The sequence below is a fragment of the Schistocerca serialis genome, chromosome 1 (assembly GCF_023864345.2).
Source record: "Schistocerca serialis cubense isolate TAMUIC-IGC-003099 chromosome 1, iqSchSeri2.2, whole genome shotgun sequence".
NCBI classification, from domain to species: Eukaryota; Metazoa; Arthropoda; class Insecta; order Orthoptera; family Acrididae; genus Schistocerca; species Schistocerca serialis.
Window position 1 is genome coordinate 1,249,800,658 of NC_064638.1, and position 576,716 is coordinate 1,250,377,373.

The 576,716-nt window shown below is 41.3% G+C and overlaps 1 protein-coding gene across 1 annotated transcript; it reads left to right on the plus strand.

Annotated features, from left to right (window-relative positions):
• Positions 1-29,850: 29,850 nt before the first annotated feature.
• Positions 29,851-402,431, plus strand: LOC126419408 (serine/threonine-protein phosphatase 6 regulatory ankyrin repeat subunit C-like). The gene is made up of 18 exons (XM_050086600.1): positions 29,851-29,900; positions 73,233-73,304; positions 75,415-75,609; positions 82,708-83,007; positions 126,684-126,740; positions 147,852-148,160; positions 165,626-165,727; positions 184,452-184,553; positions 184,630-184,713; positions 197,209-197,307; positions 235,927-236,028; positions 269,365-269,499; positions 295,907-296,017; positions 306,588-306,686; positions 329,297-329,716; positions 336,651-336,944; positions 368,315-368,416; positions 401,444-402,431. The coding sequence occupies exons 2-18, from the start codon at positions 73,242-73,244 to the stop codon at positions 401,900-401,902; spliced, it is 3,033 nt and encodes a 1,010-aa protein (XP_049942557.1). The 5' UTR covers positions 29,851-29,900; positions 73,233-73,241; the 3' UTR covers positions 401,903-402,431.
• Positions 402,432-576,716: the final 174,285 nt, after the last annotated feature.

Sequence of the window (576,716 nt, forward strand, 5' to 3'; positions counted from 1 at the left end):
GCCTCTACATCCTTACATTTGTCCTCTAGCCACCCCTGCTTAGCCATTTTGCACTTCCTGTTGATCTCATTTTTGAGACGTTTGTATTTCTTTTTGACTGCTTAATTTATTGTATTTTTATATTTTCTCCTTTTTACCAACTTGATCCTCTGCTGCCTTCACTACTTCATCCGTCAAAGCTACCCATTCTTCTTGTTCTGTATTTCTTTCCCCCCTTCTTGTCAATTGTTCCCTTACACTCTCCCTGAAACTCTGTACAACCTCTGGATTAGTCAGCCTATCCAGGTCCCATCTCCTTAAATTCCCACCTTTTTGCAGTTTCTTCAATCTTAATCTAGATTAGATTAGTTTTTCGTTCCATAGATCTGTGCTGAGGAGATCCCCGTGGGCGAGGAACATGTCCTTCCCCCCCCCCCCCCCCCCCCAATTCATAACCAATAAATTATGGTCATAGTCCACATCTGCCCCTGGAAATGTCTTTCAATTTAAAACCTGGCTCCTAAATCTCTGTCTTGTTGTTGTTGTTGTGAGAGTGGTTTGATGCAGCTCTCCATGCTACCCTCTCCTGTGCAAGCTTCTTCATCTCCCAGTACTTACAGCAGCCCACATCTTTCTGAATCTGCTTAGTGTATTTATCTCTTGGTCTCCCTCTACGATTTTTACTCTCCACACTGCCCTTCAATGCTAAATTTGTGATCCCTTGATGCCTCGGAACATGTCCTACCAACCGGTCCCTTCTCCTTGTCAAGTTGTGCCACAAACTCCTCTTCTCCCCAATTCTATTCAATACCTCCTCATTAGTTATGTGATCTACCATCTAATCTTCAGCATTCTTCTGTAGCACCACATTCGAAAGCTTCTATTCTCTTCTTGTCCAAACTATTTATCGTCCATGTTTTACTACCATACATGGCTACACTCCATACAAATACTTTCAGGAACAACTTCCTGACACTTAAATCTATACTCGATGTTAACAAATTTCTCTTCTTCAGAAATGCTTTCCTTGCCATTGCCAGTTTACATTTTATATTCTCTCTACTTCGGCCATCATCAGTTGTTTTGATCCTCAAATAGCAAAACTCATGTACTACTTTAAGTGTCCCATTAACTAATCTAATTCTCTCAGCATCAGCCGACTTAATTCAACTACATTCCATTATCCTTGTTTTGCTTTTGTTGATGTTCATCTTATATCCTCCTTTCAAGACAATGTCCATTCTGTTCAACTGCTCTTTCAAGTCCTTTGCTGTCTCTGACAGAATAACAATGTCATCGGCAAATCTTAAAGTTTTTATTTCTTCTCCATGGATTTTAATAGCTACTCTGAATTTCTCTTTTGTTTCCTTTACTGCTTGCTAAATATACAGATTGAAAAACATCGGGGATAGGCTACAACCCTGACTCACTCCCTTCCCAACCACTGCTTCCCTTTCATGTCCCTTGACTCTTATAACTGCCATCTAGTTTCAGTACAAATTGTAAATAGCCTTTCGCTCCCTGTATTTTACCCCTGTCACCTTCAGAATTTGAAAGAGAGTATTCCAATCAACATTGTCAAAAGGTTTCTCTAAGTCTACAAATCCTAGAAATGTAGGTTTGCGTTTCCTTAATCTATTTTGTAAGATAAGTCGTAAGGTCAGTATTGCCTCACATGTTCCAATACTTCTACGGAATCCAAACTGGTCTTCCCAGAGGTCGGCTTCTACCAGTTTTTCCATTCGTCTGTAAAGAATTCATGTTAGTATTTTGCAGCTGTGACTTATTAAACTGATAGTTCAGAAATTTTCACATCTGTCAACACCTGCTTTCTTCTTAAAGTCTGAGGGTATTTTGCTTGTGTCATACAGCTTCCTCACCACATGGTAGAGTTTTTTCAGGACTGGTTCACCCAAGGCCATCAGTAGTTCTAATGGAATGTTGTCTACTCCCAGGGCCTCATTTCGACTCAGGTCTTTCCGTGCTCTGTCAAACTCTTCATGCAGCATCGTATCTCCCATTTCATCTTCATCTACATTCTCTTCCATTTCCAGTATATTGTCCTCAAGTACATCACCCTTGTATAGACCCTCTATATACTCCTTCTACCTTTCTGCTTTCATTCCTTTGCTTAGAACTGGGTTTTCATCTGAGCTCTTGATATTCATGCAAGTGGCTCTCTTTTCTCCAAAGGTCTCTTTAATTTTCCTGTAGGCAGTATCTATCTTACCCCTAGTGAGATAAGCCTCTACATCCTTACATTTGTCCTCTAGCCATCCCTGCTTAGCCACTTTGCACTTTCTGTCGATCTTATTTTTGAGAAGTTTGTATTCCTTTTTGCCTGCTTCATTAACTGCATTTTTATATTTTCTCCTTTCATCAGTTAAATTCAATATTTCTTCTGTCACCCAAGGATATCTAGTAGCCCTCGTCTTTTTACCTACTTGATCTGCTGCTGCCTTCACTACTTCATCCCTCAAAGCTCCCAATTCTGCTTCTACTGTATTTCTTTCCCCCATTCCTGTAAATTGTTCCCTTATGCTTTCCCCGAAACTCTGTATAACCTCTGGTTTAGTCAGTTTATCCAGGTCCCATCTCCTTAAATTCCCACCTTTTTGCTGTTTCTTAAGTTTTAATCTACAGTTCATAATCAATAGATTGTGGTCAGAGTCCACATCTGCCCATGAAAATGTCTTACAATTTAAAACCTGGTTCCTAAATCTCTGTCTTACCATTATATAATCTATCTGAAACCTGTCAGTATTCCCAGGCTTCTTCCATGTATACAACCTTCTTTTATGATTCTTGAACCAAGTGTTAGCTATGATTAAGTTATGCTCTGTGCAAAATTCTACCAGGCAGCTTCCTCTTCCATTTCTTACCTCCAATCCAAATTCACCTACTACGTTTCCTTCTCTTCCTTTTCCTACTATCAAATTCCAGTCACCCATGACTATTAAATTTTTGGCTCCCTTCACTATCTGAATAATTTCATTTATCTCATCATGCATTTCTTCAATTTCTTCATCATCTGCAGAGCTAGTTGGCATATAAACTTGTACTACTGTAGTAGGCATGGGCTTTGTGTCTATCTTGGCCACAATAAGGCGTTCACTATGCTGTTTGTAGTAGCTTACCTACACTCCTATTTTTTTATTCATTATTAAACCTACTCCTGCATTACCCCTAATTGATTTTGTATTTATAATCCTATATTCACCTGACCAGAAGTCTTGTTCCTCCTGCCACCAAACTTTGCTAATTCCCACTATATCTAACTTTAACCTATCCATTTCCCTTTTTAAATTTTCTAACCTACCTGCTCGATTAAGGGATCTGACATTCCACGCTCCTATCTGTAGAACGTCAGTTTTCTTTCTCCTGATAACGACATCCTCTTCTCTCTTTATCACATTCCAAATTATTTTTATTTTTTCTCTGATGTCTCAATTTCAATTTTTATGCACATACTCTTAGATTTATTTATAACCTTATTTAGAAGGCTACAGTCAAGTTTGTAGTGTTGCTGTTTCTTTCAGTCATTACAAGTCATGAGAGAACTATGTAGCGTCCTTTTTGTTTTGCAGGATGTTTTTATTCCTGCAGGGAGCCATGTTTTTTTGTCAGTGGCTACTTGGTCAGTTCAAATTATTTTTTTGGGAAAGTTAGCTTCAAAGTGAGACATACATTCGTTAAAAAACATATTATACTTTTTATTCACATCTGTTTCATGGAAAACTGGATTCCAGTCTATCTCCTGGAGGCTGCAGTTGAAATTTTTAAGGGACTTTTCATTTATTGTCCTAAAGATTTCCAAGAATGGTCAGACCTGTTGCACAGATTGATGTAAATGATTGTAAGCAATTGACCATCATGTTCACAACGGCCATTAACAATTGGACATACACTGGTATCGTTGACTCTTGACTTATCTAAAAATATATTGTCAATGAGAGTTACTGTCATCAGGTTAAAAGACTCTTCTAGTTGTCCTAAATCTACTTTACTGTTGCTCTCATTTAGAAAATTGATTTTAAAATCGCCTACAATTACTAAATTCTTGGACTTTGAACACAGCTGGGATAAAAGAGATTCCACCCGCCACAGGAACACATTCATGTTCCCTGGAGGAGCTCTGCAAGGTGCTAACACTACAACTAGGAAGTCATGTGTAATAGGCCCCATCTCTACTCCACATATTTCAATATCTTGTTCTGTATGGTGACTCTTTCAATCTAATGCTCTGTAAGATACGTTATCTTTTACATAAATTGTAACACCACCTTTTTCCAATGTAGATCCAGAGTAATGTGTAGCTATTCAGTAACCACTCAATACAACATTTCAACATCTCTCATATGATGTTCACTAAAACAAAAAAGTAAATAATATCCTGTGACTAGGGCCTCCCATCGGGTAGACCATTTGCCAGGTGCAAGTCTTTCGATTTGACATCACATCAGTGGCTTGAAATGGGGATGAAATGATGATGATTAGAACAACACAACACCCAGTCCCTGGGCAGAGAAAATCTCCAACTCAGCCAGAAATGGAACCCGGGCCCTTAGGATTGACATTCTGTCGCACTGACCATTCAGCTACCGGGGACGGACACTAAAACATAATATATCAGCATCTATTATTCCTTGTGGATCCTCTAAGAGAACAGAAATTTCATTTGCTTTACTTGCAAATTCTGTCATACTTTGATGAAAAACTGTACAAAATCCAGGATGGAATGTAACAGTATTATGAGAAGGTATTCTGCCGTCCACTGAACCTACTCAATATACTCATCCATCCTTACACAACCCCTGCTCCCAATCCCTTACCTCATGGCTCATACCCCTGTAATAGACCTAGATGCAAACCTGTCCCATACATCCTTCTACCACCACCTACTCCAGTCCAGTCACTAACATCACATATCCCATCAAAGGCAGAGCTACCTTGAAACCAGTCACATGATTTACAAGCTAAGCTGCAACATCTGTGCTGCATTCTATGTAGGCATGACAACCAACAAGCTGTCTGTCCACGTGAACAGCCACTGACAAACTGTGTCCAGAAAACAAGTGGACCACCCTGTTGCTGAACATGCTGCCAAACATGATATCCCTCATCTCAATGACTGCTTCACAGTCTGTACCATATTGATCCTTCCCACCAACACCAGCATTTCTGAATTGCGCAGGTGGGAACTTTCCCTGCAATACATCCTACGTTCCCGTAACCCTCCTGGCCTCAACCTTCGTTAGTCACTGTCCTCACCCATCCAGCCTCCTCCCTGTTCCCATTCCAGCACTACACAGCTGTCATTTCACCGCCACACCCAGTCTTTTAGTTTCTTTTTAATTCTTTTATTTCTCTCCTTTCTGCTACTTACCCCCTGCCCCCTCCGCACCTTCTCTCCTGCCCTCCATCTAAACTGCAACACTTCACTGTCTGCCACTCCCACCATACTATCCCTCTCCCTCCCCAACACAGCCTCCTCCTTACTCCCACCCAGTCGCCACTCCCATCATGCACTGATGCTGCCTTTCGCACTCTCTGAGAGTGCAGATGTGTGTGCAAGTTGCGTTTACGTGTGTGTGTGTGTGTGTGTGTGTGTGTGTGTGTGTGTGTGTGTGTTTGTGTGTGTGTGTGTTGTGTGTGTGTGTCTGTTGCAGACAAAGGCCTTAGTGGCTGAAAGCTTTAATTGTGTGAATCTTTTTGTTGTGCCTATCGCAACTCAGCATCTCCGCTATATGGTGAGTACCAACTTTCCTTCTCATAGTCTTAATGGTGAAAAACTATCATTGTTTTATAAGCTGTAACTGCATACTTTCACCTAAAAGGTATCTGAGGGTTTTTAAATAACTGTTTCTTCTCTTTTGCTCATGTTACTTTCATCACTGTTGGCTGCAGGCCATATAGGAAGCTGATAGAGAGTTTTATTTCATGAAAGTTGTTCTTTAATTACTTCGTCAGTGCAATCACACACATAGATTTTCCCTTCATAGTTCAAGTGCATTCCATGTTTGGCATACAGATTTTGATGAAGCTTACTTATGCCTAGTACTTTGCATTTATCATTTTCTGAATACAGTTTCTTTATTTTAATGTTTGTCTGCCAGACTTCTTTATTTATACACATGCTGTAAATCAAATCATGCCTATGAGGCACTACGGCAACTATTATGTTTCTAGATTTATTCACATCCAGAATTTTACGTAAGTTTTTCTAACAGACCTCTGCATCAGTTTTAACTACATCATTCGATCCCATTATGCAAACAATAGTCACTATCTTGGGTTACTTTTATTTGAAAGTCAGCATCTGCTACGTGTCTGGTTCCTGCTCCAGGTTTCACTACACCAGTTGCTGTTAGGTCATGATTTTTTTCTTGGAAAATATTAGATAGCTTTCTGCTGTGGCTGCTGTTAGTAAAAGTGCACTACTCTTTCTTCTTGATGATTTGTGTTTCTTGTTGACATTATTTCCAAAAAGTTCATTTGTTTTCGAATCACTGGTATTTTCAAACTTCACTGTAGTGCTCACTTATGACCATATACTTAATCATTTTTACATTAATTCCAATACCATTTTGATGGTGTCCTTGAATCTATTTGAATATGTCATCTTCTAGTTTTGGAAATTTTGCATTCAGTCCTCTATTTGCACGTTTAGTCTTCCTCATTTTTTTCAGTTCTTCTTTATTAGTCTGCCAATCATGAATGGTTTTTGCTGTTGGTGGTTTTGACACTTGACCTGACCTGATGAGCTTTTTTTTTGGTCTTCAAGAACCATTCCCAAGCCATTGGGAAGATTGAACCTCGGTCTCATCGTCATAACCACAGACCCACATCTCATCACCAGTTGTTATTCTCTGAAGAAACATCTTGTTATTATTTGTATGATCCAAAAGCTCTTTGCAGATTGTGAGGTGAAGGTCTTTCTGGTTTTGACTCATGAGCCATGGGACAAACATGGCAGCAACAAGATGCATTCTGAGATGCTGTGTCACGATTTCATAACATGATCCAACTGAAATGTTACATTCTTCTGCAGTTTCTTGGACTGTCAGTCTTCTGTTGGCATGCACAATTTTGTTGACATTCCTGATATAAGAGTCATTGGTAGATATCGAAGGGAGTCCTGAATGAAAGTCATCTTTAACTGCAATCTATCCATTTTTAAACCACATGAACCATTCATAACGTCAAGTACAGCGTAAGCACTCATCACTGTGGGCTTCCTGCATCATCAAATTTAAGTGCATTTGGTAATAGTTTACTTAGATACACTCCTGGAAATTGAAATAAGAACACCGTGAATTCATTGTCCCAGGAAGGGGAAACTTTATTGACACATTCCTGGGGTCAGATACATCACATGATCACACTGACAGAACCACAGGCACATAGACACAGGCAACAGAGCATGCACAATGTCGGCACTAGTACAGTGTATATCCACCTTTCGCAGCAATGCAGGCTGCTATTCTCCCATGGAGACGATCGTAGAGATGCTGGATGTAGTCCTGTGGAACGGCTTGCCATGCCATTTTCACCTGGTGCCTCAGTTGGACCAGCGTTCGTGCTGGACATGCAGACCACGTGAGACGACGCTTCATCCAGTCCCAAACATGCTCAATGGGGGACAGATCCGGAGATCTTGCTGGCCAGGGTAGTTGACTTACACCTTCTAGAGCACGTTGGGTGGCACGGGATACATGCGGACGTGCATTGTCCTGTTGGAACAGCAAGTTCCCTTGCCGGTCTAGGAATGGTAGAACAATGGGTTCGATGACGGTTTGGATGTACCGTGCACTATTCAGTGTCCCCTCGATGATCACCTGTGGTGTACGGCCAGTGTAGGAGATCGCTCCCCACACCATGATGCCGGGTGTTGGCCCTGTGTGCCTCGGTCGTATGCAGTCCTGATTGTGGCGCTCACTTGCACGGCGCCAAACACGCATACGACCATCATTGGCACCAAGGCAGAAGCGACTCTCATCGCTGAAGACGACACATCTCCATTCGTCCCTCCATTCACGCCTGTCGCGACACCACTGGAGGCGGGCTGCACGATGTTGGGGCGTGAGCGGAAGACGGCCTAACGGTGTGCGGGACCGTAGCCCAGCTTCATGGAGACGGTTGCGAATGGTCCTCGCCGATACCCCAGGAGCAACAGTGTCCCTAATTTGCTGGGAAGTGGCGGTGCGGTCCCCTACGGCACTGCGTAGGATCCTACGGTCTTGGCGTGCATCCGTGCATCGCTGCGGTCCGGTCCCAGGTCGACGGGTACGTGCACCTTCCGCCGACCACTGGCGACAACATCGATGTACTGTGGAGACCTCACGCCCCACGAGTTGAGCAATTCGGCGGTACGTCCACCCGGCCTCCTGCATGCCCACTATACACCCTCGCTCAAAGTCCGTCAACTGCACATACGGTTCACGTCCACACTGTCGCGGCATGCTACCAGTGTTAAAGACTGCGATGGAGCTCCGTATGCCACGGCAAACTGGCTGACACTGACGGCGGCGGTGCACAAATGCTGCGCAGCTAGCGCCATTCGACGGCCAACATCGCGGTTCCTGGTGTGTCTGCTGTGCCGTGCGTGTGATCATTGCTTGTACAGCCCTCTCGCAGTGTCCGGAGCAAGTATGGTGGGTCTGACACACCGGTGTGAATGTGTTCTTTTTTCCATTTCCAGGAGTGTATTAGTTTCCAAAACGTATTTAGCGTCCTTTTGCATCTGTATTTAATATATTATCATTATCACTTAGTAAATATCTTAATTAATTTACTAACTACCTTGGATACTAAGTGTGTGAGCTGCAGTAGGAAAGTTAGTTCAGGGGTTTTGTGCAGCTGTTGTGACAGGTAGTTTCATTGGGGAAATTGTAGTGGCGTGGGAATTGGGGAAGCAAACAAGACTCTTCAAGTCTTTTGCTGGGTTTGCTCAAGAGATAGGATTACAGCTGAACAGGAGGAGAAAATTAGAGCCCTTCAGGCTGATTTGGACAGAGTGAGGGAGGAACTGAAGAGGTTAAGGGGGGGAGGGGGAGGCTAAACAGTGGTGGGAAGTGGTAGCTGGGAACATGGGCCACAGAAAGAGGACAGTGTGTGACAGTTTCCCAACTAGCACAACCAACAGATTTGCCTTGCTACCACAGTTGAGTAAGGAAGAGGCTCCAGTAGAAGTAGATGTAGTTAAGATGCAACAGAATCTCACTAGGAAACTAACTGTTTCAAAAAAAGTAGAAAGTAAGAGGAAAGTTCTGCTGTTAGGTAGCAGCCATGGAAGAGGTGTGGGCCAGATTTTGCAGGAAAAATTAGGTGACAGGTACCAGGTCACAAACTTTTGAAAGCCAAGTGCATGTCTTAGCCAGGTGGTAGAGGATATAGGTACCTTGTGCAAGGATTTCAAAAAGCAGGATCATGTGATGATAGTGGGGTGAGTGGGAAACAGTATTGATAGGGATTGGGGCTACAGTATTGAGTGTGGCGTGGTGAAAATAGTCTCTGCAATGACCCATACCAATATTGGGCTGGTGCCTGCTTTCATGCGGCATGATCAGTCCCAGATGAACCGCTCTGTCAGGAGGGTAAATATGGAGTTGCATCAGTTGCGTAGGGCGGCCACTCTGTCAGACATTGGATTGGTTCCTATTGAGGCTACTGACAGGGGGGATTTCACAAGGCATGGCCTACACCTCAATAGGAAAGGGAAGTGTAAACTGGCAGAATTGTTAGCAAAATCCATAAGGGGGGACACTAGTACTCATGGATGTACCTCTTCTTTAGACTAATATCAGTGTCCAATGAGAAGTTCAGGCAGGCAGGTGCTAAAGAGGTTCAAAACTCACAAAATTCTCACAACAAGAAAGTAAATGATAATGTTACCATATTTAACCAAAATATTGGTGGATTAAAGAAAAAATTCTCACAAAAGTAAAGTAAAAAATAATGTTGCCATTTTTTACCAAAATATTCTGGGATTGAAGAATAGAGCAGATGAGCTCCTGGTTTGTTTAGATGACATTGAATCTGATAATGTAATAGCTACACTATGCCTGTCAGAGCATCACATTGTGTCTGATATGGAAAAGGTAAATATCAGTGGTTATAAACTAGCTGCACATATTAGTAGAGGAGTTGCCATATATCATATATGTTTATTTATTTATTGTATTTTTTTGCATGGAGACACCAACTAGTGTCTTTTGCAAATGTCATAGCATTTTTTTACTAGTTTAGTACTATATATATATATATATATATATATATACACACACACACTCCTGGAAATGGAAAAAAGAACACATTGACACCGGTGTGTCAGACCCACCATACTTGCTCCGGACACTGCGAGAGGGCTGTACAAGCAATGATCACACTCACGGCACAGCGGACACACCAGGAACCGCGGTGTTGGCCGTCGAATGGCGCTAGCTGCGCAGCATTTGTGCACCGCCGCCGTCAGTGTCAGCCAGTTTGCCGTGGCATACGGAGCTCCATCGCAGTCTTTAACACTGGTAGCATGCCGCGACAGCGTGGACGTGAACTGTATGTGCAGTTGACGGACTTTGAGTGAGGGCGTATAGTGGGCATGCGGGAGGCCGGGTGGACGTACCGCCGAATTGCTCAACACGTGGGGCGTGAGGTCTCCACAGTACATCGATGTTGTCGCCAGTGGTCGGCGGAAGGTGCACGTACCCGTCGACCTGGGACCGGACCGCAGCGACGCACGGATGCACGCCAAGACCGTAGGATCCTACGCAGTGCCGTAGGGGACCGCACCACCACTTCCCAGCAAATTAGGGACACTGTTGCTCCTGGGGTATCGGCGAGGACCAGTCGCAACCGTCTCCATGAAGCTGGGCTACGGTCCCGCACACCGTTAGGCCATCTTCCGCTCACGCCCCAACATCGTGCAGCCCACCTCCAGTGGTGTCGCGACAGGCGTGAATGGAGGGACGAATGGAGATGTGTCGTCTTCAGCGATGAGAGTCGCTTCTGCCTTGGTGCCAATGATGGTCGTATGCGTGTTTGGGGCCGTGCAGGTGAGCGCCACAATCAGGACTGCATACGACCGAGGCACACAGGACCAACACCCGGCATCATGGTGTGGGGAGCGATCTCCTACACTGGCCGTACACCACTGGTGATCATCGAGGGGACACTGAATAGTGCACGGTACATCCAAACCGTCATCGAACCCATTGTTCTACAATTCCTAGACCGGCAAGGGAACTTGCTGTTCCAACAGGACAATGCACGTCCGCATGTATCCCGTGCCACCCAACGTGTTCTAGAAGGTGTAAGTCAAGTACCCTGGCCAGCAAGATCTCCGTATCTGTCCCCCATTGAGCATGTTTGGGACTGGATGAAGCGTCGTCTCACGCGGTCTGCACGTCCAGCACAAATGCTGGTCCAACTGAGGCGCCAGGTGGAAATGGCATGGCAAGCCATTCCACAGGACTACATCCAGCATCTCTACGATCGTCTCCATGGGAGAATAGCAGCCTGCATTGCTGCGAAAGGTGGATATACACTGTACTAGTGCCGACATTGTGCATGCTCTGTTGCCTGTGTCTATGTGCCTGTGGGTCTGTCAGTGTGATCATGTGATGTATCTGACCCCAGGAATGTGTCAATAAAGTTTCCCCTTCCTGGGACAATGAATTCACGGTGTTCTTATTTCAATTTCCAGGAGTGTATAAACTTGTAAACAAAGAAACTCTTTGTCTTTAAATATGTCTGCTTGTGTCTGTATATGTGTGGATGGATATGTGTGTGTGTGCGAGTGTATACCCGTCCTTTTTTCCTGTTGTACCATATTTGACCACTAATGCATGGACTATGGTCTGTTGTTTTTAATTTTGTTCTTTGTCTGTAGTAGCAGTCTTTATTTCTTGTATTATAGGCATGCATATCAGAGCACTTTTTTTCTTTGTTTTGATGTGTCACAAAAAATATAATTAATTTGTAAAGATACAGTGAGTAGACTGTGAGGTATTTATGATGAACAAAGATTTCCCTGCATGAATCTCTATACCCTAATCCATGGATAATTCTGATTGCTCTTTTCTGTAGGGTTAATATTCTGTTCATATGTATGTCGGCAGCACAACCCCATATCTCTATCCTGTAATTAATCTGTGCAAAAATGGTTCCATAATAAATTGTTTTTAATGTCTGATGTGGAACTACTTTTGATAACTGGCTGATTAGATGTAATGAACTGCTGATTTTATTGCATAAAAATTTGATATGGTTTACCCATCTTAGATTTTCATCTCGGTGAATACCTAGAAATCTGCAGCCTTCTGAGTCCACTAATTCAATTCCACCTATGTTACTGATAGAGGTTTGGTGTGAGTTTGTAAGTTTAAATGGCAATAACTGAGATTTACTGATATTAACTTTCAAACCTTGATCTTGGAAATAAGTAGTTATTTGCTGTAGTCCCTCAGTTGCTACCAACGTTAACTCATCATTTTGTTTACCAAGAAATAACAGTGAGGTATCGTCTGCATAGGTTACCAATTGGGAGTTGAAAGGTTGCTCTATATCATTTATGTACACTAGGAAAAGGAAAGGGCCCAAAATTGAGCCCTGGGGTACACCTTGTGTGACTGTCTCATATTTGGACTGGAAATTAATGATTTGATTATTGATTTTGTAAGTCAGCTTTGTACACTGCATGCGGTTAAATAAATATGTAGCCAGCAATTGCATGGATGCAGCATTTCCATTGTATGACTCAAGTTTACTTAAAAGTAACTCATGGCTTACTGAGTCAGAGGCCTTAGTAAGGTCTAGAAATATGCCAGCTGTTTGCATTCCTTGATCAAGGGCACCATACGTTTTGTGAAGAAATTCCATAATTGCTGTGATAGTACTATGATCTTTTCGGAATCCATGTTGTGTCTCTGTTAGGAACTTATTTTTCAATTCAAAAGTTATCACTGTGTAAAAAGCTTAGATACAAAAAAGTTTTGTCTACAGCAACATATAGAAGCATGTGCCTGTCAACTTAAACTGAAGGAGGGCTCTTTTATAATTGTAACAGTATATAGTCTCCTTCAGGAGACTTCCATTTATCCCTGGAAAACTTGGATGCCTTGTTGTGCTATCTGTCAGATAGGGGAAAGCAAATTATTATTTCTGGGGACTTCAATGTTGATTCACTGAAAGAGTGTAATAGGAAGAATGACCTGGAAGTCTTGCTTGGTTCTTTCAATTTGACATCTGTCATTAATTTTCCTACTCAGGTAGTAAAGGACAGGAGCACATCGATAGATAACACTTCTATAAACCAAGATAAGTTTAAAAACATAAATTCATTTCCTGTTGAGAATGGCCTTTCTGATCATGTTGCTCAGTTATTTACAGTATATGACATAGCACCATTCCGTAATTCAAAACTACCCTCCAAAGTTGTGCATTCAATTAATGACTCAACAATTAGAAATTTCAGAGAAAATCTTCAGCATTTAGACTGGAATGAGGTGTACAAGGAACCGAATGCTAATTTAAAATATAACTTATTTCGTGATACACTTGCAGGAGAATTTGAAAACTGTTTCCCCAAGAAAGTAGTTAAATCTAATTATACGAACCCATGCTGAAATCCTTGGCTTACTAAAGGAATAAAAATATATTGTAACCACAGAAGGGAACTGTATCTAACAACAAGAAAGGTTAATGACCCAGAAACAGCCAAATATTATAAAAACTTCTGTGCTACATTAAGAAAGGTTATTAAAAAGTCCAGAACCATGTGCATCATGTCTGAGATTAACACCTCTGATAACAAAACCAAAACAATTTGGAATATTATTACAAGGGAGACAGGGCAACCAAGAGTACAGGATGATGGCATTACCATCAAAGCGAATGGAAACTTGACAAACAACCAGCCGGAAGTTGAAAAAATTTTGAATATTCATTTTTTAAATGTTGTAGAGAAAATAGGATATAGATGTTCATCAGAAGAAGCAAGGCAGTTAAGGGAAGAGGCCTTACCCACACCATTTGATACAATTGAAATTCCACCCACTTCTCCTTCTGAAATTAGGAAGATAATAAACTCTCTCAAGAATAAAAGATCACATGGAATTGATGGCATTTCCAGCAGGATAATAAAAGCTTATTCCCAAGGGATAAGTGGGATTCTTAGCCACATATGTAATAGCTCTCTGAAGCAGGGTATTTTCCCAGATAGACTGAAGAATGCCATTGTTAAACCACTGCATAAAAAAGCTGATACGTCTGATGTCAACAACTACCGCCCACTCTCTCTTCTCACTGCCTTATCCAAAATTCTTGAAAAAGTAATGTATTGTAGAGTAGCTTCACACCTTTATAAAAATAAAGTTTTAACGAATTGTCAGTTTGGTTTCCAGAAAGGTTTTTCAACGGAAAATGCTATATATACTTTCACTAATGAAATATTAAATACTCTGAGTAACCGGAAGTCACCCATTGGGATTTTTTGTGATCTCTCAAAGGCTTTTGATTGTGTAGATCATGGAATACTTCTAGATAAGCTCAAGTATTGTGGTATGAGTGGGACAGCCCTCAAATGGTTTAAATCATACCTAACTGGAAGAGTGCAGAAAGTTCAAATAAGCAGTTCACATAATATGCAAATCACTGGTGATTTCTCAAACTGGGGAACAATCAAGAATGGGGTGCCGCAAGGTTCAGTCTTGGGTCCTCTGCTGTTCTTAATATATATTAATGACTTGCCATTCTATATTCACGAAGATTCAAAGCTGGTACTTTTTGCCAATAATACAAGTATAGCTATCACACCCAGTTGAAAATGTAAATGATGTTTTTCAGAAAATCATTAAGTGGTTCTCTGCAAATGGGCTCTCATTAAACTTTGACAAAACACAGTACATACAGTTCCACACAGTAAATGGAATGACACCATTACTAAATATAGACTTCGATCAGAAATCGGTAGCTAAGGTAGAATATTCAAAATTTGTAGGTGTATGCATTGATGAGGGGTTTAACTGGAAAAAAACACACTGAAGACCTGCTGAAACGTTTGAGTTCAGCTACTTATGCTATTGTTTCTTTTTTTTTTTATTAAGGGTCATCGCAAATTTCGGCAATATACATATCAGTAAATTAGCTTACCAAGCCTATTTTCATTCTCTGCTTTCGTATCATATTCTGTGGTAACTCATCATTGAGTAAAAGAGTGTTCATTGCACAAAAGCATGTAAACAGAATAATTGCTAGAGCTCATCCAACATCATCCTGCAGACACTTATTTAAAGAGCTAGGGATTTTCACTGTAGCCTCACAATACATATATTCACTTATGAAATTTGTTATTAACAATCCAAATGAATTCAAAAGTAATAGAAGTGTACATGGCTACAACACTAGGAGAAAGGATAATCTTCACTACTCAAGGTTAAATCTAACTTTGGCTCAGAATGGGGTAAATTATGCTGTTACAAAAGTCTTTGGTCACTTACCTGATAGCATCAAAGGTCTGACCGATAGCCATACAGCATTAAAAAGGAAATGAAAAGAATTTCTGAATGGCAACTCCTTCTACTCATTAGATGAATTTTTGGATATAGTAAGTGGGTAATTCCCCCCCCCCCACCCGTGCCCCCCCCCCCCCCCCCCCAAAAAAAAAAAAAAAAAAAAAAAAAAAAGTGCCATGTAATATTTTGTGTAACGTAATATCTTGTACAGACACATTTTATTAACCTGACACATTCCACATCATTATGAAGTGTCATATTCATGATCTATGGAACAAGTCCTAATCTAATCTAATCTAATTTGGTGTGTCTCTGTAATGTTTTTTTTTTTTTTTTTTCTTTTCTTTTGAGTTTCGTGCAAAATTTAATGCAGAAGCATTGCTTCTCTAACTCAGTCATTTTGAAATTCACAAACTGTACAACACAACATTCTACTCAAAACGGCACTGAACAATAACTAACAGACATACAACAATGAAACTTCTGGCAGTTCCACATTAAACACACACATGTGCAGGGACACCAACCGCATTTCACTCAAACACAGTACTGGCACGAAATTATGAATGGTCCAGAATTGTTTGAGCAGACATTGTACATTCGGACATGCAAAAATAAAATTGAAGACATTAAAAGACTTATCAATGTCCACATAACTAAATGATCTGTTGATTTTAAAACTGCAATGAATTTGTATGTGTAATTATGACATCACAATATAAAAGGATAAAAATTTAAAAGAATGTTCGTTTCAGGTAATGGAGCTCTTGATCAAGGCTGGAATAGATTTCACTCTGAAGGATGTCATAAATCAAACATCCCTGAAGTGGACATCCAGTGTTGAAGGGGTGGAACATGCAGACCATGTAAGAAATCAGAAAAAAGCAGCAATAATTGATGAAAAGAACAATGAGGGCCAAACACCACTACTGTTAGCAGCAGGCTGCAGAGATGCAGTCAGCTTGCTCCTGAGGGAAGGTGCAAGTATTAGTGTGAAAGATCACAGTGGGAAGACACCTTTGCAAGTAGCCATTAACCAAGGCAGTCATCGTGTAAGTTCTGACTACAGTACATTATTTTTTACTATGAATAAAATGATGGTTATCTTTCCATGCATATGATTGTAGTTATGAAAACAGAAATGTGAACAAAATGTTTGAGGGGTCCAGTTTGGTTTACTAGAAATTGCAATCAAATTATGGATCATAAGAGTGAGACTGAAATAGGTAATGCAATCAATGCCAATTGTGTTGTCTGTGGTTTACTAAGTAAACCAACTATTAGAACCACATTAAACATGTGATGGAAAAGAAGATGGACATTAATTTTCATGCAGTTTAAGATACACAATGGCACCATCATTAGCAGACAGATGAGGAAACTAGGAGTGAGATATCACTAGGCATTAATAATCATACTATGATGGATAATTCGTAGTGCAACACAGTCTAATGACTAAAGACAACACCTGACTGTATAGAGTAACTTCTAAGCTGTTGGTGGTGTATCTTGCATTATTTTTCACAGCATGTGACATGCAACACACAGACAGAGAGAGAGAGAGACAGAGAGAGAGATTCTCTCTGGTATGTTGCCCAACTAGATTTCAGATGGGATGTACCTTTCTTTCTGTGCATGTGTGTGTGAGTAGACTGTTCTAGAGAAGTACATAAATTTGAAAGTTGAGCTGAGATACACTGTTAAACTTTATTTTATGTGTTTGCTGACATTTCAGTGCCCCCACTATGTAGTGATGGGTTGTGGTTGCTTTTATCGACCTTTATTTATCCAGTCATAAAATGGATAAAGCTATGTAATGTATAGGTGAACCATACATGTCTCATTGACGTTTCTGACTTAAAAATCTGTCAGAGATGTATGAGCTTAAGAGCAACCACACACTGTTTTCTGTAATATGATCTTTGGTTTTATCCTAGGTTCACAATTTCATTAACACCACAAGATTTGTTTTCTTTTCTATGTCTCATTCTGAAACACTACTGTTTTCCTTTATTTTGTAATAATTGGCTGTTTGACACCATCTTTGAAGTATTTTTGGTATTCTCTTCTGTGGAACATTTGTGTAGTTTAAAAAGGTTTATCATAGTTCTATACATTGTTTCCAATTGGACTATTTATTTAATGTAAATGTTAATTCACATATTCATGATCTTGTTAATTGACATTGTAATGACAGTTGTATTTCAAAATACTCATAGAATCAACTTTACTTAATTACAAGTCAAGGTTATATTAACACAGAATTAGAATGCATTGTGTGGTTATGCATCTCATGAGCTGGTAGTGTAGTGTAACTGAACCTATTTAAATTGAGAAAGATTCTTGCAGTAACTAAACAAAGTCTTCTGACAGACCAGCATTTTTTTACAAACATACCACAAGAGGCAGAATGTCAAAGACTAAACAGCAGAAATAGTATAGCTTTGTGTGTGAAAATGTACTGACATTATAAGAGCTATCTATGAATTACTAATTGAATTAATTTTATTATAAGTTATTACACTGTAAATCTTACCTCTATAACAAATGCAAAAGCCCATCATCAGTCTCTGTGAAAGCTTTCAGGGGTCACTTTGAACATTATCTTTCACTGAATAATTGTTACCAATTAAACTGGATAGTGTTGGTATAAAGATCGGTTATGACAAATTAGACATTTTCATTCAAGTGATTATGTGGAATTAGACATTTTCATTTGAGTGATGACCAGTTTATCTTACACTTCTGTAATTCTTCCACAGATCAACCTACTTAGAAAGTCAAGGGACAATATTTCCTTCCAGTATTATGCACACAGAGGAATTATTGGCAAAGTTTAAACAGATTGTAAGCTGTGCCCTGGTGGAATTGGATTAAGGATGGAAAAGACACTATGTGGTTTAATTACATATTCTGGAAATTGCTGAGCAAGCAGAGACTGCTGCACTTTCAGTTCAGAAAGAATGCATAAATGACAACAGGCAAAACTTAGTAGAAATTCATGCATCTTATAAAGATCAATACATGAAGCATACAGCAGCAACCACAATAATACCTTAGCAAAAGATCTCACCGAGAGCCTAGATAATTATGGTCCTATATAAAATTGCTATGTGGATTGAAGACTGCTATCCAGTCACTCATTGGCATAGCAATAGAGCACAGCAAAAGAAAAGCCAAAATTTTAAATTTCATATTTAAGAAGTCATTCATGCATGAGGATCATACAGGGTGTTTCAAAAATGACCGGTATATTTGAAACAGCAATAAAAACTAAACGAGCAGCGATAGAAATACACCGTTTGTTGCAATATGCTTGGGACAACAGTACATTTTCAGGCAGACAAACTTTCGAAATTACAGTAGTTACAATTTTCAACAACAGATGGCGCTGCGGTGTGGGAAACTCTATAGTACGATATTTTCCACATATCCACCATGCGTAGCAATAATATGGCATAGTCTCTGAATGAAATTACCCGAAACCAATGACAACGTGTCTGGCGGAATGGCTTCACACGCAGATGAGATGTACTGCTTCAGCTGTTCAATTGTTTCTGGATTCTGGCGGTACACCTGGTCTTTCAAGTGTCCCCACAGAAAGAAGTCACAGGGGTTCATGTCTGGCGAATAGGGAGGCCAATCCACGCCGCCTCCTGTATGTTTTGGATAGCCCAAAGCAATCACACGATCATCGAAATATTCATTCAGGAAATTAAAGACGTCGGCCATGCGATGTGGCCGGGCACCATCTTGCGTAAACCACGAGGTGTTCGCAGTGTCGTCTAAGGCAGTTTGTACCGCCACAAATTCACGAAGAATGTCCAGATAGCGTGATGCAGTAATTGTTTCGGATCTGAAAAATGGGCCAATGATTCCTTTGCAAGAAATGGCGGCCCAGACCAGTACTTTTTGAGGATGCAGGGACGATGGGACTGCAACATGGGGCTTTTCGGTTCCCCATATGCGCCAGTTCTGTTTATTGACGAAGCCGTCCAGGTAAAAATAAGCTTCGTCAGTAAACCAAATGCTGCCCACATGCATATCGCCGTCATCAATCCTGTGCACTATATCGTTAGCAAATGTCTCTCGTGCAGCAATGGTAGTGGCACTGAGGGGTTGCCGCGTTTGAATTTTGTATGGATAGAGGTGTAAACTCTGGCGCATGAGACGATACGTGGACGTTGGCGTCATTTGGACTGCAGCTGCAACACGGCGAATGGAAACCCGAGGCCACTGTTGGATCACCTGCTGCACTAGCTGCGCGTTGCCCTCTGTGGTTGCCGTACGCGGTACCTTTCCAGCACGTTCATCCGTCACGGTCCCAGTCCGTTGAAATTTTTCAAACAGATCCTTTATTGTATCGCTTTTCGGTCCTTTGGTTACATTAAACCTCCGTTGAAAACTTTGTCTTGTTGCAACAACACTGTGTTCTAGGCGGTGGAATTACAACACCAGAAAAATCCTCTGTTCTAAGGAGTAAACCATGTTGTCTACAGCACACTTGCACGTTGTGAACAGCACACGCTTACAGCAGAAAGACGATGTACAGAATGGCGCACCCACAGACTGCATTGTCTTCTATATCTTTCACATAACTTGCAGCGCCATCTGTTGTTGAAAATTGTAACTACTGTAATTTCGAAAGTTTGTCTGCCTGAAAATGTACTGTTGTCCCAAGCATATTGCAACAAACAGTGTATTTCTATCGCTGCTCGTTTAGTTTTTATTGACGTTTCAAATATACCGGTCATTTTTGAAACACCCTGTACAAACAGACTGTCTTTGATAATTTTACAGACTCCCATATGGGAGATGTAGCATAAGGCATTCCTGGTTTAGAGAAGGAACTGAAAGAGTTGTGAACAAATACATTGTCAATTGGAATCCCATTTCAGTTTTACAGATTATACACTATGGCATTTGTTCCTTATTTAGCTTGTATTTATCATGAATATTTCACCCAGCACAAAGTTCCAAGTGAATGGAAAAAAGTGCAGGTGACTCCTGTGTGTAAGGAGAATAAAAGAAGAGGCCTGCAAAATTATACACAGTATATTTCACATCAGTTTGCTGTAAAGATCCCTAGCTTCTGTCCACAAATCAACACAGACTTAGGAAGTGTTGCTTGTGAGAAACTCAGCAAACCCTTTTCTCACTTGATATCCTGCGAACCATGGATGAAGGCCAATAGGCAGATTCCATATTCTTACAATTCAGAAAAGTGTTTTACATGGTGCCTCACTGCAGACTGTTAACAAAGGTGCAAACTTACAGAATAGTTACCCAGATGTGTTAGTAACTCAAAGACTTCTTAAATAATAGAACACAGTTGTTACACTCACTTGTGAGTGTTCATTAGAGACAAATGTATCATCAGGAGTGCCCCAGGGAAAACGTGATAGGAGTGCTAGTATTCTCTATAAACATAAGTGATATGACAGACTGGGTGAAGAGCAGTTTGTGCTGTTTGCTGATGATGCTGTGTGCACAGGAAGGTGTCATCACTGGGTGATTGTAAGAAGATACAAGATGACTTAGACAAAATTTCTAGATGGTGTGATGGATGACAGCTTGCTATAAATGTAGAATAGTGTAAGTTAATTCAGATGAGTAGGAAGAACAAGACCATAATGCTTGAATACAGTGTTAGTAGTGTACTGCTTGACACACTCATGTCAATGAATTATGCAGGCACATTGCAAAGCAACATGAAATGAAACAAGCATGTAAAGATGGTAGAAGGGAAGGTGAATGGTCGACTTCAGTTTATTCGGAGAATGTTGGGAAAGTGTGGCTCATCTGTAGAGGAAACTGCATATGGAACACTAATGCAACACATTCTTGAATACTGCTTGAGTATTTGGGAATCACCATGTCATATTAAAGGAAGACATTGAATCAATTCTAAGCCAAGATGCTAGATTTGTTACTGGTAGGTTTGATTAACAAATGAATATTAGGGAGATGCTTCACAAACTCAAGCAGGAGTCCCAAGAGGGAAGACGATGTTCTTTTTAAGGAACACTATTGAGAAAATTTACAGAACAGGCATTTGAAGCTGACTGCATAACAATTATACTGCCACCTATGTACATTTTGCATAAGAACTATGAAGATAAGAGAAATTATGGCTCATATGGGGGCATATAGACAGTTGTTTTTCCTCACTCTACTTGTGAGCAGAACAGGAAAGGGACCCTCTGCCTTGCATTATATGGTGGCTAGATGTATGTAGATGCATATGTATGCACAATTATTAGAATGATTCAGCAACAACATTCAAAATTGTGAAGGTAAAAGCACCATATTGTTAGTCTAGATAAGAAAACACAGTTCACAAATGTAAGTAGCAACCAAAGAGAGTGTATGAAGATATTCACTAACTTCTACTTTTACAAATACTTTGATGAAGAAATGTTAATTTATTGTCTTATAGCAATGAATTTTCATAGATAAGTAATTGGTGTACTGCAATGTGTAGTTTCTGCTCGTGCAATCTATGGTCTTGAATTTTTTATATACAGGTGGGTCTTACTTGTGTGGTTACTGGATTCAGGTTTTTTTTTTATCTAGCTCTTACTTCAAAGACTGACAAGCACAGAGTGAAGATTTATGGGTTGGGGGTTTAATGATATTTTTTAATCTTGATAATTACACTATAGTTTATAAAACTGCAAGGTCAAATTTACTAATGCAGGTGATTTATTAGTTTTAACAACAATTTAGTTTAACTAAAACTTAGTTGGGTAGAAAAATATAAAATTCTCAGTACTTATTTTTTTTATTTATTTATTTTTTTATTTAGCGTATGGCTAATACAGACATATCATGAAATTGCATATACATATGTACATATTGACACACAAGAAACTTAAGTTTGTCTTTACAACTGAATATCCAGTCCTTCAATCCAGCGCACTGCATCTGGAGTTGCTAGCAGGAAGTCCTCTTTGGCGCCGTGATAGGCTCGAATCCTGCATTCACTGACAATGTGGTATGGAGCCCCGCAGTCACAAGCTGGATCAGGCAGCTTGTTCCACTTAAAGAGAGCATCCCTGCATCGCCCATGGCTGGTACGGATTCTGTTGAGAGTAGACCACGTCTTGCGTGGTAAGTCGAATCCACTTGGAAGTTTAGCACCTGAGAAGATGTTATGCAGGTGCTCATCTGTCACTGCTTCCCACCGACCTTTACATTCTTCAAGAGGTTTGAAATTCTTAGCAACCATGTCAGCAGCATCGCACAGAGTTGGATGACGTGATTTCAGTCTCTTGCGATTTAAAAGTGGCAGGTTGCTATGCACGGGTAGGTTAGAATTCCTGGAGATCTTGTGGAATTCTCTCATAAGGGCAGTACATCTGCGTAGATCAGGAGGCATTATACCGGTTAACAGTGGAAGCCAATAAACTGGAGTAGATCTGATTGTGCCAGATATTATGCGCATTGTCGTATTCAGCTGGGTATCAACAAGCCTTGTATGATGACTATTCATCCAAACAGGTGCACAATACTCAGCACTTGAGTATACCAGGCCCAGAGCTGAAGTTTGCAGGGTGGTTGCTGAAGATCCCCAGGTAGTTCCGCATAGCTTATGGAGGATGTTGTTTCGAGTCCTCAGCTTTTGAGCTAAGTTAAGAAGGTGTTGTTTGAAGCATAGTGTACGATCCAGGATGACACCAAGATATTTTGGGTTCCAGTTGTGCTGAAGAATTCTGCCTCTGAAACTTACCTCCAGTTTTACGTTCGCGTTGCTCACGTCCGTAGGTTTAACCTTAAAATACCCTACACGTGCCTCCTGGGTGGTGCTAATTGAGCAACAGTGATTACAGGCAGCCAGAGTATCCATAGGATCTCCTGGCAATGACATATCAACTAAATTCTCAGTACTAATACAAAAGTACACTGTAAACGTACATGGTGGATTATTTACCTACAGGTAAAGTTGTCATTTTTATTTTATGCCAATTTTTAACTAAAATGATATTGTAGTGGCTCTATTGTTCAGAAATATGATTCAGCATTTCTTCAGACGGTGAAAGGATTTCATGTATTTCATAACAGCTGCAGTTGTCACAGATCCTGTTCCTTTGGTCTTGCAACGTGTCTGACGGAATGTTGCATCGTTTTTCAGAACAGTGTAGGTGCTGAACAATGTAGGTGCTGCAATATCAAATTTATCTGCCAATACCGAGCAAGTGATTTTCGATTAAAATATTTCCACTGTACAAGAATATACACGTGGCATCAACAAGTATGAATGATATATCTCTGCCATCACGAGTTCTTTGACTCTGAACCTAACAACCCACACCATCTTGCTTGTTCAGTTCGCTGAATGATTTTTTGTAATGTGAATTTCTGTATGAAATACACCGAGTCCTACAGAAATGTGTGTGTTTCCGTAGGCTGCAACCCAACTGAAATCCTACAGTGGTGACCCTGAGTAAGAATTTGTGCTCCATTTCCTCATAATGCAAGTATTTTCACATCTACTATGCTGGCTTTTTTACACCTTCGTTCATACCACTTGGCCATGTCACCTACAATGGGACATTTTGTTGCTTTACCACCACCTGAATTTTACAACACATTTCCTGCAGTTTGGTTGCCTCAGTACTTTTACCACTCAACAGTGCAACATGTGACTGCAGACTAAGGCTTTGCATCTCCAGTGAGTGTGCATCGACACAATCATTTTGAAAATGATAACGAGGAGAGCAAAGTTGCTGCATTTCATCATGCTGACATGGATTCTGCATTTTGAGATGCTGGCCACCCTGCGACCATTACAACTGTCTCCAAATGTCATTTGAGGTTCTCTTTTTCACCACACCTCTAACTGTCACATCCCATTTGACAATGCTCCACCACCTGTTATGAGTATAAACACTGTTAACTGTTTTGTGCATCACTGCGCAGCTTTTGCGAGCAGGACTTGTGCAACCATGAATCGCATCCCGGTGGAAAGTGCCAAGGTATGCACCCTCTGCTGTGAGAACGCGGTTTTGAAATATCGCATTGCATGCAGTGAGGATGAGTTTGCCACGATCACCGCCTGCATCAATTCACACCGCTCAGCAGCGCTGACACCTGAGCCTTCATCCACTGCACCTGACAGCTCTGCCGACAAAGCACACAAGTTAGCAAAACCACACCTATCTTGTGTGACTCCAGTCTCAACCACACAGTGTTAGCCACATCTCCCCCACCCGCATCAAGTGTGTTCCACTGTACATCTCTTTCACCTGTTTTGCAAGCTCCAACCACACCCACCACCATCATGCATGCACCCATCCAGTGTGTTGATAAACATTCCCTCCCTCTCATGCCTCCTCACATGGCTTGCCCCATAGCTTCACACACACCAGCAGTACCCCCCCCCCCCCCTTCGCCTGCAGGTCTGGGGTAAGAATAGGCCCGAGGTATTCCTGCCTGTCGTAAGAGGCGACTTAAAAGGAGTCCCTCCCCCTCAAGGGGGTAGTTTGCACCTGCGTCCGGAGATGGACGGTTGAACAAATTGCATTTGTGGTCATTTTGGTTTTTCACTTATTCTGGTTTCTTCCTTCCTTTGGATGTTTCCTTTCTTTGTCCTTCTTCATCTCTCACTGTCTTCCTTACTTTTTACCTTGCCTTCTTCTCCTTGCCTTATTGTCCACCCTATGGGTTCCGCCTCGGCGTTAGAGACAGTCTGTCCTTTCTCTCCCTTTTTTTTCCCTATTCTTCTTTCCTCCCTGTGCATGCCTGAAGGCCGGCCCACGCGTTTATATGTATAGCTGGTGACGGGGTAAAGTGTAATTCCCCACCCTGGGTAGACAAGTAGGGCCTGTGCGTACCCCCTGGTAAAGGCCAGGCCCGGGGAGGGGTGATTGCCTGAGCTGACACCTTCCGACCATGCCGATCGGTCCCTCCGTCCGTTTCTCGGGAGGTGTGACCTGAGGTGTAAACATTCACCTAAGATGGGATTGCCCTCTGAGAGGGTCCCCACAAGGAAGGAGCACGCCATCAGAGATGCTGGCAATCATGGGGGATTCATCCGCAATGGATTTCTCTTCTTCTTCTCTCTCGACTTCTGCCCACAAACGGAAACTTGACCAGCCACCAGTGATAAAAGTATTACCACCTGCCCCAAAGTTCCTCATAGTTTCTAGATCTGAGGATGGAAAGGATTTTTCATCTGTCAATCCTTTCGTTATTCAGAAGGGCATTGATGCCATATCCGGACCTGTCAAGTCTTGTACCAGGATGTGTAACGGTACCTTGTTGTTGGAAACTGAGAATGCCTTTCAGGCACAAAACCTCCTTCGGGCCACACTCCTGTACACGTTCCCTGTCTGGGTGGAGGCTCACCACACTTTGAATTTGTCACGTGGTGTGGTACCTACTAGCTCACTCAACGGATTGACTGCCGAGGAGATTCAGTCTTTCCTCGCGGGCTACGAGGTTATTTCTGTTCGCCCCTATGTCCCGACACTGTACGCGCTGCTACCAGTGTCAGCATTTTAACCACATGCGCCAGTCTTGTTCTAATGCAGCTAAATGCGTCACTTGTGGCAGGGACACCCATGAGGGTGACTGTCCACCTCCGTCTCCTTGTTGTGTGAAGTGTCAGGGTGACCATGCAGCATCCTCCTACGACTGTCCCATCTAGAAGGATGAACGCTGTATACAGGAAACTCGGGTCAAAGAGAAAGTGTCCACCTCGGCTGCCCGCAAGTTTTTTGCTAGTAGGAAGCCCACACTGCTTTCCCCGCTGGGAGCAGTGAGGGCGGGGAAATACAGTACGGTACTCACCTCTCCTCGGCCTACCAGGGAGGTATCGACGCAGACATGCGATCTGACAATCGTCCATTCGGCCAGTGCTAAGATCACCCGGTCAGCATCTCCTCTTCCTCCCGTCACCCCTAAGACACAAGCACCTTCATCAGCTTCTGCCAAGACTAAGACCCAGAAGTCAGATGCACGGGCCTTCAAGAAGGAATCGCCCCGTGAAGACTTCATGCATACCCCGAACTCCCAGCCATCGACCAGTACTTCGATTAAACAACCTTCCAAGAAGGCTCATAGGAAGAAAAGTTCTCCTTCTCTGGCATGGCGCGTTTCTTCTCCTGCGCCACCCAGCGGTTGCCGCCCCAGGCCGTCATCCATTTCGCCTGGCCACACCGCTGGTAGCCGAACATCTGGCCATTCACCGGCGGAGGAAGCTCCCCCTCCCAACCATCTTAACATGGTGGCTGACAAACCTACTGAAAAAATGGACGATGACTCTCCGCCTATTGATAGCGGCAGCAGTGCTCACTCGAAGTCAGGCCGTCAGTGGTCTTCGAGATGATCCATTCTTGCTTCTCCTTTTTCTTTTTCTTCTCAGGATGGCACTTCTTCATTGGAATATTCGGGGCATTCGCTCCAACTGAGAGGACTTACAGTTGCTGCTACGCTTGCACTGTCTGCTCATAGTAGCTCTCCAGGAAATGGAGTTATGCCCATGCGATCGTACTGCCTTGGCACTCTATACCTCTGTGCGTTTTGACCTACCCCCTGTGACAGGTATTCCGGCTCATGGAGGGGTTATGTTGTTGGTCCAGGATGATATCTACTATGATCCTATCACATTGCACACCGATCTGCAGGCAGTTGCCGTCCCCACTTTCACAATTTCCATTTGTACTGTTTACATTCCATCGTCATCTGCCATTACTAGGGCAGACATGATGCAACTTATTGCTCAGCTACCTGTATCATTTTTGTTGACTGGAGACTTCAATGCCCACTATCCCCTCTGGGGCTCTCGAGCATCCTGCCCGAGAGGCTCCCTGTTAGCAGACCTTTTCAACCACCTCAATATTGTCTGCCTCAATACTGGCGCCCCTACTTTTCTTTCGGACACAATTCACACCTATTCCCATTTAGACCTCTCTATATGTACTACCCAACTTGCACGTCGGTTTGAGTGGTACGCTCTTTCTGATACGTATTCGAGCGACCTCTTCCCTTGTGTTATCCATCTCATTCATCATACCCCATCTCCATGCTAAAATAGTTGGAACATCACCAAAGCAGACTGGGGGCTCTTCTCTTCCTGGGCAGTGTCATCATGTTATTAAAGAAAACAAGAAAGCCAGCTGGACTGCTTTCACAAGCTCCTTCAACAGTATTACTCCTTCTGTTGTCTGGGATAGCCTGCGCCAGCTATCTGGCACTCTACACTCTCTAAGGTCCACTCACCAGTTTCTGGCTTGACTGTCATGAATGACATCCTTGTGGGCCCTGGAGGATGTCTCCAATGCTTTCGGCCAATGTTTCGCAGAGGTTTCCAGATGTATGTGGGAGAGCCTTATCCTGTTGGAATACAACATTTGGAATATTGTTCATGAATGGCAGCACAACAGGTCGAATCATCAGACTGACATAAAAATTTACAGTCAGCGTGCGTGGGATAACTACGGGGGCTTTCCTGCTGTCACACAAAATCGCACCCAAGACAATAAATCCAGTTGAAGGTACAGTGAGTCCAATTCGTAACAGTTCATTGTGTCATTGTGGTGCCGACTGCTGCTGAAATTGTTGCTGCAAATACAGTACGTTGCACCAGAGCCGTAAGCTGAACTCGATGATTTTCTCTTTCGATTGTGCCAAGTGGTCGTCCGGAGCCGCAACTTCTTCTGAACGTGCATTCTCGTGACCACTGCTGCGAGTAATCATGCACATGGCTACGTTCCTGCCAAGTCTTTATGTAATACTGCAGACGAAATATCCACCTTCTCGTCGCCCTATTATATGATCCCATTCGAACTCAGTGGCGTGTCGACAATGACATCTCTGCCGCCTGGAAGGCGTTCTTGACTAACACCAACCCACCATGAGCTAGCTCAAAGATAACTAACGCTCACGACCGTTACAGATTCTATTTGAAGCAAACCTGATATGAAAGAAATGAAATCTTCGTAGTGTCGCTGTCAGAGTCACTTTTTTGCGACTGTCGCCAAATCTGAATAGACATCATTTTTCAGATGTAGAAACGGACCTACCGACTTTCGTTTATGCCTCTCAAGTCCTTCTAGGCGTTCGATTTTTCTCCATCAGTGTATTTACCTTCTGTAACAGTCTAAATTCCAACAGTAGAGTCATTACGATTAAAAATTTTATTGAATTGTGGTTGATGTTTTCTGTTTATAATTAATATATACTTCTATTTCAACGATGGTTAGAAACTCCAAAAAGGCTCGATCAAACGTCAAATTCAAAATGTCTCATGCATTTTCAAAAACTAGTATTTTGAAGTCCTCAACCAATTAATTACGTCTCTTAAGAACGGATCTGACAATGAAATATCTTCAATCATTGGAAAAATATGTTCTTGGACTTCCTACAATTTCACAAAAATTATTTTGATGGAGCGGGACTGATAACCGATAGAGAGAAGCTTTTGTAACTTTTGAAGAAGAAAAATGAGTCACGAAACACTTAATGGAAGTTGTTGGGTTTTAAAAAGAAAATAATCGGCAACAGAACTAGTTTGAGAGATGGTGCGCTTTATTTGCTTGCTTGTTACGATCCCTGGATGATCCTGTTCTAATGAACAGAGTTTTTCTTTTTTACGTCGATTCAAAATTTATTTAAGGTCAGCGATGTTGAAGGATTGACTCAATTTACCAATATTTTGCATGTTTACTGTGACATTACCGAAAAAAATAGATTTAGATGTTTAATACAATACGTTTATTTCGTACCACGCAAAAGTGCAGCACAGGTTTGACATTGTGCAAGCAATTTTTTTTTTTTTTTTACTGAAAAACGTTTAATTAAGTATATAAAATTTTAAGAATAATTTTTATTTTTTGTATCTTGTTCCCCATAAAAGGTCCATAATGAAGCATTCACTCTGCTGCGGTTGTTGTGGAACTTTATGTCAGTATGAAGCTGTGAGTGGAATTGAGACTGGTCTATTAGTTGTCCAGGCACGACTCAACGGCGCGACTTCACAGCGTCCATTGTAGCAGAAAATCTCTCCCGTATACCTAGCGTGTGTAGTACACCTGGCAGGAAAGAATCTCTGCTTCATAATTCCTTCGGTGAGTGCATTGTCTATGTTCGAGTTCCAATCTGTTAAAAGGTTTCAAAACACCGCACACTGTGCTGTAGAGAGACAATCACTATATATTCGTTTTAAAAATGATTTCATCCTCTTCACAAACTACACGAGAGATTAAGTTCATAGTGACAATCTTGCATCGTTTCGCGCAACACTTCAGAAATCTCGATTATGCGGCAGCGTGCTAAAGTAAATTGCACAACATTCCCTAGGCAGTACTTAAGAGGCGAACCCGCACTGCGCAATGCGCATGCTAGCTCCCATCGTGCGTAGCGCGCTGTGACAGCCGACTGCCGTTAGGACAGCAGCGGTATCTGGTGAGTTCATAAAGCATTAATTGTCAGTTCGTGATTTCTGTTGTCTCGTACACTGCAGGTGGTTTAGGCGGAAAACCAAATTGTTTACCATGACACTCAGCGTGAGTGCTGTTCTAAGAGCTAAACTAATAGAATTTCTGATGACCAACAAGCGGTGGCCTCACATAACCCTATGTACCACAAGTCAATGAATGATTGATTTTGCGCAAGGTAATAGAGAACAGGACAAGTATTTCCCTGTTACGCCGTGACATTGAAAGACTTTTGTTTTTTGCGTGTTTGCTAATATAAGCCGTTTTTCGCATTTCCGGCTCCAACTCAAAAACTGTTTATGCTTCTCACAACAAAAAGAATTCTGCTGTGCTTCGCGCTTAAATGTGGAACGTAATCGGCCTAGGCGACCAGTTTTAGTTTTGGCACTATTATGATAGAACATATTTATTTACCACGTGTCAACTGACATTTCGTGAACATTAATACGTCATTCCTAGTTTGTGTCAGCACATAAAAACGTATATTATAGGATGTATCTTCAGACAAAAGTATCCAATAGTAAAATGAAATCCAGTAGCTATACTGTTTACTATTTCCAAGGGCCTTTAGCATCATGTCCAACAGGTCACATTTCATCGGGCAGTCCTGTAATTCTAGTGTTATTCCTCTGTCTTCGATGTCTAGGTTATATCGGATAATTCGTCACACTACTGCATAATAAACACAAAACAATGTTTACCCTATAGTTCCAGAAAATAAGGAAGACTTGCATTACAGAAACATAACGCTTGTAAACATGGCAGTGGCATATGTCGCTAAAAGAAACAAGTATATTAAATGTAAAGACTGTGGCTGCCTTTCATCGTATTTTTAGGCCCCATAGGCAATGTTTACATGAGACTGTAGGTAAAACTACGCTGCCCACCTCTTTTTGTGAATAGTTTGATGACAAAAACGTGCATTTTGTTACTGTAGGCATACGCTCCTCCTTTTATGTCCTTATGTCACATTGAAAAAAGTGTTTCGGTATCGTGGAAGATAAAAGAACATGAGTAAGTATCGTTTCTCAGACCTCTGCGGAGAAAATCCCTGAGCGAATTAGTGGCGAGTAAAACAGCCTTCGTCAAATATCTAGCGCCTAATTGAGCAATTCACGGACGAACTGGACTTCATCAGGCAGCATTGGCGTTCGCAGATAATTATCATAGTTAGGGCAACATTCTAATCTTTAATGTAACTTATTTGAAGTTTTGATAATCTGTCGTACCTCAGAGCTAAATTTGACAAAGAAAGGAATATTAGGGTTTAACGTCCCGTCGACAACGAGGTTATTGGAAAGGGACCACAAGCTCGGATTGTGTCAAGGATGGGGAAAGAAATCGGCCGTACACTTTCTAAGGAATAATCCCAGCATTTACATGGAGCTATTTAGGTAAATCACGGAAATCGTACAACTGGATGACTGGACGCGGATTTGAACTGTCATCGTTCTGGAAAAGAGCCTACTGTGCTAACTACTGCGCCACCTAACTCTGTCTAAATTTGATATGAGATACGCAAAACATGTTCTGTCAAACGACTAAATAATAGTTCCGTATTTTGAAGGAACGTTGCTTTGATACCTAAAAGTTTAGCATACTTCATTAGCGTACGTAAACTGCAGAGTTTTTGTACTGTAAATATGAATGTAGATGGTACATCTGCGACTTAACGATCTGAAATTACATCGCCATATGCTTAAATCCAGCGATCCAACGAATTAGAAGTTTATCCTAGAAAATGTTCACAAAGGTATTTTTGTTCATATTCGAATAATATTAGATCGACCCCAAAAATTAAAAATCCGAAATACAAAAGAATATAGGAATACTTTACATTGTGAAAAATTCTGTATGTTATTAACAAAAATAACCAGCAAAAATACGACTGATTAATATTGCTTAAAAAGGAGAAACAGAAAACAAACTTCAAAGACGCTTATTAAAGTTTGATGCCAATTTGCTTGATTACAGAACTTCGTATCTGATAATACTAATGGATTTATTGTATTTTTTTCACGCCTTCTATTTTTAAAACTGAATGACATAATTAAAATTTAATACAACATATATCGAAAGTTGGATTTTCTGGATTGTTTGAGTAGTTAAACTTGGGCCAGCATTTGACGAGATGAATGTCGGGAACAACCTCAAACTGGTGTGTACAATCTACTCTTAACAACATAGGACTGAAACAACTAAAGACGTAAGTACTGCGACAAGACCGGTAGTGCTATGGCCATGCGGCTAGCTGGGGAACGAAATGCGGAAAACCAAATATCGGGATATCTGCTGTGACTCTAAAAAAATCGTTTTATGCAAACGAAGCAAAGTTTCATCCTTCTGTGTACTTCGTTACTAATTAAAAATTTACTTTGCGCGCAAAAAATGAAAATCCACTATTTAGGGATTCGTGTGTGTTCTGCCCTATGCAGTCTTTCTCATTTGTATTGATATTCGATTCTAAGGAAACTATACCATAAAAAAGTTGGTTCTTTCACATCTTATAATCATATATCGTAGCCTGATAATGAACTCTCTCTTTTCGTAATTGCTCATAGTTTTCATGTACTCCGAAAAAAAGTAAATGTTTACTTTGAAAAGTGTAATCGCTGGACAGTTTGCATTTGGTTCAATTTAGGTAAACATTCCGGTATATGAACTGTAGCTAACATATCGAAATCGTTCTTAACAGTGGTACGGGAGCCATTTCTCCTTGCGGCCCCGAGTAAATAAGTGATATGTATTGGCATTTGTGCCTCGGATTTCTCTTTTGCGTGTTGTTAACAGTTGCAGACACGCTTTACGTTAACCATTGCGTTAAGAGATTTTTCATTTTGGAAATAGAGATAGACATTGCAGATACAGGGGCAGAGTTAGCTGTGTACTGTATGCGTCTTTTTTCTTGCCTACAGCATCAGTTCTATTCACTTAACGTTCAATAACTACTAGTGTTAACAAAGTTAAAAAAAGGTAAAGCCGACCTGATAATTTACTTTCCGATTAAATGACAGTAGAAATAAAAATAAACTTTTCGTTCAAGTACAACGAGAAATATAATACAATTATGGTTCGTCTCTTAGCTGCGAGCAGTCCAAGCAAGTAGACAGAATTTGCTTCTTTCCTTCTTTCTTTTGACGGTAGTTGAGATGGATCGTCGATACTATGCAGTTTGGAGTCCATGGGGCTGAAAGTTTTGCAAGAAAAGAAAAATACCCCGAATGTACCGGGTACATCCAGTAGTCAGTAGTGTGTTAACACAAGCAGCTTTCTACGTTTACCAGAATGTGAATATAAATTTTTAAACCACTTCAGAATATGGTTCTAAAGCTTTGATGGATTACTCGCTCCCTTAGAAATGCATTACAGAAGCAAGATACGAATATGAGATTAACTTTGCCTATAAATCTGAGCTCTTACACTATGGGATCAAAAGTATCCGGAAACTCCCAAAAACATACGTTTTACATATTAGGTGCATTGTGCTGCCACCTACTGTCAGCGATCTCAATAGTCATTAGACACCGTGAGAGAGCAGAATGGGGCGTACCGCGAAACTCACGGACTTCGAACGTGGTCAGGTGATTGGGTGTCACTTGTGTCATACGAGGTGTGGCTAGAAAAAAACCGGACTAGTACTGGTGAAACAATAAAACGAATGCAATAAGGCTGAAAGTCGCGTGGCCTGTCACGTGACTCTCGCTCCGTCTACTGCTCGAGTTTCATCTGCCTCCTGCACTCAGTCTGCCCGTGGCGTCTGTTTTAAGTAGTTGACGTTTTGTCTGTGCGTCGGAAAATGTTGAGTGTACAGAAAGAACAGCGTGTTAACATCAAATTTTGTTTCAAACTACGAAAATCTGCAAGTGAAACGTTTGTAATGTTACAACAAGTGTACGGCGATGATTGTTTATCGCGAACACAAGTGTTTGAGTGGTTTAAACGATTTAAAGATGGCCGCGAAGACACCAGTGATGACACTCGCACTGGCAGACCATTGTCAGCAAAAACTGATGCAAACATTGAAAAAATCGGTAAACTTGTTCGACAAGATCGCCGTTTAGCAATCAGAGCAGTGTCTGAGTTAACAGGAGTTGACAAGGAAAGTGTTAGGCAGATTCTTCATGAAAGTTTCAACATGAACAAAGTGTGTTCAAAAATGGTTCCAAAGTGTCTCACAATTGAACAGAAGGAACGCCGAAGAATGATTTGTTCTGACATCATGGAAAACATTGAAAGTGGTCCCACCTTCTTACAAAATGTTATTACTTGCGATGAATCGTGGTTTTTTACTTACGATCCCGAAACTAAACGCCAATCCATGCATTGGAAAACTCCTGGTTCTCCACGACAAAAAAAAGCACGAATGTCAAAATCGAAATTCAAGGCAATGATGATTGTTTTTTTTTGACATCAAAGGGATTGTGCACATTGATTGGATACCAGAGGGACAAACAGTGAATCAGCATTACTACATTAGCGTCCTGGCTACCCTACGTGAGCGAGTACGGAGAAAACGGAACGATTTGTGGAGAAAAAAGTCATGGATCCTTCACCAAGACAATGCCCCAGCTCACAGTGCGTTGTCAGTGAAGACGTTTTTGGCAAAACACAACATTCCCATCTTAGATCATCCACTCTACTTACCTGATTTGGCCCCCTGTGACTTTTTTCTTTTCCCTAAAGTCAAGTCAGCTTTGAAAGGAACTAGATTTGAGACTGTTGAAGCAGTAACAGAAAAAGCGACGGAAGTAATGTATGGACTTACCGAAAATGATCTGCAGCATTGCTATGAACAGTGGAAAATTCGTAGAGACCGAGGAGGAGAGTACATTGAAGGAGATAACATGAAATTGTAAATAAATGTTTTTTCCAGCATCAGTCCGTTTTTTTTCTAGCCGCACCTCGTACGTCTGTACGCGAGATTTTCACACTCCTAAACATCCCTAGGTCAACTGTTTCCGATGTGATAGTTAAGTGGAAACGTTAAGGGACACGTACAACACAAAAACGTACAGGCCGACCTTGTCTGTTGACTGACAGAGACCGGCGACAGTTGAAGAGGGTCGTAATGTGTAATAGGCAGACATCTATCCAGACCATCACACAGGAATTTCAAACTGCATCAGGATCCACTGCAAGTACTATGTCAGTTGGACGGGAGGTGAGAAAATTTGGATTTCATGGTCGAGCGGCTGCTCATAAGACCACATCACGCCGGTCAGTGTCAAACGACGCCTCGCTGGGTGTAGGGAGCGCAAACAATGGACGATAGGACCGTGGAAAAACGTTGTGTGGAGTGACGAATCACGGTGCACAATGTGGCGATCCGATGGCAGGGTGTGGGTATGGCGAATGCCCGGTAAACGTCATCTGCCAGCGTGTGTAGTGCCTACGGTAAAATTCGGATATTATGGTGTGATAGTGTTTTTCATGGAGGGGGCTTGCACTCTTGTTTTATGTGGCACTATTACAGCAAAGGCTTACACTGATGTTTTAAGTATCTTCTTGCTTCCCACTGTTGAAGAGCAATTCGGGGATGGCGATTGCATCTTTCAGCACGATCTAGCACCTGTTCAAAATGCACGGCTCGTAACGGAGTGGTTGCATGACAATAACATCCCTGTAATGAATGGACTGGCCTGCAAAGAGTCTTGACCTGAATCCTATAGAAGACGTTTGGGATGTTTTGGAACGCCGACTTCGTGCCAGGCCTCAACGACCGACATCAATACCTCTCCTCAGTGCAGTACTCCGTGAAGAATGGGCTGCCATTCCCCAAGAAACCTTGCAGCACCTGACTGAATGCCTGCGAGAGTGGAAGCTGTCATCAAGGCTAAGGGTGGGCCAACACCTGATTGAATTCCAGCATTACCGAAGGAGGGCGCCACGAACTTGTAAGTCATTTTCAGTCAGGTGTCCGGGTACTTTTGATCACACAGTGTATGTAAGACAGAATATTAGCTGCCATACGCATTTCCCATTACAACCACCATTTTGCTGATTTGAATGTTCTGAACAGGTTGTTATTTTCGGTTTCTGTACCGGTAAATTCGTCTCAAACAGAACACAAATTAATCTGATACTTCTGACTTTCTCACTCTCACATATCCGGAAACTAGTGTTATAGCAGTGCTTCCTGAATGCGGTTTAATGTTCTGTTTTCAGTCATGTAACTCTCTCTTTACAATAAAGTAAATGTCGAAGGCGATCATGTGGCTTAATTCGCGTCATGCCAAAGAATCGATACCATTATTGGTGAAAACGAGCATGGGAACAATATCCTTTTCGACACCTTGTAAGAAAGTGCCATCCATGTTTCATTCTAATCGGTAATTCATTGTTGTTGTGCATTTTTACTATGAAATAATTAAAAAATTACATACTTATCTGTATACCAATAATAAGTATACTAGACAAGCATCCCGATATCCAATCACCGATCAATCACGCCGGGAATACTTAAAGAACTGTGAATTTTGAAACACCAGAAGATAGTAAGAATTTGCAGAACGACCTGCAGAGAATTGATGAATGCAGCAGACTGTGGCAGTTGGCCCTGAATGTAATGTATTGCGCGTACATAGGAAAAGAAATCCACTACTGTGCACCTACAGTGTTGATGACAAATAGCTAGAGACAGTGTCTGCCGTAAAATATCTAGGCGTAACTATCCAGAGCGACCTTAAGTGGAATGGCCGTGTAACACAGATAGTGGGAAAAGCAGACACAAGACAGATTCATCGGAAGAATCTTAAGGAAATGGAACTCATCTACGAAAGAAGTGGCTTATAATGCGCTTGTTCGACCGATTTTTCAGTATTGTTCATCTATCTGGGATCGCTATCAGGTAGTACTGATAGAGGAGACAGAGAAGATCCAACGAAGAGCGGCGCGTTTCGTCACGAGATCGTTTAGCTGGCGACAGAGCGTTACGGAGATGCTAAACAAACTCCACCGGCAGACGTTACAAGAGATTTACTACTGAAATTTCGGGACAGCATTTTTTCAGGAGGAGTCAGACAACATATTACTTCCCCCCACATATATCTCGCGTATTGACTACGAGGGGAAAATTCGAGAGATTAGAGCCAATACAGAGGCTTACTGGCAATCATTCTTCTCACGCACTATTTGCGGGTGGAACAGGGTTGGAGGGTTTGCGGTGTATGATACAGATGTAGAACTTTATTTTTATTTTTTATTTTTTTTTAGGTACATAGGACACCAATGTAATGTCATTCTGGATCCCAAATCGAGAACTATATACTTCTGTTACTTTCTTGAAAATCTCAGGAACACTTATCTTGTTTTTACGGACTGTTCCGAAAGAAGTCGAGGAATGTTCTTTCAACAGATGGATCATAAGGGGGTAACTAGTAAACCAATTATCGAACGTCAAATTCCTATTTGTTTTCGTTATTCGCTCCACCAAACAGTTGACAATATCATATGCTTTATTACTAAGCTGGTAAGGTCCTGGTGGTTGTTTTCCCGAGAATACTATCAGTCTGAAGGTATAGAATATCTTCGCATCTACGAGAGCATGTTTTTTTATGCTTTATTTGGCTGGTTTGTTTGGCATTTAGACACAGAAATGACATCATACGGTGAATCGCTTGTGCGTGAGGCAATACACAATTAGGTAACAGTCAACATCCCACCTGTAGCCTTGGCACAGTATGTGTGGCATGCTGAAAGGCTTCAGAAAGAAAAATTTGACGTGGAAGTAAGGATGGGTAGAAGTCTATCATCGTAAATTTACAGTCAGATTGTTCGGAAACAGACTCAGATAGAAGTGACAATGGTAGTACGATGTAGACTTTGGAACAAAGTAATATTATTTCTTAGTTTTAAAGACTCATAGTTTAAAAAATGTGTTTGTCAACATATCAGTTCCATACATAATACTGAAACTTCGTAGCCTCTTTGATTAAGACTTTGTATCCTTTTACTTATGCAGACTATAATGTCAACATATTGCCCAAGGAGAAGTTAAGCTTCTCCCACCATGTTGAAAACCTCTGTCATTTTCAAGGCACGAACTGTATAAGCCCTTAAAATGACAGTAACTGTTACTTGTCGAAATATCGTTGGCTTTCGATATTATCGGTCAGATTCCCTGGAGTTATTCGCAGATAATGGTTAACTTTTTACTTGTTCAATGGATAATAAATTCGGTCTCTCACTGTAATGCCGAACTTGTTAGTTTACACTCGTAATGCCCGTTAACAACGAAAAATATGACAACTCACTGGCCATTTTTACGATAGTCTCTTACATTAATCTTTTCTACTAATTCTTTTTTACATTCTGTGACTACACATAATGTAGTCAAACACACACACACACACACACACACACACACACACACACACACACCTTACACATTTTTAAAAATTCTATTGAGCAGAAGCATTGGCTACACCTACATCTACATGGATACTCTGCAAATCACATTTAAGTGTCTGGCAGAGAGTTCATCGAACCACCTTCACAATTCTCTATTAGTCAATCTCGTATAGCACGCGGAAAGAACGAACACGTGTATCTTTCCGAACGAGCACTGATTTCCCTTATTTTATCGTGGTGATGGTTTCTCCCTATGTAGGTCAGTGTCAACAAAATATTTTCGCAATTGGAGGAGAAAGTTGGTGATTGGAATTTCGCGAGAGGATTCAGTCGCAACGAAAAACGCCTTTCTCTTAATGATGTACAACCCAAATCCTGTATCATTTCAGTGACACTCTCTCCCATATTTCGCGATAATACAAAATATGCAGCCCTTCTTTGAACTTTTTCGATGTATGCTCCGTCAGGCCTATCTGGCTCTGAGCACTATGGGACTTAACTTCTGATGTCATCAGTCCGCTAGAACTGAGAACTACTTAAACCTAACTAACCTAAGGACATCACACACATCCATGCCCGAGGCAGGATTCGAACCTAGAACCGCTAGACCACCGCGGCCGGCCAGGCCTATCTGGTAAGGATCCCACACCGCGCAGCAGTATTCTAAAAGAGAACGGACAAGCGTAGTGTAGGCAGTCTCCTTAGTAGGTCTGTTACATTTTCTAAGTGTCCTGCCAATAAAGCGCAATCTTTGGTTAGCCTTCCTCCACAGCATTTTCTATGTGTTCCTTCCGATTTAAGTTGTTCGTAATTGCAATACCTAGGTATTTAGTTGAATTTACAGCTTTTAGATTAGACTGATTTATCGTGTAACCGAAGTTTAACGAATTCCTTTTAGCACTCATGTGGATGACCTCACAATTTTCGCTATGTAGCGTCAACTGTCAATTTTCTCACCCTTCAGATTGTCAAGCAAATATAATGATTTCGGTTTGTGCTTGAAGTTAATTTTGTTATGTATTAAATTTTTACTTATAATGCAGTTCAAATCGCAATAAATGGTAATTATTGCAAGCAGTTTGTTAGTTTGTCGTTAGACACTTGTCATTTCGAGAAAAATCGTACTTAAGGTCTTCACAAAGCTGCGTCAGCTGTTCTCGCTTCCTGACGTCACGCAGAGTAAAGCTGTGGAGCAGAGGACGCAACGTCGTCAAGGCGTGAATTAATATTTCTCTCATGACGACTGATCGAAATTGGTTTTAATACTTCTTATTCCCCTCACAGATTTGAGCGTATAATATGATGTACCGTAGGCAATGCATTTCGGCAACATTGACTTTGCCCGTTTGCTGCCACGCATGCGCAGTTCTTGTCCCCCCCACGCTTCCTTTCCGCTCCGCCTCTATGCGCGGAAGCGTTGTGCTAGGCTGTAGTACGAGTTTACTTGCATTGCTGTTTCTGTGAATTTACCTATTCTTTTAGCATCAGATGTAGGCTGGATGTTAGCACATCATTTCTCATATCCGTATAAGGGTCTCTGGACCTCATCATCACCACCACCCACTTCTTCCCCTGTCAGATGCGATGGCACAAACATTTAGTTGCATTAAAAATTCTCTTGCGCTCGTTTTGTGGTTGACCAAAATAACAAGTAAAGTCTTCGATTTTAATGCTTTCTACTGTTGTGGGTTATTTTCTAGTTAGGCCTTTTTTTCACCCCAAGGAGTGGAGCGAACTGTTCGGCATCCCGCTCATTAAAGGATCATGGTCTATTCACCCAAATAACAGACAAGCTGATAGTGGGGTGGTTGGAGGATACCAACTGGAAATAAATAGGAGGGAGTTACCAGGTCTGGCATTAGCCTCACAACCAAGGGTAATCATCCGATGATCTTGTACACAACGGGGGACTGGAAGCATATTGATTTATTTCTGTGGCTTAGTCCTTCATTGAGGATGTTATCTCTGCCAAAAATCAGAATGTTGTGTTTGTGGGAAGTGTATATACATTGTATGTGCGTGTGTGTTACTGCATGATTGAAAGTTGTGACATGATGTTTTCAGGTAGGTTGCAGTTATCATTTCTTTGCGTATTACACTCTAAGACAAAAAAAAAAAAAAAAAAAAAGACGCAGCATGAAGGATTTGTCTAAATGGGATGGAAATCACTAGATGTGATGTACATGTATAGACAAACAAATGATTACAATTCCGAAACAATTGGACGATTTATTCAAGAAAAAGAGCTTCACAGACTGAGCAAGTCAATAATACATTGGTACACCACTGGCCTTTATCCAGGCAATTATTTGATCTTGACACTGATAGAATTGTTGGACGTCCTCGTAAGAGACACTGTGCCACATTCTTTCCAATCGTCAAAACCGCGAACTGATTGGAGGATCGTGTCCACAGTGCTGCAAATGTTCTCAGTTGGGGAGTGATCCAAGACTTTGCTGGCCACGGTAGGGTTTGGCAAGCACGAAGGCAAGCAGTAGAAACCCTCGCTGAGTGTGGGCGGGCATTATCTTGCTAAAATGTAAGCCTAAGATCGCTTGCCATTAAGGGCAACAAAAAAGGGGTCTAGAATATCGTCGACGTATGCTGTGCTGTGAGCACCATGACGCCTGGTGAAGATACGTCTTTAGCCTGAAATCTCATTGACTGGACTAGAATTGTCTCGGTGAGGAGTCCTGTTTCGAGTTGAGCCCCAATGACCAGTGAAGCCGTGTCTGCAGATGCCCCGGACAGCAATTGGATACCAGACTGACTGAATAAAATCTTCTCGGTGTTCAGGCTGCGACAGTTCGAATAAAATTCTCGAGTTTTCGATGGCTGCCTCGACCACTGTCGTTAGAAGCAAAACCACTGACTGCCAGGGTTGGCATCGTCCTCCGCCTATATAGCCACGATTGCGGTCTGTGGCACCAGTGGTTGGTTGGTTGGTTGGTTTGGGATATAAAGGGACCAAACTACATCTACATCTACATGATTACTCTGCAATTCACATTTAAGTGCTTGGCAGAGGGTTCATCGAACCACAATCATACTATCTCTCTACCATTCCACTCCCGAACAGCGCGCGAGAAAAACCAACACCTAAACCTTTCTGTTCGAGCTCTGATTTCTCTTATTTTATTTTGATGATCATTCCTACCTATGTAGGTTGGGCTCAACAAAATATTTTCGCATTCGGAAGAGAAAGTTGGTGACTGAAATTTCGTAAGTAGATCTCGCCGCGACGAGAAACGTCTTTGCTTTTAATGACTTCTATCGCAACTCGCGTATCATATCTGCGACACTCTCTCCCCTCTTACGTGATAATACAAAACGAGCTGCCCTTTTTTGCACCCTTTCGATGCCCTCCGTCAATCACACCTGGTAAGGATCCCACACCGCGCAGCAATATTCTAACAGAGGACGAACGAGTGTAGTGTAAGCTGTCTCTTTAGTGGAGTTGTTGCATCTTCTAAGTGTCCTGCCAATGAAACGCAACCTTTGGATCGCCTTCCCCACAATATTATCTATGTGGTCTTTCCAACTGAAGTTGTTCGTAATTTTAACACCCAGGTACTTAGTTCAATTGACAGCCTTGAGAATTGCACTATTTATCGAGTAATCGAATTCCCGGATTTCTTTTGGAACTCATGTGGATCACCTCACACTTTTCGTTATTTAGCGTCAACTGCCACCTGCCACACCATACAGCAATCTTTCCTAAATCGCTTTGCAACTGATACTGGTCTTCGGATGACCTTACTAAACGGTAAATTACAGCATCATCTGCGAACAACCTAAGAGAACTGCTCAGATTGCCACAGGGTCAACAGTCCCGTTTTCCTGACGCAAACAAGGCTCAAGGTAAAACAACACCCAACTTTAATTTGTGGATGTAAGGGGGGTAAAAGGAATGGGAAACCACTCCGAAAGAGAAAACGAAAGAAAGGAACAAAAACAGGGGGAAAACGTACACCTCAAGGAAAAGCAGAGGAAGGTATTAAACCTGTAGAGCAGATGGTGTGGGCTGGCTGACCACAAGAATAAAAGTGCATGAGCCAGCCACTCTGAGACACACGAAAATGTCCAGCAAAAGGACAAGGCGAGGTGAACACACATACAGAAAAAACGAACAACAAGACAAACAAAATGCACAGATGAGAGGGGCCCGAAACGACGGGCGCGCCGAAGGCGAGTTGGGCACCTCACAGCAGCAGCGGCCTGCCGCGGGACCGAATGACGTCAGTTGGCACGGGGGGCCGCTGCCACATCTGAAACCGCCGCTACCTCCTCCTTACAAGCGGCAAGCATTCGTCGTTGCTCCCTTTCTACATCAAATGCCCGCCCCCACGCCCTGCTAAGTGCGTATCCCTAACCGTCGCCCGCCATATGGCCCAAAAACCAGGAGTGAAAGTCCGGGGTGTCATTTATTTTCATAGCAGTACCTCTTTGGCTGTCATCTGCTCAGTAAAGCGGTACGCCGACGATATTCTACGCGCCGTTTTGTTGCCAATCATGGCAAGCCATCTTGCGCTTACATTTCAACAACATAATGCACACCCACATATGGGCAGGGATTCTACTGCTTGTCTTCATGCTTGCCAAACCGTGCCTTGGCCAGCAAGGTTGCTGGATCTCTCCCCAACTGAGAAAGTTTGGAGCATTATCGGCAGAGCCCTCCAACAAGTTCTGCATTTTACCGATCTAACACGCCTGTCGAACAGAATTTGACACGATATCCCTGAGGAGGACATACAATTCTGTCAATAAGTGCCGAGCCGAATAACTGCCTCTCTCGCTGAGCCAGATATTGTCGCCTGCCCTGTTTCAGAGGAAACCACACAGTCTGCAAGATCTGGGCAATCACAGAGGGTAGCATTATTGATAGTTGGGAGCTCCAACGTTAGGCGCGTTATGAGGCCTCTTAGGGACATGCCTGCCAAGAAGGAAAAGAAAACCAACGTGCATTCCGTGTGCATAACGGGTGGAGTCATTCCAGATGTTTAAAGGGTCCTCCCGGATGCCAGAAGAGCACAGGTTGCAGCCAACTGTGGGTGGTTGCTCACGTCGGTACCAATGAAATGAGTCACTTTGGATCAGAAGAGATTCTCTCTGGTTTCGAGCGGCTAACAGAAATGGTAAAGGCTGACAGTCTCTCTTGCAAAGATGAAAGCAGTGCCGACCATTTGCAGCATAGCCGACAGGACCGATTGCGGACCTCTGGTACAGAGCCGAGTGGAGGATCTGAATCAGAGGCTCAGACGGTTCAGCGACCATGTAGGCTACAGATTCTTCGACTTGCGCCAAAGGGTGGTTCGGTTTCAGGTTCCGCTGAATAGGTCAGGTGTCCACTATATGCAGGACGCGATTACACGGGGAGCAGGGGCTGTGTGGCGTGGGCTGGACGGTTATTTAGTTTAGGGAGTCTCGGGAAAAAGCAAGAAGGGCTTCAGTCACAAAGGGTGCAGGCCGAACACAGGAAGAACGTAGATGCAGGAACCATTGGTGTAACAGTCGTAAATTGTCGTAGCTGTGTTGGGGAAAGTACCAGGGCTCCAAGCGCTAATAGAAAGCACTGATGCTCAAATCGTTGTAGGCACTGAAAGCTGGCTAAGCCGGATATAAGCTCAGCCGAAATTTTTGCGAAGAACCTAACGATGTTCCGAAAGGATAGGCTAAACACGGTTGGCGGTCCGTGTTTGTTGCTGTTAGAAGTAGTTTATCTTGTAGCGAAATCGAAGTAGATAGTTCCTGTGAGTTAGTATGGGCAGAGGTCATTGTTGGAAACCGGAATAAAATAATAATTGGATCCTTTTACCGCCCTCCCAATTCAGATGATGCAGTTGCTGAAACGTTCAAGCAAAACTTGAGTTTGATTTCAAACACGTACCCCACTCATGCCATTACAGTTGGTGGTGACTTTAATTTACCCTCGATATGTTGGTGAAAATACATGTTTAATTCCCGAGGTACGCGTAAAACATCATCCGAAATTGTGCTAAACGCATTCTCTGAAAATTATTTCGGGCAGTTAGTTCATGAGCCCATGCGAATAGTAGACGGTTGTGAAAACACACTTGATCTCTTAGCAACAAATAACCCTCAGTTAATAACGAGCATCAAATCGGATACAGGGATTAGTGAATACAAGGTTGTCGTGGCGAGGCTGAATACTGTAACCCACAAATCCTCCAAAAGTAATCGAAAACCATATCTATTCAAAAAAGCAGAAAAAAATTCACTTGACGCCTTCCTGATAGACATTCTCCAATCCTTCCAAATTAATAATATAAGTAGAGATGATGTGGCTTGAATTCAAAGAAATAGTATCGGCAGAAATTTAGAGATTTATGCCAAATCAATTAACAAACGACGGAGCTGATCCTCCTTGTTACACAAAACGGGTCAGAACACTATTGCAGAAACAACGAAACAACCATGCCAAATTTGTCCGCAGCTCGTGGTCGTGCTTCTCTCATACAGAAGATATTGTCGATTGTAGTTGCGACATTTGATTACTCATAGAGGGTGAAAATTATTGAATTGTATGAAAAAAACATAAATTAGTTACAAACTACGGCGTGTACACACTTTATTTAACATGAAAACATCACTACAGATGCTGGATTTAGGTTATGACATGTTTGATATGCCTGCCATCTTTGGCGATAACGTGTCGCAGACGAATAGCGACATTTTGTATGACCTGCTGGAGTATCGGAACATCGATGACCTCCTGAACGGCTGTTTTCAGATCAGCAATGGCTCTGGGGTTATTTTTATACACCTTGTCTTTAATAAAGCCTCACAAATAGCAGCCGCATGTGTTCAGATCCGGAGAATATGGCGGCCAATCGGGGACCACGCCAGTGGCCTCTAGGTAACGCAGAGCCAGAATGCGGTTCCCCAAGTGCTCCTCCAGGACATCAAAAACTCTCCTGCTTCGATGGGGTCGAACTCCGTCTTGCATGAACCACATCTGGTCAAAATCAGGGTCACTTTGGATAATGGGGATGTAATCACCTTCCAAAACCTTCACGTACTCTTCAGTAGTGACCATGCACCAATTTTGCTTATTGATGAACCTATCCAAATGAAAATGGGCTTCGTCGCTAAACCGAGACATATAAGTGAATGCTAATTCCCATCATGCCCCGCGGCCAATCGTGCCGTTTGAACGTCCTAACGCAAACTGTTCAGAAGTTATGACGATTTTATTTCGTACAGTTCAATAATTGACGCCCTGTAACTATTTTATGTTGCTTGAGGTTAGTGTTAGTTGATTTTATTTCCACTTTTAATTTGGAAATCTGTGTTTGGATACTAAAGTTTAAATCAGTCATAGTTTCTTTTAATTCAGCCTATAGAGCTTTCACACCACTGGCCATTAAAATTTCTACACCACGAAGATGACGTGCTACAGACAGAAATTTAACCGACAGGAAGAAGATGCTGTGATATGCAAATGATTAGCTTTTCAGAGCATTCACACAAGGTTGGCGCCGGCGGCGACACATACAACGTGTTGCGATGAGGAAAGTTTCCAACCGATTTCTCATACACAAACAGCAGTTCACCGGCGTTGCCTGGTGAAACGTTGTTGTGATGCCTCGTGTAAGGAGGAGAAATGCGTATCATGACGTTTCCGACTTTGATAAAGGTCGGATTGTAGCTTATCGCGATTGCGGTTTATCGTATCTCGACATTGCTGCTCGCGTTGGTCGAGATCCAATGACTGCTAGAAAAATATGGAATCGGTGGGTTCAGGGGGGTAATATGGAACGCCGTGTTGGATCCCAACGGCCTCGTATCACTAGCAGTCGAGATGACAGGCATCTTATCCACATGGCTGTAACGGATCGTGCAGACACGTCTCGATCCCTGAGTCAACAGACGGGGGCGTTTGCAAGACAACAACCATCTGCACGAACAGTTCGACGACGTTTACAGCAGCATGGACTATCAGCTCGGAGATCATGGCTGCGGTTACCCTTGACGCTGCATCACAGACAGGAGCACCTGCGATGGTGTACTCAACGACGAACCTGGGTGCACGAATGGCAAAACGTCATCTTGTCGGCTGAATCCAGGTTCTGTTTACAGCATCATGGTGGTCGCATCTGTGTTTGATGAATCGCGATGAACGCACATTGGAAGTGTGTAATCATCATCGCCATACTCGCGTATCACCCGGCGTGATGGTATGGGGTGCCATTAGTTACACGTCTCGGTCACCTCTTGTTCGCATTGACGGCACTTTGAACAGTGGACGTTAAATTTCAGATGTGTTAAGAGCCGTGGCTCTACCCATCATTAGATACCTGCGAAACCCTACATTTCAGCAGGATAATGCACGACCAAATGTTGCAGGTCTTGTATGGGCCTTTCTGGATACAGAAAATGTTCGACTGCTGCACTGGCCAGCACATTCTCCAGATATGTCACCAATTGAAAACGTCTGGTCAATGGTGGCTGAGCAACTGGCTCATCACAATACGCCAGTCACTACTCTTGATGAACTGTGGTATCGTGTTGAAGCTGCATGGGCAGCTGTACCTGTACACGCCATCCAAGCTCTGTTTGATTCAATGCCCAGGCGTATCAAGACCGTTATTACGACCAGAGATGGTTATTCTGGGTTCTGATTTCTCAGGATCTGTGCACCAAAATTGCGTGAAAATGTAATCACATGTCAGTTCTAGTATAATATATTTGTCCAATGAATACCCGTTTATCATCTGAATTTCTTCTTGGTGTAGCAATTTTAATGGCCAGTAGTGTTTACTTTCACCCAGAGCTTAAACATTTTAATTATTTTCATCTAGTTTAATGTTTCAATTTTCGCTGGAACTTCTAAACCATTCAGGTATGTTAGCCTCCATGATTCTGGTTACAGTAGACCTTCTGTGATAAAGACAATTAATTATATAATAGTCTAAATCGACTCTTCCTATTGCGGTGTCAAAAACAATACCAATAAACCCATTGTCAAACTGCTCGTAATACCTACCATAATTTGCATATAAGGAATGACTGAAAGCCAAGCTCAACGAAGAGCTTGTGCAGCTGCCGCGCCGACACGTCGCAGTGACGATGTGGTAGAGTTAGGCGAACTGCTCCGCTGAAGGTGGGTGCATGGTTTCAGCGCCCAACGTTGGACGGGTTGACGTGGTGTCAGGGAAATACGGCCAACATCATTATAACAGTCAGTGGCCGCTGACGACGAAATTCAGACTCGTGGACTTCTTATAATCCTTCTTCGTTCTAAATGGGATTAATAAATGTAATATTGACTCCCCAAACAATTAATTCTTCGTATTAAGTCCAGTGCTAATGTTAGTAAGCACTGCTGCAACTGTGGTTGTTCGTCTCGTTGTCCATGACAACCACTATCGGTACAATCTGTGCAGACTGCTGTTCAACAAACCACGGTTTGTTGACTAGCTTTCTCCTCAATGGGCATGCGGTGCGTCACTCAGTTACGACTATCGTCGCGGCGAGTTGTGTAGTGCATTGCGCGCTACCGTGTATTTCACAAGTTCGTTTGTTGATTTACAACTGGGCTACGCTCAAGGCGTAGCGTTGTGTTCAAAGTATCATCATATCTAGACACAAAAGTAAAATCTTCCTTGCTACATCCACTGACCTTATCATTTACACATATGACATAAAAGGAAAAAAAAAAATACAAAAATGTTCCTTATCAACTTAAACAACAACGACGCTGTACTATTGTACATATAAGTAAATTTTTTTTCCATCTGATTTTTCGATAAACTAGTGTGATTGATGTTCTGATTTCATTTGTTTTTTTTGTTTAATGTCATTGTGTTAAGAAAACTGTAAACGAGTTTCAATGTAAAAATTAATGTCTATGTCAAATGTCAAGCAATATTGTAATAGAATTGAAATGTAACAAATGTTGAGACTGTTGTAAGGCGTTTAAGATTGTAACTGTGCGTCTGGTCCATACGTAGGCAATGTGTTGGAATATGTAGAATGTAAAACCTCGGGTGAATACCCTGTCTGTAAGGGAGCGGTAAAAGGTGGATGGCAGGCGAGCGCGGGGAAATGCACACGGGCACTGCACGGCACAACGGGCTCAGCAGTGGTAGTTGGAGTTTGGCATTGGTCTGAGCAACATGTTCTGGAGCGAGGAGGCTCTCCTGGAAGATGTAGTTTCATTGAGCCTCGGGTATGCCGTTCCAACGCCCATATAGCATGGAAAAATTCCATAGGCACTAAACGGAAAAGTATTGCGACGCTAAGAAGAATTAAAAGTGCCGATACGTCAAGAGCCATAGCTGTGGTTGTATGTGTGCTTTGTGGCTCGCCATCTCGCCGCCCGCCAACCGCCGCATCGATACAAACAGGTTGAAACTTTTAGTACTGTATTCGTATGGACCAGTGTTACGTTTGTTCCATACTGTTCAATAACAACTTAAATTTTACCAGAACTTTCCTATCATTTAATTATCCTCACAACTAACCTAGACAGGGTCCTTTCCAAATGTTGTGCAATCCGAGTGTCCCAAGATGAAAAATTAAATTTCGTGTTAATAATAATTACCTGCAGACCTAGCTATGTTAGAATGGTGTTTAAAGAACTGTTTTGTTAATGAACCAGTAAATGAATAACGAAGGTCTGACAAAGTTGGAAGATAACTTTAATATTGATATAGTAATGAAGTTTAATTATTTTGAGACAGATATAAAGGTACTTAAATGAGCAGTAAATGTGATAGAAAGAGTAGTAACTCATATACTGGAAATCTTCAGCGCATAATAATTTCAGTAATCAAAATTTTTTAATACAGTGATCACAACAGTTGTCCCCCCCCCCCCTTTTATTCATTTGAATTCTGAAGTGCCCTAAATTGATTTGACCAGCAAAAGTTAAAGTCAATATAAAATCCAAAATTTATCAGTGTTTTTATCTTTATCAAAATTGACATTGTGTGTGTGACTCGAAAGTGCTATTTCTAGGGTAACCTATGCCCGATTTTAATCAGATCAATAGACAGTACGAAGTTTTGTAGTAAACATTATAGTGTAGTGTTATGTATTTATGGTTTATTGATATCAGTACAGAACGTGAAACTATCAGTTCAATAGGTTTTCTGGTTCTAAAATTCTACTATATTATGCAGTGTTACTACTTGTTGCTTTGCACGAATACCTGCCCACTTGTACAGGGAAGAAACTCAGTTAATGCCTAATTAGGCTGGCGACCGTATTATTAACAAATTGGTAGCATCTTATGTGTTGCTTTTTGTCCGTCCTGACGTGTAGCTGCATTTCGGACTTGCTTGACGTATCATTGTTATTACAGAGTGGGTGTAAGTCTGATTTGCCACCATTCAGGTACACGCGGTCAATATCTATACAAAAATCCTGTCTCGTAAGGTAAACCCCACTCACTTACCATAGTACAGGCTTTAATGAGTATCGTGTGCCCCGCGCGCACAGTACAAGTGGCTCCCGGTGACAGGACATCCAGTTGTCGGTCACAAATTAACGTGAATACCGAACAGTAGATGTTCAGTGGCACGAATTGCAATAATACTCAGTAAATTAAATAGAAGTGAACGTCAAGTACGGTAGTGAGGTGTAATTTGCGTTCAGTATGGACAGGAACGTAGACACGGTAGATGGGACGAGCGTAATGAAAGATGCGGCTGGCAATGACAGGAGTTTACGCAGCCAGATAACAGATGGCGTTAGCGGTAGACAATTGGCGTACATACAATACCACGAACATGTTAACAAACAGATTGAAATGTCGAGATCGCCTCGAACACAGGAAGGAATAAAACAGGAAGTAGAGGATGACTTTGTATATGATAGTGGGTACGTGAACGAATCCACTGACATGTTTGATTCACCAAAGATAAAGAAAGAACCGAAAGAAAATTTTGATGTAGGATCAGAACACACCGATTCCGTAGAACAAAACAGTGTGAAAATTTTAAGCATGAACGACTTATTTGAACGATTAACCAAACAAATTGCAAGACAGAGTGAGCAGCTCAAAACACAGAATGGTCAGCTTAAAACACACGTTGACGAGCAGCTCAAAACACAGAATGATCAACTTAAAAGACACGTTGACGAGCAGCTTAAAACACAGAATGATCAGCTTAAAACACATGTTGACGAGCAGCTTAAAACACAAGTTGGTCAGCTTAAAGCACAGGTCGAAGAACAAGGAATTAAAATTAGTAAACAAATAGAACAGGTAGAACAAAAAATGGGTAATTTAAGCTCTGTAGTAAATACTATGAAGTTTGAAATTGACACAATTAATAAAAATATGGATACTATGCAGGGGGTAATTGACAACATTAACAGTAGGTTTGATATTGAAATTCTCAACATCCAAGAGAAAGTAGAGCCTCTAGTTGAAACAAAAGTAGACGAAAAAGTTTTCGGTCTTAAAACTGAGATCGTAAACGAATGTCAACACGGAATCTCACAGTTGAAAAAGGCAGTTTCAGATACTGAACGGAATTTAGGCGAAAAAGTTACCGGATGTGTACAAAAGTGTGAACAAAATGCATCGAAAATTCGAGGCAAAATATTCGATCTCGAGAGTAAAATCAATGATAGGCATAGTGTGGTCTGTAATGGCACGCCACTTACGAAGCTGTTGGAAGGTGAGGAGCGCTTCGATCCTGCCAAGAAACATAACGGATGGCATCCGTTGGATTTCATCAAAAATTGCGAGAGAATGTTTCCTGAACACTTGTCTGGTCAGGAGAAGATAAACGTAGTAATTAGTGCCTTAGCAGGTGACGCTAAGCGCTGGGGAATTAACTTGAATACCGAACTAATGACGTTCGAAGAGTTTAAACAAAAGTTTACGGAAGAATACTAGTCCGAACATAAACAGGATCATTTGTGGCGCGAGTTTATCATGGCCAAACTTCATGATAACAGGGGCAGGAATTCCTTGAAAGTTTTCTGCGAATGTTGTTGTTGTGGTCTTCAGTCCTGAGACTGGTTTGATGCAGCTCTCCATGCTACTCTATCCTGTGCAAGCATTTTCATCTCCCAGTACCTACTGCAACCTACATCCTTCTGAATCTGCTTAGTGTATTCATCTCTTGGTCTCCCTCTACGATTTTTACCCTCCACGCTGCCCTCCAATACTAAATTGGTGATCCCTTGATGCCTCAGAACATGTCCTACCAACCGATCCCTTCTTCTGGTCAAGTTGTGCCACAAACTTCTCCTCTCCCCAATCCTATTCAATACTTCCTCATTAGTTATGTGATCTACCCATCTAATCTTCAGCATTCTTCTGTAGCACCACATTTCGAAAGCTTCTATTCTCTTCTTGTCCAAACTATTTATCGTCCATGTTTCACTTCCATACATGGCTACACTCCATACGAATACTTTCAGAAATGACTTCCTGACACTTAAATCTATACTGGATGTTAACAAATTTCTCTTCTTCAGAAACGCTTTCCTTGCCATTGCCAGCCTACATTTTATATCCTCTCTACTTCGACCATCATCAGTTATTTTGCTCCCCAAATAGCAAAACTCCTTTACTACTTTAAGTGCCTCATTTCCTAATCTAATTCCCTCAGCATCACCCGACTTAATTAGACTACATTCCATTATCCTTGTTTTGCTTTTGTTGATGTTCATCTTATATCCTCCTTTCAAGACACTGTCCATTCCATTCAACTGCTCTTCCAAGTCCTTTGCTGTCTCTGACAGAATTACAATATCATCGGTGAACCTCAAAGTTTTTATTTCTTCTCCATGAATTTTAATACCTACTCCGAAATTTTCTTTTGTTTCCTTTACTGCTTGCTCAATATACAGATTGAACAACATCGGGGAGAGGCTACAACCCTGTCTTACTCCCTTCCCAACCACTGCTTCCCTTTCATGTCCCTCGACTCTTATAACTGCCATCTGGTTTCTGTACAAATTGTAAATAGCCTTTCGCTCCCTGTATTTTACCCCTGCCACCTTTAGAATTTGAAAGAGAGTATTCCAGTGAACATTGTCAAAAGCTTTCTCTAAGTCTACAAATGCTAGAAACGTAGGTTTGCCTTTCCTTAATCTTTCTTCTAAGATAAGTCGTAGGGTCAGTATTGCCTCACGTGTTCCAGTGTTTCTACGGAATCCAAACTGATCTTCCCCGAGGTTGGCTTCTACTAGTTTTTCCATTCGTCTGTAAAGAATTCGTGTTAGTATTTTGCAGCTGTGACTTATTAAGCTGATAGTTCGGTAATTTTCACATCTGTCAACACCTGCTTTCTTTGGGATTGGAATTATTATATTCTTCTTGAAGTCTGAGGGTATTTCGCCTGTTTCATACATCTTGCTCACCAGATGGTAGAGTTTTGTCAGGACTGGCTCTCCCACGGCCGTCAGTAGTTCCAATGGAATATTGTCTACTCCGGGGGCCTTGTTTCGACTCAGGTCTTTCAGTGCTCTGTCAAACTCTTCACGCAGTATCATATCTCCCATTTCATCTTCATCTACATCCTCTTCCATTTCCATAATATTGTCCTCAAGTACATCGCCCTTGTATAGACCCTCTATATACTCCTTCCACCTTTCTGCTTTCCCTTCTTTGCTTAGAACTGGGTTTCCATCTGAGCTCTTGATATTCATACAAGTCGTTCTCTTATCTCCAAAGGTCTCTTTAATTTTCCTGTAGGCCGTATCTATCTTACCCCTAGTGAGATAGGCCTCTACATCCTTACATTTGTCCTCTAGCCATCCCTGCTTAGCTATTTTGCACTTCCTGTCGATCTCATTTTTGAGACGTTTGTATTCCTTTTTGCCTGTTTCACTTACTGCATTTTTATATTTTCTCCTTTCATCAATTAAATTCAATATTTCTTCTGTTACCCAAGGATTTCTACTAGCCCTCGTCTTTTTACCTACTTGATCCTCTGCTGCCTTCACTACTTCATCCCTCAAAGCTACCCATTCTTCTTCTACTGTATTTATTTCCCCCATTCCTGTCAATTGCTCCCTTATGCTCTCCCTGAATCTCTGTACAACCTCTGGTTCTTTTAGTTTCTGCGAATATTGGTACCGAAAGTTGACACACTTAAGAGGGAGAAGATCCGATTCTGAAATCGTATGGGAGCTATATAAAAAGCTTCCAGAAGATTCGAAGAGATATGTGGGAAGCAATCATCATAGCTTCCAAGCATTTCTCGAAAGGGTCGAAGTCGAAGACCACTGGCGTGAAAGTCGTGCCAATTATCAGAATTTTAGTAACAGGAATAACCATAATAATGACGAGAGGAATGACGGCGATGGGTTTTGCGTCAACGTGATACAGAGAGGTAGAGGAAGAGGAAGAGGGAGTTATCTAGGTCGTGGTAGAGGGTACAGCGCGCAAAATAATAACGACGCGGGAAACTGATTTCCGCGAACGTTGCGGGACAAACGGAAGCGGACAGAACATACCGGCCACGATTTAAGAAACATTACCAGACTGGCAGTAAAGTTATTAGACAGCTTAGAGACAGGCGTGGAACGATGCAACATGTTGTTGCAGAACAAGCGTCAGGTGTGAGCGCAGATGACTCATCTTCGCCGCGCAGAGTGATACATGTTAACAGGCGAGTGGAGCAACAGAGGGCAATGGCCCAGCCTAGCAGAACAGATGTTCAGAGAGAAGCCACTAGCAAGGCGGCAGAATTAGTTACAAACATTGCCGTAAGAGCTGGCGAATACATTACGAGTGGTAATTCCGTGGCGAAGGAAATAGTGGATGGAACAGTGGATATACAGAGAGGTGCGGTTAGCAGTGTTAGCAATGAAGTAAATGGTGAGAATGAATTAGCAGAAGTAACTGATTGGCGTGTGCAGATCGACGATCTGTACAAGGGCCTCAAGCAATGTGAGTGGGAGGATTTTAAGAAGGAGTATCAGGCAAGGAGGTTAATTAGTGGAAAAGGAAATAGTAGGGACGTCGATAAGGTGACGTGGCCCAAATTTGAAGAGGAGAGAGTAAATAGCGCCGCGCAAAGTACGTGTGCTGCCGATAGGACGAAGGTTAAAGATAGGAAGGAATGGAGGATGAAATCCTAAGCATTGATGAGGAAGTAACTTCTGTTAATGATCCGCCAACAGTACAAGCTGTTACCGAAAGGCACCGTGGGGAAGGGGCAGGTAATTACCTACGAGTAACGTAACCCCACGAGGATTACACTAAATATGAAGTAACAGTGGATGTGAGTAAAGCTGATAATAAGGTCGTTTTGTCAAAAGAGGATACTGAGTTAAAATCAAAGCCTGACGAAAATGCAGAGGAAGAACTTAGTGCCTGTCTCAGAAAAGCTTTTATGTTAGAACCTGAGAGCGATCCAGAATCGTTGGATTCTGGCGATAGTTCAGATGACGAATATCTCGGTACTAGTGAAAATAATGGGAATACAGCTAATTGCGATATTGTACCTACTGATGACGAAGTTTCAAAACAAAACCCAGATGTTGAGACTGAACACAGAAAAAAGGAGCCACCTGATGACTCAGTGTTTATTTTGCAAAGAGTTCAAGTGAGCAAAGACTTTGAGCTCCAGAAACCTAGAAAGCCACCAGATATAAATGGTTCACAGGTCAGGAACATATCTTGGGACTATGTCACAGTCGACCAAGGTGCGTTGTGGAAAAAACAGGAAGGGACATGATTTAGAGCCTGGGGCAGATTTATATTGGACTTTGAGAATGTCATGAACACCTTACATCATGAAACTACTGGGTTCCCGCCGGAAGAAATTTTGTTAGAGAGCAGAAGTAAAAGTTTAATTGAGGAAAAACTAGAGTTTCCACCTTGTACAAGCTTGGGTTTGAGTCAAAAGAAAGAAAAGGGTAAAGCAGAAAGCTGAATCTAGATCTAAACGACACGATAAAAACCTGAAAGTTTCAAAATTTAAAATTGGAGATTATGTTCTTTTAAAAACCCACGAAAAATCTAGTGAACTGAACCATGACATTTCCAAATTTAAATATATTTATAATGGACCGTATATAATACAGAACGTTCCACATGATAATGCTTACTACCTGATCTACCCAAAATCCAAGAGACCTTAGGTGTAAGAAACGTTGTGGACCTGAAACTGTCTGTTCCTAGGAGTGAGTGACCTAAGTACACTCAGAAAGCAATATGCAGTAAATATGCTGTATCTAATGATGAAATTATTTTACTCTAAATGTAACAAATCTTTGTAAATGTATGTATACTAATGTCAGTATGATAATGTACTTATGTAAGTTTCAGATTACCAAATGTACTATAAATGTAGAGATGTATGGAGAAAAGGGCTGAAAAGAAAGGGCAAATGCTGCAAGCCAAATAAAAGATGGGACTGCCAAAACCAAAGAGGGCAGATAAATAGTCAAAGGAGAATTGTAAGTGTGGTACAAGTGATGTGATAAAATGATGCGAAATGGACTGCCCAAATCTGAATAATAGGCAGCAAATATGTGTAGTAAATTTTCTAAATATTATTTTGTGTTTATTAGTAAATAAGGAAATGGACTGCCATTCAATGCAAGCAGCAACAAATTGTCTTATAGTGTATATAGGTTTTTGTATATGCTTTGTAGTTAAGTGTTTACGTTTCAGCTTTTGAATTTATTTTTCTGAGAAATTTAATAATAAGTAATTTGCTATTTAAATCATGTTCTGATAGGAGGTTGGACTGTTCCAAAGGCACTTAAGTAAATGATAGGTAAATGTTCTCGATATATTAAAAAGTATAGACCTGTATGTGTGAGTGAAAGGAAGTTTTATGATATAAAATTTTATGATGGCACATTCACACAAAGATTCAGAACCCCTGTATAAATACAAAGTTCAGTGTTCCCATCAAATTTGCACTTAGTGAAATTTACTGGAAACAGGGGCATGTGTAACAACGACGACGCTGTACTATTGTACATATAAGTAAATTTTTTTCCATCTGATTTTTCGATAAACTAGTGTGATTGATGTTCTGATTTCATTTGTTTTTTTTTTGTTTCATGTCATTGTGTTAAGAAAACTGTAAACGAGTTTCAATGTAAAAATTAGTGTTTATGTCAAATGTCAAGCAATATTGTAATAGAATTGAAATGTAACAAATGTTGAGACTGTTGTAAGATGTTTAAGATTGTAACTGTGCGTCTGGTCCATATGTAGGCAATGTGTTGGAATATGTAGAATGTAAAACCTCGGGTGAATACCCTGTCTGTAAGGGAGCGGTAAAAGGTGGATGGCAGGCGAGCGCAGGGAAATGCGCACGGGCACTGCATGGCACAACGGGCTCAGCAGTAGTAGTTGGAGTTTGGCACTGGTCTGAGCAACACGTTCTGGAGCTAGGAGGCTCTCCTGGAAGACGTAGTTTCATTGAGCCTCGGGTATGCCGTTCCAACGCCCATACAGCATGGAAAAATTCCAAAGGCACTAAACGGAAAAGTATTGCGACGCTAAGAAGAATTAAAGTGCCGATACGTCAAGAGCCATAGCTGTGGTTGCATGTGTGCTCTGTGGCTCGCCATCTCGCCACCTCCCAACCGCCGCAGCGATACAAACAGGTTGAAACTTTTAGTACTGTATTCGTATGGACCAGTGTTATTTTTGTTCCATACTGTTCAATAACAACTTAAATTTTACCAGAACTTTCCTATCATTTAATTATCCTCACAACTATCCTAGACAGGGTCCTTTCCAAATGTTGTGCAATCCGGGTGTCCCGAGATGAAAAATTAAAGTTTGTGTTAATAATAATTACCTGCAGACCTAGCTATGTTAGAATGGTGTTTAAAGAACTGTTTTGTTAATGAACCAGTAAATGAATAACAAAGGTCTGACAAAGTTGGAAGATAACTTTAATATTGATATAGTAATGAAGTTTAATTATTTTGAGACAGATATAAAGGTATTTAAATGAGCAGTAAATGCGATAAAAAGAGTAGTAACTCATATACTGGAAATCTTCAGCGCATAATAATTTCAGTAATCAAATTTTTTAATACAGTGATCACAACAGTTTCTGGTTCCCCCCCCCCCCCCCCCCCCCCCCTTTTTATGATTTGAATTCTGAAGTGCTCTAAATTGATTTGACCAGCAAAAGTTAAAGTCAATATAAAATCCAAAATTTATCAGTGTTTTTATCTTTATCAAAATTGACATTGTGTGGGTGACTCGAAAGTGCTATTTCTAGGGTAACCTATGCCCGATTTTAATCAGATCAATAGACAGTACGAAGTTTTCTAGTAAACATTATAGTGTAGTGTTATGTATTTATGGTTTATTCATATCAGTACAGAACGTGAAACTATCAGTTCAATAGGTTTCCTGTTTCTAAAATTCTACTATGTTATGCAGTGTTACTACTTGTTGCTTTGCACGAATACCTGCCAACTTGTACAGGGAAGAAACTCAGTTAATGCCTAATTAGGCTGGCGACCATATTATTAACAAATTGGTAGCATCTTATGTGTTGCTTTTTGTCCGTCCTGACGTGTAGTTGTATTTCGGACTTGCTTGACGTATCATTGTTATTACAGAGTGGGTGTAAGTCTGATTTGCCACCATTCAGGTACACGCGGTCAATATCTACACAAAAATCCTGTCTCGTAAGGTGAACCCCACTCACTTACCATAGTACAGGCTTTAATGAGTATCGTGTGCCCCGCTCGCACGTCTTAAACTAACAACATAAATTCCAGAACGTGATTTTCCAGCATCCTAAAGCTAATGTTATTATACATTCCGAGCATGTGTGTCAATTTGTACCTTTCTATCTACATTATTCCGTGATTTATTCAGTTTTAAAATTTATAAGGACTTTTTGATCACCCAGTACATTAACTTGTCTTTGTGCGTTTCAGGTCCCATCCATTTTTTCCATAGCTGATATTTCCATTGCCAGCAAAGCTGCTGTATGGCCATATTATCCCCCGTTATCTTACAGTGTGGGCAGGAAGACGGTTCTTTAAAATTTCAGCATGCCTCCTTGAGATACCGGGTTCGTCCAGTATCTGGTTTTATTGAAATATTTTTCAAAATAGCCCCTTAAGCTTCCATACTTGCTATTGAACGGAGCTGGGTTGAATACTTCACGTCTGAGCCTCTCTTGTACAGCGTCAGACCAATACTTATCCAGCAATGCTCTCTCAAACTGTTCATAATATTGGCAATGTTCCGCCACGTCTGTAGCCCGTAGCATAACGTCACCCTGTGTGTATCCAACAACAAATCTAATTTTCTGGTCTTCGGTCCAGATACGAGGTAAAACATTTCGAAATGCTCTAATAAAGACCATGGGGTGTATTCTTTTCCATTCAGAAGTAAATATTGGAAATTGTCAACGCGTAAGTAATCCGTCATCTGCAAGAATGTCAGTGACAGGCGTATTTACGCTCGCCTTTGGCGTGGCGCATGGCAACTGTGCTTGCTCCACAGATGCAGCTGCCGGGAAGTGTTGTATTGTGCAACCTTCACTGTTTTCCTTCGCCTGGCTAACCCCGTATTGTGAGTGACCTGTAGAGGTATCTAACTGCTCTAAAAGCTTGGGATTGTTTTCTGTCAAATGTTGTTTTGGAATGTCATTAGTTTTAGCATCGCTGCCTCATAACCTTTGCTCTTGGTTCCTTTAAACCCGAATCTATTTTACCTAGAAGTTGACTTTCTTTCCCTTTTAGAGCTGCTTCTACAGTATCAATATAAATTTTGCATTCTAACGCTATATTTTCAGCAAAGGTGCTGCCCCTATCCAGCATCCCGACTTCAGCCTTTTCAGTTATTTTCTTTACATCTGCACATAACTTACCTCTCTGTTTTTTTTTTTTTTTTGGCAAATTTTGACTCTACTCTTAGACTCAACTTGTGTATTTCTGTAGATAGGTTTTTGCATACTTCTTGCAGCTCCCTGACTGTGTTCATCACACTTTTTACCGACGCATCCACTTCGGATTGCATCTCCTGAATTTGAGAATATGCCTCACTGACGTGCAAGTTGTTCCTGCTTATAGTCTACAGATGTTACTTTTTCTGTTAATGTATTTATATTGCGAGACATGTCGGTAATTGTCTTGTTTTAGTTGTTTACCGAGCTCTGTGAACTTATCGGTTAATTTACCAAATAATTCAGTGCCTATAGTTTTGCTTGCCTCACTGAACTGTTAACTAATACTATTCTTGAACTCGTTAATTGTCTGATTTTGCTGTGCAAACGGTTATGTTATTACTTGCATGAGCTGCATGTCTCTCACTAGTATTTGCATTGCTTTTCTGAACTGTTTCCTGTTCTTGCGTTTGCGACGTCGTAAGCAAATAATCAAAGGAGTTTTCGCACTCGTGCACTTCAGTTTCACTATTTGAAAAAATGTTTCCCAGTGAGACCTGAGAAATTGTCTTATCGAGCGTCATTAAAGTGGCATCAAGATTAGTTATATTACCAGTGTCATCATTTTTTAATAGTGGAACGCCAACTTCGTTGTTTTGGAAGCCATTGACCAGTTCACGAGTTTGCGCGTTACTTTCAGCTGTTTCCAAACTCGGATTTCCGACGTCTTGGCATATTGCACTTTGTAATGAGTTTTCAACTATGGCCATTTCCTTTGACTCCATTGCCAGCCGGAGTGGCCGAGCGGTTCTATGCGCTACAGTCTGGAACCGCGTGACTGCTATGGTCGCAGGTTCGAATCCTGCCTCGGGCATGGATGTGTGAGATGTCCTTAGATTAGTTACGTTTAAGTAGTTCTAAGTTCTAGGAGACTGATGACCTCAGATGTTAAGTCCCATAGTGCTGAGAGCCATTTGAACCATTTTTTTGAACGGTCGCCATTGAATAGTGTTTGAGGGAATAGGGGGTGTGCATAAAATATGATCTATAATGAAAACTGATTAAAAATTGCTGCTAAAATAATTAAAAAAGATATCCTTTGCAGAATAACTGAAAAAATTGGAAAGTACTCACATCCTGAGTGAACTATAGCTGGCATTAATATCAACAGACCTTCAAATTCAATACATTATTAGATTAACATTCATAAATTTTCCTACTTCGTTTTCCTGTCACTGCTATTGTGCTTAGGGATTGGTATGACAATACTGTTTCTGGATCGCCCCTCCTCTGCTCACTCTAAATTCTTCTTGTCTCCTTCGATCATCTTGATGCAGGATTCTCGGCGCAGGTGGAATGATGAACAGTCATGTGTGGTCGTCGCGAATGTACGAATAAACTTTGCTTTCCTAATAACTTTTGATAACACTTCTTTAATGTATGATTTGGATACACATTTTAACAGTATTATTGCGGCGGATCTCGTCATACGTCCGATCGCTACCATTTACAGTGACAAACAGTTGAAGATTAATTAATTGAAGAGCTTATCTCTCCCTGTTTTGTTTGGATGTCAATATTATCTATGGTATAAAATTATTATGCAGGGTAAGCACAAACGTCTTGCCCTGATTATAACAATTTATTACAAAATAACCGTTTGACATAATAAGTTACATTTGATGCTGTTACATATGTTAGTGGTACTAGTTTTTTTTTTTTTTTTTTTTAAGACCAGTTACGTTAGTAAACCTCAACGTGTGCTCCCTTGGTAGCTCGGAGAATGTCGAGGCGGTATTCCAGTTATCGCCAGGTGTTTCGTAACATGTGTTCTCCGAGCTAACAAGGGAGCACACATTGAGGTTTACTAACTTAAGTGGTCTTAAAAAAAAAAAAAAAAAAAAAACTAGTACCACTAACATATGTAACAGCATCAAATGTAACTTATTATGTCAAACGGTTATTCTTTTATAAATTTTTATAATCAGGTCAAGACTTTGTGCTCACCCTGTATATATGTATATCTTATATGTACAAAGAGAAAAGAATGAGAAAAAATGATTTCTTTACAACGTTCAACAATGATGAGTGCAAGAACGACTATCGAGTTTCGTTGCCGTTCGGTATGGGCCTTTCACAAGACCTCATGCATGCGTATTAGATATTTATAAAAACACGTAACTCTTGGAATAATTTATTATAATTATTGTTACAACTATTTATCGACGGCTAATAATAATTTGGAAATTAAGCATGAAACACGCTTGTATTGTAATTTGCTATATGCCATTTCAAGGTAATGGAGCACTTAAAATTTATCACAAACGTGCACCATTATAATTAAATGTTAGTTAATGAAGCATCAACTAAGTCTTCAGTAGATACTGTGATAACGAAGACAGGAGACTCATTTTACATGACAAAATGCTGATGTAATGGATAACGTTGTGGTTTCTGGAGCCGAAAGACGTAGGTCCATATCTCGCCACATGCAATTTTTTTCTTGTTAGCATTGTTAACACAGTCTGGGACTTTTTTATGAATGTAAAAGTATGTTCTGTAATATTGATATATTTTGTATATTTTCATCCAGTAATGTCATATGGAGTAATGTTCCGGGGTACCTCTTCTTTAAGAAACAAAATCTTCCTTGCTAAAAAATGTGCTGTAAAAATAATATTTGGTGCTCACTCAGACCATCTTATAGAATTCTGCTTATGGAGTTGGGCATTATGAGTACTGCTCACAGTATATTTTCCCTTATGAATTTTGTTGTAAGCAATCCATTACACTTCAAAAGGAACAATGATGCACATAATTAAAATACTAGAAAAAATTACGTTCATTAAGGCACTCCACATTAAGGTACGGGTGAATAACACTGCAGGTAAAATTTTTGATCACTTACCCAGTGATATAAAATGTCAGGCATACAGAAAAGTAAAATGAGAAAGTTTCTTTTTGACAGCTCCTTCTGTTCTGTGAAAGAATTTGTGTTATTGTAATGTGTAGAAAGTGTTGGGTAGGAATTACTAACTCACATCTTTATATTTCAAAAAACAAAGAAATACTTATAAATGTCAGCATGTAGCCATAATTAAAAAGTAATTTGAGATGTGAATGTAAAATGACTTCTCCCACATTTATCTTGCAAAATATTCCACGGAATATGAAAGTAACTAACTGACTAACTAAGAAGCTGTGAGTCTGTGGTCCATTATTGTTCTGTCCTTTTGTCAGAGAGTTCTTTGTTTGCGCTGTTATTACTGGTATGAACCCATAGATTAAAGGCAAGTATTTGGGAAATCTTCTCTTGAACTAGTAGTTAGCAATACCTATTACAGCCAAGATTCTCTGGGCAATTTAAGTTGCGATTCCTATAGTTACAAGTTGGCAATGATTTTCTGTACGATACCTTTTCATATGGTACAAGAGTTGCTCCAATAATATGCAGCTATTTTATATAGCTAACATCTGATCTAGGAAGGTGATTAGTTGGGTCTAAACCATTATTCCAGTAAGTCAGATTTATGGTGGGTAGGATCTCAAAGGGTAGGTCCAACAGGTAAATTGATGTGTGACTGTTTTTTAGGATGGTGGTTCCATTGACAGTGGTGGGTAATTGGAAGATTGGTCCGGAAACATTGCATCAAGTGCTATTGATTAATAGCCCTTGTCCCTATAGCTCTACACACTCTGTGTCACTGTAACATCCTTGGTTGTAACAAGTAAAATGATGAGCATTGGGTTTGCCATGGTACATAGGGAATGCGATCCTACTCTTGGAAAGAATTCTGTTTTAGCTGTAACTGTCTCTGTAGCACATTCTGTTGCAGATTTCTGAGAGTGGAACAGGATGAGCTCATGTGAACTGGGGACATTGTATACCTGTTGTATAGGGCAGGTCGTGATTGACCCAGCTTGGCAGTGCATTAACTCCTGCATGAAGAACACAGTTTGGGACTGTCTGATGGGGATCACTAATAATATTTCATGTACTTTCAGATGCACAAACTTTTGCAGGGCTTCCCAGGCTAGTAGGTCTCCCTAGGCGAGTAGGGTAAATTAAGAGGGCATAACACTCAAATCTGCAGTCCTTGCAAGTTAATGGTCTTTGTATTTGAATTTTCAACAGAGTATCTTCTCGTGTACTAGTAACGGTGGCCACATGATAGTACAACAATAAAAATTTTTTCACCAGCATTGTTAGTAATTCTAATAGTGTGGGTAACTCTGCCTGAATCTTACAGTACCCCTCTAGAGACTGATCATGGGTAGGAGCATCAGTGTTAAACAACTGCGGACAGTGTATTACAGTGCTTCCTGTAGTTTGGTGATTTCTGTATATGCATCAGTAACACTACCAGTTGTAATCTACCCCTCCCTAACATCATTTGTTGATTGTCACTCACCTCATAATAAATTCTTTTAATAAGCTTCAAGAGTAGTAAGATTTACAACAAACTTTTTACTTATCTTCTTTTCTCATAGTTGACTCCAGTTCTTCATGTCAAGCGGCTGATTCTTGAAGTTGAAATTTTTGACATTGTAGGTTCTCTTGGTTCCAATTGATGTAAATAATGGTGAAATATTGCCTGAGTAGTTAATTTCTGTTTCTGTAATTTCTATCCTTTCACATTTTTCTATATCACACTGTCTTTACAAATTTCCACTTCAAAATCGAAAATTATATTGTTATTGCCAAACATAAAACACATCTGATCACATAAGGGGCATACCCACTGCTAATCTATTCTGTGGTACTAACAATATTCCAAAGAGTTTACAGACTTTCTTGACAAATGGCTTTCTATTAATCTATACCATTATTTTATAAATGAATCCAGAAATAAATTTAATAAATATTGTCCAACTGTGCAATTAGTAATAGAAATTTTAAGTGTGCCAGATATTTCATAATTTCAAATGTTTCTAAAAGAAAATAATTTCAGCTGTGCGTTCAGAGCTAGTACATATCGATTGTAATAAAGAAAATAAAGTAATTTCTTTTTATAGATTTTAGTTTGTAATATAATACATTGTGTACAAAATCATATGAAATTCTTTTAGAAAGACAGCTGAGATACTATTAACCTATTCAAAATTCAAAAAAATATTTTTGGTATCGACTACTTCTGTTGAGGAAAAGCAGTGCTAGAGGAGGGTGTCCTTGAACATGCTACATCTACTGGACAACATATGAACTGCTATGGTTATCCTACAACTGGCAGTCGTGTAGCATGTGCAAAACAGATATCAGCAAATAGAAAAGCTGCACCCATACCGGGTACGGGTGTCTTCCACAAAGCCTATACACGTGTGCCCGTATGGTGTACGGGTGTAGCTCTGAATGTGTTAAACATTGAAACAGTGCTAATATGGACACTACAAAAATGTACCAGTCACAGGTTTTGTGGTGACTGATTTGTTACCACAGAACCAGTGACCCCTGTATATTTTCTGAAGTGTCCATATTATCACTGTTTCAAGATTTTAAAATGTTCAAAATGGGCACATACCTCTTACATGACTTTGTATCACAGTTAATGCTTGGACGTTTCTCACAGAACAGCTTAAAGTTTCAACTTGACACAGATTTCCCATCATCTGTTACGAGGTCTGTGAAAGTTTGGCATCCAGATTTAAGTTCTGGACTAGAGCAGAATTTTTTCTTGTGACTCGCATTTATAATATTAGTATGGATATGTAACATAGGGAATAACATTGTAACTAAAAATCTTGAAAAGTTGTTGACTGTTTTTCATTACATTTTGACATGATACATAACTTCTGCATTTATAAAATACGTAGAGGTATGTAACTCAGGGACACATTATTACCAAAAATCTCAAACTTTTTGACTGATTTACATTACATTTTGACACAATACACATGATACACTAATAAATGTCATACGTAGGCCTAGTCATTATTCCATATGTTTGATATTGACAAGATCTATATTACCATCTTGGTTCAATGTTTATGATTTATGGTTCACATTTAAAAAATAACAATGATTCATAGTCTTATTTATTAAGAGGTATAATCTTATGGTATAATCTTATGTTAAAGGTTTAATACAATTAGCAAGTATTACAGTTAGAAAATATGTATATGTATTGAGGCAGTGTCACACTGTACAACTAGATTATATTCTTGCAGTATTTGAGAATGAGATCACTTAGTGACTTGCAATAATTTTACACACAGTTTTAAATCTTTACAAAACTTTTTCTTGCTGACACCTCCCACAAAATGATGAAAGGAAATCAGTTTATCGCTTACTATATTTTAACTGTTCACGCAGCAAAACTGCTGTAACAGGCAAGAAGATTTAATTTATTACTCCTTTACTACCAACTCTATATGAAACACATTTTCAGACAGCATCCACATATACTACTAAATGTACCTGGAAAATTATATAATTGTACAACATGTAGTTCAGGAGATATGACATTGTAAACATTGAGATGTGTGAAAAACCACCTTTTGCTTAAAAAAGAGTGCACGTTACGCAGACTATACTTGTTTGTTGTTTGATAATGAGAGCACTTAGAAACTTTCTACAAATGTTAAACATAGTATCAAATCTTTTATAAATTTTCTCTTGATTTCATACTTAATGTCGAATACTTAACACATTATGGCGAGTGTTATACTTATAACACAGAAAACACCATTTACTTTCACGTCCACAAGTTGTATTTTTATAGAGTCCACATCATAGTCACTCAAGTCACTTGAAACACTAGTTCATTACTGCTGGCACTCGGAGGCGTGAAGTACAGAAGAGGGGGGCCTTGACTTGCAGAGAGTGTTTGATTAGCTTGTGGAGAAGGGTTAGGACAGGCCTCTGAAGTTTCTTGCAAAACAGATTCATTATCGTGTATGTCGGTGTCGTTAAGGATCCGTGCTGGTTTCAATCGCTCAACGGACACGACAGATGGTTTGTTCTTAAAGAGGATCGTATAAGTATTTTCAGAGTGTGACAGGACCTGGTATGGGCCAGTGTAGGGTGGAGCAAGGGGTGGACGCACGGCGTCTTCTCTAAGCATCACACAGTTACAAGAACCGAGGTGTGGGTAAATGAAAACCGGAGGGGTAGCATGCAATCGAGGTTGCGGAAAACGTAACTTGGTGATATGCTGTCGAACCTGTCGTACCAACTCGGGAAGTAGAGGAGGATCATCAAGAAAATCTGCTGGAAGTGCGAGGTTTTCTCAGTATACCATCTCAGCAACTGACGCTTTAAGGTCTTCTTTGAAAACCGTCCTCAACCCTAAAAGGACCCAGGGGAGTGCCTCAGTCCAAGAGGAAGAATGACACATGAGAGCGACCTTCAGGGTATGGTGCCATCGTTCTATTAGGCCGTTAGATTGCGGGTGATAGGCTGTAGTTCTGAATTTGTTGATACCACACAGATGACAGAGGTGATTAAACAGATTGGATTCAAACTGTCTCCCCTGGTCTGTGGTAAGTGAAGTAGGACAACCAAAATGAGAAAGCCAATGGTGGACAAAAGCGTTAGCTACAGTGTCGGCCATAATGTCCACGATGGGGACAGCCTCAGCCCAACGTGAGGTACAATCTATCATGGTCAGTAAGTAACGGAAGTTGTTAGATATCAGTAATGGGCTGACGATGTCCAAATCGACATGACGGAATCTACCTGAGGGCACAGTAAATTTGCCTAATGGGGGCTTAGTATGTTTGTGTATTTTGGCTCTCTGGCAAGGTATGCATGCTTTCGCCCACCGATTACAATCTCTTTTTACATTAGGCCAAATGTATCTCTCTGTAATGAGGCACGTAGTCGCGTGAATGCTCTGGTGAGCGAGATTGTGGATTGTGTCGAAAACGTCTTTCCTAAGAGCTTTAGGTACTGTAGGACGAGGATGACCTGTTTTAATGTCACAATACAATGAGCAATCATCATTAGGGAAGGGAAGTAGAGTAATTTGTAAGGAAGTATCAGAGTCAGAGAGAAGGTGCTGTATCTCTGGGTCGGATTGCTGGAGCTCGTGTAAGTGGTGAGGATCAACAGCTGTCTTCAGGGAGGACAAACGTGACAGGTAGTCTGCTGCAACATTGTCATTACCCCTGATATACTGAAAGTCTGAAACATATTGTAATACGAAATCCATATGGCGAAACCTTCTGGGTAGTACATCTAATGCTGGTTTGCGGAGAGCCTCGACAAGGGGCTTGTGATCTGTGTAAACTGTCACAAGTCGGGCTTCAATATCTGTACGAAAGTACTTTACGGCCTCATAAATGACGTAAAGTTCACGATCAAATGCGGACCAGTTTCTTTGCGTTTCGGTGAGCTTTTTTGAAAAGAAACACAGGGGTGTAGTATCTGTTGGTAGGGTCTGTTGCAAAACTGTGCCAATGGCATTATCGCTAGCGTCTGTGGTTATTGTCAGGGAGGCGTCAGGGTGAGGGTGAGACAGGGTAATAGCATTCAGCAAGGCGTACTTAAGCGAGTCGAAGGCTCGCTGCATGGTCTGATCCCATTCTATGTGTCTGTCACCTGTGGTATTCTTTCCCTTTAAGGCCTCAGTGAGAGGGGCTTGAAGAGATGCCGCATGTGTAATGTGGAGTCTAAAAAAATTTACCATTCCGAGGTATCTACGTAACTCTTTATAGGTTTGAGGGAGGGGAAAGTCAAGTATTTGTTGTACTCTATCTGAGGTGGGACGGATGCCTTCATTATTGACCAAATGTCCCAGGAAAATAACCTCTGGCTTCTCCAGTTGGGATTTGTCATGATTAATCTCAACTCCGTGTCATGCCAATCTATCAAAAACCTGTTGGAGGTGTTGTTTGTGTTCCTTGGCAGTTGTGGAGAAAATAATAATGTCATCTAGGTAGGCATAGCAAAAATTAAGGCCACGTAGAATGGTGCAATGAATCTTTGCCAGGTCTGGGCGGCATTCTTCAATCCATAAGGTATAAACAAATAATCATATAGTCCAAATGGGGTGATGATAGCGGTTTTGGGGATATCTTCTGGGTGCATCGGAATCTGATGGTATGCCTTTTTGCAGTCTAACACAGAGAAAAATAGGCACTGAACATCGATTGTGAAAAATCGTGGAAGTGTGGGACAGGGTAGTTATCAAGTATTGTTCTGGTGTTCAAAAGCCTATAGTCTCCACAGAGTCGAAAGGAATTGTCCTTTTTGGGAACGACATGTATTGGGGAAGACCACGCACTGTACGAGGAGTGGACTATACCCAAGCGTAAAAGTTTATTAATACATTCTTTGGCAGCGGTAAGTTTTTTTGCATTGAGGCGTCGGGGGCGAGAACGGACAGGCGGTCCCTCAGTTGTGTTAAGCCTGTGACAGACGCCCATAGTAATGGCCTTGATTTTGTGAATAGGTGTGGCATAAATATGTGGAGGGACGTAGGAAGGAGCGACGTTATTGTCGGTGCGCAGTAAGTATGAAAGGGAACTAACCTGAAATATGTTATCATTGAACGGTAGTTCAGTGAAAGCTGCAGTGTTGTCCGCGGAGCTGCAGTGTGCAACAGCCGGCGGTGTTCCATTGACTATGGTGCTACTGCACGAAGGAATCGTTGCGCGCGCATGCGCAAGATGAGACGCAGGCCCGTGAGGTGACTCAGGGGGGCTCACGCCAAATTCCTCACGGCAGCGTGAGTCACGGCGACAATCATCGCAAGTTGGATCGCAGTTTCAATACGCAGTTTGCTGAGGAACTTTGGCTCTGGCAGAGATGGCAAGTACTTCTGCTATGTTAATAGATATAAGTTCAGAATCGGATTCCGAATCTGAGTTTGAGTTCGAAACGGTGTGTTAAATCGCTCTGATGAAACTGGCTACAGGTTCTCACGCCTAAGAAGGCACGAGGAGGAGCATATGGCGTGAGTCAGAAGGGGCAGAGTAGCTGGTGAGAAAAGCCCTTGCTGTCACCAGGGCTACTGTATATATAGCGAGAAGTGAGCAAATTTCATTATTATCAATTATCAGAAACCATATTTTCGTAGCAGAAACAGAATCCTATTACTCATAAGGCCTATCCAACAGCAAATCGATTTAAACAGTGCTCATAGAACTTCATGTCATCACTTGGATGACAGTTTCGATTCTATATTGATATCAAAGACGTGATGAAATCCATCTATTCCATTTTCACTGGTAGATATGGAGGGCTACATGCTAGTAAGGAATGATATCATAAGGAACCTAGGCATCTTTTTTGATAAACATTAACCAGGACAGAGCACATCACGAAAATTTGCTACAGAGTTTTAACAATGTCAATGTAGAATGTTAACTAATTACAATGCAACTTACCATTTCATATGTCCGTTTTCTTGGCCTCTTCCTCCCACTTCTCAGCTTTCAGCTTCGTTTTCAAGTAATCTTCATGGCTTGTATCATACAGAACTTTGCGAACACGTACGGCTTCAATTAGCTTTTCTTCCATTTCGAACTACCAACAGCCAGAACCACTGTGAGCCTCGCAGTAAATTGCGTACAGGAAACTGCGGTCCGCAGGGTCACCAAGCCCAGGAACTGTGTCACGTCACACTGCGCTCTAACGTACGCAGGACCATTCAGTTGTGTGGTTCGCAAAAACTCACCGTGAGTCACCCCGCGTCACCTCACGGACCTGCATCTCATCTTGCGGCCAGGCTAACAGCTGTCGCCTCTGTGTTTTGATGAGAGGCGGACAGTGGAGCGCAGTGTGGGGGGTTGCGGGGCGGGTTGCCGTCTTCGCTGCCCACGTCATGGCAGGCGCTGCTGTGGCTGCATATAAACAGCGGTGCGGTATGCAGGTCCCGTGTAGTTTCGTGCGTGTTATTACTTTTAATCTTGATCTCCTCTCTAAACCCACGCAATTCATCAGTCAGGACATCACAACGTTGAAGTAGCTTTGCATTGTCTTCGGACAGTTTGTCGATTTCGAGGTGTTGCGTAACTAAGTTCACTACGGCAGCTTTGACCTCCTTAGATAGAATAGAAACTGTCTCTTTGTCTTGTTGACAGGACGTATTCGAGCTGCATTCTGTCGGCGTGGATGGGGAAAATATCGCCGAAAATTTTTGTTTAAAATCCACTGAGCAGAGGGCAGGTGTAAATAAGTCCAGAGAAAAGTTATGAGCAGTTAAGAAGTCCAATCCTAATACTGGCTCGTCGATTTCTACTACTGAAAATGTCCATTCATAATTATGTGTATCATCGAAGTAAATACGAAGTTGCGTTACACCATAAACCTTTAATGAGGAATTGTTGGCTGCTCTGATTTGGTGAGGCGAATGCTTGATTGTAGAAGTGACCATTGAACGTGGAATGACGATCACATCAGCACCAGTGTCCACTAAAAACCATTTCTGAGAAGCTATATCCTGGATATATAAACATCCGAGAGAATAATTCGGAAGTACTAGCCTGTGATCTGTTAGGCGACTTGACGTCACAGTGCGGACCGTTGCGCCTATAGCGGCCTGCCGTGCATGTTTGGGCGCATTGCACAAGGTGAGCGGCAATTCCTGGCTGTATACCGTAAACGGAGTGATACCAGCAGAGAGGATAAACTTGCTGATCCTGTGTTGTTACCGGGTGAGGGACGTCACTTGAAGCTGTGGTATGTGATGGTGAAGGACGGTGTGGAATCTGGTGCTCAGCCAGTGTACTCTGTCTGTTGTTTTGGAAAGATCGGCATCTGCCATGCGGGGGAGGCGTAATATTGAGGGGGGCACATGTAGACAACTTTCTTCTGTTGATTATCTTATATGCAGCATCGGCCAGCAATAGTTTCACTTGTAGAGGTTCCTGATCGTGTGATAGGAGCTGCAGTTGGATAGCTTGCGGCAGCGTTGCAACCCAAAAAGAAAGTAAAGCTTCATGTGGCATAGTTTTGCTATCGAAGACTGCTCTGATACGTCGCCACAGTTGTGAAGGAGTAGAGTCTTTGAGATGTACATCTTGCAGTATGTATAAAACAGACTCTTGCGTAGTCTTAACTAGATGTTCACAGATCTGTCTGCTGCCAGCACTAAGTCCTGTACCCACTCAGCGTGGTCCTCTAGGGCATTAATAAGCGCAATAAATTTAGCACTGTCTGAATCAATGTTTAGGGTGGTGAATATAGTCTCTGCCAAAATAAACCACGTTTGCGGGTTGTCCATCATGAACCTTGGTAATTTAGGAATTTTCTCACTCTTGTGTTGTGGATGTAACAGATTTGATAGCACAGTGGAGGGAGTGGCGGAGTGTTTATGAAGCTGTCACTCACGGCTGCTGATTTAAACACGGCTGGCGTGGGAGGCGCGGCAGGCGCAGCCGGGGCTGCGGAAACAATCGGGGCGGGACGACTGTCCAACCAGTAATTGTTGTCACTGAAATTTGTACCCATCTGTTTTTGTAGTGAGTCTTGAAGTGAGTGGGGGAGAGAATGTGTCCAAAACCGATTTATCAGCAATATATGGGGAGCTCCAAGTGATCTGTGGGCTCGAAAAGTCTGTGAGGTTCATAGTGTTGGGGCACTGTTGCACACTACATGTCACAGGAGGTTGTACATACGACGCACTGTGAGTCACAAATTTAGGCACAGGACTCATGATTGGTTTGTTATAGACAAACATAGAAAAAGTTTTCATAGCAGGTGACATCACTGACGATGTTGAAAGAGTCCACAACGGCATTGTTGATGACGGGCAAAACTCCACGGCATTGTACTTATCTTCCACTTTTATCCCAGTTGTTGGTGGCATTGTGCGTAGGAAACCGTGGAAGGGCAGTGTAGAGGCACCATTAGCATCTTGTTGTAGTCCGAAAGGAGAGGAAGGTGAGCGATGTGGAGATGTCGAAGTAAACGGCCACTTTGTCGAATCGGACATATGTTGCGCGTCGGGGTCACCAGTATGGCGAGTGTTATACTTATAACACAGAAAACACCATTTACTTTCACTACGTAATATTTTATTGGTACACAATAAATCAAAACACAAAGAAATAGATTTCGACAATTACGGTAACAGTCATGATGAATGTCTCACACCAACTGGTTAGCAACCAAAGTAAGTGAAGCAAAGTACAAAAAAGCAAAGATATTGATATTTTCTGGCAGTTCTGCCACAACATTAACACATGTGTAAAGTAATAAGAAGTTTGAAGCTGTTTTATACATGGCAGTTTGTTTCTTTAGAACTTGGCATTTACTGGTATTAATCTAGCTGCCAAGTTAGGGAAGAAATTTTTGTTGATATACAGTAAAGAAAGCTTTGACAGCCTGAGTGAGAGAGTTTTCCTTTTTCCTAGTATTGCTCCATGCTTTAGGATTTGCACCAGAAGGGTCATGGCTTGTTGCGCACTTAGCTCTTGTTTCTGTTTCTCAATTTCTACCCTGTCTCCACAACAACATCTTCATCTGAGGGTAGGAATTCCATCTTCATTGCTAGTCTGTATACCATATAAACTCTGTTTTAAAAGTGATTTTACTCTAATCAGATCATATGTTGCAGTGATTTTATGTGACAAGTAAAAAGAATGTGCCACACTGGATTTTGAATGAAGATTTCTGCATTTCATCAGCAGGTATTAAACGTTACAATTATTACACATAACTGGTTATGTACTGTCCACATAAGGCAGGAAACTAAATTCAAATCCTAGTCCACCATAAACTTTTAACTTGGCACATATAATGTTTTAGGCATGATTCCTTGCTTTTTTGTTTGTTTGAATCTTTTAGGCATGTTTACATGGTTCATTGTTTGAATTTTGTTTTTCTGTGGTGTATTGTGAACCAGTCTCTCAAGAGACTAAGTGACTGTCAAAAGTCAATCGGCCATTATGCAGAGATTCTGACTTACATGCAATAGATGGTTGATCTAATTTGACAATTTCTATATAGTTCTCATCTTTGACACATTTTGAGTTTACATACTTTAATAATGTTATACATACATCATTACACTGTAATATCAGAGCATAATAATCTTTAAAAAAATTAAAGTTTGTTCTTTCGGCATTCTTACAGGAGGTATGTGTTTATGTACAAATCTATAGAACAGAGTGTATCTGTGTGTTTCTATAGAACATGTGTTTGGTAGATTGCATCTTCTTTTTAATTTAGAGGCTTCACTTTGCAGACAGATAAAATGGGTCAAGAGGAACAAAGTGACCAAGCTATGCTGACTGCAGTGTATCGAGGAGATCTTAATGTAAGTAATTACAATTCCTTATTCTTTTTATATATGGTGCAAAAAATTAAATATTAAAGTAATTTAAGGTTTCATTGGATGCTCTGAACTAAAGGCTTTGAAAACTGTTTTTTATATATTACAATTTTCTTCCATTCAGTGGCAACTCCAGGCAGGAATATCAACAATCTAGGAAAAGACAGATTGCTGCTTAAAGAAGACGCGAAAAGTTGCAGACAGGCACAGTTAAAAGACACACGCACACGCACACACACACACACACACACACACACACACACACACACACACACACACACACACGGCATTCCGGCCCGAGATGCTGTATTTGGATTTGGTGGTCGTGTGTGTGTGTGTGTGTGTGTGTGTGTGTGTGTGTCAACTTGACGTGTCTCCTTTACAGTAAGTAGTAATCTGTCTTTTCCTACATAATTAATTTTCTTTCATTGATAAGTAATTTGATAATGATATTTTTCTGCTCCTTGTGAGTGTTATACTTTGAGTTACTGTATTAACTATTATTGTTGCTACAAATGTTCGACAATAGTCATCATATTATACACTGAAGAGCCAAGGAAACTTGTACACCTGCCTAATATCATGTAGAGCCCTTGCTAGCATGCAGAAGTGCTGCAACATGACATTGCATGGACACAACTAATGTCTGAAGTACTGCTGGAGGGAACTGAGACCATGAATCCTGAAGGGCTGTCCATAAATCTGTAAGAGTATGAGGGGGTGGTCATCTCTTCTCAATAGCATGTTGCAAGGCATCCCAGATATGCTCAATAAGGTTCATGTCTGACGAGTTTGGTGGCCAGCAGAAGTGTTTAAACTTCTAAGAGTGTTCCTGGAGCCCCTCTGTAGCAATTCTGGACGCTTGGGGTGTTGTGTTGTCCTGCTGGAATTGCCCAAGTCTGTTGGAATGCACAATGGACATGAATGGATGCAGGTGATCAGACAGGATGCTGACATACGTGTCACCTGTCAGAGTCATATCTAGATGTATCAGGGATTCCATATCACTCCAAATGCACGCGCCCCACACCACTACAGCACCTCCACCAGCTTGAACAGTCCCCTGCTGAGATGAAAGGACCATGGATTCATGAGGTTGTCTTCATACGTGTACACATCCATCAACTCAATAAAATTTGAAATGAGACTTGTCTGACCAGGCAGCATGTTTCTAATCATCAACAGTCCAATGTCGGTGTTAACGGGCCCAGGCGAGGCATAAAGCTTTGTGTCGTGCAGTCATCAAAGGTACATGAGTCAGCCTTTGGCTCCAAAAGACCATATAGATGATATTTCGTTGAATGGTTCACACGCTGATACTTGTTGATGGCTCAGCATTCAAATCTACAGCAACTTGCGAAAGGGTTGCACTCCTGTTATGCTGAACGATTCTCTTCAGTCATCATTGGTTCCATTCTTGCAGGATCTTTTTCTGGCCACAGTGATGTTGGAGATTGATGTTTTACCAGATTCCTGATATTCATGGCACAATCCTGAAATGGTCGTACAGGAAAATCTCCACTTCATTGCTACCTCAGAGACGCTGGGTCCCATCGCTCATGAGCCGACTATAATACCACATTCAAACTCCCTTAAATCTTGATAACCTGCTATTGTAGCAGCAGTAACCAATCTAAGAACTGTGCCAGACACTTGTCTTATATAGATGTTGCCGACCACCATGCCATATTCTGCCTGTTTACACATCTCTGTATTTGAATATGCATGCCTATACCAGTTTCTTTGGCACTTCAGAGTAGTTTTACTTAGCCAAATGATCTACATTACAGTTAGTCTTACATTTCCACACACTTTTCATGATGCCATAAAGAGAACTAGAAAAACACAAGAACAATGAAGAATTATTAGTTGTAATCTCATTCAGCAAATCATTTAATGTTGTAGACTATAGCATGTTTGAATAAATTCCATGATTTAATGAAAATTCATTAATTTTTATGATTTTTTTCTCTTTTAGCCTTTACTGATGGTTAGTTTGATATAGTTCCAGTGTAAACTTTCCTTTATGTATTATTCGATTATTACTTTCAATTAATAGCATGAATGCTTCAGTCTGTCTGTTTTCTGTCTATAGGCACTGAAAGAACTGATAGCACAGGGTGGTGAGCCAAATGCCAAGGACTGCAATGGCCACCCAATCTTATTACATGCAGCAAAAAACGTGGAAATTCTCAGATATTTATTGGAAGATGTTCATATTCCAATAGAAGCCTGTGATAAATATGGCTACACACCTCTTTTGAGAGCATCATCAAGTGGAAATCTAGATGTGAGTTCCAATCATACTCTTAAATACAATTATGAGTTAAAATTGCTTATTTGCCATGACAGCACTTGATGCTACGCCCAAAAACCTTTCAGGCTGTTCTTATCTTATCTTTCTTGTTACAAAAAGACAGATGATAATGGTCAGCGCTTACCTTCATGATGTGCAATTTCTGAGGGATACACTCCTCAAGTTCTAGAACCTGGCAGTAAGTTTCCTATTGTACCTGAAATAGCAGTGAGTAAAGGGAGCAAATCGTTAGCACATTAATAATCATGATGGTGGAGGAATGCTATAAAACTTCTAGAAGAGTTTACAGAAACACTTATAACCAAATCTTTAGCATTTGGAAGCATGAATACCTTTTTCTGGAAAGAGTGAAAGAAATAATTGTGGAAGTTGGGGAGCAGGATGCGAGTAGAGCAAATTACTCAGAAACCAGGTAAAGAAAGGGCCATGAAATACTAGGGTCCCTCATTAAATACCCCCCACCCCGCCCTGTTTTCATTCCCTCATAAAGGATGAACAAACAGTTCTTAAAGATAGAAATACATTTTTATTTGCTTTTAGGTATTCCTGTTAGATATACTGTAAAATGTATACCTTTAAACTCAATTTTGCACAGTTATGTTTTATCAGCAAGGCTTGCTGGTCCATACAAAAAATAAATGCAAATCATCTCTGCCATAAAACTCACAGGAACATCTAATGTATGACCAGCAAAAATCTTGTAACACAACAGAATAATTTGTTAAATCTCTACAATGACCATTTGGCCACAGTAGGATATAATGATACAGCCTTCCCCAAAATTCATATGAAATGTCTGATACCACCTTATTTTATATGCATCCGGATAATTATCGGACAATTTAGTGCTTGCTAGGGACTTGCATGTGTGTCTATATGTATATCATTCTGTCCAATTTGGTAATAATACTTGATATTCATTGTGAAAGCAAATAGTAGGTTCTGGAAAAACGTGCATTGTCATCATTACAAGAGACTGTCGTCGTTAACAAAATTACGTACAAATGCTAAATTAAATGATTAATCAACAAATTGAAGGACTAAATAAAAAGCAACAGATAATAAAAGGTAGCGGAAGTGTTGGAATAGGTGGCCGGCACCTACAATTACCATAATTACAATCGAGTAACGAGTTAACACAAACAACCTCATTATCTTGAAAAGTGGCTTGAAAGTTATTAGCAAGCAATGTATCTTCATTTGTTATTTATTTTTATGTCCTGTTTTGTAATTGATGTTCTTTGTAAACAGTTTTCTGACTTTTTAACGCTTGTTTACAATACACAGTTTCTCGATTTCTATAAATTGAAGTCTTGTTTGAGCAATTTATGTATGTAGTTGGATAAAGCATGAGTTCTGTACCACTATTAAATATTATTATCCAAAACTGAACTGTAATTAATTACATAACTAATATAATACAAGAGATATTGTTGTAACTAAAGTTCAGATCGATTTTCATATTTGGAACTAGTGATGTTACTATAAAAATTACATCAGTTAATATTGTAATTTTTTCCTTAATCAGCTGTAAGATCAGTTTCTTTATGTTTTTTTAAATTTTAATTGTAACATTGAAACTGTACAAATTTAATAATGGACTAAATTTGGAAGCTATTGCTAAAATTCCATATAAAGTGATTCTTTGATGCTGCGGCAGTTCAATTCAATTCACTTCAGTTGTTGAGTTAGTTGTTGTTGAGTCTGCTAGAGAGTCTGTTTGCAAGTCAAAGAGATCAGTCAGTCTGTGTTTTGTTTACATGACGAGTGTGCAGTTCGGATGTCAATTAATGTGAATAAATCTTGTTAAACATGAAAATTTTGTACTCATTCATCAATGGACCAAGCAGAGAAACTTAAGTAACATTCAACATGAATCATTAAAAGGCCTAAAACTAACAACAAATTCTGGATGCAGTAACATATGCAAATCATTTATTAGTCTCAATGAAAACAAGCATCTGATACTCAAGGTATCAGGAATGACACAACTATGACACATGGAAATAGGACTGCTTCCATGAGCAAAGACAGAAAACTGTGAAATTAAAATCAAAGCCATCATATGCAGTACCAAAAGCTACAGAAAAACTCCCTTCAAACATATTAGACTCAAACATTTTCAATATCAAACTGTTTCTATAATATAAATGAATGTATGTTTATTTATTTATTTATTTTTTATCATCCCAATGATCACATTTGTGATATAGGATTTGTCAGGATACATTTCAACAACTATATAATATCTTTACAAAAAATTTTCTATGCTAAAATTCATATGAATCTATCTTATGTTTAATACAATATACAACTAATAAGTGTTTTTATAACATAATTTCTTATGTGCTTGACAGACCTATTCCATGATGTGATTTCATTTGTCACATTTATGATATCATATATTCTTACACAGTTGAGCAGAGCTAATCACTTATACTGCAGTGACATTTTTAAGCATGTGGTTCTTACTCTTATTATGTGCTTGACAGGCATATTCATTGATGCAATTTCAGTGGTCACATTAATTTAAACATATATTCTTATACAGTTGCACAGAGATATTCACTTATGCTGTAATAACATTTGTCAAGAATGTGGTTCTTTGTATTCTAATACAGTTGAGCATAGAAATTCATTTACACTGTCATAACATTTGTCAAGCATGTGATTCTTTATAACAGTTTTAAATTTATCCTCATTTTCCGGCTCTTTGATATGTTTTGGTAGTGCATTAAAAAGTTTGATGCCTTGATTATGTACATGTTTTTGACTTCGGGTCCTTGTTACAGTTTGTAAGTGGAGATCTTTACACTGCCATGTATTGTAATTATGGTAGTCTGTATTGGCTTTCATTTTGTCCTGATTTCTTTTGATCACCAACAGACATTTCAGAATGTATAATGATGGAATTGTTAAAATTTTCAATGCTTTAAAAAGGGGCCTACAATGTGTTTGAGGTGGGCTCTGGGTCATTATCCGAACAGCGCGTTTTTGTAATTTGAAAATCTCATTTAGATGACAATTTGTTTTTCCCCAGAATACTATCTCATAGGATGCAATGGACTGAAAATAGCCAAAATATACTAATCTGGTACAGTCATTACTAGAAATGCTTGAAATTATTCTAAGTACAAAACATACTGAATTTAGTTTTAGTGCTAAGCTCACCGTATGGTCCTTCCAGTTTATCATCTCATCAGTGTGCATACCCAGTAATTTTGCACACTATTCTCTTTCAAGTTGTTTGCCCTCCATGGTGGGATTTGTGTCATCATGTTCACTTATTTTTCCATATTGCACATAATTAGTTTTTTTTTACATTCAGTGTTAGCTTGTTTGCACTAAACCATTTTTGTATATCTTGCAATGACTGCTTCATATCACTAACTATTAAACTAGTATCATCAGCAAATAACATGATTATAGCTTTTCTCTCTGACACCTGAATATCATTAATGTAAATGAGGAACAGGGAACAGCAAGGGGCCTAATACACTTCCTCGGGGTACTCCTACTGTGACCTCCCTTGGATCAGATCTTAGTTTAATTTGGTGCTGTAATTTCAACCACCTGCATCCTCTTTTCCAGATAAGACTCAAACCACTTTTTTACCAGTCCTCTGATACCTATAGCTTCAAGCTTTTCCAAAAGTATGCTGTGGTCAACGGTGTCAAAGGCTTTTGACAGACCTAGATTTATCCCGACTTAACTCTTTCCCTCTTCCAATTTACTGATTATTTCTTTTGTGTATTCCAGTACAGCTGTTTTGGTACTTCTCCCAGCTTGAAATCCATGCTGTTTACTGTTTACCAGACTGCGGATATTAGGATAATGTTGACACTATATTTCATTAGTATCTATAAAACCTTAGAGAAAGTTGGGAGAAGTGAGACAGGTCTGTAGTTTCCTATTTTAAGCTTATCACCCTTTTTCAACAATGACTTAAGAAATTTTCAGTTTCTGTGGAAGCACGCCCTCAGCCATTGACAAGTTTGCTATGTGCGCCAGTGGTTTCACTATTTGATTAGCTGTTTTCTTTACTAGTGTTATTGGCACCTCATCTACTCCAGCTGATCTCTTGGACTTCAGACTTTTAATCACTTTTAAAACTTCCTTTTTGTTTGTTGGGACTGCCATCATACTGCTGGCTGCCTTGGGTGCTGCTCTCTTAATTTGCTCCACAAAAATTCCTGCTTATGTGTACTATAGGATAAGGCAAATTACAATTTAATACATTGGACAAAATTAGAAGTAGCTTACACAAGCAAATGAAAATCCACACTCTCTAAACATTTGGAAATATATACTGAAAGCAAAATTATAATTTAATATGGCATAGGCCTAGAACATTGATGTATATAATTATAATTTGCTAAATGCTCCTTACTAGACACAGTATTATATAATTTTGATGCTTGCAGTAGACATGTGACTTGATCCATACAATGTAAATTGTCGTGTCCGAGTTATTCCTCATATTTCTGTAGTTTTAGTTTGCTTCTTCCTGGTAATGAATTCACTCACTTTTTTTACTTCTGTAAATAGCAGGATATATTTAAGTTTTTTCTTTAATTCAGTGCTGTACATTTATGAATATGTGTAAATCATGCTACTCTTCTTCAGTTTAATAAGCAAAGTGATACAGCAAGTAAGGCAACAACTATCTCTTCATCATTTGCATCAAATTGTCATTACCTGTGAAATATCTCTAAAAAGGAGATTTGTGATTGCGGAAGCTCAAATCTCACTTATCTGTTGGTCTCTAACTGCACTAATCCTGCTGTAGATAAATGTTTCTTGGTATAACACAGAATCATAATCACACAATCTGACATTACTTTTACTGGTAATCCTACAGGTCAATGATGAACACAGCACCATGGATTTAAAATTGTCTCATTGGAACATTTATGCCTGTTAAACAATGTTTGACTGATGATCAGTTTATCTTATACTTCTGTTTGCATTTAACAAACACTGAACTGGCACAAATACTTCATGATTATTGTCAGTGGCAACAAATTTTGTAAATGTTAATTTTCCAGAGACCACAATTCTGCAGACAACAGTCGATTGTACACAAGTTATTAAACTGAACAACTGAAAACATTCCACATGTCAAGAAAGTACAGACTGACTGACACAGTTCATACTTTTAATAACCAAAGGAGTATATAAAGATATTTGACAAACATTTATTTGGTGATTGGTAATCATTAACTTTTTTTCCACAAGACTGGACAACTACACCTAGCTGTTCACCAGCTGAATTACAATAGCCAACTTTCAGTAACAGCAATGCAGAGATGTTAACCAGTTGACTTTGTGTGTGCACTTCATAACACAGAGATGTTGACTGTACGAATGCTGGTGGTAGATTGAGGATATTTGGGTTTGGGCTGGTATATAAAGACTGGTGTAATAATATTTTATAATCTTGATAATTATATTATAGTTTATAAAACTGAAGCGCCAAAATTTAATGACGTAGATGATCTAGAAATCCCAACAATATTTTGGTTTAACTAAAAGATAGCTCGTTAGAAAAGTATAAAAATTCACAGAGCTGTATCACTAGCACACTGTATGCCTAGGCAGTGGATTAACAGTCAAAGTAGCCATGATTAAAATTTTGTTAATTTATGCAGATTCTTAATGAAGAGCTTAACTGAATAATGAAGAGTGTTATCTAGTTCAAAAAAAAAAAAAAAAAAAAAAAAAAAAAAAAAAAAAAAATAGGGAAAAAAGTATAAATGTCACAATATTATGAAGAGGGTAGCTGCTACTCACCATATAGTGGAGATGCTGAGCCACAGATAGGCACAACAAAAAGACTGTCAGAAAGTGAGCTTTTAGCCAAAAAGGCTTTCACCATAAGTGTACAACACTCACGGAAATGCAACTCACATATACATGTCCACAGTCTCTGGCAGTTGAAGCCAGACTGCCATTTATAATGACAGTATAATGTATATGACAGAATAATTTCAAATACTGGAACAAAGCATAAGGGCTTCGTCAGCAAAAATAAATGGTGTGGCTGTTCTTTAATTACAAATATCTCTTGAGTTAATTTAACAACAAAAATAATCAATTATTGATAGTATAATTTAGATGGATACTTGAGAAATTTACTCATGAAGCAGCAGCAGGGAACACACACACAAAAGGATTTGACGTTTACAAGCTTTTGGAGCCAGTGGCTCCTTCTCGTGGCAGAAGAGTTGAAGGGTAAGGAAGAGGGGTGAAGGAAAAGGACTAGAGAGCTTTAGGAAAGGAGTATAGTTCAGAAAAGTCATCCTGAACCCTGTGTTAGGGGAGACTTACCAGATGGGATGAAAACTTCCTTCTCATCCCATCTAGTAAGTCTTCCCTGACCCAGGGTTCTGGGTGACTTTTCTAAACTGTACCCCTCTCCCTAAACCTCTCCAGTCCTTTTCCTTCACCCATATTCCTTCCCCTTCAACTCTTCTGCCAGAAGAGCAAGCCACTGACTCTGAAAGCTTGTAAAAGTTAAATCCTCTTGTGTGTGTGTTCCCCTGCCACTGGTTAGTGAGTAGATTTTTTATCTCTCAATTTAATTAGTTTTTGGCAAACTGAAAGAAGTTACCAGAAAGACTGGTTGAGAATTTTCTAATGAGTAGTGTCAATTCCCTCAGAACTTCTGATAAACTTATATAAATTTTCACACAGCACGCTGTTATAATGATTATTACTGATTTCTTTCCACTAACAAGTTTTCAGTAAAAACTAACAATGGTGTTGCAATCATCAGATTAAACGCTGTGACAAAAATAATAAATTTGTGCAAAATATCATGTAAATAAAAATTTAGCAGTTTTGAGTGCCCACTGTGTGTGTTGTGTACAAATGCAATGAAACAAAAGAGAAAAAATTAGTTATTTGACAGGTGGAAAACAATAGCATATGGAGTGATTTTACCTTGTTACATTTCATCTTCCACAATACATAATATTTCTGGCTTGATTCAGACAATTATGAGAATATCTTTTAGAATTATTCCCAGTTGTTGTAATAACACTCTTCAGCATAATTCTTGTTACTTAGGCTGTGCAGTATCTGGTCTCAGCTGGTGCCAACCTCTTGGCCAGAACCGCACTGGGTGAGACAGCACTGCACCTTTCCGCTCGCACTGAGTCATTGGAGACATTCCAATTCCTCCAGCAGTCAGGAACTCCAATGGATATACTGGATATCCGAGGCAGAACTGTGCTTCATCATGCAGCTCAGTTTTCATATCCAAAAATGGTGGAATACATCCTACAAGGGGGCTGGTGGCCTGTTGACTGCCAAGACAAGAATGGACAGACACCACTGATGTTGACAGCAGACTTCCCAAGAAGTGAGGTACACAATTATGATACTACATATATATCTCAAATATAAGAAGAGTCTGTTTTATGTTAACTGGGTGTTGTGTTTTACATTATTTCCTTCATGAACTGTCAGAAACCTTTTACTGGCCTCTCGCCCTCTTTTTATCCCAACCTGTGAAACCTTAGGTATCTTTTTATGGTTTTCTGTAATTTGATCAGTTTGTGTAATTTGCCAAACCTAACAGTTGTTTTGAGTATGTCTTTTCCCTCCTTTTTCACATTCCCATAATATCATGAATGAATCAGTGCTTTATCTGATTCAGCAGAATTACCAAGAATATAGTTCCCTAGAAAACAGGGAGTAAAAATACAAGTTGCATCTTATTAGTAAATTCATCAGTGTTACATTAGCTGAATTTTACAAATGTAGAATAGCAAATAGCTTTTTAATTGGAATAATTACATCTATTGAAAAGCCACACACACATACATCAGTACATACACAACATACATTAAAAAATGAAAACGTACATTAATGTTGTCGTGGAAGTTTTCTAGAGCCATTTAGTTCAGTCAGGTTACAGTGATACATGACACAGTGATATATCTTACAAAATGCCAGGCTTCTGTCAAAAAATATTTCATAAACATAATGATAAAATTTAATTGCTCCCAGAACCTTTTTTGTAATAATTCAGTGTTATTGCTATTATCTATCTCAACTTAAGTTTTACTGTTCTAACAAGAAACACAAGGAAACAGACAATCTGAAATAAATAAGTTTTATTGGGTCACAGAGTGACAACAAAAATATACATAAACAGGGAGTAATTATACAACTAGAATACATTTGGCAGCTGAGGTCTCAGAGGCCATCGTATGCACATATAAATTCCTGGCAGGCACTGCTGGTCTAACACTGTGCATGCATGTCAGACTGGGTGACTTGTTGCCTCAGTAATTTTGTGATTTGTTGTTTGGATACTGGCGCTCACTACACTTACCACAGTGACCCATCTTATCCTTGTGGAAGCTGTAGTACCACCAGTTTACTGCACTTCTGCTCCCTTGCCGGATGGGAAGGATCAGGCATCACCGTTCATGAAGCTGCAACCACTGAGATGTCCATAGTGTCTGTGGCAGTGGCCAAAGATGCAACTGGAACCAGTGTGTATGGACAAAAGGAATTGGGGACCGTCTTGGAACCTATCAACAAAAAACTGAAAGTGATTGGCATATTTTGTGACCTAACAAAAGCATTTGACTGTGTAAATCACCAAATTCTTTTACAAAAAGCTGCACATCTCGGTATAAGTGGTGCAGCAGGGAAATGGCTCAACTCATATCTGTCAAACAGGAAACAAAATGTTGTAGTAGATAGTCAAGATGGTGTCCCAGTATCTTCAGAATGGGGTACCATCACATGTGGAGTGCCGCAGGACTCAGTTCTGGGCCCCTTACTTTTTTTTAATTATATTTATAAATGATCTTCCTCTCTATACGGAATATTGTAGATTCACCATTTTCGCGGATGACACTACACTACTTATTGATAATTCATTAGATAAACTTGAGGTAACGGCAAATAAGGCTTTAAATGAAACGGTGAACTGGTTCAACATTAATGGTCTTATTTTAAATTACTGTAAAACAAACTACATTCAGTTCCACAAAATATCCAAAGATGAGGAAATATTTGTAAAGATAGGTGAGCAGACAATAACCAGGGTAGATTCCTCAAAATACCTAGGCTTGCATATTGATAGCAAACTGAATTGGTCAAACCACATTGTGGATCTGTGTAAAAGACTAAGTTCAGCAACATACATTGTGCATTGTTTCTTCTTATAGAAATATGGAAACCAAGAAGTCAGCGTATTATGGTTACTTTCATGCAATTATGGCATTTGGAATTATATTTTGGGGAAATCAGCCACTGGCTAAAAAAGTTCTGTGTGTACAAAAAAGAGCCATAAAGATCATGTGTGGAGTCCATCCTAGAGCCACATGCAGGAATCTTTTTAAGAAGCTTGAAATACTTACATCCACTGCACAATATATATTCTCATTGATGTGCTTCATAAAGAAAGAAAAATCCATCTTTAAGCTGAACAGTGCATATCACAGTCACAATACTAGAAGGAAACATGATATCCACTACGAACAGCCAAATCTAAGTATGGTGCAGAAAGGAGTCCATTTCAGCGGCTGTAAGATTTTTAATGCCCTCCCTTCAAGAATTAAGTGTTTGGTAGATGATGATCTCTTGTTTAAAAAAACCTCAAGGCAGTCCCTATTGCAAGGATCATTTTATACATTAGAAGAGTTCCTGAACTACAGTGTTTAACATTTCTTGTATTGTAAATTGAAAATGTATGCCCAAATTTGTATTTGTAATACCGAATATTTTTATTGTAAACATATATTTTGCAATATTTATTTCTCTGTAACACTTATTATTTTGTAATCTTTATCTATCTCTAAAATGTATTTTTTTAGTGGGACCTAAGTTACTGTTTACTGTTTTTTGTTTTGTAATCTCTATCTATCTCTAAAATGTATTTTTTTGTAGTGGGACCTAAGTTACTGTTTACTGTTTTTGTTTTGTTTTATGTATTACCATAAATTCTGGCCAAAAGCTTGTAAAATTGACACGTTCCATATCCTGTGATAGTGTCACAACATGGATCACCGGAACAAGAGATAAATAAATAAAATAAAATCAATGCCAGGGTCCACAACAAAGGGCACCAACTCAGGAAACAACACTGATGAACTGGAGAGGAAATACACTGGAAGCAGCAAGCTGGCTGCCATCTCTGATGCCTGTGGTGCAGGCTCAGTACAGAGGGAGGGATCAAATGTACACGAATCATCATTGTTTTGGAAAACATCATGCATATGAAACTCAGCTTGCTCTTTTCTCATGTGATATACTGTGAACTGTGGACAGAGGACAACAGTTAGATTCCATATTTCTCTGATATATCGTTAGTGGTGTCTTCCTTGGCACAGTCATGTCATTTAGATATCTGGGCATAACACTGCAAAACAATTTGAAGTTGAATGAGCATGTGAAGATTGTACTAGGATAGGCAAATAGTCGTCTTCAGTTTACTAGGAAAATTTTGGAAAGCATGGTTTATCTGTAAAGGAGACCACGTGTTATAAGCCACTATTGCAACCTATTCTTGAGTACTGTTTGAGTGTTTGTAATCCACACATAGTTGGATTAAAGGAAGACATTGGAGCAATTTAGAAGTGGGCTGCTAGATTTGTTACCAGTAGGTTCGAACAATACCCAAGCCTAACACGGAGATTCTTCGGGAACTCAAATGGGAATCCCTGGAGGGAAGGTGCATATACTTTGTGCTAATAGATCTGCTAACTTCTCCTTTCTCCTCCTGTCAGGTGGAGGCCATGAGAAGTGTATCCCTGTCTTGCTATAACAGCTACTGGAACAGCATCAATATGAGATTTTGCATCCTTCTGAAGGAGCCTCCCCATGTCTATGTTATTCACTTTACAGCCGAGTTAACCCAGAGCTTTTCGTGGCACCACAGAACCTCCACAAACTCCACACTTGTGTGTTCAATAGCTGCTCCTGTTTTATCCATTCCACCCTTAATATTGTATTTTTCATTTTTAACCAGGCCATTACCAGATCTGATAACTACCAACAACTGAGCTCTTTTGTTGAAATTATTTCTTATTGATCCTACATTTTCTGTTACTTGTCTAAGATGAGCACTTGGTTACACAAAACTTGTGATCTGGTACTGTCTCTGTGCCTAATTTTCCTGTAGCTGTTGACCTACATCCCTCTCATGACTCCTACCTAGTGGCAGTACTCTTCTTTTCCTGTTCTGTTTTCAACTCTGTCAGATCCTTTAGGGATGCATGGGTTTTAAAGGCAGAGAGTAGAAATAAGAGACACATCAATAGTAATATATAAAAAAAAGTTTACTTAACTCAATGAGTTGTCAAATACAATTCAGTCAGATTCAAAGCACAATTCCAGAGAGTGCCAGTGTTTTTAGCTGACTCCATTATGCTGTAATAACTGATATAGAAGGCTGTGTACATGCAGGTATCATTCTGGTAACAAAGGGGGCTGATGATAGCCTGTGGCAGTCTCTTATTCAGCTTGACAGGGGCACTGCCTGTGCCAGCCAAGGAGGGCATGTCCATAAGGCAACCATGGGTTGATAGCTGGGATTGCTGTGTAGTTGCCTCTGGTAGCAGTACTTTTAAAATCTGTTCCAGCTTTGGAACTCTGGTGAATAGACACATCCCTGGGATAGTGTATGTAGCAAATGACACCACATTCCCACCCTCATCCAATTATGTACTGGCTTTGCACATACAACAGCAGAAGAGGGAGGGGGAGGGGGGTGAGCTCTGGTCTGGAGCCAGGTGTCACTGAGGAGGCAGCAGCCGTAACTGAGGCTGATAGCATGCTTCTGCCTGCACCTTGAAATTCGCCTTGTGAATGTCTGGGAACACCAGCCGAGAAACCAGTCATAGGGTGCACATCTTCTGCAATTGATGATATTGCAATGATGACTGATGGGTCCCTGGAGGCATGCAGGGGCTGCTGACTCTGGAATGTTGTTGGCAGTGGGCATTAACATCCTTGTGGTCTCTCTCTGGCCCCAAGGGGCATCGGCATCCATATGGCCCCCATCCTGCACCAGCAGTGGAGAACCTAAGGGAGACAAGGGCTCCAGCTCTGAAACTGAGAAATCTGTGGCAGGGTTAAGAAGCCAACAGAAGCAGAGCTGAGAGCCTGTGCAGCCTAAATGAACCCTATAAGAGATAAACAGAACCTCCCAAGACTTGAATGATGATACTGCATTCCCAGTGTCTGCTTCTGCAAAGGTTCAGAAAAAGACATTATCATTGACATTAAATTTAGTGTGCTGCGGAAGAAGGGGTGACTGCTGCATTGGATGCAGCATTGCTCTGTGTAGACGTCCATGTGACAGTTCTGCTGACAACTTACAGTATCCTGGCTGGGAATGGTATGAGGAGCCGATGTGGCAAGCACACAGTGTGTCCATTTGCTGCTTAAAAGTTCTCACAAAGTGATCTACTTCGTGGTTTGATTACCAGTGGAATGGTGAACTTGTCACGTGTTGAATATCATAGGCATTACAAAATTGCTTGAAGTCTGGCAGTGTAAATTGTAGTCCATTGTCTGTTACTATCACTTGTGGGAGACCTTCAACACAAAAAACTGATGTGAGAATTTTGATAGTGTTTCCCATTGTGGTTGATTGCATTTATGTCACAAATGGGAATTTGCTGTGAGCATTCACAGCAGTTGATGAATGGCTGTTCCAAACTGATCTGCGACAGCAATGTATAGTCTCTGCCCACAGATGCTGAGCTTGGGCCAATTGAAGAATCTTTGAGATGGAGCAGCCTGGTGCTCTGCACATGCATGACAAGGAGAGGTCAGCTAGTCAATCTGTGAATCCCTCCTCACCCACTTACAGTGGTGTCAGGTGAGATGCTGTGTACACACTATGACCAATCACCTTGTTGTGAAAGATGAATGGCTTCCTTCTGGAGAGATTCTGGTACTATCACGCACAAATGGTCACTATCCGAGTGAATTGAAAGGACACTCTGTTGTACAGAGTATCTCTGAACCACTGGATTGCAAACAACTTTGACTGAATGTGGCCAACCAGTGTGGATTTACTGCAGCAAAACTTGTAGTTTGGGATCTGCAGCCATCACCTGAGCTATCCAGGGGTGATTTATTGGGACACCACTGACAGTTTTACAGTCCTGCACATCAATATGGAAACAAGAGTTTTCAGCTGCATTGAACACTGTACTGGTGCTAACTGGTAGATGAAGGAGAGTATGTGCACTGTAATGTTTGGTTTTTGGTCAACACATGGTTTTATACTGATAATCTGACAAAATCAAAGACCATCCTTGCAGCTTCTACACAGTGCATGGTGGTGTTGGCTTGGAAGATCTGAATAATGATGTCAATGGCTTGTGATCTGTCTCTAGGTAAAGCTTCCTTCCATAAAGATACTCATGGAATTTCATAATGGCAAGAGCTTCCTTCTCTATCTGAGAATAATTGCACTGAGCCTTGGTCAAGAGCTTTGATGCAAAAGCAGTTTGTCTGTTCATAGATCCAACTGTTTGTGAAAATACTGCACAAATTTCATACAAGGAAGTGTTGACCACTAGAATGTCTGGCCTCATGGGATCAAAATGGATTAAACAATGATTAGTTAAAAAAGCTTCCTTCAGTCACTGAAAAGCAGTTGACACTTCCAAGACCACAAAAATGGGACGTTTTCCTGAGTAATTTGTGCAGTGGGGTAGTAATCTGCAATGTATTCAGAGTGAAATAATTGTAGTAAACGAGTTTCTCTAGTACAGATTGAAGTTCACTTATGTTGCGAGATGCTGGGAGGTCACAAATAGCAGTTAAATGAGACTGTGAAGGGTGGATGCCCTGAACATTGATGACATGGCTTAAATATTGGATATTAGCCTGGAACAAAAGAACTTGTCTTTGTTGCACTTGAGACCAGCAGCAGAGAGAACTTGAAATAAACTTCCGGAGTAGAAAGATGTGCTGCGGGAGTATGATCCAGAACCATAATATCATCTAAGCAGTTCATGCATAAAGACACTGTAGCAGTCAGTTGTTGAAGATAGTGCTGAAAATTGCAGGCACTGAAGCACTACTGAATGGCAAGTGTAAAATCTTGAATAATCTCATGTGGGTATTCACCACACAAAAATTCTGTGAGTGCTTACTCAGTGAAATTTGAGAATGGGGTAACATTGAATTAAAATCAGTACACAAATCAGTACACAATCTTAATTCACCAGATGGTTTCCTGATGTCTACAAGAGGAGGATTTCTCAGTAGAACCAACTGATTTGTGTGTGTGTGTGTGTGTGTACAATCTACAATCTAACTTCTGCACCATTTCAGTGCAGTAATGTGTCCATTGTAAATAAGTATTGTAGTATTTCTATTATATGTTTATTACATTATAAATAATTTTTTTTTAAATTTTAAATTCAGTGCATTAATGCAATCTTAATAAATCAGTGTTTGTAAAATGATTCTTTCATATAGTGTTCATTAAAAAAAAATGACGATCATTCCACTTGGGATCTGTGGAAGGTACATTAGTGTATTTATTTCAGTTGTAAATATTTGTCATGTATTATTGTTTTTCTGACATGTTTTACATCTTGGAGGACCTCCTCACTACGGATCATTTGGAACAAAAGTAAATCTAATGTAATCTATCCACTGACTAGCTGCTATTGAGTGATTATGCCTTTGTCCTACCAGTTTAACAATTGTTGTGCCACTTGATCTGTAATTTCCTGGGGGGTGGGCAGTGCCTTATAAAAATGAGATTGTGCATTTTCCTTCATTGTAATATGAGCCTCAAAATTACTTTCTTTGCCTAGGCCATCCTGAAAAAGTAGATTGTGCATTTTCCTTCATTGTAATATGAACCTCAAAATTACTTGCTTTGCCTAGGCCATCCTGAAAAAGTTTACTAAAGTCTGCACAAATTTTGAAACACTATCCTGTGACACAAGAATTCACAGAAAGCACATTGTCTTGAATTTCTAACCCAAAAAGCTCAAAAGAATCAATACCAAAGATGTTCTAACTGTCATTTGAACAGAACACTATGAATGAAACTTTGTAACATTGCAAAAAGTGACTTGCAGGCTCCAAACATCAAGAACTGGGATATCATGGATATTATTTGCTGAAAGTGTTGCCTGTGACTTGTAAAATTTAGGCTTTCCTGTGAGTTCATACGTGCGTCTGTTCAAAATTGTCATTGAAGTTCTTGTATCTAAATGCATGTGCATGTTGTAATTAGCAGCCTGTAAAGAGACAGAAAGTTGGTTTGCATGTTGCTGAGTTGGAGAAGCATTCTAAACTTCTTCAAAACTTATTCTGACAATGACTTTGCACTATGACTAGCTCTTGATACTTTGAATAGGAAACAGATCACTTGTGAGACTTTTGCTTTTGTAAAAACAGTGCACATGTCCATGCATACCATAATGGAAACACTTTGCTCCATGATAGGAATATTTCTGTCATTTGTATGATATGAAGTACTGAGGGCAATATTTAACATTGAGTGCCGTCTGCCTAGCTCACTGCTGTTGTTGTATATGGCACTGTCCTGGCTCTGACTTGGAATGATGCCATGTGTGAACTGGGCACACAGCCTGTTTGTTATCAGCCCTACTTTACACTACAGAAATGTCAGGAGAATCTAAGTCTACTGCAGCACTATCATAAGTGTCCAGTGATTTGATTAATTCTAACACTTGCTTCAAACTTGAGCCTAGATACTTAAGTAATTGTTCCCTGATTCTACAGCCAGACTCATTCTGGGCGATAGTGTCCTAGACTGTGGTGCCACTACAGTATCTACCATATCCACATATAAACTTGCAATGTCTGGTCAGGTCATGTAAATCAGCTACTCACTGTTGGTGAGTTTGATGAGGTTGTCTACATAATCGGAAAAACTTGTAATAAACAGTAATCATGATCACTTGTTTAATGCAACAATCATGCCAGCATAGCATAGTATGACATATATATGCAGACAGCCAGAGGCTTATTTGACTCACAGGAGATTCTCATGGAAATACTGGAAGATGTTAACTGGCAGACACTTAAAGATGTCAATTATCTGATGAATACCTAATTACAAAGTTTCAGGTATAAGTAGTTATTATTCAATTTCAGTTTCTGTTAATACTTTTAATTGCTTTTCCTTGCCTTTTGATTCACTGTTTTCTTGTAATAATTGCACTGTGGCTTTTGCTTTGTTGCTCATTTTCTTGGTTGTACTACTTATATGTCATCTTGATTATCTCAATTAACAATTAGAAAAATTACAATCTCCATCATCACAGTAAATTTTTAAATGAATTGTAGCTTTTTATGCTAATTGTGTAGTTAATGAGTATGTTTTTCTATCCTGGCAGAATTACCTCTTTGGATCATCTTTATTTTTCTTTTTCTTTGCATTATGAATCGTATGATCTACTACATTGTATACTTTCTACTCCCTCACTACAACTGTTTCAGGGCAGGGGATAAATTGTTTCATGCTTGTCCCTATCTCTATCAAACTCCTTCTCTATTCCAGTACCTTTAAAATCTCATAAAACCAAAAGTAGGTAGCCTCCTCTCACTCAGTGAACATATGTAAGAATCTCTGAACCATGCTGTTGTTTCACATGTTTATGGATCATTATCATTCACTGCAGGTGGGGTCAAGCCTGTCAAACTGTTTTGAGCAACTTTGCTGGAAGTATGAGTAAGAGCTTTCAGTGGTTGACTTTAATTTTCATTTCTTATGCACACATTATGAAGAACTGAGTATTTTTGCTATCAGTTAACCGTTTGCACTCTGTAATGGAGACACACAGCTTCTCTGTGTACTCTTATTTACATTGCCTCTGCCTGGGTGGCGAGCGTACCACAGAGAGTTCCATGAGTCTGTAGAAACAATGGGGCCACTGACCAACAATTAGGATATACTTTGAAACTAAAAGTGCAATTTCATTCAAGTATATTTATGTAAGCATTCCAATACAAAATTTTTCCTTGTGTGTTTCCGTTGTCATTTCACCCATATTATTTATAAATGAATCACTGATATCATCAGAACTATCTACACTCTTGTTCTCATGTAAACATTCCCCCAAAAGCTCTACAATCTCTTCCTCAGAAAGGACTGTGTGTGAAAACCTAGCCATTTTGTGCCTACAAACTTGAAAATAATAATTACTACCTTTCTCTCAACACAACTGACACACACTGAATTAACACACGCTTCCCTAGATGGCAGTATTATGCAGAAGTGATGCTTAGTACGATCAGATTCTAGATGAAGCATGTGAGAGCTACAAAAAACTGTGTCAAGTAATGCTCGACATTGGAGAGGAAAACAAAATTCATGATGTCCAAAGGCACTCATCATTGGAGTGGAAAGTGTTAAACTTTCATGCAATCCTCCAGTATGAAACATGGGCAAAACTACATGTCTTCTGCTTGTGTTTATCTCCTGTGATATACAATTCTTAGGATTGACAGGTCAGACAAGCATGGTGGGGTATCAATCGGTGTATTCAACTGACCACTTACCAAAAGTCTATTTATTTATTTATTGTTATGTTATGTTATGTTATTCCAATATAATAGAGGGAAACATTCCACGTGGGAAAAATTATATATAAAAACAAAGATGAGGTGTCTTACCGAACGAAAGCGCTGGCAGGTCGATAGACACACAAACAAACACAAACATACACACAAAATTCAAGCTTTCGCAACAAACTGTTGCCTCATCAGGAAAGAGGGAAGGAGAGGGGAAGACGAAAGGAAGTGGGTTTTAAGGGAGAGGGTGAGGAGTCATTCCAATCCCGGGAGCGGAAAGACTTACCTTAGGGGGAAAAAAGGACAGGTATACACTCGCACTCACGCACATATCCATCCACACATACAGACACAAGCTTGTGTCTGTATGTGTGGATGGATATGTGCGTGAGTGCGAGTGTATACCTGTCCTTTATTCCCCCTAAGGTAAGTCTTTCCGCTCCCGGGATTGGAATGACTCCTCACCCTCTCCCTTAAAACCCACTTCCTTTCGTCTTCCCCTCTCCTTCCCTCTTTCCTGATGAGGCAACAGTTTGTTGCGAAAGCTTGAATTTTGTGTGTATGTTTGTGTTTGTTTGTGTGTCTATCGACCTGCCAGCGCTTTCGTTCGGTAAGTCACCTCATCTTTGTTTTTATATATAATATTTATTTATTCCATGTGATCTGATAGTACACAGTGTGTTGCAGATGTCAGAAAATATCAGTTAACATTGTTAACATATATTAACGTAAGCCTATAGTATCCTAATGTATTATATTGCTCAATGTTTTCAATTTAACACAAACAGCAAGATTACTGTTCTAAGTATTCATTTACAGAGTAAAAACAAGACACAACAAATATGACTTCACGGCTTTGCTAAATTTTATGTTGTCTTTGATGGACTTAATACTAGTGGGAAGATTGTTGAACAGTTGGAGGCCCCTGTGGAAAACTCCCTTTTTACACAGTTGAGTGTTTGTACGTATAACATGCAGGTTTGTGTTATTCCTGGAGTTGTGTTCATGTATTTCATTATTTTTTACGACTCTGGGGTCAGTTGGCACTATGTGTTTTCTGAAGAATTTTAGAGTCTCAAGAATGTAGAGGCAAGGCAGTGTAAGGATTTCCAACTTTCTAAAGATGGGTTTGCAGGAGTCTCTGGGTTTGCTCCCAGTAATAATCCTCATTGCTCTCTTCTGGATTCTGAATGTGCTCAGAGCAGTTGGAGCATTTCCCCAGAATATTACACCATATTTTGGGTGGGCTTGTATGTAAGCGTAGTATGCACTGGTTAATGTTTTCAGGCTAGCACATGTTTTCAGTACACTCAATGCATAACAGCCAGTACAAATCCTGGCATTTACCTTTCCTGTATGTGTATTCCATTTCAGGTTATCTTGAACCCACAGACCTAGGAATTTGAAAACAGTGTTGGTATCTATTGACTGGTTATTTATAGTGACAGAAGGCTGAGAGGAATTTGCATTTTGTGTTGTGTGGAAGTTCATGGAAGCTGTCTTTTTGGTGTTGATAGTTAATCTGTTGATTTTTGCCCAGTTGCTGAGTTGATCAGTAGCCAAGTTCACAGCTTTTCGCACAGCCTCTGTATTCTCCCCTTTGAGGAGTACAGTTGTGTCATCAGCATATATTATTGTTTTGTGTGCATCAACATTCAGGCTCAAGTCATTAATATACAGGAGGAAAAGTAGGGGTCCCAATACTGAGCCCTGTGGAACACCTTGCTTTATAGTTTTATTACTTGATAGTATTTCGGTTATTGAGTTGCTTTGTCTATTAGTATATTTCATGCTGACTCTCTGCATCCAATTGGTTAGGAATGTAGCAATCCTGTTGTTTGCAATTCCTCTGATACCGTAGTGTTCTAATTTTTCCAGTAATATTTTGTGGTCAACAGTGTCAAAAGCCTTTGACAGATCCAGAAATATGCCTGTTATGGGTTGTTTTCTATTTAACAGTTCTAAAAGCGTATTTATGCAATCATATACTGCAGTTTCAGTAGATTTGTTGCTTCTGAACCCATGTTGAGCTAAACTTAGTAAATCTTTTTTTTTCAATGAAGTCCATCATTTTTTTGGACATTTATTTTTTCAAAAACTTTAGAAAAGCAGGATGAGATTGAGATAGGCCTGTAGTTATTCATATCTTTATTATCACCTTTTTTGAAGACAGGAATTACTTTAGAAAGTTTCAGAGCTTCAGGGAAGATACCTGCCTGGAAAGAACAGTCACAGAGGTGAGTTAATGGTTCAGCAATTGTGTGTTCACAATTTTTGATTACAGCTGCTAGGATACCATCAATTCCAGCTGAATATGAATTTTTTAACACTCTGAGGGCTTTTGCAACATCATTTTCAGTGACTTTGGTAATGAAAATTGACTCTGCACATGTGTGATATTTTTAGTTTGCTGGTTGGTAATTTGTGTTACGATTATTTTGGACCAGTTTTTCAGCTAGGCTTGTAAAGAAATTGTTGAATGAGTTCACCACAATGTCGGGATTAGATATAGATTCATTGTGGAGTTTGATTTCTATGTTCGTGTGTGTAGCTTTCATTTCCCCTCTTTCCCTTTTTATGATATTCCACATTGCTTTTACTTTATTGCTGGATTTGTCAATGTACTCATCATTCTGCATCCTTTTTGCTTGTCTTATCACTCTTCTTAGGATACATGTGTAGTTTTTATAGTATTCTTTTAGTTGGGGGGAGTCACTACTTTGTTTACATAACACATGGAGTGTTCTTTTATGTTTGCAAGAGATTTTTATAGTTGGTGTAATCCAACTCTTGTTTCTATTATTATTATTATTTATTCTTACTGGTTTTTGCGGAAAGGCCTCTTCAAAGTGGTGGATCATTTTGTCAAGAAATATGTTGAATTTCATGTTGACATCATTGGCTGTGTACATCTCTGTCCTCTTTTCTTTACTAAGGAGGGCATTTAGCTTGTTCAAGTTCTCTTGGGTGTAAAACCTTCATAAAGTTTTAGGTGGGACTGGGTTTCAGGTATCTTTGCTAACATCGACCTTTAGAATGACAGCTTGGTGGTCGCTGAATCCTGCACTGTATACTTCTAGAGTTGCGTTACGTTTATTTCTATTTGCAAAAATTTGATCTAGAGCTGTCTTGGATGTAGGTGTTATTCTATTGGGCTCATTTACAAGGCCATGCAGATTATAAGTATTTGCAATGTTAATCAATGTTTCCCTGTTTCTGTTGTGGGTGAGAAAGTCTATATTAAAGTCACCACATATAATCACATCCTGTTTCCTCTGACTTATTTTGGATAGAAACAAGTCAATTTGTAACAGAAAATCATTAATACTACTGGAAGGGGGATGGTAGATTGTAGCTACAATTAGATTTAGATCTGTAAGCTTTATGGCTGCACATTCAAAGATCTTATCTGTTCCTATTTCCTTTAGGGTAGGAAGTGGGCTATGTACAATGTGTTGTTTGATGAAGATGGCAACCCCTCCATGTCCATCATTTGATCTGGAGTAGTGTTCACAATTTGAAGTTGGGTAGTGAGATTAGCTTAACCACATCAGTGCAGAGCCAGTGCTATGCTAGGCATACTACTGAGATATCACTGAGTTCACTGGTCAGCAAAATGCTTAAGTCATCAGTTTTGTTGCTCAAGGATTGGACATTGTGATAATAGATTTTCAGGTCTGAGTGGGGTTTATTCAGGGGGCTCAAAGTCATATTTACTGTCTCACTGACCTTTAGTTTAAATTGTGCTGTATTCCAGGTATGTTGACTTCTGAGCAGTTGTGCTGGTTCTGTTGGTCATCCTTGGCAGCCATCTCATCTACCAGGTGGGCCTGAAAAGTATCCTCATGCACTTCACACTGTTGAGGCATCACATTGACATTTTGGAGGGATGTCTCGATAATGTTCACCATCACATTATTGATCCTTTCAGGTCCCTGACCTTTTTGAGGGGTCAGGGGGTTTGTGTTTCGTCTCTGTGACTTTGTGACCCATTTGTCTAGTGTAGTTTGCACAGTATGGCTACTATTACTCTTTTTATTTCCCATCTTGTTTATCTTTATCCAATTGCTTATTAACATCTGTTTATGGTTTCTGACTTTTGGTTTCTTATTGTCCCCCATAGTTGTCAGGAAGACCAGTCTATTGCAGATAATCTCCTTGCCACATTTGTTTAGGTGTAAGCCATGTGTTGTGAAGTAGTTTCTGGCTAGTCTCTCTATTTCAAAGTTCACAGCAATTCTTTTTTTGTACGCGTGTTTAGCTAAATTCAGAGCCTGTATCAGGTGGAGGTTTGCAGTATTAATTTTACTATTTAAATTTTGAACATCATATCTCCTGGGTATACGATGGATAATGATATTCATTTTGTGACTTAGCGCGAGTATTGGTTCCAATGGTTCTACCACATGCTTCAACATTAGATCGAGAGGTTTGTCTATGTCGTTAGAACCCCCTATTACAATCAAAGTATCACGTGTACCGAAGCTTCTTGTCAAATATTCTGCGTTTTTTATCACTTCTTTTAGTGGGGTGCCAGGTTTTACTATGCTTTTTATCTGGTATGAGGGCCCTAGTTTGTCTTGTAGTATTTGAGCACAGTCTCTTCCATGACTGTCACTTAATATTAGTACTTTCATTTTTTCCGAGATTTTTTTGCTATGTAATGTTCTGGAATTTCTTTCGTTTTTGTCCTGCAAATATATTGGTGCTTGAGAGATTATGTTCGTCGGCGGATTATTCGTACACTTTGTGGCAGATTGTTCAGTTTGGGTTAATTTTTGCATAAGATATTGAGCAAAGTTAGACTGTAAATTGACCTTCCTAGCATCTTGCACCCGGCGGTTATCAATAGTTACACTTTTAAAATCACTTTCTGGATTCATTTCACATAGGCATACCCCCACATTAGCTTTGTTTTCCATTGCAGTTTGTTTACATTCAGATTTTACAGGGCTACGATCACACGTGGCACTAGACAACACACGATTTCTGAGCATTGCATTCTGAGCACAATTTACGGCTTGAGTATTTCTCGTAGTACGTTGTCCCGTCAAACGCCAGTTTTTGTTACTGATATTTACGTTCGGTGTGCGGATAGCGAGTTCATTGTTCGTGGTTTTATTGGTTACTGCCACTTCAAGTTCATTACACTTCATTAATAGTTCATGATACTTCACCAGTAGGTTTCAAGCTTCAGGTTGAGGTCCATTATTTCTTGTTTCAATGACGTAATTATGTGATCCTGCGTTTTTAGAGTATTGTTTACTTTGGATTCAGTTGCTTGTATGATGCACTGGCGGCATGTCCACTGTTCTTCACTGTTAAAGTATTTCAGGTTAACTTTGACACATTTTTTGTGATATCAGTAATTACAGTTAATACACAGAATACCTCGTATAACTCTTTTCGAACATATTTTGCACTTATTACGGTTGAAATTTGTTGGAACTGCGGGATCGGCAATTTGTACACTTTTACCTGGCACCATAAGCTTGTTCTACCCTGGTGGAGAAAGACAAGCAAAATTCATTGAAATAAGTTTACAGAGACAGAAGTGCTTAATTGGTATCATGTATGCAACGCAAAGTCCCATACAAGTGTAGGGGAGTAGGTGCAGGAACCCTGCACTGCCACTCATGGCAACATCTGTACTGGAGATGGTTTGCTGTTGCCTTCATCTGACCTGATATGAAGTGTTAAGTGTTTGTCTGTGTCATGTGCATGACTGAATTTTTTGGACTGTGTAGTGTTGGGTTTGTATTGTTATGGATGAACGCAAGGGAGAGGGTGAAACCTGGTGCTGGCACATAGCCAACACCTTACAAATAGCGCCAAGGGGGCCACCGAGCCTAATGTCCCCGTCCAACAGACGGATCACTGTCAAAAGTGTCACATGCTCTCACCTCATGAGAGAGTGCAGAGAGGCTTGAAATTGAGTACAGAACATTTATGCAAAGACTGGTGATCAGGAACTTCGCATCACCACCTCCCCTACCATTGCCGGTCAAATACTGGCAGTTAAAATTTCATCCACCACCAGGATTTGAAATGGCTTACCTCCAAATCGAGCACCACTGCACTAGCATGGATTAATGATCTCAGCTATAGAGGTAGGTTGTATATCATCTATAAGCCACCAAAAATCAGCACTCGGACATACTTCAAGTCGATATGACATACCCTTTGGTGTCAGTAATAACACATCTTCTTAATGAGGGACATGAACTTGGACTGGCTGGGAGATTCTCTCCCCAGAATCAACCTCAAAAGATTGTTTAGTTGCAGCAATATGAGCATTCTTCCACTACAGCCCATGCACCACATGGCATACAGTCATATTTCTGTAGATTTAATTGCAATGAGTAAAATTGAAAAAGTAAGCAATATTGATCAGACTTTGGCTGTAGACCTTTCTGTACATCGCGCAGTGTTCGTGACCTACTCTTTAACAACCCCCAAACTTCAAATTGCTTCACATAAAGTGTAGGAACATTAAATATTTAGAGAGGAAGCTGTAACAGTAGACTGCTTCTAAACTACACTCCTGGAAATTGAAATAAGAACACCGTGAATTCATTGTCCCAGGAAGGGGAAACTTTATTGACACATTCCTGGGGTCAGATACATCACATGATCACACTGACAGAACCACAGGCACATAGACACAGGCAACAGAGCATGCACAATGTCGGCACTAGTACAGTGTATATCCACCTTTCGCAGCAATGCAGGCTGCTATTCTCCCATGGAGACGATCGTAGAGATGCTGAATGTAGTCCTGTGGAACGGCTTGCCATGCCATTTCCACCTGGCGCCTCAGTTGGACCAGCGTTCGTGCTGGACATGCAGACCGCGTGAGACGACGCTTCATCCAGTCCCAAACATGCTCAATGGGGTACAGATCCGGAGATCTTGCTGGCCAGGATAGTTGACTTACACCTTCTAGAGCACGTTGGGTGGCACGGGATACATGCGGACGTGCATTGTCCTGTTGGAACAGCAAGTTCCCTTGCCGGTCTAGGAATGGTAGAACGATGGGTTCGATGACGGTTTGGATGTACCGTGCACTATTCAGTGTCCCCTCGACAATCACCAGTGGTGTACGGCCAGTGTAGGAGATCGCTCCCCACACCATGATGCCAGGTGTGGGCCCTGTGTGCCTCGGTCGTATGCAGTCCTGATTGTGGCGCTCACCTGCACGGCGCCAAACACGCATACGACCATCATTGGCACCAAGGCAGAAGCGGCTCTCATCGCTGAAGACGACACGTCTCCATTCGTCCCTCCATTCACGCCTGTCGCGACACCACTGGAGGCGCGCTGCACGATGTTGGGGCATGAGCGGAAGACGGCCTAACGGTGTGCGGGACCGTAGCCCAGCTTCATGGAGACGGTTGCGAATGGTCCTCGCCGATACCCCAGGAGCAACAGTGTCCCTAATTTGCTGGGAAGTGGCGGTGCGGTCCCCTACGGCACTGCGTAGGATCCTACGGTCTTGGCGTGCATCCGTACATCGCTGCGGTCCGGTCCCAGGTCGACGGGCACGTGCACCTTCCGCCGACCACTGGCGACAACATCGATGTACTGTGGAGACCTCACGCCCCACGTGTTGATCAATTCGGCGGTACGTCCACCCGGCCTCGGCATGCCCACTATACGCCATCACTCAAAGTCCGTCAACTGCACATACGGTTCACGTCCGCGCTGTCGTGGCATGCTACCAGTGTTAAAGACTGCGATGGAGCTCCGTATGCCACGGCAAACTGGCTGACACTGACGGCGGCGGTGCACAAATGCTGCGCAGCTAGCGCCATTCGACGGCCAACACCGCGGTTCCTGGTGTGTCCGCTGTGCCGTGCGTGTGATCATTGCTTGTACAGCCCTCTCGCAGTGTCCGGAGCAAGTATGGTGGGTCTGACACACCGGTGTCAATGTGTTCTTTTTTCCATTTCCAGGAGTGTATATGGGACCAAATAATCAGTTTGACCTTACCAAGTTTGCCGGGCCTGTCAGTCCTAAGAAATGTGTATCCCAGAAGATAAACACATGCAGAGGGCATGTACAACTTAAACCATGTCTCTGACTGGAGGATGTCATGAAAGTTTAATTGATGGGGATAAGACTCAGTGCTTTGTAATGTGTGCTTAAAGATTGAAAATTGCTGTCAACCATCAATAGCTCTCACTCTTAATTCCAAGCGAATTGTTCAAAACCAAGGTTGGCCATGGCTTGCTGAACTACACATGTGGATGATGCGTGGGCCAAGCTTGATCTATCCTGAATTTGATCACTCCTTCTTTAAGGTACTCAGTATGGCATGACATTCATGTAGCAATGTGATGTGGCACTGTTTCCTGCAGCATTTGGTGTGGTATGTTTTGAATGACCAGTGCTGTGTCTTCCTTGCTATTTGATTGTAGTGGTACTGTAAAAGAACAATGACAGTTGCGATGACATATACACTCAAAAAGAGGCATTCTAGCAACATATTGTCACAACCATTTAAATATGAGTGGAAATTACAATACTGTTTCAAAGGGAAGGATGAAAATTCTCAGTGTCTATTATGCAGTCACAGAAGTGCCAGGCATCTCAAATATGCAATAGAATTGCATTACATCACAATGCATGAGGAATCTAAAGATTTAGATGGTGATGGAAGAGAAAACAAGTTGGCAGACCTAAAAAGGTGCAGTGCTGCACAGCAAACTGATCTCAGTGTGAGTAACCCATGAAAATCATTTGTGTTTGTGCTCTTTGTATTTGTACCTATTTACTTGTGGAAATCCAATGTGTTTACAGTCCATACCATTGGTTTTTATTTGTAGCCAGCAACCAATAGTAGTGGCCTGTCATTAAAAGTAAACTACAAACCAGATCTAATAAACCTTTCAGCTATGGTGAATTCATGAAAAAATGCATTATAGAGTTCATTAAAGAGTGCCATTGGAGGTACAGAAGTTTTTCAAAATTATTATTTTGTGACAAACAATAACTCACCACATAGCTGTTTTGGGAATAGATATCTACGGGCAATTAATTGACCTTGCTAGCAAGTTTGTTGCATTCTCAATTGCTTTGGGTGAGACGGTCAACATTTCAGGCACAGCACAGCTTCCAGTTTGTGTTCATGGGGTTTACATGTGACAGAAGAACTGTTAAATCTGGTGCCAATGAAAGATACAATGAGAGGAGTTGACTTTCTAAAAACTGTTAAAGACGCAACTGAAGCTGTTGCCCTGAATTGGAGCATGTTGGTCTTAGTTATCACTGATGGACATCATCAATGTGATGGCCACCATATGGGCTCGTAGCATTGTCACACAAAAAACTACAACAATAAACAGGTAATTTGTATGTAATTCATTGTTTCATACATCAAGAACCACTTTGTGCTAAATTTGCAAGGATGGGGCACATCATGAAACTGGTGGTCCTATATAAATTATCTTAAGTCACATAGGTTATTAGACTGTCAGTTTCAACAGTTTTTGATAGAGACATGATTTACTACTGTGAATTATGTTGGTTAAGCCAACGAGCATGTGTGGAACTACTTTTTGAGCTAAGATCTGCTATTGTTCAATTTATGAGAGAAAAAGGGAAGCACGAACTAATGACAGAAGATCTGGAATGGTTTGAAGACATCACATTTTTCGATGACTTGACTGCACATTTAAATACCTCTGTAAGTTGTTGCAAAGTGAGAAGTTATTGACATCTGATTCAATGGAAAAGGTGGATGCATTTAAAATGAAAATCATGTTGTTGATGGGACAGCTTCTGAAAAAGAACACAGACCATTTCCCTGAGCTCTCTGATGTTAAAGAAAATTTGAATTTTGAATAATTCACTTTGGTGTTGGAAGAAATATAAGAACAGTTTTCAAAAATTTTCAGGACACTGCCAACTTTGTATCTGTTTTTTCAGACATTTTCAAGACCATTTGCTGTATCATCTGAAAGTGCCCCACTTCATTTGCAGATGGAACTGATTGAACTGCAGTGTAATTCCCAATTAAAAGACAAATTCTGTTATGTTAAAACTGACCAGGGCTTTGATAAAGGTTTTTGTTGGGAAGAGTTTACATGTCTCCGTAATGAGACTGCATAAGTGATATCCAAATTTGGACCAAATTATGTGTGTGAAAGATTTTTTTATAATAAAACTAAATAAGTCCAATTACTTGGTAACCTGAGTGATGACAATCTGATAAACTCTGTGCACCTGTCAATATAGTGACAGTTTGCGCATGATATCAGTTTTATTACATCTTGAGTGAACAAAAATGATTAAATAATGATGAAAATGTTTTGTTCCTGATATATTTTTAGACTTAAAGCCATGGCACTGTCAGCAGAGAAGTGATGGGTAATAATTTTTTTCCTTTCACCTATAGTTACAATAATTTATTCCATCACTAATGGCACTACCGTAGGTGCAACCACAATGGAGGGGTATCTGTTGAGAGGCCAGACAAACGTGTGGTTCCGGAAGAGCGGCAGCAGCCTTTTCAATAGTTGCAGGGGCAACAGTCTGGATGACTGACTGATCTGGCCTTATAACACTAACCAAAACGGCCTTGCTGTGCTGGTACTGCGAACGGCTGAAAGCAAGGGGAAACTACAGCCGTAATTTTTCCCGAGGACATGCAGCTTTACTGTATGATTAAATGATGATGGCGTCCTCTTGGGTAAAATATTCTGGAGGTAAAATAGTCCCCCATTCAGATCTCCGGGCGGGGACTACTCAAGAGGATGTCGTTATCAGGAGAAAGAAAACTGGCGTTCTACGGATCGGAGCGTGGAATGTCAGATCCCTTAATCGGGCAGGTAGGTTAGAAAATTTAAAAAGGGAAATGGATAGGTTAAAGTTAGATATAGTGGGAATTAGTGAGGTTCGGTGGCAGGAGGAACAAGACTTTTGGTCAGGTGATTACAGGGTTATAAATACAAAATCAAATAGGGGTAATGCAGGAGTAGGTTTAATAATGAATAAAAAAATAGGAGTGCGGGTTAGCTACTACAAACAGCATAGTGAACGCATTATTGTGGCCAAGATAGACACAAAGCCCATGCCTACTACAGTAGTACAAGTTTATATGCCAACTAGCTCTGCAGATGATGAAGAAATAGATGAAATGTATGACGAGATAAAAGAAATTATTCAGGTAGTGAAGGGAGACGAAAATTTAATAGTCATGGGTGACTGGAATTCGTCAGTAGGAAAAGGGAGAGAAGGAAACATAGTAGGTGAATATGGATTGGGGGGAAGAAATGAAAGAGGAAGCCGCCTTGTAGAATTTTGCACAGAGCATAACTTAATCATAGCTAACACTTGGTTCAAGAATCATAAAAGAAGGTTGTATACCTGGAAGAATCCTGGAGATACTAGTAGGTATCAGATAGATTATATAATGGTAAGACAGAGATTTAGGAACCAGGTTTTAAATTGTAAGACATTTCCAGGGGCAGATGTGGATTCTGACCACAATCTATTGGTTATGAACTGCAGATTGAAACTGAAGAAACTGCAAAAAGGTGGGAATCTAAGGAGATGGGACCTGGATAAACTGAAAGAACCAGAGGTTGTACAGAATTTCAGGGAGAGCATAAGGGAACAATTGACAGGAATGGGGGAAAGAAATACAGTAGAAGAAGAATGGGTAGCTCTGAGGGATGAAGTAGTGAAGGCAGCAGAGGATCAAGTAGGTAAAAAGACGAGGGCTAGCAGAAACCCTTGGGTAACAGAAGAAATATTGAATTTAACTGATGAAAGGAGAAAATATAAAAATGCAGGAAATGAAGCAGGCAAAAAGGAATACAAACGTCTCAAAAATGAGATCGACAGGGAGTGCAAAATGGCTAAGCAGGGATGGCTAGAGGACAAATGTAAGGATGTAGAGGCTTGTCTCACTAGGGGTAAGATAGATACTGCCTACAGGAAAATTAAAGAGACCTTTGGAGAGAAGAGAACCACTTGTATGAATATCAAGAGCTCAGATGGCAACCCAGTTCTAAGCAAAGAAGGGAAGGCAGAAAGGTGGAAGGAGTATATAGAGGGTTTATACAAGGGCGATGTACTTGAGGACAATATTGTGGAAATGGAAGAGGATGTAGATGAAGATGAAATGGGAGATAAGATACTGCGTGAAGAGTTTGACAGAGCACTGAAAGACCTGAGTCAAAACAAGGCCCCGGGAGTAGACAACATTCCATTAGAACTACTGATGGCCTTGGGAGAGCCAGTCACGACAAAACTCTATCATCTGGTGAGCAAGATGTATGAGACAGGCGAAATACCCTCAGACTTCAAGAAGAATATAATAATTCCAATCCCAAAGAAAGCAGGTGTTGACAGATGTGAAAATTACCGAACTATCAGTTTAATAAGTCACAGCTGCAAAATACTAACGCGAATTCTTTACAGACGAATGGAAAAACTGGTAGAAACGGACCTCGGGGAAGATCAGTTTGGATTCCGTAGAAATGTTGGAACACGTGAGAGAATACTAACCTTACGACTTATCTTAGAAGAAAGATTAAGAAAAGGCAAACCTACGTTTCTAGCATTTGTAGACTAAGAGAAAGCTTTTGACAATGTTAATTGGAATACTCTCTTTCAAATTCTGAAGGTGGCAGGTATAAAATACAGGGAGCGAAAGGCTATTCACAATTTGTACAGGAATCAGATGGCAGTTATAAGAGTCGAGGGGCATGCAAGGGAAGCAGTGGTTGGGAAAGAAGTGAGACAGGGTTGTAGCCTCTCCCCGATGTTATTCAATCTGTATATTGAGCAAGCAGTAAAGGAAAGAAAAGAAAAATTCGGAGTAGGTATTAAAATTCATGGAGAAGAAGTAAAAACTTTGAGGTTCGCCGATGACATTGTAATTCTGTCAGAGACAGCAAAGGACTTGGAAGAGCAGTTGAACGGAATGGGCAGTGTCTTGAAAGGAGGATATAAGATGAACATCAACAAAAGCAAAATGAGGATAATGGAATGTAGTCAAATTAAATCGGGTGATGCTGAGGGAATTAGACTAGAAAAAGAGACACTTAAAGTAGTAAAGGAGTTTTGCTATTTAGGGAGTAAAATAACTGATGATGGTCGAAGTAGGGAGGATATAAAATGTAGACTGGCAATGGCAAGGAAATCGTGTCTGAAGAAGAGAAATTTGTTAACATTGAATATAGATTTAAGTGTCAGGAAGTCGTTTCTGAAAGTATTTGTATGGAGTGTAGCCATGTATGGAAGTGAAACATGGACGTTAACTGGTTTGGACAAGAAGAGAATAGAAGCTTTCGAAATGTGGTGCTACAGAAGAATGCTGAAGATAAGGTGGGTAGCTCACGTAACTAATGTGGAGGTATTGAATAGGATTGGGGAGAAGAGAAGTTTGTGGCACAGCTTGACTAGAAGAAGGGATCGGTTGGTAGGACATGTTTTGAGGCATCAAGGGATCACAAATTTAGTATTGGAGGGCAGCGTGGAGGGTAAAAATCGTAGAGGGAGACCAAGAGATGAATACACTAAGCAGATTCAGAAGGATGTAGGTTGCAGTAGGTACTGGGAGATGAAGAAGCTTGCACAGGATAGAGTAGCATCAAGAGCTGGATCAAACCAGTCTCAGGACTGAAGACCACAACAACAACAACAACATGGCACTATAGAAACTATTTGTTTTTACATTCTTTTTTTTATATCTCAGCTGAAACATAAGAATTTTACATAGAACTATGTGGCCCTCACAGTATCACTGACACAGTTGAAACCTCAACTTTATTTTAATTTTTTATTTTTGGAGATATAAGTTCTTGTACCTACAGTTAGTAACAATCTAATGCTGCTCTTCATGGTACATAGCATAAGTTTTCCGAGTTTCTTAATATAACAAATTATGAAACCAAGCCAGTCTGTGTTCTGAAAATGGCTGCTCTGTGCGCATTTATGATTCCACCAGCATTGGTGCTCGCATAGCATAGTGGGGTTGTGCAGGAGGCATGCAGTGAGATGAAAGAGAGTGGCCTGCATGCCAAAAGGCCATTTGTGTTCTTTGTTTCTAGCTGCTCCTGCTCAAAACAGTTTGAGAAGCTTGGTCCTCCCTGCAGTGAAGGATAATTGCCCAAAAATCCGGGAACTGGACTTATTTGGTGTTGACCAGGATGTTGTACACCTGAGGAGGTTCTTGCATATGATCACTGAGCATGAGGAGATCGTCTACTTGTGGTTTTCTGAGAGTTCAGAGATAAGGAAGTAGAGGAGCATTCTGACAGATGTAGTAACAAGTGTGAAACAGTTTGTGTTCTGTCTTGCTACAGTGGCAGTGAGGGAGTAGAAAGTATGAAATGTGATTAGTGGATCATACAGTTCAGATATGTAAATAGAAGAAAGATGATATGCTGTACCAATGTTGACAGAATAGAAAAATAGATCTAATAACTATAAGAGTTAGCATAAAAATCTGCAGTTCATTAAAAAATTACTCTCATCATGCTGGTTGTAATTTTTCTAACCATTAATTGAGGTAATCAAGACGACTCATGAGTAGTACAGTTAAGGAAAAGAGCAACAACTGAAGTGCTGCTATTATAAACAAACAGAGAATCACGAGGTAAGGAAAAAAAACTAATATTAATATTAACTGAAAGTGAGTAATAAGTACTTATCTTGAAATTTTATAAGTAGGCATTCATGGGATAATGGAAATCCATCTTCAAGTGTCTGGCAGTTAATGTTTGTCAGTGTTTCAGTATTTCAGTATTCTCTTCTGCAAATCAAACAAATCTATGGGTATGTGCATGTATGTTCAGTGTTCCCTGTTAGTGTTATTTGATATGAGTCCTACACAGTAATGCAATATTCTAGAATGAGATGCACAATGGTTTTGTTAACAATCTCTTTTGTAAGGCAATTGCATTTTCCCTAAGTCTGACACATGCTTCACCTGTGAGTAAGCCTGTGTGATCATTCCATTTCACAGCCACTCAGATTGGTAAGCCCGCATATTCGTATGAGTTGATTAATTCAGATTGTAATTCACTGATATTGTAGTAATAGAATACTACATTTTTGCATTTTGTTAAGTGCATAATTTTATGTTCCTTAACATTTAAAGGAAGTTGCCAGTCTTTGTACCAGTTTGAAATATATGATTTGATTGAATTAGGTACATTGCTCCAGAAGATAATTCCATAAGGCAACAAGGAATGAAATTATTAAATAAAAGCCCACACCCTTGCTCTTAGTGTAACATAGTGAGAGACTCTCTTGGGGTCAAAATGTGCTGAACAGAGCTTCTTGATTAGTTTATCTGTGTGTACTCTCCATTTTAACTCATAATGCATCTTGACCCTAGGGAATTTACACCAAGTGTTTAATTTAGAATGAAATTTTCACTCTGCAAGAAAGTGTGCACTAATATGAATCTTCCTGGCACATTAAAACTATTCTGGACTGAGACTCAAACTTGGAACCTTCCCTTTTTGCTGAGAAGTGCTCTACCAATCATGACTCATGACACGGCCTTACACCTTAGTTCTGTCAGTACTTCATCTCCTATCTTCTAAACTTCATAGAAGTTCTCCTGCAAAACTTATAGAACTAACACTACTGGAAGAAAGGTTATTGTGGAGGAATGACTTAGCCACAGCCTGGGATTGTTTCCAGAGTGAAATTTTTGCTCTGCAGCAAAGTGTGCACTGATATGAAACTTCCTGTCAGATTATAACTATGTACCAGATTCAGAATTAGTCCCAGAACATTGACACTCACAGGCAAGACTTAAATGTTTGTTGTGAACCCTCCGTAGGATTGTTCGATTATCATTTGCATGCATCTGGTAAGAATAAGTTTCATAAACTGCACTCAGCTTTCTCATCTGGAATTCAGATGTGCTCTCTCTTGCTGCAAGATGGCTGGGTGACTACAGGTATAAAAATTTGGTACTTATCTTTTGTTGCATTGTTTTCCTCAGGCTGCAAAGTGTTTGATTTGATTTTTTATTGGTCCAGTTTTATCATATAGCACAAATTGTACAATTGATATTGGACAGGTCAAAGATAAGTTACAATAATACATAGTATTAGCAATTAAAATTAGGTATCTACTACAATTAATTTTGTTACTTATTCATAAATTCTCTGACAGAATAGAAACAGTGCTTTATTAGAAATGCCTTTAGTTTAGCTTTAAATATTGGATGAGTACTATTTTTTATTTCCTCTGGTATCTTATTGTGTAGTATTACACCAATGTTAATTATGTTCCTCTGATAGGTGGTTGTTCTGTGATATTTTTGATGTATATTTGATTCCCTTCTGGTACTATAGTTGTGTACACTTTTGTTCTGTAGCAGTTTGCCTGTTTTCAGGGGGTAGTCCCTAGTGAACAAGATAGTTTCATAAATGAATAAACTTGGAACATTTACGAGGGCAGTTCAATAAGTAATGCAACACATTTTTTTTCTGAAACAGGGGTTGTTTTATTCAGCATTGAAATACACCAGGTTATTCCCCAATCTTTTAGCTACACAACACTATTTTTCAACATAATCTCCATTCAATGCTACGGCCTTATGCCACCTTGAAATGAGGGCCTGTATGCCTACATGGTACCATTCCACTGGTCGATGTCGGAGCCAATGTCGTACTGCATTAATAACTTCTTCATCATCTGCGTAGTGCCAACTGGTGAACAATTGTGACAGCACTACCAACAGAGATGTCAAGTTGAGCACTGAGTTGTTTGATGGTGATCCGTCGATCATCTCGAACGAGTGTGTTCGCACGCTCCGCCATTGCAGGAGTCACAGCTGTGCACGGCCGGCCCGCACGCGGGAGATCAGACAGTCTTGCTTGACCTTGCGGCGATGATGACACACGCTTTGCCCAACGACTCACCGTGCTTTTGTCCACTGCCAGATCACCGTAGACATTCTGCAAGCGCCTATGAATATCTGAGATGCCCTGGTTTTCCGCCAAAAGAAACTCGATTACTGCCCATTGTTTGCAACGCACATCCATTACAGACGCCATTTTAACAGCTCCGTACAGCGCTGCCACCTGTCGGAAGTCAATGAAACTATACGAGACGAAGCGGGAATGTTTGAAAATATTCCACAAGAAATTTCCGGTTTTTTCAACCAAAATTGGCCGAGAAAAAAAATGTGTTGCATTACTTATTGAACTGCCCTCGTACATCACCAAGCTCAGTAAAATGGGATTTACAGGACTCCATCTTTTTAAGGCCACAAATTATTCTTAAAGCTCTTTTTTGCATTCTAAAAACCTTTACACTGTGAGTTGAGTATCCCCAGACAATGATCCCATATTGGATTAGTGAGTGGAACTGTGCATAGTATGCCTGCAGTACTGTTGTTTTGCTTGTTGTAGCCTTTAAAATTCTTAGGCCATAGCACACAGATGATAGTTTTCTACACAAGTTATTTATATGTGTGTCGCACTTGAAGTCTTGCTGAACCCAAAGACCCAAGAATTTTGTGACACTTACATTTTCTAGGCGATCATTTTTTAATTGGGCTTGAATAGACATTTGATTAGTTGGAGGAATTAAATGAAATTCGACACACACAGTTTTTTCAGTATTTATAATGAGTTTGTTTTTTGTGAACCACTCATCGAGTCTTTTCATAGAACTTTCTGCTGTGGACCGCAAAGTTTCTGGACTGGATCCAGTGAGCAATATGCTGGTGTCACTGGCAAACAGGTTCAGAGTTCCATGCAGCTTCTGTTGTCTCTTAATGAATTCAAAATTCCTTTATGCTGGTAGACATCTTGATTTATCCACTGGTAGGCTGATAGCTACCCAATATGTTCATTGCATCACTTCTGTCAGTGTTTTGCAACAGTTGAATTTACAGAGCAACTTTCATACACATTGGATCTTTAGCATGTACAAATTTCAAGTCAGTTTTGGCTCAGAAAAGTATGAGGTCATTGGAAAACTTCCAGTATCAACTGGTTTCTTTACAATGTTACTTTCATATGTAGGTGCTTTGCAACCCACTCGCCTGTTGGTATCATGGGGGCATGGCATTGGACCCTTGATCTTCCCTGGTGTCAGAAGTCTTTTTTCATCCTCTTCTTTCTTGTTTCATAGGGTTTGGATGGGGAATCCTCTTCAGGTTCACATTCCCAGGCATAAAGTTTTGCACTACAACAGTAGTATCCCTTTCAGCTACAGAACCCAGCTTGTCCTTATTACATTTTCAATGTTTTATCATTTTAGTCCTGTAAGTGGCTGACAGATAGGAATTTTACCCATGAATGAGATAGAAAAGGGATTCTGAGATCAGATTTCTCAGATGAGAAATCAAATTTTGTAATTGGAGTGGTACAGCTCCCTTCAATTTGGCACATAGATTTTGCAAAATGTTGCATTATATAAGAAAGTGATGGATATGTTATTAATGCTAATCAAAGGATAAAAAGGTCAAAGTCATTGTGTTACTGTCATATGATTAGTTCATTCTTCAAAAAGTGGAATTGAAACTTTAAGAAAGTATGAATCACTAGATAGAACAATTTGGATTTCATTCCTATTTTTTATCTATCAGTACATATACTGATTAATTGTGTGCTCAAGACAAATTATACTCAAAATTAGGATTTGGTTAAGATCTTCTCAAATGTAAAATTAGGATTTGCTTAAGATCTTCTCAAATGTTAATAATTAAAGTCTTCTTATATATTAACATTTGCTTCAGAATTGTAAAATTACTTACTTTAAATGTGTACATACATAATTTGAAAATAGGCCTTTTGGGAATTTTAAGTTTTAAGTAGACCTACATAAGTACAGACAAAATTGTAGAAGAACATTAGTGTATCTTACAAAAATTAAGAAGTTTTCCTGAAATCAATTGTGGTTAATACAATGCAAAATTATATACGTTTGTTGAGTAGCAGTGTATCCATTTTCTCAATATGCTTCTTATTCTTGCAATAAAGTTTATGTAAGATTTAAATTTGAATTTTTCATCCACTATACATGACACTTTTAGGTACTGCATATTTTAAACACAACTCAATAAATTCAGAAGACAAAATTTCATTACAATATAAAATAATGTAAATGGAAGAACATTAGACAGTTCGGATCCTTGTGTTTGCCAAGCACATAGTTCTTAAAGTGATTAATACTCTCTTGAGGTAGTACATCCGTGAAAAGGTTTTCTTTCAACATTACCAGTGTGTACATGTGAGTTTTGATATAGGACTTTTCCTACAATTTCACAAGGTATATCATCAAAGGGGGAAAGGAACAAAAGAGTAACCCACTTCATATAATTTTGCCCATAGCATAACTGAATCATAGCTAACACTTGGCTTAAGAATCATGAAAGAAGGTTGCACACATGGAAGAGGACTGGGGACACCAGGCAGTTTCAGATATATTGTATAATGGTAAGACAGAGATTTAGGAATCAAGTTTTAAATTGTAAGACATTTCCAGGGGCAGACATGGACTCTGACTGCAATTTATTGTTTATGAACTGTAGACTAAAACTGAAGAAACTACAAAAAGGTTGGAATCTAAGGAGATGGGACCTGGACAAACTGAAAGAACCATAGGTGGTAGAGAGAATCAGAGAGAGCATTAGGGAAAGATTGCCAAGAACAGGGGAAAGATATACAGTAGAAGAAGAATGAGTAGCTTCGAGAGCTGAAATAGTGAAGACAGCAGAGGATCAAGTAGGTAAAAACACAAGTGGTGGTAGAAATCCTTGGGTAACAGAAGAGATGTTGAATTTAATTGATGAAAGGAGAAAATATGAAAATGCAGTAAATGAAGCAGGCAAAAAGGAGTACAAAAATCTCAAAAATGAGATCAACAGGAAGTGCAAAATGGCTAAGCAGGGATGGCTAGAGGACAAATGTAAGGATGTAGAGCATATATCAGTAGGGGTAAGAGAGATACTGCCTTCAGGAAAATTAGAGACCTTTGGAGAAAAAACGACCACCTGTATGAATATCAAGAGCTCTGATGGAAAACCAGTTCTAATTACAGAAGGAAAAGCAGAAAGGTGGAAGGAGTATATAAAGGGTCTACACAAAGGAAATGCACTTGAGGGCAATGTTACAGAAATGGAAGAGGACATAGAGGAAGATGAGAAGACAGGTATGATACTGAGTGAAGAATTTGACGAAGCACTGGAAGACTTAAGTCAAAACTAGGCCCTAGGTGTAGACAACATTCCGTTAGAGCTATTGATATTGTTGGGCAAGCCAGCCATGACAAAACTCTACCATCTGGTGAGTATGATGTAAGAGACAGGCAAAATACCCTCATACTTCAAGAAGAGTATAATAAATCTAATCCCAAAGAAAGCAGGTGATTACAGGTGTGAAAATTACCTATCTCTCAGTTCAATAAGTCATGGCTGCAAAATACTAACATGAATTCTTTACGGACGAATGGAAAAACTGGTAGAATCCAACCTCGGGGAAGATCAGTTTGGATTCTGTAGAAATGTTGGAACACTGACCCTACGACTTATTTTGGAAGATAGATTAAGGAAAGGCAAACCTACATTTATAGCATTTGTAGACTTAGAGAAAGCTTCTGGCAATGTTGACTGAAGATGACAGGAATAAAATACAGGGAGGAAAAAGCTGTTTACAAATTGTACAGAAACCAGATGGCTGTTATAAGAGTTGAGGAGCACAAAAGGGAAGCATTGGTTGAGAAGGGAGTAAGAAAGGGTTGTAGCCTATCCCTGATGTTATTCGATCTGTATAATGAGCAACCAGTAAAGGAAACAAAAGAAAAATTTGGAGTAGGAATTAAAATCAATGGAGAGGAAATAAAAATGTTGAGGTTTGCAGATGACATTGTAATTCTGTCAGAGACAGCAAAGGACTTGGAAGAGCAGTTGAATGGAATGGATGGTGTCCTGAAAGAAGGATATGAGACGAACATCAACAAAAGCAAAACAAGGATAATGGAATGTAATTAAATTGAATCAGATGATGCTGAGGGAATTAGATTAGGAAATGAGACAATTAAAGTAGTAAATGAGTTTTGATATTTGGGGAGGAAAATAAATAAAATAACTGATTTTGGTCAAAGTAGAGAGGATACAAAATGTAGACTGGGTATGGTATGGAAAGCGTTTCTGAAGAAAAGAAATTTGTGAACATTAATGTAGATTTAACTGCCAAGAAGTCTTTTGTGAAAGTATTTGTATGGAGTGTAGCCAGATACAGAAATGAAACATAGACGATAAATAGTTCAGACGAGAAGAGAATAGAAGCTTTTGAAATGTGGTGCTACAGACAAATGCTGAAGATTAGATGGGTAGATCACATAACTAATGAGGAGGTATTGAATACAATTGGAGAGAAGAGAAATTTGTGGCACAACTTGACTAGAAGAAGGGATCGGTTGGTAGGGCTATTCTGAGGCATCAAGGGATCACCAATTTAGTATTGGAGGGCAGCATGGAGGGTACAAATCATAGAGAGAGACCAAGAGATGAATACACTAAACAGATTCAGAAGGATGTAGGTTGCAGTAGGTACTAGGAGATGAAGAAGCTTGCACAGGATAGAGTAGCATGGAGACCTGTATCAAACCAATCTCTGGACTGAAGACCACAAGAACAACAACATGTTATTAGTAACACGTTATTGAAAATGGCCTATCATGGGAAAATACAGCTTAGACAGCATTTTAACATAGTATGACATTCTTGATTAAAAATTGGCAATGGCATGGCCTTTTTTGTGGGAGAAGAGCCTCGGTAGTTCATTGAGCCTCACCTCCCCAGGAAATTTTGGCTAATGTTCTATACATACTTTTTGTTTTTAATTGTTCTATTATTTACTTTTATATTGTTTTGCTTATCCATTTGTCTTGTTCTGAGTTTATTGATGCATCTGAGTCAATGGTTGTTTTGTCATTGGGATTTGTTTCATGTGTTGTGTTGTCTTGTAGGGTGATTTCCTATGTCCCATGTCATGTATGGTAATTCCTGTGTCTATACTGTGTGGATTGCTTGTGAAATTTTGTCTGTGATGGTGTTTGTTCTAACCAATCATCCAGCTGTCATATCTTTTGTCATATGTCATTGTCATGCTGTTGTGGCCATATGTGACCAATCATGTTACAATATAATGTGTGTGTTCTACTGTGCCGATTTCTCCATATGTGCATATCTCTGTGTCTTTTAGTCCAACATGATAGAGATGCTGTGGGTAAGGTCCATGCTGTATGAGAAAACGGACCATGCCACTTGTCAGATCTATATATTTGATGCTCATTCATTCTTAGATGTTTGGGAAGAATGTGTGTACTCTGTGGCCTTTGTCTGTTGTATCCCATTCAGTATGCCAGATGTCATTTTGCCATTAATTAAGTTGTTTCTTGTCCATTATTTGTTGGCCTGTAATTTTGTGTACTTTTTCCTGTGATCCCTTTTTCATCCAGCATCCTGTAACTCTGAAACATATGGTAATGTCTATTGGGTACACCCAGGACAATGTATAATGCCTTTATAGATATTGTCCCAAATGCGCCTGATATTCTAAAAAGGATGCTTCTCTGTCCGTATTGTACTGTTGTTTTGTGTGACAGAGATGGTGGGCCCACGCGCTGGCTGCAAAGCTCAGAATGGAATCAAACAAGGCAATATGGTAGGTTCGTATCATATGTAGTGGTAGTCTAAACTGTGCAGCATTGAGTCTGACCAGTTTATGCATCAATTTCGTCACTTTGTCAGTCACGAGTTTTGCATGTTCTTTGAATGAGAGTTCTCCATCAAAATACTCTGAGACATCTTATCATAAATGTTTGTTGTATGGTGGTATAGTCAAGACTGATTCTTGGATTTCTTTGTAATGCCCCCTTCAGCAGTATGCAGGCAATTGTTTGACTGCTATTTGAAATTTGTTGTTGTTGCACAAGTTATTTACTTTTTCCAGTATCTGTATTGCCATTGGTTCAGAAATTCTCTTGAGATGGCCAATGTAATAACGATTATGTTGTCTATGTATGCAATTACCCCTGTCATGCTGTTGTCCTCATCAAAAATGTTTAAAAGAGGTTGTATAGCAGTGTCCTAGAATACAGAACTGCATAAAGACCCCGACCCCCGTGGGCAGCCCTCTGTTTTTCTTTTGATGATCCTCTGATGGCCTGCGTGTCATTCTGCAACTCTATTTTTGCAGTAGTCTAGGAGACTGTAATATAATGATGTGGGTATCTGTGTTTCCCGAAATCTTGCAAATAGTGCAGGCCACCAGGTGTTATCAAAGGCACTGGCTGTATCAATTAGGCTCACATCTTCATATTTGTCTTGTGTCATTTGTATTGTCTGCAGTGCATTGTTAATGGCATCTTATATAGATTTCTATGGTATAAACGCAAACTCATGGGGACTAAAGCCGAAGAGCTGTCTGTGTGACTGACATCTGTCGTACAGCAGTCTCTTCTGGAGCTTGGCCAACCTGTTTATCAAGCATATTGTCTATAAGTCTTAAGATTTATCATGTCTCTGTCCTCAGTTTTCTCGATGATTACTGCATTTGCAGATTTACATGTTGTGCGTATCTTGCATTGTCGTAAGGCATCATTCAGTAATTCAGTCAGAAATGGTATGATCTACTGTGTTGTATTCCTGAAAGTTCCTAGGTGAATTCCATTGGGGCCTGGGACTTTTTTGTATTTGAGTTTGTTAACTGCCAGGGAAACCTCCAAAGGGACTGACTACTTGGTCAGTAGCTTAATTAGTTCCAATTAGTTGGTGGAGATTGCCATATTGTTTTTGATCCTGAATTGGGTCATTGTCCGGGAGAAGGTTTATTTATTTATTTATTTATTTATTTATTCATCCGTTGACAATAAATATTGTATGGATGTTGTCAAGCCATTTCAAAGAAATGGACGCAAACAATATATATGTAAAAAAGTACAAATCAAAATAATACAATGAGGTTAATAATAATACAATGAAAGTAATATAGCCTATATACATCCTGAATTGGGTCATAGTCTGGGAAAAGGTTTATTTATTTATTTTATTTATCCATCCGTTGACAATAAATATTGTATGGATGTTGTCAAGCCATTTCAAAGAAATGGACACAAACAATATATATGTAAAAAAGTACAAAACAAAATAATACAATGAGGTTAATAATAATACAATGAAAGTAATATAGTATCCCTGCTTGTTATTTTAAATGCATAGTCTGTTTTTCATAAGGCTTTAGTTTTGCCCTCCCTAAATGGCAAGTCCTTATATACACAACACTGCTTAAGTATATATTTACATCACACAACAGCTGTCCTTTAAGTATGTAAATCTAATGAATGATTAAGTAATGAATGATTAGGTACATATTGAGTATTTTCCATTTTGCCTTTATAAATATCATCAGAAAAAATTTATTGACCTACATAGTCGTTTACACAATAAAAACATTGTGCTACTAGAAATTTTTTAAATTCTATTTTAAATTTATCATCATCTTCTAACTGCCTGATGTTGACTGGCAGTGCGTTGTACAGTTTTGCACCAAAATGGCTCACATGCCTTTGTGTATTCGTTCTTTTTGTTCGCTGAGTATGGAGTGTTGCGCTATTACGGGTATTGTAGTTATGAAAGTCGGCATTTGGCTGAAAATCTGCAATGTGGGTCCTGACATACAATACACATTTGTATATGTATAATGATGGTATAGTAAGTATTCTAAGCTTTTTGAATATGGGTTTGCAGTGTGTCTGTGGAAGACTGTGAGTTATTATTCAGATGGCCCTCTTCTGCAACAAAAAAAATTTTTTTAGGCGCCCTGTTGTGGAACCCCAAAATATTATTCCGTATGTGGCAAGAGATTGAAAATAGCCGAAATATGCCATTCTGGCACCCTCTGAGGCTCAAACATTTGCAATAATTCTGAGAGCAAAACAGGCTGAATTAAGTTTCTGTGCAAGTTTTATTACGTGGTCATTAAAATTTAAGTTTTCATCCACATGAATCCCCAGCAATTTTGTGGATGTCACTCTGTCTAAGGATTTGTCACCCCACACCAGATCGAGATTTACATTTTGACATCTTTTCCCAAACTGCATATAATTTGTTTTATTTACATTCAATGTCAACCTGTTTGCATTGAACCAAGAGTGGATGTAATTTAATACTTTATCAGCAGTTGTTGGTAGCAATTGCTTTGGTGCACTTATTATCACACTAGTATCATCTACAAATATTATTGCTTTGGCTGCATCATCTGAGGTGTGAAAATCATTTATATAGACAAGAAACAATATGGGCCATAGGAGGCTGCCTTGTGGTACTCCTATTTCTACATTTTTTGCCTCTGATACGGAATTTATTTTGTGGTTGGAGTAAGTTGATGTCAGTCCTACAACCTGTGTTCTGTTTTTTTAGGTATGATTCAAACCATTTTTTTCCTATCCCAATTTTTCTCCCCCCAGGGGCTCAGCATTCATTTGCTGAGTACGGGCTTGGTGACCCCGGGGTCCTGAGCTGGGGACTGGTCAGCGCCGCCAGTCTCCTGTCACCGTAAGCCCCAGACATGCTTCAGTGACCACCGCGTGGCGCGGTGGTGGAATGTTGTGTGCTGCGGGGAATGGTAATCTTGGCTTGACCGCCTGGATTGCGAGGAAAGTAAACCTCTATAAAAACCCCTCAATCTTACGGTGTGCTGCGTGCCTATAAGATGCATGGCTGTTGGGGTGGAACAGTCGCAAGCGGGCAACCTCTGGGGCACCTGCCGCACCCCAGTTGTATAAAGTTTACTCAGGCACACGGGGCTCTGTCTGAGCAGACCTATAGTTCCCTAGCTGCTCGTGGGACCACAATGGACCCTTCGACCTCTACGTTTCCCCCTACCAGTGGATTGGGTGGGCCACTGGTAGGAAAACACACCCAATCGAAAAAGCGACTTCGTGCTGGGAGTCCTCCAGCACCTGGTGTTACTAGAGATTTATCAGACTGTCGTAACAGAGCACATGCTGATAACCAGAATGTGTTTTTGATTGTCAAACGGAAGGAAGGTAGCTTTGAGAGAATTTCTCCCTTTTACATCCACAAGGGTCTTGAGGGAATTGCAGGAACACTGAAATCTGTGAAGCGACTGTGCAATGGGACTCTGTTAGTTGAAACTTCTAGTTCCCGTCAAGTCACTTCTCTTCGGAAAGCAACCTGTCTCGGAGAGTACGCTATCGAGACTGAGCTCCACTCCACTTTGAACTATAGTAAGGGTGTTGTGACATGTAGGGACTTGGTGGATATCCCCAAGGATGAGTTGAAATCTGAGTGGGCTGACGAAGGTATTGTCGACGTGCAGCATATTATGAAACGAGTCAATGGGGACCTAGTCAAATCCGACTCGTTTATTCTCACGTTCAATTGCCCGAGACTCCCAGAGCATGTTAAAGCGGGTTTCTTACATTTGCCAGTACGGCCATATTTCCCCAACCCAATGTGCTGTTTTAAATGTCAGTGCTTTGGGCATACTACGTTGGGGTGCAATGGGATAGCCACTTGTGGTAAATGTGGTCAGCCTGCCCATGAAGGAGCCGATTGTTCATCGCCTGTGAAGTGCGTGAATTGCTCTGGGAGTCACCGTGTCTGGAGCCGGATCTGTCCCATCTATCTCGAGGAACGGAAGATACAGGAGATCAAAACATCTAAGCGCATCCCCTATGGTGAGGCCAAGAAGCTCTTTAAGGCCATGCAGCCTCCTTTGTTTACAACATCTTTCGCTTCCACTCTGCAGAAACCGGTACAGTTGGCCACTGTTGCCACACAAACAGAGGTTGCTAGTGTCAGCACTAATACCTGCATTTGCCATTGCACTTGTGCTGCTGCGGTTGTTTTGCAACCGGCGGCTCTCCCCACAACATCGGACAAGGCCGTGGTTGCTGACATTGGGGTACTTCCTGCCCCTCCCCATATGGCGCCTTCTGCCCAGGCGAGTAAAGTTCCAACTGTTGACAAGGTTCTGCATTCTAAGCCCCCCAAGACGAAGACGCCGAAGGTGAAGGGTTTGCCACCTGAGGAGACTAGTCAGGGTCAGTCTGATGACGATGTCATCGTACTGTCTGACATCTCCCTTTGGTCGCCATCAGAACTGATGGACATTGATGTCGACCGGGGGCGATATTCCCGCCCCAGGAATAAATCTCTGGCCAGTATGGGCTCTCCTCCAAAGAACAGGGGCAGGGTGAAAATTCAGCCACTCTGATCACTGGCTCCCATATTACAGTGGAACCTGAATGGGTTCAGGAAGCATGTGGCCGAATTACAACTCCTTGTACGAGAGCGCCCCTTGTGCTTATGTCTCCAAGAGACACATTTCCGGGCCACTGATGCTCCTTCTTTAAGGGGCTATACCGTGTATCGAAAAGATGATCTGATGGGGGAAAGGGCAAAGGGTGGTGTTGCGGTTTTTGTCCATGACATGCACCACTCATCTGAGCTCCCTCTCATTACGGACTTGCAAGCAGTTGCAGTTGACCTTCTTGTGGGGCGGAGGCTCACAATCTGTTCCGTTTACTTACCGCCTCAGGATCCAATAGACTCTGAGGCTCTCACACACCTTATTAGCCAACTCTCCCGCCCATTTCTCCTTCTGGGGGACTTCAATGCTCATAATGTCTTATGGGGCTCTACGACTACTTGCCCCAGGGGTCGCATTCTGGAAAGCCTCATGGCATCCGAAGAACTGTGCATCCTGAACTCTGGTGCTCCCACTCATTTCTGTACTGCTTCTGGGTCGTCGTCAGCTATTGACCTTTCCTTTTGCTCTCCAGCACTCGCGGATTCTGCTCTGTGGGAGGTTGCCACTGACCTCCCCCTTTGGATTCGCCTCCTGGATGAGACTGTGGCATTACCAGTGCCGCCCAGGTGGCACCTCTGCAGAACTGACTGGACACTTTTCAGCGATTTAGCTGTTTTGGAACACCGTGCCAGCGTCCGCGAATGGGTTGACCATGTTACAGCCATGATCTCCCATGCTGCTTAATTGTTGATCCCACGGTCCTCAAGTCATCCCAAGAAACATCCTGTCCCTTGGTGGACCACTGAGTGCCACTCAGCCATCCAAGCCCGCGATGCAGCTCTGCGCCGCTTCAAGCGCCATCCCTCAGCTGACAATCTTGTGGTCTTTCGGGTGTCAAGGGCCAAGGCGCGGCGAGTGATTAAAGAGAGCAAACGACGGTCATGGCAATCGTTCCTGAACTCCATCTCCCGCTCCACTAGTTCTACAAAAGTACGGGAAGCCATCAGGAGGATTTCCGGGAAACGCAGCCAACTGCCTGTCACGGCATTGCTGCATCAGGGTTGTCTACTCACGGCGCCGAGAGACATTGCCCAGACACTGGCTATGTATTTTGCTGAATCTACTGCCACTATTAACTGTGATCCAGATTTCTGCTGCTACCACACTGCCATCGAGAGGGATCACTTGGACTTCCGGTCTCCAAATTCTGAACCCTACAACTGCCCCTTCACAATGTGGGAACTGGATTCGGCGCTGTCTGTGGCTCATGATACTGCGCCAGGTGATGATCAAATCCTGTACAGCATGCTGCAGCACTTGTTGCTGCCATCCAAGGAAGTTCTGCTGAATTGTTTTAATATGATATGGTCATCCGGCACGTTCCCTGACTCGTGGAGGGAGGCGATTTTGATTCCCCTGCTCAAACCGGGGAAGGACCGAATGCATCCGAGTAGTTATCAGAGTATTGCTTTGACGAGCTGTGTCGGGAAGACATTGGAACGCATGGTCAACCGTCGCCTGGTTTGGCTGCTCGAGACCAGGCAGCTCCTTAGCCACTCTCAGTTCGGAGATGTCGTTCAACTATAGACAACTTGACCCTGCTTGAGGCGGCCATCCAGCAGGCCTTCCTACGTAGCCAGCATTGTCTAGGTGTATTCTTTGACATCAATAAGGCGTATGACACTACTTGGCGCCGCCTTATCCTCAATCACCTCCATCAGTGGGGCTTTCGTGGCCATCTCACCATCTTCATTCAGTCCTTTCTTTCCCGCCGCCTCTTTCGATATCAGGTTGGTAATGTGTTGTCTGATTTGTACGTGCAGGAGAATGGTGTTCCTCAGGGAAGCGTTTTAAGTGTCATCCTATTTGCCATCGCCATTAACAGTATCATGTCCACTATCCGGAGTCCTGCCCAGTGCTCCTTGTTTGTGGACGACTTTGCTGTTTTCTGTTCTTCCTCCGGTCTTGTCACTGCTAGTCAGCAGCTGCAGCTTACGATAAAGCGATTAGAGGCATGGACTGCGAAGACGGGTTTTACCTTTTCTGCAGACAAATGTGTGTGTGTTCATTTTAATCGTTCTCGACGTGCTTTTACCTCCCCTGAATTGCGTCTGAGGGACACCATTCTTCCTTTTAGAGACACTGTGAGGTTCCTGGGCCTCACTTTTGATTCCAAGTTCTTGTGGTTGCCGCACCTTAAAGACCTCAATGTGCGGGCCCTGAAGGCACTGAATATTTTGAAGTGTCTGAGCCATCGGTCCTGGGGAGCAGATCGGGCACGTCTGCTGCAGTTTTATAGGGCTTTCGTCCGGTCGCGTCTTGACTATGGATGCACTATCTATGGGTCAGCGAGGCCTTCATATCTGAAGGTTCTTGACGCAGTACACCATGAGGGTATCAGGCTGGCTGCTGGTGCCTTCCATACTAGTCCCATCCCCAGCCTGTGTGCTGAGGCAGGGGAACCACCGCTCGCCATCCAGCGGAAACTCCTCATGGTGCAACGGGTGTGTCAATTCCTTGCCTGTCCTACCTCCCCTGCATACCCTACTGTTGCCCAACCGCCTATGGAACGTCTCTTTTCCAGTCATCCAAGGGCAACGAGACCATTTGGGATTCGTGCCCAGCATTTGCTTGAGTCCCTTGGTGTGGAGCGTGTGGCACCCCAACTCCAGGGTTTTACCCGCCTGCCTCCCTGGTTGCTCCAGAGGCCCAGCGTCCTTTTAGACTTGTCAGAGTACTGGAGGAGCTGCACTCCTGCGTTTGGTTTTACCTCCTTATTTTATGACATTTTAAACCAGCATCCCGACCATGTACCAGTATTTACGGATGGCTCTAAACAGGGGGACTCTGTCGGTTGTGCTGTTGTTTTCCCTGATCAAGTCGTCAAGTTACGGCTTCCTGCAGCGTTTACCATATTTGATGCCGAATTGTTTGCAATCTTGCGGGCATTGGAGCAGATGAGATGTGTTCCCAGTCTTAAGTTTCTCATCTGTTCTGACTCCCTGAGTGCCCTTCAGACCATGAAACACTTGTACCCAGCGGATATGGTCGTCCAGAACATCCATGATGCCCTACTCCACCTGCAACGGCAGGGGAAGGAGGTTTCTTTCTGCTGGGTACTGGGGCACGTGGGTATTAGGGGAAACTGGTGGATGTGGCTGCCAAAGATGCATGTTCCCTCTCTCACGTTGTTGAATGTGCCGTCCCCCTCCATGCTGTTACCTCCCTTTTGCGTTTTCGTGTTAAGCATCAATGGGAAGAGGAGTGGCTGGCAGTCGGTGAAAATAAGCTGCATTTGGTCAAGGCCACCACGCGGCCATGGCGTACGTCCTGCCAGTCGTGCAGACGGGATGAGGTTCTCCTCACTCGCCTCCGCATCGGGCACAGTCCCTTAACGCATGGTTTTTTACTCCGGCGGGAGGACCCCCCCATCTGCAGTGCTTGTGGGGTCCAGATTACTGTCCGCCACATTTTACTTGACTGTCCTTTATTCTCAGACCAGAGGGCAGTGGTTTCCTTGCCACCGGATTTGCCCTCTATTTTGCAAGACGACACAATGACTTTGGTTAAGGTCTTACGGTTTTGTGTCCTGTCCAGTTTGTTGCCTTGGATTTTAGGGAGAGGATTTTAATGTGCTGCTGAGTGACTGGCTCACCCAGGTTTTAGGTAAGAGGTCCACCAGTCATGATTACCTACTTGTTTCACTTCGATTTGTGTTCTCTTTTCCTTGTGTTTTCTTTCCTTTTTTAGTGCGTTTCTTCTCCTCTTGTTTTGCCTCTGTATGTGAGGATTTGTAACTGTGTCAGGTCTGTGTCTTTTAGCCGTTCTCCTTGTTTGCTGTCCGTCTTCGTCCCTTCACTGCATGTGTTCCTGTTTCTATGCATTTGGGCGCTGATGACCATGCTGTTTAGTGCCCGAAAACCTCAAACCACACACACACACACACACACACACACACACACCAATTTTTCTAAGGTATTTGTACAAGGTATCCTGCAGAACTTCTCCAGTATCGGGTAGTGGAGCCATCTTGTTGTCTCAGTGTGGACAGTAGAAATGGTGATTTGATTTTGTGAGTCTACAGTTTGTATGGTTCTCTCTGCATATTATTTTCTAACTGACTCCACACATAGTTGTCCCAGTGGTCCTGTCTTGTCTTGTTAAGTTTGGTGTCTTTAGCATTGTGATGGATTTGAAGTGTTATTTCCCATTCTTATGCTGTTTTTATCTTTGATAGTCATTTTTGTCTCATGAGTCTTTCTGGAGTATTCTCAGTATTGTGGACCATGGCATTCCCTGCTTACATTTTTTGTTTGCTACTGCAGCTGATTGGGCTTTTTGTAGTATATTCGTCAGTGTGTAAGCAAAACTACCATGCATTGAGGGGTGAGTTATTGATCTCCTCACTCAGTCTGTCAGTTTGCCCTATGCAGCAGCAACCATGGGTGCTGTGTTGTATGTGTGTCCATGTCAGTAGTCGTTGATGTGTTTGTGACTATTACATTGTGATCACTACATGTGACTTTTTCTAGGACATGCCCATTTACGATGCGTGTGACTGAGTTTTCATTTACAAAACTAATTTCAGTGTTAATGGTTCCATCTGCATATCCACAGAAGGTTGGTGGCTGTTCTGCTTTATTCAGTATGAGAAGTTTGCAGTCATTTATTGTGTTTACAGTGTCCTGTCCTCTAGTGTCCATTCTTTCAGCATGCCAGAGGGTTGAGTGTGCATTGATGTTGGTGTCTATCAGTAGGTGTCTGCCTCTGGTGAACTGTGTTATCTCCCATATTTTATTTGTGAGTGGTTCTATTTCAAGTGAGTATTGAGCATACCTGGAAGAGATTATCTTCCCTGAGCAGTGTGATTTCTATTGTTACTTTGTGTTTGGTTTTCAGCTGAGTAATTTGTGCAACTGTTATCTGTATGTTTTCCAGCACAATTGTTGCCTTTGCATGTGTGGAACCTATTGTTACAGCGTATTGTCTCAGAGTGCCAGGTTTTTCCCATTGCGCATGCATGATTCTCGTTGGGAAATTATATCAGCTGCTTTGTCCTCTGTTAGTTTAATTAGCTCTGTTCCCACTAAGGTCTTTCTCATGTAGTTTAAGTGCATAAGTTTCATTTTGTTGATGGATATTTTGAATAGGTATAGCTTTTATATCCTACCTCTTTAGGGTCATATTAAACATCCACGTGTGCCCTTACAAAATCCTAATAAATTCATTTCCAGTCCATTCCTTCACCCATTCTTGAGCATGTGCCTGTCCCAGGAGTTTGATTAAGATCTTGTGGTCTGTAGGGAGATTTGCCATTTGGAGTATCATTCTATCAATTTGTTTGGTGGCTGGTATACATGTTTTATCCCCTTCTGAATATTCAAAATGTATTACCATTCTTAGGGATGTTTGTAAAATGTCTTTATTTTCTAGTCTTCTGAGAGATGGGTTACTTAAGAGTTCTTTGTATATTGATTTGATTTGATTTATTTCGTGTTCCATAGGTCAACTGTGTTGAATACACTGTTGTCTGTTGTACTTTGTTTGTTGTCTTTATTACATGATGCTTCATTTCTCATCGTGTGTAATTGATAGAGGAAACAGAGAAGATACAAAGAAGAGCAGCACATTTTGTTACAGGTTCATTTAGTAAGTGCGAAAATATCACAGAGATGCTCCACTAACTCTGTTGGCAGATGCTGCAAGAGAGGCTTTCCACATGATGGTGTGGCTTACTGTTAAAGCTCTGAGAGCATGCATTCATGGAAGAGTCAACCAGTATATTACTTCCTCCTATGTATATGTCATAAAAAGACCATGAATATAAAATCAGAGAGATTCGAGCCCATACAGAGCCTTACCAGCAATAATTCTCTCTGTGAAATGTTTGCGACTAAAACAGGAAAAGAGGCAAGTCATACTGGCACACGAAGCACTCTCCTGCACACACAGTGAGGTGCCTTGCGGAGTGTGGATGTAGATGTATGATCAGTGGCCATCTATATTTATTTTTGTTGAAATGAAAGGATTGGTAACAACTAAAAGCCACAGCTGTGTGGCTATTCACACTCATTTTTATTGAAATGAAAGACTCAGTGGCATCACACTGCTGCTAGGATTAGCTTGCTATACTCCAAAATAGTGTGAAAAAGACAGTATGTAGAAAAATGTAAAATAATATGACAATTAACTGCAGATTATTTTTCTGTTAAGTTGTTACTAATTTTGTTTCAGAAAGATGGTGTCATATATATTCACTGGCGCAGTATTTCAGATGGTTATGTAAACAAGGTAAGTTTCAAAATGTTTGGACTTTGTAATCATAGCACTGCAAGAAAGACAAAATAATCCTGAGTAAAATTGTCTTGGGGTCCCAGCTGTGTTAATTGGTTATATGTGCATGAGTTTGTGGCTGAACTCTGGTCAGCCAGCTTCAAGTGGTAGCTGTGTCATCACTGGCTTCTTCCTTATACAACCATGATACTGAACGTTATGTGACTGGTGTCAAACCATGACTGTATAAGGCAGTGTGTTTGTATCATTGTCGTGGTAGAGTTGCTGTACGTGGTGGAGTTCTTGTGGCAAATTTTTGCCAACAAGGACAGCTACTGTTTGATGTCCCAAAGTCCACAGAGCAGTGCATTTTTGGGCCAGATGGTGGTGGCTGAAAGCATGCAAATACAAGTCTTTGTGAGTCATTTACTGTATACACTGTGGCCAAGACTTTGAAATGGAATAAGACATTTGTACATTGTTGATTCCTGTTACTGGCTGTCAGCACCAGACACCAAACAAAAGTGACTGACTGGTGAGTATTGAGAGGCCAATAGGGATATTGGGATGTCAAGGGAGAGAGTAAGAAGTGGAGTGGGTGATTGGAACTGGAATGAGAGGTCTTTGCAGAATCAGAATGCGATTTAATGTATTTTTCATAATTTGGTTTCATGTGTGGCTATTTGTTTTGTTTACTGAAATAAGTGTACTTGATGTACAACTAGCTTTTGAGTATTAAATGCTGTTTACTATAATTACAGATGTGAAATCACAAAATTATGCAATGAAATTTATTGCTATGACCATCAGGCAGCTTGTGATTGATGCTCCTAAAGAAAAATATGGTCTTTGTCAAATTAACCATGAAAATGTTCTTATGGCAATTTAATTATTTCAGAAACCTATTCATTTCTGATTAAATTTACTGAACAATGATGATAACTTGTGTTTTGTAATTGTTGAAATTTGGAAATTATTAACCAGCAGTTTACTGTAAGTAACAAATAACTTATTTAACTTAGCAGTTTCCCAAAGAAATGGTAACTACAAAAGTAAAACGTACATGAACAAAGGAAGATTATTGGCAGTTGTGAGGTGTTAATTATTCATTGTATTTGCATACATTATTGTGAGTAAATTTAGTGAAGTTTTGAACTTAATTTTTATTGAATTAATGTTATTTTCTGTATTTTTCTGTGTTATTACTTAGCAACTGTACAAACATTTGTTCATTTTGGATTGGCAGAAGTGTGTGTGTGTGTGTGTGTTTTTTTTTTTTTGGGTTGGAGTATTGTGTAGTGTGACTGAATTCTTTTACCTTCACCCACTTACCACTAAGTTGGGACCGCTCCTTAGTACTAGGAGTGTTGTAATTGTGAATCCATGACCTGAACCTGACATTGGAATAATGTAGTTGTGTCAGTACGGAGCAGAATGGTGACAATACAGAGAAATAAGTTAACTGTCAGGTGGAGGATAATTATTTAAGTGGTGATAATTGTGATGAATGGATAAAATACGAGACATGGAGAATATAAAAAAGCGGAGATTGTAATTTAAAGGGTGTAGAGCATTCAGGAAAGGCAAAATTAAAAGAAAATCTGAAGATGAAGGCACAGGAGATTAGGAAGAAAGCTTAAAAATCAGGTATGTAGAGGGAAAAAATATTAAAATAGAGAAGCAGTGAAACCCTGAAGAGAAGTGGGTAAAGCTGAACCTAGAAGTGGGGAGTAATTTACAGAGGGAATAGTATTTATGATGCAATTGCTGCAGAAGGTGCTTCACAAGGAAATGCAACAGCTAGTGATCATAAATGAAAGCATCATTAAGAAGACAGGCAGTAAAAAGATAGACAATGCTAGTAAGGAAATAGTGGAGAAAATAGATGAAGTTATGCTCACAGGATTTATTCACTAAACATTTGAAAGAATAAATGAAAGAAGATGTTACAAACTTTAAGGAAGAGATTGACAAAAATCTTTTAAGTAAGGAAGGAAATACAAGAGGCAAAATAAATTAAAGAAGATGAAACTGGAATTAAAGCAAGCTTTCAAGAAATCCATGGGAATGTGGAGAAGGTAGAAGAACAACTGGGTAAATTAAAGGAATTGATTGGAGGAGCAAACTAGTGAATGTATGAAAAGGAAATTGATTGTTGAAAAGATGTAAGAGAAATTAGACAGGTTTAAGAATGTTTATCAAGGGGGTATCTCTGCAATGTGCAGTGGTGGTAGTAATATTTTAAATAAAATGAGTGCGTAGAGTTTATCAGAAAAGAGTTTGGCAAGTGTATTGTTAGAGAAAATTAAAATTAAAATATGCTAGTGAAGATATACAGTGGAATTTTGAGCAGATTGGTCTTGAGGAATATGATATTGGGGATCAAGAAACAAAGTGAAATTGGGAACAAAGTTTCAGAAGTTAAAAGTATTAATGAGGAACAAAAATATCATGAGGAAATATTGGAAAGTATTTTCTAAGAAACATGATGCTGCTTCATTAGACAGCCAAAAGGCAACTGGGGAGGAACTGTAGAGGATGTTAGATTGGAACATTATAGAAAGAGGCTGAGTCCCTATAGTGATCCTATTGTCATTGTGCCAAGAAGGATGGAAAAGTAACAAATATTGATTTGGGATTATCAGACCATAATGCTCTTGTCCTCAAAATTCCTTCAATGCCACTGCAAGAGAAAAAAGTGTACTTCATGTATAAAAGAAAATTTTCCACTGAAAACTGTGTAGAATTTACAAATATCCTAACTAGTGAGTCTTGTGCAGAACTGCTGTCTCTAACAAATATGAATGATGCATATAACACCTTTTCTTCAATTTTCATGCGATATTTTGAAATGTGCTTTCCAAAGAAGCTGTGAATAATCATATCACATCACAATACAAAGCCAAGTTCTTGGATCACAGTTGGCATCAAAACTTGTTGTGGAATCCTAAAGAGACTAAATTCTAAATTGAAGACATCTACAGATCCACAGTTCATAGTATATGTTAAGAATTACAAGGGGGTTTATCAAAAAGTAATTGCCAAGGCAAAATTTATGAGTAATGGAAACTTAATAAGACAGTCTGATAACAAATCAAAAGCCATGCGGGGTATTATGCAGACTGAAACAGGAAAGAAATGTGAAGACCAGGATATCATTCTCAAAAACATAGAAAATGTCAATATTAAAAAACAAGATTTGCCAAATTACATCAACAATTATTTCATAAATGCAACAACTTCATTAACCTCAAAATTTACAAACCAAGAAAAACCTGAATTTACAAAAGATGTTTGTAGCATGAGGATAGATCCAATAGCTGAACATGAAGTGTTCAAAGTAATAAAAAGCTTGAAAACTAAAATGTCAGCAGGAATAGATGAGGTGACTGTTTATATCATAACAATGGCAGCTGCACAAATCGCAAGGCCCTTGGCAAACACAGCCAATTTATCATTTAGTGAAGGAGTGTTTCCGGAAAGTATGAAAATGTCAAAAGGGAAGCCATTATTCAACAATGGCGACAAGCGTAAGGTAGAAAACTATTGACCAATATCCCTCCTTCCATCATCTTCCAAAATAATAGAAAAAATAATGAGGCACAGAATCAACAAATATCTAAATGACTGTAAATTACTAAACAGAAATCAATATGGCTTCCAGGTAGCTAAAAATACAGAAACAGTACTAATGTGCTACACTGAACAAATAATCAAAAATCTAGAAAAAGACAACAGCATAATAACAATAAATTTAGATCTCTCCAAAGCATTTGACATTCTTTTAGAAAAAACTGAAAGTATTAGATATTCACGGGACAGGGAAAAAGTGGTATGGAAAAAAAGTGGAAATAGGAGTGCTGCAAGGCAGTATTCTAGGTGTCTTACTGTTCCTTGTCTACATAAATGACTTTCACATCTCAGATGGAGCAGCAAAGGCCATACTATTTGCAGATGACACTTGTGTGATTATAGGTGCACCAAAGCAAATGCTGAAAAAACTACTGATCAAGTAATAAAGAATGTCCACACTTGGTTCAGTGCAAACTGTTTGACATTAAATGCAAATAAAACAAATTATATGCAGTTTGGGAAAATGTGTCAAAATGTAAATCTTGATCTGTTGTTGGGTGTCAAGGCCATAGACAGAGTGGCATCAACAAAATTGCTGGGGATTCATTTAGATGAAAATTTTAATTTTAATGATCATGTAATGAAACTTGTGCACAAACTTAACTCAGCTTGTTTTGCTCTTAGAATTATTGCAAATGTTTTTATTGCGGAGGGCGACAGGACGGTATATTTTGGCTATTTTCAGTCTCTTGCAACATACAGAATAATATTTTGAGGTTCCACCACTTGCCGTCTAAAAGAAATCTTTCTGTTACAGAAAAGGGCTATCCGAATAATGACACACAGTCATCCACAGACACAATGCAAACCCTTATTCAATAAGCTTAAAGTACTAACAATACCTTTCTGATATATATACAAATGTGTTTTATATGTTATGGCCCACCCTACAGATTTTCAGACAAGTGCCGACTTGCATAACTACAATACTCGAAATAGCACAGCAATCCATACTCAGCGAACAAAAAGAACACACGTACAAAGGAATGTGAGCCATATTGGTACAACTCTACAACATACTGCCAGCCAACATCCAAAAGTTAGAGAGTGAAAACAGATTTAAAGTAGAATTTAAAGAATTTCTACTTGAACAGTGTTTTTACTCAGTAAATGACTATTTAGGCCAATAAATAATTCTTAAATGTTTGTATTAAGGCAAAACTGAAAACGCCGCCTTTCATTCCCTAAAGTTTCTGTTAATTTTTTAAATCTGATGGACAGCTGTTGAGTGTGGTAAAATCTTTACTGAATTATTGTAGTGGATACAAGGGCTTCCCGTTTGTTGTTGTTGTTGTTGTTGTCTTCAGTCCTGAGACTGGTTTGAGGCAGCTCTCCATGGTACTCTATCCTGTGCAAGCTTCTTCACCTCCCAGTACTTACTGTAACCTACATCCTTCTGAATCTGCTTAGTGTATTCATCTCTTGGTCGCCCTCTACGATTTTTACCCTCCACACTGCCATCCAACACTAAATTTGTGATCCCTTTAAGCCTCAGAACATGTCCTATCAACCGGTCCCTTCTTCTTGTCAAGTTGTGCCACAAACTCCTCTTCTCCCCAATTCTATTCAATACCTCCTCATTAGTTATGTGATCTACCCATCTAATCTTCAGCATTCTTCTGTAGCACCACATTTCAAAAGCTTCTATTCTCTTCTTGTCTAAACTATTTATCATCCATGTTTCACTTCCATACATGGCTACATTCCATACAAATACTTTCAGAAACGACTTCCTGACGCTTAAATCTATACTCGATGTTAACAAATTTCTCTTCTTCAGAAACGCTTTCCTTGCCATTGCCAGTCTACATTTTATATCCTCTCTACTTCGACCATCATCAGTTATTTTGCTCCCCAAATAGCAAAACTCCTTTACTACTTTAAGTGTCTCATTTCCTAATCTAATTCCCTCAGCATCACCCAACTTAATTCGACTACATTCCATTATCCTCATTATGCTTTTGTTGATGTTCATCTTATATCCTCCTTTCAAGACACTGTCTATTCCATTCAACTGCTCTTCCAAGTCCTTTGCTGTCTCTGGCAGAATTACAATGTCATCGGCGAACCTCAACGTTTTTATTTCTTCTCCATGGACTTTAATACCTAATCCGAATTTTTCATGTTTAGGGAAGACAAAAGTAAAGCCTTAGGGCAAACAGACTATGCAGTTACAATACTGTTAGTATACATGTATAAAAAGTTGTATTACTGTGTCTTGTATGACCAAGTATTGTTCCTCATAAATTTTTTTCGTACAATTTCGTGTGTATTATTCTTTATACTACTTAATGTAAAATTTTGTATGTTCCTTTTGCACATATTGTTTTCCATAAATTTACATGTACTTTTGGACAACATCCATACAATATTTATTGTCTATGGATGAATAAATAAATAAATAAATAAAATAAAATAAATAAAAAATGTTGGGTTGGTATTAGATGCTAGGAGACTTAACCAGATTGTTCAACTGAAAGCTAAACTCCCTGAAAACAGGCATAAGATTTTGCAGACTTAACTTGTGGATATTGGCAAGCTTCCTTGCTAAAGAAGGCAGGAAATAGACATCATTTATCTAGAACAGAAATTGTTACCAATACAAGATGGTTCCATTTGGATTAAATATAACAGTATCAGTATTTATCAAGGCAATGAAAGGTGTGCTGGGAAAGGAATTAAAGACAAAGATTACTACTTATTTGGATGAGCTGTTATTACTGCTAAGAATTGGGAGGATCATTGTCATATTGTATGTGAACTGTTTCAAGCCTTAGTAAAAGGAGGAATGACTTTGAAATTATCAGACACTGGATTTCTTAACAAGAAAAATGTCTAGAACATACAGTGCCTGGTGCTACAATTTGAGGTGATCCTGTGAAAATAAGAGCAGATACATTTCCAAAACCAAACAACCAGAAAAAAACTTGTATGAAGTCCTCAAAAATTCTAACATTTTTTTGCTTGGTCACAAAACTGTTATAGACCATAAATTGTTAACTTGCTTGATGAATTGAATATTGAATCTTTGATAGTTAAGAAGATGGTCATTATTTAGTCTGCAGTTCAGTATAGAAATCTGCCACATAAATGGATTAGCAAATGCAATATCAGATGCTCTACTTCAGATTACCTTTAGGTTTCGAAGAAAGGAAACTGAAGTACATGCACATCCAAGGATTTATTTTTGAAGAGCGTTAAATATGAAAAGGAATTTCCAAACATTTATGAAGATGAATTCTTAAGATCATTTAAAGTGTATTTAGGAAAGCCAGATTATGAGAAAACAGAAAAGTTCTACACAGTGCATCAGTGCACTATGGAGGAGATGGCAAAACCATCTTGAGGGGGACAGTGACTGTGATGTTGATGGCAGCCACATTTTCAGGATCTGCACATCCCAAGGGAAAGAAGAAGCATCTCCTAAACAGAACAAGGTGGAAAATCCAAGAATGGGTGCTGGCAGCAGCAGTGACTGGAACCTGAAACAAAGCTGAAGGTTGGTGACATGAAGATGGCTGGAAAGAAAGAGAGACCTGCTCAGCCATAATTTCTGAGGAGTGAACCTGGCAAACAAGAACCATACAAGTTCATTGTAAGAAAGGGCACTCTAGTGTTTTCCTGACAACTGGAGACTGTGTGGTACTGGTGTGCAAGACACACTTCTCTCGCAGTTGACTTACGCATTGTGCGCAGCTGATCGTCTTCTCAGGGCAGATGATTGCATCAAATTTACCCCAAAATTCTTGAAGCTCTACATATCCCTCCCCTTATCTCGAACACATGATATTTTTCACAGATAGATAGATAGATAGATAGGCACATATTCATTCTATACATTAATATTACATAAGATGGTAATTCTTTATCTTTTAACAGTACCATGCATATTTTACGACAATTACAAACTCTGAACCCTCCAATCCATGTAGAGAGTTAGCTCTGTTTTCTATTCCTCTTCCAATCATAAATTACAGGTGCATATGATTGATGAATACTCTGCCATTTTGTTCTTACTTCCCGTAATACTTTTTCTAAATATGTACTTATTCATTCCATACTTTAATCTGGAGGAACTCTGGGTAGAATACAAGTGTTCCCTTCTTGGATATTTGTAAACCTGACAAGGCTAGTGGAATAGAGAATTCAAACTTATCAGAATAATCTCTATATACGTGTGACTTCTGTCATGATACTGCCCATTTTTCACTTTAGGAACAGCACCTATATCTTACATGGGATGATCCTAGGAGTACCCTTTATCCTTCCATTTTGATAGGTATGCCACTTTTAACTTCCTAATCTAAGGCACAGTTCGATCCCTTTTGTGGTGCCCCTGTCTGCACAGTATAGGTCAGCCTCTCTTGGTTCTGCCTATCTGCCCTTTTTCTCATCCAATAAATGTTGAGTGCGCCCTCCATATCCTTCTTGAGTAGGCCTTCTGGTTCATTACCCTAGCATACATCTTTATGTATACTATTCTTAAATACTCTCTGGTCAAATTACCAATCTACTTTACACCCATATTCCACTTTCTAATACATCATCTTACATCCTAGAGTCCTCTTTCACTCCTCACTTTTACTGTATAAATAGAGATCATGCACAAACCTAGTAGATGCTATGTCTACCTGTATTTACCAACTTTCCTCCAAGGACTACCATGGCACATGTAAATATATTTTAGAGCTACAAAAATAATGCTGCATAACCATCACATATCAACAATGAAATATGTGCATCGATTCAGATATACATATATCTATATTCCCTTACATCTCTTGGTGGTTCTGCCATCGCTTTTAGGTTTCTAATTCATAGTTTTCATGTTTGCATCTAAGTATAATTTTGTGTGTATGTCAATGTGTTTTCGTGCAGCCTGATTCTTTGATCTACTTATTTGAAATAAGTTGATGGTCATAGGAAACCACAGAAAGTAAGGACTTCAGCGATAGAAGTGTATGCATATTGAAAGAGGGAAAGATAGACCTGTACACAGATGAGAAGTAAGAAAGGAAAAAGTAGAAATGGTTGCTCAGATCGAAGAAGTGAAAGAAGATAGCCCCAAAGACAGGAAACCCTTTCCACCCCCCTTCCCCAGGATCCACACTTTGCCGGTCCTTCAGTGAGAAGTCAGAGGAGGTATGATGTTAAACATCTCCTGCAGAATGGACATTCTCACTTTCACCTTTGAAGTACCCGAAGAAAGATCTTAGCAACTCATATGGAATGGCAAATGGTGAAGAATCAGTCAGACTCGTCTGTAAGGGTTGTGTGAAAGGTGTGGTGTGTGTGTAGTGTTAACCTTGTGTACCTACACTACCCACCCTCTTTCAAAATCGACACAAATCCTCACCAATCGAATGATATCTCACCAAAAGGTATAAAATACTCTATAGAAATAGAAAATAATGCACTATAATCAAATAATTATTTTACCAGTTAGTCACTTCACATTATATCTTATACACACATAAAATACCTTGTTCACTTTATGTTATCTAGGTATCATTCTTCTTAAACAGTACCATCATATTATATCTTCTTGTAGAAGGTTATTCTGTTAGTTTTTCCTCGTGCTTAGAGGTCACTGTTTACTGTGACTCCTTAAATTAGTCATAACCAAGCAGTCATAATTGGTCACTTGAATACTGACATGATAGGATAGTTTAAGAGGTTAGAAATAGATTACAGGATAGTCAAATATTTTAAGGGAATTTGGTGTGGGAAAACTAATGTGGAAGTAACACCGAACACAACTCGGGATCTGACTGTTGTTACTCCACCATTTAACGCAGAATGTGGGGAAGACATGTGACTCCACCTGGATCACATGGATCTGTGCTTAGCTTCACTTGAGCAGGTGCAAACCAGTACTTCTCCTTAAATTTTGTGTGAAAATCTCCCCACAACAAAACAATTACCACTTTACTAGGATACACAATAGGTAGTAAAGTTAATCTGTGTTCTAACCTGTTCTGGATAAGTTGGAATTCTTCCCATGAGTCGTTCATAACCTTGTTAGTATCATTAGGTTTGGAAAAAAACAACAGTCATGATGTTTCCGGAGATTATACTTTCGGTAATTTCTCGATCTGTAATTAGCTCTCCCTGACTGTTTATACTTAAGGTATCTGAGAAAGCTAGTTTCTCTTTAATATTTTGCTCTAAGTCATCTACCCCTGCAATTTGTGACTGCACAAAAGGAATTAGCTTATCTTGTTTCTCAATATTCTCCTTGTAATCTCTGATCTACAAAATCGAAGGTAACATTGCATATGCTTTGAAATGATCCTAATTTTTCAACAAGTCCCATTTCTACACTACTACATTTATCCTGAATGTCAAATTCTAATTTTTTAGTTAACTTTTGAAGTTGCTCACCCTGTTTTTGGTTAAATTCAGAAAATAGTTGATTAACACGAGTATTCAAAGAACTAGCGAGTTCACTCTTTAAATTTACCTTCAGATTTTCTACCTTATTATTTAAAAGAGTCAAATTCAGTCTTTAATAAAACAATATTTGCTGCTTGGCTATTCAGGGTCTCACTTTGATTACTTAAAATTTCACTCTGAGCATCTGATTCACTATTTAATTGGGTATTCACCGAATCTAACTTAAGGCTTAAATCCACACTCAGTTCATCTCTCAATGAAGCATTTTCGTCACTTAGTTCTTGTATCTGTACATCTAACTTAGTATTTAACTGAGTATTCACTGAGACTAACTTCAGGCTTAGTCCCTTAGTTAAATTTGCTACTTCAGTCCAATCTGGCATGACCTTAGTCACTGTCATTGCCATGGTTGGTTCTACAGTTTCTGTAGGTTGTTGTTCCTTCTCCATAGTCGTAGCCTTTCCGCAGTCTTGTGATCATTAAAAAAATCACCTCTGCAAATAATGACCACCCTAGTTTACATTCAAATAGTTATTATCTTGAGCTCACCCAGCATAGGATTGTAAGCTGCGTCAGTGAGATATAGAAATGGCACCGGTGAATTGCACAGGCGCCGACAGCGTCAAATGCTGGTCGCGGCATCGGTGTATTGTTGGCTGGCATGAAGTCGGCAACTCAAACAGCCACCAGCAACGATGGCACGTTACTGCGACTGCGTCAGCGTCGGCTGGTTACTGCGTGTGTGAGGATTGTTTCCTCCTCACATGCAAATCTTCTTGATCAAATCTTGTGTACCAACTTCTTTGTCTTGTTATCATGGGTTGCTACGGCAACTCTCAACTTTTTCTTATCTCAATTTTCTCCAAAACAAATTCCCACTTTCTTCGGGTCCTGTCACTTGGGTCACCGCATTCTAGCATTTTCCTGATGGCAGGAGACTGTGTGGTACTGGTGTGCAAGACTCACACATATCTCATAGTTGACTTATGTACTGTGTGCAGCTGATCCTCTTCTCAAGGTAGATGGCTGCGTCGATCTCCACAATGCTTCTTCTCCAAAGATTTCGTTCTGGTTTGGGGAATTATACTGAACTACTTCTCTACTTTGGAAATGATCTCCTAATCTCTGAATAATTTCATATCAACTTGGTTGTATTTTCTTCTTCACAATACAACAAGTACATAAGTTTCACATGCGTTTCCAATTCTCACAAATCAACCCCGTCAGAAAAACATTAATACTTAAAATATGACATTACATTCTCTTTAGGTTTTAATAATCCCTGTTAAAACATTTCTTGCTCCTAGCAAGTCAAACAACAGAGTCTATATGAGTCTCTAGATAAAACATATCTCATTTGTTCCCAACAGTCACTGCTATTTCACTGTCAAAGAGTATCCCGTGATTACTCCTTGGACCTGACATACGGCTTCCACGGCATACGAGGCCACTGCTTGTCAGGGCTGCTCATCTGATGCAGCTCCTGGCTTCTCATGACAGCTGTCCCTCCTGCACACACAGGTATGTGTGGCACAGTAAAACAGCTGTCTCACCCTTGTCATTATAATATCGGGTGTACGGGATGGTAGAGAGCCAAGTGTTACCTCGAAATTCTCAAAGCACTACAGCACTGTGATGTGACATTGTGTGGCCAGGCCAGTGGTGGAACTCCAAGATCAGAGAACAGAAGTGCTGGGGAAATTCAACTGAAATCCAGTCGAAGGTGCCTCCAAAAAATAAGAGGTAAGTACCCTGCAGGCAGTTAAAAGCCTCGGAGGTCACAGAAGACAATTATGTCCGAAGATATCCAGTGGCAGTGACCAGGATAGTGCTGTGCAATGCAGGATTGAGGAGAAGGCATGATGCATACTGCAAAGTTACCTATTAGAAAAGAAAGCAATTGCATTAGGCGAGTGTGGCTCACAATCGGAATGGAAGATGGCTGGGAGAGGAAGCAGGTCTCCAAGAATGTGGGTTGAAAATTGGCAACAGACAGAAAGGAGGTGTAACGCAGGGCATATGGTGTGGAGGTGATGAGCTGTGGTCGGCAGAATAGGAAGAGCACAGAAAGACACCACCATCAGATACAGAGGAAGAGTTCACAAAGGGGACAAGGGTCGAGGGCAAAGGAAACACAGCAGAGGGTCCAAAGGAGGAGGGTATCAGGTGGGCTGGTGGCGTGAGGGTTGGTGGCATGAGGGCCAGTGGTGTGAGGGCTGGCAGTCAGGGCACCAGTGCCACTGGAACCTGTGGAGCTATTGGAACCTGAAGAGGTGCTTGGTCGGGTGGTGACACTGGCAATAAGGAGGCAGTGTAGGAGTTTTTGCAGCTGGAGGAGGCCAGAATCAAGAGGAAATTCAGAGGCCTGGAGGAAGTGGGCCATGAATCCAAGATGTCATCAGACTCTGCAGGAGCCAGAGGCCAGGCTGCGTCATCTATGCCTGGACTGTGGCAATAATGGGATGGGTGAGTTGCTGGAAAAGAAGCTCAAAGGTACACTGTAATGGCTATACCTGATGCAGAAACTGTGGTGGTATTCCTGCTGTTGAAGTGGAACTGCTGCCACACGCTGAAAAAATTGAGTAACAATGTGGAGAAACTGTTGTATATTCTGGACCCATAACTGACATGCTAACACTTGGTTCAAGAATCATAAATGAAGGTTATATACATGGAGGAATCCTGTGGAGATACTAAAAGGTATCAGATAGATTATATAATGGTAAGACAGAGATTTAGGAACCATGTTTTAAATTGTAAGACATTTCCAGGGGCAGATGTGTACTCTGACCACAATCTATTGGTTATGAATTGTAGATTAAAACTGAAGGAACTGCAAAAAGGTGGGAAATTAAGGAGATGGGACCTGGATAAACTGAAAGAACCAGAGGTTGTACAGAGTTTCAGGGAGAGCATAAGGGAACAATTGACAGGAATGGGGGAAAGAAATACAGTAGAAGAAGAATGGGTAGCTTTGAGGGATGAAATAGTGAAGGCAGCAGAGGATCAAATAGGTAAAAAGATGAGGGCTAGCAGAAACCCTTGGGTGACAGAAGAAATATTGAATTTAATTGATGAAAGGAGAGAATATAAAAATGCAGTAAATGAAGCAGGCAAAAAGGAATACAAACATATCAAAAATGAGATCGACAGGAAGTGCAAAATGGCTAAACAGGGATGGCTAGAGAACAAATGTAAGGATGTAGAGCCTTATCTCACTAGGCGTAAGATAGATACGGCCTACAGGAAAATTAAAGCGACCTTTGGAGAAAGGAGAACCACTTGCATGAATATTAAGAGCTTTAATGGAAACCCAGTTCTAAGCAAAGAAGGGAAGCAGAAAGGTGGAAGGAGTATATAGAGGGTCTATACAAGGGTGATGCACTTGAGGACAATATTATGGAAATGGAAGAGGATGTAGATGAAGATGAAATGGGAGATATGATACTGCGTGAAGAGTTTGACAGAGCACTGAAGGACCTGAGTCGAAACAAGGCCCCCAGAGTAGACAGCATTCCATTAGAGCTACTGACAGCCTTGGGAGAGTCAGTCCTGACAAAACTCTACCATCTGGTGAGCAAGATTTATGAGACAGGCGAAATACCCTCAGACTTCAAGAAGAATATTATAATTCCAATCCCAAAGAAAGAAGGTGTTGACAGATGTGAAAATTACCGAACTATAAGTTTAATAAGTCACAGCTGCAAAATACTAACGCGAATTCTTTACAGACGAATGGAAAAACTAGTAGAAGCCAACCTCGGGGAAGATCAGTTTGGATTCCGTAGAAATGTTGGAACACATGAGGCAATACTGACCCTACGACTTATCTTAGAAGAAAGATTAAGAAAAGGCAAACCTACGTTTCTAGCATTTGTAGACTTAGAGAAAGCTTTTGACAATGTTGATTGGAATACTCTCTTTCAAATTCTGAAGGTGGCAGGGGTAAAATACAGGGAGCGAAAGGCTATTTACAATTTGTACAGAAAGCAGATGGCAGTTATTAGAGTCGAGGTGTATGAAAGGGAAGCAGTGGTTGGGAAGGGAGTGAGACAGGGTTGTAGCCTGTCCCTGATGTTATTCAATCTGTATGTTGAGCAAGCAATAAAGGAAACAAAAGAAAAGTTCAGAGTAGGTATTAAAATCCATGGAGAAGAAATAAAAACTTTGAGGTTCGCCGATGACATTGTAATTCTGTCAGAGACAGCAAAGGACTTGGAAGAGCAGTTGAACGGAATGGACAGTGTCTTGAAAGGAGGTTATAAAATGAACATCAACAAAAGCAAAACGAGGATAATGGAATGTAGTCGAATTAAGTCGGGTGATGCTGAGGGAATTAGATTAGGAAATGAACCACTTAAAGTAGTAAAGGAGTTTTGCTATTTGGGGAGCAAAATAACTGATGATGCTCGAAGTAGAGAGGATATAAAATGTAGACTGGCAATGGCAAGAAAAGTGTTTCTGAAGAAGAGAAATTTGTTAACATCTAGTATAGATTTAAATGTCAGGAAGTCGTTTCTGAAAGTATTTGTATGGAGTGTAGCTATGTATGGAAGTGAAACGTGGACGATAAACAGTTTAGACAAAAAGAGGATAGAAGCTTTTGAAATGTGGTGCTACAGAAGAATGCTGAAGATTAGGTGGGTAGATCACATAACTAATGAGGAGGTATTGAATAGAATTGGGGAGAAGAGGAGCTTGTGGCACAACTTGACAAGAAGAAGGGATTTGTTGGTAGGACATGTTCTGAGGCATCAAGGGATCACCAATTTAGCATTGGAGGGCAGCGTGGAGGGTAAAAATCATAGAGGGAGACCAAGAGATGAATACACTAAGCAGATTCAAAAGGAAGTAGGCTGCAGTAGGTACTGGGAGATGAAGAAGCTTGCACAGGATAGAGTAGCATGGAGAGCTGCATCAAACCAGTCTCAGGACTGAAGACTACAACAACAACAACTGACATGCTTAGTCAGTGGCAGTTCAGGTGCCAGTTCAGCTAAAGCAAATGAGCAAATAATACCAGTTAAATTGACTGATGGGTTTCCTCTTGTACAGAAACTTATTCATTTTATTTATTTATTTCTTGTTCCGTAGATCCAGTTAGTGAGTCAATCACAAGGATATGGAACGTGTCAAATTGTACAGGTTTCAATTTAAACTTACAATAAATACAAGGGCAATTCAATGGCAAATTGTACATAGTTTAAGTAAGATGTACTATAAATACAATAACAGATACAATGTCAGCTAGATAACATAACTACCATTTGACAGAAAAAGGAGTTTTAAATAAAGGTTAAAGATAAGAGCATAAAGTTAAATCAGATATTAGGCCTACAAGAGTAAATACATGTACGGCCAATCTGTTGTTACAAAAAGTGCGCTAATGCCCAAATGCACAATAAAATCAATTGAACTACTTCTAGACACAATAAGTTTAGTGATGGTATACATTTTCTTTCAGGTATTCATCCACAGTATAATAAGATTTCTCTGTCAGGTAATCTTTGAGAACTTGTTTAAATTTTGGCAGTTCTGTATGAACACATTTGATATGTAGTGGTAGAGCATTGAACAGCTTAATGCTGGAGTAGGAAACTCCTTTTTGTACCAGAGTGAGACGTTTCATTTCTAAATGTAGATTGTTTTTGTTTCTGGTGTTATAACCATGGAATTTACTGTTGTCTTGGCAGATGGAATAATTTTTGCACACAAAGGTCAGCAAGGAAAAAATATACTGTGAGGCAGTTGTTAGGATACCTATCTTCCGAAACAAGTGCCTGCAAGAGTGTCTTTGATGGACCCCACACATTATTCTGATTGCTTTTTTTTGGATGGTGAAAACTTTTTTTGCAAGTGGTTGGTTCCCCCAGAATATGATAGCATATGACATCAATGAGTGGAAGTAGCCAAAGTAGGCAACCTGAATAGTGTCAACTTCAGCCACTGAAGAAATTACCCGTAATGCAAATGTTGCCGAGCTAAGTTTTTTACATAGATGAAGAATGTGAACTGACCAATTACATTTACTGTCTATGTAAGCACCCAGGAATTTTGTGTCTTCAACTTTCTGTATTGGTTGATCTCTACATTTTACGTTAATTTCATTGAGTTACAATACTCCATGTGTGAATACAAAAGCAGGAATATTCCAGAAACTATGACACACTACAAATGCACCAGCCTGTAAGTCTGCAGTGAGATCAGATGAGTACCACCTTGTCATTTAAGTAGTAACATACTTCTTTTTGTAAGTAATAGTCAAATGACCCTGACAGCAGTCACATTACAGTCTCATGAAATGAAGTCCAGAAGTTCAATTAGAAAAACTTTTACAAGGAAATGTGGCCATGACTAACAACAAACTGTCTGTCCACATGAACAGCCACCGAAGAAACTGTGGCTAAGAAACAACTGGACTACCCTGTTGCTGAGCACACCGCCCAACACTACATTCTTCATTTCAATGACTGCTTCATGGCCTGTGCCGTATGGATTCTTTGTACCAACACCAACTTTTCTGAACTGTGCAGATGGGAACTCTCCCTGCAGCACAGAAAGACACCACTATCAGCCTTCGTTAGTCATTGTCCTCACCCATCCAGCCCCTTCCCTGCTCCCATTCCTGCACTATATAGCTCTCTATTCCACCAACACACCCAGTCTTTTTACTTCTCTCCTTCTCCACTACTCCTCTCACCTCTCCCATGGCCTCCATCTAACCTCCCTACTGTACCTAGCTATCCTACCCTCTCTCCACCTCGTCTTTGCTTGCTCCTCAGCAGCCCTTTGCCATCCCCCACCTCCGCCCCAGCCTCCTCCTTACCCCCACCCAGTTGCCTCTCCCATCATGCACTGCTGCTGCTGCTGCTGCTGCTCGCAGTGTAGCTTCAGCTGCCAGAGACTCCAATAATGTGTGCATGAGTTGTGTTTGTGTTTGTGTGTACTTCATGACAGCCTTTTTGTTGTGCCAATCTACGACTCCGCATCCCCCCTGTATGGTGAGTGGCAACTATCCTTTTCATAATATTGTTACATTCCATCTGTGATTTTCTATTGTCTGATTCACAAGAATATATCATCACCACATTCAATCAACCTTTGTCTTTTATTCCCGCCATATGTCTGATGCTTCTGACACAGTTGGAGGAGGCATTTTCAAGTAATGTCCAAGATCTGCAATGTCTTGACTGAAAATTGATGCATAGAGTATCTGCCCTCACAAACACACAATCTCAACATCAACTAATTCTGAACTATCAGCTGCTACCACTGACTAAATTTCTCACTTGAATGTTGGTTTGACATGGACATTTACACCTTGAAAAACACAAAAGGAATAGTGAACCCAAACTCAAGTGAAGCTTTGTGTCTATGCAGCCCACCTAATGCAACACATGTACACATCTAGTCAGACCTGCATTGGTATGAACTGTTCTCAACATTTATAGCAAAAGCAAAAGAAGTGGTATGGGTGCAAATAACAGTGCAAGCATCTAACTGTTCAAAGCCCCAAAACATTGATGATAAAACGAAAGAACTTGCCCCATCACTAGACAGAAACAAGGCAAAATAAGCAAATAATATAACATGTGATCACTGAATATGATAGAGCAAATATAGTGCACACACAAATGAGAAGTTTGGCCCATCAACTGACGAGCAAGCAGTACATAGTATATAATTCACACAAAGCACTGTCTCCCACAGAAAAAAGCATGAACAATGAATGTGAAAACATGAGATGTGCAATGACCACTGGCCACTCAGAAATAACATTTAGGAGACCAATTTACCAACATGACCCAGAATGTAAGGAAGGTACTCACAAATGTCAGGTAAGCCAAAATGAACAGCAACAACAATTGGTCTATGTTTGAATGTAGGGCAGTACCATGAAAAACACATGTGTGGAGCGCACATGAACACTGAGAGGAAGGCTACCCAGTTGAGCACAAAGACACTGGGAATGAAGTCCTGGAACTGAAGTCACTTTCGTAGAAAAGTTTACTCTCATTGCCCCTTTATGTCACTATTGTGGGTGATAAACACTACTAATGAACAGATGTGCCCAGGTAGCCAAAGGACAGTGGAATTTTATTTTTGTAGTACCTTTAAGCTAGTTCAACAGAAAGCAAGTTCAGAATTCATATAACTAAAAAATTACCCTGATCTGATATGAGGTTGACACTAAACACAATGACAATTACTTGAATGGATGAGCTGCCCTGTTATGCTAATGTAATCATTACATTAAGTACACTGTCTGTCCTAACGGGATATCACTGATGTAGGCAAAGCCCATGTTGATGCACTCATGATGACTCAGTGGTTTGGACATGATGCAAGGTTGTAGGCTCCAACTGTTGTAAGCCCAGAGGGCTGTAACTGTGTACACCCATTGTTGACTCACTGGAGAGTAGTTGAGTGGCCTCCCATAAAGCTGTACAGTGGAGCACCCTCCATGTACAAAGTGGCTGCTGCACGCTTGATGTGCTATAGTTAAATTGCAGGCACCTTGGAAGGGCAGCAGCCTGTGGTTCGCCACTGTGTGGATGGCAGCTGGATTGTAGGTGTTGTGATGGTTGCCTACTTTAGTTCTTAGCTGATTGTCCTCGGTGTTGACTTACTGCGTTGCTACATTGGCTGAAAGATGGGGTGTGGAAGTACAACACTGACTACTTTAAATGATGTAGCCAACAGGCGTACATTTGCGTTTCACAGTACTTTACCTTCACTGTTCACAATCCCCCAATAATACATAGTTATATGGCCAGTGTATTATTGTTTAACTTTTGATAAGCCTCATTATAGGCGAACCTCCACATACTGCTACAATAGTTTACTATCTAACATCTAAGAGCAGTAAAAACCTAACCACAAAGTTCATAGTTCTTTCAGAATAATCAGGTATGTTCGGAGCAGACACTGACAATCTTTTAACACATTGCCTAATTGTGTAACACTTATTTCACAGTTAAGTTGAAGCATTGTTGTTGTTCTAACTGACACAGGTTTCTCGTCAGAAACTCAGCCATGGACTGACTGTCTTGGGACCAAAAATCTGGCCCTTATATATCTTCACAATTATAGGTACTGAAACTACACATTGTTTGAAGTTAAATTTACAGAAATAACAATTAAAACTTAACTCATTGAATTAACTGACTATATCAAAAAATTGGTTCTTTTTAACAGTTTCTTCTACTACAAGGTTTAGTCCGAATTATTTGTTTAAATCATGGAATTAACAAACATAAGGATGCAAACGAAATAAATTAGAAAATCAATTACATACTTAAAACTAAGCACAAAATGATATCTGTTGTTATATTCTTTAAAACTGAGGGCCAACCTTTCTCTTTTATGAAAATGCAGATTATACTCATGTACCGGTATGTTCATGGTAATTAATTCAAAAATTAAAAAATTAATTTTAAGGAGGCAGATGGCAAAACAAGAGGGTAATTACTATTTTATTAGTTGATTTGTTTTCACCACGTAACGCCCACAGTTTACGTCCTCCTTCGTAGCTGAGCGATGTATCACTTTTCGTTCTGACCCCACAACTCTTCCTTTCCTATACCTTTACTACTTTTTATCTATGTAAATGATGAACTATTGGTTTTGCCGTTTAACATCTTTTTAATAACTGTGGAAGTATTACAGGCATCGGGTCCCACCTAATGTTTCACCCGCCTATACGTTTTACATGAACCTTTCAAGACTCAATTGATCTGTTTGCAAAGAGAAAGCAGAATATCTCTTCCTTTGACGTTGTCCAACAACGACCTAGGAAGCTCGATGCCCTCACGGCCCAGGCTCTTCCATGGCTCGCGGTAGTTTGCAGCATTCATTTTATTCCTGGCCCACTTGCCGCTACGTTGAATTTTCGTGGTGATCGTTGGGCCACGTCTTCCACATTATCTGCAACATAAATAAACTTTCTTCCCACAGTATTTCTGAAAACCCAAAAACAAACTTAAAGAACATAATAATAATAACTGTTCTTACAGTTATTCGTATAAGTCTTGGTTGATTTAATGAGGGTTGGGACAGGCCTAAGCCTTGTGACACCACAGAGAGAGAGAGAGAGAGAGAGAGAGAGAGAGAGAGAGAGAGAGTGTGTGTGTGTGTGTGTGTGTGTGTGTGTGTGTGTTTGTTGGTGTTGTTTATTGCCTGTTGATGAATCATTGCACTTACTATTTGGTGAGTTGTTACTTTTATTCCTAAATTATTTATGTTCTGCCAGAACTTTCCATTACCATACCTACATCCATGTTGATACTTATTTTCAATACAGCCACTGTTTGTTCCTAACCTATGAAATTTTTATGCTCCTACACATGCAAGTCACAGCTGTGATACGATAGTTGAGAGATCCTTGATAGTTGAGAGATCCTGTTGCATTCAGAATAGAGTATGGAATGCCATCTTTTGCTCAAGTACACTGTAAATCTGCTGATCAGTGCCATGCTCACATCATCCCTCACATTGGAACTGCCTGTAGCATAGTTCAGATTTTCCATTTTCTCTGCTCTGTTACACCTCTGCTTTTATAACTTCAGTACTGATATTAACTGTAATGTTTTTCAGTTAATGTGCACTGTTCACACACACAAAGGTGCTTAGGTTCTTGTTCATATCAGATGAGTTCCCAGCCTGATGCACCACTTGAAACATGTCAATTTGGCACACAAAAATAAGCCAGTTTTGTTTATTTGATTATGCTGATGTATTTTTAAATGAAACCCATTGCACATACATTGAAAAAGCACTTCCTAATGCTGATGTAACATTCTTTTAGCACTAAACAAAACAGAGTTAAAAAATGTTCTGTGTGAACTTTCAACTACTGTCATGAGTTATCAGCGGTGATTCAGCTGAATCATAGCACCACCTGAAGGAGTGTGGCAAGCAGTAAAACATACTATGATGGGCAACCTGATGGCTACTAACCTGATGTGTTTCAATATGTCATATGCATCAGTATGTCGTCTGTATTTGGATGACAATACACTTAAAAATAATGTTAGTGAAGTGTTCATTTACTATATTTACTTCCACAAGATATTTAAATGGTCTTTCTGCCTTTTGCAGGCTATAAGTCTTCTTGTTGATGCTGGTGCTGATCTTTCAATAAAGGATGTGCTTGGAAGGACTGCACTTCACAGAACACTGGCAAATATGGACAATTTTAGATTCTTGTGGGAGAAATGTCCAGAATTCACACACTCAGTTGATAAGAAGGGACAGACACCAGTACACAGAGGACTCTTAACCTTTCGCTATCATTATGACATGAGGTATGTGGTACAGGAGTTGCTGGCAGCAGGTGGAGATTACAAATCATGTGATGAAGATGGGAAGACAGCTTTGAGTTTGGCAGCAGAGCAACACTGTTATTATGTAAGCATTTGTTTTCTTCCAGCTTCATCAATACCCATGTACATTTTTTAAATAACTGTATGCTTAAAATGTTTGCAAATACACTACTGGCCTTTAAAATTGCTACACCAAGAAGAAATGCAGATGATAAACAGGTATTCATTGGACAGATATATTATACTAGAACTGACATGTGATTACATTTTCACGCAATTTGGGTGCATAGATCCTGAGAAATCAGTACCCAGAACAACCGCCTCTGGCTGTAATAACGGCCTTGATACGCCTGGGCATTGAGTCAAACAGAGCTTGGATGGCGTGTACAGGTACAGCTGCCCATGCAGCTTCAACACGATACCACAGTTTATCAAGAGTAGTGACTGGCGTATTGTGACGAGTCAGTTGCTCGACCACCCTTGACCAGACGTTTTCAATTGGTGAGAGATCTGGAGAATGTGCTGACCAGGGCAGCAGTTGAACATTTTCTGTATCCAGAAAGGCCCATACAGGATCTGCAACATGCGGTCGTGCATTATCCTACTGAAATGTAGGGTTTCGCAGGGATCGAATGAAGGATAGAGCCACGGCTCGTAACACATCTGAAATGTAACATCCACTGTTCAAAGTGCCGTCAATGCGTACAAGAGGTGACCAAGACGTGTAACCAATGCCACCCCATACCATCATGCCTGGTGATATGCCAGTATGGCAATGACGAATACACACTTCCAATGTGCGTTCACTACAATGTCGCCAAACATGGATGCAGCCATCATGAAGCTGTAAACAGAACCTGGATTCATCTGAAAAAATGACGTTTTTCCATTCGGGCACCCAGGTTCGTTGTTGAGTACACCATCACAGGCGCTCCTGTCTGTGATGCAGCATCAAGGGTAACCGCAACCATGGTCTCCGAGCTGATAGTTCATGCTGCTGCAAACACCGTCAAACTGTTCCTGCAGATGGTTGTTGTCTTGCAAACGTCCCCATCTGTTGACTCAGGGATCGAGACATGGATGCACGATCCATTACAGCCATGCAGATAAGATGCCTGTCATCTTGACTGCCAGTGATACGAGGCCATTGGGATCCAGCACAGTGTTCCGTATTACCCTCTTGAACCCACCGATTCCATATTCTGCTAACAGTCATTGGATCTTGACCAACGTGAGCAGCAATGTCGCGATACGATAAACCACAATCATGATAGGCTACAATCCGACCTTTATCAAAGTCAGAAACGTGATGGTACGCGTTTCTCCTCCTTACACAAGGCATCACAACAACGTTTCACCAGGAAACACCGGTCAACTGCTGTTTGTGTATGAGAAATCGGTTGGAAACTTTCCTCATGTCAGCATGTTGTAGGTGTCGCCACCAGTGCCAACCTTGTGTGAATACTCTGAAAAGCTAATCATTTGCATATCACAGCATCTTCTTCCTGTCAGTTAAATTTCATGCCTGTAGCACGTCATCTTTGTGGTGTAGCAATTTTAATGGCCAGTAGTGTACTAGACATAACTAAGTGCCTTATATTTGATACTGAACAAAATAATTGTGTCAGTATGTACAAATAATAGAGGGCTGGAAACAATAAAGTCAAAAAAATTACTGTCAGATATGGGAGGTCACTGAATCACTTAGCAGCTAAATATACCATTATATTGTATAGTGAGGAACTAGCAAACTGTTTCGGAATAAATATGGATTCTTCAGTAACAGCAAATGAGATAGACAGTCTGTGAAAGGTTATTTTGTAACCATCCATCTTGTAAAAGCGTTATCATAATAATAATAATAATAATAATAATTTTATTGTCATTTGGCTGATTACAGCAATAGACAAAGTCAAGAGCATATATTTCTACATTAACTACTATATAGATGTAAATTGGTTTACATAAAATAGGTACACATTAGAATGCAGTATGTTCATCTTCAAAAAATTCATCAATGGTATAAAATGGATTGTTTACTAGTAGCTTGTATAATTTAGCTTTAAAAATATTTACAGGCAGTTCTTTAAAGTCAACACTTAGTCTATTTAACATCCTTAGTTCAAGAACTAGGTAGGAGTTCTGCAATTTTGATAAGCTATGCCGGCCGAAGTGGCCGTGCGGTTAAAGGCGCTGCAGTCTGGAACCGCAAGACCGCTACGGTCGCAGGTTCGAATCCTGCCTCGGGCATGGATGTTTGTGATGTCCTTAGGTTGTTGTTGTTGTTGTGGTCTTCAGTCCTGAGACTGGTCTGATGCAGCTCTCCATGCTACTCTATCCTGTGCAAGCTTTTTCATCTCCCAGTACCTACTGCAACCTACATCCTTCTGAATCTGCTTAGTGTATTCATCTCTTGGTCTCCCTCTACGATTTTTACCCTCCACGCTGCCCTCCAATACTAAATTGGTGATCCCTTGATGCCTCAGAACATGTCCTACCAACCGATCCCTTCTTCTGGTCAAGTTGTGCCACAAACTTCTCTTCTCCCCAATCCTGTTCAATACTTCCTCATTAGTTATGTGATCTACCCATCTAATCTTCAGCATTCTTCTGTAGCACCACATTTCGAAAGCTTCTATTCTCTTCTTGTCCAAACTATTTATCGTCCATGTTTCACTTCCATACATGGCTACACTCCATACGAATACTTTCAGAAATGACTTCCTGACACTTAAATCAATACTGGATGTTAGCAAATTTCTCTTCTTCAGAAACGCTTTCCTTGCCATTGCCAGCCTACATTTTATATCCTCTCTACTTCGACCATCATCAGTTATTTTGCTCCCCAAATAGCAAAACTCCTTTACTACTTTAAGTGCCTCATTTCCTAATCTAATTCCCTCAGCATCACCCGACTTAGTTAGACTACATTCCATTATCCTTGTTTTGCTTTTGTTGATGTTCATCTTATATCCTCCTTTCAAGACACTGTCCATTCCATTCAACTGCTCTTCCAAGTCCTTTGCTGTCTCTGACAGAATTACAATGTCATCAGCGAACCTCAAAGTTTTATTTCTTCTCCATGAATTTTAATACCTACTCCGAATTTTTCTTTTGTTTCCTTTACTGCTTGCTCAATATACAGATTGAACAACATCGGGGAGAGGCTACAACCCTGTCTTACTCCCTTCCCAACCACTGCTTCCCTTTCATGTCCCTCGACTCTTATAACTGCCATCTGGTTTCTGTACAAATTGTAAATAGCCTTTCGCTCCCTGTATTTTACCCCTGCCACCTTTAGAATTTGAAAGAGAGTATTCCAGTCAACATTGTCAAAAGCTTTCTCTAAGTCTACAAATGCTAGAAACGTAGGTTTGCCTTTCCTTAATCTTTCTTCTAAGATAAGTCGTAAGGTCAGTATTGCCTCACGTGTTCCAGTGTTTCTACGGAATCCAAACTGATCTTCCCCGAGGTTGGCTTCTACTAGTTTTTCCATTCGTCTGTAAAGAATTCGTGTTAGTATTTTGCAGCTGTGACTTATTAAGCTGATAGTTCGGTAATTTTCACATCTGTCAACACCTGCTTTCTTTGGGATTGGAATTATTATATTCTTCTTGAAGTCTGAGGGTATTTCGCCTGTTTCATACATCTTGCTCACCAGATGGTAGAGTTTTGTCAGGACTGGCTCTCCCAAGGCCGTCAGTAGTTCCAATGGAATGTTGTCTACTCCAGGGGCCTTGTTTCGACTCAGGTCTTTCAGTGCTCTGTCAAACTCTTCACGCAGTATCATATCTCCCATTTCATCTTCATCTACATCCTCTTCCATTTCCATAATATTGTCCTCAAGTACATCGCCCTTGTATAGACCCTCTATATACTCCTTCCACCTTTCTGCTTTCCCTTCTTTGCTTAGAACTGGGTTTCCATCTGAGCTCTTGATATTCATACAAGTCGTTCTCTTATCTCCAAAGGTCTGTTTAATTTTCCTGTAGGCGGTATCTATCTTACCCCCAGTGAGATAGGCCTCTACGTCCTTACATTTGTCCTCTAGCCATCCCTGTTTAGCCATTTTGCACTTCCTGTCGATCTCATTTTTGAGACGTTTGTATTCCTTTTTGCCTGTTTCACTTACTGCATTTTTATATTTTCTCCTTTCATCAATTAAATTCAATATTTCTTCTGTTACCCAAGGATTTCTACTAGCCCTAGTCTTTTTACCTACATGATCCTCTGCTGCCTTCACTACTTCATCCCTCAAAGCTACCCATTCTTCTTCTACTGTATTTATTTCCCCCATTCCTGTCAATTGCTCCCTTATGCTCTCCCTGAATCTCTGTACAACCTCTGGTTCTTTTAGTTTATCCAGGTCCCATCTCCTTAAATTCCCACCTTTTTGCAGTTTCTTCAGTTTTAATCTACAGGTCATAACCAATAGATTGTGGTCAGAGTCCACATCTGCCCCTGGAAATGTCTTACAATTTAAAACATGGTTCCTAAATCTCTGTCTTACCATTATATAATCTATCTGATACCTTTTAGTATCTCCAGGGTTCTTCCATGTATACAACCTTCTTTCATGATTCTTAAACCAAGTGATAGCTATGATTATGTTGTGCTCTGTGCAAAATTCTACCAGGCGGCTTCCTCTTTCATTTCTGTCCCCCAATCCATATTCACCTACTATGTTTCCTTCTCTCCCTTTTCCTACACTCGAATTCCAGTCACCCATGACTATTAAATTTTCGTCTCCCTTCACAATCTGAATAATTTCTTTTATTTCATCATACATTTCTTCAATTTCTTCGTCATCTGCAGAGCTAGTTGGCATATAAACTTGTACTACTGTAGTAGGTGTGGGCTTCGTATCTATCTTGGCCACAATAATGCGTTCACTATGCTGTTTGTAGTAGCTTACCCGCATTCCTATTTTCCTATTCATTATTAAACCTACTCCTGCATTACCCCTATTTGATTTTGTGTTTATAACCCTGTAGTCACCTGACCAGAAGTCTTGTTCCTCCTGCCACCGAAGGTTAGTTAGGTTTAACTAGTTCTAAGTTCTAGGGGACTAATGACCTCAGCAGTTGAGTCCCATAGTGCTCAGAGCCATTTTGATAAGCTATGATATGGCACATCTACAGATGTTCTGTTTCTAGTATTATTGCTATCAATATCACTTCTCAACACAAAATTAGAGACATTGTTTCTAATGTACAATAAAACATTGTAGATGAATAAGTTTACTACTGTAAGACACTGCAATTTATTAAACAGAGGTTTACAATGTTCTGTTTTATCAGAACACGTTATTATTCTTACTACTTTCTTCTGTAAAAGTAAAATGTCATTTCCAGAATGAGATTTTCACTCTGCAGCAGAGTGTGCGCTGATATGAATCTTCCTGGCAGATTAAAACTGTGTGCCTGACAGAGACTCGAACTCGGGACCTTTGCCTTTCGCGGGCAAGTGCTCTACCATCTGAGCTACCGAAGCACGATTCACGCCCGGTACTCACACTATATTGCATGCTGATGACACAACTTTTCTACTTAAAAGCTCTGATCTAGGTACACTGGCAGAAGTAAAGCTGTGAGTACTGGGCGTGAGTCGTGCTTCGGTAGCTCAGATGGTAGAGCACTTGCCCGCGAAAGGCAAAGGTCCCGAGTTCGAGTCTCGGTTGGGTACACAGTTTTAATCTGCCAGGAAGTTTCAAAATGTCATTTACATGACAGCTATTACCCCACAGTAAGATTCTATAAGAGATGATGCTTTGGAAGAAGGCAAAATATGCTGATCTCACATAGTCATTGGGAACGTGTCTTTTTAAATTTCTAATTAGATAAATACTTCTTGAAAGCCTAGCCAATATATTTTTAATTTGTGGTTCCCATGTCAATTTATTGTCAATAGTAACACCTAAAAATTTAACAGTTTCTAATTCTTGGTAGTTAGGAATCTCTTTGAGGCTAAAGTAAAGTGTCTGGGTTTTGTTTTCATTTAGTAAGAAGCCATTAGCTTTGAACCATATTGAGGACTGAGCAAGGGTATTGTCGATCAGTGTTTTCAGTGTACCTAGATCAGAGCATTTATGTAGAAAAGTTGTGTCATCAGCATGCAATATTGTGTGAGAATTCATGAACAAGGGCAGGTCATTAATCATTAGTATAAACAGTAAAGGTCCAAGCACCAACCCTTGAGGCACTCGTAACATTAACCAAATTCGATTTCTCCTTACCAATGCACACAACTTGTTGACACTTCTCTAGAAAAGACCTGAACATATTTATACTGTTGTCATCAAAACCATAGTAAACTAGCTTATTCAGCACAGTGTACTGCTCTACACAGTCAAAGGCTCTGCTCAGGTCAAAAAATATAGCCTGGGCATAGTCCCTAGCCTCGAACACATCTAGGACTACTTTTACGAGGGCATCCATTGCATCCGTTGTGGATTTGCCTTTCCTAAATCGAAACTGTTTATCACTAATTATATTTAGTTTACCCAAGCAGACACTAACTTGCTCATACATAATTGTTTCTAAAATTTTTGAAAAAACTGGGGTTATGGATATAGGTCTGTAACTAGCGGGACAGTTCTTTTCCCCTTTTTTATATATGGGCACAACTATAGAAATTTTTAATATGTCGGAGAACTTACTTTCAACTAGGCTTTTGTTAACACAAAAAGTTAAAGGATAAATCACACAATCAATAACATCTTTCAACAAATTACATGGCATATCATAGTAATCAACACTAACTGAAGGTTTGAAATTTTTAGGATATTATTTGGGCTCACTTCTGTGAAAGTGAAGGTGCTTGGGGGAAGCTTTTCAAAGCAGCTATCCATAATGCTAAGTGCTTTTTCAGGGGCTTTGTGTATTGAACTACTAATTTCTTCAATGGACTGAATGCAATATTTATTAAATTCTTCTGGGGAATGGTGTTTAGTGTGTGCAATGGAGTTTATTACACTCCAGGCCTTTTTGCATTTGTTGTTAGATTTTTTCAATGTTTACTATGTTAAACAGTTTCTTTGCTTCATTTATTACTTTCCTATACTTGTATTTAGCTTTAGCATACAGTTCTTTACACAGTTCTGATTTACTGGTTTTGTACAGACTAGAAGAATACAGCATAACAGTATTTTTCAGTTGCCCTAACTGTGGAGTATACCATTCCTTCGTTTTCCTTTTCCTGTAATTAATACTAATATTCACTGTACATTTTTTCAGAGGGATGTTATTTTCAAATATATTTAAAAATATGGAGAAAAACCTGGTGAAAACAATATCAGCTGAACAGTGTTGAAGTCTAATAAAATGTGTGTCCCAACTGAAATAAGTGAGGGCATGTCTAAACTTATCCATCCTCTCTCTGCTCACTGGTCTAGTAATCACAATTTTAGATTCTGGCTTGGTGCAGTCTGAAGTTACATTATTAAGACTAAGATATACTGCATCATGGTCTGAGAAACGGAAGCTGATTACATCAGTGGGCATACAAGCTCTCTTAATATTTGTAAATATATTGTCTAGACAGGATGAGCCTCTAGTACATATGCAGTTAACATAGTACAGGTTAACTTGCTGAAGCACATTTTTGAGCTCTGTCACAGTTTTTCTGTCCTGCAGGACATCAAAACGTGAATTGATATCCCCTCCAATGACAATATTGTATTTTCTCCATTTCGGTATACATATGTACAGTAAGAGTTCCTTCGGTTTCTCCAGAAAGATATGGGGGTCACCACTAGGTGGCCTTACACTTCTACTACCATAAGCTTAAGACTCTCAGTTACTAGACCTGATATTTCAAAATGCATTTTGTCATAAAGGGTATTGAGATCTGTCCTGCCACAGTTTGGTGCAAGAGGTGTTTTTGTATATATTGCTACCCCACCACTTAAGTGCTGTTTTCTGCAAGAGCAACTAAGTAGTGTGTAATCGTCCAATTCTTTGTACCCAAGCTCATCCTCTTTACAAAAATGTTCACTTGTTGTTGTTGTGGTCTTCAGTCCTGAGACTGGTTTGATGCAGCTCTCCATGCTACTCTATCCTGTGCAAGCTTCTTCATCTCCCAGTACCTACTGCAACCTACATCCTTCTGAATCTGCTTAGTGTATTCATCTCTTGGTCTCCCTCTACGATTTTTACCCTCCACGCTGCCCTCCAATGCTAAATTTGTGATCCCTTGATGCCTCAAAACATGTCCTACCAACCGATCCCTTCTTCTAGTCAAGTTGTGCCACAAACTTCTCTTCTCCCCAATCCTATTCAATACCTCCTCATTAGTTACGTGATCTACCCACCTTATCTTCAGCATTCTTCTGTAGCACCACATTTCGAAAGCTTCTAGTCTCTTCTTGTCCAAACTAGTTATCGTCCATGTTTCACTTCCATACATGGCTACACTCCATACAAATACTTTCAGAAACGACTTCCTGACACTTAAATCTATACTCGATGTTAACAAATTTCTCTTCTTCAGAAACGATTTCCTTGCCATTGCCAGTCTACATTTTATATCCTCTCTACTTCGACCATCATCAGTTATTTTACTCCCTAAATAGCAAAACTCCTTTACTACTTTAAGTGTCTCATTTCCTAATCTAATCCCCTCAGCATCACCTGATTTAATTTGACTGCATTCCATTATCCTCGTTTTGCTTTTGTTGATGTTCATCTTATATCTTCCTTTCAAGACACTGTCCATTCCGTTCAACTGCTCTTCCAAGTCCTTTGCTGTCTCTGACAGAATTACAATGTCATTGGCGAACCTCAAAGTTTTTACTTCTTCTCCATGAATTTTAATACCTACTCCGAATTTTTCTTTTGTTTCCTTTCACTTAAACGTAGAATATCTACCACATTTTCATTTGAAAATTCGTTGACTATTAAGTTTTTATCTGCCGGACCCTGAATGTTGAGGTAGCATATTTTAAACTCTACTTTAGGCATTTCTTTTTTTGCATAATCTCTTAGTTTACTGCATGAAAGTTGACCAGGTTGTGTTCTTATGTTACTAGAACACCAAGCCTGGTCTATGCATACAAGTTTTTTGTCACCTCAGTTGAAACATAATCCAAACACATTACTGGTCTTTCTTCCTTCTCTAGCTTACCCAATACTATTCCAAGAATTGTATCACTCAAAACATGTTTACCTAGATTATTGAAATGTTGACCATGCTTGGTATGCCATTCTCTGCTACAACTACTGGTGTTAATTAAGGAAACATTCTTAAAGTGCTTACAGATAGCTTTGTACTCCATATTGGTCTGCTTCATGGTTCATTAGTGAGAAACAAGATAACTACTTTGTTCTTGTTATGAATGGTGTCATGATTTAGTGAGTGTATATAGGCAGATGAGTTTCATTTTCAGTTGATTGCTCTATGTGATCTATATCATATGTTGTGGATAGATTTTAGAATGAATTCTCATGCAGTCAAGTCCATAAATCTGACATGATATTGATCATAACTGCATTATGAAGCTCATTACAGAATGAATGTGAATAATTAAGACTTATCTAGTTTTGGATTTGTATATTAGGTTTACAGATAAATAGTTGACTTGTATTATTTTAAATTTTATTTATTTATGTTATGAGATGAAGTCTTAAAGTTTTAAATATCACCTTGAAAATCTAGCTGCATCCATGAAACTCTGTGTTGATGATTGCTGTTCTCTGTGTATTCATCCTTCAATATGACACATTTTCCTCTCCAATGGATTGTTTGGCAGAGATCTTGATTGTAGTAGTCTACATTTTGGCCATTCAGGAAACATTCCACATTGGAAATCAAGCCATTGTTAGTCTGTAACTGTTTGCACACAATCGTTTCATCATCCAATGAAAGAGGAAGAAGTCATTGGGCAGCTTGCCAAAGTGAACATGTGAACTGAGGCAAAATCTGGTAGCACAAAGAAGCAGTACATGTGACTGCATCTCATGCAAAATGTGTTGGTTTGCTGTGGAACAAAAGCATCCCACTGGTCAGCTTCCAGTCATCCTTCAAGTTGATAGCCTTATACAATCTTATCAGGAGATTTTGATAATATGATCCTATAGTCTGTTATCATCACACAATGGCAGTCCCAAAAAAATACTCAGCATCACTTTGTCCGAAGATGGTTGGGCATTTGCCTTTTTTAGCATTGGTGAATCAACTTGTTTCCGTTGGTTGGGGTTTATGTGGCTAAGGAAGTCATCTGAATTGGCAGAAATTTTGTAGTATCATTCCCAGAACCGATCGCGGTCCTCTGGTTTGGAGCCGAGTGGAAGGCTTAAACCAGAGGCTCAGACGATTCTGCGGAGATCTGGGGTGCAAATTTCTCGACCTCCGCTATCGGGTGGAGAAATGTAGGGTCCCCCTGAATAGGTCAGGCGTGCACTACACACCGGAAGCGGCTACAAGGGTAGCGGAGTACGTGTGGAATGCACATGGTTTTTTTTTTAGGTTAGATACTTCCCTCCATAGGCCCGACAAGACGCCTCCTGAGACGCGGCAAGGTAGGAGTAGGCAAAATGCAACAGGGAATAACAATATTAATGTGCTAATAGTAAACTGCAGGAGCGTCTACAGAAAGGTCCCAGAACTGCTCTCATTAATAAACGGTCACAACGCCCATATAGTACTAGGGACAGAAAGTTGGCTGAAACCAGACGTAAACAGTAATGAAATCCTAAACTCAGATTGGAATGTATACCGCAGAGACAGGCTGGACAGTGAAGGGGGAGGCGTGTTAAATCCTAAACTCAGATTGGAATGTATACCGCAGAGACAGGCTGGACAGTGAAGGGGGAGGCGTGTTTATAGCGATAAGAAGTGCAATAGTATCGAAGGAAATTGATGGAGATCCGAAATGTGAAATGATTTGGGTGAAGGTCACGGTTAAAGCAGGTTCAGACATGGTAATTGGATGTTTCTATAGGCCCCCTGGCTCAGCAGCTGTTGTGACTGAGCACCTGAAGGATAATTTGGAAAATATTTCGAGTGGATTTCCCCACCATGTTATAGTTCTGGGTGGAGATTTTAATTTGCCGGATATAGACTGGGAGACTCAGACGTTCATAACGGGTGGCAGGGACAAAGAATCCAGTGAAATTTTTTTAAGTGCTTTATCTGAAAACTACCTTGAGCAGTTAAACAGAGAACCGACTCGTGGCGATAACATATTAGACCTTCTGGTGACAAACAGACCCGAACTATTTGAAACAGTTAACGCAGAATCAGCGATCTTAAAGCGGTTAAGGCATCGATGATTTCAGCCGTAAATAGGAATATTAAAAAAGGGTAGGAAGATTTTTCTGTTTAGAAAAAGTGACAAAAAGCACATTTCAGAGTACCTGTTGGCTCAACACAAAAGTTTTGTCTCAAGTACAGATAGTGTTGAGGATCAGTGGACAAAGTTCAAAACCGTCGTACATAATGCGTTAGATGAGTATGTGCCAAGCAAGATCGTAAGAGATGGAAAAGAGCCACCGTGGTACAACAGCCGAGTTAGAAAACTGCTGTGGAAGCAAAGGGAACTTCACAGCAAACATAAACATAGCCAAAGCCTTGCAGACAAACAAAAATTACGCGAAGCGAAATGTAATGTGAGGAGGGCTATGCGAGAGGCATTCAATGAATTCGAAAGTAAAGTTCTATGTACTGACTTGGCAGAAAATCCTAAGAAATTTTGGTCTTATGTCAAAGCGGTAGGTGGGTCAAAACAAAATGTCCCGACACTCTGTGACCAAAATGGTACTGAAATAGAGGATGACAGACTAAAGGCCGAAATACTAAATGTCTTTTTCCAAAGTTGTTTCACAGAGGAAGATTGCACTGTAGTTCCTTCTCTAGATTGTTGCACAGATGACAAAATGGTAGATATCGAAATAGACAACAGAGGGATAGAGAAACAATTATAATCGCTCAAAAGAGGAAAGGCCTCTGGACCTGATGGGATACCAGTTCTATTTTACACAGAGTACGCGAAGGAACTTGCCCCCCTTCTTGCAGCGGTGTACCGTAGGTCTCTAGAAGAGCGTAGCGTTCCAAAGGATTGGAAAAGGGTACAGGTCATCCCCGTTTTCAAGAAGGGACGTCGAGCAGATGTGCAGAACTATAGACCTATATCTCTAACGTCGATCAGTTGTAGAATTTTGGAACACGTATTGTGTTCGAGTATAATGACTTTTCTGGAGACAAGAAATCTACTCTGTAGGAATCAGCATGGGTTTCGAAAAAGACGGTCGTGTGAAACCCAGCTCGCGCTATTCGTCCACGAGACTCAGAGGGCCATAGACACGGGTTCACAGGTGGATGCCGTGGTTCTTGACTTCCGCAAGGCGTTCGATACAGTTCCCCACAGTCGTTTAATGAACAAAGTAAGAGCATATGGACTATCAGACCAATTGTGTGATTGGATTGAGGAGTTCCTAGATAACAGGACGCAGCATGTCATTCTCAATGGAGAGAAGTCTTCCGAAGTAAGAGTGATTTCAGGTGTGCCGCAGGGGAGTGTCATAGGACCGTTGCTATTCACAATATACATAAATGACCTTGTGGATGACATCGGAAGTTCACTGAGGCTTTTTGTGGATGATGCTGTGGTGTATCGAGAGGTTGTAACAATGGAAAATTGTACTGAAATGCACTAGGATCTGCAGCGAATTGACGCATGGTGCAGGGAATGGCAATTGAATCTCAATGTAGACAAGTGTAATGTGCTGCGAATACACAGAAAGATAGATCCTTTGTCATTTAGCTACAAAATAGCAGGTCAGCAACTGGAAGCAGTTAATACCATAAATTATCTGGGAGTACGCATTAGGAGTGATTTAAAATGGAATGATCATATAATGTTGATCGTCGGTAAAGCAGATGCGAGACTGAGATTCATTGGAAGAATCCTAAGGAAATGCAATCCAAAAACAAAGGAAGTAGGTTACAGTACGCTTGTTCGCCCACTGCTTGAATACTGCTCAGCAGTGTAGGATCCGTACCAGATAGGGTTGATAGAAGATATAGAGAAGATCCAACGGAGAGCAGCGCGCTTCGTTACAGGATCATTTAGTAATCGCGAAAGCGTTACGGAGATGATAGATAAACTCCAGTGGAAGACTCTGCAGGAGAGACGCTCAGTAGCTCAGTACCGGCTTTTGTCAAAGTTTCGAGAACATACCTTCACCGAAGAGTCAAGCAGTATATTGCCCCCTCCTACGTATATCTCGCGAAGAGACCATGAGGATAAAATCAAAGAGATTAGAGCCCACACAGAGGCATACCGACAATCCTTCTTTCCACGAACAATACGAGACTGGAATAGAAGGGAGAACCGATAGAGGTACTCAAGGTACCCTCCGCCACACACCGTCAGGTGGCTCGCGGAGTATGGATGTAGATGTAGATGTAGAACACAGTGGGTGGCAACCTTTCTCATTTAAAAATGTCAATGCAAGATTTTGAAAACTGACCTATGGCTGATTTTCACTTCTTCTAGCACCACCTCAGTTGTTGTGTGCTCGTCTTTGAGTATCAGGGCCTCTACTTCTTGTATGATTCCTGCTTCTCCAAGGATATATGGCTTTCCACTCTGTTGTTCATCATGTAGAATTGTTTGATCACATTGGAAGTGTCACTCATTCATAAGATGTTGCATTGTTGCTATGCACCTTCACCAACTTGCCATGGATTACTGCAGTGTTGTTCCCCTTCAAATGGAGAAAATGAATTACCTCATAATATTCCATTTTATTATGTTTCCTATAATGATGTGCTCAAGTAATATGGTGTGAAGATTTCAGTGTGTACCACAACTGCAGGCTGTATCTACAAAAAGACAAAAACCAATTACAGATTTAATTTTTGAGGTGATACTTAAAACTTCATCAGCACCCCTCACAAAAGTATTCTTATTTGATTGGACATATTAAATCACACTTTGAGACACATGCTGGACACTGAGAACCTTAACTTTTTCCTTCTATGAGAGAGGCTTCAATTATTTGTCATAGTGTACTTTCATATGTATACACTGAATAAATTTTTAGACGCGCGCACACACACACATACACACACACACACACACACACACACACACACACACACACAGTCAGTCAGCAGTGTTTAAAAATGGTACTATCATTTTTTAATTCTTGGGAGAGATGGCCATTAGAAAATTGTCCTCATGGTATGCAGAGTGTGACAGACAAAAGAAAGCACTAATCCCAATAATAAAGAAGGAAGGTGCTGACAGGTATGAGTATTATCAATCAATCATTTTAAAACAAATAATGGTTACTAATTCATAACCTGAATTATTTACAGAAGGACTGAATGAGTGGTTTGAAACAGGCATGGGGAAAGATCAGGTTGGTTTCTAGAGAAATGTAGGAACATGCAAAGCAATACTGACCCTCCAACTTATATCTGAGGAAATGTTGAAGAGAAACAACTCCACATTTATATAATTTGTAAATTTAGAAAAAGTTTTTGATGTTTGTGACTGGAATACACTCTTTTAAATAGTAGGTGCACTTACCAGGGATGAAATACTGGGATCAAAAGCTATCTACAACTTGTAAATAAACCAAATGACAGTTATGAGTCAAAGGCCATGAAAAAAGTGAGTTCCATCATAGAGGGACACCAAAGGCTTGACTGTATAGGAAGTTTATGTGGATGTAGGTTGCAGGAGTTATGCAGAGGTGAAGAGACATGAAGTGAATAGACCAACAGGTAGAGCTGCATCAAATCAGTCTTTCAACTAAAGATCTCAATAGCAACAACAACTATGGATGAATACATGCATATCTGCAACACTGGACAGAGATCTGGTGTGCAAAATTTACTGTCACTCTGTATAAGTGATGTAGCCTCTACAAGGGTGAAGTCAGAACTCTTGCTATAAAAGTTTATAAAGACTTTTTCAGTAATTACAATATACTAAATGGGTTCTCTGAGCATCTGCTTAAGGAAATTGTTATTGTGGATGAGGATATATAGGACATTATGGATATGGTAACTCATTTTTAATAAACTCTTCACTGCTTAAAAATGTGCTGTAAGAATTATATTTGGTGCTCATACATGATCATCTTGCAGACATCTGTTTAAGGAGTTGAACATTCTGGCTACTGCATCGCAGTGTATGGATTTCCTTATGAAGTTTGTTATCAACAATCCATTGCAGTTAAAAAAAAAAGATGTATGTAATTATAGTAGCAGAAGGCAAAATGATATCCATTATTCTGTATTAAGATTGATTTTAGCACTAAGAGAGGTGCACAGTGCTACAGATAAAATTTTTGATCACTTACTCAGTGATATAAACTGTTTGACGGACATCAAAGCAAAGTTTGAAAACAAACTGAAAAAGTTTCTCTTTGTCAACTCCTTATATTCTGTAGTAGAATTTCTATTATTGTAATGTGTAAAAGGTGCTGGGTGCAAATTAACTAACTCACATCTGCTGTATGTTGTTCCACATTGTCATGATATATCTTCTAAAATGATCCATGGAACATGAAATTAACTGACTTACATAATAAATAAAGACATTCGGTATTATAATGCTGGAATAGTATAAAAGAGCAGTTTCCTACAGCCCATTGCTTACAGGAAGATACATACACCATGTTTACCAAATGATAATATGTAATCTAAGAAAATCTGTTTTGGGAAAACATTAACTCACAGAACTTTAAATTCCAGTACTTAAAGTGCTATTTTGGATATATATCCAGTTTAAGCCTTTAGTAGGTATAAATATTTACTTAAAGATAACTGATGACACAGCTTATCAAGGTACTGATATAAATGTAGCTTCATAGCTGTTTGAAAATCAGTACAATTTACACATATGTTTTGTTTTAGTATAATTTTTGTTGAGCTCTGTAGGATTTTATTTGGGCACAAATATGCAGCTTCTATGATAGATATTTAGGTACAGAATCTATAGTTATATTTAATGTAATGTAATGTGTTTTATTCATCTCATAACATACACAATTTCAGAACATATATCTGATGTACAGGAGACATGTCAAGGTTACAATTTGCTTATTTAAAATTTTGTCACACTTACAATAATACTTTGTGGAGCAATTACTTACTTGCAATTTTTCAAACTTTCAGTATTTACATCTACTATAACTATCATAAATTTTGCCCGCCCTGTTGGCTGTGCGGTCTAAAGCACAGCTTTCCGGGTGGGAAGGAGTGCCTGGTCCCCGGCACGAATACGCCTGGCGGATTTGTGTTGAGGTCCAGTGAAGCGGCCAGTCTGTGGGTGGTTTTTAGGCGGTTTTCCATCTGACTCGGTGAATGTGGGCTAGTTCCCCTTATTCTGCCTCAGTTACACTATGTCGGCAATTGCTGCACAAACAAGTTCTTCACGTACGTGTACACCATCATTACTCTACCACACAAACATAGGAGTTACACTCGTCTGGTGTGAGACGTTCCCTGGAGGGTCCACCGGGGGCCGAACTGCACAATAACACTGGGTTCGGTGTGGGGCAGCGGAGGGGTTAAGTGGACTGTGGTAGTCTTCGTGGGGTTGTGCACCACTGCAGATGTGGCGGGGACAGAGCCTCTCCGTCATTTCTAGGTCCCCGGTTAACATACAATACATGCAATACAGTCATAAATTTTTATTCCATTTTAGGGGTCCAGCTCAAAGTACCACTTCATCCTTCATGAAATCTTTCACAGAGTAGTAGTATTGTTCAATTAGAAAATCATGTAACATGCTTTTTAAAATATTTATCTTCATATTCATTATGTCTGGAAGTGAAACATGGACAATAAATAGTTTGGACAAGAAGAGAATAGAAGCTTTTGAAATGTGGTGCTACAGAAGAATGCTGAAGATAAGGTGGGTAGATCACGTAACTAATGAGGAGGTATTGAATAGAATTGGGGAGAAGAGAAGCTTGTGGCACAACTTGACTAGAAGAAGGGATCGGTTGGTAGAAAATGTTCTGAGGGATCAAGGGATTACCAATTTAGTATTGGAGGGCAGCGCAAAGGGTAAAAATCGTAGACGGAGACCAAGAGATGAGTACACTAAACAGATACAGAAGGATGTAGGTTGCAGTAGGTACTGGGAGATGAAGAAGCTTGCACAGGATAGAGTAGCATGGAGAGTGGCATCAAACCAATCTCAGGACTGAAGACCACAACAACAACAACATTCATTATGTCACACCCTTTTACTGTGTTGTGAATTTTCATGGCTATATAGTGAGGAGTCTGAGCATGCAGTTTTAAGCAATGAGAGGTGAGCATGAAGTTCTCTTTATGTCTTGTGTCATAAGAGTGTGCAAAATGATTTTTTTTTTTTTTTAAATAGATCAGTTCTGCCGCGTAGGGGGGGGGGGGGGGGGGGGGGGGGGGGGGGGGGGGAACCATCACCTCAAAGATGTATAAAGAGGGGACAGTTAATATTTTTAGGTCTTTAAATAATGGTTCTTTGGGGGTTTTAATATTTATGTTTTATTAATGTTGAAATGTGTTCTCATTGTGTTACTCATTTTATTAAATCTGTTTCAGATTGTGAAGTCATTACTGAAAGCAGGAGCTGAAACATCATGTTGTGGTAAAGACACACTTACACAAATTCTCCACCTTGCTGCATGGAATGATGATTTTGAGGTAAACAAACAAAATACTCACAACAACACGAAACCAGATTCCAGAATTAAATTATGACCAAATAAATGCAGGAAAATGTTTTCTATATTTTATTGTTTCTTGAAAAACTAGATCTGTTTTTGTGCTCTGTGTTCAGCATGATTCCCAAATCTGTCTCCAATAGAACATGTATGGGTACAGTTCAATCATCAACACTCTGCTAGTGCCAGTATTCAGGATATCAAGGACTAGTAACAATTGTTGTAGGCCAGCTTACCTCAGGTAAGGGTACAATGGCTTTATGACTCCCTTTCCAACTGAATCAGAGCAGGCATCCAGGCCAGATGGGATATGATGTCATGCTGATTAGTTTGCTTATGCTGCCAGCTTCTTTGTAATTGATGTATTTCAAATAAATTACTAAAACCTTGTTCTTCACGTATTTCCATCGTATTCAGGCATGTATGAAGTGGATACACGTATTATACATGCTATTGTCAGAGTCCAAAGAAGGAAATAACAAGACAGATATTTGTAATTGCGAACCAGTCACACTACTTACCTACTCTTCAAAGATAATGAAAAATATGATGTACACAACAATAATAACACACCTGTTCAAAAATACAATGCTTAGTCTGCCTCAATTTGGATTTCAAAATGGTCTCTGCACCAGCTGTAACATTTTTATATTCACAAATCAGATTATACCAAATTTAAATGATAAATTGATGTCAACCTGCATTTACTGTGACGTGTGAAAAAATTTGATTGTGTAGTTCATAGTATTGTCCTAGAGAATCTTAAATGTCATACTGTCATAGATCTTGCTGGAATTGGTTTTCATTCTATTTAATTGAAAAGACAAAGATTATTCTGCAAAAATAAATAATTAAAATGATGGTATTGTCATAGGAACCAATCACATCACGATTAATGAGATTATTTAGATGACAGGCACCTCATATTATTTGTGCATAGTATGTTTGAGGAAAGTCATTGCAAAATTATGTCTGTAACAATGCTTACATTACTACAAACATACCGAGCGAGGTGGCGCAGTGGCTAGCACACTGGACTCGCATTCGGGAGGATGACGGTTCAATCTCGCATCCGGCCATCCTGATTTAGGTTTTCCGTGATTTCCCTATATCACTCCAGGCAAATGCCGGGATGGTACCTTTGAAAGGGCACGGCCGACTTCCTTCTCCATCCTTCCCTAATCCGATGAGACCGATGACCTCGCTGTTTGGTCTCTTCCCCCCAAACCAACCAACCAACCAACTACAAACATAATTTGACAATGCCCCTCCTAAGACAAATTATGTACATATAAATATGAGATGTGTAATGTCATAATCTGGACTCTGACTGCAAAGGTAATGTGATTCCAACATTACCTTGTGGAGGCATAACTGCAATCAAAACAGTCTGAATGGTGAAATACTACAAAAGGATAAAATTATTTTGTTGAAGCTTCATGACCTATTAATACTGTGTGCTAGACTGAGATTTGAATCTGGGACCTTTGCTGTTTGTGGGAAAATGCTCTGTTGACTGGGCTACTCTAACATTCTGACGACTTAAAGTGTGAGTGTTGATCTTGGGTTATATTGGCTTATTCCCCGAAACCACCTTCCACTTCTTTACAAGATGACTTACACGGAATTGGCATCCACTCTTCTTCACAGAATAGCCAGCTGCTGGAATCCCCCTTGACTCCGTCTCCTTCTAATAACACTAGGTACAGGAATTTTTAGATACTTTCTACATGTGTAATAAGTAGACATAGAAACTTTACTTTTCTTCAATTAATGGTATATTTAACCTCCATTCACAATAAAAGTCTCACTCTCTGCATAAATATGTAACTTCCTGTAAGTCTCTTGTACAGCCAAACATTAGAAACAAATTGAGTTACAGTTAAAAGAAAGTTGGCTTGGATACCATGACCTATCTTAACACGAATCATAAAATGAGTCTTGCTTCTGACAAGGTTGCGTCAAGAGTTTCCAAGAGTATTTTTCAACTGTTTTTGTTTTAATAACAATAGTCAATGATACAATAAGCACAGAGCTACATATAAACTCCATGGTTCTTCCTTACACACTCACTAAAACATCTATGGATTGCCTGACAGGTACTTGTCGGTGCCGTCCAACCGCTACTTTCTTCTTGCGACTGATTTTAAACCTTCACACACAAACACGTGACATGCAGTAGGTAGGACTCTACCATCCCGCATTCATATCCAGAATATCGTGTGTTCAAGATGGTAGAATGCTGAGTGGTTCTAGAATTCTTGAATCACTACACTACCTAGGCGTGATTCACAGCCCATCTTCACAGGCTTACTTCCACTAGTGCCTCATCTGCTCTCCTTCAAACTTCACAGAAGTTCTCCTGCTTAGCTTTCAGGACTAGCACTTATTGGAAGAGAGATTGTGGAGACATGGGCTAGCCACAATCTTGGGGATTGTTACCAGAATGAATTTTCACTTCACAGAAGTTATGAAAGCAGGTACTGGTGGAAGTAAAGGGGTGTGTGTGTGGTTTGTGAATTGCTTGGGTAGCTCCGTCAGTAGAACTTGCCCACAAAAGGCATGATTCCAGGTTTTAGTCCTAGTCTGACAAACAGTTTTAATCTGCCAGTAAGCTTGAAATCAGCAAACACTCCACTGCAGAGTGAAAATTTCCTTGTTGAAAAATATGATGACTTTTTTCCATCTCACAGTGTATCATAGTGACTGACTATTTGGAAAGAGGAAAACATTTATTGGTACACACACTATCCTTGGGCTGTGAAGGACTCACTTGTTATGAATGTGAGAGCAAATGAAGATCAGTTTTTTGCCTCTTGAAGATAAGTAATAACCAGAAGTTATACCTCAATCCTGCCCCTCCCCCCTCCCTCCCCCCTTCCACATGAATTTTCCTACTGACATAATCAAACTGTTTTTAGGTCTCTTTAAGCAATGTTATAAGACCATTTAAATCATGAGTGGGAGATGTGGCCAGAATTGTTACATAAAATGTAGTGATGCACCTCCTCAATACACAAAAAAGTCAGTGATTGTGAAATAAAAGTGGACAGGCTATATTCCTCACATTAACTCCTAAGTGAATTTGTTCTGTTTTCCCACATGAAATCCAGTTATGATGACTGAGAGGTTATTTGCACAGTATACGCTTTTCATGCAAAGTTGGTGAAAATTTCTTTTCTGATAGAAAATCAAATTTGGACTCTTACTGTCTCAAATACATTGAGCTTGTGGTGACTATTGATAGCAAATGGACTTTAGAGAACCTGACTCAGTAATATCATCTCTGACTCAGTCAATTTTTTCTGACAATTGTGATCATTAGTGAATTACAGCTTAATATCAATATATCATAATAAATACACTTCATTACATAACATGGTCACATATTATTATGTAGTGTCTCATTCCCATTTTGGCGATCTTGATTTATTTCTTTCATCCATGAAATACATGTTATGCATTACTGGTTTTGCATCAAGACCTGTAAACAATGGATTTATTGCTGCATTGTGACTCAAATTATGTTTCCAGCTCCTACAGTGAACTTTGACTGTGAAGTGCAAACTCTGCCTTTATTGCACTTCTCAGATTCATGTGCACTTATACATTCACTTCATACTGATGCTCCATTGTCTAACCTCAACCGGGTGATGCTGTCATGCCAGGAACAACATATAGTGGTGCTACTATGTCCTGAACAACATGCGTGGTTCTCAGGTTCATTTGGAATATCCAGAGAGTGTGTCACATGATTCGAAGCATGAAGCCACATTGCCATATCAGCTTGCCACCCCAACACTTCCATCTTCACTGCTTCAGCAGCCTGTGAGTCCACTTGCGGTGCAATGTTTCACTCACTCATCCAAACTGTTTCCTACAAACTTTCCAAACCATTTTTCCCGTGACAATGATCACCCCATTTGTGCTTGTCAGATTCCTTTCTGTGTGATGTATGGACAGTGCTGTCCCTGCCCCCATCATGCAGGCCTCGGTGATGCGCCACATCGTCTACCTACCTCATCCACCTGCTCTACATCACTCTTCTGCTTCCCTCCTCAACTGCCTACCTTTTTGCCAACTGCTCATCAACCCATGCCATACCTGTCCAACTGCAATACATTCCTGTGAATAGATACACCAAACTTCCCCAGTTGCAGAAAGAGAACCCAAAAACATGGTTTCCCTTGATGAACAACATTGTGGGTATTCATGGAATAATTAATGATGACACTCATTTTATTTGTCGTATCAACCATCTCCATGATCATACAGACCTTATTAGTGATTTGCTCCTCAACTTGCCTATTCCACATAAACATGTCACTATAAATACCCTCATCATTGAGCGCCTGTCGCACCCTCATAGTTCGCACTGCACCAACACACTGGAATCTAAACTTCAGTTGGTGGATCTGGCATATCTTATTATCTGCCACTGACAGCGTCTCCGTACTGCTGGCTTATTGCCTACCTCTAATGTTGGTAGCATCGTTCATGCTTCCTGCCCATCTCCTCTGCACACGATTGGTAGAGGCTGTGCACAAGCTTCTGCAGCTCAACAAACTACCTCCAAGTGTCTAGTGGACCGCCACTGGCACGGCCTCTTCCATCCTCTGGTGCTCCCCACTGCAGCCTCTTGGCTAACCAGAAACACAGCTCATCAGATGGTTCGACTACATCACAGCCCACTCTGCATCCCACATACCCACTATGCTGGTACCATGTGACCTTTGGTGACACGGTAGGAACCTGGCATCCTGCTTGTACCTTTCCAAAGTCAACACATGGGCCAATTTAGGTGCCACAGCATACAGCTACACTACAGGGCACCTTTACTCTCATCAGTCACCCCATAAGTGGGCTCCTCCCAACACCAGACACTGCGTCTTGGACTCCACCAGAAATCTCAGGTTTCTGTTCTACACTGAGGTGAATGCCAGTGTCATTTTCCCCTCCCGTGCTCCTTCAAGTCTTCTCCCTATGGCACTAGTTCTCTGCACTGGCAACAACTCTGACAGCACAGTCCATGACTCTGCTGACCTCTGGCTTCAACTTACACTGGAGCTAGAATTCCCTTGGACGTTCCATTTAGCCAGTGTGGGCAGCATGGTAGGCAAAGAGCCTGCTGTAGGGAGAAGCTGTCAGTGGCAGTTGATACAATACGCCTGACCCGCTAACCGAAATTTAGACTCCACTCTGTGAGTGGAGTGCGAAAATAACTGAAGTTGTTGGTCAATGTGAAATTTGATGAGACAAAGTGTCCATAAGGCAATGTAAGGCATGTCCTCCAAACCAACCTGCACTCGAAGCTGGCTTAACAACTGCGAAGGTGTTGTGTCTTGAAATTGTACTTCATGGATGATGTGATGTATTGCATCCAGTGAAGGGCACATACAATGAAGGCTACAATGGGCACTCAACGATGAGGGCCTTAGAGGTGACATACTTAGGTTGAGTAGGTGGGTTGAGAAGCAAAACACTAATAAGGTCTGTATGATCATGGAGATGGCTGATAAGACGAATAAAAGAAGCACCATCATTAATTATTCTGTCAATGTCAACATGTTGTCTACCAAGGCAAACCATACTTTTAGGTTCTCTTTTTGCAGCAGGGGAAGAGTGGGGAATCCATCCTAAGAAAGTGGTGCAGTGGAACTGGGCAGGGCATGGGCTGATTAGTGGATGGTGAAGAGGTAGGTAGTTCACAAGGAACATCATCAGTGGTGGAATTGTAATTTAAAGCAACAGAAGAGGTAGGCAGGATGCGGTGCATCGCCCAAGGCCTATATGAGGGGGGCAGGCAGGGCATATCATCAAACCCCTATGTACAAAGACAACACGCTGAAAACAACCATTATTATGCCATTCAGCTTGTTTGAATAGTGCTTTATGCTATACAGTCTCAAGAACACCTCTCAGATGTGGCAACACTTCATTGACTCTGTACTTTTTTCGCTACCTTTTTACTATGCATATTACAATGACATTCTCATCTACTCCACTGCCACCAACACTTAACACAGGTCCTTAAAGCACTCGCCAATGATGGTGTGGAGAGTAGCCCAGACAAATCACGACTGCACCGTACTAGTGTTACCTGACTCGATCATCCCATCACCACTGACAAAAAATGTGTGAAATCTTATGGGACTTAACTGCTAAAGTCATCAGTTCCTAAGCTTTCACACTACTTAACCAAAATTATCCTAAGGACAAACACACACACCCACGCCTGAGGGAGGACTCGAACCATCACCACTGAGGGAATCCGTTTATCAATGACTTGTCATTATCAGAGAACTACCATGATCAGCAACAGTGTCTCAGAATGGTAATTTTTTCTGACACCATATACCTCACACTGTTTTACTCCAGGCCCGTTACAGATGCCTTGCGAAGCAAGAACACTACTGGGCCACAGAAAGTGCAGTGGTCCATGACATGACCCACGTGTTTGATTCTCTCAAGACTACCCTCATGAACACCGTTACACTCGCACACCCACTCACTGGTGCTTGCACCTCTATCATCACCAATTCGAGTGAATCATCATTTGGCACCCTCCTTCAGCAACAGATTGGTGTTACTACCCAACGTCTCCATTTTTTCTTGAAGAAACTATCCCCTTCTCAATGCTAGTAGTCAGCATTCAACTGGGAACTCCCCATGATCTATGAGGCTGATGTTTCCATCATGTAGCTCTCATTAGTCAGTACACCACAGTCATCCGGTATATCAGGGTGGCTGATAACATTGTCACTGTTTACAAGTCGTGTGTGCATGTCATTTCTTCTCCCTTGGACTTGGATGAACAAGCACACCTGTAGATAGATGACTCAGACATTGATGATGATGAGCGTTTGGCGTCATTGGCCGGGAGGCCCCTCGCGGGGCAGGTCCGGCCGCCATATCGCAGGTCTCATTACATTCGGCGCCACATTGGGCGACCTGCACGCCGGATGGGGATGAAATGATGATGAACACAACACAACACCCAGTCCCTGAGTGGAGAAAATCTCCGACCCAGCCGGGAATCGAACCCGGGCCCAGAGGACGGCAATCCGTCACGCTGACCACTCAGCTACTGGGGCGGACGACTCAGACATTCAAAATCTACAACAAGAAACTTCCTCTGCATTTATGGTGGAATCCTGCTGTCTTTCCAGCTGTTCACATCCAGTGCTGTGTGATACCTCTATGGGTCGAGTGTTGGCACTGCACACTTAAAGCAGGTGCCATGTGTCACTCAAGCACCTGGTCACAGGCTTTTCCTTGGTGTTACTTGACACCCTCACAGCCCAGCCTTTAAAAGTGACCTAAATTCTTCCTTAGCTGAAATCGTATTTGGCATGTCGAAGACTTGAAGTTCCCCTCTCCTCCCAAGCTCCCACCTTAGTTGTGTGCTTCCACTTGGACATTGCCAACATCTGCACTCCACCTCTGTGTGGTCACACTGCACCATGAGACCTAGGATGCTGTGTGTTTGTTATGCTCTGAGATGACATGGTCCTGGTAGCATTAGAACTTTGGTCTGGGCAGCATTACAACCTCCTTACTCCAGCCTGCATAGAGTGCTTTGGTGCGTGACTAACGCTTTAGACATTTGCCACAATGGGAAACAACAGACCGTGTTGCTTAACTGAGTTAACCCTTTGGGCTCTTGACAAGGACACTATGTCAATATCTGATTCTGAGATGTCATCCACAAACATGCCTCCCTCTGTGTGCACTGACAATGGTCTTCCATGTTCACTTCTTCCTGTGTATCTTCTGATGCCAATGCTCAATGTGATTTCTCCCTACCTCTCCCTGTGTGATCTCTATACTGTCATCACCTGACCCCTCTCCCAGTGTTGCCATTTTCATTGTCAACATATCTGCATTTTCTGTTGAGGATCTCTTTATCCAACTCCAAGATGGCACCCTCTTTCTTCTCCAGATTCCTCTACATATGCACGATGATTCCCTAGCTGCCCACATCACTCTTCTTCGCTCCTCCCAGCTTCCACACAATGCTGTTGAGGACATCATCATGGCTTCTGTTGACAACAACGGTCAGCTCATCACACACCCTCCCCCTGTAGTGTGGGACCTGATGATCCCTCTCTCTTGAGTGGGCTGACCTCTGCAGACTCCTCACAGACTACGGGACTATAAGGTCTCAAAATCTGTGATTTCACACTGCCTTCAGCTTTGAGAAATGGTCCAGTTGTGTCTACCTCAAGCGCCTGCCACAACATGACTGGTTGCACAGTCTTGCACGCCTCCTCACCAGTGCCAACTGGCCACCACTCCACCCTGTCAGTTACAGTGCCAGTGCTATGTTTCCTTCCTCATGCTCCACACTGCTAGATGGGGAGAGGGTAAGGGAAAGGAGGTGGGAGAGGGGTGGCTCTGTGGTGACTGTTGATGGCAGATTGACTATTGAGAGGCTGCCTAAACTGCTGTGAAGCACAGTGATACCACCCTTGACTCAGTCTGTTTCCTCATGCCATTGTGATTATTAGTGAATTATGTCCTTGTATCAGTATGTACTAATAAAGTGATTGCTTGTCATTATACACGGGCTATCCACAAAGTACATTACGTTTTGGAATTAAAAATAAATAAAGTATTGGAATTTTTTTTTATTATATACAGATGAAAGCCACTCTTAAGTACTACTTTTCTACATAGTAGCCATTTAAATTAAGGCACTTATCGTAGCGATGGACGAGCTTGGAATTTCCTTCATCGTAAAATTCGGCCGCCTGCGCCTTCAACCACGTGGTTACCTCTTCTTGAAGCTGTGCGTTGTCATCAAAACGCTGCATAGCCAACCAGTTCTTCATTGCTGGGAATAAGTGGAAGTCGCTCGGTGCCAGGTCGGGACTGTATGGCGGATGAGGAAACAACTCCCACTCAAAAGATTCGAGAACTTCACGAGTGGCATTTGCCGTGTGGGCCCGGGCGTTGTCGTGAATCGGCAAGATCTTTGAGCCCAACTTTCCCCTGCGCTTGTTTTGTATTGCTCTTCTGAGGTTGTGCAGAGTTTGGCAATACCTTTGATGGTTTATTGTAGTGCCTCTTTCCAGGAAATCCACAATAATCACACCTTTTCTGTCCCAAAAGACAGTCGCCATCACCTTCCTTGCCGTCATTGTCTGCATGCATTTCTTGGGTTTTTGGGGGGAATTTGTGTGTCCCCACTGCATTGACTGCAATTTTGTCTTGCAGTTCACATGCTTAACCCATGTTTCGTCACCAGTAACGATGCGATCGAGTAATGAGTCGCCATCTTTCTCATAAGCGTCCAAAAACGTTAACGCTGCAGCCATTCGCTGATTTTTGTGAATCTCTGTCAAGATTTTTGGTATCCATCTTGCACAAAACTTGTGGTAACTGAGCTTGTCGGTAATGATTTCATGCAACAATCTTCGTGAAATTTGTGGAAAACTCATAGAGAGTTTCGTTATTGTGAAATTACGGTTTTCACAGACCGCAGCATTGACTTCTTCGACAAGTTCGGCAGTCACTATGCCGGGGTCTTCCACTTCGCTCTTCACCGTGAATGTTAGTTCGGCCATTTTTAAATTTTATGACCCATTGACGCACTCCACCTTCAGTGATTATGTTGTCCCCATACACTTCACAAAGCTGTCGATAGATTTCTATCAGTGTACAGTTTTTTGCAGTCAGAAACCTTATTACAGCACGCACTTAACACTTCGCGGCATTTTCAATTAACGCTGACATTTCAAACTGTCACAGTAACTCAACGGAGTACAGCACGAACCTCTCACTAGCACGGCAGGATGCCGACTGAGCGGCAGAATGCCATGACACCAAGATGGCCGCGCTGGCCCCGCCCCTAACGGACACAAACGAAAACGTAATGTACTTTGTGGATAGCCCTCGTATTTAACAAGCCTAATGCCGTGTTTCCACAAGCTCAGTAGCGATGATACCGAGAGGTACACTTTTGTTTTACCATAGAAATATTACTACCTATGTTACAGAACATATTCTACCCTCATAATGTTGTTCAATCTGTATATTGAGCAAGCAGTAAAGGAAACAAAAGAAAAATTCGGAGTAAGTATTAAAATTCATGGAGAAGAAATAAAAACTTTGAGGTTCGCCGATGACATTGTAATTCTGTCAGAGACAGCAAAGGACTTGGAAGAGCAGAATGGACAGTGTCTTGAAAGGAGGATATAAGATGAACATCAACAAAAGCAAAACAAGGATAATGGAATGTAGTCTAATTAAGTCGGGTGATGCTGAGGGAATTAGATTAGGAAATGAGACACTTAAAGTAGTAAAGGAGTTTTGCTATTTGGGGAGCAAAATAACTGATGATGGTCGAAGTAGAGAGGATATAAAATGTAGACTGGCAATGGCAAGGAAAACGTTTCTGAAGAAGAGAAATTTGTTAACATCGAGTATAGATTTAAGTCACAGGAAGTCATTTCTGAAAGTATTTGTATGGAGTGTAGCCATGTATGGAAGTGAAACATGGACGATAAATAGTTTGGACAAGAAGAGAATAGAAGCTTTTGAAATGTGGTGCTACAGAAGAATGCTGAAGATTAGATGGGTAGATCACATAACTAATGAGGACGTATTGAATAGGATTGGGGAGAAGAGGAGCTTGTGGCACAACTTGACAAGAAGAAGGGATTTGTTGGTAGGACATGTTCTGAGGCATCAAGGGATCACCAATTTAGTATTGGAGGGCAGCGTGGAGGGTAAAAATTGTAGAGGGAGACCAAGAGATGAATACACTATGCAGATTCAGAAGGATGTAGGTTGCAGTAAGTACTGGGAGATGAAAAAGCTTGCACAGGATAGAGTAGCATGGAGAGCTGCATCAAACCAGTCTCAGGACTGAAGACCACAACAACAACAATGTTAGAAGATTGGTGAGTGCACCAATCATAGTAGCAAATGCTAAATTTAAAGGTAACAGTTTAGAAACTGTCATCTGTATTAAAAATCCATGCCAGGAGAATTTCCATGTAAGTGGATAATTTAATTTGACCCAGAGTAAGAGTAGTGCTTGCACAATAATAGGTAATATGTTACATGTTTCTCTTATAAGGCTTTTAATATAATACTGGAAGTTGCTTACCTTGGTTCCCCCCTGCCCCTCTCCAAAACTCATGTCTCCTGCTCATTGTGTTCCATTTGTTCTGCTCACAACTTACCTTATCTGTACAAGGGTGATCTCATTGGTACCACATTCTTATCAAATTCGACTATTCAGCAACTCAACTGTACTGTTTTATTTTAGTTACAAGTGGAGACAACAACTTTGGGATCACAGACTTACTTCGAACTTTGTAAACCTTTAGTAGGCCATTAAAACAACATTGTGTGCAAGTAGTAAGGTGTGCACTACTCTGGCAATTCTGAGAAAATCGCAAGAAGAGTCTTATGTGTCTGTTATGTGGCTTATGTATCTTTGAGTAGGTGCTGACGCTATAGTTCGTGATGGCCAAGTGATTAGCATTCGAGCTTCATAAGACAACCCTGTATGAGGCGACATTTCAACTCCCATTGGAACTTAATTATTAATCTTTTTTTTCATCACTGGTCATCTTAGTTTGTATGACATTTGAGAGGAGGAAAAAAAAGTGTTGTTGCACGAAGTTTCAATTTTTGATTTTTGTTTTCCATGTCTGTATGACAAATACCATCCTGAAATGTGTGATGTGGAGAGCACATCTGATGAGTAATTGTACATTACTCTTGTGGTCTGGCACATTGCAACGTAACATATTACTGATTGTGAATAATGTCATTTTCATCATGATTTATCAAGGTTTGACTTGTGCTTTCAAGTCTGTCCCTCATCCCTGAAAATTTAATTATAAATAGTAAATAGTCCAGCAACACATGAAGTTCACTATAACCTCATAAACAGGATTCAAACCATCGCTGCATCCATGACCCTCTTGCAAAGCACGAACACTAACAATTTGACCCCAACAACTTCTCACAACTGGTAGCTTCATGCAGATACATCAATTACATAATAGGTGTGTAAAACTTCTCTTGTGATTTTTTTGGAATTGCCAGAGTAGTGCACCTTACTACTTGCACATATATTGTTTTCTCAGTCTACTAAAAGAGCAAACTTAGAAGTAAATTCATGATCCTGACGTTGTGACGTGCCCTTGTTAGTCATTTTATTTATATCAGTACATATTCAATAGATACATTTTTCTGTGGTAATGCATGGATGTGGAATGAGCCAAACATTTAATTCATTGTTGTATTCATATCATTAAGAACCACAAACAAAGATTAAATGTACAAATTAGAAAATGACAATAAAAAACGCAATCAATAAGTTCTAATTACGCTCACCAATGGAGTTTAAGATACATTCTTCAGTTATTATCTAAACAACTTAAAGAACACAAATTAATGTAATTAAAGCAGCAAGACACACTAAAACAGGAATACACAAAAATACATGGGAAATAATCTTATGTACTTTTTTTTTCCAATCAAGAACTCCTCTAGCTTACTCCTAAATAGTATATTATTACTTCATAAACATCCTATATTACTTGGAAGTGTGCTGAAGATTTTTGTACTTGTATTTTACACAGTTTTTCTCCAGAGACAAATTTTTCAGGTCACTGTGTATGCTACATTTCCTTCTTGTGTAATGATGACTGTATAACTCATTCATTTCATACTAAGAGGAAATTTGTAGCATGAAAGTCATGGCTGAAAAGAGATTTTGCAACGCAGTGGTTAGTGTCCCTGTTTGCTTAAAAAGATTACAACATGAGATCATTGGAGGCACACCACACAAAAATTTGGACAACCTTTTTCTGACTTCCAAAGACATTTTTTGACATTGGTGAATTGCCCAAGATGATTATTCCATAACACATAAGGGAATTGAAGTCGCCAGAGTAGACAGATTTTGGAACTCTGATGTCTCCATATTTGGCAATTCTCCAGTTGCCAAATGTTGCTGATCTAAACCTTTTCAGGGTTTGGTGGATGTGGTGCTCCCAGTTACGCCTGTTATTTATATGGATGTCTAAGAATTCTGAACAATTTGCTCGCTGTGTCTTCTGGCTTTCATGTGCATTGTTTATCTCCTGTGGGCTTTTGTGATCAGAATGGATATGAATGTAATTGGTTTTGCTGAGGTTTATTGATAGAGAATTTACTGTGAACCAGTTCAGAACAACTGCAAGTAATTGATTGGCACTTAACTCGTATATGTTTTATTGTCTATCATAATACTTGTGTCATCTGCAAACATTGTCAAGTTGCTTGTGATAAATAGTGGAGGACCAAGAACAGAATGTTTTGAAACTCCGTAATGTACTCTACCCCATTCGGATTCTTCCTCTCCTACCAGTGTGTTTTACCACCTAAAAGTATTTTATATTGTCTGCCCTGAAGATAGCCTTGGAGCCAGCAGTCTATTTGTCCTGTGATTCCATAGTGGTGTGCTTTCTCTCTATGTATCCTGTGTTCAACACAGTTGAAGGCCATAGATAGGTTGCAAAATATGCCAGCTGGCAATGTCTTCTTGTCAATGCATTCCAAAACATTATTGGTAAATGAAAATATAGCTTCAGTTATGGAGCTACCTTCTACGAATCCAAACTGGTTTTTACCAATTATTGCTAAGTTTTTCTGTGATTTACTATCCTGGATGCAATGATTTTTCGAGGCCTCTTTTGTGGAGAGGCTCTACACTATCATAATTCATCCTGTCAGGGTAGATACCTTGTGGAGAGAGGCATTGAATGTATGAGCTAGGAGTTGCTGAACTGCCTGCTACAGGCTTTTAGCAGTTTACTAGAAATATTGTTGACAGAAGTTGTGTTTTTACTTCTTAAAGAAATTATGATTTTTCTTTCTTCCTGTATTGTCGTAGGGGCTATACCTATCTCCTCTAAAGAATTTGGGAAATGGTCTTTCAGTATTTTTATGGCCTTTTCTAAGGAGCCATTGGGTCCTGTTTTCTCACCAAAACTTAAAAAGTGTTTATTAAAAAGCCTTGTCACAATCATTTGATTTTGTACTTGGCTACTTTCATTGTTGCGAACAATGTTTTGGGTCCAACTGGGGCACTTTGCACCACTCTCACTCCTTATCACTTCCCATACAGTTTTGATTTTGTTACACTTCTGAATAACTGTATACTTAGTGATTTTTTTACAGTGATTTAAGTGGATTGGATTTTCTTAATTTTTAGAGGTGATGTACAGTGCTCGCTTCCTTTTCCACGAAATCTTAATACCATTGGTTATCTAGGGCCTTTTGGTGAGTTTTTTGGTTTGGGTCATATACAGGGTGTCCCATCTATCTTGTCCACCCAAAATATCTCTGGAACAATAACAGCTATTGGAAAACGACTTTCACCGGTATCAATGTAGGGCTGGGGCCCATGAATGTACATGTTTGGAAACATTCTAAAACGAAAGCATATGTGTTTTTTAACACAAACTTATGTTTTTTTAAATGGACCTCCTACATTTTTTCTTCAGCAATCCATAGCATGACAAAGCACATACACAATGGCGTTGATTGCATTGCAATATTCCCATTACATCCCGAGATATTGAGACGCGAAGTTGACGCTTCAAACACCCGACATGCGCTGCTAGCGCACGTCCTGAGGCTCAGGCATGAACCCCATGCTGCCCATAATCGCGATGTGATTGACATGTGTTATCACACCTCCATACTTATCAAGAGGTCCGAAACGAATAATACAGTCTGCTGCCATCAACTCTCATAAGCACATGATGGTTTCCCTCTTGCACGTTTTACGCATCTACGTGCACAATATGAACCAGTACCGATCGGTGTACACCCGTCAGGTTGTCTTATTTATCCTGCACACCCAAAATAAGGTTTATCTAATGCATTATATGACCCATTGTGCCTGTCGTGCAGGGCCTGGCTCTACCTAGTCAAGTGTCCAATGTAGTTCCCACTACTGCCACAGTTACCACTTCGCCTTGTTTATGATTTGCGACCCATGCAAACTCCTGTACTCCACCACCCTCCGAGCATCCCATTTGTTGTTGCTTTGGCGTGCAGTACACCGCTTGCCAGTGTAGTTGTGCATCAGAGTAATCTAGTGACGGCACGGAGGTAGTACACATTGTGAATAAACGTTGTGTTGTGGAACTTATACTGTACAGTATAATGTACACACATGAAGATATGGTAGAAATACTGCTGATCTATGGAGAATGTACGTTGACGGGAAATACGTTATGAGATTGCTTGTTTGTTGATAATACTGTTAGCGAACATTATGAATATTAAGTTAATATGTCTGTTTTCTACCCTACTCTACATACCTGTACTGTACCCTGTTGTAGGTGGATGAAATGCTGTTCAGGCAGAATGACTGTACAGAAGACGATTCCCTGACAAGCCATCGCCTTCGCGCCGGATGTTTGGTCGTCTCACATCTCGTCTACGTGAAATGGGAAGCTTAAATCCAAGACCTCGACATCGTCCTAGAACACGCACAGACGAACGTGCTGAAGTTGCTGTGCTCGCTACCATAGCTGTGAATCCTCAAATCAGCACACGAAATTGAACGTGAAGTTGGTGTGTCGCAATCAAGTGCACAGCATATTCTTAAACGTCATAAATTTCATCCTTACCATGTTCATTAACACCAGGATCTTCATGGAAATGACTTCCGCAATAGGGTAACATTTTGTCGGTGGGCTCAGCAAAAACTTCTGACTAATCCAAATTTTTTTGCAGATGTTCTCTTTACCGACGAGGCATCATTCTCCAACAAAGGAATTGTCAATATGAGGAATATGCATTATTGGTCCGCAGACAATCCAAAATGGCTCCGTCAGGTAGAGCATCAACGGCCGTGGAAAGTTAATGTTTGGTGTGGGATTATTGGAAATACCATTATCGGACCTTTCTTTATAAATGGCATCCAAAATGGCAGACATTACTCCAGATTTATACGACACAATCTTCCTGTTCTCTTGGACACCGTACCTCTGAACCGGAGAATGGTCATATGGTATCAGCATGACGGATGCCCTGCGCATAACGCCTTACGAGCACGATGATTTCTGAACCACAAGTTCCCTGGTAGGTGGATTGGACGAGGTGACCCAGTTAGGTGGCCTGCCCGATCTCCGGACCTTACACCACTGGATTATTTTCTTTGGGGAGCAGTGAAGGATGCTGTTTACCAACATGAACCAACAACACCAGAGGACATGAAGCAACGCATTATTGATGCTTGTACAGCCATCAAAGAGGAAACAGTAGCACGAAGTAGGGCATCCTTCATCCGCAGAGTGACCCTATGTATGCAAGCCAATGGGCATCAGTTTGAGCATGAGATGTGAACGCTATGTTTAGTATGTAGTGCTGGTATCACAGTGGAAGTTTCTACAAAGGGCCATTTTACCCAGTGATGTTAAGAAACATTTGTTTGCAACAATTTGACATTTAATGCATTAGATAAACATAACATTGATAATTATGTGATAATAAAACTAATTTGTTAAACATGTTTACATTCATCTTCTATGTCCTACCTGAACTTCCCAAATCAAAACATTTTTACCTAAACAACGGTAAAACTTTTAGTCCACTTGCTCGTTTCACTAAAACCATCAACATGAATTTTACTATTACGAGTGAATGATTAACTGTCACTTGCGCTAGACCTACAGTAAAGTAAAGTTTTAACGTTGAATGGCATTACCTTTTTAGTAATGGATTAACGATAAGCCAAGTTAACTTTGTGACTAACATTGCGGTACACAGATATGTTACAGAACCGCATCACCCCTAGCCTATGTGATAAATACCTGCTGGAATGTACGATGTTAATGCAGGATGGCAGCAGACCGTATTATTCGTTTCGGGCCTCTTGATAAGTATGGAAGTGTGATTACACATGTCAGTCACATCGCGATTACGGGCAGCATGGGGTTCACTCCTGAGCCTCAGGACGGGCGCTAGCAGTGCATGTCAGGTGTTTCAAGCATCAACTTCGCGTCTTAATATCTCGGGATGTAATGAGAATATTGCAATGCAATCAACGCCACTGTGTATGTGCTTTGTCATGCTATGGATTGCTGAAGAAAAAATGTAGGAGGTCCATTTAAAAAAACATAAGTTTGTGTTAAAAATCACATATGCTTTCGTTTTAGAATGTTTCCAAATATGTACATTCATGGGCCCCAGCCCTACATTGATACTGGTGAAAGTTGTTTTCCGATAGCGGTTATTGTTCCAGAGATATTTTGGGTGGACAAGATAGCTGGGACACCCTGTATATCATTTTTAGGAAGTTGCTTTCAAATATCAGTGACGCTCCATTTGTGAAAAGATTGTACATGGAATTGTCTTTATCTAAATTACACATAGATCTCCAGTGTGAGTCTCAGAGATGTGATTTAAAAGACTGGATAGTTTCATCATTAATTACCTCAGCTGCTTTACAGTGGGGCTCACTTTAATTTACATGTGTTTTTGTCCATCATGGTCAGAGTGACCATTCAGGGCTTGCCTGGTACTTGTATCACCTATATGGTCTGGTCTAAATATGTTATCAGTTAGTGTGCTTGTACATGAAGTTATTCTAGTAGGGAAACTAACTACAAAACTGTGAGTGATTATCTTTGTTCTTTCCATGGTCTTTGAATTTCACATGGAAATGTCACTCTGAATTTAATTTGATCTTGGTGAGGTTTCTATGATGTGTTATATGCCTTGTTTAACCTTACATGAAGCAGACAGCATTTTGTTAGAAAATATGGTATGTGTATTTCCCTGTAATTCCTGCAGAAAAAGAAGGGAGGAAGGTTAGAGCATAAAATCTGATTGACAGTTTATTTGTTGTGACTATCTATGACTCAACATCTCTGCTATTTGATGAGAAGCAACTATCTTTTTCATAATATTGTTATGTTCCATACTTGATTTTCCATTGTTTGATAGTTAATTAATTGGATATGAAGTACTGGCTTAATTTCAGAAGGAAATGGCCATAGTCTGACTGGAGGATCAATCTTTACATTTGCTTGAAGTAGTTTAAAAGTTAAAATCCTGTGGTCTGGTGGATACTGGAATCCCACTCATCCTTAACATGAGGTCAGCATCTTAACACCTGTATGAAGTGTTACTTTTGTATCCATCACTGTACTAATGAAAGAAAATGTATAATGCCATAAGAATCAGTTAATTGTGGATTTGTTAGCCTTACCTTCCAGTCGAACCATTTTGTGTTCACAATCTGTAATGAAAATAATGAATTTTTGAAAATATAATGTGATTGGATAGATAAAAAATCTACTCACTAAGCATCAAGCAGCAGCAGAAGAACTCTTGTATGAGAGTTACTATGCATGCAAGTTATTGGAGCCAGTGGCTCCTTCTTCTGGCAGAAAGGTTGAAGGGGACAACCTTCAGTCAGAAGAAGGAGCCATTGGCTCTGATAGCTTGCATATGTAATAGTTTTTATATGCGTGTTCTCCTGCTGCCACTTGGTGAGTAGATTTTTACCTGTCCAATTACATTACAATCTATAATGATACTGTGTCCAGTCAAATGGTAAAATATTTATGTCATTGCAGTGTTTTTTAATTGAAAAAAAAACTGTTTTAGCAAATTCAATATTTGATTCAGATTCAAATAAATACTGAATCTAAGTCTGAGTTTCTTGTATTTTACAGTTAACTAACAAAGTAATTGCTGAAGGAGCGGACGTGAATGGCAGAAAAGTTCGTGGGAGATATTCACCATCAACAGAGAAAGGCCACACTATAAGATGTTTGGTTAGTTCAAATTTTATACAATATGAAACCAGTTCACTGATATCATAGGTATGTAACATTTCTTTCTTTTTTGCAGGGATGCTACACTGCAGGAGATGGTGTAGTGCATGATGAGCTGTCAGGCCAATCCCCTCTGTTTGATGTTCTTCGTTCTTTGAAGGTAAACAAGTATTTGGTACACATTAGTAGACATTTTGTAACTGACAATTGGTTATCATTGGAAAATTGTACAACAGTGGTCAGTGCCTCTGTCAATTAAAGTGAGTGCTGTGAAAAGCTCATTGAGAAGAAATAAATACTTTACAGTTCACCAGTGACTTGTAATTCTGTCAGGTAATGCAAAGAATTTCTAACAACAATTAAACAGATTGGATAGTTGAATGGGATGGATAGCATCTTGAAAACAGATTGTAAGATGGACATAATCAAAAGTAAAACAAGGATAATAGAGTGAAATTGAATTAAGTCAGGCAATGCTAAGGGAATTAGAATAGGAAGGGGGAAACTAAAAGGCATAGCGAGCTTTGCTATTGATGGATGAAATAAAAACTGGCAGTAGCAAGAAAAGCATTTTTGTGCAAGAGGAATGTGTTAATATCCAAGAAGAATTTAAATGTTAGGAAATCTTTTCTGAAGGTTTGTGTATGGAGTGTAGCTTTTTATGGAAGTGAAATGTGGACAATAAGAAGTTCAGGAAAAAGATAATACAAGCTTTTGAAATGTCATGTTACAGGAAAATTTCGGATAACCAAATCACTTTAATGAGCTAGACCAAGACCCAACAAGCAACAAGTGTGCCAAGAGCAGACTCAACTGAGAACGTGAATGAATCATAACAGAATGAAGAAGAGAGCCCTCCACTCTGGGATTTCAGTAGCTGGGTTGTTAGTCCAATTCATAATGCCGTGCTGTCCGTGAGCTGTATGTACTGACCTCACTGCGATGCTCCGGTCACTGTTTGATTGTGCCACTGCTTGGCTGCCTTACCCATACCACCAGACGCCAACATGGGCTAGATAAATTGTAACAAGATAATTGGTGCCAACATTTTGTTATGTCCATGGCCTCCATGGCACCATTGTGTTAGATGTGTTAACATGGGGTTAGCACAGTCCTGTCCCCTTGGCAGTGCAACTGTGAGGCAGTGTACATCTGGTGTCCTTCTCCCGCAATGTGGGATGGCATGCAGCACCCAGGAAAGTGATGCCCATGTCTTCAGGGGAACTGTGGATAGGCACCTGCAGATAAGCCAAAAATCCACTGTCAGCCAGTAACAGAGAGTAGGGCTGGGAATGACCCAGGTGGTGATGGCTCTGTTGCTTCAGGACACCCACAGTTGCAGGGGGCACTAACCTAAGAATGGAGTCCATGGTGGTGTCCAGGGCCTTGGAGGAAGGTGTAGGAGTATTGCCTGTTTACCATCTGGAACCACTAAATGCTTGCTCACGGGACTAGAAAAGATGTCGGAGGAGACTCCAATGATGGCAGCAAGTGAGAAGACAAGTGCTCCAGGAGGGAGAAGGTCCTGGGAGGTATGTGCAGGCATGGTGGTAAACTTATAGATAAACGTTTCCAGTTGGTATAAATATAATATAAGTGTTGTTACATTAGTGGAAGTGTTAGTGAAGTGTTAAAGAAGATTAAATGGGGTAAGAAGTTTATTTCCCTTCTCTCACCTATAGCACGGACTTTAAGCTTAATTTCACACACACGTATCATAAGTAAACAGTGACTTAAACTTATATGTAATCACCAGTTTTTAAATTCAGTACTCTTTCAATTTATTTATATCTGCCTGAATAGTTTCTAGGGTCCTTTGTTTATGTTTTAGTCAGTACTTAAAATCATTATAAACGATTTCTGTTTTCACCATGAGTGAGAAGTGTGTGACATGCCGTAGGATCGATAGTTCCAGGGTGTGGTGTGATGGGTGCTGTAGTTTCTTTCATTGGGGCGAATGTAGTGGCGTGGGAAATGGGGACATAAATGAGGCTCACCAGTGGTATTGTAGGATCTGCAGTAGAGATAGGAAAATACTGGAACAGGAAGGGAAAATAGCAGCTCTTCAAGCTGACTTACACAAGGCAAGGGAGGATCTGGACAGGTTAAAGAGGGAGAAGGGTGAACAGAGGTGGGAAGTGGCAACAGGTAATAGGGGGAACAGGCAAAGGAGAGCATCAGACAGCTTTGTCATAAATCTTGAAAATAGATTTGACCTGTTGCCTCAGTCAGAATTGGATGAGGCTCATGTAGCTGTAGTTGTAGAAAGGGCACACAAGCTTCCAAGGACTTGAAAAAGGTAGGGAAATTTGTAAAGAGAAAGAAAGTTCTGTTGTTAGGTAGTTCCCATGGTAGAGGTGTTGGCCAAATTCTGCAGGGAAGCCTAGGTCCAGAGTACCAGGTCACAAACTTTTTCAAGCCTAGTGCAGATCTGGGTCAGGTAACAGAGGATGTAGGTTCTTTATGCAAGGATTTCACAAAGAAGGATGCCGTGGTTATAATGGGTGGTCCAGGAAATAGCATTGACACAGACTCTAAATATTCCATAGAGAGTGACCTGGTGAAGATAGCATCAGCAACGAAGCATACGAGTGTGGGATTTGTGTCTGTGTTAAGACGCCATGATCGGCCCCATTTGAACTCTTCTGTCGGGAGGGTGAACTTGGAGTTTGAGTGACTGCTTAGGATGGATATAGGGTCCCATATTGGTTTGATTTCTGTGGATGCATTCAATAAGTGGGGCAACACTAGGCATGGCCTTCACCCCAATAGGAAAAGGAAGGAAAAACTGTCTGGGTTGATTGCAGAAAACTTAAGGGGGGACACTGTTACAAGTGGTAAAATACCAGTGGTTACAGGTGTCAGAGGGATGCCTTTTTTAGGATAGGGATGGGGGAAAGAAAACGAGTTTTAAGAGAGATTGTCAGACACACTCAGTTTGAGAAAACAGATGAACAGGAGTCAGATTTTAGCAAACAGACTCCATTTAAGCAATGTTTAACAGAAAGTAATCAGAAACTGCCATTTCATCTTCGCCAAAGCAGTTATAATCCCATTAGTATGCACTATCAGTTATCTTTATTACACCAGAACATTCTGGGACTCAGAAATAAAGTTGATGAACTACTCATTTGTATTGATGAAATGAATTCATCTAACCAAATTGACATAATCTGCCTCTCTGAACATCAAGTGACCACTGGTATAGATATGTTAGACATTTCAGGACTTAAGCTAGCTTCCTACTTATGCAGAGTAGCTATGGATGAAGGAGGAGTTGCCACATTTATTAAAAACTGTCATAAAATCAAGAACATTGACATTAATAAATTCTGTTTAGAGCAGCATCTAGAAGCATGTGCAACAGAAGTAGAGTTCCATAACAGATCCTATATAACAGTATCAATTTACCGAGCACCTGCAGGAAATTATAATCTATCCATAAATCATCTAGAAGCTCTTTTGGGTTATTTAACAGGAAGAAACAAAGAAATTTTGATTGCTGGTGACTTTAATACAGATTTTCCAATGCAATCTTCCAGTAAACATTTACTGCAGTTAGTAATGTTGTCTTTCAATCTAACTCACACTGTAAACTTTCTAACTAGGACCACTAAATCCTCAAGGACAGTCATTGATGACATTTTTATAGGCAAATCAAAGGAACAAAATCTTATCATGAAACCTGTAATAAATGGACTATCAGATCATAACATGCAGCTCCTTGTTTTAGATGTAAATTCTAAGCAGATTATCAAGACTGCTAAATCTGAGTACAGGAGAGTATTCAATCAGCCAAAAATTGAGTGTTTTAGAAAACTGCTGAAAGATATGAACTGGAAAGATGTTTATAGTGATCATGACATGAATGAAAAATATAACACATTCATGAACAATGTCAGTACCATGTTTGAAAACTGTTTTCCTCTTAAAGTTACTCAAATTAAACAGAAGTCTATAATAAAACCATGAATTACACAATGAATAAAGATTTCCTGTAAGACAAAAACGAAAATGTAACTGTCGACAAAGAATAGCTCCAATGCTGATGATTTAGCTAAATACAAGGAATACTGTAAAATATTAAAAAAAGTAATTCAGACATCTAAACAAATGCAGTACAAGAAGAAGATAGCAATGTCAGGGAACAAAATAAAAACAATATGTGATATAGTGAAAGAGGAGATTGGTAGAACCAGAAAGGAACTGGAGCAAATAGCATTAAGGGTAGATGATACATTAGTAACCAATGGGCATAGTGTGGCAAATCTATTTAACAAGTACTTTATATCCGTTACTGAAAGAATGGGATTGTCAGTATCAGTAAATAATGCCCTTGAATATCTGAAACTAGCCTTTACAAATAGCTTCAAGTACATGAATATGTCACTCACTTCACCAAAGGAAATAACTTCCATAAGAAAGTCTTTAAAAACAAAGCATTCTAGTGGCTATGATGAAATATCAACAAAGTTAATTAAGTTATTTTCTTGTGAGTTTAGTACAGTTCTAAGTTAGTTGTGCAACCAGTCAATTATAACTGGGATGTTTCCTGACTGGCTAAAATATGCAGATGTTAAGCCTCTATTCAAGAAAGGGGATAAAGAGATACCATCAAACTACAGACTGATTTCACTTTTGCCAGCATTCTCAAAAATTTTAGAAAAAGTAATGTACAGGCAGCTTCTCAACCATCTGACCGCAAATAACATATTATCAAGAACACAGTTTGGATTTCTGAAGGGTTCTGATATCGAGAAGGCTATTTACACCTACAGTGAAAATGTACTTAATTCATTAAATAACAAATTACAAGCAGCAGGTATTTTCTGTGATTTGTCAAAGGCATTCGATTGTGTGAACCACAACATCCTTTTAAATAAATCATAATTCTATGGTGTCACGGGAAGTGCTGCAAAATGGTTCAACTCATACCTTGCTAACAGGACACAAAGGGTGTCAGTGCAAGGGACTAGAGAATTAAGTCATCAGTCATCATCAGAATGGGAATAAATTACATGTGGTGTCCCACAAGGATTCATCTTAGGACCATTGCTTTTACTTGTGTTCATTAATGATCTCTCATCAGTTACACTGCCAGAAAACGGAGTTCGTTTTGTTTGCAGATGACACAAGTATTGCAATAAATAGTATGTTGAGTGTAGTTCTAGAAAGATCTGCTAATGATATTTTCATGGATATTAATAAATGGTTTAAAGTCAACTCACTGACATTAAAGTTCGAAAAGACTCACTATATGCAATTCAGAACCTGTAAGAGGTTTCCACCCAGCATATGCATAAAGTATGAGGAAGTGCAGATAGAAGAAGTTGACAGTCTTAAATTCCTGGTATTACAACTTGATAATAAATTCAGTTGGGAGGTGCACACCACAGAACTGCAGATATGCCTTAACAAATCTGTATTTGCAACTCGAGTGTTAGCAGACATAGGTGACATAAAAATGAAAAAGCTTGCATACTTCGCCTACTTACATTCCATAATGTCATGTGGTATAATATTTTGGGGTAACTCTTAAAGTCAAACAAAAGTTTTCAGAGTCCAAAAATGTGTAATACGTATTATTTGTGAAGTAAATTCATGGACGTCCTGTAGAAACCTCTTCAAAGAACTGGGTATACTAACAGGGTGTATACAACCTGGGAGATCTGGGATAAACCCCGGAATTTTATCATCCGGGAGAAAACTGGGATAAACCCGGGAATTTTTTAGAATTCCGCTAATTTTTCATTGTTTTTGTTTTCAGTTAAATTTTTGTAATTTTGACTGGTAAGAACCGATACTCTAACAAAAGATATTACTGTATCCTGCTACTGCAGAATAATACTGCAGCAATAAAACACGTAAGAGAGAAAAAATGAAAATAAAACTTAAGTTGCAGAGGAAATGTGCAATATACAGCAACAAAACACAGTGCTCATACAAGCATCTGCCAACAGCAAAATGTGTTAAAGGCTTTAGGAAGACTATGCAATGCTTCGTAACAACAAATTGCCTCTGATGAGCGTGGCGTCACAACTGTTTACATTAGATTCAGTTTAGCAGTTACCAGCGGGATCATGTCCATGAGCATTTGAGTAATACCTTCTCCCACTTCTGGCTACAGCAATGTGGCTGTTGGCTGTGTAAGCAGTCGCAGCAAGCAGCTAGATGATACCGGGAAAAATTTTACTGGAGCGCCCAAGCTGCTAGATTCTAGCATGCGCAGCAGGCCCAGATCTAGGAGGGGGAGGGGGGGGGAGGAGGGGCAAATTCATATTCTTGAGGGGAAAAACCTTGTTTCACAAAGCGACTAGCATCCAGTGCACGTTAGTCTATCAATTATTCATGTGGATATGTGTGTGTGTGTGCGAGTGTATACCGGTCCTTTTTTCCCCCTAAGGTAAGTCTTTCTGCTCCCGGGATTGGAATGACTCCTTACCCTCTCCCTTAAAACCCACATCCTTTCATCTTTCCCTCTCCTTCCCTCTTTCCTGACGAAGCAACCGTGGGCTGCGAAAGCTTGAATTTTGTGTGTATGTTTGTGTTTGTTTGTGTGTCTATCGACTTGCCAGCACTTTCGTTTGGTAAGTCACATCATCTTTGTTTTTAGAATTATTCATATGACTTTGAAATACATCCCTGTCGGTTTTTGAACATTATTGAACACAGTCTAAGTTGAGTTCTAAATGAATCGTAAGTTGATCTGTGAATGCATGCATAGTTTACATGCTGTCTCTGTCAGGGGAATCCTCATCGCATGTAGAAACAAACTTTTATACAGATAAAAGGGGCTATACGAGCTGAACGGAGTTAATGCCAAACAGATGAATGCCAACCACTGTCTGATTGTGTGGTTGATTGGGTTTGCGAATGATGAGAGTTGTTATAATTACTAGTGAAATCAATAGATTCAGACTACAGGAGTCGAAATAAATGACTAACAGGTAAGAAAGATTACATATTACCTTCTTGGTGTATACAAGAAAATGAAATTTTGACAGAAAATTTTTGGCCAGATCGCTATACTAGTAAGGGCCAGTTGTACAGTTCCCGGCTAGCAGCCGCTTTAAGTTATATTCTGAAAGAAGCACGGAAATCGCATTGTAAGAACGTGTAACAACGCCTACCCAGAGAATAACCACGGGGAACTAAACTGGTGATTCTGGCAGAGTTAGTGAAGTTAACCTGTGAATAAGCTTTGACATTGGTAGGAATAGTTATAGAATTAGTGATAACAAGACTGTTTGTTAAACGAGGAAGGAGAAGGCCTACTTCACTGGAAATCTGGACATACGAATGTGCACTTTAAATGTGCGCTTTTTGGTATGGATCAGAAATTCCGATGCTCTTGGAGTATCCTCTGATGTCTTGTTTCTTTTATGACATAATGTAAGATCTTCTAATGTTTTACACATATGAACTTACGGTCTCCCTATGACACGGTAGCTGCGCAAGTGCAGTGATGCCTGTCATCTGGCACTCTCTAGCAATTGCAGAAACAAACCTGTTTCCACCAGGTCGCGGGAAAATATTCCGAATGGTGGTTTGAAAAGTGTTACCATCAAAGTAAATTTTCTTTTACGCAAGTTGAACTATGTGCGAGAATGTAAGATGAATTTCTTAAATCACAGAGCGTTTGACTGTCATTTAAAAATCAGCTCATTGATGACAAGCCATTTAGATGAATTTCGAGCCCAGAAGGTCAGACATTTATGTCGTTATTAAAAATTTTACTGGCACGTTTGTGTGATATATCTTAAATTGTAATAGGCACATAAAAGACCAACATCATATGTGAAAGCTTAGCTTCTCTTGCAGCGTATTAATCTTATAGACCAATATTATATGTGAAAGCTTTGCATTTCGTGTAGCGGCACTATGTATATTAATTTAAACCATTAACTTTTCCTGTTTGTGTCCTCACATTACCTAACAGTGATGTTGCTATTGGCTGACTACATCACATGCTCTAAGCTCTGAATACCCGCTGTCATCGGCTGGCGAGATCACGTGACATGAGCTATCACTGGCTTACAAAACGTATGGCAATCATGATTTCAATGCTTCGGAAAGTAACATGTGGTGTTTGGTGGAATTCATATTTATACTTTCATAATACGAAAATATGGGGCACATCAAAGATTTTTCCAAAACATGTTTTTTTCCCCTGTGTTTTGTTTTCTAAAGCGCCAGGAAATTCTACGCCCGTGTATAAAACCATAATCATTCAAAGGACTGATAAGTTATACAGTTCCGAGAGAAAGTATACTGTCAGTTAATAGGGAAAAAGTATGCTTTCACCCAGGACAAAGTGTACTTTTAACTGGGAAATCCGGGAGAAATCCGGGAATTTTTTTGCCTTGTCCACGTATACACCCTGACTAACTACTGCCTCTCAGTATATTTAATCCATAATGAAATTTGTTCTAAGTAATATATCTCATTTTCCAGCAAACAGCTCAGTTCATACACACAATACCAGGAACAAAAATGATCTGCACAAAGACTTAAAAGCACTTACTTTAGTTCAAAAAGTGGTCCACTACTCAGGAACACTCATCTTCAATAATTTGCCAGCAAACATAAAAAATTTAGTTACACATAAAGATCGGTTTAAAAGGAGCCTGAAAGACTTACTAGTGGCCAATTCCTTCTACTCCATTGACGAATTTTTTAATAGAAACAAATGATGCATATACTCATACTATTAGTATTGTTATTTCAGCATAAAAAAATATAAAAAAATTGACATGTTTCACATCCATGAGGATCTCACAGCACGGATCTATGGAATGAAAAACTAATCTGATCTAATCTCTAATCTAACCTGTTACCTTATAACATTAGATATGTACTCATTATGCTACACCAATGATGAATGATATGCTACCATGCTTTGTGTCTTACCATTTCCCGAAAGATTAAATTGTAAATATGTTATTAATTGATATTTAATTATAAAAAACTGTACTAAGAATAGTGTGTTTTGGTATATTCTCAATGTGCTGTTTCCATGAAATGGCGTGCTTTCACAGTATGCAGTTACAATTAATCTTTAACCATGAATATGTCATCTCCAATCATTTTGCCACAACAAATATTTTTTTTGAGAGATCCTCAATTTCTTGATGCTTAGAAAACAGTATACATATAGGCTTCAATTGAAAGCCAGTATAACTGAAGAGCCATGGCACCATTTGTTGTTGATGGTCCTTCCATCTAATTGGTCTACACTCAAATGCATGTTTGGAATATCTGACATGCTGTAGTTGAGATGGAATAAGATGATCTCCAACAGCTTGTAGTGCTGATGCCTGCTTTCAGATGCATACTTCTAATGGCTGCAGGTGTAAACAGTAGCAGTCTACAATGTTGTGCACAACACTGAGGCATTGCCACAGAGACGTTTACAAAATCACATTCTGCTATTGGTTGAGGTAGGCTTGTGAAGCTGCTGCACCCAACCCACTGCAACTGTCAGGGCCAACTTATGTCAACTCAAGTATAGATACAGCTCTGCACACTAGGAAAGGCTCCTCAATGTGCTTTTTATATGCTGTGGTGTCAAAAACTTGGCATGCTCAACAGTGACATTAGAATGCACAGTCAATATGCCGACGGCTGCTGCTATCCATTGGATACTGCAAAGATCCTGATTGCATGGCAACAGCTACACCAACATGCTAGGTTGGTAATACTATCACACCTTCATAATTCTGCTGCTCTGCTTTGGAATGGTGGCACTACTGTTTGGAAAAGCAGCTCTCTCAAAGAACTGGTCTTTTTAGAGCATAAAAAAGAATTAGTGAAATTATTTCAACCGACCATGTCTGTCCAGCATGTTGGAGCAGACAGGTTACTATTTTGGAGAGCAGCTCTCCCAGAAGTAAGAATTAACTCACACTAAGATATAAGTATGTCATTGTAAATGCAGTTAGTTAGCATAGCTGTACCATAAGCATTCTCTTAGTATATATATACATCCCTCAATTCCAACCTTGACCAGGTCAGAGAACACATTAAGGTATTTATTCTGGCTTTTGAGTGAAGATGGTCAAGTACAGATATTTGGGGAACCAGGTCAAGAAAGTAAGATATAGGTTCATGAGTGATCTGGCTAGGAGCAGCATCTGTGCTAAAAATTGTATCTTGTCAAGGTTCTGCGGTTTAAATGGCCAACCTTCACTTAAGAATGCATGGAACTAATGGGATTGCTGTTGGCTTCAGAAGAAGCTTACATGGCAGTTGTGCTAGTAAGAATACATGTAACATGACCTATGACTCAAAACAAAGAAAACACACCAAGTGCTTCAGTTAAATGGTTCAACATACAAATATGATGTTGTGTACTTATCAGATGCTTTTTAGATTTGACATGCTAGGACACAGTCTTTTGCAATGTCACACTTGATAATGGCCATAAGACTAAAACTGCAATAGTGTAAATAAATAATTTTTGCAGTCAGTGTCGACTGTGGAATATTTAAAAAGAAGGATCTGTTAGGAACCACATTAATAATTAACTGAAATTATACCACTAGCTCATTCAAACTAAATCTGATATACTGACCAGGTACATTTCTGAAGTCTGAATGTAGGCATTAGTGATCCACTAGGTGTCAGTAACACATATTTTAGCTGTCCATTCTAACTGGTTTGTAACAGAACACCATTTACTGGTAATCCATGTGCATAGCAGCATTATGCCTTGGCATTGCAACAGAGGCATATTCTGACTCTAGCATCAGTGTGTGAGTGATACAGTGAACATTTTGTTTTTGAGTTTGTATTGCGCTCAGTGGAAATTGATGCAAACCAGATGTTAGAGGTTTTACACTAGACTTAATTACCATCTTCTTTATGTGAAGTAAATGAAGAGGAAAGAGACATTGCCAGCACTATCTTTGGCTTGATCAAGAAACTTGAAGATGTCACTATCACTGAAATCCTGAAGAATGAAGAACTGGTGCAAAAGTCTTCTGAGGACATTACTGGTGTTGAACCAATTTGTGAGCTTTTGACTGTTGATGTAGCTAATGACTATGTTCCTTTTGGTTATGCCAAGAAGGTAACTGAAGCAAAAATAAAGGCTGGTCATCAAAAACAATTATGTATCACTTCAGAAGGGTCAGGTACAGGAACTATGTATCATGTTATCAGAGATATTGTGAACAACAAGGAACAAAATGTGAGAAACTCAAGATCATATTGGAGTACGTTTATTCTACTTTTCAAGAGGTAAGTGCTAATTCCATGGAAGTGCATGATGTTGACATAAGGTGGTGGGCATGCACAAAAGCTAGAGTGCTTGGACTGATGGATTTCAAAGCTGGAGCTAGCTGGATGTGGAATTTTAAGCTAGTTCACAAGATTATGAGTCACGAGGTTACACAGTTTATAACATGAAAAAAAGGTTCAACTGCAAGAAGAGACAGAGAATTCTGCAATTTCATTTGGTCGTGAATTCATGGGCACTATCATTCTAGTTATTCAGCAGTTGAAATTTTAAATACTGACCAATCTTGATTTAACTATGACATTCACAGAGAGTGCACACTATCTGGGATGGATGAACAAGACACAATTTTTGGGGTGCAACCATAATCTGGAATATTTCATTCATAGACAATTCAGCCATTTATTTCCATGGAAGGTAGGTTTCTATCTCCACCACTCATTGTCTTTCATGAACCAAGAGGCACACTTGGCCCCTTGAGCAAAAGAAAATGAATCCTTTGAACATATACATAACAGCTTCAAAATCAAGCAAAGCTGACAAGCATATTCTTGAACAATGGCAGGATAACTATCTATTTCTCAATGTTGGAAAAAACAGTTGTCTGGTTCTGGAGTCATTTTCACTCAATCAACAGGACCTGTTCATAATACCAAATAAACACACAGGTGACAACCATTCCATCTGTTGCAGTGTCTCTTGTGCAGCTTGTGGCTGTATACTCTTTTCACCAATGGAAAAGTTCATGAACATTTTAATAAGTGAGTTTTACTCAGCAACATTGATATTGAACTCCACAGTCATAATGCTATCTTCAGCCTTCATGCACTTATCCATAATCAGTTCAGTGCCCCCATATTCTTCAACAAGCTCAAGAATGCCTGGGAGAAAGTTACATTTCCAGTTGAATGGAAATTTCAGGTTGCTTGTACCCAATTGCACAACTGCATCATTTATCCAATTTGCACATGCCATTTACATTTGTGTTTAACAGATTTCTACACTGGTATCCACAGACATGGTTAATGATAGATACTTACAGCTAAATGTAATAAATAAATAACAATAATCATTATGTTTTACCTGTGTTTCCTGTCCTAATCATTATTATGCCACTATCTATAAGGCTCAGAAACATGTATAATTACCACTGTGGACAGCTAAAGTTGGTGTAGTAAGTACCGATTACACCTGACATTTCCATCATAGTTAATATTATTTCAATATCGGTGAGGCACTTCATGACTGTACATTGTGGAACTGATTCAGGAAATAATTACCTAGAGAGAAGCTGTTGCTTTCTCAGTAATTTTTAATAGTTGCTGTTTATCTCTTATTGCTAGCTTAACATTTTCTTTTTTATCTTCTTGATGACATTGATATTTATCCTTTACAATTTGTGTTTCCCATTTCTAGATGGTCAAATTGCTGATTGATGCTGGTGCAGATGTGAATTTCAAAGATGACTATGGTTGCACTCCACTTCACAGAGCCCTTGAAAGTGGACATTATGAGGTATGGTACTCACACACTATGCTAACAAGAAAAATATGTTGTACACCAAATTAAATTGTGTAGTAGTATTTCTTCCCTACTAATACTTTGCATGAGCCAAGCTCTGAAAGAAAGTTCTAAAATTAGGTGTATGATTTTGAAATAAGTGTACATGGATAGAGAGTCCTCAAGAGAAGTGGAAGTACTTTAGTTCTGCCCAAGGAAAACGTTAGGACCCTTGTTCTTCATATTGTATATTAGTGACTTTCTACAGACAATACGGTTATCTATAATGAAAATCTGTCCGAAAAAAGCTGCACAAATATCCAGGTCTTGATAACTTTTCAGAATGATGTAAAAACAGGCAACTTGTTTAAATGTTCAAAAATGTAAAATTGTGCATGTCACAAAATGCAGAGATATAGTATGCTATTAGTACAACCCCAATATATCACAGTTGAAATCAGCAGATCTTAACACTACCTGTGTTAAAAATTTGTAGGGATATGAAATGGAAAGATTGTGGGTGCTGAATTGTAGATAAGGTAGCGTAAGTGTACAGTGCTCTTACATGTAATGGTTCAGTTTCCATTCTATGAATTTGCACTGGCTATGAAAGGCCATGATCCATGTGAGTCATGTGTCAGTGTCAGTACGCAAGTCACATGAGATGTGATGGACATCAGGCTTGCCATCTGTCTTGTGGACACCATTTCATTGTTTTTAGCATTTATTTATTTGTCCATATAAATCTCTTTTTAAGTACATATATTGTACACAAGATATTGGACAGAAAACCTTTTTAGGTATTGGATTTTCAAATGTCAAACATAAATTTTATAAATTTTTATGACAAATTGGATCCATACAGTTAATAATTACAAATTTTTGAAATATTGTATATTTATAACTTATTTCTACAATTAAAGATACAAATTACATTTTTTCTTGCATAAGATACTGTGAGATTGAATAGTAGCAGTTTTTCAGAAGGTAGGCTGTCACAGACATTTTAAAGCTTTGTACTTCAGTAAGAGATTTTATATGTCTTGGTAATCTGTTGTACAGTTTTGTTCCTGCATGACATACACCTTTCTGGCATAATGTGGTGTTACAATGATTGACATGTATGTCACTGTCTGACCTGGTACTGTAATCATGGACACTTTTGTTTTGAGGAAAATGGGTTTCTTTTCTCAGTATGCTTTTTTTGACATGCGTGACTACTTCCAGTATATAAATGCAGGGAAGGGGTAGGATCTTTAGATCTTTAAAGAAAGGTTTGCATGATTTTCTGCTGCTCACTTGTTTCATTATTCTTATAATTGCCTTTTGTTTCCTGAAAACTGTTATGGGCTGATGTACATTTCCCCAGAAAATTATACCGTACTTCAGTATTGAATGTACACAAGCAAAGTATACAGCCCTAACTGTTTCTGCACTAGTACTGTTGCAGAGAATTCTTACCACATAGCTCATTTTTGCTAGTTTTGAATTTAGGGTTGTGATATGAGTGTTCCATTTAAGATTTTCCTGGATATGAATCCCAAGAAATTTAGTTTCATTGACAGAACTAATTTTTTGGTTATCTATACGTATTACAGGTTGTGCTGGATTTTTATTTTGATCAGTGTGGAAATTCATGAGTACCATTTTTTGGGGATTAACTATTAGCCTGTTTCTGGTAAACCATTCAGACACTCCTTTTGTAATATCTTTTGCAGATGCAGTAAGATTTTCTTCATTATTTCCTTCAATCAATAGACTGGTGTCATCTGCAAACAGTACTGGTTCAGAATCCCTAACATGTGATGGGAAATCATTAATGTAGACCAAAAAAAGAAAGGGACCTAAAATGGAGCCCTGTGGAACTCCATGAGTTAGTCCACATGGTTCTGAAAGGTGTACCTGGAGTTCATTTCCTTCCGTGTGCTTAATTTCAGTTACCTGAGAGCGATATTCTAAATATGATTTAATCTAATGATTTGGCACACCTCTTACACCATACCATTCGAGCTTCCTCAGGAGTATAGAATGATCAATCACATCAAAAGCTTTTGTTAGGTCCAAAAATAAACCTGATATATTTCTGTGGTTGTCCACTGCATTTAAGACATGGTTTATCAGACTGAAAGTGGCAGTTACAGCTGATCTCTGTGGTCTGAAGCCATGTTGACATCCAGAAATAATGTTATTCTTTTCGAAGAATGTAATTAGTTTTGAAAGGAACACTTTTCCAATAATTTTCGAAAACCCTGACAATAGAGACACAGGCCTATAGTTACCCATACATTGATGATCACCTTTTTTATATCTTTTTTATATAGGGGTATTACTTTTGCCATTTTCAGTTGCTGAGGGAAGACACCACATGATAAGGATGAATTGCATATGTCCAATAAAGGTGAAAGTATTTGTCTTGCTGTTATTTTTATAATATAATCTGGAATATCATCAATACCAGTTGAATACTTACTCTTCAGTGAATTAATGGTATTTAGGGGCTCTGTTGGGCTTACTGGACTGAGGAACATAGATATATTACACTCCTGGAAATGGAAAAAAGAACACATTGACACCGGTGTGTCAGACCCACCATACTTGCTCCGGACACTGCGAGAGGGCTGTACAAGCAATGATCACACGCACGGCACAGCGGACACACCAGGAACCGCGGTGTTGGCCGTCGAATGGCGCTAGCTGCGCAGCATTTGTGCACCGCCGCCGTCAGTGTCAGCCAGTTTGCCGTGGCATACGGAGCTCCATCGCAGTCTTTAACACTGGTAGCATGCCGCGACAGCGTGGACGTGAACCGTATGTGCAGTTGACGGACTTTGAGCGAGGGCGTATAGTGGGCATGCGGGAGGCCGGGTGGACGTACCGCCGAATTGCTCAACACGTGGGGCGTGAGGTCTCCACAGTACATCGATGTTGTCGCCAGTGGTCGGCGGAAGGTTCACGTGCCCGTCGACCTGGGACCGGACCGCAGTGACGCACGGATGCACGCCAAGACCGTAGGATCCTACGCAGTGCCGTAGGGGACCGCACCGCCACTTCCCAGCAAATTAGGGACACTGTTGCTCCTGGGGTATCGGCGAGGACCATTCGCAACCGTCTCCATGAAGCTGGGCTGCGGTCCCGCACACCGTTAGGCCGTCTTCCGCTCACGCCCCAACATCGTGCAGCCCGCCTCCAGTGGTGTCGCGACAGGCATGAATGGAGGGACGAATGGAGACGTGTCGGCTTCAGCGATGAGAGTCGCTTCTGCCTTGGTGCCAATGATGGTCGTATGCTTGTTTGGCGCCGTGCAGGTGAGCGCCACAATCAGGACTGCATACGACCGAGGCACACAGGGCCAACACCCGGCATCATGGTGTGGGGGGCGATCTCCTACACTGGCCGTACACCACTGGTGATCGTCGAGGGGACACTGAATAGTGCACGGTACATCCAAACCGTCATCGAACCCATCGTTCTACCATTCCTAGACCGGCAAGGGAACTTGCTGTTCCAACAGGACAATGCACGTCCGCATGTATCCCGTACCACCCAACGTGCTCTAGAAGGTGTGAGTCAACTACCCTGGCCAGCAAGATCTACGGATCTGTCCCCCATTGAGCATGTTTGGGACAGGATGAAGCGTCGTCTCACGCGGTCTGCACGTCCAGCACGAATGCTGGTCCAACTGAGGCGCCAGGTGGAAATGGCATGGCAAGCCGTTCCACAGGACTACATCCAGCATCTCTACGATCGTCTCCATGGGAGAATAGCAGCCTGCATTGCTGCGAAAAGTGGATATACACTGTACTAGTGCCGACATTGTGCATGCTCTGTTGCCTGTGTCTATGTGCCTGTGGTTCTGTCAGTGTGATCATGTGATGTATCTGACCCCAGGAATGTGTCAATAAAGTTTCCCCTTCCTGGGACAACGAATTCACGGTGTTCTTATTTCAATTTCCAGGAGTGTATTTATTTCAATAGATGAAAGTTCATTCCATGTTGTATTAGGTGGATTTCCAAATTTTTCCTTCACTAATTTCCCAGGAACAGTTGCATAGTAAGAATTGAAACTGTTTGCAACTTCCTTAGGGTCAGTGACATTCTTGCCATCATGTGATATCACAATATTTTTGTGAGTTGTCTTCTTCCCTGTAAGATCCTGCTCAGCTTTCCACATGGACTTGGTTTTATTGGATGACTTCATAATTTATTTGTCATTTTCCTTAATTTTTGCCTCCTTTATGATGCGTTTCAAAACTAGCTAGTATTTTATGAAATAATTAATAAATTCTGGACTGCTGTTAGTTTTTGACTGCAGAAAAAGTTCCTGCTTCCTTTCACAAGATACTCTGATGCCTGGTGTAATCCAGTTTCTGAATCTATCTGTGCTTTTGGAAAAAACTTTCCTTTGTGGAAAAGCTATGTCAAAATTATGCTTGAAAATGTTCAAAAAATGTTCCATCTTTTCGTTAGTATGAGAGGTATCATATACTTCTCTCCAAGATTGTTCACTGATTAGGTACTGGAAGTATTCAATATTTTTCCCACTATAAATCCTTTTATGGATAACATTTTCTATACTGGTCGAAATGTGATTTACAGGTATGGTCAGTAATTGTGAAAGGTGGTCACTATAGCAGGTATCAAAGTTTTCTGATGTACACTTGTCCATGTTTACACATACCTGATCAAGGAGAGTGACACTAGTTTTAGTTACATGTGTTGGAGGCTAACAGTAAGACAAAGCATATGAGCAAACAGTGAACATTGGTAGTGTAAACAGTGATGGATTACAACATTGGATATAGCGCAGTGCAGTGAAATGTAAAAAAGTATAAATTACCAATATAACATTTCTGGAAGATTTTTCATTGAACAATGGAGATGGCTGAGAACCAGAAGAAGATTTCCGTACCAGAAATTTTTGATTATTAAACAGGTAGGGGCCTATTCTCATATGAGTTGGGTGGAGCTGTTGTTGTTGTTGTTGTGGTCTTCAGTCCTGAGACTGGTTTGATGCAGCTCTCCATGCTACTCTATCCTGTACAAGCTTCTTCATTTCCCAGTACCTACTGCAACCTACATCCTTCTGAATCTGCTTAGTGTATTCATCTCTTGGTCTCCCTCTACGATTTTTACCCTCCACGGTGCCCTCCAATGCTAAATTTGTGATCCCTTGATGCCTCAAAACATGTCCTACCAACCAATCCCTTCTTCTAGTCAAGTTGTGCCACAAACTCCTCTTCTCCCCAATCCTACTCAATACCTCCTCATTAGTTACGTGATCTACCCACCTTATCTTCAGCATTCTTCTGTAGCACCACATTCCGAAAGCTTCTATTCTCTTCTTGTCCAAACCAGTTATTGTCCATGTTTCACTTCCATACATGGCTACACTCCATACAAATACTTTCAGAAACGACTTCCTGACACTTAAATCTATACTCGATGTTAACAAGTTTCTCTTCTTGAGAAACGCTTTCCTTGCCATTGCCAGTCTACATTTTATATCCTCTCTGCTTCGACCATCATCGGTTATTTAACTCCCTAAATAGCAAAACTCCTTTACTACTCTAAGTGTCTCATATCCTAATCTAATTCCCTCAGCATCACCCGACTTAATTTGGAGCTAGTGAAGAAATTAAAACCGGTCCCCTCAGCTCTCACCACCTTACTGAAAAACCAATCATCCATAATGGAAGCTGTTGAGAAGTGTGGAAATTTGAAGCATATGCATATGCAAATATGAAACATATGAAATTTTAGAATCTTAGACCTACAATGAAATGGAACTGGTTTTAACAACTTAGTTTCAAAAGCACATCCCACAAATAGTTGAACTGATAAATTTTGACAGTGGCATATTTTTGTATATAAAACAGAATGTGGGGAGAGTGAAAGTGTGGACTAGCAAACTGTCGTTCAATGGATGCAGACTTTCCCTAGTCTCACAACTGGCCATGGGCTATGTAACATTTTTTAACTCTGACAGAACTGCATATTCTTTAATTTAATACTGGATAAGACATTCACTTTTCATGATGAAATTGCCATGTGGTATGAAAAGCAAGGAGGGCTTACCATTTTGTTGCACAAAGACACTGATGGCAGTGAGAAACTAAAATCTTTGGTTATTGGGAAACCTAAAAATCCAAGGTGCTTCAAACATACTTCTACCATTCAATGCAAATACACAAACAATACTAAAGCATAGGAAATTTGATAGAGGTGCACTCTGCTGTTATTTGTAGATAGATATGTAGCACATCCTCCAGATGTTTCATTTCTGAGAAATCTAAAAGTGTTTTACCTGACATCCAATTGTACTTGCTGTCTGCAGCCTCTAGACTTGGGCATAATATATGTCCTTAAGCTTAAACACTGGACAGCTCTGGTAAGAAAGATTTTGAATGCCATAGACCAAAGAAAGCCAGGAAGCCAGCGTAACATGCAATTTAAGGTACAAATTTGATTATGTATTCATGGAGGTGCAAGTGAGTGCTCAAACCATCAAAAACTATTTAATGAAAGCAGGATTTCATATGATTGAGGTGGTTGCTCCAGTGGAAGAATTGTAGGAGTTCCATGAATTAACAGGGAATAATTATGTAACTTTTGAGGACATTGTAACTCTAGATGATAATGTGGTTACCACAGGAGTGCTGAGTGTTGAGGAGTTGACTGCTGAGAGAAGCATGGGAAATGGAAGTGAAAATAAAAGTGATAGTGTACCCTCATATACTAAGGCGGCTGAAGGATTTGAAACATTAAGCAGGTTCATGATGGCCCATAAATTTGAGAGCACAAGAGTAGCATAACTTTCTCATTTGGAGCAAGAAATGTGTCTGGTACAGTTCAGAAGAAATAGGGAGCAAATATGCTTACTTGACTACTTCAAAAAATCCTAGGTATCAGTAAGTGATGTTCAAATAGTATACATTTATTGATTTTTGTGAAAATTTAACTAAAGTTTTGTTTTACATTTCAGTTATTAAAGTAATTTTTTGCAGCTAATTCTTTTTTAATTTGTACACTTACTGTTTTTTCTGTAATACATCCTCAGTAAAATTTGACTTGAGTTTCATAATTATGAATTGGAAGTCTTCCTCTTTACAGAATTTTCCTCTATACAGTGTTCAGAATTTGTGGTCTATAAAAAAAACGGGCCATACATGCCACTTAAGTGAGATTATGAATTACAGACCAGTTACGAAGCAAAGAGCATTTTGGATTTACAGACTTAATTTATGGCTCACAGTATTAGTAAAAAATGCATATTTGAAGTGCTTGTTTGGTAGAGAGATGATTTATACTAATAAAGTGTTCAAATTGAATTCAATTGTGTTTTGCATAATTTAATAGTGGAAGAAATCTTATCCACAGCAGCCTGAACTATAAGTTTTGGAATGTGTGGAGCTTACAGACCAAGAAAACAGAAAATTCACTGTTATCATTGATGGTTCAACTGACTTGTAACAAATGGGGACTATAGTCAACATTATTACAATGGCTGTTAAGGAACAAAACAGTAGCAATATTGTTAATCAAGAAGGACAATTGAATGTTTAAGTTAACAAAGAACAGATGTTAAATTTTGCTAATTCTGTGAACTGTGAAATAGAAGATAGTGGCATTTGCAAGTTAAACTAGGGATGTGGAGTTTTGCACTGGTGATTAGTTAGAAAATGGTAATGAACACTATTGGTAACAACTTCATGTTTCTGATATTGCAAGAAATTAAAAACTTTCGCCAAGAAATTAAAAGGGATATGCAGGACTGTTATAATAAATTAAGGAATGCAATTGGCAGTCAGTGAACAGAGCTCACTAATACATTTAATCAAAAGATGATCTCTGAAATGAATTTGAGGCCAAACTAATGGATTCAGAACTGAATTTCAAGATGTTAAGACAGAGAGTACTTGGGTGAGGGGAGAGGGAGGAAGAGGGAGAACAAATAGGTGGTTAGCAAGTCAACTGGCAGGAGTGAGACACAGTCCAATGAGTGAAGTACAGGGCTATTACAAATGATTGAAGCGATTTCATAAATTCACTGTAGCTCCATTCATTGACATATGGTCACGACACACTACAGATACGTAGAAAAACTCATAAAGTTTTGTTCGGCTGAAGCCGCACTTCAGGTTTCTGCCACCAGAGCGCTCAAGAGCTCAGTGAGACAAAATGGCGACAGGAGCCGAGAAAGCGTATGTCGTGCTTGAAATGCAGTCACATCAGTCAGTCATAACAGTGCAACGACACTTCAAGACGAAGTTCAACAAAGATGCACCAACTGCTAACTCCATTCGGCGATGGTATGCGCAGTTTAAAGCTTCTGGATGCCTCTGTAAGGGAAAACCAACGGGTCGGCCTGCAGTGAGCGAAGAAACGGTTGAACGCGTGCGGGCAAGTTTCACGCGTAGCCCACGGAAATTGGCTCATGCCACAACTGGAGACCGACAGTGCCGACTTCATCTTTCAACAGGATGGTGCTCCACTGCACTTCCATCATGATGTTCGGCATTTCTTAAACAGGAGATTGGAAAACCGATGGATCGGTCGTGGTGGAGATCATGATCAGCAATTCATGTCATGCCCTCCACGCTCTCCCGACTTAACCCCATGCGATTTCTTTTTGTGGGGTTATGTGAAAGATTCAGTGTTTAAACCTCCTCTACCCAGAAACGTGCCATAACTGCGAGCTCGCATCAACGATGCTTTCGAACTCATTGATGGGGACATGCTGCGCCGAGTGTAGTAGGAACTTGATTATCGGCTTGATGTCTGCCGAATCACTTAAGGGGCGCACATCGAACATTTGTGAAAGCCTAAAAAAACTTTTTGAGTTTTTGTATGTGTGTGCAAGGCATTGTGAAAATATCTCAAATAATAAAGTTATTGTAGAGCTGTGAAATCGCTTCAATCATTTGTAATAACCCTGTAGGAAAAATTCACTGGAAAGTTTCAGAATGTGAAAAGGGATAGAGCAAAGTAAATAAGTAGTTGATACAGGTAGAGATTCATGCAGCACTATGTTTAATAGACTGTAACATTTCTTTCATGCAGCACTATGTTTAATAGGTTGTAACATTGCTAAATTGCCTCAAGCAGTTGTGAGCAGTGGGTTGAGTGGACAAAAATTCTGTGGCTATGAAGCCAGAAATGATGTCCAAGCAGCAGCTTTTATCAAACAGTTCATACAGGCATTTTGAAACCCTTATACAAAACAGACAAAATAGATATATACATCAGTCACATGAAAGGTGAAACACATATCTGAGGTGTCACTCTGTACAAAAAATTATTCCACTATACATAGAATTGCTATGGTAATATGGGGCAATAAAGATGTAGATGTGCATTTACAACTTGATGTGTGGAAGGAAATAATGGAAAGGTATGGATTAAAAATAAATAAAGATAAGAGTGAAGTAATGGTATTTGGAAGAGACAAAGGGATCAACGGGAATATTACTTTGAATGGAGAACCCCTCAAAGTGGTAGACAGTTTCACTTATTTAGGGAGTGAAATATCTAGTGATGGAAGAATAACCAATGAAATTAATAATTACAGAAGGAGGCAATTTCTACCAAACAATAAAATACCTGATTTGGAATAAGGAAGTTTCAGAAAAAGCAAAACTCCTTATGTATAAGGGGTATTACTTCCCTGTTTGCCACTTACGGAGGAAAAACATGGGTAATGACAGAAAGGGACTGCAACAGACTACAAGCCGGGGGAAATGAAATTTCTGAGTGCAGTTAAAGGGAAAAACAAGAATTGACGAAGTAAGGAATGTAGATATTAGAAAGGGCATTAAACAAGAAAGTATGAGAGAAGAAATAGAAAAAAAAGAGATTAAGATGGTAAGGGCATGTAAGAGGATGTGTGGGCAGAGACTTCCCAAAATTATGGAAGAATTAAAGGGGGATGGAAATAGACCTAGAGGGTGCCCAAGAACATGGTGGAAAATGGGAGTGAGAATATCTATGGAAGGGAGAGGTGTGATCTGGCAGCAAGTGGAGGAAGAAAAGTGGTGGGAGGACTGAGCCAAATGGAGAGTACTCGTGAGCATCCAGACCCAGCAGTAGCTGGAGTGGGATCAACTACAACAAAGAATATAAAGCATCATTATTGAATAAATTTTGGACCCGAGAAAAACAATCAGATATAAAATAAAAAATTCTTCCATGATTGAACTACACAAGACCTTATATTTTTTGCAAGAGATTATGCAGGAATATTAGAATTACAATGCCCCCCCCCCTCAATGATCTAGTTAAAAAGAAACAGTTAATGTTAATTCTAATACAAAAGTTATCACTCTTGGTACATGAAAAGTTGGAACTCAGACTGCAGTTGAATATGGAACAGTTGCGTTTAGTGATCAGTTGAACTGAAATCCTCCCAGCAGAATGACAACAACAGGAAAGCAATAATGGTGATCATGGATTACAGACAATCTAGTACAGCATGGTGCGTGAAATTTCATACACTGAAACTTGTTTATACAGGGTGTTACAAAAAGGTACGGCCAAACTTTCAAGAAACATTCCTCACACACAAATAAAGAAAAGATGTTATGAGGACATGCGTCCAGAAACACTTAATTTCCATGTTAGAGCTCATTTTAGTTTCGTCAGTATGTACTGTATTTCCTTGATTCACCGCCAGTTAGCCCAATTGAAGGAAGGTAATGTTGACTTCGGTGCTTGTGTTGACATGCAACTCATTGCTCTACAGTACTAGCATCAGGCACATCAGTACGTAGCATCAACAGGTTAGTGTTCATCATGAACGTGGTTTTGCAGTCAGTGCAATGTTAACAAATGCGGAGTTGGCAGATGCCCATTTGATGTATGGATTAGGTCGAGGCAATAGCCGTGGTGCGGTATGTTTGCATCGAGACAGATTTCCAGAACGAAGGTGTCCCGACAGGAAGACGTTCGAAGCTGTAAAGGATGAGCCAGACAATAAGGGATTTTACTTTATTATATGAGCACCCAAACGGTAACTTCATTTTTTCATTGCGGCCAAGCCACGGCCGGCAGTGTTAGCTGCCTGTAAATTCTTTCGTCCCACGGTCTAGTAACAGGAAGTCAGCACCGACGAAGGGCACCTTGATCACGCGCCTCTCTCATGTGCTGACGAGGTAACGCCGTCCCAGGCGTCGCTTAGCAGGCAACGCTCTGGAAAGTTCCATGCCGCCCGCACGGTTTTCTCGGTTCTGACCAATCAGGGCGGAGGAAGCCGCGTGGTGCGTCGAATATACCCGGCCGCCCGTCGCCGGGCTCGCTCTCTTGTATTCTTGCTCACCCGTGAGTCGGATGCGCGCCCTGTAGCATTGATCATCTCCCGCTTCTCCCGGTGCTGCGGCACTGTGGACTTAGTTTTGGCAGACAACCACTTTCGGTAGCTTCGCGAACAATGTTCGCCAAATTGCAAGCTCTGGCTCACCCTCACCTCCCTAGGCCTATGTAGCCCCTTTCATCATGCTTTAGCCAATAAATGGCCTTTCTCTAAAAATTACACTATTATTCCATAACGCCCACCGCCTGCCCATACCCGCCATCCTGTACAATTGGTGTCAGAAGTTTGGATACGTTCCCGTAGTGACTTTGTCACTACACAAAATTTTTCCCGGCGAGACGCCGTGAACTTCGCGCATGGAATGCGCCAACCGGTTGCCACGTTTGCTCCACGTGGGCCGTGGCTGCTCCACTAAACACGCACAGGGCGCGTGCTGCAGCGAGGCAGCCCACGCTAGTCAGCCACGTGAGCCGGACGCCGCCGCGGTGCCCGCTGCCTGAGTTCGAGGGGCCTGCGCTGCGCTGCCCGACCGGCCGGGCCGCCGTCATCCGCCGCCGTCATCCGCCACGCCGCCGCCGCCCGCTACCGCCCGCCGACCACCGACCACCGCCGCCGCAGTCACTGCACCGCGCCGTCGCCGCCACCAATGCGTCGCACCATCGCCATCACCATGTAAGTCGCCGCGATGCTTACAACTATAGCTTCGACGATCTTCCGCCGCTGGATTGAGAATCTTTGTGGCCGTCCTTTTTTTGTAACAATCATTACTTTTTTCTGGTCACTAGCGTCCCATAAAATTGTAAACATGCCGATGGGAACACGAGCGACGGAACGGGATACCCCCGTAGAGGCATCTGCCTCGCAAGACCCGCTCGAGGCCATACATGCACAAATGCGCCAGTTATTCGCACAAAATCAGAAGCTACTTGAGCAAAACCGCGTCTTGAAACAGACGCTAGAAGCTAGTGCGCGAACTTCCATACCTGTGGCTAGCTCCACCCCTGTAACAGATGCTCAAACAGAGGCAACTAACACTAATTCTGTCTCTAATACAAACGCCACAATTTCTGCTAACATGGCGACTGTAAGCAATTTTCCTGCGGCTGATTTCATTCCCACCTTTTCTGGGAAGTCCCACGAAAATGTAGCTATGTTCTTACAAAATATTCGTGATGTGGGTCGCACGTGTGCCTGGCCGGACGATCTATTGGTCAATGTAGCCAGACTGAAGTTGTCGGGGGAAGCCCGAATGTTCATAGAAACGGTGGATGAATTGCGTGACACGCACGAATTTGAAGTATTGGCCCGCGGATTGACTATGCGTTATACCGATACCTGAGGTACCACATATTACAGAGATCAATTATCAACCCTTAGGCAGAAGCCTAATGAGGATTTTGATGCCTTTGCAGATCGCATACGAGCAGTGTCTTGTCGTACCTACAAGCTAGGTGAAAATGCCAGTGAAAACAGAATTTTGCGCTCAGAAGCCGAAGCGCGTGCAATTGATGCATTTGTTCGCGGTATTGACCCCCGCATCGGAGGAGAAGTCAAAGCTGCCTCCCCCACTTCTCTGTTTGAAGCTGTTCGTTTGGCAATGTTACGCGAAGAGGTATTGCGTTTTTGCGCTGCCGCACCGCGCCCATCGGACCCAGTACCGGTCCCAGCAAAAGCAGTATTCTGTCAGCGTTGTGGGAAGCCCAACCATACGGCAATGCGCTGTCGCGCGCCGTATTGCACTATTTGCCAGACAGTAGGTCATGCTGATAATGTTTGCCCCACAAAGTCACCATTTTCAAATCAGATGCGCGGCCACCGCCGCAACGCGGGGTCGAACCAGGGAAACGCTTGGGGGGCAGGTTCCGCCACCCACCCGCGCCCCCGACAAAAATAATACACCCGGTTAGGACCGAAAAATGTAAAGAGGTGGAACACGTTAGTCTATTTGGCGTACTCGGGAACAAATCAGTTAGAATTTTAGTTGATACTGGTGCTCAAGTTAGTGTATTGTTTGTGGAGAAAAATGATCGAAGGGTGTTACAGCCACCCCGGTACCATATCAGTGGCCTTGGAGAGGAAGTAATTGTCCCTGCAGGTTCGTGTGTAGTGAACCTGCAAATCGACGAGGGTAAATACAGTCAGATGATGGAGGTAGTAAGGCTAAAGAAGGGTGAATTTGACATCATACTAGGGAATGACTTCCTGCACCGTTATCAGGGGATAGTGGATTATCGAACGCGAACTGTGCAGTTCGGCGAAGCAATTCGCCGATTTGGCAGTGCGCACCCCCGTCAGACGCGAGGGAGCTGCGAAAGGCGCCGTTCATAGTCTCCCATAAAACCGCAGATGTGGCCGATAAAAACCACTGACCCTGTGAGGATAAAAGGCGGAAGTGGAAAGATTCTCTGGATAGATGTCAAAAATCAAGAACAGCCTAATACAGACATTCTGGTTGACCCGCTCACCCAGAATGATGTTTTAGATCGTCAGTCAGTACATATAAAGAGAAGTATCTGCCGACCGGAAAGGAGACAGAAGGGTTTTGCGATACCAGTAAGTATAGATAATTTTGGTGTAGAAGATGTTGTGATACCGAAGGGTACTATTGTTGCCAGTGGTCAGGAAATTTTTGAGGAAATAAGAGGGAACAATGCCCGAGCCACCGCCCAACAGCTAAAGAGAAGTAATCAAAAAGCAAAAATGCCTGAGTACAAGGTAGGAGACCTAGTTATGTTGAGCAATCCAGTAGTAAAAAAGGGAAGAACCAAAAAGTTTACACCTACTTATGAAGGACCGTACGGTATCATCCGGCTTACTTCACCGGTAAATGCGGAAATTCAGTTAGCGGAACGCACAGTGATCGTTCATTTTGACAGATTGAAACTGTGTAAAGGACCCGAGCCACCCCCACCTAACAGTGAAACCGGGCCTATTACGCCAGTAGTTCCACCCAAAAAAGCAAGAAAGAAGGTAATACAACCGCCTAGACAGCAACGTAGATATGCTCTAAGGTCAAACCCCTATGATTTGCGTTCCTGAAAGTAGGTCTGGAATGGTATGTAAACAGTTGGCAAAGTCCTGCATGCAGCAAGAGAATTAATTGACGGAAAACACCGTAGTTACTATACATTTAATTAAATTGTGCATGTTAGTTATAAGTAGACGTAAGAATTGGCAACTGTTGGTAACTGGTAATAGAATTTATGACGTCACATGTTAATGGAAGTGACTGAAGTTATGTGATCATTTTGTCTTGTCATTTAACGTCTCCAGTCATGTTATCGTAGCGGTCGAGAATTAAAACCACAAACATTCTTTAATCATGGCATTAAGGGGAAAGTTGTTCTTGTCAAAAGAACACGTAGAGAAAGAATCAGTTAATCTTGTATATTTCAAAGGGATTCACATTTCACTTGTTAACTTAGTGAATAGTGCACGAACACAGGTATTAAAGCTTTACCATAAAAACATGATACTAATACGCCTTCGTAACTGCCAGTAGATCAGTGACTACATGCAGCCGTCTACCTGTACTTTGAAAGACGCCCTATTACATGTATGTTTTGCTAAATGATCACACAACGATAATAACAAGAATAAATACGTCCAAGTTAAACAACAAATCGGCTACTCTAAAGTAAAAGGAGTCTTCCTGAAGTGCTATTTTATTGTTTTCGTGATGCGATGTTGAACGGACAACGAGGTAAGTTTTTTGGTACCACGTATTTCTGTATATTAAATGCCACGGAAGGAGTGCGTAAATACCTCCACTGTGGTCTACAGCTGTTCACATGCGCCGAGTCCCGCCCCTCCCTGTCAGCTGGCGACGCGGCCCCCTTCCCTCCCCACCCACCGGCCTGCCGAGAGAGCGGCCATTGCAGTTCCCCCTTCCCCACCCACCGCCTCTGTCCTTGGTGCGTGCAGCATCTGCACCTCTCCCCTCGCCCCTCCTCACCGCCCAACCATCGCCCTGCAGGCCACGTGCCTCAGCCACGCTACACATTCGTATATTCGTACGTTGCAGTTTAAACAGCAAACCTAAAGGGATGGTTATAGAAATAAATCACCAGCTTAATATTGCCCTACAGATTTTATTAGTCTTATCTAAAGACGGGAATCTATGTGTATTGTCTATTTGAATTTTCAGTATGGAACAAAAATCGTAAGAGAGAACTTTTTCCTGGTACGCATTGTGGAAACTATCAGGATTAGAAAACATTGGAATTTCAGATCGATCTCCGGCTATATTGCATTACCACCACGGTTAATAAACGGATCTATATGGTGTCAAGGAAGCCGGCACTTGCCACTATATCTGTCCTGTAAACGACCGCTGTGTGGGGAACGCGTTAGCCAAGGAGTTGGGTTTGGAATGCCATTGCAAAATATAGTTTATATAGAAGTCTAACACCTGCCATTTACCTAAATTTTGAAGAACAGAGTGTTTAAGTAAAATAGTTGTAACCCGATAGTTTTGTGACCTCTAACGATTGAAGTTATTAGAGTCCTTTAGAAAAGAACATCCTCCACGCATAACTGTCGTGAAAAACATAAGATAGCTCTGGAAGGAAATTTTGTGACTGTACCGAGAGATAAACTACATGCGCAGCAAGAGGACGGACCCAGCGTGAACGCCAGTTCTGCCGCCCAGCCAGTGAAACCGGACGCAGCCGTACTGTCAGCTGTGCTGTCAGCAACTTTACAATCTCACGAGCGCGACGCGTGTCGCACCTTAGCACCTCAAGCTGCACTGAATCTTAACACAGAAATTCTTAACCATTATATAACGAACCCTATGAATAACGTTATGCACATTTTCAATAGTCAGGAACTTACTTTGCTCCCTACACACTCTTTATATGACAAATGAACTCTAATTTTATAAAAAACCAAAGCACCGACAGGTAAGTCATATCGACGTCTTCGAGATGCAACTAGCTTCGTCAAGCCGCCAATATTGATTATATGGAAGCAGGTAAGTGAGAGAATGAACGAAAGGAACAACCAATACACACCGGAACGATTGGTTGGGTGACTGATGATCGTCAATATTTGCAAATACAAATCAACACAGGAAACGGTTTATCGCACGTTTAATAATTTTTGGGCTGTTCATTGAAGGAGACATAAAATCATTTTTCATCAGAATCTTGTTACAGGAAGTATTAACGTGACATTACACTATTCCACAGCATTACACATAACATTGCCATGACTTAACGACAGTTTTCTTCTAGGTAAAAGTACCAAAGACTATTAGTTGGTATGAAGACACAATCGAGAGCATAAAGGAATACCAAGGGATGCTTACATTCATTTTGCTACGAAATGTAACTGGAGAGTAAGGAAGTTTTGTTTGAAGGAAATAATATTTTAAACTTTTGCTTTTGTTACGGTTTTGCCACCGCTTATATCACTATGACGAGTTGCCAATTACTTATGTCAAATTGCTTGTGTCTAATTGATTACGTCCAATTACTTATGTCTAATTACTTGTGTCCAATTACTTAAGTCCATGTATTATCTTATTGTTGTTCATTTTGACTGTTTTATTACTAACTATTTAGAGAATTTTGCTAAAGTTTTGCCAGCACCAGTAATTTAGTATTTGTATCAGCCTAGTGTTTCCATGTGTCGCTGTGTTACTATACTGATGAAGATAATAATTTTGTAGGATTTCAAGCATGCTAGAGTAAGTCCCCGAGTACTGCCAATTATTTGTTTAATAATAATGATGTCTTAGGTGATAAATTGTTTTGGAAGAGTAGTTTAGGATGTAACCATGCTTTATTTTGATTTGTATTTGAATGTTTATCAGGAGGGACATACCACATGCCTACCCCCGTGATAGATAACGTAAACAGAGTGAATCATACCCCCAGAACGAGCAAGTTTTGGCTATATACCTGGTCTGTTGGATGAACAAGAGAACCACACCCGCAAGGGCACGTACCTTACGTGACGCGGCTGGCACCCGCGCGGTCCCTTAGCTGTCTGTGTCGTTTCTTCTCTTTTCTGTTCCGCGACATAGTCTGTTCTACCCACTTTCATCTTTCCTCTCTCAACACAACACATGAAGAGTCATACACCACCCGCAAGGGCACGTATCTTACGTGACGCGGCTGGCACCCGCGCGGTCCCTTAGCTGTCTGTGTCGTTCCTTCACTTTTCCGTTTCGCGGCATAGTCCGTTCTACCCACTTTGATCTGTCAACTTTCAACAGACACAATACTATTCAGCCCAGACTTTGATCTTCCATCTCGAAGAAGAGTTCACGAGAACAGTGTTCCGTGCTCTCTGACGACAGCTGATCAGGCAACGTCAGACGCGAACCGCGTCTAGCCCGCAGCTAAACGCCAGTAAGCGGAAGTCTCTGTTCAAAACCTTGAGCCTTCTTTGTTTTCCCATAGTATTTTCCGAAGGAATACCGACTATTGAAGTAGTAGCATTTAACTGTATGACGTGTCCCAGGCCACTGCGAGATAACCAATGATAGACGGAGTTTTAAGCAACCAGCTGGGCCCAAGGAGGCCAGCACCATGGAGTTATAGAGACGGCGAGTTTAGTCGCAAAATGTGGAGAGGAAAAAGACGGCGAATTTGGTCGCAAAGTAAAGTTTTTTTTTTTATGTAAGAGATGTCGAGTTTGAGGAAGAAGTATGAAGCAGCTATTTTGGAATCGCAGAATTGTCGTATACACAGTTAAGTAGGCGATAACGTCGTGTAAACGATGCGCCGTGCACTATACCTTCATAAAGGGAGTCCTTCAAAAAATTACGCTCAACTTAGTCTTTTCTAATTCAACTCCTTACACTTTCTGTTCCCACTATGGAAATCTCTAGATTCTAGTCGAGTTTTGTTTTTCTCCTCTTGTTAGCAACAGCGTTGACATCCTACGACACAATCTATGTCCCACCTGCACCAAACTGGTGTCACTTTTCTTCGTCACTCTCACTTAACGGCGTGCAGCAAATATATTGAGTGACGAGAAAATTCTTCTCAAAATGTGAATGTTATTACACGTAGAGGGTCAGCCCAAAGAGGCACTCAACCTTCTTTGTTTACCGATATGGAATATGCAGTAAATTTAATATGATATATGTGTACTTCACTTTTACATTTTCATGTTATAAACCAATTTACTATGGCATAAAGTAATTTTAAAAAGTAGCCGCTGTAACAACGCATCTAACATGATGTCACGAGTAATCCCACTTCTATTTTGTTGGTCATCGATGAATAAACCCTGTCGATTACGCATATCTATTCCCCTTTATTCAGTAATGCTATACCCCTTTTTGTGACATTAATATTCGTCACTTTGAAGCACATAAATACGCTCATCTGGCGCAGGAGCCCAAGAACATGTGGAGAGAGCGTAAAATACAGACAGCGCAGTGAACAGCGTCGGTAAGCTTCATCGTTCTCTCTCGCTCTTACACCTGACGCTTGCTTCCTGCACGTAGCCGCCTCGGCTTCGCTCCTCAGCTGCCGCGTGCAGCCCCGACGCCGCGCTGGCCTTGGAAGTTATCTGCCGCGCGCCTTTCTGACGTAGCCTCCACGCAGGTCTTTAGCAAACGGTTCCCGTTGGAACACCACTTATAACCTTTCATGCCACCACGCCTTACTTAGTATTCGCACCCCTTTAATTATGCTTTTGTACCTGAAAGCTCATTCATGATTCCCTTGTCAGCTAACGTTCAAGTTTTACCTAAAAAATCAAATAATCACATCCTAACGTCAATTGATGATTTGCTAAGACATGAAAAAGGACAAATTTCTTACGTTCGCCTGTTGGCACTTAAATGAATGGTAAACAGCCACAAACTAAACTCAACAATAAAGAGAAAACAAGAACCTATTAGGCATGTGCCCTCCCTTAGTTTTAAGACTGCAATTCTAATATTGGAGAAACTAGTGTAGTGTAGTGAAGTGTTTCCTTAGTAATAACTCCCTTTTCAACTGTGTTTTGAATCGTGTGAATCACCCCTCATACTCCCCCCTGCGCTGAGTTCCAGTCCACGGCCACGCCCCCTTCCCGCCGACAGCCTGCGCGCTGCCCGCTGAGGACAACACCCCACGCCGCCTCGCGTCTGTCGCCCTCGCCGTGACTCATCAGTGGTGATGTGTTTAAATTTTCAACTTATTCTAACAAAAGCAAAAAAAAAAGACATTTTTACTTCAACTTAGCAACAAGAACACTTGACATGTTTGTCTAATTCACACTGCTATGTTTTGTTCTAATTTTGTTTTGATATTTTATGATGTTTTGATATTCTATGATGATTTGATGTCTTAAGATGATTCTTGCATGCACACAATATTGTTGATGTAAGTCCCCTTGCGACCCTTAGGAGGTCTTTAGAGTCTCTATACCCTCCCATAGATTAAGACCCCTGCCGTCTTCCGTGAGAGCCAATGTTCACTTTCTTTTGCAAGATAAATTTAAATTTGTTTACATTCAAATAATAATTGCATTGAGCGAATTCACATACGTTCTCCGCTCCCACGGAAGGGGGAGGAATGTAAAGGATGAGCCAGACAATAAGGGATTTTACTTTATTATATGAGCACCCAAACGGTAACTTCATTTTTTCATTGCGGCCAAGCCACGGCCGGCAGTGTTAGCTGCCTGTAAATTCTTTCGTCCCACGGTCTAGTAACAGGAAGTCAGCACCGACGAAGGGCACCTTGATCACGCGCCTCTCTCATGTGCTGACGAGGTAACGCCGTCCCAGGCGTCGCTTAGCAGGCAACGCTCTGGAAAGTTCCATGCCGCCCGCACGGTTTTCTCGGTTCTTGTTTCAAATCAAGTTCTCACTTTTACTTTTAAAACACTTTATTTAAAATATACACATGTTGACTTTATTAAAATAGGCGCACGAAGACTGACTAATGCGCCTCAACACACACACATATATACACAAACATCTGTCACCACAATCGATATTTCTCGAACATACTCGATATCCGATATAAATGTATTACAATTCCAACACGCCTCCTTACATTTATATCGCGATGTTTAACATATTCCTAATTTTAATGAATTTTTCTTTACATAACGACTTTGTGAATATATCTGCAACATTTTCATTCGAATCTACTTTAACAATATCAATGAGTCCCTGTAAATAATACTCATGCACAAAATGGTAATGTACTTCTATATATTTTGAATTCTTTGTGAAATTACCAAACTTCGCTATATTTAATGCTCCTGAATTATCTTCATATATGACAATAGGTTTTTCAAATTTAACATTAAAAATGTCTAAAATATCATGTACAAGTTTCACCTCGCTAACAGCTTCAGACAATGCTACATATTCTGCAAAAGTTGAAGCCTTTGTGACACTTGCTTGTTTTCTTGACTTCCAAAATACAACATTACTAAATAATCTAATTACATAACCAGAAGTTGACTTTCTATCCACACTATCACCTGCCCAATCTGAATCCACAAAACAATCTAATATCTCAGCACCTTCATTCCTACAATAGTTTAATTTCAAATCTTTAGTTAAATATAAATATTTCAAAATTCTCAAAGCATATTTAAAATGAGTACTACTGTAACAACTTTGGAATCTGCTCAAGTAATTCACACTATAGCTAATATCTGGTCTAGTACCCGAACTTATGTACAAGAGTGCACCTATCAAGTTTCTATATCTAACGTCATTACAATCTTCATACGCTGGTTCTAACTTTAAATTTACTTCCATTGGAGTTTTGTACAAGATCGAATCTTCAATTTTATATTTCGCAGCTAACGAATCAATGTATTTTTCTTGACTCAAACTCATAACTCTTGTTTCATAATCATAATTAATATCGATGCCAAGATATCTTTTTACCTCACCTAAATCTTTCATATTAAATCGCTTTGACAATAAGTTCTTAATCTTAACAATTTTTTCTTTTCTCACACAGCAAATGAGCAAATCGTCGACAAAAATAATCAAATAAATCAAGACATCTCCATCTCTCAATACATAAAGACAATAATCATATTTACTCCTTTTAAAACCTAAACTTCTTAAAAACTCGTCAAGACAATTGTACCAAGCTCGTGAGCTTTCTCGCAAACCATACAATGCTTTATACAATTTACAGACTCTACCCGTACCATCATCATATCCTCTTGGCTGCTTTACATAAACTTCAGATAAAACTTTACAATTTAGAAACGCAGTCTCTACGTCCATTTGTTCTATAACCAAACCTTCTTGACAACAGTATGACAACAAAATCTTTAATGTTTGCATATTGGTTACTGGAGAATAAATATCCTCAACGATTTCTTTTTGTTGAAACCCCCTGACAACTAATCTTGCTTTGTAAACACCCTCTGATTTCTTTGTGAAAACCCACTTTACATCAATGGCTTCTTTATCAACTGGTTTATCTACTAATTCCCATGTTTTGTTTTTGTTCAAACAATCAATTTCCTTATTCATCGCTTTTTCCCAATAATTTGATTCGGCACTGTTAATCGCCTCCTCAAAGCTTTCCGGACTATTTGCACTGCAAAAGTTTACATAAATAAAATTGCTGTAAACATAATCATTTAATATTTTTGGTTTTCTTTCTCTAGATGATCTCCTCAACTCAAGTACTTTCTCTGATTCATGATTATCAGAAAGCTTTTCATTTTTCTCAATTTCCTTCTGTTTTTCTATTAGTTCAGTTTCATTTTCTATACTTTCGTGTTCAGAATCACTAGAATATTCACTTACTGAATCATAATCTTTAAACCCAATACATTTAACACCACTTTCAACAATGTCCACATGTCTAGCAACAACTATCTTATTATTTATTAGCACTCTGTAGCCTACTTCACAATAACCCATTAAAACCCCCAAATCGGCTTTCCTATCCCATTTCGACTTTCTCAGTTGCTCAGGTACTCTTACAAAAACTCTACTCCCATACAACTTCAAATGATTAACATTAGGTTTTTTTCCCAGTAATATCTCATAAGGAGTTTTCTTTTCAATGGTGTTAGCTAAAGTTCTGTTTTTGAGGTATGCTGCTGCACAAACCACTTCAGGCCAAAATCTCTTGTCTACTCGCGCTTCGGCTAGCAGACACCGTGACATGTCCATGATGGATCTGTTATACCTTTCAGCAGTACCATTAAGCTCATGCACATAAGGTGGACAAGCATTCAATACAATTCCTTTTTGTCTCACAAATTCATAGACATTTTCATTTAAATATTCCTTCCCATTGTCACATCTTATCTTTTTAACAGTTTTCCCAGTGAGATTCTCAACTTCATTAATATACTCTACAAAACATTTGTATACTTGATCTTTAGATTTTATGGTGTAAACACGAGCTGCCTTACTGTAATCATCAATGAAAGAAAGAAAATATCTTTCCCCATGCATTCCAGTAGTTGAGTGAGGCCCATTTAGATCTGTGTGAACAATTTCTAAGATTTCTTTTGCTTTGGTTCTATTATTTTTAAAAGGAACATTATGCATTTTGTTTTCGATACAGATTTTACATTTCATAAATTCTGATTCTAGTTCTGAAGGAACCCCATCTAACAACTGATGTTTACATAAAGTATTTAGATAATTGAAATTAACATGTCCCAAAATGCGGTGCCATTTTTCCTTTGCTGTCATATTATTGTCTTTACTCATAACATTAACATTAACTTCTCCTTTATTAATAGTACTACTCATTTTATACAACCGACCCTCTTTCCATGCAATCGCAATCAATCCATTAGCTTTATCAAAAATTTTTGCATTATTCCCTACCGATACAATTTTGTGATTATCTGTAATTTTAGCATAACTGATCAAGTTTTTGTCTATGTCTTTTACAAAGAAAACATTTCGCATATTAATTGGAACCATTTGATCATAGACAGGAAAATTACTAATTACATTACCAACTTTAGTAGCTTGCAAAATTTTTCCATCAGCAATTTTTACATTTATAGGTTGTTTTAAAGTTATACTCTTAGAAAAATATTCCTCATTATTAATAACATGATCAGTACAGCCACTGTCTAATAACCAATTGATTTGAATTTGATTGTTATTACTTGACTCTACTGTTCTATTTTGACCTATCATAGAATTAACCTCTGTTATAAAACTACTCATACCATGATCACTCTGATGGTAACCTTGCTTGCTGTGATGCCGACCGCTGCTAAAACCATGCTGCTCTCCTCGACCACGTTGCCTGCTGCCATAACCTCCACGCTGCATGTTGCCGTAATATCCACGCTGTACATTGCTATAGCCTCCACGCTGCATATTTCCATTACCTCTGTCGCTGCTTTGAAAATGTACTCCACGATGCCATGTGCCTCTGTTACTTGTTCTTCCCTGGGTACAATCACGTTTGAAGTGACCTGCTTTGCTGCATCGATAACATACTTGCTCCTGATTTCTTGAATTCAATTTTCTTTCTGTGTGAAATGCATTTGATTTTACCTCTTCATTTCCAGTTTTTGCATTCAATAATTGAATCTTACTTTTAACGTATTCAACTGTCTGGTCCTCTTCCTTCAAGACGTCCACTAAGTCCCCAATATAGCTCATTGACTCTGGTAACGTTCGCAGCATATAATTTAACTTCTCCTTTTCCGTTACTTTGGCGCCTGCAGATTTCAGCTCATTTACAGTTTTTTCAAATGCACTGAAAAATGTCCCCGTATCACTGTAATCACTTAACCTCAATTTGTCCAACTTGTTTCTGCATAATATTTGAAGGGCTGTAGACTCTTTCGAATATAATTCATCAAATTTCTTCATGATCTCGAAAGCACTTTCTCTGTCACTCACGAATTCTAGTTGATTATTTGTGATTGCACCATAAATATAGTTGATAGCCTTCAAGTCCTCTTCATCCCACGTTTCGTTGTCTGAACTCACTTTTGCCCTCGTAGTCACTGTATAGCATTTCTTCATTTTTAGGTACATGATTATCCGCTGCTTCCAGTTCCCATAGTCTTCGCCATCAAATACAGGAATAGTTATATCAGCCATGTCGAACTTTCTGAATAACACGCGACGGCCACAATATAATATTTAACTTCTACTTTTCTTTTCAAGAACCACGCTCTGCTACCATGTTTCAAATCAAGTTCTCACTTTTACTTTTAAAACACTTTATTTAAAATATACACATGTTGACTTTATTAAAATAGGCGCACGAAGACTGACTAATGCGCCTCAACACACACACATATATACACAAACATCTGTCACCACAATCGATATTTCTCGAACATACTCGATATCCGATATAAATGTATTACAATTCCAACAGTTCTGACCAATCAGGGCGGAGGAAGCCGCGTGGTGCGTCGAATATACCCGGCCGCCCGTCGCCGGGCTCGCTCTCTTGTATTCTTGCTCACCCGTGAGTCGGATGCGCGCCCTGTAGCATTGATCATCTCCCGCTTCTCCCGGTGCTGCGGCACTGTGGACTTAGTTTTGGCAGACAACCACTTTCGGTAGCTTCGCGAACAATGTTCGCCAAATTGCAAGCTCTGGCTCACCCTCACCTCCCTAGGCCTATGTAGCCCCTTTCATCATGCTTTAGCCAATAAATGGCCTTTCTCTAAAAATTACACTATTATTCCATAACGCCCACCGCCTGCCCATACCCGCCATCCTGTACAAAGCAATTGATCGGCGTCTTAGGGAGCACGGAACATTCCAGCCTATGACTCGCAACTGGGGAAGACCTAGAATGACCAGGACAGCTGCAATGGACGAGGCAATTCTTCGTGCAGTTGACGATAACCCTAATGTCAGCGTCAGAGAAGTTGCTGCTGTACAAGGTAACGTTGACCATGTCACTGTATGGAGAATGCTACGGGAGAACCAGTTGTTTCCGTACCATGTACAGCGTGTGCAGGCACTATCAGCAGCTGATTGGCCTCCACGGGTACACTTCTGTGAATGGTTCATCCAACAATGTGTCAATCCTCATTTCAGTGCAAATGTTCTCTTTACGGATGAGGCTTCATTCCAACGTGATCAAATTGTAAATTTTCACAATCAACATGTGTGGGCTGATGAGAATCCACACGAAATTGTGCAACACGTCATCAACACAGATTTTCTGTGAACGTTTGGGCAAGCATTGTTGGTGATGTCTTGATTGGGCCCCATGTTCTTCCACCTATGCTCAATGGAGCACGTTATCATGATTTCATACGGGACACTCTACCTGTGCTGCTAGAACATGTGCCTTTACAAGTACGACACATGTGGTTCATGCACGATGGAGCTCCGGCACATTTCAGTCAAAGTGTTCGTACACTTCTCAACAACAGATTCGGTGACCGATGAATTGGTAGAGGCGGACCAATTCCATGGCCTCCACGCTCTCCTGACCTCAACCCTCTTGACTTTCATTTATGGGGGCATTTGAAAGCTCTTGTCTACGCAACCCGGTACCAAATGTAGAGACTCTTCGTGCTCGTATTGTGGACGGCTGTGATGCAATACGACATTCCCCAGGGCTGAATCAGTGCATCAGGGATTCCATGCGACAGAAGGTGGATGCATGTATCCTCACTAATGGAGGACATTTTGAACATTTCCTGTAACAAAGTGTTTGAAGTCACGCTGGTACATTCTGTTGCTGCATGTTTCCATTCCATGATTAATGTGATTTGAAGAGAAGTAATAAAATGAGCTCTAACATGGAAAGTAAGTGTTTCCGGACACATGTCCACATAACATCTTTTCTTTCTTTGTGTGTGAGGAATGTTCCCTGAAAGTTTGGCCGTACCTTTTTGTAACACCGTGTATAATTACATTATGGGAACGTGATGCTTGTAGAGGTATACTGAACAAACTGTTCCACAAATATCTGCACATAAATATATATTTTCACACTAGTCGTACACATGTACACAGCAAGAGACTTAAAAACAGACTTTTAGAATTACATGGTGGCTCAAATGTCTGATCTCAGTCAAAGATCATGTTGTTCATGGTTGATATTACCTATTGACACCACACAGTCGTCCGCCCCTGCTGCCCCCCCCCCCTCTCTCCCCACTGTACAGAGTACCACAGGTGAGTCTTTGCTGGAGACAGTGTGGGCATTGACTATGTTGGTGGTTGTACGAGGTAGTAGACGCATGACTGGGACCTCCACCTCGACCAGGGTGGGGTGCAGAGGCAGAGCGACAGGAGGCAGGGCCACCTCGAAGTCATTGAGCCAGCAAGGGTGGACGATGCAGCGGCTGGTCCATGAGCAGGTGGGCGGAATGGCGGAGGGCGGGGTAGGTGTGGCAAGCCCGGATGCTAACCGAGCAGTCCGGCAAGATGAAGGCATGTATTGTTGTCGGCTCACACTCGCGAGCTAGGGTGATGCTGTGTGCAACATGAAATTTAGCTGGTCGTTGGGTGTCGAGGTTGCGGTGTCTGTGAGTAGAATGAGAACTCGGTCATCGAGAGTTACGATTGAAATGTCGTCCACGTGGTGTGGGGGTACGTTGCAGAGCAGGGTGACTGTGGGAGAGGGTGTCTCCATAGTCAGTGAGGTAGCAGCAAAACCCGCACATGGGGCGGAGGTTGACATGTCCGAGATACCCGCGAATGGCAACGGGGAGGCGTTGGGTGAAAAAATTGTCGTGGTGGGCTGAGGAGAAATGTTGTTGGGCTCCACGGTGGGAGAGAGACTGGCGGGAGAGTTGTTGGAAGAATCTGACTGAGCCATCAGGGGGTGTCAGGGTCCATGAATGCTGGTTAGAGTCGGTGTAATGAAACAGTTTTGGGGAGAGTCTTTGACAATGATGTCGAAAGTTGTATTGCCGTGCCGGAGGACTTTAAAGGGGCCAAGGTAAGGTGGTTGCAGAGGTGGTTGGACCGAATCGTCTCTCAGTATCACATGGGAACAAGTGTTGAGAGCGGTTGGCACCTAAGTGTCCGCTGGGAAGTGGCCCATAGGTGGGTGCAGGCACACGTTTGAAGTGAGTGTGCATGCGACTTATAAAATCTTGGTATCTTGGTAGGTGGGGCGGGGGGGGGGGGGGGGGAATCTTCAGGTACTTGAGACTGAATGAGTTCCCCTGGTAGGATGGGTTTCTCCTCGAAAGCAAATTCTGAGATAGTTCTCTGTAAGTTGGGCTTGAAAGCTGAGCAGAGGCTGAGGAGCACCCATGGAAGGGCTTCAGACCAGAGGCAGTTGTGGCACCTGAGGGCCGTTTTCAGAGTGCGGTGCCACCTTTCTACCAGCCCATTGCTTTGTGGTTGGTAGGCTGTGGTACGAATTTTCTTTATGCCGCAGATGTTACATAAAATGGTGAACAGGGAAGACTCAAACTGCTGACCCTGGTTGGTGGTGATGTAGGTCAGACAACCAAACTTAGCAATCCATGAGTAGATGAAAGCCTTGGCCGTGGTCTAAGCCATGATGTTAGGTAAAGGAACTGCCTCTACCCAGGGGGACATGTGGTCAGTTGCGGATAGAATGTATCTGTGGCCCTCCAACAGTGGAAGAGGACCGATAAGTTTGATATGTACATGGTGAAATCGTCCTGGGGTAATGTCAAACCTGCCCAGTGGTGGGGTGGTGTGGCATTGACAGAGGATGCAGCTGTGTGCCCAGGTCTGACAGTCACTTTTATATTTTTCCAAATGAAACACTCAGAGAAGATCCATGTAGTGGCACAGATGCCAGGGTGAGCGAGGTTATGCAGTATTTCAAAGGCCTGCTGGTGCTGAGGGGTAAGGGGGGGGGGGGAGGGGGAGAAATGGGCGTAAGATACCAACAAAAGTGTTGCACCACACCTTGTCCACAATGCCAGGGAATTTAGCTTTGGTAAACACAAGGGATGTTTGAGGGTCTGCAAGGAGAGCTTGAGATTCCTCGTCAGAGGCTTGTAGGGCGGCCAGGTTGGATAACTCTATGATGTGCAAAATAGTATTGATCCGTGAGAAAAAATCTGCAGCAATGTTGTCTGTGCCTTTGATGTAGCGAACGTCGGTTGTGAATTGTGAGCCTAGATCAAAGTGGCAGAAACGCCAAGGGAGTGGGTCCTCGAGGGGGTTGCAGAAAGCATCTGCGAGTGGTTTGTGATCCATGAGGATGAAGAACGAGCGACCCTCCACGTCGGGGCAGAAGTGTTTGACGCCCTCGTAGACTGCAAGGAGTTCTCTATTGAAAGCAGAGTATTTCTTCAGAGCTGTTGATAGTTTTTTAGAGAAGAAAGAGGGGAAACCATGTCTGCCTTGCATTGCTGTAGTACTACTCCCACTGATGTCACTGGCGTCCACAGTGATGAACAACTCAGCCGAGGGGCTGGGGTGGGTGAGCGTCACAGTGTGAGCTAAAGAAATCTTTAGTGCATTGAAGGCCTCCAGCATATGTGCAGTCCAGCGAACGGGTTTGAGTGCTGAAGTCTGTTTACTTGACAGTGAATCTGACAGTGGGGGCCTGCACGACGGCGGAAGAGGGCAGGTGACAGCAGTAGTAATTTATTGTGCCCAGGAAACATTGGAGTTCTTTGTAAGTAGCAGGGGGCAGCATTGACGTGATGGCCTGCACGCGAGATTTGGGAGGCTGTATTTCGTGGGTGGAGACAGTGTAACCTAAGAAAGTGATGGAAGGGTGGCACAATAGGAATTTGTCTTTGTTGACCTCAACACCATTGGAGTTCAAGGTCTGGAGGACCATGGATCAATGATTTATATGTTCCTCAGCCGACTTGCTGAAAATGAGTATGTCATCCAGATATGCAAAACAAGACTCGAACTGTCGTAAGATGGAGTCAATGAATCGCTGCCACATTTGCACCGTGTTTTTCAGGCCAAATGACATGAAGTTGTATTGGAACAAACTAAGTGGCATGATAGTAGCTGTTATACATATGTCTACCAGTGCTATGAGAATCTGGTGTTAGGCACGTTTACAGTCAATAACATTGAAGATTGTAGCGCCTGATAACATATGAGCAAAAGCATAGATGTCTGTAATCACCGCACATTTGGAAAGAACCATTGTGTTTGAGGGCGAGGTGAATTGGTGAAGACCAGTTGCTGTCTGACGGTTGCAGGATACCTGCCACCAAAAGTTCGTTAATTTGCTGCTGGGGTGCGCGCAACTTAAGAGGGTTGAGCTGTCTAACCTTGTGCCTAAAAGGAGGGCTGGAAGTGGTAACTATTTTATGCATTGTACCTTCAGTGATGGAAGAAACTGAGAACTCCACACGAGACTGATCATTGTCCTGACGCGAAGTTTTTGAATGAGTAGGGCGCGATGAACCATAGCCGTTAGCATGAGTGGGAAAGGGCAGCACAAAAGTCACATGCCTAGTACATGAGTGCAACGTGTGTTTGTGTGGAGAGTGCGGCTGCACGCACAGCGTGGGGTGGGTCAGCACATGCGGTGAGTGTCTGCTGTCAACCTTGCACTTGATAACTGGTGCGGGCGAGAGCGGCATTGGCGTCGTGCCTGGAACAGCGATGGCCACCAAGTCACGTGGCTGGTGCGCGAGGGAGGGGGAATGTTTATCAACATGCGGGGTGGCTGCTTGCGTGGTGTGCACAGTCACGTCACATGCGCGACTGTCATTGCAAGCACTGTTAGAAACACAAGGCACTGAATGTGGCAAGTGCGTCAGGGGTGCGGAGTCTACCGGACGTGAATCGTCTCACACGATTAATGTGTTTGGACTAACCTGATGAGTTTGTGAGCTGGTGTCATCCAGAGAAGCCCAATTAGGTGGTGGAACTGTGGACTGCAGTTTTAGCAGTGAGTTACGAGCTGCAATGAGCTCATTGTATGTCTGTGCAATGCATTGTTTCAGCTCGTCTTTGTCCCAGTGGAGTATTCTGACAATAGATTAGTTACGCAGGTCACAGTGTCGCCTGCAAAGGTGAAGCACTCGTGTGCTAACTCACATGTCATGAGAGAAGCAGAATGGGGAACATAAGTGCAGGAGCACTGTATATGAGTTTTAGTGGGATGGTGTAGCACTGAGCCCTGAACTACGTTTGGGGAGAGTTTGTAATGGGACAAAAAATCGATACCGAGAATTGGTTCATCAATGTTGGCAATGTAGATAGTCCACAGACAATACAGAGAATGAGATAGGTGTACCATAACTTTGACAGAGCCTGAAGTTTGTAATGTTGATGTGTTGACATCTTGTAGAAGTGACCTCATAGGTGAAAAAACGGGGGGAGCCATCGATGTAGGTTTGATAGAAATGTCAGCACCAGTGTCAACTAGGAATGTGAGCTTTGATGAAATGTCAGTCACATACAAACAACCGCTCAGCAAGGCAGATGAGTGGATGGAGTGCAATGTATGAGGACGCCTGTGAGGTACCCTGCAGGACTTGGCATCTTTTAGGTCCTGTGGTTGGCATTTGCTGCTGGCAAGGTAACCGACACTTCTTAGCATCCTTGCTGAAAACCTTGTGGTACCAACAGTATGGATGAGTCGGATGTGGTGGTGGTGGTGATGACTGCGGGAGCGGAAGAGACGTGTCCTCTTTGATTTGTTCTGGCACGTATTCTGTCACATATGGTGCATGGGCGATCCTGGAGTGCTCGGATGGTGGAGAGAGCAAGTGGATGCTGCCAGGTGATGTAGAAGGCACAGAGGTGGAATGAGCCCTGCCTCTGCCAGCAGATGGCCGGTAAGCGGGAGCAGTTGTGCCAACTAGCGGTGAGTGGTGAGCTGGCTGGCATTGTCGTAGCAATGAATACAGTTGGTCTGCACCACTCACAGAGTGACATCTGTCATGATATGCTCACTCACAAATAACTGAAGATGGTGCCAGAGTTATGATGGGGTTCAGTCCCCCAGGTGTTCCTCGTACAAGATCTTGATGATTAATTCTTGTGGTGAGCAGGCGAGTCGTTCAGTGATCATCTTCTTTGCAAACTTGTATTTCGGCGGAGGTGGTGGCAAGAGGAGTAGATCGCAAGTTCAGCCTGAACGACCGTGGAGGCATGTGACGAGACACAGGAATTTAGAGTTGTCGTCGGACACGTGGCGCAACTTGAAAAGATGCTCAACAAGTGCAAACCATCACACTGGGTTGTCCTCATAAAAAGGTGGCAGCTTTAACAGATGACTTGGAGTAGGGGCCGAATGCGGCGTCGGTGTCTCTTGTAAAACTGTAAACTGTCTGGTCCATGACAGCTATACAGCAGGCCGCCGCGGTAGACACGGATGTGTTTCTGGCAAAAACGTCCATAGCAACTGCGGGTTGCATTGTCCTTGATGTGTTGCAAAAACACCATTTGGCTGACATGGTCGATACCGTTGGAACGGGCGGTTGCACGGTAGGCATTGGGGTCCCGTAAACTTGGCCGTAGGCTACAGGCATTGATTTCAATTGATCCACCTCAGAAATAACATGGAAGACCAGCGCAGCAGACACAGGTGGTGCTGTGGGAGAGGCGAGTGGCTGAGCGGCCAGAACCAGGGCCCCTGCGAGTGAGGAGGGGGGGGGGGAGGGGGGGGCAGGAGGCGCCATTGGTAACTCGTATGACCAAAGGTTTGAGTTCTCTGCGCACGTGGATGACACGCCCCATGAGGTCGGACTATAAATGACTGGTGGAATTTGTGGAAAGTCACTTCGGTGTGGTAAGACGCCATTGGAAGGTGAAACACCGAATGATTGACTCGAACCAACGTGGTCGAAAACTTGAGCGACCGGTCTGGGGGGTGACTATGAAGAATTCTGCGCACTAAAATGTCCTTGATTTGTTTGCAAATGAGGCAATACCAGACCAGGTTGTGGCTGATAGTGGCCAGGTGTGTTATGCTGTAATGGCGGCGCTGCACACGGCACAACAGTAACTGTCGTTGCAGCCCATTGAGAGTCAAAGTACATGTGGGAATGTAGATCGCTTTGAGAATTATATGATTGATTAGTAGGTACATAGTTCTGAATATTGAGCACTTCAAATTTCACACGTTGGCGAGCACAGTCCGGTGACACGAAACCCAAGTCCATTGTTTGTGTTAGCGGTGTAGCACTCGACCTTTGTAGAGCAACAAATTTTGAGGTTAACATGGCTGGAGATCGCAAATCACTGTGAATTAATGTAGAACTGGTCATTGGAAAATGAATGAAGAGGTCCAGTGATCATTGTTGAGCTTCCAAATCTTTGAAGAAAGTGTTGGGTGAGGCGGCCATGGCAGCTTGCGAATAACCTGCTGATGCTACAACACCCAGTGTGGTAGTCGCGGAAGACATACAGACTTCCGGGTCACCAGTATGGGAATGTGCTGCATGTAGAGGTATACTGAACAAACTGTATGACAAATATCTGCACATAAAATTATATTTCCACAAAGTCATACACATGTACCCAGCAAGAGACATAATAACACTCTTACAATTACACGGCAGCTCAAATGTCTGATCTCGGTCAAACATCATGTTGTTCACAGTCGATATGACCTATTGATGCCACAACATTAATCATCAGAATGAGTAAGCTCAGCAAGCATGCAGTACATGTTCATTATGTTCACCTTGTTGATGTACCACCTCTTCAAGACAAACTGTGATGTTTCTGACCACCGTATGATACACAAATTCTGTGATTTCCTGGAAAACTGTTGTGAGAGCCAGTAGCAGTTGTATTAGATTGGTAGACTATCTCCTTCAAATGTCTCCACAAGAAATAATTACAGGATTAATTTCCTGTGTGTGTACTGTCATATTGCACCACCCCAAAAGTGTTCTGGATATTGATGGGACATGGTGCCCAAAATGTTCATGTTGGAAATTCGGAATAACATGTGATATGTGAGGGAAAGCTCCATCTGAACTCTGAACCATGTGTCTCTATTGGTAATGCTGTTGCATAAAGTTAAAAAAAAAAAAAAAAAAAAAAAAAAAAAAAAACTGTACTGCAACAGGTCCATTGTAGCAGGCCCAGTGCTGGAAATGGCAACCTGTACACTTACTTTTCACCATAATATTCAATCTTGTGTACAACATTAGGAGTTTCTTATGTCCAGAATCTGATGTTGTGCCTATTGTTGCTACTGTTCAGTTGGATGTACACTAGATCTGAAATCCATGTATCATGAATAATGGCATTATCAGATGCAAGAGCCAAAGTCACAAACTGTAGTCACTCTACCTTGTCATTTTCTGTCAGTTTGTGCAACACTCTCATTTTGTATGGGAAAAATTTCAGAAAAACTCTTCTATGACAGGCTTTTAAGTTTCATAAATAAATATGCACCTCTTACAGTACAACTACATGGTTTTAGAAAGTCTAAATCTACACAGATAGCAATTTTCGAATTCTTAGACTGCATTTTAAAATACCTTTATCAACATAAATTAGCTGCAGGTATTTTTCTAGATGTATCAAAAGCCTTTGATGTCCTGGACCATAACATTCTGCTCGAAAAATTAGAAAGACGAGGAGTAAGAGGTGTAGCGCACAGCTGGTTGTGTTCATACCTAAAAAACCACAGGCTGAAAGTATCACTTCAGTATGAATTCAACAAAATGAATAAAACAAGAAACAACTCTTTTCTTTCTAGGGAATTACCAATAAAATATGGTGTACCACAGGGTTCAATCTTAGGTCCACTACTCTTCTTGATTTATGTGGACGACTTAGTTGAATATATGAGTCCCACAAAAACTATCCTGTCTGCCAATGACACCAGCATATTGTTCACTGGATCCAGTCCAGAAACTTTGCGGTCCACAGCAGAAAGTTCTATGAAAAGACTTTCTGAGTGGTTCACAAGAAACAAACTCGTTATAAATACTGAAAAAACTGTGTGTGTCGATTTTCATTTAATTCCTCCAACTAATCAAATGTTTATTCAAGCCCAATTAAAAAATGGATCCCTAGAAAATGTAAGTGTCACAAAATTCTTGGGTCTTTGGGTTCAGCAAAACTTAAAGTGGGACACACATATAAATAACTTGTGTAGAAAACTATCATCTGTGTGCTATGGCCTAAGAATTTTAAAGGCTACAACAAGCAAAACAATAGTACTGCAGGCATACTATGCACAGTTCCACTCACTAATCAGATGTGGGATCATTTTCTGGGGATACTCAACTCACAGTATAAAGGTTTTTAGAATGCAAAAAAGAACTTTAAGAATAATTTGTGGCCTTAAAAGATGGAGTCCTGTAAGTCCCATTTTACTGAGCTTGGTGTCCTAAATGTTCCAAGTTTATTTATTTATGAAACTATCTTGTTCGCTAGGGACTACCTCCTGAAAACAGGCAAACTGCTACAGAACAGAAGTGTACACAACTATAGTACCAGAAGGGAATCAAATATACATCAAAAATATCACAGAACAACCACCTATCAGAGGAGCATAATTAACATTGGTGTAATACTACACAATAAGATACCAGAGAAAATAAAAAACACTACTCATCCAATATTTAAAGCTAAACTAAAGGCATTTCTAATAAAGCACTGTTTCTATTCTGTCAGAGAATTTCTGAATAAGTAACAAAATTAATTGTAGTAGGTACATAATTTTAATTGCTAATACTATGTATTATTGTAACTTATCTTTGATCTGTCCAATATCAATTGTACAATTTGTGCTATATGATAAAACTGGACCAATAAAAAATCAAATCAAATCAAGATCAGCATGAAGTGTTCTCTAAAGAGAATGATGTGATATGCCCAATTGGGCTGAAGTTCACCTCATGGATTTCCTGGGACTTCATGTTGAGGCCACTCTCATAGCCTTAATATTTCCTGGAGTATAGACTAGGTTGGCATGAGGTCACTTTTGATCTACAATACTACTGTCGTTTTCAGATTTTGTGGTTAGTATATGCACCATTTCTCTGAAGGGGACCCACCTCATATGAAAACTAACACAAAAATGTTGCGGAGTCTCTCTACATCTTTGTTCTCAGAAGAAACAACACATTTCTGTTCTAGCATCAACTGGTATTTGCCTGACATTTTTCTAACTGAAGTTGTGGTGACATACATATGTGACACTGATAAGTGATGTCTTCTGGCAAACCATGCATGAACAATGGCTACTCATCACAACATTCCAACTTTCCCAATTTGCGAATAGAATATTTATGAGGCAATATCAGAGTATGACTTCTCACATGCAGCTCCATAGATTTGATTGATGAGACAACAGCATGTAAAAATGGGATGAATGAAGCTCACTAAACAGATTTAATACAAATCATCAACCAAATCGACCACCCCATAGTGATGTAGCAATCTGGGATCAGTTTACTTCCCCACTTGCCTCCTTAAATAGGTTTTTCAGTTTTAACTAATTACCATTAACATATGTGAATATAATCTTTTCATAAAAGAGAAAGATTGGCCCTCTTTAAAGAATATAACACCAGATTTTTACTTTCCCTCTTGTTTTGCCATCTGCCTCCTTAAATTCATTTTTTCACATTTAACTAATTACCATTAACATACATGAATATAATCTTTTCATAAAAGAGAAATATTGGCCCTCAGTTTTAAAAAATATAACACCAGATATAATTTTGTGCTTCGATTTATGTATGTAATTGATTTCCAATTTATTTTGACTATTCCTAGTTAGTATATTTTGTTATAGGGTGAAATCAGGAATTGTTTCTTAACTTAAATTCTGTTGTTGGCGTATAAACAAATATAAATTCTGTACTAATTACAAACATTTGAAGGAACAACTAGTAGTATTATTAAAGGATTTATTTGGCTCTATTTGAAAATATGTTAGCAAAGTCAACCCTTCATTAATTCCAAAATAATTAACAGTATTGTCCAAAGTACTGTTAGCGTACTTATATTTGTTTGTTAGTTTCATGATTTAAACAAATAATTCAGACTAACTCTTGCAGTAGAAGAAACTATTAAAAAGAACCAATGTTTTTGATGTATTCATTTAATTTAATGAGTTAAGTTTTAATTGTAATTTTTGTAAATTAAACATTAAACAATGTGAAGTTTGAGTACCTATTATTGCGAGGATATATAAGGGCCCAATTTTTGGTCATGAGACTGTCAGTCCATGGCCGAGTTTCAGACGAGTAACCTGTGTTGGTTAGAACGACAACAATACATTGACTTTACAGTGAAATAAGTGTAACACAATTAGGCCGTGTGCAGAAACAATGACAGCGACTGTTCCATACGTACCTTTGTATTCTTCAAGAACTGTGAACTTCGTGGTTGGGTTTTTACTTCTCGTATATGTTCAACAGTATTGTAGCAGTATGTGGAGGTTTGCCTGCTAACTATTAATGAGGCTTATGGAAAGTTAAACAATAGTGCAGTGGCCATATTAAATGTGGATATGGGAGGTTGTGAAAAGTGAAAGTAAAAGACAGTGAAACACAACTGAGCATCTGTCAGCTACGTCATTTAAAGTAGTCCGTGTTTGGCTTCCACACCCCATTTTTCAGCCAGTACGTCAACACCAAGAACAACAAACGAAGAAAATAAAAGCAGGTGGAACTGCTACACCATGCAAGAGAAAGAAGACAGAATCAATTTCCAAAATGTGCAAGGAACTGGAATTGTAATCCATAAGACTGTGCATTAGTTAACTAAACAAAACCCTGGAAATTGCTCACTCCAAAACTAATATTACAAGAAGCGCATCAGAAATCACAATGAATGTGATTAAATATGAACATATCATGGAAATGATGAATGATCTATACGAGAGGAATAAGAGTTTGATTAGAAATTTTAATGCTGTTTGTGGAAGTGGAGATACGCAGAATGGACACATTAGTGCATTCAGAGAGTGAGATGAGTGTTATCAGAGAAAAATTATTTTCACAACTGAATAATCTGCTTGATTTCCCAATATTTTCTATTAGTGATGTACATACTGTTGGTGCTGTAGGATAACTGAAGCAAACTCATCAGCACTATTGAAATAAAAAAAGATAACAGAAAAATACAACCAGAGCATGTTGATTGTTGGATCTCTTAATATTGGTTTAATTATTGGTATGATTGACTAACACAGATGAAATGTAAGGTAGATTGCGAAGGGTGTTGTTTGTGTGTGAAATTGAATAATGGAGAGAAGAGAATAGATTTAAGGGATTTGTGGCTGAAGGTAACAGAGGTACTGTGTGAGTCAACATAAGGTTAATGAGTTTTTGAGAAGAAGAGGGAACTGCAATTTTAAATAGTTCTGAGCATGATACTGAACTATGTAGTATTTTATAAATTTGAGATTAATCAGCAATTAATAAACATGAATAACCTTATGCTGGAGTTAACTTTGTGCCTCACACTTTTCTTTTGTCCAGATTTTGTCCACTAACAGACTTAACATAACAAATTTGAAAATAACATTAATCTATGAAAAACATATACAATATATGCTGATGCTGAAGGCACAAAATTAAATGGAACACAATATGACAGCAAATCATTTATAAGTTTATAACGAAATTAGTGTGAATGGCTGTCTGAATGAGGGATACTGTAAAAATGTGGATTACAACAAAGGTTAATGTACAAAATTTTCAGGGCACTTAATACATAATATATAATAATAAAAGCCTAATGGGGAAACAATATGTTTAGTTTGTGTGTAATGCATTAGAATATAGAATTTCAAAGTGAACCTATCTAATAGTACGGTCTCATTCAAAATAAAAACCAGAAGTCAGCTGGAGTCTGTAAATAAACATGCATGGATTTTATGCTTAGCTGAACTCATTTTCTTCACCAGCATGCCAAATACAAACAGAGTATATCACCAGATTATTCCATTGCAAACTGTGAAAGTTGTGAACCACTTATCACAAAATTTACTGGAATTTCTAAATCCTATATAATCATATTTTGCTCTAGGATACAAGTAATTCTGAGATACAGAAGTCCACACTGAACTTATCCATCATATCTTTTATGATAAACATGTTCTTGGTTGTATTTCTTGAAGCTTTCCCAGTAGATAGAATATGCCATCATCTTTCAGGCATGCATCCAGTTGTCAGCTGAATTGTAGGAAGGAGATATAATTTTGTCCCAGATGTATGTTCAAAAGATGATGGAATATCTTTTTAGTTCTTATATGCAGCTAATCTGTAACTTTTAATGGAGTCTCATTTTGTTGTTGACCTACAATGAGTTTTAATGAATTTAAAAAAATACAATGCATTTAAAATTGCTAAGAATGGAAAGCACCATTAATGTTTCTGATAGTTATCTGGAGTTTCCTTCAGTAGCATTAGGGGGGAGGGGGGAAGCAATTACTATATGACTCAATGAATCTGAAATATTATAAAGACATCAAAAAGATTTATCTGATACATTCATGTTATACATTTTTTCATGTTGTAATGCATAATGTTTTTAGGTCTTGGAAGTGCTGCTAGATGCAGGTGGTGATCCAAATATTGTAGATGTCTGTGGAGTATCCCTGCTCCATACAGTAGCATCAAGATCTGTAGCGAACAGGGTAATGTTAATACATTTATTTTATCATTACATATTTAACACGAGATAGAAATAGTGCAAGATTTGCTTATATTACAAATATATTTCCTGCCAGTGGCCTGTGAAGAGGGACTACTACCAACAATGTTTTTCCAGATCAGCTATTGTGACACGGTGCTCAAAGAGCTGTTCAAAACAGTATTCACTAACCCGTATGGGTGGATACTTGACATCTACAATTGTTATTTTGCTGGTTCTGCAATAGTGTGATATTAACTTGTATTTATCTAGAAGTATCTGTTCACTTTCAGTGATGTGTGCCAATACTTAACCTCATTTATTAAACACATAGCAAATAATGCAAGTTTACGTCAAAGAGCTTAAGGTGAACATTTCCATTATGTAGGGGACAAATAATGAAAGGGAACTGAAAAATATAGGAATTATCTGGACATTTTGGGAGGTGGAATTCCCTGCTTCCCCTAACTTGTATGTTGTTGTTGTTGTGGTCTTCAGTCCTGAGACTGGTTTGATGCAGCTCTCCATGCTACTCTATCCTGTGCAAGCTTTTTCATCTCCCAGTACCTACTGCAACCTACATCCTTCTGAATCTGCTTAGTGTATTCATCTCTTGGTCTCCCTCTACGATTTTTACCCTCCACGCTGCCCTCCAATACTAAATTGGTGATCCCTTGATGCCTCAGAACATGTCCTACCAACCGATCCCTTCTTCTGGTCAAGTTGTGCCACAAACTTCTCTTCTCCCCAATCCTATTCAATACTTCCTCATTAGTTATGTGATCTACCCATCTAATCTTCAGCATTCTTCTGTAGCACCACATTTCGAAAGCCTCTATTCTCTTCTTGCCTAAACTATTTATCGTCCATGTTTCACTTCCATACATGGCTACACTCCATACGAATACTTTCAGAAATGACTTCCTGACACTTAAATCAATACTGGATGTTAACAAATTTCTCTTCTTCAGAAACGCTTTCCTTGCCATTGCCAGCCTACCTTTTATATCCTCTCTACTTCGACCATCATCAGTTATTTTGCTCCCCAAATAGCAAAACTCCTTCACTACTTTAAGTGCCTCATTCCCTAATCTAATTCCCTCAGCATCACCCGACTTAATTAGACTACATTCCATTATCCTTGTTTTGCTTTTGTTGATGTTCATCTTATATCCTCCTTTCAAGACACTGTCCAGTCCATTCAACTGCTCTTCCAAGTCCTTTGCTGTCTCTGACAGAATTACAATGTCATCGGCGAACCTCAAAGTTTTTATTTCTTCTCCATGGATTTTAATACCTACTCCGAATTTTTCTTTTGTTTCCATTACTGCTTGCTCAATATACAGATTGAACAACATCGGGGAGAGGCTACAACCCTGTCTTACTCCCTTCCCAACCACTGCTTCCCTTTCATGTCCCTCGACTCTTATAACTGCCATCTGGTTTCTCTACAAATTGTAAATAGCCTTTCGCTCCCTGTATTTTACCCCTGCCACCTTTAGAATTTGAAAGAGAGTATTCCAGTCAACATTGTCAAAAGCTTTCTCTAAGTCTACAAATGCTAGAAACGTAGGTTTGCCTTTCCTTAATCTTTCTTCTAAGATAAGTCGTAAGGTCAGTATTGCCTCACGTGTTCCAGTGTTTCTACGGAATCCAAACTGATCTTCCCCAAGGTTGGCTTCTACTAGTTTTTCCATTCGTCTGTAAAGAATTCGTGTTAGTATTTTGCAGCTGTGACTTATTAAGCTGATAGTTCGGTAATTTTCACATCTGTCAACACCTGCTTTCTTTGGGATTGGAATTATTATATTCTTCTTGAAGTCTGAGGGTATTTCGCTTGTCTCATACATCTTCCTCACCAGATGGTAGAGTTTTGTCAGGACTGGCTCTCCCACGGCCGTCAGTAGTTCCAATGGAATATTGTCTACTCCGGGGGCTTTGTTTCGACTCAGGTCTTTCAGTGCTCTGTCAAACTCTTCACGCAGTATCATATCTCCCATTTCATCTTCATCTACATCCTCTTCCATTTCCATAATATTGTCCTCAAGTACATCGCCCTTGTATAGACCCTCTATATACTCCTTCCACCTTTCTGCTTTCCCTTCTTTGCTTAGAACTGGGTTTCCATCTGAGCTCTTGATATTCATACAAGTCGTTCTCTTATCTCCAAAGGTCTCTTTAATTTTCCTGTAGGCGGTATCTATCTTACCCCTAGTGAGATAGGCCTCTACATCCTTACATTTGTCCTCTAGCCATCCCTGCTTAGCCATTTTGCACTTTCTGTCGATCTCATTTTTGAGACGTTTGTATTCCTTTTTGCCTGTTTCACTTACTGCATTTTTATATTTTCTCCTTTCATCAATTAAATTCAATATTTCTTCTGTTACCCAAGGATTTCTACCAGCCCTCGTCTTTTTACCTACTTGATCCTCTGCTGCCTTCACTACTTCATCCCTCAAAGCTACCCATTCTTCTTCTACTGTATTTATTTCCCCCATTCCTGTCAATTGCTCCCTTATGCTCTCCCTGAATCTCTGTACAACCTCTGGTTCTTTTAGTTTATCCAGGTCCCATCTCCTTAAATTCCCACCTTTTTGCAGTTTCTTCAGTTTTAATCTACAGGTCATAACCAATAGATTGTGGTCAGAGTCCACATCTGCCCCTGGAAATGTCTTACAATTTAAAACCTGGTTCCTAAATCTCTGTCTTACCATTATATAATCTATCTGATACCTTTTAGTATCTCCAGGGTTCTTCCATGTATACAACCTTCTTTCATGATTCTTAAACCAAGTGTTAGTTATGATTATGTTGTGCTCTGTGCAAAATTCGACCAGGCGGCTTCCTCTTTAATTTCTGTCCCCCAATCCATATTCACCTACTATGTTTCCTTCTCTCCCTTTTCCTACACTCGAATTCCAGTCACCCATGACTATTAAATTTTCGTCTCCCTTCACAATCTGAATAATTTCTTTTATTTCATCATACATTTCTTCAATTTCTTCGTCATCTGCAGAGCTAGTTGGCATATAAACTTGTACTACTGTAGTAGGCATGGGCTTCGTATCTATCTTCGCCACAATAATGCGTTCACTATGCTGTTTGTAGTAGCTTACCCGCATTCCTATTTTCCTATTCATTATTAAACCTACTCCTGCATTACCCCTATTTGATTTTGTGTTTATAACCCTGTAGTCACCTGACCAGAAGTCTTGTTCCTCCTGCCACCGAACTTCACTAATTCCCACTATATCTAACTTCAACCTATCCATTTCCCTTTTTAAATTTTCTAACCTACCTGCCCGATTAAGGGATCTGACATTCCACGCTCCGATCCGTAGAACGCCAGTTTTCTTTCTCCTGATAACGACATCCTCTTGAGTAGTCCCCGCCCGGAGATCCGAATGGGGGACTATTTTACCTCCGGAATATTTTACCCAAGAGGACGCCATCATCATGTAATCATACAGTAAAGCTGCATGCCCTCGGGAAAAATTACGGCTGTAGTTTCCCCTTGCTTTCAGCCGTTCGCAGTACCAGCACAGCAAGGCCGTTTTGGTTATTGTTACAAGGCCAGATCAGTCAATCATCCAGACTGTTGCCCTTGCAACTACTGAAAAGGCTGCTGCCCCTCTTCAGGAACCACACGTTTGTCTGGCCTCTCAACAGATACCCCTCCGTTGTGGTTGCACCTATGGTACGGCTATCTGTATCGCTGAGGCACGCAAGCCTCCCCACCAACGGCAAGGTCCATGGTTCACACTTGTATGTGTGAAATAAAATCCTGGCCAACCTAATAAGCTGAAACGCAACACTTCTTTAATGAGAAAAAAAAAAAGCCATAGCAGTTACTTCATTGTCTGGTGTCACATTGATTTTATTAATGGTTTTTCTTTATTTTTAATGTTGCCAATGGCCTTTTCATAGTGGTAACACTAGTTCTCATCAGATGTCTGAAGTTAAGCTCTGTTGGGCTTGGCTATCACTTGGATGGGTGACAGCCTGGTCTGCCAGACACTGTTGGCAAATATGGTGCACTCACGCCTTGTGGCTGAATTGAGGAACTACACTACTGCCTATTAAAATTGCTAAACCATGAAGATGACATGCTACAGATATGAAATTTAACTGACAGGAAGAAGATGCTGTGATATGCAAATGATTATCTTTTCAGAGCATTCACACAAGGTTGGCGCTGGTGGCGACACCTACAACGTGCTGACATGAGGAAAGTTTCCATCCGGTTTCTCATACACAAACAGCAGTTTACCAGTGTTGCATGGTGAAATGTTGTTGTGATGCCTCATGTAAGGAGGAGAAATGCGTACCATCATGTTTCCGACTTTGATAGAGGTCAGATTGTAGCCTATTGAGATTGCGGTTTATCGTATCGTGACATTGCTGCTCGCGTTGGTCAAGATCCAATGACTGTTAGCAGAATATGGAATTGGTGGGTTCAGGAGGGTAATACGGGATGCCGCACTGGATCCCAATGGCCTCGTATCACTAGCAGTCAAGATGACAGGCATCTTATCCACATGGCTGTAACATATTGTGCAGTCATGTCTCGATCCCTGAGTCAACAGATGGGGTTTTTAGCAAGACAACAACCATCTGCATGAACAGTTCGATGACGTTTGCAGCAGCATGGACTATCAGCTTGGAGACTATGGCTGCGGTTACCCTTGATGCTGCATCACAGACAGGAGTGCCTGCGATGATGTACTCAATGACGAACGTGGGTGCACAAATGGCAAAACGTAATTTTTTTAGGTTAATCCAGGTTCTGTTTACAGCATCATGATGGTTGCATCCGTGTTTGGCGACATTGAGGTGAACGCACATTGGAAGCGTTTATTCATCATCGTCATACTGGCGTATCACCCAACGTGATGGTATGGGGTGCCATTGGTTACATGTCTTGGTCACCTCTTGTTTGCATTGACGGCACTTTGAACATTGGACGTTATATTTCAGATGTGTTACGAGCCGTGGCTCTACCCTTAATTCGATCCCTGCGAAACCCTACATTTCAGCAGGATAATGCATGACTGCATGTTGCAGGTCCTGTACGGGCCTTTGTGTATACAGAAATTGTTCGGCTGCTGCCCTGGCCAGCACATTGTCCAGATCTCTCACCAATTGAAAATGTCTAGTCAATGGTGGCTGAGCAACTGGCTCGTCATGATACGCCCGTCACTAATCTTGCTGAACTGTGGTATCGTGTTAAATCTGAATGGGCAGCTGTACCTGTACACGCCATCCAAGCTCTGTTTGACTCGGCGTATCAAGGCCGTTATTACGGCCAGAGGTGGTTGTTCTGGGTACTGATTTCTCAGTATCTATGCACCCAAATTGCATGAAAATGTATTCACATGTCAGGTCTAGTATAATATAATTGTCCAATGAATACCCGTTTATCATCTGCATTTCTTCTTGGTGTAGCCATTTTAATGACCAGTAGTGTAATTGACTGAGAAGTACTGGGTCCAGTCATGAAAACTGACAACATCTGGGAGGCAGTGTGCTGACCAAATGCCCCTCCATATATGCTTCCTGTGATGTCTATCAGTTGAGGATGACACAGCGGTTTTTCGGTTCTGCTGGGCCTGCCAAGGACTATTCGGATGGAGATTAAAACTCATATATTCCTGTTTCCTTTTTATTTAGTTCTTGAAAATAACTCATAGACAACCAAAAGAAACAGTGACTTTGACCCTCAGAACAAAAGCACTCAATACCACAATACAAAATAGATTACATTTAACAGCAAGCAGAATTGGTTGACAAGAATGTAATGAAAATAAATCATTTTGGCCCACTTTGTGTGAACTTATATAGGCTCACTATATGTTTTGAGAACATTCCAGGAGATTACAATTTTTATCTACAATAACTTTATAATTTAGATGTGTGTTATTTCAAATTCATAATGTTTTAGAGTTGGCAATTTCAAAGCTGCAAAATGAAGTTTTTTAAAACAAATAAGTTTCATTTATGTAATAAAAAATTCTAGACAAAACAGATTTGTTTGTAATAACTTTTAAATATTTCTATTTAATAATTTGTTTTCTGTTCAGAATTAATTATTTGATTGTAATATACAAATGATAATCTACGATCTGTGCCATAAATTTTGAGCTTGAAACATCTTTAATCAAAATTTTGAAATTTCATACATCAGTCTTACCCTTATTAAACACACATTAAAAAGCTATGATTAATCTGTGTATTACTAGACAGTTTGCCCTTTCTCTATATGTGTTTTTAGTTATTTACCTTTGAAGTGATGAATCTTAAATACGGCATGCCACAGCTATGTTCTGTCTGTGTTAATAACATAAAAAAGACTGTTACTGAACCTAATACAATTTAGATAACATAAACTCTTGAATTAAAATCAAAATTATCACAAAATGTATAGGAAAAAAGTATCAAAAAGTAAATTTGATTCACAGTATCGAACATTTCATAACTAATATTGTAGGCCATCTCAGGTGTAGTCAACTGTCACACAGCATTAGCATCGCTGGGAGTGGTATTGGAGGTGAGGAGGAGGATAACATATAAAAATAAATATAATTGTATAACAGTTTGAACAATTTCAAGTAAATTTGGTACACACGTAACTTACTTAATGGAAGGAACTATGCCAACATAAGGCAATCGTAGTTTGTTAAAGAGTAGGATAGTGATGCAAAAGGGGAGGTGGAATGTGACATACATTGTTTTATGGATCGCTATGGTGATTAGTGACAGTTACAGTGACATTTAAATCCATGTTCAGTTGAACATAATTCTGTAGAACCTTATGAAAATTTTTGAAGATTTTTCCAATAATTTAAATGTCCTTGCTTTTGATAAGGAAGCTACACTGCTGGCCATTAAAATTTCAGTGACATGAAGGGGACATGCAACAGATGTAAACTGGTGAGTATTGAACTACATGCATGCAAATGATTAACACAGCAGTCAGCCCCACAAGGTAGTTGGGAGTAAAGCTATCTATGTTCTGAACATACAGAGAGATAACACAGCTTATTCAAAACCACATTTGAATGTTGCAACAGCTGCAAGCAACATACCGACACTGATGCAGAATCATGACACAGAAGAGGCACCACATTACCTTTGCAGATGAGTTGTAGTTCTGTGTGCGGCATCATGCTGGATGTTTACTTGTTTGAGACTACAAAAAGAATGAACATACCCAGATTTCATTCATTATCATCATATTGGACCAGCAGCAATGGATGACAGGGGATTGTGTACACAACATGGTCACCTTTGGTGAACATTGCTGTTACATTTCATTCATATTAAAGCTGGTGGCTGGTGCTGCCAAGGTCTGTGACATTATCTTTCAACTAAATAAAGCAAGAATGTATGTTGCTGAAGTTGTTTTGATGTACCTTGATACAGCCTTGACCAGCACATTCTCAAGATCTCTCACCTAATGTAAACATATGGCCATGGGCTGCAGAGAGATTGGCATGCCACCAACTGCCAGCTTCTACAGTTGATAAAAACGAGCATAAAGTTGCAACAGGGTGGAATGACATACCTGTTTGTCATCCAAACTCAATTTGACTTGATGCCCAACTTGGTTAGAGTTGTTGTTGCTGCCAGATGTAGCAACCCGAGTACTAAATTTTGTACCCTGTTTGGGTCTACCTTGGAAATTTAATAATGTATTCTCGCTACTGTACTGTGTATGCACAAGTAAAATTTTGTTATTTGTTGCCCTTCATGATGTTACAGTTTTGATGGCCAGTGGTGTAAAAAAGTTGTATATAATAAAGTTTTGGGTTAAATTAATGTCATGATGCATCTGCTTTCTTTTCATGCCTATTTAAACATTGGGATAATGCATTCAGTGCTAGGAATTCCATTAGTACACATATAATCCTTGTAAAATGAACACTACTACCAGCTCTATGATAATCGTTAATGGAGCATGACCATTTTCATGGTCTATTGCCGTGTCCTCAAGTGTACATAATACCAGTGGTACCAAACTTTGCTCAGAAGCTAGTGTTGACATTGTAAGGTGGCACCTCAGTCTACATATGTACTGTTGTTGTTGTTGTGGTCTTCAGTCCTGAGACTGGTTTGATGCAGCTCTCCATGCTACTCTATCCTGTGCAAGCTTCTTCATCTCCCAGTACCTACTACAACCTACATCCTTCTGAATCTGCTTAGTGTATTCATCTCTTGGTCTCCCCCTACGATTTTTACCCTCCATGCTGCCCTCCAATACTAAATTGGTGATCCCTTCATGCCTCAGAACATGTCCTACCAACCGATACCTTCTTCTGGTCAAGTGGTGCCACAAACTCCTCTTCTCCCCAATCCTATTCAGTAACTCCTCATTAGTTACGTGATCTACCCATCTAATCTTCAGCATTCTTCTGTAGCACCACATTTCGAAAGCTTCTATTCTCTTTTTGTCCAAACTATTTACCGTCCATGTTTCACTTCCATACATGGCTACACTCCATACAAATACTTTCAGAAATGACTTCCTGACATTTAAATCTATACTCGATGTTAACAAATTTCTCTTCTTCAGAAACGCTTTCCTTGCCATTGCCAGTCTACATTTTATATCCTCTCTACTTCGACCATCATCAGTTATTTTGCTCCCCAAATAGCAAAACTCCTTTACTACTTTAAGTGTCTCATTTCCTAATCTAATACCCTCAACATCACCCGACTTAATTCGACTAAATTCCATTATCTTCGTTTTGCTTTTGTTGATGTTCATCTTATATCCTCCCTTCAAGACACCATTCATTCTGTTCAACTGCTTTTCCAAGTCCTTCGCTGTCTCTGACAGAATTACAATGTCATCGGCGAACCTCAAAGTTTTTATTTCTTCTCCATGGATTTTAATACCTACTCTGAATTTTTCTTTTGTTTCCTTTACTGCTTGCTCAATATACAGATTGAATAACATCGGGGAGAGCCTACAACCCAGTCTTACTCCCTTCCCAACCACTGCTTCCCTTTCATGTCCCTCGACTCTTATAACTGCCAACTGGTTTCTGTACAAATTGTAAATAGCCTTTCGCTCCCTGTATTTTACCCCTGCCACCTTTAGAGTTTGAAAGAGAGTATTCCAGTCAACATTGTCAAAAGCTTTCTCTAAGTCTACAAATGCTAGATACGTAGGTTTGCCTTTCCTTAATCTTTCTTCTAAGATAAGTCATAAGATCAGTATTGCCTCATGTGTTCCAGTATTTCTACGGAATCCAAACTGATCTTCCCCGAGGTCAGCTTCTACTAGTTTTTCCATTCATCTGTAAAGAATTCGTGTTAGTATTTTGCAGCTGTGGCTTATTAAACTGATTGTTTGGTAATTCTCACATCTGTCAACACCTGCTTTCTTTGGGATTGGAATTATTATATTCTTCTGGAAGTCTGAGGGTATTTCGCCTGTTTGATACATCTTGCTCACCAGATGGTAGAGTTTTGTCAGGACTGGCTCTCCCAAGGCCGTCAGTAGTTCCAATGGAATGTTGTCTACCCCGGGGGCCTTGTTTCGACTCAGGTCCTTCAGTGCTCTGTCAAACTCTTCACGCAGTATCGTATCTCCCATCTCATCTTCATCTACATCCTCTTCCATTTCCATAATATTGTCCTCAAGTGCATCGCCCTTGTATAGACCCTCTATATACTCCTTCCACCTTTCTGCTTTCCCTTCTTTGCTTAGAGCTGGGTTTCCATCTGAGCTCTTGATGTTCATACATGTGGTTCTCTTATCTCCAAAGGTCTCTTTAATTTTCCTGTAGGCAGTATCTATCTTACCCCTAGTGAGATAAGCCTCTACATCCTTACATTTGTCCTCTAGCCATCCCTGCTTAGCCATTTTGCACTTCCTGTCGATCTCATTTTTGAGACGTTTGTATTCCTTTTTTCCTGCTTTATTTACTGCATTTTTATATTTTCTTTCATCAATTAAATTCAATATTTCTTCTGTTACCCAAGGATTTCTACTAACCCTCTTCTTTTTACCTACTTGATCCTCTGCTGCCTTCACTACTTCATCCCTCAGAGCTACCCATTCTTCTTCTACTGTATTTCTTTCCCCCATTCCTCTTAATTGTTCCCTTATGCTCTCCCTGAAACTCTGTACAACCTCTGGTTCTTTCAGTTTATCCAGGTCCCATCTCCTTAAATTCCCACCTTTTTGCAGTTTCTTCAGTTTTAATCTACAGGTCATAACCAATAGATTGTGGTCAGAGTCCACATCTGCCCCTGGAAATGTCTTACAATTTAAAACCAGGTTCCTAAATCTCTGTCTTACCATTCTATAATCTATCTGATACTTTTTAGTATCTCCAGGGTACTTCCATGTATACAACCTTCTATATGTACTGATCTTATTATTAATTGCTAATGTATGTTAATAAGGACAGTAGGCTAACTATAGCAGGGAGATGATAAATTGGCCACAGCCCTTAAGTATTGACTGTTAAAAGTTGTTTCCATTCTGAACACTTTGTGTTGACTGTCCTCTGCTTTTCAGACTACTGCCACCTATAACCTTATCCCCCCCACACATCACCAGTAAATTTTTCAGTCTTTTTTAAAAAAATTAATTGCTTTCTTTCAAACATGTTGCGAGGAGTAAGATGTACAGATAATTTTCTTACTTATCTTCATTTTCTTGTTGTTGGCTGCAGTTTGTCACATCTACGGGTAGATTCTTCAGGCTGAAATTTTTTAACTGTGAGGGTGACAGATGATATGATAACTGATGAAGTAATTTCTGTATCTATGACTTTTTTAATTTTATCACATTATTCTGTATCACACTGAGTTTACAGTCTCCAATTTAGAACGCAAATTCACATTGTTATTGTCAAACGTGGAAACATGAGCGATTCCGTCAGAGGCATGCCCACTACTCCTAACTCATTTAAGTGTGCTACATATTTCATAATTTCAAATGTTTTGAAAAGAAACTTAATTTTAACTGTACATACAGAGTTAATACATATTGACCGTAATAAAATAATTTCTTTTTATATATTTTAGTCTGAAATATAATACATAGTATACTAAATCATATGAAATTTTTTTAGTGAAACAGCTGAGATAATATTCACCTACACAAGATTCAAAAATATTCCTGGTATCGGCTATTTCTATTAAAGAAAGGTAATGTCAAAGGAGGGTGCCCCATTACAACATCCCCCTCACAAAATTTGGAAACACAGTGTTTACAATATTTTGTGATGGACTATAAGGTTTGCCAAGTGGTGTACAAAATGATGCCAAAAGCAGAATATGGATGTATAGACGTATCTGATACATAAGATATTACAGAAAACACAAGAAAAATATCTACTACACAAGTGATAATCTATACATATATCAGGATATGACATTCAGATTTTGTGATCTGAATCACAAGAGAATTGATACAATGTCAAAATTACAACATTGCAACACTGAACTACTGAAATAGTTGCAGAGACAAGCTAAATTACTAGAATTAAAAATTGTAAGTTTACATCCATGAAATCACTCATTCAAAATCTTCAAAAGAGAAGAGAAAAATTTCAGAGCCTAAGTGTACGACGAGTGAGCTGCTCGAAAAATTCAAGAGAGACCATAGTAGGAATATAGTACAAAATCTATCAGCCACATAAACCATAGGTTTTAAGGATATATTGGCTCATTAAAGGACAAAGTCATGGAAAAAATATTAGTGCATAACTTTACAATGTGGGGACTGACCCACGAATCCAAACCACACCTTGTTCAAACCAACAAAAAATGTTTCGACATAACAAAATTAATATAGTTCATAATCATAAGTTCAGTTATATGCAAAGAGTAATTGTAAGAAGCACCTAGTTGCAATCAATAGTTGTACACTCTCCTTGAGTACACGAACACACAGTTGCAATGACCAGGGGTACCCAAAACAGCATTAATCATGACTCTGCTTACAATTCACGTTCCAATTAGATGCAATATTGCAGTATTCAGGATAAATACAGATAAACAGACTCATAATTAACATTGAATGATGACACAATCCAGCAGTCTGAGGACCAAAATCAGTGTATGAAAGTAGACATGTATACATCTTGTTATATTGTCTATATTAGTAAATGTCTTCCACACTGTCTATACATACTGATTTAAAGTTACACAATGTATTTGAAAGTCAATATCCATACTTGGACAAACATACATTTATGTGAAATAATACTGTGTTTAGCAGTATTGGCTAACAATTTACAAATCTCAGACACAACACTGATATAGTTGACAGATGCTCGAATACATTACCCAGCACCTATGATCTCTTGTAAGTAGACTGGTCCAACAGGGTACAGCCATACAGCAATGTGGGGAGTAGATCCACCCACATTTTTCAGTTTCCTCCTTAGAGTTCTCATCACATGCTCCAATCCATAAGTAACTTCCTGTCTAGTATTCACATCAAATCCTGTAACATTGTTTTGTGTACTAAATATGCTGTTCAGTACCTTCATATCACACAAAATATGCTCTCCCTATTCATTTTTCAAAATCAGTTATATGGGATTTATGTCAGGTGAAATTAAAAAGTATCCACATATGAAACGTTAATAAACAGAGTTAAACACAAAAAAAAAAAATTGGACTAATAAGGTATTACACACAGCTGTGCTAAGATACTGTTCCTAATTTTTACAGTACAAATTATGAACATTGTCCCATTTAAAAATTGTAAAAGAATCTACTCATTTAGTCTCATGGCGTATATGTATCAAATTTTAAAGCACAAATCTATTACAGAACATAATTATATAGTTTATCATAGATTTTAACTCAGGCAATAGATATAACAAACCTTTAAAAATTGCATGATCTTACATACTACATTCATGACAAAACACAATTACATAATCTTATAAATCTACAAATAGTTTCAAACTCCGTAAAGAGATAAGACAAAACTTTAAAAATTACATCAAGAATCAAGAATTTTATTCGCCATAGATCATTATAGAATGATATGGGATTCGTCATACAGGATGAACTAGTACATACAGAATAATAAATTAAACAAGTGTCAGTACATTATAGAATACATTTCAAGCATGTCAGTGTACCAAATTATACCAGGCCAGCTTCTAAACGTTGATGCAATAAGCTATACTACACTCCTGGAAATGGAAAAAAGAACACATTGACACCGGTGTGTCAGACCCACCATACTTGCTCCGGACACTGCGAGAGTGCTGTACAAGCAGTGATCACACGCACTGCACAGCGGACACACCAGGAACCGCGGTGTAGGCCGTCGAATGGCGCTAGCTGCGCAGCATTTGTGCACCGCCGCCGTCAGTGTCAGCCAGTTTGCCGTGGCATACGGAGCTCCATCGCAGTCTTTAACACTGGTAGCATGCCGCGACAGCGTGGACGTGAACCGTATGTGCAGTTGACGGACTTTGAGCGAGGGCGTATAGTGGGCATGCGGGAGGCCGGGTGGACGTACCGCCGAATTGCTCAACACGTGGGGCGTGAGGTCTCCACAGTACATCGATGTTGTCGCCAGTGGTCGGCGAAAGGTGCACATGCCCGTCGACCTGGGACCGGACCGCAGCGACGCACGGTTGTACGCCAAGACCGTAGGATCCTACGCAGTGCCGTAGGGGACCGCACCGCCACTTCCCAGCAAATTAGGGACACTGTTGCTCCTGGGGTATCGGCGAGGACCATTCGCAACCGTCTCCATGAAGCTGGGCTACGGTCCCGCACACCGTTAGGCCATCTTCCGCTCACGCCCCAACATCGTGCAGCCCGCCTCCAGTGGTGTCACGACAGGCGTGAATGGAGGGACGAATGGAGACATGTCGTCTTCAGCGATGAGAGTTGCTTCTGCCTTGGTGCCAATGATGGTCGTATGCGTGTTTGGCGCCGTGCAGGTGAGCGCCACAATCAGGACTGCATACAACCGAGGCACACAGGGCCAACACCTGGCATCATGGTGTGGGGAGCGATCTCCTACACTGGCCGTACACCACTGGTGATCGTCGAGGGGACTCTGAATAGTGCACGGTACATCCAAACCGTCATTGAACCCATTGTTCTACCATTCCTAGACCGGCAAGGGAACTTGCTGTTCCAACAGGACAATGCACTTCCGCATGTATCCCGTGCCACCCAACGTCCTCTAGAAGGTGTAAGTCAACTACCCTGGCCAGCAAGATCTCCGGATCTGTCCCCCATTGAGCATGTTTGGGACTGGATGAAGCGTCGTCTCACGCGGTCTGCACGTCCAGCACGAACGCTGGTCCAACTGAGGCGCCAGGTGGAAATGGCATGGCAAGCCGTTCCACAGGACTACATCCAGCATCTCTATGATCGTCTCCATGGGAGAATAGCAGCCTGCATTGCTGCGAAAGGTGGATATACACTGTACTAGTGCCGACATTGTGCATGCTCTGTTGCCTGTGTCTATGTGCCTGTGGTTCTGTCAGTGTGATCATGTGATGTATCTGACCCCAGGAATGTGTCAATAAAGTTTCCCCTTCCTGGGACAATGAATTCACGGTGTTCTTATTTCAATTTCCAGGAGTGTATAATCTAATACAGTATACTATTGTATTGTTCATTGTATACACTATGTAATTAACCACAGTACACAATAATATATTTAACTACAGACAACTTTTAAATGCTAATATCCTCCTCAGGCATCTCAAAGAATTCTTTAATATCATAGAATGGATGATCTGGAAGCCAGCAGTACCAGTTGATTAAAAAAAAAAAAAAAAGTTATATCCATAGACAACATGAATTGGCAGTTTATCGAACATTTTGAGTGAGTTTACTTTGTAGGAATTTCTTGTTCTTGCTAATCTGTGGTGCAGTATGTTTAAATTACCCTTAGCCCTCGTGTTGTTCTCATGTAGTTCCCTTCTGGCAATAAATTCCGAAATATTTTTTTAAATGTAGAGTACAGACACATAGATGTATATTTTTTTTGTAATTTCAAGATGTTCTTGACGTAAGGTGAGTGCCCCCATATAATCAGACCATATGAAATATGTAACTGGAATAGCCCAAAGTATGTCACCCTAAGGTACTCTAAGCTCAGTACCTCCCTTAGTTTCAAGATAAGGTATGCCACCTAAGATATTTTTTCACATACATGATTGACATGTTCCTCCCAATAGAGTTTAGAGTCAATGTGAATACCTAAGAGTTTTACCGACTTACTGCCTACATCATTTGATGTTCCCATTAAAAGCTTTATCAGGATTGCATAGGAGCTTATTGGCTGCAAACCAGCCCAGAGCCTTATCAAGTGTTTCTTTTGTTAGTTTATTCAGATCTGAAATGTTCTGATGTGTGGTAAGTAGTGTTGTATCCTCAGCATAACTCACAACAGGGTGGGCTATGTTTTTAGGTAAATCATTAATAGCTACAATGAAGAAGGGTCTAAGGATCGACCCTTGTGGTACACCTGTGCTGATTTCCATTACGCAAGAATTTACATTTCTGACTGAAACGAATTGTTTCGGCTACTTAAATAAGAATTTATCTTAGCTAATGTGCTCCCTCTCACCCCATAAAACTCTAGTTTCCCCAGTAGTACGTCAACAGGAATGCAATCGAAAGCTTTGCTTATGTCACATCATACCAGTGATACCATGTTATTGTTTTCAAAAGCTGTTAAGGTTTGGTCAATGATTTTCAAGATGGCCCCTGTTGTGTTTTTCCCTTTGCAAAAACCAAACTGATTGCTACATAGGATATTGTGTTTTTCAAAGAAGCTGCTTATTTGTGTGTGTATCAGTGCCTCAAATATCTTTGAGAATATTGAAACAATGGAGACTGGTCTGTAGCTTTGGGGTAAATGTTTGTTCCCTTTTTTAAAAACTGGGACAACTTTTGATACCTTAAGTGCATCTGGAAAAACTCCAAATTCTACACATTTATTAAAAATAAAAGCTCATGGTTTGATGATTGTGTGTATTGTCTTTTTAATTAAGTTATTTGATAACCAATAACAGTCCATACTTTTAGAACCTGAAAATTTGGATACAGCTTTTATAACATCAGCAGGTGTGACAGCCCTCCATTGAAATACCAGATTAACAGGCAGTGGTGTTCCAACAAGGTCCATTGCAGATGAATTTGTTGCTTTAAGACTGTTACTTATTTCTTTAACTGAGTTATAAAGTATTGATTTAATTCCTCAGGTTCAAGGAGAGCTGTTTCTGTACATTTTGGCATATTCTCTTGTTTTATTATCTGCCATGCTGCCTTGGATTTGTTGGGAGCCCTTTCTATATATTTTTCCGCTGCTTGTTTTTTTGCCAGAAGTATTTTAGCTTTGCAATATTTTTTGCATTTCAGATATGACCTATGAATGTTCAATCTCTGTTCTGCTCCTTGGTTAGTGGCTTGCTTATGCATCTGGTGCAGCATATGCATGTTTCCTCTAATTTCTGCTAGCTCTTCTGTAAACCAGTTCAGAGTTTTCTTTTTCATTTCACTTGGATATCTATTTTTTTACTGTTGAACAAGAATACCATAAATCTGTGTACTTTTTAAAGACGTTATCAAAGGTAATTTCAGCTTCTCTTTTTCCAGACTGACAATTATATATAAAGTCCCAATCTGCACTTCCTAATCTATCAACAAACATACTTATGCATTCTTCCTTTTGTCCTCGTACCATTGCTACTTTAGGTTCTTCCTTTTTAACTGGCTGCCTCATACAGAGTGTAAGGAGTAGTGGCTCATGATCTGCAAGTCCATTCACAAAATATTGTCTATGCAGGAATTCTGACATGTGGCACAGTTATTTGTACAATAGAGGTCTAATGATCTTAGCATATTCAAAAATGTCCTAGTAACTGGCCTCTGTGTGTTTAGTATTTCTATATTGAGATCACCACATATAGCAATTCTTGTTTTACTCTTCAATTTATTTTTAACTATTAATTAACATTTTTCAATAAACAAATTTACATCACCATCTGGTGACCTATATAGACTAACTACCACTATATTTTTATTCATTAGTTTTACACAACTAAACTCCCTATCTAGTTCTGAGGAGTACATAGATACATCAGTTCTGGAAAACTTTATTCCTTCTTTGACAAGAATTCCAGCACCACCATTCTTCCTTTGTTTTCCACATATCATGTCTCCCACAACATACCCTTGGGGAACAAACATATTTACTTCTTCTTGGGTTATCCAGTGCTCAGATACACATATAACATCTACATGCTCAGTGTTACATAAATGTTCTAATTCTAATATCTTATTTCTAATACTATGGATGTTAACTTGTAGAAAAGTAAGTAGTTTGTCTGTATTCCTCTGAGAGCAATTTGACTCTATACATGAAGCTGTAGGTTCAGTTAATGTCTTTAATCTTGATGCACTGTGATCATCTGTGTTATGAGAGATAGTCACATACCTGTTCATCCACTTGATGACTCACTTTGTTAAATGCTTTCTTCTGTGAAACCACTGCTGATCCCACCAAAAATCCTGGTCCCTTGGTTGTGGTTTCTTTCTTTGGTTTGACTTCCGTATTCCACCCATTGGTATTCTCATTCCTTGAGCTTCAGTTGCTATACATCATCTTACATGCTAAATTCCAGACAAACAAAAGACTGTTATATAGTCTTATAAATCTACAGACATAGTGTGTATTTTCCTCTAGACTAGGCGTCACTGAGCATGCATGTTCCTAGGTATTGTCCTCTATATTATATGTTAACAGTACTTGACATCTTACTTGCTTTGGTTACCAGTAGTTCCTCTTATCTTTAGACATGCAATGGACATTTCCATAAAATTCTTACTACACCTAATCTTGTCTCTAAATTACTCAGATATGCTACAAATTGGGCTACCTGTATCAAACAGTTCCTTTCCCACTGATCAATCTTAATGTAAAGACATTCAAAATCTGAATCATCACTTCTGTTATTAGATACTTCATGTAAAAGATCATTTTCAATTTCATCAAATGCTACATCCACACTGTTTTTGCAGGGTTTAATCAACTTTACTGGTATCATAGCATTACTTTGGTTACTCGTGTTGTCAGGTAAAGACTGAACACACTGAATGGATTCCATAGCACAACTAACATCACTTATTACAAAAGGAACACAAAATATATACTGTCAAAATTACACTTCCTGTTTGATCTTCTTTCACTTCATTCCACCAATTTGGATACGAATTTTGGCTAACCACAGCTAACTTATTCCAGAATACACAATTATCTGTGTTATCATCAATATGGTCCCAAACAAACTTCAAAAAGTTTTCACCTTTATTCTCTAGGTTTACAGATAACCCACCTTTACTGTTTGCATCATTACACTCCATGACATTAATGAAAAACTGCTTTGACTGAACTTGTATTTCATGACTCTCACTTACATCATCACATGCATCACTTACCTTAACTGTAATCATAAATAACTCTGAAACTTCACTGAAACTTCATTATTCTTAAACTCCACAAATACCTGATACTCATCATCCTCATTATCATATTATTCCAAAATTACTTCATCAAATACATCATTAAAGCCGCTAGTCACATCTCGATCAAAGTAACCCACCTCACCTACATTCATTTGCGAAAAGTTACTGGTACCAGACTCAGACTTACCAGCCTCAGTTATCTCACAGCTCTTATTCACATCTGCATCAAAAATACCACCTAATTCAGATCCAATACAGTCTTCACATGTTTTACAGACATCAATAACACTGTTTTCTGACCAAGAGAAGAAATCATCATCACATACTACATCACTATAATGAAACATAGTATCCCCAATCTTTTGATCAAAACCTAAATGACAAATATGATTTTCCTTCTGTTCAACTTCAGATACCTGTGCCACATTATTAACACAGTTATTGTTGTCTAATTACAATCATTGTGGGCCCTGTACTTTTGTTTCCTTGCCCCAAAACTGTGGACCTTCATTGAGGCAGACTGGTGTTTCCAAAATAGTTACCTCTAGATTGTTTCTCCTATAAAATTGCCCATGGTTATCCCCATTATTCCTAATTAGGACCATTCAAAAATTCGCTTTTAACTCTCCCCTGTTCAGCTTCTGACCAAAATTTATTTAAAAATCTTTTTTCAAAACTTTGGTGTGTTTTCTACTTACTTAAATTTGGATTTACTCAAGACAGAGCTTCACCTTCAAGACATCTTTTAACAAATTTAACTCATGCCTGACACAAAACTATCTCTACAGTGGTGTAGAAAATCCATTGGATGTAAATTATCTGATGGAAAACTTTTGATAGGAATGTTGGACCATGCAGTACCATTGTTCAAATACAGATTTTTGTGGATACAATTTTCCTGATCTGCTGAAATTTTTTGATCTAAAACATTTACATTAGTTTGCATACTGTTTTTAACATTTAAAATTTTTGGATCTAAACTACTAAAGCTTTGTTCCATTTTTTCCACTACGACCTTCTGTTGAACTCTGACATTATTAACATTCTTCTTCTGATTTGCAACCTCAGGAATAAACTCATTTTCCAAAACAATAGTCTTACTTTCTAAGACATCAACGTTTTCATTCACACTTTTTAATCCCTCTGACAACCCATTTTTTAGCTCAGACCTGATTACTAAGTTGGTCTAGTTGGTATTGTACCCTGTCCATTTTACTATTATTTTCAGACTGTTCTGTCTTCCTTTTGCTCCAAAATCGACTGCAGAATACCAGTTTTAACTGTTCCTTTGCTAACTATGCTTTCACTTGGTGCAAACATGTCCCGGGACATGTATGTACTATCTAGGAATAGCTCTGATGTTAGAATTGTAATGTATTACAAAGAATACTGCAAAATATTTGAGGAAGTAATCCAGAACTCGAAGCAGCTTTATTATGAGAAAAAGATAATTACATCAGGTAACAAAATAAAAACTGTATGGGATATTGTGAAGACAGAGACAGGTGGGGCCAAAAGGAAGAGGAACAGATAGCTCTAAAAATAAATGAGACTTTGGTAATAAGTACATGTAGTGTTGCAAACCTCTTAAACAATTCCTTCATTTCTGTTACTGACAGCTTGGGGTTATCAGGTTCAGTGAACAGTGCAATGGAGTATCTGAGACTAGTCTTTAAAAATAATGTCAGTGAAATGGAAATGACACTCTCGTCTCCCAAAGAAGTAGCATCCATCATAAAATCCTTAAAATCCAAGTATTCCAGTGGGTATGATAACATATCGACAAAGTTAATCAAAGAGTGCTCATGCGAGTTAAGTTCTATCTTAAGTTAATTGTGTAATCAATCTCTTATCAGCGAAACATTTCCAAACAAACTAAAATATGCTGAAGTTAGCTTCTTTATGAAGAGGGATAAAGGGATACCATCAAACTATTGACCAATTTCACTTTTTCTGGCTTCTCAAAAATATTTGAAAAGGTTGTGTTCAAACATCTCCTTAAGTATCTGACCGCAAATAATATATTGTCCAAGTCACAGTTTGGGTCACTGGTGGGTTCTGATACAGAGAAAGCTATTTACACTTACAGTGAGAATGTACTTAATTAATTAGATAACAAATTAGAGGCTACTGGCATTTTCTGTGACCTGTCAAAAGACTTTGACTGTGTGAACAACAGCATTCTCTTAAGTAAATTAGAATATTATGGTGGCAACAGCAATGCTGCGAAATAGTTTGAGTCTTATCCACCTAACAGGAAATAAAGGAATCGTTGTGAAACACGTGTGCAGTAAGCAGCCAGTCTTCATCTGACTGGGAATTAATTACATGTGGTGTTCCTCAAGGTTCCATCTTGGCTCCAATGCTTTTTCTTGTATACATTAATGACCTCTCATCTGTTACATTGACAGATGCTAAGTTTGTTTTGTTTGCGGATTATAGAAACATTGAAATAAGTAGCAAGTCAAGTCAGATTTAGAAAAAGTTGCTAATCAAATTTTCACTGACATTAATAAGTGGTTTAAAGCTAGTTCACTGTCATTAAACTTTGAGAAGATCCACTATATGCAGTTTAGAACCTGTAAGAGATTTCCTTCCAGCATGAGTATAACATATGAAGACATGCAGATCGAAGAGGTTGACAGTGTTAAGTTTCTGGGATTACAACTCCATAATAAATTCAGTTGGGAAGCACATACCACAGAATTGCTTAAGCACCTAAACAAGTCTGTATTTGCTGTGAGAATCTCAGATGTAAGAGATATAAATATATAAAAACCTGCATACTTTGCTTACTTTCATTCTATTATGTCATTCGTGATCATATTCTTGGGCAACTCATCAAACCGAGCAAAAGATTTTAGGGTGCAAAAGCATGTGATAACAATCATTTGTGGTGTAAATTCAAGAACATCTTGTAAAAACCTATTCAAGGAACTTTGTATTCTAACCACTGCTTCTCAGTATATTTATTCCTTAAAGAAATTTGTTGCAGGTAATGCATCTCTGTTTCCATCCAATAGCTCAATACATAGTATCAATACTAGGAATAAGAACTATCTACATAAAGACCTAAAATCACTTACCTTGGTCCAAAAAGGCACCCAATATTCAGGAACACACATTTTCAATAAATTGCCACCAACCATTAAAAACTTGGTTTCAGATGAAGCACAGCTTAAGCAGAGTTTGGGAGACTTTTTGATAGGCAACTCCTTCTGCTCCATAGATGAATATCTTAAGAGACTGTTATGCCAACTTAAGTAAAAATACCTGTTACATTTCAGTTTTGACAACAATTGGTCACAACAGTCAAGATTAGCTATTATGTTTATCATAAATTTATTAATAGTGTTTCGTTCTGTAAATATTAGCTGTTCCAGTTTACTGCCTTTTATAAACATATTTTGACTATCTCCTGACAAATGATCGGGATAGTAAATATTATATTCAAATGTTTTATGTTTTTATGTTATACTTTTGACATGTTCCACAACCATGACATTCATCTCATTTTTTGGGTCTATGGAATGAAAACTGACTCTAATCTAATCTAATCTAATCTAATCTGGCTGAGTCCTACAGCTATCACTTCTACATCACTACTAGCCTCGTCTCTATTCATTTTCCTAGCAATCACACGAGTTAAAAGAAAAGTTAATTTCACAAATAGTCTGCACTTATCTTTTCTTTTTTCATGTCCTTCATCATAGTTATAATGTCCTCTTTCAATTGATCTGGTCCATCATTGTTGACAGTATCTCATCACTGTTGATACGACTTTGTTGGGCAGCTCTCGGGTCTTCTTTCTTCATATGATATATATTCATTTATACATAAACTGAAGATGACACTAATCACTGTCCTTTCTTCTTCTGCAACAGACAAAACTTCTTTATCAGTCAACTGATCTCAGATGATACCCACAATTGTAATCTTACCATCACACGTGTTACTAGTAAATTTTTCAGTTTCTTTAAAAAGATTAATTGCTTTGTTTCAGATGCTTTGAGAGGAGTAAGATGTACAAATAATTTTGTTACTTATATGCATTTTTTCCTTCTTGACTGCAGTTTGTCTTGTGTGGGGGTAGATTCTTCAGGCTGAAATTTTTTAACTTTGTGGGCTCTAGTTGATAGGATAACTGATGAAGTAATTTCTGTTTCTATGACTTTTTTTATTAATTTTATCCCATTCTTCTATATCAAACTGATTTACAATCTCCACTGTAGAACAAAAATTCACATTGTTTTTGTCAAACATAGAAACATGACCTATTCCATTAGAGGCATGCCCACTATTCCTCACTCATTCTGCGGTACTAACTATATTCCAAAGAGTTTACAAACTTTCTTGGCAAAAGAAAAACCTTGACTAAGTTATATCATTATTTTATAAATGAGTCCAGAAATAAATTTAATAATTAGTGTTAGATTGCATAAATTAATAATAGGAATTTTAAGTGAGCTAGTTATTTTGTAATTTCAAATGTTTCCAAAAGAAAAGTAATTTTATCTGTACATACAGAGTTAGTATATATCAATTGTAATAAACTAATTTCTTTTTATATATTTTAGCCTGAAATACAGTACATAGTATACAAAATCATATGAAATTTTTTTAGTGAAATAGCTGAGATATTGTTCACCTATACAAGATTCAAAAATATTCCTGGTATCAGCTATTTCTATTAAAGAAAGGTAATGTTAGACGAGGGTGTCCCATTACACACCCTCAGCAACTCCCCAGTTGTGCCACTGCAATTGCCTGGCAAAGTGATTTGTTACGTGTGTGAGCAGATTATTAATTCATAAATAACACTAACTGCACTTATATTTAAATGCATTATGCAGTTTGAGGCACAATGACCAATGTTTAGTATTTAGCCACATACTACTTATTATAATATTCAGAAAGACTCATGAAGTAGTTAGGCTATAATATTTTATTTTTTTATTGCAACGAAATGCTGATATTAACATTGAATCAATAACAACAGAACTATTATATATAATCAAAGAATAAACAATCTGTCTCTTATGTGCAACACCACAGAATAATGCTATCCTTCACTGTGCATCTACGGATGTTCTGCTGGCGACTCCTACACAGCCCCCTTCCGATAGAGTGGAGCTCCGGGAATGTCGGGGTATTTATATCTGACCTGACACCCAGCTCTTGTGTGTACTGAAGGCATTGGTTGAACTTCTTCAGCTTCTGTTGCTGGTAGTGACGGTACCGCTTCCTCTTGTGGTGGTGAGGTGGTGTCATCCTGATCCAGTGGTGTGGAAGGTGGCGCTTGGTGCCTGACCTTTGTGTCCTCTTCAGTTGGTTACATATGTGCAGGTTTCAGCCGTTCCAATGATACCACTTGACTCTTTCCATTTAGACCTATCTGCATGGTATGTTCATCCTGTGAGAGCACTCTGTAAGGTCCAGAATATGGAGGCTGAAGTTGTGACTTGACAACGTCCGTCCATAGCATCACATGTGTACATGAGCGTAGATCTTTGTGCATGAACGTATTTACTGCTCCATGTCTCGAGACAGGAGATGGGCGAAGTCGCATACCATTTGCAATGTAAATGGCAGTTCAGTCTGTCATGCCCCTTCCTTATCGGTGAAGAATTCTGCAGGCAGTCGTAAGGGTTCACCTTTAGGAATGCCCCTAAATCCGTTTTCAATGCTGTGCGTAGGCCCAACAAAACTAGTGGTAATGCTAACGACCAAGACTGTGCATGGCACATTAATGCAGCTTTTAATGTTCTATGCCAGTGTTCCAGCATCCCATTGCTTGCTGGGTGGTACCCTGTGGTGCAATGATGTTGGAACCCACAGAGGTTGGCCAATTCCGAGAACAACGTCGATTCAAACTGATGCCCCTGGTCTGTGGTGACATGTAAAGGGCAGCCGAAACGTGCTATCAAAGATGAAAGAAATACGCGTGCCACCGTATTTGCTGAAATATCCGATAACGGAATCGCCTCTTCCCATCTGGTGAAGCGGTCCACCGCATTGTGGAGATAAGAGTATCCTTCCGACGGCAAAAGTGGTCCCACGATGTCCAGGTGCACATATGTGAAACGTTGTGTGGTAAGTGGGAAGTTTCCTACTGCTTTGTGCACGTGTCTCCCACCTTGGCCCTCTGACAGTCCAGGCACATTTTTGCCCAATTACGGCAGTCTCTATTTATACCGGGCCACACGAGTCTGTCTGTCATTAGTTTGACACTGGCGTTTATTCCCAGATGAGCCAGTCCATGGATGCTATCAAATAATGGTCATTGCAATCTCTCACGTATGAACGGTCTCGGTTTTCCTTGTGATACATCACACCAAACTCGGAAGTGTTCACCTGTAAGTTGTATTTGTTACAAGCATAACTCAGACGTACTATCACGAGAGAATTTAGCAAGTTGCTGGTCTGTTTCCTGTGCTGCAGCTATTTCCTTGTAGTCAATAGTGTGAGAGATTGTTTCCAACCTAGACAGGAAATCTGCCACGACATTCTCAGCTCCTTTTACATGCTGCAGGTGTATCGTAACCTGGGCGATAAACTCGAGTTGTCTAAATTGTCGTGGTGAGCAACCATCCTTGTTCTTACTGAAGGTGAAAGTAATTGGCTTGTGGTCTGTAGAAACGGTGAATGGTTTGCCTTCTACTTGCGGTTGGAAATGTCTGATGGCTTCATAAATTGCCAGTACCTCCCTATCATAGGCACTACATTTTACTTGCGACGATGTAAGCTTGCGGGAGAAGAAACCTAGAGGCTGCCAATTTTTTCCCACCTTCTGCACCTATTGCCTGCTGGCTCACATCCACAACAATTGCCAGTCGAGCTTGAGGAACCGGATGTGCCAACATTATTGCCTGAAGTAGACAGGTTTTGATCTTGTCGAATGTCATCTGCATCTCTGATGTCCACTGTAAAGGTTGTTTGCCTACTGCATCCTTGCCAACTAGTGCTGACATCAAAGGGGCTTGAATGGCCACCGCATTAGGCAGATGTTGTCTGTAGAAGTTAACTGCTTCAAGAAACCAGTGTAATTGGAGATAGTCGATGGGGCGAGTCATCTCTTCGATAAGGTTGAGTTTGTCTTGCAGTGGGCTGATACCGGCTGCTGTCACTGAGTAGCCCAAGAATGGCACCTGACATTCTCAAAGTAAACACTTTGATTCATTGACCAAAATGCCATATGCCTCAATACACTGGTAAACAGTCCTTAGATGTAGTTCATGCAATTCCTCAGACAACAAAAAAACCAAGATGTCATCGATGTACGCGAAGCAATATGGTAAACCTTTGAGGACTTCTTCAATGAAATACTGCCAAGTTTGTGCCACATTTTTTAACCCAAATGGCATACGGAGGTATTCGAATAAACCGAATGGTGTCGTGACAACCGTCTTCGGAATATCAGCAGGTGCGACCGGTATCTGGTGATATGCTTTTTTGCAATCAATGACACTAAAAATGGTCACGCCTGCAAGTGTGTGTGTAAAATCCCTGATATGTGGTTTATCGGATAAAGATTGGGGATGGTACGAGTATTTAGTGCCCTGTAATCTCCGCACGCTCTCCAAGTCCCATCTTTCTTCTTTATGAGGTGAAGTGGCGATGACCACGGACTGTCGGATCTACGGACCATTCCCAGAGTGTAATAATTCTTCGAACACTGCCTTTGCTGCAGCAAAACAATCCAGAGCTAACCAGTGTGGGCGTTGAGACACTGGTTGACCGGGTGTAGTCCTGATGTGAAGTACCGTATTGTACTTTATTGTCTGCCCACCAGACATGGATTCGCAGTTTGCTACTTGTCTGCAATCAGACGTGGACATAGGGCTTCGTCCTAGGGTGCCTCTAATGCACTGTGTCCCCCGTCAAATGCTCACTGAGCTAATAGATACCTCAAGTGCATAATGAAACAAGAAATCTGCACCCAATATTGCGTCTAGCACATCGGAAATTATGAAAGTCCATGGTAAACTTTCATGGAGCCCGAGGTCTACCTCTATCTGACATTTTCCATAAGTCGCTATTGACGTCTGGTTTGCTGCTGTGAGTTTCGACTGAGATGGAGGGAGCTTCACATCACACTTTCTAACAGGCAATGCACTAACATCCCACACCTGAGTCGACTAGATAAACACGGCTGGACTTAACGTCTGTAACAAACAGCTGATGGGACAGTGAAGGTAAAGAAGAAAGGTTACTCACCCGTAGCTGCCCCTCTTCGATCTCACCTCATAACAGTAGGTGCTGGTGCTCGAACTCGTGACCAGCGGCAACTAATGCCGGCCACTGTCGCCATTTGGGTGATTGCAGGGTGATGTGCAGCATGTCACCTCGCTTCCGAATCATCGGTGGTACGAGCAGATACGCTCCTTAGACACAATGTCATCTTCCTTCCTCTTCTTGTTTGTGCCTGTCTTGCCTCCGAGCAATGTCGATATCTGCTGCTTCAATCCTTCAACTTGTTTTTGTAGGTCATCCAGTTGTTGAGAAACGTCTGGCTGTTGGTGTTATTGTATTGCCACCGTTTCCTGTGAGTCTGTACTGTTGTGTCCGAATATCACCATCGATGTATGCGCTGCATCTAACAAGGTGTAGACCTTGTCGGCTAATGAGATCAACTCCGAGATATCTTGTGCATCTGAGAGCGCCACAGCCATTCTGACTGCCTCTGGCAACTGCACACGTCATACATGTTGCAGTGTCGTATCTGGCAACTCGGTTCATTGACTAAACTTCACAGGTGAAGCCAAAATTCCGAAGGTGACTTATCTCCTCTCTTTTCACTGTGCAATACTTGAATACGTTGTTCCACTGGCCGACATAGTCACTCAATGAGTAACTGCTTAAAACGCATATACTTTTGCGTGGCGGGCAGCTGAAGTATTATATCTGCACTGATTGTTGCTGTTTTGTTGTCAAGTGCACTAATGGTGATCGTAAATTTTGTCTCTTCATTTACAATGCCATGATGCTGGAAAGTCAGATCAAGCACCGCAAGCCACAGTTCAGTTTTATCAGGTATGAAATGCTGTGGGCGTAATTTCATCTTGCTATTTTTCTCTGTCAAAAGGCCATTACTTGATGGCGCAGAAAAATTCAACACAGTGTTTTCTTGTTCTTTGATGTCATGTCACAATTCCTCAATGGTCTTTAACAAAACGCCGCTCCGATCTGTAACACTCTGTGTGCTGCGCGGACTCGCTGATCTCCTGGTAGACGAAATTGAACTGGGCTGCATTTGTTCGTCTGCAACAAAATTCTTTATATGGGGTCACCACTTTCTACATCTACCTACATCTACATTTATACTCCGCAAGCCACCCAACGGTGTGTGGTGGAGGGCACTTTACGTGCCACTGTCATTACTTCCCTTTTCTGGTCCAGTCGCGTATGGTTCGTGGGAAGAACGACTGTCTGAAAGCCTCCATGCGTGCTCTAATCTCTCTAATTATACATTCGTGATCTCCTCGGGAGGTATCAGTAGGGGGAAGCAATATATTCGATACCTCATCCAGAAACACACCCTCTCGAAACCTGGCTAGCAAGCTACACCGCGATGCCGAGCACCTCTCTTGCAGAGTCTGCCACTTGAGTTTGCTAAACATCTCTGTAATGCTATCACAGTTACCAAATAACCCTGTGACGAAATGCGCCACTCTTCTTTGGATCTTCTCTATCTCCTCCGTCAACCCGACTACAATTTTCTAATGCTGTAACTTCTCTGTATACTACAGCATCATCCACAAAAGGCCACATGGAACTTCCGACACTATCTACTAGGTCATTTATATATATTGTGAAAAGCAATGGTCCCATAACACTCCCCTGTGGCACGCCAGAGGTCACTCTAGAGTCTGTAGACATCTCTCCATTGATAACAACATGCTGTGTTCTGTTTGCTAAAAACTCTTCAATCCAGCCACACAGCTGGTCCGATATTCCGTAGGCTCTTAAATTTGTTTATCAGGTGACAGTACAGAACTGTATCGAACGCCTTCTGGAAGTCAAGGAAAATAGCATCTACCTGGGAGCCTGTATGTAATATTTTCTGGGTCTCATGAACAAATAAAGTGAGTTGGGTCTCACACGATCGCTGTTTCCGGAATCCATGTTGATTCCTACAGAGTAGATTCTGGGTTTCCAAAAACGACATGATACTCGAGCAAAAAACATGTCCTAAAATTCTACAACAGATTGACGTCAGAGATATAGGTCTATAGTTTTGCGCATCTGCTCGACGACCCTTCTTGAAGACTGGGACTACCTGTGCTCTTTTCCAATCATTTGGAACCTTCCATTCCTCTAGAGACTTGCAGTACACGGCTGTTAGAAGGGGGGCAAGTTCTTTCGCGTACTCTGTGTAGAATCGAATTGGTATCCTGTCAGGTCCAGTGGACTTTCCTCTGTTGAGTGATTCCAGTTGCATTTCTATTCCTTGGACACTTATTTCGATGTCAGCCATTATTTCGTTTGTGCGAGGATTTAGAGAAGGAACTGCAGCGCAGTCTTCCTCTGTGAAACCGCTTTGGAAAAAGGTGTTTAGTATTTCAGCTTTACGCGTGTAATCCTCTGTTTCAATGCCATTATCATCCCAGAGTGTCTGGATATGCTGTTTCGAGCCCCTTACTGATTTAACTTAAGACCAGAACTTCCTAGGATTTTCTGTCAAGTCAGTACATAGAATTTTACTTTCGAATTCACTGAACACTTCACACATAGCCCTCCTTACGCTAACTTTGACATCGTTTAGCTTCTGTTTGTCTGAGAGGTTTTGGCTGCGTTTAAACTTGGAGTGAAGCTATCTTTGCTTTCGCAGTAGATTCCTAACTTTGTTGTTGAACCACGGTGGGTTTTTCCTGTCCCTCACAGTTTTACTCAGCACGTACCTGTCTAAAACGCATTTTACAATTGCCTTGAACTTTTTCCATAAACACTCAACTTTGTCAGTGTCAGAACAGAAATTTTCATTTTGATCTGTTAGGTAGTCTGAAATCTGCCTTCTATTACTCTTGCTAAACAGATAAACCTTCCTCCCTTTTTTTATATTCCTACTACCTTCCATATTCAGGGATGCTGCAACGGCCTTATGATCACTGATTCCCTGTTCTGCACTTACAGAGTCGAAAAGTTCGGGTCTGTTTGTTATCAGTAGGTCCAAGATGTTATCTCCACGAGTCGGTTCTCTGTTTAATTGCTCAAGGTAATTTTCGGATAGTGCACTCAGTATAACGTCACTCGATGCTCTGTCCCTACCACCCGTCCTAAACATCTGAGTGTCCCAGTCTATATCCGGTAAATTGAAATCTCCACCTAAGACTATAACATGCTGGGAAAATTTATGTGAAATGTATTCCAAATTTTCTCTCAGTTGTTCTGCCACTAATGCTGCTGAGTCGGGAGGTCGGTAAAAGGAGCCAATTATTAACCTAGTTCGGTTGTTGAGTGTAGCCTCCAACCATAATAATTCACAGGAACTGTGCACTTCTACTTCACTACAGGATAAACTACTACTAACAGCGACAAACATGCCACCACCAGTTGCGTGTAATCTATCCTTTCTAAACACCATCTGTGCCTTTGTAAAAATTTCGTCAGTATTTATCTCTGGCTTCAGCCAGCTTTCTGTACCTATAACGATTTCAGCTTCGGTGCTTTCTATCAGCGCTTGAAGTCCCGGTACTTTACCAATGCAGCTTCGACAGTTTACAATTACAATACCGATTGCTACTTGGTCCCCGCATGTCCTGACTTTGCCCCTCACCCTTTGAGGCTGTTGCCCTTGCTGTACTTGCCCGAGGCCATCTAACCTAAAAAACCACCCAGTCCATGCCACACAACCCCTGCTACCTGTGTAGCCACTTGCTGCGTGTAGTGGACTCCTGACTTATCCAGCGGAACCCGAAACCCCTCCACCCTATAGCGCAAGTCGAGGAATCTGCAGCCCACACGGTCGCAGAACCGTCTCAGCCTCTGATTCAGACCCTCCACTCAGCTCTGTACCAAAGGTCCGCAGTCAGTCCTGTCGACGATGCTGCAGATGGTGAGCTCTGCTTTCGTCCTGCTAGAGAGACTGGCAGTATTCACCAAATCACATAGCCGCCAGAAGCCAGAGAGGATTTCCTCCGATCCATAGCAACACACATCATTGGTGCCGACATGAGCGACCACCTGCAGATGGGTGCACCCTGTACCCTTCATGGCATCCGGAAGGACCCTTTCCACATCTGGAATGACTCCCCCCCGTATGCACACGGATTGCACATTGGTTTTCTTCCCCTCTCTTGCTGCCATATCCCTCAGGGCCCCCATTATGCGCCTGACGTTGGAGCTCCCAACTACCAGTAAGCCTACCCTCTGCGACTGCCGGGATCTTGCAGACTGAGGGGCAACCTCTGGAACAGGACAAGCAGCCATGTCTGGCCGAAGATCAGTATCAGCTTGAGACAGAACCTGAAACCGGTTCGTCAGACAAACTGGAGAGGCCTTCCGTTCAGCACTGCGGAATGTCTTTCGCCCCCTGCCACTCCTCGAGACGACCTTCCACTCTACCACAGGTGAGGGATCAGCCTCAATGTGGGCAGTATCCTGGGCAGCCACAGTCGTAGTCCGATCGGGGGATGCGTGGGATGATCTGGCCGTCCCCGACAAACCCCCATCCGGACCCCCACAGTGATGCCCATTGGCAACAGCCTCAAGCTGTGTGACGGAAGCCAACACTGCCTGAAGCTGGGAGCGAAGGGATGCCAACTCAGCCTGCATCCCAACACAGCAGTTGCAGTCCCTATCCATGCCAAAAACTGTTGTGCAAAGAACGTCTGAACTAATCTACAGAGAGCACAAGCAAATCGACACAAAATTTAAACGGTTATTACAATACAAGGTTGCCTAGTAAATGCAGTAATGCTGCTACTTGCGCACTGCTGACACACTACTCGGCGGCAGAAGGAGACTACGCTATTTTACACTATTCAGGTACTAAAACGCGATGCTACAACTCTCAAATACTACAATACACCCGAAATTTATGAATTAAACAATGCAAGTACCAAAAACACGCAAAGAAATTAAGAATTAAACTATGTAACAAATAAGTGAGCTAGAAGTATACGACTTTCTGCTGGCAGCTGCTTATCCAATGGTGGTAGGGAGCCATGTACTACTTATTACAATCTTCAGAAAGACTAACAAAGTAGTTAGGCTATAATATTTTATTTTTTTATTGCAACGTAAAGCTCATATTAACATTGAATCAATAACAACAGAACTATTATATATGATTAAAGAATAAACAATCTGTCCCTTGTGCGCACCGCCACAGAATAATGATATCCTTTACTGTGCGTCTACGGATGTTCTGCTGGCAACTCCCACAAGTAAATGCTTTCACTGTCATTTTTCTTCTTACAAGAACCTTGGTTAATTTAATGTTTCTTACTACAAATAAACAGTACCTTTGAAGTTGTTCATCCTGTAATGTGCATTCATGAGTCCATGTCAAAATTTATACTATTGCAGCTGACTAGGATGAGTCACACATGCCCGTTAGTTGTCAGTGCTGGCAGACAAACAAAAAAACATTTACCCTCGCACATTCTATAAACATGCAGTGAGTGCACTACTTACCCATGCGTCCCTGAGTTAAGTGGCCAACTTCACTTAGTTCATGGCTGAATTTGTCAATGCTGCTTACAGTGTTTAAGTTTCTTAATGTTGTTCCCTGACCTTTAATCCTAACTCTACACAGTGGTCCATACACAAAATTACTGCTATGCCAGACAAGTCACCTGGCCAAAGGTACTTTGGGCTACTCATGCAAAGCTGGGGCAGGTCGCTAGTACTAATATAAAACATAGGTGGGAACCGCAGATGGTGTGAATGCTTGATTTAGGCCACATGCAGGCTGCAGTTTGATGACCTCTGCTTTAAATCATTAAGGAAATTGATGTACAAAAGAAGGGAGACCCTGAGAGATGGTCAGTTAGAATGGCTAATGGCGTGAATACTTGATTTAGGCCATATGCAGTGTGCAGGCTGCAGTTTGATGCCCTCTGCTTTTAATAATTAAGGACATTGATCTACAAAAGAAGGGAGACCCAGACAGATGGTCAGTTACAAAAGGGGTCAAATAGTGATGACAATGATGACAATGATGATGATGATTGGTTTGCGGGGTGCTCAACTGCATGGTAATTAGCACCTGTACAAATTTCCAATATTTACACAGTCTAGCCTCACAACTTTCACAAATGATGATGAAATTATGAGGACAACACAAACACCCAGCCGCCAGGCAAAGAAAATCCCCAACCTGGCTGGATATTGAACCCAGGACCCGATGATCCAGAGGCAACAATACCAGCCACTAGACCACAAGCTGCAGTCGGGGTCAAATAGTGCTTGCATCATCCTCCATAAAAGCAGTGAAGAACCGATTATCCAGCATACCAGAGTGGCAGCCTCAGTGAACAGCAATGCCATTTTATTGGTGAAGGTTGGGTCTCCTTTCTTTTCTACTTCAATGTCTTTAATGACTTCAAGTATTATGTACGCCTGAGCATGTGGCTATAGGTCACGAAACCTGTCATATCCCATTAAAGATTGTCATCCATCTGTGTGTGGTGTTCTTTTTACAAGTTATATTACCATTGCTGTGAATGCTTGGACTTGTTTGTAACACTCATAATTGTTAAGTATCTAGCAACAGACAAGAGCACCCGAGTAGTGTATTTAGAAGAGTAGAGTTAGTAATTAATATAAATAAAGTATTTTTCAACACTGATGATTTCACGACATTGCATTGGCATGTGTAATGTGTTAAAATGATAATTTTATGAAATATTTATAGATTAGGCATCCAAAGTCACTTCAGAAAATTATGAGGTTTGCTGAGAGACTTATTCAATCTGGAGCCAACATAAATATTATGGATCATCGAGGCAGAACACCACTACATTATGCTGCAGTAGAAGGAAACAATGAGGTATGCTGAATCACTAATCTTAATGAGTAAGCAGTGGAATTAATATTGAGAGTCGTGGGAATGAGAGTATTGTGCCAAGACTATTATGTATGCTATAAATCAGTCTGTGGTTTTATTCAAAATATGTAATTTCCAAACTTATCCTTTACCAGTAGATAATGAGAGAGACAGATTTTTCAGTCATGCTAATACTAGGATAGTGAGACATGCCATTCAGTTTTTAGACCAATATCAGAGTCCAATGAGAAGTTCAGGCAGGTGCTAAAGAGGTCCAAAACTCACAAAATTCTCACAACAGGAAAGTAAATAATAATGTTACCATATTTAACCAAAATATTGGTGGATTAAAGAAAAAAGTAGATTCTCACAAAAGTAAAGTAAAAAATAATGTTACCATTTTACACCAAAATATTCCAGGATTGAAGAATAAAGTAGATGAGCTCCTGGTTTGTTTAGATGACATTGAATCTTGTAATGTGATAGTTATACTATGCCTGTCTGAGCATCACATTGTGTCTGATATGGAAAAGGTAAATATCAGTGGTTATAAACTAGCTGCAAATAGGAGTAGAGAGAATAAGGTGGGAGGAGGAGATGCCATATATGTCAAAAGTTATCACTGTGTAGAAAGCTTAGATACAAAAAGTTTTGTCTAGAACAACAAATAGAAGCATGTGCCTGTCAACTTAAACTGAAGGAGGGCTCTTTTATAATTGTAACAGTATATATGTCCCCTTCAGGAAACTTTCATTTACTCCTGGAAAACTTGGATGCCTTGTTGTGCTATCTGTCAGATAGGGGAAAGCAAATTATTATTTGTGGGGACTTCAGTGTTGATTCACTGAAAGAGTGTAATAGGAAGAATAACCTGGAAGTCTTGCTCGGTTCTTACAATTTGACATCTGTAATTAATTTTCCTACTTGAGCTGTAAAGGAGAGCAGCACATTGATAGATAACACTTTTATAGACCAAGATAGGTTTAAAAACATAAATTCTTGTCCTATTGAGAATGGGCTTTCTGATCATGATGCTCAGCTAGTTACAGTATATGACATAGCTCCATTCAGTAATTCAAAACTACCCTCCAAAGTTGTGCGTTCAATTAATGACTCAACAATTACAAATTTCAGAGAAAATCTGTGCTACATTAAGAAAGGTTATTAAAAAGTCCAGAAGCATGTGCATCATGTCTGAGATTAATACCTCTGATAACAAAATCAAAACAATTTGGAATATTATTACAAGGGAGACAGGGCAACCAAGAGTACAGGATGATGGCATCACCATCAAAGCGAACAACAAGCCAGAAGTCGAAAACATTTTGAATAATCATTTTTTAAATGTTGTAGAGAAAATAGGATCTAAATGTTCATTAGAAGAAGCAAGGCAGTTAATGGAAGAGGCCTTACCCACAGCATTTGATACAATAGAAATTCCACCCACCTCTCCTTCTGAAATTAGGAAGATGATAAACTCTCTCAAGAATAAAAGCTCACATGGAATTGATGGCATTTCCAGCAGGATAATAAAAACTTGTTCCCAAGAAATAAGTAGGATTCTTAGCCACATGTGTAATAGCTCTCTGAAGCAGGGCATTTTGCCAGATAGACTGAAGTATGCCATTGTTAAACCACTGCATAAAAAAGGGGATACGTCTGATGTCAACAACTACCGCCCAATCTCTATTCTGACTGCCTTATCCAAAATTCTTGAAAAAGTAATGTACTATAGAGTAGCTTCACACCTTTGTAAAAATAAAGTTTTAACAAAATGTCAGTTTGGTTTCCAGAAGGGTTTTTCAACAGATAATGCTATATATACTTTCACTAATGAAATATTAAATGCTCTGAGTAACTGGATGACACCCGTTGGGATTTTTTGTGATCTATCAAAGGCTTTTGATTGTGTAAATCATGGAATACTTCTAGATAAGATTAAGTACTGTGGTATGAATGGGACAGTGCTCAAATAGTTAAAATCATACCTAACTGGAAGAGTGCAGAAAGTTGAAATAAACAGTTCACATAATATGCAAAAAACTGGTGATTTCTCAAACTGAGGAACAATCAAGAATGGGGTGCCGCAAGGTACGGTCTTGGGTCCTCTGTTGTTCTTAATATATATTAATGACTTGCCAGTCTCTATTCATGAAGATGCAAAGCTGGTACTTTTTGCCAATGATACAAGTATAGCTATCACACCCGACAGACAAGAATTAACTGGTGAAATTGTAAACGATGATTTTCAGAAAATCATTAAGTGGTTCTCTGCAAATGGGCTCTCATTAAACTTTGACAAAACACAGTATATACAGTTCCACACAGTAAATGGAATGACACCATTAATAAATATAGACTTCGATCAGAAATTGGTAGCTAAGGTAGAGATTCAAAATTTCTAGGTGTATGCATTTGAGGGAATATAGAATAGTTGTAGGTAAACAACTAGGATTCTCTCAGATACAGATTAACTCACATTTAGCTTCTATACAGATACAAGTCCGGAGGCTAACTGCCGTTAGCGTCCACCATCCTGCCCAAAGCCCTCTCCTCAAAGATAGCACACTTACGCACAGAACAAATATCGATATTTATGGCGCTCTACGCCACATAGCCTCCCTCCCCCTCCGCACAGTATGGAGTATGTCCCTGTGAATGGGGGGGCTGAGAAGTTAGGAAGGTAACACACAGTTCTTCTGCGTCAGGCGGAAGCGGTCGACTGGTAGGAGACCGGGGGGTGAAACCCGGTACGTCGACGGTGAAGTCAGCAAGCGACGCCGGCGGCTGAAGACGATGTCCTGTCCTGGAGTGAAGGTGTAGCACTTCGTCAGCCGGCAGGCGGAGAATCACCTTGCCAGAAGGCCTAACAAAGGCACGCAAATTGCCACATGCAGCACTTCTGCTCAATTTAAAGCGGCGCACCACACGAGATTCTGCACTTCCTCCCTCAATATTGTCACATGCGAGTACCACACACACCGTATCGCCATCTACAACAACAGATAATTTATGTATGTCATCAGGGTGCACATGTGTTGTGAATTCTTGGATGGCACCTGTATGAGCAATGGTAGGGAGGCAGGGAGGTGTGGGAAAGCCATGGCAGGGGGAAGCATCTGCTAAGAGTGGGGTGGCAGGTGCACTGGACTGCGCAGGAGGCAACCTCGGTCGATCAGCTGACAGACGAAAGAGCATGCCCGAAGGCAACAAGGAGCCAGCGTGGATTGAATGGCGTGACAAAGAGCTGTCACATGAAGATGGTAACACAAAGGTAGAATCCGAGTGGTTGGCAGTTCGACTGCGAGGGCTGTGAGGAGTGAAGCCCCGAAAAGATTGGCCACTCGAATTAGATGAACGCGGAGAAGGAGCAGTGCTCAGCAGAGAAACATGCTGTGGAGAATCAATACCCAAATGCATGGTGTGGGATGATGGATGGCCGCTCGAAGCAGGAGTGGGAGAAATAGGGGCAGTCTTTTATGAGGAGATCCATGTTATTCTCAGAGCGTTTGACGACCTTGTAAGGACCTGTGTAGGGCCACTGAAGCGGGGCTTTGACTGAGTCGTCTCTGAGAAACACGTACTCACAAGAGTCTAGCATGCATGGTACGTACACGCACGGAGGTGTATGAGCAGCCGGAGGTGGCGGCTGAATTTTGCTGCAGTGCAAGCGCACCCGCTCGAGAAGTGAAGGGAGTTCAGAGGGCCGTGGAAGTGGGGTTGGAGTGACTAATTCTCCAGGCAAAACCAGAGGTTGGCCATACACAAACTCGGTTGCGGAACCCTTGAGGTCTTCCTTGAAAGTTACACGAAAGCCAAGAAGCACGAAGGGCAGTGCCTCTGTCCATAGTGAGTAATGGCAACGCAGGGCAGACTTTAAGGTGCGATGCCATCGCTCGACAAGCCCATTGCTTTGGGGGTGGTATGCAGAAGTATGAATTTTGACAATACCACACATTTTACATAAGTCAGAGAAAACTGAAGACTCGAATTGTTGCCCCTGGTCAGTGGTGAGGTAAACAGGTGAGCCAAATCTAGAGATCCATGAATCTAAGAATGCTCGACTTACTGTCTCAGAGGTAATGTTCGGAATAGGCACAGCCTCAGCCCACCGAGTCATCCTGTCAATAGCTGTAAACAAGTAATGGAAACCCTCGGAAGGGGGCAAAGGGCGTACGAGGTCGACATGAACATGGTGAAACCGGCCTGGCGGTTGGGCAAGACAGCCAAGGGGTGGAGAAGTGTGCCTGGAAACTTTGTTCTGTTGACACACCATGCATGCCCTTGCCCAAGACTGACAGTCACGGTGCATGTCTCTCTAGACAAACCGTTCAGCTACCAGACAGGTGGAGGCTTTGACACCGGGGTGTGCTAATGTGTGTAGTTTGTCAAAGACCTGGCGTTGAAGGGGCTTAGGAATGAATGGCCGCAACATACCAGTCAATTCATCACACCACACTAAGTCAGATATGCCAGGGAAAGTAGAGCGTACCGGTTGGAGAGAGGAGCTGTGGTCTGAAATTAACTGCATGGTATCGGGGTCTGCCGATTGCAACCGAGGTAGGTCCGTTAAGTCAATTAAGGTTGTGACAGCACCAACACGCGAGAGAAAATCAGCGACCACATTGTCTGCTCCTCGGATGTAGCGAATGTCATTTGTAAATTGCAAGATGTAATTGATGTGACGAAAGCGTCGTGGGGGCGGATCAGCCGCAGGATTTTTTATGGCAGGAACCAACGGCTTATGATCAGTGAGCACATAGAAATCTCGTCCTTCAACATCAGTTCTGAAGTGTCTTATGGCCTCGTAAACTGCAAGTAATTCTCTGTCGAATGCTGAGTATTTCTTCTGCGCGTTGTTTAGCTTTTTTGAGAAAAACTGCAGGGGGGTCCTAACATCGTTGTATGTCTGACTCAGTACTGCGCCGATAGCATTGTCACTAGCATCAGTAGCGATAAACATTGTGGCATCTGCCCGTGGGTGAGCAATAGTGACAGCGGAGGCCAACAGCTGTTTGAGTTCATTAAATGCCTTGTCTTTGTCTGGTGTCCATGGTACCTGATGGGTGCCAGAAGTTTGTGGGCCAGCAAGAACATCTGTGAGAGGAGCCTGCACCGCAGAAGCGTCTGGCAAATGTTTCCGGTAATGATTAACTGTTCCGATGAACCTGCGTAATTCACTATAGGTCTGACGGCGTAGCATCTCGAGAACAGGCTTGATCTTGTCCTGTGGTGGTGTCAGACTGTCCGATGACACAATGTAACTTAGGAATGTGACGGATGACTGGTGCAATTGAGTCTTTTTATTGTTCAGTTCAATACCAGCGGCTGCCAAAATATCTGTCACGACTTGAACACGCTCCTCACTCTGTTCCAAAGTAGAAGCAAAAACCAATATGTCGTCCATGTATACAAAACAAAAGGCTAGATGGGATAAAGTTTGATTGATGAAACGCTGCCACGTTTGGGGGGCTTTCAATCCAAACGGCATAAATTTGTATTGGATCAGCCTGAAGGGAGTGGTTATTGCAGACTTTTCAATGTCCTCCAGAGCCATAGGAATCTGATGAAACGCGTGCTTACAGTCCAAAACAGAGAAGTACTTTGCACCTGCGAGCGCATAGTTGAAGTCTGCGATGTGTGGGACTGGATATTTATCAATGATGGTGCGGGCATTTAAACGCCTATAGTCTCTGACCATACGCCAAGTACCGTCTTTCTTTTGGTCAAACAGGATAGGACTAGCCCAGCAACCAGAAGAAGGTTCAATTATTCCCTTTTGTAACAGATCGTCCAATTGTTCTTTTGCAATTTTCATAAATTCTGGCTTGAGGCCGTGTGGGTGTTGCGATATAGGTGGCCCATCGGTTAGACGTAACCGATGAACTGTGCCATTAGTGACTACTGGAATACGTGGTGCGGCACGACAGTCAGATGTCCGTGAAGCGGAGCAGGCAGTGGCGGACGGGCAAAGCTGTGGCACTGAGGGCACGGAAGTACAGGTGTGCCACCCGCTTGTAGGCTGCGTAAAGGCCGCACACGTGTTAACATGGGCGAGGTTGGTACACTGGTTCTTGGTAGCGGGCCGTGCCGCTACGAGCGCTGTAGGCACGAGTGGGCGTGGCCAAACAGCAGATGGCCGTAGTTCATTGCCACGAGCTTGCCAAGTTAATTGTCCATTCGGAACGCAAGGAGTATGAGCACTCGGGCATACACTATCATTACAAAAGGGGGTGCTGACACAGTTTACAGAGTTCACAACATTGTCATTAACGTGTGTGGGCATGGGAACACCAGATTGGCATGGACTGACCTTGTCTGTAGCCGACGAGTCGTCTGCTTGTAGTGCCGTGAGGCGTTGTTGTGTGGAGGCCAACTCGTGGTGTATGTTGCGGAGATGCAGCAGCATTTCTGTACGTTCCATCCGCAACTTCGAAGACTTGGTGCACTCCACTAGCCACTTGTTTGTCCAAGATTGCAGCTCCAAGGATAGGTTTACACACTTCTTAGCACAGCACACATGTTTGGTGTTAGCTGAACTGTCACTCGGTGGAGCGAAAGGAATATGTTTGTTAAGGCGGGGAGGGGGGGGGGGGGGGTAAAACACAGTATTTTGCACAAAATCTAGTGACAACTGATAGTGCTTGAGGAAATCAATTCCGAGAATAGGTTCTTCAATTGTTGACACTAGAAACGTCCACTCCAGCTTGCACTCGGGCGAAAGTTTCACTGTATACAGAGAGGAACCCGAACACTGTAGGGTAGACAAGTTCACTGCACGAAGTACTGTTTTGTGTGGGTGCACTTTATTGGTTGCTAGGCGAACCAGCAGCAAAGAGACGTCTGCCCCAGTGTCTACCAGAAAATATACACCTCATCGCAAATTGCGAACATAGACTCGACCACAGTTACTGTTATTGTCCGAAACGGAGTGCAACGTGGGATGGTGCCCGTTGTTTACATCGCAGGAGGTGGCACCATAGCCTACCTGTGGTTGGAGCTTGGGTAAGAACACGGTGACTGGCATTTGCGAGCATGCTCCCTGAATCTCGCGTGCAAGAAACAGTAAGGTTGGGCGGGCCTGTGCTCCTGTGGGTAGTTGCTAGGTGACGGAGTATGTGCCCCAGAGGCTTCCACAGAGGCCAATGCACTGTCGTTGCGGGGAGTTGAAGGTGCAGGCAGGGCGGCTAGTTTAACAAACTTGTTATTAGCAGCACCAGACAAGAGCGTGGCGTCAGAAAGCGTCTTAGTGCGGTCACATCCAGAATGCAGTGCATGGAGCTCACGTTGCCTGGGGGAGTATGCTCTGTCGGCGGTGCGTAAACGTTCATTTACTGGCCTATCTTCATACGCAGAGATTGCAGTCTGGACAGGCAAAGGCAGCTTTTCAGTCCAGATTTCTGCGAGTGTGTCATCAGGCATAACTTGCTCATCGACGAGAAGACGGATGCACCGCCACAGCTGGGACGGAGACCTGTCACCGAGACGCTCTTCGTAGATGAGCTGTCGCACATTTTCTCTCCTGGTTTTAGAGACGCACTCCAGTATCGTCTGTTTCGCCACAGTAAACTTCCCTGCTAGGGGGGAGAGTGCTTTGACCAGATCGTAAATTAAATCGACGCGGTCGTGATGATGGTTCATGAGGCAGGCGAAGCGTGCGTCGTTGTCCAAAGCACAGACATTGAATGTTTGCTCAACCAGGTTAAACCAGAACTCTGGGTGAGCGGGTTTTAAGTCTGGTAATTTCGGCAGATTCGGCACTGCAGTCACTGTGGAGGTGTGCCTATTACTTCGGATGGAAGTAGAGCATGCAGAAGACTGCGAGTCCGAATTATTGGCGTCCCGTAATGCGGGAATTGCGAAATTCACTTCACTTGACTTGACTTGATTAGAAGCAACACAAGGATCCCACACACGTCCACTAGGTTGCACACTCAGTGTGATATTTGCTGTTTGGCGAGCATTGAACACCTGTTGACTAGCCGGCGCGGAAGGATACACAAGTGGTGGGAACTGATTCGAGTTTGAATTTACTACTGGATTTTCCAAAGTAGCAAAACCTCGCTTGATGCCATGAACTGTATTGAATTGTGTGTTCGACACAGGACTAGGAATGTTCCGACCAACACTCTGTGGAGAACACGTGGGAAGTTCCAGGCTAACAAAGCCAGAGTCCACGACCGTTGGCGGTTGGAAGAAACTGGTGGCACTCGATGAATTCCACTGCATGTTCTGGCTGAAGGATTCCGAAGATTCTTGCGGCATGTCCACTATGACAGGAGGAGTGCTGGAGAGATGTTGCTGGAATCCGGGCGACGGTGAATGCTGAAAGGCCATTGTCTGGAGCTGAACAAAGGCCCTCGCGATTGCGGAGAAACCCAATGCGGTAGGCGCGTAAATAACCTTCGGGCGGTAACTCGGACGCGTATTACACAAAAACAGGGTCACCAGTGAGGGAATATAGAATAGTTGTAGGTAAACAACTAGGATTCTCTCAGATACAGATTAACTCACATTTAGCTTCTACACAGATACAAGTCCGGAGGCTAACTGCCGTTAGCATCCAACATCCTGACCAAAGCCCTCTCCTCAAAGATAGCACACTTACGCACAGAACAAATATCAATATTTATGGCACTCTACGCCACACATTGATGAGGGGTTGAACTGGAAAAAACACACTGAGGTTCTGCTGAAACATTTGAGTTCAGCTACTTATGCTATTAGGGTCATTGCAAATTTTGGCGATATACATCTGAGTAAATTAGCTTACCATGCCTATTTTCATTCTCTGCTTTCGTATGGCGGCATATTCTGGGGTAACTCATCATTGAATGAAAGAGTGTTCATTGCACAAAAGTGTGTAATCAGAATAATTGCTGGAGCTCATCCAAGATCATCCTGCACGCACTTATTTAAAGAGCTAGAAATCTTCACTGTAGCCTTACAATATATATATATATATATATATATATATATATATATATATATATATATATATATATATATATATATATATATATATATATATATATATATATATATATATATTCACTTATGAAATTTGTTATTAACAATCTGAACAAATTCAAAAGTAATAGCAGTGTACATGGCTACAACACTAGGAGAAAGGATGATCTTCACTACTCAAGGTTAAATCTAACTTTGGCTCAGAAGGGGGTAAATTATGCTGCCACAAAAGTATTTGGTCACCTATCTAATAGCATCAAAAGTCTGACAGATAGCCATATAGCATTTAAAAGGAAATTAAAAGAATTTCTTAATGGCAACTCCTTCTACTTATTAGATGAATTTTTGGATATAGTAAGTGGGTAATTCTCCCCCCCCCCCCCCCCCCCCCCCAGATAAACAAGTAAATAAATAAATAAAATAAAAACTAAAAAAAATAAAAATATTGAGTGTCATGTAATATTTTGTGTAATGTAATATCTTGTATAGACACCTTTTATTAAACTGACATGTTGAGCATCATTACGAAGTGTCATCTTCATGATCTATGGAACAAGTACTAAGCTAATCTAATCTAATATCTTCATTTATTTCATTAATTTGAATATTTGTATTTTCATTTCTTTAATGAAGCAGTGATCTTGGTAAACACTTTTCATGACACTTTTGTAAATGCATTTGAAAACTGCTTCCCCAAGAAAATTGTTAAATATACTCGTAAGAAACCATGTAACAAACCATGGCTTACTAAGTGTATAAAAATATCTTGTAACCGGAAAAGGGAAATGTATCTGATAGCAAGAAAGAGTAGTGACCCAGAAACTATCAAACTTTATAAAAACTACTGTGCTATATTAAGAAAAGTTATTAAAAAATCCAGAAGTATGTGTATCATGTCTGAAATAAGCAACTCTGATAATAAAATTAAAACAATTTGGAATATTATTAAAAGAGAAACAGGTCAACCAAGAGCACAGGAAGACAGTATTACCATCAAATTGAATGAAAACTTTACGAACAAAAAGTCAGAAGTTGAAAATATTTTTAATAATCATTTTCTAAATGTTGTGGAAATAGTAAGATCCAGGTGTTCATTAGAAGATGCTAGACTGTTAATGGAAGAGGCCATACCTATGCAATTTGATACAATTGAAATCTCGCCCACTTCTCCCTCTGAAATTAGGAAAATAATAAACTTGCTTAAAAGCAAAAACTCACATGGAATTGATGGCATTTCTAGCAAAATACTAAAAGCTTGTTCTCAACAGATAAGTAAGATTCTCAGCCACCTGTGTAATAGCTCTCTGGAACAGGGCATTTTCCCTGATAGACTGAAATATGCTATTGTTATACCTTTGCATAAAAAAGGGGATAGATCTGATGTCAACAATTACTGTCCAATCTTCCTTCTAACAGCTTTATCCAAAATTTTTGAGAAAGTAATGTATTCAAGAGTAGCTTCACATATCTGTAAAAATGAAGTACTAACAAAATATCAGTTTGGTTTCCAGAAAGGTTTTTCAATAGAAAATACCATATATGCTTCCACCAATCAAATTTTGAATGATCTGAATAACCAAACACCACCCATTGGGATTTTTTGTGATCTCTCAAAGGCTTTTGATTGTGTAAATCATGAAATTCTGCTAGACAAGCTCAAGTATTGTGGCATGAGTGGGACAGTGCACAAATGGTTTAATTCGTACCTAACTGGAAGAGTGCAGAAAGTTGAAATAAGTAGTTCTCGTAACATGCAAAGATCAGCACATTCCTCAAACTGGGGAACTATCAAGAATGGGGTTCCACAAGGGTCAGTCTTGGGTCCTTTGTTGTTCTTATTATATATTAATGACTTGCCATTCTATATTCATGAAGAGGCAAAGTTAGTTCTCTTTGCTGATGATACAAGTATAGTAATCACACCTGACAAACAAGAATTAACTGATGAAATTGTCAATAATGTCTTTCAGAAAATTACTAAGTGGTTCCTTGTAAATGGACTCTCACTGAATTTTGATAAGACACGGTACATACAGCTCCGTACAGTAAATGGTATGACGCCATTAATAAATATAGACCTTAATCAGAAGCATATAGCTAAGGTAGAATATTCCAAATTTTTAGGTGTATCCATTGATGAGAGATTAAATTGGAAGAAACACATTGATGATCAGCTGAAACGTATGAGTTCAGCTACTTATGCAATAAGGGTCATTGCAAATTTTGGTGATAAACATCTTAGTAAATTAGCTTACTACACCTATTTTCACTCATTGCTTGCATATGGCATCATATTTTGGGGCAATTCATCAGTGAGGAATAAAGTGTTTATTGCACAAAAGTGTGTAATCAGAGGGTAATCAATAAGCCAAAAATTGATTATTTTAGGACACTCCTCAGAGACATTCACTGGACTGATGTTTACAGTGCTCATGGCATGAATGAAAAATATAACATTTTTGCTAATAAAGTGCTTACCTTATTCGAACACTGTTTTCCTCCAAAACTTACCAAGGTTAGAGCAAAGTCTACAAAAAAGCCATGGATTACTCGAGGAATAGGGGTATCTCATAAAACAAAAAGAAAACTGTTCTGTCAGTCTGAAACAGTTCCGGTGTTGATGCTATAGCACATTACAAGAAATACTGCAAAATATTAAAGACTGTAATACGGATGTCAAAGCAAATGTATTACAAGGAAAAGATAGTCATATCAGATAACAAAATAAAAACAATATGGGATATAATGAAGGAGGAGACTGGTAGAACCAGACATAAAGAGGAACAAATAGCATTAAGAGTAAATGATACATTGGTGACAGATGTGTACAGTATTGTAGAACTTTTTAATAATCATTTTATAACTGTTACCAAAAAGATGGGGTTGTCAGGTTTGGTAGATGCTGCTATGGAATATCTCAGACCAGAAATTTCAAACAACTTCCATAATATGAATTTGACCCTCACTACCGCAAAAATAATGTCCATCATAAAATCTTTAAAATCAAAAACATCTAGTGGGTATGATGAAATATCAACAAAGTTAATTAAAGAATGTGATTCTGAGCTAAGTAACATATTAAGCTATCTGTGTAACCAGTCATTTATCAGTGGAATATTTCCTGAATGGTTGAAATATGCTGAAGTTAAGCCACTGTTTAACAAGGGAGATAAAGAAACAGCATCAAATTTCTGTCCAGTTTCACTGTTGCCAGCATTCTCAAAATTTTCGAAAAAGTAATGTACAGTCAGCTTTATAACCATCTTATCTCAAATAACATACTGTCAAAGTTACAGTTTGGATTTCTAAAAGGTTCTGATATTGAGAAGGCTATCTACACTTAGTGAAAATGTGCTTAATTCATTAGACAAAAAACTGCAGGCAACTGGTATATTTTGTGATCTGTCTAAGGCATTTGACTGTGTAAATCACAATATCCTTTTAAGTAAATTAGAATATTATAGTGTAACAGGAAATGCTGCAAAATGGTTCAAATCTTATATCTCTGGCAGGAAACAAAGGGTGTTATTAGGAAAGAGACATGTATCAAGCTATCAGGCATCATCCAACTGGGAACTAATTACATGTGGGGCCCCCACAAGGTTCCATTTCGGGGCCCTTACGTTTTCTTTTATATATCAATGACCTTTCATCAGTAACATTACCAGATACCAAGTTCGTTTTGTTTGCCGATGATACAAACATTGCAATAAATAGCAAATCAAGCGTAGTCTTAGAAAGATCAGCTAATAAAATATTTGTGGACATTAATCACTGGTTGCTAGCCAATTCTTTGTTACTAAACTTTGAAAAAAAACACACTACATGCAGTTCAGAACTTGTAAGGGGTGTCCCACAAGTATATGTCTAACATACGAAGACAAGAAGATAGAAGAAGTGGACAGTGTTAAATTCTTGGGATTACAGCTCGATAATAAATTCAACTGGGAGAAGCACACCACAGAACTGCTGAAGCGTCTTAACAAATCTCTGTTTGCAATGCGAATTTTGTCAGACATAGGGGATATAAGAACGAAAAAGCTGGCATACTATGCTTACTTTCATTACATAATGTCATATGGGATTATTTTTTGGGGTAATTCATCAAGCCAAGCTAAAGTTTTCTGGGCACAAAAACGTGCAGCAAGAGTTATATGTGGTGTGAACTCAAGAACATCCTGCAGAAGCCTGTTTAGGTAACTAGGGATACTGACTACTGCTTCCCAGCCAAGATGTGCTGGCCGTGCACCATGGCATGTTTAGCCACAGGGTGATCCTCATTAACAACAAACACTGTCTGCCTGTGTCCATTCATGCTAATGGACAGTTTGTTGCTGGTCATTCCCACATAGAATGCGTCACAGTGTAGGCAGGTCAGTTGGTAAATCACGTGGGTGCTTTCACACGTGGCTCTGTCTTTGATCGTGTACACCTTCCGGGTTACAGGGCTGGAGTAGGTGATATATATATATATATATTAATAGAGGGAAACATTCCACATGGGAAAAATATATCTAAAAACAAAGATGATGTGACTTACCAAACGAAAGCGCTGGCACGTCGATAGACACACAAACAAACACAAACATACACACAAAATTCAAGCTTTCGCAACAAACTGTTGCCTCATCAGGAAAGAGGGAAGGAGAGGGAAAGACGAAAGGATGTGGGTTTTAAGGGAGAGGGTAAGGAGTCATTCCAATCCCGGGAGCGGAAAGACTTAACTTAGGGGGAAAAAAAGGGGTATACACTCGCGCGCGCACACACACATTTCCATCCGCACATACACAGACATAGGCAGACATTTTCTTGTGTCTGTGTATGTGTGGATGGATATGTGTGTGTGTGGGAGTGTATACCCCTTTTTTCCCCCCTAAGGTAAGTCTTTCCGCTCCCGGGATTGGAATGACTCCTTACCCTCTTCCTTAAAACTCACATCCTTTCGTCTTTCCCTCTCCTTTCCTCTTTCCTGATGAGGCAGCAGTTTGTTGCGAAAGCTTGAATTTCATGTGTTTGTTTGTGTTTGTTCGTGTGTCTATCGACCTGCCAGCACTTTCGTTCGGTAAGTCACATCATCTGTTCTGCGCAATTTCAGTGCAGTAATGTGTTCAGTGTGTGTGTGTGTGTGTGTGTGTGTGTGTGTGTGTGTGTGTGTGTGTGTACAATCTAACTTCTGCACCATTTCAGTGCAGTAATGTGTTCATTGTAAATAAGTATTATAGTAGTTGTATTACATGTTTATTACCTTATAAATAAATAGAAACTTTTTTATTTTAATTTCAGTGCATTAGTATTTGTAAAATGACTTTCATATAGTGTTCATTAAAAAATGACGATCATTCCACTTGGGACCTGTGGAATGGTACATTAGCTTATTTGTTTTAGTTGTAAATATTTGTCATGTATTGTTGTTTTTCTGACATGTTCCACATCCTGGAGGACCTCCTCACTACGGATCAATTGGAATGAAAGTAAATCTAATCTAATCTAATAATAGCTGGAGTCCACCCAAGATCATCCTGCAGACATTTATTTAAGGATCTAGGGATATTCACAGTAGCTTCTCAGTATATATTCTCTCTTATGAAATTTGTTATTAACAACCAAACCCAATTCAAAAGTAATAGCAGTGTGCATAACTACAATACTAGGAGAGTGGATGATCTTCACTATTCAAGATTAAATCTAACTTTGGCACAGAAAGGGGTGAATTATACTGCCACTAAAGTCTTTGGTCACTTACCAAATAATATCAAAAGTCTTACAGATAACCACCAAGTATTTAAGAAGAAATTAAAAGAATTTCTGAATGACAACTCCTTCTACTCCATAGAGGAATTTTTAGATATACATTAAGAAAAAAAAAAGAAAAAACCAAACAAAAAAATTATTAAAAACAAAAAATAAAAAAGTTGTTAAATTAACTTGATTATGTTGTTAATTTAACTTAATTGTGTTATGTATTGGAAAATTTGACTCATTCCACATCATTACAAAATTTCGTATTCATGATCCATGGAACTAGTATTAATCTAATCTAATCTATGATTTAGCTGTTGGTTAAAACTCTAATATTTTGCCTAAGACTCATGACTTTGTGGGTTGTTTACACTACTTTTTATTATATACAAGAGTTGTTTGTGTGTAAAAAAAGGTACATTACTTTTGATGATGGTTTTCACAAAAGGTAGAAACCCAGTTTTCACATGATCTTTCCAGCTCTCACAATAGTGATGCTGAATGGAATTCACTAAACACGCTAAGCAGTGAAAGACAGGCATAACAAAACGACTATCACAAAATAAGCTTTCGGCCAACAAGGCCATTGTCGAATGCACACACACACACACACACACACACACACACACACACACACACACACTGGCAGCTGAAGCCACAGCTGTCAGTGATTACAGTCACACGTGCATGCGTGTGTGCATGCGTGCGTGCACATGCGTGCCTGCGTGCGTGCACGTGCGCACGTGCGCGTCTTTGTGTGTGTCTGTGTCTAGTCTTTTTGTTGTGCCTATCTATGACTCAGTATCTCTGCTATAAGGTGAGTAGCAACTGTCCTTTTCATATTCCATCCTGGATTTTCCATTGTTTGACTGAGAAGTAAAAGCTTTTATCTACCTGCTCTCCAGCTTGAAGGCTGTCTTGTATAGCTTACAAGAAATCAAAAAGAAACAAAAGTAATTTTTCACTTTAATAAGCTACTTTGATAACCACTTTAATATTTTACAACTGTCATCTGATTTCAGAGGTATCACTTTGATATTCGTATGTATTAGAAGAAGCTTAGTTATAGGTCTGGCTCAATGATGGCACCATTATTTACAAATTTGCTGATAGATTGAGCAATGATGTAAATCAACCTGATAAGTGGAATAGCATAATTTTCATAGTATGTTGACCTACAGGAATTAATCTAAAGGTACCATTTATGTCTTCAGTCTCATAGTTAAGGAATGGACATCTGAATTTAATACATGTTTACTTCTCTTAAAGATGATGGTGGCCCAAAAACTACAACCACAGATGAAAACATTGAAAATTGCACAGTGTGTTTTGGATGATCAGCATTTAAGAATGTATGAAGTAGCTAAAGCATAGGTATTTTAGAAGAAAGAGGAATCATGCGAAGAATTAACTATGAGAAAGCTTTGTGCATGATTATCGTTGCAATTTTTGAATGCTAACCAAATACATATCAGTATGTACAAACAATCTTTGAATAGTTTTAAACAGAATGCAACTGGTTTTATCTACAGATTTATTCTGTGAATGGGTTTATCAGTTCATGCCAAGAACAAAATGGCAATTAAAATGGTAGGTGGAAAATGGTGATCCAGCGTCACAAAAGCCAAAGTCCATATTATCTGCAGGAAAAGTTATGGTCATATATCTAAAAACAAAGATGATGTGACTTACCAAACGAAAGTGCTGGCACGCCGGTAGACACACAAACAAACACAAACATACACACAAAATTCTAGCTTTTGCAACCAATCGTTGCTTTGTCAGGATAGAGGGAAGGAGAGGGAAAGACGAAAGGATGTGGGTTTTAAGGGAGAGGGTAAGGAGTCGTTCCAATCCCGGGAGCGGAAAGACTTACCTTAGGGGGAAAAAAGGATGGGTATACACTCGCACACACACACACACACACACATATCCATCCACACGTGACATGACTGCTGTCTACAAAAGCTGGAAACTAATTGGAAAATATTGGTTGGTTTCATACAGCTAGTAGAGGAGTAGCAGGGTTATCTAGCATTTCCACAAATGCAATACAAGTTTTGCCAGTTTTGCTTTCAATGCAGTTTGCAGTGAACCTCAATTTAGTATGAAATGCTCACTTTCTTGATAAAATTGTCTTGAGCTTCCAGCCATGTCAAGTGTTTTGAAATCCACAAGCTTTCAGTTGAGTACAGGTGATGATTGTTGTTTGGTTGCTGCTACCGCCCGTATATAGCTGCACTGCCTTCTGTGACATCACTGGTGCTCACTCCAGCGCCAAATAGGGTAATGTTTTTGTTGTGTGCCTGTCGCACACACTTCAACCTTCCAATAGTTGGGTCCAAAGCCAAACTTAGCTGTAGGCTGGTGTCTTTATTGAGGATGTAGTCACATATTTTTGTCTCAACCACCTCTTTAATTATGCTATTCCATGAACTACTAGTCTGTGTAATAACTGATGTCACTTCAAATGCAATGCAATGTCTGCTTTCTAGAGCATGCTCTGCTACTGGTAATTTCTCAGGGTACCAAAGGCAAAAGCCTGTCTTATGTCCTGTATAGTGCTGTTCAATAGTACAACTTTCCACACCCACACGGTTTCTTATATACTCCTGGCGTTCTGAAGCATACATCATCTTTCACAGGACCCCATAAGTTGCCTAATTTTTGTTGGACTCCTGAAGAGAGGATCCATTTTGTGCCTCTTTAGGAACAGGCTTATCTTCCTTGTTATTGAGCTGCAGAGCAGCAAAAATGAAAGCTTCTTAGAGTTCTCCTCAGGGTCCTTCTGCTTCTGTGTTTTTCAAAAGATGCCTTGTGAAATCTGGTGGTTGTTGTAGCCATTTTACTTCAATACTTTCTGTAACTCACTCAATTCCTTTGGCAGGTTTTCAACATCTGAGGCAGCTTCAGTTCGATTCACCAAGGTCTTCAGAACAGAATATTTCTAAGGTGGATGGTGATAGCTGTTAGCATGCAGCTGTTGTTCTGTGTGGGTAGGTATCTGGTAGACACTGTGGCTACACTTTCTCTATGACAGATGAGAATGTCAAGGAACGGCAAGGCACAATCAGTCTCTGCCTTCATCATGAACTTGACATTGTCACGGAGATTGTTGATGTGGTCACTTTCTTGCCTAGATCTAGAATTCTTTTGCATTTTATTTTTTGTATGATGAAAGCAGAAACATATATACATCATTTTTGGATGAATGTGCACAGTAACAAGTTCATATAATTTTACATCTCTGGGTCTAGTTCACTGATCCATTAGGCTGCTTCGTCTGAAGCATGGTGAATGTCCATTATCATTCTTTTATATGCTTAAAGAAGACAATCAGTAATAATATGATGAACTGACTCTAAGGGGGCACCACAGTTCCACTCTGCAAAACTATCCCATCTCCCCTTGTGCATTAGGAGACCACATCTGCCTTGTCTGGTTAGAATCCAGTTTATGACCCTCCATTGATGTCTGCATCCTTGTATCCTCTTGGAAGGGTTCTCAACTAGATGTTGGTTGACTATTGATGACTGCTTCCACTGGATTTTCCATGAATGGTTTGACACTGAAAGAGGGTCCAACAAGGTCATCTGCTGTGGACCATGACTGTTTTCTAGATTTCAAGCATTGTTCTGCTTATGGAATATCTTGATGAATGGGTGGCTGAGGATTCTTCTGAATGTTATTCCAAGCCTTCAGGAGAGTTTCTGTTCTTATTAGCACTGGAGGTGGGATATTACTGCAAACATAAATTTGTAGGTTGTGTGCACTGTAAATGAAGTGGCAACTGTCAGTATTTTGACAAACACATTTTCACTAGAAAAACAACTTATTCAAAGGAAAATCTTTATAACTCTTATGTCACTTGATTAACAGTGCTAATTGCTCTAATATCACAAAACAAGGAACACTGTGTTCTGTAACAGGCATCACAGATAGTTTTACATAATTACTGTTATTTGACAGAAGCCATGTTGCAGTTTAAAAGACCTGTGGAACTCGAATCAGTGTACATAGCCATTAGTACTCAGTTGCATAACCTTTCACCATAATTACATCTGCACAGTGTTACGGCATGGAGTCTATGAGGGCAGCCAAAAACTGTAGGGTGATTTTCTGCTATTCCTTAACAAAAGATTGCAATATTTGTCATGGCTTGAGAATTTTCATTGCTTTAGACTTTGATCATGTTCTTCCCAAAGGTCTTCAATCAGACTGAGCTCTGGGCTTTGGCTATACCACTTAAGCGTCCTTACTCACATCCTTCTCAAAACGTCTGTGACATGAGCAGATGTTTGCTTAGGATCATTGTCATGTTGAAATTCCAAGTTTCATTCCACTTTATCTTTGGCATGGGGCAACATGTTCATTTTCAAGATTTCACAGTATTGAAATGATCCTTAATGCCTTCAATAGGCACCAAAGGGCCAACACCTGAATGAGAGAAGCATCTCCACAGCAGGACATTCCCATACCGTGTGTAACAGTGGATGCTTGGTACGGATATTGTTTCTTGCATTGAGCAGTCTTTGAAAATAACAAATTGCATTGGAAGAAAACAGATTAAACTTACTTTCATCACTCCAGATTATATGCAACCACTGTTGAGATGTCTAGGCCTTATGTGCCCTGGCAAACTCAAGTCGGGCTTTCCTATTCTTTGCCAGCATAAACGGCTTTTTGCTTGGGCACCAGCCTTGAAGATTAGACTCTCTGAGGATCCATTTTATGGTACTGTTCAGTATTTGCACATTGTGGAATTCACGCAGCTCTCTGTACTTGCCAATAGCAGTTTTCTTTGGGTCATCCTGTCCAAACCAGAATCATGACCAACATGTGCCTGAGATTTGCCTTGCTGTAGACCATTGATTATCACATTCTTGAGGTCTGCTGAATACTCTTTAACTTTCAGCATATTGCAAACTTGATAAAAACAAAATAAAGGGTAATGTAAACCAAAGATATTCAATGTAACACTGAGATATGTTTTTGTGTTGTAACACTGAACCACAGTGTCAAAATAATTTTGAACTGATCACAACAACATTCAGTGTTGCACTTGTTGCAACACACTGCACTGAATGCTGATGCATGTGTTTACATAGATGTGTGCTGCTGAATGGTGAACTAAGACAGGCTTGCTAGGCAGGCAAGTATGTGATGCACATCCTAATGCTGAAAATGTGTTTGTCAAAATAATCATTGTCACTTCTGTACAGCCCATAATTATTTGCACTGATTGATTGAATTGCATGCCTATCTTCTTAGTGTGAACACTGCTGATCCATGTTGGCAACAGAGTGTGACAGTGTTAAGGCCGTGGGCCTTAAAACATGAACGTTAGCTACCCATAAGTTACCAGCAAGTTTTTGAACACAGTTATTTCTTGTTTTGACTATAGCAACTATGTTGGAAAGATGCTAATTGTAACTTAGTGTTCTGTCTAATGTTATTAGGAGGTATTTTGGTATACTGCAGTGTGACAAGGCTTGACCCTGAATCTGACTTCATGTTTCTAAATTGCTTACCAATTGCATAGTTGTCTTCTGAGCATTTACCGGGTGTACAAGTATGAAAATGAAACTGGAATTTCCCTGTAGATGGTGCTAGCTGTAAGTGTAGGGACTGTGAGACCATGTTTGCAGTGCCATCTGCTTCCTGTAATGAAAGATGATGAATGTCAACACAAAATAACCCAATTTTCACACATTGGTATCTGTTTCAAACCCTTAAACATATTGAGTTTTGTGCCTATGAACTACAATTTTTCGACAGCATTGGTTTTCTGTTATCATTTGAAGAAAACTGCTACAGAATTGCCTTGAATGCTTGTCAAAGTTTTTGGTGAACATGCTCTTGGGAAAACACAGTGTTTCGAGTGGTTCAAAAAATTCGAAAGTGGTGATTTTGATGTGAGAAACGATAAGCATGGGAAACCACTGAAAAAGTTCAAAGACAACATATTGCAGGCCAAACTGGATGAAGATGATACTCAAACTCAACAGTAACTAATGAAACAATTGAATGTGATGAAGAAAGCCCTTTCTCTTTGGTTGAAAGCTATGGGAAAGATGCAGAAAGTGGGAAAAAGGGTTCTGTGTGAACTAAATGAAAGACAGCAAGCAAATCAAAATGCCACTTGTGAAATATTGCTCGCCAGATACAAAAGAAAGTTGTTTAATTTTGAGAATCCTAACCATCGTAAACCATGGATGAATCCAGCCAAACCAGCGACATCCACTCCAATACAAAATTGCTTTGGAAAGAAGACAATGCTCTGTGTTTGGTGGGATCAGAAGGGTGTCATCTATTATGAGCTGCTAAAGCCTGGTGAAACTATTAATACTGATTGCTACCAACAGCGAATGATCAATTTAAATTGAGCATTACATGAAAAATGACCAGAATATGGAAAAAGGCAACACAAAGTCATATTGCTCCTTGATAACATCCTATTGCACACAGCAAAACAGGTCAGAGAAATGATTCAGGCAGTCAGTTGGGAAATTCTAGGGCATGTGGCTTATTCTCCAGACTTAGCTACATCCGATTATCATCTATTTGCATCACTGGACCATGCTCTCGTTGAACAATGCTTCAATTTATATGAAAATGGCTTGCTGATTGGTTTGCTTCAAAAGAAGAACTGTTTTTGTGACATGGGATTCATAGCCTGCCGAAGTGTAGGAGAAATGTACAAATAGCAATGGAGATAATTTTGAAAAAAATATTGTTTATCAGTATCAAACAACAGACATGTAATTATTGCAACCAAATTCTGGTTTCATACTTCTACACCTGGTAAGTGGATGAACCGTTTCTTGAAGTATACATCCAAGACTTCTGTACCAGTGGATAAGATAATTTCAGCATCAGAAAAGTTAGAGCTCTGAGCCACCCAATGTCATCAGCATAAATGAATTTTCTTGAAGATCTTTCCAGCAAGTTGTATGTGTACAGATTGAAAATAGGGGATCTAGGATGAATCCTTGAGGTAAACCAATCTTAGTTTCAATATTCTGGATCTGTCATTGTCAGAATAGATCTGAAAATATGTATTGCTTAGCCTGTTGTAAGTAGGTCTGTAGGTTTGTGATGTGGGACAACACATTTGAATTTTGAAAGAAATTCTTTTCACCAAACAGTGTCATAAACAGCTGATATATCCAGAAAGGCAGCAATACTTACTAATTTCTTTTCATACCCATTTTTATATAAATAGTGAGACAGAGAGTACCTGATTGTTACAACTTTTCCCAGGTCTGAATCCTACTTGTTCCATAGGGATGCATTTGTTACTTCAAATATTCTATTGTAGGTCAGATGCTCAAGGAATTTGTGTATGACACTTAGACCGTTTTCCACCTTTGTGGGATCTTCATAGGAAAAATTACTCGAGAGAAAATGAGCGTGAGGCTGGCCTCATCTCTTATTGGGCAAATTGGTGGAATTGTCTTGCACTGAAAATAAGAGACAGACACTAGGTTTGCCTCCCTTACTCAAGCAGTAGTATGTTCTTCATTGATGTTTGGCAGCTAGAGATGTGGAAGGAAAGGGCCATTTGTGGTATGCAGTTTTAATTTAGTGCATAATGTCCTCTCTTCTTAGGGGAATGATGTTACTGGAGAAGAATAAATCAAATGTACATTAAAGGTGGCAAACATCAAACAAAAGTAAGTGAAACTACAGTAGTAAGTTAGTAAGAGAGAGCGCTGAACTAAAGGAATAAATTACTGCAGTACTAGATTTTTCATTTATTGCTGACATAAATTTATTTACTTCATAACTGATTGAGTGGAAGAAGAACGGGTAGCTTTGACATATGAAATAGTAAAGGCAGCAGAGGATCAAGAATGTAAAAAGACATGGGCTAGTAGAAATCCTTGGGTAACAGAAGATATATTGAATTTAATTGATGAAAGGAGAAAGTATAAAAATGCAGTAAATGAAGCAGGCAAAAAGGAATACAAACGTCTCAAAAATAAGATCGACAGGAAGTGCAAAATGGCTAAGCAGGGATAGCTAGAGGACAAATGTAAGGATGTAGAGGCATATCTCACTAGGGGTAAGATAGATGCTGCCTACAGGAAAATTAGAGAGACCTTTGGAGAAAAGAGAACCACTTGTATGAATATCAAGAGCTCAGATGGAAACCCAGTTCTAAGCAAAGAAGGGAAAGCAGAAAGGTGGAAGGAGTATATATAGGATTTATAAAACAGCAATGTACTCGAGGACAATATTATGGAAATGGAAGAGAATGTAGATGAAGATGAAATGGGAGATATGATACTGTGTGAAGAGTTTAACAGAGCACTGACAGACCTAAGTCAAAACAAGGCTCCTGGAGTAGACAATATTCCGTTAGAACTACTGACAGCCTTGGGAGAGCCAGTCCTGTCAAAACTGTACCATCTGGTGAGCAAGATGTGTGAGACAGGTAAAATACTCTCAGACTTCAAGAAGAATATAATAATTTCAATCCCAAAGAAAGCAGGTATTGACAGATGTGAAAATTACTGAACTATCAGTTTAATAATTCACGGCTGCAAAATACTAACACACATTCTTTACAGGTGAATGGAAAAACTGGTAGAAACCAACCTCAGGGAAGGACAGTTTGGATTCCATAGAAATGTTGAAACACGTGAGGCAATACTGCCCTACGACTTATCTCAGAAGACAGATTAAGGAAAGGCGAACCTACATTTTTAGCATTTGTAGACTTGGAGAAAGCTTTTGACAATGCTGACTGGAATACTCTCTTTCAAATTCTGAAGGTGGCAGTGGTAAAATACAGGGAGGGAAAAGCTATTTACAATTTGTACAGAAAGCAGATGGCAGTTATAAGAGTCGAGGGGCGTGAAAGGGAAGCAGTGGTTGGGAAGGGAATGAGACAGGGTTGTAGCCTATCCATGATGTATTCAATCTGTATATTGAGCAAGCAGTAAAGGAAACAAAAGAAAACTTTGGAGTAGGAATTAAAATCTGTGGAGAAGAAATAAAAACTCTGAGGTTCAACGATGACATTGTAATTCTATCAGAGGCAGCAAAGGACCTGGAAGAGCAGTTGAATGGAATGGACAGTGTCTTGAAAGGAGGATATAAGATGAACATCAACAAAAGCAAAATGAGGATAATGGAATGTAGTCAAATTAAGTCGAGTGATGCTGAGGGAATTAGATTAGGAAATGAGACACTTAAAGTAGTAAAGGAGTTTTGCTATTTGGGGAGCAAAATGACTGATTATGGTCAAAGTAGAGAGTAAATAAAATGTAGACTGGCTATGGCATGGAAAGTGTTTCTGAAGAAGAGAAATTTGTGAACATCAAGTATAGATTTATGTGTCAGGAAGTCATTTCTGAAAGTATTTGTATGGCTTGTAGCCATGTATGGAAATGAAACATGGACAATAAATAGTTTATACAAGTAGAGAATAGAAGCTTTTGAAATGTGGTGCCACAGAAGAATGTTGAAGATTAGATGGGTAGATTACATAACTAATGAAGAGGCATTGAATAGAATTGGGGAGAAGAGTAATTTGTGGCACAACTTGACTAGAAGAAGGGACTCGCTTGGTAGGACATGTTTCTAGGCATCAAGAGATCACCAATTAAGTATTGGAGAGCAGTGTGGAGGGTAAAAATCGTAGAGGTAAACCTGGGAGTTGAAGAAACTTGTATAAGATAGAGTAGCATGGAGAGCAGCATCAAACCAGTCTCTGGACTGAAGACCACAACAACAACAAAACAACAACTGATGCAACAACTGCACCAGCATAGAGTTTTCTTCTACATTAGTGAATTAAGTAGGAAATAAGACCAAAATTTACAGTTAAGTGGTAGTGGTAGTAGTAGGAGTAAAGTTAGAGAGTAGGGTGTGTTATTTTGTTTTTGCATGATAAATTGTATATTCTATGGATACCTTGACTGTGAAGAATATATATACTGGTAGAGGAAGATGTTGACATCCCAAGAATGAGGGCTATAATGAAGAGAAGAGGCCCATTGACTATGTGTAGTGACAATGACTTGAGCTTTTGAGGGATCTTTTTAGTCACTGATTGGTATAATGGAGCCGTTACTGCAGCATAATTCTGATAGGAATCATGCTTTGTCTCCTAGGCTGCAACTTCATTTTTACTGTTATGTAGCAGGGGATCTCAGTAATATCCATCATACCATTGCTGGAAGGGGTTTTAGCAGAGTAATAAGCACTTCAATCGCCTTAAAGACATGCTATGTGTCCAGGCCATGGAACTAAGAAAATGTATCAAGGAACAAAAGAGAATACTGAATGTCATTGGAGCCATAGATTGTGTACATATGCCCATATTTTGTCCTTGTGAAGCACAAGCAGAACTATGTAGAAATTACAAGATTTTCTTTTCTGTCAGTACAAAAATCACCTGTGCTGCTAATATGAAGATTTTGAATGTGGTAATCTTAAGAGTCCTATATTTCGATGCCACATAGGAACTTAAGGGTCTACGACAGAGCCCATTTTGCTACCAGATGTGTAATAGTGTAAATTCTGTTTTTGGGAGAAATATTTCCAAATTCCCACTAAAACAATGTGATATAAACAAAAAAAAGTGTAGGAATGTTTTGTGGCTGCTGGAGTTCTGTGCAACTTTGGAATAAAAGTTGGAGATGTTTTTCACCCTGATGTTGTGGAGGTGAATGACATCAGTCAATATGCATTTCAGCCAGAGGCAGATGCTGTAGGCTGAGCCGACAGAAAGTCTGAAAGTCTATTATACTTAATTATTTTAATTAAAATTGTACCTAATTTTCTAGTAAAACAGCAAGTTAGTGTAAAGACTTTTTCTTCCTAGCTGAATAAATAAGGCACTGGGTCTCATTACTGCAGTGAAATGTGACCCATTTTATTTATGTATAATTTTGTAGTTATGTTTCACTCTCTCCCTCTTTCTTTCTATTTTTATTTCAGTTAGGGATTAACATTTTCATTTTATTTCTTAATTCAGTACACAATGTTGTACAATAAAGATGTTTTGATTATTTCTAAGAAAAACAAAATGTCTACTTTTATAATTTTGCTAATACGAATTAAATATTAGAATGGGGTATCTAGAAAAAATTGGCATACTGTGCAGATATAATAAACATATATATTATGTTATGTGAAAAACAAGAACAGAAAATATCAAGCAAACAAAGTATGTTTTATATGTGTAAAACGCATTCATACTTATCACAAAAACCCAGATTTCTCAAACACTTTGCCTGAAGAACCAGAACCTGAAGTTTGCTCCATTGCATTACTGCCACTTATTCAGAAACTACTGTTTTAAGGCTGTGCGCACATGTTTTTGATACACATATATTAATTTCCTATCTTGGACAGTGTACAGCAGTGAAGCTCATACTGTGTCAAGAAATTGCCCTGTATTGAAAAAACAGATTAGCTATTTCTAAGAAGTCAATCAACTCTAACAAAAGTACTCGATACCATAGTTTTTGTAATGACTTTGAATGAAAACATGAGGTACAAAATATTGCAAAAACATGCTATGAGGTCATGAAGTCCTTGAAACAATTGTAGTCATAAACAGAAACTCTTAGAACTATCATAGAAAAGTGTATAAATTTGTAAGTGCAGTGATGCTACATGAGTTCCTTAATCTTTATTTTATTTTCTTCTTATTAGTTACTTACACATGGGTGTTCTATTCCAGGGAATAATACACCTCACAAGAAAGATGATAGAAGCTGGAGCTAGAGTGGACAAGACTGACCATCATGGCAGAACACCACTACATTATGCGGCACAGGCAGGAAATTGTAAGGTATAAAATTATCAAATTCTGATGCTCTGATATATTGAACTAAGAGGTAGGTTTCAACCTGAAACAGACTACAGGCTCTGCAGTATGTTAAATATTTATTGTTGGGATGGCAGTAGTCAGCCAAACATTTCCCAAATGAAATTGTTCTCGGTATACTCTCTATTGCCATTAATAACCAGACCTCCCAATCAGTAGTTTACATTTAGCAGTAATTTAACATAGGTATACTTTTCATTCGTGATCACACTTCTACTCCTTTAGGAGGATTATACAAAATTATAGAAATGGCCTACAGTTTTTTTCCCCTCTGCTACCATCATGAACAGTTATATAGTAATTTTGTGTAGTTGGGTCCAAGGGTCATTCACTGATGTAACACATCTCTGTGACGTTAAGTTGGGGTGAAATCTGTACTCTGATTTAGCCATTCAATTGGATTGGAAGTCAGTCTGTTGAAATATTCATTTGTTTTATGTAAACAGATGTTGTTGTATTAAAAAATGTAGAGCTGTAAATTATTATTGTAGCAGGAGTAACAGACAATTATTAATTATCGATTGAGAGACTCCCAGCCAGAAACACCTAATGAACAGCGAGAGAAACCAAAAAAGAAGAAGGCACACAAGAATCCAGAACTTGCGATGGCACCCATGCCACCATTCCCTTCAAGCTCTGCATCTGAGGATGTGGTGGAGATTCTGGCATCTGCTGAGGACCTAGATCTCGCCAGACACTCAGACACAATGGATGTCAATCACACAGGTACTCAATCAGTGGCAGCAGGTGACCCTGAGGCGTAATTTGCCTCTTTGAGTGATTCATGCCTTCCCAGCCTAACAATGACGTCATCCTCCAGTGGAATTGTGGCAGATTTCTCCACCACCCGGCTGAGCTACGGCAATTGTTAAGCTTTACACCTGCATTCTGCATTGCCCTCCAGGTAACCTGGCTCCCGGCAATGCGAACCCCTGCCCTCCGCATCTATAAGGGATGTTACAAGAACTGTAGTGAATATAATAGGGTGTCAGGTGGTGTTTGCATCTATGTCCTGAACTCGCCGTTTAGTGAACCTGTACCCCTTCAAACTCCTCTTGAAACTGTGGCTGTCAGGATAAGGACAATGCTGGAAATAACAGCCTGCAACTTATATCTTCCTCCAGATGGTGCGGTACCCCAGAACGTCCTGCCTGCCCTGATTGATCAACTCTCTAAACCTTTCCTACTTTTGGGAGATTTTAACCCCCATAACCCCTCTGCCTCTTAAATACTGGGGCCACCACACATCTCATTGTGGCTCATGGTAGTTACTCGACTGTTGATTTATCAATTTGCAGCCCAGGACTACTCCTATCTATCCACTGGAGAGCACATGATGACCTGTGTGCTAGTGACCACTTTCCCATCTTCCTGTCACTCCCCCGGTGTCATGCCCATGGATGCCTATGCAGATGGGATTTAGGCAAGGCAGTCTGGGAAGCCTTCACCTCTGCTGTCACCATTGATTCTCACCCACATTGTGCCATCGATGTTGTGGTTGACCAGGTCACCACAATGGTCGTTTCTGCAGCAGAAAACACGATCCCTCGTTCTCTAGGGTGCCGGAAGTTGCTGAGGCCACTAAAGAGTGTTGGCGAGCTCTACGGCGACGTAAGCGGCACCATTCCCTAGAGCACCTCATAGCCTTTAAATGGCTCCATGCCCACGTTCGCCAGCTTATACAAAGAAGGAAACACAAGTGTTTGGAGAGGTATGTCTCAACCATCGGGTGCCAAAAGTCACCTTCCTAAGTCTGGACCAAGATCAAACATCTTTTTGGGTACCAGACCCCAACGGGTGCCCCTGGTGTTCACATCAATGGAGTGTTGTCTACCGACACAAATGCAATTGCCGAGCACTTTGCTGAGCACTGTGCTCGCTCCTCTGCATTGGAGAATTATCCCCCAGCCTTTCATGTTCTCAAATGGAGATTGGAAGGGAGGGTTCTCTCGTCCACTACATGCCACAGTGAACCCTATAATTCTCCATTTACACAATGGGAGCTCCTAAGCGCCCTTGCATGTTGCCCTGACACAGATCCTGTGCCAGATTGGATCCACAGTCAGATGATTAAACATCTCTCGCCTGACTACGAGCGACATCTCCTCATTGTGTTCAACCAGATCTGGTGTGATGGCGTCTTTCCATCACAGTGGCGTGAGAGCACCATCATTCCAGTACTCAAACACAGTATGAACCCACTTGACATGGATAGCTATCAGCCCATTAGCCTCACCAGCATTCATTGTAAGCTCCTGGAACACATGGTGTGTCGACGGTTGAGTTGGGTCATGTAGTCTCCTGGCCCCACGTCAGGTCAGCTTCCGCCAGAGTTGCTCTACCACTGATAATCTGGTATCCCTCGAGTCAGCCTTTTCCAGATGCCAACACCTGGTTGCTGTCCTTGTTAACTTACATAAAGCATATGGCACAACCTGGCGACAGCATACCATTGACAAATTGTGTGAGTGAGGTCTCTGGGGCCTGCTTCTGATTTTTGTCCAAACTTCCTCTCACTTCGTACTTTCCATGTCCAAGTTGGTGCCTCCTTAGTTCCCCCCATTTCCAGGAGAATGCCATACTGCAGGGCTCTGTATTGAGTATCTATTGCTTTTTAGCGACCATTAATAGTCTAGCAGCAGCTGTAGGGCCTTCAGTCTCAACATCTCTGTATGCAGACGATTTCTGCATTTTGTTCTGCTGCTCCAGTACTGGTGTTGCTGAGCGGCGTCTGCAGGGAACTATCCACAAGGTCCCAGTCATGGGCTCTAGCCCATGGCTTCCAGTTTTCAGCTGCAAATTCGTGTGCCATGCACTTCTGTCGGCATCCTACCATTCATCTGGACCCAGAACTTTACCTTCATGATGATCCACTCACTGTAGTGGAGACATATCGATTCTTAGGACTGGTTTTGAATGCACGATTGATTTGGCTTCCTCATCTTCGTCAGCTTAAGCGGAAGTGCTGGCAACACCTCAATGCTCTCCATTGCCTGAGCAACACCAATTGGAGTGCAGATCACTCTATGTTGCTGTGGCTCTACAGAGCCCTTGTTAACTTACATCCCGAATTGACTATGAGAGTGTGGTTTATGGTTCGGCAGTGACCTCAGCGTTGCATTTACTAATCCCTGTGTACCATTGTGGGGTTAGACTAGCGACAGGAGCTTTTAGGGCAAGTCCGGTAACCAGTGTACAGGTGGAGACTGGGCTTCCTCCATTGCAGATCAGATGTGCACAACTACTTGCCAGTTACGCTGCACACATTTGTAGTTCTCCTGAGCATCCAAATTCCCGTCTCCTTTTCCCGCCCGTGGCAGTCCATCTCCTGCATCAGTGGCCCAGGTCAGGGCTAACGATTGTGGTTCGCGTGCTGTTCCTTCTTTCTGAACTGGAGTCCTTCCCTTTACCACCTCTACATGCTTTCCGTTCATGTGCTACGCCTCTATGGTGTAAGCCCCTGCTGCAGCTTTGTCTGGACCTTTTATGTCACACTAAGGACTCTGTTAACCCTGTTGCTCTCCGCTGTCACTTCCTCTTGATTCTTGAAGTGAAGGGGCTCTGAAGTGGTTTACACTGACGGCTCGGCTGATGGTCGCACTGGCTTTGCCTACATTCACTGCAGTCGTATTGAACAGCATTCTTTACCTGATGGTTGCAGTGTATTCACTGCAGAGGTGGTGGCCAAATCTCATGCACTTCAGTACCTCCATTCATGCCCAGGAGAGTCTTTTCTTTTATTTACTGACTCCCTGAGCATCCTGAAAAATATCGACCAGTGCTACCCTTGTCATCCTTTGGTAATGTCCATCCAGGAGTCCATCTATGCCCTATAATGGTCGAGTTGTTCAGTGGTGCTCGTCTGGTCCCCTGGTCATGTTAGAATTCCAGGAAATGAACTTGCCAACAGGCTGGCCAAACAGGCTACACGGAAACCACTTCTGGAAATCATAATCCCCGCAACTGATCTGCGTTCATTATAACAACGCAATGTTTTTCAGCTTTGGGAGACGGAATGGCAAAATCTCAGTACGCACAACAAACTGCAAGCCATTAAGGGGACCACAAATGTGTGGAAGTCCTCAATGAGGGCCTCTCACAGGGACCCCGTGGTTCTCTGCTGGCTGTACAATGGCCATGCCTGGGCGACCCATGGCTACCTCCTGCACTGTGCCACCTCAGTGTCGGTGTGGCGCCCGATTGACAGTGGCCCATATTCTTCTGCTCTGTCCTTCTTTGGCTGCCCTGCGACTGCATCTTTGGTTACCGGACCATTATCATTGATTTTAGCAGACAACACCTCATAGGCTGATTTGGTTTTACGTTTCATCCATGAGGGTGGGTTTTATCATTAAATCTGAGTTTTTGTGCATGTCCTTTGTCACTCTGTGTCCTCCACCTTAGTCCTTTTAGGATGGAGGTTTTAATGTGTTGCAGGGTGGCTGGCTTTCCCTTTTTATTTTTGTGGTTGGCCAGCCACTGTAACCGCTTCATTCTTTTACTCTCTTCTAACTGTTTCTTGCATCTCTCTGTTGTTTTCTTGTCCTCTTTTGTTCCTTTTAGTGTTTGTTGCCTTTCCTTTGTTCTTGTGGGCTTTTAATTTCTTTCCATTTTGTGTTATATGTCTTGTCTATTTTATTCTCACACTTGTGGCATTGTTTTATTAGGAACAAGGGACCGATGACCTCGTAGTTTGGTCCCTTCCCCTCTCGTTTAAACCATGCAACCAACCAACAAATTTCGAAATGGCAGATATTGAGATAACCAATCACAGCACTGAAAAGCAGCTACAATCACTTTGTAGTGGAAAGGTGTCAGGACTGGATAAGATACCTATAAGATTCTATAATGATTATGTGAAAGAACTTGCTCCCCTCCTAGCAGTAATTTGTTGTAGATCACTTGAGCAACAAAAGGTGCCTAATGACTGGAAAAATTGCAGGTCATTCCCACTTTTAAGAAAGGCCATAAGACAGATCCACACAATTATAGATCTATTTCATTGATGTCAATCTATTATAGAATTATGGACCATGTTTTATGCTCCAGAATTATGACGGTTTTGGAAAATGAACATCTCCTGTATAAAAACCAACATGGATTTCACAAACAGAGATCCTGTGAAACTCAGCTCACTTTATTCCTCCGTGAGATCCACAGTGCAGAGGACAGTGGCACCAGGTTGATGCCGTGTTCCTTGATTTCAGTAAGGCATTTGACACTGCCCCGCATTGACGTTTAGTGGAGAAAAAGAGAGAGAGAGAGAGAGAGAGAGAGAGAGAGAGAGAGAGAGAGAGAGAGAGAGAGAGAGAGAGCTTATGGAGTATCAGAGCAGACTTGTGACTGGATACAAGACTTTCTCGCAGATAGAACTCAACATGTTGCTCTTAATGGAACAAAATTGACAGAGGTAAAGATAATATCCGGAGTACCACAGGGAAGTGTGATAGGACAGTGGCTGTTTACAATATACGCTCATGCTCATAAATTAAGGATAACTGTAGAATGTGGTATCACACATTGTGGCACTACACAAAACTGGTGCTAATAGCATAGGCACATTGGGAACACACATGACACAGATCTGTAATTCCACAGTATTGGTGATAAGTTGAGAAAACTATCCTGAAACACATCCGCTACAAAACACTACTGTTTCCTGCACATGTACCTCAATATCAATATGGGATATGATCACCATGCACACGTTCACATGTTGCACAATGGGTTGGCATACACTGAATCATGTGGTCGAGCAGCTGCTGGGGTATAGCCTCCCATTCTTGCACCAATGCCTGGCAGAGTGCCTGAAGTATCCTAGGTGTTTGAAGACGTGCAGTGATATGTTGACCGACAGCATCCCAGACATGCTTGATGGGTTGTAGGTCTGGAGAACAGGCAGGCCACTCCATTTGCCTGATATCTTCTGTTTCAAGGTACTCCTCCATGATGGCAGCTCAGTGGGGCCATGCATTATCATCCATCAGGAAGAAGGTGGGACCCACTGCACCCCTGAAAAGGTGGACATCCTGGTGCAAAATGACATCCCGATACACCTGACCTGTTACAGTTCCTCTGTCAAAGACATGCAGGGGTGTACATGCACCAATCATAATCCCACCCCACACCATCAAACCATGACCTTCATACAGGTCTCTTTCAAGGACATTAAGGGGTTGGTATCTGGTTCCTGGTTCACACCAGATGAAAACTCAGTTTGAAACACTGTTCAGACTACACCTGGACTCGTCTGTGAACATAACCTGAGACCACTGTTCCAATGACCATGTACTGTGTTCTTGACACCAGGCTTTTCCGGACTCTACTGTGACCATGGGTCAGTAGAATAAACCATGTCTGTTCAGTGGTCTGTAGACTGTGTGTCTGGAGACAACTGTTCCAGTGGATGCAGTAAGGTCCCAAGCAAGGCTTCCTGAAGTACTCTATGGTCGTCTGCAGGCACTGATGGTGAGATATCGGTCTTCTTGTGGTGTTGTACACTGTGGGCGTCCTGTACTGTAGCACCTGGACACATTTCCTGTCTGCTGGAATCATTGCCATAATCTTGAGATCACACTTTGTGGCACACAGAGGGCCCGTGCTATGACCTGCTGTGTTTGAGCAGCCTCCATTCGCATAGTATTCTACCCCTCATAACTCCATCAATATGTGTCCTTTGAGCCATTTTCAACACACAGTCACCATTAGCACATCTGAAAATGTCTGCACACTTACTCGCTGCACTGTACTCTGACATGCACCAACACAACTCTGTGAATGTGGATTGCTCCCAGTGCCACCGTGCGATGACTGCAGGTCAAATGCACCACATGGTCATACGCCGAGGTGATTTAAACCTGAAAACCGCCCACCAGAGCATTGCTTCACCATGTATCAACATTATCGTTAATTTATGAGCGTGAGTGTATATAAATGATGTAGTAGAAAGCATTGGATGCTCTTTAAGGCTATTCACAAATGATGCAGTTGTCTATACCAAAGTAGCAATGCCAGAAGATAGAAAGAATTTGCAGGACAACCTGCAGAGAATTGATGAATGGTGCAGGCTGGGGCAGCTGACCATGAACATAGATAAATGTAACATCTTGTGCATATATGGGAAAAGAAATCCACTACTGTACAACTACACTATTGATGAAAAACAGCTGGAGACAGTGTCTGCCATAAAATATTAGGCATAACTATCCAGAATGACCTTAAGTGGAATGACCACATAAAACAGATAGTGGGAAAAGCAGATACCAGACTCAGATTTGTCAGGAGAATCTTAAGGAAATGTCACTTATCCATGAAAGATTCTTTAGTATTATTAATCTAACTGGGATCCATATCAGGTAGGACTGATAGAGGAGATAGAGAAGATCCAATGAAGAAGAGCAGCGTGTTTCACCACAGAATTGTTTAGTTGGTGAGAGGGCGTGATGGACGTGCTAAACAAATTCCACTGGCAGATGTTACAAGAGAGGCGTTGTGCATCATGGAGAGAATTACTATTGAAATTTCAGGACAGCACTTTTCAGGAGGAGTCAGACAACATATTACTTCTCCCCACCTACATCATATATATTGACCATGAAGAGAAAATTTGAGAAATTAGACCAATACAGAGGTTTACTGGCAATCATTCTTCCCATACACTGTTCACGAGTGGAATGGGGCTGGAGGGATCAGATAATGGTACCGAAAGTACCCTCTGCCCACACTATTAGGTGGCTTACGGAATATGATGTAGATGTAGATGAAGATGTGGCCCGTGTGGGGAAGTTTGTAGAGCATTAGGTCATTGTACCATGAGTCCTGAGTTCGTACCCCAATGACAGTAATGTTATATTTATTTTTTACTGTATTACACACGAAAGAGTTCAGTGGACTATTAATACCTCCACACATGCGATGCAACTGCTTCTTTATTATACTATATCGATTGTTTATATTTGTCCAGGGAAACTGCAGATGCACTGGCTACTTCATCATGAGTGGTGCATGTTCTGTTACATGTGTCTGACAGAACACCACACCTTTCTGTACAAATGTGCTCTACAGGTTTGCTACTTTCAACTAACGAAGTGAAAGCAGACTGCCAAAAGAAAATTGCTACACACTCCGAAAAGTCCTTTTACATGCCAGGAAAATGTTCTCCCAGTTAACAGTTTCACATATGAACGGTTCAAACGAATTGCCAACAGTGGGGTTTGAGCATGGGACATGACCACAAGCTCTACCAATTCACCCATGCAAGATCAACAAAACTATTCCTCCTTGCCTGTACTCCATAGTTATGATGTTACCGTTTATGCACCTTCTGCTGCATGATAGCACATAGCACTAACTGAATCAGTGTTTTGGATGATACTCTATTGACATACAACATTTGGTACTGCTCTGAGTGTCTAATGTCTGGAGGTTCGGGTGTTAGCAACACAGGCACAGCAATACCATATTTATCAACTGATACTGGACAGTGACTCAATAAAAATGTTGTTGCCTTTGCGGGGATTACATAATGTATGTATAAGTACAGGTTGTGATGCAGTAACAGTGACATATGGAAGTCCGGATCTAGCCATTACGCATGCACACTTAGCCAAAGTGGTTTAGGCAACTGCTTATGTAAAGTGGGAAATCTGGGTTCAAGTCCTGGTCCAGCACTAATTTTCATTGTCATCATTCCCTTAGTGGCCGTAGTCACCACAGTGCCTGTTTCTTCAGACATGCTTGCATTTATGAAGGAATACCGCATCTTTCTTCTTAACAGAACATCCACTGCCATATCATAAGCATTTAGGCTGGGAGATTTAGTGTGTTGCAGAGTAGCTTTTGAACCTTGTGTTAGTGATTTGACAAAGTGAGTTTCATTGCTATCGATGTGAGTGTGTGTATTCAAGTTTTTTTCTGTAATTTCTTTACGTTTTTATTCACAGTTCTCATTTTAGTTGTTTTATGATATTCCTCCACACTATTCTCATTACATTTTATTACAGGTGCTAAAGACCTTGCTGTCAGGAAAAAATGTGTATCAACAAAATAACCGTAAAAAACTGCCATTGAATGATACTCCTCAAAGTGGAGACACAGGAAATAAACTTTAAACTATGTTTCTTGATGTATTATATGGTGTAGAGTATTAATTGCTTTTGAAGCTTCATGACTGGTCTTGTTAATGGATTTATTACACTATTTTCATGCCATCTATTTTTTTTAATGTTGACTGATGTAATATAAATGGAAGAATTTTTTTTTGAAACCTACTTTTTAGGTTGTCTGTGTAAAGTGTAATCCATGGTCAGCACTGAAACCTTCAAAAACAGCCCTCAAATCAGTCAATGGAACTGACTCTTAACAGTCTAGGACTCATGAAGATGGTCCTTGTCTCCTCAGTTTGATATCATTGTGCAGCCATGCCATATGAATGCAGAATTTATAACTTTATTACTGCACATTGTGCTGTGTTCCATCCCACAGTGTTTTGACAGGTCCAGCTTCTGGAGAGGACATGTTTTTGATCTTGAAATTCCACACTTTTTACCTGTCTTTTTAAGACAAATGGTAAAATTCATTTGTGATTAAGCTGTGCAGTGGGGCAAGGGTGATGTTCTTCTGGGAACTAGGGACAGATATGAGAGAATGTACTGTAGCTAAAATATGTGTCTCAGGTTTCCTGGATGGTCTCTTTGTGTATCTAAACAAGGGGGCATGTGGAATTGATAGAAGAGAGACTAGATACTTCTATTTCAACAATATTCTATAGAAGTTGACTACAGGATAGTGCCAAAATCACCTGCATGATGAAGGAGTGATGTAATTTCTTGTGAGAAGCTCAACAAACAAACACACATTGTGTGGTAAATGCTAAAGCCCAAATATTTTCCAAAGAGGTCAGAAAGGCAAGCCTACAGTGTGGTGTAAACAAAGAAAATCATTTCCATGAATGGACAAGAATTTGAGAATGAATAAAAAGTCTATTGTTCTGATCAGAGGAGGCAAATGCTCCCTTTTGTTCCATCCTTGTTGACACCTTTGATGGGAGATGTTAAATAAATGGAAATCACTGACAGTCACAATTGATAATCTTTTCTTTATGTGTATGATGGCTTGATAATGTAATATTGTGTTGTTATAATCCTGATATTTTCAAACAGCTCATTACAATGAAGTCAGTTACTACCTTTATATACTCGTAGTATTTTTAAATTCCTTTTCTGTGTGCTGAAAATAAATTTGTGAAATGTGCATGTGGTTAACATGAGGTAGACTCTTCTACTTATGCTGGTGATTATTTACTTGTGACTACTTTAAGGACACAGAGGCTAATTTGTAATCTGAAAACACTACAATATCAAATAAATTAAATAAATGTTCAAATGCTACTAGTAACTAAAGTGACTGTAATGTGTGTGTGTGTGTTCTGGTGTGTTTGCTAACATGTGTAGCAAAAGGTTTATATTTTAAAATAATCAAAGTAGTATAGTTGTTTTCACATGAGTACTTCTGAAACATATTTCTCTGATTTCAGTATGTGGAAGTACTCATCAAGGCCAGAGCTGATGTAAATGCTGTGGACAAGGATGGTGCGACACCACTTCTGATGCAAACCAGATGTAACTATTATGAGGTACTGTCTCATTAGTAGCATGTTCTACTGATAATAGTGTAAAAAATATTGGTGATCTGAAAAGCTGTGAAAAATTACCAAATTACCAGAGCTTACAATCAGATAAAAATTAAAAACAGATCCATAGATCTACAGTGATGCTTGAGGCACGGAAGTGTATATTTGGCTATCTATTTGTGTGTTTGTTGTTGCAATCGAGGAATTCAATAAATGAAACCCTTCCTCAGTCACAAATTGGAAATGACAGCACATGCCATGTTGGTTTTTACTCAGTTTATGATAACTTTCATTGTTTAAGCATGCAACTTATTTATCATTTTCTGGATTATCAACTCCCCATACTTCTTCCCACTGCCATATTGCATTCTTTTTTCTTTGCAATAAAGCATGATAAAATCATTTGCTCTCTATCCAACTGAAGTTTGGCCAGTATTCCTTGTAAATGGAAGAACAAGAGTGTAAATATGTGAGATAATCTTAATTTGTCAAATTTTCTTTGTTTCCAGAAGCTTGATTTACACGAACAGTCCTCTAGTTGCCAGAAACAATTCATACAAATACATCTTACATAAAATGACAGTAATAGTATAATTAATAATGTGTTCCAGGTGACTATGCCTTGGTTGAATGGATTTCTTCTTAAAATCCGGGGTTTTGTCGCCATCTGCGTAGGATATTTCCAAGGGAGATCGTAGCTTCTTTGAATACCCGATTCACACCCTGGCTCTATACTGTCACACTCTCATCTGTGGGCCAGTGTGTGAATTGGGCAATCAAAGAAGCTACAATCCTCTTTGAAACAGTCCTCTGCACATGAGGATGAAACTTTAAATTAGGGTTAAATCCATTTGACCACAGCATAACAGTCAGAATATTTTATTAATTGTGACATTTCCAGCTAGTAAAGTTTACATTTTACAATAATAGTATAATAATAATAATAATAATAATAATAGTAATAATAATAATAATAATAATAATTGGATAACCACAGTGACTCCATAGAAGCGATGGAAAAAACAGATGCCTATAAATATCTAGGATACAGACAAAAAATAGGAATAGATAATACAAATATTAAAGAAGAACTAAAAGAAAAATATAGACAAAAACTAACAAAAATACTGAAAACAGAATTGACAGCAAGAAACAAGACAAAAGCTATAAATACTTATGCTATACCAATATTGACCTACTCATTTGGAGTAGTGAAATGGAGTAACACTGACCTCGAGGCACTCAATACACTTATATGATCACAATGGCACATATATATAATACATCACATACATTCAGCAACGGAAAGATTCACATTAAGCAGAAAGGAAGGAGGAAGGGGATTCATCGACATAAAAAACCTACATTATGGACATTATATATAAAAACAAAGATGAGGTGACTTACCGAACGAAAGCGCTGGCAGGTTGATAGACACACAAACAAACACAAACATACACACAAAATTCAAGCTTTCGCAACAAACTGTTGCCTCATCAGGAAAGAGGGAAGGAGAGGGGAAGACGAAAGGAAGTGGGTTTTAAGGGAGAGGATAAGGAGTCATTCCAATCCCGGGAGTGGAAGGACTTACCTTAGGGGGAAAAAAGGACAGGTATACACTCGCACACACGCACATATCCATCCACACATACAGACACAAGCAGACATATTGTGTCTGTAGGTGTGGATGGATATGTGCGTGTGTGCGAGTGTATACCTGTCCTTTTTTCCCCCTAAGGTAAGTCTTTCCGCTCCCGGGATTGGAATGACTCCTTATCCTCTCCCTTAAAACCCACTTCCTTTCGTCTTCCCCTCTCCTTCCCTCTTTCCTGATGAGGCAACAGTTTGTTGCGAAAGCTTGAATTTTGTGTGTATGTTTGTGTTTGTTTGTGTGTCTATCAACCTGCCAGCGCTTTCGTTCGGTAAGTCACCTCATCTTTGTTTTTATATATAATTTTTCCCACGTGGAATGTTTCCTTCTATTATATTGGACTACATTACGGACAAGTAGACAATTTAAGAAAATTCTTTCTAGAACGAGCAGAAACTAGCAAAATACACAAAGCAACCACTCATATAAATACATCAGCTACACCACTGCAATTTCATAACCACTTCTACAACCCTTTAGATCACATGACATCAACAGATACGAAGAAAGTAAATTGGAAAAAGAAAACACTACATGGCAAGCACCCGTATCATCTAACACAGCCACACATCGATCAAGACGCATCCAACACATGGCTAAGAAAAGGCAATATATACAGTGAGACGGAAGGATTCATGATTGCAATACAGGATCAAACAATAAACACCAGATATTACAGCAAGCATATTATTAAAGATCCCAATACCACAACAGATAAATGCAGACTTTGCAAACAACAAATAGAAACAGTAGATCACATCACAAGTGGATGTACAATACTAGCAAATACAGAATACCCCAGAAGACATGATAATGTAGCAAAAATAATACATCAACAACTTGCCATAAAACATAAACTAATAAAACAACACATTCCCACATACAAGTATGCACCACAAAATGTACTGGAGAATGATGAATACAAATTATACTGGAACAGAACCACTATAACAGATAAAACAACACCACATAACAAACCTGACATCATACTCACCAATAAAAAGAAGAAATTAACACAACTAATCGAAATATCCATACCCAATACAACAAACATACAAAAGAAAACAGGAGAAAAAATTGAAAAATACATCCAACTGGCTGAGGAAGTCAAGGACATGTGGCATCAGGATAAAGTTGACATTATACCAATTATACTATCAACTACAGGAGTCATACCATACAATATCCACCAGTACATCACTGCAATACAGCTACATCCAAACTTATATAAACAACTACAGAAATCCGTAATTATTGATACATGTTCAATCACCCGAAAGTTCCTAAATGCAATATAACATATACCGTACAGTTAAAAGGAAGTCATGCTTGATCAAGGTCTGTGTCACTTTCCATTTTTGACCAGACATAACGTCTGAGGAAAGAAAGAAAGAATAATAATAATAAAAGAAACAAATGTAGAAGAGGAGAAAATGAAAATAATTAAAAATAAAACACAACAAGGTCCTATCCTGCTATTAAGTGCCAAATATAATGTTCATATAACCCTTCACCCTGCATCATTCACCAACTATAAAACTCTCATTATTATTCAATAATTTTGAACCAGTGTCGGTAAAAATTAAGTCAGCACCAATACCACCTATATGAAATTTTTATTCTCTAAATCAAACCCAATGGATTTGTGGAATTCAATAGGACTTCACTTGCCACATCTCACGTGGTTTGCTACTTGTTTCCTTATTTATTTATTGTACACTGGCAAATACAAGATTTTTTCTTGGATAGCAGATAAATTATATGGTTTCCAATGTAGATCATATAATTTTATAAAAGGCATTATTTGACACTAAAAAAACATTTATATAGCAGCTGTCATGAAAAGAGGCACAGAAGTCATCTCACTGTCCTACATCACTGCCAGTTAGTTATACCAAGTGAGGTGGCAATGGTTCAAACCCTTTCCGGCCATCCGGATTTAGGTTTTCCATGATTTCCCTGAACTGCTTCAGGCAAATGCTGGAATGGATCTTTTGAAAGGGCATGGCTGATTTCCTTCACCACCCTTTCCTAACTGGAGCTTGTGCTCTTTCTCTAGTGGATTTGTTGTTGACAGGACATTAAACACTCTACTTCTCCTACTCCAGTCAGTGCTAATTTCAAATATCAGTAAAAAAAAAAAAAAAAAAAATTGGACATCTCTAATTTCGCTCTAGAATATGATGGGAGTACTTTCCAAAAGAAAATTCTTGCCAGCTGCTATAAAATAAATAAATTATTTAATAAAAACTTATGTTACAGGAAATATTTTAGAAAGATGTGGAGAAAGTAGAACAATGGCCATATTTGGGCTGAATCTAAGATACCAACATTCTGAAAATTTATGGATGCGTGGGATTCATATTGTATCATGAAAACTATATTTTATCATGAAATATTCTGACATAAAAAATAAAATTCCACGAGAGCTCTGAAACTGTTCCACCTGTTCAATGAAAAATGTCATTGATGATGAATTTGCATTGTGTCAGATCTCACAGAAACTTTCAATGATAAAGTTGTTTAGAAAACTATGAAATTAATTTTGATAACATCTAAGACATCTTTATGGTATCACGTTGTGTATGAATGCATTTTATTTTTGTGAGAGACTCCATGCGCGAGTACTTGTGTACCACTGCTAGGATTTTACTCCTGATGGCTCGCCTTAATAGGACTGACAGTATTCTCTGTTGTTGTTGTTGTTGTGGTCTTCAGTCCAGAGACTGGTTTGATGCAGCTCTCCATGATAGTCTATCCTGTGTAAGCTTCTTCATCTCCAAGTACCTACTGCAATCTACATCCTACTACGATTTCTACCTTCCATGCTGCCCTCCAATACCAAATTGGTGATCTCTTGATGCCTCACAAAGTGGCCAACCAACTGATCCCTTCTTCTAGCCAAGTTGTGCCACAAATTCCTCTTCTCTTCAATTCTGTTCAGAACCTCCTCATTAGTTACTTGATCTACCCATCCAATCTTCAGCATTCCCCTACAGCACCATACCTCTCTTCTTGTCTAAACTGTTTATCACCTATGTTTCACTTCCACACAGGCCTACAGTCGATACAAATACTTTCAGAAAAGACTTCCTGACACCTACATATAATCAATGTTAACAACTTTTCTTCTTCAGAAATGCTTTCCTTGCCATTGCCAGTCTACACTTTATATCCTCTCTACTTTGACCACCACCAATTATTTTGCTCCCCAAATAGCAAAATTCATCTACCACTTTAAGTCTCTCATTTCCCAACCTACTTCCCTCAGCATCACCTGATTTAATTTGACTAAATTCCATTGTCCTTGTTTTGTTTGTGTTGATATCCATCTTACGTCCTCCTTTCAAGACACTGTCCATTCCGTTCAATTGCTCTTCCAGGTCCTTTGCTGTCTCTGACAGAATTACAATGCCATCAGGAAACCTCAAAGTTTTTATTTATTCTCCATGGATTTTAATTCCTACTCCAAATTTTTCTTTTGTTTCTCTTATGACTTGCTCAATATAAAGATTGAATAACATTGGGGATAGCCTACAACCCTGCCTCACTCCCTTCCCAACCACTGCTTCCCTTTCATGCCCCTCGACTCTTATAACTGCCATCTGGTTTCTGTGCAAATTGTAAATAGCCTTTCGCTCCCTCTGTTTGACCCCTGTCCCCTTCAGAATTTGAAAAAGAACTGCTCGGCCACAGACACTTTATCACTGCACCCATCACCCAGATCACTGATATATGCTATACAAAAATAACTGTAGGTACTTTCAGACCAATATTTCCACTGAAGTTCAAGTAAACATATTTTTGCTTGTGGTTTTATGGAACAAAAGTATTATCTAAGCATACTACAAGACTATTGTCCTCAGCACATAGTAAGTGCGTTTTGCATAAAACTTCAATCTGCTGCTGCAGTGTCTTTGTATTAAATTAAAAACTTTTGTCTATCATTACATTATCAGAATCAAAAACCAAGTGAAGGGGAAAGACAAATAACGGTGTTCTCTGAGGCAGAATAGCTAATTTTTTCTCAGATATCATTGTGTGTTTTTCTGGCTATCGGATACTCTTCTCTGTTGTAGTATCACAGTATAGTTCTATGCAGTAAATTTTTGTCCAAATAATCAAATTTCATAATTTCAGTTTTAATTGATATCCCTTTTTTGGAGAATCAAAACACATGCTCACATACAGAGATACTGCCAATGTCATCACACTGTTAATTAAGAATATAGTCAATTTAGAAATACACATGCCAGTGCACAATTGCACGGAAGACTGAACCCACGGGTAAACACATGATATCACATGGAAAATTCAGATGGTGCTGAGCTAATGCACTATTAACAGTGTACATGTGGCAACAAAGCTATTAGGTGGTCAAATCACAGCACTTAGAGCCCGTGGTCTGCTGGAAGTGAGTGTGACCTTGGATGTCTAATTTCATAATGGAAACTCTAGTAAGAAAATCTTTTGAAGAAACTGCAAAGAAGCTTAGATATTGTTGGTACTTTAAAATTTGTTACAAGTTAGACTTGTTGTCGGTACCTTTTTTGTGATGCCTTGCTAGACGATAATGACAATCTCTTCTAGTTGGGATTGGGTTGTTTGGGGGGAAGAGACCAAACAGCGAGATTAGATTAGATTAGATTAGTTTTTCGTTCCATAGATCCATGCTGAGGAGATCCTCGTGGATGTGGACCATGTCAACTTTTTTTTTCTTTTTTCCTTTCTTTTTTTTTTTTTTTTTTTTTTTTTTTCAGGAATGGAATTAAAATTCAAGGTGAAAGGATATCAGTGATATGATTCACTGATGGCACTGCTATCCTGAGTGAAAGTGAAGGAGAATTACATGATCTGCTGAACTGAATGAACAGTCTAATGAGTACACAGTATGGATAGGTCATCAGTCTCATCGGGTTAGGAAAGGACAGGGAAGGAAGTTGGCCAGTCCCTTGCACAGGAACCTTCCTCGCGCCTGCCTGGAGTGATTTAGGGAAATCGTGGAAAACCTAAACCACGATGGCTGGATGTGGGATTGAACTGATGTCCTCCCGAATGCTAGTCCAGTGTGCTAACCACTGCGCCACCTCACTCGGTCCTCTTCTAGTGTTATAAACTATATACAGTTTGATTCAAACTGTGGTGAAGCTTGCACTTTAAAATCAGTTGTAGGCCTACATTTTTAGAATTATCTATTGATGTCATTGTCTTGTGCATCCCTTCACGACTCTTTATAACTGAGGCTGTTTATTTTTTTTTTTTTGAAGGATGAATATTTGTATACTTCACTGGAGCATGCACCTCAAACATGGATTCCATAATTTTTTTTTTTTTTTTTTTTTTCGTCATCAGTCTTCTGACTGGTTTGATGTGGCCCACCACGAGTTCCTCTCCTATGCTAACCTCTTCATCTCAGAGTAGCACTTGCAACCTACATCCTCTATCACTTGCTGGATGTATTCCAATCTCTGTCTTCCTCTACAGTTTTTGCCCTCTACATCTCCCTCTAGTACCCTGGAAGTGATTCCCTCATGTCTAAAAAGATGTTGTATGAACCTGTCCCTTCTCCTTATGAGTGTTTTCCACATATTCCATTCCTCTCTGATTCTGCACAGAACCTCCTCATTCCTTACCTTATCAGTCCACCTAATTTTCAACATTTGTCTGTAGCATCACATCTCAAATGCTTTGTTTGCATTTTTGTACTTCCTCCTTTCATCGATCAATTGGAGTATTTGTTCTGTTACCCTATGGTTTCTTCACAGTTACCTTCTTTGTACCTTTGTTTTCCTTCCCAAGTTCTGTGATAGCCCTTTTTAGAGATGCCCATTCCTCTTCAACTGTACTGCCTACTGAACTATTCCTTATTGCTGTATCTATAGCCTTAGAGAATTTCAACCGTATCTCATCATTCCTTAGTACTTCCGTATCCCACTTCTTTGCATATTGATTCTTGCTGACTAATGTGTGGCTTAACTTGTGCAAAATATACTGTACACATTTGCTCCTAATTCACAACATGTACCATTGATATGATGTTCCCAAGAGAGTTGCTGGCCTAACATTACACTAAGGAGGGCAGTTGCATCAAGCCATTTTATTTTTGTATTAGCATCAGAAATAAAATAAAATCTGACATCCTATAGCTCAGAAGTTAAAGGTAGATTTAGCGGAGGCTAGTGAAGTGCAGTGGCAGGAAGAACATGACTTCTGCTCAGCTGAGTACAGAGCTATCACTACTAAATAAAAAGGGGTAATACAGGGCTGGGTCTAATAGTGAATAAGAAAATAGATGTGTGGGTGAGCTATTATGAACAGCACAATGATTGCATTATCATAGCCAAGACAGACACTAAGCTGCTGACTAGCTCTGAAGGTGATGAAGAGACTGAAAGGATATAAATAAGATAAATGAAATTATTCAGATCAGTAAGGGAGATGAACATTTAATTATTGTGAGGGACAGTAATTTGGAAGTAGGATAAGAAAGCGAAGAAAAGTGGTATAGGAAGATGGACATAGAGGAAAAAGAATTACAAGGGAAGCTGCCTGGTAGGATTTTGCATAGAGCACAATTTAGTCAATGCCAACAGTTTCCCTAAGAATCAGAAAAGGAGGTACTATATGTGAAAGAGACCTGGACACTGGAAGGATTCAGATAGCCTATGTAATAGTAAGACTGAAGTTTTCAAACCAGATTTTAAGCTGGGAACATTTGCAGGACCAGATACATGTTGTTGTTGTGGTCTTCAGTCCTGAGACTGGTTTGATGCAGCTCTCCATGCTACTCTGTCCTGTGCAAGCTTCTTCATCTCCCAGTACCTACTGCAGCCTACATCCTTCTGAATCTGCTTAGTGTATTCATCTCTTGGTCTCCCTCTACGATTTTTACCCTCCATGCTAACCTCCAATACTAAATTGGTGATCCCTTGATGTCTCAGAACATGTCTTACCAACCGATCCCTTCTTCTAGTCAAGTTGTGCCACAAGCCCCTCTTCTCCCCAATTATATTCAATACCTCCTCATTAGTTTTGTGATCTACCCATCTAATCTTCAGCATTCTTCTGTCGCACCACATTTCGAAAGCTTCTATTCTCTTCTTGTCTAAACTATTTATCGTTCACATTTCACTTACATACATGGCTACACTCCATACAAATACTTTCAGAAACGACTTCCTGACATTTAAATCTATACTCGATGTTAACAAATTTTTCTTCTTCAGAAAGGCTTTCCTTGCCATAGCCAGTCTACATTTTATATCCTCTATAATTCGACCATTATCAGTTATTTTGCTCCCCAAATAGCAAAACTCCTTTACTACTTTAAGTATCTCATTTCCTAATCTAATTCCCTCAGCATCACCCGACTTAATTCGACTACATTCCATTATCCTCGTTTTGCTTTTGTTGATGTTCATCATATATCCTCCTTTCAAGACACTGTCCATTCCATTCAACTGCTCTTCCAAGACCTTTGCTGTCTCTGACAGAATTACAATGTCATCGGCAAACCTCAAAGTTATTATTTCTTCTCCATGGATTTTAATACCTACTCCGAACTTTCCTTTTGTTTACTTTATTGCTTGCTCAATATACAGCTTGAATAACACCGGGGATAGGCTGCAACCATGTCCCACTCCCTTTCCAACCACTGCTTCACTTTCATACCCCTCGACTCTTATAACTGCCATCTGCTTCCTATATAAAGTGTAAATAGCCTTTTGCTCCCTGTATTGTACCCCTGCCACCTTCAGAATTTGAAAGAGAGTATTCCAATCAACATTGTAAAAAGCTTTCTCTAAGTCTACAAATGTTAGAAATGTAGGTTTGCCTTTCCTTAATCTTTCTTCTAAGATAAGTCTTAGGGTCAGTATTGCCTCACGTGTTCCAACATTTCTACGGAATCCAAACTGATGTTCCCCGAGGTCGGCTTCTATCAGTTTTTCCATTTGTCTGTAAGGAATTCGCGTTAGTATTTTGCAGCTGTGACTTATTAAACTGATAGTTCGGTAATTTTCACATCTGTCAACACCTGCTTTCTGTGGGATTGGAATTATTATATTCTTCTTGAAGTCTGAGGGTATTTCGCCTGTGTCATACAGCTTGCTCACCAGATGGTAGAGTTTTGTCAGGATTGGCTCTCCCAAGGCTGTCAGTAGTTCTAATGGAATATTGTCTACTCCAGGGGCCTTGTTTTGACTTAGGTCTGTCAGCGCTCTGTGAAACTCTTCACACAGTATCATATCTCCCATTTCATCTTCATCTACATCCTCTTCCATTTCCATAATACTGTCCTCAAGTACATCGCCTTTGTATAAACCCTCTATATACTCCTTCCACCTTTCTGCTTTCCCTTCCTTGCTTAGAACTGGGTTTCCATCTGAGCTCTTGATATTCATGCAACTGGTTATCCTTTCTCCAAAGGTCTTTTTAATTTTCCTGTAGGCAGTATCTATCTTATCACTATTGAGATAAGCCTCTACATCCTTACATTTGTCCTCTAGCCATCCCTGCTTAGCCATTTTGCACTTCCTGTCGATCTTATTTTTGAGACGTTTGTATTCCTTTTTGCCTGCTTCATTTAATGCATTTTTATATTTTCTCCTTTCATCAATTAAATTCAATATTTCTTCTGTTACCCAAGGGTTTCTACTAGCCCCTGTCTTTTTACCTATTTGATCCTCTGCTGCCTTCACTATATCATTCCTCAAAGCTACCCATTCTTCTTCTACTGTATTTCTTTCCCTCATTCCTGTCAATTGTTCCCTTATGCTCTCTCTGAAACTCTGTACAACCTCTGGTTCTTTCAGTTTATCCAGGTCCCATCTCCTTGAATTCCCACCTTTTTGCAGTTTCTTCAGTTTTACTCTACAGTTCATAACCAAAAGATTGTGGTCAGAGTCCACATCTGCCCCTGGAAATGTCTTACAATTTAAAACCTGGTTCCTAAATCTCTGTCTTACCATTATATAATCTATCTGATACCTTTTAGTATCTCCAGGGTTCTTCCATGTATACAATCTTCTTTCATGATTCTTGAACCAAGTGTTAGCTATGATTAAGTTATACTCTGCGCAAAATTCTACCAGGTGGCTTCCTCAATCATTTCTTAGTCCCAATCCATATTCACCTACTATGTTTCCTTCTCTCCCTTTTCCTACTCTCGAATTCCAGTCACCCATGACTATTAAATTTTTGTCTCCCTTCACTACTTGTATAATTTCTTTTATCTCATCATACATTTCATCAATTTCTTTGTCATCTGCAGAGCTAGTGGGCATATAAACTTGTACTACTGTAGTAGGCGTGGGCTTCGTTTCTGTCTTGGCCACAATAATGTGTTTACTATGCTGTTTGTAGTAGCTTACCCGCACTCCTATTTTCTTATTCATTATTAAACCTACTCTAGCATTACCCGTATTTGATTTTGTATTTATAACCCTATATTCACCTGACCAAAAGTCTTGTTCCTCCTGCCACCCAACTTCACTAATTCCCACTATATCTAACTTTAACCTATCCATTTCACTTTTTAAATTTTCTAACCTACCTGCCCGATTAAGGGATCTGACATTCCACGCTCCGATCCATAGAACGCCAGTTTTCTCTCTCCTGATAATGACGTCCTCTTGAGTAGTCCCCGCCCGGAGATCCGAATGGGGGACTATTTTACCTCCGGAATATTTTACCCAAGAGGATGCCATCATCGTTTAACCATATGGTAAAGCTGCATGCCCTCGGGAAAAATTACGGCTGTAGTTTCCCCTTGCTTTCAGCCGTTCACAGTACCAGAACAGCAAGGCCATTTTGGTTAGTGTTACAAGGCCAGATCAGTCAATCATCCAGACTGTTGCCCCTGCAACTACTGAAAAGGCTGCTGCCCCTCTTCAGGAACCACACATTTGTGTGGCCTCTCAACAGATACCCCTCCGTTGTGGTTGTGCCTACGGTACGGCTATCTGGAACGTTGAGGCACGCAAGCCTCCCCAGTCCCCAGCAACATCCATGGTTTGAGGGGGGAGGGGGGTGGGGGGACAGATACGTAGCCTGGCCATAATTTTATGCTGTAAACTGCAGATTAAAACTGTAGAAAGTTGGGATATTGAAAAGATGGGGCCTGGATGAATCCAAAGTATATATCCTCACAATCATAGGTGCTGAAACTACACATTGTTTGATGTTTAATTTACAGGAATTACAATTAAAACTTAACTCATTAATTTGACTGAATACATCTTCTTAACAATTTCTTCTGCTGCAAGATTTAGGCCGAATTATTTGTTTAAATCATGAAATTAACAAATATCATTACGCAGACAATACTTTTGACAAAACTGTTAATTACTTTGGGATTAATTCAGGGCCAGTTTTGCTAACATGTTTTCAAAGAGAGCCAAATAGATACTTTAAGAATACTATTACTTGTTCCTCCAAATGTTTATAATTATTACAGAATTTATATTTGTTTGTAAGTCGAGAATAGAATTTAAGTTATGATACAATTACTGATTTCTCCCTGTAATGAAAGATACTAACTAGGAATAGTCAAAATAAATTAGAAAATCAATTATATACATAAAACTAGGCATGAAATCAGATGTGGTATTATAAACTGAGAGCCAACCTTTCTCTTTTATGGAAATGCAGATAATATTCACATATGTTAATGGTAATTACTTAAAATTGAAAAAAAAGAATCCTAAGGAGGCAGATGGCAAAACAAGAGGGGCATTAAAATTACCCCAGCTTGCTTCATCACAAACTGACACTGCTTGCGTTAACTACACAAATTAATGTGGGACATATGGCAACATATCTGTTAGGACAGTGTGGTGAATTTTGGTGCTAACGGCCTATGGCAGCAGATGACTGATGCAAGCCCCTTTGCTAACAGAGTGATGTCACCTGCAGTGTCTCTCCTGGAGTCGTGACCAGACCAGCAGTCCCTAGAGTGGAAAATTGCAGCCTGTTCATATGCCTTGATAACATAATTAGCAATGTACAAAGAGACTCCATACAATGTGATGTAATAGAATTAGGAATATCAGATCATGCAAGGCCATGGCTTCAAATAGAAAAGTCAGCCTTCAGTTCTACAGAGAGAGAAGTGACATACAGAATTTTAGGTGAATCCAATGTAAACAAAATGATAAACCAGTTAAAAGAAAAGGATTGGACTCATGTAATGGATAACAAGAAAACGATTAATAAATGTTTTTCCATTTTCCTAACAGAGATCAAGCATATAGTAGAAATGACATGCCCCTTGGTAACCAAAAGGTACCAGAGTAATATTACTCATAAGCAACAAAATACTAACAAGTGGTACACCCCACAACTTAACAAACTCAGAATACTACTGATGATTATGAAAGACAAATCTCATAACAGTGATAGGGATAAGGAAAATTACACTAAAATGAGAATCCTTTACAGATTAGAAATAAAAAATGCTAAGTGCTGTGCAAATGATGAATATATTTTAAATTCTAAAAAAAAATGTAAACCTACCTGGACTGTCATTAAAAGGGAAATTAATAATACCAATAAAGAAAGGAGTATCCCTATTGACTGCAATATTCTCAATGAATATTTTGTAAATAGCGTCACTACCCCACCTGTCAATTCTGCCTCTGATGCAGAAGCATTACTCACTTGTGCAAAACAGACAAGAAGTGAGAAGTTCACTTGGACACGAATCACATTAAATGGTATTCATAAGTCAATAAACAAATTAAGTAATTCCAAAACAGAAGACTATTATGGACTCAGTAATCTCATAAAATGTATAGCAAAAGAAATTAAAATGCCACTTCTCTCACTGTCAAACAGAGTACTTGATGAAGGAATATTCCCCAACTGTCTTAAGCTCACAGTTACATTGCCTGTGCATAAATAAGGTAAAAGAAACCTCCCAAATAACTAGAGAGCCATTTCAATAGTACCAATCATATCCAAGTTAGTAGAAAATTGTGTGCATAAGCAGATATACAGGTATTTTGAAACCAACAAAATTTTAAATGAACAACAGTTTGGCTTCAGGTCACACCTATCAACTGTAAAAGCAGTAGAAGCTTTGGTGAGCAATGTTTATGAAGGGTATGAAAAAAGGATATCAATGTCTGGAACACTTATTGACCTAAGTAAAGCATTTGACTCGGTGTCACATGACATTCTCATCAAAAAGTTAAAATACTATGGCATTGAGAAATAGGCGTTAGTCATTTGTTGGGTGCACATTAGAGATGGGCAAAACTGTTCTTTTCAGAAATCGGATCAGAACTGTTCACTCCCTGAAATGAACTAGGTCTTTTTCATGACTCACCACTCATTCACAATAGAAAATAAATGGAAGGCACATTGCCCTTTAAACTTGGTTTATTCCAGTACTGTACCTGTATTTTGATCTTATTTGATCCTATTTTGAAGTAACACAGATAATGAGTAAGAATTTTGTATTGTTTATTGAAATTTCCATGATATGAAAAAGTTTTTGATTATCGATTTATTTTGCACTATCATGGTTTTTTGGGTGATCGGAAAATGTTGTAACTTGAGATTTACATTAACAATGTATTTGGCTATAATGTATTAAAATTTCATTAACCTCATACAAATACATCCGAAGCCATATATTTTTAAAGTGAACATTTCCTTCCGAAGACGCCCAAAATCGCAAAATCCGTACTACAATTATAAAAAATATATAAATTTGACTGTAAGACCAAAGTCCTGCATATAGCCTTACGCAGAATAAAACAAGGAAAATATTGGTGTATCACATTTTGCAATACGTTTATTGGTTCGCTCGTAATTACAAGTGTAAATTCGAGTGTCCATAATAAAAAATGCTATAGTAAGAGGAGTCGTCAGGAACTCATCTGATCAGTTTAAACAAATAAAAATAAAATAAAAACAAATGATGTATACATAACATAATTATGTAATATACATAGCGGTATTACTACGAAGAACAATATCCAGTAGAGACGAACTCCGATGCAGAGGCGCTGAGTCAAGCTGGTCAAGCTGTGAGCTGTATTGCTGCGTGAGCTAAGACCGCAGAGACCAGAGTGACAGCTGAGTTGCTTTGCTCAACGCTCTGGCTAGAGTTGAGAACGGTGGGGTGAGCGTTGAGCGGGCGAGTTCCGAGGGTGGGGGGAGCGGTGAATGGCCACCAGTCACCCGCTCCGAGACAAATCGTCCGTTCTCATGTGAGCAGGTTGTTGCAAGTAATTCTTATGTTCTCCACTAGGAGGCTCTCTGTCCTGTTGCTCGCATCAACTGCCCAGAGGGCAGGACGTGCCACTGAAACGATCGCCGACGGAGTGCGATGCTAAGTTAAGGTGCGCCAGACACTGCATGCGGCAGAGGAAGCACAGAGACGGCACGGTATATGTGAAACACAAAATCCAATGGGGCACTGCACAATGCAGGCAGCCAAGGTAGAAGCAGGAGAGAGGCCGGCGCTGGCTGTGTTGTGTGGCGTGTAGTGTGCTCTGACCAGTAGAGGCCCCGCTGATATGCTCCGTCACTCTCTCTCTCTCTCTCTCTCTCTCTGCTGTGGGAAACGTTTGGAGCTACCGTTCTCATTTTCTGAATCACTGATTGTTCACTCCTTTGAAAGGTTCAACTCTATGAATCAGTTCAGGAGCGGATCCCCCATCTCTAGTGCACATTTAAGTAAACATAATGTTGAAGGTCTTAGTTGTGATGGTGTATTCACACAAGAAAGTACTTTTGAAGAACTCCACTTTGTGATCCAGTTTTTACTTTCGGAAAGTGTACAACTGACAGAAATGTTCTCTTGGGATAACGTGTCACCAAATTGTGGTAGGAGAGCACATGTATAAAAAGATATTGAACATTGAAAGCTGTCAGAGCTAGTGGCTCCTGCTTCTGACAGAAGGGTTGAAGGGAAAGGAAGACTGGTGAAGGAAAAGGACTGGTTAAGTTGAGAACTTGGGGAGAATTCAAAAAAGTTCCCTGGAACCCCAGATTGAGAGAGTTACTGGATGAGATGAGAAGAAAAGATTCGTTGTTGTAGGGGACTGCACCAATTGAGACTTGAAGACCTGCAAACCTAAACATGGAAGATAGGGTAATACAAAAGACCGAGATTGCTGATTAAAAATCATCCACAAGTTAATAAGAGTTGAAGACTGAGTGCATTTTATGTGGTAAAGGTGGGGGGCATGGGAGGGGTGTTGGAGGGGGAGGAGATTAGACAGGTCAGAAAATAAAAGGTACAGAAAGCTGAATGGTAGTAGGTGATGGAATAGTTACTGATAAGAAATGCTGAGATGGAAGAAATTCACGTAAATTAAGGTGAGGTAGTTGGTGAGAACCAAGGACATGCAATGCCAGTTCGCACTTGTGTTGTTCTGAGAATCTGGTATCTGGATGATGGATCCAGATGGAGCTTGTGGTGAAACAGGCACTGTATCATGACAGTCATGTTGTAGAATATGTTCTTTAACAGCATATTCTGTTTGCCAGTATAATCTACCTCTGCAGCTACATTCTGTATGAGGCTATGATGAGGTGCATGATAGAGGGTACGTACCATTGCACCAGTTATTAAGGTTTCTTCGATTTCCATTCACATGTAGAGCATTGGAAGAATGATTATCTGAATGTCTTTGTTCATGCAGTAATTATTCTGATCTTATACTCATGATCCCTATGTGACTGATATGTAGGGGGTTGAGGTATATTTCTATAGTAATCATTGAAAGCTGGTTCTTGAAATTTTGTTAACAGACTTTCTTGGGCTAGTTTATGTCTGTCTTCAAGGACTGCCAGTTCAGTTTCTTCAATATCTCTGTGACACTTTCTCAAGGATCAAACAAACTTGTGATCATTTGTGCTGCACTTCTCTCTATACGTTCAATATCCCCTGTTAGTCATAAATGGTATAGGCCTCATACAAAGTCTTCCACCTGATTTACCCACAACTGAACCTATGTGATCATACTATTTCATATCGCTACAAAGTGTTACACCCAGGAATTTGGCTGATTCCAACAGTGGCTCATTGATGTTATAGTCCTAGGATACTACATTTTTTCATTTTATGAAGTGCAAAATTTTACATTTCTGAACATTTAAAGGAAGTTGCCAATCTCTGAATCAGTTTGAAATACAATCAAGATCTGATTGAATATTTATGCAGCTCCTTTCAATTAGTACCTCATTACACTGCAGCATCTGCAAAAAGCCTGATTTTATTATTAATCTTGTCTGCAAGATCATTAATATACGACATGAATAGCAAGGGTCTCAACACATCTCCCTGGGGAGTTACTTCTACATCTGACAATAACTCTACATCTGAGATATGCTGCATCCTCCCTACCAAAAAGTCCAAATTTCACTTGATACCCCCATACAATCATACTTCTGACAAAAGTCATAGGTGTGATACTGAGTCAAATGCTTTTTGGAAATCAAGATATGCAGCACCTACCTCATTGCCTTGATCCAAAGCTTTCAGTATGTCATTTAAGAAAAGTGGAAGTTGGGTTTCACATGATCGAAGTTTTAGAAATCCATGCTGGTTGGTATTGAGGAGGTAATTCTGTTCAAGATACCTCATTATGTTTGAGCTCAGATTATGTTATAAGATTCTACAATAAGTTGATGTCAAAGTTATTGGATGGTTGTTTTGTAGATCACTTTACTGGTCTTCTTGTAGGCAGATGTGATGCACTTTTTTCCAAGAAAGGGGCATGTTTTTTTATTGGAAGGATCTACAATAGATTATAGTTGGAAGGGGGGCTAACTCAGCTGCAAATTCAGTGTAGTATTTGATAGGAATTTCATTGGGCCCTGGAGCTTTGATCAATTTTATCAGTTTCAGCGGTTTCTTGATACTTTAATACTTATCTCATTCATCTTTTCAGTGGCACGAGGATTAAACTGGGCCATTTCTCCTGGGTTTTCCTTTTGTAAATGAATATTTGAAAAATGAAGTTAAGCATTTCAGCGTTTACTTTGCTACACTCATTTTCAGTTCCTGTCTCATTCAATAGGGACTGGATACTAACTTAGGTGCCTTTAACAGCCTTTGCAAATGACCAGAATTTCTTTCGGTTCTATAAAGGTCACTTTACAGTATTCCGCCACAGTACTCATTGAAGGCATCATACGTTGCTCTCTTGACTGCCAAATGCATTTTTATTTATTTATTTATTTATTGTTCCATGGGACCAAATTAAGGACAAGTCTCCATGGTCATGGAACGAGTCAATACATGAAATTATAACACGATAGTAGAAACAGATAAAATGAAATATAAGAAACATATTCAGGCGACAAGTTGTAAGTTCAAATAAAGAAAATCAACAATGTAACACTGGAATTTGCTTAATTTTTCAGCTCTTCCATTCATTCAGCAACTCTCTATCTATAGCCTTATGCTTTGTTTTGCACCTATTATGCAGTAATCTGTTTTCCTAGAAGTTTCTTTACGGTGACTGGATACCATGAAGGTTCCCTCCTGTTATGAACTGTTCTACTGAGTGGTCAACTTTTCTTTCAAACTTGAGCCAGTGTTCCTCTACATGCTTATGTCCTGTGCTGTTTCAGCTTCCTCATTGAGATATGACACTATTGGTTTTTTATTTAGTTTACTTTCTACAACTCAACATGCCTGCTATATATTCTTACTGAACATATATATCATTCTGCTTGTTTTATTTGTTATTTGTCCTTGGTAATCACTGTTTCCTCAACTGTATTGCAGCCACTGATGTAGAAGTTTCAATGTAGGCATCCTCAAAGAGATCAGGTCTGTTTGTTACCATTAGATCCAACATATTTCAATCATGAGTAGGATTTCTAACAATCTGTTCTAGGTAGTTTTCAGAGAAGGCTACGCCCACTCATCCTAAAAGACAGCTTCATGGTAGTCATGCCAATGAAAAATGCTGAACAGTATTTTGATAATAGCTTGTATGTGACTTGCGTTGTTTCACAGATGGCTCTCTCTTTGGTAGCGTATGTATTGCTAGTTACAGGGTGTGACATTTGCCTGCTTTATTTCTTCATTGATGGTCCTCTGTATTGACGTACTGTGTTGTGATACTGGCTGAAAAAATAGGGGGTGGAAGTGCAGTACCGATTGCTGTAAATGGTGTAGCTGACAGGGGCACAGTTGCATTTCACAGTTCTTTACTTTCACTTTTCACAATCCCCCCCACCCCCGCCCCACCCCCCGCTATATTACACAGTTATATGGCCAGTGCACTATTGTTTAACTTTCGATAAGCCTCATTAATAGGTTTCAGGCAAGCATCCACATACTGCTACAATAGTTTACTGTTGAACATCTATGAGCAGTAAAAACCTAACCACACAGTTCACAGTCTTTCAGATAAATTTAAACAGACAATGTCATTGTTTTAACACATGGCCTGTTGGTGTAACACTTATTTAATGGTTAAGTAGATGCATTGTTGTTGATCTAACCAATACAGGTTACTCATCTGAAACTCGGCCATGGACTGACTGACTCTTGACCAAAAACTGGGCATTTATACACCGGCACAATAATAGGCACTGAAACTAAACTTTGAATAGAGAGAAATAGATCCTTGAAGTATACCACTAGTTGTTTCTACAAATGTTTATAATTAGTACAGAATTTATATTTGTTTATAAGTCAACAATAGACTTTAAGTTATGAAACTATTACTGATTTCACCCTATAACAAAAGATACTAACTAGGAATAATCAAAATAAATTAGAAAATAAATTACATACATAAAACTAAGCACAAAATTAGATCTGGTAGTATATTTCTTAAAACTGAGCTCCAACCTTTAATGGCAATTAGTCAGACATGGAGAAATGAATTTTAAGGAGTCAGATTGTTAAACAAGAGGGGAAGTAAGAATATCCCATTTTGCTTCTTCACAAGAGCTGGCATAAGTGATGGCAAAAGGACACACATGGTAAGTCTTACAGCAGGAAGAGACGCAGGGGCATGAGCCATAGAGTAGCTAAATGGGTGCAGAATGCCTATAGGTTCTGATAAGGATATTGCGAAGATAGGGAGGGTGATGAAAATCTATTTTAGGTGTGGTGGGCAAAATGTCAGACAGACTGGACCTCATTTCAGGGCATGATTTTAGATAGTCGTAACCTTATTGAAGTAGTTGATTAATACAGTCAGGGCCTGGATAATACTAAGTGACAGGAGATGTAATCCTAAGTTGTTTTTTGAAGGGATGAGCAGTACCGAGACTGTATGTGTTAGTCTGGGAAATATGCTTTTGAACTAGGCTAGAGGGGTAATTGTTTCCAGCAGAGGCTGAGGTGAGAATGGTGGTGTATTGCTGTAGAGACTGCAGCTGATCAAATACGTTACCATTCATCACAAAGAATGGAGATTTCACATTTTCACCAAGTTCAAACCATTCCAGTAGTGAAGATGTTGCATTTTTGGACAGAATTTTAACCTATTGTGAAACCTGGAAAAATAATCTTGAGCTGTAGCCCAACCATCAAAGCTTACTGTGGAAACATCCTGAATTGTGTATTGTTAAGTAATTCAGAACAGAACTATCTCTGATAAGGTGATGTTAACCACCTTTAGGAGTGCCCATGGTTTGATTTCTGTGATTATTGGAGGAACAATGCACTATCAACAGACTATACACCTCAACTGATAAGTAAGTCAAGCCTGAACTGAGAAAGTGATGTCTGGGATAGCAGAGGTAAGGTGTACTACTTGTGTATTGTTAAGTAATTCAGAACAGAACTATCTCTGATAAGGTGATGTTAACCACCTTTTGGAGTGCCCATGGTTTTGATTTCTGTGATTATTGGAGGAACAATGCACTATCAACAGACTATACACCTCAACTGATAAGTAAGTCAAGCCTGAACTGAGAAAGTGATGTCTGGGATAGCAGACGTAAGGTGTACTACTTCTTTGTGACAGTGCTCAACCTCATATGTCACAATGAGCTATTGAAAAAGTGGGTTAAATGTCCTACTTCATCCTCCTTATAATCCTGATCTTGCTTCTTTTAATTTTTATCTGTCTGATCCAATGAAAGAAACTGTGTGTGGCATCAAGTTCAACAGCAACAAAGACATAAAGAAACTACAGGGTGTCCAGAAAAGGACTCCCTGATTTCAAAATTAAATATCTCAAAAACAAAGATCGATAGAGGAATGCAGTAAATGGTATGTTTATTGTGAAAGCTGAAAGAAGTTTATACAGCAGTCTGAAATAATAGTTACAAAAGCTGCTAACAGATGGCGCTGTAATCGCCATACCTAATGCCTAGTATAAATAGTGATCCGAAGCCCAGAGCGATCAGTTCCACTATTGAAACATGAAAGGAGGTTAGCGTACCGAAGGAAGAGATTAAAACCATGTACTCCATTCAACAACACGTTTTTCTGGTGCTAGAGTACCACAGGTTAGAAGAGAGTCCTACAGCTACAAGGCAAAGTTTTCAAGCACAATTTAATGTTCCAAAAGGACCCGATGCGAAAACCATTCGCACGCTCTATGCAAAATTTCAACGAACAGGCAGCGTAACTGATGATCTAGTGGGGCATGTTGGCCGCAAGCAAACTGCAGTTACGCCTGAAAATATCGCCACAGTTTCTGGAATTATTCAGTGAAATCTAATGTCATCCATCCATAGAATTGCATCTGAGACTGGTTTGAAGTGTTCCAGCACACAGAAAATACTGAGAAAGAGCCTACACATGTTTCCATTCAAAATTCAAACTTATCAGGCCATACCCGTATGAGCTGTGCAACAAAGGGTTGCCTTTGCTAATCAGATGCTCACAATGATTCATAGTGAAGGATTTGATGTTGGCTGCATCTGGCTTACAGATGAAGCACACTTCCACCTGAATGGATACGTGAATAAGCAGAACTGGCGACTTTGGGGTTCCGAAAAGCCATATCGGTGTGAAGCGAAACCCCTGCATTCTCCTAAAGTTACTGTGTGGGCTGCAGTATGCAGCAGAGGCATTATTGGTCATTTTTTCATTCAAGAAATGGTCACTGGTGCACGTTATGTTGCAATTTTGGAACAATTTGTCGCCACGCAGCAAGCGTTAGAGGATCGACCAGGTACTGAATGGTTTATGCAAGATGGAGCCCGACCACATCGGACCGAACAAGTGTTTCGCTTTCTTGAGGAATACTTTGGGAATCGAGTCATTGCTTTGGAATATCCCAAATTTACTGGTGCAGGCATGGATTGGCCTCCATATTCGCCAGATTTGACTCCCTGTGACTTTTTTTGTGGGGCACAGTGAAAGACATGATCTACCTGAAGCGTCCCGCCATGCTGGACGAGCTCGAATCGGCGATCTCTGTGGCACATTTCGGTTGAGACACTACGAAATGTGATGGCGAATTTCATTCTTCATTTGCGCCACCTCTGTAGTGCCAATGGTGAACATTTTGAAAACATTGTGATGTGATTGTTTGCAAAGATTGTTTTCATACGATTATTTCACTTAAGTATGCTGATATGAGCTGTGCAGCGTACAGCACCATCTGTTAGCAGCTTTTGTAACTATTATTTCAAACTGCTGTATAAACTTCTTACAGCTTTCACAATAAACATACCGTTTATTGCATTCCTCTATCGATCTTTGTTTTCAAGATATTTAATTTTGAAATCAGGGAGTCCTTTTCTGGACACCCTGTAGTATGAAACAGGCTGTGAGATTGAGGTAAATAATTATTTGCAGAGGGGATAAGAAGAGTTGTAAGAATGTGGAACAAGTTCATAGAAGTTGATGGGACTTATGTGGGAAAATAGACCAAAAACATTCCATTTAATAAACTATTTGTGTTGTGCAGCTATTTGTCTGTTTAATTATTGAATGGTCTTCATAATGCCATTATCAGAAAAACTCTCCATTAAATAAAACTGAAAATACAATAATGCTGAAATATTGCATTTGTTCCAGGTTACTGAATTACTGGTTGCTGCTGGAGCTGATTTAACAGCAAGTGATAAAGATGGTCAGAGACTCATACATCGAGCATCTCTAGCTGGGAGCACTACTGGCATCGACAATCTTATAGATATTTGGCCTTCAACATGGGACTGTGACCACATTGGGAACACTATTCTACACTTTGCAACCAGATGTGGCCAAAATAGACTTAAGTGTATAGAGCACATTGTGATGCGGAAGCTGGTGTCTGTAGATGAGAGAAATGTGGAAGGACAGACACCACTTGCAACACTTTTGCAGCACAGTTCACTCTGGGACTCTGCACAGCGTGAAGTAGAGATCTTGCTGGCAGCAGGAGCAAATCCAACTGCTAAGGACAACAAAGGGAATACACCTTTACACATTGCATCCAGTGTTGGCAATGTGAAGGTATGATCAGGGCTTATCCAGCCTATCTCATTGTTTTTAGTATTTTCAAAATTTTCTTTGATACAATTTACTAAAAGAAACTTAATACTAGGACAGAAAAATATCCTTAGTAACATTCTTCCCCTATTTCCTAAGCTTTACTGAAACTGTCCTGCTAACCTTTTCGGATTAACACTCACGGGACACAAAGTGATTGAAGTATTCATCTGGAAACAATCCTGTAGGCTGTCTGTAAGTCTTTTTTCCATGATATCTTTTCTTCCCAAAGTGCTATTTGTACAAAATATGCAGGTATGCAATAGAACTTCTGTTAAGTTTAGGAAGGAGAAATCAGGAACTGGCAGAATTTAAGCTGTGCATGTGGGTCATGAGTCATGCCTCAGTACTTCAGTTGATAAGTGCATTTCCCACAAAAGGGAAGGTTCCCATTTTGAGTCCCAGTCCAGCACACAGTTTTAATCTACCAGGAAGTTTCAAAATTCACACACTTCACTGCTGCGTGAAAGATTTGTTCTGGAAACTTTTCCATAGATTGTGACTGGAACATTTCTCCACAGTATTCTTTCTTACAGGACTGCCAGTTACACAGGGGACCTTCTGTGAAATTTGCAAAGTAGAGGAGAGGTGATGGCAGAACTGAAGCCATGAAGGTGGGTCTACTGCAATGCCCCTATAGCACAATCGGTACGAATGTTGCCTGTAAAATTCAAGATTCCCAATATGTGTCCCAGTTTGACACACAGCTGTAATCTACCTGAAGGTTACAAAGTAATTCATGGGTGTACAGCCAGATTTTGGTGTTCAGTGGGCACAATGTTTCAGCAAACCACCACATTTCTATTATCAGGATTTCTGCCAGTTATGTTGTTGATATACGTTTAATGGCTAACCAAATAAGCCACTATACAGCAGTCCTTAGGAAAAAAAAAAAAAAAAAAACATGTTTATATGTTTTAGTTCTTTGGTGAGACTCTCCATAAGTGAGACAGTATGAGTCTTACATAAAGATGTTTTGATCACCTCATTCCACTGCATTGGGTCATGGCAGTAGTCTGTGTGCAGGTACAAGATGATATTTATCTGGTGGGTTGTGAAGACAGGGAAGATTGCTGTTGTGTGGCCTTCGCATGTTTCTATCAGCTGTTCCTGAAAGTGTGAGAAAGTTCCAACACATTTTTCACTCTCAAAAATGTTTCAATAGAGAATCCTTCAAATATCAGGAAAAAGAATGTATGTGATGCAAGAAGTAATGTGTCCCTTACAATTGCTGTTGCCATCAGAGAAGAGAATGTGCATTTTTAGTCAGCACCTTATTTGCTGTAGACGATTTTGAGCATCATTCAAAGGTGTGTCAAGTGTTTCTCTAATCTATTTTGTTTCTTACTTTTAGAAAAATTGTATCACACTCTTGCACTCTTGCAGGTAGTTGTTTCAAAAGATGGGTATATTTGCTACCTCCTCCCAGTATATTTTTTCCTTGCTGACGTTTGTCTGTAATAACTTTTCTCTGTATGAAGACTTGACTACAACACAACAACCAAAAACAGCCTCCACACTGAACTGAAAAGTCTAAATCTCATTCAAAAAAGGTTTATTTCTCCAGCATTAAATTGTTTAATGCTCCTCCACTGCACATCAAATCCCATCATAAGCAACTGCCAAAATTCAAACAAAAGTCTGAAAAAGTACCTAATGAAGAACTATTTTTATACAATTGACAAATTTTTGAGAGAAAATGAATAACACTACTAAACTTATAATTATTTTACAAATACTTATTTTGAGTACTATAGTAGGCATTCAGAAATTTGAGTTTTGGTATTCATGTATTTATTTATTGCTTGTAATACTTTGCTTAACTTTGCTTCCTGCATATATTACTGAGTGTACCACAACTTTTTGCCAATTAGGTATATGTTGTTAACTTGACATTTTATTTACATTGTATTTATTAAGTTGTATTTAAACTATGGACAATTTGACACATTCCACATCCTCATGATTCACTTGCTATGTGGATTTAAGGGAACAAAAAATAAGTAAATAAAATTAAGGTTTTTTTTTTTGGGGTGGGGTGGGGGGGGGAGGGGGGGCACCATTGATATTTTTCATATTTTGACTGCTTGTTTATGTAGTTCTGTGATTTATTCTTTGGCACTGTCCAGGAAGTCAGTAATGTTTTTGGCTCTTATTAACTCAACAAACCATAAAAAAGTGTTGTACTGTCTTAAATCAGTATCAACAACCTGTACTAATAATATCATTAATGATCTGACAAAATTTTGTGTGAAAACTCATCACACATCAGTGCTTTCTGGTAAGTCTTTTAGTTTCCTTCCTTTTCCTTCATTCTTTTATTCTTTAACTAAATCAGGAGGAGAGGAAAATGATCTACAACTTCTATAATAATTTTAGATCAAGTGTACATAAATGTCACTTGAACAGACAATACTAATTGTGGCTAACTAATGTTGGAACAAAAGCTAACTGTAATATGTTTTTTCAAATGCAGCTAATTGCCTGTTGCACACCAAAATATTGCCGTGGATTGTTTTGTCACCGATAACGTAGGAAGAAACTGAAAAGCCGTGGAATGGAAGACTTTAATGTTTCCCAAGAACTCAGGTGCACGAGACAAAGTGATGAAGAAGGCATAACCATGAGCACCAGTTCCACTGAGAATTTAGGGGCTTCCTAAGTTTTATGAAGAGAGGGTACCATTACACACCATTGGCCAAAACATTGGAGTTCCAATGTACTTACTAAGTTACTGAAGGACATGCTTAGCATTTACAATGCTCAAGCCCAAATCAAATTTGCAAATCTTTGGATTTTGTATACTGCCTCAGCTACTTTAGGCTAAAGAATTGTGACACTCTTGTTAACTCCGATGTCGTGTTTCATTTCATCGAAGTTGCTTTAATGGTATCCTTGAAATGCATTGGTAAGAAGTTTGTCTTGCTGACCTTGTTTCTGTAGTTCTGTTGTTTGCTCTTTGGCATTGTCCAGTGCATCAGTAATTACTTCCTTACTGTTATTAACTCAACAAACTACAAAAAGGCTTTGGGTTAACTCAAACCTAAGAAAGAAAGACAGCACAGCACAGTTTCTACAATCATCTTGTAGACACCTGTTTTAGGAGTTTGATATTCTAACTGCTGCTTCCCATTCTATTTATTCCCTCATGAGCTCCACAGTAAATAATTCATTACAGTTCAAGAGGAACATGTGTGCGTAATTGCAATACCGGAAGGAAAAATGACATTCATTGCTCCATGTTCACATTATCTTTAGCATGAAAAGGGGTGCACAATGCTGCAGCTAAAATTTTTGAATACTTATCTGGGGACATAAAATGTCTAACAGACAGCAAAGTGGAACTTGAAAATAAAATGAGAAAGTTTCTCCATAACAACTCCTTCTATTCCACAGAAGAATTTCTATTATTATAATGTGTGAAAGATGGTGGATAGGAATAACTCACTCACATCTGTATGTCTCTTTTGTACTTACAAATTAATTTGCAATGTGAATGTAAAATAACTTGTTCCACATCATTATGATTTATCATGAAAAATGAGACATTGAACATGGAACTAACTAATTACCCTCTAACAAGTCTGTCTTCACATTAACAGGGCATTGATATTCTGCTTCGACAGTTCATTGAATATGTACAAGGAGAAAGTTATTCTCATCTTATTGGGAACTGACTTGTTTCTTCTGTTACATCCTGTGATACCTTCGTACTATGCTCATACTGAAGAAAGAGCATATACAAATTCTTGGGCCACAGAACATGATGACACATGCCAACTTGCACTTGTGCACAATCTGGTGCATTCAATGAAGGGTGAACAAAACATTGTTACATAAGACCTATACTGTAGCAGATAGAAAGAGTCTCACTCCAGAACTAGAGCATATAAAAATGCTTTTGTTTAAATTTTTGATGTAATAAAAGTGTGATAACCTAAAAGTTACACAGTGGATTTTTGTCTGAATTTTCATAGCAAAATTAATGATGAGAAATATACAAATGGATGTCCTAACAATTCAATATCTCTTGTGTTACCCAAGAGTTTCTACCAGTCCTCATCTTTTTACCTACTTGATCCTCTGCTGCCTTCACTCTTTCATCTTTCAAAGCTATCCATTCTTCTTCCACTCTATACCTTTCCATTGTTTTTGTCAGTTGTTCCCTAATACCTTCTCTGAAACTCTCTAGAACCTCTAGTTCTTTCAGTATATCCAGGTCCCGGCTCCTTAAATTCCTACCTTTCTGCAGTTTCTTCAGTTTTAACCTACAGTTCATAACCAGTAAATTGTGGTCAGAGTCCACATCTATGCATGGAAATGTCTTACAGTTTGAAACCTGGTTCCTAAATCTCTATCTCTGGTATCTCCAGGTCTCTCCCACATATACAACCTTCTTTGATGATTCTTAAACCAAGTGATTAATTGCAATCTGTGCAAAATTCTACCAGGTGTCTTCCTCTTTCATTTTGAACCCCCAGCCCCTATTCACCTACTACATTTCTTTCTCTTTCATTTCCTACTATCAAATTCGAGTCCTACATGACTATTAAATTTTCGCCTCTCTTAACTATCTGAAGAATTTGTTTTTATCTCATTGTACATTTCTTCAATTTCTTCATCATCTGCGGAGCTAGTTGGCATATAAACTTGTACTACTGTGGTAGGTGTGTGTTTCGAGTCCATATTAGCTAGAATAATGCATTCACTATGCTGTTCATAGTAGCTTATCCACATTCCTATTTTTTATTCATTATTAAACCTACTTCTGCATTATCCCTATTTTGTACTTATAACCTTGTATTCACCTGACCAGAAGCCTTGTTCTGCCTGCCACCAAACTTCATTAATTCCTACCGTATCTAACTTTAACCTAGCCATTTCCCTTTTTAAATTTTCTAACCCAGCTGCCTGATTAAGGGATCTGACATTCGATGCTCTGATCCGTAGAACGCCAGTTTTGTTTTTCCTGATAATGATGTCCTCCTGAGTAGTCCCCGCTCAGAGATCTCTGAATGGGGGACTATTTTACCTTTGGAATATTGTACCCAAGAGGTTGCCGTCATCATTTAACCATACAGTAAAGCTGCATACCCTCTTGAGAAATTATGGCTGTAGTTTCCCCTTGCTTTCAGCCATTTGCTCTAGCAGCACACCAGTGCTGTTTTAGTTGATGCTACAAGGCCAGTTCAGTCAATCATGTAGACTGTTGCCCCTGAAACTACTGGAAAGGCTGCTACCCCTATTGGGGAACCACACATTTGTCTGGCCTCTCCACTGATACCCTTCCATTGTGATCTGACCTACTGGCTATCTGCATCACTGAGGCATGGAAGCTTCCCCATAAACAGCAAGGTCCATGGTTGATGGGGGGGGGGGGGGGGAGATAAGGATGAAACCCATGTTGGAGGATATTAAGGAAGTCAAGAAGATTGACAATCAATCTGTGCATAAGTTTCACAAGAATTTTTTAAAAGATAGTTATATATAAAAACAAAGATGAGGTGACTTACTGAACAAAAGTGCTGGCAGGTCGATGGACACACAAACAAACACAAACATACACACAAAATTCAAGCTTTCGCAACAAACTGTTGCCTCATCAGGAAAGAGGGAAGGAGAGGGGAAGACGAAAGGAAGTGGGTTTTAAGGGAGAGGGTAAGGAGTCATTCCAATCCCGGGAGCGGAAAGACTTACCTTAGGGGGAAAAAAGGACAGGTATACACTCGCACACACGCACATATCCATCCACACATACAGACACAAGCAGACATATTTAAAGACAAAGAGTTTGGGCAGAGATGTCAGTCGGGGCAGAATCTATACAGAAATACAACAAAAATCTTTTGTCCTGGGACACAAAACTAAGAAAATATAAAACAGTGAAATGCCTAAGGAATTGTATGACGCAGAAACGCTTAAACTAACAAGAGTTAGAGATCTTGAAGGGTTGGAAAAAGTTGAGAGAAGCATAATAAGGGAGATACTTGGACCTAAAAAATAATAATGGTGAATATAGATTAAGATAAAAAAACAGAGCTCTATTTGAAAATGGAATAGCTAACTGATCTGATGAGGTAAATAAGACTAACGTTTTATGGACACATATACTGCATGGAAAATAACAGATCAACCAATCAGATATCCAACTTGCTGAACAGCTACAAATCCAAATTCACATGGTTTGCTGAAATTGAAAAAAAAAATGAAAAGCATTGGAATTTGAATGGTCACAATAGAGAAAAGAATAATTTTTAGAAAAGCAAGACAGAAGGCAGGATTTCAGGAAAGAAAGTAGTCTGAAAATGGAAGGAAGTGGACCTAGGAAGAATAGAAATGACACTCTCGAAGGATGAGCTGAGTTGATTTATATACTCTCAAAGGATGGAGGAAGTTGATTTATAAAAAAACAGTCTGCAAATGGAAGGAAGTGGGTGCAGGGAGAAAAGGAGCAACACTCTCAAAGGAAGTTGATTTATTGTACCCTCCAAAGGGGTTATTCAAATAAATAAATAAATAAATAAAGTAATAATAAAATCTTGTAGATTGTATGTGATCTAAAATGCTACTGCTTTCACTGAGAATTATTTTTTGGCTCTTGTGTACAGCTCATTTCAGATACTGAACAACAGATCAAATTATTCATATTACCAATACTTTATCTAGATAGTGTATTAAGAATAGTCTACAAATATTTGTTGAACAGTATTAGCATTGTGTTATAGTACACTTGGACATTCAAAAATAAAATTAAACATGTAAAAAGTTAGAATGCTCTTGAGAGACACTGTCAATATAATTAAATGATCTATTAACTTTAAAATCATGATGAATTTGCATGTGAAAGTATGGCATCACAATATAAAAACTCAGAAATTTTAAAGTATGGCCTTTTCAGGTAATGGAGCTCTTGATCAAGGCTGGAATAGACTTTACTCTGAAGGACATCGCAGGTAAAACATCCTTTGACTGGACACCCAGTGCAGAAGGTATGGACCATCCACCACATCTAGCAAACCAGAAAAAAGTGGAAATGATTAATGGAAAGAACAATGAAGGTCAAACACCATTAATGCTTGCAGCAGGCAGGGATATAGCCAGCTTACTCCTCAGGGAAGGAGCAAGTATTAGTGTGGAAGATCACAATGGGAGGACACCTTTGCGAGCAGCTATTGACCGTGGCAGTCATCGTGTAAGTTTCAACTGCATTAGTTTTTGCTACAAAAATAAAGTATGGTTATTAATAAAATGATTTGTATCTTTTTTTCGGTGTGGCTGTCATTATGAGAACAAAAATGAGAACAAAATATTTGAGTCTGCTGGTCCATTTTGCTTTAATGGAAATTATGATCAAATTATGAGACTGACAATCAAATAACTAATACAGTCAATGACAATTGTTGGTTGTGATTTGGTCAATAAACTAGGGATCATAAACATATTGAAGATATGACAAAAGGAAGGTGGAGCTTAAAGTTCTTTGAGCTTAATTAAAAGCAGCATGGTCATTAGCATACAGATAGAGGGAAATGAAGGAATAAGGTATCATTTGGTATGAGTACAATGTAGGTATTCTATGGCAGGATGCAAACAATTTAATGAATAAAGACAACTTACTGTGTAGAGCATATGCAGAGTCATTAGTGGGTCTATAGAGGGAAGCTGAACATTGTATCCAAACTTGCATTATTTTTCAGAGCATGTGGGTGCGCAAGCGCGCGCGGGTGCGCGCGCTCTCACACACACACACACACACACACACACACACACACACACACACACACAGACAGAGACAGACAGAGAGAGAGAGAGAGATAGAGAGAGAGAGAGAGAGAGAGAGAGAGAGAGAGAGAGAGAGGTGTTATTCTGGTGCTGGTGTCCAGTGATGCCAGAGGGCACACTTCATTTCTGTGTATGTAGGTGGATTGCTCTGAAGAAAACAAGTTTGAGTTATATTGTTAAAGTTCCTGTTTGTGTGAACTATACAGCTCAGTGCCTCCACTATGCAATGAGATGTTGTGTTTTTTCTTATCAATATTTATTTTATAAGAACACAAACTAGAAGAACTTTACTTTTGTGAGTATAATAATAATAATAATAATAATTTTGAGTATAATAATAATAATAATAATAAACTACATCGGCTACACCACTGCAATTTCATAACCACTTCTACAACCCTCTAGATCACATAACATCAACAGATACGAAGAAAGTAAATTGGAAAGAGAAAACACTACATGGCAAGCACCCATATCATCTAACACAGCCACACATCGATCAAGACGCATCCAACACATGGCTAAGAAAAGGCAATATATACAGTGAGATGGAAGGATTCATGATTGCAATACAGGATCAAACAATAAACACCAGATATTACAGCAAGCATATTATTAAAGATCCCAATACCACAACAGATAAATGCAGACTTTGCAAACAACAAATAGAAACAGTAGATCACATCAAAAGTGGATGTACAATGCTAGCAAATACAGAATACCCCAGAAGACATGACAATGTAGCAAAAATAATACACCAACAGCTTGCCTTACAACATAAACTTATAAAACAACATGTTCCCACACACAAGTATGCACCACAAAATGTACTGGAGAATGATGAATACAAATTATACTGGAACAGAACCATTATAACAGATAAAACAACACCACATAACAAACCTGACATCATACTCACCAATAAAAAGAAGAAATTAACACAACTAATCGAAATATCCATACCCAATACAACAAATATACAAAAGAAAACAGGAGAAAAAATTGAAAAATACATCCAACTGGCTGAGGAAGTCAAGGACATGTGGCATCAGGATAAAGTTGACATTATATCAATTATACTATCAACAACAGGAGTCATACCACACAATATCCACCAGTACATCAAAGCAATACAGCTACATCCAAACTTATATATACAACTACAGAAATCCGTAATTATTGATACATGTTCAATCACCCGAAAGTTCCTAAATGCAATATAACATATACCGTACAGTTAAAAGGAAGTCACGCTTGATCAAGGTCCGGGTCTGAGAAAGGAAAGAAGATAATAATAATAATAATAATAACCCCGTGGAGGCCCGGGAAAAGAATAGGTGTCCGGTATGTTCTGCCACTCGTAAAAGGCGACGAAAAGAACAAACTACTAATAGGGCTAACCCCCCTTTCAGTGTGATTACTTGGTTCAGGACAGAACTAAAGAAGCCTCGGACAAGCGCCGTCATGGTCGGGGACGACACTTGAACCCTATGCCCGCCCACAATGGTAATGACACTGCTAGCCAACTGGAAAATGATTTAAATCCAAATAGAGGTGTTTTGCAGGATATGCTTCCTGCAACCACCCTAGAAGGAAAACAAAGACAGAGGATGAGATGGTCAGATGAAGTTAATCGACACCTCATGTTCTGTTATTACCAAGCAACAAACCTAGGAACCAACTCAACTGGATACAGATCACAAGTATACGCAACATTTATTACCAGATAGCCAGAATTAAAATTTTTAACAGAACAACGACTAGCTGATCAGATCCATGTAATAATCAAAAATAACAGGATACCTCAGTCAGAATTAGAAAACATCAAACAACAAGTACAACAAATACTGGAACAAAATAATATGCAATCAGAAGAAGAAGAAAATACAGTAATGGACTCAAACATCCCAGAGCAAACAAACAAAGACCAACACGCATCAATTAAACAATCAGAGGAAAACGAAATCTTAAGACAGCCACCAGAACAAGCACAAATAGAACACGAAGTAACACACATGTTAGATATAGAAGAGAAATTTCAGCTGACATATATAGAATACAAAGACACAAATACAGACATTAGACCATTCTTGCATAGACCGCCAAATAACCCACAAGTCGAAACAACAATAAAAACTGTCAACACAATCATACACAACAAAATAAATGAAAACACAACTATGGAAGATTTACAACTTCTGGTTTATATAGGAGCACTCACTACACTAAATATACACACCAGGCAGAGATTAGAACCAACCAACACAAAGAAGAAACCCACGAAACCAGCATGGCAACACAGGCTACAGATCAGAATAGAAAAACTGAGAAAAGACATCGGACAGCTAACACAATTTATAAGAAATGAAATGTCAGAAAAAAAAAAACGAAAAAGGTTAGGTAAAATCTCACAACAAGAAGCGATAGAGCAATTAGCTGAAAAGAAGCAGAAATTACAAGCATTGGCCAAATGACTTAGAAGATACAAAAAAGGTGAAAATAGAAGGAAACAAAACCAAACATTCAACACAAACCAAAAGAAATTTTACCAGACAATAGATAACACACACATTAAAATAGACAATCCACCAAGCATAACAGACATGGAACACTTCTGGAGCAACATATGGTCAAACCCGGTACAACATAACAGGCATGCACGGTGGATACAAGCAGAAACAGACACATACAAGATGATACCGCAGATGCCTGAAGTGATAATTTTGCAACATGAAGTCACCCAAGCAATTAATTCTACTCACAATTGGAAAGCCCCTGGAAAAGATAAAATACCAAATTTCTGGCTAAAGAAGTTCACCTCAGCACGTTCACATCTAACTAAATTATTTAACAATATAATAGAGGGAAACAGTGTGGATGGATATGTGTGTGTGTGTGTGTGTGTGTGTGTGTGTGTGTGTGTGTGTGTGTGTGTGTGTGTGTGTGTGAGAGTGTATACCCGTCCTTTTTTCCCCCTAAGGTAAGTCTTTCCGCTCCCATGATTGGAATGACTCCTTACCCTCTCCCTTAAAACCCAATTCCTTTCATCTTTCCCTCTCCTTCCCTCTTTCCTGATGAGGCAACAGTTTGTTGCGAAAGCTTGAATTTTGTGTGTATGTATGTGTCTGTGTTTCTATCGACCTGCCAGCGCTTTCGTATGGTAAGTCACATCATCTTTGTTTTTAAAATATTTAACAGTTACATTGCAGATCCATACACATTCCCTGATACACTTACACATGGAATAACTTATATGAAACCTAAAGATCAAGCAGACACAGCAAACCCAGCTAAATATTGTCCCATAACATGCCTACCAACAATATACAAAATATTAACTTCAGTCATTACACAGAAATTAATAAAATTATAAATGAAGAACAAAAAGGCTGTTGCAAAGGAGCACGAGGATGTAAAGAGCAACTGATAACAGATGCAGAGGTGACATATCAAGCTAAAACTAAACAAAGGTCACTACACTATGCATACATTGATTACCAAAAAGCTTTTGATAGTGTACCCCACTCATCCCCCCCCCATGAACCATGGACCTTGCCGTTGGTGGGGAGGCTTGCGTGCCTCAGCGATACAGATAGCCGCACCGTAGGTACAACCACAACGGAGGGGTATCTGTTGAGAGGCCAGACAAACGTGTGGTTCCTGAAGAGGGGCAGCAGCCTTTTCAGTAGTTGCAAGGGCAACAGTCTGGATGATTGACTGATCTGGCCTTGTAACAATAACCAAAACGGCTTTGCTGTGCTGGTACTGCGAACGGCTGAAAGTAAGGGGAAACTATGGCCGTAATTTTTCCCGAGGGCATGCAGCTTTACTGTATGATTAAATGATGATGGTGTCCTCTTGGGTAAAATATTCCGGAGGTAAAATAGTCCCCCATTCGGATCTCCGGGCGGGGACTACTCAAGAGGATGTCGTTATCAGGAGAAAGAAAACTGGCGTTCTACGGATCGGAGCATGGAATGTCAGATCCCTTAATGGGGCAGGTAGGGTAGAAAATTTAAAAAGGGAAATGGATAGCTTAAAGTTATATATAGTGGGAATTAGTGAAGTTCGGTGGCAGGAGGAACAAGACTTCTGGTCACGTGACTACAGGGTTATAAACACAAAGTCCAATAGGGGTAATGCAGGAGTAGGTTTAATAATGGATAGGAAAATAGGAATGCGGGTAAGCTACTACAAACAGCATAGTGAACGCATTATTGTGGCCAAGATAGATACGAAGCCCACACCTACTACAGTAGTACAAGTTTATATGCCAACTAGCTCTGCAGATGATGAAGAAATTGAAGAAATGTGTGATGAAATAAAAGAAATTATTCAGATAGTAAAGGGAGACGAAAATTTAATACTCATGGGTGACTGGAATTCGAGTGTAGGAAAAGGGAGAGAAGGAAACGTAGTAGGTGAATATGGATTGGGGCTAAGAAATGAAAGAGGAAGCCGCCTGATAGAATTTTGCACAGAGCACAACTTAATCATAGCTAACACTTGGTTTAAGAATCATGATAGAAGGTTATATACATGGAAGAACCCTGGAGATACTAAAAGGTATCAGATAGATTATATAATGGTAAGACAGAGATTTAGGAACCAGGTTTTAAATTGTAAGACATTTCCAGGGGCAGATGTGGACTCTGACCACAATCTTTTGGTTATGAACTGTAGAACTGAACTCGTAAAAGGCGACGAAAAGAACAAACTACTAATAGGGCTAACCCCCCTTTCAGTGTGATTACTTGGTTCAGGACAGAACTAAAGAAGCCTCGGACAAGCGCCGTCATGGTCGGGGACGACACTTGAACCCTATGCCCGCCCACAATGGTAATGACACTGCTAGCCAACTGGAAAATGATTTAAATCCAAATAGAGGTGTTTTGCAGGATATGCTTCCTGCAACCACCCTAGAAGGAAAACAAAGACAGAGGATGAGATGGTCAGATGAAGTTAATCGACACCTCATGTTCTGTTATTACCAAGCAACAAACCTAGGAACCAACTCAACTGGATACAGATCACAAGTATACGCAACATTTATTACCAGATAGCCAGAATTAAAATTTTTAACAGAACAACGACTAGCTGATCAGATCCATGTAATAATCAAAAATAACAGGATACCTCAGTCAGAATTAGAAAACATCAAACAACAAGTACAACAAATACTGGAACAAAATAATATGCAATCAGAAGAAGAAGAAAATACAGTAATGGACTCAAACATCCCAGAGCAAACAAACAAAGACCAACACGCATCAATTAAACAATCAGAGGAAAACGAAATCTTAAGACAGCCACCAGAACAAGCACAAATAGAACACGAAGTAACACACATGTTAGATATAGAAGAGAAATTTCAGCTGACATATATAGAATACAAAGACACAAATACAGACATTAGACCATTCTTGCATAGACCGCCAAATAACCCACAAGTCGAAACAACAATAAAAACTGTCAACACAATCATACACAACAAAATAAATGAAAACACAACTATGGAAGATTTACAACTTCTGGTTTATATAGGAGCACTCACTACACTAAATATACACACCAGGCAGAGATTAGAACCAACCAACACAAAGAAGAAACCCACGAAACCAGCATGGCAACACAGGCTACAGATCAGAATAGAAAAACTGAGAAAAGACATCGGACAGCTAACACAATTTATAAGAAATGAAATGTCAGAAAAAAAAAAACGAAAAAGGTTAGGTAAAATCTCACAACAAGAAGCGATAGAGCAATTAGCTGAAAAGAAGCAGAAATTACAAGCATTGGCCAAATGACTTAGAAGATACAAAAAAGGTGAAAATAGAAGGAAACAAAACCAAACATTCAACACAAACCAAAAGAAATTTTACCAGACAATAGATAACACACACATTAAAATAGACAATCCACCAAGCATAACAGACATGGAACACTTCTGGAGCAACATATGGTCAAACCCGGTACAACATAACAGGCATGCACGGTGGATACAAGCAGAAACAGACACATACAAGATGATACCGCAGATGCCTGAAGTGATAATTTTGCAACATGAAGTCACCCAAGCAATTAATTCTACTCACAATTGGAAAGCCCCTGGAAAAGATAAAATACCAAATTTCTGGCTAAAGAAGTTCACCTCAGCACGTTCACATCTAACTAAATTATTTAACAATATAATAGAGGGAAACAGTGTGGATGGATATGTGTGTGTGTGTGTGTGTGTGTGTGTGTGTGTGTGTGTGTGTGTGTGTGTGTGTGTGTGTGTGTGAGAGTGTATACCCGTCCTTTTTTCCCCCTAAGGTAAGTCTTTCCGCTCCCATGATTGGAATGACTCCTTACCCTCTCCCTTAAAACCCAATTCCTTTCATCTTTCCCTCTCCTTCCCTCTTTCCTGATGAGGCAACAGTTTGTTGCGAAAGCTTGAATTTTGTGTGTATGTATGTGTCTGTGTTTCTATCGACCTGCCAGCGCTTTCGTATGGTAAGTCACATCATCTTTGTTTTTAAAATATTTAACAGTTACATTGCAGATCCATACACATTCCCTGATACACTTACACATGGAATAACTTATATGAAACCTAAAGATCAAGCAGACACAGCAAACCCAGCTAAATATTGTCCCATAACATGCCTACCAACAATATACAAAATATTAACTTCAGTCATTACACAGAAATTAATAAAATTATAAATGAAGAACAAAAAGGCTGTTGCAAAGGAGCACGAGGATGTAAAGAGCAACTGATAACAGATGCAGAGGTGACATATCAAGCTAAAACTAAACAAAGGTCACTACACTATGCATACATTGATTACCAAAAAGCTTTTGATAGTGTACCCCACTCATCCCCCCCCCATGAACCATGGACCTTGCCGTTGGTGGGGAGGCTTGCGTGCCTCAGCGATACAGATAGCCGCACCGTAGGTACAACCACAACGGAGGGGTATCTGTTGAGAGGCCAGACAAACGTGTGGTTCCTGAAGAGGGGCAGCAGCCTTTTCAGTAGTTGCAAGGGCAACAGTCTGGATGATTGACTGATCTGGCCTTGTAACAATAACCAAAACGGCTTTGCTGTGCTGGTACTGCGAACGGCTGAAAGTAAGGGGAAACTATGGCCGTAATTTTTCCCGAGGGCATGCAGCTTTACTGTATGATTAAATGATGATGGTGTCCTCTTGGGTAAAATATTCCGGAGGTAAAATAGTCCCCCATTCGGATCTCCGGGCGGGGACTACTCAAGAGGATGTCGTTATCAGGAGAAAGAAAACTGGCGTTCTACGGATCGGAGCATGGAATGTCAGATCCCTTAATGGGGCAGGTAGGGTAGAAAATTTAAAAAGGGAAATGGATAGCTTAAAGTTATATATAGTGGGAATTAGTGAAGTTCGGTGGCAGGAGGAACAAGACTTCTGGTCACGTGACTACAGGGTTATAAACACAAAGTCCAATAGGGGTAATGCAGGAGTAGGTTTAATAATGGATAGGAAAATAGGAATGCGGGTAAGCTACTACAAACAGCATAGTGAACGCATTATTGTGGCCAAGATAGATACGAAGCCCACACCTACTACAGTAGTACAAGTTTATATGCCAACTAGCTCTGCAGATGATGAAGAAATTGAAGAAATGTGTGATGAAATAAAAGAAATTATTCAGATAGTAAAGGGAGACGAAAATTTAATACTCATGGGTGACTGGAATTCGAGTGTAGGAAAAGGGAGAGAAGGAAACGTAGTAGGTGAATATGGATTGGGGCTAAGAAATGAAAGAGGAAGCCGCCTGATAGAATTTTGCACAGAGCACAACTTAATCATAGCTAACACTTGGTTTAAGAATCATGATAGAAGGTTATATACATGGAAGAACCCTGGAGATACTAAAAGGTATCAGATAGATTATATAATGGTAAGACAGAGATTTAGGAACCAGGTTTTAAATTGTAAGACATTTCCAGGGGCAGATGTGGACTCTGACCACAATCTTTTGGTTATGAACTGTAGAGTAAAACTGAAGAAACTGCAAAAAGGTGGGAATTTAAGGAGATGGGACCTGGATAAACTGAAAGAACCAGAGGTTGTACAGAGTTTCAGGGAGAGCATAAGGGAACAATTAAGAGGAATGGGGGAAAGAAATACAGTAGAAGAAGAATGGGTAGCTCTGAGGGATGAAGTAGTGAAGGCAGCAGAGGATCAAGTAGGTAAAAAGAAGAGGGTTAGTAGAAATCCTTGGGTAACAGAAGAAATATTGAATTTAATTGATGAAAGAAAATATAAAAATGCAGTAAATAAAGCAGTTAAAAAGGAATACAAACGTCTCAAAAATGAGATCGACAGGAAGTGCAAAATGGCTAAGCAGGTATGGCTAGAGGACAAATGTAAGGATGTAGAGGCTTATCTCACTAGGGGTAAGATAGATACTGCCTACAGGAAAATTAAAGAGACCTTTGGAGATAAGAGAACCACATGTATGAACATCAAGAGCTCAGATGGAAACCCAGTTCTAAGCAAAGAAGGGAAAGCAGAAAGGTGGAAGGAGTATATAGAGGGTCTATACAAGGGCGATGTACTTGAGGACAATATTATGGAAATGGAAGAGGATGTAGATGAAGATGAGATGGGAGATACGATACTGCGTGAAGAGTTTGACAGAGCACTGAAGGACCTGAGTCGAAACAAGGCCCCCGGGGTAGACAACATTCCATTGGAACTACTGACGGCCTTGGGAGAGCCAGTCCTGACAAAACTCTACCATCTGGTGAGCAAGATGTATGAAACAGGCGAAATACCCTCAGACTTCAAGAAGAATATAATAATTCCAATCCCAAAGAAAGCAGGTGTTGACAGATGCGAAAATTACCGAACAATCAGTTTAATAAGCCACAGCTGCAAAGTACTAACACGAATTCTTTACAGGCGAATGAAAAAACTAGTAGAAGCCGAACTCGGGGAAGATCAGTTTGGATTCCGTAGAAATACTGGAACACGTTGAGGCAATACTGACCTTACGACTTATCTTAGAAGAAAGATTAAGGAAAGGCAAACCTACGTATCTAGCATTTGTAGACTTAGAGAAAGCTTTTGACAATGTTGACTGGAATACTCTCTTTCAAATTCTAAAGGTGGCAGGGGTAAAATACAGGGAGCGAAAGGCTATTTACAACTTGTACAGAAACCAGATGGCAGTTATAAGAGTTGAGGGACATGAAAGGGAAGCAGTGGTTGGGAAGGGAGTGAGACAGGGTTGTAGCCTCTCCCCGATGTTATTCAATCTCTATATTGAGCAAGCAGTAAAGGAAACAAAAGAAAAATTTGGAGTAGGTATTAAAATCCATGGAGAAGAAATAAAAACTTTGAGGTTCGCTGATGACATTGTAATTCTGGCAGAGACAGCAAAGGACTTGGAAGAGCAGTTGAACAGAATGGATGGTGTCTTGAAGAGAGGATATAAGTTGAACATCAACAAAAGCAAAACGAGGATAATGGAATGTAGTCGAGTTAAGTCGGGTGATGCTGAGGGTATTAGATTAGGAAATGAGACACTTAAAATAGTAAAGGAGTTTTGCTATTTGGGGAGCAAAATAACTGATGATGGACGAAGTAGAGAGGATATAAAATGTAGACTGGCAATGGCAAGGAAAGCGTTTCTGAAGAAGAGAAATTTGTTAACATCGAGTATAGATTTAAGTGTCAGGAAGTTATTTCTGAAAGTATTTGTATGGAGTGTAGCCATGTATGGAAGTGAAACATGGACGGTAAATAGTTTGGACAAGAAGAGAATAGAAGCTTTTGAAATGTGGTGCTACAGAAGAATGCTGAAGATTAGATGGGTAGATCACATAACTAATGAGGAAGTATTGAATAGGATTGGGGAGAAGAGAAGTTTGTGGCACAACTTGACCAGAAGAAGGGATTGGTTGGTAGGACATGTTCTGAGGCATCAAGGGATCACCAATTTAGTATTGGAGGGCAGCGTGGAGGGTAAAAATCATAGGGGGAGACCAAGAGATGAATACACTTAGCAGATTCAGAAGGATGTAGGTTGCAGTAGGTACTGGGAGATGAAGAAGCTTGCACAGGATAGAGTTGCATGGAGAGCTGCATCAAACCAGTCTCAGGACTGAAGACCACAACAACAACAACAACAACAACAACCCCACTCATGGTTACTACAAATATTGGAAATATACAAAGTAGATCCTAAATTGATACAGTTCCTAAACATAGTAATGAAAAATTGGAAAACCACACTTAATATCCAAACAAATTCAAATAATATCACATCACAGCCAATACAGATTAAGCGTGGAATATACCAAGGAGACTCATTAAGTCCTTTCTGGTTCTGCTTTGCTCTGAACCCACTATCCAACATGCTAAATAATACAAATTATGGATACAATATTACTGGAACATACCAACACAAAATCACACATTTGCTATACATGGATGATCTAAAACTACTGGCAGCAACAAATCAACTCAACCAATTACTAAAGATAACAGAAGTATTCAGCAATGATATAAATATGGCTTTTGGAACAGACAAATGTAAGAAAAATATCATAGTCAAGGGAAAACACACTAAACAAGAAGATTACATATTGGATAACCACAGCAACTGCATAGAAGCTGTGGAAAAAACAGATGCCTATAAATATCTAGGATACAGACAAAAAATAAGAATAGATAATACAAATATTAAAGAACTAAAAGAAAAATATAGACAAAGACTAACAAAAATACTGAAAACAGAACTGACAGCAAGAAACAAGAGAAAAGCTATAAATACTTATGCTATACCAATATTGACCTACTCATTTGGAGTAGTGAAATGGAGTAACACAGACCTAGAAGCACTCAGTACACTTACACAATCACAATACCACAAATATAGAATACATCACATACATTCAGCAACAGAAAGATTCACATTAAGCAGAAAGGAAGGAGGAAGGGGATTTATCAACATAAAAAACCTACATTATGGACAGGTAGACAATTTAAGAAAATTCTTTCTAGAACGAGCAGAAACTAGCAAAATACACAAAGCAATCACTCATACAAATACATCGGCTACACCACTGCAATTTCATAACCACTTCTACAACCCTCTAGATCACATAACATCAACAGATACGAAGAAAGTAAATTGGAAAAAGGAAACACTACATGGCAAGCACCCGTATCATCTAACACAGCCACACATCGATCAAGACGCATCCAACACATGGCTAAGAAAAGGCAATATATACAGTGAGATGGAAGGATTCATGATTGCAATACAGGATCAAACAATAAACACCAGATATTACAGCAAGCATATTATTAAAGATCCCAATACCACAACAGATAAATGCAGACTTTGCAAACAACAAATAGAAACAGTAGATCACATCACAAGCGGATGTACAATACTAGCAAATACAGAATACCCCAGAAGACATGACAATGTAGCAAAAATAATACATCAACAGCTTGCCTTACAACATAAACTTATAAAACAACACATTCCCACATACAAGTATGCACCACAAAATGTACTGGAGAATGATGAATACAAATTATACTGGAACAGAACCATTATAACAGATAAAACAGCACCACATAACAAACCTGACATCATACTCACCAATAAAAAGAAGAAATTAACACAACTAATCGAAATATCCATACCCAATACAACAAATATACAAAAGAAAACAGGAGAAAAAATTGAAAAATACATCCAACTGGCTGAGGAAGTCAAGGACATGTGGCATCAGGATAAAGTTGACATTATACCAATTATACTATCAACAACAGGAGTCATACCACACAATATCCACCAGTACATCAATGCAATACAGCTACATCCAAACTTATATATACTACTACAGAAATCCGTAATTATTGATACATGTTCAATCACCCGAAAGTCCCTAAATGTAATATAACATATACCGTACAGTTAAAAGGAAGTCACGCTTGATCAAGGTCTGTGTCACTTTCCATTTTTGACCAGACATAACGTCTGAGAAAAGAAAGAAATAATAATAATAATAATAATAATAATAACAATAATAATAATAATTATTATTATTATTTTGTTTGTATGATAACTGGAAGTTTGACATTGGTATTGTCAGTATTAGTATCCTACAGCTCTGCATTGGCATAAATAAAAATATGACATAATAATAATAAGCATCGTGCACACATTCATACAAACTGCATTCATGATCATGCACAAAATAACTATGTAATTTATATAAATTTGCAATGTGTTACATGTCTGTAATGAAACCTTTACAAATATTGTCAGAAAGATTTTGTGAAACAAAATAAAATAAATTTTTGTGCCAAATCGAATTTGTCTTCCCATTTCAAAGTAATGACTAATACTGCTTTATCATGATAGGTTTTGATATGATTTATAATTATAGTTTAATTTTATTATTTTTTACTAACTTAAGTTCAAAAGGAGTCATTAACAAACTGCTTTATACTTCTGGGATGGAATTCCAACTTATGCCAGGCAGCTTCATAATTTTGTTTTTATCTGAATATGTTTCAGGACTTATGTGTTATCTTCAGTGGCTTTATTTGTTAATATCCTTCTGAAAAATTGTTACATGTTAAGCTCTAAAAAACTTTTGATACAAAATATTTGCATTTGTATAATGACCGATTATAGCCAAGTAATATTTACATTGGGTTGCACACAGTACAGATTTGAGTCATGTGTCACTGAGTTGAGACATTCTATGTTGTTTATTTACAAAATGTGTAAAGTTTCTAGTTTTATACTACATTTGAAAGTGGATTGAATGGATCCATTTATGTACAAACCGTAATGAAGCTTTTGGATATTTATTCTAGTAGCTTTAGGTCTACTATGCAGTTAAGCTTGTCATCTGCGAATAGCAAAATATTATTTTATTTTTCTGTTTATAATGCATTTTTGATTGAGAATCACTATGTATCATATGTTTAGTATTTTACTTACAGTTTTTGATTTTGTGGTGTTTTTTACTTTGTTTGTGTCAATGTAACACAATTATTTCTTTCTCTTTTGTCATTATACATCCATTTTTATCATTTTTTGCCATGCACAGAGTTTTTGCCTCCATTACATGTTGTTGTGGCCGTATAATATTCTTTTGTGTCATGGCTTGTTTGTTTCGGATGTGGCGTGTGGATTAGAAGTGTTGTGGATGAGTGTCATGTTTAGTTCATGTGTGTGCATGTATGTAAAGCATACATGTATGTATGTGTGTGTGTGTGTGTGTGTGTGTGTTCCCAAGACAGAGAGGGAGAGTTGTGGACATGCATATGGAGTGAATGGTGTGCAGTAGGGTGTGAGTTAATGAGCATTTCACTCTCATTTAAGTACATGGCCGAAAGAGTCAGCCTTCAGGAATTGCAAAATGAACCCTGCCATCCAGGACCATGTGCCACAAAGAGTGCAGATTCACCATGAGATGGGGAAATTCACAGGCGTCTATTGTGCTGAATGAGGCCTAAGCGCTAGAGTGTGTGAGTGAGACAGACGAGAACCTACATCATAGGGAAACCCCGTAGAAGCTGTTTGTGGCCAGGAGATGTAGCAGTGTTAAATATGGCAGACCTAAGATTGGCCATAAAGGGAAACATTTATGAAAACTATTTAATTCTGCAGTAATTCAGGGAATGAAGCCCACAGTGATTCCTTCATAAATTTTCTTGGTGATCCCAATAAATCTTGAATATTGATCATATCTATAATACACTCCTGGAAATTGAAATAAGAACACCGTGAATTCATTGTCCCAGGAAGGGGAAACTTTATTGACACATTCCTGGGGTCAGATACATCACATGATCACACTGACAGAACCACAGGCACATAGACACAGGCAACAGAGCATGCACAATGTCGGCACTAGTACAGTGTATATCCACCTTTCGCAGCAATGCAGGCTGCTATTCTCCCATGGAGACGTTCGTAGAGATGCTGGATGTAGTCCTGTGGAACGGCTTGCCATGCCATTTCCACCTGGCGCCTCAGTTGGACCAGCGTTCGTGCTGGACGTGCAGACCGCATGAGACGACGCTTCATCCAGTCCCAAACATGCTCAATGGGGGACAGATCCGGAGATCTTGCTGGCCAGGGTAGTTGACTTACACCTTCTAGAGCACGTTGGGTGGCACGGGATACATGCGGACGTGCATTGTCCTGTTGGAACAGCAAGTTCCCTTGCCGGTCTAGGAATGGTAGAACGATGGGTTCGATGACGGTTTGGATGTACCGTGCACTATTCAGTGTCCCCTCGACGATCACCAGTGGTGTACGGCCAGTGTAGGAGATCGCTCCCCACACCATGATGCCGGGTGTTGGCCCTGTGTGCCTCGGTCGTATGCAGTCCTGATTGTGGCGCTCACCTGCACGGCGCCAAACACGCATACGACCATCATTGGCACCAAGGCAGAAGCGACTCTCATCGCTGAAGACGACACGTCTCCATTCGTCCCTCCATTCACGCCTGTCGCGACACCACTGGAGGCGGGCTGCACGATGTTGGGGCGTGAGCGGAAGACGGCCTAACGGTGTGCGGCACCGTAGCCCAGCTTCATGGAGACGGTTGCGAATGGTCCTCGCCGATACCCCAGGAGCAACAGTGTCCCTAATTTGCTGGGAAGTGGCGGTGCGGTCCCCTACGGCACTGCGTAGGATCCTACGGTCTTGGCGTGCATCCGTGCGTCGCTGCGGTCCAGTCCCAGGTCGACGGGCACGTGCACCTTCCGCCGACCACTGGCGACAACATCGATGTACTGTGGAGACCTCACGCCCCACGTGTTGAGCAATTCGGCGGTACGTCCACCCGGCCTCCCGCATGCCCACTATACGCCCTCGCTCAAAGTCCGTCAACTGCACATACGGTTCACGTCCACGCTGTCGTGGCATGCTACCGGTGTTAAAGACTGCGATGGAGCTCCGTGTGCCACGGCAAACTGGCTGACACTGACGGCGGCGGTGCACAAATGCTGCGCAGCTAGCGCCATTCGACGGCCAACACCGCGGTTCCTGGTGTGTCCGCTGTGCCGTGCGTGTGATCATTGCTTGTACAGCCCTCTCACAGTGTCCGGAGCAAGTATGGTGGGTCTGACACACCGGTGTCAATGTGTTCTTTTTTCCATTTCCAGGAGTGTAGTTTAGGATTTACTGTTAAAGTTAAATTAACAAGTTTTGTAACAAACAAAGATCTGAATGCTAAAATATGAACATTTTGGTCAATCTTAATGATAAACATTTCATATAGAAGTGCATTGTTAAAATGACAAATACTGTAAATATCAACTCTGTAACTTTATTTGTTTAAAAGATGTAGTAAATTTAAATTTTCAGTTAAGCATCAGATCATCATTTCCTTCACACAAAACACATTGAACAATGACAGCATGACACCTTATTGAATCATAAGGTAATAGAATATTATCACTGTTGTTATATGTTATATTAGCTTTCTACATGTCATACAATTTTGCAAACTTGCCATCAGCTAGACAATATAACCACAGGGTCACAAGTGTGTAATTTAGGGTGTGTAATGTGACATGTGCGGTTTAACTCCTAGATGTGTTTGAGCCACACATTTCGATGCAGAGGAACTGCATGCGAGCCCGAACATCTTTGGGATGTTAGCCCACAAGGTTGAGAAGGGACTTTAATTTTAGAGACTGATCATTGCGCTTCTGGGGTGGGTGTTATTCATATAATTCTTCTGTTGTGACAAAGAGGATTTTATTGCACAGTGATGTGCATTCTTTTAGTACTTTCTTTCCTTTGACTATTGATTTTTGGTTGTGATAGTTTTCTTCCATTGTTAATTTTTGGTATAGGCTGTTACTAGTTTTAAGGACTTTTAAGTCTGTTTCTATGTTTTGGATGGGTGAAGATTTTGTGCTGTTAGGTGATCTGCAAATGTTGAGTGTGATGTATTGTTTTTTAGTGCTCTGAGATGTTCTGTATAAGTGGTTCTAAAATTCCTACTAGTTTGACCCACATATACAGATTGACAGCAATTGTAAGTTAGTTGACATAAATCAGATTGTATGTATTTGCTTGTTGGTAGTATTTCCAAGTCTGTTATGCATTGTGTTGTTAGTTCTGTGTGCTATGTTGGAGCCTTTGTCTCTTTAGGGTATTACCCACCCCGTGTAATCAAATGCATGCATACACTTTATTTCCAAATTTACTATGAAACTAGGAACTTCAGACACATCATAAATAAACAACATAGAATGCCTCAGCTCAGTGAGATCTCTCAACTCTGTACTGCATGCAAACCAGTGTAAAAAATATTTGGCGATAATCTCCCATTTGATAAATGTAAACATTTTTTACCAAAAGGTTCTTTGAAGGTTAACATGTAACAATTTTGCAGAAGTGTTTTAACAAATAAACCCGCTGAAGGTGCACAAAAAGAGCTGAAATATGTCAGGGTGGAAACAAAGCTACAAAGATGTCTTGCATAGGGTGGAATTCCTCTCCAATTTCCTTAGTATACACAGTAATAAGGACTGCAACATTCACAAGATGTTTATTTGCACCTTACAAAAACTGTTGTTTAACTTAACTGAAGTGTCTTCATGTTGATTTTATGTTAAATAATCTGTAGTACTAAACCTCTTCTTGCAACATCCAGTATATTGCCACCTCACATAAAATAAACACAATGCCTACCTCCAAACGTGACAAGCTGATGCAGCTTTGGCATACCCACTGCAGTTTTCATTGGAACATTAACAAAAATATTCAAACTGACCATCAAAAATGAGAGTGAAACATGGACGATAAATAGTTTGGACAAGAAGAGAATAGAAGCTTTTGAAATGAAGTGCTACAGAAGAATGCTGAAGATTAGATGGGTAGATCACATAACTAACGAGGAGGTATTGGACAGATTTGGGGAGAAGAGGAGTTTGCGGCACAACTTGACGAGAAGGAGGGACCAGTAGGTAGGAAATGTTCTGAGGCATGAAGGGATCACAAATTTAGCATTGGAGGGCAGTGTGGAGGGTAAAAATCGTAGAGGGAGACCAATAGATGAATACACTAAGCAGATTCAGAAGGATGTAGGTTGCAGTAGGTACTGGGAGATGAAGAAGCTTGCACAGGATAGAGTAGCATGGAGAGCTGCATCAAACCAGTCTCAGGACTGAAGACCACAACAACCTGCTTAGTGTATTCATCTCTTGGTCTCCCCCTACGATTTTTACCCTCCACGCTGCCCTCCAATACTAAATTGGTGATCCCTTGATGCCTCAGAACATGTCCTACCAACCGATCCCTTCTTCTGGTCAAGTTGTGCCACAAACTTCTCTTCTCCCCAATCCTATTCAATACATCCTCATTAGTTATGTGATCTACCCATCTAATCTTCAGCATTCTTCTGTAGCACCACATTTCGAAAGCTTCTATTCTCTTCTTGTCCAAACTATTTACCGTCCATGTTTCACTTCCATACATGGCTACACTCCATACAAATACTTTCAGAAATGACTTCCTGACACTTAAATCTATACTCGATGTTAACAAATTTCTCTTCTGCAGAAACGCTTTCCTTGCCATTGCCAGTCTACATTTTATATCCTCTCTACTTCGACCATCATCAGTCATTTTGCTCCCCAAATAGCAAAACTCCTTTACTACTTTAAGTGTCTCATTTCCTAATCTAATTCCCTCAACATCACCGGACTTCATTCGACTACATTCCATTATCCTTGTTTTGCTTTTGTTCATGTTCAACTTATATCCTCCCTTCAAGACACCATCCATTTCGTTCAACTGCTCTTCCAAGACCTTTGCTGTCTCCGACATAATTACAATGTCATTGGCGAACCTCAACGTTTTTATTTCTTCTCCATGGCTTTTAATACCTACTCCGAATTTTTCTTTTGTTTCCTTTACTGCTTGCTCAAAATACAGATTGAATAGCAGCAGGGAGAGGCTACAACCCTGTCTCACTTCCTTCCCAACCACTGCTTCCCTTTCATGCCCCTCGACTCTTATAACTGCCATCTGATTTCTACACAAATTGTAAATAGCCTTTCGCTCCCTGTATTTTACCCCTGCCACCTTTAGAATTTGAAAGAGAGTATTCCAGTCAACATTGTCAAAAGCTTTCTCTAAGTCTACAAATGCTAGAAACGTAGGTTTGCCTTTTCTTAATCTTTCTTCTAAGATTAGTCGTAAGGTGAGTATTGCCTCACGTGTTCCAGTATTTCTACGGTATCCAAACTGATCTTCTCCGAGGTCGGCTTCTACTAGTTTTTTCATTCGTCTGTAAGGAATTCGTGTTAGTATTTTGCAGCTGTGGCTTATTAAACTGATTGTTCGGTAATTTTCGCATCTGTCCCCACCTGCTTTCTTTGGGATTGGAATTATTATATTCTTCTTGAAGTCTGAGGGTATTTCGCCTGTTTCATACATCTTGCTCACCAGATGGTAGAGTTTTGTCAGGACTGGCTCTCCCAAGGCCGTCAGTAGTTCCAATGGAATGTTGTCTACTCCGTGGGCCTTGTTTCGACTCAGGTCTTTTAGTGCTCTGTCAAACTCTTCACGCAGTATCGTATCTCCCATTTCATCTTCATCTACATCCTCTTCCATTTCCATAATATTGTCCTCAAGTACATCGCCCTTGTATAGACCCTCTATATACTCCTTCCACCTTTCTGCTTTCCCTTCTTTGCTTAGAACTGGGTTTCCATCTGAGCTCTTGATGTTTATACAAGTGGTTCTCTTATCTCCAAAGGTCTCTTTAATTTTCCTGTAGGCAGTATCTATCTTACCGCTAGTGAGATAAGCCTCTACATCCTTACATTTGTCCTCTAGCCATGCCTGCTTAGTCATTTTGCACTTCCTGTCGATCTCATTTTTGAGACATTTGTATTCTTTTTTGCCTGATTCACTTACTGCATTTTTATATTTTCTCCTTTCATCAATTAAATTCAATATTTCTTCTGTTACCCAAGGATATCTACTAGCCCTCTTCTTTTTACCTACTTGATTTTCTGCTGCCTTCACTACTTCATCCCTCAAAGCTACCCATTCTTCTTCTACTGTATTTCTTTCCCCCATTCCTGTCAATTGTTCCCTTATGCTCTCCTTGAAACTCTGTACAACCTCTGGTTCTTTCAGTTTATCCAGGTCCCATCTCCTTAAATTCCCACCTTTTTGCAGTTTCTTCAGTTTTAATCTACAGGCCATAACCAATAGATTGTGGTCAGAGTCCACATCTGCCCCTGGAAACGTCTTACAATTTAAAACCTGGTTCCTAAACCTCTGTCTTACCATTATATAATCTATCTGATACCTTTTAGTATCTCCAGGGTTCTTCCATGTATACAACCTTCTATCATGATTCTTAAACCAAGTGTTAGCTATGATTAAGTTGTGCTCTGTGCAAAATTCTATCAGGCGGCTTCCTCTTTCATTTCTTAGCCCCAATCCATATTCACCTACTACGTTTCCTTCTCTCCCTTTTCCTACACTTGAATTCCAGTCACCCATGACTATTAAATTTTCGTCTCCCTTCACTATCTGAATAATTTCTTTTATTTCATCATACATTTCTTCAATTTCTTCATCATCTGCAGAGCTAGTTGGCATATAAACTTGTACAACTGTAGTAGGCGTGGGCTTCGTATCTATCTTGGCCACAATAATGCGTTCACTATGCTGTTTGTAGTAGCTTACCAGCATTCCTATTTTCCTTTTCATTATTAAACCTACTCCTGCATTACCCCTCTTTGACTTTGTGTTTATAACCCTGTGGTCACCTGACCAGAAGTCTTGTTCCTCCTACACCGAACTTCACTAATTCCCACTATATCTAACTTAAACCTATCCATTTCCCTTTTTAAATTTTCTAACCTACCTGCCCGATTAAGGTATCTGACATTCCACGCTCTGATTTGTAGAACGCCAGTTTTCTTTCTCCTGATAACGACGTCCTCCTGAGTAGTCCCCGCCCGGAGATCCGAATGGGGGACTATTTTACCTCCGGAATATTTTACCCAGGAGGACGCCATCATCATTTAATCATACAGTAAAGCTGCATGCCCTCGGGAAAAATTACGGCCATAGTTTCCCCTTGCTTTCAGCCGTTCGCAGTACCAGCACAGCAAGGCCGTTTTGGTTATTGTTACAAGGCCAGAGCAGTCAGTCATCCAGACTGTTGCCCTTGCAACTACTGAAAAGGCTGCTGCCCCTCTTCAGTAACCACACATTTGTCTGGCCTCTCAACAGATACCCTTCCATTGTGGTTGTACCTACGGTACGGCTATCTGTATCGCTGAGGCATGCAAGCCTCCCCACCAACGGCAAGGTGCATGGGTCATGGGGGGGAAAGATAGATTGATACTTCACATAAAGACGGCATGTTAAGTTGCAGATAGGCATAATTAAGACACTTATGCAAAACTTTCAGCCAAGCCTTCATCAGCAAAGAGAAACAGAGGAACACACACCAGTCATACACACATGCAAGCACACCTCACACATTCATGACCACCAACTCTTGCAGCTCAGGCCAGAATGAAAATATCACATGGGTTGGCAGCAGCAATCTGAAGGGGTCAGAGGTGGGGAAGGGGGAGGGAGAGTAGTGTACTTGTGGGGGGACAGAGGAACACCGTCTGGCAGAGTGTGCAGGGACTAGAAGGCCAATTGGTGCAGCATCAGGATGCTGTGGGGTAGGGAGGAGGGGAAAAAGGAAGGAAACAGGAGAGGAGAGGATAAAGATGGATGGGTGCATTGGTAGGGATCAGCAATCAAAGAGCCTGGGATAGTGTGGTCTACTTTGCTCATATCCACAGCTTGAGGGTGGCAGTACATTAGCTGTGCAATGGTTTCATTAGAGCTGGTATGACATGGCTACTTTAACAGGAGGCCTGACCTGTGATGGGGTAGGATAAATCCGTGACAGGACTGGAATACAAAGTGCTGGGTGGGTGGACTGGGAGGTAGGTCTTGCACCTATATCTTCCACAGGGATATGATCCCTGTGGCAACGACTTGGTGTTGGGAGTGGAATAGGGATGGACTAAGATGTTGTGGAGTTTGGGTGTGCAACAGAACAGCACTTTCAGAGGTATGGAAATGATCTTGGGTAGGATGTCCCTCATTTCAGAGCATGATGGTGGGTAATCAAAGCCTTGCCGAAGGATGTAGTTCAGTTATTCCAATCCAGGGCATACTATGTGATGAATGGGTCACTCTTTTGTGGCCAGTTATTGTGAATGGTGGCAGGATTAGGGATATGAGGGGAAATGGGACAGGAGAGCTGTTTACTGACTAGTTCTGGGGAATAGTGCCTGTCTGTAAAGGGCTTGGTGAGACGTTCAGCATACTGCGCAAGGGAGCTCCCATTGTTGCAGATATGCCATCTCTGGGTGGACAGGCTGCAGGGGAGTGATTTTTTGGTGTGAAAGGTATTACAGCTGTTGTAATCCAGGTAGTGTTGGTGGTTGGCGGACTTAATGTGGACAGAGGTGTGGATCGAGCCATCAGAGAGGAGTAGCCCAATGTCCATCAAGGTGGCACACTGGATAGAGGAGGACAAAGTGAGGTGGGTGGGAGAGAAGGTGTTGAAGTTGTGAAGGAATTAAGAAGGGTGTCTTGGCCCTGAGCCAGGTCATGAGCTATCATCATGAACATGAACCACATGAGGGGTTTAGAGTTTTAGGAAGCTAGAGATGTTTTCTGTAAGTGGTCCATGGTGAAGTTGGCAAAGGAAGGTGCTGTGCGGGTGCCCATGGCTGTGCCATGAATTTGTTTGTATGCCTTACCTTCAAAGGTGGGGTAGTTATGGGTTAGGATGTAGTTGGTTAAGTGTACAGGAAATGAAGTGCTTGGTTTGGGATCTTCAGGGCATTGGTAGAGTTGGTGTACATTTGTGGCAAGGCCATGGTTGTGATGGATGTTAGTGTGTAGAAAGATTACATCAACAATGGCGAGTACAGATCTAAGAGGTAAAGGGGTGGAGATGATGGAGAGTCGGCAAAGGAAGTAGTTGGTATCTTTGATATGGGAGGCTAGATTATGGGTAATTGGTTGGAGGTGTTGGTCAGTGAGGGCCAAAATCCTTCCAGTGTGGTCACAATAACCAGCCACAATGGGGCGTCCAGGACTGTTGAGTTTGTGGGTTTTGGGGAACATGTAAAAGGTGGGTGTGTGGGGTGTCATAGGGGTGAGGTGAAAAACATATTCAGGGATTGGAGGTTGAGTTGGACTTTTGGGATTGGTTCGCCCTGGCAAAGGAGGAATCAGATAATTGGCAGAGGCCTTTGGCCAGGCAGTCACTGCGATTCATAACAGCAGTGGTGGAACCTTTGTCTGCAGGTAGGATGATTAGGTCAGGACTTGACTGATGTTGTGTATGGTTATTCTTTCTTGTGCTGAAAGTTTGCTATTATGAGGAAGGGACATGCAGAAAGATGGTGAGGTTGATTTGGAGGTAAGTAATTCCTGGAAGGTGACCAGCTGGTGGTTAGGTGAGAGGAGGGTTAGGATCATGGTTGGAAGGTGGTATGAACTGGAAGAGGCAGGGTTCAGTGTTGGAGTTAGGTTGGTTTTGGTTGGAGGGCTCAGCAGCAAAGAAGTGCTTCCATTGCAGGGTTCAGAAAATGGTTAAATTTGGATGTAGGACTAAAGGTGATGCTTTTTGATAGAACTGAAAGTGGAGCTGATGGTTTTGATGGAAAGGTTAACAACAGTATTACTGTAATGTTTTGGCTCTGGATTTGTTGGAATATTGGTAGGGAGTTTTGGGGGATGTGGCAAGTTGAAAAAGTCAGCTAGGCAATGTTAAGGCGCTATGAGAGGTGGATGAGAGGATCACTGTGGGCAGAATAGGGGTTGGATAGTGATGTCCCGAGGTGGCCGTAGGATCTTAGCAGATTGGATAACTTATGGAGGTGGTTTCTGGAATGCTCCTCCAAGTGCTGGAGAGCAGAGGACTCCGTTTCAGAGATGTGATGTATGAATCAGTGATTGCACATTAGTAGTATTTGTGGAGGGAGCAGAGGTGATTCTGGAATGCCTGTACCATGGAGGTGTATTTTTGCAGTATCAGGTTTGTGAGTCCCAGGGACTGGCAGAATCTGAATTTGTGGAGCTCACTGTGAAAGGAGGGGTGGGATCCAGAGAAAGTAATTCTTATGGTTAGGAATTTGGGGTGATACCATGGTTTAGGCAGCATTTGAGAAATGGGATGTGGGATTGGGTTTTAGCCAGGGAAAGAGATACTTCTCTGAACTCGTGCTGAAAGATGGAGCAGGGGTCCATTGGGGTTGCAATGGTGTAAAGGAAATGGGAATGATATGGAAATAGCCAAAACAGGTATTGATGATTGTTAGAGGATCTAGAAACAAGAAAAGACATGCAGAAATGTGCAAATGATATGCATAGACAGAAACACACTTAGATATGCAAAAATATGCACAGATTCATAAAAATTTGCAAAAATGTGTGAATATGTGTGAAACCATGCACAAATACATTAAAAATGTACAGAAATGTGGAAGAAAAGGAACAGATGCGGTATGGGAATGTGTGTGTGTTGCGATAAAGGAAGAAGAGAGGAGGGGGAATGGATTAGGTCAATGATCACAAGTTTGAATGGAATGGAAGTGTGAAAAAAAAAAAGATGGTGAAGACCATTCCTCCCCCCCCCCCTCCTTCTCACTATACACTGGTCACCTTCAGGGAATTTCTTACCACCAAATTAACATGACCATACTTCCCCATGTATCTTCCTCAGAATACCAACTTTTCAGAAGAATAAAGCATAGCTATACACAACCTGAAAAGAAATCCTGACATAATCATCCTACCAGCAGACAAAGCTTCCACCACTGTTGTTAAGTGACTACCAGGCAGAAAGCCTCTGCCAGTCCTCCACCTATAAAATCTGCCAGGTTGGTTCCATCTCAGAAGCCCAACATAACCTCTGGTCCCTACTTAAAGCCTTAGGCCCTTCCGAGAACCTCTCCCCAGAATCCAATCCCCACCTCATCCCTATGACACCCCATACACCCACTTTCTATATCTTCCCCAAAACCCCAAAATCCACAAACCTAACAATCCTGGATGCCCCATAGTGGCTCTTTATTGTGACCACATTGAAAGAATTTGAGCCCTCATTGACCAACATATTCAACTAATTCCCCATAATCTAGCTACCCACATGTTCCTTCATGTCCACTGTAACTCAGTTTTTACACCAATAATGACCAATACAAACATTATGTCTCAGAACCTTTATTCTATATCACATCATAATTATTATGTTACATTGACAAAACTCAAAAATACTGACACGCATACTGATGTACATCTTACTTAAGCAATTACATGCTTCTTGCACATCATCTCATAAGACACTGCCGTCCAATGCCAACATGGCTGCCCCTTTATATATAAATCCGAACAATCCTCGCTACTGTTATAAAGGGTTTTTTAATAAAATTACAATTAAATCTGTTGCCTTAAAATTAATGACATATTTCAACAGTTGCAGTAGCTCTTATAGAGCAAATACATATATCAATGTTCAAGCATTTAACATTTTTGGAGTGTGTAAATACTCAACATATGAAATATTAACAATACTTTTACTATTTTTATAAAATGCAAAAGATCATGGTTCGGAAAATGTTCCTACTGATATATATGTTTCCAAGTCTCCCATTGAATGTGGCAAAATAGGTCTTTTATTTATTATTGACAAAACACCTAAAGAACTGCCTATGTTTACATGCCACTTATAACATTTTGACTAATTACATTTTAATTTTCTAATCAGTTTTGATTTTGTCAATTGGTTTTTTGTTTAAATGCCACAGACTTTAATTTAGGTACTGTTTTAACACAAATCCATCTCAGTTTCAAAGAAAAGTCTTCGACCAATATACTCAATCATTTGGTCCAGATTTCACCTAATTACGTTAATCCTAAATATTCCTACCAATTACAGGACTTATATACTTCAATACAATTATAATTTAGTAACTACACTCCTGGAAATTGAAATAAGAACACCGTGAATTCATTGTCCCAGGAAGGGGAAAGCTTATTGACACATTCCTGGGGTCAGATACATCACATGATCACACTGACAGAACCACAGGGACATAGACACAGGCAACAGAGCATGCACAATGTCGGCACTAGTACAGTGTATATCCACCTTTCGCACCAATGCAGGCTGCTATTCTCCCATGGAGACGATCGTAGAGATGCTGGATGTAGTCCTGTGGAACGGCTTGCCATGCCATTTCCACCTGGCGCCTCAGTTGGACCAGCGTTCGTGCTGGACGTGCAGACCGCGTGAGACGACGCTTCATCCAGTCCCAAACATGCTCAATGGGGGACAGATCCGGAGATCTTGCTGGCCAGGGTAGTTGACTTACACCTTCTAGAGCACGTTGGGTGGCACGGGATACATGCGGACGTGCATTGTCCTGTTGGAACAGCAAGTTCCCTTGCCGGTCTAGGAATGGTAGAACGATGGGTTCGATGACGGTTTGGATGTACCGTGCACTATTCAGTGTCCCCTCGACGATCACCAGTGGTGTACGGCCAGTGTAGGAGATCGCTCCCCACACCATGATGCCGGGTGTTGGCCCTGTGTGCCTCGGTCGTATGCAGTCCTGATTGTGGCGCTCACCTGCACGGCGCCAAACACGCATACGACCATCATTGGCACCAAGGCAGAAGCGACTCTCATCGCTGAAGACGACACGTCTCCATTCGTCCCTCCATTCACGCCTGTCGCGACACCACTGGAGGCGGGCTGCACGATGTTGGGGCGTTAGCGGAAGACGGCCTAACGGTGTGCGGGACCGTAGCCCAGCTTCATGGAGACGGTTGCGAATGGTCCTCGCCGATACCCCAGGAGCAACAGTGTCCCTAATTTGCTGGGAAGTGGCGGTGCGGTCCCCTACGGCACTGCGTAGGATCCTACGGTCTTGGCGTGCATCCGTGCGTCACTGCGGTCCGGTCCCAGGTCGACGGGCACGTGCACCTTCCGCCGACCACTGGCGACAACATCGATGTACTGTGGAGACCTCACGCCCCACGTGTTGAGCAATTCGGCGGTACGTCCACCCGGCCTCCCGCATGCCCACTATACGCCCTCGCTCAAAGTCCGTCAACTGCACATACGGTTCACGTCCACGCTGTCGCGGCATGCTACCAGTGTTAAAGACTGCGATGGAGCTCCGTATGCCACGGCAAACTGGCTGACACTGACGGCGGCGGTGCACAAATGCTGCGCAGCTAGCGCCATTCGACGGCCAACACCGCGGTTCCTGGTGTGTCCGCTGTGCCGTGCGTGTGATCATTGCTTGTACAGCCCTCTCGCAGTGTCCGGAGCAAGTATGGTGGGTCTGACACACCGGTGTCAATGTGTTCTTTTTTCCATTTCCAGGAGTGTAGTTTCATTGTAACAATTTTATAAGTATAGGTTTACCTATATCACTATCTTTTGTTTACATCAGTGATTCCTGTTTATTTCAAATTGGATCAAAAAATACGTGTTATAAATGAGTTTCAATGGACTGTTATGTCTCAACAACCCCCAAAAGGATTTGTGCAACTAAAAGTTGAACAAAACCTCTTCTGACAGATCCATGTAACAGTACTCATTTTACAATCAATTAGATGGGTTAGCAATTTGCATATGACATGAGATCAGATTTCTGCTTAAATCTCCAAAATGAAGTGTACACATACATCACAATGAAATTTAAACTATGTTTTCAATTAAATATGTAAGATTATCATAAATAATTTTGTATCACTTTCAACTGGATCAGACAGAATATTAATAGTACAAAGAAAGAACAAGTTAATTCGCAGGATTGTCTGTATGAGGTAAATCTATTTCAATCAAAAAAATTATCTACTGTCAGTTAGCTGAATTGCTCTTGTTTCTGAATAATTATGTCAGCCATTAGAGCCTCCAGGTTCTCCTGAGTGTAATGGAGACATAGCTCATTCTCAATACTGTCAATGCATTGTGAAACAAGCATCAGTATCGGATACTACAATACTCAAAATCCATATTAGATTGTACTTGGCAACCTCCTATTGTAGGCAGGTGCACCAAGATGTTCTTAGTAATACCCAGCATTAGACCATAATATACCAAAGTGTTCAGTCTCCTCCATGTGTAATGAGGAGCACTGAACTGAAGCTCAATGAGGTTCTCTGCAGGATCAGAAGTAATTCACTGCAAAACCTGGAATGTGGTTCATATTCCACTCTATATGACCATCATATTTCGTGTAATTGATTGTTTTGAATAGAATTGTTCAATTCAGCAAAATATCAACTGATCATATTTAAACATTTCCTATCTTAAATCTCATTTTGCAATTTTAACTTGTTATTTGATAACATATCACTAAAAATATATTATGAAGTAAAATTATAACTTTGGATTTCAAATTGTATAACTAGTACAAAATTCTCAAGTGCTATTGCACTAGTCTCTGCACTTAACACTAATGTTCACTGGTGGATGTGCCGGCCAGGGGCAGTGCAGAGTGAGGGTGAGGAAGATGAATTGTGAGGAGGTGACAGAAGAGACGGGGTGGAAACAGTTGGATGGAGGGTGTGGGGACAGTAGGTTACTTTAGGTTGAGGTCGGGATGATTTTGGGAATGGGGAATTTGTTGTAAAGGTAACTCCCTTCTGTGCAGTACAGAAAAACTGGTGATGGAGTGGAGGGTCCAGATGGCCTGGGTTGTGAAACACCCACTGAAATCAAGTATGCTTTGTACACCTGCATGTTGTGCTGCAGGGTGGTCTGCTTTGCTTTTGGCCACAGTTTGGCAGTGGCCATTCATCCATATGGCCAGCTGGTTAGTAGTCGTACCAATACAAAAAGCTAAACAATGATTGCAGCAGTGCTGGCGTATATCATGGCCGCTTTCACAGGTGGCCCAGCCTCTGATGGAATAGGATAAGCCAACGAAAGGACTGGAATAGGAGTCCTGGGTGGGTGGATTGGGCAAGTCTTGCATCTGCATCTTCCACAGGGATATGAACCCATTGGCAAGTGGATGGGTTTGGGAGTGGCATATGGATGGACTAGGATGTTGTGGAGATTAGGTGGGCAATGGAACACCACTACACCACTTTGGGAGGGGTGGGAAGGATCTTGGTTAGTATGTCTCTAATTTCAGGGTATAAAGACAAATAATCAGACCCTGGCAAAGGATCTGGTTCAGTAATTTCAGGCTTGGGCGGTATTTGGTGATGAAGGGGAAGTTTCCTGTAGTTGGTTCTTGATGGCGCTGGGAGGACTGGGGATATATGAAGATATGGCATAGGAAATCTGTTTGCAAACTGGATCTGAGGGATAGTGTCTGTCAGTGGAGACCTTAGTAAGACCTTCAGCATACTGAGCAAGGGAGCTCTCATTGCTGCAGATATGCTGTCTCTGGGTGGACAAACTGCATGGGAGGGATTCTTTAGTGTGGGAGGGATGAGAGCTGTTGAAATCTAGGTAGTGTTGGTGTTTGGTGGGTTTAATGTGGACAGAGGTGTAGATGGAGACATCAGAGAGGAGTATGTCAACGTCTAGGAAGGCAGCACACTGGATTGAGGAGGATCAAGTGAAGTGGATGGAAGAGAAGTTGTAGAGGTTCTGAGGATAGGTTGTCTTGTCCCTGGGCCCAGAGCATGCAGATAACATCAGTGAACCTGAACCAGATGAGTGGTTTGAGGACTTGAAGGCTAGGACAGTTTCCTCTAGACAGCCCATAAAGAGGTTGGCATAGGAGGGAGCCATACAAGTGCCCATGGCTGTGCCACAGGTTTTGGTTCTATATATTCCTTCAAAGGGAGAAGTAATTGGAAGTTAGGATGTTGTTAGCAAAGTGTATGTGGAATGAGGCTGTGGGTTTTGGAATTTGAAGGACCCTGGAAGAGGTATTGTTCAATAGCAATAGCAATGGGTATGGCATCTATACTGATGAGTAGGGATCCAGGGGATACAGGGTTGGTGATGGTGGAGAGTCAGTGAAGCAGGTTCTTAGTATCTTTGTTGTGGGAGACTAGATTTCGGGAAACCGTTTGGAGGAGGTGGTCAATGAGGGCCAAAATTCTCTCAGTGGGAGCACAATAATCAGCTACCATGGGCATCCAAGATTGTTGGGTTTGTGGATTTTTGGGAGCATGTAGAAGACAGGTGTGCTGGGCATCATAGGAGTGAGGAAGGAAATAGATTCAGGGAGATGTTCTGGGAAGGGCCTAAGGCTTTGAGCAGGGATTGGAAGTTATACTGGCCTTCTGGCATGGGACCACTCTCACAGAGTTTGTACGTGGAAGTGTCAGACAATTGGTGGAGGCATTCCACCAGGTAGTCACTCCAGTTAATTACAACAGTGGTGGAACCATTTTTACCAGATAGGATGATAAGGTAAGGCTTAGTTTTGAGGTTGTGTATGGTTGTACTTTCGTCTGTTTAAAGGATGGTGTTCTTAGGAAGGGCCTGGAGGAAGGATGGTGAGACTAGGAAATGAGACACTTAAAGTAGTAAAGGAGTTTTGCTATTTGGGGAGCAAAATAACTGATGATGGTCGAAGTAGAGAGGATATAAAATGTAGACTGGCAATGGCAAGGAAAGCGTTTCTGAAGAAGAGAAATTTGTTAACATCGAGTATAGATTTAAGTGTCAGGAAGTTGTTTCTGAAAGTATTTGTATGGAGTGTAGCCATGTATGGAAGTGAAACATGGACAATAAATAGTTTGAACAAGAAGAGAATAGAAGATTTCGAAACGTGGTGCTACAGAAGAATGCTGAAGATTAGATGGGTAGATCACATAACTAATGATGAGAAGTATTGAATAGAAATGGGGAGGAGAGGAGTATGTGGCACAACTTGACAAAAAGGAGGGACCGGTTAGTAGGACATGTTCTGAGGCATCAAGGGATCACAAATTTAGCATTGGGGGGCAGCGTGGAGGGTAAAAATCGTAGAGGTAGACCAAGAGATGAATACACTAAGCAGATTCAGAAGGATGTGGGTTGCAGTAAGTACTGGGAGATGAAGAAGCTTGCACAGGATAGGGTAGCATGGAGAGCTGCATCAAACCAGTCTCAGGACTGAAGACCACAACAACAACAACTGTAAACAAATTGTGTTTTGTTAAGTCTCTTGTATACCAAATCAATGACTTGAAGTTGTATGTTATGACACAATGAACTTCTGTTCTATCCTGAACTGCATAAGTTGTGGGAGTCATACTAGTTCATCATGAATTTTTTGCTTATTTAAAATATTTTAATTGTGCTGCTAATTATGAGACAGGAATTTTCAGCATACATATATGAAGTAGTCTAGAAGTGATTCAGAAACTTATCAATATAAGTACAGTAGTAATTGTCATAATTTGTTCTTAGTATTCTTTTTACAGTATCTGATTTTGCCTGTTAATGTGTAACTAGACTCATACCACATGCATGAAGAATCTCATTTATGATGGAGTTCATGGAACAGAGTTGGTGAAGGGATGTACGTAGTGCATTTTGTGTAAATATTTCCCATACACATCATACATTACAATATATTTTATTTTGTATTTTTTCTTCTTTGACACTTCCCTTACCTATAAATATTTCCCTCACTGTTAAAAACAATGACAAATTTGCTTGGGAATGTAATTTAATCTGACATTTATTGTAATACAGTGAAATGAAGCTAAGATAAGACATCATTCTTCAAACAGGTAGTAAGATTGCTATGGGCTGCAGGAAGCAACTTTCTCGATATCCCACAGGAGTGTCGCATCAGAGCAGTCCATTTAGCTGTAAAATCAGCAGATTTTGATGTAAGTTAAATGCAACAGGAAATGCATTTTAGATCTTTTTTGACTTTGCTATGACACTGCAGCTATCTAATCTTCAATCTGTTTTCATGTTCTTCTACATACATACATACATACATACATACACACATACACTAATACTCGTTCCATTGAGCATGAATATGACATTTTGTAGTGATGTGGAACATGTCACTTTAACATGAATTTTCTTTGCACAAAATATTTTTTTTCTTTTTTTACAGTTACAGTTACAGTTTTTTTACAATTACTACAGAAGAATGCTGAAGAGTAGATGGGTAGATCACATAACTAATGAGGAGGTATTGAATAGAATTGGGGAGAAGAGGAGCTTGTGGCACAACTTGACTAGAAGAAGGGATCGGTTGGTAGGACTTGTTCTGAGACATCGAGGGATCATCAATTTAGTATTGGAGGGCAGCGTGGAGGGTAAAAATCGTAGAAGGAGACCAAGAGATGAATAAACTAAGCAGATTCAGAAGGATGTAGGTTGCAGTAGTTATTGGGAGATGAAAAAGCTTGCACAGGATAGAGTAGCATGGAGAGCTGCATCAAACCAGTCTCAGGACTGAAGACCACAACAACAACAACACAGTTACTATTTCATATCCAAAAATTCATCTATTGAGTAAAAGGAGTTGTCATTCAGAAATTCTTTTAATTTTGTTTTTAAATGTTGGTTGGCTATGTGTCACACTTTTAATGCTATTTGGCAAACAACCAAAGATTATAGTAGTAGCATAATTCACCCTTTTCTGTGCCAAAGTCAAATTTAACCCAGAATAGTGAAGATCATCCTTTCTTTAAGTGTTGTAGCTATGCACTTCAATGCTATTTTTGAACTGGGATTGGATTTCATAACAAATTTCATAACTGAATGTAAGTATTGCAAAGGTACTGTGAATATCCCAAGTTCTATAAATAAATGTCTGCAAGGTGATCTTGGGTGGGCTCCAGCTATTATTCTGATTAAAAGCGTGTGCACAATGAATACTTTCTCTTAATGATGAATTAACCCAAAATGTTATTCCATATGAAAGCAGTGAATGAAAATAGGCATAGTAGGGTAATTTACTGATATGTTTATTATCAAAATTTGCAATAAACCTAATAGCATAAGTAGCTGAACTTAACTGTTCCAACACATCGTAGATGTTTTTCTTCCTCTTCAATTTCTCATCAGTGCACACACCCAGAAATTTTGAATATTCTGCCTTAGCAACAGACTTCTGTTTGTAGTTTATATTTATCACTGATTTTATGCCGTTTACTGTACATAACTTTATATGCTGTGTTTTCTCAAAATGTAGTGGAAGTCCATTTGGAGAGAACCACTTAATAATTTTCTGAAAGACATTATTTACAATTTTCGCAACTGATTCTTGTTTGTTGGGTGTAATTACTATACTTGTATCATCAGCAAAAGAACTATATTTGCATCATCATGAATATACAGCGGCAAGTAATTAATATATATTAAAAACAATAAGGGACCCAACACTGAATCCTGCGGGACACCATTCTTGATACCTCCCCAGTTGGAGGGCTCTGCTGCTTTTTGTAGGCTATCTGTACTGTTAATTTCAACCTTCTGCATTCATCCAGTTAAATATGAATTAAACTATTTGTGCACTGTCCCACTCATACCACAATACTTAAGCTCACCTAGAAGAATTTCGTGATTCATACAATCAAAAGCCTTTGAGAGATTACAAAATATGTCAGTGGGTGATGATCAGCTTTTCAATGCATTTAAATCAAAAGCCTTTGAGAGATCACAGAATATCCCAGTGGGTGATGATCAGCTATTGAATGCATTTAATATTTGATCAGTGAAAGTATTTATAGCATTTTATGTTGAAAAGCCTTTCTGAAAACCAAATTGACATTTTGTTAGTAATTCATTTTTAAAAATATTTCGTCCTACTCTTAAATAGATAACTTCTTCAAGAATTTGGGATAAAGCTGTCAGAAGTGAGATTGGGCAGTAGTTGTTAGCATCAGACTTGCCCGCTTTTTTATGCAATGGTTTAAATATAGCGTATTTCAGTCCATCTGGAAAACTGCTCTGTTTCAGTGAACTACTAGGTACGTGGCTGAGAATCCTACTTATCTGTTGGGAACAAGCTTTTGGTACTCTGTTGGAAATACCGTCAATTCCATATGAGCTTTATACTTTTGAGTGAATTTATTATTTTGATAATTTCAGTAGGAGAGTGGCTTGAATTTCAACTGTATCAAATTGCAGAGGCATTGCCTCTTCCATATAGTGCCTTGCGTTTTCTGATGAATATCTGGATCATATTTTCACTACAACACTTATAAAATTATTATTAAAAATGTTTTCTACATCTTACTTCTTGTTTCATTGAGTTCAATAGAAATACAGTCTTTGAGTACCCTTGGTTGCCTTGTTTCCCTTTTAACAACATTCCAAATTGTTTTAATTTTGCTATCAGATGTGTTAATGTCAGACATAATGCACATACTTCTGGACTTTTTAATAACTTTTCTTAATACATTGCAGTGTTTTTATATTGTTTCAATGTTTCTGGATCATTACTCCTCCAAGATGTAAGATATATGTCCCTTTTCTGTTTAAAAGATGTTTTATCCCTTTAGTAAGCTATAAGTTTTTAGATGGCTCTTTCAATTATATGTCACTGTTTTCTTAGGGAAACTGTTTTCAAATGTACTCACAAAGGTATCATGAAATAGGGTAAATTTTAAATTAGCATCAGGTTCCTCGTACACCTCATCCCAGTGTAACTGTTGGAAATTTCCCCTAAAATTTTCAATTATTAAATCATTAGTTGAATGCACTATTTTGGAGAATTGTTTTGCTTTACTGTACGGAGCTGTGTCATATACTGTAACTAGCTGTGCATCATGATCAGCCAGGTCATTCTTAACAGGAAAAGTTTTTATTTGATTTAATTTATCTTGGTCTATAAAAACATTATGTATCAGTGTGCTGCTTTCCTGTACCACCTGAGTAGGAAAATCAGTAAATGATGTCAAATTGAAAGAACCAAGTAGTACTTCAAGGACAAGCTTTTGGACTCTTTCAGAAATCTACATTGAAATACCCACAAACAATAATTTCCTTCCCTCTTTCTGACAGTTAGCACTACAAAGAATCCAAGTTTTTCAAAAATAGCTGAAAATGTCTCAGTGGGGATCTATACTTGGCTACAATTATAAAAATACCATTATTTAGTTGAAGCTCACAAGCAGATGCTTCTGTATGTTGCTTGTAATCTTACCCTCCCACACATCACAATTAAGGTCACATTCCTTGCACAAATCATGAAAGCTTTGAGAGGAGTAAGATTACAAAATAAGAACTTTTTTACTTATCTACATTATCTCACTGTTGTTGTCGATGGTCTTGTCTAGAAGTACTTTCTTGCTGCTGAAAATTTTGATTTCTTAGGTTTTGATGAAGAAATAACTGTTGAAGAGTTGCCTGTTTCTATGAGTATCTTTTTATTTTATCCTATTCTTGTAAATCACACTGACTTTACAATTTTCATGTTCAAAAAACCAATAATTACATTGTTGTTGACACATTTAGCAAAATATGACTCGTTTCCATCAGAGGCATGCCCACCACTCCTTACATTCTACGGTACTCACATTATTCCAAAGAGCTTACAAAGCAAAAGAGTTTACAAATCAAAAGATGGATCATTGCTAAAATATATCATTATTTCATAAATTAATCCAGAAATGAATTTAACAATTAGTGTCGGCTTGTGCAATTAATAATATGAATTTTAAGTATGCCACAATTTTTTTAATTTAAATTATTCTTAAAAGGAGTAATTTTAACTGTTAGTACATATCAATTATAACACATTAATTTCTTTTTTGCACCTTTTAGCCTGATATATAATACATCTTATACATATGAATATAATAGAGGGAAACATTCCACGTGGGAAAAATATATCTAAAAACAAAGATGATGTGACTTACCAAACGAAGTGCTGGCAGGTCGATAGACACACAAACTAACACAAACAAACACACAAAATTCAAGCTTTCGCAACAAACTGTTGCCTCATCAGGAAAGAGGGAAGAAGAGGGAAAGACGAAAGGATGTGGGTTTTAAGGGAGAGGGTAAGGAGTCATTCCAATCCCGGGAGCGGAAAGACTTACCTTAGGGGGAAAAAAGGATGGGTATACACTCGCGCACACACACACATATCCATCCACACATATACAGACACAAGCAGACATATTTAAAGACAAAGAGTTTGGGCAGAGATGTCAGTCGAGGCAAAGATGTTGTTGAATGACAGGTGAGGTATGAGTGGCGGCAACTTGAAATTAGTGGAGATTGAGGCCTGGTGGGTAACGGGAAGAGAGGATATATTGAAGGGCAAGTTCCCATCTCCGGAGTTCAGATAGGTTGGTGTTAGTGGGAAGTATCCAGATAACCCGGACGGTGTAACACTGTGCCAAGATGTGCTGGCCATGCACCAAGGCATGTTTAGCCACAGGGTGATCCTCATTACCAACAACACTATCTGCCTGTGTCCATTCATGCGAATGGACAGTTTGTTACTGGTCATTCCCACATAGAATGCGTCACAGTGTAGGCAGGTCAGTTGGTAAATCATGTGGGTGCTTTCACACGTGGCTCTGCCTTTGATCGTGTACACCTTCCGGGTTACAGGACTGGAGTAGGTGGTGGTGGGAGGGTGCATGGGACAGGTTTTACACCGCGGGCAGTTACAAGGGTAGGAGCCAGAGGGTAGGGAAGGTTGGTTGGTTGGTTGGTTGTTTGAGGTTAAAGGGACCAAACAGCAAGGTCATCAGTCCCTTGTTTCAAATAGACTCCATTCTGCTAACGGGACATCTCAGCATAGTCAGAAAAATAAAACGGATAAAGGGGAAACGTAAAAGGGCAGTCACGTTGTCATTAGTAAAAACAAATGAGGGAAGTTGGCAAGAGAACGAACCCAACACTATGCTGAAACAGCATAGGCAAGACCACCTGTGACTTAAAAGGTACAACTGCTATAATGCAGAAAGTACGTATGGGAATAGAAAAACTAACCAAGCCTTAAAAAGAAGGGGTGAAAACAGAGTAAAAGGGAAAGAAAAGAGGATTCCGGTCAGGGAGGTGAATCGGGAATCTCTGAACACTGCCTACAGTGGGAGACACCCAAACACTCACCGCCCTGCCCCAACACCAGAGAGAGATTAAAAACTTTAAAACTGAGAATAAAAACCACTCTCCCGGAGGAAACCTAGAACCAGAGAGACCATCCGGGAATCGTCAGCCAACATCAAAGGTAAAGTGTGGGGGAGTCTGTACTTAGCACGCAGAGCCAAAAGAAGGGGGCATTCAACCAAAATGTGGGCCACTGACTGGAAGGCTCCACAACCACATAGCGGGGGTGGCTCATCACGCAAAAGGAAACCATGGGTCAGCCTGGTATGGCCAATGCGGAGACGACACAGTGTGGTCGAGTCCTTGCGGGAGAGGCTAAAGGAAGAACGCCATGGGCCTGTATTCACCTTAATGGCACGAAGTTTATTAGACAGTGGAGTAGCCTCCCAAGAATTGGCCCATGACTGTGCAAAGTGGGATTTGATGTGAAGCCGTAAATCCGCTGCAGGAGGGGTTACAGAAAACAGGGGGTAAGTAACTGCTCCCCCAGCCAAACGATCAGCGAGCTCATTACCCGGGATACCCACATGGCCCGGGACCCATAGGAAGTCAATGGAACAAGGAGCACGGTGAAGATCAGCGAGATGGTCATGGATGGCAGAGACCAAGGGATGGCGCGAAAAACACCGGTCAATAGCAAGAAGGCCACTCATCGAGTCCGTACATAACAAAACGCGGTTGTGTTGGGATTGTTTAATAAAGGTAAGGGCCCGGGAAATTGCCATCAATTCCGCAGTAAACACCCCACATGAGGGTGGCAGTAGATGATTTTCCGTTCCAACAAAGGACGTGAAGGCATACCCAACATGATCAGCAGATTTAGAACCATCAGTGTAAAAAACAACAGCATCCCGAAACTCCCATAAAATTTGGCGGAAAAAGGAACGGAACACCACCGGGGGGATGGAATCTTTCGGACCGCGGCGGAGATCCATCCGAATTCGAGGCCGAGGAACTAACCAAGGAGGGGTGGAGGGGAGGGAGCGAGGAAGACAGGACAAAGAAGGAAGCCGAAAATCACGGGTAAGAGACGCAAGGCGCAGCCCAACCGGTAAACCCGCCCGAGGGCGGGAGTCAGGCGGGCGACGCCCATGGTCTGGGAATAGGATAGAATAGGAAGGATGAGCGGGAGAAGAACGGATAGTAAGGGCATAAGACACCAGAAGCTGGGACCGCCGAACAGAAAGGGGGGGGGATCCCAGCTTCAACCAGGAGACTATCAACAGGGCTAGTAGGGAAGGCACCGGTGGCCAAACGGATACCACGATGGTGGACTGGATCCAGCACGTGCAGCGTGGAAGGAGCAGCTGAACCATAAACTTGACAACAATAGTCCAAACGTGACAGAACTAGAGCACGATAAAGACGGAGGAGGAGGGAACGGTCCGCACCCCAGGAGGAGTGGGCAAGGAAGCGAAGGACATTGAGTTTACGGAAACATCCTACCTTCAGGAGTCTGATATGGGGCAGCCAAGTGAGCTTGTTGTCGAAAAGAAGACCTAGGAAACGAAACTGTGGAACCACAGGCAATCTTTGTGCAGCGAGATAGAGCTCTGGATCAGGGTGGACCGTAGTACGGCAACAGAAGTGGACCACCCGCGATTTTAAAGGAGAGAATTGAAACCCGTGGGAGAGGGTCCATGCAGAGGCACGCCGTATAGCCACCTGGAGCTGCCGTTCTGCAGATGGCATCGAGGAGGAACTAACCCAAATGCAGAAATCATCCACATACAGGGCAGGGGCGACCAAGGGACCGACAGAGGCCACAAGTCCATCGATAGCAATGAGGAAAAGAAGGACACTCAAGACAGAACCCTGTGGGATGCCCGTCTCCTGGGTCCGTGGAGAACTAAAAGCAGTACCAACTCGAACTCTGAATGACCGATGGATCAGGAACTGGCGGATAAAAATCGGGAGTGGGCCCCGAAGACCCCACTGATGAAGGGTGAGTAAGATGTGATGGCGCCAGGCCGTGTCATAGGCCTTGCGAAGGTCAAAAAACACTGCAACCAAATGGCGGCGCTGGGAAAAAGCCTGCCGAACTGCGGATTCCAAGCGAAGCAAATGATCGATTGGAGATCGTCCCTCTCGAAAGCCACACTGGTAAGGGGACAATAGATCCCGAGATTCGAGGACCCAAGTGAGCCGACGGGCTACCAGCCGTTCAAGTAACTTACAACCAACATTGGTCAAACTAATTGGCCGATAGCTGTCAACAGATAGGGGGTTCTGACCAGGCTTAAGGACAGGAACCACAATGCTATCCCTCCACTGAGAAGGGAAGTCACCCTGGAGCCAGATACGGTTAAACACCCGAAGAAGATGGTGCCGTTGTGGAGCACTGAGATGTTGAAGCAGCTGGTTATGAATGGAATCTGGGCCAGGAGCCGTATCATGAGAAGCAGATAGAGCAGAAAGAAATTCCCATTCAGTGAAAGGTTCGTTGTAAGATTCTGACTCACAAGTGGTGAAACATAAGGTGACAGCTTCAGCCTGCTGTTTTTGATGAAGGAAAGCAGCTGGATAGGAGGCCGACGCTGATGCCACTGCAAAATGGGTCGCAAGATGTTCTGCGAGAACTAATGGGTCCGTACAAATGCCATCTGGGAGGTGAAGGCCTGGGAGGGTGGACTGCCGATGGCAACCTTGGAGAGAGCGAAGTGTAGCCCATACCCGTGACAGAGGGACAGTGGAACCAAGGGAAGAAACGAATCGTTCCCAACATATCCGCTTGCTCTGTTTGATTAAATAACGGGCTTTAGCGCGAAGGCGCTTAAAGGTAGAAAGGCTGGCTACAGATGGGTGCCTCTTAAAGTGTTGCAAAGCTCGACGGCGATCACGGATGGCAATGGCAATGGCCGTACTCCACCACGGGACTTGCCGACGACGAAATTGTCCAGATGAGCGCGGGACAGCAAGGTTAGCAGCGCGAACAATCGCGTCAGACACGTCACGTAGGACGTCATCAATACAACCCGACAAAGAGGGAGAAAACTCGACCTGTGCAGTATATAGAGGCCAATCGGCGCGGTGGAAAGACCAACGAGGTAACCTCTCCATCGGGGAGCGGGAAGGGAGCGTGATAATCAACGGGAAATGGTCACTATCACAAAGGTCGTCGTGTGGCGACCAGTGTAATGAAGGGAGGAGAGAGGGAGAAGAAAGAGAAAGATCAATGGCAGAAAAGGTACCATGACCAGCACTGAAATGAGTAGGGGAGCCATCATTAAGAAGGCACAGGTCGTGGTCTGCAATAAATTGGTCGATAAGAAGACCTCGTCTAGATGGAAAGGCACTGCCCCACAAAGGATGATGAGCATTAAAATCCCCAAGGAGGAGGAAGGGAGGAGGAAGTTGCTGAAGAAGGGTGGTTAAGGCAGCAGGTGTAAGAGTCCTGTCAGGAGGGAGATAAAGATTGCATACTGTGACTGCAGAGTCTAAGTGGACCCTAACAGCAACTGCTTCCAATGTAGTTTGGAGAGGAATCCACGTGCTAGCAATGTCTGTACGGACCAACGTACAAACGCCACCAGAAGCCCGCAAGGGTCCGACCCGATTTCGACAGAAAACACGGAACCCACGGAGGGTCGGTGAGTGAGCATCAGTAAAATGAGATTCCTGGAGAACCACACAAGCTGCTGAGTAGGACGAAAGAAGGGATTTCAATTCCGGAAGGTGACGATAGTAGCCATTACAATTCCATTGGAGAACCACAGAACGATGGTTTAAATGAGGGCTGAACACGCTAAATCCAGTCATACCGCCGGGTCCCCACCTGTCACCGACAAGGAGGGGGCGACATCCATAAACGACAGGTCAGAATCCGGTTGTGAAGCCGGGGAAGGGACCTCCGGTGACACCAGAGGCTCTTTGTCCCGGGACTTATGTTTCTTCTTCTTTTCAGGCTGAGATCGAGGAGGGCTGTGTGGCATAATGGAGCCAGCTGCAGCAAGATCAGGAACAGAAAGAGACCGGGCGACCTGGGGGCCGATAGACCGCGGCTCTCGCGGTCGCCGCGCTGCAGCAGACCTTTGACCTGGAAGGTGCCAGGAAGGGGCATCCCGGGAGAGGCGCCCTTGACCGGCAGACGCCGAAGGAGTGGGACACTTCTCCGGCTGGGGAGGGGGAGCGGCGCCCAGAGGAGAAGGTGTGGGAGCCGCAGGGGAGGGGGGAAGGAGAGGGGTCCGGGACGGGGGTAAGGAAGGGGGAGGAAGGGATGAAGATGTAACCAAGGCGTAACTAGATGTCATGGACACAGGGTGCAATCGTGCATATTTCTTACGGGCCTCTGTGTAGCTTAAACGATCAAGAGACTTATACTCCTGTATCTTTTTTTCTTTCTTATAGACTGGGCAATCTGCTGAACGTGGAGAATGACTACCATGACAATTTACACATACAGGAGGGGGAACACAGGGACTCCCCTCATGGAGTGGACGTCCACAGTCACCACAGAGAGGGTCCTGGGTACAGCGAGAAGACATGTGGCCAAAACGCAAGCACTTAAAACACCGCATAGGAGGTGGGATGTACGGCTTCACATCACAGCGATAGACCATAATCTTAACTTTCTCAGGAAGGGTATCCCCTTCAAAGGCCAGGATAAAGGCACCAGTATCAATACGATTATCTTTAGGACCCTTCTGAACACGCCGAACAAAGTGAACACCCCGCCGTCCGAGATTGTCCCGAAGTTCCTCATCAGTTTGAAGGATGAGGTCTCTGTGAAAAATCACACCTTGTACCATATTTAGAGACTGGTGAGGGGTAATGGACACGGGAATTGTGCCAAGATGGGTACAGGCACGAAGGGCCGCAGATTGGGCAGCCGAAGCAGTTTTTATCAGTAATGAACCCGACCGCATCTTGCTCAGGGAGTCCACTTCGCCGAACTTGTCTTCAATGTGTTCCACAAAGAATAAAGGTTTGACACCGGTGAAAGTATCTCCATCAGTCCTGGTGCAAACTAGATAACGGGGGAAAGGTTTTGCCCCTAGACGACGGGCCTGACCCTCCTCCCAGGGGGTAGCCACGGAAGGGAAGGCCGAAGGGGCAAGAGAAGCAGCACTTGAGGAATCAGTACCACACAGAGAGACGGCCGCAGAAGAGCGGCCAGAGGTTTGGACCCTTATGCGTTTCATCTGCATAGCGTCCGCCCTGATACCATCCACTCCGATCAGGGGCTCTCCTCACGGGCGCCACCCAGCCACAGCAAGGGCCGTCTGGCACGGCGGCCATTGCCGGGAGTTCCGATGCTCCAGGATGACGAGCAACCACTCCAAGGCATGCATGAGGAGGTCACAGCTCAGGTATCAGAAGTGTGATCCCTGTGTGTTCAGGGGGCTCAACCAAAAGGGTACATAGCGACCCCACCACACGGGCTGGCTACCGTGCTGGCTATGCACCCTAGCATCAGACAACGACGTAGAAGAAAAGGTGGAATATACTAGGAGGGCACACGTCGGAGACACTAGGTAAGGTGCTCTTGCCCAAATGGCTCACACTACGGGAAGAGAAATTTTGGAATGGAGGTCAAACCCCAGAGGGGGACCAAGGAATGCCAAAAGGAGGAGATGATTACGCAACAAAGCCAGAGTGTAAAACCAACAGAACCAGGAGGATAGCGGGGGCCAACATAAGCAAGGACACCAATAGAGGGAGAGGAGAGGGCGAGGGGAAAGGGGTATGGAGGGGAAAGGAGGGGAAGGGAAAGGAAATGCAGCCCGGGAGAGAAAGAAGGCTGCAATGGCTCGGGGCCCCGTGCTCGCCACGCACGTATCCACGAAAGAGTTGTGGACCCCCTGGGGGGGGTAGGGAAGGTGGTTTGGGGATTTCATAGGGATGAACTAAGAGGTTACGAAGGTTAGGTGGATGGCGGAAAGACACTCTTGGTGGAGTGGGGAGGATTTCATGAAGGATGGATCTCATTTCAGGGCAGGATTTGAGGAAGTCGTATCCCTGCTGGAGAGCCACATTCAGAATCTGATCCAGTCCCGGAAAGTATCCTGTCACAAGTGGGGCACTTTTGTGGTTCTTCTGTGGGAGGTTCTGGGTTTGAAGGGATGAGGAAGTGGCTCTGGTTATTTGCTTCTGTACCAGGTCGGGAGGGTAGTTGCGGGATGCGAAAGCTGTTGTCAGGTTGTTGGTGTAATGGTTCAGGGATTCCGGACTGGAGCAGATTCGTTTGCCACGAAGACCTAGGCTGTAGGGAAGGGACCGTTTGATGTGGAATGGGTGGCAGCTGTCATAATGGAGGTACTGTTGCTTGTTGGTGGGTTTGATGTGGACGGACGTGTGAAGCTGGCCATTGGACAGATGGAGGTCAATGTCAAGGAAAGTGGCGTGGGATTTGGAGTAGGACTACGTGAATCTGATGGAACCAAAGGAGTTGAGGTTGGAGAGGAAATTCTGGAGTTCTTCTTCACTGTGAGTCCAGATCATGAAGATGTCATCAATAAATCTGTACCAAACTTTGGGTTGGCAGACCTGGGTAACCAAGAAGGCTTCCTCTAAGCGACCCATGAATAGGTTGGCGTACGAGGGCACCATCCTGGTACCCATGGCTGTTCCCTTTAATTGTTGGTATGTCTGGCCTTCAAAAGTGAAGAAGTTGTGGGTCAGGATGAAGCTGGCTAAGGTAATGAGGAAAGAGGTTTTAGGTAGGGCGGCAGGTGATCGGCGTGAAAGGAAGTGCTCCATCGCAGCGAGGCCCTGGAGATGCGGAATATTTGTGTATAAGGAAGTGGCCAAAATGGTTACAAGGATGGTTTCCGGGGGTAACAGATTGGGTAAGGATTCCGGGCATTCAAGAATGTGGTTGGTGTCTTTGATGAAGGATGGGAGACTGCATGTAATGGGTTGAAGGTGTTGATCTATGTAGGCAGAGATACGTTCTGTGGGGGCTTGGTAACCAGCTACAATGGGGCGGCCGGGATGATTGGGTTTGTGAATTTTAGGAAGAAGGTAGAAGGTAGGGGTGCAGGGTGTTGGTGGGGTCAGGAGGTTGATGGAGTCAGGTGAAAGGTTTTGCAGGGGGCCTAAGGTTCTGAGGATTCCTTGAAGCTCCGCCTGGACATCAGGAATGGGATTACCTTGGCAAACTTTGACTGACGCAGTCCCTCGGCCACATACTCCCGATGATCAAGTACCACGGTTGTGGAACCCTTGTCCGCCGGAAGAATGACGATGGATCGGTCAGCCTTCAGATCACGGATAGCCTGGGCTTCAGCAGTGGTGATGTTGGGAGTAGGATTAAGGTTTTTTAAGAAGGATTGAAAGGCAAGGCTGGAAGTCAGAAATTCCTTGAAGGTTTGGAGAGGGTGATTTTGAGGAAGAGGAGGTGGGTCCCGCTGGGACGGAGGACGGAACTGTTCCAGGCAGGGTTCAATTTGGATAGTGTCTTAGGGAGTTGGATCATTAGGAGTAGGATTAGAATCATTTTTCTTTGTTGCAAAGTGATATTTCCAGCAGAGTGTACGAGTGTAGGACAGTAAATCTTTGACGAGGGCTGTTTGGTTGAATCTGGGAGTGGGGCTGAAGGTGAGGCCTTTGGATAGGACAGAGGTTTCGGATTGGGAGAGAGGTTTGGAGGAAAGGTTAACTACTGAATTAGGGTGTTGTGGTTCCAGATTGTGTTGATTTGAATTTTGAGGTTTTGGGGGGAGTGGAGCTGGAAGTGGGAGATTGAGTAGATGGGAGAGACTGGGTTTGTGTGCAATGAGAGGAGGTTGAGGTTTTCTGGAAAGGTTGTGAAGGGTGAGTGAGTTGCCTTTCCGGAGGTGGGAAACCAGGAGATTGGATAGTTTTTTGAGGTGGAGGGTGGCATGCTGTTCTAATTTGCGATTGGCCTGTAGGAGGATGCTCTGAACAGCCGGTGTGGATGTGGGAGAGGAAAGATTGAGGACTTTTATTAAGGATAGGAGTTGACGGGTGTGTTCATTGGCTGAGTTGATGTGTAGGTGAAGGATTAGGTGGGTGAGGGCAATGGATTGTTCAGTTTGGAACTGGTATAGGGACTGATGGAAAGAAGGGTTGCAGCCAGAGATGGGAACTTTAAGTGTGAGGCCTTTGGGGGTTATGCCAAATGTCAGACAAGCCTGAGAAAATAAAATATGCGAGCGTAATCTGGCTAGGGCGAAGGCATGTTTGCGGAAGGAATGTAAATAAAACTTAATGGGTCGTTGTGGGGGTGTTGTGAGGGTGACATGGTATTAGAAGGTGGAAAGTGTAACATGAGGCTGATATGAAAACGAAAATAGAAATATATGGGGATAGATAAAGGTGAACTGGAAAGTAACTGGAGATCTGGTGTGAAAAAGGCGAAAAAGTGTTGGTTACAGCTGGGCTATGTTGGACTTGGGTTGGTAGACAACGATGTGCACAAAGGTTAGGTGGTTGTGTTGCCGCCAAAACACGTTAAAGGACAGAGAAATTCGGGAAAATTTCGAAAAAACTGCGTGTAAATGTATTAAAAGGAGTGGTTTTGTGGTGGCCGATAATGAAAATGAAGCTAACAATTGTCTGACGCCGAAATAATGACGTTAAAACCTGTGGGAAGGGGCTAAAAATTATCACTGATGTGGGAAAAACGGAAATGGAAATAAAGCGAAAGTTATTAGAACTAGCCGAAATGGTTGTTTAATAGGTGAAAGGAACTGTTTGTGAACTAGAAACCGTGGATTTTGTAGCAGCGGTAGTTGGTTATGGTATGGAGGTGGGTTACGTATTATTGAGTATATATTGGCGGGATAAAATAGTATAGTGGATTAAGCTAAAAGGAGAAGGTGAATATAAAGTGAAACTACTGGCAAAAACTGAAAGAGAAAATAAGACGGCAGAAAAGATTTCGAAATGCAACAGTGACAATAACAAACGTAATTGTTGGGTTCAAATTAATGATATGAATATAATAGAGGGAAACATTCCACGTGGGAAAAATATATCTAAAAACACAGATGATGTGACTTACCGAACGAAAGTGCTGGCAGGTCGATAGACACACAAACAAACACAAACATACACACGAAATTCAAGCTTTCGCAACAAACTGTTGCCTCATCAGGAAAGAGGGAAGGAGAGGGAAAGACTAAAGGATGAGGGTTTTAAGGGAGAGGGTAAGGAGTCATTCCAATCCCGGGAGCATAAAGACTTACCTTAGGGGGAAAAAAGGACAGGTATACACTCGGACACACACACATATCCATCCGCACATACACTTTCCGGGACTGGATCAGACTCTGAATGTGGCTCTCCAGCAGGGATACGACTTCCTCAAATCCTGCCCTGAAATGAGATCCATCCTTCATGAAATCCTCCCGTCTTTCCACCGTCCACCTAACCTTCGTAACCTCTTAGTTCATCCCTATGAAATCGCCAAGCCACCTTCCCTACCCTCTGGCTCCTACCCTTGTAACCGCCCGCGGTGTAAAACCTGTTCCATGCACCCTCCCACCACCACCTACTCCGGTCCTGTAACCCGGAATGTGTACACGATCAAAGGCAGAGCCACGTGTGAAAGCACCCACATGATTTACCAACTGACCTGCCTACACTGTGACGCATGCTATATGGGAATGACCAGAAACAAACTGTCCATTCGCATGAATGGACACAGGCAGACAGTGTTTGTTGGTAATGAGGATCACCCTGTGGCTAAACATGCCTTGGTGCACGGCCAGCACATCTTGGCACAGTGTTACACCGTCCGGGTTATCTGGATACTGCCCACTAACACCAACCTATCCGAACTCCGGAGATGGGAACTTGCTCTTCAGTATATCCTCTCTTCCCGTTATCCACCAGGCCTCAATCTCCGCTAATTTCAAATTGCCGCCACTCATACGTCACCTGTCATTCAACAACATCGTTGCCTCTGCACTTCTGCCTCGACTGACATCTCTGCCCAAACTCTTTGTCTTTAAATATGTCTGCTTGTGTCTGTATGTGTGTGGATGGATATGTGTGTGTGTGCGATTGTATACCCGTCCATTTTTCCCCCTAAGGTAAGTCCGTCCGCTCCTGGGATTGGAATGACTCCTTACCCTCTCCCTTAAAACCCACATCCTTTCGTCTTTCCCTCTCCTTCCCTCTTTCCTGATGAGGCAACAGTTTGTTGCGAAAGCTTGAATTTTGTGTGTATGTTTGTGTTTGTTTGTGTGTCTGTCGACCTGCCAGCACTTTCATTTGGTAAGTCACATCATCCTTGTTTTTAGATATATTTTTCCTACGTGGAATGTTTCCCTGTATTATATATATATATATAAAAACAAAGATGATGTGACTTACCAAATGAAAGTGCTGGCAGGTCGACAGACACACAAACAAACACAAACATACACACAAAATTCAAGCTTTCGCAACAAACTGTTGCCTCTTCAGGAAAGAGGGAAGGAGAGGGAAAGACGAAAGGAAGTGGGTTTTAAGGGAGAGGGTAAGGAGTCATTCCAATCCCGGGAGCAGAAAGACTTACCTTAGGGGGAAAAAAGGACAGGTATACACTCGCACACACGCACATATCCATCCACACATACAGACACAAGCAGACATATGACATATGAAAATATGTCTGCTTGTGTCTGTATGTGTGGATGATATGTGCGTGTGTGCGAGTGTATACCTGTCCTTTTTTCCCCCTAAGGTAAGTCTTTCCGCTCCCGGGATTGGAATGACTCCTTACCCTCTCCCTTAAAACCCACTTCCTTTCGTCTTCCCCTCTCCTTCCCTCTTTCCTGATGAGGCAACAGTTTGTTGCGAAAGCTTGAATTTTGTGTGTATGTTTGTGTTTGTTTGTGTGTCTATCGACCTGCCAGCGCTTTTGTTCGGTAAGTCACCTCATCTTTGTTTTTATATATAATTTTTCCCACGTGGAATGTTTCCTTCCATTTTATATATATATATATATATATATATATATATATATATATATATATATATATATATATATATATATATATATAAATAATGTGTGTGTGTGTGTGTGTGTGTGTGTGTGTGTGTGTGTGTGTGTGTGTGTGTGTGTGTGTGTTGACAAAGGCCTTCTTGGCTGAAACATCATTTTTGACAGTCTTTCTGTTATTTCACCTCTGTATGTATTTGGTGTGTAGCAACTATTCTTTTCATTATATTACAAGGAAAATTATTATTGCTTTACTATGTTCAATAAAACTTCAGCATCCAGCATGATGCTTTAATTTATTTCTCCTTTACTAATTATAGTTGCAACACATGTTTCAGACAGTGTTTTGCATGCTATACATCAAATATTTAAGGCATTATTTCATTTGTAATATACTCAGATGTTTGACGTTGTCTTATTCATGGGTGTTTGATTCTTTTGTGTGTGTGTGGGGGGGGGATTGGAGTCTGACTAGTTTGATGCCTCTCTTTTGCTAACCTCTTCATCTCAGAGTAACATTTGCACATTATGTCCTCGGTTATTTGTTGGATATATTCCAATCTTTATATTTCTCCTCGGTTTTTACCCACCACAGATTCCTCCAGTACCAGGCAAGTTATTCCTTGATGCCCTATGATGTCCTATCATCCTGTCTCATTTTCTTGTCAATGTTTTCCATATGATCCTTTCTTGGCCAGTCCTGCAAAGACTCTACTCAATCTTTATCTTATCAGAGTGCCTAAATTTCAGAACACTTCTGTTCTCTTTCTTTCTAGTTTTCCCACAGTCCATGATTCAATACCATAAAATTTACATCAACATCCATACTCCACAAGCCACCTGACGGTGTGTGGCGGAGGGTACCTTGAGTACCTCTATCGGTTCTCCCTTCTATTCCAGTCTCGTATTGTTCGTGGAAAGGAGGATTGTCGGTATGCTTCTGTGTGGGCTCTAATCTCTCTGATTTTATCCTCATGGTCTCTTCGCGAGATATACGTAGGAGGGAGCAATATACTGCTTGACTCTTCAGTAAAGGTACGTTCTCGAAACTTTAACAAAAGCCCGTACCGAGCTACTGAGCGTCTCTCCTGCAGAGTCTTCCACTGGAGTTTATCTATCATCTCCATGACACTTTCGCAATTGCTAAATGATCCTGTAACGAAGCTCGCTGCTCTCCGTTGGATCTTCTCTATCTCTTCTATCAACCCTATCTGGTATGGATCCCACACTGCTGAGCAGTATTCAAGCAGTGGGTGATCAAGCATACTGTAACCTACTTCCTTTGTTTTCGGATCGCATTTCCTTAGGATTCTTCCAATGAATCTCAGTCTGGCATCTGCTTTACCAATGATCAACTTTATATGATCATTCCATTTTAAATCGCTCCTAATGCATTCTCCCAGATAATTTATGGAATGCTGTGTTCCAAACATATATTCTCTTAAATTCCTTCCTCAAGATGTGTGTTGGTTACTAGTAGACTTCTTTTGAGTAGGAACGCCCTCTTTGCATATCTAGTCTACTTGCTTCATCGATCAAGTGTTAACTTTGCTTCCAAGATTGCAGAAATTCTTAACTTTTTATTTTATTCATCTAGTTCCATATTGAGGAGCAAAGCTCCTTAGTTATCTAATATGTTAGTACACGAAATTACAACAGAAAAGAAATAGCAGATAACATAAGATGGTTATGAATCGTAAAAAGATGTCAAGCTATAAAATTATGTAAACTCAGTCAACACAGGAATTAGCTTAATTTTTCAAGGAACTCCTCGATAGAATAGAAGGAGTGATTCATGAGGAAACTCCTCAGTTTAGATTTGAAAGTGTGTAGATTATTAGTAAGATTTTTGAATTCTTGTGGTAGCTTATTGAAAATGGATGCAGCAGGATATTGCATATCTTTCTGTACAAGTGTCGAGGAAGTGCAATTGAAATGCAGACTGGTTTTCTACCTAGTATTAACTGAGTGAAAGCTGCTAATTCTTAGGAATGAGCAGATATTGTTCACAAGAAATAACAGTAAAGAATATTAATATTGAGAGGCCAGTGTCAGAATACCCAGACTAATAAACAGTTGTTGAGAAGAGGTTCACCTCTTAATACCCAAACTGTCCATTTCTGAGCCAAAGATACCCTTTCAGAATAGGAAGAGCTACCCCAAAATATAATACCATATGTCGTAAGTAGGTGAAAATAAGCAAAGTAGGCCGCTCTTCATGTCAAACTACTTCACCATCATCAATTTTGATGTTAAGTTGAGGGTACTATGATCCGCAATTGAATACAGGTGGTGGAAGTACTGCACACTTTATTATTGCAATAGATGCAAAATCAAAGAAAGCACACCCAGGAGAGAACCAGAGACATAAAACAAACAAACTCATTAATCATAACCAAAGATGGTGCTGGATCACCTGTGACATAAGCACAAAGATAGTCCACACTTTTGATTACATGTTTGACTGCTTGCTTTTCCATACAGTCTCTATCCTGTAGAGCAGAGCTCCTAAGATGAAAGGGAACTTTTGCAAAATTGTCCTGCCTACTCTTATACAGACTAGCACCAGTATCAGTGAGTGAGAATACTCAGTGAGAAGTGCTTGGTGACACATTAGCATCTGTGGTGGCTGACTCCATTGACAATGATGGTGGGGTGGCCAGCAGAATGGAGGCCAGGTCAGTGTGGAAAGGGCTAGAAGAAGGTGCCAGGCCAGTGGAGAGGCTGCCTTTGTGCAGTGTCATACGATGGGAGCCGGTATGCTGAATCCTGTCTGATTTGGCATTAATTAATAGTGACATTGTGTGTGCTCCTGTTTCTGAGATTGGAAAGCGGCCAATGTAAGGCAGTTGGAAGGGTGCTCTAATGACATCTGTGCAGAGCCATGACACAGTACACTGAGTGAGGTTTTCATGAATGAAAATGGGTGAATTCACATGCTGAGATGCCTTTGAAGGTCAGAAATTTGAAATTCAGTTCCTCATTTGCAGCACCATTGAGCAAGGACCTTCAGGGTGGCCTTATTGGTGCATGGAGAAAAAGTGTGATGAAAATCTCAGGTATTCAACATAAGCCATTTCTGCTGCTGAAGTACCGAACTCAGTTTTGAATACAGTCCACAGCCCGTGTAACACCAGTGGCAAGGTGGTCAACCAGAAAGACCTATGAGACATTAACACTGACTCACGTGTCCTATGCCAGCATTCTACCATGCTGTTGCTTGCTGAATGGTAGCTGGTGGAACAATGATGAGTGAACCCACATAAAGTAGCAAGTTTGTTAAACAAAGAGTACTCACATTATCAACCTTGATTTGTTGTCACACCTGTCATGCACCCAAACCTTGAAATCCATGTAATCAAAAGGTCTCATGCAACTGTCTCTGCAGATATGTCCATGAAAGGAACCGAGAGGCTTGGGGACGTGACATCTAACTTTGGCTGATTCATAAGGTAAACAGGTTTTAACCCACAAATGACAGTCATGTCATACTCTCAGCCAAACATGTCTGTCCATTGTCAAATGAGTAGTAGTATTGCTCCAGAATGTGCAAGGCCCTGATTGCACTGAAAACCTTTTTCTGACAATGGAAAAATATGATATGTTGGGCTCAGCTTTGAGAAATTTCACACCAGACAAGGAAGTTGCTCGTAGGTAATTGTTTGAGCTGCAATCCCTTCATTTGTTTTGTAAGGAGGTCATGTAGATCCTCATCTGTTAGGCCATAGCTTTCTGGATTACATCCACTCTTGCAGAGAGTGCATTGATTCTTGAGAGATAGTCGGCAACCATGTTGTCAGCTTATCACAGATGACAGTAATTGTGAATGAATTATGTGGTGAATTGCAAATGGTGGAACTGTGGAGGAAAGAAGGAATTGTGAGGGTTGTTAAATGCCAAAGATATTGAAGTGGCATGTCTCAGCTTCTGATTGGAATTGTATAATTACTCTACATACCATCTAACAGTCCGTATTCATAAGTACTTCATTTAGTCCGTGCAAATGGAAACTTACAGGGAAAAAAATCTGTTGCAGCACTGCCCTATAGCAGTCTGACTAGCATCAACAACCACAGGCAGTTGTATTGAAGTCAGAGGCTGAACAAAATGTACTATCTTCCATAACGATAGTGTGACTTTGGAAAAGCAAACAACATTTCAGATGCCTGTGTGACAAAGTGTTGTCCCCATGAAATGATGCTGGAAAGCACTGCTGCGGATGGTGCCTGGACCACTGCTGCACACAGCAGGCATTGCCGATAGAAATTAGCCATGCCTAAGAAATGGTGCAATTACTGATATGCTTCTGGAAGGAGAACTGATTAAAATGTGTCAACCTTAGATTGTGAGGGATTACTACCTTTGGAGTCACCTAATGTCCCAAAAAGTCCACTATTTGTATGCAAAACACACACTTGTCACTGTTTATCTTCAACCCATAATCGGGAAGTCTTTCAAAAATTGTCCATAGATGAATTTCATGGTAGTTGTTCTTCAACAGGATGATGCTGCTTGCTAGCAGCATTGTCCATAACACGTATCCAGGATGCCATATGGTCTAGTTCATATGAACCTAATTGCATCATTAGCTGACAGAATATAATAAAACTGATCTACAATCAATGATTGTGAGTCAAAAGGTGTGAAAGAACTGGAAATCACTGCACTTTTCACAACAAAAGGTAACTGGCTCATTTAGGTCTGTTTTGAATGTGGTGTTGGAAACCTCAGTCATAAACCAGTGATCACAGGTGAGGCCAATAAAAGGAAGGGACCTAGTCACCAATAGTTTCAACTTGCAGCATTTATTTAGTCCAGGTGTCCATAGATTAGTGTTCTCGGTGAAGCATACTGTTCTTGATGTGTGTATATTTACCCCCAGGAGGAGTGTTGTGCATAACATTTGATAATAACAATAAAGTTTGCAAGTCCAATGCTCCAATAATGAAGACAAATTGCACTTGTCATCCGAGGTGCCATAGGCCTCAAAGGTAAGTCCAAGGTTCAGGATGTTACAGCATGTGCATGTCACTTTCCTCAAAGTTAACACTAGTTGTGGAACTGTCTTAAGATCTTCTGAAACATAGGATAATTGTTTTGAAGATATAGTGTCCACAGTAATAGGTGAAGTGATCTTGCTCATTATTGTCCACATCTGAATAAAGACATGTATAGCAATTTCGTTTAACTGATACAAATTTTATTTATGAGTCAGCTAGTGAGTGAGCAGGAAATACCTAGTGAGATAGTACCATGCATGAAAAGACAATGCAATGGGACCTTGGATTTGGGGACAGAACCATAGACAAGAAAGGTGTACCAAAAAGGGAAGAATGTTTACATCCAGCTAGGCAAGTAACTTTTCACCACATAGTGTATTCTTTTTTTTTAATAAAGGCATCTCAATTACAGAAGTGTTTTTATTAATAACTAGTATGTGTTTTGCCCATGTGAGCCGTCATCAGGTCTCATACAAATGTAACAGAAGAAACTTTCTTCATCAATTTCCATATAAAATAAGAATGAAAATCATCTGGATAAGGCATCCATTCATAAAAAGTCTTAACTGAACCAAAAAAATATGTGCTAAGACTGGATCAGCATAGTACACAAAGCACAGAAACATGTGTACAACATGTGTGCTGCAAAATAGAGAGTGTTCCAGTGAAACAGTTCTGCTAAGCACTATAAAAAAAGCTACTATTGCTTTAATATTTTCACGAAAGAGGAGTGACTCTCCTAATTAGGGATTCACAAGTATTCTGACCCTCTGCTCTTACATAAAATTTTACATCATTGGGTAAAATTCCACATTAAATTTTCAAAACATCTGCCCTTCTAATGCAACATGCAAGAAAGTTTTTGAACATTTGGCAACCAACAAACACAAATGCACTGAACACTGTTTCTGCAGTGAAAATTATCTTCCATTTATTTAAATTGAAAATTTGTTCCTGCAAACTATTTACTTCACTGTCAACATCTAATAATTTGTGAATAGCTACTGCAGATAGCTTCACAGTAAACTTCTTTACTTTGGTGTACTTCACCTTCTTTGTTTGTCCATTTCATTTCAATATTACATACATACCTTTTACTAATTGCATTCCATTTTCCTTATTATTATTTTCACTCTTCTTAAATTCGTCCTTAAAAAGCTCATCAGCCTTCTCAATCATTTCACTTACTATCAATAGGCTTCTGTTCCAGTTTCATTACTTACATCAGCATTAACTAACTGCCTCTCATATACATCGTTGCTAACTACTAATGGCCTACATTGTCTTCCAAATTGGCACATCGCCACTGTCATCTACCTTCTCAAGAAGTTCATTCTCTAACTGCACACATTCCGTTCCAACATCATCACATGTATGAATAGTTACATCAACAGTTTTCTAAACTGTCCCCAGATTCTGAATATCAACAGTATTTACTTGTTTTGTATCAGAAATCAGTTGATTACGTTATCATAAGAACCAGTTTGCACTACTTCTATTATTTCATTCTGACAAGAATTGACAACAACTTCCATCTCCTTATTACACTGGTTTTCAATTATTAGTACTGTTGTCAGGTGTGCGGTATAGTGTTTTGAGAACCACTCAGCCTTCTACTGTCTCGAACACATGATATTCTGGATAAGAGTGTGGGATGGTAGAATTCTGTCTACTGTGCATCACATGTTTGTTTGTGCAGGCTTAAAATCAGTTGCGGGAAGAAAGTAGACGCGGTGGTCGGACGGCACCGACAAGTACCTGTCGGGCAATCTATAGATGTTTTAGTGAGTGTGTAAGGAAGAACCATGGAGTTTATATGCTGCTCTATGCTTATTGTGTCATTGACTATTGTTATTAAAACAAGAACTGTTGAAAAAAGTACTCTTGTAGACTTTTGACACAACCTTGTTAGAGGCAAGACTCATTTTATGATTCATGTAAAGAAAGGACATGGTATGCAAGCCAACTTTCTTTTAACTGTAGTTCAATTTGTTTCTAATGTCTGACTGTATGAGAGACTTGCAGGAAGTTACATATTCATGTGTAAAATGTTTTTTTTGTTTGTTTTTTTTTGTGTAAGGAGGTGAAGTACATCATTAGATGACGAAAAGTGAAGTTTGTGTGTCTACGTATTTCGTAAGTGGAAAGAGTTTAAAAATTCCTGTACCTAGCATTATTCAACGGAGAAGAAGTCAAGAGGATTTCCAGCAGCCAACTATTCAGTAAAGAAGAGTGGCTGCAAATTCCAAGTAAGTCATCTCGTAAAGAGGTGGAATGTGGTTTGCTGGAATAAGCTGATATAACCCAGATCCACACTCACACTTTAAGTCATCAGAACATTAGAATGTGGCAACCTGTGTGAAAGGACCAAAAAAACAGGAATTTGAAGTCAAAAATGAGAGAAGAAGCTATTATGTGTTGCCATAGCAACCAAACATAATAAGGCAAGGGAATTACTCCGAGACATTGGAATATATTCAAGTACCCAATGGAGTGAAATTGAAATGGAAAAACATTAAAGAAATGAAAAATTCACAATGGTAAAAATAGTAAAGAAGATTTTGTTGTATTTGTCTAAGAAGAAGTATGCACAGAATGCTTCAGCTAAGAAGATTCAGTGCAGGGAGTATATAGCTCTCACATACCTCGTGGGGACGTAGATGCGGAAACCAACATACATCCGATGTCACTGGCACCAGCTGCTGTTCACTAGTGTTGACCTGCCTCCACATCCACTCACCTACACAACGAGAGTTCTATGCTGGGTGAGCATGAAACAAAACTTGATTACTTTAGTACAAAGTGGTACAAGATACTGTTCAGTGAACTGTTATTGTGTAATTATCATATTTAAAGTTAGTTTTAAATGCTTACAAGAGCTGAGACATATAAAAAAATGGAAAATATACAACAGGTTGGGGGACACTCAAGACCCAGCTATGGCCACGAAGATGAGCAAAACAGTGCCTGACTGGGCTGCGTTGATAAATTTAATCAAAGCTCAGAGTCTTAAGTTAAACTCATTAAATTCTCAATTAAATGCTCAGAGTGACTCTAAGTAATGAATTAGACTTGGTAAATTCTCAATTAAATACTCAAATGACAAATTTAGGTTTGTTAAACACCAAGTCAACTCTCAAAGGAAGGAATTTAGTAATCTATGAGAAGGCATGGGTCCTTTGAAGACTGAATTTGATGCCATAAGTAATAAAGAATCAGAAGAAACAAGGTCAATATACAAGGAAAAGAAGAATGAAGTGACGAAAAAAATAAGGATGGCAAAAAATGAAGCATGGGAAAGAACATGTGCCAAGGTGAATAGCAAATTAGGATTTGGGAGAGCAAAAGAAGCATGGTCAGTATTGAAAGGGCTTCGACAGGATACAAAAAGCAAAACTAATCTCCAACTGATGACACAAAAGGAATGGGAAGAGTATTTCCAAAAATTATTAAATGAGGACAGAGAAGAATATCTAGCAGAAGGAACAGGGGAAGATAAAGGACATGAAGATGATGAGATCCATATTTTAGAAAGTGAAGTACTTCAGGCATTGAGAACAGGAAAGAATGGTAAATCACCAGGACCAGGCAATATCAATCTGGAGTGTCTGAAATATGGTGGTGACAAAATTGTGAAACTGATAACACAGCTCTTCAACAAAATGATACATGGAGATTCAATACCCAACGAAATGAAGCTAGGTTACATTAATACAATATTTAAGAAAGGGGATCGCAAAATTTGTTCAAACTATCGAGGAATTTGTGTTACAAACACATTAATGAGAATTTTTGCGAAAGTAATTAAAAACAAACTGGAAAAAAATTTTAGAACCCAAGAAGAACAATGTGGATTCACGGCTGGGAGATCATGTGTAGACCATATTTTCACATTACGACAGATTTTGGAGAAACATAGGGAATAATCAAAAAGTATAGGATTAATTTTCATAGATCTAGAAAAAGCGTATGACACTGTTCCAAGAAAATTACTTTGGAGAGCACTACATATGGCAAACATAAACCCTTCCTTGATTAAAATAATACAACAGATGTATAAAGATAACATTTGCCAAGAGAAAATTGGTAATAAACTTTCACAGAAATTTAGAACAAGCAAAGGCCTTTTACAGGGCTGTCCCATGTCACCATCATTATTTAAAATCTATATAGATATTAGCCTTAGAACATGGTCTCGTAAATGTAATAGTATGGGATTAGAAATAAGAGATGGAGTTTACCTACATCATTTATTATTTGCTGATGATCAAGTAGTCGTAGCCCAAGATGGGGAGGATGCTAACTATATGTGCAATCAACTAGCAGTAGCATACAAAACTTGGGGTTTGAAGATTAATTACCAAAAAAACAGAATACTTGACTAATGATTCAGATGAGCTATACATTGAAGGAAAGAAAATCAAAAAGATAAACACTTTCTGTTATTTGGGATCCATTTTAGAAATCGAGGGAAAATCAGAGTCAGAAATCAATAAAAGAATTAGTAGCGGACGGAGGGTCATTGGGATGCTTAACTCAGTCTTATGGAGCAGGAATGTAATGAGCAGAACTAAAAAATTAATATACAAATCCATATTAGAGAGTGTGGTTCTGTATGGAACGGAGGCCTGGACAATTAACATGAAGCACATTAAAAAATTACAAGCTCTAGAGATGGACTTTTGGAGAAGATCGGCAAGAATCTCCAGGAAAGAAAAGATAAGGAACACCGAAGTAATAAGGAGAATGGAAATAAAAGAAAGAATATATGACGTAATGGATAGGAAGAAATTACAGTGGTACGGGCATGTACGACGAATGGAGGAAGCCAGAATACCAAAATTGATACTGGAGTGGGAACCGGAGGGGAGAAGAAGAAGAGGACGACCTGTGACCACCTGGCTCCAAAATGTACAGCACACAATGAGGAGAATGGGTGCAGAGGAAGAGGACACGCAAGATCGAAACACATGGAGAAATATTTTGAGAGTATAGTTTAAGAATGTTTATTGTTTGTATTGTCATTTCCAGGTAAATTATTATGTTGGAGATAAGCCTCTGTAATGAGGAAAAGCTCAAAATAATAATATAAAAGTAATAAAGTAGAGAATTTAAAAGTAGATTTAAAGAACGAGTTGACAAATTCTTTGACTACTCATATAAACCATATGTTTACTAACATTAGTCAGAAACAGAATGACACTTTTCAAGATTTATCGAAAATGTTAGAACTTGACATTGAGAACAAATGTAATAATGTAGAATCAGAGCTTATTGAAAAGTTAGGATCTTTTGAAAATGTATATAACATTACATACAATGATGTAAGACAAGGAATGAATACTTTGAAAGAGAGTGTAGATAAGCATAATGAATTAATGCCAATTATTCAGTTGCAAATTACAGGTGTCAATACACAGGTAGATAATGTAGAAAGGAATTTCAAAGAGAAAATAGCTAACTCTGATATTAAGGTAATTAGTCTGGAGGAACAATTTGGAGAAATTACAGATCGAGAGGTTACCGAGAAAATAACATCTGGGAATGCATTACCTATTCCTTCTTCCGAACTTAATGATACCAGGAAGGGTATGGACAACCTATGGAGAGAAATTAAGCTAATCCAACACAAAGTAGAAAAAAGGGTAACTTCACCTAAAGTTGTGTTACTAGTGAAGTGGTGACTGATTTGCAATGGGGAGCTAATTCAGGGTTATCTAGACAATTCCCTAAATTTAAGCTGGAAGGAGATGTACATCTGACCCATTTCTTAAAAAGATTTAACCAAGCTTTGCCAAAAAATTGGGAAGATTCCAAGAAGATCGAATTTGCTGCGGGGTACCTTCTAAGGGAAGCCTCAGAATGGGGAATAGTAAATATTGAGAATTTTTCCTCTTGGTTAGACTTTCAAAAGAAATTGAGAAGTACTGGTCTGCCAGTGCTCAAGAAAAGTTAATATAAGGTCTGTGAGACCCACAATATTATAATAATACTTGGGGTACTATGAGGAAATATTTCGATTGGCATTTAGCACAAAAAAAAGGGGGGGGGGGGGGGGGGGGAGGGTGGAATACAATGTAAAGGATGTAAAATTTTGTAACTCCCAGGGACATCAACATTCTGAGGTAACGGGCGGAGTAACAACCGTCAGATCCCAAGCTGTTTTTGATGTTTCTTCCAAAATAGTTACTTGCCCCAAATTCATTTAAAATCTTAAACTATTTCGTCATCTATTGCCCAGGGATGTTAACATTCTGAGTTAACGGGTGGAATAATGACCCTCGGATCCCGAGTTGTTTACCCTATTTCTTCCAAAATAGTTTTCTTGCATCAAATTCCTTTAAAATCTTAAACTATTCTGTTATCTATCCCCAGGGACGTTAACATTCTAAGTTAAAGAGCAGAGTAACAACCGCCGTATCCCGAGTTGTTTTCGGTGTTTTTTCCAAATAGTTTCCTGCACCGAATTTCTTTAAAATCTAGAACTATTCTGTAATCTTATTGCTTATAAAACTGGATATAACTATGAAATAGAGAACAATGTAAGAGAGTCACAGAAAAAGTGATATCTAGATGAAATAAACTAAATAGAGGATTATACTTATGGAAAATATAATAAGATGTGACTAGCTGAACAACTGTTATACCGCAGTGTATAGATTTTCTATTTTGTATAGAGTATTTTATGCCTTTTATGAGATGTGATATAGGTGGGAGGGTTTGTACAAATTTTGAAAGAGGTGGGTATTGTAGCTAAAAGTATGATTTACAAGAACAGATAAATCATGACTAACACAAAACACACATCACACCTTTCAAACAACCCTCACAAACAGGTTTGCCTGATTCTTCGTCATTTGCCATTTCCATAGAGTTGCAAGGATTTCCTTCGGGGACCTCAAAGGGTGAAAGTGGGACACGTCCGTTCTGTAGGAGATGATTTAACACCAAACCTCCTCCAGCGTCTCACTCAAGTACCTGGGAGGTAGGTATCCTAGGGAAGGGGGATGGGAAGGGTTTCCTGTCTTTAGGGCTATCTTATTTCTCTTCTTCAATTGTTTACTCAAGTGTCATAAACACCTGAAGTTTACAATTGAGAGGAAAAAAAGGGGGGTGGGGGGGTGGGGGGGGGGGGGGGGGGAAGAAGGAATTTCTAAATATATCTATTTTATCCTTTCTTACTTCTCATTTGAGGAGTGGTCTGTTTTTTCCCTCTTTCCATATTCACAAGCTTCTATTGCTGAAGTCCTTCCTTATTTCCGTGGTTACTAAAAACCTCACGATGTGAGAGTCGCCAGATGTTGTAGGGAAAATGTATGTACAAGTGGAAATATGCACACTTATATAGGAAGCTATGATGGTTCTACATTGAATATACATAAGAAGAGGTGCTCATACAAAACAAACAACTATAAAGTAGTAATGAGTAATGGATAAATCAGAGAGAGGCGCGAGCAAAGAAAGAAAATGAAAGTAGGAGCAGAATTAGTCATGTTGATCATTAAGAAACATCAGTGTGATGAATACTCTGATGAATTGAAGGATAGTGGGATGTAAATAGTATATGTAGACATAGTATCTATAGAAAATATAGTAGTTGATAAGTAGAGGAGAACTCTAGGGAGAAAATGATGTATTAAAGAACTGATATGAAGTTTAAAATAGATTTACATCTTTACCAGAAGATAATTAATTGTGGTATACATAGAAATATATACTAGGGTAAGGAACTGTGAGGCCTACTCAGAAAGGATAAGGGGGGTGTACCCAGTATTCACTAAAGATTAATATTTCTATTATTTACGCCATTCCCTTAAATGGCACAAAATGCATATAGTATATTTATAGATATATTTATTACTATTCAAGAATTCATCTATGGTGTAGAAGGAGTTGTCAAGGGGATACGATTTCAATTTATTTTTGAAGCTATTACTGCCGTCTGTCAGATATTTTATTTCATCTGGTAATTTGTCAAAAATGTTAATAGCAGCGTATTTTACCCCTTTCTGTGCCAAAAATAGGTGGAGTAAAGGATAGTGTAAGTCTTTCTTTTTTCTGGTATTATAATCGTGACTGTTGCTGTTGTTTTTAAACTGGTCCATGCTGTTGAGAACAAATTTCATTAGTGAGTAAATGTACTGTGAGGCTGTTGTAAGAATTCCCAATCTTTTAAAAAGATGCCTGCAAGATGGATGACTATGAATCCAACACATTATTCTACCTACTTCGTTTTGAGGAGTGAATACTTTTTGTCTAATGTTGAGTTACCTCAAAATATTATTCCATATGACATCAGAGAGTGAAAGTATGCAAAGTATGTTAGCTTACTAATTTCTGTATCCTCAAAATGGCAACTATTCTGACTGCAAAAGTTGCTGAACCTAGTCGCTTTAGGATGATCTGTAGCCTAAAAAATAGGGATGTTTTGTAAGGGGTGTACCTACCAGAATGGAAAGAGGAAGTGCTCTCATAAGGTCAACCCACAAGCAAGGAATAGGTGCTGATTCTAGGAGAAGGGAACAGTATCGTGACAAAAGTCACAAATTTTATAGGGATTATTCTGGGAAGTGTGAATTCTATGAACGACTAGCATTATTATGGAACTAAATGAGAGTCAAAAGAACACTTTCATTTCATCCAGAGTTCCTCCAACCTACAAATAATGAGAATAGTACATACTAGGAAAAAGGTGGTACAAAAGATAAGAATAGAAAATAGCTTACTCATGTGTTAAGTTTGCAATTGAAAAAAAAAAATGGAAAATAAGGAAGTACTGATAATTTCTAAATATCAGTAAAGCTGCCTAAAACCATGAGTAAATGTTCATGTCTTAATAACAATGTAAAATAAGAAAAGAGTAGAGAAACAATAAGCGAAAGATTGTTCAAGAGAGGACAGAGAATTGTTATGGAAAGGAAAGATATGTATAAACATATGTAAGAAATGTATACTGTTAAGATATGAAGTGTTATTATGAGTGATATTATTTGCATAATGATTATGTATAAAATACTGCGTGTTCGGTCTGTGGGGGGATATGTAGTGATTCGAGAATTTCTGTGTAAATTCTAGTACTACTCAGCCTTCTACTGTCTCGAACACATGATATTCTGGATATGAGTGGGGGATGGTAGAACCCTACCTACTGTGTGTCACATGTTTGTGTGTGCATGTTAAAAATCAGTCACAGGAAGAAAGTAGATGTGGTGGTCAGACGGCACTGACAAGTATCTGTCAGGCAATCTATAAATGTTTTAGTGAGTGTGTAAGGAAGAACCATGGAGTTTATATGCAGTTCTGTGCTTATTGTGTATTGACTATTGTTATTAAAACAAGAACAGTTGAAAAAAGTAGTCTTGCAGACTTTTGATGCAACCTCGTTAGAGGCAAAACTCATTTTGTGATTCATGTTAAGAAAGGCCATGGTATCCAAGCCAACTTTCTTTTAACTGTAATTCAATTTGTTTCTAATGTTCGACATATTCATGTGGAAAGTGAGATTTTCATTCTGTATGCAGACCAAATACATCATTAGTTGATGAAAAGTATGAAACTGGAAGATGAAAAATGGAGTGCTCAGATTAAAATGTATGTAAGGCAGAGATGCTGTATTTTGCCTCTACTGTTAAACCTACACATCAAAGAAGCAATGACAGAGATAGAAGAAAGGTTCAAGAAGGTATTAAAATTGTACATGAAAGGATGTAAATGATAAGATTGGATGACTACATTTCTATCCTCAGTGAAAGTGAAGAAGAATCACAGGATGGAATGAGCAACCTAATGGATACAGAATATGGATAAGAGAGTAAGTCAAAGAAAGTCAAAAGTAACAGAAATGAGAAAATGAAAAACTTAACATCAGTGTTAGGGATCATGAAGCAGACAAAGTTAAAGAATTCTGCTACCTAAGGAGCAAAATAACCCTTGATGGTTGGAGAGAGGAGGACATAAAAACAGGTTAGCACTGGCAAAAAGGGCATTCCTGGCCAAAAGAAGTCTACCAGTGTTAAACACAGGCCGTAATTTGTGGAAGAAATTTTGGAGAATGTGTGTTTGGAGGAGAGCATTGTGCAGTAGTGAAACATATTGTGGAATAAACTGAACAGAAGAGAATCAAAGCATTTGAGATGAAATTCTACAGGAGGGTGCTTAAAATTAGGTGGACTGGTTAGGTAAAAAATGATGAGGTTCTCCACAGAATCAACGAAGAAAAGAATACATGGAAAGCACTGAAAAGAAGAAGAGACAGGGTGGTAGGACATATGTTAAGACGTCAGGGGACAATTTCCATGGTGTTAGAGGGAGCTGTATAAGGTAACAACTTCAGAGGAAGACAGAGATTGGAAGATATCCAGCAAGTTATTGAGGATGTAGGTTACAATTGTTGCTCTGAGATGAAATTGTAGGCACAGGAGAGGAATTTGTGGCAGGCTGCATCAAACCAGTTACAAGACTGGTGACCCAAAAAGAGAACAGTAAAACTTTATCTTAAACAGTCCCAGCACCAGTTTCTGCTGCCACCAGTAGCTGCAATCTGCTTGACAATGCATTCATGTTATCAGATTGCAGCATTGTTGACAGGTGGGCTCTGCACTGATTGGCCACAAAATGTGAAGTGTGGCAGCAGCCATTCACTGTTTGTTGGTGCAGCATTGTATTTTTAATTTTGTTTTCCTCATCCACGTTAACTTCACTGTCCTAATTTAAAGCTTTTATCACTTGAAATGTTTTTGCTATCCAGTGTCACTATGACCCTCCAGTTTATACTTCCCATTCACTTTTAATCTCAACTTCACTGTCCACCAGTTTGTAAATTTTGCCACATATCACCATTCTTACAAGTGTGTGTTTGTTTGTTTCATTGTTGTCCATTAAGGCCTCAGAGACTCAATGATCACAATCTAGTAGAACAGCTGTGAATTGATTCTAACAAGCACAGAGGCAAAACCTGCAACAGAAACTATAGCTGGTCATAAAGTTTAATGTCAATTATGTCATAAGGTAATTAGTTTCACACAAACTGAAATACACTACTTTCGGGTTAACAAGTTCCAGTAAAACTAGATGAATCACTGGGATCAGCAAACTGAAAATAATGCCTTCAATAATAAAACTAACTGGGAAAGGGCTTAGTTAAGTTGTGAAATATCAGAGCATATACAACATGTATAGTACTTAGAAAATGTATGTAAACTGAGAAATAAGTAAATAACAAAATTAATTATTCGTAATGCATATATGCAGACTAAAATGATAAAAGAAAACTTGTAACAAGGCTGGGATTTGAACCTGGGTCTCCTGCTCAGTAGGCAGATGCACTAACCACTACTCCACTCTGGAACAGTGGCTTTGCACACGAACACAGACTACCCTAGCATGCCTCCTTCCTCAGTCCAAATTCCGATCAACACCTCAGTCCACTTGGTATTCCCCCTCAACTTTAATAGTGTTGCAGCTCTGCAACTGTGTTTGAATAACACTTCAGCATCAAATGAAACAGGGGATCCTGCCTGAAACTTAGGCAAAGATGCTTTAATCAAATGAAACTATTTGGTTCCACAGACCTTTTCAAGTCTCAAACATTTATGAGGTACATAAATATGCAGATTTATGTGATGAATGAAAATTTGTACCAAGGCCAGGATTCAAACCCATTTCTCTTGCTCACTGCATATATAAATCATTGATGTTGAAGACTTGAAAAGGTCTCTGGAACTGTATAGTTTCATTTAATTATTGTTAAGGGTGCAATATGAGCAGATGGGTGATTGCCCTGTTTCAACCTGAAGTCACAGCAGTTTGACATCAATTTGCTACATATCTCACAGTTGTTAGATTGGTGACTGAATAGTGTATTTTTAAAGGGAGCAGCAGTACTGAATTTTTTCTCCCTCACTAGCGTAATTACATAGTATTTCTGTTTCCAGGTGTTGGAACATTTGATTTCTTTGGGAATATCCTTATCAGACTGCTGGTGGGATCCTGACCATAAGACAACATTGCTCCATTGTGCAGCAGAATGTGGTGTGGAAATGCTGAAGTATCTCACAAATCTTGGTCATACAGAACATGTTCCAGATTACAAAGGGCACACCCCATTACACTGTGCCATTCAGTCATCAAATTACATAGGAGCAAAGTATTTGCTTGATGAAGCACATGTCCCAGTTGATGCCAGGGATTTTGATGGAAACACAGCTTTAATGCTGGCAGCCAGCAAGGATCTGTATTACAGTGAACTATTTGATATGTTTGAGATTCTGGTGAATGCCGGGGCAGACATTAATATTAAAGACAGAAATGGTAAGACTATATACCAATTGGTAGAGGGTGCTTGGGCTGATAAGATGAAAGAACTACTGGATTACATGCAATATCGACTTTAATTATAACAGGTGTACCACTTAAAACTGGTACACCTCATGCTCAAGATTTAAGTAACGGTGAAGTAACTAAAAAAAGAATAGATAACAGTAATGTTAAAAAATATGTAGTTATCTATTTATAAGAGATGCTTGAAGTGGTTGCCATGGACATCCAGGCCACTTCACACAAGCAGTTCGCCTAGAGACGATTAAGTGGTACATGAGGTGTACTAGTTTTATGTGGGACACCCCTTACATGGGCCAGTAAAAAGTCCTGAATGTTAACATAAGCAACAAATGAAGCTGTGGGATAATGTATTTGGGGTACTTATCTACATACAATTTATTTTTGTATGTTTCATTATTTTTTGAATAAAGATCTAAAAACCATATGAAACTCTTTCAGCTTGAGATATTTTAAGAATATATAGACATTTATAAATGTTTTCTTATGCAATCATTTCCTAAGAAATACAAGGAGCTGCCAAAAGAAGCCTACATAATTGTGGAATTGAGCATATGAGCAGGTTGTCAGTGTAAGTTGGTTCTAAGAAAAATTGCACAAATGAAATTTACTAATTTCTGTAATTCTTGAAACTTTCTGGCAGATTAAAACTGTGTGCCAAACTGGTTCTCAAATCTGTGATTTTATCTTTTGTGGCAAAGTGCTGTAACTGGGTGAGGTATCCAAGCATGAATGTGCTCCCATGACCTCATTCAAATGGACTTGTGTGTCAGTGTCAAAAAAACTTACTGAAAGGAAACAAACAGTATAACTAATCTATGTTACTATGAAATGACAGAAAAAAGTAACAATTAAAGCACTAATATTAATAAAATGCAGCATAAGTATTTACTTAATTGTGCAGGTCATAATACATCTACATCTACTCTCTGCAAACCACTCTGAAATGCGTGGCAGAAGGTACATCTGATTGTACCATTTATTAGGGTTTCTTCCTATTCCATTCATGTATAGATTACAGGAAGAATGATTGATTGAATGCCTCTGTGCGTGCAGTACTTATTCACATTTTATCCTCACAATCCCTGTGTGAGTGATACATAGGAGCTTGTAGTGTATTCCTAGAGTCATCATTTAGACCTGGTTCTCGAAACTTTGTTAGTAGTCTTTCTCGAGACAGTTTATGTCTATTTTCAAGAGACTACTAATTCAGTTTCTTCAGTATCTCTATGACACTATCCCATGGATCAGACAAACCTATTAACTACTCATGCTGCCCTTCTATGTATATATTCAATCTTCCCTGTTAATCCAATTTGGTACAGGTCCCACACAGTTGAGTAATATTCTAGAACGAGTCACACAAGTGTTTTGTAACCAATCTCCTTCGTAAGAGTGATTGCACTACCCCAGTATTCTACCAATAAACTGGAGACTACTACCTGCTTTATGCACAACTGAGCTTATGTGATCATTCTGTTTCATATCTGTACAAGTGTTACACAAAAGTATTAGTATGAGTTGGCTGATTGCAACAGTGATTCATTGATATTACAGTCATAGGATACTACACTTTTTTGTTTTGGAAGTGCGCAATTTTACATTGCTGAACTTTTAAAGCAAGTTGCCAATCTCTGCACCAGTTTGGAATCTAATCAAGATTTGACTGAATATTTATGCAGCTTCTTTCAGAGAGTGCTTCATGATAGATAACTGCATCATCTGTGAAAAGTCTGCAGTTGCTATTAATATTGTGTGCAAGGTAATTAATATACAACATGAACAGCAAGAATCCTAACACACTTCTCTGGGACACACCTGAAGTTACACGTACATCTGATGACAACTCTCCATCCAAGGTAACATGTTGTGTCCTCAATCCAGTTGGAAGTTTCACTTGATATCCCATATGATTGTACTTTTGACAATAAGCTAGGTGTGGCACTGAGTCAAATGGTTTTTGGAAATCAAGTAATACTGCATCTACCTGACTGCCTTGATCTAGAGCTTTCAGTATGTCGTGTGAGAAAAGTGTAAGCTGGGTTTCACGTGATAAATGTTTTTGGAATCCATGCTGGTTGGCTTTGAGGAGGTCATTCTGTACAAGGTATTTCACTATGTTTAAGCTCAGATTATGTTCTAAGATTCTACAACAAATTGATGCCAAGAATATTGGATGGTATTTTTGTGGATAACTTCTACTATCCTTCTTGTTGATGGATGTGACCTGCAGTATTTTCCAAGAACTGGGTGCAGTTTTTTATTTGAGGTGCTTACGATAGATTACGGTTAAATGAGGGGATAACTCAGTGAAAATTCAGTGTAGATTCTGACAGGTATCCCATTGAGCCCTGGAGGTTTGTTCAGTTTTAATGATGTCAGCTGTTTTTCAACATCACTGACACTAATACTAATTTCATTCATCTCTTCAGTGGTATGAGAATTAAACTGGGACAATTCTCCTTGGTTTTCCTCTGTAAAGGAACATTTGAAAATGGAGTTAAACGTTTCAGCTTTTGATTTGCTACCCTTAGTTTCAGTCTCTGTCTTATCCACTAGGGAATGGACACTAAAGCCATTACATACAACCAGAATTTCTTAGGGTATTATTAAATATCATGTGACAATATTCTGCTTCAATAGCTATTGAAGGGATCATGTATTGCTTCCTTAACAATCAAACTTCTTTCATTCAGCATCTCTCTATCTGTCAACATGGTGACCCCACCAATTTCAGGAATGCATTGAACCACCCTATTATAAAATCCATGAAGAGTTTGACTTAAATCTTTCTTCTTTTTACTCCATCATCCCCCCCCCCCCTCCACCTTTTTTCCATGGGATGGAATTTATGTGCTCCAACTCTCTGTGTCTAGTGTTGTCCTCGTGAAAGTGGTGCAAGTGATTTCTATATCTTTGAAAATCATGAAACTGAGTTGGAATTTGCGTACCAGCCTGATACTCCCCTTGTCAGATGTGGGGAACTACTTAAAAAACTGCATCCAGGCTGTGCAGAACACTGGGTGGATGTGATTTGGGGCTGGTAAATATTCTTGAATCCTATAAGTAGTGTGCTGACATGCATGGCTATCCAGGCGGGTCAAATGTTTGGCTTAGATAACAAAAGCAATTGTCCAGCAAAATCTGGCAAACACCACCTCAAAAGTTAAGTTCAAAGGAGAGAGTCTGAAGCCTTTGAAATCAGTATCAGAGTTGTTGTTGTTGTGGTCTTCAGTCCTGAGACTGGTTTGACACAGCTCTCCATGCTACTCTATCCTGTGCAAGCTTCATCATCTCCCAGTACCTACTGCAACCTACATCTTTCTGAAGCTGCTTAGTGTATTCATCTCTTGGTCTCCCTCTACGATTTATACCCTCCACGCTGCCCTGCAATGCTAAATTTGTGATCCCTTGATGCCTCAAAACATGTCCTACCAACCGATCCCTTCTTCTAGTCAAGTTGTGCCACAAACTTCTCTTCTCCCCAATCCTATTCAATACCTCCTCATTAGTTACGTGATCTACCCACCTTATCTTCAGCATTCTTCTGTAGCACCACATTTCGAAAGCTTCTATTCTCTTCTTGTCCAAACTAGTAATCGTCCATGTTTCACTTCCATACATGGCTACACTCCATACAAATACTTTCAGAAACGACTCCCTGACACTTAAATCTATACTCGATGTTAACAAATTTCTCTTCTTCATAAACGCTTTCCTTGCCATTGCCAGTCTACATTTTATATCCTCTCTACTTCGACCATCATCAGTTATTTTACTCCCCAAATAGCAAAACTCCTTTACTACTTTAAGTGTCTCATTTCCTAATCTAATTCCCTCAGCATGACCCGACTTAATTTGACTACATTCCATTATCCTCGTTTTGCTTTTGTTGATGTTCATCTTATATCCTCCTTTCAAGACACTGTCCATTCCGTTCAACTGCTCTTCCAAGTCCTTTGCTGTCTCTGACAGAATTACAATGTCATCGGCGAACCTCAAAGTTTTTATTTCTTCTCCATGGATTTTAATACCTACTCCGAATTTTTCTTTTGTTTCCTTTACTGCTTGCTCAATATACAGATTGAATAACTTCGGGGAGAGGCTACAACCCTGTCTCACTCCTTTCCCAACCACTGCTTCCCTTTCATGCCCCTCGAGTCTTATAACTGTCATCTGGTTTCTGTACAAATTGTAAATAGCCTTTTGCTCCCTATATTTTACCCCTGCCACCTTCAGAATTTGAAAAAGAGTATTCCAGTTAACATTGTCAAAAGCTTTCTCTAAGTCCACAAATGCTAGAAACATAGGTTTGCCTTTTCTTAATCTTTCTTCTAAGATAAGTCGTAAGGTTAGTATTGCCTCACGTGTTCCAACATTTCTATGGAATCCAAACTGACCTTCCCTGAGGTCCGCTTCTACCAGTTTTTCCATTCGTCTGTAAAGAATTCGCGTTAGTATTTTGCAGCTGTGAATTATTTAACTGATAGTTCGGTAATTTTCACATCTGTCAACACCTGCGTTCTTTGGGATTGGAATTATTATATTCTTCTTGAAGTCTGAGGGTATTTCGCCTGTCTCATACATCTTGCTCATCAGATGGTAGAGTTTTGTCATGACTGGCTCTCCCAAGGCCGTCAGTAGTTCTAATGGAATGTTGTCTACTCCCGGGGCCTTGTTTCGACTCAGGTCTTTCAGTGCTCTGTCAAACTCTTCATGCAGTATCTTATCTCTCATTTCGTCTTCATCTACATCCTCTTCCATTTCCATAATATTGTCCTCAAGGACATCGCCCTTGCATAAACCCTCTATATACTCCTTCCACCTTTCTGCCTTCCCTTCTTTGATTAGAACTAGGTTGCCATCTTAGCTCTTGATATTCATACAAGTGGTTCTCTTCTCTCCAAAGGTCTCTTTAATTTTCCTGTAGGCAGTATCTATCTTACCCCTAGTGAGACAAGCCTCTACATCCTTACATTTTTCCTCTAGCCATCCCTGCTTAGTCATTTTGCACTTCCTGTCAATCTCATTTTTGAGACGTTTGTATTCCTTTTTGCCTGCTTCATTTACTGCATTTTTATATTTTCTTTCATCAATTAAATTCAATATTTCTTCTGTTACCCAAGGATTTCTATTAGCCCTCGTCTTTTTACCTACTTGATCGTCTGCTGCCTTCACTACTTCATCCCTCAGAGCTACCCATTCTTTTTCTACTTTATTTCTTTCCCCCATTCCTATCAATTGTTCCTTTATGCTCTCCCTGAAACTCTCTACAACCTCTGGTTTAATCAGTTTATCCAGGTCCCATCTCCTTAAATTAGCACCTTTTTGTAGTTTCTTCAGTTTTAATCTACCGTTCATAACCAATAGATTGTGGTCAGAGTCCACATCTGCCCCTGGAAATGTCTTACAATTTAAAACCTGGTTCCTAAATCTCTGTCTTACCATTATATAATCTATCTGATACATTTTAGTATTTCCAGGATTCTTCTATGTATACAACCTTCTTTTATGATTCTTGAACCAAGTGTTAGCTATGATTAAGTTATGCTCTGTGCATAATTCTACCAGACGGCTTCCTCTTTCATTTCTTCCCCCCGATCCATATTCACTTACTATGTTTCCTTCCCTCCCTTTTCCTACTGACGAATTCCAGTCACCCATGACTATTAAATTTTCGTCTCCCTTCACTACCTGAATAATTTCTTTTATCTCATCATACATTTCATCAATTTCTTCATCATCTGCAGAGCTAGTTGGCATATAAACTTGTACTACTGTAGTAGGCATGGGCTTTGTGTCTATCTTGGCCACAATAAGGTGTTCACTGTGCTGTTTGTAGTAGCTAACTCGCACTCCTATTTTTTTTATTCATTGTTAAACCTACTCCTGCATTACCCCTATTTGATTTTGTATTTATAACCCTGTATTCACCTGACCAAAAGTAAGACAAGGAAATGTACTGTTTTATGAACACATGGTCTCACAGTGATATGAATTAATATCTTCTGGAGCTTCCAGCTGTCAGGTGGTTCAAATCCCATGAACGTTTGACTGAGCTCTCCACAGCATTTGGCCAGTGGTAAATGACTAATGTGTCACCATGGCTTCACCTTTATATAGCCACACCATGGGCTGTGATGTCACCAGTGTTCTCTTACTTGGCAAATATGGTAACAATTTTGTCCTGTGTCTGTCACACCTGCTTCAATGTCACAATGGCCAGGTCCCAGACTGTGTTTAGCTGCAGACTGCCATCCTTACTGATAGTGTTTCCAGATATTTTTATTTCTATAGCTTATTTTATAACACTATCCTAAAATCCTATCACCCTCATAATGACAAATGTTTCATCAACTAGAATTAAGTGTCACTTTTCTAAAGTGTGTTCTGCCATTACTGATTTTTCAGGATATCATAGGCATAAACATCTTTTGTGTTCTATCCAGAATTGCTCCACAGTGTGTACTGTTTGGCCGGCATAGTACCGGTCACACTGACATGCTATCTTGTACACTCATACTTCACATAGCTCATGAACTGCCATATTTTTGCTGGGGCCTGAACACTGATGAAATTTTGTGTCTCTTCTGGAGCCAGCCAACCTATCCTGACACTGTACCACAGAAAGATAAAAATGCAAGTTTCTTGTTCTCTTCTTTGGTAGTGTTTTTTGTACACATCTCACTAGAAATATCCTGTGATACCTGGTGGTGATTGTAGTGAATTTACTGGAAGACTTTTCAGAAGTAGCTTAGTTCTAGTCATAGAATAGAATAGAATAGAACAGAGGATTATTGTCTCTTAACATTCAATTTCAAGACATTGACTTGATGTTCAGGAGACTCATCGAAACATAAAAATTGCGGTCGACAGAAGCGTACGATCCCAAGCGTCGGCTTTGACCCGTGACGTAAGGGTGTTGTCGTGTGTGACGTCATGACGGCGCGGAGTTTGGTTTGTGAGTGTGGCGTGTTTGTAGATGTCACCGTGTTGTGGTTTGTTGTGCTCTCTGGTGGTATGTTTATGGTTTTCGTTTGTGTGTTGTAATGGGCTTAGTTTGCTTTTGCTCATTATCCAGAATTGTTCGAGTGTCAGCTGTGTTTGTAGTGGAATTCATTTCAGTGAGTTAACGATTTTGTGTGAAGATTAATTTAGTGTTGTTCGCTGTACATCGTGTGGTAATTTTAGTAAAATTAATCTGTTGTTGTTTATGTTCAGGAATGGATATGACGGATAAAATTAACAGTGCGCAGGTCAAGGGAAGTGTTCGATCCCAATGTGTGGCTGTGTATGTTGATATTGGTATCGAGAGATGTTTTTGAGCTATATAGGCCAAGGGAAGTGTTTGATCCTAATTTATGGGATCGGGAGCTGCTGTTGAGCTATATAGGTCAAGGGAAGTGTCCGATTCCAGATGATATTGTATTTAGTGGTATTTGTGGAGTTTTGTGTTGTCGGTTTTTTTCATCGTTTTGTGTGGTTTTGTATGGTGGTGGGTATCTAAATTTGTTTATATTTAGTTTGCCCCCACCCAAAAACACCCCATTTCCCGCGCTTGTCCCATTAGTGTCATTAGGCTTTTTGTGGAAAGTGCGTGTGGTTGTTTTTCGATGTATTTTCATCCTCATAATGTGTACGTACCGACTTTATATGCGACATATTGGAATTGTGGTTTATGATTGTTTCCGCCATATTTGTGTCGTCATGGGTCAAAACAGACGGGCGGGATCGGGCGCTTCCATATTTCCAAAAACTGGTTTACAGTTTTACTTATAATATCATTCATATGATATACTACATTGGATATGTAATTATATACTGAGGAGAGTTGCTACTCACCATAAAGTGGAGGTGCTGAGTTAAAGATAGGCACAACAAAGAGAGTTTCACACTTAAACCTTCGACCAATGGCCTTTGTCAACAATAGACACACACACACACACACACACACACACACACACACACACACACACACACACACACGCATGCACGCACGCAAAAAGCAACTCACACACACGACTGCAGTCTCGGGCAACTGAAACTACACTGCAAGCAGCAGCACCAGTGCATGATGGGAGTGGCGACTGGGTGGTGGTAAGGAGGAGGCTGGGATGGGGAGGGGGACGAATAGTATGGTGGGGATAGCAGACAAGGAAATGCTGCAGGTTATGCGGAGGGCAGGGGAGAGATGGAGGGGGGGGGGGGGTTGGCAGGAAGTAGCAGAAAAAAGAGAAATAGAGAGAAAAAGAGAGGAAAAAAAATAAAATACTGGGTGGATTCAGGTTACCTTATCAATAAGGTTGAGGTTACGGATATGAAAGTAGCTAGGATGATTGCAGGTACTAGTAGATGGGAAGGATGATTGCAGGTACTAGTAGATGGGAACAATGGCAGGAGGGTGTCCACAATGAGGAAATCAAAGAAAAACTGGGAATGAACTCTATAGATGTAGCAGTCAGGGCGAACAGGCTTAGATGATGGGGTCATGTTACACGCATGGGAGAAGTAAGGTTACCAAAGAGACTCATGGGTTCAGCAGTAGAGGGTAGGAGGAGTCAGGGCAGACCAAGGAGAAGGTACCTGGATTCAGTTAAGAATGATTTTGAAGTAATAGGCTTAACATCAGAAGAGGCACCACTGTTAGCGCTGAATAGGGGATCATGGAGGAATTTTATAAGGGGGACTATGCTCCAGACTGAACACTGAAAGGCATAATCAGTCTTTAATGATGATGATGATGATGATGATGATGATGATGGGACTGGGTGTGGTGGTGGAATGACGGCTGTGTAGTGCTAGAATGGGAGCAGGGAAGGGGTTGGATGGGTGAGGACTGATTAATGAAGATTGAGGCCAGGAGGGTTACAGGAACATAGAATGTATTGCATGGAATGTTCCCACCTGCACAGTTCAGAAAAGCTAGTGTTGGTGGAAAGGATCCATATGGTACAGGCAGTGAAGCAGTCATTGAAATGAAGGATATCATGTTTGGCAGCGTGTTCAGCAACAGGGTGGTCCACTTGTTTCTTGGCCACAGTTTGTCGGTGGCCATTGATGTGGGCAGACAGCATGTTGGTTGTAATGCCTGCATAGAATGCAGCACAGTGGTTGCAGCTTAGCTTGTAGACAACATGATTGGTTTCACAGATAGCCGTTCTTTGATGGGATAGGTGGTGTTAGTGACTGGATTGGAGTAGGTGAGAGGATGTATGGGACAGGTCTTGCATCTAGGTCTATTACAAGGGTATGAGCCTTGAGGTAAGGGATTGGGAGTAGGGGCTGTGTAAGGATGGACGAGTATACTGTGCAGGTTTGGTGGATGGCGGAATACCATTTTGGGAGAGGTTGGAAGGATAGTGGGCAGGCCTGACCTCCACCTATCCTGCAGCATTTCACTGTTCACCATTTTCACCATACTATCTGTCCCACTCCTCACCCCAGCCTTCTCCTTATCTTCACCCCATCACCACTCCCATCATGCACTGGTGCTGCTGCTCGCAGTGTGGTTTCAGTTACCTGAGACTGCAGTCATGTGTGTGTGTGTGTGTGTGTGTGTGTGTGTGTGTGTGTGTGTGTGTGTGTGTGTGTGTGTGTGTGTGTGTGTCTATTGTTGACAAAAGCCATTGGTCGAAGGTTTAAGTGTGAAACTTCTTCTCTTGCGCCTATCTGTGACTCAACATCTCCACTATATGGTGAGTAGCAACATTCCTTCTCATAATATTGTTACATTCCATCCTGGATTTCCATTGTTTAATTTGTAATTAATAATTTTTCTTAAAAAGTAACAAACTTTTGAAGATAAACAGTGCTAAATAGTTGCTCTCTCCTGCTCCAGTTTTCATGTTGTCCTTCATGAATTCTTCTACAGAATACTAACATTTCTGCACTATTTCCTCATATAAAGATTTTTGAGTGTTTCTGAATTTATAATGAGTAGTGTGCTCTTCCCTTCATGTTGTTATAAATTTTCGTACCAATATATTTTGGAGTTTGAGCATATGGTTTGAAACAGTGTGTGCGCAACATACAATTATTTTTATTTATGGTGTTGTAACCATGTTGAAAATAATTTGCTACAAATAAAGCAGGGTTACTATGTACAGAGATAATCAGCTCATAGATGTATAGGCCGGCCGTGGTGGCCGAGCAGTTCTAGGCAATTCCGTCTGGAACCGCGCGACCACTATGGTCACAGGTTCGAATCCTGCCTCGGGCATGGATGTGTGTGATGTCCTTAGGTTAGTTAGGTTTAAGTAGTTCTAAGTTCTAGGGGACTGATGACCTCAGATGTTAAGTGCCATAGTGCTCAGAGCCATTTGAACCATAGATGTATAGTGAGGAAACATGTAATCTCTCCCCTCCTTCCTAATCGTATCTATTTTCCACAGTAGTCTTTTATGAAGATTTGAGAAGAGCAAAGATTACAATAAACTTTCTAGTTTACTTAGGAGAAAATCTCCAACCCAGCTGGTAATCGAACTTGGGCCCGCTTGGATGGGAGGCTAGCATGTAACCACCCAGCTAATCAGGCAGACAGACTTGGAGGAAAATGTGATTAACACTGTGGAAGGCAACTGCCCCGTCATTATCAGGCAGTTGGCCTGCCAATACTGGTTAAGTCAGACGACCATGTAGAACATTCTCCATGACAATTGTTAGTATCCTTATCACTTGTAGCGTGTGCAGGGCTTACTAGCAACAGATTTTTCACTTCAGAAGCAGTTTTGTCACTAATTTCTTCACCAAGAAACCTTAGTTCTGGGATTTATGTCATCCATCCCATTAACAGATGAGGCCACCTTTAAATGAACTGGTATCTTTAGGTCATCTGTGGGATAGTATGCAGAACCCCCATGGTATGGTGACAGTGAATTGTCAGTATCAGCGCAGCCAGAATGTGTGGGCCAGCCAGAATGTGTGGGCCAGGATAACTGGTGACTATATTTTGGTACCAGTCTTCCTTCCACATCAGATAACAGGTCAGAATTATCAGCATTTCTTGCAAGTGACTTTGCCTCCCCTGCTACAAGAAGTGCCATTGATGTTTCGAAAAGTTATGCGGCTGCTACATGATGGTGCTCCAGGCCACTTTGCTGTTAATGTCCAGACGCGTCTCAGTTGTGATGGATCGGACAAGAGGGTCGAGTTGCATGGCTTGGTTGTTCGCTGGATCTCAACCTGTGCTATTTCTGTTTACCGGGCTGTCTCAAAACGTATTGTCTATGCAGAGCCCATTCCAGATCTGGAGACACTAGAGCAGCATGTTCATGTGCCTTGACATTGTTCGGATGCAGCCTGGCTGATGTGAATGTCTGAGACAGAATGGCACCTACATGCATGCCTCCAGGCACATGGAAATCATTTTCGACACATACTGTAACTGTGGCCGCATGGTACAGCGTGTATTAGACCACAGTCTGTGTAACAAAGTATGATTGGATAAATGGTCTCTAGCATGGAAACCATGCATTTCCGGACATAAGGTCATTAGACTTTTTTTGTTCTGTAGTCTTTCATTGATCAATCCCTACACTTAGTACATAGTGGAAAAAATCACCCTCTGTAATCCCTAAGTTGGTTCTTTCAGCTACAGTAGGATGATGATGATGATGATGATGATGATGATGATGATGATGATGAGGAGGAGGAGGAGGTGGTGGTGGTGGTGGTGGTGGTGGTGGTGGTGGTCTACCATATGACAGGACAGTAACACACTCCCACCTGCCCACTGTAACACAGAGTCCACTGGATTGTATTGAGAAGCAGTAAACACCACACACTTAAACTATGTTTCATTCCACGGTAGTAACTGTCACGGTTAGATGTCAGAGATCACTGAAACACTTGCACATCCACGCCCAGCCTCCCAGGCCAGACATTGTGCAGTGATAGTTGCTGTTGTGGATGTACATCTCAACAATCGCTTCCTAATGGGGGAATATTAATGAATGTGGTACCAGAGGTGGCTCTTTATGTTATGCAGAGTCTCTGAAACTTTCATTCAGGACACAATCCATGACATGGCGTATCATCAGCAGAGGACTTATGGAAGAATATAGCCCAAATATCTCTCTTCATTGCCTCCAGATTTTCTTTATTTCTCCTAATTGCCTGCCCATAGTAGGGGAGAGTGGGACACTCTGAACCACGGGGCACAATGAATCAGGTAGCAAAATTTCAGTATAAGGCGGTTAATTATTTTTTCCTCTGTGCATATGTTGTCAGTACTGCTCTATAGACTGCCATTTTGTTTTCTGTAGGATCTAGTTCCTGCCATTAGTGTTGTACTGGTGATATGTTAGTTTTGTGACAGTGAAGTAATTTTTGGAGATGTAGATAGATTGAATTTTGTTCAATTCTTTGTTACCAAATTTTAGAGAAAGTAGGTCATTGTAACAATATCAATACTGTATTTGAATGATATAGATCTTCAAATATTAACAATGTTCATACATAACCTCACATGAGCTTTGATTGAAATATGTACTGTTGGGGCACAATGAACCAAGCTCTCCTGAGGCACAATGAGCCATGGTTCGTTGTGCCCCAGGGTGGTCCATTGTGCCCCAGGAATATTTTACTTGTCCAATACGAGCACTCTGTACTCTGTTTCCTTAGCATGGGTAAATACATATGTGTAGGTATTTAAGGCTTTGAAATCACAGATGTTCAGCAGTCCTGTTTTATATTATCATGTTTGAAGGTGGTTCGTTTGCACTGCAGGAAGACAGACAGAGGTAAAACTGACCACAATGTTATGCAAGAAGCTGTACAGGACGTTCTTAATAAGGGCATGGCAGTTCGACAAGCAACTAAATCTCATTCAGTACCTTACCCTACTCTTCGACGATATGTTCAAAACATTAAATGTGGTTCCAGTGAAAGATTGAGACACTAAACTATGAAAATCGAAAGGTATTTTCTGTCGAGCAGGAGAAAGAATTAGTGGAGTATTTGTTGCATTCTTCAAAGATACGCTTTGGTGTTGACACTAAAGCATGCAGACGCTTAGCAAGTGAGCTGGCTGTGAAAAATGGTCTGAAATATCCTGAGAACTGGACAGAGGGAATGGCTGGTGTAGACTGGTTCTATGGGTTCATGAAACGAAATCCCAGTTTAAGTATCTGAACCCCAGAGGGCTGCAATTTATCCAGAGCAACATCCTTTAATCTCGAATTTCTTCAAAAACTTGAAAGACCTTTACCAGAGATACCCTACTTTTGCTGATGGTACAAGGGTTTTCAATCTGGATGAAGCAAGTACCTCAACTATACCAGATAGGCTTCCAAAGGTAGTGGCACAAAAGGGAAGTAAACAGATTTCTCAAACTACTAGTGGAGAATGTGGTGTCTTAGTGACCACCTGTTGCATAATCAGTGCAGGTGGTACTTTCCCCTGCCCCCAGCAATGATATTTCCTCGAGTACATTTTAAACAACATATGGTAAGTAATGCACCAACAGGCACCCTGGGGTTAGCAATAAAGAGTGGCTGGCTGAATAGCGAACTTTTTGTGGATGTCGTGAAACATTTCACCCACAAATTCAGTAGTAGCAAAGACAATCCTGCACTTCTAATTTTAGACAATAATGAAACTCATCTGTCAATTGAGGTAATAGATGTAGCAAAAGCCAATGGGGTGGTTATGCTAACTTTACCCCAACATACCTCAAACAAACTGCAGCCTCTGGATGTAGGAGTGTTCTTTTCATTCAAGGGAACTTATTATTCAGCATTAAATTCAAAACTCCTACACAAAAAAGGCACTCCTCACACAACTTATGATGTAGCTGTATGTGTCAAAATTGCTCACGACAGATCAATGACAACCACTAACATATGTTCGCCATTCAAGAAGTGTGGAATATTCCTATTTCATGAAGACTTCTTCACTGACGAAGACTTTATTATGGCCAGTGAAGTAACAGACAGGGTCGTGGAGGCAAACAGATCAATTTCAGATGTTAATTCTATCCATAATATCAAGGATGCACAATCTGCAGGACAAGTCTCAGTCGATGTCAGCCAGCCACAAGACAAGCAGCAAGCAGCTTTTCCTAATGGAATTTCTCCTGAAACAATTCGAGGATACCAAAAAGCAAAGAGCAGAAAGAAGAGCAATAAACGCAAGAGAAGACGAAGTTTAATTGCAACTGATACACTGGAGCAAGATTTGTTGCAAGCCACAAAACATCCCAATAAAAAGGCCAACCAGAAGCTTTATGAGCAGGAATCAGATGACGACATTAGTGAGGTGCATTATGAAGAGAGCGATGCCAATGTGGATGTGTCTGTTGAATCTGAGCACAACTTTGAAGATTTGGACAAATTACCAGAAATAGATGATTTCGTTTTGACCAAATTTGAACTGAAAAACAAAACACCAGTTTACTACATGGGGAAGATTTTGAAACCGAAGGATGACGCAGGAGAATATCAGGTATCATTTTTGAGAAAAAGTGAAAAAATGAGAGTGAAGTTTAATTTTCCTCAGGTAAAGGATGAAGCTTTTGTTCCAGCTAGAAACATACTTTACATGCTCCCATGACCTGTTACTGATGGTGTGACAAAGAGACAAAAATCATATTTCAAATTTGGAATCAGGTTCGAGTCCATGGATATTCGGTAATTCCAAAATAAGTTCAAGATTCAAGATTCTTTATTAGCCATTGATCATGCAAGATGAAATAGGCTTCGTCAGTACATAAAATAATATTAATATTCCAGACACTATATATAAGGCATAGATATAATTAGCATATGAGTAACTTACAAATAACATAAACCTTAAGCAGGTGACTACAATGCTTAATACATATTCTTGTTTCAGATACATACAAAGGTACCAAAAATGAGTTACATTGTAGTAGCAAACACAGTAGTTACGTAACACATCATAACACTGGCAAATAAAGTAGTTACCTAACACAGTTGAAATACAAAGGTATTAGATATGAAATATTTTGTAACAGTATATATAGTAGTTAATTAAGTTAATTATGCAATTACAGGTTTATCTCTGTGCTACTCAGACCATAATATTCTTGCATAGAATAAAATGGATTGTCAGATAACCAATTGTACAAATTTTGTTTAAGAATTTTTGTGGGCATGTCCCGAGCAGATTGCGGTAGTTTGTTGAATATTTTTAAGGTATTCACTTTGTGTGAGTTACTACTTTTTGTTAGTCTGTGTCTTGGTATATCATAATCTGCCTTCCTTCTAGTGTTGTAGTTATGAATTTCTTCCCTGACAACACCTTCCATACCATTGTTTTTAATGTGTAACACACAGATATAAATATACAAGTTTACAATGGTCAACAGTCTTAGCCTTATAAAGAGAGGACGACAGTGCTCCGTGGGACCGACTTTACACATTATGCGCAGCATTCTTTTCTGCATCAACAAAATTTTGTTACTGTGAGAGCTGTGCCCCCATATGAGAAGGCCATATGTAATATGTGACTGGAAGAGTCCACAGTACATTGTTCTCAGAAAGTTCATGCTAATCATGTCCCTAAGTTTCCAAAGGAGATAGGGACTCTTGAAAGCTTTTTGCAAACCTGATTTACGTGTTCTTCCCAATTAAGTTTGGAATCAATATGTATTCCTAATAGTTTTACAGTTTTGTTTTCTATGGTTTTGGGTAACCCTAAGAGAAGCTGTTGTGTTTTCTCTGAGTTACACAGTAATTTATTGGATGTGAACCAGTGGATGGCTGATTTGAGTGATTCCTGTGTGTTATTGTCCAAAGCTGAGATGTTCTGATGTGAGGTGAGGAGGGTTGTGTCATCTGCATAGCATATGGTAGTACTATTTATGTGATGAGGTAGGTCATTGATGGCTATGATGAAGAAGAAGGGTCCCAGAACCGAGCCCTGTGGTACACCAGTACTAACTGCTGCTACAGGGGAGTAATTATTTTTAACTGAGACAAACTGTCTTCTATTATGAAGATATGACTCTATTACTGCTAATGCTGGGTTACATACACCATAAAATTCTAGTTTTGCAACCAGGGTGCCAAAGGGAATGCAGTCAAAAGCTTTGCTCAGATCACACAAGACCAGTGACACCATATTCCGGTCTTCAAAGGCTGTTAATGTCTGGTCAACAATTTCCAGGATGGCCGCAGTGGTATTTCTGCCCTGTCGGAATCCGAACTGACTATTGCTCAAAAGGTTGTGTGTCTCAAAATAGCTACTTAATTGAGTGTACATAAGTGACTCAAATACTTTAGAAAATATTGGCACAATTGAGATTGGGCGATAACTTTTAGGAAGATGTTTGTCACCCTTTTTAAACACTGGAATAACTTTGGAAATTTTGAGGGAGTCGGGAAACACTCCTGACTGTAAACATTTATTAAATATGAATGCCAATGGTTTAGCGATCGAGTCTACAGTTTTTTTTACTATGTAATTGGAGAGCCAGTAGCAGTCCATACTTTTAGAATTTGAAAATTTTGTGACTGTTCTTTTAATCTGAGCAGGTGTGATACTATACCAGTTAAAGACATGATCTACTGGTGGAAGGGCATTAAGTAAATCGCTTGCAGATGTATCTGTTTTTTCTATCTTACTTTCAATTTCTTTAATTGAGCTAATGAAGTAGTCATTTAGTTCCCTTGGAGTGAGCTGAGTTTCATGTGTGTGACGTGTGGGATTTTCTTGTGCTACAATCTGCCATGCTGCCTTGCACTTGTTTGTTGCACCTTCTATGTACCCTTCATAAGCAGCCTTTTTTGTCTGTATCAGCTTAAGTTTGTAGAATTTTTTACATTTTTGGTATGCTGCATAAAAGGTGCCCTCCTGCTCTGATCTTTGTTTACATGCATTTTTATATGCTGTGTATAGTACGAGCATGTTTTTTCTTATCTGGACCAGTTCGTCTGTGTACCATTCCAGCTTTTTATTTTTATATGTTCCAGAAGAGTTGGTTTTAATTAGTGGTGAGCATGAATACCATAATTCTGTATAATTTTTAAGGAAGTTTTCAAAGGTAGTTTCAACATCAGACTTCTCAGATGAACACTTATAGACAAAGTCCCAACTTGCATCCTCTAGTATACGAATAAATGACATAATGTATTCTTCTTTTTGTCTTCTTACCCATGTCATATTGTGCACACTAGTGGACTTTGGTTGCTTACTAAAGAGATTGAGAAGCAATGGGTCGTGGTCTGCAAAGCACCCATTTGCAAGGCTAACAGTGTAGCTGCCACGGGGAAAATTCACAATAATATTGTCTATGCATGAATTTTTACGTGTTGGACAGTGGATGGTACAGTACAGATTAAGGGACCTTAATAAATTAAGAAAAGTTCTTGAGGGCTCATTACTTGTGTTTACCATTTCTATATTAAGATCACCACATATGGCAATCTTTGTTTTATGCATTAGTATTTTTCTAACCAGTAGTTCAAATCTTTCAAAAAATGTATCAATGTTGCCATTGGGAGATCTGTATAGGCTTACAATTATTAGATTTTCATCAGTCATTTTTATACAACTAAATTCTGCATCTAACTCTGTACAGTAAGATGATACATCTATTTTTGTAAAGTTGAAATTATCTCTGATAAAGATCCCAGCCCCACCATTTCGCCTCTGCTTTCTGCACATTATGTCTGCAGTGACATATCCTTGAGGTACAAACATATCTACCTCATTTGCAACTAACCAATGCTCACATACACATATTACATCAACATTCTTAATCTTACAGAAATGTTCCAATTCTAACATCTTATTTCTAATACAACAAATATTAACTTGAAGTAATGTCAGCATATTATCTCCCTTTTTGTTTATCTGGATACAGTTTGACTTTGAATCACAGTTTATATTTTTTACATTACCTACGAGTGGTGTGCTTGTCAGATTGTTGATCCCCATGTCTGTTATGGTGTGCTGTTGCTGATCTGGGGCCAACAAAAATCCTGACTTCTCGCAGGTGGTTGCCTCTTGTGAATTGGTCGGCTGCTGCTGGCTTCATTGTATACAAAATCCTGGTCCTTTAGCTGTTTCTTTCTTCTCTCTCCTCTCCCATATCTTGGCTGCAGGATCTCTGAAGGTGGTGCTTCTTCTTCAGCTGGTGGTGTCACAACTTCTTCTTCTGGAGGTGACAGCACTGGTTCTTCTGCTGGTAATAACACTGATTTTTCCTTTATAGGGCAAAGTGGTGACTCTTCCTTTTCTTCCTTCACTGGCAGTGTTATGGGTGGATGTATCTGTTCTTGTGGTTTGTCAATTTTTTCTAATATTTCTTTGCACAGAATTGTTTTACCAAAATTGTTTCTGTGCAACCCATGCTTTGTAAAATGATCTCTCTGAGAGCTTGTTGCATCAATAAATGTTACATTGGCGAAACTGCTACAGATCTTTCTAAATTTTCTATTTGTTCGAATAATTTCTTTATTTACGCATGAAGCTTCCATCAAGTCGTGTCTTTGTGGAATGCTTACAACATATACATCTGAATGTGTAATTTTCCCTAAGGTTTCACGTAGAGCCCTTGTTGCATTGACACTTTCGTTTCTATAAACGTCATTACCTCCTCCAATAACGACACATTTCGAACCTTTTGTTACTGATGTTTCACAGTTTTTTAGCACTTCTCGTAGAGGAGCCCCAGGCTTGGTGGTTCCACTTACTTTTCGTTTATTTTGCATAGTGGCCATTTTACCTGCTAAGCCTCTTCCGTGGCTAGCTGAAAAAATGTAAACATCGCCCTTACTCTCACTTCGTGAACCATTTTGCGAAAATTTAGTGTTTTCTTCACTCTTCAGAGTATGCCCTAGAGACGTGTATTCATTTCTCTTATGTCCCTGGTTGTTCGTCTCTTCATACGTGTCTAGCAGCTCATATTTATTCCTTGTTTTTAGTTCGAAACGATTTCCACTTTGTTTCACACGCCTGTTTATTTTAGGCCTAAGAAAAGGCTCGTTTTCCACTTTTTGTTTTTGTTTGAGATCACTAATCACTGTTTCCAAATTATGTATATACTCTTTAGCGTACAATAAATCCTGTTCTAATGTGGAAACAACGTTTTCTTCTCGCACAGTATCTTGTTTTGATAAGCACATCGATCGCAAACAACAGCCAATTACACCACAGTCACATTTTGCGCTTACCGCGGCAGAACTCGAGATGCATTTTGAATGAATCCATTTTTGACTCGCTGAACATAGTCTGAAACCATTAAAAAGTCTTTCACTGCATAAAATGCACTTTATATCGGCAGTATACATGTTTTTCACGGAGCCACTTACTAAAACTTCTATACGAGCCGCCATCTTGACAGGACAGGACAGTGTGACTACAGATTTAATTATATGATTCACACATGGAATATATGTAACATTATGATTAAAGTACATTTTACACTTACTTTGTATGCTAAATAGGTTCTTTCAATGAACGTGTTTAAAGTGGTTCATTGTACTCCACATGTGGGGCACAATTAACCATTTACCAAATTTTCTTCAAAGGCGTGCAGTTAAAAAACAATTAATGACAATACAGTCATAAAAGGCTATTTGATACTTGAATGATGAAACTGTAACATCTGTAAATCAGAACTCTGTAATAAAATTAATGCATGAGTAACACGAAGAAACATTTTTTGTGGTCCAGTGCGCCCCACTCTCCCCTATACCTGCAAGTTTTCTGTAACAACTACTCGCAAACACACTCGAACAAAACTAACCGCGTGTTTGAAAGCGTGTTGTTTAAAAACAGCAGAAACAAAAGAATACCGACCGTTGCATTCCAAGGATAGCCAACACACTCGGGAGTAAAAGAAAAATCCCTAACGTACAATGTAGGGGATATAAAGATCTAAACATATGCAGGGAAGTGGGTGACAGAAAGGTGGGCGTGGCACATAAACACACGTGGTAGGAAAGTTCTCTTCAATTGCCCGAAAAAAAAAAAAAAAAAAATAAATCGAGCAAACTCCTTTTCAGACTCAGAGTACGGCACTTAACTAAAACCTTAATCTATCGAACTATGATGAAAACCAATAGTCATTTTTGCCAGTTAAGCAGTTTAGTTGGTTATCTGTATTTACGTCCAATGTATACTTAGCTTTATTGGACAATGTTTCACCCAAATCACTGCACGGCTCTGTTATACATAGTGTGTTGATACATTCACCTAGTATTGAGTGCATCACACATTTACTTCGTTTTCATACGTTTTGCGCATGACTCTAATATGTTCTTGTTCCTTCACTATTCATTTCGTGTTGTTGTTGTTGTCGTCTTCAGTCTTGAGACTGGTTTGATGCAGCTCTCCATGCTACTCTATCCTGTGCAAGCTTCTTCATCTCCCAGTACCTACTGCAACCTACATCTTTCTGAATCTGTTTAGTGTATTCATCTCTTGGTCTCCCTTTACGATTTTTACCCTCTACGCTGCCCTCCACTGCTAAATTTGTGATCCCTTGATGCCTCAGAACATGTCCTACCAACCGGTCCCTTCTTCTTGTCAAGTTGTGCCACAAACTCCTCTTCTCCCCAATTCTATTCAATACTTCCTCATTAGTTATGCGATCTACCCATCTAATCTTCAGCATTCTTCTGTAGCACCACATTTCGAAAGCTTCTATTCTCTTCTTATCCAAAATATTTATCGTCCATGTTTCACTTCCATACATGGCTACACTCCATACAAATACTTTCAGAAACGACTTCCTGACACTTAAATCTATACTCGATGTTAACAAATTTCTCTTCTTCATAAACGCTTTCCTTGCCATTGCCAGTCTACATTTTATATCCTCTCTACTTCGACCATCATCAGTTATTTTGCTCCCCAAGTAGCAAAACTCCTTTACTACTTTAAGTGTCTCATTTCCTAAACTAATTCCCTCAGCATCACCCGACTTAATTCGACTACATTCCATTATCCTCGTTTTGCTTTTGTTGATGTTCATCTCATATCCTCCTTTCAAGACACTGTCCATTCCGTTCAACTGCTCTTCCAAGTCCTTTGCTGTCTCTGACAGAATTACAATGTCATCGGCGAACCTCAACGTTTTTATTTCTTCTCCATGGACTTTAAAACCTACTCCGAATTTTTCTTTTGTTTCCTTTATTGCTTGCTCTATATACAGAATGAATAACATCGGAGACAGGCTACAACCCTGTCTCACTCCCTCCCCCACCGCCGCTTCCTTTTCATGCACCTCGACTCTTATAACTGCCATGTAGTTTCTGTACAAATTGTAAATAGCCTTTTGCTCCCTGTATTTTACCCCTACCACCTTTAGAATTTGAAAGAGAGTATTCCAGTCAACATTCTCAAAAGCTTTCTCTAAGTCTACAAATGCTAGAAACGTAGGTTTGCCTTTCCTTAATCTAGCTTCTAAGATAAGTCGTAGGGTCAGTATTGCCTCACGTGTTCCAACATTTCTGCGGAATCCAAACTGATCTTCGCTGAGGTCGGCATCTACCAGTTTTTCCATTCGTCTGTGAAGAATTCATTTCATAGACTACATAAATCAGATAATGTGGATCATCCACTGTTACGGAATTTTATCATTCTTTTCTTACAACGGAGTACCACAGGGTACGAGGGGCCCTCTGCCGGTCACGTTCCTCCAACCACTTCCCGCCTGTGCGGAATTCTGGCGTTAGCGCTAACAGAGGGCGCTGATTATGTGCAGCACTATGTCTTTTTTGATTTTTTTGGCTCCTTTAGCGATTTGTTTTATGGTTGTTTAATATTACCCGGTACACTATCAACGGTGTTTAATATTTATGTCATTATCTAGAATATTGGCACTAGAGCACATGTCAACCACTGTTTTTTTTAACTCTTTCTCTTTTTAACAATATTACTTTTGTCGTGTTCCTCTTTTTATTGCTTTTTTATTACTGTAATGCCATTTATACGTTATAAGGTTATTACAGACTTCAAATTTTGTATCCCCCTTTATTTTCGCTGTTTCAATTCATTATTGAAAACTAGTGTATGCCGACATTAGCGACATCTAGTGAACTTAAAACACAAACATCTTATGGCTACTGTACGGCAGCTTGTTTTAAACAGTAGTACTACTGACAACATGACTCGTGCATGTGATGTTATTTATATGTATTTGACGATGCCACTATGGCTGCAGTACATTAGGACTTTGTTTTTATGATACAGGTATGCCTCTTCATATTTAAAGCGCACAAATGTCAATTTTGTCAGTACCTCTTTTCGTTATGGGCTATGTATTGTTCTTAAGCTGTACCGGTATACAGTTTGCGAGTGTTTTCCCATTTTTGCTGCAGATCTGATGATGGTCATTAAAGACCGAAACCGGTAATCTGTTAGCAAAAAGTTTGTGACCATAGACGTAAATTAAAGGAAACTTATTACATATACGGGTCACAGTTTTTTCGTGACGATGTCGCAGCTTGTGAGAGACAGAGGAAGAGCTATGGGAAGCATAGAGAGGGGCGATCTAGAGTTTTGCTCAGGGTCCTAGGCCGATAGGTTCAATGAAAAGGTAGTTTCGAAATACAGGGCGAAGTGTTAAATCTTTGAATATCTGACTATATCCAACGAATGTCAGAATATTTTGTGACTCCCATCCACATAGGGTAATAAAATCTTACCGAATTTTTGAGTGTTTCGGCTAAGGAACGTAGATTTTTTAGCTCCCCTCTGCTGATGGTTATTTCCTACACTAAGAAACAGTATTTGTGTCACATGATGTAGTGGTGTAACAGGGTTCGCAATGTGTCCATGTGTATATGACCCTCGAAAAGTAATGGAGGGGACGGTTTACCAATAATACATTGTCACTGGATGATAGCTCACGAGATCGACGCAATGAGACGTTTTGTTGTCGTAACAACTCGTCGAGGGTGGTAACTTGAACATCAAGTAATTGAGTAAAATGTATTGAAATTGTGGAAAAACTTGTAAAGTTACGAAAATTGATGGAAAATATGTAAAGCTGATGAAAATACGTCAAATATGAGGAGGAATGAGGGTACGTACATGCTCACCTGGGTGTATGAAAATAATTACATTCCTCCACCAGTTTCCTATGGGTTTCAGTCCTGCAGAATACCCTCGTGTTCCACATGCGGTTATGCATTGTAAGTCATAAAAATTAAAGAAATTAAAGACGCAGTGTCCAAATATTTGGGGCTCAGGATGATTACCTATTATACACTGAAACAGCGATCACACACCTGGAAGCAATATCCACCACCGATATGAAAACAATGCTGCTACCCCCTCACTCTGGAAGATGAGATTCAATGTAGAGGTCATTTCCTTTGGATAGCTGTTAGCTCCACAATGCCGCAAACTCTTCCAGTTTCCAAATATTGAGATGTCTTCTACGTTTTTGTCAGCAAGAAACACCACCTCTGTCTTATTTGAACCATTCTGTGTATTGTGGGAGTAGCTTAGTTTATATCATGTGATGTTCAGCTTTTTGTGAGAGTCAATGAATTGAAATGTTTTAATATTAGTTTTGTGTCTGTCACAGACCTCAGAGTCATGGTATGTCTACATCTACCTCTACGTGGTTACTCTGCAGTTCACACTTAAGTGCCTGTTAGAGGATTCATCAAACCATTTTCATGCTACTTCTCTACCATTCCACTCTCGAATGGCGCGTAGGAAAAAGGAATACCGAAATGTTTCCGTTCGAGCTCTAATTTCTCTTACTTTATTATGATGATAATTTCTCCCTACATAGGTGGGTGTCAACAACATATTTTCGCAATCTAAGAGAAAGTTGTTGATCGAAATTTAGTAAATAGATATCGCCGTAAAGAAAACCACCTTTGTTTCAGTGACTGCCACCCCAACTCGCATATCATATCAGTGAGACTCTCACCCCTATTACGCGATAACACGAAACGAGCTGCCCTTCTTTGCACTTTTTCGATGTCCTCCGTCAATCCCACATGGTAAGGATCCCACATCGCGCAGCAATATTTCAGTAGAGGACAGACAAGTGTAATGTAGGCTGTCTCTTTAGTGGGTTTGTCGCATCTTCTAAGTGTTCTGCCGACAAAGAGCAGTCTTTGTTTTGCCTTCCCCACAATATTATCTATGTGATCATTCCAATTCAGGTTGCTCGTAATTGTAATTCCTAGGTATTTAGTCGAATTAACAGCCCTTAGATTTGTGCGATTTATCATATACCTAAAATTTATCGGATTTCTTTCAGTACCCATGTGGATGACCATGCATTTTTCTTTGTTTAGTGCCAATTGCCACTTTTCGCACCATACAGAAATTTTCTCTAGATCATTTTGTAATTGGAATTGATCGTCTTATGATTTTACCAAACGGCAAACTACAGCGTCATCTGCAAACAATCTAAGTTGGCTGCTCAGATTATCACCTAGACCATTGTGTAAATCAGGAACAGCAGAGGGCCTATGACACTACCTTGCGGAACGCCAGATATCAGTTCTGTTGTACTCGATGATTTACCGTACCATTCATCACTACGAACGGTGACCTCTCTGAGAGGAAATCACGAATCCAGTCACACAACTGAGACAATACTCCAAATGCACGCAATTTGATTAATAGTCGCTTGTGAGGAACGGTATCAAAAGCCTTCTGGAAATCTAGGAATATGGAATCGATCTGAGATCCCTTGTCGACAGCACTCATTACTTCTTGGGAATAAAGAGCTAGCTGTGTGGCGCAAGAACGATATTTTCTGAATCCATGTTGGTTATGTATCAATAAGTAATTTTCTTCAAGGTGATTCATAATGTTCGAGTACAGTATATGCTCCAAAATCCTACGGCAAGTTGAGATCAGTGATATGGGTCTGTAATTCAATGGGTTACTCGTATTTCCTTTCTTGGATATTGGTGTGACCTGTGCTGCTTTCGAGTCTTTAGGAACAGACCTTTCGTCAAATGAGCGGTTGTATATGTTTGCTAAGAAAGGTCCTATTGTGTCTGCATACTCTGAAAGGAACCTGACTGGTATACGATCAGGACCGGGAGACTTCCTTTCTTGAGTGATTTGAGTTGTTTTGCAACACCTAAGATATCTAGTTTTATGTCACTCATGCTAACAGCTGTTCTGGTTTCGAATTCTGGAATATTTACATCGTCTTCTTTCGTGAAGGAATTACAGAAAACTTTATTTAGTAACTCCGCTTTAGTGACACCATCATCGGTATCATTTCGATCGCTATCGCGCAGTGATGGTATTGACTGTTTTTTTGCCACTGGTGTACTTTACATACGACCAGAATCTCTCTGGGTTTTCTACCATATTTTGAGAGAATGTTTCATTTTGGAAACTATTAAAAGCATCTCGCATTGACGTCTGCACTCAATTTCGAGCTTCCATGAAACTTAGCAGTCTTGGGAAATTTGTGTTCTTCTGAAAACAATATGTATGGATGTGTACACAACTGTAGTCATACACTGTTTCGATGTGTTACAGCAAAAAACATTATATCAAACCTGAAACTACAACACAAGAATTCTCTATTGTGACTGATAGTCTGTGGGCTATAGTGTTTCTCCAGCACAGGTAACAAAACTTTACACAGGTCCATGGAAGCGACTTCGATCACCAGGCACATGCTCCAATGAACCAATAGACGGATATTTAATTAAATCACCGCATATGGTCGATGTCAACATGCAGACGTTATTTTTTCTGATATATTGAAAGAGAGAGATGCAGTAAAATGTTATTGAGTTCACTACCAGGTGACGTTAGCGAAATTTTTATAGTTTTGCTCCATTGCATGTTATAAAAACAACGATGAGAGAGATAGGGAGAGAGACTGTGAAGTCAATGAAGAATCTGAAACCATTACACTTTCGTGTTTCCGGCGTGGTAATATAGGAATACGATAAAGGAGATTGGCACATGGACAGGGGATATTTATAGACTGTCATTCGTTACTGATAAATTGTATGTGTTATGCTTCTGAATTTCTTCGTGCAATCTGTGTATACACTGCTTGGTTGTAAATTTCCTCCTGTAACTTAGTGTGCTATTGTTCTTGTTGTGATAGCTCTCTACATAGTCGGTGATGCATGGAGGTCTAGACAGCCTTCAACTATGGCACAGTGCTGTGAAACATGAGGGGATCTCGAGAGAACTAGTGAGGCTCTGTGATTTGACTTGATATCAGTTCTTTCTGGTCTGGCAAACGCCAGCTATCGTGCACAAATGTAGCTAACATACATAAAAGATACAAAGGCCTTTTTAATTGTAATTACGCCCTTTATTCCTCGACAAATATGTGATAACAGTGATGTGGCAGGAAGATTTTGCTACTAGGAAGCTAAGGTAGGCCATGCAAAAACGACGGCCAGCTGTGGTGTGTAGGGACATACTATAATTTTTTCGGATGCTATACATATACTGTATAAATGATAATCGTAAGTGTGCGTTTGTTGGAGTGTAAAGTTACTGTGGTCAGTGTTTGGAAATGTGAAAAGAAAAAATGACTATCTCTGGTCATAAGGCAGCACAGATTTGATGCAGAAAATTGTGATTTCAGTGCATCGATAGCAGTAAGGGAGATGAAAGATTTTACATAGGAAATTATGTCCAGTCATCAGAATGATATCAATTTACATAGGCAGTTGATATTTCCCGAGCCAAAGTCATCGAGAGGCGGTGCTTCCAATGCTCTTCTTACTGTCGAATACCACCAGATTGGTGCTGCAATCATGATATTTAATTGTAATTACACTGATAAATATGTGGCTGGTTTCTTAGGACGACTCTGCCTGCCATCCAGGTGCATGGCGGAGCCAGCCATTGACTGGAACGAATGGACATTTCTGGCTTAATGCGTGAACTGCCGCTGAGCCTCCCGAACCAGTCAGGTGGGGTACAACCGTGTTGCCCTATGGGCAGGTGAGTAGTGAGCTAATACTGAATATACGTTGGGGAGCCTTACTAATCGTGTGTGTTGCGAGTATTCCCCGATGTTTAGGTAGGTATTTGAGAAGATTCAGTATCGATCACTTAGAAGTATTGGTGCTGGACATAGTGAAACATCCGAATTCCTACCACTCCAGTCATCCTGGACACGCTCCATGGCCAGGTAGTCCTCTCCAGTGGGGTGAGTCTGGACGCAGACCTGGCGCAATTGCTGAGATGCACTTCCACTGCGGCAACTAGCACTGCACAACAGCTAGCCTGGGGTGCTGCATTTGGGCTATAGGACATGAGCGTGCGAGATGTGTGAGTGTTTCAGTGACATCTAACCATGGAAACTACTGGTATGGAATGGTATGAGGTTTAAGTGTGTGGTATTGTGAGCACACACTCCAATCCAGCTCCTGCCCACAACTCCTGCAAATTGTTTAGGGCATAGCGCAATTGAGCTGAAATCTGAAACTTTCAGCTACCTTCAACGTAATGGATATCTTGCCAAACGACTTCCTGTGCCAGTATCCACCAACAGGATACGAACAAAAAAATCTTGGAGGAGAGTACGGTTTGGAGAACGGGCAGTTGTGGAACTGAATCCCAGAATTTCCTGCGAAATACCCAGTCCTAGTATCCACCAATAGAAAACAAAGAAAAACCATCCCAAAAGAGGGTTTCGATTTATTTGATTAGTCAATCAATCAGATAAGAGTGGGGGTAGTTCAAAGGGACTATTTCCAAGACATCCACAGTCCCGCATTTGGAGGGGGGGGGGGGGGGAGAGGAGGGCCGCGGATTTACCAGGTGTCCACTACTACTTTGTTCAGGACAAAAGACGGGTTAGTGTGGTACATGACAGACACTTACTGGGAGAGAGAGAGGGGGGGGGCGGGGGTGAGAGGGAGGGAGAGGAAGAGAGAGCATGTGCTTTGTCAGGAATTTCTCAGGTATCAATATCAAAGAGTTATTGACACCTGACGCTTTGTCCAACAGGAAGTAACCAGAGTGGCAAGCGGGAGGGGAGGACAGGATTGGAGAGAGGTGAGATGGGGAGGTTGCTTTCCTAGAGTCCTCTGCTGGGGGTATTGTGAACTAATTCAGTCAGTATCTGCACAGCAGGGCGAGCAAATAGAGCAGCTGCTTCCACCAACCTGGTATGGAAGTGTGTGTTTGGGAGCAAAACAAGAAGTGAGTCTGGTTTCAAAGGAACGCCACCACCTGAAGCTTTGCTCAGGGATTAAGTAGAAGGCGACCACAGGCTGCTAGCGAAGGTGGCCCGGCGCTCCTGTAGTCGCTGCCTACTGTTCTATGTGTGTGCTGCCACGACCCCATCATCGCCATGTCATCTGCATACGGCGTACATGAAGAAGAAAGTGTGTGAAATTGGAACATTGTTTTTTCACCAGATAGGTTTAGCGCGATCTGTAACAGTGTAATTATGTGCAGTCAGTTTTGTTGATGTCGATTTCATGACGATATTGCTTGTGCAATCGAAATAAAACGATCTATTTACATATTTATTTACTTCTTGTCTATGTATTTTACAAGACCTGCATCTTCCAAAACAGCAAAGAATGATGAGCTTTTCCCGCCAAATAAAAGAGAGATACAAACCCTGGAAATTGGATTTTACAGGGTGACACACGGGAGACGGACGGTTTTGAACTGCGTAGTACTGAGGGTGCGGTGGTAGGAGGTGGTCGTGGTGGGGATAGTTCTGATCCACACAAGACGCCGTTTCATTTATTCAGTCACTTTGGAGCAGTGGGACTTGCAACGTCGAATGTTGGTCTATGACAGTTCAGTGAATAGTGGTGAGTCTATTATTGCTATGCAGCGATTGTTTCATGCGCGGTTTAATGTCGGTCGACATGGAGCTGTTCCGAGCCGTAACACAATCCTCAGATGGGTGGAAAACTTCAGATCAACTGGAAACATACTGGATAAGAAGCATCCTGGCCCGAGACGCAGAGTAACGACACCAGAAAATGTTGAAAGGGTAAGGCAAGCGGCAGTCAGAAACCCAGGACGGTCAGCTAGACGTCATGCTAGTGAGTTACAAATCAATCGTGACTCGGTTAGACGAATTTTGCATAAAGAATTAAAATTCTATCCCTACAAATTTCTCATTGACCAACAACTTAAGGAAACTGATTTTGCTGTACGAGACGACTTCGCTTACAGAATGCAAGTGATTGTGGGATCGAATGAAAATGAAATTTTATTGATGAGCGATGAAGCTCATTTTCATTTAAGCGAGACCGTGAGTAAGCAAAACCTACGTTACTGGGCTCCAGAGCATCCACACCTTTCCACCAGCGTCCTCTACACTCAGAAAAAGTAAAAGTCCAGTGTGCTCTCGGCTCTATTGGCATTATTGGACCTTATTTTTTTGAAGAAAACGGAGCCACAGTTACTGTTAATTCGGTTCGTTACATTCGTATGCTTGAACCATTCTTGAAACCAGAACTAAGAAGACGACGAATCCCTTTAAAGCGCGTTTGGTTCCAGCAGGATGGGGCAACATCACACACCGCAAACACTTCAATGACAGTTCTTAGACGCCTGTTTCCTGGCCGGATTATTTCATGTTTTGGCAATGTTCCTTGGCCTCCCAGGTCTCCCGACTTGTCAGCATGTGGCTTTTTTCTGTGTGGGTACCTTAAGAACTGTGTCTATAACCACAAACAACGGAATTTGGACGAGTTGAAGAATGCAGTCATTCAAGAAATTGATGCCATCCCTGTAAAGATTTTAGTCCGTGTGATGGATAGTTTTGAGAAGAGACTTGAGTCTTGCATTCAAAATGATGGACATCACCTTGACGACATTACTTTTCACAAATAACTTTGTTAACTGAAATGGTAAATAATGAGCTTTGATTTTATGTAAATAAACATGCATTAACTTTAAAGTTGGCTGAGTATTATTTCATTAAAAACCGTCTGCCTCCCATGTGTCACCCTGTATAAATAAACAATATATTACTGTTACTTATTATTAGGTCCTCCTCAATGTAAATGAATGTCCTATCATAGGATACTTTCAGTCCACAAGCTCAGCTATTTTTCCCACCACTTTTGTTTGTTTGTTTGTTGAGAGGCAGGGAGGGGGGGGGGGGCAAGGTGTGGGTGGTGGGACGTCCCTCGGTGGTGTTATTGCATACTAGCTCAGTCGATTCCTATATGTGCAGTGTAGCACATATATGAAATTTTCTCAGCAAGATAACACCTCCATTCTGCATCTGTGTAATTACATAATTAGGTCATTTAGTTGCTGGACAAGATAATACCTGCACCTTCCAGTCCAATAGCTTGGCACAGATTGAGCGTTTCCCGCCATTTCTCCCTGTGGTGGGTAGGGGGAGTAAGGGAGAGCTGAGCTTTCCATGTAAATTTCCAAAGGGGTAGCACCTTCCTCTCCAGTAGCTCAGCATAGAATCAGTTTATTCCTACCAATTGCCTGATGAGGTGAGGGGAGGGGGAGTGGGGGGATGAGAAGGGAAGTCTCAGAGAATTCCCAGAGGGGAAAGGTTAATTAATTGGTCGATTTATGTAATTAGTCAATTAATTTGATCTCAAAAGTGTGCTCGTATTGCTGAGAGCAAGGGGGGAGGGTTGGAGGTTTCCCAGAAGGCTGGGGCTGTGGAGAGAGAGGGGGAGGGAGAGAGTTGGGCGGTTTCTTAGAAGGACAGATAATCCCCAGGGATCATAAATGAATTAGCATAAGCCTCAGAAGCAAAATGTGCTCGTTCCCATTTTGCCCTGCTACTTGTGTGTGGAGGTGATTCAAAATCACCAAGACATGGTCAATATTAACACCTGCGCGAGGACAATTGGTGACCACATCATTGGGCCATATATATATTGCCATCAGACTATCAAGACCCATCTACCTCACATTTACACTACTGGCCATTAAAATTGCTACACCAAGAAGAAATGCAGATGATAAACGGGTATTCATTGGACAAATATATTATACTAGAATTGATATGTGATTACATTTTCACGGAATTTGGGTATATAGATCCTGAGAAATCAGTACCCATAACAATCACCTCTGGCCATAATAACGGCCTCGATACACCTGGGCATTGAGTCAAACAGAGCTTGGATGGCGTGTACAGGTACAGCTGCCCATGCAGCTTCAACACGACACCACAGTTCATCATGAGTAGTGACTGGCGTACTGTGATGAGCCAGTTGCTCGGCCACCATTTACCCGACGTTTTCAATTGGTGAGAGATCCGGAGAATGTGCAGGCCAGGGCAGCAGTCGAACATGTCCTGTATCCAGAAAGGCCCGTACAAGACCTGCAACATGCGGTCGTGCATTATCCTTCTGAAATGTAGGGTTTGACAGGGATCAAATGAAGGGTAGAGCCATGGGTCGTAACACATCAATGTGAACAAGAGGTGACCGAGAAGTGTAACCAATGGCACCCGATACCATCACGCCGAGTGATACCCCAGTATGGCGATGACGAATACACGCTTCCAATGTGTGTTCACTGAGATGTCGCCAAACACGAATGCGACCATCATGATGCTGTAAACAGAACCTGGATTCATCCGAAAAAATGACGTTTTGCCATTTGTGCACCGAGGTTCGTCGTTGAGTACACCATTACAGGCTCTCCTGTCTGTGATGCAGCGTCAAGGATAACCACAGCCCTGGTCTCCGAGCTGATAGTCCATGCTGTTGCAAACGTTGTCGAACTGTTCGTGCAGATGGTTGTTGCCTTGCAAACGTCCCCGTCTATTGACTCAGGGATCGAGACGTGGCTGCACGATCCATTACAGCCATTCGGATAAGATGCCTGTCATCTCGACTGCTAGTGATACAAGGCCATTGGGATCCAGCACGGCGTTCCGTATTACCTTCTTGAACCCACCGATTGCATATTCTGCTAACAGTCACTGGATCTCGGTCAATGCGAACAGCAATGTCGCGATACGATAAACCCCAATCGCGATAGGCTACAATCTGACTTTTATCAAAGTCGGAAACGTGATGGTACGCATTTCTCCTCCTTACACGAGGCTTCACAACAACGTTTCACCAGGCAACGCCGGTCAACTGCTGTTTGTGTATGAGAAATCGGTTGGAAACTGTCCTCATGTCAGCACGTTTTAGGTGTCGCCACCGGCGCCAAACTTGTGTGAATGCTCTGAAAAGATAATCATTTGCATATCACAGCATCTTCTACATCTTCGTGGTGTAGCATATTTAATGGCTAGTAGTGTATTAAAGATGCATTGCCTATCCTATTGGATGCAATGCCACTAAATGTTTGGATGAACATGTGCCTGAACGTGACGGAGCTCCAACATACTATAACGTTGACGTGCAGAATCACCTCAGTGTTGCGTATCCCAGTTGATGGATTGGTGAAGGTGGACCAGTTTCATGTGTGCCGGTCGTCAGATGTGATATCTCTCGACTATTTTCTGTGGGGTAGTATAAAGAGCACGGTGTATGGCACATCGGCAGAAGAGCTTGTTGCTCGAGTCGATGGGGCGACTGAGATATTTCAAAGACAACCGCACCTATTACCTCATGTGTGTGAGGCTCAGCACTTTCGATGTAGACTCTGCATTGACGTAAGAGGTATGCAGTTCGAAGTCTGTTTGTAATGTAGACAGCGTGATGTAATACTCATGTTTTGTTTATTGACATAATGTGACAAGCACTCCCATGTCACACTTCGACGCCATGCACCACACAAGCCTTCTGGATACGGTTTCCTTGTTGAAAATACACTAAACATTGTCAGTGTTTTTTTGGGGCACCCTACATATACTCGGATCGTCTGTCAGTACATGCTGCTGCTCAAGTAACAAATCTTCAGAAAACGTCTGGCAGTTGGCAATAGTAGCCGACTGAGACAGACGCAGCAACAGGGAAGTAATCGGTTTTGTGACATTTACGAGTTCCTAACCAGGAGCGAATTTCATTGTATCATCTGTGTGCTTTAATAGTTAAGTTTCTTGAGCTTCTGCGTGTAAATTTAATATCTAATACCCACACTTCTCGCGTTTTCGTTTGCGTCGGAAAGTAAACCGATTTTATGACATATTACAAGTTCCTAATCAGGGGCGAATTATTTAGTATCACCTGAGTGCTTCGGTAGATAGATTTTTGAATATCTGCGTATTATTAGACACAGTTCCTGCGTTTTCGTCAAGGTCTACAGTAGAGTTGCACAGCACGTACTGATAGTCCATTTATCTGCATGGTTCAGTTTTCCACGGTCTTTAGTATGTACAGGGACTGTGATTGTTGTATGCAGATGCGAGCCGAGATGTGACACTTCGCTCTCACCTTCAGGCTGTGATGGCTTCGGTTACAACAGCTTGATGCTGCAGGGATGGGCACCACTGTTGTGGGCCGGCCATGGGGATCCAACAGACGTCCAGCACGTCAAAGTCCGCCGACTGGTCCTCACCGGTGGGCAGCCCAGTTACTGCTCGCACTGAGGTTGACCCCTCACCTGTGGTCGAGTGGGAGGTCGCTCCGGGGCGGAGCAGGTGGCGAAAGACTTCCCAGGCGGCCCCACATAAGGCCTCCCTGGTTTGTCTGACTAACAGGTTCCAGGTGCTGTCTGTGGCTCACACTGTCGCTGAGCCAGATGCTGTCGCCTGCCCTGTTTCAGAGGAAACCACTCAGCCTGCAAGATCTGGGAAATCGCAGAGGGTGGGATTATTGGTAGTTGGGAGCTCCAACGTTAGGCACGTTATGGGCCCCCTTAGGGACTTGGCTGACGAGAAGGGAAAGAAAACCAATGTGCACTCTGTGTGCGTACCGGGTGGAGTCATTCCAGATGTGTAAAGGGTCCTCCCAGATGCCATGAAGAGTGTAGGGCGTAGCCAACTGCAGGTGGTTGCTCACATTGGTACCAATGATGTGTGTCACTTTGGATCAGAAGAGATTCTCTCTGGTTTCGAGCTGCTAACAGAAGTGGTAAAGACTGCCAGTCTTGCTTGCAATATGAAAGCAGAGCTTACCATTTGCGGCATAGCCGACAGGACTGATTGCGGATCTCTGCAACAGATCCGAGTGGAGGGTCTGAATCAGAGCCTCAGACGGTTTTGCGATCATGTAGGCTGCAGATTCCTCGACGTGCGCCAAAGGGTGGTCGGACTCGGGTTATACTGAATAGGTCAGGTGTCCACTATACACAGGAGGCCGGTACACGTGTAGCAGGAGCTGTGTGGCGTGGACTGGGCGGTTTTTTAGGTTAGGGGGCCTCGGGAAAACACAAGAAGGGAATCAGTCACAAAGAGTGCAAGCTGCACTCAGGAAGAACATAGATATAGGAACCATTGGTATAACAGTTGTAAATTGTCGTAGCTGTGTTGCGGACGTACCAGAGCTCCAAGCGCTAATAGAAAGTATATATGACGGTAGTATCTGTTCCCGAAAGAACAGTTACCGTGGATGACCATGCAGCTTTGCTAGAAATGAAATGATAATTAAATGGACACCCTAGCTGCAAACAGGCGATTGTGGATCTCACGGGGAGCGTGCAAGGGATAAGTCCCTGCAGACGCACTATTCTCTGTGCCTGCGGTGGCTCAGATGGATAGAGCGTCTGCCATGTAAGCAGGAGATCCCGGATTCGAGTCCCGGTCGGGGCACACATTTTCAACATGTCCCCAATGAAGTACATCAACACCTGTTTGCAGCTAGGGTGTCCATTTAATTATCATTTCATTGCTAATAGAAAGCATTGATGCTCAAATCGTTATAGGTACTGAAAGCTGGCTAAACCCTGATACAAGCTCAGCCGAAATTTTTGCGAAGAACCTAGCGGTGTTCCGAAAGGATAGGCTAAACACGGTTGGCGGTGGTGGGTTTGTTGCTGTTAGAAGTAATTTAACTTGTCGCGAAATTGAAGTAGATACCTCCTGTGAGTTAGTATGGGCAGAGGTCATTGTTGGCAACCGGAATAAAATAATAATAGGATCCTTTTACCGACCTCCCAATTCAGATGATACAGGTTCAAAGAAATCTTGAGTTTGATTTCAAACACGTGCCCGACTCATACGATAATAGTTGGTGATGACTTTAATTTACCCTCGATATGTTGGCGAAAATACATGTTTAATTCCGGAGGTACACAGGCCGGTGTGGCCGAGCGGTTCTAGGCGCTTCAGTTTGGAACCGCGCGACCGCTACGGTCGCAGGCTCGAATCCTGCATCGGGCATGGATGTGTGTGATGTTCTTAGGTTAGTTAGGTTTAAGTAGTTCTAAGTTATAGGGGACTGATGACCTCAGATGTTAAGTCCCATAGTGCTTAGAGCCATTTGAACCATTCCGGAGGTACGCGTAAAATATCATCCGAAATTGTGCTAAACGCATTCTCTGAAAATTATTTCGAGCAGTTAGTTCATGAGCCCACGCGAATAGTAAATGGTGAAAACACACTTGACCTCTTAGCAACAAACAATCTTGAGTTCATAACGAGCATCAAAACCGATACAGGGATTAGTAAATACAGGGTTGTCGTAGCGAGATTGAATATTGTAAACCCCAAATCCTCCAAAAATAAGCGAAAAATATACCTATACAAGAAAGCAGATAAAATTTCACTTGACGCCTTCCTGAGAGACAATCTCCACTCATTCCAAATTAATAATATAAGTGTAGACCTGATGTGGCTTGAATTCAAAGAAATTATCGGCAGCAATTAAGAGATTTATACTAAATAAATTAACAAACGACGGAGCTGATTCTCCTTGGTACACAAAACGCGTTAGAATACTGTTGCAGAAACAATGCAACAAACATGCCAATTTTAAACAGACGCAAAATCCCCAAGATTGGCGATCTTTTACGGAACCTAGAAATTTAGTGCGGACTTCAATGTGAGAGGCTTTTACAATTTCCACAACGAAACTTTGTCTCGAAACCTGGCAGAAAATCCAAAGAGATTCTGGCCGTATGTGAAGTATGTTAGCGGTAAGAAACGATCAATGCCTTCTCTGCGCGATAGCTATGGAGATACTATCGAAGACAGTGCTGCCAAAGCAGAGTTACTAAACGCAGCCTTCCGAAATGCCTTCACAAAAGAAGACGAAGTAAATATTCCAGAATTCGAATCGAGAACAGCTGCCAACATGAGTAACGTAGAAGTAAATATCCTCGGAATAGTGAAGCAACTTAAATCACTTAATAAAAGCAAATCTTCTGGTCCAGACTGTATACCAGTTAGGTTCCTTTCGGAATATGCTGATGCATTAGCTCCATACTTAACAATCATATACAACCGATCGCTCGTCGAAAGATCTCTACCCAAAGACTGGAAAGCTGCACAGGTCACACCAATATTCAAGAAAGGTAGTAGGAGTAATCCACTAAATTAGAGGCCCATATCGTTAACGTCGATATGCAGCAGGATTTTTGAACATATATTGTTTTCAAACATTATGAATTACCTCGAAGAAAACTGTCTATTGACACACTGTCAACATGGGTTTAGAAAACATCGTTCATGTGAAACAGAACTAGCTCTTTATTCAGATAAAGTGTTGAGTGCTATTGACAAGGGATTTCAGATCGATTCCGTATTTCTGGATTTCCGGAAGGCTTTTGACACTGTACCACACAGGTGGCTTGTAGTGAAATTGCGTGCTTATGGAATATCATCTCAGTTATGTGACTGGATTTGTGATTTCCTGCCAGAGCGGTCACAGTTCGTAGTAATTGACGGAAAGTCATCAAGTAAAACAGAAGTGATTTCTGGCGATCCCCAAGGTAGTGTTATAGGCCCTTTGCGTTCCTTATCTATATAAACGATTTGGGAGACAATCTGAGCAGCCGTCTTCTGCTGTTTGCAGGTGACGCTGTCGTTTATCGACCAATAACGTCATCAGAAGATCAAAACAAATTGCAAAACGAGTTAGAAAAGATATCTGAATGGTGCGAAAATTGTCCAATGACCCTAAATAACGAAAAGTGTGAGGTCATTCACATGAGTGCTAAAAGGAATTCGTTAAACTTTGGATACACGATAAATCAATCTACTCTAAAAGCCATAAATTCAACTAAATACGTAGGTATTACAATTACGAATAGCTCAAATTGGAAGTAACACACAGAAAATGTTGTGGGGAAGACTAACTAAAGAATGCATATTATTGGCAAGACACTTAGAAAATGTAACAGATCTACTAAGGAGACTGCCTACACTACGCTTGTCCGTCCTCTTTTAGAATACTGCTGTACTGCTGCGCGGTGTGGGATCCTTACCAGATAGAACTGGCGGAGTACATCGAAAAAGTTCAAAGAAGGGCAGCACATTTTCTGTTATCGCGAAATATGGGAGAGAGTGTCACATAAATGATGCAGGATTTGGGCTGGACATTTACAAGAAAGGCGTTTTTCGTTGCGACGGAATCTTCTGACGAAATTCCAAACACCAACTTCCTCCTCCGAATGCGAAAATATTTTGTTGACACAGACCTAAATAGGGAGAAACGATCACCACGATAAATAAGAGAAATCAGAGCTCGTACGGAAGGATATAGGTGTTCGTTCTTTCCGCGCGCTATACGAGATTGGAATAATAGAGAATTGTGAAAGTGGTTCGATGAACCAACCCTCTGTGAGGCACTTAATGTGATTTGCAGAGCATCCTTGTGGATGTAGATGTAGATCAACGTGCATACCCTATTTGGGTGGTGTGCAAGGATGTCCAAGACGTAGCGCATTTCCAGTGAGTCCAGCGAGATGGACTATAATATTATGGCAAGGGATTCAAACAATCTCGCCGGTTCCTGTGCTGACCACTGACTTGAGGCGCTACAACTGTAGGGTTTCTGTACAGGATGCATCACAATTACTAGCAGCCGCTTGGGATGCTAGACTGAGAGGAGCTTGAATTGCCACTACCCGAATTTACTGTATTATTATTAGACCATGTGGCATCGGACTTCCGGAAAGCGGCTCTCGCGTGTAATAGGTTTGAATAGACACCCTGTGGTGATCCACATACTGCACGAAATTTTTGGAGTAAATAATGATAATGGCGCGTAACCAACTTATTTTTACGTCTATATTTTATTATTAGCAGCACTGATAATCCTTTTGCAGTGACTGAACAGGGAGCACTGAATTCTGTATGTTTGATATTGCCTAGCAGGAGGACATTATTCATTTAAAACGGTACCACAGCCTGAAATCGTTTCACAATACATAAACACACATGATAAACACTTGAACTTGTTTTAGGTTAATGTAAACTACACAAATTGTAATTACTGAATTTCATGTTATTGAGCTTGCATTGTGCTGAAAGCACAATGTGTACTGTGCTGGCAGCAATTTCCTAGAACGCTTAATTAAAGAACAATATAGATCTGCTTGTCAATATAGTTTCTGAAAACACTAATTGAGATTCACGTTGCTCGGACGGAACCGAGTAATTTTTGACTATGGCAATGTACTGAAGAGCCACCACATCGAGCTCGATAGTAATTAAGGTGGCACAGTACCTGACATCTTCCATCCGTTGCATGAAGCGACATGTGCTGGCAACATCGGCGTTAATTCCGACTATTTTCTCTTGCAATATTGCTACGCTGATACTCACGCACCATATTTTTTCACTGATGTTGCAGCACATAAAAATCACTGGATGTTACGTAATAATGAGCTATTTCCTTTATATAATTGATTACACTCGAGGAATGCAATTTAAACCACAAACTTATTATTGCCTCCAAACTTTACACACTGTAGAGAACTTGGTTTGACTATTACACAAACTGATTGACAGAATATAAATGTACTGGTAATGGCGTCGGTACAACCACCACTGTTCACAATAATACCCTTGTAAGATAACTTCTAGATCGTTGCTACCGAAGTGAGTTCACCAATGGACCTCATCAGTTATTGAGATCACAATACGCCATTGGATGCGGCTACTGGTCCCTTCACACCTCGCCGTTGGCACAAGCAACTCGTCACAATTAGCGCAGCATTGCACCATGCAGTGCCATGTACCCCAGAGCGGAAAACCGTACTATTTTGCCGCTCACAGTCCATCTCCGTCGAAATACCGTGTCTTACAAGCCTGAGTGTCCATATCTATTTTCAGCTCATTCTAAATGGTCTGTTAGCAACGTTATCTTAGCACACATCGGCAGTCACTTTTACGCCACTTAACACGTGTTGTGCCTCAGAGCTACGCCAACTTACTTCTACTGCCAATATTACGCGCCAACCTGTGCACTGTTCTCATTCTCGGGGATTCCCCCCACAGCTAAACATTAGTTTACATTACGCCAAGTTCTCTATTCACGATTAAACATACCATAGCATTACAATATTCAATTACAGTCATTTTCATATATTAACATAATACTACATTTATATTTTTACTACAAGTATCAATATTATTTAGTTTAATTCTTTTGTTATTTCGCTGTCAGAGTGCAGCACAAGCCAGACACTGTCTCCCGCATAGCGTTCTTTAATTTAGCTGCCACCAGGCGGAAGCACTTTCGCTTTGCCTTCGATTCTGGCCCACAGATGACATAAGCGTCCACTTTCTCTACCGTTGCGCCTTGACTATGCTTGGCCTTCACTAAATGGCACATTGTCACATTACAAGCTCTAGGGACAACCAAGTGGAAGATTTTTATACAGTGTGTTTCACAATTAGTGGAGGAAACTGATATTGGTAAAAGTGTATGAGGAAAAAAGGGGTGACGGTGGAGAGAACGGGAGGGGGGCACCAAATGATATGTTGCTTGTGTGGAAAAATGTTTTCGAACTGGCCCTGGCAATTTAAACGACCTACTGCTCGCTGTGACATCAGGTTTAATGCAAACCATTGAGTATGATTGTTTTAAGCCCACCCAGTTAGCCATGCGGTTTACACACTGCTTTCCAGGCGGGAAGGTGTGCAGGTCCCCGGCATGAATCTGCCCGGCGGATTAGTGTCGAGGTATGATGTGCCGGCCAGCCTGTGGATGGTTTTTAAGGCGGTTTCCCATCTATCTTGGCGGATGTGGGCTGTTTCTCCATATTCTGACTCAGTTACACTATGTCAGCGATTTCTGCGCAAACACTGTCTCCACGTCCGCGTACACCATAATTACTCTACCACGCAAACATTTGGGGTTACATTCGTCTGGTGTGAGATGTTCCTGGGGATGGGGGGGGGGGGGGGTCCACTGGGGGCCGAACAGCACAGTAATCCTGTGTTCGGTGTGGGGAGGCGGTGGTGTGAGTGGACTGCTGTAGCCCACAGGGTTGTAAACCACTGAGGGCTACGGTGGGGACGAAGCCTCTCCGTCGTTTCTAGGCCCCCACTTCCATACAATACAATACAATGATTGTTTTACATGTCAGCTTGTATGATTGGTATGGTGGACCTCAAACAGTCTTCTAAATCTAGAGCAGCAGCACGCTTTTTACACTGACATGCACTTTCACTTCTTTTTCCGCTAAGTAGCATCCAACACACCTTTTCGTGATATTTCTTATTCTCCTCATTTAGTGAATGTGCATTGGGAAAGGAGCCTACCGCTTTGCCTAAAGCCTCATAGTGTTGGGGTGTTTGATGGTCGTCCATGAACAGAGTACCTGTTCCGGTAGCCGTTGACTGTTTAGCAGCTGCTGTAAATTCTCATCATCATCAAGAACTTTCTACTTTCTTCACCTTGTTTGTTGTTCACTAATATCAACCGACACGTAACACACGAGGCACGTACTTCACTTTAGAATACATTTAAGAGCCATCTATTAGCTAGAAACTGAACTCCTTGCATTCATTTAGGCCTAGCGGCTCGCGCATTTCCGACCTGAGTTCGTCATACGATTAAAAAGCCATAGCAACTTCATGCTGCTACAGTTCGTCATTTTATGCGATTAGGTTAATCACCGAGTTAGAAAGTGTTCAAAACTTGGATCCGCACGTACTATCGTTAGACGTACTAGCCGTTGTAATCCATAATAATATTACAAATGCGAAAGTATCTCCGTCTGTTACGTTTTCGTGACTAATCCTCTGAACAGATTTCGATGAAATTTGATATAGAGATCTATGAACCCTGGGGAAGAATATAGGCTACTTTAGACAGTGTGTAGCACCAGATACTTATTTATTTGAATCATATTACGCGAGTTCACGAAAAGCGTGTACTCTTTCTTAAAGTTATTTACTCTTTGACTTTTGACCTTTATCATATTTGTGAAATTGTTTTTATTGGTTGATATGTGCTGTGTGATATGGTTGGAAGTAGTGAATGCAATGCTCACACAATCTTCGATCTGTCTGATCCATACTTGCACAGTATTCGTTGCATAACATACACGTTGTATAAGGTAGAGCTACTTCAGTGACATGGTGCACAGACGTGTGCTCCTGCCCATGCCCCTCTGTACGCATTGCTCGGCAGTGACGCATTATTGGGCGTTGCGGCAGCTCGTGTGTGGGGGGGCACACATCGCGAGCTATGCTTGACGTAACAGGCAGACATGTGAGTGCAGCTGTTATTGCACGTACAGTAGACTACTTGCTCACCAGCACTCATTATATCAAAACTGTGATATACTAGGGCAGGCGCAGTTAACAGCTAGTAATAACTGTAAATAATAAAAACAAAAGTGTATACAAGTACTGCATTTGTAAAGTAAACGGTGTTGTGAAGGTGCGTCGTACCCAAAGCAACTTATTTTGCTTACCTGATCAAGCAAAAGGTCTCTCACAAGAACGACTACTCATTGCAAACACTCTTAACGAACTGAGGGAAAGGTACCAAGAAGCAGAAGTGTGCCGAACGGAAAACTGGCGTTATGCGCGTTGGGACATTAGATGAAGTATTCTCACTACACCGACAGAGAGCTAAACTAACGAATTAATAATTTAACTTAAACCTGTCGCACGCTGCAACAGTTGTCAGTGGTGCTGATGCAAGTATTTTAATCAAGCGTAATGAAGAAACTTCAGAATTAGACGTTGAAATAAAATTATGACGAAAATTTTTAACAACCTCTCAGCGGACTGAATCAGCTGAAGTTAGATAAAACACAGTACATGTAAATCTGCGCTACATAAGACGTACATGGCTGGAAATATTACATGAAAGAACATCATTAAAAGACGCTAAATAATCTAAATTTACCCCCGGTTATTTTGATGAGAACCTGCATGTCAGATCTTCTTAGCGTCTATGCTGTATAACTTTTTCATTTAGGGTAATAGCTGACTTTGGAGATGAAAATATCAAGCAGACATAATTTTTCCTATTTTCACTGGCTAATATTTTTTAGTATTATACAGAGTGATTCACGAAGATATGCAAATATTTTAATATGTTATTCTACAAGTAAAACTAAAGAAAGAAGTTCAGATAAACATAGGTCCGCAAATGTTTAGTTATTAAGTTACGGCTAATAAAAGATTTTGCCTGAAATTTAGCAACTTCGCTAATACGAAGCCATCGCAAAACACAACGAGATTAAAGTAAAGCACGATTTCCAATTATTTTGTTATTATTGGCCTGGTGAACCTAATAAAACATGTCCCAGACGTGTGTCCGCAGTAGTTTTCCAGAATATCCAGAGAAGCAAAGACATAATTTCGTAAAATTTTTGATTTATTATCTACTTGGCCCAACTTGTTTTTTAAACTCCAGACAACTGCACAAAGTTTTCAACAGAAGAACATTTGCCACAAATAAACACTGTGTCGGCGTATTCCTCTGTCGTAATTTTGAAAGGCGTCCCTATTTCATAAATAACACAAGCGGCTAGTATTGAACTTGCGTGCTTATGGCATATCGTCCCAGTTATGAGACTGGATTTTTGATTTCCTGTGAGAGAGGTCACAGTTAGTAGTAACTGACGGAAAGTCATCGAGTAAAACAGAAGTGATTTCTGGCGTTCCCCAAGGTAGTGTTATAGGCTCTTTGCTGTTCCTTATCTATACAAACGATTTTGGTGACAATCTGAGCAACCGTCTTAGGTGACGCTGTCGTTTATCGACTAATAAAGTCATCATAAGATCAAAACAAACTGCAAAACGATTTAGAAAAATATCTGAATGGTGCGAAAAGTGGCAGTTGACCCTGAATAACGAAAATTCTAAGGTCAACCACATAAGCGCTAAAAGGAACTCGTTAAAACTTCGGTTACACGATAAATCAGTCTAATCTAAAAGCCATAAGCTCAACTAAATACCTAGGTATTACAATTACGAAGAAATTAAATTGGAAGGAACACACAGAAAAGGTTGTGGGGAAGGCTAACCAAAGACTGCGTTTTATTGGCAGGACACTTAGAAAATGTAACAGACCTACTAAGGAGACTCCCTACACTACGCTTGTCCGTCCTCTTTTAGAATACTGCTGCACGGTGTGGGATCCTTACCAGATAGGACTGACGGAGTGCATCGAAAATGTTCAAAGAAGGGCAGCACGTTTTGTATTACCGCGAAATATGGGAGAGAGTCTCACATAAATGATACAGGATTTGGGCTGGACATTATTAAAAGAAAGGTGTTTTTCGTTGCGACGGAATCTTCTCACGAAATTCCAATCTCCAACTTTCTCCTCCGAACGCGAAAATATTTTGTTGACACCGACCTACATATGGAGGAACTATCACCACGATAAAATAAGGGAAATCAGAGCTCGTACGGAAAGATTTAGGTGTTCATTCTTTCCGTGCGCTATACGAGATTGGAATAATAGAGAATTGTGAAGGTGGTTCGATGAACCCTCTGCCAGGCACTTAAATGTGATTTGTAGAGTATCCGTGTAGATGTAGATGTAGTTGAAACTGCAACAGTTACTATGTGGTTTCACTTAAATACACTGTTGTCATTATGTTCTTCACTGAACAATAAGAAAACTAACTCGTTTCAAGGTACGGAAACGACTGAAACAACTCACTAACGGTTGCCAACAATGACATAAACGTTCCTACATTCTGATTGGAAAGTAAACAAATTTACTTGTATAATAATCTTTGCTTCTCTGGATGTTCTGGAAAACTACTGCAGATACACGTCTGGGACATGTTTTATTGGATTCACCAGACCAATAACAACAAAATAAGTCGAAATCATACTTTACTTCAACCTCTTACAGTTATGCGATGGCTTCATATTACTGAAGTTTATTAGCCGTAACTAAAACTTTTACAGACCTATTGTCTTTAGTTTTACTTGTAGAATAATATATTAAAATTTTGGTTTTCTTCGTGAATCACCCTGTATTATAGGCCACTTTTCTTTGACTAAGAACGTGTTCGTTGCATAGAAGCGCTTAATGAGGATATAGTGTGCTGTCTACTCTAAAGTCTCTGGCAGACGGGGTTGTGGATACCGACAACTGTTTCATAGGCCATTTGATTCGTTACAAAGTTTGTTTTGATCAGTCACAATTCGGAAACAACAATAACAATACATGAAGAAATTTCTTCTACTGCCAAGTTTTGAACCTTCGTGTGACGCAGAAAAGCGTGATATATCTGCTTCACAAAATCTTTCAGCTCCATATAAGAATGTCTGAGAGAGAGAGAGAGAGAGAGAGAGAGAGATAAGTATTAACCAACTTGTGAAACAATTAAAGGCAGCTTAGTATCAATAAAAAAACCATTATGTAAATGGTTAACATGTTGCAATATTTTCCACTGAGAAAATTCGTTGTATTTGTTAACTGGTCCGTACGTTCCACAGTATAGAGAGAGGTCGTATTTATGTTCCACAGAACACGCAAAAAAGTAATTTAATAACTGAATACATAACAATAACACATACGCTTTGTCGTATTTCTTTAAAAAACCGTTATTTGAAAAATATGTTACATTCTATCGTGATGTAACGTTTCTGCAAGTTTCCTGTTCGCTGGTCGCTAGCAGATCAACTTTATTTTATGGTCTCGATTATGGTCGGAACGTTACGCGTAAGAGACCGGCTGTAGAATCCTCGTTTTGATGCTTTTTTTGCGACGGGAGCTGACGTCGTATTTCTGTGTCCGCAGAGTCCCTTTGCACGTATTTCAGTCTCATTACCGTGTCTGCTGTCTTACTGCTAACTGCGAGCAGTGTTCTCCTTTATGTATTTAGTTCTAACAAGAGCGACTCCTACCATACTCCGTCGGAACACCCCTTTTGTACTCGTGCGTCCACAGTCGAAGTCACAAGGGCGCCTCTTAAATTCACAAAGGGATGGCCTACAAAAGCAAGCCCATCATCTTAATTTAACATCTTGTTCTGGAGGAAAATAATTAATTTCCCAGCAGCCAGAGAGAGAGAGAGAGAGAGAGAGAGAGAGAGAAATGTCGCTAATTAATAAAAAGAGATTTTACGGAAAGAGAAGTGAGTTCATTAAGTGTCTTGCGGACGTTCCCGGTTTGTGAACTTCTCGTATTACGCACAGGCAACAGAAACAGGGAATGAATCTAATATTCGTCTTAATTTGTTGAAAATCGACTGTAAAGATATTATATCATGTCTACTGAGGTCTACCTAACGCTTGTTGGTAAGTATATAGAGCCCCCATGAATGTAAATATGTCGATCAGCAAATTCACGACTTTCTTTTTATACGCACCTTTTAAATCTCTCTCGTCTCTTGTGCAAGTACAAATTCGCGGCTTCTTTCCAGGTTTTTGAGGCTGTTTCTTTGTCAAGTGCCCAACGAACACATTAAATGATAAACTTCACGTAATACGTTTCTTTATTTCTCAGTTCAAACCAAAAATAGACACTTTACATCTATATGTTTGAAAAGCCGTACAACAGAACTGAAGCACCCGGAAGAAGAGGAGGAAAAGAAATGAAACTTCATGGACCGAGAAGGTATGTGACGTCATTTGAGTGATTACAACATAGTCTCAAATTCACAAGGAGCATGGCAGTACGAGCCTACTTTCAGTACAACGCTAAACACCCTCTGCCCTGGATGAATACACCGATTACGTTGGGGAGGGTGTCATAAAGCCCTAGTGTCCTCTCCTGAGCCAAGCTGATGCACAACTGTTATAACTGGTATTTGATATTCTGCATTCTGACACTAGAATGGAGTTGACGTTCTAGCTGCTCCCACTCATGTTCTATCAGGGATAGATCTCGGGATCTTGCGAGCCGCGTCACACAGACAGTTATCAGAGACACATGTACGAGCATGGCATCACAATTCTGTGGAATGGGATGTACCACATAAGGACACAGGCTGACTGCAGCCAACCATTTTGGCGTCAGAGTCCCTTCAGTCACTTCGAGCCATGACCCGAAGTCATACCTGATGGCCACCCAGAACGTAACGTCAGAAGTAACGCAGCTGCGCCTTTCCCGAGCACTGGAAGACTGGGACCTCTCCCTAGGTCGCCGGCATACTTACCGACGATGATCATCCGGAATAGCGTAGAACCGTGATTCATTGGTGAACGCAGAGCGATACATTTCACCAACACTATATGTGTTCCTGTCATGGCACCACTCCAAAAGCAGCCATTTGTGCCGCTAATGGCAGTCTACGTACTACGAGGGTCGGTCAAAAAGTAATGCCTCCCATTTTTTTCTACTTAAAGAAATTAAGTTAAGTGAAAAATTTGAATTTGGCGCCATTCCTCAAACCTTCTTCTGCAATCCACTGCAGTAGTAACTTTCTGTGTCAGCAGGTGGCAGCACAGCAGAAGTTTGTAAGATGGCCGACATCGATGTTCGTTTGAGACAGCGTTGTGTGATTGAATTCTTGAATGCAGAAGGTGAAACGCCCATACGCATTCATGAAAGACTGAAGAAGGTGTATGGTGTTGTGACAGTGGATGTCAGCACTGTTAGACGATGGGTTCGTCGTTGTAAGGAAGCTGAAGGGCAAACACCGTTGACTGACGAAAAGCGGAGCGGCAGGCCGGTGAGTGCAGTGACTCCACACAACATTCAGCAAGTTGATGACATCATTCGTGGTGACCGTCGGGTGACTGCAGATGAAGTGTGTCGCATTATTTCTCTTAGTAAAGGCAGTGTGATCACGATTATTAAACAATTGGGGTACTCAAAAGTTTGTGCACGGTGGGTTCCAAGAATGTTAACCGATCAGAATAAAGAGGCAAGGAAAACAATAGCCTCCCAACACTTGCAGCGCTTCCGTTTGGAGGGAGATGAGTTTCTGAAAAAAATTGTGACCGGGGACGAAACATGGGTGCATTTTTTTGAACCCGAATCAAAGAGGCAGTCAATGGAGTGGCGTCACACAAGCTCGCCGAGGAAGAAAAAATTCAAAACTGTGCGATCGGCAGGGAAAGTTATGGCAACAGTTTTCTGGGATACAGAGGGTGTGATTTTGGTTGATTTTTTGGAGCAGGGATGCACAATAAATTCTGTTCAATACGTCACAACCCTCAACAAACTTAAAGCACGTCTTCAGCGAGTTCGCCCAACAAAATCAATGGCAGATGTTCTTCTTTTGCATGACAATGCAAGACCACACACCAGTCGTCACACCTCTGACGAGATTGTCAAAATTGGATGGGAAGTTTTGCCTCATCCCCCATACAGCCCTGACCTGGCACCATCAGACTTCCATCTGTTCGGGCCACTAAAAGAAGCTCATCGTGGGATTCATTTTGAAGATGAGGAGGCCGTCAAAACATCCGTGCGTCAATGGCTTAGGAAGCAGAGCTGTGATTTTTACCGTGCTGGGATACATGCCCTTGTTCAAAGATGGACCAAAACTGTAGAGATGGGCGGAGATTACATTGAAAAATGACAAAATGATCCTCAATGCTGTGGTTTTCAACCTATGTAATTGCATTTAAATTTCCTGACAATTAAACGTAGAAAAAAAAATAGGAGGCATTACTTTTTGACTGACCCTCGTAGTTGGCAATTCTCTAGTCTGGCTGGTGTTAGTCTCCGACCAATGGCGTGGGATGATGCAAAACGTTGCAGGGAGTCTGCTACTCGTTCTCAGATGGCAGACACAGACGTGAAGACGTTGTGAGGTGCTTGGCGCACAGTGCGGTGATCCTTGTTGTGGTCAGATATGGTCAGGTGGAATCTTGACGAGGAGTATGTCTGCCATCACATTCCCATGTAGTCCAACAGTGGGCCAATGTGACATGGAAAAGCCCAAAAAATCTGGATATTACGTGACTGTGATGGCATGTTATGTGGCATGTTATAGTATCAGCCCTAAGAACATGATTTACACCGTGCAGCGTCTAGTTTCCAGCGAAAGCCCGTGGATCAGAACTTCTTAATGTCAGTCTAGAGCCTGTGGCAGGCAGGCCTCGAAGTCGTGGCAGAAAAACGAAATGTTTGGCAGTGTACAAAACGAGTTAGAAAACAGTGTTTCAAACAACTAAACAGGACCACAGGGAGCGTTTCTTGCGATTTACAGTATAGTATGTGGGATACTATCATTCTCCTAGAGTAGAGATGATGAAACTTTAAACTAGCCTCCGTAGTGTATCAATACCTGTGTATTTAATAGGTTCGTTCCACACATGGAGCAGTAGCAGCAGCAGTTTGATAGGTAAATTCAGTGAGGAACGAAGTATGCCGTTAGTAATGCTAGGAGGGCTGCACGCTGTGCTATTCTGGGAAGCACTGCGAAATCTCTCTCTCTCTCTCTCTCTCTCTCTCTCTCTCTCTCTCTTCACGCTGGACCCCCAACGCAACTTTGCGTCATCGCCCGAGTAATGGCGTCTATGCGAGTTCTATATGGGATGAAGTTATTTGAGGTTCTATAGTTGTTAATTTTTCTCTTTTGGGGGGGGGGGGAGAGGATAATGATGATAGCATTTTGGGCTGATAGATTTGAATGGACGGGGATCTTAGTACTTGTATGTAGTTTGGGAACGCACCACAATGCGCGCATTTCCGCCGAATGGTCAAATCACGGTCCTGTCGCAGTAACTCAGTTCACTCTGTTTCTAGACGGGTGGCAGAAGGTGGTGGATATGGCTTTGTCCCACTTCTGCTTAGTTCCGACTTAAAATGGAAAGATCACATGCGCAAAGCTGTAGAAATGGAAGCAGTTGCAAGATGTGTAGGGACTGACTAAGACCATGTTGGATTTTTGCTGTAGCAGATAGGTTCGAGAAAGGTGACTCGTTTCGAGATATGAGAGCGGCAGAAGTATGATTAGCTTGTGGCTGTGATCCAGCTCAGGCATGTGGCTGAACGGGAGGACCTCATTCCAAATCATAGACGTCATTTCTAGCGGGTAGCATAACACTAGAGGTGTGAAAAGCTAGTGTACATTTCTTACGACCCCAATAAGCAAACGATTTACTACTGTTTGTGGTTCTTCTCAATCAATCATCGCCTTTAACTCAGTGGATATATATCGGAACCTCTGACATGGTATCGAGAGAGAATACTTTACACATACTGGATAAATATCTCGTGGCGTGAGGGAGTTGCAAATACTGGTCACATACTGCGTTCCTTAGCCGAATGACTTTCAAAATTCATCGATTTTATCACGAGGTTGCATCATGCGCTACGTGTTGGTATGATAATACACATTCCTACAATCACTGTCTCGGTATTTGGACAAAAAACGACCTCATTCAGAGGTAATGTCGTACCTAGATTTATAAAGAAAGTATATAACCTTTATTAACATGGATACTAGTGCACATCTGTAGAACCGAGACCGCTTGTGGCAGTAACATACAGTACTTGTTGAGTTATGGTTCTTTTAACATCTGCCCGATTAAGTCTATCTTTATAAGACAAAGTGGTATGACTCGCATGAAAAAACTTATTAGACACATCAGCCGATCGCTGATTTCCTCTCAGTATTATTCAGTGTCGTAGACACTGAGCTATTGACAAATTGTTACACTTAGTAGTAGTAGATGGGTGATAGGTTCGCGTTTGAGCATCAGGCTTATAATGTACACTCCTGGAAATGGAAAAAAGAACACATTGACACCGGTGTGTCAGACCCACCATACTTGCTCCGGACACTGCGAGAGGGCTGTACAAGCAATGATCACACGCACGGCACAGCGGACACACCAGGAACCGCGGTGTTGGCCGTCGAATGGCGCTAGCTGCGCAGCATTTGTGCACCGCCGCCGTCAGTGTCAGCCAGTTTGTCGTGGCATACGGAGCTCCATCGCAGTCTTTAACACTGGTAGCATGCCGCGACAGCGTGGACGTGAACCGTATGTGCAGTTGACGGACTTTGAGCGAGGGCGTATAGTGGGCATGCGGGAGGCCGGGTGGACGTACCGCCGAATTGCTCAACACGTGGGGCGTGAGGTCTCCACAGTACATCGATGTTGTCGCCAGTGGTCGGCGGAAGGTGCACGTGCCCGTCGACCTGGGACCGGACCGCAGCGACGCACGGATTCACGCCAAGACCGTAGGATCCTACGCAGTGCCGTAGGGGACCGCACCGCCACTTCCCAGCAAATTAGGGACACTGTTGCTCCTGGGGTATCGGCGAGGACCATTCGCAACCGTCTCCATGAAGCTGGGCTACGGTCCCGCACACCGTTAGGCTGTCTTCCGCTCACGCCCCAACATCGTGCAGCCCGCCTCCAGTGGTGTCGCGACAGGCGTGAATGGAGGGACGAATGGAGACGTGTCGTCTTCAGCGATGAGAGTCGCTTCTGCCTTGGTGCCAATGATGGTCGTATGCGTGTTTGGCGCCGTGCAGGTGAGCGCCACAATCAGGACTGCATACGACCGAGGCACACAGGGCCAACACCCGGCATCATGGTGTGGGGAGCGATCTCCTACACTGGCCGTACACCACTAGTGATCGTCGAGGGGACACTGAATAGTGCACGGTACATCCAAACCGTCATCGAACCCATCGTTCTACCATTCCTAGACCGGCAAGGGAACTTGCTGTTCCAACAGGACAATGCACGTCCGCATGTATCCCGTGCCACCCAACGTGCTCTAGAAGGTGTAAGTCAACTACCCTGGTCAGCAAGATCTCCGAATCTGTCCCCCATTGAGCATGTTTGGGACTGGATGAAGCGTCGTCTCACGCGGTCTGCACGTCCAGCACGAACGCTGGTCCAACTGAGGCGCCAGGTGGAAATGGCATGGCAAGCCGTTCTACAGGACTACATCCAGCATCTCTACGATCGTCTCCATGGGAGAATAGCAGCCTGCATTGCTGCGAAAGGTGGATATACACTGTACTAGTGCCGACATTGTGCATGCTCTGTTGCCTGTGTCTATGTGCCTGTGGTTCTGTCAGTGTGATCATGTGATGTATCTGACCCCAGGAATGTGTCAATAAAGTTTCCCCTTCCTGGGACAATGAATTCACGGTGTTCTTATTTCAATTTCCAGGAGTGTATGTGTTTTTGGGAAGGAAATGACTATGTCCAGTCGTAAGGAGGGTATGGATTTGACTTGGAATACAGGGCTATTACAAATGATTGAAGCGATTTCATACATTCACTGTAGCTCCATTCATTGACATATGGTCACGACACACTACAGATACGTAGAAAAACTCATAAAGTTTTGTTCTCCTGAAGCCGCACTTCAGGTTTCTGCCGCCAGAGCGCTCGAGAGCGCAGTGAGACAAAATGGCGACAGGAGCCGAGAAAGCGTATGTCGTGCTTGAAATGCACTGACATCAGCCAGTCATAACAGTGCAACGACACTTCAGGACGAAGTTCAACAAAGATCCACCAACTGCTAACTCCATTCGGCGATGGTGTGCGCAGTTTAAAGCTTCTGGATGCCTCTGTAAGGCGAAATAAACGGGTCGGCCTGCAGTGAGCGAAGAAACGGTTGAACGCGTGCGGGCAAGTTTCACGCGTAGCCCGCGGAAGTCGACGAATAAAGCAAGCAGGGAGGTAGACGTACCACAGCCGACGGTTTGGAAAATTTTACGGAAAAGGCTAAAGCAGAAGCCTTACCGTTTACAATTGCTACAAGCCCTGACACCCGATGACGAAGTCAAACGCTTTGAATTTTCGGCGCGGTTGCAACAGCTCATGGAAGAGGATGCGTTCAGTGCGAAACTTGTTTTCAGTGATGAAGCAACATTTTTTCTTAATGGTGAAGTGAACAGACACAATGTGCGAATCTGGGCGGTAGAGAATCCTCACGCATTCGTGCAGCAAATTCGCAATTCACCAAAAGTTAACGTGTTTTGTGCAATCTCACGGTTTAAAGTTTACGGCCCCTTTTTCTTCTGCGAAGAAAACGTCACAGGACACGTGTACCTGGACATGCTGGGAAATTGGCTCATGCCACAACTGGAGACCGACAGCGCCGACTTCATCTTTCAACAGGATGGTGCTCCACTGCACTTCCATCATGATGTTCGGCATTTCTTAAACAGGAGGTTGGAAAACCGATGGATCGGTCGTGGTGGAGACCATGATCAGCAATTCATGTCATGGCCTCCACGCTCTCCCGACTTAACCCCATGCAATTTCTTTCTGTGGGGTTATGTGAAAGATTCAGTGTTTAAACCTCCTCTACCAAGAAACGTGCCAGAACTGCGAGCTTGCATCAACGTTGCTTTCGAACTCATTGATGGGGACATGCTGCGCCGAGAGTGGGAGGAACTTGATTATCGGCCTGATGTCTGCCGAATCACTAAAGGGGCACATATCGAACATTTGTGAATGCCTAAAAAACTTTTTGAGTTTTTGTATGTGTGTGCAAAGCATTTTGAAAATATGTCAAATAATAAAGTTATTGTAGAGCTGTGAAATCGCTTCAATCATTTGTAATAACCCTGTACTGTGATAGCAAAGGGAAGAGTATGTCAAGTCATAAGAATGGTAGTAATACTTCTATTTCCAGAGCCACTGCCGACAGCAGGGTGTATTTCCGATACTTCGCTTGTTGTCGAATGCTGATCAATTGAGACCGCGATCGTAACATGTAATTGTAAGTATAATGATAAAACATATATGTGACCGGTTTTCTAGAATGATTCCGTGTATTCATGGCCTGTGGTGGAATGGTTTCCCGTTAACGGCAGCAGCCGTCCGAATGCAGCGGCCTGTTGGAGTGTAGGAATGTATCTGAGCTAACTTTACCGTCCTCTAGACGATCAAATAGCGAACTGATACATAGTGTTTGTTGGGCGGCTTTCGTCATCAAGTGGAAATTTGAGAAGATTGTGTATGGAGGTGCGTTTGCGCTGGACTGTCGTTATTCCCTCCCATGTAAATTGTTCAGTTGACTGCTTCTGCCCATTTCGCGCCTTTATTTAGTTGAGAGAAGATCGATTGTGGTGTGTGCATATAGCATGTGGAAGACACATTTGCCTGTTCTCTAGACATGGAAAAGACCTTAGTTGGCTTGTAAATTATAGGGGTGATTTGGAATCTGTTACGTCTCCGACATCAGTATTCGAGAGTGGAAATATCAGTTTCCTCTATTTGTTTCTAGTTACTCAGTGGTTTACAGCACGCTGCACCTTGCTAAGTTTGGGGTTTGTTCAAATGGTTCAAATGGCTCTGAGCACTATGGGACTCAACTGCTGTGGTCATAAGTCCCCTAGAACTTAGAACTACCTAAACCTAACTAACCTAAGGACAGCACACAACACCCAGCCATCACGAGGCAGAGAAAATCCCTGACCCCGCCGGGAATCGAACCCGGGAACCCGGGCGTGAGAAGCGAGAACGCTACCGCACGACCACGAGATGCGGGCTTTGGGGTTTGTACAGAAATTATTTCCAGTCTACATCTTGGGAATTATGTTGCGCTAGCGATCGGTAGGATGCTGCCTAGAGCTTGATATCGAGAAGTACCGCGAAAATGGTATAATATTATGGTGAAAATATGTGTGTTCTTGGAATCCCCCGAGTCTGGAGATATGCGTAGAAAAGCGAGTAAGCAAGGAAGCAGGTTCGGAGCAGAATCAGTAACACGATTGTGCCGAGGGGAAACAAGTGCACGTTAGTATACGTTAGTGCACATTAGTGCACGTTTATGTGCGTTAATGTATGTGACACTCTTCCCTTGAAATATACCACTTGGAGTTCATTCTATCGTGTAGCTGTTGTAGCTCAATATTCAAGCTCCTGTCCTCAGTGGGAGAGCAGTGTAATTGAGTAAGAGTCTTTTCGTATTTGACGATATGTATGGCAATTTGCGAGGTTTAGTTGTCGGTGCAATATGGTGATCAATGTAAAATAACTGCTGAAAATCTCGTCTGCAGAAGGGAAAAAAGGCGGACAGTGCTTCGATATCGGAGGTATCAGTAATTCGATGGGTAAATTCGGTAAGAGCGAATAATAATGCTCGATTGATTTTCATCCTTTGTGCTGGGATATAGGAGCCTCTACATAGCGTTGAGGACGTATGTGTATGTTGAGAGCTGGAAGGGTATCACGTTAGGTGCGCTGGGACGAGTGAATTCGATGTTATTTTCGTAAACAGGTTCTGTTAGGGCAAGAATTTGCCTGCATAGAAGCTGAGACATGGAGAAAGGGAGCATTAACTATTTCTGGGACAGTATAGAATTGCCAAGAGGGGGAGTTGGCTGTTATTTTTTACAAAGCCATGTGGCGTAAGAATAAGATTGAGAACGTTTTAGATGGCGAGTCGCGAGGCGGTCGTTTCGCGGGTACGCACGGCTGAACGCAGCTCGTATGTTCCGTTATTAGGGGGAACTTCCACACGCGTCAGGCGTCGGCTCGCCGCTGTGCACGTCTCGGGGGCGTCTGCACCTGTGTATAGGTGAACACATATGTGGATAGGAATTTGTTAGAAATGAATTATGAAAGGGATGTGGCCGCATCATGCCTGCGGGACCCGAGCGGGGGCCTGTGTGTCGTTTGACAGCTAACGGCCGCGTCACTTCGCGGTCCTGTGGACAGGGTTTGGCCGAGGGTGCTTGCGCGCGTTGATTTCATTATTTTGCGATCAGGTCTGTAGGCCGTGATATGCGCTATTGAGATGGTTTACGAGTACATAGCGTGTCTACACATCACTGTGCTGTATTATTTAGGAGAAGTTTGCAGGTCTGTACTGAAATTATTTCGAAAAATTAGGAGTTGTTTGCGTGTCTGCAGACTGTGTATTGTGACGGCAAGCACGTTAGGGCGAGTATTTTGCGTGAGTGTAATAAATATACTCAGTGGCTAAATAAAATGTTCGGAAACAAAATAGAGTGCACTTCTTCCTTACTCTATCCATCAGCCCAGCGCAGCTTGAGTCCTCTTCACGCTATTTTCCCCTCCAGACCACGATCTTGGATTACGTCACATGAGGGATGACGGCACCATCTGGTGGCAATAGTGTGTACTAGGTCAGTTGGAGTCTAGATCTCGTGGTGGAGACACTGGCTGCATGTTTAGAATAGGAAGAGTGGTTTTCCCGCCATTTGGCCACACCATCTTGGATGACATCATGCACTGTGCAGTGCACGTTAGTACACATTAGTCCGCCAACATGGGTCGGTAAGGGGATGTGTCGCTCGGTTGAGGATCGTGGTGTAGACTTTAACTGTTTCCTTCCATGTCCAGGTGGGCGTGGTACTCACGAAAATTTATTCCAAGTCCGCAGTAGCGCACTCTGGTGGCGTGAATATGTACTAGGCCTTGTGGTGAACACATTGCATGCTGCCATCTTGAATAACGGTACTTGTCTCATCACCTGACATCACAATAGCGCCCTCTGCTGCCAGTACTGTGTACTAAGTCAATTAGAGTCTGGAGCTCTTCATGAATGCACTGGGTGTTGCCATCTTGGATTATGTCACAGATAAGAGCTCCCTCTGGTGGTGGTGATGTGTACTAAGTCAGTTGGGGTCCTGACTTTGTGGTGAACACACTTGCATGGAATTGTTTAAATAACGTCTTACGTCCAAGTCTTTTTCCCACGAATCCTTAGAGGTGGTGGCAGTCTGGCGACAGACGTTAGTACGTCTTTTCTTTCGCTCTATTTTGTTAACTTAGTAGACTTGTGAACTGAATTTTATTTACCGCCAAAATTCAAAGTTGGGCCAGTTCGTAGGAAGAGGTGGCAGTCGGGTGGCTTAGGTTAGTGGAGGTAGGTCAAGTGAGTTATTTTCCTGCGATTTTCTTTGGTTAGTAGAGATAAGAGTGGTGTGATGCACTATCCTGTTGAAATTCAAACTTGGTGTCAGTTCGTAGGAGGAGGTGGCAGTCAGATGACTTAGGTTAGTTCAAGTGACCTATCTTTCCGCAATTTTCTTGAGTTAGTATCGTAACCTCGAGTGACCTTTGTTTACTGCAAAAATTCAAACTTGACGTCATTTTGTAGGTGGAGGTGGCGGTCGGGTGACTTAGGTTAATGGAGGTAGGCCAAGTGAGCTATCCCGCAATTTTATTAGCTTAGTAGCGATAAACAGGGTGTGGTGTATTATCCTGTTGGAATTTGAATTTTCTGACTTTTTTCTGGGGGAGGGGTTGGGAGGATAGGTTAGTGGAGGTAGCCCAATTGAGATATCTTCCCACCATTTTCTTTGCTTAGTAGAGATAACCAGGGTGTGATGCATTATACTGTTGGAATTTGAACTTCACACCATTTTTTGGGGGGAGGGCAGTGTGGCACTTTTCCGCCAAAAGCCGCCATCTTGGATAACGGTATTTGTGTCATCAGCTGACGTCATGGCCGACATCTTGGATGATGTCATGCGTTGTTGCCAAGTTTACATGACGCCATCTTGGATGACATCATCACTGCCATCTTGGATTGATTTGGCAACAAGGAATGTGGGGCCGCACCGCCATTGTCCCCCTACTTGCACATTGTTTGCACAACTGGTAGCCGGCCGCGGTGGCATAGCGGTTCAGGCGCTCAGTCCGGAACCGCGCGACTGCTACAGTCGCAGGTTCGAATCCTGCCTTGGGCATGGATGTGTGTGATGTCCTTAGGTTAGTTAGGTTTAAGTAGTTCTACGTTCTAGGGGACTGATGACCACAGCAGTTAAGTCCCATAGTGCTCAGAGCCATTTGAACCATTTGAACCACAAGTGGTATCTGGCACCTGCGTGCTACTGATAGTCAAACATTCCCAAAAAAAAAGGGTCAAATGGCTCTGAGCACTATGGGACTTAACTTCTGAGGTCATCAGTCCCCTAGAACTTAGAACTACTTAAACCTAACTAACCTAAGGACACCACACACACCCATGCCCGAGGCAGGATTAGAACCTGCGACAGTAGTGGTTGTGCGGTTCCAGACTGTAGCGCCGAGAACCGCTCAGCTACTCCGGCCGGCCATTCCCAAAAAAACCACGTGTTTCACCTTTAGCCAAATGGGCAACGGGCTCTTCTGGAATGTCTGTTTGTGTTTCCTTCAATAAACACTTTATCTTACAATGAATGCTTGATATGCCCCTCTCTCCCCTCCCCACCACTCACCGCCCACCTCCAGCTCTCCACCCACAAAGAAAAATTTATAGGAGTGTTTCACCTACCAAGTCTCTGAAATGTGACATGATTTGGTAAATTCTGCCTAAGAAATTCGTTCTGACAAAAGATGTTGGTTGCGTATTGTGGAACGTGATTTCTGGATTCGTTAAGAACTAACTTTTATCAGCTGTGATGCCAAGACATGATCACTATCTAGGTTACTCTTTAATTACTGACTGGGGAATCATATTCACTTTAGGTATACGCAAACACAGCTTGCGACTACTATCTTTCTTAGGCGTCTTACCTTTTGATTTCAGTCAGATTGAGGAAAAAACCATTTTAATTTACCTAGTTAACAAAAAATCTATTAGTTATCTTGTCCAACTGATCCTGCGCGACCATGTGGGGTCGTCCAGTTTTAGTGCTCTTTTCGTTATTCATCTGTTTCCAAATCATACCTAATACAACTCTAATATGTGCTTTCAAATTCTGAAGGTGGCAGAGGTAAAATACAGGGAGCGAAAGGCTATTTACAATTTGTGCAGAAACCAGATGGCAGTCATAAGAGTCGAGGGGCATGAAAGGGAAGCAGTAGTTAGGAAGGGAGTGAGACACCGTTGTAGCCTCTCCCCGATGTTATTCAATCTGTATATTGAGCAAGCAGTAAAGGAAACAAAAGTAAAGTTCGGAGTAGGTATTAAAAGCCATGGAGAAGAAATAAAAACTTTGAGGTTCGCCGATGACATTGTAATTCTGTCAGAGACAGCAAAGTACTTGGAAGAGCAGTTGAATGGAATGGATAGTGTCTTGAAAGGAGGATATAAGATGAACATCAACAAAAGCAAAACGAGGATAATGGAATGTAGTCGAATTAAGTCGGGTGATGCAGAGGGAATTAAATTAGGAAATGAGACACTTAAAGTAGTAAAGGAGTTTTGCTATTTAGGGAGCAAAATAACTGATGATGGTCGAAGTAGAGAGGATATAAAATGTAGACTGGCAATGGCAAGGAAAGCGTTTCTGAAGAAGAGAAATTTGTTAATATCGAGTATTGATTTAAGTGTTAGGAAGTCGTTGCTGAAAGTATTTGTATGGAGTGTAGCCATGAATGGAAGTGAAACATGGACGATAAATAGTTTAGACAAGAAGAGAATAGTAGCTTTCGAAATGTGGTGCTACAGAAGAATGCTGAAGATTAGATGGGTAGATCGCATAACTAATGAGGAGATATGGAATAGAATTGGGGAGAAGAGGAGTTTGTGGCACAACTTGACTAGAAGAAGGGATCGGTTGGTAGGACATGTTTTGAGGCATCAAGGGATCACAAATTTAGCATTGGAGGGCAGCGTGGAGGGTAAAAATCGTAGAGGGAGACCAAGAGATGAGTACACTAGCAGATTCAGAAGGATGTAGGCTGCAGTAGCTACCGGGAGATGAAGAAGCTTGCGCAGGATAGAGCAGCAATGAGAGCTGCATCAAACCAGTCTCAGGACTGAAGACCACAACAACAACAACAATGTGCTTTGTCTTTCGGGGATAGAATTCAAAATCTGTAACTAGATTCTATAGAAATAATTATTTTTTACTTAATGCTTCACATCGCATACAGTGTTAGTGATAATATTCAAACTAATTATGGCGCCGTAAACGCACTGGCAGTGAAACAAAATAAAATGATAAACGAGTAATAGTGCCTCTCAGGGCATGACATTATTAATTATATCGGATAGTAAAAGTCCAGCTTAACTCGTAAAATTGGTTGTGTAATCAACAGCTTTACCAAGAAAGAAAAGGCCACCCACACACAAATAGATCGTATTCTCAATAGATGGGGTCACGCAGTTCACTTGGAAAGCGGTGAAGGATAACGAAGAGGAGATCATCTCCTGGGACCGAAGTATATTTCATTTAGCAAAACTTATCGTGAAATGCGGAGACTACTAAGTCGACGATCGTTTACACGAATGGTCGAGTTCTATCTTGCGGAACAGTTCGTAAATCGATCAACACCACACAAAGGGATCGACCTGATTGTAGTAAAAATTAAGTTACTGGAAACAGGTAACTTTTCATTCGTGCTAGAATTATTGTGATAAGAATTCGCCGAGGGCGAGAAAGCAAAGAACAATGAACGTTAGCTAAGATTCCAAGTGAATACACACGTGGGGCTGCAACCATGAAAACTACCAAGTTTATTCTGTCCTAAAATTACCTCTCCAATAAAGAATTTGGTTTAGGGATTACGCTCTGCTAGATGAAACATCCGCGGTCTAAGTGACACATGGAGACTGTGCCTACGACGACGAGGAGTATACCTCTGCTTTATAGAGGTGGCTGGACTGTGCCAACCCGAGCCTTCAACGTACCTTGAAGTCTTTTAGTAGGGAAGCTGCAGCATGGAGGCGCAACACTACAGAGTTCTATTACGCCGTCCTCAGGGAGTGTTCCGTTATGCCCCCATCACCGGACCGCCAGATGACTGTCAACCGAGCCAAAGCGAAGATTTTGACATTGATGTGTCAACATCTGGGAGGGACGATCATTCGTACACGACAAACGTTGGGAATCGCCAACGAACGGTCCTCCATGTACCATATAGCCATGGAAATAAAGTGCAGACACAGGACATTGATCCATGAGGTGACGCAGATGGCCTCCGTCAAGTCATGCAGAGAGACATAAGCAATGCGTACTTTACCCAAATTCTCACCTGTACGCGGAGAAGAGATCTGATCCAGAGGTCATTACTACTGTCGGTGGTTTGACGCATGCAACGGTTACTCCGGAACTCCAACAGGAACTGCTAGAACCGATGACTGAAGAAGGAGTTTTGGATGCCATAAGAGAAGGTTCAAAAAATTGGCTCTGAGCACTATGGGACTTAACATGTGTGGTCATCAGTCCCCTAGAACTTAGAACTACTTAAACCTAACTAACCTAAGGACAGCACACACATCCAAGCCCGAGGCAGGATTCGAACCTGCGACCGTAGCGGTCACGCAGTTCCAGACTGAAGCGCCTAGAACCGCACAGCCACACCAGCCGGGTCATAGGACAAGGGGCACCCAGTAAGTCACCAGGACCCGATGGGTTACCCTTGGCGTTTTATAGGACGTTCGAGAGACTATTGGTGCCCTATTGGACTGCTACATGTCAAGAGCTCATGACACCGGAGGTGAACTTCCGGCTGCATTTGTGGAAGGTATGATCATCCCAATCCGAAAACCTGGCGGAGGACCACGTATTACGGATTACCGACCATTAAATTTGTTGAACTATGATATGAAAATCTTCACGCGTCTACTGACAGCTCGAATTCGGCGTACGACATCTCGTGTCCTATCAGTGGATCAGCCACCGATGAGTGGGACGCATAATGTCGGCGCCGCCCTGTGCCGCTACAGGGTCCTGATTGCCCTCACTAAGTTGCGTCGCATACCGGGAGCGCTGCCTGCGATAGACTTCAGTAAGGCATTTGATCGCGTTAGTCATATGTAATGCACAGCTGTTTCTCAGAATATGCATTACCCGGCTGCTTTCGCCGAGGTGGTACTCCGCCTCCTATGTGACGTAACATCGAAAGTGCTTCTCAACTGTAGACTACTCTGTTAGATAGGAATGTCCGTTATCGACAATACTGTCAACTTTAGCATTAGAACCTTCGTTGCGCGGTCTGCGACACCGCCTCATGGGTTTGTCTCTTCGTGGCTTCGTTTTTAGGTGTACTGCGTAAGCAGATGAACTGATGTTAACTCTTCGTGACGAACATGATGATCGCAGAGCCTCGGATTGGTTAGCCACTTACGGCGAAACTTCAGGGAGCCGTATAATTGTACATAAATCGATGGCTTTGAATATTGGCACTGAGATGACGCCTGCTAGCGTCGCCTCACTCAGACTGTGCGATGAAGTCCCTAGATGGTTGGTTCATTCTTTGATGTTTCTGTCAATTTTTGTTTTAATGATTTGTGTATATTCATTCTTGGTATCGACTTCACGGACGACATCTCACCCATGACGACTATTAATTACCGGAGACTGTTGAAACAAATCCGTGCTGGACTTTGTAACACCCAAAATGCAGGATGCATGGCACCTGCTAACGATATATAATTTTTTTATTGTATGTCATTATTTGTAATTTAAATGTTTTTTTTAATAAATAAGGACATTGCTTCACTGTATATGTATATTTACTTACACGGAAACCTCCCCATCGCACCCCCCTCAGATTTAGTTATAAGCTGGCACAGTGGATAGGCCTTGAAAAACTGAACACAAATCAATCGAGAAAACAGGAAGAAGTTGTGTGGAACTATGAAAAAAATAAGCAAAATATACAAACTGAGTAGTCCATGCGCAAGATAAGCAACATCAAGGAGAGTGTGAGCTTTGGGCCGACGTGTTCCCGTGGTTAGCGTGAGCAGGTGCCAAACGAGAGGTCCTTGGTTCAAGTCATCCCTCGAGTGAAAAGTTTATTTTCGCAAAGTTATGATCTGTCCGTTCGTTCATTGACCTCTCTGTTCACTGTAATAACATTAGTGTCTGTGTTTTGCGAACGCACCGCAAAACCGTGCGATTGGTAGACGAAAGGACGTGCCTCTCCAATGGGAACCGAAAAGATTTGATCGCAAGGTCATAGGTCAACTGATTCCTCCACAGGAAAACACGTCCGGTATATTCTATACGACACTGGTGACGGCATGTGCGTCACATGACAGGAATATGTTGCCGACCCACCTAACTTGTACACTTGGCGAATGGGTAAAAAGATTCTTCTACCTTTCCCGATTTAGCTTTTCTTTTGGATGTGATAATCACTCCAAAAAAAAGTGATGAAAACATAAGAGTTTGTCACAGACACTGCCACAAATGAATGCAGCAGTTTCACAGTCGCACAGTTTTCCCTGTGCTCTGTCAAAAGATATGCTTGTAACGTTTTCAAATTTTTCCGTGTGTAGACCGTCAAATCCTGCATACGTCCAAGCAAATCTGAACATGTCCTGGAATTTTGGAGAGCGAAGTTGATTATGTGTGAATGCCTGAACTTTGATAATTGTCTGAAAATAAAAAATTAAACTTTTTACTCGAGGGAAGACTTGAACTAAGGACCTCTTGTTCCGCAGCTGCTCACGCTAGCCACGGGACCACGACGCTCCTGAGCTCGCGTTCTCCTTGATGTTGCCTATCTTGCGCATGGACTACTTAGTTTGTATATTTTGCTTATTTTTTTCATAGTTCCTCACAACTTCTTCCTGTTTTCTCGATTGATCTGTGTTCAGTTTTTCAAGGCCTACCCACTGTGTTAACTTATAACTAAATCTGAGGGGGGTGCGATGGGGAGGTTACCTTGTTAGAAGTCTGTTGAAGTTTCATTGTATTTATCTGAGTTTTACTGTGAATCTTATAAGCTCTGGAAGAAAGCCAAAGGAATTGTTATTTGCATCGACTAGCAACGATAATAGCACTGCTTGTGCGTTGTAAAATCTTTGGATAGGGAGTTGTTGCGCAGAGCGCGCAGAGAGAGGAGAGACGGGGTCCAGCGCTTGTAGCGCGCGGAAGTGTGGTGTTAACGCTCTTGCAGTAGAGAGTACCATTTTCGGCAGCATCATGTACGCATCTAGTAGCAGAAGTACAGACAGTGGACGAGCGGAAGGGGCTGTATTAATTACGATTGCCCGTTCCTATAACCAGCCGTGGCTCCATAATATGCTATCGTCTTCAACAACAGCAGCAGTTCCAGCAACACAGTTTTGTCGTCGGCTCCGAGTTTCGTCGTATGCACAGCACTGAAGTAAAACTGTTCATTGGTAGAAAGTAGTAACGGCTAACCCAGCAGCACAACTGAATCTGATTTGATTGATAAGATTTATTTAAATAATAATCAGTTAAAGTCAGCGCGATTGTGTCCTCATTGCCCCCGGACATTGTTACCAAGCAGGATCATTGTTCCTTTTTTTCCTAACGTGCTAAGTGAGTGTCATAAGAAACAAAATGAATAGTTACAGCCAGTTTATTACTGAATAATTTCTGTTTTAAGAATTTTATCCTAAGTCTACTTTCAATTAACTGTTGTACAACAGAGGCTTCAGTATATGACTAAAGTAAAGCAATTTCATTTTTTAAGTTTGGCAATCAATCACTGGAAAAAATCCAAATCTAAAGAAATGCAGAAATTAAGGGATTCTAGTATTTAGTTCTGTTCAAATCAGTAAAAAAGGCTCAGTTCTTCAGACAATAATATGAAATCCAATTTGCAAAATAAGTAATGGCAAAGTAAAAAGTGCTTGCCTTTTTTTCTAAATTTCTTTGATGACGTTATGCTGAGGTCACTGAAAGTCATTGTTCACGTAACGAAGTTCAGTACTAACATACAGTTTAATTGCATATTTTCAAATCATTACTCGATTGTCTTTTTCAAAATTTAATGCCAAACATAACGTAAGAGCGACTTCAAAGTATTCTTTATCATTACATACTCATTTAAAATTAGTGTAAAAAAAAGTGGCAACCTTTAGTTTCCACGTCAGTGTTTAATAATGCTTGTTTTTCTTTCCCATCATCTTGTACAGGACTTGGACGTAAATTGCCCTAGTGAGCTGGCGACCGCTAATTACTTCCTTTTCGTTCATTAGTGTAACTTTTGGATTCATGATCAGTTCAAAAATGGTTCAAATGGCTCTGAGCACTATGGGACTTAATATCTGTGGTCATCAGTCCCCTAGAACTTAGAACTAGTTAAACCTAATTAACCTAAGGACATCACACACATCCAAGCCAGAGGCAGGATTCGAACCTGCGACCGTAGCGGTCACACGGCGCCAGACTGAAGCGCCTAGAACCGCACGCCCACACAGGCCGGCTCATGATCAGTGGTACCCCTTTCTGTCCAGTGTTGTTCGTGAGTGAATGCACAAACTAACTTTCATTTTCCAAATTATAGCCCTGTTCGGTTTAATTACTTTTATTTTTAGTAGACTTTCCATCAGGAGGGTCGGTTGTACACTTTTCTCCTACTTATCGGTATCACTTCTTCGGGAAAGATAGCCTCATACAATTAGAAAAAATCCATTTGGCATACACGCGATCCACGGTCCTGTTTTATATCGCAAGCAGGATAGGCCGATTAGTAAGAGGGAAGTTACAACTTGTGGATCATCATCTTCGTGCACTGGACCTTCAGCAACGGACCGATTTTATTAATGTCTATCAGGCTTAAGGAATCCCGCATGCAGCGCAAACACTACCGATGCCTAAACACATAGCTCGGAGCATCATGGCGGCATTCAGTTCCTTTGTTAGCGCTGGAATGATATTTAAGGTTCGATACGACTTCCTCACTGTTGCTAAAGAACGGGGCGGACTTGGACTTGTCAGTGTACATGTTCGAGCAATCTCCCTGTACGTTGGTATGCACGTCAAGCTTTCGCGACGATGCCCGACCAGCTTCAGGGCTTACTGATGGAGGCTCTGGCACCTTATTCCCTTTACCCTCCGGTGGCGCTTACAGAGATATCGGTGCCGTTTTCCTACTTTTGGAGGTTTTATCTGGAGTATAGTTACCTACGGGACGTTCTCCCCGTCTCTCGTTTACCAACGGCCAATGACTTCTATCGCACACAACTTCGCCGCCTAATGTCCTAATGTCGAACTACATGTCCTACCGTGCATTGGAACGTAATACGAAGAACCGTCAACGCAGTAACGCTGGGTTCATACGTACCTCCAGCTTGGTACTTGACGCTGAACAGCAAACAAATTAACGAGAGAGACTCCATAGGATCCATCTTACAGATTCGCTTTTATGTGTGAACTGCAACGTACAGGATACATACGAACACCAGCTCCATTGTTGGTCAGTAGAAGAGATCTTGTGTTTTGTGCGTCAAATTTTGTCTCTTTTTTTACGGATGTCGCCCTCTTATGTAGATTCCGCATTCTCTTCTACCCGGATGCTGTTTATTACCCGAGGACGAAACACAAAGCTGTCACACGTGCATCAAGGTCACGTGATTCATAATTTATGTGGAAGTGGTCTCATAGAACTCATGGATTTTGGAACTATTTAAACTATCGTCATTGTGCTATTGTGAAGAACCCTAAGTACAGTCACTACTTTTCGAACTTCTTGCGGCCGGCCGCGGTGGCCGAGCGCTTCTAGGCGCTTCAGTCCGCAACTGAGCGACTGCTACGGTCGCGGGTTCGAATCCTGCCTCGGGCATGGATGTGTGTGATGTCCTTAGGTTGGTTAGGTTTAAGTAGTCCTAAGTTCTAAGGGACTGATAACCACACATGTTAAGTCCCATAGTGCTCAGAGCCATTTGAATCATTTTTGAACTTCTTGCGGAGCTCCTTCCATGATCCGCTCTGCAGCTGGATTATTCATAGCAGGAGATAAATTTGATACATTCACACAAGGAGATGAACAGATAATGGTACCTACACGACATTACAGGAAGACATACCATGAAAATGGGGTGGCGGCATCCGCGGAGTACCGGCGCCGCATGTGCGTGTTACAGAAGTCTAGCTTTCAGAGACAAGTCACGGTAAAGGTGGGTTATTTTTTTTTTTCAATAAATAAATGAATATTCTAAATGGTAGCGTCTCTGCTACGTAATGAAAACGTCCTCCATCACGGTTCCGAAACCCTCCACCGCTTATATTTTGATTAATAACCAGCATTGATGACAGAAGGCTTTCGGCATAAGAAGTCTTCCTCATTCTGCCAACAGCCTTGTCAAAGAGGCATAGGAGCGGACACAGTTTCAGGGCACTCCATTGTCCTTGGGGTGGGAAATTGCCTCCTATGGCGGAAGAATCAGCAATGATGAACGGCACTAGGAGCAGAAGGCAATGGAAACCACTGAATTAAAGACAAAAAACGTGTATCCACAGGACATGTGGCGTGTAATTGAAAAAGTGTCATGATGATCTCTCCACTGGCAAAAGTTTTCGGAATAGTCCTCCATTTGTATCTACGGGAGGGGATTGACAAAGGGGAGGTGACCACGAGAAAAAGATTGAATAAACAACGGGAAGATAACGTTCTACGAGTCGGGCCGTGGAATGTCAAAAGCTTGAACACGGTACGGAAGCTAGAGAATCTGCAAAGGGAAATGCAAAGCCTCAATTTAGGTACAGTAAGGGTCAGTGAAGTGACATGGAAAGAAGACAAGAATTTCTGCTCAGATGAGTATAGGGTAATATCAACAGCAGTAGAAAATGGTATAACGGGAGTAGGATTCGTCATGAATAGGAAGGGAGGGCAGACGATGTGTTACTGTGAACAGTTCAGTGACAAGTTTGTTCGTATCACAATCGACAGCAAATCAACACCAGCAACGCTAGTTTAGGTATATATGCCGACATAGCAAACATAAGATGAAGAGATAGAGAAACTATATGAAGATATTGAAAGGGTAATACATTATGTAAAGGGAGTTGAAAATCTAATAATCGCGCGGGACTTGAATGCTGTTATAGGGGAAGGAGTAGAAGCTATTACTGGAGGATATGGGTTTGGGACAAGGAATGAGACAGGAGAAAGGCCAACTGAGTTCCATAATAAATTTCAACTACTAATAGCGAATACTCTGTTCAAGAATCGCTAGAGGAAGAGGTATACTTGGAAAAGGCTGGGTGATACGGGAGGATTTCAATCACATTACATCATGGTCAGACAGAGATTCCGAAAACAGATACTGGATTGTAAGGCGTACCCAAGAGCAGATACAGACTCAGATCACGATGTAGTAGTGGTGAAGAGTGGGCTGAAGTTTAAGAGATTAGTCAGGAAGAATCAATACGCAAAGAAATGGGATACAGAAGTAATAAGGAATGACGAGATACGCTTGAAGTTCTCTAAGTCTACAGATACAGAATAGTTGAAGAGGAATGGACATCTCTAAAAAGGACACTCAAAGAAGTTGGAAAGAAAAATATAGGTACAACGAAGGGAACTATGAAGAAATACTTCAGTTGATCAGTGAAACAAAGAAGTACAAAAATGTTCGAGAAAATTCAGGAATACAAAAATACATGTCACTGAGGAACGAAATAAATAGGAAGTGCAGGGAAGGTAAGTCGACATGGCTGCATGAAAAATGTGAAAAAAGCGAAAAAGAAATGATTATCGGAAGGACTGTCTCAGGATAGGGAAAGACAAAATAACCATCGGTGAGATTAAAAGCGGAGGGTGATAACATTAAGATTGCAACGGAAATTCTGCTGTTAAATGCAGAAGAGAGAGCGGATGATTGGAAAGATTACATTGAAGGCCACTACGAGGGGGTAAGGTTTGTCTGATGTGATAGAAGAAGAAACGGGAGTTGATGATTTAAAAGGCACAGGGGATCCAGTATTAAAATCAGAATTTAAGAGAGCTTTGGAGGACTTAAGATCAAATAAGGCAGGAAGGATAGATAACTTCCATAAGAATTTCTAAAATCATTGGGGGAAGTGGTGAAACATCCCCTTAGAAAAATTTATGAATGACTGTGCTGGTAAACCTCTTACGTCATTTGATTTTCAAACAGCTGAGCAAAACTGAACGTACTCAGACATTTCTCTCTTTACTTATTATGATCAACACTAAACTGACACACAATATTTTTTTTAGCGCAACGCAATCTGACTTTCAATAATCCCTACAAAGTAATGGCCCTGACTAACAGTAACCTATACCTTTCATGAATCACTTACCTCATAAAAATCTTCGTTACTCGAACTACTGCAATACAGCGAGCGCCAATACTGCCAGCTAAATAAAAGATTCTAACTATTGAAGGCACTAACTACTGATAGGCATAGTTAGCAAATGAAAGATTTTGATAGAGAACAAACAATGTATTTACCTTAATTGTGTTCAGAAGTCATAATATATATATCAGTTCATGACATCCAGTCTTACGAATTTCATTTTTCTGACGGACACACGTCCAGATCGTCCGCTTTCAAAACTCTGCCTTCTCTCTTCCCACATCCACCACTGCTGGCGGCTCACCTCCAACTGAAAAACGCTACGCACTGTTCACATCCAACTGCCCAACACTACAACAGCGAATATTCCAACAATACCAACCAGCCACAGATTGCACACAGCACAGTCAATGATTTTCATACAGAGCGCTACGTGGCTTTACCAACATACAAACCTAAACAAACTACTTGCAGTGGCAACAAAACGACTATTCACGTTGGTGTGTAGAATGTATACGTCTGGCGACATACAATCCGACTTTCGGAAAAATATCATCCACAACTCCGAATAGTGCAATAGCTGATAGTTACCAGAATTAGAATTACCGCACAATCGGCATAAGAGCTCATGCATCCCAAGTTGCTGGCAGGAATAATATACAGAAGAATGGAAAAGAAAGTTGAGGTTGTGTTAGATGGCGATCAGTTTGGCTTTAGGAAAGGCAATTTTGACGTTGCAGTTGATGCCGGAAGCAAGATTAAAGGAAAATCAACACACGTTCATAGGATTTCTCGACCTGGAAAAAACGTTCGACAACGTAAAATGGTGCAAGATGTTCGAAATTCTGAGGGGTAAGCTATAGAGAGAGACAGGTACTACACAATATGTACAAGAATCAGGAGGGGATAGTAGGAGTGGATGAGGAAGAACGATGTGCTCTGATTAAAAAGAGTGTAAGCCATGGATGTAGCTTTCCGCTCCTATTGTTCAATCTGTATATAGCAGAAGCAATGATGGAAATAAAAGAACAGTTTAGGGGTGGAATTAAAATTCAAGGTGAAAGGATATCAATAATAAGATTCGCTGGTGACATTGCTACCCTGAGTGAATTTGAAGAAGAATTACATGATCTGCTGAAAGGAATGAACAGTCTAATGAGTATAGAATATGGACTGAGAGTAAATCGAAGAAAGACGAAGGTAATGGGAAGTAGTAGAAGTGAGAACAGCGAGAAACTTAATATCAGGATTGATGGTCACGAAGTAGACGAAGTTAAGGAATTCTGCTACCTAGGCAGTAAAATAACCGATGACGGACAGAGGAAGGAGGATATCAAAAGCCGACTAGCAATGGCAAAAAGGGCATTCCTGGCCAAGTGGAGTCTACTAATATCAAATAACGGCCTTAATTTGAAGAATAAATTTCTGAGAATATACGTCTGGAGTACAGATTTGTATGGTAGTGAAACATGAACTGTGGGAAAACCGGAACAGAAGAGAATCAAAGCAGTTGAGATGCGGCGCTACAGACGAATGTTGAGAATTAGGAGGACTGATAATGTAAGGGATGAGGAGGTTCTGCGCAGATTCGGAGAGGAAAGGATTGTGTGGGAAACAGACAAGAGAAGGGTCAGGATGATAGGACATCTGTTAAAACTTGAGGGAATGACTTCCATGGTATTAGATGAAGTTGTAGAGGGTAAAAACTGTAGAGGAAGACAGAAATTGGAATACATTTAGCAAATAATTGAGGACGTAGATTGCAAGTGCTACTCTATGATGAAGAGGTTGGCACAGGAGAGGAATTCGTGGTGGGCCGCATCAAACCACGATGACATAAAAAAAACAAAAAAAACACTACTAATACAAGGCATGACACAGGGGAATTATCAAAGTGAACTGGAAATCACCGCATGGACATTTGCCGCTAACGAACAAACCCTGAACACCCAATCTAACGCTACTCACAAGTTAATTAATTATCACACACATTTTTCATCAAAAGGGACGAAATTTTGTTGAATACGAAATATTCAAAACAAAGCAGAATGTTGGCATAAAGGAGGTCCAGAGTCAAACCCTTCAACGGCCCTAGTGGTGAAACGGTGCACTTCTGACATTTTTTGTCACATTAAGAAATTGTTTCTTTTTGTCTCCTCTGAACACTCAAGAATTTTGAATACGTAGCTTTTTTACACTCTGAATAGACTGATGTTAGCAAATATTTAGGATTTCCCAACAAACCATGTACTAGTTTGTATATTTTATTTTATTTTTAATCAGCTGCAGCTCTGTGCCCCATGATCTGCAATCATGGAACTTGTACCATAATTGGCCTCACCGGCCGTCATACTTTGTGCGCACATATAGTCCTTTATTTTGCACAGCTGAACAGTATTTAGGAACAGTCCTGTTTGTGACTTGCCGGTCCGTCGCTATTGAGTTATGTAACACGTGGTCGCCTAAGGTGGCTGCCCATTGGCAGAAAGTGAGAACGCGTTGACTATGTACCCTCTCAGATAAGGGACGGCACTGTGTCGGCGCGTAGGAGATAAATTTTTGATATGTATTGTTATGAATCTAGCTGTAGTGCTCGGTGTTGCCTGAGATGTTTAATATCTGGCAAACAAAGTGATTGGCTCTGTGACTATTGGCATTTTGAATTCACATCTTCAAGCAGATTTTCGCAGACTTTGTATTTTCCATCTACGAAAAGATGGTTAGTTGCGCCGGAATTCATGTTATACACTCCTGGAAATTGAAATAAGAACATCGTGAATTCATTGTCCCAGGAAGGGGAAACTTTATTGACACATTCCTGGGGTCAGATACATCACATGATCACACTGACAGAACCACAGGCACATAGACACAGGCAACAGAGCATGCACAATGTCGGCACTAATACAGTGTATATCCACCTTTCGCAGCAATGCAGGCTGCTATTCTCCCATGGAGACGATCGTAGAGATGCTGGATGTAGTCCTGTGGAACGGCTTGCCATGCCATTTCCACCTGGCGCTTCAGTAGGACCAGCGTTCGTGCTGGACGTGCAGACCGCGTGAGACGACGCTTCATCCAGTCCCAAACATGCTCAATGGGGGACAGATCCGGAGATCTTGCTGGCCAGGATAGTTGACTTACACCTTCTAGAGCACGTTGGGTGGCACGGGATACATGCGGACGTGCATTGTCCTGTTGGAACAGCAAGTTCCCTTGCCGGTCTAGGAATGGTAGAACGATGGGTTCGATGACGGTTTGGATGTACCGTGCACTATTCAGTGTACCCTCGACGATCACCAGTGGTGTACGGCCAGTGTAGGAGATCGCTCCCCACACCATGATGCTGGGTGTTGGCCCTGTGTGCCTCGGTCGTATGCAGTCCTGATTGTGGCGCTCACCTGCATGGCGCCAAACACGCATACGACCATCATTGGCACCAAGGCAGAAGCGACTCTCATCGCTGAAGACGACACGTCTCCATTCGTCCCTCCAGTCACGCCTGTCGCGACACCACTGGAGGCGGGCTGCACGATGTTGGGGCGTGAGCGGAAGACGGCCTAACGGTGTGCGGGACCGTAGCCCAGCTTCATGGAGACGGTTGCGAATGGTCCTCGCCGATACCCCAGGAGCAACAGTGTCCCTAATTTGCTGGGAAGTGGCGGTGCGGTCCCCTACGGCACTGCGTAGGATCCTACGGTCTTGGCGTGCATCCGTGCGTCGCTGCGGTCCGGTCCCAGGTCGACGGGCACGTGCACCTTCCGCCGACCACTGGCGACAACATCGATGTACTGTGGAGACCTCACGCCCCACGTGTTGAGCAATTCGGCGGTACGTCCACCCGGCCTCCCGCATGCCCACTATACGCCCTCGCTCAAAGTCCGTCAACTGCACATACGGTTCACGTCCACGCTGTCGCGGCATGCTACCAGTGTTAAAGACTGCGATGGAGCTCCGTATGCCACGGCAAAGTGGCTAACACTGACGGCGGCGGTGCACAAATGCTGCGCAGCTAGCGCCATTCGACGGCCAACACCGCGGTTCCTGGTGTGTCCGCTGTGCCGTGCGTGTGATCATTGCTTGTACAGCCCTCTCGCAGTGTCCGGAGCAAGTATGGTGGGTCTGACACACCGGTGTCAATGTGTTCTTTTTTCCATTTCCAGGAGTGTATTTTAACTGGTTCAAGCAGAGCTGTGTTTGAGCGCGACCCGAATTGTTCGGACATTTCACGTCATAGTTCGGGAAATCTCGGGGTGTGCTTTATCTTTCGATCGGCTCGCGATCTACCGATTTTTGTTGATACTATATCCATGACCTGCCTTAACATTTAAGTGGCACTGTGGATTCTGATAGTAAAAATAACTGCGAAACACGCACTAAAACGTCTTCTAACGTGTATGTCATATGTAACAACGGCAAGTAATCAACAAATAAAAGTTTTCAATCACGCTCCTGTCAATTTCTCGAGCTTTCGCTCGTGCTGCGATCTAGTGACATCTGGTGGTACTATCAGCAAGACGAATATTGCCGTTGTAATTTATTCTCGTCATTGGAATTACAGTCAGTTTATTTTCTTTATTACGGATTTAATTTTTCTTTAAATCTCTTCGTTGTTTCATCTGGAAGTAGAAATTTGAAATAAATAGGCCAAGAACTTCGAAGTAAATGGGTCAAGTACTTTTCGAGATGTTTGGCAACAAAGTTTCTCCATTATATATTAATATCTATATTAAATATTAGATATACGGGTAGACAAGCAGTCGCAACGCTGCCTGTTAGGGCCAGGCGCCACCGCAGCCGCCGGCTCCCTCGTGGGCAGGTGCTGGGTGGGTAGTCTACCTTTCAGGCGACCCTAGGGCATCCGTTCGGTGCATGTGCTCCACCACCTAGCCGGTCTAGTATGCAAAAGGCAATCCCAATAAACATATCAGATCTGGGACTGTTTCAGTGAGAGACTTACTATTTTTTAAAAGGCAACCCGAATAAGCGCCTCTGACTTGTGACAATCGTAGTCAGTGATAGCTGTGGTTCACTTCTACATCGTCCGCCGTGATAGCCGAATGGTCAGCGTGACGGACTATCGTCGTAAGGGGTCCGGGTTCGATTCCCGGATGGGGCGGGGTTTTTCTCCGATCAGGGTTTGGGTGTTGTGTTGTCTTCATCATTTCTCCGTCCCGATCCGGCGTGTAGGTCGTCCAATGTGGCGTCGAATGTAATAACATCTGCACCAAGACGGTCGGTACATTTACGTGGGCATACTGTGCGTTTTACATAGAGTGCTGAACGTTAGCAGGTATGATTAGAATGAGTTACTTTTTGTTTAGTGTCCTCCTGTGAGTGTTTTGTATAAATACCAAGTCTACAGATGAGTGTATGAATGTATTCGTATTAATGTTTTAATAAAGACGTGCTTTTTCGTACCATTTCTGTTTGTTTGAAGCATAATTGAGGCGAAAGAGAGTGGTTTACAAGATCAAAGTGTTTAGTTAGTGAACTGAAATTGTATTAGAAATTATTATTTCATTTTATATGAATGTAAGTTAATAAATTAAAAAATAGACTGCTGGACATTAAACTTTGCAGTACCATGAAGACAGCATGCAAGAATTGTCAAATAGGCGTGAAATGTATTACATGATCGAATATGCAAATTGTTGCAGAAGAACCTTCAGACAGGTCTTTGTAACCACCCAAGGGATATGTGGGCCAGCCACCGAAGTACATAACTCTTCAGGTAGCTTAGCGCCACGCAATTTGACGTTCTGCCATTAGCAGTGTACTAAGTTCCTACATGTTATAGTACACTGCAGCGTTTCCACAGCCGACCATATGACGAGACGCTTACCATCTGCCATACCACACCTGGCTTGATTGGGTATACAGTTGTTACGTTAGGATAGTATTCCCGGCAGACACGAAATTTCGTCGAATGTCTACCTTGGCAGCTCCAGGAAGCTGAATCGCCTGTGTCAATGACCGCGAGCTTGAGGGAAATGCTGAGCGAGTTGCGGCAAATATAGAAGATACACCAACACGGGGAACGTCCGAGCGCCCAGGTCTGCAAGCGAAGCATAATGACATCATGGAAGTCAAGAGATACCGTCATACTAGTGACAAAGCAGAGTTTCGTAAGTGCCAGCCGCTGTGGCCGAGCGGTTCTAGGCGCTTCAGTCCAGAACCGCGCTGCTGCTACGGTCGCAGGTTCGAATCCTCCCTCGGGCATGGATGTGTGTGATGTCCTTAGATTTAAGTAGTTCTATGTCTAAGGGACTGATGACCTCAGATGTAAAGTCCCATAGTGCTTAGGGCCATTTGAACCATTTGATTTGAAATTTCGTAAGTAAGGGAAGAAACAACGCAATAATAAGTGCTCAGATGCTGAACCAGCAGACAAGGTGAAGTCGCGGAAGTCTGAAGTCACTAGGAGAGCTGATAGAGAGGAGAAACCAGGGCACTTGATGTCACGGCCATCGCCACCCCGCAGAGTCCACTGGAAGCACCATCGTAAATATCCACTCTTCGTAACAAATGTCTGATTGGTGAATACCGATTGCCGACTGTCCAGTGTGTAATGTTATCTCTTGTGTCAGCTGCAGCTATAGAGTGAGCGGGGAGGCTATAGAGGTTGACCCTCGGCGCACCTAGCTGTCTTCGATGTCTATAGAACCGCGACTGCGATTGGAGGGACTCTGTTGCTGCGAGCTGCGGTGCTAACTGCTGAAGAAACATTGATGGGGCAGGGAAGTCACCATCACCATGAAGGCCTTTGGAGACTTGGTTCAAATGGCTCTGAGCACTATGGTGCAGATCTGAGGTCATCAGTCCCCTAGACTTAGAGCTACTTAAACCTAACTAATCTAAGGACATCACACACATCCATGCCCGAGGCAGGATTCGAACCCGCGACCGTTGCATTAGCGCGGTTCCAGACTTAAGCGCGTAGAACTGCTTGGCCACAGCGGCCAGCGCTGGAGGCTTGACCTGTATGACCTTGATGAAGGGTGTCACTACACTGCAGCATGTAATTCTCAATGGAGAGAAGTCTTCCGAGGTAAGAGTGATTTCAGGTGTGCCGCAGGGGAGTGTCATAGGACCTTTTCTATTCACAATATACATAAATGACCTTGTGGATGACATCGGAAGTTCACTGAGGCTTTTTTCGGATGATGCTGTGGTATATCGAGAGGTTGTAACAATGGAAAATTGTACTGAAATGCAGGAGGATCTGCAGCGAATTGACGCATGGTGCAGGGAATGACAACTGAATCTCAATGTAGACAGGTGTTATGTGCTGCGAATACATACAAAGAAAGATCCCTTATCATTTAGCTACAAAATAGCAGATCAGCAACTGGAAGCAGTTAATTCCATAAATTATCTGGGAGTACGCATTAGGAGTGATTTAAAATGGAGTGATCATATGAAGTTGATCGTCGCTAAAGCAGATGCCAGACTGAGGTTCATTGGAAGAATCCTAAGGAAATGCAATCCGAAAAAAAGGAAGTAGGTTACAGTACGCTTGTTCGCCCACTGCTTGAATACTGCTCAGCAGTGTGGGATCCGTACCAGATAGGGTTGATAGAAGAGATAGAGAATATCCAACGAAGAGCAGCGCGCTTCGTTACAGGATCATTTAGAAATCGAGAAAGCGTTACGGAGATGATAGATAAACTCCAGTGGAAGACTCTGCAGGAGAGACGCTCAGTAGCTAGGTACGGGCTTTTGTCGAACTTTCGACAACATACCTTCACCGAGGAGTCAAGCAGTATATTGCTCCCTCGTACGTACATCTCGCGAAGAGACCATGAGGATAAAATCAGAGAGATTAGAGCCCACACAGAGGCATACCGACAATCCTTCTTTCTACGAACAGTACGAGACTGGAATAGAAGCGAGAACCGATAGAGGTACTCAAGATACCCTCCGCCACACACCGTCAGGTGGCTTGCGGAGTATGGATGTAGATGTAGATGTAGATCCAGCTACTGTGGCAGACAACGATGCTGCCGGCTCCTGTCTCCTAACCAGGTGCTGAGAGCCGCCTCCTACAAGCCAGTGAATACTTCAGGAGGACTTGGGACATAACTCCTGAGTGCAAATCTTCGACGTCAATGGAAGCAATTAGGAGACCGATATGTAGAGCTGGAGGCTGATGGCGGCCACAGTCCCCCGTCCAGCCTGTGGCTTAGCAGCCGCCACCTAGCGCTTCATGCCTCTGGCCTTGTTGCAAGTTGAATGCTGCTGACTAGGTGCGGCGCTTGGGAAGACAATCCTGTGTTGCTTCCTAATAAATGCGATATTGTCAATGATGTTTTCTTGCCGCTCTCGTGTGTAACTAGGACCTCATCACCGCAACCAACCCGGCTCTCTCCTGACGACTGTATGAGTCTGGGACTTGACTCCTATATACACTACTGGCCATTAAAATTGCTACACCAAGAAGAAATGCAGATGATAAACGGGTATTCATTGGACAAATATATTATACTAGAACTGACATTTGGTTACATTTTCACGCAATTTGGGTGCATAGATCCTGAGAAATCAGTACCCAGAACAACCACCTCTGGCCGTAATAACGACCTTGATACGCCTGGGCATTGAGTCAAACAGAGCTTGGATAGCGTGTACAGTTACAGCTGCCCATGCAGCTTCAACACGACACCACAGTTCATCAAGAGTAGTGACTGGCGTATTGTGACGAGTCAGTTGATCGGCCATCATTGACCAGACGTTTTAAATTGGTGAGAGATCTGGAGAATGTGCTGGCCAGGGCAGCAGTCGAACATTTTCTGTATCCCGAAAGGCCCGTACAGGCCCTGCAACATGCGGTCGTGCATTATCCTGCTGAAATGTAGGATTTCGCAGGGATCGAATGAAGAGTTGAGCCACGGGTCGTAACACATCTGAAATGTAACGTCCACGGTTCAAAGTGCCGTCAATGCGAACATGAGGTGACCGAGACGTGTAACCAATGGCACCCCATACCGTCACGCCGGGTGATACGCCAGTATGACGATGACGAATACACGCTTCCAATGTGCGTTCACCGCGATGTTGCCAAACGCGGATGAGACCATCATGATGCTGTAAACAGAACATGGATTAATCCGAAAAAATGACGTTTCGCCATTCGTGCACCCAGATTCGTCGTTGAGTACACCATTGCAGGCGCTCCTGTCTGTGATGCAGCGTCAAGGGTAACCGCAGCCATGGTCTCCGAGCTGATAGTCCATGCTGCTGCAAACGTCGTCGAACTGTTGGTGCAGATGGTTGTTGTCTTGCAAACGCCCCCATCTGTTGACTCAGGGATCGAGACGTGGCTACACGATCCGTTACAGCCATGCGGATGAGATGCCCGTCATCTCGACTGCTAGTGGTACGATGCCGTTCGGATCCAGCACGGCGTTCCGTATTACCCTCCTGAACCCACCCATTCCATATTCTGCTAACAGTCATTGGATCTCGACCAACGCGAGCAGCAATGTCGCGATACGAGAAACTGCAATGGCGATAGGCTACAATCCGACCGTTATCAAAGTCGGAAACGTGATGGTATGCATTTCTCCTCCTTCCACGAGGCACCACAACAGCGTTTCACCCGGCAACGCCGGTCAACCGCTGTTTGTGTATGAGAAATCGGTTGGAAACTTTTCTCATGTCAGCACGCTGTAGGTGTCGCCACCGTCGTCAACCTTGTGTGAATACTCTGAAAAGCTACTCATTTGCATATCACAGTATCTTCTTCCTGTCGGTTAAATTTTGCGTCTGTAGCACGTCATCTTCGTGGTGTAGCAATTTTAATGGCCAGTAGTGTAGTATGTGCTCCCAGAGCAGCGTGCAGTAGCTATCTTTTGTCGTCGTGCATTTAATTGGCGGAGTCTTCGCCCCAGTCATTGGTCGAAATTATTACAGCTTCATAATTGCATATTTAGTTAGAACCACACCACGGCAGTACCAAAAGACGCTCACCATCACCTTGCTTGATGATGGTTGGGTCTTGGCGCTTTTCGGCTGTTGTCAGTCCTCATGCTTTCACTTTTGATCTTATGAAGTCATAGTTGTACACGCTGCCCTACTCAGTGGTAATTAAATTTGCCAGACAATCCTAAGTTTCCTCTTATGGCTCAGTTTGGAGGGTTTTCTGAATGATTGTGTGCAGTCACGTAATTCAGCGACACCTTTGTCGTGTTAAAAAATTCGTGCAAATGTTGTGAGCTTAACCATGATTGGCTTTCAGTTTCTCCACTATTGCCTAAATTGTGATACGCGAATCTTCGAGTACCAGGGTCTCTACTTCTCCTGCGTGAGCAGATCTCAACGGTGAGATGGTCTGCTGTTTCATCCTCCGTCATTCAGACTTGTTTGACCACACAGGGAAGCGACTGCACCAACTAGACAGTGATGCACTGTTGTGTACTCTTCCTCCAACATAACATGGGTTTTGCTCCGTTTTCTACTTCAAATTCAGTAAGCTAATTACCGCACAATACTTCACTTTATCAACGGGCTGCGTCATTGCGTTGTGCTCATCTAATAGCGCGTTACGGTACGGAGGCGGGGAAGTTTCGACTTGCACCAGGATTGAATACATGCATTTGCAATATATATTCTCGGAAGTCTTGGAATTACAAGGACCGATAACATGCCAAAATAATAGAGATTCTCGATCTCCGGGTGATTAAACTGTATATCTCTGGAATTCCAATACTTCCGAGAATGTTTTAATTTTCATTTTGTAGATCGATAGCAAATGGCAAAAAATATTTTTTTACGTGTGGTATCATTAAAAATTATCAGTTTCAGATTTTTCTCTTTACCTGTACTGTGAAGCCTTTCATCTTCCCGAATGTCATTATTCAAGGCCAGCGGAAGTACCCTATTCAGTTTGCGATTATCAAAATATGTGACATAAACAGCTATACCCTTAGATTGCATTTGAAAGTATCCTTTAAAATTTTTTGATACCCCTGTAATTGTGAAGTCAGACTGTAAAATATGCAAAGCTGAATAAATGGGAAATGTTGATTGAAAATATCTGAAGAGTGAGGTGGAAATATGAGACGCTCAGGCTACATGATGTGAAATCCAGAGTAATCGGTCGATCAAACAATAAATCCGCGAGAAATAAACCTGTTCTCAATAAAATTTTCGTACGCTCTCTGACTCTGTGGCTGTGACTCTGTGACTGTGTTGAATGCTGGCCCTGAACGTTGCGAATCTTTTTTAGTTTAGAAAACAATTACTGTACCAGAAGTACTATCGTAATTGCACAACAAATCATCACTGAATAAAACATATCTGACCCTATCTGTTAAATCTGTTTCAAATCACAGTGTAGCACTTTCATAAAATATTTCACTCGCGTTAAACCTCTGAATTTACACTGTTATTATTCGGGTAAATGCACTCTGACTATTACTGTGCGTGACTCTGAATATGAACTGCAATGATAATGAAATTTGTGGCTTACCTGTGCGTAATGGACCGCTCATCTGCGCTGCAACCTTTGTTTTTTTTGTGTATATAAATTAATGATCTGACTGTAAAATTAAGTCTCACTCACCGTACTCGCGATGTGCAATGCAATACGGGATTTCATCAGTACTCAGAAATGTTAATCAGTACACAACTCAGGATGTGCAATGGTGCAATGGGCATGAGCAGTGAAACATAATCATGAATGCAAATCAAAAATCTCAGCGACAAAAAATAACTGAATCGACACTTCGAGTTTTAACTGAGCTTCATTAAGTCACAGCAAGAATAAAACTCTCCACACTTCTCACTCATCAACTAATTAGTAAAATTTCTCTTTAGCTTTTTCCAATGCAGTGATAGACAGATTGATATTACATCACTACAAAAAACCTTACAAAATCTAAACCATAAGCACTGTTATAACTTTCTTCATACTAAGTACTTACAAGTATATGAAACCACTTTACCTTTAAATGTTACCTTTTCTCACTCTTACGAAACTGTAATCCTTCTGCTTAATGTCTCTCTTTAAACATCATATTGCAAAAATTGCTCCAAATAATGGAGCCTCTACTCCAGGGCAGGTTAGATTCAGTCCATTTCAAACCATGGGCGTTACTAGACAGTTGCTGCTCGCACAGGTTAACTCTATTCTGCCAAAGTAACCCTGACCTCTCTGACCAACATCTCTGTTCTCTAACATATAATAGGTCGCGACTGTATAAAGGCAATGTTGATGTGATATTACAAGGCTTGGGAACAGCTCACAAATTTACAAATTAACTCATATTTGTGGCTCATAACAAACTCAGAACTATAACAGCAAATAGGACAGCCACTTTTCACATTGACCTGGAAGGTTAGATTTGCTACACCGACAAGGAACCGTGACCTAAGTTCGAACTTGATATGTCTACCCGTTTCTGAGAAAAATGGGTCTTAGCAGGCGGAAAGACAGACAGTTGGACAACAAATGACAAAAAAAAAAAAAAAAAAAATGGCTCTGAGCACTATGGGACTTAACATCTGAGGTCATCAGTCCCCTAGAACTTAGAACTACTTAAACCTAACTAACCTAAGGACATCACACACATCCATGCCCGAGGCAGGATTCGAACCTGCGACCGTAGCGGTCGCGCGGTTCAAGACTGCAGCGCCTAGAACCGTTCGGCCACACCGGTCGGCAAATGACCAAAAAATTTTATCGTTTGATATAATCTTGGATTAACCAGTTTCGGATTTCTTCCATTGGTTTTATCTCAAAACCCTGATTCTTGCCAAAGTTCATGATTCTAGTCAATAGGAAGTACCTTATAGGTTTTGATGAGTGAGTTTGGGAATATGTGACGTAAATGTATTTACATCTTGATTGCTTTGAATTAGAAAATTCAATTTTTTACTCCGTAGACCTTAGAATGTGACACCGATTTCATGTTGACATATTTATCCTTTCCTCAGAATAAGGGTTTTTAAGGGTCGGACAGACAGACAAACTGTGGTGTCACCGGCAGACACCACACTTGCTAGGTGGTAGCCTTTAAATCGGAGGCGGTCCATTAGTATACGCCGGACCCGCGTGTCGCCACTGTCAGTGATTGCAGACCGAGCGCCGCCACACGGCAGGTCTAGAGAGACTTACTAGCACTCGCCCCAGTTGTACAGCCGACTTAGCCAGAGATGAATCACTGACAACTACGCTCTCATTTGCCGAGACGATAGTTTGCATAGCCTTCAGCTACGTCATTTGCTACGACCTAGCAAGGCGCCATAGCATTTGATATTATTTTATACTGTGGTTATAACATGTACCGTCAAGAGAGATGTTCTACAATTGTGGATGAAAGTTAAGTATTACATCAACTACGTACTTTATTTGCTACTATTAATTCCTTTAACTGTTCCAGACCTCACGCCAATCTGCGTGAGCTTAACGCGTGCCTTTCGGCTTCCTCTCATTGTGACTTGGCTGTCTTGCCAAGTCACAACACAAACAGATAGACAGATAGACGAACAACAAAAGGAGCCTGTAAGGGTTCCGTTTTCTCCGACTGAGTTACGGAATCCTAAAAGGTAAGTAGCTTCATTTTTCAGGGGTGATAGCCGAGTCTTTATGACTATTCCTCATACCTGACAGGGTCTCAGTGGCCTACTCTCTGGAGTACGAATAGCCAGATGTAATCTCAACAAACCGGGCTGTAAAGTGGTCACTATCAAGTACGACTGTGAAGACGCAAACCGTGGACCACTTGCTCTGCTACAGGTCTATTCCACGTCCTGCATCCAGGAAGATCTTCTCATGCAGCTTCAAACGCTACTGAGGTTGACACTGCGTACTTTGGATATTACCATTCACTTGTGACGTATGGCATCATGATCTGGGGAAATCAGTCACTAGAAAATGAAATCTTTATTGAACCGAAGAGAGTCATCAGAATTGTTGGTAGAGTGCACCCTAGATGCACCTGCAGAAATTTATTCAAACAAATGGGGATCCTCACCAAGCCATGCCAATACATTTTTTCCAGCATATTGTGTGATTATTATTGACAAAGCACTTTGTGAGCAATAATCAGGCAATGTACAGGAAAAATAATGAATGTCATATCATGATCATGATACAAGAAGTAATCAAGTTCTTCACAAAGATAAAAAAAAATCTCACCATTGCACAGAAAGGAACACATTATTCAAGATGAAACTTCCAGTTCATGTTAGATCAGTCATTGGGGATAAAATCAAATTAAAAAACAACTGAAACGTTACCTTTTGAATAGTTCCTTCCACTCTTCCCAGGAATTTTTTGACAATGTGTAATAATTAGTGAAGTTTTATTTGGTTTTAAGCATTCGCATAAGAAATGACTTTGTAGCACTATATCAATTGTATGTCTTATAATTTGTTTGTGTAACCATCATTACTACTATAATCTATGTTGTTATTTGAACACTTCAACCACTTGCACCTGTATAGATATGTCTGGATTGTAAGAGAGGGCTCATGACCATTTACATACGGTCATTGTTATAATAATCTGACACTTTCTACATTCTAGCGATACACTGGCGTCAAGGATCCATGGAACTCGAAAATAAGTAAATAAATAAGAAGTAAAACTTCAGGAGATGAGTGAGAATCTGCTGCATCATGCATGACTTTTAAATTTATTACTTCTCTGCTACTAACTCTATCTGCAACCAGTTTCCCAGAAAGTTTCCACATATGCTGCTAAATGTGCCTACAAAATTATATCACTGTAAGACATATTGTTCAGGGATTATGACATCATAAACAATGAGCAGCGTAAAAACGAAACAGGAAGTTAAAATTCGCTACAAATACGGGTGAAATATATGTACAAATTTGTGTGCCACATGTTAAATACATGTAACATGTGCGTACATTAGCAAAGTGGTGGGAAAAAAGCTCCTCCTAAACTCCTGGATTGATTTCAACCATTACTTACTATCTGGAAATGTATACTGTGAGGATAAGAACCAGCAGCCTGCTATTGTGGTGGGGGTGATAACTTGGTGGGAGAAGGTGGGGAGGAGGAGGTGGACAGGCAGGGGGAAGGACGAGATGGACCTGGATAGGGAGTGAAGAGAAAGTGGAGAGAAAGAGGAGAAGGACGAAGCGGACTGAGAAAGGGATGAGGGGAGGAGGTAAGGATATGAACTTACAGAGTTGAAGAGGGACATGAACTTACAGAGGGCGACTTAGAGGCAGGAGGGAGGTATGGACAGAGAGAAGGGGAGTGGCAGATGGTCAGAGAGAGGCCAGAAGAGCAAATGGACAGGGAGAAGGGCAGGAAGAGATGGGCTGAGAATGGTGGGAGGAAGAGAGGGACGGGGTGGGGGGGGGGGGGAGTTGAGGGCTAACAGAAGACTGGAATAAATACGTACCTGAGCAACGCCAGATAATCAACTAGTTGTATATTAAAAAACGATGATAGCAGGACAGTGGCGGATACATATGGGGGGGGCAGCCCCCCCCCCCCCCCCCCCTACGTTGTGGGGCTGCCACCCGCGCCGCCCCCGCCAGTCAGCTCGCATCCTGTTGTTTTGTTTCGTCAGTCGACTCGACTGAATCGAGTTATCGAGTAGTTGTACTTTCCTATGTAGCACGCGCGTCCGCGTCACGATATTTTATACATTTCTGTCTGACACATAGATACTGAAGCTAACACATATCTACGAGAAAATTTGGAACCATTCTAGTGATCTCTGGCATTTGTTCGAGAAAAGTCGCGAATATTCTACTGTTTTGTGATTCAAAAGAGACTAATGGGAGAGATTCTTCAATACAAGCAAAGGAGCATAAACGGATTTAATGATCGTGATTCTTTTGTGCTAGCGTTGTCCGTTTGTCCTAGATCTGACTATCCTACTTTGTACGCGCTGTACAAAATATTTGATTTCTACCTGGAGCTGCTGCTACAGTAGAAAGAAGTATTTCAACATCAAGGCTTACAAAGACATGGCTGCAGTCGACAATGAAGGAGGATCGACATAATGGCTTAGCTCTCTTGAACACTCATCCTGACATTGATTGTCCTGTTGACGAAGTAATTAACCAATGTGCCAGGAAGAATTGGCGCATAGAATTCATCATTTAAGGAAGAGAACCACAAATGTAAATTTTTTATGTGATAAGATGGCATTGTCTTGTATACGTGTATAATTGAGCAAGCAGTAAAGGAAACAAAAGAATTAAAATCCATGGAGAAGAAATAAAAACTTTGAGGTTCGCCGACGACATTGTAATTCTGACAGAGACAGCAAAGGACGTGGAAGAGCAGTTGAACGGAATGGACAGTGTCTTGAAAGGAGGTTATAAGATGAACATCAACAAAAGCGAAACGAGGATAATGGAATGTAGTCGGATTAAATCGGGTGTTGCTGCGGGAATTAGATTAGGAAATGAGACGCTTAAAGTAGTAAATGAGTTTTGCTATTTGGGGAGCAAAATAACTGATGATGGTCGAAGTAGAGAAGATATAAAATGTAGACTGGCAATGGCAAGGAAAGCGTTTCTGAACAAGAGAAATTTGTTAACATCGAGTATAGATTTAAGCGTCAGAAAGCCGTTTCTGAAAGTATTTGTATGGAGTGTTCAAATGGTTCAAATGGCTCTGAGCACTATGGGACTTAACATCTGTGGTCTTCAGTCCCCTAGAACTTAGAGCCACTTAAACCTAACTAACCTAAGGACATCACACACATCCATGCCCGAGGCAGGATTCGAACCTGCGACCGTAGCAGTCGGGCGGTTCCGGACTGAGCGCCTTAACCGCGAGATGTATGGAGTGTAGCCATGTATGGAAGTGAAACGTGGACGATAAATAGTTTGGACAAGAAGAGAGTAGAAGCTTTCGAAATGTGGTGTTATAGAAGAATGCTGAATATTAGATGGATAGATCACATAACTAATGAGGAGGTATTGAATAGAATTGGGGAGAAGAGATATTTGTGGCAGAACTTGACTAGAAGAAGTGATCAGTTGGTAGGACATGTTATGAGGCACCAAGAGATCACTAATTTAGTATTGGAAGGCAGCGTGGAGGTTAAAAATCGTAGAGTGAGACCAAGAGATGAACACACTAAACCGATTCAGAAGGATGTAGGTTGCAATAGGTACTGGGAGATGAAGAAGGCTGCACAGGATAGAGCACCATGGAGAGCTGCATCAAACCGGTCTCTGGACTGAAGACCACAACAACAACAATGTGTATAATCAGCTTAAATGAAACTTTCTTAAACTTTGCATGTGACTCGATTTTCTTTTCGTATTATGGTAAAAGTGAAGGTAGCTAAAGATATCCTTAGCGTCCCCTCCATGAGATTTTTCTGTATCCGCCACTGTAGCAAGATAAAAAGCAGGAGGCATGAGATTCAGGAGGAGAGTGAACTGTTGCCTAAAGAGTGAAGATGTTCGAAAAGTTGATGTACATGGTGTTGATTAGGAAATATCTGAATACAGAGAGATTTGGAGACAGCTTGTGAATAGAGAGAGGGATGAAGGACTACCCAAGAAATCCTGAACTATAGCCCGATAGGAAAGAGAGATGTGGACTGATAAGCCACAAAATTATGGGCACTGCCCACCGCGAGGTCGAATGTCGTGTGTTGATGTCGCGTGCGCGCTACATTAAGGAGCAGAGACGAATTGGTAGTCATTCTAGCGACGATAGAAGCTGCACGTGGAGAAATCCACAGACAGAAGAGACTTGCATTTCTACAAGCCGGCGCAAGGGAACAAGCATCACAGAAACGGCGAAGATGGTCGGCGAGTGCTGTTGTCACCCATCATCAACGGAAAATGGTTGAAAGACAATAAAAGCACGAGAAGGCTACAAGATCACGTTCGTCCATCCTTTATCACAGAACGTGCGGATAGGAGGCTTGCCCGCTCTGTAATGGAGGACAGGCGGCGGTCTGGTTGGATATGACGGTAGAGTACAGTGTAAATGCAGCCGGAAATGTTTCGCAGTGCACACTTCAGTGCACAATGTTGAACACGGGGCTATGCAGCAGAAGTCTCCTACTTGCTCCCACGCTAACTCATTGACATCGTCAATTACAGAATCGCAATGGTCACGTGCGTGGTCATCTAGATTGTCGCTTGGTCGGATGAATCGCGATTCTTATTCCAGTAGAGCGATATTTGTGTCCAGATAAGCCGTCATCCAGGCTGCTCAAATCATGCACCTCGCGGCGCATGAAGACCAGTGGGGGCAGTTTATACCTGACGGAGATTCCCCCGGGCTTGCATGCGATCTGTGGTAGTAATCAAAGGCACGATGACAGATGTGGACTACATAAACGTTATTGTGAACCACCTGTATCCCTTCGCGTTTGATGTCTTCCCTATAAACGATGGAATCTTCCAACAAGATAACTGACACTGTTACAGCGCCAGATTCGTACTACAGCTGTTCGAGGAGTATGATTAAGAACTGATGTTGATGGTTACTTGATAGAAGGTAAAGTTCCTAGCCAAAACCTGTAAATAGAATTTATTTTCGATGACCGGTTTGGGTTAGAAGATCTTTAGATCTATGAAGGCATTCATATAATTTAAAATTATACAAAAATAAAATTAAGTATATTAGCAGGTGCATTGTAACAAAAAAATCGTGTTTCAACATACCTCGATGAAAGTTTATTTACATGTCTCCTATACCTGCTGAACAAGTACTCTTTGTAAAACATTGCCATGTATGTGAGGGACGAGATGAACGATGCATCGGCAAGCCAAGGTGAAAACCACGATATACCGAGTAACTCGCCAAATCCTCGTGTCCCATAATGCATAGTTCTGTGTACTTCGCTGCAGCCAGGACACCGTTAGACTGACAGGACTGGCTGAATAATTAACAATTAGCGCCGACAGCTGTCGCTATTCTATTCATGTACTTATTACTTAAAATTATTTGTGCATTTAATTACATCACTATTCCCGTTACCTGCCGATAAAAGATCTCTAAACACCTTCTTCTAAAATTACTATTAACTAGTTATTAAAACAGAAGTTAAAAATTATTCTTGTTACGCTTGTTTGTTCAAGTGTGCCTAGGTAGAAGCTGCTTTACAGCTTGGATCAGTTTCCACCAACTGATACACAGTCGATTGCTGTATGATAACGTTTTGTAGTTTATAAATATCTGCAGGCATAACTGTAATATTATTGAAACTATAAAAATATAAATATATGCTGAAGTAAAGTTACGAGGTGGGCTTCCGCTGTGTCATTTGGATAGCAATCTACGCTGCGGATGACAACCGAAGTAATTACCCCATATGCAAATAATAGAACAATTACACTGATAGTGGATAATACACTTAATTCACGTAGTAACATCAGTCAGACGAAGTTACCGCCCATATCAGAGACACCATCTGTGGTTAAATTGTGTCCCAGGGATCTATTACTTAAAAAAATACAGACTCACCACGATAGTATTGATGGACAGACTAAAAGTCAACGATTTAAAAACACGTAAACAAATATGAAAAACATAAAAAACTCAAGATAGTTAACAAATTAAATTCACCCGTAAGACGCATGAAACCCTCACAAAATACTATTTTACTATCTTTTGTTAGGGGTATCTTTCCCTTAAAGTGTGTGGTAGGGCGATTCTGGTGGAACTACCACTATCTTTCCCCGCCATGCCTATTCCATTTGCGAATGGCGCGTGGAAAAAATGATTTTTGGTGATTTTCGTAATAACACTAACTTCTCAGATTTTTTTCGTTGTCGCCATTTCGCATGATGTACGTAGGAGGAAGTAACGTATTCCCCGACTCCTTTCCGAATTTATATTCTCGAAGTTTCAGTTTAAAAATTTCTGTGACGCTTCTCTTGTACCGTCTGCCACTTAGTTTGTTGTGGGTCTCAGTGACGTTCTCGTGAACTAAACGATCTCGTGACAAAACGCGCCGCTCTTCGTCGGATTTCCTCTGTTTCTTCTATTAATTCATCCTGGTAAGGATGTCAGACTGATCAGTAGTACTCAAGAATCGGTCGAAGAATTCTGTGAACCACTTGATTCGTGGAAGAGTACTTTTCCTTATAGTTCTTACGATGAATCTCAAGCTGGTCTCTCCTTTCGTTTTGTGGTCATCCAATTTAGGTCGCTCCAGATGGTTTACTCCTAGATATTTAAGGTTGGTTATTGATTCCAGTGATCTGTCACCATTAGTGTGTGCAAAACGTATGGAAGAAAGTAACGTTCACGTGATGTGTTTCTGCCAAGCATGAACTCTGGAGCATCTGTAGAAAGAAATGCTACTGTGTAATATACAGGGCTATTACAAATGATTGAAGCGATTTCATAAATTCATTGTAGCTCCATTCATTGACATATGGTCACGACACACTACAGATACGTAGAAAAACTCATAAAGTTTTGTTCGGCTGAAGCCGCACTTCAGGTTTCTGCCGCCAGAGCGCTCGAGAGCGCAGTGAGACAAAATGGCGACAGGAGCCGAGAAAGCGTACGTCGTGCTTGAAATGCACTCACATCAGTCAGTCACAACAGTGCAACGACACTTCAGGTCGAATTTCAACAAAGATCCACCAACTGCTAACTCCATTCGGCGATGGTATGCGCAGTTTAAAGCTTCTGGGTGCCTCTGTAAGGGGAAATCAACGGGTCGGCCTGCAGTGCGCGAAGAAACGGTTGAACGCGTGCGGGCAAGTTTCACGCGTAGCCCGCGGAAGTCGACGAATAAAGCAAGCAGGGAGCTAAACGTACCACAGCCGACGGTTTGGAAAATCTTACGGAAAAGGCTAAAGCAGAAGCCTTACCGTTTACAATTGCTACAAGCCCCGACACCCGATGACAAAGTCAAACGCTTTGAATTTTCGGCGCGGTTGCAACAGCTCATGGAAGAGGATGCGTTCAGTGCGAAACTTGTTTTCAGTGATGAAGCAACATTTTTTCTTAATGGTGAAGTGAACAGACACAATGTGCGAATCTGGGCGGTAGAGAATCCTGACGCATTCGTGCAGCAAATTCGCAATTCACCAAAAGTTAACGTGTTTTGTGCAATCTCACGGTTTAAAGTTTACAGCCCCTTTTTCTTCTGTGAAGAAAACGTCACAGGACACGTGTACCTGGACATGCTGGAAAATTGGCTCATGCCACAACTGGAGACCGACAGCGCCGGCTTCATCTTTCAACAGGATGGTGCTCCACCGCACTTCCATCATGATGTTCGGCATTTCTTAAACAGGAGATTGGAAAACCGATGGATCGGTCGTGGTGGAGATCATGATCAGCAATTCATGTCATGGCCTCCACGCTCTCCCGACTTCACCCCAAGCGATTTCTTTCTGTGGGGTATGTGAAAGATTCAGTGTTTAAACCTCCTCTACCAAGAAACGTGCCAGAACTGCGAGCTCGCATCAACGATGCTTTCGAACTCATTGATGAGGACATGTTGCGCCGAGTGTGGGAGGAACTTGATTATCGGCTTGATGTCTGCCGAATCACTAAAGGGGCACATATCGAACATCTGTGAATGCCTAAAAAAACTTTTTGAGTTTTTGTATGTGTGTGCAAAGCATTGTGAAAATATGTCAAATAATAAAGTTATTGTAGAGCTGTAAAATCGCTTCAATCATTTGTAATAACCCCGTAGAAGGTATCTGGAAGAAATATGCAGTAACGCGAACAAAAATGACAATTTTGTTCAAAGATAATAATTACACTGAAGTCACGGCGATTTATTATGATTCCCTGGACATTACAAAAGGTGTGACATGATTCATAACAAGGTTTGTGATCGTTATGGATAGCAACGCACATTCAGCAACATGTTTAGTTGCTGGCGACAAGGTTGGTATGGGTTTTCTTGCGGTAGGGCGCACCATTCTTCCACCAGCGCCTTTGACAACCTCTGGATGGTCCTTGGTGCATGAGGATGTGCTGCAGTACTTCAACGCATCCCATACGTAATCGCTGGGATTAAAGCTGGAGAAACGGGAAATCCGGTCCGTTTGCCGAATACCCTCCAGTTCGGAGAGCTCGTCACCCGCTCTGTTCGATGCGGTCGCGGCTTTTCATCTATAAAAATAAAGTCATGGCCGAATGTACCATGGAAAGACGCTCATGGGGAAGCAGCGCAGTGTCACAATAACGCCGACCGCTGAGTGTACCGTGTTCAAAGATTTAGAGTCAGTACACCCATGCAACATTACGCTTCCCCACACCATAACACCTGGACCACCAAACTGTCATGTTCGACAATATTCCTGGATGCATTACATGGGAATCCCTCGCAATATGGAGGTACAACATGAACCACTACTGAGACTGAATTTACGCTCATCCGAGATGAATACGCAAGCCTACTCCTACGCTCACGGCGCCATCGCAAACGGTGCGATCGATGTACGGGTGTGAACGTGTAACCTCCCCCTCACTTATCGACCTTAATGACAGTGAAAAATTAAACCACGTGTACCTAATGGAAATTTGGGAAAAGCAATCGTCACCGAAGTTAATCTGTTGGTAAAGAGGGAGGAAAGGGTTACATCTAAATGAAAGGAAAAATGCAAATGAAACCGGTGGACATTAGTTTTGAAAAGGGGTAAAGTAAATGAAGAAAGTACATGTGCGGTCGTTACGTTAACAATTAACTGGCGTTAATTAGATATTTGAGATTTGGGGAAAATTATGGTCGCCAGTCCTATGGACAACTACTAAAATAACTGAAAAACAAAGGTTATTGCGCATATAATTAGCACAAAAAGCGTGGCAATGGAAGGTTGACACGTGTTGTGTGAAAACTGAATGTTTGTCAGAAGTAATAAATTTCGCTACACTCTGACTTAATTTAGCAAAAGAATTGATAAAACCGGAAAATTGAAAGTTAAATGGTTCAAATGGCTCTGAGCACTATGGGACTTAACATCTTAGGTCATCAGTCCCCTAGAACTTAGAACTACTTAAACCTAACTAACCTAAAGACATCACATACATCCATGCCCGAGGCAGGATTCGAAACTGCGACCGTAGCACTCCCACGGTTCCGGACTGCAGCGCCTAGAACCGCACGGCCACCGCTGCCGGCTATTGAAAGTTAATTTAGTGACTGAAATTAATAGTGAACTTTGTTTCCGAAGCACTGCGAAATTCAATAAAATAAGGTTAGTCTTGGGCTACCTCAACAATCATTTCGAAAGCTACTTGAATCTATGCAATTTAGAAATAAGAGATTTAACTTTGAACTTGAATTAAATGATTCTGAACAATCAAAAATAGTAAAATATAGTACGTACCAAGCTGAGCTGCAGTCACAGGTAAGCTAAAATATGGTAACAAAACTCGCACTCTTAATTTGTGCTTGTGTAATCTAAATATTGTAGCCAGCTATGAATACCTTAACTGAACTTTGAAATTAAAGCAGTGAATTGGAATGATATTACTTTAATGCTGGCGTTTGAATTTCAACGACACTCGGGTTCATTCCAGAAAAGAAAGGGACCCCACTTGGTAATGCAAATTGGGACAATGAGCAACAAAGGTTCATGCTAAGTTGCTGTATTTTTGTGATGCAACAGTTTGAAAAGCTGAGGTCTGCCATACAGTTCTAAAACTTTATGTGCTTTCAGTCTTCCTTGCTGGTTGATTGAAGGTTTAAAGTCGTCGGTCGAGGAGGTGGCGACAGTCACTCATTGTCGGCCGTCGCTGTTGCAGAAGCAGGATGTTGGCGCGCCTCCTTCTCGACACTCTCACCAGGCGAAACGGGCTCTTGATGTGCGCCAGCTAATGCTTCCCGTCCGCGACACCGTGTCAGAAACTATCACAGCAAGTCGAGCGCAATTACATGCTGCCAAACCCCGAAAGCGCAGCAACTCGCGGGAGCGTCACACAACACACCTGCTCCACCGCCCTACTCCAGCCAGAATCTTTCTGCCCGCGCTCCATGCGGCAGAGTTAACAGTACCAAAGATCCTAAACACTTTGCTTCTCCACACGACCTATCGATGTAATCGTTTGATAGCATAGTTTTCCCTAGGCCAGGCCCAGCATAAAAATACAAATAATATTTACAAAACAAACCAATTATACATCGACATAAATGCATATATATATATATATATATATATATATATATATATATATATATCAAGACAATTACAATATATAAAGATACAGAAATGTCATATCTTCAGGTAACAAATTTTTATAGTACAATAAATGGAAATAGGAGGGTATGCATTTCTGGCGTTACAAACGGAACACAACATATTGGTCGTCGAGCAAAGAGACCAACCACATGGAGCCACTGTGGAGCATGAGACTGAATGCCCTGCAATCATGTTACATGTTGTGGCAATTGCGCCAGCTGGTCGAAGAGGGTCCCTCCTTGCCTACTGCTGCTGTAGTTCACCGTGATCGACCGCCTCCTCTCTTCCGGGCAGCAGTGCCCGTGGTTCAGAACGTTTCCCATCCACATGAAACAATGACGTGAGCAACACCAAACTTCTGAGCTACACACGACACAATTCGTCTTTTTCTCCCGTTTCCTAATGATTCTTTGCCGTGTGTAGCCATCCAGCCGATGTCTCAGGCCATGTTGTAACGAAGAAACCCACCTAAGTGCCCCGTTACTGCTCGCTGACACACATTGTCTTTCCGCCTTCCTCCAACTGGCTCATGTTGCCGGGCCAGTCCTATTGTGTGCTATAGTAACGCTGAACATTCTACGCACAACTGGCGACATGCCACCGCACTTTCATTCATTTCCATTGAGTAGTTTATGCGTTGTGTTACTTTATCTACCTCACCCTTAAGTTTTGCAGAGCAGTGTAGTTGATGTCTTCACATATTTATTTACGTTCAGGATCAACTGCCAGTCCCTGGAAAAATCATCGATTCTTTATTCTGGGGTTGCTACATTTATGTAGACACCTGCACCATCTGCGAATAGCCTCTTGGAGCTTCAGATGTTATCCACTAGATGTACAATATACAGGGTCAATCACTAACTATTGCCACCTAGAATAAACTCCGGAAGTATGGTAGTAGCTGAAAAGTTAGTGTGATAAATGTTGCATGGGACACAGGAGTGCCATAATACTTATTTTCTGATAGCGGCTATCGAGGGGAACCCAAATATGTGTAACAGTAAGGTTTTTGAAGGTCAACGAAGGTAAAAAAGGTGGCATGAACGTCCATTTACAGAAGGTGTTCGAAGTTATGACCATTGGTATCAGTGCAGTGCTGCAATCTTCTTATCATGGATTGAGTGGTATTGCTTATTACTTCGGCACTTACCGAAGCACATGCTCTCACATTTCTTTCTCGTATATCGTGCAAATACCAAATATTCGCCGAATAAGGCTTATCCCTCTAACGTGACATTGACATATAAGCACCATTCGACGGTTTCGCAATACAACACTAATAGAAACGGTAAGACTAGTATCGACGAATCAATCGAATGTGAATGATGTATTCCTTCGAAGAACAGATCGATATGCCTGTCATCTACGGAGAATGCCAACGAAATTCAGTCAGACCTAGAGACTTATACGCTGAAAGATATCCTCAACGTACTTACCCTACACGTCATACATTTAAATATGTTTATGATAAATTGAGAACAACTGGATCTTTAACGCATCGGAAACATATCCGTCCAAGAAAAGTTACTAATGAGGAAACGGAAATTGGTACTCTTTCCACTGTGGTTCGAGATCCTTGTGTTAGTTCGCGTCAAATCACAAGGGAATCTGGCATGAGCCAGAGTAGTGTTGTTGGTGTTCTGCATCGCCATAAATATCATCCTTACCATATCGGTCTCCACCAAGAATTAACTGGTACGGATTGTATGCGTCGCATATAATTCTGTCGATGGGCTCAACTTCAGATTCAGAGGAGTGACACGTTTATTAATTTGATTTCATTTACTGACGAGGCTACATTCACCAACCACGTAAATGTTAATTTGCATAACACGCATTATTGGGCAACTGAAAATCCTTGTTATCTGCGGCAAGTCGCACATCAAAAACCGTGGTCGGTGAATGTATGGTGTGGGGTTCTGGAGGACAGAATTAAAGACCCCTATTTCATCGAAGAAGATCTTAATGGAAGGAAGTACGCCACACTCCTGCAAGAAGCATTAGATCTGTTATTGGGAGGAATACCTTTAGGAACAAGAAACAGAATGTGGTATCAACACGAGGTGTGTCCGACAAATTTTTCGCTGATGGCTAGAAATGAGTTGCAGAGACAATTCCCAAATCGTTGGATTGGACGCAGAGGAGATGTGTCGTGGCCCGCTTGTTCGCCAGACTTGACGCCTCTGAATTTTTTCTTCTGAGGATTCGTTGCTTGTGTTCAAATGTTTGTGAATTCCTAACGGGCCAAACTGCTGAGGTCACCGGTCCCTAGACTTACACACCACTTAAACTAAGCCGGCCGGAGTGGCCGTGCGGTTCTAGGCGCTACAGTCTGGAACCGCGAGACCACTACGGTCGCAGGTTAGAATCCTGCCTCGGGCATGGATGTGTGTGATGTCCTTAGGTTAGTTAGGTTTAAGTAGTTTAGGTTCTAGGGGAGTGATGACCCCATTTTTGAACTTAAACTAACGTAATCTAATGTTAAGAACAACACACACCCATGCCCGAGGGAGGACTCGAACCTCCGGCGGGAGGGGCCGCGCAATCCGTGACATGGCGCCTCTAACCGCACGGCCACTCCGCGCGGCGACATTGTTTATAAAGACGTTCCAACTACACGTGATGACATGCGAGAGAGAATTGTCAGAGCATGTGTTACGATAAGTGCCGATGTGATAAGAAATACCACTCAATCCATGATAAGAAAGCCGGCCGGAGTGGCCGAGCGGTTCTAGGCGCTACAGTCTGGAACCGCGCGACAGCTGCGGTCTCAGATTCGAATCCTGCCTTGGGCATGGATGTGTGTGATGTCCCTAGGTTAGTTAGGTTTAAGTAGTTCTACGTCCTAGGGGACTGATGGCCTCAGAAGTTAAGCCCCACAGTGCTCAGAGCCATTTGAACCATTTGAACCATGATAAGAAGATTGCAGCACTGCATTGATACCAATGGTCATCGCTTCGAACACCTTCTGTAAATCGACGTTCATGCCACCTTTGTGACCTTCGTTGACCATTAAAGACCTTGTATTGTATTGTATGTTAACCGGGGACCTAGAAACGGGAGATTCTCCGTCCCCATCGCAGCCGCAGTGGACCACAACCCCACGACGACTACCGCAGTCCACTTCACCCCTCCGCCTCCCCACACCGAACCCAGGGTTATTGTGCGATTGGCCCCCGGTGGACCCCCCTGGGAACGTCTCACACCAGACGAGTGTAATCCCTATGTTTGTGTGGCAGAATAATGGTGGTGTACGCGTACGTGGAGAACTTGTTTGCGCAGCAATCGCCGACATAGTCTAACTGAGGCGGAATAAGGGGAACCAGCCCGCATTCACCGAGACAAATGGAAAAGCGCCTAAAAACCATCCACAGACTGGCCGGTTCACTGGACCTCGACACATATCCGCCGAGCGGTTTCGTGCGTTAGACCGCACGGCCAACCGGGCAGGCATCAAAGACCTTACTGTTACACATTCACCTCGGTAACCGCTATCAGAAAATAAGTACCAAACTGTAGTATCCGATTTAAAACAAAAAAAAGTTGATGTTCATATTTCTGAAGCTAACCCACCTAGCAAAAAGGAACCAACATCATATTAAGGCCCTTGTCCCATGCAACTTTTGTTCCACGAACTTTTCAGCTCCTATCATAATTTCAGAGCTATTCTTGGTGGCAATAGTTAGTGACTCAACCTGTATATACTGCAAAGATATATGTCCCTTTCACAGTTCTTTGGGGGTACTCCTGAAATTACAATTACGAGAGCTATTCGGAAAGTAAGATCCGATGTTTGCGAGATGGAAACGGCAGAGAAAATCTTATGAACCTTTACACAGCTGTGTTGGGCAGTGTCTCTAGTGTGCCAGTCGATCACGTCACGGCACTCTTTTCAGTTGCGAGCACACAGTGAGCACGTAAAGATGTCTGGAACAGTAGTGTCTCCGCGAAGTATGGGTGCCAGCTGAGAAATTTGGCCTGATTTCATGCAACCCAGATAAAGTACGTTTCGTGCATTTCCTTCTTCATGACAATTTTCAGCCGCACACAGCAGGGGCAATGGCAACGCTCCTTCACCGTTTTCGATCGTAAGTGTATGATCACTCTCCATACAGCCCGGACTTGGCTCCCTCTGACGTTCATCTCTAGTCACATAAATCGGTGCCTATGATGACAACATTCTGGGCCAGACAACGGACTGCTCACCAGCGTAGAGAAGTTGTAGAAAGCACAAGCGGCTGCCTTCGATGACGAAGACATAGGAAAGTTGGTACAATGGTACGACAAAGCTTGAAGCTGTAGCAAACTGTTGCAAATAACACATTTTTGACTTTCACTTGTCTTGTGCTTGTGCCTTTTTCCCGCAATGATGCAGGGTCGGCATGGTTAATCGGATTTGGCAAGGTTAATTGAAGGGGTGGCCGGATGCTCTTCCTACCGCCACCCCCTCTCCCCCTCCCCCCCCCCCCCCCCCCCAGGGACAGAATTAGTGTACCCCAACTATCTGTGTCAGGTGTAAGCCATGGAATAGAATGTGTTCAGATGTCTGCGAGCCGTGTAACTGAGGCGGGACGTGGGGACCAGCCCGATATTCACCTAGTGGGATGTGGAAAACCGCCTAAAAACCACATCCAGGCTGGCCGGCACACCGGCCTCCGTCGTTAAGCCGTCGGATGAATTCGATCCGGGGCCGGCGCGCCCACCCGGGTCCAGGAAGCAGCACATTAGCGCTCTCGCCTAACCTCGAGGGTACATTTTTGACTTTCACTGTGGTTTCTATTTCGCGACTGATAGGACCTTACTTTCCGAATAGCCGAGTACATCTTTATCTCACAGTTTCGTTCCGGTAAGAGTGGCGTGTTGAGCTCTTTGTACTGTGTCCAGACTGAGCGCCTGCAACTCTCGCTTCCCGCGAAGCAGACCGGTACAGCGGGCCCCAGACCGAGTAGGGGTCAGCCTGGCCGGTCGTCCCGGAAACATGGACGCTTCCCAGAGACCACCAGGAGGCGTCCACGGCGCCGCAAGAGGTCGCTACAGCCGCAGACCTCTTTCCTTCCGCTCGACACGTGACTGCAAATAGAGCCAGCCATATCCACGCGCCAAGCAGTATTTAGGCTGGCGCAGGAGCCTGGAGAGGCCCCCAAATTCTGTAAGTCCCTCCAGATCCTTGAGCGTCATGCACTCCGCCTCGCCTTCCGTATACGCCTCCCGTCCCCCACGCGGATCCTCTATGATCTCATTCCTTTCCTCCATCTGCTCCTATTCCTCGAACATATCCGCATCCTCTACACCTCCCGCCGTCTTGAACCCCCTCACCCCCTGGTTGCTCCTCTCCTCTCCGATCCCCGCCCCCTGCCACGTCTTCACCGTTGTGTCCCCCCTACCCTCCATCTCTACACCCTACATCTCCTTTCTCAAGGTGGATTCCATCAACTCCCCCTCCCGGATGATGCCCTCTCTCCCTCCATTTACCCCTCCTATCAACTCTGATCCTCACTCCCCGTCCTTTCCTCTGTCCTTTTCCCGGGCTCCCTCTCCCCCCCTTCCATCCTCTTTCTTCCTCACCTCCCCTCTCTTTGCCCCCTTCTCTCCCCCGCGTCCTTTTCCATTTCCCTCCTCTGCCTCCTCTCATTCCCTTTCGCGCCTGCCCTTCTCCCCCTTTATTAGTCCTCTCCCTCCTTGGTTCCCCCCCCCCCCTTTTCGTTTTTTCCTCTCCTCCCTCCTTGTTTTTCTCCTTCCTGCAGGTCCCCCCTCCCCCCCCCCCCCAATCTGCCCTTGGCTCGGGAGTGTCGTCTTTGTGCTGCCACTTTCGTGCAGTGTTCTACAGTGAGTGTTCTACAGTGCGTGTTTTACAGTGAGTGTTCCGTGTTGTGTTCTTTGGGACTTGTCGCGAACGGCCATCATACTGTCGCTGGGCGTGCCTTTTATCTCTTGCGAACAGAAACCAGACTGTCGCCATCTTTTTTAATTGGGTGTCTACTATGTTACTTGTCTGATTCCTGTGTCTTTTATCTACATTGCCAACCCCTTTTGCTTTCTGTTTTAACTTTCCGCAATTTTACGCCATTTTACACTTTAAATCACCATTTTGTCGCCTGTTTTTCCTTGTTTCTTTCTTCTTCCTTTATTTAAAAAAGTCTGTAGGCTGTAGAGCAGCGTAGTAGGCTGCTGCCAGCCCGCCCCCTTCGGGGGAAATTGAAACTCAATAAAGAAAAACAAAAAACAGAAAAACCTGGAGAGGCGGTTCACGCCGAGCGAGCCCACGGGTGTCATCGTCCACCGCCGCGTCATCGTCCACCGCCGCCAGCGTACCGGAGCCATCCCCACAGGGCCTCTACTCGTCCTTGGACTCAGGTGACGGCAACGTGGACTCCGCGCCGCTCTTCACGAGACGCCTGGGGCTTGGTTTGGTGAAGTTGTATGGTTACTACAGATAGTTTGTTTGGAAGAATCTCTGATTTAATTATTGGTAGTGTGGGGCGGCGGGTGGAATAATTGTTATTTAATGTTTAGTATTATTTATTTATTGCTGTTGTTTGCCGTTCTCAACACTGGCTCTCTAACTACAATATTGGCAACCAGAAAGTGATTAGCAAAACGTGAAGCCTGTAATTAGAATTCCTAGTGCCCACTTCATATGAGAAATAAATTTATAGCTACAGCTTATAGCTCTGAGGAATTAGGAGACTGTCTGGGATTCATAATTAAAAAACCATTCTCTCTAAAATGTTCACTATATTCTGAAAGTCACAGACCAAAAAGAATCCACACACTCCAACTCCCAGAGCAGTTCAGAGCCTAATGCGCTGATGCAACTATAACTGTTTAAATTAAATGTTTAAGTGAATGCTCGCCATAGTTTGATGATTAGGGTCATCAAACGCCACGCTAAATAATGGTAGAATGTCTGTCCCGCGGCGGCACGTGAAAATACGACATACGCAAACTCATCCCAGAATTAACCCTTCACTCGAAAACTATTTCATGGTTACGCGTATCCCGAGTAACTTATTACGGCATCCGAGGCTGTTTATAGCAATGATACCGACGCGACGCGACTCCCGGCACAGGTGGTGCGCTAATCGGCGTCTGGAGAGAACTGGGGCCTTTTTCTCTCGCGCAGCGTTCTTATATATAAAGCCGCGGTGCGGACGGCTAAGGGAACGCCTGATCAAATCTGCTCTCCCGACTAGCCGCTGGGCTAATAATGCACCACTTTAAATTATCACATAAATCATTGCATCCTTTGCTAATGGCCGATGAAGCTCTAAATTTAAATGTGCAATCAGCACACAGGTAAGTAATCATAATAAAAGTCTGACGTGGCTAAGTCAAATATATTGGGCGAGAGAATTGATTTAATTACACTACACGCAGTAGACAAGCTCTGAACTTGCCCTTTGGAGATACGCTATCGCTATAGTTTTATAGTTATTCAATTGAAACTTATCACATCTTTATGATTATAGCGGATCTCCCTTCTACTTAAATTTAAACATCCTAGCATTATTTATTCTCCTACTTAATCTATCTTGCTTCCTTAATTTCTAAGACAAAAACCAGAAAATCATGAATTTCAACTAAAATTTTAATTTGTGAGATCCAGAATACTGTTTCTACTAAATTATTATGCAAAAGAAATCTAAATATAAATTTTTAAGTTTCTAGCTCTTTTCTGTTGCGCCAATGATTTTTACAGAAAAACATCCAAATTTAGAAAATGGTTAAAGTTATTGAACTGATGTTCAACACGTATTGATTTAGTATTACTCCTGACATGCTAGAAACGTTTCAGGTTATTTACTTGATTTTTAAAGTATTGTGCAACATTTATGACGTCAGAGCTAGTTACAGTGGTCTGGCTGGCACACAATGGAAAGACTGATGTGAATTTTACATGGCGTGAGTAGGCTGCTTCCCTACAGTAGGCTTGGAGGATCAGTCCTACCTCACGAATATTGTTTTGTGAATTTTGAAGAAAGACTTTAGTTTAAATAAAAACGCTATAACTCAGACTCTGAGATTTTCCTATCCGCGGACGGCGGATATATTACTTTGTGCAAATAAGTCTCGAATCACGTCTTAAATGTGGTCCTATACTTGATAAACTTGTATTTTGGGCATTTAACGATCATGCGGAACTGTATCAAATGGCTTCCTGTGAACAATGAACACGGCATTCTTTATATTGACGCTTCAGACCCGAATAAAAGAAAAAATGTGGGTGTTCCCTTCATGTGGAACTCCATTGAGACGAATCCGTGATTGGTCGGACATGAGGGCTGTACAGAGAGACAGTAGGTGTGACTGGGGGTTCGGCTGCCGCTTCTGGGGCTGGCCGCAGCTTTGGCGTCGTAATTAAGCGCGACCAGCGGAAATTGCAATTAGTTTTGGTCGCGTCGCCAGGGAATGGCCGCGCGCTGGGCCTCCGCCAATTACGTCCGCAGCGGCGCAGCCCTGGCGTGGGGCGGTCTGGGCGGCGGCCAACTTGTTGCCGCCTCGGAATGGACTTCCGGAGCGCCGCCCGTATTTTGCCGGACTCACCGCTGGAATTAGTCACCGGCGGCGACGGCTGTATGCGGGTCACGCTCCACCGACATCACACGGCCAGCCGTTCAGCGGGCCTTGTCCCACTCTCTGCACGTTTCATCAGGACGCGATCAGCTAATTTCCGTCGTTTTGTGAGACAGCCAACGCAACTTTCCAGAACGGATCTTTCACTCTGCTGAGGCTATGACGGTTTGAAAGAAACCCTCCCTCGTACAAGTGTTGCCTCAGCGTCCACGGTACGGGCCTTATTGGTACTGAGATGGCAGTCCGTGCGGGGTTCGCAATCGAATTTCAACGCATTGGATGTTGTTGTTGTTGTTGTTGTGGTCTTCAGTCCTGAGACTGGTTTAATGCAGCTCTCCATGCTACTCTATCCTGTGCAAACTTCTTCATCTCCCAATACGTACTGCAGCCTACATCCTTCTGAATCTGCTTAGTGTATTCATCTCTTGGTCTCCCTCTACGATTTTTACCCTCCACGCTGCCCTCCAATACTAAATTGGTGATCCCCTGACGCCTCAGAACATGTATTACCAACCGATCCCTTCTTCTAGTCAAGTTGTGGCACAAACTTGTCTTCTCCCCAATCCTATACAGTACCTCCTCATGACGTATGTCATCTACCCATTTAATCTTCAGCATTCTTCTGTAACACCACATTTCGAAAGCTTCTATCCTCTTCTGGTCTAAACTATTTATCGTCCATGTTTCACTTCTATACATGGCTAGACTCCATACAAATACTTTCAGAAACGACTTCCTGACACTTAAATCTATACTCGATGTTAACAAATTTCTCTTCTTCAGAAACGCTTTCCTTCCCATTGCCAGTCTACATTTTATATCCTCTCTACTTCGACCATCATCAGTTATTTTGCTCCCCAAATAGCAAAACTCCTTTACTACTTTAAGTGTCTCATTTCCTAATCTAATTCCCTCAGCATCACCCGACTTAATTCGACTACATTCCATTATCCTCGTTTTGCTTTTGTTGATGTTCATCTTATATCCTCCCTTAAAGACACTGTACATTCCGTTCAACTGCTCATCCAAGTCCTACAATTACAATGTCATCGGCGAACCTTAAAGTTTTTGTTTCTTCTCCATGGATTTTAATACCTACTCCGAATTTTTCTTTTGTTTCCTTTGCTGCTTGCTCAATATACAGATTGAATAACATCGGGGAGAGGCTACAACCCTGTCTTACTCCCTTCCCAACCACTGCTTCCCTTTCATGTCCCTCGACTCTTATAACTGCCATTGGATAAGACTGCCATATTCTGGAAGTTGTACCAACCTGGCGTCTTAACTAAAGGGAGATACACTATGTGATCAAAAGTATCCACCACCCTCCTCCCCCAAAACATACGTTTTTCATATTAGGTGCATTGTGCTGCCACCTACTGTCAGGTACTCCATAACAGGCGACCTCAGTAGTCATTAGACATCGTGAGAGACCAGAATGGGGCGCTCCGCGGAACTCACCGACTTCGAACGTGGTCACGTTGTCACTTGTGTGATTCGTCTGTATGCGAGATTTCCACACTCCAAAACATCCCTAAGTCCATTGTGATAGTGAATTGGAAACTTGAAGGGCACGTACACCATAAACAGGCCGACGTCGTCTGTTGACTGACAAAGATCGCCGACAGTTGAAGAGGGTTGTAATGTGTAATAGGCATAAATCTATCCACACCATCATACAGGACTTCCAAACCGCATCAGGATCCACTGCAAGCACAATGACAGTTAGGCGGGAGGTGAGAAAACTTGGATTTCATAGTCGGGCGGCTGCTCATAAACCACACATCACGCTGGTAAATGCCAAACGACGCCTCACTTGGTGTAAGGAGCGTAAGCATTGGACGATTCAACAGTCGGAAAACGTTGTGTGGAGTGTCGAATCACGGTACACAATGTGGCGGTCCGATGGCAGGGTATGGTATGGCGAATGCCAGCGTGTGTGTAGTGCCAACAGTAAAATTCGGAGGTGGTAGTGTTATGGTGTGGTCGTGTTTTTCATGAAGGGGGTATGCACCCCCTGCTGTTTTGTGTGGCACTATCACATCACAGGTCTACACTGATGTTTTAAGCATCTTCTTCAATGCCACTGTTGAAGAGCAATTTGGTGGGGGCGATTGCATCTTTCAACACGATCGAGCACCTGTTCGTAATGGACGGCCTGTGACGGAGTGGTTACATGACAATAACGTCCCTGTGATTGACTGGCCTGCACAGGGTCCTGACCTGAATCCTATAGAACACCTTTGGGATGAAACTTCCTGGAAGATTAAAACTGTGTGCCAGACCGAGACTCGAACTCGGGACCTTTGCAGAAGTAAAGCTGTGAGGACGGGGCGTGAGTCGTGCTTGTGTAGCTCAGATGGTAGAGCACTTGCCCGCGAAAGGCAAAGATCCCGAGTTCGACTCTCGGTCTGGCACACAGTTTTAATCTGCCAGGAAGTTTCATATCAGCGCACACTCCGCTGCAGAGTGAAAATCTCATTCTGGAAACCTTTGGGATGTTTCGCAGTGTCGACTTCGTGTCAGGGCTCACCGACCGACATCGATACCTCTCCCCAGTGCAGCACTCCGTGGAGAATGAAGCTGCTATTCCCCAAGAAACCTTCCAGTGTCTGATTGAACGTATGCCTGCGAGAGTGGAATGTGTCATCTAGGCTAAGGGTGGGTCAACACCATACTGAATTCCAGCATTACCGATGGAGGGCGCCACGAACTTTTGAGTCATTTTCAGCCGGGTGTCCGGATACTTTTGGTCACATAGTGTAGGTTTTATGTTCGAGTCCCGGTGTGGCACACAATTTTAATCAGCCAGGAAATTTCATTTCACCACATGGTCTGTTGCAGAGTGAAAATTCATTCTGGATTCAGTTCGAATTAAGTGTCTCAATGCAGTGACAGCCGAAGCTTCGGTTGTTCATCAGGTACCGTTGTCTGAAATGGACTGATACTGTGAGTGACTCGAATAATCATGTATAGATAAACTACTAAGGGACGAAGTCGTTTTTTCGCAAGGGATTCCAGTTATTTTATTCAATCCATTGTCGTTAGCTAAAAGCAGCAAAACCAAAATCGCTAAGTTCTGTGCATCCTAAGATCGATTTACAATAAGCACGCAACATAATCAAAATATGTTACAACAATACTTTTCATGTACATGTTGCTCTTCTTCTGTAGCGCTACAGCTCTTCGTGAGCGTTGGCTTCTTCAAATACACTGCGCAATAGGATCACTTTTCTGAAACGTCCTAATCGTACCGCATTGCAACTAGAAGTTTGAAATTTGGCTCAGTGGTGTTAACAACCTTCCTGCTGCAGAAGCGTGGCGCCCTGCAACGTCAGACTCGGTCTTGGGGACGCAAGGTGTCGTCACAAGCGAGAAAAAAGGCCAGGGTTCTGAAATTCATAAGAGGTATAAGGTGAGTTCCAGATTCCACACTGGCACCAGATTTGCTGCTCTTGCGCCTGAGAGTAGACACGCAGAACCGGAGGGGTGTCAAGGGGGTTACCTGCCTCAAGGCTCCTAAGATTCCCGTCACTGTGTTTCTCTGTACAGATACAGTTTTAAACTGCTCATCGTAGGCGGGCGGGCGCCATCGAAGGTGTTGTGGAACTGTGTTGGGGCGTGGGGAGGGGGGGGGGGGGGGAGCATAAACGGGCCCTTTGCAGTTTACTCATGCATGTGTCAATGGCGCACCACTCCCTGGTCACGTTAAAGGGGGTCACAAAAGATGATGGCTGAAAACCAAAACCATCATTTGCTACTTCGGATCGCGTTCGAGTTTAGTCGAATGGTTAAAAATGGCTCTGAGCAATATGGGACTCAACTTCTGAGGTCATTAGTACCCTAGAACTTAGAACTAGTTAAACCTAACTAACCTAAGGACATCACACACATCCATGCCCGAGGCAGGTTTCGAACCTGCGACCGTAGCAGTCGCTCGGTTCCAGACTGCAGCGCCTAGAACAGCACGGCCACTTCGGCCGGCTTAGTCGAATGGTGTTGAACAGTGCCTAGTGGGTCCATCCTGTACGTCAGAGCAAAAACTGCTGTTGCACTGCACGCAAAAGTGGTGCGATTACGTGCAGTGGCGTTGCTGGCCCACGGTGTGGCTAGAGAAGTATTGAATCGTCTGGGGATTGCCAGCAGTGTCAAGTGTTGCCAAGAACGTCGTCATCTTGCTCATCACACTGCGAACTGTTGATTTCGACTATGGAACGTGTGGGAGAGGAAAGGGGTGGATTCATTGAGGTCCTTTATTCCAGCCCTTGAGGCCTTTTCGTGTCGATTCTGAAAGGCGGTGTGTCCGAAATGTTTTCCTCGGCCACGCAAATGAAAGTCGCGTCATTTAAACGCTGGGCGTCACTGCTCTAGCCCCCACCACAGGAGCGTCAAAAGTAGTGGTGAAATGTGGATGAGAGGGGGATGTGACGACCTCCCCATCGTGTGACACGAGCAAGGTGTGAAACGTCCCCTCAGAAAAATTTATGAATTACTGTGCTGATAAAACTCTTAAGCTATTTGATTTTTTAACAGCTGAGCAAAACTGACCGTACTCAGACTGACATACAATATTTTTAGCGCTACGCAATCTGACTTTCAATAATCCCTACAAAAGAATGGCCCTGACTAACATTAACCTATATCTTTCACAAATCACTTACCTCACAAAAATCTTCGTTACTCGAACTACTGCAATACAGCGAACGCCACTACTGCTAGCTAAACAAAACATTCAAACTACTGAAGGCACTAACTACTGATAGCCATAGTTAGCAAATGAAAGATTTTGATAGAGAACAAACAATGTATTTACGTTAATAGTGTTCAAAAGTCATAATATATATGGCAGTTCATGATATCCAGTCTTACAAATTTACTGTCTCTGATGGACACACGTCCAGATCATCCGCTCTCAAAACGCCGCCATTTCTCACCCCACATCCACCACTGTTGGCGGCTCACCTCCAACTGCGCAACGCTACGCGCTGTAACTGCCCAACACTACAATAGCAACTTCCAACAATGTAAACCAGCCACAGGCTGCACACAGCACAGCCAGTGATTTTCATACAGAGCGCTACGTGGCGTTCCCAATGTAAAAACCTATACAGCCTACTTACAGGTGGCGTTGCGCAGAACGGTAGTGAAATTTGACGCCAATGTTGCATAGTTAACCTGCTTCACACCTCACATGAACTTACGAGCTCTGGCTTTTCTCGCGTGTGTCGACACCCTGCGCCACGAGCCCGAGGGTACCGTCATAGGCATCTCTGAGCCGAATTTCCAACTTTTACGCCGCAATGAGAGACAATTACGGCGTCTATAATAAGCGATCCGCGATCCTTTAACTGTGTTAGGCAGTGTATTTTCCTCCACGCTTCTCGTTTTTTTTTCCAGCTCTTTTCCTCCCCCTGACTACCATACCGAAGAGAAGGTGAGAATCTATTTAATTTTCTTCTAGGTCTCTGGTTTTATCTAGTAGCATGTATCATACCTCACAGGATTTCATTTTGTATGCTATCCTCCGCTATTCTCCCCACGTGTGCTAGCGATCGCATTGGTCGCGATTTGATAAATTTTACTAGATCTCTTCCTTGCTTTAATCCTCCTAGCTCGGTGCTATAGCGTGTCTTCCAGTCTTCTTCCTTCCTTATTGGGCCATAAATTTCGTCGCAACAAAAATGCAAACTCACTTATTGTTCATGATAGGGCAATGCCTCACACAAGATTCGCATCTGAGAGGAACTCAGAAAACCTCATTGGGCTGTTCTTACTCGTCTACCATACAGCCCGAATCTCGCACTTTCTGACTTCCATGTGTTTGGCCCAGTTGATGATACAGTCCACGGGAGGGAGTACGTGGATGATAAGGGCGTTAGTGATGCAAAAAGACGTTGGCTCCGACTTAGACCAGTAGAATGGTACCATGTGAGCATACAAGCCCTCCCAATAGGGTGGCGTATGGCCGATGCATTGAAAGGAGATTATGAAACTTCCTGGTAGATTAAAACTGTGTGAAGGACCGAGACTCGAAATCGGGACCTTTGCCTTTCGCGGGCAAGTGCTCTACCATCTCGGTCCGGCACACAGTTTTAATCTGCCAGGAAGTTTCATATCAGTGCACACTCCTCTGCAGAGTGAAAATCTCATTCTGGAAGGAGATTATGTTAAAAAACAGGGTTTCATAGCCCAAAGAGTGTGGAATAATATGATGGTACGGTATATTGGTAATATTTACTTTTGACTGCCCAACTACAACTGAATGAAACGCAATTTTCGCGCCATACCCTTTTCGCCTTTATTCTCTGCAAGTCCTCTTCATTGACCTGGAATATGTACATATTTTTACTGTTTAGTCTCCATTTTTGGACAATATATATGTTACCAACAGTTCTGGTGGTTGGTTTGTCTGTGGTGTAGTAATATTTTAAATTCTAGTTACAGGCTCCTTGGATGATTTTCTACATGTGTTGTTTTGGCGCTGTTCATCTTCTTATAATTGCCAGTTGGGTTATTTGTTTTCCACACTTCACAGCACCACGAACTTTCTTTTGATGCTATGTTTGGGTTTGTGTTGCCGACTGTCGGATGTTATTGCCAGAGATCCAATGTTATTGAGAATTTTCGAGTGTAGTGTAATTTTTTGATTTCCATGACCTGCTGGAGAAAAACACACACACACACACACACACACGGGGGAAGAGAGAGAGAGAGAGAGAGAGAGAGAGAGAAAATGTGTATTTAACGTGGCTGCATATACAAGAGGGATGGTTTTCATCTTATCATTTCTTTTATTAAGTGTAGTAGGGAGCCTGTACTAACGTGTGTTTGCTCATTTATCACGTGAGTGTTTTCAGCAACGGCTCTCTAGAAGTAGAAGTTTTCTTGCATCTGTATAAGGCATTTGTCATCGTTGTTTATTATTATTATTTTTATACCTTGTTCCATGTTTGTAGGATGGTGGTTATGATGTTTTAAGTGTTCTGAAAATTCGGAATGGTTTGTTTCGTACTTCCAACACCTGATATGTTATTTGTACGGTGTTTTAAAATTTCTGCATGTCACGTTGGTTGACTTAAGTTTGATTGTAAGGTTTGCACAGTTTTATTTGCTATTTGGAAGCCCTGTTTTGCCACTCTGTGTGTTTATTTTTGTAAGTCATAGTGTTCCATCTGCTGCTTTTCTGTGTGATGTTGTCATTTTGTGTGTGTGTTGAGTTTGTTTGTGAGTTTGCAACATGCTAGTCTTGTATTCTGGAAATGTTGTGTTTGTTTTGTGTTTGTGTTTTTATTCTTTAATTGAGCCTGTGTACTACATGGGTGTTATACCCATTGTTCCTAGCTATTTGTATGATTGTACACATTTCTTTTCCATAGTTTCTCTTGCTGAGTGGGATCCTGTTTAATCTATATAACATACGTTTTAGAGCAGCGAGCTTCTGCTTGTGGGGTTGATTAGGTGTGGAAAGTATTACTATGTCTTTGGCTGTTGGTTTTCTGAAGATATTAAATGTATATTTGCCATTTTCAAGTGCAAATTTTATGTTGTGATGTGCTTTGTTGATTTCAGAGTGGAGTTCATCTATTTATTCTTTTGCCTCATCTACCAGACAAATATTTTCATCCACATATCTGTACCAATATATGATTTTAAATCTTTCATTAGTGGTTATCTTTTCAAATATCTGATTTCCTAGCTGACTGATGTTGAATGAAATCGGTGATGCTGTGTGTGATACCTGTGTTTTCTGGATGTGTTCTATTAAGTTTCCTGTGTTTATCATTGTTTGCTAATGTCCCTGATATTGAGGATCCCATGGGCAGTCCGTCACTTTGCAGATAATATTCATTCTCGAACTGGAAGTAGTATTATTCGGTTGTCAATATGAGCATGTTTGCTATTTCTGTTATTGCTACTGTAGTGAGGTTGTTGTGAGATGTGAGATTTTTTTCTGTGATTTCTATCGTTTCTGTGAAAGTGATGGAGATATACATGTTCTCTACGTTGAATGAAATCGGTGATGCTGTATGTGATACCTGTGTTTTCTGGATGTGTTCTGTTAGGTTTCCTGTGTTTATCATTGTTCTGTTGTTTTCTATGTTGTTGTGTTTTGTAACTTTTGGAGGTATGTGACTGTGTTGTATGTTGGGCTCCCACGAAGGAAATAATAGTTCTCTTAGGCGCACCATCTTTATGTATCTTTGGTTGGCTGCACAGTGTTGGTGTTTGTGGGCTTTTCTGTGATATGTACTATTTCTGTTTATCTATGAGTGCCTGTTCAATGCTTTTCACTGTTCGTCTCATGTTTGGGTCTGACTTCAGTTTTTGTATGGTGGGGCATTTATGTGTGCCTTGGTTTTAGTGATGTATTGTTCTTTGTCCATAAGTACTGTTTCATTTTTCGTGTCTACTCTTTTTATTACAGTGTTATTGTTTATTAACTTTTGTTTTAATATTTTCACGGCGGCTGCTTCTGTTTGGTTGTTCTTATTGTGTGTCTTCTGTGTTCGTTTTATTATGCCTTTTATTTCTTTCTTTACTAGTTCTCTTGTCAGTCTTACGTTTGTTTCACAATTATTTTGTTGCTCTTCACACGCAACATTGTGTTAAGTTTTTACTATGAGATTTTCTGTGTATTGATATTTCCAGAGAGGCAATATTAATACGCTAGTGTCAGACCTCTTTACAAGAAAGATAGACAGATACTAATAATCTCCAACCAGCCTCACTACATACCTTCTTCTTGAAGGTATTGGAAAAAATTAGACATTCAGGAACCATAACTCATCTTGCAACGGTTCTGTTATAATCAGACATAATATTTTTTTTTTCAAAAGTTATCAAATACGGAGCAGACAAAGAGACAAGAGTGAGAGGGGGGTGGGGGGCGTCACAAAGATCGGACAAGAAGTGTGTCATTGGCACAAATACGAGGAGGGAAATTCAAGCAGAAATCTTTTCTGTTATAATACAAACTCTTACACTATCAAATTTATACTAAATAAGTTTGTAACGTTTTCTTTTAGACAAAGAAAATAATTATAAACTTTTTGTACTATTCTGAACCAGGCAAGGATCTAAATTATTAACGAAAAAGGTAGGCTGAAGAATGACCAAGGAGAGTGTTTTTCGGTGGGGGCAGCCAAATGGTAGAAGAGGCACGAGAGTGGGTTCTTTGTGAGAAAAGGTTATGGTAGGTTACGAGACGTGGAGGCTCGCCACAATGTGTGGGCGAGATACGGGGCGGCAGTAGCGGCCAGCAGAGGTTGTTTGACGCGGTCCGGTGATGAAGGACGCACCACTCTACTCTACACGAGGATGCCGTCCTAGACGACGCATGCACTGCCGTTTTTGCGACTCCAGCCAGAATTGCAGCTATATTAGCTGATAACTCCTAGGCTACATGGATTAGACACCCACTAGTGCCGAAGGTAAAGATGGTTGCCAGTTGCTGAACTACATAAAGGAAAAGACTACCACCTCCTTGCGAAATGACCCCTGTAGTATCAAAGACTTTCTGGAAGGACATTTTACTAACTGAACTTAACGTTGTAGTGGTGGCTCAGAATTTCATTTACGCAATGTAGTGGGTTTGCTGGAAATCATTCATAAAGATATTTGAACCGATTTATTATCTCGGTAAAACACTCTAAATTACTGACCCTACTTCCATTGCAAACCTTCCTCCAGAAACGTTAGCGGGGAACGATATCAGAGAAGGGAGTGAGCTGCCTGACATCACATTGCCGATATCACTACTGTGAAGACATAAAAAACTAATGAACTTTCCGACTAATAGGACTGTGAGTAGCGTAATTTCTAACCACTGGCTTAACTGCTGCCGTTACCTTTTGCTTGATTGACTTGTCAGTGTTGTAGGTTGTTGCTAAAATGTTAATTACTATTTTCTTTCATTAATATATCAGCCATAAAATTAGTAAGAGACTTATATTTTTCATCCCATTCATCTGTATGTGGACTTTGGTGAGATATACTACCACCGTTTCGGCTGAGTTAAGTTTCACCTTGTTGCGGCGATACCACTGACTGGTCAAGTCCAGCTGCCTTTGAAGTCGTCGTGTATTGGCCTCAAAGAGTTATGAAGAAAGCTTTATCATCCGCGAACTGCGACAGTTATGTATTAGGGGCAGTAGGCAAGTCATCGACGTAAAGGACGAACAGTATTGGCGATAAAACTTAGCCCTGGGGTAGGCCAGCACTAGCAGTTTTTTTATCCGACCTCTTATTGACAACCTGCACCATCATGCACCTGTTTGGAGAAAGCTAGTGAGCAGTCATTGTTAGCAGTCGGGTACTGTAGTCTGTTCCCGTATCTTCCGCAGAAGGTTATCACGCCATACCTTGTCATACGCAGACTCAGTGTTGAGGAAGACGGCGGTTGTTCTGTCGACTTAAAGTTAGCAGCGGTATGTTCCCTCAGACGGAGAAGTTGCAATTTGCGGGCACCTTCAGTTGAAATCCGATTTGCTTTTCTTTTTTTTTTGGGGGGGGGGGGAGGGGGATTGTGTCGTCTGCTGTTAGAGGCTCATCAGTGCCCTTATTACGGATTACGGACATGCACCAGTAGCTTGTTCAGACTATTGAGTAAGCTTATTGGACGGTAGCCCCTTTGCTACCGCTCAGCTTCTTGATGAACCCTCTAACCTCACCGGGCGTAGTAAGACTGGGAAACGTCTTCGAAGCGAGCATCTCTAGCCGAGGGGCCAGCTGACTGGCTGTGTGCTCATATTCCAGTTCTGGACATCCAACGGTTCCTGAAACAACGACATTTGTCCTTCGACAGATGTTGCTAACGTTTTAGCCTTACAGAGAGGGTCTTCAGTAAGCTCTTAGTCAGCGCATTAAGAGTATGTTGGGTTTTTATCCAGCCTTACCTTCCGGATGAGGCGCCATTCATTCCCAATATGCAACAGAAGGGTGGTCACTCTGTCTTGCCAGAATTCTTTTTGCCATTCCACAAGCCTGCTTCGGAACTCACTTTCCACCCGCCACGACTGTAATAGCTCTTTGGAGCAGGGTGTTTTCCCCGATAGACTGAAATATGCCACTGTAAAACCATTGCATAAAAAGGGGGATACGTTGGATTTCAACAACTACCGCCCAATCTCTCTTCCGACAGCTATGTCAAAACTTTTTGAGAAAGTAATGTATTCAAGAGTAGCCTCCCATATTTGTAAAAATAAAGTACTAACAAAATGTCAGTTTGGTTTTCAGAAAGGCTTTTCAACAGAAAATGCTATATACGCTTTCACTGATCAAATATTAAATACTCTGAATAACCGGACTTCACCCATCGGTATTTTGTGTGATCCCTCAAAGGCCTTTGATTGTGTAAATCGTGGAATTCTTTTAGATAAGCTAAATCATTATGGTTTGAGTGGGGCAGTGCACAAATGGTTTAATTCATACTTAACTGGAAGAATGCAGAAAGTTGAAATAAGTGGTTCATGTAATGTTAAAACAACAGCTGGTTCCTCAAACTGGGGGGCTATCAAGTATGGGGTCCCACAGGCTTCGGTATTAGGTCCTTTACTATTCTTGATATGTATTAATGACTTACTATTCCACATTAATGAAGGTGCAAAGTTAGTTCTTTTTGCTGATGATACAAGTATAGTAATAACATCCAAAAAGCAAGAACTAAGTGATGTAATTGAAAATGATGTTTTTCACAAAATTATTAAATGGTTCTCAGCAAAAGGACTCTCTTTTTAAATTTTGATAAAACACAGTATATACAGTTCCGTACAGTAAATGGCACAACTCCAGTAATAAATATAGACTTTGAACAGATGTCTGTAGCTAAGGTAGAATTTTCAAAATTTTTTAGGTGTGTCCATTGATGAGAGGTTAAACTGGAAGCAACACATTGATGGTCTGCTGAAACGTCTGAATTCAGCTACGTATGCTATTAGGGTTATTGCAAATTTTGGTGATAAGAATCTCAGTAAATTAGCTTACTGTGCCTACGTTCATTCACTGCTTTCGTATGGCATCATATTCTGGGGTAATTCATCGTTGAGTAGAAAAGTATTCATTGCTCAAAAACGTGTAATCAGAATAATTGCTGGAGCCCACCCACGGTCATCCTGCAGACATCTATTTAAGGATCTAGGGATCCTCACAGTAACCTCACAGTATATATATATATATATATATATATATATATATATATATATATATATATATATATATACTTATGAAATTTGTTGTTAATAATCCAACCCAGTTCAAAAGTAATAGCAGTATGCATAGCTATAACACCAGGAGAAAGGATGATCTTCACTATGCAGGGTTAAACCTGACTTTGGCACAGAAGGGGGTAAATTATGCTGCCACAAAAGTCTTTGGTCACCTACCAAACAGCATCAAAAGCCTGACAGATAGCCAACCAATATTTAAAAATAAATTAAAAGAATTTCTGGATGACAACTCCTCCTACTCATTGGCTAAATTTTTAGATATAAATTAAGGGAAAAAAAACAACTTAAACATTAGTGTCATGCAATATTTTGTGTAATGTAATATCTTGTACAGACATCTTTTATTAATCTGACACGTTCCACATCATTACGATGTGCCGTATTCATGATCTATGGAACAAGTATTAATCTAATCTAATCTAATTTAATCTGATGTCTATTTGTGACGGGGTTGCGCCATGTTTGCCAGAGCGTCCTGTACATATATATATATATATATATATATATATATATATATATATATATATATATATATATAATTTTTTATTTCGTTTCTCATTGGATAGACAGAATTTTTGTAGGCGGAGCTTAAGGTTAACATTGAGACCCTGATTGGTCAGATGAAAACACAGCTCAACCAAGAGCGGAGGCGGCTCCCGTTGCAGCTGATCTTTGATATCAGTGACAGAGGCAATGCAATCGGCCTTCTTAATTTTGTTAGTCAGGAAGGCGACGGGTGCATCGATTTGTTCCCGCGTTCCCACTTCCACGGTAGGTCGTACGTTATTGTTTGGATATCTGGAGAACTGCTGCCGGTTGGTGTCTTTCTTCGTCCTAGGAGAAGGTGGCGTCGCTGCGCTCCTGACACTTCCAAGTAGTGGTCAGTGATGCTAAGTGAGTTAATTAATGGTCAGTAGCTCCGGGTCGTGACCAAGTTTCTCAGAGCGATATCCAGTACGTCTTGATGTTGTGCCTGGAACATTGGAATGTACGTCGGATCCGCTGGCTCCTTGAAGACAATGTATAGATCATGTTCTAAGTCCAATAGCTATTTCCCTTTGAGATTAACCCTCCTGGAACTGCAGGAGGGATGCTTAGCGTTGATATCTCCGCCTGTTAAAACTTTAAGTGTGGAAAATGTCAGTTAAAGTCCCATTCGATCAACGGAGAGTATGCTAACGAGGGTACGCCGCCACAACTGTGATTTGACCTACAGCTGTCCATACAGCGAATGCGTTGGTCAACAGATTCTGCAGATTCGTGTCACTCGTTGAGCCATTGGCGTAGGAACGGTGGGTGCGAAGTGAATCCGTTACCGAGTTCCTTCCTGGGGGTTGAACAGTTGTTCCCTTCCCTTCGTAGTGGCGGGAAATCGACTTTGTCCAGTGGGGCAGAAAGTGCGATACGAACCTTTTCTTGCTTAGAGTAGGCTGCGGGAGCTTTGTAGTGTTTCAGTGCTGTTTGGTAGTGCTTGCACCCCCTGCAAGATCGAGGGAGCGACGTCTCACACTTGTCCTACGGTAGGTTAAATCCTTCGAGGCGTGAGACTTTCCTCGCCGGATGACGTGGCCGGAAGCCATCAGTAGTTAGTGATGTGCTTTCTCCGCTAGCACCTCATACATTTCGTCTGAAAAGCCTTAGCCCTGTAGTCCTCGATGCGTACTCTCGTATCGTTGATGTACTTGATGTCATAAATCGAATTAGCCGCTTGGTCATTGGGCGTAGTTACTACGAACACCGAGAGTACTATTAACGTGCTAATGTTATTGTTCTTTCGCTTGAAAAGGTGCAGGCAGAGTGGCCGAATTCCTTGCAGGACGTTCTCCACTTTAACTGAGGTGGTAGTCGTTTGATGAAGTTTTTTTTCACAATTGGTCGGCGATATGATAGGTGTGAAGTGTGCAACGCTTGGGGCATGTCCTCACAGGATTTGGAAAGCTTGGGGTAGTCTTGAGTGGTGTCAACGTATTACTTGAGGCTTATAAACTGCCGTCTGTAAGGGCCTTGAGGTCGCGATTCAGTTTGGTTGAGTTGGCAACATGATAAAGCACGACATGTGGAATGTTCGATCTCTCGGATGTTGTTTTTATTCTGCGGTGGTGCAGTACGTTCAGGTTCTTCGTTACCGAGGCTTTGCTGGTTGAGATGCGTTGTTGTGCTCTCTGAGCGACCTTGTACTTGTGTGTGCCGATCTTCGGTCGTCTTCCCTCTGACTACTTGAAAAGATATTGTGTCGTCACCTGATTCCATTTGCTGGTAGTCTATCTCGTCGTTGGTTAAAGTGCCGACTCAACATATGATTGGCCTACGGATGACCTATCACATTTCTCTGGAGAGGGTTTGTTAAATGACTGGTGTTCCTGGTTCACCATGGTGTGCCGGACATCTTCTATCTCTTGTTTCCTTCGTAGTTGTTGGAGAGTCTGTATCCTGTTGGCCCCGTTTTCAGAGCCCCTCGACAGGATGACGGAGCCTATTTTTTTCAGGTGTGGGGTGATATCTGGTAGTAGCAGTCTGTCGTCCGTGGTCGCTTTTGGACATTAGAAGAGATTTTCCTCATCCGCGATGTCTAGTGGTGCCCGCACTGGCCTGGTGCTGTCAGACACGTGCTTGTCCCGCTCCACCAGAGGCCATGAATTTGCTCGTGTCCTAACCCTAACTGCCCTGAATCCAGCCAGTCTGGATAGTTAACTTACGTGCGCCCAAACCGAGCCTGAAGGCAACAAAATAACGTTCGGCCGATTCATACGATAACTGTGCTTCTTTGTGCATAAAAGCAGTTCCGTTCACAGCCTCCGGATTCCTACCGGAATCTGCCTGTTTGCGTCGTCGTTATAGGCAGCAGGTGGCAGGATTTCGCGCAGTGCTCAGCGATCACCTGACGGCAGGGGCAACATAGTCCCCGCGATGGCAGCGTCACTGTCGCTGATGCGTGTGCTGCTGGAGCCCCTGGTGGCATGCCAGCGGGCGTACTACGAATGGTTCTTCTGTAGTATTACTTCCAACACAGGTGGTGTACTAGCGATGCTCAGTGCATCACTCTCTCCGGTGTCCTAAGGAGGAGCGCCTGCGGCATTGGGGCAGACCACCCGCTGATCGCGGGTGTTGTGCCGGAGGCCGAAGTGGCCGGCGTAAGGCCAGGTACGGGGAACGGTGTTCACTGTAATGGACTTCGCCGTTGCGCCACTCTGGAGAAAAACCTGTATTAACAGTTCAAGCACTTAGAAGAATAGTGAAAACTTTTAATTTGTCTTATAAAAAATATATCTACGCAACAGGGTTGTAAACAACGGGTCTCACGGCTGCAATTACCCGTCAAAATGCTGCCACCTTCATGCTAGGCAACAAGCAGTCGTTTCTCATTGCTAGCGCTTCTCTCTCTCTCTTCTTGTCTCTCTCTCAATGGAGAGAAGTCTTCCGAAGTAAGAGTGATTTCAGGTGTGCCGCAGGGGAGTGTCGTAGGGCCGTTGCTATTCACAATATACATAAATGACCTTGACATCGGAAGTTCACAGAGGCTTTTTGCGGAAGATGCTGTGGTATATCGAGAGGTTTTAACAATGGAAAATTGTACTGAAATGCAGGAGGATCTGCAGCGAATTGACGCATGGTGCAGGGAATGGCAATTGAATCTCAATGTAGACAAGTCTAATGTGCTGCGAATACACAGAAAGAAAGATCCCTTATCATTTAGCTACAATATAGCAGGTCACCAACTGGAAGCAGTTAATTCCATAAATTATCTGGGAGTACGCATTAGGAGTGATTTAAAATGGAATGATCATATAAAGATGATCGTTGGTAAAGCAGATGCCACACTGAGATTCATTGGAAGAATCCTAGGGAAATGCAATCCGAAAACAAAGAAGTAGGTTACAGTACGCTTGTTCACCCACTGCTTGAATACTGCTCAGCAGTGTGGGATCCGTACCAGATAGGGTTGATAGAAGAGGTAGAGAATATCCAACGGAGAGCCGCGCGCTTCGTTACAGGATCATTTAGTAATCGCGAAAGCGTTACGGAGATGAAAGATAAACTCCAGTGGAAGACTCTGCAGGAGAGACGCTCAGTAGCTAGGTATGAGCTTTTGTTGAAGTTTCGAGAACATACCTTCACCAAGGAGTCAAGCAGTATATTGCTCCCTCCTACGTATATCTCGCGAAGAGACCATGAGCATAAAACCGGAGACATTAGAGCCCCTACAGAGGCATACCGATAATCCTTCTTTCCACGAACAATACGAGACTGGAATAGAAGGGAGAACCGATAGAGGTACTCAAGGTACCCTCCGCCACACACCGTCAGGTGGCCTCGCGGAGTATAGCTGTAGATGTAGATGTAGATGTTGATGTCTGTCTGTCTGTCTGTCTGTCTCTCTTCCTCTCTTTCCCTCTCTCCCTCTCTCTCCCTCCCTCCCTCTCTCCTCCCTCCCTCTCCTCCCTCCCTCCACTCTCCCCTCCCTCCCTCTCTCCCTCTCTCCCTCTCTCCCTCCCTCCCTCTCTCCCCTCCCTCCCTCTCTCCCTCCCTCCCTCTCTCCCTCCCTCCCTCCTCTCCTCCCTCCCTCCCTCTCTCTCCCTCCCTTTCTCCCTCCCTCCCTCCCTCCCTCCCTCCCTCCCTCCCTCTCTCCCTCCCTCCCTCTCTCCCTCCCTCCCTCTCTCCCTCCCTCCCTCTCTCCCCTCCCTCCCTCTCTCCCTCCCCTCCCTCTCTCCCTCCCTCTCTCCCTCCATCCCTCCCTCTCTTCCTCCCTCCCTCCCTCCCTCCCTCCCTCCCCTCCCTCTCTCCCTCCCTCCCTCTCTCCCTCCCTCCCTCACTCCCTCTCTCCCTCCCTCACTCCCTCTCTCCCTCCCTCACTCCCTCTCTCCCTCCCTCCCTCCCTCCCTCTCTCCCTCCCTCCCTCTCTCCCTCCCTCCATCTCTCCCTCCTTCCCTCCCTCTCTCCCTCCCTCTCTCTCCCTCCCTCTCTTCCTCCCTCCCTCTCTCCCTCCCTCCCTCCCTCTCTCCCTCCCTCCCTCTCTCCGTCCCTCTCTCTCTCCGTCCCTCCCTCTCTCTCCCTCCCTCCCTCCCTCCCTCCCTCTCTCCCTCTCTCCCTCTTTTCCTCTCTCCCTCTTTTCCTCCCTCCCTCTCTTCCTCCCTCCCTTCCTCCCTCCCTCTCTCTCTCTCCTTCTCTCTCTTCTTCTTTGTCTTACTCATGTCAATCTATAGTTGCTTTCCCGGTGTCAGAAGATATTCATTTTGTAGTCATTTTTTCGAAATAAATGTTTTTGTTAACCAGTGATACCTGATTACCAAACAGATGTAATGTTTCTTCCGTTCCCAGTGCAAAATATTTATTTGTTTATGCACAAAAGACAGCAGACATCGAGTGGAATTTGGGAAGTTCCTGGGGTACGAGTTTTGGATAGCCATTTATATTCACCTACACGACATCCACGTCCTTCTTTTGAAGACAGTTTTGATGAAATTTTCCACGGTAGTCTATCCCTTGTAAGTTTCTTCATCGCAACACAACTACTGCAGTCTACATCCATTTGAACCTGTAGTTAAGACTTGGTTTCGCTCTACAGTTTTTAGCCGCCTCCCCCCCCCCCCCCCCCCCCCATCCACTAAGCACCACGCCTCCCTCATTTACCTAACTGACTATTCCTTAATACCTCACAATGTATTCTGCCAATCGACCCGTTCCTTTAGTCAGGTTGTGTCACCAATTTCGTTTCTTCCCAGCCCGACACAGTATCTCGTTATCAGTAATTCGATCTACTAGTCTAATCTTCAACCTTCTTCTACAGCACCGCATTTCAAAAGTTTGTTTCATTTTTGTATGAACTGATTATCGTCCACACGTCACTTCAGAGCAAGGCTACACATCAGACAAATGCGTTCACCAAAAATTTCCAAACGCTTAAATTTGTATTCAGTGTTAACAAGTTTCACTTTTTCAGAAATGTTTTTCTTTCTATTGTCAGTCATCATTTAATATCCGCTATACGTTGGCCATCGTCAGTTGTATTCTTCCCAAACCGCAAAATTCACCTACTAACGTCACTGTGTTCTGTCTAGCATCACCCTATTTAATTCGACTATATATCACTACCTTTTTTAAGTTCTGTCGATATTCGTCTTATAATCTGTTTTCAAGGCACTATCCATTCCGTTCAAGTGACGTTGCAAGTTCTCTGGCAGAGTTCCAATCTTATGGAGAAACCTCGAAGGTTTTACTTATGCTGCTTGACCTTTAATTCCCTATTCCAAGTAACCTTGATTAATCATTGTGCAAAAGGATTGCACGATAGAAGCTTGTAAGTGTGACCTCGGCATATTTTTTCTGCTGTGCGGTAAATGGAAAGTCAATACTGTTCAGTAAAGGACAATATAACTTTGGTACATTTCCTCTACGAATTTAGTTTATTTAATGTTTACTCTCCACTCCCTTGGTAATTATTTGCCACCCACGAACAAAGGCCTACAGGAGACTCGAGTTGGCAACCTGAAAACAGTCTAAAAGAACTGTAATATTCAGTGAGCGTATTGACATTTAATCTCTGTTCGCTGTAAGACACTACATGCAGTGTGGTGATGGATGACAAATGTGTTTTCCGACAAATAAGGTGAATATAAATATGAAAAAATGGATAATAGTTGAATCTTGCAAGTTCGTATAGAAAACAAGTCCCTGTAAAACACAGAAACAAGTATCGCTGGTACGTTTCCGATTTCAGATTCTTAGAATGTTTCAGTGTTCTACTATTACTTCGCATAATTATTGGCCGGTTAGTTCAAAAGTAAATTTGCTCGCTCTACAAGTGGGAAGTTCCATGACTGCACTTACCACGCGGTATTTTATTGTAAGCGGCACACAACGTTCACGAAAACTGGGAAATGTCAGTTGGCAAGTCATTTTTAGTCTAATAATAAAAATATCGATATAAAGAGTCAATTTCGTAATTATATAGATGATATTTGTATTGCCCTTTCCACACAATTAAATTTACCAAAAGCAACCACCCGAAGCAAATGATTATAAGTCTGCACCGGCCAGGACAGACTGCTTAGCTTAGAATGACCGCACAAACTAGCTAATGGCTTCGGAACGACTTTAATATCGGTCGCGGACGCGAAAGTCTTTGCGAACAATCACGTTCCTTTCAGCATGTAATCGACCAGAGTCTAGGAATTGCCTCTCGCTTCAGGCAAAAATCTGAATAGCTCTCCCGATTTGGAATGTAAGTTGATACTAAATTTTTCCACGCTAAAGTGTAGTTTTCTTGATATGATAAGGTTATACCTGTACTATAAACATGGAAGCTATGATTTCCGAAATGATACTACTGTAGCTATTCAGTTCCCAACTATCGATACAAATCTCTCTGTACCTTGCGCTCTTGGAATTGCAAACATGAAACTTGGTACAACATTATTGTGTTATGAAATAAATAAGGCGCTGACATTTCTGTCCTGTACATTAAGCCGAAATTGTTTATAATCTGTCACGTTTTACTCGTTTTTTTATCACAACTACATCGTTTATTTAATAATGTTCAAAAACTGAGCCGACCGGTGTGGCCGAGCGATTCTAGGCGCTACAGTCTGGAACCGTGCGTCCGCTAGGGTCGCAGGTTCGAATCCTGCCTCGGGCATGAATGTGTGTAATGTCCTTAGGTTGTTTAGGTTTAAGTAGTTCTAAGTTCTAGGGGACTGGTGACCATAGAAGTTAAGTCCCATAGTGCTCAGAGCCATTTTTTCAAAAACTGAAAATAATTTAACAAGGTTCTCAGAGAAAGTTTTCTCACTTACAGTACACATAGCATTAAAATTTCAAGCGTGTAGCTTTTGTACCTCGAACGCAACGTTACGCACTTACGCACCATTGCAGTCGTCCACCGCACTTAACAGATACATTTACACACATAGCTCTCATACTTCGCGAAGGAAAGGCGCCTGCAGGCGCTGAGTATAGCAGAAACCTTTCCAATTAGGCGGCTGAACCTGCCCTTGGTAGTCTCCCAGCTATTTATGCCATACGACTTCACTTTTTACTTTTTTTACCTGTGTTAATTAGCGTTAATTGTAACGATGAGCTACAACGCAATTTTTAGCCGCTGAGCCAGACGCAGGCTCGGGCAAGCGGCAGGGGGAATTATCGCTCTCTTAGCGCGTAAAGTAATTCATCACCTGACAGAGTACTAAAAGTGGATGTGTTCTCCACACACTATTTAGCAAAAGGTAGCGCCATTTTCGTTTGTCAGTTCTAGTGTTGTGGTGCTGTAAATGGCGTTATGAATGTGTAACAGGATTATAAGAATGCACCTGCAAATAGAAAAACATAGTTAATTTGTTCGAGGCGATAATTTAATTGTGTAACTATATTAGTAAAAGATATTCCTCAGGTAAAAGGGAATTGTTCTTTTGATGATAAATACCTTGTAATCCTAATCGTAAGTTAAAATGTACTCCAGTTTCAATTGCTATAGGACTGCTCGTTGGCTGTATGCTGGTTCTTTATATATTTTTAGTTTATATTGTTACTATTGAACCGGTGTGACCATCTACTCGCATTACCTTATAGACTTATACTCGACTTTGCGTCCAGGCCCATAAGAAATGGTGTGTATATCGTGACCCTTATTTGATTAACTTGGTAAGCAAATTAATTATTTTAGAAATCTGCGCAACGGAAACTGATGCGAGTTTTTCTAAGATAACAAGTGATGTGGTGGTTGAACTCAAAGCAGTCACTATAGCAGCTGGTAGCCTATCTAAATTCAAATTGCAGATTATTTCTTTCATTAAATTTAGAAGATCGAACTGACAAGGCTTGCCAGCTTTAATTGAACTGAATAAGATATATCCTATCCATTTCATTTATCAGGTGACTGGGGGAATATTTCTTAATTGAAATGCTGGCTCTCGTTTAATACATTTATTTTCTACTCTGATGAAAATATTTTAGAACACGACACATTAGAATTTCTCTTCAGTTACAAAACTCATGTTGAATGAGCGTTAAACTTCTCATGGGTAGAACAATGGCAAAAGGAAAACACTACACGAATAATTTCATCATGGTCTCATAACACAAAAAAATACATAAGTGGGCCGCACCGCGTTTAGCGGGGTAACCAAATGGCTCTGAGCACTATGGGACTTAACGTCTAAGGTCATCAGTCCCCTAGAACGTAGAACTACTTAAACCTAACTAACCTAAGGACATCACACACATCCATGCCCGAGGCAGGATTCGAACCTGTCGCGCGGTTCCAGACTGTAGCGCCTAGAACCGCCCAGAACTCTGGCCGGCGCGGGATAATCGTCATTCATTCCTTAAAACTCACGTTTCATCATGCATCAATTACACAATAGAAATTTAAGGTCGGCCATTGCTGAAGGTAGAAAACCTCAACCAAAGAAAAGATTCTGGGCAAAATGTTACTAAAAATTTTGTAGATTTTACAATAATTTATACGCCGCTGTCTGTTTCAATTGAAAGCACTATGCAATGAACACAGTTAACTTCAGTTTTAGCATGGCAAGGGAGGGTACCTATTGTTCTATGCCTGCTACTGGCCATGTGGTCGAACATCAGCTACAGTAAAAATACTAAAAAATAAACTCACTTTTCAATCAGAAATTCATATTAAGTCATGCAAAATCATTTTTGAAAAGTATCAGCAAGAATTCGCGCAAGCAGAAACGCAATGATCAGACAGATGCACGGTAATGGTTACGCACTGGATTCACTTTCCAACACCGCGAAAGTAAGAAAGAATTAGAATTTATTCTGGTTTAATCAGCGAATGCTGTTAGGTGAACTGATTAATTTGCTTTGAATGCTGAAAGTTGCTTTGTAGCAACGACTATTAGGCTGTAAAGCATGAGCTACGCTGAGGGAGCAAACATGTGGACGATCATATGAGATCAAAGGAACTACATCAAATTCATAAAATATTTAGGTAAAAACACAGTAGCACCCTAATAACGGTTAAATATGTCACTGAAAACAACTATAAGGATACTGAAACTCGAGATTGACCACTTTATCGGACTTTGTACTATTGGCGCGAAAATGAAGTGTGAACTAAACTCACAAAGAAAGTACCAAAAATAATTAAATTTCGCGACAGAAAATTCTCAATCTAACACCTGATACGCAATCTGCACTCATTGAGTTAAAAGTGAAGCTTATAACTCGGGAAATAGCTACATGAACTGATGGTTCCTGCTGCATGCTCACTACCACAAATCAAAATTTTACGAACACATTTCCGAGAAAACTACTACAAATAAATTAAAATCGTAACCTGTACCGAAGAAGATATGTTGAATGCGTACTATGAGCATGCCCTGTCGTGAATTTTTAGCCATATTACCTCACTTTTATTTCACCAAATCTGTGAGCTGCTGTGCTCCTGCGTCCGCTCCGTCTCATGGCTGGCCCAACAGTGCTCTCCACGCGTCAAAATCCGCCCAACGCTCCTATTCAAACGCGGTGGTGGGGAGACTCACCTCACCCCCGCACCAACTCTGTAACCTACCCTCGTGCCTGTTTACATCTTTGCTTGCTGCTCTGGCCTACCTCCCGTTATTCTTGTAATGTTGGCAATGACTGCTATTCCCTTAAACAGTTCCCTTTGGTGCATACTCCCCCTACATTTGACTTCCATTCATCTCCATGCACACTTATACAGGATGGACTAAGTAGTATACTTACAGGGTGTTACAAAAAGGTACGGCCAAACTTTCAGGAAACATTCCTCACACAAAAATAAAGAAAAGATGTTATGTGGAAATGTGTTCGGAAACGCTTAATTTCCATGTTAGAGCTCAATTTAATTTCGTCAGTATGTACTGTACTTCCTCGATTCACCGCCAGTTGGCCCAATTGAAGGAAGGTAATGTTGACTTCGGTGCTTGTGATAACATGCGACTCATTGCTCTACAGTACTAGCATCAAGCACATCAGTACGTAGCATCAACAGGTTAGTGTTCATCACGAACGTTGTTTTGCAGTCAGTGCAATGTTCACAAATGCGGAGTTGGCAGATGACCATTTATTGTATGGATTAGCACGGGGCAATAGCCGTAGCGCGGTACGTTTGTATAGAGACAGATTTCCAGAACGGAGGTGTCCCGACAAGAAGACGTTCGAAGCAATTGATCGGCGTCTTAGGGAGCACAGAACATTCCAGCCTATGACTCGCGACTGGGTAAGACCTAAAACGACGAGGACACGTGCAATGGACGAGGCAATTCTTCATGCAGTTGTCAGCGTCAGAGAAGTTGCTGCTGTACAAGGTAACGTTGACCATGTCACTGTATGGAGAGTGCTACGGGAGAATCAGTTGTTTCCGTACCATATACAGCGTGTGCAGGCACTGTCAGCAGCTGATTGGCCTCCACGGGTACACTTCTACGAATGGCTCATCCAACAATGTGACAATCATCATTTCAGTGCAAATGTTCTCTTTACGGATGAGGCTTCATTCCAACGTGTACAAATTGTAAATTTTCACAATCAACATGTGTGGGCTGACGAGAATCCGCACGCAATGGTGCCACACGTCATCAACACAGATTTTCTGTGAACGTTTGGGCAGGCATTGTTGGTGATGTCTTGATTGGGCCCCATGTTCTTCCACCTATGCTCAATGGAGCACGTTACCATGATTTCATACGGGATACTCTACCTGTGCTGCCAGAACATGTGCCTTTACAAGTACGACACAACATGTTGTTTATGCACGATGGAGCTCCTGCACATTTCAGTCGAAGTGTTCGTACGCTTCTCAACCACAGATTCGGTGACCGATGAATTGGGAGAGGCGGACCAATTCCATGGCCTCCATGCTCTCCTGACCTACTCTCTTGACTTTCATTTATGGGGGCATTTGAAAGCACTTGTCTACGCAACCCCCGGTACCAAATGTAGAGACTCTTCGTGCTCGTATTGTGTACGGCTGTGATACAATACGCCATTCTCCAGGCTGCATCAGCGCGTCAGAGATTCCATGCGACGGAGGGTGGATGCATGTATCCTCGCTAACGGAGGACATTTTGAACATTTCCTGTAACAAAGTGTTTGAAGTCACGCTGGTACGCTCTGTTGCTGTGTGTTTCCATTCCATGATTAATGTGATTTGAAGAGAAGTAATAAAATGAGCTGTAACGTGGAAAGTAAGCGTTTCCGGACTCATGTCCACATAACATATTTTCTTCCTTTGTGTGTGAGGAATGTTTCCTGAAAGTTTGGCCGTACCTTTTTGTAACACCCTGTATAAACGGCCTGTGACCTCTTTGTGAAATGATAAAAAAGAAATAAACAAATCGTCAAATATTCCTTTCACCCAGCGATGTATTGAAGCTGCTAGTAATCATAGAACAACTTATATCTCGATATAGATAACATAATCACTTCCTACTGTAACCTGAGGCAAAACGAAAGTAACGCCTCACAATCTTCATCCGCGCAGAAGATGTAGTCTTGAGAAATCTGATGAAGCTTTTTGAAACATCCCGCAAACGAGGGGGAGGAATTAATACGCAGGGAAGACAGAGAATGCAAGACAAAGAGGGAGGGAGACAGAGAGCTAGCTAGGGAGAATGCCGTGGAAGCGGGTTGACGTTCACAAAGTGCCGAGTTCGCCACCGTGCGCAACGCCCGCCATAAATCTCGCTAGCGGTGCGCCACCGCAGGGAGGAGCCGGGCGGGGGTCGCGGGTGGGGTCTGGCTACAGCCCGAGCGGGGGCGGAGGGGCGGCCGCCTGAATATCTCCCGCAGCAGCGGACTTTCGGCGTGCCACCGCCCACGCACCAGCCCCCGCGTCAGCAGCTTCCTCCGTACACGGCGCCTCCTTTACGCAGCTTCCGGCAGACCAAGGAGGCGGCCCCGGAATGCGTTCCCGCAAATCTCCGGCATCGTTTGCTGCCCCGGTAGCGGCCGACACCGCGATTTACTGGCCGCTTCCTCGCGGCGGTTACCCTTGCTCTGTGTATTTCCGCCGGTCTGTAGCGCGCCGTGCCTGCTAGCTAAGCCATGCAGGGTCGGTTTAAAGTAGCGCAACACTGATGAACTGCCGTGGCTCCTGTTCAGCAGTATACAAGGTGGCTCTGCAGCCCCTGCAGATCCTTTTTACGCACTTGGTCTGTATCAGGAACGGTACCCAGTCAGGCCAGAGCCATGTGATCGGTATCAGATCCCTCTCAGAGCTTTGGACGACTGTTAGCAAATGCAGCCATACTGTAAAAAATGCAAGTGAGGTCTGGCAATGAGTTACACGATATTTTTGGACCAGGATACACCTTGCTCATTCATACTAATCCATATGTCTCTACTCTTCCTTTTTGTAATTAGCGCTGTAGTGATACAGATTTCGGATTTCTCTTATTTAAGCTTTCGTAAATGCTTCAGGAACGTCGCTTTATAAAGCGTGTTTTACCATCAGAAACATTACCATGAGATATCAAAATGGGGCCGGCCCCTGTGGCCGAGCGGCTGTAGGCGCTACAATCTGGAACCGCGCGACCGCTACCGCCGCAGGTTCGAATCCTCCCTCGGGAATGGATGTGCGTGATGTCCTTAAGTTAGTTAGGTTTAAGTAGTTCTAAGTTCTAGGGCACTGATGATCTCAGATGTCCAAATGGTTCAAATGGCTCTGAGCACTATGGGACTTAACTTCTGAGGTCATCAGTACCCTAGAACTTTGAACTAATTAAACCTAACTAACCTAAGGACATCACACACATCCATGCCCGAGGCAGGATTCGAACCTGCGACCGTAGCGGTCGCGCGGTTCCACACTGTAGCGCCTAGAACCGCTCGGACACCCCGGCCGGCCATCTCAGATGTTAAGTCCCATAGTGCTCAGAGCCAATTTTTTTTATCAAAATGGGATGCATGGAGGTAACAACTTTTCGGTGTATAACCCAACGAAGGTATTACTGTATGACTCGCTGCATTAACATGCCAAAGTAGTTTCGAAAACAAAATTCGTACGACAGGTCTAAGATCTCTTCGTATATTTTACCAGTTATTCTGCGACCTTTTTACAGTGTACTTCACATCTCCAGAGCGAACTAGCCAACAATAACATTGTTCTGTCATATGGGGTAGCATTAAACGTCGATGGGGGCAACTAAATCACCCTCTATATTAATATTTTCATTCATTATATAACGGACAGTTGTTACACTACTGGCCACTAAAATTGCTGCACCAAGAAGAAATGCACATGGTACCGGGTATTCATTGGACAAATATATTATACTACAACTGACATGTGATTACATTTTCACGCAATTTGGGTGCATTGTTCCTGAGAGATGAGTACCCAGAACAACCACCTCTGGCCGTAAAAACGGCCTTGATACGCCTGGGTATTGAGGCAAACAGAGCTTAGACGGCGCGTAGAGGTACAGCTGCCCATGCAGCTTCAACACGATACCACAGTTCATCAAGAGTAGTGACTGACGTATTGTGACGAGCCAGTTGCTCGGCCACCATTGACCAGACGTTTCCAATTGGTGAGAGATCTGGAGAATGTGCTGGCCAGGGCAGCAGCCGAACATTTTCTCTATCCAGAACGGCCCGTACAGGACGTGCAACATGCGGTCGTTCATTGTCCTGCTGATATGTAGGGTTTCGGAGAGATCGAATGGAGGGTAGAGCCACGGGTCGTAACACATCTGAAATGCAACGTCCAATGTTCAAAGTGCCGTCAATGCGACCAAGAAGTGACCGAGACGTGTAACCAATGGCACCCCATACCATACTGATACGCCAGTATGGCGATGACGAATACACGCTTATAATGTGGGGTCACCGCGATGTCGCCACGGATGTGACCATCATGATGCTGTAAACAGAACCTGTATTCATCCGAAAAAATGACGTTTTGCCATTCGTGCACCCAGGTTCGTCATTGAGTATACCATCACAGGCGCTCCTGTTTGTGATGCAGCGTCAAGGGTAACCGCAGCCATGGTCTCCGAGCTGATAGTCCATGCTGCTGCAAACGTCGCCGAACTGTTCGTGCAGATGGTTGTTGTCTTGCAAACGTCTCCATCTGTTGACTCAGGGGTCGAGACGTGGCTGCACGATCCGTTACAGCCATGAAGATAAGGTGCCTGTCATCTTGACTGCTAGTGATGGGAGGCCGTTGGGATCCAGCACGGCGTTCCGTATTACCCTTCTGACCCCCTGCGGGTCCGGGGATTAGAATAGGCCCGAGGTATTCCTGCCTGTCGTAAGAGGCGACTAAAAGGAGTCCCCCCTCTCAAAGGGGTAGTTAGCGCCTGCGTCCGGAGACGAACGGTTCAACGACCTCTATTTGCGGTCATTTTGCTTTTTCACTTCTCGTTTCTTCCTTCCTTTGGTTGGTTCCTTTCTTTGCTCTTTACCACCTTACTGTCTTCCTTACTCTTTCCTTTGTCTTCTTCTCCTTGCCTTCTCATTGCCTTCTTCTCCTTGCCTTCTCATTGCCTTCTTCTCCTTGCCTTCTCGTTGCCTTCTCCTCCTTGCCTTCTCGTTGCCTTCTCCTCCTTGCCTTCTCGTTGCCTTCTCCTCCTTGCCTTCTCGTTGCCTTCTCCTCCTTGCCTTCTCGTTGCCTTCTTCTCCTTGCCTTCTCGTTGCCTTCTTCTCCTTGCCTTCTCGTTGCCTTCTTCTCCTTGCCTTCTCGTTGCCTTTTTCTCCTTGCCTTCTCTGGTCTCCGCCTCGGCGTTTGAGACAGTCTGTCCTCTCTCTCCCTCTCTCTCTTCTTTTTCTTCTTCTTCCTTCCTCCTTGTGCGCGCCTGAAGGCCGACCCACGCGTTTGCACGCGTAGCCGGTGACGGGGTAAAGCGTAATTCCTCGCCCTGGGTAGACATGTAAGGCACGCACGTACCCCCTGGTAAAGGCCAGGCCCAGGGAGGGGTGATTGCCTGAGCTGATACCTTCTGACCATGCCGATTGGTCCCTCCGTCTGTTTCACGGGAGGTGTGACCTGAGGTGTAAACATTCACCTAAGGCGGGAGTGCCCTCTGAGAGGGTCCCCACAAGGAAGGAGCGCGCCATCGGAGACGCTGGCAATCATGGGGGATTCCTCCGCAATGGATTTCACTCCATCTCTCTCGACTTCTGCCCAAAAACGGAAACTTGACCAGCCACCAGTGACAAAAGTACTACCGCCTGCCCCACAGTTCCTCGTCGTATCTCGCTCTGAGGACGGAAAGGATTTTTCCTCTGTCAACCCTTTCGTTATCCAGAAGGGCGTAGATGCCATAGCCGGATCTGTCAAATCTTGTACCAGGTTGCGTAACGGTACCTTATTACTAGAAACTGAGAGCGCCTTTCAGGCACAAAAACTGCTTCGGGCCACACTCCTGTGCACGTTCCCTGTCCGGGTGGAGGCTCACCGAACTTTGAATTCGTCTCGTGGTGTAGTCTATACTAGATCCCTCGACGGATTGACTGACGAGGAGATTCAATCTTTCCTCGCTGAGCAGGGCGTGACGGCTGTCCATAGGGTCATGAAAAAGGTCAACAATGACCTTGTACCGACCCGGACACTTTTCTTGACCTTTGACAGTGTTAAGCTGCCATCGCGCATCAAGGCGGGCTACGAGGTTATTTCTGTTCGCCCCTATGTCCCGACACCTACGCGCTGCTACCAGTGTCAGCGTTTCAATCACACACGACAGTCTTGTTCCAATGCGGCTAAATGTGTCACTTGTGGCAGGGATGCCCATGAGGGTGACTGTCCACCTCCGTCTCCTCGTTGTGTGAACTGTCAGGGTGACCATGCCGCATCCTCCCGCGACTGTCCTGTCTATAAGGACGAACGCTGTATCCAAGAAATTCGGGTCAAAGAGAAAGTGTCCACCTCGGCTGCTCGCAAGCTATTGGCTAGTAGGAAGCCCACGCTGCTCCCAGCGGGGAAATACAGTACTGTCCTCGCCTCTGCTCGGACTACCAGGGAGGTGGCAACCCAGACATGCGATCTGACCTTCAGCACCACGGTCGTCCGTTCGGCCAGTGCTAAGATCGCGCGGTCGACGTCTCCTCTTCCTCCCATCACCCCACAGACACCAGCCCCTTCATCAGCTTCTGCTAAGACGAAGACCCAGAAGTCAGATGCACGGGCCTTCAAGAAGGAACCGTCCCGTGCCGACTTCCTACGTACCTCGACCTCCCAGCCTTCGACCGGTACTTCCACCAAACGACCTTCCAAGAAGGCTCATAGGAAGCACAGTTCTCCTTCTCCGCCACGGCGCATTTCTTCTCCTGCGCCACCCAGCGGTTGCCGCCCCAGGCCGTCATCCGTTTCGCCTGGCCGTACCGCTGGTAGCCGAACATCTGGCCGTTCACCGGCGGAGGAAGCTCCCCCTCCTGGCCATCTTACCAAGATGGCTGATGAACCTATAGACCCAACGGACGATGACTGTCCGCCTACTGATAGCGGCGGCAGTGCTCGCTCTAAGCCAGGCCCTCAGCGGCCTTCGAGGTGACCCCTTCTTTCATCTTCCTTTTCTTCTTACGATGGCACTTATTCACTGGAATATTCGCAGCATTCGCTCCAACCGAGAGGACTTGAAGTTGCTGCTCCACTTGCACCGTCCGCTCGTCGTAGCCCTTCAGGAAACGGAGCTACGCCCATGCGATCAAATTGCCTTGGCACACTACACCTCTGTGCGTTTTGACCTACCCCCTGTGGTAGGTATTCCGGCTCATGGAGGGGTTATGTTGCTGGTCCGGGATGATATTTACTATGATCCCATCACATTGCACACCGGCCTGCAGGCAGTTCCCATCCGCATTACTCTCCCCGCTTTTACATTTTCCATTTGCACCGTCTACACTCCATCGTCATCTGCCGTTACCAGGGCAGGCATGATGCAGCTTATTGCTCAGCTACCTGCCCCATTTTTGTTAACTGGAGACTTCAATGCCCACCATCCCCTTTGGGGCTCTCCGGCATCCTGCCCGAGGGGCTCCCTGTTAGCAGACCTTTTCAACCAGTTCAATCTTGTCTGCCTCAATACTGGCGCCCCTACTTTTCTTTCGGACACATCTCACACCTATTCCCATTTAGACCTCTCTATATGTACTACCCAACTTGCACGCCGGTTTGAGTGGTATGCACTTTCTGATACATATTCGAGCGACCACTTCCCGTGTGTTATCCATCTCCTGCAGCATACCCCCTCCCCGTGCTCATCTAGTTGGAACATCTCCAAAAGCAGACTGGGGGCTCTTCTCTTCCAGGGCGACCTTTCAGGATCAAACCTTCACAAGCTGCGATCGTCAGGTCGCCCACCTCACGGAAGTCATTCTCACTGCTGCTGAATATTCCATCCCTCACCCTACTTGTTCTCCACGTCGCGTACTGGTCCCCTGGTGGACCGCAGCATGTAGAGACGCTTTACGTGCTCGTCGACGTGCTTTACGCACCTTTAAACGCCACCCTACAGTGGCGAATTGTATCACTTACAAACGATTACGTGCACAGTGTCGTATTATTAAAGAAAGCAAGAAAGCCAGCTGGGCTGCTTTCACAAGCACCTTCAACAGTTTTACTCCTTCTTCTGTTGTCTAGGGTAGCCTGCGCCGGCTGTCTGGCACTGAGGTCCACTCACCAGTTTCTGGCTTGATGGTCGCGAATGACGTCCTTGTGGCCCCGGAGGATGTCTCCAATGCCTTCGGCCGCTTTTTCGCAGAGGTTTCGAGCTCCGCTCATTACCACCCTGCCTTCCTCCCCCGCAAACAGGCAGAGGAGGCTAGGCCACCTAACTTCCGCTCCTCGAATCGTGAAAGTTATAATGCCCCATTCACCATGCGGGAACTCGAAAACGCTCTTGCCCGGTCACGGTCCTCCGCTCCAGGGCCTGATTCTATTCATATTCAGATGCTGAAGAACCTTTCTCCTGCGGGTAAAGGTTTTCTTCTTCGTACTTACAATCGCATCTGGACTGAAGGACATGTTCCCGCATGCTGTCGCGAGTCTATTGTTGTCCCGATTCCTAAGCTGGGGAAGGACAAGCACTTGCCTTCCAGTTATCGACCCATCTCGCTTACCAGCTGTGTCTGTAAAGTGATGGAGCGAATGGTTAACTCTCGTTTGGTTTGGCTGCTCGAGTCTCGACGCCTACTTACCAATGTACAATGTGGATTTCGTAGGCGCTGTTCTGCTGTTGACCATCTGGTTACCTTGTCGACCTTCATTATGAATAACTTCTTGCGGAAGCGCCCGACCGCGGCTGTGTACTTTGATTTGGAGAAGGCTTACGACACCTGTTGGAGAGCAGGCATTCTCCGCACCATGCATACATGGGGTCTTCGCGGTCGCCTCCCTCTTTTTATTCGTTCCTTTTTAATGGATCGACAGTTCAGGGTACGTGTGGGTTCTGTTCTGTCAGACACCTTTCACCAGGAGAATGGGGTGCCACAGGGCTCAGTTTTGAGCGTCGCTCTCTTCGCCATCGCGATCAATCCAATAATGGATTGCCTCCCAGCTGATGTATCAGGCTCCCTTTTAGTGCACGATTTTACCATCTATTGCAGCGCGCAGTGTACACGTGTCCTGGAGCGCTGTCTTCAGCGTTCTCTTGACAGTCTTTACTCCTGGAGTGTCGCCAATGGCTTCAGTTTTTCTGCCGAGAAGACGGTCTGTATTAACTTCTGGCGCTACAAAGAGTTTCTCCCACCGTCCTTACGACTCGGTCCCGTTGCTCTCCCAATCGCGGAGACAACAAAATTTTTAGGTCTTACATTTTACAGGAAACTTAGCTGGTCTCCACATGTGTCATATTTGGCTGCCCGTTGTACCCGTTCTTCAAATGTCTTCCGTGTTCTCAGTGGTATGTCGTGGGGAGCGGATCGAACCGTCCTACTTCGTCTATATCGGTCGATCGTCCGCTCCAAGCTGGATTATGGGAGCTTCGTATACTCCTCTACACGGCCATCCATCTTACGCCGCCATGGCTCAAAGACCAATGACGGGGTCGGGTGTTCCTTTATTGTTGGGGCACAAAGTTTCAAATACCGGTTCCATGACCATTGTTCGGTCTTCACAGCTGAGCTCTTTGCCCTCTACCAGGCTGTTCTTTACATCTGCCGCCACCGACATTCTGCTTATGTCATCTGCTCCGATTCCCTGAGCGCCATCCAGAGCCTCAGTGATCCGTATCCGGTTCACCCTTTCGTGCACCGGATCCAACGCTCTCTTCAGCAGCTGGTGGACGTCGGTTCTCCGGTTAGCTTTATGTGGGTTCCTGGCCATGTCGGTATCCCTGGGAACGAAGCTGCAAATGCCGCGGCCAAGGCTGCGGTCCTCCAGTCTCGGACAGCTTCTTGTTGTGTCCCTTCGTCGGATTGTAGCAGGGTAATTTGTCGGCGCATTTTATCGCTGTGGCATGCCGATTGGGCTGCACTTACAGACAACAAGCTTCGAGCCTTGAAACCTCTTCCCGCGGCTTGGACGTCCTCCTCCCGCCCTTCTCGGCGGGAGGAGGTCGTTTTGGCCCGGTTACGCATTGGACACTGCCGGTTCAGCCATCGCCATCTGCTGACGGCTGCGCCGGCGCCGTTCTGCCCATGTGGGCAATTGCTGACGGTACGCCACATTTTAATGTCTTGTCCGGATTTTAACACACTGCGTCTTGATCTTGGCCTGCCATGTACTCTAGATGCCATTTTAGCGGATGACCCACAAGCAGCTGCTCGCGTTCTTCGTTCTATCAATTTGACAAACCTCTCTAAGGACATTTGATGATGCTGTTTTTTAATCCTATGCCTGTCAGTCTGTCTTTTATCGTGTTTTCCCTTTTAGTTGTTGTTTTAAACTTGTGCCTCGCGGTGCATTCTTAACGTAGTCAGGGCGCTAATGACAATTGAAGTTGTGCGCCTTAAAACCACAAAAAAAAAAAAATTACCCTTCTGAACCCGCCGATTCCATTTTCTGCTAACAGTTATTGGATCTCGACCAGCGCGAGGAGCAATGTCACGATATGATAAACCGCTTTCGCGATAAGCTACAATCCGACCTTTATCAACGTCGGAAACGTGATGGTACGCATTTCTCCTCCTTACACGAGGCATCACAACAAAGTTTCACCAGGCAACACCGGTCAACTGCTGTTTGTGTATGAGACATCGGTTGGAAACTTTCCTCGTGTCAGAACGTTGTAGGTGTCGCCACCGGCGCCAGCCTTGTGTGAATGTTCTGAAAAGCTAATCATTTGCATATCACAGCACCTTCTTCCTGTCGGTTAAATTTCACGTCTGTAGCACGTCATCTTCGTGGTGTAGCAGTTTTAGTGTACTTCCATGCTTTACATTTTGATATCGCATGTTTATTTAGTTGTAGCCAATGGTGAAAAACATTTTATGGTATAAGGCAAGTTTTCTGTACCACTTAAAAAAGATTAAGTACTACAAACAGAATAAACTGGCAGGGATATCCAAAACCTGTATGATTACACCGCTAATTATGTGAGAAATACTTCCGCCACTTGGATAAATATGGCAGAGATCTTGGTCAAAAATACCGTGTAACTCAAGGCCAGGCCTCGCCTGTATTTATTACAGTGTGATCCTCTTACTAACTGTCGCCCAAAGCTCTAAGCCGATACTTACATCGATTACGTGGCTGTATCGTGTCTGGATTCCTTTAGTGATACAGATGTAGAGTGCGTTGCATAGAACGAATCGATAGGGGCGTCTGAATTACTCTGTATAGGTGTTTGCTGAAAAGTAATGCCTCCGTTTTTTTTATTTGAAAAGCCTTAAAACTTTTTAAATACAACAAACATTATTAACATGCTACATCTTTATTCTTCATGGCAACATTTTAATTTCTCATCATAGTCACCCCGGTGACGAATATGTTTCTCACAACCAGAGACCAGTTTGTTAATACTGTCACTATAGAATGCTTGACTTCGTTGACCGAGCCGCAACCTCACCTCTGGTTGCACCGCATCATCACTATCAAAGCGAAATCATCGCAGGTGAAGTTCTGGAAACAGCTGAAAATAGGATTAGACCAAGTCGGGACTGTATAGAGCGTGATCGATGACAATGAACCTAAGGCGTCGGATGGTTGTAGATGTAGCAACACTCGTGTACAGTCTGGCATAGTCACGGTGAACGAGAGGGTGGTAGACGTGTGGACGAGCTCTTCGAATTCGAAACTCGATTACAGCATGCTGCTCCTCACGCCTCGACATTGTTACGTCTCGGACCGCCATGTTAAAAGCTACAATTCGGAGTTCTCTGGAGCGTGTAACATTTTAGAGATGGTATCTTTAGATTCAGTAAAATATTCTAGTTCATCATTACAATCTGTTTAAACTGTTCACACAATAATTCGACAGATAACATTTGTAGACGCACTATAAGTTCTATAGACGAGAAATATAGGATGAATTTTACAGCTTATCGAAAATTATCTTCAATGTAGCCTTACAACCAAATTTGCAGGCACACAGTTATCAAGTGAACATAAATTTTTGGAACAGATAGAATGTACATTACATGTAAACAAACCTCTGAGCACTGACATCACATAAATTGCCATATTAATTTCAATAACGAACTTTACGTCTCATCCGAAACGTTGGGAGACAGGACACTGAAATGCTTCCTAGTTTTTGTCAGTCGCATCCCAAATACAAAGTAGCTAAATTTGAAATATGAAAATTGCGTCGTAATTCTTAATTAAAAACCATAATTGATTCACAGAACTGTTCACACCAAAACTACTTTTATTATTTGTAGATCCTGATATGGAACATAAAACAGATGTAACCTATTAGTAGAGAAACACAAAACTCCGAAACACCTGTTTAACTATCAGAGTGGAACACGCCGAAGTCAAATTAAATATTCCATTGTCAACACAGCATAAAAATCATGTTCTCGTAAGTAATAACATATAGTTACTGTAAGCATTATTCTCGACCTGTAAGTTTCACATTTTTCTAGTTTTTCTAATGGTATAACTTGTGTCAAAAGCTTGCAAACAAAATCCATAATAACAACTCCAGCCTGAACCTGTAGGTTTTACGAGACCTTTGACGTCTCGAGGAAGGCGGCGCTCTTGATTGTGAGGGTCGTAGGAAGTGGATGTGTCTTGACGGTCGGTCTAAAAAACTGTTGTCATCACTAATAAATGTGGATATTGTAACCAATAGTGGAAGTGTATCAGAATTTGGAAGTAAACCATAGGGTGGAAAATGAAATCATGGACAAGACTCTTTATTTAAAGACAAACGTCAGACCTCTTACCAGAACCAATTTTTATAAACTTGTACAAGAAGCAGCGGCAGCAGCTTGGGAGACTTCACACAGAACTTCAACAACTTCATACAGGTAAGTACAAATTAACTCAGTTACCCCTTCTTCATTTTGTCCAAATTTAAATACTTTAGGGTAGAAGACGGATACTGGAATCTGGTCATACCCAAAAAGATATTAGGACAGGTGGATGAACTGACGCTAGAGGCAGAAGGTTGCAACTTGCGTCCCTGAAGCTGGAAAGTCACCTGAGTAATACGCGTGGCATGCATTGCCTGAACCAATATGCAGAACAGGATCAAAAATTCGGAGCATTACTTTTCAGCACGATCTCGTACACTGCTGCTCATTAAAATATCAACGCCAGAAATTATAACAAACAACGGAATTTTACTAATTGTATGTATACACTATAGTAAAGAGAACGCATGATTACATTTTTAGGCAGTTTGGGTGTATAGAGGGCGCGAAATTCGGTACATATAGCTGATTCTTCTGGCAGCAACAACGAATTTTACCCGGCTAGGCGTCGAGTTGAACTCAGCTTGGATGAGAGGTATGGGATGCCATTCCCTGCAGCTTCAGCTCTACACCACAGTTCATCAATCGTAGTGGTGGTGAGTGGCTGTATGCCAGTTAGTGGACAACCCGTGACGAGATGTTTTCAAAGGGTGAGAGATTTGAAGAACGTGCTAGTTAGGAGAATACACTGATGCTCATAAATTAAGGATAATTGCAGAATGTGGTGCCACACAACGTGACACTACATAAAAGTGGCGCTAATAGCATAGGCACATAGGGAACACACACGACACAGATCTGTAAGTCCACGGTATTGGTGATAAGTTCAGGAAACCGTCCCGAAACACATCTGCTACAAAAGGCCACTGTTTCCTGCGCATGTACCCCGACATCAAAATGGGATATGATCACCATGCACACGTACACAGGCCGCACAACGGGTTGGCAAACTCTGGATCAGGTGGTCGAGCAGCTGCTGGGGTATAGCCTCACCATTCCTGCACCAGTGCCTGCCGGAGCTCCTGAAGTGTCCAAGGGGCTTGAAGACTTGCAGCGATACGTCGATCGAGAGCATCCCAGATGTGCTCGATGGGGTTTAGGTCTGAAGAACAGGCAGGCCACTTCTGTTTCAATGTACTCCTCCACGACGGCTGCTCGGTGAGGCCGTGCGTTATCATCCATCAGGAGAAAGGTGGAACCCACTGCATCCCTGAAAAGCGGACATACTGGTGAAAAATGACGTCCCGATACAGCTGACCTGTCACAGTTCCTCTGTCAAAGAGATGCAGGGGTGTACGTGCACCAATCGTAATCCCACCCCACACGATCAAACCACTACCTCCATACAGGACATTAAGGGGTTGGTATCTGGTTCCTGGTTCACGCCATATGGAAACTCGGCGAGAATCACTATTCAGACTATACCTGGACTCAGAATGAGATTTTCACTCTGCAGCGGAGTGTGCGCTGATATGAAACTTCCTGGCAGATTAAAACTGTGTGCCCGACCGAGACTCGAACTCGGGATCTTTGCCTTTCGCGGGCAAGTGCTCTACCTGGACTCGTCCGTGAACATAACCTGGGACCACTGTTCCAATAACCATGTACTGTATTCTTGTCTCCAGGCTTTACGGGCTCTCCTGTGACCAGGGGTCAGTGGAATGCACCTTGCGGGTCTCCGAGCAAATAAACAATGTCTGTTTAGTCGTCTTTAGACTGTGTGTCCGGAGACACTGTTCCAGTGGCTGCGGTAAGGCTCAGAGCAAGGCTACCTGCTGTACCCCTTGGCCGTCTGCGGGCACTGATGGTGAGATATCGGTCTTCCTGTGGTGTTGTACACTGTGGACGTCCCGTACTGTAGCGCCTGGACACGTTTCCTGTCTGCTGGAATCGTTGCCATATTCCTGAGATCACACTTTGTGGCACACGGGGGGCCCGTGCTACGACCTGCTGTGTTTGACCAGCCTCCAGTCGCCCTAATATTCTACCCCTCATAACGTCATCAATATGTGTTCTTTGAGCCATTTTCAACACAAAATCACCATTAGAACGCCTGGAAACGTTTGCAGACTTACTCGCTGCATCGTAGTCTGACATGCACCAACACACCTCTGCGTATGTCGACTGCTGCCAGCGCCACCGTGCGACGACCGCAGTTCAAATGCACCGCATGGCCATGCCCCAGGTTATTTAAACCTGCATACCGCCCACCAGAGCATTGTTTCACCATGTATCAGCATTATCCTTAATTTATGAGCATGAGTGTAGATGAACACCCTCTATACGTAGAACAGCACGTATAACATGCAGTGTTTCATTATCTTGTTGAAGAAAGCGTCACGGAGAGGACGGTAACAGAGTATGGCTACTGCACTCAGTGCACCAGAAATTTAATGGCTGCTGTGCAGATCAACGGCTATGCAAAGCTGAGGTAATCGTGTCGTATACCCAGTGGCACCCTGTACCATCACGCCAGGTGCCATCGGCATATGTGACAATGACGAATGAAATGTGGCAATGTTCGCTATCCTCGATGCGACCATCGTCATGCTATTCGCAGAACTGGGATTCGTCTGGAAAGACAACATGGTGCCACTTCTGTGCCCACTTCTGTCGTTGCTCACACACCTCTCTGCTGCCACATGAAGGGAATGCTGCAACACTGTTCACCATGCTTACAGTCTGTGGTGCTGTATATGTCATCTCTCTGTCCATGTGGATACTTGTCTTCCTGCAATCACGCTCATTTCTTGACTTAACGTATCTGTCGTGTATGTGTGATCCTGAAAGGCCTAGCAAACAATATGTTTGTCCTCTCAGGTGACAGTTGTTGGGATCCTGCATGGCGTTCAGTTTGTACCCAGTGATTCCATATTTGCTTGGAAGCCTTGCGACTAACGCGAACAGCAATACCACGGCCCGAAATATAAAATGAAGTCTCGATATGCCACAATCCTGCCGCTATCGTGCTCTTTGTTAGTCACAAACAGCCTACATTCAAATGTAGTTTCTGTGGTGTCGACCGAAGAGCTGGGTGCCAAAGCAATGTTTATATCTCGCAACAAAGCCACCGAAAAATACAGTCGCTGCACGCTGCACCGCCGAATGGAAAACGCCGGCTAAGCCACGCCTGCCAGATCTTCGCTACGCCGCAGCAGTCGACGCTCTGAGAAGAGGAACACTCGGCCCAGTTCGCAGTCAACAGTCAAGACGACAGCGTCGTGTTAATACAGTGAAGCACCAAAGAAACTTGTATACGCATGGGCATTCAAATACAGAGATATATAAACAGGCGGAATACGTCGCTGCGGTCGGCAACGCCTATATAAGACAACAAGTGTCTGGCGCCGTTGTTAGATCGGTTACTGTTGCTACAATGGAAGGTTACCAAGATTTAAGTGAGTTTGAACGTGGTGTTATGGTTGACGCACGAGCGATGAGGCACAGCATCTCGGAGGTAGCGATGAAGTGGAGATTTTCTGTACAGCCATATCACGACTGTACCGTGAATATCTGGAATCCAGCAAAACATCGAATTTCCGACGTCGCTGCGGCCGGAAAAAGATCCTGCAAGTACGGGACCATCGACGACTGAACGTCTGACAACTGTCCTTCAGCGTGACAGAAGTGCAACCCTTCCACATTTTGGTGCAGATTTCAATGCTCGGCCGTCAAGTGTCAGCGTGCGAACAACTCAATGAAACATCATCGATATGGGCTTTCGGAGCCAAAGGCTCACTCGTGTACCCTTGATGACTGCACGACACAAGGCTTTACGCCTTGCCTGGGCCCGTCAACACCGACACTGGAGTGTTGATGACTGGAAAGATGTTGCCTGGTCGGACGAGTCTCTTTTCAAATTGTATCGCGTGGATGGACGTGTACTGGTATGGAGACAGTCTCATGAATCCATGGCCCCTGCATGTCAGCGAGGTACTGTTCAAGCTGGTGGAGGTCCTTTAAAGGTGTGGCGCGTGTGCAGTTGGAGTGATAATGGGACCCCTGATACGTGTAGATACGACTCTGTCAGGTGACACGTACGTAAGCATCCTGTCTGACCACCTGCGTCCATTCACGTCCATTAAGCTTTCCGACGGACTTTGGCAATTCCAGCAGGACAATTCGACACCCCACACGCCCAGAATTGACAGAGTGGCTCCAGGAACACCCTTCTTAGTTTGAACACTTCCGCTGGACACTAAAATCGCCAGACATGAGCATTATTGCGCATATCTGGGATACCTTGCAACGCGCTGTTCAGAAGAGATCTCCACCCCTTTGTACTCTTACGGATTTATGGACAGTCTTGCAGGATTCATGGTGTCAGTTCCCTCCAGCACTACTTCAGGCATTAGTCGAGTCCATGCCACGTCGTGTTGCGGCACTTCTGCGTGCTGGCGGGGAACAAAAATGGTTCAAATGGCTCTAAGCACTATGGGACATAACATCTAAGGTCATCAGTCCCCTAGACGTAGAACTACTTAAGCCTAACTAACCTAAGGACATCACACACATCCATGCCCGAGGCAGGATTGGAACCTGCGACCGTAGCAGCAGCACGGTTCCGGACTAAAGCGCCTAGAACCACTCGGCCACACCGGCCGACTTGGCGGGGAAGCTTCACGACATTAGCCAGGTGATTCTTTGGCTCTTCAGTGTACATACCACCAGTGTATTAATTTTTTTGTGCGATTATATCTGTTATTCTTCAAGTGAAGAGTCTTGTAAATTTGTCTGTGTCAGGTAATACTTTAACATTGAGAGACAGTTGTATACAGGGTGTTACAAAAAGGTACGGCCAAACTTTCAGGAAACATTCCTCACACACAAAGGAAGAAAATATGTTATGTGGACATGTGTCCGGAAACGCTTACTGTCCATGTTAGAGCTCATTTTATTACTTCTCTTCAAATCATAGTAATCATGGAATGGAAACAACAGCAACAGAACGTACCAGCGTGACTTTGTTACAGGAAATGTTCAAAATGTCCTCCGTCAGCGAGGATACATGCATCCACCCTCCGTCGCATGGAATCCCTGATGCGCTGATGCAGCCCTGGAGAATGGCGTATTGTATCACAGCCGTCCACAATACGAGCACGAAGAGTCTCTACATTTGGTACCGGGGTTGCGTAGACAAGAGCTTTCAAATCCCCCCATAAATGAAAGTCAAGACGGTGGAGGTCAGGAGAGCGTGGAGGCCGTGGAATTGGTCGGCCTCTACCAATCCATCGGTCACCGAATCTGTTGTTGAGAAGCGTACGAACATTTCGACTGAAATGTGCAGGAGCTCCATCGTGCGTGAACCACATGTTGTGTCGTACTTGTAAAGGCACATGTTCTAGCTGCACAGGTAGAGTATCCCGTAAGAAATCATGATAACGTGCTCCATTGAGCGTAGGTAGAAGAACATGGGGCTCAATCAAGACATCACCAACAATGCCTGCGCAAACGTTCACAGAAAATCTGTGTCGATGACGTGATTGCACAATTGCGTGCGGATTCTCGTCAGCCCACACATGTTGATTGTGAAAATTTACAATATGATCACGTTGGAATGAAGACTCATCCGTAAAGAGAACATTTGCACTGAAATGAGGATTGACAGATTGTTGGATGAACCATTCGCAGAAGTGTACCCGTGGAGGACAATCAGCTGCTGATAGTGCCTGCACACGCTGTACATGGTACGGAAACAACTGGTTCTCCAGTAGCACTTTCCATACAGTGACGTGGTCAACGTTACCTTGTACAGCAGAAACTTCTCTGACGCTGACATTAGGGATATCGTCAACTGCACGAAGACTTGCCTCGTCCATTGCACGTGTCCTCGCCGTTCTAGGTCTTCCCCAGTCGCGAGTCATAGGCTGGAATGTTCCGTGCTCTCTAAGACGCCGATCAATTGCTTCGAAAGTCTTTCTGTCGGGATACCTTCGTTCTGGAAGTCTGTCTCGATACAAACGTACCGCGCCACGGCTATTGCCCCGTGTTAATCCATACATCAAATGGGCATCTGCCAACTCTGCATTTGTAAACATTGCATTGACTGCAAAACCACGTTCGTGATGAACACTAACCTGTTGATGCTACGGACTGATGTGCTTGATGCTAGTACTGTAGAGCAATGAGTCGCATATCAACACAAGCACCGAAGTCAACATTACCTGCCTTCAATAATGCCAACTGGCGGAGAATCGAGGAAGTACAGTTCATACTGACTAAACTAAAATGAGCTCTAACATGGAAATTAAGCGTTTCCGGACACATGTCCACATAACATCTTTCCTTTATTTGTGTGTGAGGAATGTTTCCTGAAAGTTTGGCCGTACCTTTTTGTAACACCCTGTATACTCAGAATATTCCTGTGTAAACCGATTATAAAAAATTAAGTAAATATTCATCTATATTCTGACAAAGTGAACTAATATTTTACACGGTAAAGTTCAGCTCAGAGCGATCCAAAGAACCCTCGCTTGTACCGGGGAGAATATTTTCGTACGGCACGACAGTTTCTACGTGAAAAACCCGCTTTATGGCTTTTCTTTATACACAGAATGTAGATGGCATTACTTCTATCTACTGATGGTGCCTGCGCTGAAACTTTAATCATTTGCTTATCCAGTTATGTAGTACACTCATCTCAATTTGACGTTTGTTCCGTGCAGTCTTCACGGTGTTCCAAAGTCTAATGGCCAGTATTGTATTTTTTGGAGCAGTAATTTACTTCCATGCAATACGTGAACATAATGTCTAACGCAATTTCATTTCCCTGATTTAAGCACTAACGAATGCTGTAAATTATGATCTTTTGAATCATTATCTTCTGTCTGTTACACTCTACATAACAGAAAGAATACGAGAAAACACTTCTATATTAGAACATTACTAAGCAGATAGATTTCAACACTCACACAGCCATCTGCATACTTGACCATCGGACATTCAACTTTGGCAACACTCTCAAAAGGACTATACAGGGTGGTCCATTGATCGTGAACAGGCCAAATATCTCACGAAATAAGCATCAAACGAAAAAACTACCAGAAACGAAACTTGTCTAACTTGAAGGGGGAAACCAGATGGCGCTATGGTTGGCCCGCTAGATGGCACTGCCATAGGTAAAACGGATATCAACTGCGTTTTTTAAAGTAGGAACCCCCATTTTTATTACATATTCGTGTAGTACGTAAAGAAATATGAATGTTTCAGTTGGATGACTTTTTTCGCTTTGTGATAGATGGCGCTGTAATAGTCACAAACATATGGCTCACAATTTTAGACGAATAGTTGGTAACAGGTAGCTTTTTTAAATTAAAATACAGAATGTAGGTACGTTTGAACGTTTTATAACGGTTGTTCCAATGTGATACATATACCTTTGTGAACTTATCATTTCTGAGAGCGCATGCTGTTATAGCGTGATTACTTGTAAATACCACATTAATGCAATAAATGCTCAAAATGACGTCCGTCAACCTCAATGGATTTGGAAATACGTGTAACGACATTCCTCTCAACAGCGAGTAGTTCGCCTTCCGTAAAGTGCGCACATGCACTAACAATGCGCTGACGCGTGTTGTCAGGAGTTGTCGGTGGGTCACGATAGCAAATACGCTTCAACTTTCCCCACAGAAGGAAATCCGGGGATGTCAGATCCGGTGAACGTATGGGCATGTCATGGTGGTTCGGCGACCAATCCACCTGTCATGAAACATGCTCTTCAGTACCGCTTCAGCCACACGCGAGCTATGTGCCGACATCCATCATGTTGGAAGTACAACGCCATTCTGTCATGCAGTGAGACATCTTGTAGTAACATCGGTAAAACATTACGTAGGAAATCAGCATACATCACACCATTTAGATTGCAATCGATAAAATGGGGGCCAATTATCCTTCCTCCCATAATGCCGCACCCGCCAAGGTCGCTGATGTCCCACTTGTCGCAGCCATCGTGGATTTTCCGTTGCCGAATAATGCATATTATGCCGGTTTACGTTACCGCTGTTGGTGAATGACGCTTCGTCGCTAAATAGAACGCGTGGAAAAAATCTGTCATCGCCCCGTAATTTGTGCCCAGTGGCAGAACTGTACACGACGTTCAAAGTCGTCGCCGTGCAATTCCTGGTGCATAAAATATGGTACGGATGCAATCGATGTTAATGAAGCATTCTCAACACCGAAGCTTTTAAGATTCCCGATTCTCGCGCAATTTGTCTGCCACTGATGTGCGGATTAGCCGCGACAGCAGCTAAAACACCTACTTGGGCATCATCATTTGTTGTAGGTCGTGGTTGACGTTTCACATGGGGCGGAACACTTCCTGTTTAAAAAAAAAAATGGCTCTGAGCGCTATGGGACTTAACTTCTGAGGTCATCAGTCCACTAGAACTTAGAACTTCTTAAACATAACTAACCTAAGTACATCACACACACCCATGCCCGAGGCAGGATTTGAACCTGCGAGCGTAGTGGTCGAACGGTTCCAGACTGTAGCGCCCAGAACCGCTCGGCCAGCCCGGCGGGCACTTCCTGTTGCCTTAAATAATGTAACTATCCGGCGAACGGTCCTGACACTTGGATGATGTCGTCCAGGATACCGGTCAGCATACATAGCACACCCCCGTTGGGCATTTTGATCAGAATAGCCATACATCAACACGATATCGACCTTTTCCGCAATTGGTAAACGGTCCATTTTAACACGGGTGATGTATCACGAAGCAAATACCGTCCGCACTGTCGGAATGTTACGTGATACCACGTACTTACACGTTTGTGGCTATTACATCACCATCTATCACAAAGCGAAAAAAGTGGTCCAACTAAAACATTCATATTTCTTTACGTACTACACGAATATGTAATAAAAAATGGGAGTCCTAATTTTTAAAAAAAAACGCATTTGATATCCGTTTTACCTATGGCAACGCCATCTAGCGGGCCAACCATAAAGCCATCTGGTTTCCCCTTTGAAGCTAGACGAGTTTCGTTCTTTGTAGTTTCTTCGTTTGATGCTTATTTCGTTAGATATTTGGCCCGGTCACTATCAATGGGCCACCCTGTATACAAAACGTCGACTCGTTGTAATCATATCTGCTAACACTCAGCGCTGTATTGAAGACGTACTGCATGTTTTCGTAAATGCTAGAATGAACCATAATTTTCAATCACTGTGGCTATCACAAATTCAAAACTACGTTTGAGTTGTCTTTTGAAAATAATGTCCGCCTCCGTAGCGGAGGTAGCTGAGTCGTCGGCATAGACGATTGCCGTGTGGAGGACTCCTGTTCTGCTGAAGGTATTGCCAAGGACTTTTTTCTGTGAGAAGATTGTACCAGGTTCCACTTAGCCTCTGAGGTTAACTGAGGAGCCACTTGAATGAGAGGTGGCGGTTCCAAGATGTGCGAAGCCGACAACGGCCGGGAGGGCAGTGTGCTGACGGCATGCCTGTCCATTTTTGAGTCATAAGTCTTCTAATTTTATGCGACCTACCACGAATTCCTCTCAAGTGCCAACCTTCTCATCTCAGAGCAGCCTTGCAATCTATATCCTCAGTTATTTGCTGGATGTATTTCAACCTCTGTCTTCCTCTACGGTGCCATGGAAGTACCTCTAGTACCATGGAAGTTATTCTCTGATGTCTTAAAAATGTCCTACCGTCATGTCCCTTCCCGTTATCACTATTTTCCATATTCTTCCCTCGTCGATTCTGCGGAGAACCTCCTCATTCCTTATCTTATCAGTCCACCGGATTTTCAGCATTCTTCTGTTGCACCACGTCTCAAATGCTTCTGTTCACTTCGTTTCGGTTTTCCCACAGTCCATGTCTCATTACAGTGATACTAGTAGACTTCTCTTGGCCAAGAATGCACTTTTAAGCAGTGCTAATCCACATTTTATGTCCTCCTTGTTCCACCGATCATTGGTTATTTTGCTGCCTAGGTAGCAGAATTCCTTAACTTCATTTACTCTGTGATCACCAGTTCAATTGTTAAGTTTCTCACTGTTCCCATTTCTGCTACTACTCATTACTTTCGTCTTTCTTCGATTTTCTCTCAATCCATATTCTGTACGCACTAGTCTGTTCGTTCCATTCAACAGTCTTCGCTTTCACTGAAGACAGCAATATCATCAGCGACTCGTGTCAGTTATATTGTTCCTTCTTGAATTCTAATTCCACTCCTGAATATTTCTTTTATTTCCGTCATTGCTTCTTCTATGTATAGGTCGAGCAGTAGAGGTGAAAGAACGCATTCCAGTCTTCACACTTTTTAATCCAGTACTTTGTTCTTGGTCGTCCACTCTCATTATTCCCCATTGGCTCTTGTATATATTATATATTACTCGCTTACCCCTATTTTTCTCTGAATTTCGAACATGTTGCACGATTGATTATGCATGGTCAAAAGCTTTTCCCGCGTCTACAAATCCTAAGAACGTGCCTTGATTTTTCTTCACTCTTGCTTTAGCTATCAACGCCAAGGTGAGAACTGACTCTCTGGTGCCTTTACCTTTCCTAAAGCCAAACTTAACGTCATCTAACACACCTTCAGCTTTCTTTTCCCTTCTGCTGTATGTTATTCTTGTCAGCAACTTGGAAGCTTGAGCTGTTAAGCTAATTATGCATTAATTCTCTCACTTACCGGCTCTTGCAATCTTCAGAATTGTGTGAATTACTTTTCTCAGAAAATCTGATGGTACATCGCCAGTCTTATACAGACTACTCACGAACGTGGGTAGTCGTTCCGTTATCAATTCCCCCCCCCCCCCCCCCCCCCAATGATGTTAGAAATTCCGGTGGAGTGTTATCTATCCCTTCTGCCTTATTTGATCTTAAGCCTTCCAAAGATCTTTTAAATTCTGATTCTAATACTGGACCCCCATTCTCTTCCCCGTCGACTCCTGTTTCTTTTTCTGTCACGTCACCCATCAGACAAGTTCTCCCCCTCAAAGAGGTCTTCAGAGTAATCTTTTCACCTGTCCACTGCCTTCTCCGCATTTAATAATGGAATTACCATACAACTCTTGATGTTATCGTTATTGCTTTTAACGTCACCGAAGGCTGTTTTTATTTTCCTGTATGCTGAGTCAGTCCTTCCGAAAATCATTTCCTTTCCGATTTCTGCACATTTTTCATGCAACCGTTTCGCCTTTGCTTACTGTCTCTCCACCATCCAACTGATTCCATTCGCTGAAAATGGCGGGACGATCGGTCGGTCCCGAATGGCCCATCTTTCGCCAGAGCGGCGAAATCTCATTTCTTTGAAAAATAATACGTCTTTCAGTGGGGCCGTTTAATATTCGTTAAGTAGTTGCAGTATATGTTTATTTACGTATTCAATGAATCATTTGAACGAGTCTTTTTCGAAATTTATCGAAATGATTTGGAACGAGCCAGTTTACAGGATAAGGATTCATGATTAATGTTAACATTAACAAAACATAAATTTTTCGTCCCACTCGTGCATCTACGCTTAAAAACAAGTTTTTGATTTTATTTTACAAGCTACCAGTTTTTAAACATGAATTCGTCCATGGAATAGAAAGAGTTGTCCAAAAGAAATGATTTTAGGCAAGATTTAAAACTTGCTTTGCTATCTGTCAGACATTATATGTTGTTGGGCAAATCATAAAAAAAAGGTTGCTCCACGTTGAACTTCTTTTTGATCCACTGACAACGTTAATAATGGGTAATAAACGTAGTTTTCTTCTCTAGTGTTTTATACATGGACATCACTGTATTTGACAAATTCTGATGGATTTAAAAATGTCTCATAAAAAACTGAATTTCAGATCTCTGTTGCTTCGGCTGTTTGTACGCTGTAGCTGAGTAATAGAGTAGGGTATTCTCACTCTTGTTTTCCCTAACAGGGAATCCCTCGAGTGCGAGGTAGCAGGTTCAGTCGTTAGTAATGCACATTTGAAAGTGTTGTGTTAACAATTACGACGGGAAAAACTTCAGCTGCTAATGACTCACCGTCGTACATCAGGAGGGTGACAGAAAATGAGTGTCCGCGAGGAGCAGATTTCAAGCTTCTGTGGAATGTATGTTTTACACTTCACAAAATAGACAACGTCGACATTCAGGATATGTTCAAAACAAACCATTATTTAGCACCGTGAGCATCGAATGAAAAATGGCGTGCCAGAGTGATCACATAGGTTCAGAGACCATCAAGATCGGTGCTGGACATCCAGCAAGGTATCCACTTCTAGGTATCCACTTTTCTTTAAGAAGAATGCATATAGAATCATATTGGTGCAGAGGTGTGCTGAGAACCGATGGAATGTGATGGCATGCAACCGAATGTGGAACAGTTTGTCGTGGAGCTCATCGTGGAACTGACTATCCTTTAAGACGAAGCTGTGAATAGTGCAATTATTATTATTTATTTTATGGCCTTCATTGGACCACTCTAGCCAAAAATACAAAGTTCTAAATAAGTTGTTACATAGGGATACAATTTGGTTCAACAATAACTTAATATGATATTTAGGTAATATAATTATTAGAGTCTATTCTTATATGAAAGGTGTTTTGTTCTTCTGTCTGCCCAATATTTCTTCATTCTTTCAGATATTTTCTTTCTTTCTTCATCTGAGACAACTCTTCCTGTACTCCTTTTATTGATTTTCATTTGTAGTCTGGTTTGCGGGTCTTGCAGTATTCTGGTTTTCTCTGTCTTGTTTCTTAGGTCACCTACTGTAATTTGAAGTTCTTTTATATCTTCCTTAATTTCTGTGATCCATTTAATGTCGCTCTTGCTATTCCACAAATTTTGTATTATTTTTTTACTAATTCTGTTTTCTGGAGTTCTCATCAGATGTCCAAAGAATGAGATGCGTTTCTTCCTGATTGTGCTCATGACTGGTACTATTTTCTTATGTACTGTTTCATTTGATGCTATTCTCCAATGTCCATTTATTTTATACTGTTTATTTATACATGTTCTAATTATTCTTCTTTCTAGTTTTAGTATTCTGTCAATTTCTGCTGTATTAGTTGTTTTGAAGATAGTTTCAGCTGCATACGTTATTTCTGGTTGTGTAACTGTTTTATAGTGTTTCAATTTTGCATCTACAGATAGGCTTTTGTTGTTATATGTAGTTTTGGTAATGTAATTTGCATAGTTCAGTTTTTTTATTCTATTCTGCCATGATGGCTTCTCATTTAGATTGTATATTATTATTTCGCCTAAATATTTAAATTTATCAACAATTTTGATTTCCTGTTCTCCTATTGTAATTTTGTTTGCAAGTGGTGGATCAGTTAGCATAATCCCCGTTTTTTCAAATGATATTCTAAGGCCTACTTTCTCTGCTATTTATTGTAGTGATTTCACTTGTTGCCTGGCTTCTTGAACGGTGTTGGCTAGGAGTGCAAGATCATCAGCGAATCCCAAGCAGTTTAAGCTAATATCTATCATCTGTTGCACCTCCAATTCTTATCCTCTTTGGATTGTCCTTGTACCATTCTCTCATTATGTATTCCAGTGCACAGTTGAACAGTAACGGTGATAGGCAGTCACCTTGTCTTAAGCCTGTTTTTATGAGGAATGGTTCCGAAATTTCTCCTCCACACTTCACTTTTGATTTGGTGTTGGTTAGAGTGAGTTGTATTATTTTAATTAGTTTTGGATGGAGTCCTAGATTTCTTAAAATTTTTAATACTGAAGGTCTGTGGAGACAGTCATATGCCTTCTTAAAATCTACAAATGTTGTTGCCAGAGGTCTGTTCCGTTTCTTGTAGTATGCCATGATCAATTTTAAACTAATTATCTGCTCTGTACAGCTTCTCCATGGTCTGAAACCTCCCTGATATTCCCCTAACTCCTGTTCTAATTGCTCCTTGATTCTTTCATATTGGATCTTGGATAGAATTTTGTATGTGCAATCTAGGAGAGAGATTCCTCTGTAGTTGTCTGGGTTGCTCTTATCTCCCTTTTTGAGTAGTGGATGGATGATAGCTGTGGTCCAATGTTTGGGAAATCGTTCTGTTACCCAAATTTTTGTTAGAGCCATGTGTAAGGAGGTCTTGACTGTGTCACTTGCATATTTCCACACTTCAACAAAAACCTGATCTTCTCCACATGCCTTATAATTTTTTTGTTCCTTAAGAATTTTTTCTACTTCTTGGAAAGTTGGAGGGTCTAGTTTGTTAGGTTTGGTTTTTATTGGGGTATTTATGTTGATTTGTGAGGGTTCTTTGCGTTCTTCGCAATTCAGAAATTTGTTAAATGCCTCTGACATGATTTCTGCATTTTTCTTGTTACTGTGTGTCATTCTTCCATCTTCATCTTTCAGTATTAGTGTAGGGGCCTCATACTGTTGTAGTTGTTTCCCAAAGATTTTGTAGTAGTTCCTGGAGTTGGTTTTATGATAATCACCTTCTATAGAGTTTATAATATCTTTATGAAATCCTCTCTTGATTCTTCTAATATTTTGAGTGAATTTTTTTCTTTCATTTTTTTAGGTTGATGGCATTTTCTTCAGTTTTATGTGTTTGAAACTTTAACCATGCTTGGTGTCTATCTTCATGGAATTTGTCACCTTCTGATGTCCACCATGCATGTTTCCTTCGTGGGTTCAAGGGAGCTAGATTCTCTGCTTCTTTTTTAAGATTAGGCACTAGTTGTTCTAGATCATCTGTTAATTTGATGGTTTGTGTTATTTGTTGGTACTTCTTATTTTTAATTAGCTGACGTGGGTCAAACCTCCTTTTTATTTTATTAGTTTTTTCGGTCCTCTTCTTTAACGGAGTGAATTTGATTTTAATTTTAACCATTTAATGGTCTGAGCCTGTGTCTACTCCTCTCAGTACTTTAACATTGTGGATCTCCTTATGAAAATTTTTGTCCATACAAACATGGTCTAGCTGCCACTCCCCCTCCTCCAGTCTGGATGTTTCCATGTTTTAAGTTTACTTGGCTTCCTCTTAAAGTATGTTGATTTAGATATAAGGTTGTGTTCTCTGTAGAGTTCTACAAGTCTTTGACCGTTTTTGTTTGTAAATTTATGTGGACTCCATTTTCCAATTATATCTTTATATTTCCTTTCATTTCCCAACTGAGCATTGAAATCTCCCAATAAGATTTTTACATTCTTTTTATATACTCTGTTCACAGTTAGTTCTAGAAGGTCCCAAAATTTATCTACGTCTTCCTTTGTTTTTGTTAGACAATTTTTTTTCATTTGTTGGGGCATGAGCATTTATTATTGTATAGGTTTTATTCATTGTTTTAAAGCTTAGTCGCAATTTTTGGTGATACTGCTTGGAAATCCGTTACTGAATCTATTATTTTTATGTTTACTAAAGACCCTGTTCCTAACTGGGGACATTGTTTCATTGCCCTCGGTCCTGGTTTCTCATTATAAATTCTGTATCCTTGTGATTCGAATGGGTCCTCTGTGGTGTTTCTCATTTCTTGGATCCCTGTTATTAAAATTTTTTGTTTATTTAGTTCACCTGTGAGCTCCTTGAGTTTTCCGGTCTGAAGTAGAGAGATTATGTTTTGTGTTGCTATATAATTTATTTGTTCATGTTTAATCTTCTTTTTGTGTTTTAGTGTGCATTTGGATGGTTGCAAACGCTCCGATTCGTTGCTGTCTTCTAGTTGACTACCCACCAAATCCGATGTAGCCTTCTCCTGCCTTTTTGAGCAGGATGGTGGAATTTTTTTCCTAAAAGACCTTTCCATTTTTGACTTTCGAAGGTTGTCAACCTTAGTTGAAGCAAGCTCCGATTTACAACTCCGGTTGTTAACCGCAGAGGGTGTGTTTGGTCCGCGAGAGCTATTTTATTTCACTCAAGTCCGCCAGTAAACCGGTGAGGACTTCCCTATCCGCCACCTGGGACGCGCCACGTAGGAGCATCACTTCTCCTCCTACTATGACAGCATAGTAGGTTCGCGGCGAATAGTGCAATAATATGTTTTACATGCACAGAAAAAACAAGCGTTCAGAGGCTGAACTTGTCCAGTGGTTCCAGGTGGTACGAACTGCAACGTCACACACTTATTCATGACGGATAGTTTGCTCTGAAGGAGTACGATTTTTCTACGCAGACGAGGAATCAAGCAAAAGCAAGTTATTTTGACCAGTTTTTGGTCAGAAACAGTACTCATACCACAATTCTCTTACGCCTATTTTCCCAATCTTGCTTCCTGTAAGGTGAATATTCCCTACTGCTCTTGCAAGATCACGCACAAAAGAAAGATTCATAGGATGCCGAGCACCACCAACATCTCACAGCACAATAAATAACTTTCTAGCCAATTTCCCATCCAGATTAAGAGTCGCCATAATTGTCTACGAATGATACTACTTAATCTTGATGCAGCTGTCTTGGTACCACTAATTTGCAGGGTTCCTTTCATATCCATTTCCTCTTCAAATCTCGCTTTGTCAAAGCTGAAGCCGGCCGCTGCGGCCGAGAGGTTCTAGGAGTTTCAGTTCGCAACCGCGCTGCTGCTACGGTCGTAGGTTCGAATCCTGCCTCGGGCATGGATATGTGTGATGTCCTTAGGTTAGTTAGGTGTAAGTAGTTCTCAGTCTAGATGACTGATGACCTCAGATGTTAAGTCCCATAGTGCTTAGAGCCATTTGAACATTTGTTTTTCAGAGTTGAAAATAAATTTCTTATTGAACGATGGGATAAGCTTATCTCATCTACTAATTTTTGGACTGATTGCTATCAAAATTTCGTTACCTTTCGTATTCCAATTCTATAGTTTTGTTTGAAGTTATGCAACCATCCACTGCTTCCCTTGAAATCACTGTAATCTATGTCGCGTGCAGTTTGATGTGCGTGACGTAGTAGGTCACTATCACGCACATCTCGTAAATTGTATCGAACATCCTTGAAACGCGCAAACACCAGTTTTTGTAATAAAATGCGTCTTGTCCTCCTCTGAATATCCGTAGTTTTTCTTATCCACTACGCGTTCATGTTACTGCGGACTTATTCGAAATATGTATATATTACTACGTTACGTGTGATATTCATGTACGAAATTAAATTCGGTACCCGCTCCTTGCACAACGTTTGTCCTTTACTGCGTTTCACTGGAGACAAGTATTGTGGCTCCCTGTCCGACAAGGATGATGAACTACATGCCTCGATACCTATTTCAGCATCACTTTTACTTGTGAAGCACGTATCGTCATCATTGTACTCTTCATGTACAATATCTGCACAGTTGAGTATGTATGAAACCAGACATTCCACTGCCTCATCTCACAGAAACGCTAATATTGAATCTGTCACTTCTGTCTCATTCTGCAAAATCCATCGGGTTCTTTTTAGACCATATGTCAACTACAGCAACTGTTGTTGTAGATACAGGGTGAGTCACTAACTATTGCAACCAAGAATAACTCCAAAAGTATGATAGGAGCTGAAAAGTTTGTGGGACAAAAGTTGCTTGGGACAACGGCGGCCATAATATGACGTTGGTTTTTTGTTTTTAGGTGGGTCTCTCCAAAGATATGAAGGTCAACGTTGTTATTTTAAATAGGATGCAATAGTTTGTACTTACATTCTGATAGCGGCTATCGAGAATAATCCAATGGTGTGTAACAGTAACGTCTTGGATGGTCAACGAAGGTCAAAAAAGGTGGCATGAACGTCCATTTACAGAGGGTGTTCGAAGTGATGACAACTGGTATCAGTGCAATCTTCTTATCATGGACTGAGTGGTATGCCGTATCACATCGGCACTTATCGAAACACATCCTCTGACAATTCTCTTTCGCATATCTTCACGTGTAGTTGGTACGTCTTTATAAACAATGTCTTTTACGAATCCCCACAAGAAAAAATCCGGAGGCGTCAAGTCTAGCGAACGAGCCGGCCACGACATCTCCTCCGCGTCCAATCCAACGATATGGAAATTGTCTCTGCAACATACTTCTAGCCATTAGCAAAAAGTTTGACGGACACCCATCGTGTTGATACTACATTTTGTTCCTTGTTCCTAAAGGCATGTCTTCCAATAAAAGACCTCATGTTTCTTGCTGGAATGTGGTGTACTTCCTACCATTAAGATTTCCTTCGATGAAATAGAGGCTTATAATTCTGTCCTCCAGAATCCCAAACCATACATTCACCGACCACGTTTTTCGGTGTGCAACTTGCTGCAGCCGACGTGGATTTTCAGTTGCCCAATAATGCATGTTATGCAAATTAACATTTCCATGGTTCGTTAATGTAGCCTCGTAAGTAAATAAAATTAAATTAATAAATGTGTAATCCCACTGAATCTGAAGTTGAGCCCAACGGCAGAATTCAATGCGACGCATACAATCCGTACCAGTTAATTCTTGGTGGAGACTGATATGGTAACGATGATATTTATGGCGATGCAGAACACGAACAACACTACCCTGGCTCATGCCAGATTACCTTGCGATTTGATGCGAATTAACACAAGGATCTCGAACCACAGTAGCAAGAATACCAACTTACGTTTCCTCGTTAGTAACTTTCCTTTTCCGGATATTTTTCCGATGCGTTAAAGATCCAATTGTTCTCAATTTATCATGCACCTATTTAAATGTACGACGTGTAGGGTGAGCACGTTGAGGATATTTTTCAGCGTATGCGTCTCTAGCTGTCACTGAATTTCGTTGGAATTCTCCGTAAATGAGAAGCATATCGACTTGTTTTTCGAACGAATGAATCATTCACATTCGCTTGATTCGACGATACTAGTTTTACCATTCCTATTAGTGTTGTATTGTGTACCGTCGAATGGTGTTAACATGTCAATGGCACGTTAGATGGATACGCCGTATTCGGCGAATATTTACTATTTGCACGATACGCGAGAGAGAATTGTCAGAGCATGTGCTTCGATAAGTGCCGAAGCAATAAGGAATACCACTCAATCCATGATAAGAAGATTGCAGCATTGCATTGGTACCAATGGTAATCATTTCGAACACACTCTGTAAATGGACATTCATTCCACCTTTTTGACCTTCGTTGACCTTCAAGGACCTTACTGTTACACATCATTGGATTCGTCTCGATAGCCGCTACCAGAAAATAAGTACCAAACTATAGCAACCCATTTAAAAAAAAAGCAAAGTTGACCTTCATATCTCCGACGTGACCCCACCTAGCAACAAAATACGAACGTCATATTACGGAACCCGTTGTCCCGCGCAACATTCGTCCCACAAAATTTGCAGCTACTATCATACTTTCGGAGTTATTCTAGGTCGCAATAATTAGTGACTCACCATGTGTAATGCACTGTTTGCTTTGTTCATCGGTCCCACTGCTCTGCTTTGTATCAACACCACTAGCACTATAGCACTGTTGTGAGTTGGTGGTCGACCAAGCAGTTCAGCTACGCTCCGTAACCTCATATTGTGTTCACCTCTGCGTACCTCCATTTTCGCCCCCTGTTGCCACTGGCAGCCAATACTGTGGCTGCATGGTATACTATATGTGGGGCTCCGAACGCCGTAAACATCACTGACCTTTTGCGACCTCGCACTTAGGGAGTTGCTGATAAATAGGAAGATTAAGGTAACCATTGTCCCGGGTTGTAACATCGCTGAAATTACCGGAAAGTAGTATTTAAAGCTGGTTGCCGATACAGTTACTGAAATATACAGACTACCTCGAAAGTGCTTATAAATTATTAGAGATTACAATAAGTAAATTGCGTAGTATTAAATAAATATGAAGATTAGACGTCTCGATAGAACACAATCTCGCGACGCATTTCATACAGCTACATCTAAGAATACACTACTGGCCATTAAAATTGCTACACCAAGAAGAAATGCAGATGATAAACCGGAATTCATTGGACAAATATATTATACTAGAACTGACAGGTGATTACATTTTCACACAATTTGGTTGCATAGATCCTGAGAAATCAGTACCCGGAACAACCACCTCTGACCGTAATAACGGACTTGATATGCCTGGGCATTGAGTCAAACAGAGCTTGGATGGCGTGTACAGTTACAGCTGCCCATGCAGCTTCAACACGATACCACAGTTCGTCAAGAGTGGTGACTGGCGTATTGTGACGAGCCAGATGCACGGCCGCCATTAACCAGACGTTTTCAATTGGTGAGAGATCTGGAGAATGTGCTGGCCAGGGCAGCTGTCGAACATTTTCTGTATCCAGACAGGCCCGTACAGGACCTGCAACATGCGGTCGTGCATTATCCTGCTGAAATGTAGGGTTTCGCAGGGATCGAATGAAGGGTAGAGCCACGGGTCGTAACACATCTGAAATGTAACGTCCACTGTTGAAAGTGCTCTCAATGCGAACAAGAGGTGACCGAGACGTGTAACTAATGGGAACCCATACCATCACGCAGGGTGACACGCCAGTATGGCGATGACGTATACACGTTTCCAATGTGCGTTCACCGCGATGTCGCCAAACACGGATGCGACCATCATGATACTGTAAACAGAACTTGGATTCTTCCGAAAAAAATGACGTCTGTGATGCAGCGTCAAGGGTAACCGCAGCCACGGTCTCCGAGCTGATAGTCCATGCTGCTGCAAACGTCGTCGAACTGTTCGTGCAGATGGTTGTTGTCTTGCGAACGTCCCCATCTGTTGACTCAGGGATCGAGACGTCTCTGCACGATCCGTTACAGCCATGCGGATAAGACGCCTGTCATCTCGGCTGCTAGTGATACGACGCCGTTGGGATCCAGCACGGCGTTCCGTATTACCCTCCTGAACCCACCGATTCCATATTCTGGTAACAGTCATTGGATCTCGAGCAACGCGAGTAGCAATGACGCGATACGATAAACCGCAATCCGACCTTTATCAAAGTCGGAAACGTGATGGTACGCATTTCTCCTCCTTACACGAGGCATCACAAGAACGTTTCACCAGACAACGACGGTCAACTGCTGTTTGTGTATGAGAAATCGGTTGGAAACTTTCCTCACGTCAGCACGTTGTAGGTGTCGCCACCGGCGCCAACCTTGTGTGAATGCTCTGATAAGTTAATCATTTGATAAGCTAATCATTTGCATATCACTGCATCTTCTTCCTGTCGGTTAAAATTTCGCGTCTGTAGCACGTCATCTTTGTGGTGTAGCAATTTTAGTGGCCAGTAGTGTACATACATGTAGATGTACACTCTGTAAGCCACTGTACAGTGCGTGGTGGAGGGTACCTTCTCTCAATATCATCGACTTTTTTTCTATTTTATTGACATACTGATTGAGGGGAAAGGATTATCTATATGCCGCTGTACGTGCCCTAATCTCTTACCTTATTCTAATGATACCTTCGTGACATATCGATGGTGGCATAATAACGGTCGCACAGTAGATGGAAATTTGCGGTAAGGTCTTATGGGACCAAACTGCGGAGGTCATCGGTCCCTAAGCTTACGCACTGCTGAATCTAACTTAAACTGACTTACGCTAAGGACAACACACACACCCATTCCTGAGGGAGGACTCGAACCTCCGACGGGAGGAGCCGCGCGGGATCGCACAGTCTTCTTTAAATACGACGACGTGTTGAAAAAAACAGCGTCCTAAGTTTTTCTGTGAAAACTCTTAAAACTTTGTAACTAAAACAAACATTAAAATTCTACATCTTCATTCTTCATGTTTACTTATTTGCAACCCTCTGTCGCTGGAGGGCTCCGGAATGAAGCGTGTAACATGGCGGTGTGGAATGTAACTGTGTCGGTACGCGAGAAACAGCATGCTGTAATCGAGTTTCGAATTCGAAGAATTCTTCAACACATGGAGCATTCTCTCTTTCAACAGGTCATTGACAGACCACACACGACCGCTGCTTCTTATGCTACAATCCGACGCCTTGGGTTCGCTTTTCGTCGATGCTCCTCCATACAGTCCCGACTTGGCCCCATCCGATTTTTGTCTGTTTCCAAAACTTAAAGAACACCTTCAGGGACTTCACTTTAACTGTAATGAAGCGTTGCAAGCAGAGGTGAGGCAGGGGCTCTGTCAACAATATCAGTGACCGGATCAACGAACAGGTCTTTCACTGGGAGAAATATGTTCTTCGCTAGGGTAGCTATGTTGAGAAATATATATGCAGGCATGAAGAAGAAAGATGTAGAATGTTAATAACGTTGGTTCGATTTAAAAAGCTTTAAGAGTTCTTACATAAAATGTTCGGAGGCATTCCTTTCCAGCACGCACTCGTACATAAATTATCCACTATCGTTTCGTGAGACCTGTGTCGTCTTTCTTAGAAGGATTCTCATTCGAGTTTCCAAAAGTATTTCTGTTACATTTTAGCAATCTGTTATTATCCTATCAACGTGTCCTTGAATTTGTTCGATGTTTACTGTCATTCCTACTTCATAAGAATTCCAAATACTGGAAAAGCTCTCTATAATTGGCTGTACTAGCATCTTCTATGTGTATCATTTATCGATCCATTTTCCCAGAACTTTTTCTGCAAAACTGAGTATTGCCTAATACCGATTTTATATAGTTGTCCTATTCGATATCGCTTCATAGTATTGCGCCTAAATGCTTACACATCTACACCCATATCCCGCAAGCCATCGTATGATGCATTGCGGAGTATATCCTGTGCCACTATTAATCATTTCCTTGCCTCGCAAATAGAGCGAGGCAAAACCGATTATTTACACTCCTGGAAATGGAAAAAAGAACACATTGACACCGGTGTGTCAGACCCACCATACTTGCTCCGGACACTGCGAGAGGGCTGTACAAGCAATGATCACACGCACGGCACAGCGGACACACCAGGAACTACGGTGTTGGCCGTTGAATGGCGCTAGCTGCGCAGCATTTGTACACCGCCGCCGTCAGTGTCAGCCAGTTTGCCGTGGCATACGGAGCTCCATCGCAGTCTTTAACACTGGTAGCATGCCGCGACAGCGTGGACGTGAACCGTATGTGCAGTTGACGGACTTTGAGCGAGGGCATATAGTGGGCATGCGGGAGGCCGGGTGGACGTACCGCCGAATTGTTCAACACGTGGGGCGAGAGGTCTCCACAGTACATCGATGTTGTCGCCAGTGGTCGGCGGAAGGTGCACGTGCCCGTCGACCTGGGACCGGACCGCAGCGACGCACGGATGCACGCCAAGACCGTAGGATCCTACGCAGTGCCGTAGGGGACCGCACCGCCACTTCACAGCAAATTAGGGACGCTGTTGCTCCTGGGGTATCGGCGAGGACCATTCGCAACCGTCTCCATGAAGCTGGGCTACGGTCCCGCACACCGTTAGGCCGTCTTCCGCTCACGCCCCAACATCGTGCAGCCCGCCTCCAGTGGTGTCGCGACAGGCGTGAATGGAGGGACGAATGGAGACGTGTCGTCTTCAGCGATGAGAGTCGCTTCTGCCTTGGTGCCAATGATGGTCGTATGCGTGTTTGGCGCCGTGCAGGTGAGCGCCACAATCAGGACTGCATACGACCGAGGCACACAGGGCCAACACCCGGCATCATGGTGTGGGGAGCGATCTCCTACACTGGCCGTACACCACTGGTGATCGTCGAGGGGACACTGAATAGTGCACGGTACATCCAAACCGTCATCGAACCCATCGTTCTACCATTCCTACACCGGCAAGGGAACTTGCTGTTCCAACAGGACAATGCACGTCCGCATGTATCCCGTGCCACCCAACGTGCTCTAGAAGGTGTAAGTCAACTACCCTGGCCAGCAAGATCTCCGGATCTGTCCCCCATTGAGCATGTTTGGGACTGGATGAAGCGTCGTCTCACACGGTCTGCACGTCCAGCACGAACGCTGGTCCAACTGAGGCGCCAGGTGGAAATGGCATGGCAAGCCGTTCCACAGGACTACATCCAGCATCTCTACGATCGTCTCCATGGGAGAATAGCAGCCTGCATTGCTGCGAAAGGTGGATATACACTGTACTAGTGCCGACATTGTGCATGCTCTGTTGCCTGTGTCTATGTGCCTGTGGTTCTGTCAGTGTGATCATGTGATGTATCTGACCCCAGGAATGTGTCAATAAAGTTTCCCCTTCCTGGGACAATGAATTCACGGTGTTCCTATTTCAATTTCCAGGAGTGTAAATGTCTCCGTACGTGCTCTCTCAGACCGTGTCTTCATGGTCCTTACATCAAACGTACGTTGGCGCAAATAAAATTGTTCTGCAGTCAGTCTCAAATGCCGGTCCTTTAAATTTTCTCAATAGTGTTCCTTGAAAACAACTTACGTTAGCATTCCCACCTGAATTCTCGAAGCATCTCCGAAATACTTGCGTGTTGTTCGATCCTAGTGTAACAAATCTAGCAGCCCGCCTCTGAGTTGCTTAAATGTCTTCCTTTAATCCGACCTAGTGTGGATCCCAAACACTCGAACAGTACTCAAGAACTGGTCACACTAATGTTCTATAAGCGGTCTCCTTTACAGACGAACCACACTCTCATAAAATCCTGCCAATAAAGCGAAATCGACCATACGCCTTCCGTACTACAAAACTTACAGACTCATTCCATTCATATTACTTTACAGCGTTACCCCTAGATATTTAATCGACATGACTGTGTCAAGCAAGACACTACTAATGCTGTACTCGAACATTATGTGTTTATTTTCCCCGCTCATCTTATTAACTTAAAATTCCTTTATTTAGAGCTATATGCCATTCATCACACCAACTAGTAATTTTTATGTCACCTTGTATCCTCCTACGCTCGCTCAACGACTCACCTTCCAATACAGTCACACTTGCCTGGGGCTCTCCTGACGATACCCTTGTCTCTGGTGAACATTCGCCGTGGAGGACAACACACTGTTTTTTGTTACTTGAGCGCTCGACAGAGGTGTCACTCTCACACATACAGTTCCTGCTCCGTAGTAGTGTCTCCGCCTGTCACCTTCCGTGTGTAGTCTAATGGCGATCTAAAATATATTGAATCTGGTCACTGTCTTTAAGTAAATGTGCACATGCGATCAATGCTTATTTTAAAATTTTTATTGATTATACTATCTGTTTCTTTCTCCTTTTCATAGACATTATCTTACGTTTATCCTCATCTAAAGAGACTGTCAATTCATTACACCAATTGAAATTTTGTATGTCTTTCTAAGTTCCCTAGAATCGCCCAACAAGATACTTTTCTGTAGACAACAGCATCGTCAGCATGCAATATTATTGATTTCAGATGCTTTACAAATGAGATATTTGTCATTAAAGAGAGGAACAGCCATCGGGCTGTAGTTCGTAAAGATATTAAGCATCACAGTACATGTGTAAAGAGACAAAATACTTTATAATGTGCGCCTCCACCAAGACGCGCGTCCAGCGTTAAAATATTTCAAATAGACAAAAATGGCTCTGAGCACTATGGGAATAACATCTATTGTCATCAGTCCCCTAGAACTTAGAACTACTTAATCCTAACTAACCTAAGGACATCACACAACACCCAGTCATCACGAGGCAGAGAAAATCCCTGACCCCGCCGGGAATCGAACCCGGGAACCAGGGCGTGGGAAGCGAGAACGCTACCGCACGACCACGAGCTGCGGACTTCAAATAAACACTATGACCCACTGGCCGCAGATATTTAAATTACTGCCACAGCGCTCGATAGCAGTAAACTGCGTAACATTTGAAAGAACAATCCATCATTTGTTAAGAAATGTTCTAGAGACTTCATTACCTTTTTACGTTTGTTCGCCGACTTGTTAAGACATGTTGTGTAGCACCGCTACAAGTTATATTTTATTTAGTGTTAAAACCATGTAATCAGCAAGCAAAACGCTTCGGTAAACCGCCTAACGCTAAGAAGTACTTAGGCGCACGCAAAACATTTAATTTTTAAGAAATCTCGGACAGACAAAAGCAGCGGTTGTTGGACTGCTCCATATATGAGAAAAACATAAAAATGTAAGTTTTGTATTCATTGTATATTTGTTAATGTCTATTAGTTTAACGCCCTTTTCTTTGAGAATATATTGATGCTTCATTTTACAGAAAATCTATGCTTATTCTTTTCTTTAAACTCTCCATGATTTTTCAATGTATGTAAGCTTTGTTACCGGTTCGCTCTTCATCTCGGTATCTCGATTGTATTCGGGAGGACATTAATATGTTCAGTTTCCAATCTGATAACTTTTTACAAAATTTCACTGTTTTGCATTCATTTCCATTTTTTTATATTATTCAAATAGGTCACTTAGGTATTTTCATCGAAGATTCTGATTGCGTCAAGGCAATCTGGGTCAAAGGTCAGTCACTAAACCGCCTTCGCGTAATCAAACCTTGTAGGCAAACATTGCCAGACATTATCATCATTACTGTTATATTTGATTAAATGTTTGCGAATTGCAAAATCTATAACACTAGAAGCGGCATTGTTAAAAAGAAAAAGGTTCAAATGGTTCTGAGCACTATGGGACTTAACATCTGAGGTCATCAGTCCCCTAGAACGTAGAACTACTTAAACCTAACCAACCTAAGGACATCACACACATCCATGCCCGAGGCAGGATTCGAACCTGCGACTGTAGCAGACACACGGTTCCAGACTGAAGCGCCTAGAACCGCTCGGCCACCACGGCCGGCTCAGTACTGATGTGTGTTTCCTCATTTATCACATGTTTGTTTTCAGCAATGGCTTTCTAGATGTGAAAGTTTTCTTGCATCTGCATTAGGTCTTGCCGGCGCGGACAATGTTATCTACATTTACGTACATACTCTGCAAACAACTGTGTATCCCTGGCAAGGGATACTCAGCATTTTTCCACATATTTTGACTTTTTCCCCTTTTAATTGCGTGTGGAAAGAGGGAAGAACATCCGCTTAAATGCCTTTCGGCGTGCTATTGCTAGTTTAATCTTGTCTACACGGTCCCTGCGGGCACGATGTGGACGAGGCCGAGATATGTCTTCAGATACATCACTTAATACTGATTCAAGAAACTTTGTAAGTAGACTTTCGTCATATTATTTGCGTCTGTCTTCAAGAATCTACCAACTGAATTAAGATTTTTCACCATATCCGTGAAGCAGTCCCTGAGTCAAACAAACCTGAAATTTATGAATTACTGTGCTGATAAACCTCTTACGTTATTTGATTTTCAAACAGCTGAGCAGAACTGAACGTACTCAGACATTTCTCTCTTTACTTATTCTGATCAACACTGAAGTGACACACAATATTTTTAGCACAAACGCAATTTGACTTTCAATAATCCCTACAAAAGAATGGCCCCGACTAACAATAACTTATAACTTTCATGAAGCACTTACCTCACAAAAATCTTCGTTACTCAAACTACTGCAATACAGCGAGCGCCACTACTGCCAGTTAAATAAAAGATTCTAACTACTGAAGGCACTAACTACTGATAGGCATAGTCAGCAAATGAAAGATTTTGATAGAGAACAAACAATGTATTTACCTTAATAATGTTCCAAAGTCATCATATATACACTCCTGGAAATGGAAAAAAGAACACATTGACACCGGTGTGTCAGACCCACCATACTTGCTCCGGACACTGCGAGAGGGCTGTACAAGCAATGATCACACGCGCGGCACAGCGGACACACCAGGAACCGCGGTGTTGGCCGTCGAATGGCGCTAGCTGCGCAGCGTTTGTGCACCGCCGCCGTCAGTGTCAGCCAGTTTGCCGTGGCATACGGAGCTCCATCGCAGTCTTTAACACTGGTAGCATGCCGCGACAGCGTGGACGTGAACCGTACATGCAGTTGACGGACTTTGAGCGAGGGCGTATAGTGGGCATGCGGGAGGCCGGGTGGACGTACCGCCGAATTGCTCAACACGTGGGGCGTGAGGTCTCCACAGTACATCGATGTTGTCGCCAGTGGTCGGCGGAAGGTGCACGTGCCCGTCGACCTGGGACCGGACCGCAGCGACGCACGGATGCACGCCAAGACCGTAGGATCCTACGCAGTGCCGTAGGGGACCGCACCGCCACTTCCCAGCAAATTAGGGACACTGTTGCTCATGGGGTATCGGCGAGGACCATTCGCAACCGTCTCCATGAAGCTGGGCTACGGTCCCGCACACCGTTAGGCCGTCTTCCGCTCACGCCCCAACATCGTGCAGCCCGCCGCCAGTGGTGTCGCGACAGGCGTGAATGGAGGGACGAATGGAGACGTGTCGTCTTCAGCGATGAGAGTCGCTTCTGCCTTGATGCCAATGATGGTCGTATGCGTGTTTGGCGCCGTGCAGGTGAGCGCCACAATCAGGACTGCATACGACCGAGGCACACAGGGCCAACACCCGGCATCATGGTGTGGGGAGCGATCTCCTACACTGGCCGTACACCACTGGTGATCGTCGAGGGGACACTGAATAGTGCACGGTACATCCAAACCGTCATCGAACCCATCGTTCTACCATTCCTACACCGGCAAGGGAACTTGCTGTTCCAACAGGACAATGCACGTCCGCATGTATCCCGTGCCACCCAACGTGCTCTAGAAGGTGTAAGTCAACTACCCTGGCCAGCAAGATCTCCGGATCTGTCCCCCACTGAGCATGTTTGGGACTGGATGAAGCGTCGTCTCACGCGGTCTGCACGTCCAGCACGAACGCTGGTCCAACTGAGGCGCCAGGTGGAAATGGCATGGCAAGCCGTTCCACAGGACTACATCCAGCATCTCTACGATCGTCTCCATGGGAGAATAACAGCCTGCATTGCTGCGAAAGGTGGATATACACTGTACTAGTGCCGACATTGTGCATGCTCTGTTGCCTGTGCCTATGTGCCTGTGGTTCAGTCAGTGTGAACATGTGATGTATCTGACCCCAGGAATGTGTCAATAAAGTTTCCCCTTCCTGGGACAATGAATTCACGGTGTTCTTATTTCAATTTCCAGGAGTGTATATCAGTTCATGATATCCAGTCTTACAAATTTACTCTCTCTGATGGACACACGTCCAGATCGTCCGCTCTCAAAACTCTGCCATCTCTCTCCCCACATCCACCACTGCTGGCGGCTCACCTCCAACGGCGCAACGCTACGCGCAGTTCACATCCAACTGCCCAACACTACAATGGCGAATATTCCAACAATGCCAACCAGCCACAGATTGCACACAGCACAGTCAGTGATTTTCATACAGAGCGCTAGGTGACGTTACCAACATAAAAACCTAAACAGCCTACTTACTCTAAACAGCCTACTTACAAACCTTGACAGGTTCATGTCACCTTTTCTTTGTACACGTTCAGTATACGGATCACATACGCTTCAGCAATATTCGAAGACGGAACGAATAAATGATTTGCAAGCGGTCACTGCGTTTCTTAGTATCTTGCCCCCAAGTCACTCGTCTGCATAGCCAGGCGTGTTAAAGCGCCGCTTCCAGGATGGGGCAGTGCGCCAGTCTCGGATCGAATCCAGCGAGTGGACTAACGACGAGGCTCGATATGTCAGCCAGCCAGCCTGGATCTGATCTTTTGTGGGGTTTTTCCACATCCTTACAGGTGAATATCGTACTGGTACTCCACATCATTTACCCGATTCGCAAAGCTTTTGAATAACTTTCGCTCACCTTCATACGAATAACACAACACGCAGGTTCAAATGGTTCAAATGGCTCTGAGCACTATGGGACTCAACTGCTGATGTCATTAGTCCCCTAGAACTTAGAACTAGTTAAACCTAACTAACCTAAGGACATCACAAACATCCATGCCCGAGGCAGGATTCGAACCTGCGACCGTAGCGGTCTTGCGGTTCCAGACTGCAGCGCCTTTAACCGCACGGCCACTTCGGCCGGCACAACACGCAGACAGTTGGGTTATGCATATTCCGTCGGGCGTTGTAACGGGGTGGCTATAACAAGGGTATCAGGCCACCCCTTAAATTAACCATCCCAAATCTATAACCACGCCGACCCCGCGCCGCGATGCAGCATGAAGGCACAAGAAAGAGAAGTTACAAGTTCCTGTCAGTGAACAGATGTCTTCCACTGCCATACCTACAGCTATAACTAAGTGGTAATTTCCGTTTCATACCCCCAAAAATTATTACATCTAAGCATTTACGTGAAGTGATTGACTCTCATTGTGAATCATCGGTAGTGCAATCATAGGATTCTATGTTTTTTAGTTTTGTGAAGTGTATAAATTTATATTTTTGCGCAATTAAAGCAAGTTGCCAAATCTTGCAGACGCTTTGAAATCTTGTCAAGAATGAAAGTTTTCAGACACTACTTAATTATAGGTAACTGAGTGATACGCAAAAAGTCTGCTAGATCTCTAATACACAACATGAACAACAATCTTGCCCATGGCACGCCTAACGTTCGTTACTTACACTTCTGCAGATGATGCTCCATGCAAGAAAATATGCTGCGTTTTTCCTACTGAGAAATCCATTAACTTCTGAAACGCTACATCTAACAGCTTGCCCTGATTCATGTCATGCGAGAAAAGTGCGAGTTAGGTTTCACATGATCAGTGTTCTCGGAATCCATGCTGGATGGCATGGAGGTCATTTTGTACGAAATACCTCGTTACGCTTGAGCTCAGAATATGTTCAACGTACATACTACGCAGTCCCTGTCAGGTTTGAAACCGGTTGTCAATGATAAGGTTTCACACACGTCCTTGGTCCTGTTGATTAAGATATTTTTACGCCCATCATGCTGCGAGTGGCACAGCATTCCTTGTAGACACGTTGGACAATCCGCGCTGATACACTAACAAATCGGGCACGCTGTTGCGCTGAGCACGCCTAAACACGGTAGCTTTTTCCTGCCATCCTTTCACGTATCCAAGCCGACTATTGAGCTAGTTCCATACATCTGACAGGCATATACACGCCACTTTCAAAATATCTGTCAAGAACTTACTACTTCGAAACAAATATTCAGAAAATTTCCTTTTCCTTCTTTTGAATAGTTACTACGTCGTTTCACCGTTCAGTGATCTTTGCGTTTCAAAACTACTTTCTATTTGGTTCTTATAAACTTTCTCGAAAGCAACATTTTCATCTTGTCAGTGCGCTTTCTGTTATTAACAATGTCCAACTTCCACAACCAGATAGGAACGTACTTCAGATGAAAATTTTCAATTTTTTTCTTTTATATAGTAAATAGCTAGAGAAATATTAATTATCTGCTATCTTGAAAGCAAGTTCTGCTAATACAATTAAATCTCTGATTTCTAAAAAGCATATGCTATCTCGTGCAATAACGCACATAAAAGGAAATTATGAACTTTACAGCTTTGCTTCTTTCTTCGTGATCTTAGGTGTCTTTTTCATCTTTTATTTGCCTACTACCATAATTTTATTTCAGTTCTAGTATTAAATTTAGTTCATTTTTTTGGATAATTGTTTCAAATTTACGAGTAGGTACTGTATTATGCATGTGTTACCCACTCACAGCTGTTAGGGCAAAACACTTACAAATATTATGCCATGGATGCTAATTACGTTCACCTCAAGTCCAGATTTTGTTGCTTTGAAGTTCTTCATAGGTTTTATAATTTCAGCGTTGTTCTTTCCAATCAAAGTGTATTTTCAAAATCCATGATGAGTGTCTTACAACTAACGATGTCAAATGTCTTTTGTATACAAAGAAAGAATATACAAGAAACTTTGTTTGGTTCTAATCTCGTTTCTAGAAATTTCTTGAGTGCCATGCTAGATACTCGTTCCACTATTTTCATTAAGGACCAAGTTAATCCTCTCCGAGTTTTAATTCCTTTTTCGGTTTCATTCTCTTTTTTTAAAAAAAAATTAGGAATGACTGTATTTGCTTCGTATAAAATAAAGCATATTGTTCTGTAATCGGAACATTCTGTTGTTTTCCTCTTTTTAATAAATGAGTAGCAGACTTCTTTTCATTTCTGAGAATCTTACGTAGAAACGAAAACGTCCGATCAAGAACGAAAGATGTTTTCTGAAAGTAAACACACACATCCACTATTCTCGCAAAGTCCACAGATTCGTATAAACCACTAGATTAAAATCACCCAGCTACCGCTAGAGTTGGGTATTGCAGGCTTTTGCTCAGAGATGTACCTTAAGTCGCTTCCTCCACGAGTAATCCACTATATTGGCTCGTATCGCTTTACTGCATTACACAGATCGTCAATATATTGAGCACTTTGCGAAATTGCAACGTAACGATGTTACACAGTTCCGGACAGCTGTGGGTATAAAATTCTGTTATTAAATTACTGTCTGTAAGTAATGGGCGGCTATAGGAGGATTAGTTGAACCTGACTGTAATCAATCAGTCTAGGACCATCTAAATAGATTTTCCATCGTTAGAACATTTTTGTATTCAAATAAAAGCGTGACAACAGATTACAGTGAAAACTAGTGATATTTATGTATTTCGCAGCGAGATATTCGACCATGTCTTCGCGATAGGTAGAAATTGCCATCTTCAGTCACATTTTTGGGGTTATTATTCTTATAATTAAAAACTTTCTGATTCTAAAAATATAAACTCTCTGTATATTGGCTCATCATTTTCGTGTTTTATGCCTTTTTAAGGCAGATGCAGCGTGTGTTGCTTTATATGCTTAGACGTCACACTACTGTTAAACGCAGATCTTGCCTAAAATTTTTGGTTATTTAATTTTCGCTCCCATATTCCCATAATAACTCGGTTGTGTAATTTACTTGAAGAACATATCGACTGTGCTGCGAGCAGTGATTTATTGCAATTGATCTTTCTGGCTATGCAAAGTATCAATAGTTGAATTTAGAAACACTTTTCAAACACTGTCTTTGTTGGCATGTCAGCTTTTCAGAGTGGTGTGTTGGATGCCATAGTACGTTTTAATGAAGGAATAACGAGCACATTAATAAACAAGAGCAGACTAGACAGTAAAACTGGAGACAACATGAAAAATGGGCTTCTATGAGCGGACAGGTAAAGTGTTGCTGAAGCTGAATAAGTCGCTGAAAGCATGACAAAGGAGGCCAGAATAACGAAGGAAAGAAAGAAAACTGAACAATATGAAAAGGACCCTCAACACGAAAACGATTATGGAAATGGAATGTTTTGACATGTTGTCGCTGAGAAGAAAATGAGTTGCAAATCTTTAGCTTCTGTTACCCGTAATCAACTGTTTTGCACAAATAGTTATCACTATCTCATCCAGTATTAAGGCTACAAAAATTAAAACTTCGCATGAATAGTAATACAGTGCTTGCCTACACCGTGAACCAGATTATTCAGCAATATATTACATAGTTTAAGCTGGAGCGAATTATATGACCTTAAATTATTAAGACAAAAAATTTATTTAAAAAAATTGTAATAGAGAAAACAAGAAATTGGTAAATATTCCTGCTTAACTCTTTCAATACACACATCAAAAAAAGTTTTGCATCACGCCGGTTCCCAGAACTCCTGAAGGTAGACGTTGACTGTGGATATTGTATCACAGACACAGTACCTTTGACTGTTCAGAGATGTCGCTAAACCCGCCCAACCGCGCGGTCTAAGGGCGCCTTGTTACGGTCCGTGCGGCTGCCCCCGTCGGAGGTTCGAGTCCTCCCTCAGGCATGGTTGTGTGTGCTGTCCTTAGCGTAAGTTAGTTTAAGTTAGATTAAGTAGTGTGTAAGCTTAGGGACCGATGACCTTAGCAGTTTGGTCCCATAAGACCTTACCACAAATTTCCAAAAAAACCCGCCCAAAAATGTACACAACCACGCATGAGCAACGCCTATTAGATGGAGGGGGTCCGACAGCCGATTATTCTGATCCATCCACGTTTCAGAAAGGTAATACACTTTCGAACTATCTCCTTCTCTATCATACATCTTTAAAGCCATGCACTTATGTCACTTCTTTCAATTAAAAACTCTCTTTTTAACATATTTGAAACCAATGTCTTCTAAAATTCTTTGCATTGGTGAAGCACTAAAGTCTTTATGATATCGGGTATTCACTACTTATATACACTTCAAACACAGAGCGTTTTAAAATATCGTCATGAGAAACATCGATTTGTGTTACAGGTTTCTTGACATTTTGTTGCTTTCCAGGCAACACAAAACCAAATTTTCCTGCAAGATGACAAATAAAACACCTTTCGGGCGTCTAATTTTCAAACTTATTTTATGCGGCTACCAGTTTCGGTGATTTACTACGCCATTTTCAGGCCCCTGATCGACGCGTCGCAATATTCCACCTCGTTTCTGGTCAAAACAGGGGCCAACGTTCAAATATCGGTATTGTAGATTTCTGCACGCTGTAGCGATCACTTCAACCATCATCTGCTGGCCTATTTTGACCAGGAGCGAGGTGGAATCTTGCTACACGTCGGTCAGGGGCCTGAAGAAGGCGTAGCAAATCGCCGAAACTGGTAGTCGCATAAAATAAGTTTGGAAATGTATTTCTGCTTGCTATAGCGATCACTTCAACCATCATCTGCTGGCCTATTTTGACTAGGACCGGTGTGGAATCTTGTTACAGGGGCCTGAAGACGGCGTAGTAAATCGCCGAAACTGGTAGCCAAATAAAATAAGAATATTTGGCAGCCAGTTTCAGCGTTTTACTACGACAAACGCTGAAACTGGTTGCGAAATAAAATAAGATTGGAAATTTGGCAGCTGAAAGGTGTTTGATTTGACTTTCGCCATCGAACAGCCGAGTCCCGCAACCATCTCTAAAAAGATGGACACATAGAGAGATCTGAATGAATAATTCGGTCACACTGCGAATGAAACTGCAGTGTCGCTAAGTAGGCCAGCAGTGCACCAGTGGGAGAGAGATTCTCGCAGTCTGGTCGTAACTCGCGGCTAGCCGCTTGGAGAGATAATGAATCTTACTGGCTGCTAGTAGGTAATGTGGGTGGGGCAAGGGGGGGGGGGGGGGTACGCAGAACGGCTGAAAACTGGGCCACCTTCCTACATGACGTGAGCTGTAGTACGCCGGCCTTTGTAATTTCATTTGAGGCTTTGTCGCTGGAGCTGGCCATTGTCTCCAGTACGGACACAAGACAGTCTGCATTCTGTCGGGACTCGCGTGAGCATGTAGGCAGTGCCGTATAGAAAGGTAAATCGTGTTATGCGGAACTGATTATGTTTGTACTAATGTTTTATTGAAATATGGTTTGAATATTGTGAAGAATCGGACGAAAGCGTTTCTATACAAGTGTACTGTGTTCGCTAACAATCGGGAAGTGTCGTTGCTCATAGTGTTTGTATACACAGACATTAATTACTGTCAAGATATTTATGACTGCATCACTGAAAACCTACAGTAATTATTACTAAACCTAAAGTGAACAGGGCTTCTTGTGTATAAACGTTTTTATGAACAGTTCGACGCCGGTACCTATACGGTAATTGCCGTACTAGGTTGCGAAAAGGTATTCTGCATGTACTCGCACAACAACGAACTATCCAGGCTTTAGTTCTGTCCTCACACATACGATTAACAGGTATCAAATCGAAAAGTGCAATTGGTTATTTCCACTGAAGGATTTTTAGAACAAGTGCGAGTGTATTTTCGAGTTCGTGGTACGTTACTCGGATGTCGCCTTTCTACCTACATAGTTTACACTTTTAGGTACGATTTCTCAAGGTGTGGACAGTGGAAGGTTGCAACCTATGTTCGTCGAACGTTGAGAGACTGATGTAAACTGTGTCGGGCCCTGGTTGGACAATCGTGAATATACAAACTTACCACGCACGTTTCATTTTGTGATGCGCCTTATACAGGTGTAGGCAACACAATCAAATATCATAATGAAAACAGAGCCAATATATCGATAAAGTACGGGAGACGCTTACAATGTCCTGAATTAATTATCCATTTAACGAAACGTTGTGGCTTCCTTTTTGCCATAGTTTATTTCTACTGTGTAACACATTCCGTCCACTTATAATTAACAGTTTAACGTTCCAACAGTGGACTAATCTACAGGAAACACGTTAACAGTGTGCGTCACACTGCCATTAGTCCAAATGGCTCTAAGCACTATGGGACTTAACATCTGAAGTCATCAGTCCCCTAACCTAAGGACGTCACACATCCATGCCCGAGGCAGGATTCGAACCTGCGACCGTAGCAGCAGCGCGGTTCCGGACTGAAGCGCCTAGACCCGCTCGCCCACAGCGGCCGGCTGTCATATGTCAAAACTGTTAGTACACACTAAATTTAATCATTCCTTTCCAGACACGTAGGAAGCTTCGTTTCGAAAACACTATTTAGTTTAACAAAATCACTCCAGGCAAAATTTCACTTTATTGTTTAGTTCTTTCAGTGTTCAGTCAGTTCATTGACTTCAATTGCCCTAGATGCAATAATTAATCAACTGCTTGTTTGACATCATTGTTAATTTGTATAATTTTCAAAGCTTTGCTACGTTGGAAACACCAGTTCTCTTCTGATCACTGAAGTTAAGCTGCGTCGCGGCCAGCTAGTACTGTTACACAAGTCGCTGAACTGGCGTTCAGTTGAAAGACTTGAACCAGGTCGTTGAGCCGTATCACACCGTTTCTAAATTCTGATGATAATTTATTTTGACCTTGTTATACTGGATTTTCAGGCTTATTTCTAAATCTAGTTTACTAAGTTCTTCTGTTCGTTGTTTATCAACAGTAGAAGTGACCCATTCAGTTATTATGGTTTTAGGGCTCAAAACTGCTAGGGCCATTAGACCAATTCAGTGTCAGCAGCAAACCGCAGTTGGTTCGGCTACCTCCCACCAACACGCAATCCTTCGTTTTCCTAGTATAATGATATGAAAACATGCTGTAGGACAACTACTAACAGTTTTAGTGAAATGTACTCTCCTCTGTAGAGATATCTGACTGAATGACCTTCAGCTACAACTGGAATGTTGTAGCTTCAGCAAATGGCAGGCTACGGTTCATTGATTGGATACTGGAAAACTGCACTTTGTTTATAAAAACGACTGCGTCAGAAGCACTTCTACGACTTAGCAGTGTTGAAGTGTATGGGTCCATATCAGGCCATGTCTGACGTGTACGAAGAAGGGGATGAGAATGCTCACAGACTGTTTTAACTGGCGAGAAGTCCACCAGAAACTTTAACAAATCTTACATGACAGACACTCGAAGAAAGTCGTCATTCATCTCGTGGCAACCTGCTTAAAAACTTCAAGAAGCGTCTTTGCGGCCACAAAGGTCACGTGTTGTTTATCTACTTATCTGTATACACCCCGTAAAAAATTACTACACCTGGAAAGACGATGTCGATTTTGATCCGATCACGGCATATGCCACCTAGGGAATAGTAGATGAAATGATAATGGTTTCAGCGTCGTCCATCAACAAATAGCGTAGTGGTATAGCTACCAGGGCGCCAACTGTGTCGACCCTTCAGTGGGGAATGCTCACAGCCAGAAGGTTCAGTGTGGTGCTAAAGTGTGAAACAAGCAGGAAACCATAACACAGAGACGCACTCGTGCTCCCTACGGCCAATTGAGCGATTTTAAAAGGGTCAAATTGTGCCCTTCCGAGTGGTTGGACGGTCCTTTCAGGCAACTGCTAAACACATACTTATATGGCTATGGTGTCTGTTCTTTCCGACATGTCCGAAAGAACGGACACCATATCCATATAAGTATATAGTTCTGACGATACCGGCCATGACCTTCTTCTTCTGTGCTGATGCACACATATTCCCCGAACTTTTACGGGACTTGGTAAGAATGTCTTCCACGAGTAATGAATGTGTTGGGGTGGGACACTACGAATGTAGTGTTTGGACATACAAGGTGAGAATGTGTCTCGCGGGAGGCGTGCGCGAGATAGTCCCTGCAGTCGCACTATTCTGTGTGCCCTCAGTGGCTCAGATGGCTAGAGCGTCTGCCATGTAAGCAGGATATCCTGGGCTCGAGTGCACACATTTTTCACCTGTCCCCGTTGATATATATCAACGCCCGTGAGAAGCTGACGGTATTAATATAATTCTAATTTATAGCTGCTAAACAAGTTGGAAATGTTGCGTCAGCTGCGTAACGAAGCAGGTATCAGTGGTCACGTGAATATCGTCACACTCGTAAACGATGTTCTGAACGCCCACGCAGCACAGACGCCGGCCAGGATCGTCGTATTGTAAGGGCAGCAGTGGCAGATCGTACAGCTGCCACAGCACAGATGAGAGTGCCCGTTGAGTCCAGACCAGTCAACACGAACTATTGTAAACCGGTTATTAGCAGTGGGACTATGGGCACACTTATCTCTAGCCCGTCTTCCATTCATGCCACAGCATCGACGCGCACGGCTCAGTTGGTTCCATCAGAGGATCACTTGGAAGATGGAATGGCGAAGCGTGGTCTTCGGCGATGAAAGCAGATTCTGCCTGCACAAAGGTAGTGGTCGTTCGCATGTACAGAATATTGTGTGTGCTGTCTCGTAGAGTACGTTCGTCCAACATACACTTGCTTTATGGTCTGAGGTGCGATAAACTTCAACTTTCGTTCACCTTTGGTGTTTCTGAAGGGGACGCTAACCAGCGCTCAGTACATGCAGAATGTTGCTAGACTCGTTCTTTTGCCGTTCTTGCAAGAGGAAGGTGATGTGTTGTTACAACAGGTTAATGCTTGCCCGCACACCGTCCGTGGAACTCAACGTGTTCTCCAAGACATGCGGCAACTTCCCTGGCCAGAAGGCTCCTGGACTTGTCTCCAATCGAGTCCGTGTGGGATGCGATGGGACGAGAAATGACTCGTCCAAATCTTCGACCAACTGCTCTCACAGAACTACATGAATAGACAGAGTAGGCGTGGCATGACGTATCCCAGGGCAGTACTGGCCACCTGCACGATCGACTGAATGCCAG

Bases quoted from the DNA above. Each gene is read 5' to 3' on its own strand.
- LOC126419408 (XM_050086600.1), top strand. From the start codon at position 73,242: ATGGGTCAAGAGGAACAAAGTGACCAAGCTATGCTGACTGCAGTGTAT. The intron at 184,554-184,629 runs GTTAGTTCAAAT...TCTTTTTTGCAG, and splicing joins GCCACACTATAAGATGTTTG to GGATGCTACACTGCAGGAGA. The intron at 296,018-306,587 runs GTATAAAATTAT...CTCTGATTTCAG, and splicing joins CACAGGCAGGAAATTGTAAG to TATGTGGAAGTACTCATCAA.